Below are 576,716 nucleotides of genomic sequence, written 5' to 3'. Positions count from 1 at the left end.
GTTCAGTGCCTTAACTACTTAAGTGCTTAGACTAGTGTTTTAGCACTGCAACTCATTGGCAGGTCATGAAATCCTTTCAGTAGGTCACACCAGCATTCGAAAAGTGATGTGCAAAAGAAGAGAAGATAGAATGCAGTTCACGTAGTAAGTCTAAGTAGTGGTTTTAGAAACTTAAAAAAAAGTTATACATGTGTTTATATACGTTTGTATATAAAGATATTTAAGGGGCGCCTGGGTGGCGCAGTCGGTTAAAGCGTCCGACTTCAGCCAGGTCATGATCTCTCGGTCCGTGAGTTCGAGCCCCGCGTCGGGCTCTGGGCTGATGGCTCGGAGCCTGGAGCCTGTTTCCGATTCTGTGTCTCCCTCTCTCTCTGCCCCTCCCCCGTTCATGCTCTGTCTCTCTCTGTCCCAAAAATAAATAAAAACGTTGAAAAAAAATTTTTTAAAGATATTTAATATCACAACTCAGTGTATGTATATACATATATGCATTTTTATATATATGTATGTGTATAGATGTATGTATATATACACAAATAAATGTATTAAAGTGTTTGAAAGTACAAAATGACTAGTATCACAGGTGAGTTACAGAGGAAGTATTAAGAAGATATAACCTATATAGTTTAATAGAGGAGAAAGACCAAACAGAGGTTTATCATTGGCCTACTTTACCAAAATTACAAATAAATATCTAGCTATCAATGAAGAGTAAACATTCTGCCATTTATAAATATTGGGAAATATAGGGTGTTATGTTTTTTAAACCATTGTAGATATAGAGCTATCATAATACCACCAATAGATTTAAATATTTAGAATCAAATGAGGTATAGTCAAGACTAAAATGATTTTGGACTTCATTTGATCTTCACTGCTGATTTATACAACTTTCAGATCTTCTGTATTTTTGGTGTTCTCATGGTAAATGCTCAGGACCTGTATACGTGTAAAGGATGGAGGGGCATCCTTTGAGCCCACTGAATGCTCATTTCCAGGTTCCAGGCATGTACTCTTGGTTACTTAGTGTACTGAAGAAGACCTTAGCTACCACCGAAGGTTGAGGAGTCTAGTTTTTGCCTCTTCTCAACCTTCTTTCTGTTCCTATGTCTTTAGTGTCTGGCACAGGGCTTGGCATGTTTAACATCTGGTAAGTCCTTGTTGAATGAATGCATGACTCACTAGATGTTCATTTTTCTTGAGTAAATGCCAAGTCCTTACAATTGCCTGCAAGCTCTTGTGACCCCCCACTGCCTCTCTGACCTCATCTCCTGATGCTTTTGCCCTCATTCACTCCATCCAGCCACGCTGCTTCTTTGTTCCTGGACCCCTTTCTGAAATGTTGTTTCTCAAACATCCATGTGCCAGACCCCCTTACCCCTTTCTAGCCTTGCTCAGATATCACCTTCTCAGGGAGCATTCTCTGGCACTGTTTCCTTCTGGCTGTACTGGCTGTCCTCTGTTCTGCTTTGCCCTTGCCTTTCTACATGGCCCTTACAATTTCTGAGCAAGTTGCTTAATTTACCTGTTGAGTAGGTTTATCATTCAACTCTCCACCCTTGTTTTGCTCACTGATATGCCCAAGTGCCTGGAATCATGTCTGGCACTTGGTGGGTGCTCATATAGCCTGCCAGTGGAGTGCATGGTTAATGAGTTTGAGTGTGGAGTTTGACATACTTGGGTCTCTTCTTTCCACCTCACATGACATGGTGACTTTTCTGGTCTCTTCCTGGAATTTAGCATTGCTCCCTCATAGTACTAGGGATTTAGTACATAAAACAGCTTTCTACAGAGAATTAGCTCTATATTTAATGTTAAATATTAATAGAGGTCAGTAAAATATTGAGAACAATTTTTATCTTTGGCATATGAAAACCAGTCTTGACATTTTATGATAACAGCACAGACTTATTTATGTTTGTCCTGTTTTCCATACTAAATTTTAGAATTTCAGAGAAATAACAATGTGGGTCCTTTTTATTTTTTGATGGTATGTGGGTAGAAAAGTTGAGACATAATGGGTCTCCAAAAATATTGCTGCCTCACCAGCCTGGGACTGAGTCTGTTGTGGTTCCTGAGAAGTCCTCGCTGTGCCCTCCCATTGTGCCAGTCTTTGGGGGTCAGGACTCTCATCTGCCAATGTGGTTCCACAGTATTCACATTTGTTTCTGCCTGTGGAGTGTTCACAGGAAGTGACCAAAAGGGTCTGAAAGAAGTGTGCTTATTGGTGAATGACTTGTTGCTGTTTCCAAACAGAATCATAAAGTCTGAGTTTGAAGAGAATATTACAACAAAAATACACCTTAGTTTTCAAAGGAATTCCCAAGAACAAAGCATATTCATTTTTTGATACCTCATTGTGCTTTATTTCTTACTATAACCATTTGTTTTGATTTCTCTGTGGATCTGCTAGTAGGATGGAATAGGGCTCAACTCCTGGCTTTGCCTCTTGATAGCTGTATGACCCTGGACAAATCACCTAATTCTCTAGACTCTGGTTGTCTCATCTGTCAACTGGAGATACTAATAACATCCATACAGGGTTGCTGTGAGGATTGAATGAGATAACATACATAGCGTGCCACACGGTGGGAGGCACTGAGCAAAGGTTAAATGAATGTTAGCTTTATGGTTATTGTTACTATTATTACCTAGAAATGAATGACCGAGATGCCTGAGTATCTTTATCTGTTTAATTTTTTCTTGTTATAACTAATTAAGTATCCAAACAGGAGGTCAAAAAGGGCAGAGAACAGAACACTTGGGCCAGAACTCAGAATCCTGAGTATGCAGAGCTGTTTCTTGAAGCAGGCCTGCCTTGCTGTTAGGCATGTTGAAGCCCCAGGGCCCAGTGCTGTGTGGTAGGATATGTGGGTCATTTGGACATTTATCTTTATAATGTCAGTGGCAATTGTTCTTTCTTATGAGGTAGGCTCTGTAATAAGCAGATGCCAATGGCATGATGGGAGAAGCAAGAGGCCCAGGTCTTTGCCCCTGGGACTTGACCAATCTGTGTGACTTGGTCAGCATGCTTCACCTCCTCTGCTCCTTGGTTTCTTTCTCACTCACACAAAGGGACAGGGCTTGAGGCATCAAGTGTGAAAGCTTGTAAGATGTGAAAGGTGGGAGTTTACCTCAAGTCTTCCTCTGAGGCTGCTATTCTGGGGAATGCCAGCTATGGAGATACACGTATGGTTGGGCGTTGCACGGTGGGTGGGGGTGGGGGGGTACAAGGAAGGAAGTGAATTGTATTAAAAACCCAGAAAATGTGAGACTTGTTTTTAAGAGTTGGTATTCTCATGGAGGAGTCCTGAGTAAACATGAGGAAGGGTATATGCAGACAGCCCAGGAACACTGAAAACTGAGTGAGGAGGACTGTGGAGGGTGAGGTAAACCAGGGGGACTTTTGGATAGAGGTACTTCTGTTGTGAGTCATATGTATTAGCATCCAGTTTTCTCTGTTCAGAAGCAATGCTGCTCTATCATTTGACTATATTAATACTTATGATCAAATACTAAGGCCCCTACAGTCTCTCTAACACCGTGCCGTGACCTGCAAGGTAGATAACCTTATCTTTATTTGTTAGCTGTTGTGTCTCAGAGATGACGTGATTTGCCCTGGTGTTGCAAGCAGTAAGTGGTGGATCTGGATTTGAACTCAGGGCAGGCTGTGCCTGTGGCTCTTTTACTCTCCCAGTCCACATGCTCATGGAGTTCCTGTGATAGTGACTTGAGTGTTTGATTCCTGTTTTGGCTTGTAACGGATATGGTAACATCTCCATTTGGATGTGCGCTAGTATGCTTTAAGGGTATAATTTGACCCTGAGAACTCCTTCCAGGATGCTTGAGAAATGAGACAGTACTTCATTGCTTAAGAAGCAAAAGAGGATCTTGATGTCTCCCAGTCATTATTGTTAGGGTCAGGCGTAAGGCAGGGTAAAGATAGGAGTCAGAGGCTAAAAAATTTTATCAGTCAAAGGCTTTATTTGGGAACTAAGGTCTCAGGCGAGGTTCCGTGACTCAGGGAGGGAGAGAGAGAGAGAGAAGAGAGAGAGAGAGAGAGAGAGAGAGAGAGAGGAGTCAGGGAAGTCGCCCCCAGGTGTGGTGGGGTGGGGTTTTTAAGCTGCAGCGGTTCAGGGTTTAGGCCCCGGTGGGTCTTTTTCGCGTCTGGTCGTGCTGTCGCTCGGTGATTGGTTGACCTCCAATTCATTCTGTCACGCTGCTAGGGGCTTTTCATTGAGTTGCTCTGGCAAGATGGCCGTCCCCTCTACTGTGGTTCCAAGGACATCCTAACAATTATCAAGTTTTTCATTACTTTAAAGTATTTTGTGATTTTTTGTGGAGGTGTCAGCCTTTGTCTTTTCCCCCTCCAGTTTGGAAATATCTAGGAAACTTCATTGTTGGATTCGAATGTCACTTAAAAGAAATCATCCCCTTTGTTATTGTTTCTTGAAGGGGCTCATGCTAGCGTTGTTAAAAACTTTTTTCACCTTTTGTGCTTTGGAACATTTAGTTCTGCCTTTACGGGTCCTGAAGCATCCCATCTTAAGATTTTCCAAGCGTACTCAGCTTGTGCCTGCGCGCGTGCCTACTACTGTGCGTGCGCGCTCATGTGCATCTGTGCGCGCGTGAATGCGTCAGTCACCTTACCCGGCAGGAGCCTGGGATGCCATGTTGGCTTTGATGCTGTCTTGCTGTGCAGAGTTGCCCAAGGGTGGCTTTGTCCTAGTTTCCTCGTAGGTAGTAGTTCAGGCCTTTATAAAGCTTAGCTGTAGGAGCTTCAGAACTTTTGCAGCCTGAAGAGCTCAAGCCAAAACAGCAGGGAAGATAGGAAAACCTACCTGTTTAGCCATAGGCAGATGGACTGTTTTTGCTTTGATTGAAAGATTTTCCTTGGTTGAAGGGCGAGGCGGGGCAGGGAAGCCTGTGAAGGTCCGTTGGCCGCTCCACTGCCCTGTGAGTGCAGCCCTCGAAGTTGTTCCTGTCCTTCGCTGGCTGGGAGGAAGTGTGAGTGTGGGAGCCCCCCTGCACTGCCTTACTCCAGTATTTGCACCCCGCGAGGGTCTTTGGGGGCCAGATCTTTGAGAAGGCTAGCCACTTCAGCTATACCCCAGGAAATATCCCCTTGTACGGTCCTCTGTGCTCCAAAAGAGATGACTTTTGGGTGTGGCTATCGCCGTGCTTTATTTCTTCCTGGCAAGCAAAGTGGGACTGTTTCTTTGTTGCATCTGCTTTAAAGAGGTCCTTCGTTTCTATTTTGGGAACAGAAATCTCTGTTAGAAGTAAGCTAGACAGCCGACAGAAGGCGGCTGGCTTTGGGATCCCTCTCGATAGTCCTGGTCCTGGCTGGCTTCGTTGTTGGCTGGGAGTTGCCCAAAGCCACCCTCTTCAAGTGCATTCCTGGATTTTGAAAGGCAGGGATGAAATGGTCGGTGATGCTTTGTTAAGATGCAATTTGTCAAACTCTTAGTTCTGGCCCTGAGGCTGGAGCCTGTATTCATTAGCTTTGCATTTCACCCTGGGCTCTGCCGGTAGGCTGCTGGCGGTGCTCCCTGATGGCCTGACCCTTCCCCAGGGCAGAGTCAGCTAGTGAGAGATCCTTGTGCTTGGTACTTGGGCTGCAAAAACATACCTTTGGCCCAGTACTTCTTGGCATCAGCTTACTCTGAACTCAGCCCCCCAGAGAAAGACACCAACTGTATGGCAGTTATGGGTTGAATAAATGCACACGTGCCTTTTATGCCCTCAAGACATGCCTGATAAAAATTTTTATGCATCTGTGGTAGAAGTGTAGTTCCATCCTTAAGGAACGTCTCAACATTTCTGAAAAATGATGTAGAGCAAGTACAGTTTTGGGAAGGAGACCTCTGTTTTCTGTTTTTCTTGATCTGTTTCCGTAGCACCAAATAAATATATTAACTACTACTTTGTTTTTTCCTCTCCCAACTTATAATTTACACAAAATGGCTCTCTCGTCTCCAGGCATCATTGTGTTTTAAATGACTCCAGTTCCTAGCTGGAGCCAGGCCTGTTTTAGAGAAAGAAAGCATGCAACTAGATTTCTCTCTTAACCTTTGTCTGCAACAAATGTCTTCCTTTATTTTAAAGAGAGTGAGAATGCTGTGAAGGTTAAGAAGAAATGCGCCTCTCTTCCCTTATGATTTTTCAGTCTATTGCCACTTATGTATCTCCTTGGGGCAAGGGAGGTGACCTCCTTGCTTCATATTACTTTCCAGGAATATCTGCAACTCTGCCTCTTGCGCTGCCTCTCACTAGCTCATGGTTCTCAAACTGTGGCCACTCAACCTACAGTACTAGGTAAACTTCTGGAAACGTGTCAGGAACATGGCACTCAGAAGAAGATGGTTTGAGGCTAGTGAGATCATCATCCCCACAGGACCATACTTTATCACTTAGGAATATCACTTAATATTCCTCAAATATTTAGAGCAGCATGGTATGGTACATGTGTGAGGAACTCTTCCAGCATCTTCTCTGAGGGTCTATGTTCATTAATTCTTTTTAGGGTCTTTCTCTTGGGTGAACCATTCTTCTGAAGGCTTAATTTCCTTTGTGGGGGCATAATATTAACGCCCAGTCTTCTTATTTTGAAGCACTGGAGTTTGTGTTGAGCTGTATTTGTGAGATTATGGAAAAGGCATGCACTTATTAGAACTGAGGGTGGAGGGAACAGGGTGGGGACTATAAACCGGGTCTGTTTCTTTCTTTGCACGGGGAGGGGTCAGCTCAGTGACCCCTTCAGTTCCCTGTAGTGGGTCATTGATTATTTTCACACAGAAGAGTTGGGCCCAAGAGAGTTAAAATTATGCTGAGAAGAAGAGGTGAATTTATTGAAATTCTCTGCCTCCTATGTCATGGAACTGGTGTTTTTCATTTTTCTTGGCTTGAGTGAGAGAAATCTGCTGCCTGAGAGGCTCAGCACCAGGGAGTAAACCCTGGAGATAATGTTAAGGTTTACTGAGTGATTTATGGGGGAGTTGGAATATATAATACAATCATGCATATAGATTTCAGGAGAGTAGTGAATGAAGTTTTATTTTGTGTCTTTTAAGTAATTTAACTGATTTGGATGTTTTAAAATCGCTCTTTTATTAAACCAGTCCTTTCAAAATCTAAAATAAAGCTTTAGTCACAGTCTTCTTTATAATAAAAAACAGTAATTTATCTCTTAAGGAGAGCAGAAACAATATATTTACATATGCAACTTTTATTTTAAACAGGGCTTAAGGGGTACATGGGTGGCTCAGTCAGTTAAGTGTCTGACTCTTGGTTTCAGCTTAGGTCATGATCTCAAAGTTCGGTGAGTTCGAGCCCTGCATCAGCCCTGCTCCTGCACTGACAGTGCAGAGCCTGCTTGAGATTCTCTGTCTCCCTGTCTCTGCCCCTCTCCTGCTCACACACTTGCTCTCAAAACAAACAAACAAACAAACAAACAAACAAACACAAACCAAAAAATACCCACTAAAAAAATAAATTGGGCTTAAGTAAAATCTTGCTTAAAAGAATTAAAAAGCATCAGTTTAAAAAAAATCGTGGGGTGCCTGGGTGGCTTAGTTGGTTAAGTGTCCAACTTTGGCTCAGGTTATGATATTGGGGTTCACAGGTTTGAGCCCCGTGTTGGGTTCTGTGCTGACAACGCAAAGCCTGGAGCCTGCTTCAGATTCCGTGTCTCCCTCTCTCTCTGCTCCTCTCCAGCTCACACTCGATCTCTCAAAACTAATAAAAAAAAAAAATTAAAAAATTAAAAATAAAAAAATGTTAAAGCCCTTTTGTCAGGAAGTTGGATTTGCATTTTGTTTCATAATTAGAGTTGGGTTTTTTGACTTACACAGGTTTTTCCATTTTGGTTGGGAATGAATGATTGATATGAATGGAAAACTAAGAGTGAGTCACAAATTCTTACTTTGGAAAATTTCTTAGGGATTTGTTGTTGTGGTGTTGTTTTTAACCTTTAGCTAAATGCCAGAAAAGTGGCAATGGTATTTGGCAAAAGTAGTGACTACTGAGAAACATTTGTAAGCATTGACTCAGGTTCACAGGTACAGTGAATTAACCTGTACTGGAGTAATTGTGGATTCATCATTTGGGGATAGAGCATGAGGCTGTGTCTTCCACCTATTTTGTAATTAATTTAGGGGCACCTAGGTGGCTCAGTCGGTTAAGCGTCCGACTTTGGCTCAGGTCATGATCTTGAGATTTGTGAGTTCAAGCCCCGTGTCGGGCTCTGTGCTGACAGCTCAGAGCCTGGAGTCTGCTTCAGATTCTGTGTCTCCCTCTCTCTCTGCCCCTCCCCAACTTGCTCTCTCTCTCTCTCTCTCTCTCTTTCTCTCAAAAATAAATAAAAACATAAAAATATTAATTTAGAAGCTCTGAGCTCTGCTTTGAAGGATTGTATAAATTCCATTGCTTTGGCTTTATTGCAGTAAACCCAGAGATCGACAAATCATAACTCTTTTAATTTGGTTTATTTAAAAAAATGTTAAGGGCCTCCCAGGTGTCACATACTCCAAGGGGATGCCAGGATGATGATGATGTGGTTCTTGTCCACCAGGAGCTCATTGTCAAGGAGAAATAAATTTTCACTTATGGCTGGATGAGGCAGGTAGGAAGTGTTGTTCAGTTGTACCAGTTACGGATGCATGTAATATATATGTATTTAAGTATATCCCTATACTTAATTATGAAGTTAAATTCATTTTCTATTGCTGCATAACAAATTGCCATAAACTTGATGGCTTAAACCAGCACCCATAAATTATCTTATAGTTTCCATGGGTCAGGAGTTTGGGCATGGCTTAAATGGTTCTTTGCTCAGGATCTCAGAAGTCTGCAATCAAGGTGTGGGCCTCGAGGTATGAGTGGGAAGAATTCACTTCTAAGATCATTTAAATTGTTGACAGAATTCATTTCCTTGTAGCTATCGGACTGATGTTCCTTTTTCTTTGCTGGATATCTCTCTCTCAGCTCCTGGAGGTCTCTGCAGTTCCTTGCCATGTGGCCTTTTCACAGGCCCTGTCACGATATAGCAGCTTCTTCAGAGCTAGAAAGGGAGTCTGTCACTCTTTAGTCTGCTGAGATGGAGTCTTACATAGCATTGCCTGATCAAGGGAATGACATGTCATTACTTTTGCCATATTTTGTTGGTTAGAAGCAAGTCACAGGTTTGCCTGCACTCAAGAGTAATTTTGCCCACCAAGGTACATTTCTGGTTATTTCACCAACTTCTTTTCCCAATTAATCTGAACATTTGAATCCTAGGAAGACTGATGATAGCAGTCCCAGTTGGGGAATAAAAACTACTATTTGGAAAACCAGAAGTGGATTGTTTCTTCTCTTAGCAGATAGAAAACAGGAGGAGAAAGTAATGTCTGTGGGTTCACAGTATTGATAGTAAGGGGTTACATAAAAACAGCGACCTGTTAGGCTCATGTGTTCAGGGTGGACCTCCATAGGAATCTCTCAGGATCCTCTGGCTAGACGTAGTCATTTTTTATCCGGATGTCTTAGCATTGGCTGATCACCCAGGAGTGACATATGGCAGGAACACACTTTGAGGGACAAGTCTCCTGGAGGGTACACTATAGCACACAAACTAGACAGATGGTAGCTTATTCAACCTTGGACAGGAGTGTAATCCTACACATTGGCAGGCTGGGTGCTGAGAGGTGCTTGTGGTATCTGAGGCAGAGCTGACTGAGTTTACCTGAAACTGCTTTGTAAGGCACAAGGCAGTCACCTTATATGACCTGGAGGGTGTGATGCACACAGAGCATACTCGTCGAGTTGGGGTGAGGATGATCGTGATGGATTGTGTGAACTGGAACTGGACAAAGTCTAGAGCTCCAGACTGGAGGATGTTCTACCTGCAAGGTGAAGGGCAGGTGGAAAGACAAGTCTTTCAGACAGAACCATGGATGTTCACCCTAGGGTCTTCACTAAGCAGGGGTCAGTGTTGCTTCCGCAAAATTAAACATATTGTGTGGGAGGAAAAAGGTGCCACTGGGCCTGCCTCTCTTTACAGTTAAGGATTGTGTGGATCCATGTGCTTACAAGATGATTTGGACTGTTAAGAAAGAAAGTGGGCTTTACAGAGCCATACTTAGTACGTCTATGATTAGAACCCCCCCCCCCCACCCCCCAAATCTAATAAGGACATTGTTCATTATTTGTTCTTGGTCCTTCATTGAAGAAAAGGTCTGTGTGTTTGGAGAATGAATCATATCTCTTTTGTTTGGAAGATAAGAACAGGGGCCCCTGTGGATGCTAGAGAACTGATAGGGGGATTTTGTCCCTAGCTCAGTATGTCCCTTACCTGAGATTTTTTTGCTGTAATTCTCTCTTCATTATTTGATGCTTATCTTTGTGTTCTTCTTTTATTCATTTTAGTAATTGTGGCTCAACTGTTTTTTGGAACTTGGGGAAAGGGATAGTCTGTTAAGAGAAACCATGAAATGGCTCACTGACATTCTTTATTTTTCCTTTTAGCAGTTCAAGCTCTATATTTGTAACATCACACTGCTATCTCCTGATTGGACCATTTTCAAGAACTCACATCTTTTTCATACAGCTTAAAAGGTGAGTAGAACTTAAGACTCTTCTCTTTGATGTTTGTGAAGCAAAGCTTGTCACAGCGCTAACTGTTCTGAGATGGTGTACCTCTTAAGAAAGTCGTGTAATTTCTAGGCACAAAAACTATTTACTAATTTAGTTTTTTCTGGTACGAGGAAAGTTGCATGATATCAGATTGAATGTGGCTTTTCTTTTTTGTTTATAATTCACTTTGGGCTGTGAATGTATATAAAATATGTATTTCTAGATTTACTGAAAAAATAGTCTTACTGTTCAATTTGTATTTGTTGCTGAGCCTGAGCATTTAAAGCCCAGATACTTAAAAACATTTAAGGTCAGTGGGAAATGGGATTCTTTCTTTCTCATTCTAAATTCTTTGTTTTGTTTGATTTCCTACTTCATAAAATGAGGATAACAATGGGATTGCCATGAGAAATAAATGAGCCATCATACTTAATGCAGCATCTGGCATATAGCATACACTAAATAAATACTAGTTCCTTTCTCTTTCTTAGCTATTGTGATATCAGGTGGGTAGGTTTTTCTTTCCCTGTATTGATAGCATGTATGGTTTATACTGTGAAGTGGGGGGGCGGGGGTGACCTAATTTGCTGCGTTTGGTCTTACATTTGTGTGCCTGTGTGTTTCTGTTTTGGAGAGTGGGTGAGCATTGGGTTATCTGGAAGCTTAGGTGATCCCTATGTATTTTGGTCATCTCTGGACATCCTCAGACCCAAAGATCAATTCAAAGGCTGCCCTTGTTGGGGGACAGTCAGTGAAGGTGCTGGGAGGGTGCCAGGAGCATCCTACCCTGCCTCAGCTTGCCTGCCCTGAGCTTTTCACTTTAGGTGTACCTCTTTAGCTCTTGGTGCCTCTGTTTTGTCAACTCTTAATTGATTTTAGTGATTCTTGTTCTGGCTAATTGCTAGGCTGTAGGGAACATTAAATGAAAAAATACATGAGAGTCTTCAGGAAAGTAAGAAATTCTGTAAAATATAAAGTGCAACTTTTTCCTAAAATGTAATATGCCAGGTATGACTCATTGTTTATTCCAAGTTTCTTACTAGAATGTAAGCTTTAAAAGGGCAAGAATCTCCCTCCTTCCCTTCTACTGCCTAAAGCAGTGCCTGGTACAAAGGAGCTCAGTAAAACTTTTGTCAAATGAAATGAATTGATAAAGACACTCCCCTCCCCCAGTGGAGCATTTCCAAGCTTTTTTATTTGTGGTTGCATTTGGAAATAGATGAGGCAATCTATTAATGTGCTCCCTCACTGAGGCACACAGACCCTTGAATTTAAATGGACTTTTCATAGTTTGGAACCTTCCTAAAACTAAGTGCTATGAAGCCCGTGGTATGTAACAACCCACACTCTCTGAGTCCATGTTGGGTGCATTTCCTTTCTGTTGTTGAGTGGGTGCAATTTGTATGTGTTTCTTTCCTGAGTGGATTTTACTGTTAAATATCTGAAATATATTTTACTTTCAGATATTTTATTCAGATACTTTATTTTCAGATATTCTACTATCAGGTATTTCAAGCCCATTTGATGTGCTATTCCAGGGTAGGTGGTAAGCTTTCATGGGGAGTATTCCAGCTATGTGCCTTAAAGATATGTTCGGTGACTGACGAAATATTTCTTATTCATGTGATTCTTTATTGCCTCATAGGGCAGCATTTTGAGAATCCCTTACCTTCCCTTACTTGGTGAGTGTTGATGAATTGTGCTATTTTTCTTCCATAATTTGGCATACCCACCACCACCTTAAGGTGGGAGGCAGCAACTCATCTCTACCAGGGCCGAAGAGAGCGCAGGCATAATTTAGTTTCTTTTCTATCATCTCAGATACAGTTTTCTTTAACTTTACTCACCAAAAACTAAAGCCATCTTCACTTAGAATTTTACTGGGTAACCAGAGCTACCACTGGACTATGCTCCTAAGGACAGTGCAGCTTGATTTATAAAATTTTGACAAATGTAGACATATACTTGCAAATTACATAAAAACCTGATTTCCCCCCATATATGGAGTTACCTCATTCTGTCAGCTATTTTAAGCAACTTTCAAAATTGGTAATGGAAAACTTTTTCTTAACTACATTCCTCTATATGGATTTTAAATGAAATACAAAGCTTTGTTGCTCCTTATGAACATTAGAATGGTTGAAGAACAGACCCCTGTCTGCAGAACTGCATGTTGCTTTGTGTATCCCGGGTCACTTTCAAGCACATACTTGGATTCTGAGGTGTTGCAAGAACTTTCACACCTCTAAAATAGGTTCTTACAGCTGACTGTCCTGGAATTTATATTTGCTTTGTTACTTGTAAAATTCTGTCTCTCAAAGCTCACAGCTGGACCGTGAGACATTCCTAAGTGCTGATAAGATGGACAGGTGGCATTACCACTCTGCTTCAATTACTTGGCTGGATTTTTGCATTAACTGCAGAATGTGCTTGTCTTACTGAACAGTGGGTTTTTTGGACTTGGTTCTAAAATGGAGTTGGGTCCCCATGTTTAGGTTGTTATTAAATGTATTTCAAAATTTTAACCTCTCCGATAAATTTGAAGACAGATGCCTCTTCGGTGTGTCACATTTGTAAAGTGTAGTTGGAAACACGGCCTCTGGCTCAGATTCTGTCCTTGCCACTTTCATTCACGTTTTTACTCTGACAAGTCCTAAGCCTCTCTGAGTCTGAGCTTTTCTCCTCTTTAAATGGAATAATATTTATCTTGTGGGATTTTTGTGAAGATGCCTCATTCGGCATTCATGCATAGTGGGAGTTCAATAAAATGCCAGTTATTTGCCATCCAAATACTAGCTCTTACTCAAGCACCATGTGCTGGCAGGATCAGAGGAGGAGAAGGAGCAGAGGCGCGGACCTCTCTGTCCTCTCTCAGGGTGAAGGAGGTTTGCTGAGGAATTTCCTGAGGCATCTTCTTGCTGGAGCCAGGTGTGGTGGACTGCTGGTGCTGGTGACTTGACTGAGCACAGTGCCTCTGGGATATAGGTGAAGAAATCCCTAATTCAAGCTTTTTGCACCATTTCCTGTCTTTGTCATGAAGGAATGAAATCTCAGACTTAGATCTGGTTGGCTCTCAGCACAGATGAGAAAGGTTCAGATGGGGAAAATCCCACCTCTCTTTTGGTTTCCTTTAAGGTCCTTAAAGGACCTGAAGTAGCTGATGAGGAATTGGGAGCCTTGTGAAAGTCTTCCTGCATAAGACCTGTGGTCCCAGTGGGGAGATACTCCAGCATTAAAACATCACCTCAGAAACCAGCCTGGCATTCCTGACTTCTTGGCTTTGTGTTAAATTTAAACTTTTAAAGTTTAAAAACCAAAGAGGATCAATAGTGCTGGGAGAAGCAACACCTTTGAGTGTAGGTCCCTGCTTTCTACACTGGTAAATAAAGCAATGCCTATTTTCTCCAGATGTTTCCTTGGCATGTACAGTAAAATAGATTAAACTGTGAAAATGTGATCAAACAAAAACATTTGGAGCTGTGGTATAAATGACCATATTGTGCTGGAGGTTCCCTAACTTGAAGGAAAATTTAAACTCTGCTTTACAATTAGGTTAGGATCATTCAAAGGCTGCACTGAAACTTCCTGTCTGCGTGAGAAGCCAGACAGTGGTGGACCGGTGCCTCTCTGGCTTTCTAGTTTGTCATTAGAGAAGTGACACCAAAGTTCCCAGTGGGAGGGGTCCTGGGACAGATCCCAGGTTGACTAGTTCTGGGTTGCCCCTGGACTTCTGAAAGAGTTTTTGGGTTCTCGAGGCCTCATTCAGGCCCTTCTGCTTCCCACTTGCTTTCCCTTCTCTCTCCTCTGTGTCAGGGGCCTCAGGTCTGAAGTCCATCTCACCGCTTTCCCCTCATTCTTTAGATTTAAGTTTAAGAGTGGCAAAAGAAAAATCGAAACTCAGCAAGAGCATCAGGGATGCTTTGTGCCATGTTTGAATTAGGAAAAACCAGCAATGTGAAGAGGAAGTCCAACAAGCAGGAGCACCACTTTTAGAGACAGGGAAGAGAAACTTGTTATCTCTGTCATTTTTGTCTGTGGTCTGGGAACTTGGGGAATTTTCTTTTCCTAATTTGTTGGATTCTGTCCTCCTATTATTGGACGATATTATTTTCTTAAAGTAGACTCATTCAGGGCTGTATCAGAAAAATACCTTTTCATTTTGCTTTAAAATCAAAAGGAGTGTGCTAACAGCTTCGTCAGCCCATGCCTAGCGCAGTTGTGTCAAACTGCTAAAAAGCTAGCAAATTTTCCACCTAAAATTTTTGTGGGGGAGGTAAGAGTAGGGGGCGTGGGGAAGAGTATAAAAATAAACCTTTCAGAGATTCTGGGTTGCTTGGTGGCATGTGTATTTTTCCATGGTGAGGGTGGTTAGAAATAGCATTGCTTTTTATGGGAGTCTCAGCAGCAGCTCAGAAGTTTGGCTTTGTGGGCTCGGTCTCTCTGTGTGGGTGAGGCAGCTTCTGCAGTCTGTGGGGTGGGGGGCCATGCCTGGCAGCATGCTCTGGCACTGTCACTGTCACTGTGTGTCTTCCTGCCTCCCCAACCCCCGCTTGGTGTCACCCGGATGAACAGCACTCAAGTGTAAAATGTGCTTACCAAGGTCAGGTTCTTGTGATGACTTGCCTGTGGCAACTGATGCCAATTGTAACAGACTGAGTCTCAGCGGTCCCCACAAAGTCACATTGGTACCTGTGTGAGGGCAGTCACAGGGAGCAGGTATCATAATCTGGGAGGGAGTCATCCTTCAGGGCTGCTGTGTGTCAGACTGGCTGAACCTCTTGAGCTTATGTGACCTCCCTTAGAGTCTTGATATCAGTGGGGTGGATGGGCCACCCTATCAAAAGGAGTCCTTATGGATTTTTGAAATTTGTTAGTTACATAATTCTCACAAATGGAGGTAGGTTGCCAAATGTTTCTCAAACTCAACATAGAATGGAAATGGAAGGAAGCAGCCACTGGGACAGAGGTTTTTAACCTCCAGGGGACCCAGGACATATGTGAATTCCTTGAAATTGTGCCTGTTCCTGCAGAGAAAGCCAAGGCTTTGATGGGATTCTCAGTAAGATTTTGACCTCCAAAAAGGTTAAGAGCATTCGCAGTAGAGCATGAGACGTGAAGTTCATTTAACTTGGAAAAATCATTTTGGAAATGTAATGAGTGTGGGCAGAGAGAGATGTCGACAGGCAGAGGGAGGAGAGGGATCCAGTTATAAATTGTGTAACCTAACAAAAAAGGGGACTGTTGGAGGTTTCCACTGGGGTTTTGTTTTGTAGGCTTTCTTCTTGAACTTCATGTAATATTTGTTTTTGTGTTGGAGATGGTTCCTGCTGAAGGCTGCTCGGTTAACTTTGCCAGCCCAGGGAAGAGAGGTGTCTGCTGCTTTTAGGATGTCTGGGGTCTGTGTGGATTCACCCTGACATTTAATGGTTTTTCCCTCTTTTCCTGGGATCTACTTTGCATGGTTCTCCACATTTTCCTACACCTGGAGATTACAGTAGGGAAGTTGGGGGACATACTTGTCTGGAGATAGATGGTGGAGGAAACGTCAGGCAACAAGAGTGCTTCATCTTGGCTTTCACAACTTGCTGTGGGTGTTGGGGGTGCTCAGCAGTGCTCTGCTTCAGAACCTTCAGTCTAACTGGGCCCATCGTATTTTGGGGACAAGACTGCTGAATAAGGGTACAGATAATTTACAAATACAAAGCATGACAGCGGCTAAATGATCATGTAGGAGAGAGTGCCTAGGACAGGTCAGCAGTGGTACTTACACTCCCTGGGCTGCATGTTCCACTGAGGAACAGAAGTTGTTCTATTGAGTTCACAGAGCTACAGGATCAGGGGGACCATGGTATTGTTGGGCTTGTGAGTTACAATGGTCACTTCTCTGTCTTCCACAGCAACGCTTTGGAAATGGGGCATTTGGGCAGTGAGTACTCATCCTAAGCACTCTCTGACCTGAGTCTGCATTAATTTTTTAAAAGTTTCTAAGTTGCTACCTGTTATGTAGGTTCTGTTCTGTTCTAAAAATTTTCCTGTGCTGTTACATTCCAAGAATATAATGCTTTGGCTTTTTTACTTCTAGACTTGGGTTGAGCTGCATTTACACAGTACAGTGACTGGGCAGGGAGTTCTACTTCGTCTGGTGTTTAGTCTGGCAACTGCCGCATGTCCCATTACCTCACTCACGCCCTGTACCCCCAGTGATCTCATAAAAATAAGAAAATGCCATCATTTGAGAAAGAATTGTTTCTTGGGTCCAAGTAGGTTTGTGAAGTGTTTTGTTTTGTTTTTTTTTTTAATTTTTTTTTTTCAACGTTTATTTATTTTTGGGACAGAGAGAGACAGAGCATGAACGGGGGAGGGGCAGAGAGAGAGGGAGACACAGAATCGGAAACAGGCTCCAGGCTCTGAGCCATCAGCCCAGAGCCTGACGCGGGGCTCGAACTCACGGACCGCGAGATCGTGACCTGGCTGAAGTCGGACGCTTAACCGACTGCGCCACCCAGGCGCCCCTGTGAAGTGTTTTTTATTGCTTTGCAAGACATAATGGTACTTTTGAGTTACTATTAAAAGAAATTATTACTATTTAGGTTAGTTACCTGATTTTTGATCTTTAATTAGTTCCTAAATCTTCTATTCCTCCACATTGTAGCATGCGTCAGCATTTTCTTCCCCTCTTAAGGCTGTTAATATTACATTGTATGGATATGCTACATTTTGTTTATCCATTTGTTCATTGTTGGACACTTGGCTTGCTTCTAACTTTTGACTATTGTGAATAATGCTGCTATGAACATGGGTGTCCATATATCTCTTTGAATCCCTGCTTTCAGTTTTTTTGGGTATCCTCATTTAAAAAAAATTAAAACTCCCAAAACTTATTTTTTAAAGCACACTCCCAAGTAGATTCTGTTAGGAATTCGAAAGAAAGGTATATTGAAGTGTGGAGGGAATCTACTTGAAACTACAAGATTTATAAATATAAACTAATTAAGGGGAAATAAAAGAGTAAAGTTGAGAACTGTATTATAGAGGTAATAAATATTATCAGCGGCCAATAAGCCTCTAACACGTTTCTGAGTGAGGCATTATTCTTTTTTTTAATGTTTGTTTATTTTTGAGAGAGAGAGACAGAGTGGGAGCAGGGGAGGGGCAGAGAGAGACAGAGACACAGAATCTGAAGCAGGCTCCAGGCTCTGAGCTGTCAGCACAGAGCCCAACTTGGGGCTAGAATTCACAAACCGTGAGATCATGACCTGAGCTGAAGTCAGATGCTCAGCCGACTGAGCCACCCAGGTGCTCTGAGGCATTATTCTTTAGACAGGACTCCAAATAGAGCCAGATGCCAACTTCCAGGAACAACCCACTTAGCCTACAAGTTGCTTTTGTTTTGTCAGGGCTGCTAATAAGGGGCATCGTCAGGAAATGTGAAGAAATACAGAAATGGGAAAATTTCTGGTCAGATTCTTGTATTTCCTGAATATTGGAAAAATAATAAATTGTGACCTTTTCAGGATAATAATACATGATTTTGTAATAAGAATTCCTCGTAAGTTTTTACTAGAGCGACTTCTAACAATCATGTAATAGGAAGGTTTTCATGTTAAGTTTACAGTATCAGTTCATTGCAGTGCCTTCTGTGTGGTACAGCAGCTTGTAAGGCTAGACTCACCCTTAGGAGCCTACCTACTTACTATGCTTCCATTCTCTGTAGTGTGTGAAATGCCTCCATCAAATTGAGAAATAAAACTAATATGTGAGAAGATAGAGAAGCTCGTCTTAATCTGGGCAGACTTTGGCTTTCAAAAGTACATGAAGATGTTTGTAAGTCACCAAGAAAAGAAGTTGTTGGAAGAAGAGCCATGGGAAAATAAGGGTCACAAACAGCTGTTTAGATATACTTTATCTTTAACACACATTTATAGAGCTGGGCACTCTGAAAAGAACTTGGGCACAAAGATGAATGGGAAGCAGTTCCTGCCTTACAGTGGGATGCATGATATGATGGAGGAGACCCACAATATGTCCTTAGTTCTAGTCCCTGGTGACGTGTGCTCAGCATGGTGTCCAAGGGGACCCCGGGCAGAGATATATGTGTACATCTGTCTAGGAAGCTTTGTTGGTTCACTCAAGAGGTGGTGACATTTAAAGTGGGTCTTAAACTTTAAAACTGTAGTTTTCCAGGTGGACAAAAGTAAGGAGAGAGCATTCTGAACACTGGGAAAGTCTCACACAAATGTGTGGGTGTGGGAAAACTAACAGTGTGTTAGAATAGAAATGGGTGGGGTGCTTGAGAAGGAAGACAAGAGATAGAGATAAGGTTGGAAAAGAAAGCTGGGACCAGACCATAAAGCATTTGAATGCTCTGCATAGATTATCCTGTAGTGTGGGGAACACCATTTTGCATCTTTCAGGGAAGATGACATTAGATACGTGTTTAGGGAAGGCGAGTCTGGTGGCCATGGGTAGGAGTACATGGAGGGGAGAGACAGAAGCTAAGCAGACCAGCCAGAAAGAATAACATAGCATGGAGGCTCTTCCAGGGAAGCGGTGAGAAGGCCTGAACTGGATAGTAGTGACAGAGAAGAGGGCCTGAAACCGAGAGGCTTTGGGTGTGCCCACTAAGCAAATGTGGATTCCAAAATAACTTTTAGGCGTCATCCTTGGGAAAATGAGAAGATGGTATGAGTAGAGACAGGCAACTTAGGAGGTGGAGCTCACCCAGGATGAGATTTCTTGACTGGCATGCCTGTAGGACATCATGGGGAGATGGCTAGAGGTTAAACAGCAAGCGGTCTGAGGCTAGGAGAGGTCATGATGACAAGATGGAGATTTGGGGGTCATCAGCATGATCATCACAAAAGTGTAAAACAAATAAGAGAGCAGGACTTCTGAAAAGGCCATGTAGGCCACAAATATATAACTTGTCTTATACATGACGATCATCCATTCTGTTAAGTTTTTGTCTGTCTCTTGAGTTGTCAGAAAACAGTTGTTAAACTTTAACATTTAGTACTGTGTATCCTTTTACCTCATTAGTACAGCCATAGAGATTTTCCTCTTGGTCTACCCATTATCCAAAGCATTTCTTGTCTATACCTGGATGCCTTGAGGCCTGTTGCAACTCACACTCACTCTTGTTTATATCATCTGAAAAAAAGTAACCCTAAAGCATGCATTATTATAGTTAACCTTCAATTTGGGTGATTTTGTTCAGTGAACTCCTGGTTTCAAAATCCCCTAACCTAATATCTTATCTTCTTCCTATAACTACCTAGAAGTACTTTTAAGAATTTTACCCCTTTTGTCAGTTATACCTCAATAAAGCTGGAAAAAAAGAATTTCACCCCATCTCTAAATGCGATTGGAAAATTTCCTTGTTGATATTCTGCCATTAGAAATGGGAACACTCAAGAGCTTTGTAGTCAGTCTTCTTTCACAAATGCATTTAATGAATATTAGGTAACCAAAAGTAAGGATAAAATGGATTTTGTGTTCTGTATCTCCTGGGTTGGATCTGAAATAGGGATGTGAGAAATGAGCTCTTGCTTTACTTTGGAAGATGGGTGAGGGGGTGGTGACATCTTTTGGATAAATAATCTATTCTTGGCCTGTACATACTCATTTACATTCTTGTCTCACGCCCTGGCTGTGATGATTTGACTCTGTTGAGTGGGCTTATACATTTTCTCCACCATCTGTTCTCACATTATGGAGGGGGCACCCAAGTTCTTATTACTATTATATTCTGATTTCATGTGGAACTTAGTATGGGTGAGTGGAGAGAGAAACACTTATTATGAGGAATGGACTTAGTCTAAATTAAAATCAGATAATTAAATATTTCAGAGAAAATGGTAGTAACTAATATAAAATTCATAAAATTAAGAATAATTAATAGAAGATCAATTAAAGAATCACTGATGACATTGGTTCAATACAGAGAAAAATGTTAAAAACTTTATATCAAAGGAGGCAAAGAGATTAAAGCAAAATGTACCTGTAAAGCTAGTTTTAGTATAATTATCTAAGTTTCTAGAGTTTTTAGAAAATTTAATATAGACCTAGAAACTATCAGATAAATGACCAGAAACTATTATCATTATCTCCAAAAATGATTACTGTATTCCATGAAGAAAGTGGGATGGGAATAATTTATCAATTTATATTCCTCTCACATTTGGAAGAAAAGAGTTACTTATGTAACAATTTTAATGTGTACTGTGGGTTTGTTTTTAATTGATAAAACATAGTGGTTTTATTATACCTTAACTAAATGTAAGTAGAATATAACCTAGAATTATACAACTTTGGCTATTTCATACTAAAATATTGTTAACATAATGCAATTTTAACAAAATAATATTTTATTTATAATAATAATTTTATTTAATAATTAAAAATTAAGCAGTTAATATTTAATTTAATATTAATTTAATTTTAATTAGTTAAATCAATCAATTTATTAAAATTAATTAATTTAATGTTAATAAATAATTAATGCTTATTTAACATAACAATTTAAACAAAAGGATCCATAAAGTAATTTGCACAATATTGTGACTACAAATGAAAAATGCTTTTGAAACCACTGCTATAAAGTGAATCAAGGGCCATAATAAACAGTTCTCACCAACTTCGGCAATAGACCATACCTCCTGTATTTTGGTGACACTAACAAAGCACTTAAGACTTGCTGATACAATAGCCTACTCAGAATCATTTAAAACACTACCCAGAGGGGCGCCTGGGTGGCTCTATCGGTTGGGTGTCTGACGCTTGATATCAGCTTGGGTTGGGTCTTATGGTTTGTGGGATCAAGCCCTTTGTGGGGCTCTGCACTGATAGTGCAAAGCCTGTTGGGGATTCTCTCTCTCTCCCTCTCTCTCTGCTCCTCCCCAGAATGCACACATGCTTTCTGTCTCTCAGTCTCAAAATAAATAAACTTAAAAAAAAACAAAACACTACCTAGAAAAAAATAAGTATGGAGCTTTGACAAAAGAACTAAAACACTGTGGAAGCAGCATCATGCGGGCCTTTGAGCATTTTGGCAGTTGGGGGCTGTTATAAGGGCCAGTTGACCTCATAAGGAACTTAGGCTGTGTTCTGCTTTGCAGAAATTGAGAATGCTCCACTGGTATTTTCCACATAACTGTAAGGGTCCCAACACTACACCTGTTGTTTTGAATATGCTCTGAGCTTGTATTGTATTATTCTGTTGAGTTCTAATGGATTACTTCTTAGGGACTTAAATCACATTATGTTTTTTTCTCAGTTGTACCTATTACATAGATGAATAAACTGAGGGAATGAGAGATTACAGGAGGCATATAATAGGATTTCTGATGACTGTTACAATGTCAGAAGGAATTAATAGAGTATTGTAGATTGCAGTACGTTGACTGGTTTAACGATTTATAAATGTGTAAATGTGAGACTTAATACTATTAGATGACTAATTGTCTAATCACTTCAAACCTTCTTGAGAAGTGTCATCTGTCTTTAATGTACAATTGAATAAATACATTGACTCCATCTTTTGGGAACTTTTTAAAAAAATTTATTTTATCTTATTTTTTTAAAGTTTATTTTTGAGAGAGGGAGGGAAAGAGAGATAGTGCATGCATGTGGTAGTGGTGGGGGTGTGCAGAGAGAGAGAGAGAGAGACAGAGAATCCCACTGTCAGCACAGAGCCTGATACAGGGCTCAAACTCAGGAACACTGAGATCATGACCTGAGCCAAGATCATGACCTGAGCCGAAATCAAGAGTTGGATGCTTAACTGACTCAGCCACCCAGGTGCCCTTATTGTATTTCTTCAAGTAGACTCCATGCCCACTGTGGGGCTTGAACTCATGACTCTGAGATAAAGAGTTGGACGCTCTACCGACTGAGCTAGCCAGGCACCTTGGGAACTTTAATTTTTAGTGGAGAAAGCATAAATAGGGACTGTGATTAAGAATTGCTAGTTGTCCATTGCAGTACTTTGCAAAGTAAAGCTAGATTGGTAAAATCATCTGGGGTCCATCTGTCTCTGTTCTAGAGGGCTCTGCTCACCTGCAGACCCAGCTGTGTCCAGTCCTGAGCTGTGGGGACTGCCATGGAGAGAGAGTTATGAAGAGAAGAGCTGTACTGCAGACCAACAGATGTAAACTCTTATTTGTTGAAGTTTGGTACTTGAACTTGCAGTTTTGGGGGTGAAGAATCAATCATGCTAAAATATAGGCTTCCTCCTACTTAAGGAAGAACCATATTCTATCTTAGTCTTTCATATGAACATTGGGGGATCTATGAGAGGTGCAACAACTTCTGGGGAAATTACTGGAACATTCTGTATTTTTAGTTTGGGACAACAAGACTGATTCTCAGCCCTGGGTATATAACTTTCCCATATCCAGTGTGTGGTTTTTATGCATTGGTAGATGTGGTGGGTTCAGAAACTGGGTGGGGTGATAATCCTGTAGAAGACTTCAGTACTCCTGAGTGTGGCTGAACAGTTGATGCCTCCTGTTTGTTGACGGGAGCATCCATTCCTTCCTCTTTATCATTAGACTGGATGACTTTGTTTCTCCATGATTCTCAGGGATCTCAGTTCCATAATTTTTTTTTCAACGTTTATTTATTTTTTGGGACAGAGAGAGACAGAGCATGAATGGGGGAGGGGCAGAGAGAGGGAGACACAAATTCGGAAACAGGCTCCAGGCTCTGAGCCATCAGCCCAGAGCCTGACGCGGGGCTCGAACTCACGGACCGCGAGATCGTGACCTGGCTGAAGTCGGACGCTTAACCGACTGTGCCACCCAGGCGCCCCACAGTTCCATAATTCTTGAAGAGAAATTGGAGTTGGGGATTCCTTTCTGTTCATGGTTCTTCACGGAAAGGTGTTAGTACTTTGGGTGTCTTAAATGTTTATCTTGTAGTCAGTATGATGGTTAATTCTGTGTGTCAACTTGACTGGGTCAGGGGTGCCTAGATTAAACATTTCTGGGTGTGTCTGTGAGGGTGTTGCCAGATGAGGTTAGCATCTGAGTTAGTGGACACAGTAGATTGCCCTCCCCATTTTGGGTAGACACCATCCAATCTGTTGAAGGCCTGCATAGAACAGAAGGTGAAGGAAGGATGAATTTTCCTTTTGCTTTTTGCTTTTGCTTCCTGCCTGCCTTCTTCAGCTGCAACATTGGTCTTCCCTACCCTTTGACTGGGATTTACACTGTTGGCTTTCTGGTTCTTGGGCTTTTAGACTCAGACTGGAATTATGTTACTGGCTTACTTGTATATGCAATTTGCAGACAGCAGATCCTGGGACTTCTCAGCCTCTCTAATTGTGCAACCTGTTCTTCATAATCAGTTTCCTTTCTTTTTCTCTCTGTCTCTCTCTCTTATGTGCACATGCACGTGTATTATCCTATTGCTTTTGTTTCTCTGGAGAACCTGTGACTAATACAGTCAGTTTAAGAGTTTGTAGAGCTGCCTCTTCACTGATCTGATTTTGTTTATGTCCTAAGCATTCTCCTACTATTTCAACATATACCTTTTTGCATATCTAACTTACTTAGATGAAACAATCCTGAAGTCATGAGAACACTATACAAGTTTTGCTTGGCCAGCTATTAAAGATTCCATTTTTTCAGTTTTCTCTTTTTCTTTATTCATTCCTCAGACATATATTCTTAACAAAAAAGATTTGAGTTTGTTTTTGGCATCTTTTTGGGCCTTATTCCTGTACTAATATGTGCATAATTTCCTTCTTGATAAGAAGCAGATCAGGGTATCCTGAAAGTTTTGTCATCCATCATCAGTTGTGTGACCTACTCCTTATTGGTGGGTAGCAGTGAAACACTTAGTGAAATATGAAACTAATTAGAGATCAAGCTCTGGGTATATCCTAAGAAGTTAGAGTATACCAGAAAAATGAAAAAGTCTTATTTCTAATTTTAAACCATAGCTGATTTATACCAAACCTTTGCCTCTAGGGTAGGCCTATAAAAATATAAGAGGGTACAGTCTATATAAGGACTGTCATTGCCAGCACCAGGGCACATATCTGGAGACCTTGCTCTGTACCACAGCTTTCTGAGAGAAAGTTAGCCCATGTAGAGGCCAGATCTGGATCTGTTATGACACACGCAGATTTTAATTTCTGGAGGCTAACTAAACTCTAAGTATTTTCTTAGTTTATAGGCAGTAAAAACCTAAATAAAACTAAAATGGACTGTCAAGATTGGGTGGAGTTTGGGCCTCTGAGTCACAGCAAAATAGCCCCTGAAGAGAGTCTGAGTAGTGGCATATATATCCACCGCTCCTCCTCTTGTCCTGTCAGTCTGTGTTCACTAACATCTTTACATCTTTCTGGCTGAGGCCCAGTCTGTAGTGCTCCAGAAAACAAAATGATAAATGATAATAATGAACATCAAAGCCTTCTTTGCCACATAGAGGGGCATCTGAAAGCAAAATAAGTTGTTAGTTTTTGCATTCATTTTTATATTCACTCATTTAGTAAATAATTACTGAATACTTGTGGATTGAAACCATAAAATATTTGTCCTGTTAAAAACCTTTTCCCAGTTGAATTGTGTAGTTGGAGAAATTAAGGCTCGGACAGCTATAATGATTTGCATGTGGTTACAGAGCATGTAAATGGAGCAGCAAGGTCCTGGCTCAGGTCTCTAGGTCCCTCATGCAACTTTCACCTCCTCACAGGCTCAGCCCATCTTACTCTCACAGCAAACTCTGCAGACTGGCCTGGTCTGAATTGCAACTGATTTATTGGCAACTAAGATCTTAAGATTCTTTGGAACAGTAGGGTCACATTCAATATAAATGTGATTTATCTTTAAGAATTCCTGAATTTTAACAAAGCAGTGTTTCTGAGGGGAAAAAATGTGCCATCTCACAACCAATGTAGTTTTCTCCTGCATTCTTAAGCTTACAATTCTTTCTTCTTTTTTTTTTCCTAAATAGTTAGTGAACCAGACTATCTCCTTGCTTGCTTTTTTTAATTTTTTATTTTTTTAGTTTTTATTTATTTATTTTGAGAGAGAGAGGGGAAGGGGCAGAGAGAGAAGGGGAGAGAGAGAGAGAGAGAGAGAGAGAGAGAGAGAATATCCTATGAAGGCTCCACACTGACATGGGCCTTGAACTCACGAATGGTAAGATCATGACCCAAGCCAAAATCACTAAGATGCTTAACTGACTGAGCCACCCAGGCACCCCTACAATTCTTTTTTCGAAAATTGTGCTTTTTATACTTAAGATTAGAACTGAGTCGCAAGCAGTGGCAATAGCATAGGAGTTTTGTGTTTACCAGAGGAGTATTGCCCCCAAATATGTTGGGCTAGCTTTTGACCAATCAGGTGAAATTTTGGAAAATGTCCCAGTGAAACAAGATTCTCCCTTCTAGGCTACCAATAAGAAGTGTTAGATGTTGGGTATTTTTAGTATAGTGAGTCTTCATGCCTTTGTTGTGTGTCATCCAGGGGCTCAGCAGTGACAAGGAAACGCTATGGGATTCAGAAGTTTCATGTCCTCAAGGAGCTATTTGCTGTTTGGATGGTTGAGTGGATGGAGGTAATGATAAAGCATTTCTGAAGGCCTAATGTTTTTCTGGATTCATTGTCTTAGGTGCTTCAAAAGCATATGGCAAATAGTAACAACAGTCAACAGTGTTGAGTGCCTCTTCATGTGAACATAGATTATCTGTAGGTTGGCTTACTGATATCATTCTTAGATGTGTTCAGTGCATATTTGTGATTCTGTGAGCCATGCTCTACTGTGTTGTTTCTCCAGCTAATTCATATGACTCTGTGACTTGAGATGACTAAAGGTCAGGGAAACCTGAAGTATAAAATCTCTTTAGCATCTAGAAATATCTCAATATTCTTCACTCTTTACCTTCGCAATATCACATGAAATAAAATATCTCTAGTACATTTTGAGAAAGGAGAGAGGCTCTTGGAGTAGGTTTTCTCATATCCAGTTCTCCAAATTTTATAATGGAAATGTTAAAACTTTTAAAAACCATGCCTCGAGGTGAAGAAAATGAAGCAGAAGAGAGCCACATGATTGGTTGAATATCCTGAAGCATGGAGGGTAGAGAGTTCTTGGTTTCTGCTTTCTCCACCTGATTTAGCAGCACATTATTTTCTGGTTATTATATGGAGGATTTAGTTTACAGTAAATGAGGCAGCAATAAGCTGCCTTATGCCTTGTGAGAGATCAACAGTCCTGATATAAGTTTTTTTTATTTGCTATCCTTTTTTGTTCCTTGACAATTCTGGAGAACAAAGGCCACTGGAGAGAGATCTGGGATCTTTCCAATCCAGGAGATACTTGGAAATGGGATGATGACCAAGGCAGTGGTTACTCCAGGAGATCAATTCTGGGTGTTGGTAAGGATGCTCCTGAAGCAGGGGGGCTTTGTTTCTGGGGCGTGGCTACCCTGTCAAACGAATACTGTGAGACTGTATTGTTGACCTTTTAACTTTTAAGGTAGACATATGAAATAAATAAACCTGAAGTCAATAGTTTAGGTCTTGACAGGGTTACACATAGTTTGATGACCTTTGAAGCATTGAGCATGGGTTGGCATTCCTTATAATTCAATTTTATATCCTTTCTGTGGCCTCTGTGGAATTAAATCACTTTTCTTTTTTTGGAAAACTGATCTTTCTGTGGACATATTAATTTACTGGAGGAGACCTTATTTTTAGGTTGCTGCTGTGAAGCTTTTGCCATATAGACTAACTGTAGCTAATCTCATGTGTTGGTGTGTGTAGAGAAAGTCAGCAGTAGCTGGACTATGGTTATTTTTTGGCTTCTGTTTCCCCTCTACCATCTCTGAACAGATACTGAAATTATTTAATTAAATTTAGATGCATGAAGAGAACACCTACTTGTGTAGAAGTTATGCAAAGGTATGCAAATCATGCACAAATGAGTTGGCTTGGCTGGACTGGAATATTCATTGCCATCACAGAAGAGGAAATACAGGAAGACAGTTGTCTTATTGTTCACTTTTGGATTGAATCATAACTTCAAGATGCTTTTTTTAAAAAAAGTTTGACTGCCTCATTAAATAGAAGTCTTGGATGAATGTCACCTTCCTTCTTTGTTTTTTTCACAGTGCATATGAATTTTTAGGTGTCAGTATTAACTCATTAGTCATTGTCACCTCTTCTGATCACCCTCTGAAGGTACTTTTAAAGTATACCTTTAAACTTTTTTTTTTAAATATTGCATTGTACCTTGCTTTAAGTCACAGAAAATCGTATGTTAATGGCACTGTCTGAAGCTAGTCCTATCCTCTTTAGGGATCTTTCAGGAGTCAGGCTCACAGACTTGTGGGGGCTGGAGGAGTTCTTTAGTACAAGTTTAGTGGTAGCTATCTCTAAATTTATGGTAAATTATTTGTGAGGTTGGAATGACAGATTTGTCCTAGTGGTTCTCCTATTAACCTCTAGCTATTTAAGTTTAATTCTATAAAGTAAGCTGAGAAATGTACATGTTAAATGCTAGTTACTGCCCATGATGAAAGGGCTGATGATGGTCAAGGTGACTGTCACTTTGAGGCTGTAGGCTGGGAGCATATCAGAAGGACCTGACTAGAAATGGCTTAAATAAGAGATAATTATGATAAATGGCCTTTTCTTAAAAAGGCTTAATCATTCAATCTGAATCTATAGCAAGAGATTTTTGTCATCAAAAGGATGAGGTCTGTGGTAGTTCAAAGCTGTTATTAACAAAAGAACAAGTTATATCTTTCTCTTCAGAATTGAAAGGGACCAAAGCTATCAGAGATATTCAAAAACCTCAACTACAAGCTAGGAAATACAAGTCAGAGAGGTTAAATGACATGCCCAAGGTCAGACCCTGAGTAAATGGTGGATTGAGCCTTTACGTGAAAGCCTATGCCCCTTTCAGACCTCATTCTACACTGCAGGGTGTGGATGGAGGGTATTGTAAGCTGAGTTGAAAATGATAATTTTAATGGTTGCTAGGAAAATTCTGGTTGTACACTTTTTACATAGAAATTGATGTTAGTGAAGCTTGCCTACTTGTTTGAGTACCAACCTGTTGTGTAGACTAGTAAAAAATGTTTATCTTTTTCATTTGGTCTTACATGGAATAGCTGAGAGATTGTTAGAAGAGCTGAGAAATTGTGAGTATTCTCAATGGATATAAAAGTGAATTCTCTCAGAATTGTTCACCAGAATTTGTTCATTGGTTATTAGAAAATGCTCAGCAATGAAGAACATTTTGGGGAATGGCTAGTCAGATTTTAGGGACATACGTAAAAAAAATTTGTAGTAGTCAAGTACAATGGAAATTAAGCATTTGATTTGTAGATAAACCCTTCTTGCCCTGGAAGAAGTAAATAAGTTGTGGAGTCTTTGTTTGCAACTGAGGAATTAAACCAATAGCTTTTCTAAGAAAAGTTCCTTAAACAAAGATATCAACAGTAGTGAGGGCCCTTGTTGACATCTGGACTTTGTAGAAACTCGAGATATTTACTCTGCTCTTTTGCTTGGAATTTCCTGTCATACAATGGCTTGTTCTTGCCATACCAAGATGAATAACCTTGTGTAATGTGCCCAACATTTGGAAAGCTATGATGGACCTGTCATAGGGAAAACCTTGGAAGTTGATTCTTCTGTAGAGTACCTATTACAGAATCATTACCCTATCAAGCCATGCATGTGGAGATCACACAGTGCCTGAACCTGAAGGGAAAACCAGTGGCTCCTACATTTGGAAGCCCAGTGTGGGTACAGGGCTCCCTCAGCATCTCCCCACATGTCAGCCTATGTTTGTGCTGCCACCCAGGACTACTTGGAACATTAAACATAACTTTACATATCCAAATGTCTTGTATATAAGCTTAAACCTGTGGAAGAAGTAGAATGAGTTTTAAAGGGTCATCTGGCACCTTGAAATGTTTAGCATTATTATACTCAGGAGTTACAATGGTCGTGGTCTGGTGACTTCCAAGTGGGAAGAGAACCTTTATGATGTTATTTCAGCTAATACATCCTCTTGAATACCTGGAGCAAATGGCATAGCCACTGTTAGTTAAATATGCATATCCTATCAGATGTTAAGACCTTCCCAATAAAGTATCATGTGTATTTTCATGTGTGTGCTTTTAATGATTATACGATTTTTTTTATTGTTTGTGTGTGAAAGTTAACACTGTGCATGAACAAAGGCAGAAATCATAAAGTCAGTTTTAGAACTCCAAGTAACTGTAGAGATCACTGATTCCATTTTTTGTATTATACAAAGAGGAAAACCTGAAGCCTAGAGAGGTGAAGTGGCTTGTGTGGGACCGTGTAGTCAGCCTGCTGTAGACACAGGAGCAGAGCCAGTGCGGCTGCCTACCAGTCTAGAGCTCCTTGTGTTCTGTTAGGCTGTCCCTGCTCCTGTCCCTTCAGTTCAGTCCCACAAGGTGATCTGCGGCATTATGCCAAGGAAAGGAGGCGTGACCTCCTGTATTCCTGTATTGTAGCAGGAATAGAATGTAGTAGATTACATCTACTTAGCAAGAGGCCATTTCAAATGGAAACTTTTGGAATTCTTAAATATAAGCTAGCATAAAGTAGGGAAAGGGAACTCTGGAAAGTCTTGTTGCAGCAGTTTCAGGATCTAGCCCAGAAATGATCAAGACCAATCACATAGCCCCCCTCTGACCATGTAAGGACAGGGGTCCTTGCCTTTCATGTGCCCTTCAGTGAATAGCACTTGATAACTGACAGGCCCCATTTTGTTTTCTTAAGAAATTGTAATAGAACTAATGGAAAGTACTTGTTCACTGATATACATGCAGTTTTGATTTATAACTAGCATTTTATTACTTAATTTAAAACATTTTTAAATAAGGGGCACCTGGATGGCTCAGTTGGTTAAGCGTCTGACTTTGGCTCAGGTCATGATCTCGCTGTTTGTGAGTTTGAGCCCTGCATCAGGCTCTGTGCTAACAGCTCGGAGCCTGAAGCCTGCTTCAGATTCTGTGTACCCCTCTCTGCCCCTGCCCTGTTTGTTCTCTCTCTCTCAAAAATAAATAAAAAACATTAAAAAAAATTAAAAATTTTTAAACAATAAAAGCAAGAAAATTTAGAAACAAAGAAAAAGGCAAAAGTCACCCATGGTTTCATGATTTTCATACAACTATTTTTCTTCCTGTGTATTTGTCTTTTAATATTTAAAAAAATATTTCTATTATTTTTTTTGAATTTAGAGAGAGAAAGCATGGGGGAGAGGGGCAGAGAAAGAGAGAGCATTTCAAGCAGGCTCCACGCTCAGCACAGGGCCTGACGTGGGGTTCAATCCCACGATCCTGGGATCATGACCTGAGTCGAAATCAAGAGTCGGACACTCAACCAGCTGAGCCACCCAGGCACCCATGTCTTTTAATACTTACAAAATTTAAAACATTTAAAAAATATGTGCTTTCTACAAGGTGATAGTCATGTGGCTGTGTGAAAAGTTCATGATCTTTGGAGGCAGACAGACCTGGGTTTGATTTCTGGGCCTACCAATTACTAGTTATGTGACCTCGGGCAAGTTCCTTCACTTCTGTGCATTTCAGTTTCTTCATCTGTAAAATGAGCTAATGCCTTAAACTCACATAGCTTTCTTATAGGGTTGAGGGAGATACTGTACATGAAGTACCTGGCCTTTTGTGGTACACCATTCACTGCTTAATGTTCTCTCCCTGGCATTTGTTTTCATTTTGCTGCATGGTCTGAAAGGAAATTACTGCCTTCTTTGATAAGAGAAGTCCCCAGATCCCCATGACTGGCTATGGGAGAATGTTCATAGGAGAGGGCGTTGAGACTGAGTGACTTTGGGGCCCTGAGGATCTCTGCATCTTGGAGGGTACTTTGCTTTGCTGACCTGAGGGTGGAGGGGAAGGGAGAGGAATGGCACTGTGCTCTTTAGTGTTTCCTGGCCCAGTAGAGGTCACACAGCCCTTTTCCTAGTATCCTATAGAGGGCTAAGACAATTCAACCCTCTTTACTGGCGCCTGGTAACATAGGGACCAGACTGAAGGCAAGTACCACTTCTAGTTATTAAAACATCGTTTTTTGAATGCCAGAGCCATGATATTGGTGTACAGATTTCAAGTCTAACTTAGAGTCTCTACCAGGCCTGTCTGTTATATCTAAGACAATGGGTAGGGCTTTCTTTGATTGTTTAGACAAGAAGGCATATGGAGTTGGGCTAGGATTTGGACTAAACCTGGAACTAGAGTGGGACCTCTCCTATTTGCAGGAACTGACTAAGAGGGCCCCCTGGAACAGGCATGTAGGGGGCCATTCAGGGGCACTGCAGTAAGAGAGGCACAGCATAGCCATGGGGGAGCCAGGTGACTATGGAGGAGCAGCCTCCCTGCCCCTGTTCAGGGGCAGAGCTCTGGTCCCAAGATGAGATAGTACATGAGTGAGGGGGTGGTTAGCTTTTATTGATTTTAAAGATTTTATTTTTAAGTAATCTCTACACCCAACGTGGGGCTTGAACTTATAACCCTGAGATCAAGCATTGCATGCTCAACCTACTGAGCCAGCCAGGTGCTCCAGTGGTTAGTTTTTAAAGACAGAAGAGCCACCCAGCATTTATCAACAGGAAACTGGAATTCTGTAGAATCCAGTAGAAATTCACTGGCCTGTGGGGCCTGGGGCCAAGGGGTTTGGATAAAAATGCACTTTCATCAGAACATCTCTAGGGCACAGCTCTTGGGGTTAGGTTGTATCTGGGGTGCAGTATTCTAGTGCTGCTTCAACTTGGGATTGTTCTGAGGTCTGGATAAGTAGGAATATCAGTGGACCCTGTTGTCACATTCTGGGAAAGGAAAAGTCTGTAAGTCATGTGTAGTGTGTAGTTTGAGCATGTAGGCTTGTTCAAAATTACTCCCATTTTTGAAATTTTGGGGGCAACATCTGTGGGATGCCTTTCTTCATCAATCCCTCTGAAGTTCAAGGATGGAATGCTTAGAGTGAGGCTTTTATGTAGCATGTAGGTAGCCTTCTTATATGACATTTGTAGTTAATAAAAGAGCGTGTTGATTTCCTTTGAAAAATGAAGGCCATTTACAATGCCCAAGTTAGTATAGGAACATTAGAGCAACCTTCACAATCAGCTGTACCTGCTGCTATGGACAGTGCATGTGTGTGAGTGGCTATGGAAGATTAATGCTGGGCCAGGCTCTTTCTGGACATTAACAAATTTTAATAGCAGTGGTAGACCTTTTAAAGTTTATGGTGTGCCTATTTGAGATCTCAAAGTAAAAACCTTTCTTTAGAGTTTTGTTTTAGGAAGACCTGCCTCTTCCTCACAAAGTCAAGTGGGTAACACACTCCAACCCCTTCAACCTCCCTCCTTCAGTGGAAGAGAAAAGCCCAAGTAATTGATGACATGGGCCAGAACTGTGTGGAACCAGGACTATAGCACTATTGAGTCAGTCCTGGATTCAAGATTAAAGCCCTCTGTGATGCAACTTTTAGTTTTTAGTGGGGAGACATGAAAATTACAGGTGAATTTCAGGATGGCGGTTGGTGATGTCTGCATTGGTGGTGAGGTGTGTTTTAGGGTCCTCTTGTACGGGGAATGAAACAAGGGGGAGTCCATTGCACCTGGGCTCCTAGAGGATAAATGAGGATGTTGTTCCCCTGAAAATAGGGGGTGGATTGAAAGGTTGCCTATCTGTGTTCACTTGATGCCTGCACAGATCGGTAAAGTTGCTGGCTCTGTCTGGAGAGAAAATGCCTGCATTCAGGAGAATCTACTGGAGATAGGAACAGCTGGTCACAGCCCATCTGGCTCTACCCAGTGCCTGACAAGTTTTGGCTCCTGAGGAATTCCACCCTCCCCAGCTGCAGCTTCTGGTCCTTGCTTGTCTCTGGAGAGGCATGGTTATAAAGCCCAGCCAGTGCTTTCTTACAGGTGGGGCTTATCCAGGGCACAGAGAAGATTGTGGCTTCTCTTCCCGTGTCCAACTCACCCCCTTGTCTGTCCAACCTCTCAAGGCAGAATGAATGGTTGTGGTGGGAACCCAAACCTTTGTTGGGGGGCTCTGGGAGCAAGAGGGGCACCCTCTGCTCTGATGGTGTTCTGTCCTAAGGACATGGCCAAGGGAGGGCCGTATGCAGGGACCAGTGCCTGTACTTGCGCAGTGTTCTGTCTTCAATGGGCAGCTTTACTCCTAAGCATGTCGCTAAGTGGAGATGCCTAGAACCATGTCAGCTTATTTTTTTTGGACGGGTATGTGAAAATTGGCCATGAGATGAAAGCTTGAGTACTCAATAGCAGGATGAGGGTATTTGGTATGTTTGTTTCATCTTTATATTATCAGCCACCGTACTCAAGAACTCCTTGGGTATATTAACACTAAACAGTATGAAGTGGGCAAAGGGGATGCATAATGTTCTATTTTAATGAAGGATTTAGGCTTCTCTATGGAGATCTTCATCTGCTCTTATGTTTCTAAAGCTGAACACCTCTTATGATCAGAGATGGGGTGTGGTAAGGAAGGAAGTGTGGTGAACAGGGAGCTGGCAACTAGTTCAAGTTCTGAAACCGGTTGCTAACTAGCTGCATGACTTTGAGCAGTTCACCTTGCAGAGTTTCCAAATCCTCAGCCATGAGTGCCTGGAGGAGTATGTGTCTTTTCCATGTTTATATCCCTGACATCCAGCATGTGCCTGGCAGGAGTAGGTGCTCAGCAAATGTTTGCCTATCAGTTGGAAGGAGAAGGTGGGCCAGAGGCTAGCCCAGCATGTGTTCAGGGTAGCTTTAGGAGGTGGGCAAAAGAAAAGATCTTCTAATCAACTGAATTTATAAATGCTGCCTATTAAATTCCTTTCTTGGAGATTCTTAATGTACCATTGGCTTATTAGACACTGTGAGAAGTCCTGCAATAAAGAAAACCTCAGTGATGTTTAACCCAGAATTTCCTAAACTTATTTGACCCAAGAACACCCTTTGCCTACAGCGTCATGAAGCCTGGAGGAACTTTTGCTGGACCAGATTACCTTGCTGGAACATTCTGGAATTTGAGAGTAGGGGTGGGAGGATGGGACATATTTAGCAGGGTAATAAGGTGATAGAAGGTTGAGGGTTGGGGTGGGGGATAGGGTGGGCTCAGTCTTTCAATAGGGCTCAGACTCCAGATTCTGAAAGTAAACATTGTAGGGCATGAATAGGAGCCTTGGACGAGCTATTTATCTCTTAAGCTGGTCTCACACAGGCATGGAGAGATGCTCATCTTGTCCTTATCCCTAAGGATAAGTGAACAAAATGACCATGTTTCTCTCATATTCATGCACTTTTTCTTGTTTTTCTTTTTAGCAGATTGTATCTTGAAACCAGGAGGATTCTAATAAAAACTCTGTAAAACTCTCCTGGGCACTGATGCTGGTCATTCACGTACTGTGGAAAACAAGAGGAAAGTGCTAAAAGACACCGTGTAGACACTTGGTTTCCTCTGTCCCCTTCCTTTCTCTGTAGGGTCTGAGATGGGTGCCACTTAACAAACAGGGCAAGCAAGAAGGTGTTGTGTTGTCCCCTTTTCCTTTGTGTCAGCTACACTGGGTGGGTTTGGTGATGCCGGTGACATGCCCAGTAGCACTGCTGTCTCTGGGGACCCATGCCCCAGCCCCCAGAGTTTCTCTCCATCCACTCCCCCTGCTAGAGAAGTACATATAAATGTGATTATGTTTAGAAGCTGAAGCATTTGAATAAATCAGATGCTTTTGCCCAACCCTAGAATAAAGGCTGTAGTTATTTTAACAACAACAACAACAACAACAACAACAACAACAACAAAAATCCTGCAGTCTTCAGCTATTTCTGGATGTAGATTGGTAATTAGCATGCCATTTGTAATTCATTGCTGTCTCCGGCTGTTTGTTTCCTTGTTCCAATGCAGTCCAGTTTGGGAGACTGGGGTTTATTTCATTTGGAAATGTGATTTTGTGGAGACCTCTAAAATGCCATCATAAGATTAATGGTTTTCTGTAGCCAAAGTTTGCCAAAGCTGGTGTTTGCAGCTCAATTATTAGTTTTAAGCAGCTCTGTGGAGGGGAGGAACAGCTTGCTATAGTATTTAGTTTCCAAGAAAACTGTTAAAAAGCAACTGCTTCAAGAAGGATTTGATGCTACCTAAGGTAAGTGATACTTAAGGAGAACAGGTAGTTTTGGGGTAGGTTAAGGAGGCTTGCATTGTTTTATCTGTTTCAGTGTTACTCATGGGAGATAGTTCACATTTTTAGTTTATGTATTAACTGATGTGCATGAAGGCCAAATGCAGAGGAGTGCCCTTTGGGAATTTATACTGCTGGAATGAAAGGAAAATGTTTGCAATTGTTCCTGTAACTGGGCCGCTGGTGAGAAAGCTCCTGGAGACCCCTGTGGTCTCTCCCTCAGGACTTCATGCTTACTCCCCAGCTGCAGAGGGAAAAGAGGAAAATATGTAGTTACTGTTTCTGTTTTGGAATGCTGGGGCCTGCTGCTGGTTGTAAAATGAGAACTTGGCCATGGTCCAAAAGGAAAGCTTTTGGTTCCTTCTTTTTAGAAAGATTTATTGGGGGGTAGTCTTTAATGAATAGACTGATTCTCTAGATTTCTCCAGCAGTGTAAGGCTGTTTGACTCTGGCTGATCAGTTGACCCTATAGTTGCCAACAATAAAGGCAGGAGGTGGGCAGGAGTGTAGCATAAGGAGAGTATGTGTTAGACTCTACACCGTACGTGTTCTTGATGCCTGGCTGGCCATCTTGGGGTTACCCATGTATCTTCTCATATCCACTAAAGGGGAAATAGATTAACTTTGCCCTCTGATGAATGAAAAAAGGAGTTATTTTATATGTGAGCTAAATCTTTCAAAACTAACTTTCTTGCCCCTCACTGTCCAAGATGATACAAAAAAGGAAGGAAGCTAAAACAAAACAAAACAAAACAAAATAAAGCACTCTTGTGAATTAAAGCACAAGTGTTGTTCTATGGATCTCTTGATAAAAGGTTTAGATAGAGGAGCACTGGCTTCTAATAGAAAAGAATTAATGTGGTCCTAATTGCTCTGTAAGATACAATGATAAGAAAGAACTAGTTTTAATTGTACAGAGGCCAAGGAGTCATGCAAAAACTATGGCCTAAAGTTTTAGAGGATGCAGTTTGTCACCAGGGAAAATCATTTCTGGAAATTTTTAGGATGTAAAGGTAAACAGCTAGAAAAATTTGAGTATAATTCTGGATCCAGGTACCTCTATCCAAGTGGGTTATCTTGGACTCCAGCACAGTCTTTCATGGCAGGACCTGTGGGTGGCTTGGAGGCTTCCATGCTCAGATCCAGTTTTGTTTGATGTTGTCAAAGGCATCAAACCTTAGATACATCTGGAGGTGTGGCACAGGGCAGGGTGTGGGTCAGAACACCTGGAACAGTACTGGGGGAGAGACTAGGGAAGGTGGTTGTCTTTCAGACTCATCCCTGTGCAACAGTATCAGCCAGCTGTCCTCAAACCAAGAGGTTTTAGCTCTTTCAGGTTTGCCGAGTGCAGGTTTAGGAAAATGGATTCCATGTGTTTGGTTTCAAACTATGAGATTTAAGAATAATTTCTTTTTTTCTGAAACTCCTTGTGTAGAAACAGGTTTGAAGATAGAGGATTGGTAAACTAAGTACTGTGAGTGAATATTAAGGATCCCCTGAGGATGGGGAGGGGTAAATGATGTTGGAGACAAAAGGATCATCTGAGCAAAGTGGATTCATAATCTTCTTACACCTTAGCTTGCTGAGACGGAATCTAGTATGAAAGAAAACTGTAATGTCATGTTTAAAAAGCTATTATTATTATTATTTTATTTTTTTTAATTAGGTAGTATCATTACATGGTTCAAAAATAAAATAAATTATTAAAAGGTATTCATTGAGAAGTCTACTTCTGTTCACTCTGTCCCTGTCCCTGTTTCTATAGCCACTGTTATTAGTTTCTTATGTATCTTTCTAGGATTTATTTATACATTTATAACTAAATTTGAAAATATATTAATCATCACCACCCTCTGTGCATCCAAAAGGTCTCCTACCCATTTTCCTGCACCTCGCTTTTTATGCTTAACATGTCTTGGAGATCCTTCCACATCAGCGTGTAGGAAAAGCTTCCTTCCTCATCTGTCCTCTCCCCCTTCCTCCCCTCCCCTCCCCTCCAGATGTCTGGTGTCCCATTTATATTTCATTTTATTTTATTTTATTTTATTTCATTTCATTTCATTTCATTTTATTTTATTTTATTTTATTTTATTTTATTTTATTTTATTTATTTTCTTAAGAGAGAGCAGGGGAAGGGAGAGAGAGAGAGAGAGAGAGAGAGAGAGAGAGAGAGAGATTGATTCCCAAGCAGGTTCCATGCTATCAGCACCAGAACCCAGTGAGGGGCTTGATCTCATGAATTGTGAGATCATGACCTGAGCTGAAATCAGGAGTCGGTCTCTTAACCAACTGAGCTACCCAGGCACTCCCTAAATGTAGTTTTAATGTACCTTTCTATTATTATGAGTGAGGTTGTACATCTTTGGTGTGATTATAAGAGCCTTTTCTATTTGTGGATTGTGATACTTTTTTTTTTCTCATGCCTTTCTAGAAGCATTTTATAATATTAGGGAATTAGATTTTGTGATAAAACTTGCAAATATTGTTTCCAAGTTTTTGTCATTTGTATTTTAACTGATTTTTGCCAGACTGGAATTTTTGATGTTTATGTATTTATCATTCTTTTCTTTTGTGGCTTCTGGATTTTGAGTCATAGTTAGGAAGGAATTTCCAACTTGGCTGTAGAATCACAGGGTTGTTTAAGATTAACTGGTTTTAGAAATTCTGTTGGTTTCTCTTTCTAAAACCTAAAAATAACACAGATTATTCAAATTATATTTGCTTTTTGTTTACATAATTTGCTTTTGTCCTTTCTTCTTGACTTTATTTTATTAAAAATTTTTTTTCATTTATGTATTTTATAGAGAGAGAATGAGTGGGGGAGGAGATAGAGAGGTAGAGGAAAAGAAAGAAAGAAAAGAAAGAAAGAAAGAAAGAAAGAAAAAGAAAAAGAAAAAGAATGAATCTCAAGCAGGCTCCACACTCAGTGCACAGTCCAACATGAGGCTCGATCCCACGACCCTAGGATCATGACCTGAGCTGAAATCAAGAGTTGGACACCCAGGCGCCCCTATTCTTCATCTACTTAGTACATTTTTCCATTTCCCATAACTGGAAAGAGATTATAATTGCCACCCAAAATGGAAAATGAAGGACATATTCTCAGTGGGGCAGATTAGATTTATAGAGGGTTATATGTGGCCCTGGGGCCTGTGAGTGATTCTGCCTGGTGGGACCATGTATTGTCACAGAAGGGAACATTCAGCTTTGCTGGTAAGTAGGGTGTGGCTCTGGATGTCAGTCTAGAGTGCCTTAGAATGCTGGTGTAACAAACACCCATCAGGTTGCCTTGGGAATTCTTGAGTTGGACGAGGGTGATTTGGCCAATGAAAAAGTAACTACAAATGTGTCATTTTCTATTCATTCTGGTTCCAGTTTCTTTTGCAAGCAATTATTAGATGTGCCAGGCCTGTTACATTTATTACCTACAATTCTATTTTTCTTTGTGTGAATTTACTGAGGATTTGGGTGTTGGTTCATGGGGAGGATTTTGATAAGATACAGAACCCCATTTCCTATAGGCTCGATAGTACTCTTAATAATCATGTGGTAAAGACGTTAAAGACGTTAAAAAAACAAATTAGGGTCAGTGAGATAACTTAGACCTTTGTGGTGCGATTTAGAAGAAATATATTTTTGGTTATTCATGTGACCAAAATGTATTTCTTATATATATTTGGTCCTTGTTCATAGTTACTGGTTTATAGCTTCTAAAACTCTTGGAATTTTCTAAGCATTGAGAGTGATAAAAGGTGTCATTTGTTATGTAGATGAGGAAACTTTTTTTTTTAAGTTTATCTTTTATTTATTTTGAGAGAGAGAGAGAGAGAGAGCAAGCAAGCAAGCAGGGGAGGGACAGAGAGAGAGAGAGAGACAGAATCCCAAGCAGGCTCTGCACTGTCAGTGTAGAGCCCAGTGTGGGGCTTGGACTCATGGACCATGAGATTATGACCTTAGCTGAAGTCAAGAGTTGGACGCTTAACCCATCAGCCACCCAGGTGCCCATGAGGAAACTTTTGAAAAGCACTGAAGGATGGGGGTGCCAGTTGCCAATGGAGCCAACCCTGTGATTAGAGGGTTGGAACTTTTAGTCCTAAGGGGGGGAGGAGGGCCTGGAAGTTGACACAGTTGCCAATGGTCAATGATTTAATCAATGTGATGTATGTAATGAAGACTCTGTAAAAACTCTGAAGGACAGTGTTTGGAAAGCTTCCAGGTTAGTGAATACCCAGGGATTGGGGAGAGCATAGCGCCTGGAGAGAGATTGAAAGCTCTGAGCCTTCTCCACACCTTGCCCCATGCATCTCTTCCATCTGGCTGTTTCTGAGTTACATCCTTTTGTAATGAAACAGTTATCTGATCTGTGAGCCACTGTAGCAAATTAATTGTACCTGAGGAGGAGGTCCTGGGAATCTCTGATTTTATAGTTAGTTCGTCAGAAATAACAGGTAACAACCTGGATTTGTGACCAGCATCTGAAGTCCAAGGAGGAGGTTGTGTGAACCTCTCATGTGTAGCAGGTCAGGAGGACAGGTGACAACCGGTCCTGCAATTGACCCGTGAAGTAGCAGGAAGAACAGTGTTACGGGACTGAGCCCTTAAACTATGGGATCTTTGTTATCTGTGGGTATATAGTGTCAGAATTGAGTTGAATTCTCCTTAGACACCCTGTTGGTGTCTGAGAATTGCTTGGTTGTTTGTGTGGGGCCCCCAACACTGCACCCACACATTGGAATTGGTCTCAGAACACCAATTTGACCTTGATCACTTAGGATAAGATCTTATATATAATCCATCGTTGTGGAGTAAGCATTTTCTGCGACCTGGAAGATGGGCTGAGAGTGTGGTCTGAGGGACACTGGGTGTGATAACAGGAGAGATTGGAGAGAGAGACTTTGGGATGACTATATTTAAGACTGAAAAATACCAGCTAGTCTGGTGCCTACCTCTCTGAAAAATGATTTGTTGAGGATTCTGCCTGTCCTTGCTGGAGCTGTTATCAGCTTATACTGGGTATTATATTTGTCAACTGTGGTAAGTCTGTCTTGCTGTACTTGTCTGTTAACAGGCAGCTGTTTTAACTGTATGTCATTTTAAGTAAATGAAGGTGACTTTTCAGCATTAGGCCTTGAATTCCTGCCTTTGGACAGCCTCAACTAAATTCTATATACAGTTGAGTCTTGGCTGTGTGGTTGCCAGTTTTATAGGTGTAGTTGAGCAAACCTGTGGTTTATCCTTGTCTCCTTCCTCCTCTCACTCCCTTCTTCCTATTGTCCTTCATTTAGTATTTCTCCACTGGTAAGCAAATTTAGGTAAAGTCAGTAAGATTCAGGATGGATGATTTTCTGAGGACAGCATGCTGGGCAGTAGCAAATTTTCAGGGCTCAGTGTAGGAAGAGATGCCTGCAAGGGTGTCAGAGATGATCGATGGTCAGAGAGAGACTGGGACAGTGGTGTCCTGATAACTGTGGAGGGGAACAGGCAGGTGCTGTCAGAGCATTGGATGCTACTGAGAGGTCATATAAGACGGGGACTGAATGATGCTCATTGAATTTGGAAATTATGAGAACATTGGGAAGTTTTGCCAGAGCACTTTCAGAAGCCTAGCTATGTGATGAAAAGTGAACATCCTGCTTGGTTTCATGAGTTCCTTCCTCACAGACACTCTTGAACAAAAAGGCTGGCCCGTGGGAGACCATTGTTCATCAAAGAGCATCTATGCTATATGAACTATTTCATAAATTGTCACAAAATTGGCATTGTTAGAGCTGCTGGTGTGATATAAAATTCCCATGTGACTTAACTTCCAAATTATTGCCAAACATCAAGTTTTTTAAAAAAGTTTTTATTTAAATTCCAGTTTTTTAACAGTGTAATATTAGTTTCAGGTGTATAATACAGTGATTCAACACTTGTATACATCACCAGGTGCTCATCACAACAAGTGCACTCCTTAATTCCCATCACTTATTTAACCCATCTCCCCAATCCACCTCCCCTCTGGCAACCATCAGTTTGTTCTCCATAGTTAAGAGTCTGGTTTCTTGGTTTGCTTCTCCCTGCCCTGGCCTTTGCTGGTTTGCTTTGTTTCTTAAATTCCACATATGAGTGGACTCATGGTATTTGTCTTTCTCTGACTTATTTCACTTAGCATAATACTCTCTAGTTCCATTCCTCTTGTCATTGCAAATGGCAAGATTTCATTCTTTTTTGATGGCCAAGTAATATTCCATTGTATTCTGTTGTATGTATATATAACATCTTCTTTATCTATTCACCAGTTGATGGATACGTGGGCTGTATCCATAATGTGGCTATTGCAGATAATGCCGTTATAAACATTGGAGTACAGTCATTCCTTTGAATTAGTATTTTTGTATTCTTTGGGTAAATACCTACTAGTGTGATTGCTGGATCATAGAGTAGTTTTATTTTTAACTTATTGAGGAATCTCCATAGTGTTTTCCACAGAGGCTGCAGGAGTTTGTATATCCACCAGCAGTGCAAGAGGGTCCCCCTATCTCCACATCCTTGCCAACACTCATTGTTTCTTGTGTTGTTGATTTTAGCCGTTCTGACGGCTATGAGGTGATATCACACTGTAGTTTTAACTTGCATTTTCCTAATGATAAGTGATACTGAGAATCTTTTATGGTAGCCATCTGTATGTCTTCTTTGGAAAAATATCTGTTCATGTCTTCTGCCCATTCTTTAACTGGATTATTTATTTTTTGAGTGCTGAGTTTTAGAAATTCTTTATATATTTGCATACTAACCCTTTGTCAGATATGGCATTTTCAAATATCTTCTCCCATTCTTTAGGCTGCCTTTTAATTTTGTCGATTGTTTCCTTCACTGTGCAGAAGCTTTTTATTTTGATGTAGTCCAATAGTTTATTTTGCTTTTGTTTCCCTTGTCTCAGGAGACATATTTAGAAAGTTGCTACAGCCGATGTCAAAGAAATTATTGTCCTATGTTCTTTTTTGGCATTTTTGTAGTTTCAGTTCTCACATTTAGGTCTTTAATGCATTATGTATTTGTTTTGTGTGTGATGTAAGAAAATGATCCAATTTCATTCTTTCGTGTGTTGCCATCCAGTTTTCCCAATACCATTTGTTGAAGAGATAGTCTTTTTCCCATTGGATATTCTTTCTTGCTTTGTTGAAGATTAATTGACCATATAATTGTGGGTTCATTTTTGGGTTTTCTATTCTGTTCCATTTATCTATGTCTCTGTTTTTGTGCCAGTACCATACTGGCCAAATATGAAATTAAAAAAATAGTTTCTATTTATGATTTATCAGGATACCCAGAAGTGAATTTGGTGTGTGAGGGGGGAAATTATTGCCTTTCTTTGTGACTTGAATCCACATGGCCTTCAATCCACGGGGTCCACCTTCTCCAAAGAATTCTTTCAGTGAACTTAAACTGTTGATAGAATGACAATGTGATCACTTAACATCGCATCAGGACAAATATAGAGCTAGATAAATGGCCAAGATGGTAGTGCTTGTGATTGGCAGATGGCATTACCCACTTCTTTCAAATCAAGACTAAGAGAGGAGATGCTGGTAGGCCTGCTTAGGCTTTCAGTCAGAGGAAAGAAAAGAGCAGAACTGTATTTGCTCTAATAACCAAAAGAAAGCCTTACCCTTTCCATTGCCAGGGAGCATTTCAGGTTTTTTGTTTTTTATTGTCATTATATTTGATTTGCTTACAGAGTTTGCCATTCATTTGTTCATTCATTAATTCAACATTAATCCAACTAACATTTTTGAATCTTTGTGATATGTGCAGTGTGGTGAGAGATGTCATGGTAGGAAAAAAATATATAGGTGGAAGTCACAGTCCTTGCTGTCAGAGATTTTATAGTCTAATGTGATCAGAGAGGCCATCAGCCCTGGAGCAGAATGACCAGTAAATTCCCTCTGAGGGAGGGTTGGAGGAGGCAGCCTCAGCTGGCCCTGAGCCTTTCTGTTGCCTAGACTCCTCTTCTATATGTGGTCCTGGCTTGAGTTCCTCTCTCTGGGTCTGAGGTTTGCAGGTTTCTTTTGCTGTTTCCATCTGGAATAACACCTTCCAGATGGGTTTTGATCTTCAGTTTTGTGTTTTGGCATGTTTTGGTTTATGTTATTTACAGTAGACAGTCTGAGAAATTTTTTTTTAATCCTGAAAATAACATATTTACTTTTGCTTATTGTTTTATTTTACTTGGGAAACTTTGCAGAGTTAAACTTTCCTTAAGAAGGTGATTTGATGTGTTGGAAAGGTACAGGTTTTGCAACCAGAGAGATAGAAGTTCAAATTCCTGTTCTGCCCTTAGCATTAATTACTATGGTCTTAAACTGTTTAACTCACTGAAGCTCTGTTCCCTGTTCTACAAAATAAAGAGAACACTGTCTACCTGGAGGGCTGTTATAAAGATAACAACATATTAAAAGCTTTGACTGTTAAGTGTGGAAGGGAGAAGATCCATATGACTTTCCTATCTTATATTTCAATTCATTCATTCATTCATTCATTCATTCATTCATTCATCCATCCATCTGCCCATTTTACTGTTGAGTCAGTTTATTGGGTGCTTCCTATATGCCAGGACTTGTGGTAGGTGGGACACAAATACAAATGAGATTCCATCCCACCCTTAAATAGCTACTCAGGGGGCTGACTTTCAGTCTTTTTGGGAGGGGGGCAGCAGAGGCCACTCAGGGCCTTCTGATATTATGCCTACAGATCCATCCTTATGTGAGAGAGTACTCATTTTCCTGGGAGCAGTGCTGAGCGGTTATTGCTGATGGTGGTGGTGTAAACAAGAAGCTCTGATGTCCATCAAGTCTCTTTGATGCCAGCAGCTATCTTCCATCAGACTCTCAGGGACTATTATTCTTCCAGGCCATTGGTAGCACCACTTGCATTGGCCAGCAGAGGTGACTTTTACTCCAGTGTCATCCTCAGGGATGCAAACCACAGTGAATGATGTTTTCAGTGGGTTATTACTGTGCACAGGGGAGACTAAAAAATAACCTTTATGGAGGTCTTCAGAAACTGAATATGTTAGGGATGGTGACAACTGGCGATGTCTTCTGGTTTCCTTGTCATCCTGCTTAGGAAAGATGGTAGATTAGCCTGGAGGTAGAGGAAATGCTCCCAGGTCTGACCAGAAGGAGTCCTACAATTTCAGGTTGCTTTGGAAAAAATCTTCTGAGTCATCCAGGCTGCCCTTGGCTAATTTGGAAAATAAAAATCCAGGGGAAGCTATATACTTAAAGGAACTATAGGAAAGCACTGTTAAAAAAAAATGAGTTCACAGTTAAACTACTGCATAATTTTCCTCTTAAGGTTATATGAATGAGATACCTTAAATAATTACAATGATAAAACCAGTGGGGAAAACTTCCTAAGCCTCAAGTGCATTATATGTCTTATGTTTTTTGGCTGTTTAAGCCTATAGCTTAAAAGAGATGGTAATAAAATAATGTAAAAGGAACACAAGGTTCTATTTGTATGTGGGATTTTCCATTTTTTTTTTCTTTACCTTTGAGCTTTTTACTGATTGTTAACAATAGGAGGGGTTGGTCTACGTTGTGTTCAGCTGTGGGGCTTGATCTACATACCTAAGGATTTTTGTTGATGAAATGCTAAAGAGATTCTAGTGCTTCACAGAATTAGGGGTTACTAGAGAGGCTCTGTTATTTTGTCCACCCATCCTCCAACCTGGCCCCATCTCTGTTCTTTGGAAGACAGAACAAGCTTGCAAACCTTTTTGTGTCCTTAATTTCACAGAGACCTGTGTTGATCAGCAGATGATGTATGGCCAACCTGTTTGGGTAAGGATGCTAGCCTCATCCAGCCTCACATTGGAGGCTGGAGTCAGTTATACCCCAGCTGTGTGCCACAAACAGTTAGTTAGTGGGCAGCCCCTTGCCTTAGCAATGTGGTAATAAGGGAGTGGTTATAGGCTGCAAGTACCATTCACATGTGCCCTTGAACATTTTCTTCGCATGGCAAAAGTGCAAATTCGGGTTGTTTTTATTCTGTGGTGAACCTGACTTCCTCATGGTAAACAGTTGTTTAAAGGACTATTCCCCCCCCCCACCCCCCAGTCTACCCTGCAATGGCAACACAAAGTTAGTCTCCTTGGCACTCATGTGTGCGTTTCATTTGAACAAGAACATTTTGCACCTGTTGATGTACTGCTTTTTAATTGTTCACAGCTGTTTTCTTTCTTTCTTTTTTTTTTTTTCTCTTCTAAATTGTAAGGATTTTCAGGACAATGATGGTTTCTGCCTATTTTTGCCTTTGCTATCTTTACCTCATGTTAGTCTGCATGGCCATGTTCTTAAACCAACCCTGTGCAGGGGTGGCCTGATCTTCTCCTCCCCTGACTGATATTTTAGTGCTTGGGTTGAGGACAATAATTTCTTTTTGTAGTTTTTTATGTTTTGGAAGTCAGAAACAGGGAAGCAGGAGAAATCATTATTATTTTATTGTGAATTTAGGTGCATCCAAAAAATGTCTTTTCACTGATCTGAGCCCACGATTTAGTAATATCTTCTGAAGAAATTTAGCACAAAGTCCATGTTTTCAAATTGTCAGTATCAGGTGAAGAAGCAATATCTTCATGTCATCCTGGTAATGAATTTGAGAATCAGTGGGGCTCAAGGGGAAATATCTTGGTACGATCTACAGTTGTTTTGGCATATTTCCTAGCAGACTGGGATTTCTCAGTCATCAAGTAGTAGATGAGAAAGGACACTTTAAAAGACTATTTAAAAATTTTTTAAAACTCCAGTATAATTAACATACAGTGTTATTAGTTTTAGGTGTACAATGTAGTGATTCAGCAATTCTATACATCACTCGGTGCTCATCATGATAAGTGTACTCTTAATTCCCTTCACCTGTTTCATCCATCCCCTCAGCCATCTCCTCTCAGACAACCACTAGTTTCTTCTTTGTATTCAAGAGTATGGTTTTTTGTTTGTAAAAGACACTATTTTTCACCTGACTCAGTGGAATATTTTATGAATTAGAGGTAGCAAGGGGTTATGAGCTAAGGGCTCTGGGAAAAAATGGTAATTGTTTTTATACTTTTAAACTATGTCAGATAATTTATTTAGAAAGTGTTCTCTTATTATTTTTTTATTTATGAAATTTATTGTCAAACTGGTTTCTTTCTTTTTAATGAAATTTGTTGTCAAATTGGTTTCCATACAACGCCCAGTGCTCATCCCCCAAAATGCCCTCTTCAATACCCATCACCCACCCTCCCCTCCCTCCCACCCCCCATCAGCCCTCAGTTTGTTCTCAGTTTTTAAGAGTCTCTTATGCTTTGGCTCTCTCCTACTCTAACCTCTTTTTTTTTGTCCTTCCCCTCCCGCATGGGTTTCTGTTAAGTTTCTCAGGATCCACATAAGAGTGAACACATATGGTATCTGTCTTTCTCTGTATGGCTTATTTCACTTAGCATCACACTCTGCAGTTCCATCCACGTTGCTACAAAAGGCCAGATTTCATTCTTTCTCATTGCCACGTAGTACTCCATTGTGTATATAAACCACAATTTCTTTATCCACTCATCAGTTGATGGACATTTAGGCTCTTTCCATAATGTGGCTATTGTTGAGAGTGCTTCTATAAACATTGGGGTACAAGTGCCCCTATGCATCAGTACTCCTGTATCCCTTGGGTAAATTCCTAGCAGTGCTACTGCTGGGTCATAGGGTAGGTCTATTTTTAATTATTTGAGGAACCTCCAGACTGTTTTCCAGAGTGGCTGCACCAGTTTGCATCCCCAACAACAGTGCAAGAGGGTTCCCGTTTCTCCACATCCTCGCCAGCATCTATAGTCTCCTGATTTGTTCCTTTTGGCCACTCTGACTGGCGTGAGGTGATATCTGAGTGTGGTTTTGATTTATATTTCCCTGATGAGGGGCGACGTTGAGCAACTTTTTTTTCATGTGCTTGTTGGCCATCTGGATGTCTTCTTTAGAGAAGTGTCTATTCATGTTTTCTGTCCATTTCTTCACTGGGTTATTTGTTTTTCAGGTGTGGAGTTTGGTGAGCTCTTTATAGATTTTGGATACTAGCTAGCCCTTTGTCCGATATGTCATTTGCAAATATCTTTTCCCATTCCGTTGGTTGCCTTTTAGTTTTGTTGATTGTTTCCTTTGCTGTGCAGAAACTTTGTATCTTGATGAGGTCCCAGTAGTTCATTTTTGCTTTTAATTCCCTTGCCTTTGGGGATGTGTCAAGTAAGAAATTGCTACAGCTGAGTCAAATTGGTTTCCATACAACACCCAGTGCTCATCCCAACAGGTGCCCTCCTAAATGTCCGTCATCTACTTTCCCCTCCCCCCCACCCCCCATCAACCCTCAGATTGTTCTCAGTATTTAAGAGTCTCTTATGGTTTGCCTCCTTCCCTCTCTGTAACTTGTTTTTTCTTCCCTTTCCTCCCCCCTGGTCTTCTGTTGAGTTTCTCAGGATCCACATAAGAGTGAAAACATATGGCATCTGTCTTTCTCTGCGTGACTTATTTCACTTAGCATAACACTCTCCAGTTCCATCCATGTTGCTACAAATGGCCAGATTTCATTCTTTCTCATTGCCAAGTAGTATTCCATTGTATATATAAACCACATCTTCTGTATCCATTCGTCAGTTGATGGACATTTAGGCTCTTTCCATAATTTGGCTATTGTTGAAAGTGCTACTATAAACATTGGGGTACAAGTGCCCCTATGCATCAGTACTCCTGTATCCCTTGGGTTAATTCCTAGCAGTGCTATTGCTGGGTCATAGGGTAGATCTATATTTAATTATTTGAGGAACATCCACACTGTTTTCCAGAGTGGCTGCACCAGTTTGCATTCCCACCAACAGTGCAAGAGGGTTCCCGTTTCTCCACATCCTCTCCAGCATCTGTAGTCTCCTGATTTGTTCATTTTGGCCACTCTGACTGGCGTGAGGTGATATCTGAGTGTGGTTTTGATTTGTATTTCCCTGATGAGGAGTGACGTTGAGCATCTTTTCATGTACCTCTTGGCCATGTAGATGTCTTCTTTAGAAAGGTATCTATTCATGTCTTCTGCCCATTTCTTCACTGGATTATTTGTTTTTTGGGTGTGGGGTTTGGTAAGTTCTTTATAGATTTTGGGGCGCCTGGGTGGCGCAGTCGGTTAAGCGTCCGACTTCAACCAGGTCACGATCTCACGGTCCGTGAGTTCGAGCCCCGCGTCGGGCTCTGGGCTGATGGCTCAGAGCCTGGAGCCTGTTTCCGATTCTGTGTCTCCCTCTCTCTCTGCCCCTCGCCCGTTCATGCTCTGTCTCTCTCTGTCCCAAAAATAAATAATAAAAAACGTTGAAAAAAAAAATTTATAGATTTTGGATACTAGCCCTTTGTCTGATGTGTCATTTGCAAATATCTTTTCCTATTCAGTCGGTTGCCTTTTAGTTTTGTTGATTGTTTCCTTTGCAGTGTAGAAGCTTTTTATCTTGATGAGGTCCCAATAGTTCATTTTTGCTTTTAATTCCCTTGCCTTTGGAGATGTGTCAAGTAAGAAATTGCTGTGGCTGAGGTCAGAGAGGTTTTTTTTTTCCTGGTATCTCCTCTAGGGTTTGATGGTTTCCTGTCTCACATTCGGGTCCTTTATCCATTTTGAGTTTATTTTTGTGTATGGTGTAAGAAAGTGGTCTAGTTTCATTCTTCTGCATGTTGCTGTCCAGTTCTCCCAGCACCATTTGTTAAAGAGACTGTCTTTTTTCCATTGGATACTCTTTACTGCTTTGTCAAAGATTAGTTGGTCATATGTTTGTGGGTCCAATTCTGGAATCTCTATTCTATTCAATTGGTCTATGTGTCTGTTTTTGTGACAATACCATGCTGTCTTGATGATTACAGCTTTGTAGTAGAGGCTAAAGTCTGGGATGGTGATGCCTCCCACTTTGGTTTTCTTCTGGAATATTACTTTGGTTCTTCGGGGTCATTTCTGGTTCCATACAAATTTTAGGATTGATTGTTCCAGCTTTGAGAAGAGTGCTGGTGCAATTTTGATTGGGATTGCATGGAATGTGTAGATTGCTTTGGGTAGTATTGACATTTTAACAGTATTTATTCTTCCAATCCATGAGCACGGAATGCTTTACCATTTCTTTGTATCTTCTTCAATTTCCTTCATAAGCTTTCTATAGTTTTCAGGATATAGATCTTTTATATCTTTGGTTATGTTTATTCCTAGGTATTTTATGAATCTTGGTGCAATTGTGAATGGGATCAGTTTCTTTATTTGTCTTTCTGTTGCTTCATTATTAGTGTATAAGAATGCAACTGATTTCTGTACATTGATTTTGTATCCTGAGACTTTGCTGAATTCATGTGTCATTTCTAGCAGCCTTTTGTTGGAGTCTGTCGGGTTTTCCATGTATAGTATCATGTCATCTGCAAAAAGCGAAAGCTTGACTTCATCTTTGCCAATTTTGATGCCTTTGATTTCCTTTTGTTGTCTGATTGCTGATGCTAGCACTTCCAACACTATGTTAAACAACAGTGGTGAGAGTGGACATCCCTGTCGTGTTCCTGATCTCAAGGGGAAAACTCTCAGTTTTTCCCCCATTGAGGATGATGTTAGCTGTAGGCTTTTCATAAATGGCTTTTATCATGTTTAAGTATGTTCCTTCTATCCCGACTTTCTCAGGGTTGTTTTTTTTTTTTTTTTTAACAAAGGATGCTGAATTTTGTCAAATGCTTTTTCTGCATTGATTGACAGGATCATATGGTTCTTATCTTTTCTTTTATTAATGTGATGTATCACATTGATTGATTTGTGAATATTGAACCAGCCCTGCAGCCCAGGAATGAATCACTTGATCATGGTGAATAATTCTTTTTGTATGCTGTTGAATTTGATTTGCTAGTATCTTGTTGAGAATTTTTGCATCCATATTCATCAGGGATATTGGCCTGTAGTTCTCTTTTTTTGCTGGGTCTCTGTCAGGTTTGGGAATCAAAGTAATGCTGGCTTCATAGAATGAGTCTGGAAGTTTTCCTTCCCTTTCTATTTTTGGAACAGCTTGAGAAGGATAGGTATTATCTCTGCTTCAAACGTCTGGTAGAACTCCCCTGGGAAGCCATCTGGTCCTGGACTCTTATTTCTTGGGAGATTTTTGATAACTGATTCAATTTCTTCACTGGGTATGGGTCTGTTCAAGTTTTCTATTTTTTCCTGTTTGTTTTTGGAAGTGTGTGTGTGCTTAGGAATTTGTCCATTTCTTCCAGGTTGTCCAGTTTGTTGGCATATTATTTTTCATAGTATTCCCTAATAATTGCTTGTATTTCTGAGGGATTGGTTGTAATACTTCCATTTTCATTCATGATTTTATCTATTTGGGTCATCTCCCTTTTCTTTTTGAGCAGCCTGGCTAGAGGTTTATCAATTTTGTTTATTTTTTCAAAAAACCAAGTCTTGGTTTCATTGATCTGTTCTACTGGTTTTTTTTTTTTAGATTCTATGTTGTTTATTTCTGCTCTGATCTTTGTTATTTCTCTTCTTCTGCTGGGTTTGGGGTTCTGCTTCTATTTTCTTTAGGTGTGCTGTTAGATTTTGTATTTGGGATTTTTCTTGTTTCTTGAGATAGGCCTGGATTGCAATGTATTTTCCTCTCAGGACTGCCTTCGCTGCGTCCCAAAGCGTTTGGATTGTTGTATTTTCATTTTCATTTGTTTCCATATTTTTTTACTTTTTTTTCTAATTGCCTGGTTGACCCACTCATTCTTTAGTAGGGTGTTCTTTAACCTCCATGGTTTTGGAAGTTTTCCAGACTTTTTCCTGTGGTTGATTTCAAGTTTCATAGCATTGTGGTCTGAAAGTGTGCATGGTATGATCTCAGTTCTTTTATACTTATGAAGGGCTGTTTTGTGACCCAGTATGTGATCTATCTTGGTGAATGTTCCATGTGCTCTCGAGAAGAACGTATATTCTGTTGCTTTGGGATGCAGAGTTCTAAACATATCTTTCAAGTCCATCTGATCCAATATATCATTCAGGGCCCTTGTTTCTTTATTTAGTCTCTCTCTAGATGTTCTATACATTGCTGTGAATGGAGTATTAAAGTTTCCTGCAATTACCATATTCTTATCAATAACGTTACTTATGTTTGTGATTCTTTTATATATTTTGGGACTTCTGAATTTGATGCATAGACATTTATAATTGTTAGCTCTTCCTGATGGATAGAGCCTGTAAGTATTATATAATGCCCTTCTCCCTCTCATGTTACAGCTTTTAATTTAAAGTCTTTTGTGTGATATGAGTATGGCTACTTCAGCTTTCTTTTGGCTTCCAATAGCAGGATACATAGTTGTCCATCTCCTCACTTTCAATCTGAAGGTGTCCTCAAGTCTAAAATGAGTCTCTTGTAGACAGCAAATAGCTGGGTCTTATTTTTTATCCATTCCGACACCCTATGTCTTTTGATTGGAACATTTAGTCCATTTACATTTGGTGTTATTATTGAAAGATATGGGTGTAGAGTCATTGTGATGTCTGTAGGTTTCATGTTGTAGTGGTGTCTCTGGTACTTTGTGGTCCTTGCAACATTTCACTCACAGAGAGTCCCCCTTAGGATCTCTTGTATGGCTGGTTTATTGGTAATTAATTCCTTCAGGTTTTGTTTGGGAAAACCTTCATCTCTCCTTCTATTCTGAATGACAGACTTGCTGGGTAAAGGATTTTTGGCTGCATATTTTTTCTGTTCATCACGTTGAAGATTTCCTGTCATTCCTTTCTGGCCTGCCAAGTTTCAGTAGATGGGTCTGCTACTACTCATATGGGTCTATGTTTGTATGTTAAGGCCCGTTTATCCCTAGCTGCTTTCAGAATTCTCTTTTTATCCTTGTATTTTGCCAGTTTCACTATGATATGTCCTGCAGTAGATTGATTTAAGTTACATCTGAAGGGAGTTCTCTGTGCCTTTTGGATTTTAATGCCTGTTTCCTTCCCCAGAGCAGGGCAGTTCTCAGCTACGATTTGTTCTAGTACACCTTCAGCCCCTTTCTCTCTCTCTTCTTCTGGAATTCCTGTGATATGGATATTGTTCCATTTGATTGCATCACTTAGTTCTCTAATTCTCCCCTTGTACTCCTGGATTTTTTTCATCTCTCTTTTTCTCAGCTTCCTCTTTTTCCATAATTTTATCTTCTAATTCACTTATTCTCTCCTCTGCCTCTTCAATCTGTGCTGTGGCCCCCTCCAGTTTATTTTGCACCTCATTTATAGCATTTTTTAACTCATCATGAGTATTTTTTAGTTGCTTGATCTCTGTAGCAATAGATTCTCTGTTGTCTTGTATGCTTTTTTCAAGCCCCTCGATTAATTTTATGACTATTATTCTAAATTCTTGTTCCGTTTTATTGCTTAAATCGGTTTTGGTCTATTCATTAGGTGTCGCTACTTCCTGGAATTTCTTTTGAGGAGAATTCTTCCGTTTCATCATTTTGGCTAGTTTTCTGTCCCTTGTGTGTTTTAAAAGCTTGTTGTGTGCTCTCCACCTGCGAGGACTGCTATATTAAAGGAGGGTCATACACTGTCCAGGGCCTGGCCATTCAGGAGGTGTTTTTTCAGGGATTGTTACTTGCTGTCTGTTGTTGTGACTTTGGTTAGTTTGTTACCCTACTCATAGTGATAATTTGGACCCTCCACCAGGTGTGCTTTGATTTGTTCCTTGCAGTAGCCCTGTAAAGGAAAACAGACAAACAGGAGACAAAAACATGCAAACACACAAACAAACAAAAACAAAAACCTAAGGACCCAAAACAAAAAACCCTAAAACACCTACTACAAGTAAAAAAGAGGGTTGAGGCGGTGCTGTTGGAAGAGCACATACAAAGAGAGAAATGACCAGAGTGGGGGCGGGGGAGAAAAAAATAAACATTGATTAGGCAGAAGGACTAAAAGGCTTAATCCAGAGAGAGAGAAAAGAAAATAAAGAAGCAGTTGGGGAAAACAAAACGAAAATAAAGTTACCCAGACAGAGAAACTACATGGCTTGATTATTCCAGAGAGAGAGAGAGAAAGAGAAAGGAGTGTAAAGAAGCAAGTGTAGAACATGTATCAAGACAATGGATTAAGTATGTCTGTTTAGACAGAGCAATAACCAGAGTAACCAGCCTAGGGGAGGGAGGAGATCAGGAGGAGAAATGGTGTGTGTGTGGGGGAATATATTTACATATCCAGAATTGACCTAGAGTTAATCCAGGCAGTGCTGCATCACTTGTTGGGAGTAGGTGTCCGCAGAGTCTGTGCCACTCAGGTGGATATGCAGTTACCCAGTGCAGAGGGGCGTGGTTTGGCGTAATCTGGACCCACCTCCACTATGGACCCCAGGACTGGTCCCTGAGGCGGGCTTGGTGGTGGTGGTGGTGGTAGTGGTGGGGGAATGGTGACCCCCCCCCCCCAGTCTCTTCGCCATGGAGCCGGACCTGGTGGACTCAGTTTGAGTCGTCGTCACTGTGCCACGGGTGCAGACGGGGTGGTCCTTCTCTCACCGCCAACTCCCCTGACCCTGCCCTTGGTTAGGATTCAAAGTCCCGCTCCGTGCGCTCTGGCACTGGGGAAGCACCTCTCAGTGAGGGGATATGTGGTCCCGGCTGGCTTTGTCCGTGTCCCTGCACTTCAGGGAGGACCGCCTTCTCCTGCGGACTGAGCCACCGCTGTGGCCGCCACCAGCCCCCGGGGTGGTGGATGCAGGCAGCGTTTGTCTTTTCCCACAGCACACGAGGGCAAAGGTCGCCTTTTCCTCCTGCAGACTGTGCCCTCGGCCCAACCACTGCACCCAGGGGTGGCAGATGCAGGCAGGTTCTGTACTATTGTGCAGCCCTCCAGGGAAGGAACCACTTTCTCCAACTGTGGACTGAGCCCCTGACCTACCACCGCACCGCACCCATGTCTGGCTCCCCTCCTCCCCAGGTGCACAAACAGGGAGTCGGCTCCAGCCTGAAGAAAGCTCTGCAGTTAGAGATCGGATTCCCCTCAGTCTCAGTCCGAGGTCTTTCTCCTATCCAGATATGGTCCTGCACTTCCCTAGCGGCTCTTTCTCTTCCCTTTGTCTCTCAGCAGAAGGGGGTCCCTCCCCTCTGTGCCCACGTGGCCCTTTTTTATCTCCCCCAGTTCGCAGTTACCCACCTATCTTTTTAACAGCTTTCCCATTTTCTTCGTAGTAGATTCAGTCTCCTTTCCTCCCAGGCTCTGGTGTTCAAAGTCCTTTGGCTTGTATACTTCTTTGAGGGACATGGGAAGTATGGATTTCCCCTATTTCTCCACCATGTTAGCCTCTCTCCTGAAAGTGTTCTCTTAATGTTAACACTTTTTTGATGTGGCTGTTACTATTTTAATAATATGTACCTGTGTGAGGAATAAAAATAACTTATGTGTATTTTGGATAGCAGCATTAAAAAGCACACATTTGTTGAAAAAGTGTCATCAACTAGAGTTAAATAGCGGTCCCCATTGGCCCAGTGCATTTTAAAACTTTCTAGTGATAGTTAAGCATGACACGTGAGTGTTACATGTTTTAGAGGTAACCATGAAACCAGTTGTTTAACTTCCTGTCAGAAGGTTGACCTGTGTATCTAAGCAGGTGTCCGTTTCCTGGGTGGTGTAGGTAGACTGACTTTGTGTAAACCATCAGAGCTGCTCCCCCTCCCAGGTGTGCTCAGAGGGTCTCAGGTCATTGGCTTAAAGGAAGAAAGCTCTACCTATTTTCTCTTGGGTAGTCCCATCAGGCCATAAGAGTTCTTTAAAAAAAAATTTTTTTTAATGTTTATTTTTGAGAGAGAGAGAGAGACAGAGCGTGAGCAAGGGAGGGAGGCAGAGAGAGAGAGAGAGGGAGACATAGAATCTGAAACAGGCTCCAGGCTCTGCGCTGTCAGCACAGAGCCCAACGTGGGCTCGAACTCAAAAACTGTGAGACCATGACCCGAACTGAAGTTGGATGCCAAACTGATTGAGCCACCCATGTGCCCCTGGCCATAAGAGTTCTTAATGAGGCTTCAAGGCTTCAAAACTCCAGATTGCAGGCTCCGTGAATAATGGATGATGGGGTTCTGTGCCCTGAAGTCCATGGGAAGGAAGCTTTGCTTGAAAGGGTGTAAACCAGAAAACCCCACCTCCTTCACCATTTCATATATATGAACCAGGTTGCCTCCATCCATGAAGTTCTTCTTAGAAAGCCCTGGGTAACTTGGATAACTGACCACTTCAGTGACCCCACTTCTTCCTTCCTGTTCCCTAATTCACACAGTTATGTCTTATATTTACCAGTAAAGAGTGAGCCCATGAAACCCTAACCCCCACCCTCATACCCTAGTAAAGGCAGAGCACCATATCTGTGGGCCCTCCATCTCTCTCTACCTTTGACTTTGCTGTATAGCCCTCAGGCCTGTCATGTACCCTCCAGGAACTTTGAGTAATAAATCTCATTTTTCAGGGTTCCCTGATGGTTTTTTTGCTTAGGTGCATTGCAGTCATAATAAGAACCACAAGGCTTTCTTGGCCACATTGACTTTGGGTAAATGTCTGGGTGGGGAGGCTTGCCACAAGTAGTATGTGGTCCAGATGAGTGTCTCAGGCATTCCTACCCACAGCATTTCTTTTAAGTTTCTTACAGTCATTTCCAAACTGTGTGTGTGTGTGTGTGTGTGTGTGTGTGTGTGTGTGAGAGAGAGAGAGAGAGAGAGAGAGAGAGCGTGCGCGTGAGAGAGAATGTCATATGTATGTGTAGTTGTCGCTAGCAGCAGGGTGTCTGAGAATTCAACTCAATTTTGACACTATCTACCTGGAGATAGCATCAGATTCCACAGGCTAAGGGTTCAGTCCTACAAGACTGCATCCTTGTCCCCCTTCAGATGCCAGGCTTTTTGTTACCTGTGCTTCTGACCAGCTGGCTACAGATTGGAGGATCCAAGAACCTCCTGCTTAGGTTCAAATAATTTGCTAGGTGGCTTATAGAAAGAACTCAGGGAAACACTTCTGTTTACCAGTTTGTTAAAGGATATAACAAAGGATATAATCAATAGCCAGAAAAAGAGATACAAGGGCAAGGTCCCAAACAAAAGGAGTTTCTGTCCTTGTGGAGCTTTAGCCTGCCTCAGTGGCATGTGGAAGTGTTCTGGTTTCCCATCCATGGAAGGTCTGTGAAAAAATGACAAAAAGGCTGTCCTCTTGAGTTTTTATGGAAGCTTCATTACATACTCATGATTGACTGAATTATGGCCATTGGCTGACTCAATCTTCAGCCCCTCTCTCTCCCTGGAGGGGAGTCCCTGCCCTTGGGTGGGTTTCAGAAGTCACCTTTATTAATAATAAGACATCTTTTTCACCTTCATGACTCTGAAGCATTTTTGGGAACTATGGGTGAAGACCAAATATATCTGAGAAATATATTTTGGTTATGTGAATGATCAAATATTGCTTATAAATCATTGTATTGCATATCACTTCAGTAGGCTGAGACCAACACAACAGAGCTTAAATACCTGGTCTTTCTCCCCTGAAAGTGAAGACCTGCTTAATGTCAGAGTTCATAGCTCGGACTTGAGAAAAGGGAGGTGGGTCTCAAAACTTGGAATATAAACATTGGATGGTGCTTGACTTGGGTTGAGAGTATGGGCAGATTTGTTGAGAAAGGTGGAGTTGAGTCTTATGTTTGGGTCTCATTATGTGGTGTAGTGACTAGGAATATGGAGCTTGTGGGTCCAAAAGGAAGACTCTCCCATAAGATAAAATTGGTTGAACCAGATGTAAGTATGTTGGATCATATGTAGAAGAGAACCCAGCAGTGAGAGTTGGCAAATCCAAGTTTGTCAACCCCCAGGAAATGGTCAGAGTTGTAACCAGAGCAGGGCAGTGTATGTAGTGGGCCTTGGTAGAGTTCTGATGGATATTTGAAATAATTGGATGCTGCTTATCTAGACTTTTTTTTTTTTTTAATCAGCAGCGATTTAACTATGGGGCTTTTAGAGCAGCTTCAAAAAGAAGAAAGAAGCATATCTGGATAGGACAGAGCTCCAAAAATTAAAGCAGTAGTTCATTTCTGCTTTTAGTGAAAGTGAAGTAGCTTATAGGTCAACTTTACTACAAAGCTATCTAGAAAAGCTGGAAGTACAAAAAAAGTGGGCAGGACTTGAGGGACTAGGGTCCTGAAGAGAAGGAGGCATACTGATCAAGCTAACATTCTGTGATGCTTTTCTACTTGAGGTATTTGCTGATTCTTAAGGGCCGTGGGGATAGACAAGCAAAGAAATCAAACAGAAAGTGGCTTCCAAGAAGCTGGGACCATTAATGGATCTGTTAACAGTCTTATGGTGCTGGGGAGACAAAACGTGGAGTTGAAGCCATGAAGGCTGTGCACACTTAAGAGGTTAGGAGCTAGGGGAGAAGAGAAGAATGTTAAGATGAGCCCAAGAATTTGCACTGCTCTTCTTTTCAAGGAATTTGCAGATGTGTTAACAGCTCACAAGCTAGATAGTGAAGAGAAAGTTATTCTTAAAGGCTGGGAGTCTTAACAGGCAGTGTTAGAGATCTGGGAAAACAAAAATTGGAGTTTAGGACTTGCCAAGGAAAAAGAGACCTGTTAAGTACCCTAGCCTTCCTGCTTGGGCCTGGCCTCATCCAGGAATAAGAGTAAACCTGAGAACAGGACATCCTTCACAAAAGAGTGAAATGTAGCTTTGAACCAGTTTAACTCAGAGTGGGTTACAGTGATCTGTCCCCATTCTAACTGCCTGCCAGAAAGCAAAAATAAATCCTCCCTGAAGGATAACACTAGCCAGAGTCTCATATTATTAGTTTTAGATACACAGTGTCTGGCATTCAATGAAAACGCAACAGGCATGCTGGGATATAGGGCTAAATGATTAAAAGAAAAAAAAAAAGTAAAAACTGATGATGAAAAGAGCAACAGGTGATCCAGCTATTAAAATAATTAGATACAGATTTTTAAAGAGCTGTCATTAATATGTTCAAGAAAGTAGATGAGAATTTCACAAATAAAAGGAACGTATGTAAAAAAGGGCTTAAATAGAAATGCCTGGAATGAAAAATACAGTAAAAAATGAGGAATTAAATAGATAAATTTGATAGCAGATTGGACATAGGAAATTAGTGAACTCTGCGATATAGGTCAATAGAAAATACCCAGACTGAAGCATAGAGAGAAAAAAGAGTAGAAAAATAGACCATAAGAACGTATGAAATATGGTGAAATGATCCAGCATGTGTGCATGTAAAGGGAAATGCTGACACAAGAGACAGATTGGGGTAGAAGCAATGTTTGAAGTGATACTGGCTGAGAATTAATCCAAAACTGTCTAAACATGTTAAGTCAGAGAGTCAAGAAGTTCTATAAATTCCAAACATGATAGATACAAAGAAAACCACACCTGACATCATAATAAAACCAAAACACAAAGAGAAAGTGTGAAAAAGCAGCCAGAGGGCTTTCTAACCAGGGCCCTGCAGAATGGCTCCCACAAAGAAGGGTGACAAGAAGAAAGAGCTGTTCTGCCATCAGTGACATAGTGACCAGAGAATACACCATCAGCATTCACAAGTGCATCCATGGAGTGGGGTTCAAAAAGCTTGTCCCTTGGGTACTCAAAGATTCTGGAAATTTGCCATGAAGGATATGGGAATTCCAGATGTGTGCATTGACAACAGGTTCAACAAAGCTGTCTGGGCCAAAGGAATAAGGAATGTTCCATAGTGTATCCATGTGCAGTTGTCTAGAAAACATAACAAAGATTGAAGAGTCACCAAACAAGCTCTACACATTGGTTACCTATGTATCTGTTGCCACTTTCAAAAATCTACAGTTAATGTGGATGAGAACTAACTGCTGATTATCAAATAAAAGTATAAAACTGAAAAAAAAGCAGTCAGAGGGGAAAAACATTATTTTAAAGGGGCTATTGTAGGACTGGGAGCAGGCTTTTCACAAAAATAATTGAAATGAGAAGACAATGAAATTATCTTTTTTTTTAAGTTTATTCTCATTTATTTTGAGAGAGAGAGAGCAAACAGGGAGGTGCAGAGAGAGGGGGAGAGAGAGAATCCCAAGCGGGCTCTGCACTGTCAGCCCAGAGCCCGACATGGGGCTCGAACCCACAAACTGTGAGATCATGACCTGAGCTGAAATCAAGAGTCAGATGCTTAACTGACTGAGCCACCCAGGTGCCCCAACAATGAAATGATCTTTAAATTGATGAGGAAAGTAACTGTCAATCTAATTCACTTCCCAGCGAAAATATCTTTCAAAAATGAAGGCAACCAAAGGACATTTTCAGACAAAAGCAGAGAGAATTTGTCACCAGAAGACCGATAGTAATAGAAATATTAAAGAAAACTCTTCAGGCAGAAGGAGAAATGATTCCTGATGGAAGCATGGAAGTATAGGAAGAAATGAAGAGTAACAAAAACAATAAACATGTAGATAATTTTACATGAGTATGGACTATAGAGTGTCAACAAAATAATATCTTGCATATACCTTAATTAAAAGTACCTTATTAAAATGCTAACCATTATTTGAGCTTTCAGCTACTCTAAACTTTTTGCTGGTATAGGGTCTTGCATCGATATTGATGGCTGCTGACTTATCAAGGCCGTGGTTGCTGAAAGTTGGGGTGGCTGTGGCAATTTCTTAAATAACACAGTAATGAAGACTGCCTCACCAATGGACTCTTCCTGTTATGAATGATTTCTCTGCAGCATGGGATTGTGTTTGATAGAATTTTACCCACAATAGAACTTCTTTAAAAAGAAGAGTCAGTCTGGGGAACCTGGGTGTCTCAGTTGGTTAAGTATCTGACTCTTGATTTCAGCTCAGGTCTTAATCTCAGGGTTGTGAGTTTAAGTCCCATGTTGGGCTCTGCACTGGGTGTGAAGCCTACTTAAAAAAAAAAAAAAAAAATTAGAGTCAGTCCTCCCAAACCTTGCCACTGCTTTATCAACTAAGTTTATGTACTATTCTAAATCCTTTGTTTATGTACTATTCTAAATCATTTCAATAGTCTTCACCAGGAGTAGATTCCATCTCAGGAAACCACTTTCTTTGCTTGTCCATAAGAAGCAACTCCCCATGTGTTCAAGTTTTGTGAGATTGTAGCAATTCAGTCACCCCTTCAGGCTCCACTTCTAATTCTAGTTCTCTTGTTATTTCTATCATAGCTACAGTTACTTTCTGTACTGAAGTCTTGAACCCCTCAAGGTCATCTGTGAGGTTTGGGATCAACTTCTTCCAAACTTGTGTTTATGTTGATATTTTGACCTCTTTCCATGAATCATGAGTGTTCTTCATGGCATCTAGAGTGGTGAAGCCTTTCCAGAAGGTTTCAATTTACTTTGTCCAGGTCTGTCAGAGTAATCACTATTTATGGCAGCTATAGCCTTATGAAATGTATTTCTTAAATAATAAGATTTGAAAGTTGGATTACTCCTATTCCTTGAGCTGAAGAATGGATTTTACGTTACAGGAATGAAAACAACATTAATCTCATTGTGTAGCTCCATTAGAGCTCTTGGGTGACCAGGTGCATTGCCTATGAACAGTCATATTTTGAAAGGAATCTTTTTTTTTTCTGAGTAGTGGGTTTCAGCAGAGGGGTTAAAATATTCAGCCAACCATGTTATAAACAGATGTGCTGTCATTCTGGCTTTGTTGTTCATTTATAGAGCCCTGGCGAGTAGATTTAGCATAATTCTGAAGGGCCTTGGAATTTTCAGAATGGTAAGTGAGCATTAGTTTCAACTGACAATCACCAGCTGTATCAGTCCCTAACAGGAGAGTCAGCCTCAACTTTGGAGCTTTGAAGTCAGGCATTGATTTCTCCTCTCTAGCTATGAAAGTTCAAGATAGCTTCTTCTTCTGATACAAGGCTGTTTCATTTGCATTGAAAATCTGTTGTTTTGTGTAGCCTCCTTGATGAATTGCCTTAACAAGATCTGGATAACTTGCTGCAGCTTCTACATCAGCACTTGCTGCTGCACCTTGCCCTTTTATGTTATGGAGATGGTTTCCTTAAACTCATGAACTAACCTCTGCTTGTTTCAAACTTTTCTTCTGCAGCTTTGTCACCTCTATCAGTCTTCATAGAATTGGAGAGTTAGGGCCTTGTTCTGAGTTAGGCTTTGGCTTGAGGGAATCTTGTGGCTGCTTTGATCTATCTAGATCCTTAAAACTTTCTCCGTATCAGCAATAAGGCTGTTCTGCTTTCTTATTATCCGTGTGTCCACTGGAGTTCCACTTTTAATTTCCTTCAAGAGCTTTTCCTTTGTATTCACAACTTGACTGTGTTTTGTGCAAGAGGGCTCGTTTTTGGCCTGTCTTGGCTTTTGACATGTCTTCCTTCCTCAGTAAGCCACATCATTTTCATTTTTGATTTACAGTGAGAGACCTGCAACTCTTCCTTTCTCCTGAACACCTAGGGGCCCTTGTAGGGTTATTGATTGTCCTAGATTCAATACTGTTGTGTCCCAGGAAATAAGGAGGCCCAAGGAGGGGGAGAAAATGGTGGGACAGTCAGCCAGTAGAGCAGTAAGAAAACACATTTATTAAGTTCACTTTCTTTTTAAAAATTTTTTTTAATATTTTAATTTTTATTTTTATTTTATTCAATATATGAAATTTATTGTCAAATTGGTTTCCATACAACACCCAGTGCTCATCCCAAAAGGTACCCTCTTCAATACCCATCACCCACCCTCCCCTCCCTCCCACCCCTCATCAACCCTCAGTTTGTTGTCAGTTTTTAAGAGTCTCTTATGCTTTGGCTCTCTCCTACTCTAACCTCTTTTTTTTTTTTTTCCTTCCCCTCCCCCATGGGTTTCTGTTAAGTTTCTCAGGATCCACATAAGAGTGAACACATATGGTATCTGTCTTTCTCTGTATGGCTTATTTCACTTAGCATCACACTCTCCAGTTCCATCCACGTTGCTACAAAGGGCCAGATTTCATTCTTTCTCATTGCCACGTAGTACTCCATTGTGTATATAAACCACAATTTCTTTATCCACTCATCAGTTGATGGACATTTAGGCTCTTTCCATAATGTGGCTATTGTTGAGAGTGCTGCTATAAACATTGGGGTACAAGTGCCCCTATGCATCAGTACTCCTGTATCCCTTGGGTAAATTCCTAGCAGTGCTACTGCTGGGTCATAGGGTAGGTCTATTTTTAATTATTTGAGGAACCTCCAGACTGTTTTCCAGAGTGGCTGCACCAGTTTGCATCCCCAACAACAGTGCAAGAGGGTTCCCGTTTCTCCACATCCTCGCCAGCATCTATAGTCTCCTGATTTGTTCCTTTTGGCCACTCTGACTGGCGTGAGGTGATATCTGAGTGTGGTTTTGATTTGTATTTCCCTGATGAGGAGTGACGTTGAGCATCTTTTCATGTGCCTGTTGGCCATCTGGATGTCTTCTTTTTAAAAAAAATTTTTTTTCAACGTTTATTTATTTTTGGGACAGAGAGAGACAGAGCATGAACGGGGGAGGGGCAGAGAGAGGGAGACACAGAATCGGAAACAGGCTCCAGGCTCTGAGCCATCAGCCCAGAGCCTGACGCGGGGCTCGAACTCACGGACTGCGAGATCGTGACCTGGCTGAAGTCGGACGCTTAACCGACTGCGCCACCCAGGCGCCCCTGGATGTCTTCTTTAGAGAAGTGTCTATCCATGTTTTCTGCCCATTTCTTCACTGGGTTATTTGTTTTTCGGATGTGGAGTTTGGTGAGCTCTTTATAGATTTTGGATACTAGCCCTTTGTCCGATATGTCATTTGCAAATATCTTTTCCCATTCCGTCGGTTGCCTTTTAGTTTTGTTGTTTCCTTTGCTGTGCAGAAGCTTTTTATCTTCATAAGGTCCCAGTAGTTCATTTTTGCTTTTAATTCCCTTGCCTTTGGGGATGTGTCAAGTAAGAAATTGCTGTGGTTGAGGTCAGAGAGGTCTTTTCCTGCTTTCTCCTCTAGGGTTTTGATGGTTTCTTGTCTCACGTTCAGGTCCTTCATCCATTTTGAGTTTATTTTTGTGAATGGTGTGAGAAAGTGGTCTAGTTTCAACCTTCTGCATGTTGCTGTCCAGTTTTCCCAGCACCATTTGTTAAAGAGAGTGTCTTTTTTTCCAGTGGATGTTCTTTCCTGCTTTGTCAAAGATTAGTTGGCCATGCATTTGTGGGTCCAATTCTGGGGTTTCTATTCTATTCCATTGGTCTATGTGTCTGTTTTTGTGCCAATACTATGCTGTCTTGATGATTACAGCTTTGTAGTAGAGGCTAAAGTGTGGGATTGTGATGCCTCCTGCTTTGGTCTTCTTCTTCAAAATTACTTTGGCTATTTGGGGCCTTTTGTGGTTCCATATGAATTTTAGGATGGCTTGTTCTAGCTTCGAGAAGAATGCTGGTGCAATTTTGATTGGGATTGCATTGAATGTGTAGATAGCTTTGGGTAGTATTGACATTTTGACAATATTTATTCTTCCAATCCATGAGCAGGGAATGTCTTTCCATTTCTTTATATCTTCTTCAATTACCTTCATAAGCTTTCTATAGTTTTCAGCATACAGATCTTTTACATCTTTGGTTAGATTTATCCCTAGGTATTTTATGCTTCTTGGTGCAATTGTGAATGGGATCAGTTTCTTTATTTGTCTTTCTGTTACTTCATTATTAGTGTATAAGAATGCAACTGATTTCTGTACATTGATTTTGTATCCTGCAACTTTGCTAAATTCCTGTATCAGTTCTAGCAGACTTTTGGTGGAGTCTGTCGGATTTTCCATGTATAATGTCATGTCATCTGCAAAAAGCGAAAGCTTGACTTCATCTTTGCCAATTTTGATGCCTTTGATTTCCTTTTGTTGTCTGATTGCTGATGCTAGAACTTCCAACACTATGTTAAACAACAGCGGTGAGAGCGGACATCCCTGTCGTGTTACTGATCTCAGGGAAAAAGGTCTGAGTTTTTCCCCGTTGAGGATGATGTTAGCTGTAGGCTTTTCATAAATGGCTTTTATGATGTTTAAGTATGTTCCTTCTATCCCAACTGTCTTCAGGGTTTTTATTAAGAAAGGTTGCTGAATTTTGTCAAAGGCCTTTTGTGCATCAATTGACAGGATCATATGGTTCTTATCTTTTCCTTTATTAATGTGATGTCTCACGTTGATTGATTTGCGAATGTTGAACCAGCCCTGCAGCCCAGGAATGAATCCCACTTGATCATGGTGAATAATTCTTTTTATATGCCGTTGAATTCGATTTGCTAGTATCTTATTGAGAATTTTTGCATCCATATTCATCAGGGATATTGGCCTGTAGTTCTCTTTTTTTGCTGGGTCTCTGTCTGGTTTGGGAATCAAAGTAATACTGGCTTCATAGAACGAGTCTGGAAGTTTTCCTTCCCTTTCTATTTTTTGGAATAGCTTGAGAAGGATAGGTATTATCTCTGCTTTAAATGTCTGGTAGAACTCCCCTGGGAAGCCATCTGGTCCTGGACTCATTTGTTGGGAGATTTTTGATAACTGATTCAATTTCTTCACTGGTTATGGGTCTGTTCAAGCTTTGTATTTCCTCCTGATTGAGTTTTGGAAGCGTGTGGGTGTTTAGGAATTTGTCCATTTCTTCCAGGTTGTCCAGTTTGTTGGCATATAATTTTTCATAGTATTCCCTGATAATTGCTTGTATCTCTGAAGGATTGGTTGTAATAATTCCATTTTCATTCATGATTTTATCTCTTTGGGTCATCTCCCTTTTCCTTTTGAGAAGCCTGGCTAGGGGTTTATCAATTTTGTTTATTTTTTCAAAAACCAACTGTTGGTTTCGTTGATCTGCTCTACAGTTTTTTTTAGATTCTATATTGTTTATTTCTGCTCTGATCTTTATTATTTCTCTTCTTCTGCTGGGTTTAGGCTGTCTTTGCTGTTCTGCTTCTATTTCCTTTAGGTGTGCTGTTAGGTTTTGTATTTGGGATTTTTCTTGCTTCTTGAGATGGGCCTGGATTGCAATGTATTTTCCTCTTAGGACTGCCTTCGCTGCATCCCAAAGCGTTTGGATTGTTGTATTTTCATTTTCGTTTGTTTCCATATATTTTTTAATTTCTTCTCTAATTGCCTGGTTGACCCACTCATTCTTTAGTAGGGTGTTCTTTAACCTCCATGCTTTTGGAGTTTTTCCAGACTTTTTTCTGTGGTTGATTTCAAGCTTCATAGCATTGTGGTCTGAAAGTATGCATGGTATGATCTCAATTCTTGTATACTTATGAAGGGCTGTTTTGTGACCCAGTATGTGATCTATCTTGGAGAATGTTCTGTGTGCACTCGAGAAGAAAGTATATTCTGTTGCTTTGGGATGCAGAGTTCTAAATATATCTGTTAAGTCCATCTGATCCAATGTATCATTCAGGGCCCTTGTTTCTTTACTGACCATGTGTCTAGATGATCTATCCATTTCTGTAAGTGGAGTGTTAAAGTCCCCTGCAATTACCACATTCTTATCAATAAGGTGGCTTATGTTTGTAATTGTTTTATGTATTTGGGAGCTCCTGTATTCGGTGCATAGACATTTATAATTGTTAGCTCTTCCTGATGGATAGACCCTGTAATTATTATATAATGCCCCTCTTCATCTCTTGTTATAACGTTTAATTTAAAGTCTAGTTTGTCTGATATAAGTATGCCTACTCCAGCTTTCTTTTGACTTCCAATAGCATGATATATAGTTCTCCATCCCCTCACTCTCAATCTGAAGGTGTCCTCAGGTCTAAAATGAGTCTCTTGTAGACAGCAAATAGATGGGTCTTGTTTTTTTATGCATTCTCATACCCTATGTCTTTTGGTTGGCACATTTAGTCCATTTACATTCAGTGTTATTATAGAAAGATATGGGTTTAGAGTCATTGTGATGTCCATAGGTTTCATGCTTCTAGCAATGTCTCTGGTACTTTGTCTCACAGGATCTCCCTTAGGATCTCTTGTAGGGCTGGTTTAGTGGTGACGAATTCCTTCAGTTGTTATTTGTTTGGGAAGACCTTTATCTCTCCTTCTATTCTAAATGACAGACTTGCTGGATAAAGGACTCTCGGCTGCATATTTTTTCTGTTCATCACATTGAAGATCTCCTGCCATTCCTTTCTGGCCTGCCAAGTTTCAGTAGAGAGATCGGTCATGAGTCTTATAGGTCTCCCTTTATATGGTAGAGCAGGTTTATCCCTAGCTGCTTTCAGAATTTTCTCTTTATCCTTGTATTTTGCCAGTTTCACTATGATATGTCATGCAGAAGATTGATTCAAGTTATGTCTGAAGGGGGTTCTCTGTGCGTCTTGGATTTCAATGCTTTTTTCCTTCCCCAGATCAGGGAAGTTCTCAGCTATTATTTCTTCAAGTACCTCTTCAGCACCTTTCCCTCTCTCTTCCTCCTCTGGAATACCAATTTTGCATAGATTATTTCTCTTTCGTGCATCACTTAGTTCTCTAATTTTCCCCTCATACTCCTGGATTTTTTTTATCTCTCTTTTTCTCAGCTTCTTTTTCCATAATTTTATCTTCTAGTTCACTTTTTCTTTCCTCTGCCTCTTCAATCTGAACTGTAGTTGTCTCCATTTTATTTTGCAGATCATTAATAGCATTTTTTAGCTCCTCCTGGCTGTTACTTAGTCCCTTGATCTCTGTAGCAATAGATTCTCTGCTGTCCTTTATACTGTTTTCAAGCCCAGCGATTAATTTTATGACTATTATTCTAAATTCACTTTCTGTTATATTGTTTAAATCGTTTTTGATCAGTTCATTAGCTGTCGTTATTTCCGGGACGTTTTTTTGAGGGGAATTCTTCCGTTTCGTCATTTTGGATAGTCCCTGGAGTGGTGGGGGACTGTGAGGCACTTCCCCTGTGCTGTCTTCAATAACTTGCGTTGGTGGGCGGGGCCGCAGGCAGACCTGATGTCTGCCCCCAGTCCACTGCTGGGGCCACAGTCAGACTGGTGTGTGCCTTCTCTTTCCCTCTCCTAGGGGGGGGATTCACTGTGGGGTGGCGTGGCCCGTCTGGGCTACTTGCACACTGCCAGGCTTGTGGTGCTGGGGATCTGGCATGTTATCTGGGGTGGATCAGCAAGGTGCACAGGGGCGGGAGGGGCAGGCTCAGCTCGGTTTTTCCTTCGGAGATCTGCTTCGGGAGGGGCCCTGCAGCACCGGGAGGGAGTCAGACCCGCCGGAGGGATGGATCCGCAAAAGCACACCATTCAGTGTTTGCGCGGTGCAAGCAAGTTCCCTGGCAGGAACTGGTTCCCTTTGGGATTTTGGCTGGGGGATGGGTGAGGGAAATGGCGCTGGCGAGCGCCTTTGTTCCCCGCCAAGTTGCGCTCTGTCATTGGGGGCTCAACAATTCTCCCTCTTGTTGTCCTCCAGCCATCCCGTTCTGAGAGCAGAGCTGTTAACTTATAACCTTCCAGATGTTAAGTCCCGCTTGCTGTCAGAACACATTCCGTCTGGCCCCTCCGCTTTTGCCAGCCAGACTTGGGGGCTCTGCTTTGCCGGTGGGCTGCCCCTCCGCCCCCGCTCCCTCCCACCAGTCCGTGTAGCGCGCACCGCCTTTCCTCCCTTCCTACCCTCTTCTGTGGACCTCTCGTCTACGGTCTACGCTTGCCTCTGGAGAATCCATTCTGCTAGTCTTCTGGTGATTTTCTGGGTTATTTAGGCAGGTGTGGGTGGAATCTAAGGGATCTGCAGGACATGGTGAGCTCAGCGTCCTCCTACGCTGCCATCTTCCCAGAAGCCCTGGTATGTTGAATTTCTAATGGTCGGTACCTCAGAATGTGACCTTGTTTGAAAATAGAGTCTTTGCAGATGTTATTAGTTAAGATGAGGTCATAGTGAAGGATGATTGGTCCTTAGTCCAGTATGACTGGTGTCTTTAGAAGAAGTGGAGAACAGACACAAAGACAGAAACACATGGGTGAGGGGCAGTGGGGGAGGTGAGGAGAATAATCCTATAGTGAGAGAAGCAGAGATCCAAGTCAAGTTTAGTTTCTTATACAGTAATTCAATTACAGTAATAACATCAAAGATTACTGATCATAGGGGTATCTAGATGGCTCAGTTGAGTGTCCCACTCTTGATTTTAGCTCAAGTCATGATTCCAGGGTTGTGGGATCCCGCCTTGCATTGGGCTCTGTGCTGAGCGTGGAATCTGCTTAAGATTCTCTCTCTCCTTCCTCTCCCCCTCTCCCTCCCTTTCCTCCTCATGTTTCCCTCCCCCTCCTCCTCACCCTGCCTTTCCTCCTCCCCCTCCCCGTCTCCCTCTCCTCCCTCTGCCCTTCTCCCCGACTTGCATGCTTTCTAAAAAAAAAGATCACTTTAATAAATGTAATAACGATGAAAAAGTTTGAAATATTGTGAGAATTGCCAAAATGTGACTTCATGAGACATGAAGTGAGCAAATGCTGTTGGAAAAATGGCACCCATAGATTTGCTTGATGTAAGATTGCCACAAACTTTCAATTTGAAAAAATTTCACAGCACAATAAAATGAGGTATCTCTAAATTTAGAGTGTATGTTATAAACTCTAAAGTGATCATTAAAATAATAATAATGTGTAAGTTGTAGGGGATTTAAAAGGGAAATTGAAATGATGAAAAGTATTTGAGGAGTCAAAAAGAAAGTAAGAAAGGGGTGAGAGAAAACAGGTGGGACAAACAGAAAATAAATAGTAACATGGTCAGTTTCTACCTATATATATTATCACATGAAATGCAACTGGGTTAGGTACTTCATTTAACTGACAACAATTACTGCTCAGAGTATTAAAAAAAACCAATTGTGTCTTACAGTAGACATAACTTAAATAAAGGGATAGAGAAAGGTTGAAAGTAAAAGAATGGAAAAAGATAGATCATGCTAACACACCAACTAAGAGAAAGTTGTGTAGCTATATATAATATTAGATGAGGTAGGCTTAGGCAAGGAGCACTGCTAAAGATAGAGACATTTCATAATGATAAAGTCAATTCCTAAGGAAGATAATTTATTATAAAAGCAGAATCTATAACCATAAAGGGATAGTCCTTCAGTTACCTCCAAGTGTACCCAAAGGTCTCAGGGACCATTTCAGTCAGTGAAGAGTGAAGACTCCCAACGTCTTGAACTCTACACATCCCCAAGAGCAACTTGGATGGAAGATGCTTGCCTGCTTGGTTACTGAGATTTTTTTTTTTTTTTTTTTTAAGAAGAAAGAGTGTTTCATGTTTGTCTGGATTCATTTTGGTGGATTTGCAAATATTTTTCACTAGGAGGCATTCCTCATTTAAAAAAAATTAACATTTGAAATTGGTCATCCTCCCATCTTTTTGTCAATTCTAACAGTTAGGGGCCGGTTGAGTAATTGGTAGTACACCTGTGTATTTTCTGTGATGCCACTAGAAGACCTTACAATACTGTTGAATTGTAGTCATTGAACATGGGATCTGTTAAAGAAAGCAAGTTACAAAACAGTATGTACACTATGATTCTGGTTCACTTAAAAATGTGAATGTTTATATTCCTACAGGAAAAATCTGAGAGAATACGACAAAATAGAAATAATATTTCTGTCAATAAAAGATTATGGATGATTTTATTTTGTCTGTTTATCTGTACTTTTGTATTTTCTCCAGTGAATACTTATTACTTATATGGTAAAAATAAAAGTTATTTGAAGAAAAAAATTTATCATATGATACCAGTTTACGTGGCCTTTTAAAGCTTGTCCATAAGTAAGGTGATTGTTCCTGTAATGTGTCAGTGTTAGGAGTATTCACTGACATAGGAGTTGGACTTCTTAGAGGTGAGGCCATGCCTTACCGTTAGTCCCCACTTTATAGCACCACATGATGCTTCCCCTTCTGATTGGCATGGAGCTTGCATTAATGGTGGATCTTTAGTGTGTCCTCAGAAATTACAATAAATGCCTAACAATAGTCTAACATTTCCTGTTTTTCTCCCCCCTTCATCTGAATTTAAAATGACACTGGATGACAATGAGAACTTTAATGCTATAGCTGGTCTGTAGCTGTGGCAAAAACAGAAGAGGGCACTCAAGTGACTGAAGTTTTGGTAACTTTGAATGAAGTGACTTCTAAATGTGTGCATTTTAGGGTATTGATTGACTTCTGGCTCTAAAACTTGTAAGTTTAATGCTCAAGTTAGGAGGCATTACTCAGAATCACTATGGTGAATTTTTGTTATTTTTTAAAAGTAATAATTTTATAATGAAAGAGTTCTTGACTTATATTCCCAAATGTAAGAAGGGGTGAAAAACAAGACCAAACCCAGTGGCTGATTCACATACCATAAAAACATTTTTGTATTGACTTAGGAACAATGTTGTCTACATTGCTGCAGAACCATACTTACTTTTTATGGTATCCTGAGACACCAACTTTCTGATGAAATAATGAACTTTATTGCATATTGCATTAGAAACTCTTCAGTAGCTTTCATTTTCAAGTCTCTTAGCTACATTTCTGAGTCTGCTCATTTTGCTTTCAAGATTGTGGTAATCTAATTAGGCAGAATATGCTATGACTTTTTTTTTTTAATTTTTAAAACTTTTTTATTTGAGAGAGAGAGAGAGCATGAGCAGAGGAGAGGGGCAGAGAGAGAGAGGGAAAGAGAGAATCCTAAGCAGGCTCCATGCCCAGTATGAAGCCTGACAAGGTTCAATCTCAGGCTTGATCACAGCTGTGAGATCATGACCTGAGCTGAAACCAAGAGTGAGACACTCAACTGACTCAGCCACCCAGGTACCCCATAGGAAGTCTTGTGTTGACATAATCCTGTTGCCTCTTCTTTATTTTATTTTGATATTTCATATTTTATTATAATTTATTGTCAAGTTAGCTATACAGTGTATATACAGTGTGCTCTTGGGTTTTGGGGTAGATTCCTGTGATTCATCACTACATACAACACCCAATGCTCATCCCAAGAAGTGCCCTCCTCAGTGCCCATCACCCATTTCTTCCCCCCCCTGCCCCCCCGCTGCCTATCAACCCTCAGTTCTCTGTATTTAAGAGTCTCTTATGGTTAAGACTGTTCTGTCTCTCCAAAATAAACATTAAAAAAATAAAGCAAATAGCCTCTTATTTATTTTTATTTTTATGCTATATCTATCCTAGGAGGGAACTATTTATTTATTTATTTATTTATTTATTTATTTATAGATTTTGTTTTTAGATTTTTTTTAATGTTTATTATTTTTTTGTTTTGAGAGAAAGAGAGAGAGAGGGAGAGCAAGCAGGAATGGGAGAGGGGCAGAGAGAGAGGGAGACACAAGATCCAAAGCAGGTTGTAGGCTCTGAGCTCGAACTCAGGAACAGAACTTGACATCTGAACCTTGACATCATGAGCTTAACTGACTGAGCCACCCAGGCACCCAGGAGGGAACCTTTTAAATTAAAATATTTAAAATGCATCCTCTAGTTTAGGGAAAAGATCTTTTGTTGTTGCTCTTGTTGGTTTTTAAATACATCATGTGAATGTTTCTTTCCTCTTAGAATTGTAGCAGGAACTGTTAGCAGGAACAGTACTGAATCTCTTGGTATAGTTAGTTTTCTGCAGTTGAACTCTGACGAGTGGTTACCCTTGACCGTGCTTGAACTCTTCCAGTATCAGAGAATTCGCCACCTAAGTAGGGAGCATAATCCTATTTCTGGACAGTTCTAATTTTGGAAACCTCTTCTTTATATGGAGGTGAAAAATCTGTTTTTGTAATTCTCATCTGATGAACAGTCAAGGCTTGAGGAATACTGCTGCCAGGTGGTAACATGGCAGGAAGGGGTAAACTAGGGTGAGAAGTAGGGTAATTCTGAGTTTGAGATGTTTCTTGACTTCATTGTTTCCTTTGACATAGTGTGAATGCCCACAGCATCAGGTGGACTGTATTCAAATGTAAAGCTCAGCATTATATAGCTCAGTAGGAATGGTTTTGGGTCCTGTCCTATATTGAATCCTTTAGGACTTGACCCTTCTCTGTTACCAGACCTGTGAAGCCTTGCCTGTGTCTGTGGATAAAATGATTTCTGATAAATTAGTGGGAGCAGGGAAAAGTAAATTGGAGGCAGGAGTAAACACAGTATTTTAGTGAGCCAAAATGAGCTTTGTAAGGAGAGCATAATTTGAGATATTTGATTTCGCAGCTTCTTTTCGAAGCAATCTTTTGTCCTCCTTTGTCCCTGCATGTTTGTAAAGTCAGCAAGCAGAAGGTAGTTAATTTTCATCCCGAGCTTCCTTTAGGGTTCTGAGAGATTTAGCTCCCCATTTGTTACCTGGCCTAACAGGTTTGAAGAGCAGGTTTATTTTCTACCCCTGAATCTCTGAGTCTGCGTGCTTAGGAACTGCTTTTCACCACAGAAATCTGTTTATTATTTGGTTCCCTCTTTAGCTTCCTTCTTTGAAAGTTACTACTCGGTGATCTCAGATGTAGTAGCAGACATTTTCAAAACCTGTTTCTATGACTGCATGATTCATAAAAGCCATAGTTTGTCTGGCTTTTAGTGGCTATTTAATTATTCTCTTTTGTACTCTATTAATTGCCCTCAAATTTTAAGTGGTTGTTTATAGCTCTGAATTAGTTTCTTTGTGTCTTCTCTTTTCTAGTCTTTTCCATACAATTTTACAGCTGTTGGCTTTGGATAATTATAACAGTGACTTTATTTCCAAAAATACTCTGTGAAAAATTGCATTTTTGTATTTGAATTCTTGTTTTTTAATAAAAGGAATTTATTTCAAACCTGCTTTTGAAAAATGGCTCTTGCTTTTTGTATTTAACATTATACCTTCCAGATTGTTTTTGGATAATGTATATTTGTGTCACGTAAAAAACAGACATACAGACCAGCGGAATAGAGTAGAGAACCCAGAATTGGATGGCCAACTAATCTTTGACAAAGCAGGAAAGAGTAGCCAATGGAAAAAAGACAGTCTCTTTAACAAATGGTGCTGGGAGAACTGGACAGCAGCATGCAGAAGAATGAAACTAGACCACTTTCTTACACCATTCACAAAAATAAGCTCAAAATGGATAAAGCACCTGAATGTGAGACAGGAAACCATCAAAATCCTAGAGGAGAAAGCAGGAAAAAACCTCTCTGACCTCAGCCACAGCAATTTCTTACTTGACACATCCCCAAAGACAAGGGAATTAAAAGCAAAAATGAACTATTGGGACCTTATGAAGATAAAAAGTTTCTGCACTGCAAAGGAGACAATCAACAAAACTAAAAGGCAGCCGACGAAATGGGAAAAGGTATTTGCAAATGACATATCAGACAAAGGGCTAGTATCCAAAATCTATAAAGAGCTCACCAAACTCCACACCTGAAAAACAAATAATCCAGTGAAGAAATGGGCAGAAGACATGAATAGACACTTTTCTAAAGAAGATATCCACATGGCCAAGAGGTACATGAAAAGATGCTCAACGTCACTCCTCATCAGGGAAATACAAATCAAAACCACACTCAGATATCACCTCATGCCAGAGTGGCTAAAATGAACAAATCAGGACACTATAGATACTTTAGAGGATGTGGAGAAACGGGAACCCTCTTGCACTGTTGGTGGGGATGCAAACTGGTGCAGCCACTCTGGAAAACAGTCTGGAGGTTCCTCAAATAATTAAAAATAGATCTATCTTATGACCCAGCAATAGCACTGCTAGGAATTTACCCCAGGGATACAGGAGTGCTGATGCATAGGGGCACTTGTACCCCAATGTTTATAGTAGCACTTTCAACAATAGCCAAATTATGGAAAGAGCATAAATGCCCATCAACTGATGAATGGATAAAGAAACTGTGGTATAAATACACAATGGAATACTACGTGGCAATGAGAAAGAATGAAATATGGCCTTTTGTAGCAACGTGGATGGAACTGGAGAGTGTTATGCTAAGTGAAATAAGTCATACAGAGAAAGACAGATGCCATATGTTTTCACTCTTATGTGGATCCTGAGAAACTTAACAGAAGACCAGGGGGGAGGGGAAGGAAAAAGAAGTTAGAGAGGGAGGGAGCCAAAGCATAAGAGACTCTTGAAAACTGAGAACAAACTGAAGGTTGATGGGGGGTGGGAGGGAGGAGAAAGTGGATGGTGGGCATTTAGGAGGGCACCTGTTGGGATGAGCACTGGGTATTGCATGGAAACCAATTTGATGGCACAAAAACAGACACATAGACCAATGGAATAGAATAGAAACCCCAGAACTAGACCCACAAACGTATGGCCAACTAATCTTTGACAAAGCAGGAAAGAACATCCATTGGAAAAAAGACAGTCTCTTTAACAAATGGTGCTGGGAGAACTGGACAGCAACATGCAGAAGGTTGAAACTAGACCACTTTCTCACACCATTCACAAAAATAAACTCAAAATGGATAAAGGACCTGAATGTGAGACAGGAAACCATCAAAACCTTAGAGGAGAAAGCAGGAAAAGACCTCTCTGACCTCAGCCGTAGCAATCTCTTACTCGACACATCCCCAAAGGCAAGGGAATTAAAAGCAAAAGTGAATCACTGGGACCTTATGAAGATAAAAAGCTTCTGCACAGCAAAGGAAACAACCAACAAAACTAAAAGGCAACCAACGGAATGGGAAAAGATATTTGCAAATGACATATGGGACAAAGGGCTAGTATCCAAAATCTATAAAGAGCTCACCAAACTCCACACCCGAAAAGCAAATAACCCAGTGAAGAAATGGGCAGAAAACATGAATAGACACTTCTCTAAAGAAGACATCCGGATGGCCAACAGGCACATGAAAAGATGTTCAGCGTCGCTCCTTATCAGGGAAATACAAATCAAAACCACACTCAGATATCACCTCACGCCAGTCAGAGTGGCCAAAATGAACAAATCAGGAGACTATAGATGCTGGAGAGGATGTGGAGAAACGGGAACCCTCTTGCACTGTTGGTGGGAATGCAAATTGCTGCAGCCGCTCTGGAAAGCAGTGTGGAGGTTCCTCAGAAAATTAAAAATAGACCTACCCTATGACCCAGCAATAGCACTGCTAGGAATTTATCCAAGGGACACAGGAGTACTGATGCATAGGGGCACTTGTACCCCAATGTTCATAGCAGCACTCTCAACAATAGCCAAATTATGGAAAGAGCCTAAATGTCCATCAACTGATGAATGGATAAAGAAATTGTGGTTTATATACACAATGGAGTACTACGTGGCAATGAGAAAAAATGAAATATGGCCTTTTGTAGCAACGTGGATGGAACTGGAGAGTGTGATGCTAAGTGAAATAAGCCATACAGAGAAAGACAGATACCATATGGTTTCACTCTTATGTGGATCCTGAGAAACTTAAGAGAAACCCATGGGGGAGGGGAACAAAAAAAAAAAAAAAGAGGTTAGAGTGGGAGAGAGCCAAAGCATAAGAGGCTGTTGAGAACCCAGAACAAACTAAGGGTTGATGGGGGGTGGGAGGGAGGAGAGGGTGGGTGATGGGTACTGAGGAGGGCACCTTTTGGGATGAGCACTGTGTTGTATGGAAACCAATTTGACAATAAATTTCATATATAAATAAAAAAAAAAAGGAAACCAATTTGACAATAAATTTCATATTAAAAAAAAAGAATGTTTTTTTAAGACATATATCTCTGTGCATTTTTGTTTTTTGACTACATGTTCTTTGTGTGTTTGCTTCTACTAGTGATGTTCCTTTTTTATTATAAGCTCCTAGAAGTGAGAACTTGTACTGTGTAAAATGGCAGGACCAGCAATTAGGAGAGGGATGGATGTCTTTAAATGGTAATTTAATGCAAAGGTACAAGGGCTATATAAGTAGATCATTTTTGTATCCTAAGCAGGAAATACAATATGTTAGTACTCTTTGCTCTTTTTTTTCCCGCCTTAAATCATGTATCAAGAGCCAGGACTAGAGTCAGGCACCAACTTTAAGAAGGTACCAAAAGTTTATTATTAGTGGTCAAGATAAAGAATATTTTAAAAAATCAAAATTATGACCAAAGCCCATGATGAACAAAATATTAAAATTTTAAATAGACACAAGGTTAGTATTGCTGGTATCCTTTTGCTTCAGGCTCCAATATGACTTAATACTGAAACAACTTGGGGCCCCTGGGTGGCTCAGTTGGTTAAGCTTCTGACTCTGGATTTCAGTTTAGGTCATGATCTCATGGTTCATGAGATCAAGCCCTGTGTCAGGCTCTGTGCTGACAGCAGGGAACCTGCTTGGTATTCTTTCTCTCCCTCTCTTTCTGCCCCTTCCCTGTTCATGTTCTCGCCCTGTTTCTCAAAATAAATAAACTTAAAAAAATGCTGAAACACCTTGTTTGTTGTACCAGTTTTGTTAAGCTACCTTAATCTCAATTTTTTTTGTTTTTCTTTTTTGGTAGATGATTTGTGTGTGGATTTTAAAGGATCTGAATTGTATGCCTTTCTTTATATTTAGTTAGGAGAAATAAAAAATAGTGAGGTGCTTTTACCATGTAAGCTTTCTTGGGGTGTTTAAATACATTTCATGAAAATATCTTAATATATCACCATAAACAGAAACTTCTGGTAATGTATTATATTGTTATAAATTGTAGCATTTATACTTTCATGGATATACTGAGATGAATATTTGATTCTATTTTAGCTGTATGATTGGAATTCTTTCTTAATTGTGTATCAGCAAAAAAGAGGATTCCATTTCTGATAAGATGTAAAATATTTAGCATATGGGGTCAGATTTCTTAGGAATGATGTTAAATGTATATGGGACATAGGGTTTCCAGTGACTACTTTTGAATATTTTATTAACCTCTTTGTATTGATATTGTTCCTTAGTGTCCATTTATAATAAAGAAGGAAAGACTTAGGTTCAGGTAATGATGTAATCTTTTAAAAGTTGTCAGAGCTCACATGCCATATCTTGAAACAGAATTGTACACCTTTAGCTCCACTAACCACATTGGGTTCAGTGTATTTTTGAGGGAACAAGGTTTAGAAATGATTTACTTAGTATTTGTTGAACACCTACAATATATAAAGAACAGTGACAGAAATTGGGGAAGATGGAAAAGGAACAGTCTCGTGGGTTTCAGTGCTGGCTTCAGGTTTGAGCATTTTGATTTTGAGGTGAAGGTGGGACAACCAGGTGCATGTTACTAGGCCACTTGGAAGGGCTAGCCTGGAACCCAGCCAATAGTCTCAAACCTTGAGTCCCTATCATGCAAAGTGAGACTTGAAATAACAGGTATGGATATCTGTGGGAGGTTGATGTTAGGTCTTTGAACCAGCAAAGAGGACTGAGAGAAGACCGAGAGGGAAGATCTGGAGAGTGCAGTAAGCCTACAAAATACTCTAATCAAAACACCACCCTGAGGTGGTTCATTAGGTTAAGTGGGTTAAGTTTATGATTCTTGATCTCTTCTCAGGTGTTGATCTCAGGGTCATTAGTTCAGGCTCTGCATTGGCCTTTGCACTGGGCATAAAGCCTACTTAAAAACAAACAAACAAGCAAACACCCCTCCCCCCAAAAAAACCCAACTCCACCAAACCCAGCTCAACCCAGTGGCACCCCAGATCCCAAACCAATAACTGACACAACCTCTAGCCCCCCACCCTGTAGGCCAATTTGTCCTTCTGTTTGTAGTTCACCTCCTTAAAGGATGGTTAGGGCTGTCTTTATTTCCCGCATCTTGTTCACTTTTTAGTGGCTTGCAATTTAGCATCTTCCTGTGCACTTCACTGAAATCGCTTTCATGGTGACCTTCATGTTGGCAGATCATGTTGTATACTTTTTAGGCCTGTTCAGCTGGACTTACTTGTTGCATTCAACTCTGCTGAGTACTCAGTCATCTTGAAACTTCCATGTGCTTTGGAGTAAATCTCAATATCCTCATCTGTATAATGGGGATAGCAATACATACCTCAGGAGGTTATATGTGGTTAAATGAGACAATATATTAAAAAATGCTTATCATACCTAGCAAGTGCTTCAATAGTAATAGTACAGTAGACACTGTATTATCATCATCATTGTCATCATCATTATTGCTGTCATTAGTGAACTACTTCTTTGATATGTGATTCTCCCTTTATCAGGGATCCTTCTTTTACCTTAAAAGTTAGCATTTTGTTATGGACCCATTGCTTTTCTGTTTGACTCTCATCTGTGGGCTGAGGACTTAGGTGTAGATCTTCATCTCCCTGAGTCTGATTGGTTATCCTCTTGTCTTCTAAATAAATGATGCTATAAGTATGCTGATAGTAACAATGATGATGGTGATTGAACCACTTTTCTAAACATTTGTGAGTATCAACCCATGAATTGTCACCACAGCTGTATGAGGTTATTGGAACACAGTGTCTAACCCTTAATTGATAACAAGTACTTGTATCAGTGAAGAATATGGTATTGCTGAAATTAAGGAAGGAACTTTAAGAAGTGGACTGGCAACAGCATCACCACGTAGAAAGATTAAAATTGGATAAGGACTGGCTGAGAACAGGTTGTCCTCATGGCAAGAGGGGAATCATGAAGAGCAAGTTTAGTCAAGTCTTCAAAATGAAAGCCAAATTTTAAGGAAGTTGGAAGAGGAAGATGGAGAAAAAGGAGGTTTCCTGTCCTGTGGTGCTTGCATTTGTTTTGTTTTGTTTTGTTTTGTTTTGTTTTGTTTTGTTTTTTGAGAGAGAGAGAGAAAGAGCATGAGCAAGAGTGGAGGGAGGGGCAGAGAGAGAGAGAGAGAGAGAGAGAACCCCAAGCAGTTTCCACGTTCAGTGTGGAGCCTGATGCGGGTTTGATGTCACAACCAAGAGTCAGATGCTTAACTGATTGAGCCACCCAGGCATCCTGCATTTCTTTTTTCAATTAAAGATTTTGGTGTCAAATGGAAATAGTACTAGATGGCCTAGTAGGATGAAGGGAAGTTTTTTGTTTTTTGTGTTTTTTTTTTTAATAATAGTGACTAACATTGACTGCATGCTTCTTTTTTATTTAAAAAAAAAATTTTTTTTTTGAGAGAGAGCGAGCAAGCATGAGTGGGGGAGAGGCAGAAGAGATGCAAGAGTTACAGAATCTGAAGCGTGCTCTGGCTCCAACCCGGGACTCGAACTGATGAGCTGTGAGATCATGACCTGAGCCAAAGTTGGATGCTTAACTGACTGAGTCACCCAGGCACCCCCAGGAAAGTTTGTTTCTAAATATAGGGGGACATGAGCTCATTTTATTTATTTACTTTTTATTAAAAAGATCTTTTTAAATGTTTACTTTTGAGGAAGAGAGAGAGACACAGAGTGTAGGGTAGGGGCAGAGAGAGAGGGAGACACAGAATCCCAAAGCAGGCTCCAGGCTCTGAGCTGTTAGCACAGAGCCCAACATGGGGCTTGAACTCTTGGACCACGAGATCATGACCTGAGCTGAAGTCAGATGTTAAACTGACTGAGACACCCAGGCACCCTGTCACTTTAATGAGAAGGAAGTGGCTAATGAATTATGAGAAACTGAAGGTGCTGGAAACTGGATCTTTGAAATGGCCCAGAGAGCCGAGGAACACAGGGTTGGAAAAAAAGAAGTGTTTTCCAACTCCTAGGCCTTACTGGGTTTCCATATGGGATGTCAAGAGTCCAACATCATTTCATGGCCCTCTTGCTTTGGTTTTGGGCTTGTCATTACTATGCTTTGTAGTATTATCCTTATCCTGCTAACAGCAGGAGAACTTAACATTTATTGAGCATCTTCTTTGTGTTAGGGACTCTTCTTTCTAATATTTTCACAGCTCTGTGGAATATATTGTGTTCACTTTTAACTTTAATTTTTTGAATATGCCTTGTAGTCAGATGGCTCAGAAGCATACAAAAACATATTTATTGAATAATTTCCTTCCCATCCTTATTCTCCATCCATCAAATTCTCCCACTTCTCAGTATTTAACCATTTTATTTTCTTGTATACATATCCTAAAATTTTAAGCATATAAATCAAATATAGAATATGCTATTATTCACCTTTTATGCCAAATTGTGGATTCTATGCACACCTTGCTTTATTTCACTTAACAGTTTATCTTGAAAATCCTTATATATCAGTTCACAGAGAGTGGTCTCATTCTTTTTTTTTTTAATTAAAAAAAAGTTTTTATTTAAGTAATTTCTACATCCAGCTTGGGGCTTGAACTTAGGACCCTGACACCCAAAGATCAAGAGTTGCATGTTCTTCCAACAGAGCCAGCCACACGCCCCGGCCTCATTCTTTTTTAACAGCTTCATAGTATTGACTGGATACACCAGAATTTATTTACTCAATGCCATATAAATAGATAAGTGTCTATTTCATGTCGTCATTTAGTATTATTACAAATGATGCTAAAATGAATAATCTTTTTTTTTTTTAATTTTTTAACGTTTATTTATTTTTGAGACAGAGAGAGACAGAGCATGAACGGGGGAGGGTCAGAGAGAGAGGGAGACACAGAATCTGAAACCGGCTCCAGGCTCTGAGTGGTCAGCACAGAGTCCGACGCGGGGCTCAAACTCACGGACAACGAGATCATGACCTGAGCCGAAGTCGGCCGCTCAACCGACTGAACCACCCAGGCGCCCCATGAATAATCTTATATATACATATTTTCCTACATGTAAATGTACATCTCTAGGGTGCATTCCCAGGATGGAACTGGTTAAGATTATATGCACTTATTTTATTTTTAAAAAATTTTTTATTTGGGAGAGACAGAGAAAGAGAGAGAATCCTAAACAGACTCCGTACTGCCACTGCAGAGCCTGATGTGGGGCTCAAACTCACAAACCATGAGATGATGACCTGAGCCAAAGTCAGACACCTAAATGACTGAGCCACCCAGGCACCCTGAGTGTATGCATTTTAAATATTGAGTAGTTAGTACTAGTGCTTTTCCTTAGGGTTGTACCAATTTACCTCATAATTAGCAATATACTAGAGTCCTGGTCATCTTTCTTAATTGATTTCTAGGGGCTCTTCATATAATAAAAGGGTTAACCTTTTTGCTGTGATATGCATTACAAATTTCCTTCCATTTTTTCATTTGTATTTTACTTTACTTACGTTTTCTTCCCCCTTCCATGTGTAAGTTTTTGATTTCCTGTGGTCAGATCTGTCCATCAAATCTTTCTTTTGTGACTATTGGCTTTAGAACCATAGTTAGGAGGGTCTTCTGAAGTTACAAAGGAATTTTCTCATGCATTCTTTTAATTTTAAGGCTTAAAAAAATTTATTCTTTCATCCATTTGGATATATCCTGCTGTGGTATAAATTACTGATCCATTTTTTTCCTCCAGATAGTTACCCAATTCTAATACCATTTATTGCACAGTCTACTTGTTACTGATTTGAAATTCTACCTTTATCATATGGTAAATTACCATTTGTATTTGGATCTAGTTTTGGACTTTTTATATAAATTCATTGGTCTATCTCTGTTCATTGTTCTTCATTTAATTAATCTATTAATTATTATGTCTTTATTCATGTGTCAATATCTGATAGTTTCCTACTCCCCTCCAGTTTCCTTGGTTGTATTTTTTTGTTTTTCCATCTTAAAGTTTTTTTAATGCTTATTTTTGAGAGAGAAAGAGCACAAGCAGGGGAGGGGCAGAGAGACACACACACACACACAGAATCCGAAACAGGCTCCAGGCTCTGAGCTGTCAGCACAGAGCCTGATGTGGGGCTCGAACCCACAAACCATGAGATTACGACCCAAGCCAAAGTCGGACGCTCAACCAACTGAGCCACCCGGGTGCCCCTTCCATCTTAGCTTTAGAATCAAACTTGTGTAGTTGAAAAAAAAGTGGGTATTTTTTATTGGGATCATGATAAAAGTATACATTTTTGAGAACTGACATCTTTATGGTGTTGAGTCTTCCTTTTCTAGATCATAGTATATCTTTCCATTTGTTCAGGTCTTATTTTTTGTCCATCAGTTACATTTTAAAGTTTTCTATATATAAATCTTACTGGTATTTAATTTGGATACATATTTTTTTTATTGCTACTGATTAAGTAAGATCTGATTATTTGTAGCAGTATTTCCCACCATTTTCTTGAATTTCCAGGTATACAGTCATTTTATTTGCAAATAGCCATTATTTACCTTCTGTTTTCCATTTTTTAACAGGGTCTTCAGTTTCTTTTCTGACAATTATTAGATCACTTTGGCTAGTACCTCCAGTACAGTGTTAACTAAATGTATTGGTGGTAGGAGGTATCTTTGTGTTATTCCTAGCCTTGTATCTTGTGTTTCTTTATTAAGTGTGACCAATATAATTAATTATAATAATAAATGTATGATATTAAAATATGTTTTTGTTTCCTAAATAAATGGCACTTGATCATATTACACTTTTTAGTTGATATTGGATAATGATTTATGATTTTTAAATTGAATGTAGTAAGTGAATAGTACACTTGTTTTGGTATCAAATGTTATATTTGCTTCTTATAAAAAATAGTTTCTATTTTCTGTCTTCTGGAGCAAGTAATTGACTACTGTAGTGGAACTGGTTTGGCACTATTTAAGCAGGTAGCTTTTTGACACCTTTCTTTCTCTTTTTTTTTTTTTTTTTTTATGTGGCAGTCAGTCAATTAATACATCTTTGGTATGAATTTGGTAAATGGTTATATTTTCCTAGAAACTTATTTCATTCAAAATTTCAAATATTTTCAAGTTGAGCAAAACAACCCTTTATGGGTTGAATTTTTAAAAAATAGATTAAAAAATTGTTTTTTACATTTATTCATTTTTGAGAGACACAGAGAGAGCACAAGCGGGGGAGGGGCAGAGAGAGAGGGAGACACAGAATCTGAAGCAGGCTCCAGGCTCTGAGATGTCAGCACAGAGCCTGACGCAGGGCTCGAACTCACAAACTGCGAGATCATGACCTGAGCCTAAGTCGGACGCACAACAGACTGAGCCACCCAGGTGCCCCTTAAATAGATTTTTTTAGAGCAGTTTTAAGTACACAGAAAATTGAGTGAATGTTAGAGATTTCCCATATACTTCCTGTCTCCATATAGCACAGCTCCATTATCAGGATCCCATAGTGGAGTGGAATATTCATTACAATTGATGAACCTACATTGGTGTGTGATTTTCAACAGAACTCCATGGTTTACATTATGGTCCATTTTTGTTTTTTTTTTTTTTTTTTTTTTTTTGTTTTTTTTTTTTTTTTTTTTAAATTTTTTTTTTTTTCAACGTTTATTTATTTTTGGGACAGAGAGAGACAGAGCATGAACGGGCGAGGGGCAGAGAGAGAGGGAGACACAGAATCGGAAACAGGCTCCAGGCTCTGAGCCATCAGCCCAGAGCCCGACGCGGGGCTCGAACTCACGGACCGTGAGATCGTGACCTGGTTGAAGTCAGACGCTTAACCGACTGCGCCACCCAGGCGCCCCCCATTTTTGGTTTTATACATTCTATGTGTTTTGACAAATGTGTAATAAAGTGTATCTACCATTATAGTATCATACATTTTTATTGCCCTAAAAATCCTCTGTGCTCTACCTATTCTTTCCTCCCTTCTTTAACCCTTGGTAAGCACTGATTCTGTTATTGTCTTCATAGTTTTACCTTTTCCAGAATGTCATAAAGTTGGAATCTTATAGTAAGTACCCTCTTCAAGTTGGCTTTTTTTTTTTTTTCTAGTAATATGCATTGATAGTTCTTCATGTCTTTTCATGGCTTTAAGAAAATCACATTTTCTTTTAGTGATGACTAATAATCCATTATGTGGATGCACCATAGTTCATTTATATATTCATCTATTGAAGGACATCTTGGTTGCTTCCAAGTTTTGGTGATGTTGGATAAAGCTGCTGTAAATATCCATGTGCTGATTTTTGTGTGAATGTAAGATTTCAATTCATTTGGGTTTATACTGAGGAGTGCAGTTGCTGGATTGTAAGGTAAGAGTATGTTTAATTTTGTAAGGAAATACTAGACTGTCTTTCAAAGTGGTTATATCATTTTGCATTCATTCCAGGAATAAATGAAAATTCCTGTTATTCCATATCTCTACCAATATTTGGTGTTGTCAGTGTTTGGGGCTTTGGCTATTCCAATCATGTGTAGTGATACCTCATTTTAATTTGACTTATGATATGGAGCATTCTTTGCATAGGCTTATTTGCCATCTGTGAATCTTTGGTGAAGTGTCTGCTCAGGTCTTTTGCCCATTTTTTAGTCAGGTTGGTTTGTTTCTTACTGTCAAGTTTTAAGAGTTCTTTGTATATTTTGGATAACAATCCTTTATCAGACATGTCTTTCACAATATTTTCTTCCAGTGTATGACTTGTTTTCTCATCCCTTTGACATTGTCTTTCACAGAGCAGAAGTTTTAAATTTTAACGAAGTCTAGCTTATCAATTATTTCTTTGGTGGATTGTGACTTTGGTGTTATATTCAAAAGTCATCACCATACTCAAGGTCAACTAGATTTTCTCTAAATGTTATCTTCTATGAGTTTTGTAGTTTGGCATTTTACATTTAGGTTTATGGTCCAATTTGAGTTAACTTTTGTGGAAAGTATAAGGTCTATGTCTAGATTTTTTTTTCTTTTGCAAAGTTGATTTTCAGTTTTTCCAGCATCATTTCTTGAAAATACTACTTTGGGGCGCCTGGGTGGCGCAGTTGGTTAAGCGTCCGACTTCAGCCAGGTCACGATCTCGTGGTCCGTGAGTTCGAGCCCCGCATCAGGCTCTGGGCTGATGGCTCAGAGCCTGGAGCCTGTTTCCGATTCTGTGTCTCCCTCTCTCTCTGCTCCTCCCCCGTTCATGCTCTGTCTCTCTCTGTCCCAAAAATAAATAAACGTTGAAAAAAAAAATTAAAAAAAAAAAAAAAAAGAAAATACTACTTTTTTGCCAGTGTATTGCCTTTGTTCTTCTGTCAAAGATTAGTTGACTATATTTAAATGGTCTGTCTGGGCTCTTTATCCTATTCCTTTGATCTGTCTATCCATGCTTTCATCAGTATCATGCTAAGTCTTAAAGTCAGATAGTGTCTGTCCTCTGATTTTTTTCATCTCCTTCAGTATTGTGTTGGCTATTCTGATTCTTTGGCCTCTCCATGTAAACTTTAGAATCAGTTTTTTGATTTTCACAAACTAGCTTGTGATTTTAATTGAGATTTCATTGAATCCATAGATCATGTTAGGAAGAACTGACATCTTAAAACATTGAGTATGCCTATCCATGAACATGGAATATTTCTTGATTTACCTACTTCTTTGATTTCATTCACCAGAGTTTTGTAGTTTTTCTGTTATAGATCTTATACATATTTTGTTAAATTTATACCTAATTTCATTTTTGCAGGTGTTAGTTTAAATGATACTGTTTTAAATTTCAAATTCCACTTGTTTATTACTGGTAGTAGGGTGGTGATTGACTTTTTTGTATTAACCTTGTATCTTGCAACCTTACTTTAAAGGTTTTTGGGTTTTTTTTAAATGTTTATTTATTTTTTTGAGAGAGAGAGACAGACAGACAGACATAGTGCAAGCTGAGGAGGAGCAGAGAGACAGGGAGACAGAATCTTAAGCAGGCTCCAGGCCCTGAGCTGTCAGCACAGAGCCCAATGAGGGGCTCAAACTCATGAACTGTGAGATTATGACCTGAGCCAAAGTTGGATGCTTAACCAACTGAGCCACACAGGCCCCCCCCTTACTTTAATCATTTGGTTTAAGAGTTTTTTGTTTGTTTGTTTGTTTGTTTATATTTGTTTGGATTTGCTGTAAGGCAATCATGTTATCTGTTAAAAAAAAAAAGACAGTTTTATGTCTTCTTTCCCAATCATATACCTTCTATTTTATTTTCTTGTCTTACTGCATTATCTAGGACTTCAGTACGATGTTGATGAGAAGGGACATTATTGCCATGTTTCTGATCTTAATAGGAAATTTAGTTTCCCACCATTAAGTATGATATTAGCTGTAGGTTTCTTGTAGATGTTCTGTGTCAAGTTAAAGAAGTTCCCCTCTATTTCTGTTTCGCTGAGGATGAATTGATTTTTACTTTATGACCTCATCTGAATAAGTTTTATTTGGTGAGTTAAGCTTATTTAGTTTGGATTTTAGCTTGTTGTTGACATGATAGATATGTTTGATATAAATTCTGTTACACTGTGTGTTTTCTGTTTTTATAGTTTACCTTAAGTCTTTTTCATTATGTGACCTACTGTTTATGCTTACATGTTTTGTTTGAGTTCTTTCATATTATTTTATGGTTTCTGTTTTCAGAGTTTTGTAAGTCTTACTATGGGGTCTTTTTATACTTTATGTTTTATTTTTGTTATTTATAATTGTTTTTTTCTAGTAGTAGTTTTTTTTATTACAGCTTTATGAAATACCTTTACTCCTCTCTTGTTTGAGAGAAACTTCTAAAGTGAGCAGTGCTGTTTAGCCTATATCTTTCTTCCTCTCTGACCCCTCTTTCCCTTCTGGTACTTGATATTAGTCAATCATATTGTCTAATAGTGTTTCCCTTTGTATTGTTAGATAAGGTTATACATATTACTTTTTTCATTACACTTGAATGATATCTTTTGAGTTTCAGCCACTAGGCAATCAGTGACATTACATTATATCTCACCATCTTTTACTGCTTCTTCTTTACTGCCCCAATTTTTGCTGGTTGTATCATTTTTACACTGTCATACATTATAAAATTTACTTTTGGCTTATCCCTTTAATCTTTATATTTGTTTTAATCTCAGTTGTACAGTTAAATGAATTTGACAGCTCTTTTGCCCAGTTGTTTCTTGGATTCAGTGGGACAATAGTTCCTGAGTTCTGAGGTATACAAAACTATTAGTTTGTGGGCTTTGTACTTGAAGGAATACCTAGCTGGATATGAAATCCTTGGTTCATACTTTATTTGCTTATGCATTTTAAGTATTTGGAAGATTTACTCTCCTGGTTTATGAGATTGGCTATTATTGTAAAGAACTATCAGGCAAGATTAATGTGTTTACATCTGATAGGTGACTTGGCTTTTTTCTTTTTGTCTAGCTGCCATAAAGATTTTTTTCTTATTTTGAAAGTCCAAATTTGTTATGTCCAGTTTTACTAAGTTATGCCTGATGGTTGACAATTCTGGGTCAGTTTCCTTGTGACATAGGTTGCCTTGTGTGTCCTTTCATTATATCCATTTAAGTATCTTTGTATTCAGGAAAATTTTCTTGAATCATGTCTTTAAGTATTTGTTCCATTCTATTATCTTTTAAAAATATTTTAGAGACATATGTTGAATCTCATTTGCCATTTTTCAGAATCTGCCATTTTTCTCCCCAATTCTTCTTAAGTCTTTCTTCAGTTCAGTTTTTTTTTTTTCTTTTTTAAATCCCTACCCTCTGCCCCTTCCTTTATTTTCTGAGGTATCTTTTCTGTTTTGTGCTCATTTCAAATTTATTTTCATTTCTGTGATTTTTTTTCTTCCCCTAAAATTTCTTTTCTGATTTCTGCCAGCCATATTTTATTTCCTTCCTCTTGATTCTTACCATATCTATCTTGAATTTTTCCATTTGTACTTTGTAGTCTTTTTCCTTCCCCTTGGTTTTCATAGAGATGATTTCCTTGTTAAGTTTAAAAAATTTTTGGAAAATATTTGGATACTATTTTGACCTGTGGCAACATTCTAGGGAGTATTCCTTGTCTGTTGGTAAGTTTTATGGTTTTACATTTTTTCTGTAGAATACCTTTTTTATTGCTTCTCCAGTTCTTTTTTTTACTACTCATCACTGAGTACACTGGACTTTCTGAATCCAGGTTTTTTTCAAGATGTATTGTGGTATGGGGAAGCTTTCAGTATAGCTTTCCAGGTTTCACAACCCAGAGCCTCCCTTCATCTCTGCTGCAACAGAGATAGGGCTATTTTCAATAAATATGGCTCATTCATGAGATTTTTTTTTCCAGCTGTGAAATGTTTTGAATAGTCTCATCTCTTCTGATTCTTTGAACCTTTGTAAGTCCTGGAGAGCTTCTGCTACCACCTGGCTCCTACCATTTCTTGCACCCATTGTTGCAAATGTAGGATATAGCTTTTGTTCTTCAGGATGTGCTCTTCACCTTTTCAAGTATGTTTTCACTTATGATGCTTGGAATCTTCTAACACTGAGTCCTTTGTAATTCTCTGTGCTTCTTTTCTTCACTTCCCCCTGTTTCTTTCTGGCCAGTCTCACCTGCTTGTGGTAGTTATTACAGATATTTTGAAGTCTGTAGATTGCACCTATCTCCTAGTTGCAAGAAAAATAATGTTTGAAAATTCCATGTAACTTTTTTTTCATTGTCTTTTGTGTTTGTTTAATATCCAGAGGAGGAGAAAGTTCTGTTGTTTCCATTATTATGGATAAGGATATGGATAATAGTTTCTTGAAAGTTAAGGAACTTGAAAATTGCCACCCAGCAAAAGGCAGAGTGAGGATTCAAAATTAAGTTTAAAATGTAGCTTATGTTCTGTCACTACAACCTTATGTGTCCTCAGGTTTGGAAGTATACTCACAACAGAGAGTAGTTATATGGTCAAAGAAATCTTACTCTCATTGGATATTTGTCACAGAGGTAGGTGCCTTTAAGTAGCAAGTAATGGTCCTGGAAAATTTTTGAAGTTTAATTTACTGGAACATTAAGAACTTCATGATCTTCTACAGCTTCAAGTTTCTTCCCTCCCTTCCATTTTTTCCCCCCATCTTTCTGTGGCCCCAAAAGAAGACTATAGATAGATAAGGCTCTCTATTTCTTCTGCTGTCTTTTTTGCAACTTCTTTGAACACGATGATGTTTTATATTACCCATCATTCTTCCTTTCTATTCTACCTTTTTAGAAGTAGACTCACTAATATAATATGTACTCTCCCTTTGTTTTGTTTAAGGGGACCTCAGTCAGACATTCTTTGGAGAGAAGGGATGAGTGGGTAAAATATGATTTCTTTTTTAATCTTTCCTAGTTTCACAAGTTTAGGGTGGTTGTACTTTTTGAAACAGATCTAAAACCAGTAATTGCTGCTGTTGACTCTGACAGGATCCTCAGCCCTGAACACTGCTGTACCCTTCTTGAATATAGCATTTGTGGATTTGTTTGTGAATGCTTCTGAGAGTGTAAAGGTTACTCTCACACATGTGTTTACTTTGTCAAGATAAGGTTCTGGTAAAAATAGAATTGAATTGCCATGGTCTCCATCTTTATATTTCTGTGAAGAACAGTTTAGTTTTCAGAGGTTATTAATGGTTGTTTCTCTCTCTCTCTCTCCCTCCCCTCTCTATATATGTAGGTAGATATCTATCTATCTATCTATCTATCTATCTATCTATCTATCTATCTATCTATAGATACAGACGATATATATGTCTGTATCTAGATATCTATCTGTAGATATATCTATATATAGATATATGTCTATCTATAGATAGATAGATAGATAGATAGATAGATAGATAGATATGCGTGTGTGTGTGTGTGTGTGTGTGTGTGTGTGTGTGTGTGTGTGTATTTGTGTATTTAAAGGCTTAATTGCTAACTCTTAAGACATCTTAGGATCAGACTTAGTTGTTTGTGCATATGGGCCCTATACACAATTTCTGGCTTATGTGCTTTTTTTTTTTTTGTTTTTAGCTGGGTAGATTTGTGGGAGATTGAGGGTGGAGAGTAGACAAGGAAGATGATGGTGTTTTCAAATGATGCTTTCCATTGACTTTGTTTCTTCTGAAGAGGTCATTGGTGAGTCTAGGGGATTTTTTTTTTCTTTTTTTTTTTGGTCTGCTTTGGGGTTGGATAAGCAAAAGATATTCTTTCTGAAGAATTCATAAGATAGTTAAAACTTTTGTTTATGCTTAATTTATAATACCTGTGACATAGCAGCATAGTTTGGTAGGAAAGACAGAGGCATTTGATAGTTTTATTTTCCCTATTTCAGGGCCTCCTTTGCATTGCAGCTTAGGAGTATTCTGTATTCTTTTTGATGCTATTGTAAATGGGATTGTTTTGTTAATTTCCTTTTTGTATTGTTCATTCTTAGTGTATAAATTTTTACATGTTGATTTTGTATCCTGCAACTTAACCATATTCACTTATCAGTTCTAACAGGCTTTCTTTATTTGTGTTTGTGAAAAATCTTCAGGATTTTCTACATATAAGATCATTTCATTTGTGAACAGAGATCATTTTATTTTATTTTTTTCCAATTTGGATGCCTTGTATTTCTTTTTCCTGCCAAATTGCTCTGGCTAGGACTTACAGTACTATACTGAATAGAAATAGTGACAGTAGGCATCCTTGTCTTGATCCCAGTATTGGAGGAAAAGCTTTCCGTCTTTCACCATTGAGTATGATATTAGCGGTTTTTCATAAATGGATCTCAATAATGTTACAGGGTTTTCTTTCTGTTCCTAGTTTGTTGAGTGTTTTTATCATGAGCAGTGTTGAATTTTGTCACTTTTTTTCTCTATCAATTGAGATGATCATGTGTTTTTCATCCTTCATTTTGTTAACATAGTATATTACCTTGACATCATTTTTGATTATGCAAATAATTCTTACATTCAAGGAATAAATCCTACTGCATTATGTTGTATAATCCTTTTAATATGCTGTTGAACTTGGTTTGCTGGTAATTTGCATCAGTGTTTATAAGGGATATTGGTCTATAGTATCCTTATAGTGTTTTTGTCTGGTGTTGATATTAGAGTAATTCTGATCTCATAGAATGAATTAAGAAGTGTTTGCTCATATTCATTATTTTAAAAGAGTTTGAGAGGGATCAGTGTTAATTCTTTAAATGTTTGGTAGAATTCACCAGTGAAGACATCTGGTTCTGGTATTTTTCTTATGAGAGGTTTTTTTTTTGATTACTAATTCAGTTGCCTTACTTGTTATAGGTCTTTTCATATTTTTTACATTTTCATGACTCCGTCTTTGTGGGTTATGTATTTCTAGGAATCCATTTAGGTATCCAATTGGATACCATCTAGGTGTCTATTATGTGGCATGTAATTTTATTTCTGTAAAACGAGTAGTGTTTCCACATTCACTTTTGATTTTAGTATCATTCTTTTCTTTTTTTTCTTGGGTAAAGGTGTGAAACTTTGGTTGATCTTTTCCATGAATCCATTCTTGGTTTTGTTAACTTTTCTTTAATGTTTTTCTATTCTCTATTTCATTTATCTCTAATCTTTATTATTTTTTGTTCTTCTAGTTATGAGTTTAATTTGTTCTTTTTTTTAGTACCTTAAGGTGTAAAGTTATATTGATGATTTTAGATCTTTCTAAAGTTTATTATTTATTTTGAGAGAGACAGAGACAGCATGAGTAGGGGAGGGGCAGAGATAGAGGGCTAGAGAGAGAATTCTAAGCAGTCTCTGTGCTGCCAGCACAGCTGCAGGGCTTGATCTCATGAAACTGTGAGATCATGACCTGAGATGAAACCAAGAGTCAGACACTTAACTGGCTGAGCCACCCAGGTGCTCCTAGATCTTAAAAAAAAAAAAAATTTTTTTAAGTTTCTATATTTGAGAGAGAGAGAGAGAGAGAGAGAGAGAGAGCAAGTGGGGGAGGGGAAGAGAGAGAGACAGACAGACAGACAGACAGACAGACACAGAATCCAAAGCAGGCTGCAGGCTCCAAGCTGTCAGCACAGAGCCCAACATGGGGCTTGAACTCATGAATCATGAGATCATGACCCAAGCTGAAATCAGATGCTTAACCAACTGAGCCACCCAGGTACCTTGCCCCTAAATTTTTTTTAAATATAAGTGTTTATAGCTATAAATTTCTGTCTTAACATTGCTGCATTTCATGTTTTAGTATGTTGTGTTTTATTTTCATTTGTCTGAAGAGCATTTCTAATTTCTCTTAGGATTTTTTCTTTGACCCAAACAAGAGCATATTATTTAGGTTCCTCAAGTTTGTGAATCTAACTTTTCCTTCTGGTATTGATTTCTATTTTTTTTTCCCATTGTGGTTGAAAAGATACTTTATATGATTTCGGTCTTTAAAAATTCATTGACTTGTTCTGTGTTCTAACAAATGTTGTGTAATGAAGAATATTCCATGTGCATTTGTAAAAAGTGTATTCTGCTATTGTTGGGTGGAGTGTTTTGTGTATGTCTGCTAAGGGTGCTGTTGGTTGTAATGTTGAGTTTCTTTATTGGTCTTCTTTGTGTCCATTATTGAAGGTGGGGTAGTGAAATCTATTATTTTAGACCTGTCTAATTTCTCTCTTTAATTCTGTTAATATAGCTTCATGTACTTTTGAGCTTTGATGTTGTTCCATATATGTTTATAATTGTTACATCCTTTTGGTTTATTTGTTTTATCTTCTCTATTTATTGTAACAATTTTTGACTTAGTGTCTTTTTTTGTCTCATTTGTATACCCACTCTTGCTTTCTTTTCATTAGTATTTACATATTTTTCAGCTGTGTATGTCCTTAGATCCAAAGTGAGTTTTCTATGGGGGTGCCTGGGTGGCTCAGTTAATTAAACATCCAACTCTTGATTTCTGCTCAGGTCATGGATCTGACTTTGAGCCCCACATGGGGCTCTGTGCTTACAGTGCATAGCCTACTTGGGATTCTCTCTCTTCCTCTCTTTCTGTCCCTCCCACATGCACTCTCTTTCTTTCTCTCTCAAAGTAAATAAATAAACTTAAAAACAAACACACACACACACACACACACACACACACACACACACACAAAAGTGGGTCTCTTATGGACAAAATATAGTTTGATCTTTTTTTTTTTGAAATTCCAAACGCTGACAGTCTATGTCTTTTAATTGAAAAGCTTAATCCATTTGTGATAGGGAAGAACTTTTTATTCTGTTTTGTGTTTGTCTTATAGCATTTTTGCCTATTATTTCCTCCATTACTGTTGTTGGTTGATATTTTTGTAGTGATGTGTTTTACTTTCCTTCTCATTTACTTTTGTAAATAGTCTGTAGATTTTTTTTGTTGTTGGTACAATGAAGATTACATATAATATCCTAAAGTTATAACAATCTGTTTTAGGTTAGTACCAATTTAAACTCCATTGCATATAAATATTCTACTTAAAAAAAACAAACCTCTGTTCCTAGTCTATGTTATTGATGTCATAAATGATACCTTTGTTATGTTGTGTACCTATTAACATAGATTTGTACTTATTCTTTAGACATTTCTTTTAAGTCCTATTGATAAATAAAAAGGTTATAAGCCAAAATTACAATATTACTGGTTTTTATTTTTGTCCATGTGTTTACCAGAAAACTGTATATTTTTGTATGGCCATGAGTTATCTGTTGTCCTTTCATTTCTGCTTGATGTACTCCCATTAGTATTTCTTGGGAGTGGGAGGTCTAGTGGTAATGAACTCTATTATCTATTATATTAGCTTTTGTTTATCTAGGAATGTCTTAATTTCCCTTTCATTTTTAAATAACGCAGTTTGCCAGATACTGAATTCTTAATTGACACTTTTTCGCCCCTTTCAGCATTTTAAATTTATCATTGCACGGTGTTCTGGCTGGCTAGATTTCTGCTGAGAAATCCACTGATAATCTTATTGAGGATCTGTTTTATGTAATAGGTTGTTTTCTTCTTGCTGCTTTCATGATTCTCTCTCTGGTTTTCTGTGGTTTGATTATAATGTGTCTTGGTGTGAGTGTCTTTGTATTTATCCTGTTTGGAGTTTGTTGAGTTACTTAGAGTTATAGGTCTATGTTTTTTTTCTCTCAAATTTAGGAAATTTTTGGCCATTTTTCTTCAAATAGTGTCTGCCTTTTCTCTCCTTACCTTCTGGGACTCCCATAGTACATATTTTGGTTTATTTGATGGTGTCATTAAGTTCTTTAGGCTCTGTTCACTTTTCTTCAATTTTTTTCTCCTTCTCTGGCTCAATAATTTCAAATGACCTATTTTCAAGTTATCTAATTCTTTCTTCTACCTGTTGGAGTTCACTATTAAATCTCTCTAGGGAATTTTTCAATTCAGTTATTGTGTTTTTCAACTTAAGAATTTCTTTTTGGTTCCATTTTATAGTATCTTTTTTTTTTTTTTTCATGTACTGTTTTCTCGATTCTCTTTAGATCTTTGTTCATGGTTTCCTTTGGCTCTTTGAACATATTTAAGGCACTTGTGTTAAATTCTTTATGTAGTATGTGTACCTCTTGTGTTTCTTCAGGAAAGTTTTTACCATTTAATTTTATTCCTTCAAATGAACCATGTTTTCCTGGCTTTTCCCTCTCCAGTTTTATTGAGGTATAATTGACAGACATCACTGTGTAAGTTATGCTTTTTTTGCATGGCTTATTTTTATTGCATGCAATAAAATAAGTAAAATAGTAAAATAAAATAAATATATATCTATATATATATATATAATTATATATATATATATATATATATATATATATATATATATATATATTTAAATAAAATAGTAAAATAAAACTATGCATTTGGCAAAAAAAATCCCAGCCACTTCCCCGTGTCTTTTTATAGCGGCTTAATTCCTAGGGAAGACCTTCATTGATTAGTTGGACAAGTTATGAATTTGGGATTACTAAGTTGTGAAGGCTTAATGCTTTTTGGGCTTTTTCTGGATATGTGTCTTGCCTGGGCCTGTGTGTATGCTTTCTTGATTTTTCCATATATACTGCTTGTAAATGTCTTAATTCTCTAAGATTCTCACCTTGATTTTTTTCTCTTGACCTTTCATTTTCTATTATATGCCTCTCTATAAATTTCTTGCCACATGCATCTATGCATCTTATAGTCTCCCTGCAGCCTTTACTGCTGCTTTCTATTTCCTAGCAATTTTCCTAGCCTTAGAGCCAAGCTGTGTTGGTTTTGTGCTGTCGGAGCTTTGAGTTAGGTGACACAGAGACTAATTCATTATTCAGTGCCCAGACAGGTTAGAACTTTGCAAAATAGGTCTCATCTTCTCCTTCTGTTTCAAGAGGGGAAATTGGGAACTGGGTTGCCACCTCTTCCAGATTAAGGCCATGCCAAGCTAGAAGGTTTTGGGACAAGGGTGAATAAAAGTGCCAGGAAATTTCTTACTTTGAATGTGGCTTCTTGATCAGTCCTTTGCTGCTTGATTGCTGTAGACTTTTGTTTTCTACAGCTTCTGTAAAATTAATGTAGCCAGTCTGAAGTTGTGTGTTTTTTGTTTCTGTGGATGAATGAGGGCCTGGAGTCTCTTAGTTTGCTGTGTTGCTGACATCACTTCTCCAGATGTTTGCCCAAGTAATACATCAATGATTTAGCTCAAATGACTATAGACATTTAGTTTATTTAACTACTTTTGAAAATGCAATATGAAGTTGTCAACGTTTTACAGTAAAATTTCTCATATCAAAGTTTTCATTTTGCTGATATAAGTGCAATGCCACTTCCTTTTATTCACAAAAATGAAATTTACTCTTAGTGGTGATATGAATTTTTGTCTGATTTTGGGCAATCAGCCATAATATGGGAATCTTTTCCAACTGCTATTGGGTTTCCAGTCTTTAGTTTTCACATAGGGTACTGTCAATTAGAAATTACATTTATTTTTGTGATGGAAAGATGTAGAGAACTAGAGGCAGTCTGAACTGATGTATACATAGCCTGTTAAAGTGCAAATGGAACTGGGCCTGTGATGACTTAGATACTGTGCTTCTTGAAGGAAGGAGAATCGGTAAATGACCATTTGAGCCTTCTGATTGTGTGATTCGGAGACTATTCATCTGGTGTTCTGAACCCAGAATCTGTTAATAGATCTAAAGCAAACTTTCTTGTAAAATATACTCCAAGATCATTTTGCCGAGGATTTGCTGAAGTCTTCCTCAGTGTACAGTTTGCCTCGGAAGGCAAGGGTGCATGTTGTTAGATACTGATAGATGTACTATAGGCCTTTAGTGAGTTCGTGGCAGTTTAGGGTGTACCTTGTTTCCAGAGGCCATCTCCAATGTCACCAATATCCACCTTTTTTGTTGTTGTTGTTAATTTTTGTTTATTTTTGAGAGAGAAAGAGAGAGAGGCAAAACTTGAGCAGGGGAGGGGCAGAGAGAGGGAGACACAGAATCCGAAGCAGGCTCCAGGCTCTGAGCTGTCAGCACAGAGCCCGACATGGGGCTCGAACTCACAGACAGTGAGATCATGACCTGAGCTGAAGTCGGAGGCTCAACTGACTGAGCCACCCAGGCACCCCACCAATATCCATCTTTATGGTTGTCTAGTCTGGAACCTGGTGTCAACACAGAGTGACTGAATTGGACCCCTGAAACTAAAATGAATGGAAAGAGGTGGCTGTTTCCACCTCACTTCCATGCCTTTTTGACACATTGATAGTAATATGTTAAATATACAGATTAAAGTTGTCATACTGTCACACTGTGGCAAAGAATGTTTGGCACAGGGAAACTTTTAGAGGCTGTGAGTGCTCCTCCAATTAGGTCTATGTTGTCAAGTTTTGTTTGTTTGTTTCATTTAATCAGACGTTACCTATTCATTTTATCTAAAATTGGATACTGCTAACAGTGCTTAAAACTTAGGAGCACTTGGAGACTTGATGAATCTGGAGACCTAGTGAGAAGCTGACTTGATCTTTCCATGTGGATAACCTGGATGGTTCTCCAGATGCTGTTTAACAGAAGGCTCTAGTAATCAACTCACAAGAGAAATTAAGACCCTTTGCTCTTTGTCTTTCTTAAGGAGTTGATATTAGATGCCAGTTATTAGGGAGTCTTATGAGAGAGTTACTTAATCACCCACATTAAGTAGTGAAAAATGTTGAGACATGCTGATGGCATTTAGTGTTTCTAGAATGACAAAATGCTTACTCATTATGATTTGCTGAGACTTCTCATACCTATCAGTAGTTTACTTCTTTTATGCCAAAGTCACTTTGGTCATTGCAAAAGTGGACTTTTCATTTTCAAGTCTTAAGTTGGTTTTCTAGAAGCAGAGCCTGAGACAGCAATACAGTTGCAAATGATTTATTGAGAACATATGCTCAGGAGCAGGGGGTTAGGGAGAGCAGGATTGGACAATAGGGTGAGGAGCTAAACACATAAGTAGTTTCAGCCAGAGTCTACTTCGGCACCATCCTCTGGGGTCTCCTCAGCATGAAGTGCTCTTATTTTGAGGAAGGTGGTAGGGCTTTTGTACTCATTACAGTCACTCTTTGGCTACTGGCTGCCTGAGGGCTGGAAGTGCTGAGGTATGGGGGTGGGCCATTGGGCACAACTTCTGAGGGTGGTGGCTCCCATTCAGCCAAGACATCTGTAAACTGTTGGGAGACAGCGCCCACAGCCTCAGGATGGGTGCAATGCCAATAAACCAAGCATGCAACGGACTCAGATAATGTAAATGCATTGTTTCAGGCAGTTTAGCATATTTAACTGAGGACAAAAATACTCTAATTGTCCACTTTTATTATCTGTTTTATCATAAGTCAAGTGGAGAAGATGTAGGGTTATAGAAGGAAAAAAAAAGCAAGACAGGCATTTTATTTAAAATGAAAAATAATAGTTCTTTTTTTAATGTTTATTTTTGGGAGAGAGAGGGAGAGCATGCTTGTGAGTCGGGGAGGGGCAGAGAGAGAGGGAGACATAGAATCTGAAGCAGGCTCTGGTCTCTGAGCTGTCAGCACAGAACCCGATGCAGGGCTTGAACTCATGAACAGTGAGATCATGACCTGTGTCAAAGTTGGATGCTTAACTGACTGAGCCACCCAGGTGCACCTAAAAATACTAAAAATAATACTTCTAATTACTAATTTACTGTAAGATAAAACACAGATAAGAGAAACATATGGAACAAATTTATAGATAAGTAAATTATGCTATGGTGAATATACCTGTAACTGTCACTGACAACAAGAATAGAGCTTTGCCACCCACCCAAGAAGTCCCCATATGCACCCCTTTCCTATCTCATTTTATTTCTCCCTTCTTCCTTCCGAAAGTAACTGCTATCTTTTCTTTTATAATAATGGCTTATTGGCATTTCTTTATGATTTTATCATACAAATTTATAATTAAACCTTTAATACTTAAAAAGAACTGGATAAGTCTTTTAAGTTTCTTTTAATTTATAAGTTCTCCCTTTATACCTTTATTTTCCTTTAAGTTTATTTGTTAAAGACCTGGGCCCTATTGACCTATAGTTTCCTTCACTCTGGATTTTGGTACTTGCATAGTCATCATGCAATTCAGCACATTTCTCTGTCCTTTATAATTCCTGTAAATTGGTAGCTATATCCGGAAGATTCAGAATTTGGTCTAGAAGATGATTTGTGTTCTTTTATCAGGAGGCATGTAATGTCTGCTTGTCTACTCTTTTAAGTTTTTTAAAAAATGTATATTTATTTTTGAGAGAGGGAGAGACAGAGGATGAGTCGGGGAGGGGAAGAGAGAGAGGGAGACAACAGAATCTGAAGCAGGCTCCAGGCTCTGAGCTGTTAGCACAGAGCCTGCAGCGGAGCTCGAACTCACAAACTGTGAGATCATGACCTGAACCCAAGTCGGACGCCCAACCGACTGAGCCACACAGGTGCACCGGAAAGTTGCATTTTAAGAGCATAGTCTGAATACTAGGGATGCTCACTGATACTACGTTCTTGTTTTTAGGCCTTTTCAGTGAATAGAGCTAGGCATGTATACACAGTATAAGATTAAAAAGGCCTTGTGAATTTATCTTAATATGTTCAATTCAAATTTAGAATTTCAGGATTACTGGGTTTTTACCTAACCTTTTCTGTATTACATTATCTCCTTTCTTCTATACTAAAAATCCTGGTTCTCAAGGATATGAGGAATGATGGAATTAGAATATCTCATCCTTATTCCTTTGATTTATCTCATTTTACGTGTACAGCAGAGCTAGAGGAAAAATACTAACACTATAACCACCAATTATGATTACTAAAAATAGTTGTTTTCGGAGGAAGGGATATTCTTGCCCTGTCCCATTTAGAGTTTTTCAGCAATTAAAGTTTTGAACGATGGTGCTAAGGTCTGAATGTGCCCCCAAACTTCATATGCTGAAATCCTAGCCTCCAAGGTTATAGTGTTAAAAGGTGGGGCCCCTGGGAGGTGATTAGGTATGAGGGCCAAGCCTTCTGAATGGAATCATTGCTCTTAAAATGGAGACACCAGAGAGTTCGCTTGTGCCTTCTGTGTGAGGTTACAGTGAGAACATGGCTGTTTGTGAGGAAGTACGCTCTCAGCAGACACAACACACTGAATCTGCCAGCACTGTGATCTTGGACTTCTCAGCCTCCAGAACTGTGAGAAATACATGTTACTTATAAGTCATCCAATTAATAGGGTTTTTGTCATAGCAGCCTGAGTAGACTAAGACAGATATTTTATATATTTTTAAAATTTTTAAAATTTATATCCAAATTAGTTAGCATATAGTGCAACAATGATTTCAGGAGTAGATTGCTTAATGCCCCTTACCCGTTTAGCCCATCCTCCCTCCCACAACCCCTCCAGTAACCCTCTGTTCTCCGTATTTAAGAGTCTCTTATGTTTTGTCCGCCTCCCTGTTTTTATATTATTTTTGTTTTCTATCTGGAAACAGTAAATATATTATAAAAGGGTCATAATTTAGAATGGCATTGATAGGCTAGAAACATTAACACAAATATGATGAAATTTAATATGGGTGAAAATGCAGGTTTGAATTGTATTTTGGTTCAGAAACCAAGTTACATAATTTTAGGATGGGAAAATGAACAGGACTAGATGGAGAAGGGGTTAGTAGTAAAACAGAACACAGCAAAACTAAAAACTATGATATATATCAAGAATATGAGGCAGCTGAAAATAAACAAAACCCCATGGATTTTCATGCTGCATTCATAGAAGACTAGTGTCTAATCAGTGCCTGTCATTTCCCCATGGAAACCCACATTGGTTAGGCCACATTTATTTTCAGTTTTAGGTTTCATGCTAAAGTATGGATGATGATACACTAAAAAATTTGGACATGATGTTACACGAAAAGTAAACTGAGGAGCCCAAGGATGGAGAGGACTCCATATTTGTAAGACAGAGGCCTTATATAAATGGAGTGGCTCTTTGGTGAAAGAAGTGGGGTTTTAGCATTGGAATTATCATTCTAGGGCCTGTGAGTACAAGGTATAGGGAAGCAAAATTCTGCTCCATCGTTGGAAGGTTGTTTCTTTGACAGTTGAAGTTGTCCAACAGTGGGATGGACTTGTCAAGTAATGAACTTCCCTGTCTTTTTAATTTTTTTTTTTTTTAAGATTTTATTTTTAGGTAATCTCTACACCCAATGTGGGGCTTGAACTCACAACCTTGGGATCAAGAGCTGCATGTTCTACTGACTGAGCCAGCCAGGTGTCCTGAGTGTACCTGTCTTTACAACTGTTTAAGTTAGTTTACAAGCAAAGTCATATTGTTACCTGTGAACTTTAATACTCTGCTTTCCATTTACTATGTAATAATAGCAGGGAAGGCATTTTTTATGGCAGATAAACATGATTGTGAGCTCATTTTTGAGAATTTAATTATCAGAGAGTTGTCTCTTGTGGACAGATACCTAATAAGGAGACACTGCCAGTTGAGTTTGATGTTATAATCACATATATGATGAATGATAGGAACGTTGGTACTTCATCAGAAATATTATCCCGAGGAAGGAAACTTTCTGGTGACAGCTACATTAAACACATCTTGGTGAAAACTAGACACAACAGCTGCAAAGGGTACACATTCCTCCAACCTGTTCAACCCTCACATGACACTATTCTTGAGATCGGCATGTGTGTTTCAAAGATTTCCTTTCAACCAATAGGCATATAGCTAAGACACGGTTGGAAATTGATTTTTTTTCTGACTGTTGTTAGCCTTTGAAATCAATGAGACTAAGGTGTTTGCACTTTCTGATGGAGCATAGAGAATGTGAGCTGTGGGTGGGCCATGGAATCAAAAGACTTAAACTTCACGCTGTAGCCAGTTTTGGAGAATGGTATCTCTCTGGAGTGATGAACAAGGTGTGGCCTTCCAAGCTCTCAGCCAGGTTCTCTTTATCCAAGACCCAGGTTTTCGACTTTCTTGATTTCTCTTGTTATCAGTGGAGAAAAAAATTGCATCTCTGGGCCACTGTGGAAGCAGGTTTATTTTAGGGTCAGACCAAGAATAAATAACCTGTAGAATTTCTCTTTCCAGAAAAGTGTGTTCTCTGCTCTCAGGAAGGTTGTAATTTAATTGAGTATGTAGCTAGATAAATACAAGTGAAGAGATATGCAGCATTACAGTGTACCTTGCAAGGACAGTTATCAATATTTCTCAGTGATAATTCTGTGTAGTTTTTGGTCTCCATGTTATCATGTGTTTTGCCCTGTTAGACTTTGGGCCTCTGTTATAGATATCAGTACTAAAATAAGTAAGTATGACAAAAGATGCCTGCAGTTTTAACTCATGGAATTTTCAAGTCATACTTACAAAATGACCATGCCTAGCCATGAAAAGAACATAAGTAAATATAATGTGGATTTTCCAATTTCTGTCTTTAAATATACTGGCCATTTAAATTTATTTACAAAGATAATTTGGCTCAAAAAATTCTCTAGTATTATTACTTGAAGGTGAAAAGGCCACTGAAAGGGTAGATGGACATCTTCTCATACAGGGCCTCTCAGGAGTGGAAACGGAGTAAAAATAGAAAGACTGACATGCACTGCTTTTTTCATAATGCAAGTAAGAGGGGATATGAAAGTGTCCGCTCATGGCCCCAGTGAGAATTTCTGAAATATATACATATGCATATGTATTTTTTTAAGTTTATATATTTTGAGGGAGAGAGAGAGAATGAGAATGCAAGTGGGAGAGGGGCAGAGAGAGAGGGAGAAAGAGAGAATACCAAGCAGGCTCTGTGCTGCCAGCGTGGAGCCAGATGCCAGCTTGAAGGCAAGAATTGCAAGATCATGATCTGAGCTGAAATCAAGAGTCGGTTGCTTAACCGACTGAGCCACCCAGACACCCCTCTGATATTTTTTGTCCCATCTTTTTTCTCCTTTTCTCCCCACTGAATTTGGTCTCTTTTACCCTATGAGGAGAAGGCAGATGGATGGGATATGAATATAACAACTTCACCAAATTTTGTGTTAAGAAATGCCTTTTGTGCCTCGTGACTCAGTCAGTTAAGCATCCAACTTTTGGTTTTGGCTCAGGTCATGACTTCACAGTTTGTGAGTTCAAGCTCCCCATCAGGCCCTGTGCTGACAGTATGGAATCTTCTTGGGATTCTCTTTCTCTCCCCCTCCCAGCTTGTTCTCTCTTTCTCAAAGTAAATAAGTAAACTTAAAAAAAAAAAAAAAGAATTGCCTTTCAGAAGAAGGAAAAAAAAGGAATTGCGTTTTAGGTTTGCAAAAAATATTTGAATGTTCAGCTCGGGTGCATTGTAGTTACTGGCTTATAGAGAGAGGGAGTAGAGATAGTAGTACATGTTTCAAGTTTTGAGTACCAAGCAACCCCTGTGAAAGGAGCCTAATTGTTCATCAAGGAGATAGTAGATGTGGCCTCAGGGCTTCCCTTTTGGTGTTCACTAAACATGGTGGCTCAGTCAGTTAAGGTTAAGCATCAGACTTCTTGATTTCAGCTTGGGTCATGATCTCAAGGTTTTTGAGTTCCAGCCACACATCAGGCTCTGTGTTGACAGTGCGGAGCCTGCTTGGGATTCTCTGGTCCCTCATCCACGCACGCACAATCTCTCTCTCTCCAAAATAAATAAATTAACATTTAATGGGGCTCCTGGGTGGCTCAGTCAGTTAAGCGTTTGACTTCGGCTCAGGTCATGATCTCATGGCTCATGAGTTCGAGCCCCATGTTGGTCTCTGTGCTGATGGCTCAGAGCCTGGAGCCTGCTTCGGATTCTGTGTCTCCCTCTCTCTCCGCACCTCCCCTGCTTATGTGTGCTCTCTCTCTCTCTCAAAAATAAATAAAAACATTTAAAAAGTTAAAAAAATATGCCTCTGAATCTAAGTTCTTATTCTTCTGTCATTTTAGTATACACAGCGTGCCAGCTCTTCTAGTGATGAATTCTAGTAGGGAAGAGATAGTGGGTTTGAGGAAGAGTGAATACTTCTTTCCTTAAATTCTAAGTGCTTCTTTTTTGCACTTCGCTTAGGGGGGTGATTCCATGGGCTCTAAGCACAATCCCTCAGACAGGAGAGCCAACATCACTATGGCCCTGAGCCAGATTTGTATTGCTTTGTATCACCTTTCTGGGCCTTTCCATGTGGGTTCTTTCATCAGTTCACATGCATGTCATCTCATGGGTTGTCTGGATGACATCATTGTTACCCTCATCCATGTCAGGTATTATCACTATAGTGAAGACTACACTGACAGAGCTGAGAAGGGCCTGTTACAACAGTATGATGGATGAGAAATAATGAGTTGCATGTTTCTCATTAAGGGCATCTCTCTTCTAGCATGATGTCAGCTACACACTGTGTTGTCCCTCATGAGGGTTTTGCCCCTGGTCAGTGAGCACAGGGTCATGGCAGAGCCAGGCATGCCTGATCTTATTCCTGTCAGCACCAGAGAAGGTGGATGGGCAAAGACATGTACTTGGAATACGGTGTTAGCAGAGGTGTTAAGAGAAAAAAGGCCATTCTTGGAATTTGCATAGTTGCTTTGCCTTGTACACTGACATTTCTGTTGAGGCTAGTTGTGTGCCATACTAGCTTATGTAGGACTGTCTGGCAGCAGTTGTGATATTCTCACAGCTTGTACTAGAACATTTCTTGTTTTTTCTGCATGTGAGTCACCATTTTACTTTCATGTATTTATGCCAGTATAGTGTTCTGGTGACCTTATCGTTCAGAGTCTTTTGCAGTCCAAATAAACCTTCCACGTGGAACTCTGAAATATACCAATAAAGTCTGTAGGTAGGGGGAGCGGCTATTTAGGAATACCACAGAGTCCACCTGGTTTCGATGTCTGATTCTGAAATACCGCCGTGGCAGGACAGCCCAGGTGACCTTAAGATCTCAATCTACTTGCTTCAGGTGTGCACCTGCATCTTTCCAGCTGGACCTGAGTAGAAATATAAATGCCTTTTAGAAGACAAACTGAATAAACCAAGTAGAAAATTCAAAAGGTAAAAGTAACAGAAAATAGCTTGCTAGATCTAACAGTGTGGAGACCAATTTAATAGAAATGAAAAGGGGAATACAAAGATGATAAACATCATAAATTATTCTTGAGTGAGATTTAGTATTTATTTGTGTTAAGGGCAGGAAGGTTTCTTCTGGCTTCCATTATGAAAATTACATGAGAAGTCTGTGGATCACTGGATATGAGCTTGTTGAATACTTCTATGCCTTCAGAGAAGAGCTTAATTGGAAAACTATGATTTTTTTCTTTCTTTGCTTGAGATAGAGAGCTTGACTCATCTTTTGGGAAAAAACTAATCATGTTTCTAACCAGTTCTGTGTGTGTAGTTATCAGGTTAATCACAAAGACGTCACCCAGCAGAAAGGCTTGAGAATAAGAAGAATGGAGAATGGGGGTGGATGGGCAGGCTGTGAGTTGCTTCCCTTAATGAAAGTCTTTAGGATTGACTGCACCAAAGGAAAATGATAGTAGAAATTAAAATGCAGATTTCTCAAGTGTGCCTGTGTGGTTTAATTATTCCAGCACCAAAAAGAGCTTTGTCTAAACAGAACAAAACCTGTTAGGCATTATGTCAGAGAGGCCTAGGAGTCAGCTCTGAGGACAGTTTTGCATTTTTAACTATCATGTTGTCTTTGAGTTAGTGTTGGCTTATGACCTAGGCTTTTAGGAAGTGTTTTGACAGCTGACAATGATAATAGTAGTTCTCATTTCCACAATAAAATATGTAGTGTCAGGAACAGTACTGTAATAAAAATAAAATAAATATTGGTTGGGATCTCATAGATACCTTAAGTCTTTATAATTATAATTGAGTCTCATTTTAAAAAATGTGCAACATTTTAATTGCCAGATCAACAGCACTAGAGTGCTCTTTTAGGTGGAATAGTAATATGACTTGACACTTTACTTTTTGTGATGCCTGTCAGCATTAAAAGCCTCTAAATAATTTCATGTACTGTGCATGTTCTTTGCTGCCTCTCTTTTATTTTATTTTAATTTTTTTAATATTTATTTTTGAGAGGGGAGGGTAGGGGCAGAGAGAGATGGAGACACAGATTCTAAAGCAGGCTTCAGGCTCTGAGCTGTCAGCACAAAGGCCGATGCATGGCTCAAATTCACGAACCTCAAGATCGTGACCTAAGCCTAAGTCGGCGCTCAACTGATTGACCCACCCAGGTGCCCCTGTTGCCCCTCTTTTAGACCTAATCTTGTTATCAGCAAGGAGTGACGATGAGTTTTATTCTGAACTTTAGAAGATTGTCTTCAAATATACTGAGGTCATATAAATGTTCTGTTCCAAAGAATAATTAACATAGAATGAGTTTTAACATATGTTAAATGAAAACTTTATATAATAATCTGTGGTATGACACTGTTTTTGTTAAAAAATATATATGCATATTTAACTGATATGAAGGATATACCAAGATATTAATACTGGTTAGCTTTGATGATGGGAGGTTAAGTATTAATTTTTTAAATTACTTACCTGTATTTTCCATTCTTTCCCACAGTGAACATTATTGTTTTTTGTTTTTTAGAAATGTCTTTAATGACAGGTATTGTTTGATTTTTTTGTGTAGAGGCATATGTTATACAAATAGCACATCAATTTAAAAATCTTCAGTGGAGGCACTTTTTTCTCCTTTTCCTGCATACCTAAAGACAGCGATGCTTTGAATAGTGTCATGTGTGCAAGAGTCTCTCAGTAATTCCTCACTGAATACGGGAAGGAAGGGGGCAAGTAACCCCAAAGGCAGGTAGTATTAAACTGTGTATTTGATAGAGTACCTGCTACATTTGAAGTGTGTGAAATGTTCAGAGGGAGTAGTTGGGAGGAACGTAGGGCAATGTCCTTGTACCTTCCGCAGTGTGTAGTCTGATTAGGGAGACAAGGCATACCCTCAAAGCAGTCAGGGGAGGATATAGTATGTGCTGTGCTGCTAAGTTCTACAGTACAAGTAGTTAGAGAAGCTGCTCATGGTGTGTTGCAGACAGTGGGAGTGAAGCACATAGGAAGGGAAAGGTAAATGTAGATAGGAGCCACTGAGGAAACTTTGTCGTATTGTTTTGTGTATTCTTCCCCCTGGAAGACAGGTGTCCATCCTTGGAAAGGTCTCCTGCATAGTGGTGCCCTCGGTGCGTCAGCATCAGTCCTTTGCTCTTCACCTTGAGTGTTGGCTCTACAAGAGTTACTAAAATAGAAAGCTCTCTTAACTAAATCTGGGTGCTGTCTTCTTCTAGATACATGGACAATTTTGTTTCCCTCACATGTCTTCATTCATGCCACCTGAGAATGGAAGCTGGGCTGTGGGAAACAAGATAGATAATTCTAGCACAGTCAGGCTGCTTTTTTAATTCTGTAGTCACTGTTACAAAAATGATAATTTTCAATATTTGTAGTACTCTGTAGAGAGTGGCAAAATTCATTAAAACCTTCTCCACTTTTTTTTTTTTTTTGCTCATAAGAAAAATTCAACCGTGTTACTTAGAAGACAGCCTGTGCATTTGAATACTCTTCACTGGCAGTTTCCTTTTCTGATAACACTCAGTTTGTATCTATACATGGGGAAATGTCATAAGAATAAATTGATTTGATTTTGAAATATACTTCCTGTAAAAACCCATTAGACTGAAGTCATTTCACTCAAAAGGGCTGTCTGTCTCAAATCACAAAGATTCCCTGCAGGTTTTATTTATTTATTTATTTTGACTGTAAGGAAACACTGATTATTTGAAATTCAAAGTAAATATCTGTTCCTATAAGTTCTTTTTTTAAAAAATTTTTTGAATGTTTATTTTTTTTTTTTTAATTTTTTTTTTTCAATGTTTATTTATTTTTGGGACAGAGAGAGACAGAGCATGAACGGGGGAGGGGCAGAGAGAGAGGGAGACACAGAATCGGAAACAGGCTCCAGGCTCTGAGCCATCAGCCCAGAGCCCGACGCGGGGCTCGAACTCCCGGACCGCGAGATCGTGACCTGGCTGAAGTCGGACGCTTAACCGACTGCGCCACCCAGGTGCCCCTGAATGTTTATTTTTTAGAGAGAGACAGAATGCAAGCAGAGGAAGGGCAGAGAGAGAGGGAGACACACACAATCTGAAGCAGGCTCCAGGCTCTGAGCTGTCAGCACAGAGCCCAATGCAGGGCTTGAACTCATGAACCATGAGATCATGACCTGAGCTGAAGTCAGACGCTCAACCAACTGAGCCACCCAGGTGCCCCTGTTCCTATAAGTTCTGAACTCACAGTGAATTGAGTGTTTATCTCAAAGTCTGAGTGTTCTGCAAGAGACCCTGCTTACTTTTAAATGAAGGGAGAGAATAATTTGGAGCATAGTTTCTTTCTCACACTGTCTCCCTAAAGACAGTTAATGGAATGATTCACAGATTCTTCTGTGGAGAAATCATGCTTGTTGAATGTTCAGCTAAAATTAAATACTTGATTTTTGAACACTGGTATTTCCTTATCCTTGGATTTACCATTTTTATAAGCTCTTAGAGAGCAGGCTCTGTAATATATTTATTTGATATCATAAACTTCAACATGAGAAAAAAATCCATCTGAATAAATATGAGGGTTTGATCTTTAGCATGTAAATTCTATCTTTGAAAGAAAAATAAAAAAAATAAATTTTATCTTTGGTTTAATCCCTCCTAAAACAAATAAACAAATAAAAAAATAAACAATAAACCTTCCTAGCTCATTGCTTCTAGTAGCAAGAATGCTCGAGATTCAAGTCCCATTTTTAAGGCAGAGCTGATGAATACTGGCCTTGACTCCTGAAACTCTGTCTATAAATGGCTCCTCTGGGAGTCTGGGTAATGACTGGTCTTTATGGTAGGTATCTGAGAGAATCATTTGTTCTTTTAGGGTATGTCCTTAAGGTCACTGTTAACAACAGGTCTGTGAGCGAAATTCAACAAGGGTTAACCCATACACAATTACTGTTTTATAAAATCGTTCAGAAGTGGAAGGGCATTTCCTGGCTCTCTGATGCAATCCTATCTGATGGATGAATTCCTCTTCAACACCCTTGACATGTGGTCATTCAGCCTTTCTCCAACAGCTGCAGTGATGGGGAGCCTACTGCCTCATAAAGCAGCCCACTTCAGTTTTGCATGGTTCTAAATTACTTAAATTTATTCCCTGTCAATGAGTAGAAGCCAGTTTTTTCACTCAGTGGTCCTAGTTCTGACTATGAGCGTCATGTACAGTAATCCTATTTGCTGTCCATTTGAAAGTCCTTTGGATATGTGAGGGAATGCACATTATAACCCACTTGAGCCCCACTGAACCACAGCCTGTGATAGAACTTGGAATCCTAGTTTTAAATAAACTCCCCAGATGGTTTTGATCCATGCAGAGTCTGAGAATCGCTGTGTGGGTGGGAGAGACCAGTGGCCTGTGACAGCGTGAGAAGGCTGTGTGTCAGGTGGTGTGGACAGCTGGTGGGATGTAGTAGGTCTGGCAGAGGAGGGCACATGAAGTTTAAGAAGGACTCCCCCAGATACACAGGGACTGGCAGGCAGGGAAGGAATGAAAGAGGTCACAGGCTCAGACTTGGGTGTGTCATTCCTTGGGACAGGAAGGAGCCTGGTGAGTTTAGGGACAGGCAACAGACCCAGTGTGACTGATTGTAGGACCTGGGTAGAGGGCAGGCCAATAGTCTGGAGAGGTCAGACTGTAAAGGACTCTGTCAGTCACACTCAGGAATTACACATCATACCATAAGTATTGGGGAACCGCAGTCAGCTTCCATCTAGGAAAGCCCTGGAGAGAGGGATATAGAAACATAGCCATGGCAGTGTGAACAGAGTGGACTGAAGGGGGTTGGTAGGCACATGGGTGGCTGAGAGTGAAGTCAGGAACATAAAGTTTCTAGGATGACCATACCTTTTGTTTTAAGTCAGGGTGTATAAAACTAGAAGGGACAGGTTTGCTTTGGAGGAAAGGTTTGTTTTTGATGTCTTAAAATTGGGTATGTTTGGGAGATGAGCAAGTGAGACTATCTACGGAGTGGATTGGATCTCAGGAAAAGTTTTATGAGCTGAAGTTACAGATTTGGGGTTATCAGTGATGTCTATGAAGATAAGTCTCTAGAGGGAGATGAGGGGCCTGACAATGGGACTTTGGGAACACCAACACTTAGGAGATGAGCCGAGGAGCAAGAAGCACCAAAAGAAAGAGAGGAAAAACAGACACACAAAGGGGGGACCAGGAGAGGGTGAAGACCTGAATGTCCGGTGCTACAGTGGGATGGGGAGAGTGCCCATGGCAGTTCTGGCCATCAGAAGTGGGAGTGTTATGGAACCTGGTCTGGATCACCTGGTGGAAGAACCAAGTGGCACTCAGAGATCTTAGAAGGCAGGAGGTTTATTTCACACTGATGGGCTCAGAGGAGATCACTCTCCAGAGATCTTGAGTCCGAGCATAAGCAGAGGGAACAATTGATAGTCTGTTACGTCGCATTCTGCATTAGTAGTAATTTGGTGCGCACATGGCAAGCAGGGTAGGAAGAACCCAGAAGGGGAGTCTTCGGCTGGGGACAGGAATTTCCCTGTCAGTCCTGTAGGCCATCTTATAACAGACTTTTCCTTATCAAGAGCTTCCCAGTTGTGGCTACTTTATGTTTAGGGAGCTACAGTTACTAATTGCCTGGCCCACTTCAGAACTTTACAAATCATATCTAAATTGGACAAATATTAAAAACATAGATATGAAGCAGTTTTTTCTCATAAAAAACTATGGTTTTTTTCACCTGTCATCTATCTGTTGTCCCTCTGTCCTGTTCATCTCTCTAGGTAGATGAGAGCCTGCTGTGTGCCAGGTGCTCTTCTAGATGCTTCCATGGCACTTACCTGCTTTATTTAATTTATATTATTTCTCTAGATACTTTGTATTTAGGAATGCCCTAAGTTTTAGAAGGTGTTCATAGCCTAGGATCTGTTTGAACCTTGTAGAAAATATTAATAAGTGGTTTAATTTGTGCTCTTCACAGATTTCTTCTTTCATACATTTTGGGGTAGAAAGGGACTCTGCTAGGGTTCTAGTTCAATCTCTCCCTTTACTTGTGAGGAACTTGAGATTAGAGAAGTTATCCAAGGTCACAGGGAGGGTGGTGGGACCCCAGGCCTCAGTGAACTAAGTCATCTTTACTCCTTACCAACCAAGCCCTATTTCCTTCCTTCCTCCTTCCTTCCTCCCTCCCTCCCTCCATCCTATCCCTTCTTTCCTCCCTCCTATCTATCTATCTATCTACCACCATTTCCCTTTTAAAACCCGAGTTTATTCATTTAACCAAGTGCTAGGGTTTTCTTTTATGGTTCTTTTCTGTCCCATTTATGTTTTTGCCCTATCTGAACTATTTTAATTGGGAAGGGTGGAGTAAAAATTGATTGGCTTTCTTTGTTTTATATTATTTCTTGTTTATTATTATAGGTGCTGGATCCAGCTGCCCAGCTTCTGGGTAGACATGGTTTCATGGAGCATCTCCTAAGGGCAGGAAAGCCCCCTCCCAACCCCCAGGCAGGGGAGGGGGCATTTTACTCTTATTCTTTTGTGGTAGGGATGTCTGAGATTGCTGCGGCCCTGGCACAAAGATGCTGGCTTTCCACTGGGAAGAGCTCCTATTAGCCAGATTTTGTTACAGTCTAACCTTGCAACCTTCAGCAAAGCCTTTGGCCTTTCTGATATTTGTCTTACTTGTCTATAAAGGAGGAATGAGTAGAATTATTGACTGTGGGGGAAAGACCAGCCTTATAATAGATATGAAACAATATTATAGTATAAGTAAATATGTACACATATCAATTTTCATTTTGAAGTATTATTTGAAATACCCATCAGGATTAAAAGGTGACCCCAGGGTTGTCTGTAAGATGAACTGTTTGATAGCCTGAGGGTCTGTGACTCAGGGAGTCCATGGTGAGGAGTGTTTGGAGGTAGCTGCCTGGAGCTAATCACCAGGGAGGAAGGATTGGAAAGGAGTAGAGCTTCTTCCTCGCAAAGAGTGGGAAGTGTTCCCCTTCTTTCTTTTTTACTTTTCTTTTTTCTTTTCTTTATTTTTTATTTTTAATGTAATTTATTGTCAACTGGCTAACATACAGTGTGTAAAGTATGCTCTTGGTTTTGGGGTAGATTCCCGTGGTTCATCACTTACATATAACAGCCAGTCCTCATCCCAATAAGTGCCCTTTTCGATGCCCATCACCCACTTTCCCCTCTCCCCCACCCACATCAGCCTTCAGTTTGTTCTCTGTATTTAAGAGTCTCTTAGGTTTGCTTCCCTCCCTCTCTGTTTGTAACTAATTTTTCCCCTTCCCTTCCCCCATGGTTTCTCAAGATCCTCATAAGAGTGATAACATATGATATCTGTCTTTATCTGACTGACTTACTAACTTACCATAATACCTTCCAGTTCCATCCATGTTGCTGCAAATGACATGATTTCATTCTTTCTCATTGCCACGTAGTATTCCATTGTATATATAAACCACATCTTTATCCATTCATCAGTTGATGGACATTTAGGTTCTTGCCATAATTTGGCTATTGTTGATAGCGCTGCTATAAACATTGGGTACATGTGGCCCTATGAATCACTATTCTTGTATATTCGGATAAATTCCTAGTAGTACTGTTGATGGGTCGTAGGGCAGTTCTATTTTTAATTTTTTGAGGAACCTCCACACTGGAGCGGCTGCATCAGTTTGCATTCTCACCAACAGTGCAAGAGGGTTCCCATTTCTCCACATCCTCACCAGCCAGTATCTGTTGTTTCTTGGGTTGTTAATTTTAGCCACTCTGACCAGTGTGAGGTGGTATCTCAGTGTGGTTTTGATTTGTGTTTCCCTGATGATAAGTGACATTGAACATGTTTTCATGTGTCTGTTGGCCATCTGGATGTCTTCTTTGGAAAAGTATCTATTCATGTCTTCTGCCCATTTATTCACTGGATTATTTGTTTTTTGGGTGTGGACTTTGGTAAGTTCTTTATAGATTTTGCATACTAACCCTTTATCTGATATGTCATTTGCAAATATCTTTTCCCATTCTGTCAGTTGCCTTTTAGTTTTGTTGATTTTTTCCTTTGCAGTGCAGAAGCTTTTTATCTTGATGAGGTCCCAATAGTTCATTTTTGCTTTTAATTCCCTTGCCTTTGGAGATGTGTTGAGTAAGAAATTGCTGCAGCTGAGGTCAAAGAGGTTGTTGCCTGCTTTCTCCTCTAGGGTTTTGATGGTTTTCTGTCTCACATTTAGGTCTTTCATCCATTTTGAGTTTATTTTTATGTATGGTGTAACAAAGTGTTCTAATTTCATTCTTCTGCATGTTGCTGTCCAGTTCTCCCAGCACCATTTGTTAAAAAGACTGTCTTTTTTCCATTGGATACTCTTTCCTGCTTTGTAAAAGATTAGTTGGCCATACATTTGTGGGTCCAATTCTGGGTTCTCTATTCTATTCCGTTGGTCTATGTGTCTGTTTTTGTGTCAATACCATACTGTCTTGATGATTACAGCTTTGTAGTAGAGGCTACAGTCTGGGATTGTGATGCCTCCCACTTTGGTTTTCTTCTGCAATATTACTTTAACTATTTGGGGTCTTTTGTGGTTCCATACAAATTTTAGGATTGTTTGTTCTAGCTTTGAGTAGAATGCTGGTGCAATTTTGATTGGGATTGCATGGAATGTGTAAATTGCTTTGGGTAGTATTGACATTTTGACAATATTTATTCTTCCAATCCATGAGCACGGAATGTTTTCCCATTTCTTTGTGTCTTCTTCGATTTCCTTCATAAGCTTTCTATAGTTTTCAGGATACAGATCTTTTACATCTTTGGTTAGGCTTATTCCTAGGTATTTCATGGTTCCTGGTGCACTTGTAAATGGGATCAGTTCCTTGATTTCTCTTTCTGTTGCTTCACTATTGGTGTATAAAAATGGAACTGATTTCTATAGATTGATTTTGTACCCTGTGACTTTGCTGAATTAGTGTATCAGTTCTAGCAGACTGTTGGTGGAGTCTTTTGGGTTTTCCATGTATAGTATCATGTCATCTGCAAAAAGTGAAAGCTTGACTTCATCTTTGTCAATCTTGATGCCTTTGATTTCATTTTGTTGTCTGATTGCTAATGCTAGCACTTCCAACACTATGTTAAACAACAGTGGTGAGAGTGGACATCCCTGTCGTGTTCCTGATCTCAGGGGGATAGCTCTCAGTTTTTCGCCATTGAGGATGATATTAGCTGTGGGCTTTTCATATATGGCTTTTATTATAGTTAGGTATGTTCCTTCTATCCCGACTTTCTTGAGGGTTTTTATTAAGAAAGGATACTGTATTTTGTGAAATGCTTTTTCTGCATCTATTGGCAGAATCACATGGTTCTTATCCTTTGTTTTATTAATGTGCTGTATCACATTGATTGATTTGCAAATATTGAAACAGACTTGCAGCCCAGGAATGAATCCCACTTGATCATGGTGAGTAATTCTTTTTGTATGCTGTTGAATTCGATTTGCTAGTATCTTGTTGAGAATTTTTACATCCATGTTCATTAGGGATATTGGCCTGTAATTCTCCTTTTTTTTTGTGGGGTCTCTGTCTGGTTTGGGAATCAAGGTAATGCTGGCTTCATAGAATGAGTCCGGAAGTTTTCCTTCCATTTCCATTTTTTGGAACAGCTTGAGAAGATTAGGTATTAACTCTGCTTTAAATGTCTGGTAGAATTCCCTTAGGAAGCCGTCTGGCCCAGGACTTATTTGTTGGGAGATTTTTGATAACTGATTCAATTTCTTCACTAGTTATGGGTCTGTTCAAATTTTCTATTTCTTCCCGTTTGAGTTTTGGTAGTATGTGGGTGCTTAGAAATTTGTCCATTTCTTCCAGGTTGTCCAGTTTGTTGGCATATAATTTTTCATAGTATTTTCTGATCATTGTATTCCTGAGGGATTAGTTGTGTTAAGTCCATTTTTATTTGTGATTTTATCTATTTGGGTCCTCTCTCTTTTCTTTTTGAGAAGTCTGATTAGGGGCTTATCAGGTTTGTTTATTTTTTCAAAAACCCAGCTCTTAGTTTCCTTGATCTGTTCTACTGTTTTTTTGGATTTTATATTGTTTATTTCTGCTGTGATCTTTATTATATCTCTTCTTCTACTGGGTTTGGGGTCTTTGCTTCTAGTTCCTTTAGGTGTGCTGTTAGATTTTGTGTTTGGGGTTTTTCTTGTTTCTTGAGATAGGGCCAGATTGCAATGTATTTTCCTCTTAGGAGTGCTTTTGCTGCATCCCAAATGGTTTGGAGTGTCATGTTTTTATTTTCATTTGTTTCCATATATTCTTTAATTTCTTCTTTAATTGCCTGGTTGACCCATTCATACTTTAGTAGGATGTTCTTTAACCTCCATGTTTTTGGAGGTTTTCCAAACTTCTTCCTGTGGTTGATTTCAAGTTTCATAGCACTGTATCTGAAAGTGTGCATTGTATGATCTCATTTCTTTTATATTTATTAAGAGCTGTTTTGTGACCCAGTATGTGATCTATCTTGGAAAATGTTCCATGTGCATTCGAGAAGAATGTGTATTCTGCTGCTTTAGGATGAAAAGCTCTGAATATATCTGTCAAGTCCATCTGGTCCAGTGTATCATTCAGGGCCATTGCTTCCTTATTGATTTCCAGCCTAGGTGATCTGTCCACTGTTGTAAGTGGAGTATTAAAGTCCCCTGCAATTACCACATTCTTACCATTAATTGCTTATGTTGTGATTGTCTTATATATTTAGCTTCTACTGAATTGGGTGCATAAACATTTATAATTGTTAGCTCTTCTAGATTTCTTCTTCTGAAATTATGATATAATGCCCTTCTTCATTTCTTGTTACAACCTTTAGTTTAAAATCTAGTTTGTCTGATATAAGTATGGCTACTCCAGCTTTCTTTTGACATCCAGTAGCATGATAGATGGTTGTCCATCCCCTCACTTTCTTTTTTTTTTTAACTTGTGAATTGACCCTATTTGTTTATTTATTTATTTATTTATTTATTTTTGTTTCTTTTTTATTTTTGTTCATTTTTTATTTTTTTCAATATATGAAATTTATTGTCAAATTGGTTTCCATACAACACCCAGTGCTCATCCCAAAAGGTGCCCTCCTCAATACCCATCACCCACCCTCCCCGCCCTCCCAGCCCCCATCAAACCTCAGTTTGTTCTCAGTTTTTAAGAGTCTCTTATGCTTTGGCTCTCTCCCACTCTAACCTCTTTTTTTTTTTCCTGCCCCTCCCCCATGGGTTTCTGTTAAGTTTCTCAGGATCCACATAAGAGTGAATACATATGGTATCTGTCTTTCTCTGTATGGCTTATTTCACTTAGCATCACACTCTCCAATTCCATCCACGTTGCTACAAAGGGCCAGATTACGTTCTTTCTCATTGCCATGTAGTACTCCATTGTGTATATAAACCACAATTTCTTTATCCACTCATCAGTTGATGGACATTTAGGCTCTTTCCATAATTTGGCTATTGTTGAGAGTGCTGCTATAAACATTGGGGTACAAGTGCCCCTATGCATCAGTACTCCTGTATCCCTTGGGTAAATTCCTAGCAGTGCTATTGCTGGGTCATAGGGTAGATCTATTTTTAATTTTTTGAGGAACCTCCACACTGCTTTCCAGAGCGGCTGCACCAATTTGCATTCTCACCAACAGTGCAAGAGGGTTCCTGTTTCTCCACATCCTCTCCAGCATCTGTAGTCTCCTGATTTGTTCATTTTGGCCACTCTGACTGGCGTGAGGTGATATCTGAGTATGGTTTTGATTTGTATTTCCCTGATGAGGAGCGACGTTGAGCATCTTTTCATGTGCCTGTTGGCCATCCGGATATCTTCTTTAGAGAAGTGTCTATTCATGTTTTCTGCCCATTTCTTCACTGGGTTATTTGCTTTTCGGGTGTGGAGTTTGGTGAGCTCTTTATAGATTTTGGATACTAGCCCTTTGTCCGATATGTCATTTGCAAATATCTTTTCCCATTCCGTTGGTTGCCTTTTAGTTTTCTTGGTTGTTTCCTTTGCTCTGCAGAAGCTTTTTATCTTCATAAGGTCCCAGTAGTTCATTTTTGCTTTTAATTCCCTTGCCTCTGCGGATGTGTCAAGTAAGAAATTGCTACGGCTGAGGTCAGAGAGGTCTTTTTCTGCTTTCTCCTCTAGGGTTTTGATGGTTTCCTGTCTCACATTCAGGTCCTTTATCCATTTTGAGTTTATTTTTATGTATGGTGTGAGAAAGTGGTCTAGTTTCAATCTTCTGCATTTGGCTGTCCAGTTCTCCCAGCACCATTTGTTGAAGAGACTGTCTTTTTTCCATTGGATGTTCTTTCCTGCTTTGTCAAAGATGAGTTGGCCATACGTTTGTGGGTCTAGTTCTGGGGTGTCTATTCTATTCCATTGGTCTATGTGTCTGTATTTGTGCCAATACCATGCTGTTTTGATGATTACAGCTTTGTAGTGGAGGCTAAAGTCTGGGATTGTGATGCCTCCTGCTTTGGTCTTCTTCTTCAAAATGACTTCGGCTATTCGGGGCCTTTTGTGGTTCCATGTGAATTTCAGGATTGCTTGTCCTAGTTTCGAGAAGAATGCTGGTGCCATTTTGATTGGGATTGCATTGAATGTGTAGATAGCTTTGGGTAGTATTGACATTTTGACAATATTTATTCTTCCAATCCATGAGCAGGGAATGTCTTTCCATTTCTTTATATCTTCTTCAATTACCTTCATAAGCTTTCTATAGTTGTCAGCATACAGGTCTTTTACATCTTTGGTTAGATTTATTCTAGGTATTTTATGCTACTTGGTGCAATTGTGAATGGGATCAGTTTCTTTATTTGTCTTTCTGTTGCTTCATTGTTAGTGTATAAGAATGCAACTGATTTCTGTACATTGATTTTGTATCCTGCAACTTTGCTGAATTCCTGTATCAGTTCTAGCAGACTTTTGGTGGAGTCTGTCGGATTTTCCATGTATAATGTCATGTCATCTGCAAAGAGCGAAAGCTTGACTTCATCTTTGCCAATTTTGATGCCTTTGATTTTCTTTTGTTGTCTGATTGCTGATGCTAGAACTTCCAACACTATGTTAAACAACAGCGGTGAGAGCGGACATCCCTGTCGTGTTACTGATCTCAGGGAAAAAGGTCTGAGTTTTTCCCCGTTGAGGATGATGTTAGCTGTAGGCTTTTCATAAATGGCTTTTATGATGTTTAAGTATGTTCCGTCTATCCCGACTTCGAGGGCTTTTATTAAGAAAGGTTGCTGAATTTTGTCAAAGGCCTTTTGTGCATCGATTGACAGGATCATATGGTTCTTATCTTTTCTTTTATTAATGTGATGTCTCACGTTGATTGATTTGCGAATGTTGAACCAGCCCTGCAGCCCAGGAATGAATCCCACTTGATCATGGTGAATAATTCTTTTTATATGCCGTTGAATTCGATTTGCTAGTATCTTATTGAGAATTTTTGCATCCATATTCATCAGGGATATTGGCCTGGAGGTCTCTTTTTTTACTGGGTCTCTGTCTGGGTTAGGAATCAAAGTAATACTGGCTTCATAGAATGAGTCTGGAAGTTTTCCTTCCCTTTCTATTTTTTGGAATAGCTTGAGAAGGATAGGTATTATGTCTGCTTTAAATGCCTGGCAGAACTCCCCTGGGAAGCCATCTGGTCCTGGACTCTTATTTCTTGGGAGATTTTTGATAACTGATTCAATTTCTTCACTGGTTATGGGTCTGTTCAAGCTTTGTATTTCCTCCTGATTGAGTTTTGGAAGCGTGTGGGTGTTTAGGAATTTGTCCATTTCTTCCAGGTTGTCCAGTTTGTTGGCATATAATTTTTCATAATATTCCCTGATAATTGCTTGTATCTCTGAGGGATTGGTTGTAATAATTCCATTTTCATTCATGATTTTATCTCTTTGGGTCATCTCCCTTTTCTTTTTGAGAAGCCTGGCTAGGGGTTTATCAATTTTGTTTATTTTTTCAAAAAACCAACTCTTGGTTTCGTTGATCTGCTCTACAGTTTTTTTAGATTCTATATTGTTTATTTCTGCTCTGATCTTCATTATTTCTCTTCTTCTGCTGGGTTTAGGCTGTCTTTGCTGTTCTGCTTCTATTTCCTTTAGGTGTTCTGTTAGGTTTCGTGTTTGGGATTTTTCTTGTTTCTTGAGATAGGCCTAGATTGCAATGTATTTTCCTCTCAGGACTGCCTGCGCTGCGTCCCAAAGCATTTGGATTGTTGTATTTTCATTTTTGTTTGTTTCCATATATTTTTTAATTTCTTCTCTAATTGCCTGGTTGACCCACTCATTCTTTAGTAGGGTGTTCTTTAATCTCCATGGTTTTGGAGGTTTTCCGGACTTTTTCTTGTGGTTGATTTCAAGCTTCATAGCATTGTGGTCTGAAAGGATGCATGGTATGATTTCAATTCTTGTATACTTATGAAGGGCTGTTTTGTGACCCAGTATGTGATCTATCTTGGAGAATGTTCCGTGTGTACTCAAGAAGAACGTATATTCTGTTGCTTTGGGATGCAGAGTTCTAAATATATCTGTCAAGTCCATCTGATCCGATGTAGCATTCAGGGCCCTTGTTTCTTTATTGACCATGTGTGTAGATGATCTATCAATTTCTGTAAGTGGAGTGTTAAAATCCCCTGCAATTACTACATTCTTATCAATAAGGTTGGTTATGTTTGTGAGTCATTGTTTTATATATTTGGGGGCTCCCGTGTTCGGCGCATAGACATTTATAATTGTTAGCTCTTCCTGATGGATAGACCCTGTAATTATTATATAATGCCCTTCTTCATCTCTTGTTACAACCTTTAATTTAAAGTCTAATTTGTTTGATATAAGTATGGCTACTCTAGCTTTCTTTTGACTTCCAGTAGCATGATAAATAGTTCTCCATCACCTCACTGTCAATCTGAAGGTGTCCTCAGGTCTAAAATGAGTCTCTTTTAGACAGCAAATAGATGGGTCTTGTTTTTTTATCCATTCTGATACCCTATGTCTTTTGGTTGGTGCATTTAGTCCATTTACATTCAGTGTTATTATAGAAAGATATGGGTTTAGAGTCATTGTGATGTCTGTATGTTTTATGTTTGTAGCGATCGCTCTGGGACTTTGTCTTACAGGATCCCCCTTAGCATCTCTTGTAGGGCTGGTTTAGTGGTGACGAATTCCTTCAGTTTTTGTTTGTTTGGGAAGACCTTTATCTCTCCTTCTATTCTAAATGACAGACTTGCTGGATAAAGGATTCTCGGCTGCATATTTTTTCTGTTCATCACATTGAAGATCTCCTGCCATTCCTTTCTGGCCTATCAAGTTTCAGAAGAGAGAATGGTCACGAGTCTTATAGGTCTCCCTTTATATGGTAGAGCACGTTTATCCCTTGCTGCTTTCAGAATTTTCTCTTTATCCTTGTATTTTGCCAGTTTCACTATGATATGTCATGCAGAAGATTGAGTCAAGTTATGTCTGAAGGGAGTTCTCTGTGCCTCTTGGATTTCAATGCCTTTTTCTTTCCCCAGATCAGGGAAGTTCTCACCTATTATTTCTTCAAGTACACCTTCAGCACCTTTCCCTCTCTCTTCCTCCTTTGGAATCCCAATTATGCGTAGATTATTTTTCTGTAGTGCATCCCTTAGTTGTCTAATTTTTCCCTCATACTCCTGGATTTTTTTATATTTTTCTCAGCTTCTTCTTTTTCCATAATTTTATCTTCTGGTTCACCTATTCTTTCCTCTGCCTGTTCAATCCGAGCCGTGGACATTTCCATTTTATTTTGCAGCTCGTTTATCACATTTTTTAGCTCCTCCTGACTATTCCTTAGTCCCTTGATCTCTGTAGCAATAGATTCTCTGCTGTCCTCTATACTGTTTTCAAGCCCAGCGGTTAATTTTATGACTGTTATTCTAAATTCACTTTCTGTTATATTGTTTAAATCCTTTTTGATCAGTTTGTTAACTGTTGTTATTTCCTGGAGATTCTTTTGAGGGGAATTCTTCTGTTTGGTCATTTTGGATAGTCCCTGGAGTGGTGCGGAACTGCAGGGCACTTTCCCTGTGCTGTCTTGAATAACTCACGTTGGTGGGTGGGGCCACAGTCAGACCTGATTTCTGCCCCCAGCCCACCGCCGGGGCCACAGTCAGACTGGTGTGTGTCTTCTCTTTCCCTCTCCTAGGGGTGGCATTCACTGTGGGGTGGTGTGGCCCGTCTGGGCTACTTGCACACTGCCAGGCTTGTGGTGCTGGGGATCTGGTGTATCATCTGGCGTCGATAGACAAGGTGCACGGGGGGCGGGAGGGGCAGGCTCAGCTTACTTCTCCTAAGGTGATCCTCTTCGGGAGGGGCCCTGCAGCAGTGGGAGGGAGTCAGACCCGCCATGGGAGGTGTGGATCTGCAGAAGCACAGCATTCGGTGTTTGCGCGGTGCAAGCAAGTTCCCTGGCAGGAACTGTTTCCCTTTGGGAGTTTGGCTGGGGGATGGGCGAGGGAGATGGTGCTGGCAAGTGCCTTTGGTCCCCGCCAAACTGAGCTCTTTTGTCCCGGGGCTCAGCAACTCTCCTTCCTATTGTCCTCCAGCCTTCCCGCTCTCTGAGCAGAGCCGTTAACTTATAACTTTCCAGATGTTAGGTCCTGCTCACTGTCTGAACACACTCCGTCTGGCCCCTCTGCTTTTGTAAGCCAGACTCAGGGTCTCTGCTTGGCCAGCGGGCTGTCCCTCTGCCCCAGCTCCCTCCCGCCAGGCCTGTAGCATGCACCGCCTTGCCGCCCTTCCTACCGTCTTCCGTGGGCCTCTTGTCTGCACTTGGCTCCGGAGACTCTGTTCTGCTAGTCTTCTGGTGGTTTTCTGTGTTATTTAGGCAGGTGTGGGTGGAGTCTAAGTGATCAGCAGGACGTGGTGAGACCAGCGTCCTCCTACGCCGCCATCTTCTCTCCTCTCAATCCATCCCCTCACTTTCTTTTTTATTTATTTATTTTTTATTTTTTTTTTTAATTTTTTTTTTCAACGTTTATTTATTTTTGGGACAGAGAGAGACAGAGCATGAACGGGGGAGGGTCAGAGAGAGAGGGAGACACAGAATCGGAAACAGGCTCCAGGCTCTGAGCCATCAGCCCAGAGCCTGACGCGGGGCTCGAACTCACAGACCGCGAGATCGTGACCTGGCTGAAGTCGGACGCTTAACCGACTGCGCCACCCAGGCGCCCCCATCCCCTCACTTTCAATCTGAAGGTGTCCTCAGGTCTGAAATGGGTCTCTTATAGATAGCAAAAAGAGGAATCTTGGTTTTTTTTTTGTATCCATTCTGATACCCTATGTCTTTTGATTGAAGGATTTAGTCCATTTACATTCTGTGTCATTATTAAAAGATATGTATTTAGAGTCATTGTGTTTTCTGTAGGTTTCATGCTTGTAGTGATGTCTCTGGTTCTTTGTGGTCTTTGCAAGATTCCACTTACAGAATCCCCCTTTGGACTCTTGTAGGGTTGGTTTAGTGGTGATGAACTCCTTCATTTTTTGTTTGTCTAGGAAAACCTTTATAACCCCTTCTATTCTTAATGACAGGCTTGCTGGATAAAGGATTCTTGGCTGCATATTTTTCCTATTCAATGCATTGAATATGTCCTGTCACTCCCTTCTGGCCTGCCAAGTTTCAGTAGATAGGTCTGCTACTACTCTTATGTGTCTATGCTTGTAGGTGAGGCCCGTTTGTCTCTACCCGCTCTCAGAATTCTCTCTTTATCTTTGTATTTTGCCAGTTTTACTATGCTATGTTGTGCAGAAGATTGATTCAAGTTATGTCTGAAGGGAGTTCTCTGTGCAATGTCTGTTTCCTCCCCCATATTAGGGAAATTCTCAGCTATGATTTGTTCAAGTATACCTTCCACCCCTTTCTCTCCCTTCTTCTTCTGGAACTCCTATGATACAGATATTATTATGTTTCATTGAGTCATTTAGTTTTCTACTTCTTTCCTGGTGGTCTAGAATTTTTTTTTATCTCTTTTTCTCAGCCTCATCTTTTTCCATAACTTTATCTTCTATTTCACTTATTCTCCCCTCTGCCTCTTCAGTCCTTGCTGTCACTGCCTCTAGTTTATTTTGCCCTTCATTTACACCATTTTAAAATTCATCATGACTAGTTTTTATTTCCTTGAGCTCTATAGCAATAGATTCTCTGCTGTCTTCTATGCTTCTTTCAAGCACAGCAATTAATCTTATGACTCTTATCCTAAATTCTTGTTCAGTTATATTGTTTATATCTGTTTTGATCAATTATTTAGCTGTCATTTCTTCCTGGAATTTCTTTTGAGGAGAATTCTTCTGTTTCATCATTTGGCTACTTCTCTGTCCCTTATGTGTTTTAAAAGCTTGTTATGTGCCCTGCACCTGTCAGCACTACTATGTTAAAGAGGGGTCATATACTGCCCAGGGCCTGGCCTTTCAAGAGGTATTTTTTGGTGTGTGTTACTTGCTCTCTGTTGTTGTGACTTTGTTTGCTTTATTGCCCTACTTGTGGTGATGCTTTGGACCCTCCATTAGGTGTGCTTTGATTTGTTCATTGAAGTAGCCTACTACTGCTCTCTGTAAGTTTTCCCCTCAGTGAAATTCTCCTCTCAGCTTCTGTTTGTGTTTGTGGCTCATTCACTCATGATTACTTGATATTAGATGATTTTGGACAAGTTAATTCTCTGCGAATTTCAGTATTCTTTTTATCAAATATGGATAATGATAGTAAACACTTCATTTGGGTTCTGGTAGTATCTGTTTATTGTGGTTTGAAGTATGGTTCAGAGCCAATGGCTGAGAAAGAATTCTTGACACATCTTTCATGAAAAAAGATCAGTGTTACCCTTCTCTCCTCACACCTCACTTGGAGGTACAGGGGTATGTAGATAGCAAATATGGCAGGAAGCCAAGGGTGCCATGAACAGGAGTGGGTTTGGGGACGGGCATTAAGGTTCAGGTTTGGGGCAGGGTGGAGGCTCTGAGATGCCCTTAGCCCCACTGATCATATTGCTAGTGCTGTGCAAAATGAATAGCCGTCTGCCATCTTTGACAGTTCCCTTTTCATCTGAAACACTTAGATATGTGAAGCTGGGAGGGTTAATACAGGAAGAAGGAGATAGAATCTCCAAGGACAAATCCACTGTAGCAGTGAGCATTGTTTCCAGGTCCTAACAAGTTTACACTATTGGATTAAAAACACTAATGACTCTTTACCTGGGCCAAGGTTTTGTCAGTAGCAGCAACTAAGGCAACTCCTCTTCCTTCTTGTCTCCTTGGGTAGTAATATCCCCTTTGTACATAAGAAGAAACAGATAGGACTTCCCCTATGGTTGTGGCCTGAGCTAAAAGGGTGGGCTTGCCCCATATGAGAAGATGAGATTTACTCTTGCTCAAAAGTGGTCCAGTTTGGAAGGCAAGGACAAGGATACAGGCTTTCCTGTCTTTTCATCACACCCAATCCCTTCTGAAGCAGGCCCACCTTACGTACCTGCCAGTGGCTCATGCAGGTGAGTGACCTGGCTTACTCATGAAGTGATGAGTTTCTGTTACCCCAGGTGGGTAGGCTTGAGCAGGCTCAGCAGTGCAGAGAATGCTTTGGGTGCTCAAGCACTGGGTGGAGTCACATCACATTGTTACAGAGAGCTTACCAGATGCAAATGTTTTGTTTTTGTTTTTGTTTTTTCCCAGTAATGGCTTTGTCATTTGTAGTTGCTGCTGTCTCTAGTGTTTATTATAACTTTACAAGCACAGTCATCTGTTGGGTTTTGGGAGTGAACTCGTCATCTTGTTGAGATGAACCTATTATGTGTGCCTTCCCCCCACCCTGCCCAGTGCCATGTGTTAATCCATCCTAGTTAATAGATGTGTTCTGTCTCTCTCCTTATCTCTGTTTCTATGTCTGTCTCCACACACATATCCTCATGTATGTACTGTGTGTAATATGTAATGCACAACATATAACATGTATATAATGTGTATATAACTATATAGTTTTCATATATCATGAAGGTGTGTTTACCTGTTACTTGTAACAGTCCTTATCAGCTCGGAGTATTTACCTTGGAAGCTGTCTGTCAACATTAAGTGCTATCTGTTCCCTTTTGTGGTCAACCTGCTGGTTAGTGTTTTGACTTTATGTCTAGGTGGGGTGGAGGGTCAGTGGAGAAGGAGGAAAATGTTATATGCCATAGTTCTTTCTGCCAGAGGAAGCTGTCAGTTGTGTGTGTCCAGCAGTAAATTGGACATCAAAATCATGAATGGAAAGGCCAAGGCTGGCTATAGGACGGTGTACTTTATCCAGATGTTGATGCCAGGCTCATAAAAGTAGGGCATAGGCAGACTGCAGAGCAATGACCACTCCCCATCCCTCTAAGAGTAGTTTTGTCTTTTTCCATTCAGTTAAGTATTTATGGAGCACTTCTTACCCTTGGATCCCTGTGTTTGGAGGCAAAGTGATAGGCATTTATTGCCCTCAAGAAGCCAGCCTGAAAGAGACAGAAAACTGAAAAATATGCCAGGATGACAGTTGCTTTTAGAAAGGGCTGCATGTGGCAGGAGCCCCCAGAGGCAAGAAAGAGGCTCAGGTTGGTTGTATGTGTTTATGGGGGAGGTGCTGGTGAGGGCACTGCAGGCACTGGGCTGGCCGTGGCATCTTGTGGAGTTGCTCAGGATGGCTGGAACATGGGATTTGCACAGGAATTCGGGGAGATGAGTTGGGGAAAAGGAGACAGCAGCTGGACCACAAAAGGCTCCAGATGTTTCAGAATTTGAACTACATCCTGCAGGCAGTGGGGAGCCACTGAAGAATACTAAGCAGGGAAGCAACCTGATCAGATTGGCATTTCAGAGAGCTACTTCAGGGTTCCCAGATCTTTGGTAAATGCTCTTACTACCTCTTAGTAAATATTGAAAATGAACTTCATGTTCTATAGATGAATATGCTGTCCTTGAGTGTCTTTTCCTCTGGTGACAGGTTTCTTAAAATTTTTTTTTAATGTTTATTTACTTTTTTGAGAGAGAGAGAGAGAGACAGAGCTTGAGAGGGGAAGGGTCAGAGAGAGAGGGAGACACAGAATCTGAAGCAGGCTCCAGGCTCCGAGCTGTCGGAGCTCAGCTCATCGGGCACAGAGTCTGATGCGGGGCTCAAAGTCACGAACTGCAAGATCATGACCTGAGCCGAAGTTGGATGCTTAACCGACTGAGCCACCCAAGCGCCCCTCTGATGACAGGTTTCTTTTAAATAAAGAGTGGGATTACACAGTTAGACTGCCTCTCTCATGTCTTCTGCCTCATCTTCAAATCAGGGATAATTGTGAAGATCATCACTTTCAGACCAGCCATGCTGGCTACCCAGAAGCAGGGCTCAGGCTTGGAACTATGGGGGGTTCTGGGGAGATTTTGAGTTCTTGAGATTTTTTCACTAGAATATGCCTCCATTAGTATGGAGTAGTTAGTGCATGGACATTTTTAGTATTCAGCCAACACAATAATTAAATTCCTGATTACAAGTGGCCTTTCACACAGGGAGCTGTGTTGCTGATCTGTGTTAGTAGCATAGTATTCCTCAGTAGGAAGTGAATTTTATATCCTGACCACGATTCACAGTAAGAAGTAAATGTTACATTGTGACCCAGTGCACACATACCAGTACCCACAATATCTATCACTGTACAGAAGTTTCTTGAGGCAGTACTCACCCTTACTTTCTGAGATGTACTTTGTGTTAAAAAATGTATATATACTGGCTATTATCCACAACATTAATCTCATAGCCCATTAATGGGTCACAACCCAGTTTGAAAAACATTGTCCTATAGGAACTTACAGTTTTGGGTGTAATGGACTTGTGGCCTCTGTTCATGTTCCAGTGGGCACAAAGGGGAAGAAGTGAAGGGTGGATATGGAGAACTAGAATCACTGAGAATCTAGGCTGGGATTGAACATGGTCACCACTGAGCCCCATGTGAACACATTATTTGAAAACTAGTTGAAAACTAGTTTTATTGCTTTTATTTACTTGAGTTGACTGTGTTGACTGTCCTTAATGATTCCCATTATGATGGTGCTCAGTATAATAGTAATACTAGTAAGTGCCTGCTCTATGTCAGGCATTTTACATGGACCCTACATAGTTTAGTATTTGTATTACTCCTATAAAGCACAATAGTAAAAATGGGAAAGGTGATGCTCTTTCCATTTCCTGTACTGCCAGAGTGGCTGAAAGAAACAGCTGGGGGGTGGGGGGGAGCGCCTGGGTGGCTCAGTTGGTTGAGCATCTGACTTTGGCTTAGGTCATGATCTCATCGTTCATGGGTTCAAGGCCCGCGTTGGGGTCTGTGCTGACAGCTCAGAGCCTGGAGCCTGCTTCAGGTTCTTTGTCTCCCCCTGTCTCTGCCCCTCCCCTCACACTCTGTCTCATTCTCTCTCAAAAATAAATAAACATTAAGAAAGGAAGGAAGGAAGGAAGGAAGGAAGGAAGGAAGGAAGGAAGGAAGGAAGGAAGGAAGGAAGAAAGAAAGGAAGAAAGGAAGAAAAACAGCTTGGAATGGTCCAGGGAGCTGGCCATTTTCTGTGACATCAGACCTTACTTTGTTTTCAGATGTAGGTCATGTCTCCTTCATGGTTTTTGATCCTTCTACCTTTTCTTATCAGATTATGTTAACAAGATTTTCGATTGAGCTAGTGTTGTTCTTGAGACAGCAGTGGGAGGTAGAGATGGCTGCAGAAAAGACTCTCCTCCTTTGGGATTAAGTGGCCATGGAAATTGCTGCCTGTGTTCATCTTTTTTTGTTTTGTTTTGTTTTTAAATCATCATCTATTTTTGAGAGAGAGACAGAGTGCCAGCCAGGGAGGAACAGAGAGAGAGGGAGACACAGAATCCGAAGTGGGCTCCAGGCTCTGAGCTGTCAGCACAGAGCCTGTTGTAGGGCTCGAACCATGAGATCATGACCTGAGCCGAAGTCGGACGCTCAACTGACTGAGCCACCCAGGCGCCCCTGCCTGTGTTCATCTTAATTTGATGCTTCATGGGAACAGCATACAGAGAAACTGAGATTGAGGACCCAGGTCTGTGAAATGCTGCTGAGACACGAGATGGTATCTCCTGTGCTCTAAGATTGAGGCTTTTTCCAGAGGCATGGTGTTCCATACCCTGCTCCTCCTGGATCCCAAGCCACAACTGTATATCCTCTCTGCTGTGTCCCTTCCGACTGTCATAGTTTCCTGTATGAATACTGTAAGTAGTGACTGGTATGCCTTCCACTAGGCAGATTGAGTCTGTGAGAACCCAGATTCAAGGAACTGCTCAATTAGGGAATAAACATCTTTTTGCTAATGCATATGCTTTTATTTATGAGGAAGATTTGTTATAGGATCCCCTAAAACATCAGGAATTTCTCTATTGTATCTAAAAGAGCCTGGGATCTAGCTCAATTTTATGCTCTGTTCTAGGCCCAGCTCTGCATAACTTTTGGTGATATCTGAGCCATAATTTCTGTTTATGTGGGATGAGTTGAACTGGATGATGATATCTAAAAGCATTTCCTATTCCCATATTCCACAGTTTTGTTCAAGTGTAAGAAATTAGCCTGGTTCACCATACAGTTCATCATACTATTGAATTTAGTAGATATTTCCATGTGCAGTGTCTGAGGACACAATTGGGTAAGGCCAGCCCTAGCCCTCAGGAAGTTCTAATGAATATGTTCACTATGTACTTGGTCTTCATAGGGTAGACCTGAAGATCGTCCTCTCTACCAGTCATATTGGTGGTAAACATAAAAGATGGTAGTGTCTTTTTCCCCCCGTTTAGCCATTTTTTACCTCCCCTTGAGAGGTGGGGAGGATTTGTTTGTCAGCAGTATCTTTTGCTGAATATTAAACTAAATTCTGAGGGAAAGTGCAAATTACAAAGTCTTGCCCTTGGGACTATTAGAATCTAGTAAAGGAAACAAGATAAATGCAATAAAGCACAAGACAAGATGCAGAGAACACAGCACACAAGTAATTATTATATGTTAATTACTAGCAGCTGTACAGGGCTAAAATATAAGTGCTGGGAAATGCTAGAACATTTAGGAAGAGTCCAAGGAATTCCTTAGGGGTGACTGAAAAATGGATACAAGACAGATCCTGCAGCCTTTTTTTCTCTTCCCTTACCTAAAGCTATGGAGAGGGTGTTGAATAAGACATTTCCTTCAAACTACGGAGTTTATAGTCTAGTCCGGTGGTTTGTAAATTGTAGCTCAGGCCACATCCTGGCTAGCACTTGTTTGTGTAAATAAAGTTTTATTGGAACATATCACACTTATTTGTTTATGTGTTTGTGGTGGCTGTTTTCATGCTGTGATGATAGAGGTGAGGAACAGGGACAGAGACTGTATGCCTCGCAAAGCCATTTACCATCTGGCCTTTTGGTGGAAGTTTGTTGGCCCAGCTCCAGTTTCTTCTTCATGTAAACACAAAGTAAACAAACACATGTACACACTAAATACCTACAACTGATTCTCTGGCTAGGGTCTCACAGACTAACAGATTTCAGTGGAGCTGTATTAGAACAACTCTGCATTTATTCCCAATTATTTTTATATTTTTTAATGGAGCATTTAACAGCTCACACCCTTTTGGCATCCTCTACTGCAGCTGTTTAATTTGTTATTTTGTGTGTGTGTGTGTTTGTTATCTTTGAAGCAAATGCAGAAATCCCTCATTATGACTTTATTTTCTTATCATAGCAGTTGTAGCACTCTGGCTTCATGTGCTTTGGGAACCTAAAAAGCAACTGAGTCTCAAACTAACTCATGGCTTTTTTTAAAGTTTGTGTGTGACATTATATATGCATGTATAAATAAATATATGTATATTTTTGCCTCATTGGAATGAAAATGTGTCACAGACTGTATGTGCGAAGTTTTCTTTGGCTGCCTGCAGGACTTACAGGACTCTGCAAAACGCTGAGCTCTCTTTGTTACGTGTGTGCTGACTAATCAAAGAATTGATCTTTTTCCCCATTTATATTTTTAGAATCAGAAGATTGTTTTTCAAGTAAGCTTGTAACATAATTCAATGATTTATAGTTGAATTCTTTGTTCATATTTTAATTTCCAAAGATTAATGTATGTTATGCTTTTTGAAGAAGGAGATTCAAAATGTATTTAATGAAACAAACTGAAATAGCTCCCTTTTTATACATAGGCAAAATGAAGATTTCTTAAAATAGAAAATCAGTGACTTGCTTTTGAATAACACACTGGCATTTTATGTGGTTTAAAGTTATTTTGTGGTTCAGTATAGAAATCAACATTACTTTTGTATTACTCTTCATACTTTTAGCTGAAATGTGGAGCCTACTTTTACTCTGTACATTTTCTACTAGAATAGGGATTTTAAGGCTAGCTGAGTTATTTCCTTATAATTATAGAGGTTTTCAAAATTATCTCTTATTTCTTTTTTTTTTTTTTTCAACGTTTTTTATTTATTTTTGGGACAGAGAGAAACAGAGCATGAACGGGGGAGGGGCAGAGAGAGAGGGAGACACAGCATCGGAAACAGGCTCCAGGCTCCGAGCCATCAGCCCAGAGCCTGACGCGGGGCTCGAACTCACGGACCGCGAGATCGTGACCTGGCTGAAGTCGGACGCTTAACCGACTGCGCCACCCAGGCGCCCCTCTTATTTCTTTTAAAATAACATGTGGAGTTTCATTCTTCTTTGATAATATATTCTAAGTATTTCATACATTTTTCACCACAAATTGATCCTCAGCTATGTAGAATTTGCTTTTTACCTTTAGAGAAATCTGATTTGGAGGAGACAAGCATGGTTCCCCTAAGGACTATACATAAATTTTGACTATTTTGTTACCATTTTATCCATGTAGGATTGTCCCTGGAGGTAGTGGAAACAGAGGGATGGTAATATAAAGCATGACTCAACTCCTGTTTAGCCCCCAACACCAAGCTGTCTGTCTTAGAGGCCTTGCCTGGGTGTGGACTGATGGCTGAAGATGGGAATAAGGTGCTCCTGTGGGAATGGCTGCAGTCTCTATCTTTGGTCAGTTGAGAAGTTTCTAGAGCCATATCACTAGAATCTGGATTCTCACTACTCAGATGTGGTTCAAGTAGTAGAATCATTAGTATCATCTGGGAGCTAGTTAGAAATGCAGAATCTCAGACCCTTCCCCAGACCTGCTGAATTGGAATTTGCATTTCACCATGGTCCCCACAAGATCCATGAGCACCGTAAACTTTGGGAAGTTCTGGTCTAGGTCATTGGTTTCCCAGAATGGCCAACTATTAGAATCACCTCTGGAGCTGATTTAAAAACTACATAATCCTGGTCCCAGCTCCTGAGATATTATTTCATTAGGTCTGGGATGATCCCGCTGCCTAGCCAGACATGGAAACCACTAGTCTGAAATGTATTACCTCTGGTTGGTGAAGGAATGTTCGAGAAGGTGAATCACCTGCTGAGTGGGTGTCTGGAGGTTTGCAGCTGCTATTGGTGTGAGGTCCCCTTTCTCTAGACTCCATCCCTGAGTGGAAATATCATTTTTGACGAGACCATGGAAGCCTGCAGGCCGTTGGACCAGTGTGCCAACACTGTCTGCATCTCCATCTGATGGGAATGGAGATTTGCAGGCAGTCTAGCTACCCAGCCTCCATTCTCTTCTCTTCCAGTTCCCATGGAAACAGATTGCAAGAAAACTGGGCATGGTGCTATCTTTACCCTGTTTTTGGCGATCTGAGGTCTGTTTCCATGGGAACCAGTAAGGAAAGGATGGTAGTAGAGTAGCTAGACTGCTTTTAAATTTCAATGGCAGCCTTCGTCCTCACTATAAAACCCTCTTTTGCCCAAGTTTACCTCTAGGCCAGGGGCCCGTGTGTCTCTGAATATTGCTGTGACTCATCTGTGGGGGGAGGTGGGTGGAGAAGGAGGAGAAAAGATGGAGCTCTTAAAATATCCTTGAAAATGCCTATCATTTCCTTTTCTTCCAAGAAGCCATTTTTAGGTGTTGGTATAAGTTATTTAAATGTCATCTTTAGCTATTATTTCTTGTATGGTTTTATTGAACATAATAACATGTTTTTATCCAAAGGAAGTGAAGAGATGAGTCACTTCAATAGGAGTGATTTCTATGATGTGGGGAATCCCTATGGTTAGTGGGTGTGCAGTAAATATTGACTAGTTCTACATGTTGGGGTAGGAATGAGGGTGTAGTAGGGTGACGTAGGGCAGATTAATAGGGGTCAGGTGAATGTTTGGGTTAGATGGGGGACTTTTCGCCTGTGGCCAGGACAAAGTGAAATGTCCCTGATGTTGACCTATTTAAGTATTTGGAAATGAGAATGTTGATTTCTAATCTAACAGGTCCTAGATTTTAACTCTTTGAGAATTCAGCCACGGAGTGGAGCTGAATGGGTCCCACTGAGGCTCTCTATTTTTCTTATCCCCTACCCTGTCCTTTTTTTTTTTTTAAACTCTCTTACAGTCTTGTCAACTGACCTCAACTTCGATGCATTTTCTAAGGGTCAGACAACCACAGGTAGCGTCATTCCTGCCCTTCTTCGCTGCTTCCTATTATTGCCTTAACCTTTTTTTTGAGAGCCTGTTAGATTTTCTGGTGCCATGTACATACATTCCCTATATTTTCTCACTTAGTCATTGCCACTGCCTTACAGTTACATTAATGCCCCATTTGACAGATGAATACACTGAGTCTTACAGAGATTGTATAACTGGCCCAAGTAGTGTGTAGCAGGCTGCTCAGCAGAATTGTCATTCTAAGCTCCTTCTGTTAGACCCCAAAGCTGTGCTTACTTCTCTGAGCACAGCACGCCCACAGAGTGAGTGGCTGTGTCAGTGCCAAGGGGTATTGTAGAGCTCCTGACTGTAGTAGTTCATCACTTAATGGGAGCCTGTCTTAGCATTCAGCCCCACCCTCTCTATCATTTCTTCCAACCAACCAGCCCAGATAAACAGGCAGCTTCATGCTTTTTGATATTAGCCTTGTGTGTTTACATTTGGGTGTTTCCTATTTTAAATTTATTTGTCAATATATTTAGCTTTTAGGTCAAAATGGACAAAATTTAGTTTTGATGATTGCATGCCTCCTTTTGAATATTTGGGGGAACAGTGGTCTAGAGAGAATATTTTGGTGAGAAGCAGCAATAGGAGGAACAAAATTAAATCCTCATTCTTGCTGTTTAAAGGAACTCATTTACTCACTAGACCATGGGAAGGTGGGAGTGGGGTGATGTTGTTGTACACTGTGGAAAAGTCTCTTCCTTTCCTCCCATCTTATGTTCTCTTCCTACCTGTGCCTCCCTCCTACCCTCCTGGGGACGTGGAAGCAGGAGGTACGGGCTTCTGTCTGAAGAAGCTTGCTGAGGGCTCCCAACTGCAGATTAGAGGTTAGAATGTGCCCAGAAGGGAAGGGAATAAATAAGGGCTAGATTTCGAGAAGGAACATGGAAGAACTGAAAGAAGATGCTATTTTAAATGCAGAGAAAGTCGCCTGTCAGGCTGGCGAGGTCCATGGTGTACTTAGATCATGAAAAGCCTCACAGACACTGTGTAGCTAACTTTGGCAAGTGATGGGAACATGAATAGTGATTTCAGGTTTTGAATTTGGTAGTTAGAATTTCCTCTTGCTGCCAGAGTTCTGCAGTTTCCTTTGGTGGCAGAATTCTCTTGTCCAGATCTGATGGTGTACATATAAGACAGACAGACTGACTCAGCATCGAGGATGCTGGGTTGAGTACACTATTCAGAATGAGATAGTTTCTGTAGCTGCCAGGAAGTGCTTCTAAAGCTGAGCAAACTCAGCAAACTTGCAAGCACCTGGCCTCAGGTGCTATGGGAGACTGCTTCCTGTCACACTGGGCTTGTGGAGGGACCAGTTCTACACTGCAAGAGGGCAGGTTTCTACTGCCCTCTGGGCTGCTGGGTGGGACACGCAGTACCTGTCTGTAGTGCTTTCCCCCATGAATAACACTCGTTTGCTTTTACTGTGTAAGAGCACACGCATAGGCCTTTGTTACCAAGGCAGCGGAAATTGGTCTAATGAACTCTTTCTGCTTGGCTGGAGGCCTCCAGACACACAGGGACAGGGTTTGTGTAGTCCCATTAGTTAAATACCAGGCAGCCTTTCCCCTGAATTCTCTGTCCCCTTCAACAGCTGCTCTTCAGGACAGATGCACTTTCATGGCTCTGCCTCATCCAGCCTTCCAGGAAGACGTGAAACTCTATCAGTGTTTCCCTAATATATGTGGAGTCAGGCACTGCTTGTCAAATGGCTTGGTGTGCTGGGGCCTCTCACAGATGTAGCGTTCATTATTGTGCGTAACTGTATCACCGAGAGCTCGTTTGTCACACTCTCAGACTGGTTGCTGCCGGTGACATCAGCTCCGGGGGCCAACCTCAGACAGTACCATTTTGTGTTATGTCCTTCAGACATCTGCTGAAATGTTCATCTCCTTGAATTTCTGTGATCAGATTAAGTTGTTCCACCAACGCTAACTGACTGGGCTAAATGAGTTCTGTTTCCAGAATTTGGTATGTCTCAAATGACAGCTTTCCAGTTGAATTCCAAGTCATTCTTGAAAGGTTGCTCTCGAGATTATCTTTTCACTCTCATATGACAACATGTGTTTTCTCTAAGGTACTCAGGGAATCTATGATCTTAGTAGGATGGTGTGTGATCCAGCACATATCATTTTTCTGGTTTCCTTAAATGATAGAAACAGTACTGTGTTGAGTGGAAGTTTAAGTTCTAAAAGGATATGGGATGGGTCTGTGTCTATGTCTGCTGTGCTGACAATAGGAATGAACTGTCTTCTCTTTCTGGAGGTAAGTGGGATTCCCCTAAATTTTGTTATAATGGGCGTATTTAGGCCATAAGGAGTCTTTCTGCCAGGGCACAAATTGCTCAACAGTTGTGTGTGTGTGTGTGTGTGTGTGTGTGTGTGTGTGTGTGTCCATCCCACAGTTGCAACTACATTAAATTGAGCAGTGGAGTCTGCTGGCCACTAGTCAGAGTGTCGCAGTCCCCAGGTGTTGGGGAGATGCCTGTCAGGTGTTCAGTATACATCCCTCTTCTCTCCTATCTGTCCCAGATGATATAGACTTTTCTTTGGAAATATCTTAAGAAAAGTATTGTCAAAGTATTTCTATCCAACACAACCCACCTCAAACTGGATATTGAGTTGTAAAAAATTATAAAACAGAGGGGTGCCTGGCTGGCTCAGTCAGTAAAGAATGTGACTCTTGATCTTGGGGTTGTAAGTTTGAGCCCCATGCTGGGTGTAGAGATTACTTTAAAAAGATAACACCTTTACAAAAATGATAAAACAGAAAGTTTTCTTTTTTCTAAAGGAATATATTTGTCAGAAAATGAATACAAGCAAATAAGACAAAACTATATAATGAAAGTTTCAGCATTCCCTATGTGTTTTGATTAAAGATGCAAATGTGGAGCTGGCTTGGAGCTTTGTAAACAAGGGATGTTTAGGAAACCTTTGCTAATGCAAGTGACTGAAATTATATAGATCTTTCATTTCTATAGGGAGCATTGGCTCTATTATTGATCAATTTTTATTAGCTTTTAAAGTGTTGGTGTTTCTGTTCCAAAACCTGCTGTTTCATAGAAGAGAGCTGGGTTTATCAAGCTGTTGGGAGGGGTTGGTAGGATATCCTCGTGCAGAGTTTAATTCTTGGGCCTTTTGGAAGCTTAAGAAATGAACATTAAGGGCTTAAAAAGTTAGCACTTTACAAAGGGAACAAACCAAATGGGGAAAAGGATGGAATAAAGTCAAATTGGAAGATTGGACCCTGCATGATTATTTTCTGGCAAAGAGATGTAAAACCTTGGTTAAGTTCATTTATTATTGTCTATTGCTGTTTTTTAAATTTGATGTTCAATATGAAACATGAAAAAAATTGAGTATCAAGAGGCTCTTTTGCCTTTTAAAGGCAAGTTTCTTTTTTGTCATTTTTTCTTCTACTATTCTACCACATTTCATACCAAATATCTCACCCACACATTTTGTCTAATTTTGTATCCTTTCTCCTGATTCTTTCTGTTATTAATTTTAGCTCATATAAAATGATTTTAAGCTTAGATTTTTATCTATTGAGAACTTTAAAAAAATAAATCAAGACAAATCAATTGAGGAACTATGAGATAAAATCCATTTTTTGTCTCATTAGGTCAATTAGAAACTGGAAAAGTGGGAGGGAATACTCTTTAAAGACATAATTTATCAATCTGCTGAGGGGAGTTATAATCACTGTAGCAACTATTACTTTTTTACCATTTATTAGAGACCAGTATTCTGTGTATGTTTCCTCATTAAATGTACAAGAATTCTATGAGGTAGGTTCCACTGTTGCTTTTATTTTACAAATGAGGAAACTGAGGCTCAAAGGGGTTAAGTAACTACTGAAATCACACATAGCCTAGAATGAGGTGAACCCAAGGCAGTCTGACTCATCCTGGCCTTTTGTCCTCTGGCCTGTTGGTGTATAAAGCTCTCATTTGAGTGTCTTTTACATAGTGGAGGGGTTGGCACTGCCTGGGCTCCAGACTTCTAGTTGGAACTTCTCTCACAGAATGCCCTCTAGGCTTTGAGTGCCCTGTGGCTAGCAGCCTCTTTGTGTACCATGCATCAGGACTTTGTGCAGCCAATACAGAGCAGAGGTAGTAAGAGTGACAAGGGGGTGATCAAGCTGAAGCTCATATGTGATTCAGTGCAGTATAACCTGTATTTATTGGACACCTGCTATATCCTAGGCCCCATGGTCAATGCTGAAGATACAAACATTAGCAAGAAAAGGTTTCCATTAGGAAACAGCTCCATAAACAGCATAGACACCATGGGGACAGGAACTTGGTTTGTTTTGTTCACTCCTGTTTCCCCATCATCTAAAATAATACCTTGCTAGAGTAATATCCACAAAGAGCTATTGAAATACTGAATGAAAGGATGCAGCTTGTACAGCATTCTGTAGGACAGAGAGCAGGGCTTGTCTTAGGCAAGGCCTAGGTGTTGTATGGAAGGCTGCTGTTAGCTGGGGCAGGGAGTGGCTTGGTGTGGGGAGTGCATATGGGCAGGACAAACACTGTTTCACACAGATAGCTCCTCAGTCGTCACTCTCTCCTACTCTTACCGAAGAACCAGAGGACAGCTCCTCCTCCTTATTGCTCACACTTGTTAGCTCCCTGTGGGAGCCGATTTTTCTTTGCCTGTCATGCCCATTGCAAGCTAATTTTATCTGAAGACAATTGGAATGGGGGAGAGTGCTAAGTGTGGAGCATCTCAAGCCCAACTCCCTAGTGTGGCCAGTCTGTACCCCTTGTACCAGGCATGGAGGGGTAACCATTTCTCATGCAGCCACCTTCTGCTTGCCTGGCGTTCACAGCTGAGGTGACCATGATGTGCTCAGACTGTGTCAGGTGAAACTTCAGTGCACATTCTGATTCTGTACCAAGCTCCCGACCCTTCCTTGACTTTTCTTTTTAGCACATTGGTGTTGTGGTGTGGGCCTGGGAAAGTGGAAAACTTCTCAGGATTCCCTGGTCCCCATTGGTAGTGGTATAGGTGTGTACCACATCCCTTTTTCAGCTTCTTCCTTTTGGCCAGTTTGTGTGAATGGGAGAACTTGGGAGCTTGGGCCTAGACTGATACCTGGTTTCATTCCCAGCTCTGCCTTTATCATCACAGTCACTTTCAACACATTGCCTCTCCTCCATGAACCTCAGTCTCCTCCATAAAATGAAGGGGTGGGATAGACAACCTCTTGCTTCCTTTGCTCCTAGATAGCATGAGGAGATAGTTACAGACTTCCTGATTCACTAGGGACAGTATCCTATTTGCTTATTTGGGGGGAGGGGAACTTTCTCCCACCTGGTTTGAGTAGAACCTCAGACTATAGTCCTTCGGATTTATCAGGTGTCGTATTTGTCAAAGTGACATTTTAAAGGATGTTCTAATATAATTACTGCGTTTTCCAGTTTGCAGCTTGTGTGTATATTTGATTTTGCACTTGTTTCCTAAAATGCTGACCTAATTATCTGGAGCCCATCAAGCTTCCCAGGGCTAGGATGTTTTTTTGTTTGTTTGTTTGTTTTTAATTTTTAAGTTTATTTATTTAGAGAGAGAGAGCATGTGTGCACACACACGAGCAGGGGAGGGTGAGAGAGAAGGAGAGACAGAATCCCAAGCAGGCTTCACACCGTCAGCACAGAGCTCGATGTGGGGCTCGAACCTACGAGCTGTGAGATCATGACCTGAGCTGAGATCAAGAGTCGGAGGCTCAACCAACTGCGCCACCCGGGTGCCCCTTTATAGCTTTTATAATACAACTTCAAATTGTTTTATAGCCCCGAATCATAGAAATTAATAGTAGCATGAAGGATCTATAATACCCAACCTGGCCTTCCCTGGTTGCAAGCAGCTCATTTCTCTGACTTGTTCTCAGACTTGGGTTTATGTGCAGATTTTCTGTATTTGGTCACTATGTTCTTTTCATACACATTTGTCCTGTCTCCCTTGACCAGAGACAGGGCCACAGCAGAATATTCAAGGAGGACTTATTCAGAAGGGACTTCAAGTTTCATGTCTTCACTTCACAAATGAGAAAGTGTGAGTTTGACAGGCTGAGGGACTCGACCAAGTTCTGTAAGTGGGCCCAGAACCAGGGGAAGGATGTCCTATCTGGTGTTGTCTGCCCCATGGCTGCCTTGAGGGCAGGGGCTGTGTTTTTTCCAAGGACATCCTTTTATGCTATTAGGAAATGTTGAGACATGGAAACTTGCCAAGGTCCAGATTATCTGTTCATGAGGTTGAGGAGCTCATGTGGGTAAGTGTGACATCTCTTTCCCAGGGTGACACCTGATTCAGACTCTGGTTAGAAACAGATCCTCAGGTTTCTTCTGTCTACTTTTTGTCACATCTGTCTCCCTGAAAGTCCATTACCCCTTTAAACTTAAGTGAACCAGCCAGTAATTGAGATTTTTTTCCCATAAGCAGTGACTCTTCATGTATTAATTTTCATGGTGTGTGTGTGTGTGTGTGTGTGTGTGTGTGTGTGTGTGTGTTGTCAAGGTTAGAGCTGTCTCTTCATTTCTCAGTGGACTTTCTTCCTAGGACTTATTTGGTGATTAGAACAGTGACAGATCATCAGACATAGGCACAGAGCCTCAACTCTCAGAGTCTTTTCGGCCTGGAGCCCGTTGGGCTGCTCAGTCTAGCCATCACCTAGGTAACCGACACTAGGCCAGTGAAGCAGTCTGTCCACAGTGAGAGGAAATAAAAAATGAAGCTGCAGTGTTTATTTCTTATGCACTACAAATTTTTTGAATGTTGCTAGATTTTTAAAAAAGTTCGTTTCGCTTTCTCTTCTGGGTTTTGGCCTTTGTGCCTAGTGTATAACCCTAATGTTTCCTGAATTGCATATGCCTATTTTTGTAGTGTAATTTTGTGAGAGCTGTGAGCTGTTGAATGCAGTTAAGATTTCATTCCCCAGCGATTTCTAGGAGGACTGCATTTCATGTAAGTTTTTAGGAATAAGTGGTAAGGCAAAAACATATTCTACAACTTATTTGGTTAGGTTTTGTGGGTGTTCATGTTTTAAAAAAATGTCCCTTCCTGTAGGGATGTTTTTCCATTTGGTGTGCTCTATTTCCTTAGTAACTGTTGCTCTGTTGTGGGAGGGACTTAATGACATTTTTCAAGTGCAGTATTGAATTAATTTACTTCCTGGTTAGGCCTGTCCATCTTTCCAGTATAAATAGAATGTATGTGTGTGTGTGTGTGTGTGTGTGTGTGTGTGTGTGTGTGTGTGTGTGTATAAAAGACAGGATGATGGTAGCCTGCTTTCTGTAGCAAGGGATCTTGAATGTGTGACTCAGGATGACTCTGTGATCTTGCTAGCTGGGTAAGTTGCCTCTCTCTCTTTACTCTTTTCTTTTCTTTTCTTTTCTTTTCTTTTCTTTTCTTTTCTTTTTCTTTTCTTTTCTTTTCTTTCTTTTCTTTCTTTCTCAGTATCCTATCCTCTACTTGATAGGACAGGACGTTCTGTGAAGTGAGTAGGAATGATCACTGGTAGTCACTGCCTCATCTTGACCATTTCAGAGAACCCTCCCAGTTCAGAGGCTCTGAGCCAGCCGTGCAGAATAGTCTCTCAGGAAATGCTACCTCTGTTCACTGCTTGGGGTGGGTTTGTTTTGTAAGTGTTTGCTGAGCTCTTCTGTGTGTACCCCTCCGAACACCAATGGCCTTCATCCACTCTTCCATTCATTCAGCAGAACAGGCATCAGGCAGTATCTTAGCTGCTGAAGGGAGGTGGAAAGTCAGTCAGTCACTGTCCTTGTCTTCAATGCACTTAGAGTCCAGCAAAAGATGGGTGCTAAATGATCAGGACCCCTGCATGCAGCTATGACTATGGCAAGTGCTGGGAAGCTGGGTAGATAGGCTGGGAATTTATCCTGGGGGATAATCATGGAGGCCTCTCTGACCAGGGACATTTGAGCTGTGATTGGAAGGTGAGAAGGATCATGAGCAAGAGCCATAGGAGAGGGTTAGATGGGGAAAGTGGGTGAGACCACCATTTGTTCTGTTTCTCTGCCTTTTTTGCTGATTCTTGGTTGGTTGTTAAGCTGTGAAAGCAGATGTGCTTTGCTTCTCCTAATTCTGGGTTCTAGTCATCCACCTGTGTTCCCCAGCCTGTTGGGTCATCTGACACTTTCTTACTGAGCGTGACTGGGTTCCTTGTCCTGTCCTGGATGCGTGGGTCCCTTACTGAACAGAACAGAGGCTTCAGGTCCTGGGCACTCTTGCTACTTTCTTGTATATTTCTACAAAAGGAATATGTGTTAGTAGTTAGGAAGAAAACATTTTATGGAAGTTACAGTTTCATTTTAACTTAAAAATTGCATTTATGGAGACTGAGTATATGCAGGAATTTGAAAGTTACTCACTAATGGGATAATACTGTGTTCCTCTGGTCTTTATTAGTTTACACATTGCCCTAAAAGTTCTGACCAATACCATTCCTGAGACCCCAATTTGAGCTGTTAGATACCTGTCACCATACTTCTCTTTTAGAAGTAAAGTTAAGAATTGGTGAGCGTGGGGGCGCCTGGGTGGCTCAGTTGGTTAAGCATCCAACTTCGGTTCAGGTCATGATCTCACAGCTCATGGGTTCAAGCCCCACAGCGGGCTCTGTGCTGACAGCTCAGAGCCTGGAGCCTGCTTCAGATTCTGTGTCTCCTCCTGTCTCTGCCCCTTCCTCGCTTGTACTCTCTCTCTCTCTTTCTCTCAAAAATAAATAGACATTATAAGAATTGGTGAGTATGATGAAGATGGTAAAAGGAAGAAAAGAAAAAAAATTGTTTGTTCCATTTTGGTCCACATCTGCCTCAGTCTTTTCCATAGCCATTTGAAATGTGATATAGGATAGCTTGATTTTGTTTTTAAAAATTGAGGTAGCATACCTTTTGCAATGAAACAAAATAAAATAAACAGAAAGCCCACGATAAAGTAACAAAAACCTCATCACGCTTCGTTTGTCTCTGAGTTTAAAGAAAAAGAACAAGTAAAGTCTACTGTTTCTGTGCATTGAAAGCACCATAGCAAAGGGCAAAGAAAATAGAGGTTTTATAGGGGCAGGTGGTTTTGTTTTTTTCTGGCACTTCCATTTCCTCAAATTGATAGGTATAGTGCATGTGGTTAGTTTACTTTAGAAGTTAGTGTAGGCCGTTAGGATGCTCACACTGTGTGTGTTGGTCATTTTACATGGAATGTTTCAATTCAGAGAAAAAATGTTTTGTCACATTTTCAAGCACTTCAGAACTACCATTTGCATAAGTTATTTTAATTGGAATAATTTTTTCCACCTATTCATTAAATTTAAGGACTTGTGGTACACTACACCTTATTAACTGTGATTGTTACTGCAGGTACATGAAGGCAATACAATTGAATTTATTAACATAATTACAGCACTTCATTAATACATAAGGTCTTCCTTATAGCTAGCCTGCATTAGTGATGTTTCCTTTACTACTTTATATTTACAACAAGAGGGCTTAACAGAGTGTTCTTTTCTGTTATGTGCCATTTTCTGAAATTATTTTTCTTTCCTTTAGTTTGATGGTGAAAAAGAGGAATAAGGTTGTATTTTTGAAAGATCGATATGAATTGATTAGAGTGAAGTGCTGATAATGGAAAAAAGATTTTTCTCTAATACTGGAGAGTCCTATTCGGATTCTATTTTAAAAAGTCTCATCTTTGGGCTTCTAACGTTCTTGTTATTAGTGTTGCTTCTTGTATACTATAACAACACTAAAGTATCTGAGAAATATTTTGTAAAATGCTTTTATATTATATAATGGTATGTAATAGGTAATGCAAAATTTCAGATTAAACTTGCTTTTCCTTCTCACTCTTTAAAATATTGTTATAGGCCTTTGTTTTCCCCCTTGAGAGTCATTTTTTAAAACTCCTCAACACAAGTCATTCTAGGAGTACTGACAGCAGTGGATAGGAACCTCAGACCTCACTTCTAAGACCTCAGGAACAAGCTTGGGAAATGGGTTTCTTCTTCAGGGTACCTGTGAACTACAAGTAACTGAGGGAAAGACATTTGAATATTGTATGGCCTTTGTAGCCATTCTTAGAGAGGCTCGGAGCAGTGAATACTGTCTTCTGTCTTTTCTTCTGGGGTGCAAGTAAAAGCTACCTCTGCTCCCTGCCCCTTCACAGGCACTCAGGAAAAGGTGGTGCACCTACCGCCTCCCCAGAGCTCCTCCAGTGCCCATAGCATGACCATGAACATTGCTCTGGGTAGCTTTTTCTTTTTCTCCTTTTTTTGGCCTCAATGGGTCTACTAAATTTCATGTTCCTACAGGTCATCAGGAAAGTGATCTCTTTCTTTTTAATTTCAGCAAGGGAGAGGCGAAGCACAGAGAGCAGCAGATCAGACCATACTGAGCTCCCTTAGAGCGGCTGAGACCCGTGGAGGATGCTGGCTGCCAAGTGGCTGAGGAGGGCCTCACTCTAAGGTGGGAAAGCAGGTCTCAGCGGGACAGCTTCCTCTGCTCCTGGGCTCACCATGGCCTTCACTCTCTGGCTGGACGGCTGACGTGACTGTGTGCCCCAAGTGTGCACGCTGCTGGACTGGGTGCCGTCCCAGGTACCACCTGCTCTCAGGGTCTGGGAGCAGGACAGGTGGGCATCAGATGCTACCAAAAGCCGGACGGGGCAGAGCGATGGACTCCGACAAGCTAAGATGGAAGTGACCTGAGGCCTCGCCCAGGCAGTTTTCTCTTGACAGGATAGCTTAAGAGTTGGAGCACAGGCTTGTCTGGGGAGCAGTATGCAGGAAGCTGGTTTTCAGGCCACAAATGCTTTCACAGGTGAGAATTCTCCACGCTTAAAACTTTATTTGAACTTAGTTGGTAGGTAATAAAGTAACAAACAATTCTATAAAATGAGTATGCATTTATGTTTATGAACTGAAGGAATTCAGAGTCAAGGGGCTCAGGCTGCCATGGTGACTGATTTTGACAAAATAATAGTATGTTTTTCTTCTCTCTAAATAGAAATTTGAAAAAACATTTGACATTATATGATTCTACTTTTGTCGAGTAATATGGCACACACAATATTCTGCAAGTCATTGTTCTCTAAAGGAAATATGTCACTTGCAGAGCTATGAATAGAGGATATGTTTTTCTTTACAGAAGTGGGAAGACTCTCTGAGGGAATAAAGTTATTGATGATGAGTGACTTCTCCCTCCCCATCTTTAGTTTTCCTTCTCAGATTTATTTGTGTGCAAATGGTGGTGGGGGTGGAAATTCTGCTGAACTAACCACTCAGTTGAGATTCTTCTCATGTAAGTGAGCTTATGGAGAAGCCCCGCATCACTATTTGACATTGCTTTGCCCACTGGCTGCCAGTTTGCACATTTTGCAGGGAACCACTCAGTCTGGCTGACACCCCAGACCCATGGCCTGAAACACAGGGCCTTTTGAATTTGGGTCCTTGTTCCTTGTCAGATTCACTTAACATCCCAGGCTTCTGCCTCCTTATTTATAAAATGGGGGCGGTGAAGTTAAAGAAACTAATGGAATCAAGGAGAAACATTTTTATATAAGAAGATAGTTTTTTGGGCTTTTTTTTTTTTTTTTTTTTTTAAGGAAAGATGGTAGTATAATCACAATAAGTGACCACATTCTCTGGTCCTGTGAGTCTTAAAAGTTTGCAACATTTCAAATTCTGTGGAGAGAGCAGGTCAGGTTGTTGTGTGCCTGGAGAGGTTGTGGCTCAGCCTGAGGGCCACACAGACTTGGATTGGGGCTCTGCCCTCTCCCCTGATGAGAGCTCTGCTCTTGGACAGTCATTGAGCTTTTTTCTGTTTCCTTTTGCTCATTTCTAAATGAAGATGGACACGGACTCAACTGCCCTGCTCTGGGGAAGAAATGAGACTACATATGTGAGTGCTGAGTATGGAGTTCGATCCTTTCCAGACCTTGGCTCTTTCCTAATGTGGAGTTACAGGGTTGAGCCTGGCTGCCCAGTCCAGTCCTTGCGCTCTGTGCTCACACTTTGAGCGAGCTCCTTAGACTGTCACCATCTGTGTCTATAACATGGGAGCCTTCATCCTGGGGGCTGTGCTGGGGACGGTCCTCTTGGGGTGGTAACAGCCCTTTGAAAATGAATGAAACTGTATTTAAGTGTAGATTCAGAAAAGCATACAAAGTTGAGTGCTTTAGACCATCTCAGACTTCCAGTCTGGCTGATTGGAAACCCTGTTCTCCTGTCCTCCCTTAATGGGTCCACTTCAGCTGTTTCAGTCACATGAGCTGCTCCTTCATGGAATGTCACTTTCTCTATTCTGTGTGAAGCGTAGCATACAGGGCATACCTCTGTGAAGTGGCCAGGCCCTTCAAACTCTTCTTCCCCACTCTCTGGAAGACATCTGGGGAGGAGAGGCAACCAGGAGGTGTAAGGAAAGAAGCTCCTAAAGCAATTCTGAGAGGAAGAGGTAACAAAAAGAACTGGAGGAAGAGCAGCACATGGTTCAAAATGTAGACTAGCCTCGTGTTCACGCTCCTCAGCTGTTTCAATGCCTGCCCAGGAGGTGAAAAGCTCCTGTAGTTGTTGCCTCCCCCTGCATGGCTTTTGAGACTCCTACTTTACTGCCATTGCCTTCTTGGGCAGTCAGCCTTTTAGAGGAGCCTGACCAGGGAGTGGAGGTGAGGGGGGCACCCCATTGGATTCTACACACAGTCTCTCCTGAGCCTGACATTAGTCTGCCATGGTTCACAGTTAACAGAGTTGTGTCCAGTCCTCACCAGTTTCCTCATTTTCTGAGGAAAAATGAAGACATCCCCCATTCCTGTCAAGATCCCAGGCCATCTTGAGCCTGGGGCCTTGAGACAGTTGGTTCTGAATAATGGAAACCACTGGGTTCTGCCTGGAAAATTCACAGTTAGTTAGGACAGTGCCTGAAACATTAAGGCCCAAGAAAATGGCAGCTGTAATTATGACTGTTACTGCCCTGGTTATGGGCACAGGACCATGGTCACCTCCTCCTACATTTGCTTTTAGCCACCCTCTCAAGGCTCCTCCCCAGTTCATATTTTCTGAACTTCTTTTAAATTATAATTTACTGAAGAACTCTATTTCCTTACAAATTTGACCTCCTCCTAGTTGCATCAGCCTACCTGAATAATAATCATATTGGTAGTAGTAGTAAAATAATATCCATGGCCAATATTTTAGAGAGCTTACCATGTGCTTTACCTGTGTGTGTGTGCTGGTATTGTTGATGCAGGGGCACACTCAGAGCCAGCAGTTAGACCAGGCTGGTGGCCTTTTGAAATCTCTTAGCCCTGTATGCAAACTTGGCTGCACATGCGGGTCACCTGGAGAGCCTTACCACTGCCTGGGTCTCCTCCTCAGAGAGTGGGGTTTAATTGCATCAACTAGCCCTGCTAAACCAGGACCTATAGTCTAACAAGATCCCCAGGTGCTCGGTGCATTTGAAAGTCTGGCAAGCTGTGAGAGCCAACACTGTACAAAGAGTGGTGGTTAGAGTTTAGAGGAGAGGGTGGGTTGGGAGAGTCAGTACTTGAAAAAAGGAACTGACTTGTCCCATTTCCTCAACACAGGTGATTGAATAATCTGCACATTCTCAAGGAAGCTGTGGATTGTTGGATATTAGTTATAAGAGCCAGGCGCACAAGTACCTGTAGGACAATGGTTTTAGTGCCCCACTTTCTCTAGGGAAATAACCAGTGATGGAATAAAGGAGATAGAAGTACCCAGCCTTCTCTGGAGTGGGTCCCTGTGGAGTGGGCTCATCATTTTTATTTTTTGCCTGCTCTTCTCATCTTTCTTTCCCCACATGGTTGGTAATAGTTACTTATGATGTAGGATGAAAGGGCCGATCCTCTGTCCCTGCCCAAGCAATGCAGTAAAGCTGTAGTCTTAGAGGTGAGTCAGAGGCTGGTGCCCACCCACTTAGTTGGTTTGCCGTTCTTATGTTTCTTGACTTTAGACTTTTCTTATCCCAGAGCAACTAAAGGTGCTGATGTCTTAGTTTCTGGAATTGAAGATGCACTGATTTTGTGGATTTTCTAGGCCAGTGGAAAAAAGTCTTGCCTTCGATATTTGAAATGGTGAAGGGGTTAAAGCATTTGTCCTTGGCTTTAAATCTTGTCTTAGAGTGTGACAAAGTCATTATACAGTTAACCATATCTCCACTTAAAAAAATTTGTTAGTTTATATTTTAGGTTTCAATTCCCTTGGTGATGGGAGTCTGGAGGGCTCAGGATTCCTATTAAAGAAGTACTTAGGGGCTGCAGTCTGGCCAGGAGGGAAGCCTGGTAGACCAGTATGAAGCTGTGTTTGCATGGCAAGCCCACTGCTTGTTTTGCAGTGAGTGCAATTACTGTGACGGCTGGTGGGAGCTTGGAAGCCCCTTCGTCCCCATGCCATTGCTGGTTTGCCTGTGTCTTTCCAATCCCCTCTTACATTTTGCTTCCTGTGTGAATATAGGTGTACACCCATGGATACATATTGCAAATTCATCCTCCTACTTATGATTTTCTATTCTTGCATATAAGAATTTACACATTATTGTAAGTTTTCTTAGCACATGTAATTTGGAAGTGATTTTAATCAGTTAGGTACTATTTTATAACAAAAAAGACTTAATTTTCTCTTTTACAAGTAATACCTATTCATTGTAAGCAAATTTGGAAAGCTCAGACAAATTGCAAGAACAAAATAATTACCCATCCTATAGCCTTGCCATATGAAGCTTTCCACTGTTAACATCTGGCTTACATCTTTTCCATCTTTTTTTCCTGTGTACATTTCTTCCTATAAACTGTTTTTATAACATGTGTTCACTTTTATAACCTGATCATTCACCTTTAACATTACGAGCATTTTCTTTAGAAATATGCCTTAAAATTGCTACATCATATTCTTTATGTATGTGTACTTGAATTTTTAAATTGTGCTTTTATTATTGGATATTGAAGTTTTTGACAGCTTTTGCCCTTATAGATAATGCTTTGGTGAACACTGTTGTGCAAAAAGCTTTTCTATGTATTGGGCTATTTTCTTAGGTTAAGGTCCCAGAATTAGAATTATGGAGTTCAAAGATGTGAACTTTATTAAGGTTTATGACTGAATTTTTAAAAGATTTTATTATTTTTAAATAATCTCTACACTCAATGTGGAGCTCGAACCCACAACCCCGAGATTGAGTCACATGCTCCTCTGAGCCAGCCAGGCACCCCTATGACTGAATTTTCAAAGGGATTGGTTAGTCCAGCTTCTGAGACTGTGCTGAGCTCCATTTCTTCCAGGTGCCTGTTCCCAGTTACTGTGGCCTGTTCCTGCCATTCAGCTGTGAGATGGAGCAGCCCTGCTTGCACTGCAGGGTGTCATGAGATTAATGCATGTTTATGGAGCTCTTTGCAGCATGATGCTGTAGAGCCTACCTGAGTGCCATCATTACGACAGTGATGCTAATGTTTCATTTTGGCAGTGAAAACTCAAGCATCCTAAGTTCATTGTTTTTGTTCTTTCAGATAGTCTCTGTCTGGCTTTAGTTCATGGAAGCAATAATGTAGATGAATAGATGCCAGCAAGATAAGACTTCTGTAAGAACACCCTCTCTACACCCCCCCCCCCCCGCAACCCTGGTGCCTCTGGGCATAGAGAAATGGGAATCCTTTCAGGCTGGGTCAGTCAGCTCTCTGTTGAAGTGTCCTAATAGTGATGGAGATTTCATCTGAGGTTTGCTGTACTTTCTCCTGACTTGGAAAGCATCCTGCCTAGGTTATCACCATTACATCCTAAAGAAGATGCCAGTGTTAGGATTCTGCTCCCTCCCCACCACTAATGACACCCTTAAATACTGTTTTGCATAATTAAATTTCTTGGGCTGGGGCGCCTGGGTGGCGCAGTCGGTTAAGCGTCCGACTTCAGCCAGGTCACGATCTCGCGGTCCGTGAGTTCGAGCCCCGCGTCGGGCTCTGGGCTGATGGCTCAGAGCCTGGAGCCTGTTTCTGATTCTGTGTCTCCCTCTCTCTCTACCCCTCCCCCGTTCATGCTCTGTCTCTGTCTGTCCCAAAAATAAATAAACGTTGAAAAAAAAAATTTTTTTAATTTCTTGGGCTTCTGGAATCATTTCGTTCAGTGTTAGAAGAAACATATATCCTTGGATGACTAAATAAATGAACCAAATTCCTATAGAATTTACAAGTCTTTCTTGTGAAAAGGATGGTCAGACCTAGTTGTTAAATAAATTAAGGTTATATCACTCATAAAGGAGAAGAATGAGAGTTGATTTAATAGTCTTCAGATATCCAAAACAGAGCTATTTTATGAATTTAGGTGATTGTGTTTTCTTAGCCACTAAGAACCAAAAAATGGAAAGAATCACTTAAATGGAGTTGTTGTAATGCTTATTTTTCCATGGAAATCTTTCACACTAGCTGGAGTGCTGGGACCCTGTGTAGGATGGACGTGGCCTTACTTGGAGGCTTGACCAGTGCTACACTATTCCAAGGGCTCTGAACAGCCCCGAAGGATCTTGAGCCACCTAGACTTTGAGCTTATTACTCACCCCTTTGAGGCTGTGCCTGTGTGCCGACCATGGATGACCTTAGCTCACACTTTCCATATCTGCCTGAAGGATGCTTGTTTTAGTTGATAGTGAGAGCTGTTTATCAATTAAAGGGAGGTGGGGCTGGGGGGGGGAGTGATTCATGGCCAAATTTTGGAGGAAGAAATTTAATTGGTTTCTTTACTGTAGAACTTTTCAAAGTGTTTAATATGAAACTTGGAATATGAAGGTCCCTAATGGGCGATAATGGGCAGCATTTCCCAAATGACAAGACATTGAAGGCTTTTTAGAAAGCAAAACACAGAGGGACAACACATGATGCCAGTCTGTGATGTTGCTTTCCTTCTAGCTGAGGTTTGGGTGTCACTGTCCCACGGCACTAGTGAAGCAGAGCTCTTGCCAGACGTGTGTAATGTGCTGCAGATGAAAAGAAGGTAAGGAGGCAATCTTTCTTCTGCCTCCATTCTCCCCCTTGGCTCATTCTGCCAGCATTCTTTAAAATGCATCTTTAATTATACCTTCTCTTGTCCTCAAACTTTTCATGGTTTCTTGTTTCCTAAAAAGAGTCTAGACTCCTCAGCCTGGAGTTCAAAGTTCCCTTGTGTTTTCTTCCATCATTCTCTTGCTGTGACTGAAGTTCCAGACAAACTGGACTACTTGCCCATCCTCAAATAGTTTTTACATTTTTAAATACCTCAATGCCTTTGCTAACACTTCTTCATCTCCCTTAGACTTTATCCTTCTACAATTTTTCTGACTTCAGGGTCTGTCTCAGTTCCATGACATCTTTTGTGATGTGCGTGAGAGAAGCCCAGACGATCTTCCTACTTGTAATTTAACAGATATAGAAATGATTGATAATAATAGCTTTTTGTAAAATCTTGCATGCTCTGGCTTGAGGGAAGTTAGATTTACTAAGAGAGCTATCGGAACACACTGTGGTGTGTGTGCTTGGTTTTTACATTGCCCTATTTAGCCTGGCATCTGGTCCTCAGTTCCAAACGTAACCCTTATTTAATAACATTGTTTCTATGTGTAAATTGTTTTCTAATAAGCTCCTAAAGCATCTCCATTTTCTTTCCTGTAAACTATTCTGCACTGTTTCCAGAGTTTTCCTACTGTGACAAAGATGATCATCTTTTTTAGAGGCATTATGGTAGCCTGATGCCTGAGGAGTGTATATACCCATTTTAAATAAGGATAAGAAGTAATGTCAGTATTGCTTGAAACTGTATTTATTTTAAGGTTACTTAAATACGTACAACATAAATATAGTTATAAAATCCTTATGTTTATAGCTTTTAAATAGCTATAACATCAAAACAAATATAGGAATTATAAAGTTGAAATCATTCAAATTGCTGCTTAATCTGACATACTTTTATTTTGCTGAACCTTTCCATTTCCCAGCCTTTTAAATTCTGAGCAGAGCATCCTAAAGGGTGACTCAAAGTGATGATGGGCACTCATTGCTGGATTTTAGGATATACACACAAAAGTCAACAAGGCTGGTTTGAATGATGGTTTTAAGTAATCAGCAATGGTTTAGGATGAATTCCTTGTCCTTGAATATCCAGGGTCAAAAACTACCTACAAATCTCATTAGGGTTCTTTAAAAAATGTTGGCTTTTGACCATCATACTTCTGAAACTTGGATGTTTAAGTTACCCCTGTAAAGAATGGTTTAGTTCTGGAGAAATCAAAGACTTGTACAGAAACCAGGTTACTCTTCAACATGTGACCCCTTGAATTTCTTTCTCGGGTCCTAGATTCTTGCTGTATTGGTGTGCAGAGTGTTTGGAATCCTTTGTTTGGACTATCTTGTGCTTACCACTGCAGAATGAGCCCAGAGGCCAGAAAAGGCCTGGCTTCCAGTAGAAGTAGCCATTCCCGTGTTGAACTTCCCCCAAATTTCTACTCAGTGATGTTGACAAGTTAGCTGACTATTCTGAAGCACACCTTTTACAACACTAAAGTGGATATAATAATAACTAGTCAGTAGGATTTTAGTAAGGATTAAATGAAGTAACATATGTAAAGTATCAACTGTAGAGCCTAGCAGATAGATGGTGCTCAGTAAGTGGTTTTCTTCTATCACCATCTTCAAGAGGTTAGCTACATGTAAAGGCCTCAGAAAGCAGGGGTTCATTTAGCAAATGTTTGATGGGAGCTCATGCCATGCCTGTGAGGGGTTCAGAGCAGATTGATATGATCCTTCCCCCTGGATATAGATGTTCGGTGCAGAGCAGATGCATCACTGCTATTGTGGACCTGGGAGCATGGTCTAGAGAGGCTGTCTTTTGCTGAGACCCCCTGGCCTCTCTGCTTATGGAAATCTTCAGCATATAGCTTCCTCTCTCCCTCATTTATATTCCACCCAATATGATTTCTGTCTCTGCACTCAAGTCACTCTACCTGCCTTACTCAGAGATGGCTCTGGGTGATGGTTTGTGGGGCAGCGATCCTGTGCAGTCATCACAGGTCGTGAGTGTGTGCCCTGATGGGTCTAAGTTGGAGTTACAGGTCTGCATGTGTTTATTTCAGAACATTATGTTCAAATGTGAAAACTCTGAAAGGGATGCAGAAATAAACATGTTTGGCATCTGTGTAGATGTTTTATGGTTCTATTTAAAAAATTTTAACCAGCGATAGTGAATATGGTAACATGGACATTTTTTCCCTCTCAGCTGACTTGGGTATTTTAGAGCATTTCCAGAGCAGTGTGAGGAAGACACCTCTTGGTTACAGATGCAGGATGACAGTACGTGGCCCTGCATACCTGTAGGTAGCATCTGGGCGCAGGGCTCCTCTGTATCAGTAGTAAGATGGGGAAACTATGCTGTCTTACTATTTAAATTTATTTTCTTTTATGATAAAATTTCAGAAAATTAAGGATGTTTTCCTTGCCCTTTGGAATTGCTTATCCATGATCTCAGATGCAGTATTTCACAGAGCTGACATAAGGAGTGAAGATTAATTGTCTGCTCTGCCAGGTGCTTTCACATATACAGTCTCATTCACTCCTTGGAACAGCCCTAGGAGGTATAAGTATTATGCCAGGTCTATTTGTAAGGGAACAATACAGGCCCAGAGTAAGCCTGCTTGAGGCCACATTGTCTAGCAAGCCTCAGTGCCAGAGTTGAAACACAGGTCTGTCTGTGCTGGAACTGGATCCCAAGCATGCAGAGAGAAATAGTCCTTCTCCTTTATAAATCAATGCAAGGCAAGAGGGACATAGAGAGAGAAAGAGAGAGACAGGCATTTGAAGCTTGAAACTGAACTCACATAGTAAGTGTTTGTCAGATAGTGTTGTGTGTTTTCTAACTTAGAAAATCTTTTACGTGTCTACCTCTTAACCTCACCAGTTTTTATGTCATTCTGCTTTTGGAATATTTAGGAGTGAAAGAAGAATGACCCATGGTGGTGATGGTTGTAAAACAATGTGAATATACAGAATGCTGTAGGACTGTACACCTAAAAATGGTTAAAATGGCAAATTTTATATATATTTTTACCACAATAAAAATAAACACTTAAGAAAAAAACAAACCCGTTACACGTTCACTGATGGCTTTCTGCTGTCATCCAGGTTTGACTGAGTATGCCATGAATGTAAGCATTCCTTATCCTTGCTTCGTTGGAGTGAGGGTTATGGAGACTGAGTAAATGATAGTAATTATTACTATGTGCCAGGCAATATTCTAAGCACTTTATACTCTTATTCGAGCCTCAAAACAATTCTACAAAATAGTTGCTGTTGTGAAGCGTTTTTGACAGATGAGGAAAAACAGGCACAGGTTAAGCGAAGGTAACACCTCTGGTAAGATGAGTAGCTAAGATTAGAACCTACAACCGCCATAATCAACACAAATGACTGGACTGTGCCATGACTGGACTATGGCCAAGGCCAGCCTTTGTCAGGAAGTGTTTCCCTTCCAGCTTATCAATGTCCACAGAGATCTATGATCCAAATGCTTCTCTTGGAGAGGTGGTTTAGTTTATGGAGAGATGCATATTATAGTTGTATATTTAAGAAAACTTGGCCTATAAGGACATTTTTTTTTTTTTTTACATAGTATGATAGAATCATAGCCTGTGTATAAACTGTAGCTTCTAGTATATGGGCTTACAGCCTTGTTTACCTTCTCTAATTCTAGACTCAGACCACACAGGAGTAGGTCTTGTCACTGTGATAGTCTTTTAGGGTGTCTGCAAGTAAGCACGTGCAGAAGCCCTGGAACACCTGTGTTTCCTCTGTGTTTGCAGCCAGTGCAGTACATTTAGCATTCAACTGTCTAGCTGGTATGTTTTCAATACAAACCTCATTTCTCACAGTCTTTTTCTCCTTATAAAAACATTAAATGAACATTAAGAAAAATTCCATTTATTTGGAGATATTGGCTAATATTCTAGAATGGAAGAAAAATCTGCCTGCCTCATGCTTCTGGTTTGCTCCTGCCCCATGGTGTTCCATTCAATGCTTAGACATTGGATAACAGTTCAGAGTGTAGGAAGAGGTTCTTTTGGACCCAGAGCATAGAGAGTCTGGCGAACACCTCTTGTGAGCATATAGCAGATCATCCTTCACACACAGGATGGGAGAGAGTATGGGCTTAGGCTCATAAGCTCTGAGGTTTGTTTTTAATGTTTATTTATTTTTGAGAAAGAGAGACACAGAGAGAGGGAGACATAAACTCTGAAGCAGGGCTCTGAGCTGTCAGCACAGAGCCTGGTGTGGGGCTTGAACCCACAAACCGCAAGATCATGACCTGAGCCGAAGTCGGATGCTTAATCAACTGAGCTACCCAGGTGCCCCATCATAAGATCTGAGTTTTGATGTAAGTCCTACCATTTGTTGGGGTGAGATCTGGGTAAGTTACTTAATCCGGAGCCCAGCTTTTTTCCCTCTAAATTAGTAGTTATGATCTCAGCCCATACAACTGATAGCTAAAGAGAGAACCTAAGTGACAGTGCTGGACCAGGCTGCCTGTTTCCTTCCATGGTGTCTATGCTGTGATGTAAAGCCCTCCTAGCTGTGCTCTGACATCCCCTGGAGTCTGCTGAGGCCTTGATGTGGAGATAGGCCTAGCCTGCCTCAGAGACCAGTTGTTCGGGATGAGGCTTCTCCAGCTAGACCTAGGCCTCCTCTGTGCCTGCCTGTAATCTTTATTTCATATGTCGGGCACATTCACAGAGGGTGGACGTGAGCAGGGGGGCAAATTACAACTTAAACCTAGCCATGTGGTCTCATGTAAATAGTGTGGACACCGTTTAGGTGGTTGAGGTGCTGGGCCCTATAGGCCAAAATGGGGCGAGGGGATTATGGATGTATTTGGCAGTTAATTTTGTCCCTATCCTGCCCTTCTGTGGGTTTGTGATGCATAAAGAGACAGTACAGGACCTAATGTGCAGTTGTTATACCTCTGTTGTTTCTTCATCTAGTTTTGAGCAACTTTCCTGTTTTGGAGGTGGGGCAGTTATTTGGCCCAAACTATTTTGTAAAAAATTTTTTTAATGTTTATTTATTTTTGAGAGAGAGAGAAACAGAGCACAAACAGGGGAGGGGCAGAGGAAGAGGGAGACCCAGAATCCGAAGCAGGCTCCAGGCTCTGAGCTGTCAGCACAGAGCGCGATGGCTCGAACTCAAGAACTGGGAGATCATGACCTGAGCTGAAGTCAGACGCTTAATCAACTGAGCCATGCAGGCGCTCCTGGCCCAAAATTTTTTCTAATGTTAAATATTAATATATTGGCCTATGACATTAGACTTAGTCAAGTAAAAACCAACACTGGGAAAACTCACCCTTGTCGTTTGTTCCCTCCCTTGTGGTCCCACAGAGGTGCCCTGCTGGAAACCTCTTGTTTGTCTTGCGATGGTGCCCTCTCCCTTTCCTGTCACTTGCCAGTGCTGTTGTCTTTTACCTCCAGAAGATGGCCTCTTGGAAAGTGAGCTGAGTGGTGAGAGCACATCAGGGCACACAGGAATGGTAGACATGCAAGCACTGGTAGACATGCAAGCACTGGGTCTGGCTGGCTCTTCCACCTGGCAGCTATGCACCTTCACAGATGTTTTATTTCTCTGAACCCATCCTCATCTGTAGGATGGAAAATGTTTAAATGCCCACATTCCTAGGTGGGGATACAGGGCCAGATTTTAAAAAGCATATGGAAAGTGCTGTGTAAGTTTTAAAATGTTGCACAAGAGTGAATAATTCGGATAATTATGTTTAGATAACTGAGAGCTCTTCTCATCAGAGGTTTGCTCTAGGTAGGGTAGCCAGGTGTCCCCATGTATGCCTGTTGTGGTGGTGCTTCCTTTCACTCTCAGGAATGTCCTGGTTTGAACGATTAATTATATATATGATCACCTTACTTATGGCTGATGCCCTGACTAAAAGAGTGACTTTTCTGGCTCTGAATAGTGATGGGAAACCTTACTTGGATGGTCTTCACTCTCTGTACTATCTCTGCAACAGCTGCGTATGGCTTTTGTAGCAGTGGAGGTTTTCTATTGCATGAAATGTTTATAATTGGAAGATAAACTCTGCAGCAGTATGGCACGGTGGAAGAGGTGTTAACCCCACAGTTGGATCAGCCCTGTCTCCCCACTGGGGAGCTATGTGGCAATGAGTATGGATGTTTACTTATGTCTCTAAGGGCATGGTACCTCCCTCATGGGGCTGTTGTGAGGGCTTGATGAGGTCTGTTGAAGTTGCCAGCAAACCACATCGCACCAACTCATGTACATGCAAGTAAATGTTTTTTGAAAGTAAAGTTTGTTGTGTTTTATTTTTTTTGTCAAAAGTAACTTTTATTATTTTTTATTACTACAAAACTGTACATGTTTACACTTGTTTGAGGTTGTGGAGTTTGTTCTCCCTTTAGTTGTGGAGTTTGTTCTATCAGTCTTCAAGTTGATTTCTGGGGTATTTAGGATGATTTGAAAGTAATCTAGTTGTGTTCATGGGATGAGATGAATCTAGGGTCCTCTTATTCCACTGCCATCTTCTCTTCTCACCTGTTGTTTGTTTGTTTATTATTTATTTATTATTACTATTTAAAATATTCATTTATTTTTGACAGAGAGAGAGAGAGAGAGAGAGAGCAAGTGAAGGAGACGGGCAGAGAGAGAGGGAGACAGAGAATCCCAAGCAGGCTCTATGCTGTCAGCACAGAGCCCAATGCAGGGCTCTAATTCACAAACCATGAGATCATGACCTGAGTTGAAATCAAGAGTTGGGTGGACCCTTAACTGACTGAGCTACTCGAGAGCTCCTCGCCTGTTGTTTTTTTAATTTAAGATGTATAAACAAAAAGAAGTATGATGTTCCTGCTGTTGACTGAACTGCTGAATTGGGTGCCCGGCCGTGGAGTATAGGGGAGAGATGAGGGAAGGGGACACTTCAGAAGTTTTTGTTGATGAATAATAGAAACTCATCAGAGCTTGTTTTTGCTTTTTGTTTATAAATCAGCATAGTGGCCTTGGTCTTCAGTTGCACCACGGATGAATACCTTGTCTTTCTGGCTTCACTGAAGCACCCTTAGTAAGTGTTGCTTGTTTATTTGTTGTCCATCTGTTGTTGCTCACCTACTCTTGGCCTGGAATGGAGGAGCAATGTCAATTAATTTGGTGTCTCTCCCAACCTTGGTGTCCTGTTTTATTTGGAGAGATGTGTAGCACATGTGGACAGGACAGCTACCATGTGAAGCAGAAGGTTCAATGCTGAGGAAGGCACCAGTGAAACTCTCTGAGAGTTCAGAAGATGCAGGCTCCTGGGGTAGCTTAGGGAATATGAGCTGAGCCCCGAGCCCAGGTAGGGAGATTTCAAGCAGAGGAAGAGGGAAATCGAGGTGGAAGCAGTGCAGACACAAGTGGCTCATGACCAGGAGCGTGAGGAAACGCGGAGTCAGAATGAAGATTTGGAGTTTATTTGGTACTGGGTGAAGAGCCTTTGAAGGTTCCCAGCTGGGGAGTGACTGTATCAGAGCTGCTCTGGCAGCAGAGGACGGTGTCCCAGAGAGGGTAGACACAAAGGAGGCCGGGCAGAAGGAAGTTGGTGCTTGGTCATAAATACTGCTGAGCTGGGGCGGGGGGTGGGGGATGTTTTTAAATTCCCTTTCACCTTCTCCCTTGATGGACTGGACAAGGCTCACTAGCTTTTTTGTCTGTTTATCTCAAAGGCACACACTCTCCTTTTGAACACAAAGAACCTATTCCTTATTGTTCAAAGTCAGAAGTATGGTCGAGAGATTTGTGAACACCTGCCAGCCTTCGAGAGTGGTTAAGACAAAAAAATAAGTTAAGATATGTACATCATAAATGTAGTTTTTACCAAGAGGTAGAATAATCTGCAGACAGCAAGTTGCATAAGTTTAGCTTATGGAATGCTATTTTCTTCTTGAAATTGCATTGTTTTAAAAGCCATTATGTGCTTTTTTTCTGGCTGTGGAGTTCAGGTGGCTGTACGACCATGGACAACCTTGTGGGATTTGCTCAACTCAGTGTTTTGGAAAAGGTGAACGGAGTGACCAAAACCAAGTTGTGATCGATGGTCACATCTTCCCATCCTCTTCCCTTTCCCCTCTCATTTAAAAATTTTTTTTAATGTTTATTTATTTTTGAGAGAGAGCGAGAGAGAGAATATGAGTGGGGTAGGGGAAGAGAGAAAGGGAGACACAGAATCTGAAGCAGGCTCCAGGCTCTGAGCTGTCAGCACAGAGCCCAATGCGGGGCTTGAACTCAACAAGCCATGAGATCATGATCTGAGTTGAAGTCAGGCACCTAACCGACTGAGCCACCCAGGCGCCCCTTCCCTTTCCCTTTCTTTTCCTTCTTGGCAGACCTTGTGTCTCTTCCTTATAAAGGAAATGTTTGCCAAGTGAAGTTATCAAAATACTACAACTTCTTAGCTGAAGTAGGGATTATATAGTGAAGAATTAAGTTGTGTCACCTTGTTTCATCCATGTTAAACACTGCACCTAAAAATGATGGCTATATAGACCTCTGCTGATGAGACTGAGCCACTAAGTGGAAACCAAAGTCATCCATTACATCTGCAGTAGTTGTTGGGTTTCTAGTGTGTTCTGGGCATGGTAGGAGCTGATCCCCAAGGAGCATAAAGCCTGAGAGAGGACCTGGACAAGGGGCTGAACCATTGTCATCAAGACCCATTTCCATGGCCTACGTAGTATTGTTACCTGCAGTACATCATGGTATCAGAGAAAGGCTTTCAATAAGAAATGATTTAGAAACAGAGATCAAAAGTAGGACTTGGCCAAATGAGGGAGTAGAATGGAGTAGGAGGGAGTCCCAGGAAGACTTGGCAGTAGGAGCAACAGCAGCAACAGCCCAGAGATGAGTGGGAAGAGCCTGGGTGGTAGTTCCGTCCAGCCAGAGTTAGAGTTTACATGGTGGTAGAGACCGCGTGATGGGTGAGCAGGCCCCAGACAGTGGCAGTGTGAAGTGAGAGATGATTCAGAGGTAAGTTCTGTTGAACAGTGATTGGCTGGGAGTAGGGTATGAGGGAGAGGAAGAGTCAAAACTGATGCTAAGATGTCTTGCTGAAGCACCTGGAGAATGGGTGGGTGATCTCAGGCAGGTCATGTAGGAGGAGGAGGTGTTGTGGGGAAGCCCTCAAGTGTAATCTTGGATGTACTGAATTTGAAGTGCTTTGGGACATCATTGTGGAAAAGACAGGCAGACAGTTGGATATGAACCTGCATATCCAACCATATCAAGGATGGATGCGGGGATTTGGGAATCATTTGTAGCTTAGAGCACTGTGTGTCCTGCAGATACCTGCATCCCTTCCTTGCAGCCGACCTCTGCAGAAAGGAGCACATTTCACAACCCTTCCTTCTCTGTGTGCACCGACACTGCCCCTCTGCCACAGCACCTCCCTTTTTGTCCTGCTCCACTCTGAGCCTCCCACCCCCTCTGTCTGCCATAGTGAGAACCGCACTGCTACCCTCCCCTAAAACATTGTGGCGGAGCTGTTCTTGCAGGGACTGAAGCCAGCTCTCCATTGCCATCTGAACCCTGCAATAATACTAACATAAGACTGTGGGTGGCCTGCTTTACCAAAGGCTGCAGATAGCCAGTAGGAGCTACAGTTTAGGGAAAAAACATTTAAAATCAAGTAAGACAATTACATAATTTGAGAGAAAAGCAAAGTTCTTCACAGATGATTTTCTCATGGGGCAGCCTACTCCTACCCTTTCTTTTCTATGGGTCTGCCCCCTCTCTTATCTCTTCAGAATGAGAGCTCCTTCCTCCTTCATGAAGCCCTTCCCTGTAAATCTCCATTTTCCTGTCTTTTAGGGAAACCCCACTTCCTACCCACATGTGTTGCCCTAGGATTTACACTCTTCCCTCACAGAGCAGGCTGCAGGACCCATGAACCCTGTTATATAACATTGCTGCCTAGTCCATGGTGGATGATGCGCCAGAGCATACTTCCCTTTGAGGTCTCTGGGCCAGTGTGAGCTGAAGTTGTATTCCCTGTGTTCTCCCTGAGTCTTCACTTCTCTTGGTGACTGCTGTACAACTGTGCTCACACACAGACATCTCCCAAGGAGCCCACGTTTTATGTCCTGGAGGCAGTAAAGCCTGTCCAGAGACTTGAGTTCTATTGCTGCACTTTATTATATGCTTCCTCTTGTGTTCTGCTTCCAGACCAACCCAGAACCCACTAACATACAAGAGGCAGAGTCCATCACTAGGCCTTTCTGAAAAGGGGCCATCTACTCCATGGATACAGAGGCCTGCAGGAGCTTCAGGGTTAGAAGTTGTTCTTCTTTTATCTTGGGTCTCACACAGCTTCACCATATTTCTAGTGGAAATACAGTGGAATACATGGAAGCTCCTGGGTCTACTTTTCATCATTATAACTGGGAATGGGGGGGGGGGTAAAAATTGAGGCCAAGAGACGGAAGGAACACAGTTATGGAAAGATGGTATATAGCTTGAGAAGAGAGGATCGGGGTAGGACTTTGTGGAATTCAGTATTCAAGGACACTGGAAATGTGGAGGGCACAGCCAGAGTGAGGAGGAAGCCAATCAGGGGAGGGCGTCAGGATGTGGCCTGAGGGGTCAGGGGTGGATGTATGAATGGACAGTGAGGAAGCAGAGACAAGGAGTATAAACAACTTTGCATGAAGAAGTTTAGAGAAAGGAGAAAAGGGCTAAAGGGAGAGGTGGGTCAAGGAGGGTATAAGGAGCAAGCTGACAGAAAAGTATGTGTTAGATTAGAAAAGGTAGAGCAGTGCGAAAATGGATTCCAACTCAGTGAGATGGCTGGGCCAGTGCCACTGCTGTCTTCATGACAGAGCGAGGGGAGGCAGTGAGGCCAATGCTGTGGTCCTGATGCCCAGGAGAGTATTTGGGATCAGATAGTTTCCTCTTCCTTTCCTCCTGGGCCCAGAGGAGGATCTGCAGGGGAGCAAGAGTGACTGTGGAATGGAAATGAAGCCCGTTTCTGGGTCAGAGGGAGAGGAAAGACATGATTTAGACTTGAGAGCAGATTCTGGGAGTAACTAAAGATTCTAGAAATCTAACTGATATTATCCAACATCCAGCTGAAAATCTGGGAGCTCTTTTGGCAGACCGTAGTCAGGGCTAGAACAGAAGGAATTTGGTATGGGTGCCTTATGTATTTTGCCAGCCCAGGCTATCCTCGGCTAGACTTTAGAGTTAGCAGAAGGTTGCCTCGGCAAACTCACAAGTACATGCCTTGTTTCTGGGTCCTCCATTTAACCGCCACACTTACTGCCTGCTTCCTTGGAGGATTACTCAGGTTCTTTTGGAAAAAGTCCGATATTACCTGGATTTGAGCTCTGAGGACCCCCAAAGTCCACTCCTTGGTTTAGAACAGATAAGGAGGTTCCATGTGGCCATGCTTGCTGGAAACAGTCCATCAGCCCATCCAGGTCCGGAGAGAGGAACTGGGCTAGCTCTGCTGCTTTGCTTCTGCCCTCCTCACTGGTTCCCACTCCTGTCAGCTCCCATGGATTCCAGCTTGAAGTTGAAAGGGCCTTGCTAGGGGTGATTGTATTTTAATAGAAGATTTTGTGCTAATTGTCACTAGTGGGAATTCACTACATGGACAACATGGGGTAGGAAGTTCAGGAAGTGTGGGGGTGAGGGGAGTAGTTTTTTATTTAGTGATTTTTCCCAAAATGTTTGCATAATATTTGAAATATTTTCAAATGATGTTTATAGAAATAAAGGCATGTGTGCATGTTGTACAGCCAGTAATTAGAAGGCAGAGACTTCTCTTGTTTCTGCTTCCTTCCCAGCATCAATGCCTTTGTGGGAGCTGTCCTGCCACTCTACTTGATTCTAGTGATCTGTCAATCATAGGATTCCAGACACAAGCTAAGCCAAAATGATCAGGCTCTCTCTTCTAGGAGCTTTAATTGTGAGCAGGGACACACAGGACTAGGAGGTAGATAGAATGGACTCATCTGATGGCAGCTCCTAACATAGAGAACACAGGAGTTCCCCAATATATATCACTTTAGTGCTCAAGTCCCTGGCTTTCCTAGTCCTGGTTATTCAGCATGCTGTTCATCAGCCTTACAATAAGTTTACCCAGCTTGCATGCTTGCTTTTATGCTTTACTTAGCAAGAGTTTGTTAAAATACTGGTGTATGTATCATCAACTTCTCATGATACATTTTTTCTCCTAATACTTTGAAGTATGTATATAGATCATTTAGTTACAAAGAGGATAATGAACTTGGAGGATGAAAAGGTCTGTGATGAAAAAACATTATTGTGTTTTCAAGTACAGAAATGATGGCAAGAGAATGTGGCACAGGGTGGAGTTGTTGTTGTACCAGAAATTGTCTCTGACTTTTCCAGCACCGTCCCCAACTTGAACCTGGTCTTGGTAAAATCTCCCCATCAGTGCAGCATTGTAGATTGTGAAATAAAGGGAATTTAAGGAAGGACAAAAATAGATAAACAGTGAAAGGAATAGTTAGAAGAAGGAAGAGAGTAAGAAAGTGAAGGAAAATATGAGTCAGTAATGTCAAGGGTAGACTGCACCCACCCAGAAGTCAAAGTCTATACATAGGGCCAAATTAGGACAGTCATAAGGGGACGGCCTCATCTGTTTCTCTTCATCACAAGCCCTTAGTGGGAAATATTACGCGCGCGCGCGCGCGCACACACACACACACACACACACACACACACACACACACACACACCATGTATTTTAAATCCCCCTCATCTCTTCTCCCCCCACCATATGTAAAATACCTAGGAAGTCAGTTAACATCTCTGAACAATTTATTTATTGTTAAAATGAAGAAGTTGAACTAGGTGGTTTTTTTCTTTCTTTTTATTTAAGCTAAAGAAACCCACCAACAACCAGTTCACCATTTTTCCCATCCCCGCCCCACCGCTGACAACCACCAGTTTGTTCCTTGCATCTGTGAACTTGGTGGGGTTTTTGTCTGTTTTTGTTTTAAGATTCCACATATAAGAGAGATCATGTAGTATTTGTCTTTGTCTGACTTATTTCACTTAGCATAATGCCCTTGAGGTCCATTCATGTTGTTGCAAATGGCAGGATTTTACTCTTTTTTTGTGGTTAATATCCCTGTGTGTGTGTTACAATTTATTTATTGATTCATCCATCAGTGGACACTTACATTGTTTCCATGATCTTGCCTTATAAATAATGCTGCTTTGAACATGATGGAGAGAGGGGTGGGGGAAATCTTTTCAAATTAGTGTTTTTGTTTTCTTCACATAAGTACCCAGGAGTGGAATTGCTGGGTCATAATGGTAGTTCTATTTTTAATTTTTTGAGGGACCTTCATGCAATTTCCCGTAGTGACCACACCAGTTTACATTCCCACCAACAATACATAAGGGTCCCCTTTCTTCACATTTTTGCCAACAATTTTTACTTTTTATATTTTTGATAATAGATAGCTATTCTAACAAGTGTGAGGTGATATCTCATTGGGGCTTTTATTTGCATCTCTTTGGTGATTGATGATGTAGAACATCTTTTTATGTGTGTATGGCCATCTGTATGTCTCTGGAGAAATGATTTTCAGATATTCTGCCCATTTTTAAAGTGTATTGTTTGTTCTTTTGCTGTTGAGTTGTATGAATTCTTTACATTTTTTTGATATTAGTCCCTTAGCAGATACATGGTTTACAAATATATTTTGTCATTCAAAATGTTTATCATGTCAAGGAGTTTTCTGCCTGTGTTTTCTTCCAGTTTTATGGTTTTATGTCATACATTCAAGTCTTTAATCCATTAATTGTAATTAATTTTTGTCTGTGGTGTAAGATAGTGGTCCAGGTTCATTCTTTTGCATGGATGTCCATTTTCTCAACACCATTTATTATAGAGATTATCTTTGCCCCCATTGCATTTTCTTGGCTTCTTTGTTGTATATTAATTGACCATATATGCTTGGGTTTATTTCTGGACTCCCTTTTCTGTCCCTTTTCTGATCTATGTGTCTGTTTTTATGCCAATACCATACTATATTAATTACTAAGACTTTATAATATAGTTTGAAATCAGGGTGTGTAATGCCTCTAGCTTTGTTCTTTCTCCAGTTTTCTTTCGCTGTTTAGCATTTCATAACTACTTATAAGATTGGTCCTATGAACTCTCATAAGACTAGGATGTAAAGCCCACCAATGGAGATGGTGCTAGATTCGTGACCTCCTTCCAAGGGTTCTCATACCTAGAACTTACTGTCCTCCTATGAAGGAAAGAGCTCTTCTCACTGAATCCCCAATCATAACATATACATATCCCATACATTGGCACTTCCCAGAGGTGTCTAAAGCTTTTTTATCCAAATGAGTGATATTCTAAATAGCAGTCATCTTAAGACGCTATATATATTTTGTGGTGGAGATAGATAGAATTGCAGTATGCCTAAGCACATGTGGTCTGTGATCCAGACTACCTGGGTTCAGATCCTGGCTCTTTTATAGCAGCCTTTATGGCACTGGGTGAGTAACTTAACCACTCTGTGATTCACTTTCCTCATCTATAACATGAGAATAATGGTAATAGAATATACTTAAGAGAGTTGTTGGGAAAATACATGAGTTTATGCAGGTACTACTTTATGGCAACAAGCAATTGTTAGGCATAGATTCACCTCATTTACACAACTTGGTCCCCAGATGAATTTTTCCTGCCTCTGCAAACCTCAGTCCACCATCAGCAGGTTTATATGTGGCATCATATTTGCCCATGGATTCTGAGGACATTTCCAGAAGAGCCATTCCAAAGGGTTTTGAATGACTGCAACAGTATTGGAATTAATAGGTTAAACTCATGTCAATATGTGCTTTTCTAGTTCATTTGTCAAACAACAATAAGAAAACAGACTTCTGAATCTTGGATACCCCTTGTAATTTGAATTTAATATTACCATGTGACTAAGTGTTCCCCATGCATTCACTGAAGATTAATTTCCTACTAGAGTGTGAATCTTTATTACATATTTGTCATTTAAATACAATTTTTTTTGCTATATGTTATAATAAGGCAGAAATGTAATTTAAACATACGTGTTGCTAAATAGTTTGAATTCTGTATCTTTTTGTTAATCTTCCTCTTGTTGTCTTGCTAGATATAAAGAACACTCTTGGGGCTGGAGACAATCAGCACTAATTGTCTTGTTCACTTTTATTGAATTTTATGCTAGACTCTGAGCTAGGTGCTGGGAATATAAGGATGAAAGGACTTAGCAAACAAAAGAACGGGGTGCCTGGGTAGCTTATTTGGTTAAGCATCTGACTCTTGATTTCAGCTCAGGATGTGATCTCACAGTTGTGAGATTGAGCCCCATGTCGGGCTTTGTGCTGACAGCGTGGAGCCTGCTTGATATTCTCTCACCCTCTCTCTCCACTCCTCCCCTGCTCACATGCAGTGTCTTAAAATAAATAAATAAACTTTTAAAAAAAGAAACAAAAGAGCATTTCATTTAATAAAAGCATGACATAGTTTACTTAGATGGCAGTCTTCGTTAGGGCAGTGTGCTCATGTCATATTTGTTTGTAGTTAATTTTTAGTGTGGAAAAAAAAGGGAAGCACGCAAGACTTTGAGATTTTATTTCTGCATATCAAAAAAGTACCGTAAGGGTGTTTTACATGTCTCCTTGTATCCCTTTAAGATCCTGGGGGCCTTAAGGGATTTCTGTTTCTAGCAGAAATTTGGAGTTGGGTCAAAGTCCAGAGGGGTGAGGGTAGGGCTGCACCCCTTAGGAAGCTCGGGCTTGGTACTTGGTACTCCGTGTGGAGCCCAGACTTGCTGGCACCAGGCTTGTCCCTCTATTTGTGTAGTCCAATTCACAGGTGAGCAGACAAGACTCTTAAATGTGGCAACAGAGAAGGAGACCCTCTAAGATGGTGAAAAGAGTATTTATGATGGGAGTCCATGGTTGGAAATGAACCAGGATAATAACAAACCCAGCTCTGTTCACATGTATTTTTTATAAGTTGATCAGGATTGAGAGCATGTGTGGGAACAAATCTCTCTTCTCTCTTATATCCTCTAAAAACAGTGACCAGGAGGAGGCCTTACTTTTGCCTTAAGGATGATTGAGGAATGGATGTGGTTTATTTATGAGTCCATGACCTGAGGTCCACTTTTAGATTTATTCACTTAGCACATATTTATTGAGCACTTGCTATATAATAGGAGCCATAGTAGGTACTGGGATTACAGGGGTGAATAAGACAGAGCCCCTGCGTTCAAGGAATTTACAAGTTGGCTGGGAGACAGATAATTAGAAGTAAACAAACACATCATGTGATTTCAGATAGCTGTGAAGTCCTATAGAAAATAAAGGGGGGGGGGCAAAGATGAGAGAGTGACAGGGAATGCTGTTGCTGATAGGATGATCTGGGAAGGCCTCTCTAAGGAAAAGGAAGGGAGAAAGAATGTGGAGATGGAAAGAGAGTTCTGGGCAGAGGGCCCAGCAAGGACAGAGGCCTTGGGTTCACAACAAAGTTGGTGTTTGAATGGCAAGATGGTTGTTTGGGTGGTCACATGCCCTGGAATGGACTGGGCAGATGGGTGATCCTTGGGCTTTTGTTTTAATTTGTTTTGATTCTCATGTTCTCTCCAAAGGGGGAGAGAATCTGGGTAAGTATCTATAAATTTTAGGTAGCACTGTTTGCCGTATATTTAGTACATTATGTTTTATTTTGAATCACTGCTTTTTAAAAAATTGTCTATCTTCCAAACACTGAGTCTACTAGGACAGTCCTATATTCAAGGTCAGTTCTTAGACTTCAGGTTTTTTATTTCTTGGCACTTTCTAAGCACGTTGCTCAGACATTTTGATACAGTGTGAGAGAAACAACTGCAGGTGGTGGCGGAGCAAATTCTCATGGTTAGTGGCTGAGAAATGTGGAACAGAACAGCCAGTCTAGTTGGAGAGAAGATGCTCCACGTGATGAGCTTCTCAAGCCTGGGGAGAGCCTGAGAGCCTGTGCTCTCTAGTGGAGGTCGAGGAACATGAAAGACATGACAGACATTTGCATCTTAGTGCTCACAGTTTTGTTCCTCAGATGCAGGCTGTAGTCATTTGGGGCCAGACATGTAGAGAATGTCTTCAGCCCTTGTTCTTTTCTTCCATACGGAGTTCACTTCAGCCAAGACGAAGGCTATTTCTCATTATCCATCCTTTCAGAATGCCACCCTCTAGCAGGTAATATCATCACCAGTTCATGTTGGAATTTATTTTTCTTAGATTTCTGGATTTACTTAACAGGCACAATTTCCAAGGGTGGTTCGTCCTTAAGCGGGGCAAGTATATAATAAAATAGCGATGGGAATCAGTACCAATGGCACTTTGCCAAATCACTTTTTAATCTTGCCATACTTTGTCTCTTCTCACTTAAAATGAGAACATCTGATGCACTTTTCATGATATTTTCAGCATTAAATACCGCCTTTTAAAAAGATATGCACCAAAAATATCCTTTGTCCTTCTCTTCCAACTCTTCTTTTGAGGCTTTCAGCTCTTGGTTCCTCTTTGCTTGTAACTACATGAGTTTCCTTGTTTGTTTGAAGAAGTCAGGTATAGCCTATTGTCCTTTCTTCAAAACCAAAGCTGCTGCTCTTGTTACAGGACTGTGCTACTGTGACCTGAATTCATACTTTCATTATAAACATCCCATTTTCAGAAACTCATTGCTTAGCAATGATGATAGTTGCCCAATAGCTAAATCTTGAAGTGTGAGATTTTTTTTTACCTCCAGTAACTTGAATAATTTTTTATAGTCCAGGTAAGTTTCAAAAACATGTTTTTTGTATTGCAGTGATTTTTTTTTATTAAAAAGAAACTTACAAAAAAATTTAAAGTCTCTTAGATTTAAAAAAAGTGAACAACACTGTAACTTTTGGGATGCCAAATCTAGGTGTATTTTTGTCAAGAAGAGTTATAAAAGTTCTAATTTATATAAGTCTTCCTAACACTTTGCAGACATTTTTAGAGCTTCTAGGTCAGTGCTGTTTATAGACAGAAGTAGGTAAACATATATTGAATGAATGAAACACCAAATATTTGTGATGATCGGGGGCTCTCCCATAATTTGAATTCCTTTTTTTTTTTTTTTCTAATTTGAATTCCTAATTGGTGATCCTAAAGAATGTTTATAAATGAATAAGTGTCAACCAGGTGGGAACTGTCTAATGGTTGTATCTCAAGGATTTTGTCAAGGTGATAAAAAGCATGCTTATTAAATTTGGAAATGACAGGGAGCTAGAAGGAATTGCTCAGTCCTTGGCTGACACAGTCAAAATTTAGAAAGATAGCAATATTAAAATATGATGAGGGGTGCCTGAGTGGCTCAGTTGGTTAAAATGCGCTGACTTCAGCTCAGGTCAAGCTAGGTATGTGGGAAGGGGTGGAGCACCCATGCTGTCTGGGGGGCCACTCTCCCAGAACCTTCTTGTGTTCACCAGCCTGGAAGCTCTCTGAATCCTGTCCTTTTGGGTTTTTATGGAGGCTTCATTGCATAGACATGATTGATTAAATCATTGGCCTTTGGTGATTGAATCAATCTCAACCCCTCTCTTCTCCCCAAATATTGAGAGGTGGGGCTGAAAGTTCTACCTCCTTAATCACACAGTTAGTTCCCCTGGCAATCAGTCCCCATTTTTAGGGGTTTCCAAAAGTCACCTCATTAACTTATACTCAGGTGTGGTTGAAAGGGGCTTGTTATGAATAACAAAAGACATCTTTATGGCTCTCTTATCACTTAGGAAGTTCCAAGATTTTTAGGAGCTCTGTGTCAAAAACAGGGACTAAGATCATATAATGTATTTCTTATTATAAATCACAGTATCATGATTCCCACGCCCTACCCTAATGGTAGGAAATGGACTGGGAAATGACTTTTACATCTCCTTTAAAGTATATTTTACTAAGAGGCCAAGTAATGTCATATTCTGCTATTTCTTGATTGACGTCTTTTAGGGTTTACAGGTGCCTTGGAGACTGGAATTCTTTCTTGAGCATCTCTGATATGTGGTTTTACATCCTGAACTTGACCCCTCCATTCAGGTGTGTGTGCTGTGTCACAAGCCACCCTTTTCTGTGGTGGCTTTGCTATCACATTGCTCTCTTTTCTCACTGTTTCTAGTGCCCCCTAAAGCTGGTGTCCATGTGTGCACATTATACTCCCAAGTCCAGATGTCCGAAGGCAGAAAGTGCAGTGATATGTGACCTCAGCCTGGGCTCTAGGCTTTACCACTCAGCCTGAGATTATATTAATCTTTTTGGCAACCTTCCCTCCCTGGCATGATCTACTTCCTGTGAGTGTCCTCTGTGCCAGCCATTGTGCTTGTCACAGTGTGAGTTGAGAGACATGCTGAGTTACTGAACATGAAAACTCCTAATTCTTTTCATGGGGAACTGTTGCTAAGCAAGATTTTCTCCCAAAATAATATTTTTTGTTGTTATTTTAAATTTGTTTTAGATTTTTAAAAAGTAATTATGCAAACTCAGGACCCATTTTAACATCCATTTCAGTTGTCTGTGATATTTCAGAAATGCATGCAAAGAACAGAAATCAGAAATCTAATATGTAGCTTATATAAGTAATGGAAAAAAATGTAGTGCGAGAGAAACCTAATGAAGATATATTGGTACAGAAGTGGATGTGCCATAGCAGCCTGAAGTGCCCCTCTTTCATGAGGACTATGCCGCTATTCCCTGATGCAGTGAGACCCCCTGGGAAATGGCTTGGTTGTCTTAACTGTGGCTTCACATTTGTTTCTTGATGAACAGATGATAATAATGACTAATGATAATATGAAATACAATATTATTAGCTGCCATTTTATTATATGTGAATCATGGATCAAACACTGTGGTAAGCACTTCATGTGTAGCATCTTGTGTAATCTTCATAGCACCTTAAGAAGTAGGTATTAAACCTGTTTTATGCGTGAAAAACTGAGGCTTGAAGAGACAATGCAACACAGCTTATTGATGGCACAGTTGGAATTTGTACCCAGGCCCATTGCCTTAACTAGTATATGTGATCTTCTTAAAGTACCATGTTGAGAATGGAGTCTATAAACTACTAAAGTTCGTCACCACCTCCTCAAAGACAACACTATCACAATAATTTGATCTCCACCACAGGTCTTTTTTCCTCATATGTCAGAACCATGGGCATTCATTTTTTAAATGAAAAAAAAAATGTTGAAATGTTGATATGTGGATGTGTGAGCATTTTCGCCATTCAGAGTTTCTACTGTTGACTTGTTTGGACATGCGTGGTGCTCTGCCCCTCACTGAGTGGGAGCATGTGTGATGGTGCTGGGAGTGTGAGAGAGCACCGAGGGGCTCCTGGACCCTTTCCTCTAAAGCAGGTGGTTCCTCCCTAATTTCTTTTCTTTAGACTGAGCAAAGTTTTTGTGAAGATTCTTACTATATACCTTTCAAAACATCAATTTCACAGTCTTTATGGTGACTGATACAGTCACCTCTAGTTTTGCAGCATATTTCATCCTGTGGTCTAACAGAGCTGTATGCCATGACAGCTGCCCCTTATGACAGTGGTATGCCCAGGACTTCTAGACAGATCTGCCCTGGATTCTAACTAACCAACCCTCCTGACTGATGACACCTGGCCAATCTCCAAGCCCAAGTGACTGTGGCAACTTCCAGATGGTAAAACTCACACGTCTCAATTGGGAAAGTGATGCTGAGGTACTAAGGGCTGGATTTTGTAAGTTAATTGGCTTCTTGAAAATGACAGTAACCTGTAAACAAGAAGCGGGGATCCATCTTTATTAAGAAGTGACATGAACGATGCTACCTAGGCATTTGTTGTTGTTGTTACAGAGAAGATGAAGGATTTGAGATCATGTAGGACCAAGAGAGGATGATATATTAAGGATGACACGTTGTTCTCTTTGTCCCATCCACGTCATGGAGCACATGATGACTATGCTTACTGGGGAACATGCTTCCCTGTCATGCTAAACTGGTCTGCTCCAGAATTTCCATTCACACTTAGCCATTCTTTTTTTTTTTGAGATAGAATATTTTTTTAAACATTTATTTATTTATTTTGAGAAAGAGGGAGAGAGCATGGTGGTGGGGCAGAGGGAGAGAGAGAGAGAGAGAGAGAAAGAAAGAAAGAGAGAGGGAGGGAGAGAATCTTAAGCAGGCTTCACCCTCAGTGTGGAGCCTGACTCAGGGCTCCATCCCACCACCCTGGGATCATGACCCGAGCCAAAATCAAGAGTCAGACACTCAACCCACTGAGCTACCCAGATTCCCCTCATGCTTAATCATTCTGCTTGCCTCTGCAAGGGGAAATTGGAGTGGAGCTAGGGCAGACCCCAGGACCTGATGGAATGTAACACAGAGCCAGCTGTGTAGCGCACTATTTCTTGTGGCACTGGGGCTGACTCACACACAGCACATTGCCCCTGATTGCTTGTGGGATCTCACTATAGCAGTCCTGGCATGTGCTGGGTGAGAGGACACAGAAGGAAATAGATGGCTAGGGGTCTCCGCATGGACACATGGTGAAGTGTATGTCCTCCAGAGGCCTGCTGTCTGTGAGATGAAATATGATTGTCAGAGTGCTAAAGATTGGGTGGTGTGGCAATTGAAGGTGGATTTGAGTCCTTGACCTTTGGAGCCCAGACACTGATTCAGCAATAAAATAAAATGACTGTTTATTAATGGCAATTTAAGTCCAGGACTGTTGGCCTCTACCCTTTCATATGTCCCATAAATTTAACATGGTCTGACATACTGTGGAACAGAATAATAAACAAGGCACATGGTGGTATGGATTTTAAGATTTTTTTCTGATTGTTTTTTTCTTTGCAGAGTGTTTTGGATAATCTGAGAATAAGTGTGTGAGAGAGAAGAACTTGGTAGATTCTTATGATTAATTTAAATGTATATTATATTGTTCTTTACTCTTTGACATCACCTGCTTAACTTGGGGTGCTTCACTCATAAAGGCAAATCTGTGATTGCACAGCTTCTCAAATTTCATTTCTTATTAGAGACATACAAATAATCTAGCTTATAGGAAAATGCCATTTCCCCCTCATTATAACAGTGCATTAATTGAGAGTGGTGTAATTATCTTGAATAATTTTTGCCCTGTATTTATAGAACTACAGTGGTGAGGCATTGCATTAACACTGTGATTAGGTGTGAAGAGGAACAAGAGAAGATGTCTCCCATCCAGTTATTTTTACACATTACCTGACTCTTCCCATCTATCCCCAGATTGCCCGAGGGAGGAACTGTGCCAGTGCTCTGTGTCCAAAAGGTTTTGACCTTTGTTAGTGGAGATGGCTGTTCGGAGCTCAGAGAACTACCCCTGGGCCAAATGATAGGAATGCAGCTGGTCACTGTCCAAAAGGGTACCCTGGGTATTGGCAGGAGTAGGCTGCCTTTCTATGAGGCACACACCCCTTACCATAATTTCTAATGATATATTTATGCGATTGTTTTTACTAGTGTCTGTCTCCCCAAGTCCCTGACGCTTCTAATGTACTAATTAGTCTACTTCCAGCACTTAGCACAAAGTAGGTGCTCAATAAATATTGAGTAAATAAGTGAATGGGTGAACTTTCTTGGAGGTAATTTGGCAGTGTATATATATCAATATATAGCTATTAAAATGATGGGGAAAGGCATTTTTAATAACATGAGAAGTATTTTTTAACCTAATTTTTTATACCTATTTTATTTATTTATTTAATTTATTTATTTTTTCAATATATGAAATTTATTGTCAAATTGGTTTCCATACAACACCCAGTGCTCATCCCAAAAGGTGCCCACCTCAATACCCACCACCCACCCTCCCCTCCCTCCCACCCCCCATCAACCCTCAGTGTGTTCTCAGTTTTTAACAGTCTCCTGTGCTTTGGCTCTCTCCCACTCTAACCTCTTTTTTTTTTTTTCCTTCCCCTCCCCCATGGGTTTCTGTTAAGTTTCTCAGGATCCACATAAATAACATGAGAAGTATTTAAGAAACCCCAAGTAGATAGTCTAGTTGAAGCATGTTACCCTCCTCCCCCCCCATTGTGATATCTTCCAAACTGGGATATAGTCACATCTGAAAATTGCTTGTGTTTTCTTTTTCTTTCTTATTGATACACAAAATAGGGTCTTACAGTTACTATCCCCTTTGATTCAATTAAATGTAGTGTATTAGACATAAAGTAGGTAAATTGTGAGTCCATTTTTGTAAAAAAGAAAATACCTGCATATTAAAAAATTGTCAATAGAAGGGACACAGCAAGCTTGTTAATAGTGCTTTCTTCTGGTTTGTGAGGTTGGGATGCATTTTTTTCTTTCTTCCTTTTTTTTCTTTTCCTTTTTCTTTTTCCTCTTTCTCTTCCTTGTTCTTTTGTTTCTAATTTGTCTAAGTTTTCTAAATTTTGTACTATGAATATGAATTACCTTTTTGAGCAATGGAAATTAGCTTAAAATCACTTTACAGAAAGTGATGATTATTTTTGTTTTAGTGTGCAGAAAGCAAAGATGTGTGAGCACACTGAGTTCAGAGGAGTTGTGAGATTGTGTCTGTGTGTCATAGCCCCACCCTAACCCCCCAAATAGGTTTGCCCTTGATGAACTCCATTCTGCTTGTTTCCAGCTTTACGTATGTTACATGAAATAATTACATCGTTTTCTCTCACCAGGGAAGTAACTGGGCCACCTTCATAATGTAGACGAGACATGCCTCCTGGTAGTGAGTGATTAAGTAGAGCCCAGGAAGGGGAAAGTTGTGTGGGGTCCCCTTGGTGATACTGTGTAAAATGCTTTTAATTGCCCTCTAGGGGATCTGTCCTTGGCTATAAGTAATTCTTTTTTTAAAAAATTTTTAATGTTTATTTATTTTTGAGAGAGAGACAGTGCATGAGCAGGGGAGGGTCAGAGAGAGAGGGAGACACAGACTCTGAAGAAGGCTCCAGGCTCCAGGCTGTCAGCACAGGGCCTGAGGCGGGGCTTGAACCCACAGACTGCGAGATCATGATCTGAGCTGAAGTCAGACGCTTAACCGACTGAGCCATCTAGGCTTCCCAACTGTAGGTAATTCTACACTGTACCACTTGTGGTTACCTTGGCTATGGATTATTAAATAACCTTGCATCTTACTTACTGCTGGTACACATAGGAAGTTGGTAGGTGAAACTAAACCTTATTATATCTTAGGTGGGACTTATATTCTTAGAACTCTGTCTGCAACCTATATTTCATCCTTTAGTTCTAGAACATGTGGAAGTTTTGCATTACATATTGCAATATGAGTGTCCCCTCGCTTAATTCTTGCATTAGGTACAGTTCACAAGTATAAAAAGCGTTATGCAATGGAAGGGAAGGAACAACTCTCCCTTACAGAAGAATTCCAGTTAATACATGTAGACGAAATGAGGAAAAGAGAAATTCATCATTAGCATACCATAATAATAATTGCTGTACATGAAATTGAAGGAGAAACAGCATATTTGAATAGTCTGAAAGTATCCCCCATAAGGTAAATATTTATTAATTACAAAGAGAAAAATAATAACTCTATGGTTAGAGAAAACAGGCAGACATCAAGTGCTCAAGGTCAGCATCAGCAGTAATAAACATACTCACATTTTATATCCTTGGATAGGATGCTATGAGAGGGGAAGATCACCTCTCACCTGTGGTATTCTTCCCTATATGCATAATCTTAGTCTAATCATGATAGGACACCACACAAACCCAAATCAAAGACATTTTACTGAATTGCCTGACCAATACTTTTCAAAAGTGTGAAGGCTCTGAAGGCAAGGAAAGATTGAGGACATGCCACAGATGGAGGAGACTAAAGAGATGGGACAAGTAAATGAAACCTGGGCTCCTATATTAGATCCTGGAACATAGAAAGGACATTATTGAGAAAAATTAGTGAAATCTGGAAAATATCTTTAGTTACTGTGTTATACCAATGCTAATTTCTTAGTTTTGATAAATGTCCTATAGTCAGATTATAACACTAAAGGAAGTTGGGTTAAAGGTATGCAGGAACTCTGAAGTACTTTTGCATCTTTTCTGTAAGTCTAAAACTATGTCCAAGTAACAAGTTTAAGAAATTCATCAGGGATATTTATACCCCTTAAATGAACATATAGCTTTGGTAATGTTTATTAGTCTTGCTTGATCATCTGCATTAAAGGATAGAAGCATAGGCTATAGGAAGTCCAAAATTACAGCTATTGGTTTACATTGGACTTTAAAATACAATGTATATAAATTTTTCCCTTCTTCGGATTTGCCTTATGATTAACCTAACAGAATATGAGGTGAGATCAAACAGGTTGGATGCCTAGAAAAATTCATAAAACTGATAAGCCCTTTTATGGGTAACTGAAAGTTCTTTTTCTAAAAGGATAGCTTGGTTTTAGTGATGATTTTTTTGCAAGTGGGAAGCAGAGATTCAGGACAAACAAGAGGATGAATTTTGAGCACAGCAGCAGCCCTTTGCAGTTGGAGGTCTGTGAAGCACATGGCTGCCGTAGAAAGTGGCAGTTAGCTTTAAGCAAATCTACATAGATTGCTAATGAGGAGAATCATCTTTTTTAGTCCCTCTATTTCATAATTTTGCCATAGTAGGTGCTCAATAAATGAACAAAATGTTTGCTACAAACTGATATGTAACTACTTTAGTAGTAACCTCCTGTAGATACAATGGCTTCATATAAGAGAATGGGTATTTCAGTTACTGTTTTAGGCCTGTGAGGAATTTTGTTGTTGTTGAAATTGCCATTATAAGACTTAACCCGGTAGTCTACACTGAGTTGGTGTTCACTCAGGGTAGCTCCCTAAGTCCTTCACAGCAATCAGCTCGGTGACACGACTTTGCCTTAGTTACTGCATTGTCTGCCTCTTCCCCGTGCACATCCTTCTGTAGAGCATGGCATGTCCTTTACCACCAGCCTCTGTTTGTTGTTTCCTGACCTTAGAGCGTACTCACCTTTCTTCTCTGTCTGAGAAATTTGTATTCATCTTTGGAACTTAGGTCAGCAAGTGTTTCTTCTGTGAACTCTACCCTGTTTGCAGAAACCCATAGTTCTCTAGTATAACGTTTACTATGGGGTTTCTATTTAAATGAATTAAATTCATTCATTCATTTACCCATTCATGAATCTGATGTTGATTTTCTGTTACAGGCTGGATACTTGAGGAACTAGAGAGATGGCAGTAAAAGGACAGACAGGATTCCTGACTTTATAGGTCTCGGTTTTAGCAGGGCAGGCAGACTAAGCTAATTATGTTATTTTGGATGTGAGAAGATGATCTAAGTACCAATTTCCACGTCTAGATTATGAGTTCTTTGAGGGCATGGATTTTGTCTCCCTTATATTTATAGGCCTAGTATATAGAATAGCAGTCTGGCAGCTCGTAGGTGCTCAATAAATGTACAAATGAACTGAGCACTTAATGTGCCTATTGGTACATGATTATATGGCTGATCACTTTCTCTCAGCTGCCTTCCAAATTTTTATTTATCATCTATGAAGTGAGCTAATCAAAGGAAGACTGTTACTGATTCCTCTCTGACTTGCTGGAAGTGCTGCTGCCTTCTTCTGGCATATGGTGAGAGTGGCATATGTGATAGTGCACGATGTAAGATAGAGACCAGCAGGATGGGCTCTTCTTGACCTTTCTATCTTGTACCACTAACTCCAGGTCAAGCCCAGGAGTGTGCATTGAATTCTTGAAACCAAGGTCACATGACTGCACCCTAGCTACAGGTGAGGCTGGAACCGAAGGCTGTATTTGTTTTTGCACTTTCTGTTGTGATAGACCTGCACTTCCCATAAGACATAAAGTAAGGAATTCCCTTAAAAAGTGTTTCAGGGCTGTGTAAGAAAAGAGAATTGTAAATGTATACTAGCCACTGAAATGCAGCTGCTTGATTGTTCATAAATTCCAGCTAGTTTTTGTTGCTTCTGCAGGAGTTGTATCACAGTATACTGTATCACAGTATATTTTAATATTATAAACTGCATTTTTCCTTTTAACCCTGTCTCTAGTATAATCAAGTATGTGACCAGGCATTTGTAATTTTCCCAGAACAGTGTCTTTTACAGAAATCAGCACGGTGGAATGTGACTTGAGGGAAAGAGATAAAGTCTTTGCTTGAGTACAGAAATTACATCTTTAAAAATCAGGGAATTCTAGTCCATCAATTCTAGTCAGTCAAATAAATTTGCTGGATGTCCAGCGTCCACTGAGGTTGCTGCAAAATAATTTGCATTACCTAGTAAGTTTTTCTGAGAAATTTCGTATCTTCTTACTATGACAGAATAAAGTTGGCACATGGAAGATCATTGGGGAAAAGAAGAGTTATATGGGTTAGCATTTCTAGCCAAAAACAAGGTTTCTTTGTTTGTGGTAGTTAAATAAATGGGTGATGTTTTATCTGGTGGTATTCTGGACATACTTTCTCAAGTCATAGATGAACTATATGATCAGCTACATTTTGTTCTACAAATACTGATTTGAGGCCTACCTGGTACCTAGTTTCATGCTTGGCTAAAAAGAAATACAAAGATGAACAAGTTGGAGTGCCTGCCTTTACAAAGCAGTTCTCCTGATTGAAGGGACAAACAGGTGGGCTTTGGAGCTAAGCAGACTTAAGAAACTGTCATTCCTGCCATTTCTTGGAGTCTGTTTCATCCTTTCAGTATGGGGTTATTTATACCTGCCTCATTGGATTCAGCAGAGCAGTGCATGTACAGTGCCTGGCCTAGTTCAGTTCCTTGTACAGTCAACATCACTATTGTCATTATCACTTAGAGGTCAGAGGGCAGGCAGGAATTTGGGTTTTACAGAGGGAAATCATTTTCAACTTCATAATTATAGGACTAATTGGAGAATATGATAACGTCCCCCATTGACACAATGAACCATTTTTTACTTATTTTTGCATTTCTAGTTGCTGCAGCCTAGCAGGAGGTCCATTAAACCAAAAGACTTCATTATCTTCTTAGGCCAGGGACAGTAAATGGGGAGGCTGGTTTTCAGATGACCACCTTCTCTCTATTCAGCTTGAAGTGTTGGGGAGCTCAGAGTAGGAGGAAGCCCACACGACCCTAAGCCCTTAGACAGTGTAGCCCTTCTGAGGGGGGCTTCACTATTCACTATGAAGTAAAATCCCCATACACCAGGCTCAGCTTTATGCAAAAAGAGGGTACAAAAATTCTTTGTGAAGCCTGTGTAAGCAGTTCTTTGGGGATCATCCTTACTACTCTTCACCCGTGATCGTGGATAATTGAAATTCACCTCCAGTTGAAACTGGAGGTAAGATATTTGATGGCACCCTTGCATGGAGGTCTCTGTACAGTGTAGGGTCCTTAGTCCCAGAAATGCTGATTTACTCCTCAGCTAAGAGGTTGTTCACATTTCTAGAACATATACAATGTCTGATGACCTGAAAAACCCTACCATTTTTATTTGTTCATTAAGATGGGTAATAGCCTAGAAGAATGACCTTTCTCCAGATGATTATCCTCCCCCCAGAAGTGGGGTTTGTGTAAGTTCATCCAGCATGTGGTGTGCTTGGGTTGTTGGTAAGAGTGTGACAAAGAGCAGCAGGGGAGTTCCTGATGCTGTTCCACTGAGGAATGGGGTATGGGTGCTTTCTTCATTGAGGGAGGTCTGATTGCATGCAGATGCCTCTCCTTCATGGTCAAGAGTATCTGAAGGAGCTGGCCATGGTCTCAGGGCTGTGAGGCATATTGTGCCTTGTGGGGAAAGGCGACTTGTTTTTGAACAGCTCCTGGAGTTGATATATGAAGTGGGCAACACCCTCAGCTTACGAGAGGGGCAAACCTCACCCTGTAGGACAAGTCTCAGCAACCCGTTGGAATCCATTGTATCATCTTTCCCATGGGATTCCAGTTCTCCAAGGCTGTTGTCTGGAGAGAAGGACAGCTAGTTGCCTCATCTGCTGCCCCATCAATCAGCAGGGTGGGTAGGCAGGCTGGTCTGCCTAGACCCTAAGTGGGTCCTTCCTGAAGCTGCATTTTAGTTCTAGCAGAAAGCCTTCCAGGATGGAAGGTTGGGTGGCTAGGATTGTGTTTGGCTGCTGGCCTCATCTCCACAGTGCTTTGCCCACTGTGGGGATCTTTTGTTTTGGACTCTACATCAGCTGTTAGCTGACTGGTAGGTCAGGGGATCAAAGGGCGGGGGGTGGTCCATCAGATCTTCAGTAATGACATGGGACTGGTGGGGGGTTTTGAATCTTTGTGATAATGGAAGCTGCTGGATTGGATGAAAGATAAAAGGATTCAGAGCAGGTGGGCAGCAGCCTGAAAAGCAGGGCCATGAACTAAGACAAGGAATACCATGGTTGTCCAGTAGGACATAATTAGGAATTTGATGCTGACGGTAGTTTAAAGTTAAGTTTAAGGTTAGAAAAGTCATCAAAAATCTTCTTTTTAGGTTCCTCATTTTTTTTTCAGGTATGAAAAACTAAGGCCCAGAGTTCAAAATCATACAATCACCTTTTAGCAGACCTGATATTAGAAACTGGAGTCCTAATCCCTGAGTATAAGTCTCTGCTCTGCCACACACTGGTTGTTCTGAACTGTGGCAAATCATCATCCTTGGTTTACCCTTGGGAAAGTGGGCCCAGTTATACCCAGTAATACCTCTTGTGGGTTTGTTGTGAAACTTACATGGGATAATGCACAGGAAGCCCCTTCCCTAGTTATAAATATGAATGATCCTGAATGATTGCTGTGTTCATCAGCCAGAACATGAGGCAGCCCTGGGCCTCTTCAGGTTCTTGCGTTTTTTCAAGTTATGTGAATGGATCATACCAGCACCATCACCTTTTGAAATTCTGGTTTTGTTCCCACTTTTCTTTCCAATAATAACAGTGACTTTGTCTTTAGTCGTTTGCAGTTCCACCTTCATTTATGGGTCCATTATCTTACATGATGTCTCAGGTCAGCATGGCTCATTATCACACCCTGCTGTAGAGATAAATAATGAAAACAGCCCTTATCCAAGGGCCACTGTGTCAATTATATAACAGCTGTGTGAAGTCAGTTTGTACCTCAGATGTCTTCTGTGTTTCTTGGTATGACACTGGTGCCTGTATCTAGTGAAATAGGAATTCATTCATTCACTCACTTATTCAACAAAACTTTATTTTCTATTTGCAAAAAAATGTAATTGCTATAGCAAAAATAGTTATAGTACATGTTATTGGTGAAAAAATGTAAACTGCACAAGATTTATAATAAAGGGTAAAGACCAAATTTATATAATAGAAGGTATCGTTAATAATCATAGCACGCACTTACGTGGAGCTCTCTATGCCACACACTATTCTTGGTGCTTTCTATGTATATTACTAGAATTCTCATAGCAACCTTATGAGACAGATACTATTTCTGATTCCTTTTTATAGCTAAGTGAACTTCAGCACAGAGAGATTAAGTGACTTGTCCAAAGTTGCACAGCCAGAAAGTAGTAGAGCCATGCATCAAATCCAGGTACTCTGGCAGCAGTGTCCACTGTTAACCACTTTGCCACACTGACTCTGAAATCAACTGCTACATTATAAAAACCAAGGTACATAATTGTGAATGAGAAATGGCTCATAGCTTGAGTTTCCATAGTTCACAGCCCAGTGTGGTAGGGAGAGGCCAGGCCAAGATCTGATCAAGATCTGGAGATCAGAAAAGTATTTTTAAGAAATGTATTTGTGAGGTGCCTGGCCGGCTCATTCGGAAGAGTGTGCGACTTTTGATCTCCAGGTTGTGAGCTTGAGCCCCACGTTAGGTGTAGAGATTACTTGAATAAGTAAATAAAAGCTTAAAAAAATAAATGCATTTGCACATAAATTGATTCCTTCTCTGTCAAGTTGACCTGCCATAATTCACAAGCTTTGTACAAAATTTCAGTGCAAAAGTAAGGGGCTAAAGACTACCAATTATTTCTACCTTGGTGTCTTGGCCTGAACACATCTCTATTTGCAAATAGTAATTTGATGGTTTGATATATTTCAAACCACATGAACTCATGCTCCTGTCACAGTGGCCTGGAGTGTGGCCTACAGATGTCAGGATTCCTGTTAGTTCAATTTATTATAGGTAATTTTTTGTGTGTTTCCTTTTATCTACCTCTTTTACTATAGGTTTTACAATATGGCACATCCCAACACCATCGGGCATCTACTGAGGAAGAGAGGCCCTGGGAAATAAAGGCTTTTCCAATTCTGTGGCTCACCTCGTGTTTTAGCATTGACATTGATAGTCTTGGAGGCTTGGCTTCTCAGATGTTCAGGAGTCTTGAGCCTGCACTGAGCCCTTGATCACCTGCTCGTTACCTGAGACCTTCAAGGGCTTGTCCTGTCCTCCCTCTGTAGCCTTTTCCTCAGTTAGTCTCTTTTCTACCTCCCAGCCCAGCCCTGGCCATGGTGGGCATTCACAGTTCTGGGGGTAGGCTCCTTCATGCTCCCCCACTCTAGGCACTGAGTCTATGCTGGGACCTCCATGCCTGCTTGGACACTCATCTGGGACCTCCATGCCTACTTGGATACTCACCTTTAGGAGCCAGCTTGATGCCATTTTTATTGGGAGTCTCACCTGGTTCTATCAACTCAGTGTCCCTGTGCTCCTGTCTAACTCACCACCTGGGACAGGGAAGCTCATGCTATTGGACCTTACCTCTGCCAGGCCTCTTTTAGATCATTCTTCCTGCCTGAGGGGATTTTAAAACCGCATCTCATATTGATGCCCTGAATCATTATGTTTTCTTTGTCGTTCATCTCTTAGGGGTTCTGGGTCTTTATGATTCCATTGTGAGCACTTGTGACTATGGACAGCCCACAGGTCTAATATGGCCAGCTCTTGAATAACCTGTACTTTTGTATGTTGAGATACCTAAACTACCTTTGGTATACCAAGTTCAAAGGTTTGAGCAGCAGCTAGTGAACAAACACTTTGAGCTATGGTTGGCTGGCACTATATGCCAGACAGTAGTTTGGTTCCAGAAACATATATTCGTGGGCCAGGCATTGTGCCAGAGAATGCTGGCTGGTCACTTGTAGCTCCCATCCTTAAGGGATTTCAGCCCAGTCCTGCCACCTTTAGACCCTGATCAGTTGGGTTTCAAAACCAGACAATAGAAATTCTGTATAAATAAAAGCAAAGATTTTTTAATTCTATGGTGGCTTGATTGTATGACATAGAAAAATGCTTTATGTACTTTTGTCACCAACAATAAAAACTTGCAGTAAATGCTTCAGTTGGAATGTATTTTATTAGCTTTATAAATTACCTTAGGGTTATATTTATAGAATCATTAAAAGTCTAAAGGGGTCCCTTAAATTTTTCAGTTATACTTTGCTGCATTTTATTGGGGGAAATTATGTGCCATAACAGTATTTGGAAATTCACATACGTTTTGGGACAAGGGCCTCTGTGTGTATACATATATAACAGAGATTCATGTTTTTGATGTTCATTCAGTCTTTTTGTCCTTTTACAACATGTTGTACACTCTAAGTGATGATCCATGTTGGAAAGCAGTTAGCTTGGAAATCATTAAGCCAAAGTTTTGGATCATGGTTTGGTTCAAACTTAGTTTTAGGTACAATATTATCTATCTGGGAGTCTTTTAAGTTCCTTACATGAATTATACAATTTCATCCTTAAAATATTCCCATGAGGTAGATTTGGGGGTTGTCTGTATTTTACAAGTATGCAGACTGTGACCCAGAGAAGAGGACTAACTTGCCCGAAATCAGCTAGGTAATCAATGCTCACATCAGGATTTGAACTCAGGGGGTCTGATTCTAGTTCCACCATGTTATAGCTCCTCCTTCTTTGGGACTGAAATTTCTCATCTCTAAAATAAGGGATTTGGATTTCACGATTTCTAGTATTCCTTCCAGCTTTAACGTTCTTTGTTCTCAGCTGGTAGAAGACTGGACACACACTCCTGTGCACATGTTCACATACGTGCCACATACAGAGATGTCAGCTGAATGGTCTTGTTGAAATGCCTGCGTAAATATTGTGTCTGAGTGCCACGGATGAGGACACAATCTCTGTGCCAATCTGCATGCACCTTCAGAGGAGGAAAAACTGTTGGTCTCTTGCTAACTGGCTATCACACTTGTGATTTATAATGAAACTGTGCCACAATATTGAGAACTTTTTTAAAGAGGGAGGTTCTTAGGACACAGCAGAGCACAAAATGTCTTTTCAATATCTTAATTCTTTACAAAAATAAAGAACACGGGTCCTTGTTGAAGATAAATTTCACAAAAGCATACCTAAGCTCTGATATTTATTTTGCTGGGGATATCTGGTGAAATGTTGCTCAGGTTTCAGAGCCCAAGTGTAGAGCTTACTTGCATGGCTTATAAGACATAACAGTCCACATTCAGCCTTGATTTAACACTTCCTGAACTTTGCAGAGGGTAATGGCTAACTATGGAATACTCCCTTTAGAATGATCTGTTGGCATCCTAGAAAATATTAGTTACATTCACTCATGCTAGAAGGCACCTCAATCCTCTGTGTCCCAAATGTACAAGGAACTCAGTGCATGCAGCCTAGCAGATGCTTAATTTGGCAGGATGTTCTCATCTGAGGAAGCTGCTGAGTATGGTGATGGCATAGAGAACCTCCTCTAAGTAGCCTTCCTCCACATTATACAGAGAAAAACATACCAGGGCCACTGAACAAAGTAATCATTGAATATTAAAAGGAGCAGGGATTATCTTTCTGCATTTAGTACCACAGACTAACTTTTTAAAGTCTCTGTAGGAGGGGATAGCTGTGCAGGATGGAATAGTCAAGTTGCCTTTCAGGTTACTGCTGTGTGTGTGTGTGTGTGTGTGTGTGTGTGTGTGTGTGTGTGTGTGTGGAGGTGTTTGTGGGCATGAATCCATGTATGAGGATATGTTTGTATGTCTTGATCGTTTCCAGATCAAGGACTGGGAAAGATGGGCGGGGAAATTATGTGGAATTTAGGAAGCCAGCCTGGGTTCTGCACCCCTCTCCTCCAGTCTGTAGATGCTGCAGCACTGCCCCCATCACTGCAGGAGATCCTCTGCCTGCTCTTCCACCTCTGACCTACGTAGACACCATAGCTCCGTGTGGGTCCCAGGGGCCCAGTGCCCAGAGCAGGAGAAAGTGAACATGCGAAGAATTGTTTTCTGGCTCTTCCCCAGGTGACCATCTACTCAGAGAAGCTTTCTGAGCATCAGCTTCCTCATCTATGATGTGCAAAAGCCCTCTAATACAGGACCTGGCATTCAGTAGTTGCTGACTAAATACTAAGTGATTGAATAAATAACAGTGGGATGAAGAAAGTAAAAGTTAAGGGCATCTGATATTTGGTGATGGTAAGGTTGGAAAGGCAACTGCTTTAATTGTGGTTAGTCTGAGGCACTCAGGCAGAAGGTGAAGCATAAGGGAAGCTGAAACTTGTCCAAGGCTGTGGAGAAACCAGTAGAGGCCTTCATGTTCAGGGGTTGAGTGCTGCCCATTTGGGAAAGCTGAGGTGTCCGTTCCACCCAGTACAAGCCTCCTACCAATATAGAAGTCTTTAGAGTTCTGTGAGTCTCTGTTAGGCCTCTCGTCACTGAGGGCAGAGCTCTGTCCTTCGTGGAAGAAGGCTTGGTACCGGCTGCTGGATGCCCCTCATCTCTGCCTCTGTGTTTTTGTAGATCTTCTGAGAGGCTGTCCCCATTCACCCCAGTCTTGCCCTGATTGCTGCTTATAGAATTAAAAGATATATTGGGCATTCTAGGGAAAGCAGAAATGTAGATCTTCACATGAGCTGGGGCAGCTGCAGGGGAAAGCACATTTTGCAGAGCACAGTACAGCAGGTGTGCTCATGGGCGGGGCTGGAGGCTGTGGGCCTGACCAAGCCTGCATGGTACCTGCAGTCTCAGGTTTGTGACACGACCCCGTGTTGGTGTCCTCCACACTTGGGAATGGCTTGATCTAGGGCCCAGGCAATAAGGTAACCAAATGGTTCCAACAGAATGGCTTACTTGTAGTTTCAATGCTCATTGTAGACTGAATACGTTTTAATTTCTGGTGTGATGAACAAATTATTCATCTCTAAGTATTACTGAATTAATGGCAACTTTTTGCATATGTGCATTTCTATAACCCGTTTGATTATTTTATCATTCCTTTCTTCATCAAACGTCCATTATTGCTGAGGAATACTTCTGTGAACTGGTCCCATAAGGCTCACACTATGGAAGATGAGGGGAGAAGAACCACAGTTAGGAAAAGGGCTTCAGCCCTTCAAGTTCCAAGATCCAAAGAAATATTCCCTCTAGCCCTATAAGGCCATATTAATTGCCACTTGCAAATAAAGTGAGACACTGCATACTGCTACAAATGTTTGTTTGTTAAAAACAACAACAACAAAGATAAAACTATGCTTACTGGTTTGTCTCTAGCAACATGTCTCATTTTTCCTCTTCTCCTGTCTCCTTCATAAACCACGCACCAGAAGAGTATGTTGTAAGATACAACTGTTCAGATATAACACGCCCAAATTTCCCTTTTGATTTGCTTGTGCAAGACTGCAGGCTGTAGTTGCAGCTTAATCTTGGTAACGTGAGTTTCGCTGACCAGAATTAAAAGGTGATGCTGGGAAAGGAGTGTGTCTCTGGAGTTATTAGCAGCAGCTGGGGTTGCTGAGTGAGCCCCATGATTAATCCCAGCAGTTTTCACTGGCTGGGCGTAATTTAACCTCCTATTGACGATTGACAAGCAAAGGTCTGTAATATTACTGATGCCCAGGGCCTTAGTTTTATTTCATTAATGTTGGTGTAATCATAGTGAGTTACCACTTGTCTTGAACTCTGATAATTTTGGGCCTTTAGGGAAGAAAGTTTCTGATTTTAAGGATACTTAGGAAAAACCCTGTTTACTACCTTTCCCATTGAGCTGTGACTTCAGCTGATTTTGAAACTGGGAGGGCTGAGTCCATGGGTGTTCACACGCATTGTTTCTGCATTTCTCACAGCTAACCCCCTGTTTTCTTTTATCTGTACAATTCCTTGGGATTATTCCCCGTATGTGCCCCTGAAGAATTGTAGAAAGTCCTTTTCATGTGGTTCCTTCTCACATGTCCTTTATCTCAAAGGAAACCTGTGATCATTGACATTTTATAATTTTGGTCTAGAATTTGTGTATAATTTTCTCTGTGTGTAAAACATATACTTACATTATCCTTTAGCATTTATTGGCTCTAATTTGGACATGTAGTAGAGGAGGTGAGTACAATAGTTTATATGATTTACACAGCTTTAATAGCTTAAATTAGCAAAGACAAATGGGCTTTTCTGATTCAGTATGAAACCAATGGAGTGAAGTGTCTTCTGCTTCTTTTATGTCTTTCTCTTTAGCTTGTATGTCTGTGTGGATAGTCTGTGGGGAAAGCATAGATTTTAGGTACAAGTGAAAGAAACAAAACTGAACCCCAGAGTGTACTTCTCTTCACCTCTCCCAGTGCTTTGGATTCAATTTAAGTACAAACAGTTACTACACTTGCTCTGCTAGATGCTGGGGATGTAAAGATGTGATGTTTTGTGGGCTGGAGAGGTCTCACCATTGGGTGAGGCAGACAAATAGACAAATAATGACAGCAACATGGGAAGCACTGTACTAGAAGGATGTGCTGGTTGCCATGGGAACATAGAGACAGAAATATTTTATTATAGCAGGAATGTAGAGGTTGGGGAAAGCATCATAGACATGGTGCTTTTCTTTTTTCTCCTGAAAGGTCAGTAAGCATTTGTCAGGTAAGGTGTGGGAAGAACAAGTCATTCTAGGCAGAAGAGATCATGTGCACCAAGGCAAAATGATGGGAAGCCATGGTGTGCTTGAGAACATCTTTGTGTTTTGGTGGGTCTGGCTTCCAGGGTGATGTGTAGGGGAGTTGGGAAGTAAGTTCATAAAAGTGGTCAGGAGCACTTTAGGAGGAAGAGTCTTACACACCTAATTGGTATGGACTAATATTGAAGGTGATGGTATTCTTCTGAAGAATTTAAAATAGAGGAGACACATGATATTTATCATTTAGAAATAGCAATTTACTTGATAGAATAAACTTTATTTCATTAAACAAAAAATTATTTTTGAGAACCTATTACATGCCAGATATTTTTCTAAGCCTCAGGGAAGTAACATTAAACATTACCTTAAGGGGCATCTGGTTGGGTCTGTTGGTTGAGTGTCCAGTCTCTGTGCTGACAGCATAGAGCCCATTTCAGATCCTCTGTCCCTCTCTCTCTCTGCCCCACCCCTGCTTATGTACTCTCTCTCTTTCTCTCTCTCTCTCTCTCTTTCAAAAATAAACATTAAAAAAAACTTTAATAGAGAAAAAAACATTACCTTAAAAATTTCCTACATTCAGGCAAACTTAAATTCTAGTGATCAGAGACCATAAACAAAACCAAAAGTTAATTGTAGGGCTTATTAAAGTGTTAAATGCTTTAGAAAATATAAAGCAAGGAACACAGATAGGCAATCTTGGACATGGGTCAGGAGGGTTACATTTTTAAATGGGGTGCTTTGTTTTACTTGAATATAAAGAAAAATTACTTTGGTTTGTATTTTTTTATGAATTTATTTTTGGTGTAGGTTTGAGTCTCTGGTTCTGTCAATTCATATTTTATTTCTGTCAATTATTATTGCTATTTTATAAATTTGTGTACAGAAATAGTATTGAGAGGGGTGCCTGGGTGGCTCAGTCAGTTAAGCATCTTACTCTTGATTTTGACTCAGGTCATGATCTCATGGGTTTGTGAGATCGAGCTCCATGTCAGGCTCTGTGCTGACAGTGCAAAGCCTGCTTGGGATTCTCTCTCTCTCTTCTTTCTCTCTGTCTCTCTTCCCCTGCCAAACAAACAAACAAACAAACAAACATTAAAAAAATTACTATTGAGAAAAATCTCCTATATTGGCTGTGAAATAGCATTAAAACTCCACTCCATGTCCATTTAGTGTATGTCCTCCTCCGGTAATGTGGATAAATATGACAAATTGGGTATTTGGAGATGAGAAAGCCAAAGAGTAACCTCAGAACCCTATTGGAGTGTGTGAATGGTTATTTAAGTGAGAGCATTTACTTCTATCTCCATTAAGGACAGAACAAGATAGAATGGGGTTAGCTTCAGCAGGAACATTAGAGCTGAAGTGATGACGTGAGTTTTCCATACTGAAGTGGCTGGCCTAAGGAGCTGGATGAATTGTTCTAATCATGTGCTTCCATACTTATGGAATCATTGATAGTACTGTGGTTATCAGTTCCAACTGATCTGGGCTTCGCAGCAACAACAGTAAACAAATCCATGGAGTAGGTCATGGATGGTGTTTGAGGCCCATTCTGTTTGAGGGGGTGTAGAAGGGTGGCCAGACAAAGGTTGACAGTGATTCTAGCCTATGAAGGGAGACAATTCTACGAAGGTTAGTGTGTGGAGCAGAGTAATCAGTGGGAGGACATTTGAGGACAGTTGACCAAGAGCAGCAGGATGCTCAGAGCTCCTGTGTGTTAGGTCATCAGGTCATACCACACAAATGCAGTAAGCTTCCAACTGGGTGTACCTTCAGGGAAGAATTGAGCAGAATGATAGGTTAATTGCTAATTGCAAAAGGTAAGTATTTTATCAACCAGTGTTCCATTGAGGAGGATGGATTTTAAGACCTTGGTCCAGGTTATTATTTTTTTTCTTTAATATTTATTTATTTAGTTTGAGAGAGAGAAAAAGAGGGAGGGAGAGAGGGCAGAGGGGCAGAGAGAGGGGGAGAGAATCCCAAGCAGGCTCCCTGCTGGTAGCCCCGATTCGGGGCTCTATCTCATACAGCATGAGATCATGACTTGTGCTGAAATCAAGAGTCAGTCACTTAACTTACTGAGCTACTCAGGTGCCCCAGTCCAGGCTATTAATCAAATTGTTTTGAAGTCTCTTAAGTCTACCAGAAATAGTCTCTTTTTGGTTATTGGGGAGATAGGCAAAGGAATTCAGGAAGTCTTACTTTGCCTATGGTACTATAAAGAAATTCTCTCTCAAAGACATGAAATGAACATGTTCAGGACAAAAAATTTCTTGTCTTTGAGGAACTTAGGATTCTCACTGGCCTCAGTTGTCAGAAGAAGGTCATTTTCTCCAATTAAGCAGTCACCATGGATGCAAGTAGAGTACAGGGCTACAGGCTTCTACATCTCTGCTGTCCAAGGCAGGATTGGCCCTGGATCAGTGGGAGCCTCCTGCTGAGAGCAAAGAGGGACTCACCCGCCCTGGTTTTTCTCCTTCTAAAGTATGGCATTTGAGGGAGGACATGGCAATGGCTTTTCACCCACATTGATCCCTGCTTTGAATTTGATTAGTTGTGGAAACCAAAAGCCCTTTTTTTAAGTATCTCAAAGATCTTCCTCTAGACATGAAAAGATAGCTCTGTCTACTGACACTGAGCATCTCTAGGACTGTATGTATTGTGAGGGAGCTTTGAGAGTTGGCTGGATATAGCACCATCATGGATAGGAGGCCATCAGTTTATCCTGGAAGACAAGCGGGGCTGAATAAGGCCTACAGTGGGAAGTTTGCTTGAGGGGACAGAGAAGAGCTTCTAAGGAATCAGTAGGGGAAATAAGACAAAACAAAATGTAGCAAACCTTGTTTGATTAGGGCAAGGTACATTCTCCTTACAGTGGAGCATCCTGTTATCCATTAAAGAAAGTATAAAGATACCATCTCAAAATTCCAGTGTGGTTTGGCTAAAGGAGGCAGGGAACGCAGGAGTTTATATGGCTGTCTCCCTGCTGCTCCTTGAGGTCAGCGAGGTTGGATTTTGTGGAGTCTCAGAAGGTATAAGTTTTCGGAAGGGAAATTTCATAAAGGGTATGTGACAGTTGGAGGACTCCGGGCAGACACCCTTGTCAGGCTCAAGACAGGAAAGTAAGGCAGTTTTTACCCAAATAGGAAAAAATAACTAGCTGTGATCAACTTGAGGACAAGACTGGGTCAGTAGTACCATGAATTGATAAATACCTGCCTTATTCTCTGGCTCCTATGAGCTTGTTTGTAAATATTAAAAAATAAAGCAGGTGGAGAGCTCAGTATCCACACCCAGTTCTCAGGGTGCTGGAAGCTGTCAGGGAAGGAGCTAGCTGTTTCCTGAACAAACAGTCCAGTGCTTTAGCCAGACAATGGGCTTTCTCTCCAAAACACACAGGGCTGCACTGAGAGAGAATATTGTGATTTAGGAATTAGGCCAGATGACTGGGAAGGGACAGATGGAAAAAGCCTAAATATTTATGACATTGAAGACTAGAGAGAGAATAATTCCATAAATGAAGGCCACAGGTAATTAAAAACTATTGTGGCTAATCATTTTAATTCTTTGCCTTAAAATATCTTACATAATTTGCTAGTAATATATTTGAGTTTTATCTCCTCTTTGTCTCTTTTCTACCTCATTTTCTGTATATGTATCTCTAGTGAAGATATTTGCTCAGTTAGAGAAAACTTTCTTCACTTGAATGGATACCAATTGTGTTAAGTGTGTTTCCTATAAGAACCTCTGGATGAGCTTTTACTTCTGTTCTTTGATTTATTTAACAAGTATTTATTGAATGCTAATGATATACTGCTCTGTTTCAGACCCAGGGAATTCCTTAGTAAAACCAGGCAGACAGAAATCCCTACTGCCTTCATGCAGTTTATGTTCTAGTGGAGGGAAAAGATTATGCATATATATAAGTATTACATTAGACGGAAATGAATAGTGGAGAAAAAGGAAATAGGAAAGGAGGATGGGAAGGGCCAGAAGTATGGGGAGAGTGTAATGGATAAGAGGTTCCGATTTTAAACAGAGTAGTCAGAGCATACCCCACAGAGATGTTGACATTTGGGCGAAGGCCTAATGAAAATGAGAGAGTTAGTCAAGCAGATATCCCAGGAAAGTATGTTACAGGCAAAGGAATAGCAAGTGTAGGTGAGTCTTGTGTGTTCAGGAGACAGTGAGGAGGCCACTGTCCCACAGACAACTAAGGGATGGAGAGGGGAGGTTGGAGTTGGTGGGGGTCCAATTATGGAGGGTTGTGTAGAGTTTCTTATAAGGACTTTGGATTCCCTCTGAGTGAAATAGAAGGTATTTGAGAGTTTTGAGCAGAGGAGAGAGCTGATCTGGCTCCCATTTCAGCAGGAACATTCTGGCTGCTCTCTTGGGACTAGAATATGATGGGAAGGACAGAGAGAAGATAGGATACTAGTCAGGACACTGTTGAAGTAATCTGGTTGAGAGATGTTGGCACCTTAGACCAGGGTGACTATAGTGGGATGGTGAGAAGGGACCAGTTTCTAGATGTGTTTTGAAGTTGAAGCTAATAGAATTGTTTAATTGATTGGAGAAAAAGAAAGAGTCAAAGAGACTCCAGTGTTTTTGCCTGAGCAATTTGAAGGATGAAGTTTTGAGATGTAGAAGGCTGTGAATGGAGCCAGTTTGCATGGGAAAACGAGGCATCCGGTTTTGGCCCTGGTAAGTTCAGGTGTCTGTTACATTCTGCATGGAGATGTTGAGCACGTGATTGGAGGAATTGAGAGTCTAGGGAGAGGTGGGAAGGCCCAGTATAATTGTGGGTGTTATTAGTATGGAAATACTAGACTGCTTGAGATATCAAGAGAATGAGCTGAGGGTGAGTCTGGGCACTCCAAAGTGCCCTCCAAATGGGAGGTTTTGAGAAGGAGTGGTCCTTAAAGTAGGAGGACATGTCTCTGGATCCTTGAAGCAGTTGGTTCCAGGTGGTTGGGATTGATCAGATCTGTCAAAGGCAGTCTGGTAAGATGAGGCCTGAGATGACCACATTGGAGCAAACAACATGGAGGTCACTGGGGATGTGGACAAGCAGTTTTGGTGCAATGATGGGAGCCAAAGCCTGACTGGAATTTTTTTAGGGGAGAATTGCAGATTAGAGGCATTAAGTTGTGGGAGCAGAGGAGTGGAGAATGGGGACAAAACCATTTTTATTTTCAAGATGGGGAAAGTTCTATCATGTTGGTATAGCTGATGTGAAGAATCCCAAAGAGGTAGTGTTGATAATCAGTATGTACCAAAATTTCCAAAATTCAGAAATTTTAAAGATCACCTGTCATTTGGATAATCAAGAGCAGGCAACAAAAGCAACAAAGGGCTAAAGTGGAATTTCATTCTTTAAAATTTCTTTCTTAAAATTTTACAGAATCATGATTGTAAGAATTGAAAGAACTTTGAGGATCTAAGACATTGGGTGGCTTTCAGAATTTTTAGCTGGGGACCTTTTTCCAGTGAAATCTCAGAGAAAAGTCTAACTGTATGCAGATCTTAGTGGAACTGCCAGGATTCCTTTACTAACCCTACTCCCAACCCCATCTCTTGCAGATGATCCTGAGGACTCAAAGGGAACACGTAGGTTGTTTAGAGGAAAGATTCAAAAGTACTGGTTTAATCCAGGCACCCCATTTACCAGTAAGGAATCTAGAGGTTAAGATTCTTGCCTCTGGAGAAACATAATATTCACTTTAAGAACTGGAGGAGAAGCCAGTTTTCTGAGTTTCAGGCCAGTGGACTGTTTACATTTATCCTTGCTGCCTGTGGCCATGCTCCTTGCCCCAAACAGTGCAGGACTCTTGAATGAATGAATGAAGTATTGAAGAGGGAGAAATGACTTAGAGAGAAAGAGCCTGAGGCCCAGAAGTTGCAATATCCAAGGATAAATGTCTCCCTTTCACCTGTTCAGGTCCCCCATTTGGGGCCTAGGTTTGTGCTGTAAAACACTTGTACATTCATTTATGTTAGTCTTACCAGTTGGGTGTGGTCCTCATAGGTTGTGTACCTCAAATGCATATGGAAAAATCTGTTAGTGGACAACTTAAAACTCTTGTTGAGTTTTATGGTTTATGCTGCTTATATGCGGTTTATTTGCTCAGTGAAGCAAAGTAATAAGAGAACCATTATGCAAGGTTAGTCTTGATAAGTATATATTAAATGCTCTGTACTATCCAGTTACCATTACATTCAAATACATTTATTTAAAACCTATAGATTGAGAGCCATTAATAGTCCTCAGCAAGGCGTACAAGGTTCTTCATGACTGGATACCTGCTCCCTACCTCCCCTGCCTTATTTTCACATACAGTGACATCCTGTCAAAATGAAAGTTAGAACACCCCAAGGAATCACATTCCCACCCACCCATTGCTTTTTCTGTTTCTTGATCAGTGCACTGGTTATATGGATGTTCTTTTTTTCTTTCTCTTTGTATAAACCCATTGACGTGGATCTCTCTCTGTCTCTCTCTGTCTCTGTCTCTCTGTCTCTGTCTCTCTCTCTCTATCACCCCCACACACTTATACATACTGTACTGCAAGGAAATATTTTTTATAGTGTCAGAGTGTATCAGTCCTTATGCTTGATATTCTTTAATGCCTCAGATCTCATAGTAAAGCAGCTTTCTGTTCAGTGGCTCACAAGCCTCCACAGGCTTGGCTCCACCTCATGGCAGACCTGTTTCATTGGCCACTCCCCTCAGGCAGTTACTCAAGCAGGTACTACCAGCTGTATCCCTTCTGCTACTACTGTTCCACCCATGGAAGTGGTCAGCATGTACTTCATGAAATGAAATGTAACTGAAGTAGTGTTTATCCTTATGGGGTTGGAGCTGTCTCGATTTCTGTTTGGATGATGCCATGGCCAATTAGGTATTTTATTAGCGCCTTTAAAATTAGGATTGTGTGGCACCTGGGCAGCTCAGTTGGTTGAGCCTCCAACTCTTGATTTTAGCTTAGGTCATGATCTCAGGGTCGTGAGATCGAGTCCCACATTGGGCTCCGCGCTGAGTGTGGAAGCTGCTTGGGATCCTCTCTCTCTCTCTCTCTCTCTCTCTCTCTCTCTCTCTCTCTCTCATTCCCCCTCTGCCCCTCCTCTGCTCGTGCTCATGCTCTCTTTCTCAAAAAATAAATAAAATTAGGATTGTGATAGATTTAGAATTCTACAAACATTTGGTTCTCACAGAGATTTTCTGCCTTAAAATAGGACTTTATATTTTTCTTGATTATAAAATAATACTTAAAATTATCACGGAACTTATAAATTACTAGTGACCCCAGCACCCAGAAGTAGCCACTATTTATATTTTGATCACATACTTTCAAACTATTTTCTCATGTGCATTGCATATATTGATATGCCTTTTTTGTTCCTCAAAGTATTTTAAGGTAGTTTTTACCTGCTTGCTTTTAGTACTGTGCTAAGAAGTTAGTAAGAATACCTCCTCATATTTTATATACAGAACAACACAGAAACAAATTCACTCATTAATTGGTTTTAAACACAAAAAAGTAATAGCGCTGTTTGCCAATTCAAGTCCTAAAGGACTTTTGCTGACTTTTAAAATGCCTTATGGTGTTTTGATGCAAGTTGGGCAGTGTTTAAAGCTGCTCCAAAAGGTAATTGTAGGACTAGAAGTCTAAAGCCTGAAAGTACCTTGGAGTTTTAAGAGCACATTTTTCACTTATGGTTTTCAGATAATTTCAGACACATTAAAGTTATCTTTTCAGCACCATATTGGGAGTGATAAGCCATATCATAAAATGGATTGAGTTAAAAAAACTTTATTACTATCTTTGATGGGAAGCTTTTCTATGTTAATCTTATTATATGGGCAGATATCCTTTTATCATGCCATATTCATCTTTTTGAAGGACAACTATGGTTTTAGTAGCACCATTTAAGATATGACTTTTATGAAATGCTTGTGGGTAACTTAATTCATTATACAGAATATAAACCTTCTAATTAAATTCCCCTTTGTTCCAAATTTATAACCAGGAGAGTCAGCTCTGTCTTTGAGGGAGGGGGGAGAGCATCATTAGTGATACAGTGGTCTTTACATTTGACTTTCGGCATGCTGTGTAAATCACTATATGATATTAGGTGAGGCACATGCAACTTCTGCAGACCTCTTCCCTCAGATTTCGAGAGAGATCAGTGTGCTAATACGTAGATATTAAGTCTCTTACAGGTTACTCAAAATGTATTCTTTGCATTGAAAAATTTTGTAGGAGAATATGCATATTATCAATCATCCTTATGCCATTCATATACTGTCAAAACCTGACATTTGAAAAGAATAGCCCTAAGGATTAGCTTTTCATTTCTGAAGATTCTCAAAGCCTTATCTTCATAATTTGCTAAATCACTACTTTCTGGTGCTGTCATTCTGGCTCCAGTATTCTAACTTCACTGAAGGCTGATAAAAGAAATAACCATACAGGGAGCTCTTTTCTCTTTGTGACAAAACTGGTGTGTAAGATAGCTTCCATACTGTTGTACGGAATTCATACAACAGTATGTTGTAGTATTCCATACTGTTTAATAAAAACAGTTATGGACGTTTTTAAGTCTTAGAAGCAGGAGATTAATTGGAATGCCTACCACTATCAGCTATCGACGGCTTGCCACCATGCCTCTGGTTTCCTTGTCTCTGTGGCAGCTCATTTGCTTGGACTTCATTTTAATGGCTGGTTAGTAAAGCTTTCTTAAGTCACAGAGTTGTTCTCTTTTCCCTTGCATTTTTTCATTTTTTTGGTTTGTTTTTTACTCATTGATTTTCATTTTTATTGGACTTTACCTTGTGTGGGGGGGTAGGCAATGTGTATACATTAATAAAAATATTGTTGTCATCTCTATACTAGGAAATGTAAACTTACATAGGTTGTGGTAAAATTGTTTATACTGATTTTAGAAGCCTATTAATTCTTCACCTATAGGTTACTGACAGCTAAGTTTAATCTCTGTTATTCACAGTGTAAGTACATAGAGAAGGCCCCTATTACGGAGAGCAAATTCTAGATTTTTATGTCAGAAATGTTGCAGCCAGAATCACTCTCAGTTTTCAGGTTTGTGAATGGTAGAAGTGTGAACTGAATGAGCCGATGTTGCTGTATGAATTTTAACTGAAATAGCTACCATAGACTACTTTGCCAGTTCACAAAAAAGGCTGATTTTACAGCTGTGATGTAATACTGTATATAGGTCCTTATTTTGTGACTGAGATTATATCCGTGAAAACTAAGGCTTTACAAAGAGTGTAGGAAAAATTGAAACCAATGTTTTGTTCCCTGTCCCCCAGATTTATTGATAATATAATTGACGTATAACATCACATAAGTCTAGGATACAGCATGTTGATTTGATACACTTATATATTGCAAAATGATGACTGCTATAGCATGAGCTAACACCTAGGTTAGGTCACCTAATTACTATTTCCTTTGTTGTGGTGAGAACATTTAAGATCTACCCTCTTAGCAACTTTCAAGTACTTTTTATTGTCTTAACTAATAGAATGTTAACTCTACCAAGTCTATTAACTTTGGTCTCTGAGATGCAAGTTTGTTCTCTAGGAAGTAAAGATTGAGCATTTATCTTTGAATCCTGTTCAAGTTTAGGTGTAGAATATAAAATTGTTAAGCTACTGGGAGGAGGCTCCAGGCCCAATGTGGGGCTCAAACTCATGACCCCAAGATTAAGAGGCACATGCTGTACCAACTGAACCAGCCAGGCACCCCCCCCTCCATTTTTTTTAATACAGTGTTTTTTGTGTGTGTGTATAAGTTTGGAATTCACAGAATAATTCTTTTCTGTTTTCCTCTCTAACATAGTATACTCCAACTGGCTAATATTAATTTATACATAATTGGAATGACATTTAGGACAAAAAAGTTTTTCCTTCAATTTGATAGAAATTTTGGGTTTTATGTTCCATTACAGGGAATTCATTTTTTGACTTTGGGTAAGTCAGGAATTCTCTCTAGACTATTTCCTCATCTGTGACATGAGAGGTTGGACCACTGTGTCTCTAGGGCGCTCTTAACATTAGAATTTTATGAATCTATGACAATTTAAAGTCACAGAAGCTCATCAGAAGCTTTATGTAGGAATGTAGAAAAACTAAAGAAGACCCTAAATCTGGATGAAATTCTCTATTACTAAGAGTATATAAAGTGATTATCTAAAATCTGTTGCTGATTCTGGAGTTTGTTTTTTTTTTTTTTTTCATAAGAAATAGAGAGTTATGGCAGAAAGGGATGCCATTTTCTTCATTTAAAAAGTCCCAACTTTAGGGGTGCTTGGGTGATTCAGTCGGTTGAGTGTCTGACTTCAGCTCAGGTCATGATCTCACGGTACGTGAGTTCGAGCCCCGCATTGGGCTTTGTGCTGACGGCTCAGAGCTTGGAGCCTGCTTCAAATCTGTGTCTCCCTCTCTCTCTCTGCTCCTTCCCTGCTCACGCTCTGTCTCTGTCTCTCAAAAATAAATAAATGTTAAAAAAATTTAAAAAGTCCCAACTTTATTTTTTTTTTTAATTTTTTTTTAACGTTTATTTATTTTTGAGACAGAGAGAGAGCATGAACAGGGGAGGGTCAGAGAAAGAGGGAGACACAGAATTTGAAACAGGCTCCAGGCTCTGAGCTGTCAGCACAGAGCCGGACGCAGGGCTCGAACCCACAGACTGTGAGATCATGACCTGAGCTGAAGTCGGACGCTCAACCGACTGAGCCACCCAGGCGCCCCCAAAAGTCCCAACTTTAAAGAAGAGAAATTATTGAAGTATTACAGATTTTTAAATCATATCTATAGGTCCCAAAGGAAAAACTAAGTTACGTAGTTTGTTGTTCTTTCAGTGTTACACGTCTGGAATCACCACAAATTTGGTAGCCAAAATATTTCCAGTGTTTAAACAATCTTTGATATCCTTCAACTTCTGGCTTGGCAGAAATACTCAAGTTCCACAAAGAATGGATGAAATATAGGAAGAAAACATTTTTTTATTCTTCTATCTTCTTTCTCTCACTTGAGTTTTACTTCATTGAGGACATTTTCTGTCGTTAGTGGGTCAAAATGGAGTTTGGGGTCACAACTGTGGTCACAAAGCTTCTGAAATACCCTATTGGCAGTACAGAGTTGTAGCAACTGGGCCTTATGTCCTGGAGTCATCAAAATACCTGCCTCTTTTAAGAGATACTTTTTAGTAAATTAGCAAATACCAACTAAACATTCCAATAAAATATTATTAGCTAAAAAAGGGGGGCTTATTAGGGCTTAATATAAGTAAGTTACCTAATTCTCACTAGGCAGTGGTTCTTCATCCTGGCTGTGCATCCGAATCATTTTAAGGATCTCTAGAAACAACCACTGCCCAGGCTGTACCTTGGGCCATTGAAAGCAGTTAGACTGGGACTCAGGCATCAGAAATGTTGAAAGATGCCCCGGTGATTCCAGTACACAGCTGAGGTTAGAGTCTCTCATCTAGGGTTCTTAGTTTGTTTCACATACCACAATAACCTGGCTATTAGAGGACCACTGAACACTGGGATTTTGGATAGCAAAGTGTGGTGGAGATGGCCTTGCAGGGTGAGTCAGGATCAAGTTGAAAGCCTGCCTCTGTTGTCACCAGTTGTGTTACCTTAGACAGATGTTTTACTCTGCAATTTCATTCCAGCTTTAGCATTAATCTTTAACACTTAATAGCATTATAGTGATTTTCTATATCCCATCAAGAAGTCGATAGATTCAAAATTTCATTCCAGTTGTTTTGATTCACATGGCCATGTAATGGAAAGACCTTTTGTTTGATATTTAGCTAATGACTCATCATTGAGGAGATTTAGATTTTATGAATTTGAAATTCTATGGATTGCTGTTGATGTTTGCACTAAGAACTAAGAACTTTCTAAGCACATTACTAGCAAAAGCCTTATTAATGCATCCTGAGTTATGTTAAGCCTACTTAAGAAAAAAAACTGTTTTGGGCTCCTGTGTGGCTCAGTGAGTTAAGCATCCGACTTAGGCTCAGGTCATGAGCTCATAGCTTGTGAGTTCAATCCCTGTGTTGGGCTCTGTGCTGACAGCTCAGAGCCTGGGGCCTCCTTCAGATTCTGTGTCTCCCTCTCTCTCTGTTCCTCCCCCACTCGCACTTTGTCTCTCTCTCTCTCAAAAATAAATAAAGATTAAAAAAAAAAGAAACTGTTTTGAGAACCTTGTTACATATGTGGACATCCTCATTACAAATGAACCTTACACATTTGTGAAAGCACACTTGGAAACTGAGAGGCAGTTCTGGAGAGAGCCTGCGACCAGAGGTAATGGATTTGGACACACATCTGAATGTTGCCATTTATTAGGAGTTTAATTATGGACAACCACTTAATCTCTGAGTCTTAATTTCCTCATCTATGAAATGGGAATAATATCTAACTTAATTATTTCACAGGGTTTTTATGAGGCTCAGATTAGATCATTCATTTATTCAACAAACATGTGATTCATTGAGTTGCATTCACTTGTTGGGCAGCACTCTAGATATGAAGGAGATAAAGAAGGAAAATATGTCATTGGAAAGAGTTAGCAAATATATTGGTCACTTCTCATATGGTTAAAAAAATTCATGTTGTGAGCCCTTTGAAGAGGGCTTGCTCTTTCATTTCTGTGTTTCCACGTCTCAATACCTGGCACATAACAGAGAAGGGGCTAAAGTATTGATTACATAAATTCATGAATCACATAATTCATTTCCTTGAAAACATTTTGTTCTCTGGACTGGGTCTCCCTTGAACAAGTTGAAATAAGTAAAGTGTGGGTGTGGTTTCATGTTCCTGCTGGTTTAAAGTTCCACACAAACTGGGATGTGGTAGTCTAACCTGATATCCTTTCAATCCATAGCAATGGTTAATCTTTTAGATGGAGTTTGATTCAGTTTAGGTTAGTATTCCCTTTATTCCAGTTACCATTTCAACAACATCAGCCTGTTTTTGGCTAATGTCCTTTTCATGTTTGGTATTAATCTGAACTGTAATATTTCTTTTGGAAAGTAAGATAAATTCTTTTCTTGACATCCCTTTTTTCCATTAAGTAAAAAAAAGTCACTTCATAAATGTGATTTCAAACAGCTGGATTTTAATATTTCTACCTTATGAGAAGAGCATTTGGCATCAGCAATGTTCCTACCACATGGCTTGGATCACACTCTGTGCACAAATTTTTTAACCCAGACCCTGTGGCCGGCAATGAACTTGTAGATGTGCATTTGGGCTGTGTTCACATGCTGTTCTAAATTAGGTCAGGGGGTGGGCTCGTGTCTTCTATACTCTTTGAGGAAAATGTGAACAAATGGAGAATTGTAATATCCTTTTCATACTGGGCCACAGAAATATTTTGAGGATTTAAGTTCTGTCTCTTTGCAACAGGTAAAAGGGTTATTTTCTTTGCAGCCCCGTTTATTGTTAGCATAACGGGAGGAGGCCTTGGTGTGTTGATGCCCAGTCTTTCATCTGAATAATGGAATTTTAGAGTTGAAAGGACCTAGGAATTGATCCAGACCTGCCAGCAATATTCTAGACAGACAAAATTGAGGAGAAATGAAGAGGCTGTGATAGTCAGCATCAGTAGTGATCTGAGACGCTTTTCCTGAAGTTTCTTTTGTACCCAGTGATGTGGACATACTGTGCAAGTTCTGCCAGCTTTTGTGGGTGCTCCTGGGAGAAAGCTCACTGTCAGAATGCAAGGTGATATTCAATGTAAGATACACATAGATGTTTATGTGCTCATGTATATATAATTGTGTAATTTCCATTATTCTTAAATGCTTACTTTGATAGTAACGTGTTAAGTTTGCAAATTTATTTTAAAGTCTCGTAAAAGTAAATTCCATTTTCACATACTGATTTGTAGAGATTTCAGGGATCCCATGTTCAGTGTGGCCTATAGGGATTTGGGCTGGGCTCTATCATATTCTGTAAGTTACTCACATGGCCCTTGGCATTGATGTTTCTTAGCTAGCAGAGAGCACACGTTATTTTCCTATGCTTTATATTATAAAGTCAGTGCTCCCCTTGCTTGCTATTAAAATAGGTTTTACTGAGGCACAAGATAAATGAATACCAGAGAGGTTAAATATTTTGCCCGGAGCTTCACAACATCCAGTGATGAGTTGGAAATAAAATATCTGAGTCTCCTTTTGTTAAGCCTGAGCTCCCAAGTTCTTCTGGACTTGTGCTGCTTCTTCTCAGGGTCCCCACATCCTTGGAGGCTTGGGAAACTGCCACAGACTTTTTTTTTTTTTTTTTTTTTTTGCTGGGCAGGTCATGGAAATAAAGCACCTGTATTACTTATTTTGTGGGTTAGAGACATGGGTGAGTAATGTACAGCAGGCTCCAGAGTGCCCCTGGGACACAGTCTTGTGTATTTCATAAGATCCTTAGCAAGATAGCCCTTTCTGAGTTCAGTTTCTTGGGATCTACAGATAGACTGATTTCCCAAACTGTCATGGTGCACAAATGCACAAATGGGGGAAAAAAATTCAAGTATTGAATTCACTACTTGTATTGACTACTTTATGCTTTATATTGTACTTTTCCAGAGTGCAAATTCACCTGCACCAGCGGTAAATGCTTGTATCTTGGTTCACTGGTCTGTAATCAACAGAACGACTGTGGGGACAACAGTGATGAAGAAAATTGTCTCCTGGTGACCGAGCATCCACCTCCCGGCATCTTCAACTGTAAGTCCCTCCTACTTACTTTGGTATCATTAAATTGGATGTGTTTTCGAAATAATTAGGAGGTGAGGTCATAGGGAAATAGAAAGGATGTTGATTTTTGGTTAAGAAAAGAAATTTTATATTTTCACAAAGGGAGTGTTTTTTTCTTTCAGGATAGAAAGATGGTGTGTCTAAACTGGGAAATTCATCCTACTTTCAGAAATGGCCAGTGGCATTGTGTTTTAGAATAGGCTTTGGCTACTTACCTTAGAAACACTAACAGGATTGTAAGAAATAATATATTGATTTAATATTCATGCCAGTTTTGTAAAAAGTTTTAGAGTAATTTAAAATAATAATTTGAAAATAATTTAAAATAAGCAAAGAAAGATGTGGAGAGTTCATAATTAACCATGTAATTAAAATAATAGAATAGAAAAATTTATATGGGATGTGAAAAAAAGTTCTGATCATGTATTTTTCTGCTTGGTACTAGATAGAAAACAAATTAAGTGAGGTGTTTACGTGTCTGCATCCCAAGGCTGAGGCTTTGGCCATTTCTTATACTTGAAAAGGTGAAATCAGAGTTTGAAGTTCATTCATTTTTTGATCTCATGGTTTTTATGAAGAGGAAGGAGTAAGAAGGCAGCTTTGACACACTGCTGAACTTTTCTCTTAGGAAATTTGCCTTACCTTTTCCTGTGTTTTCTTGAGCTGAGTGAAGTGGGTTGATGATGAGCATGTCTTTGCAATAGCACATCCAAGGGGGATGTTTGCTCCTCTTCATGGGGTCCTACTGAGATCATTTTATGAAATTCAGCTTCTCTCCCCAGTTTTACTGACATTATCTTGAGAAGTTATATTTGTTTTTATTTACAGATTTAAAATTTCTATTATGGCTATCATACTGCATAAATATTGATACTGTAATGTGAAATGGGAGGAGATTTTTTAAAAGAAATGGTTTTCTGTATTCCTGCTGTATTTTTATATTGAAGGCAAGCTCAGAAAATGGCCATGCCTAGTGAGTTTTAAGGCCTATTCTTATTTATGCTTGCTAAATTCGGGAGTCTAGTAGTGTAATAATTCTCTTCATGTCAGTTTGCATTTTCTTATACTGAGTGTTCTTAGAGTCCTATCTCTATACTTTAAGAAGGCAATTTAAGGTTAGGAGGAATGCTTTCCTGATATTTGGTCCTTGTGTCTCCTGTGGAGATTTTTTCAAAGCTTGTGCCACATCTTGGTTGGGGAGAGCAGAGTTCCTTTGACTTACCAGAAGCAATAATTGAGTAGCCCTTGTGGCCATAAGTACTGTAATTTTCATAATGCAGCTTGTTTGGACACAGGGAAGGGATCCCCACAGTGAACTGTCCTGCCTGCTCCGAGTTTGACTTTTGGGTTGGGATCCTGGCCATGGCACTCACCTAACAGTGGGGCAGCTCTTTGACTTTATCTGCACAGTGGGGCATGAGGATGGGTATTGTGAGGATTAAGTGGGATGGTCCACAGAAAGCACTTAGAATCTTGCTAGTCCTAAGCACTTGATGTAGGTCAACTAGACTCAAGCCAGGGGGTCTTAGAAGGAGAAGAACAATGTAAAGGCAATTTCTTATTTTGTTTTCTCTAGACTTGAGTAACAGTAAACATATTACATGATAGACTATGGAGAGAATATTACAACTGTGTGGTATTTTGACTGGTTTAGAGAGTTCTGTGTGAAAAGCAAGCCAACCGAACCTTTGTCCCTCTAAGCTTGGGCACTTCACAGACTGTTTCTGTGTATCTTGAAGGTGCTTCTCCTGCTCTTTAGGATAATTCAATTGCAGTCCTCTTATTGTATTGAACCCTCTTCCCTCCACTCCCCCCTTCTCCTCCCTTTCCCTTCCTTTCTTTTCCCTTCCCTTCTTCTTTTCCCTTCCCTTCCTCCCACCTCTCTCCCCTTCTTGTTAGCATTCTTTTCTGTTTTTTAAAATGTACTTTTCTTAAAGTTTATTATTTTTGAGAGAGAGAGAGTGAGAGCACAAGCAGGGGAGGGGCAGAGTGAGAAGGAGAGTGAGAATCCCAAGCAATCTCTGTGCTGTCACAACGGAGCCCAAGGATGTGGGACTCTGCTCATAAACTGTGAGATCATCTCCTGAGCCAAAACCAAGTGTCAGATGCTTAATTGACTGACACCCAGGTACCCCTCTTTTCTGTTTTTGAAAGCCTATTTCCAGGTAACTTTTTCATTCATTCATTCATTCATTTTATTATTTATTTATTTATTTATTTATTTATTTATTTATTTATTTAGAGAAGGAGAGCATGAGCAGAGGAGGGGCAGAGAAGGAGGGAGAGAGAGAGAATCCCAAGCAGGCTCCATGCTGTTAGTGTGGAATCTGACATAGGGCTTGAACTCACAAACTCTGAGACCATGACCTGAGCCAAAATTAAGAGCAACCAACCAAGAGTAATCAACTTAATCAACTGAGCCATCCAGGCACTCTTTTCATTCATTTTTTTTAACAATGTGAATGCTTTAATTTTGCTTAAAGCAAGGTGAAGGAGTTACAGGTATAAATGTTTCAAAGTTGCCCAGGCAGCTGCAAAAGTTTGTCCTAATAAGAATCTTAAGATCCTGTTGACAAGCTGTTGGTCCTTGATGTTCAGATATAACTAACATTTGTTGTGTCCTTGTAGCTAAAATAGGGCATTAAGACAAAAACCAGGAGACATAAGGACACAGAGTGAGACCATGGCTGTGACTTGGGTTCAAGTTTCAGCTCAAGGAAGTGACTAAACCACTTTGACCCTTAGTTTCCCTATCTATGAAACGGGAATTAGTTCTCAGTCATATAAGGGTGCTATGAGAATTTAAGTGAAATAATACACACAAAAAGTATAGTCTGCATAATTGCATCATTACTAGCATCATCCCCTCTCATGGTGTGGCCATTTCTTGGAGAGGTGGACCACCATGGCTTTGTATCCTTTGTTTCTAATGTCAGGTTCACTCTTCATATGTTACAAAATTTTTCACGTGTCCAAATGTTAGTTCATCTTCACAAATTCTAGATGTTTCCTACCTGCTCTGTCCCCTCCTCAGCTGAGAGCAACTTACTCTGATGTGGCCAGCGGCCCTTCTGCACTCTTTTGCCCCAGTTCTTCACAGCCACCAGAGGGAACTCAGCCCACTTGTCACATCAGGACACTTGCTCTGAGTTTGTTGTAGCTGGTGTGTTCTTTGTAGTCAGGAGTCTTTGGGAAAGGTTGTAGCTTCCCTGCTCTTTGTTGATGCTAGAAGAGGATCTAGTATTGAATCAATATATTTTCTTCCCCATACCCTATTGGGCAAGAATATAAACAAAGGATATGTTTCTTTCTGTTAATAGCTGTGTAACGAGGCTTAGAAGCTCTCCATTTGAAAGTGGGTTTTAATAGATCTCCCAATACATTTCCTATAGCAGATGGACAGTATGCCTTTCACCGAGTACTAACTCTGATGTTGAGGCTCCCCTTCCTCTCTACCTTGAGAACTTGAAGTTTTACAGGAATTCCTGCATATAAAATATCACATTCCAGAAAAACACATAGTGCTTCCTCCTTGTTCCTGTTTAAGAACAAGATCCATTTACTTGATTTGCTTTGTTTCCACCTGTAGGAAACATTTGGTGTTCTGCTATTTGATTGTGCTTATGGTAAAGCAAATTGGAATCTTCTGGATTTCCAGATGAGCTAGAATCAGTTTTATGCCTATGTTATTGGCTGTGGGTGTGCACCATGGCTCTGATGTCTTGGTAATCTCTGTCTCTCACTTGATATTTGCTAAAATTTACCATGAATTAAGGGTAGTAAGAAAATGTTACTGTCATTTGTGGAGTTGGTAATACTGATAATCATGGAGGCCCTTATAAGAGCTGTAAGTAGTTTTTCCTGTCAAAAAATGTTGTTGGAACTTAAACTGAGTGGTTTCACCTCCTTGTCTACTTTGCTAACTATGGTTAGGCTCTCCATCGACTGAGGCTAGCTTATTTTCCTGTTAGCCTCAAAGGATTTTGCACATATGGGGATGACTGGGCTGGTGTTGATGGCCTTGCGGAAAGAATTTTGTTGGATGCATCTTTTTATAGAGGAGGAAAATGCTATCAGCCTAAACTGTCAGTTTTTCTCCTGTCTTTTCTCTTGGCTGTTACATCAATATATTGTACTCGTGGGCACTAAAAATACAAATTATATAAATAAAATGATTTATTGTATAGAAAGAATTATTTTTGTACATTTTGTACATGTATATTTACAAATAAAATTATTAAGTGCCTTGTTTGAGCATTGTACCAGGAATTGTGTGGGATGAAGGAAAACATAGATCCTGTTATCAAGGTGCTGATATTCAAGGAACTGAAAGATAAATAAATATTAACACAGGATAGTGAGAGCTAAGCAATTCTAGTATCTTGTGGTTCAATAGTTTAGAGAGAATTATTTTTATTGGACTGGTAGTCATGGTGACTTTGTAGAGGAGACATGCTGGGTGGCATAGAGAGGACAGCGTGTCAGAGCCAAGAACAGCATGAACATGGGGAGAATCAGGGGTAGCGAGCAGGTAGCTTGAGACAGGGTTGGAAAGGTGAATTGGGTCCATAGAGAAAAGCCAGTAAGTCATGCTATACTTTCTGCTCATCTCTAAAAGATGGACTGCCTATGTGTCTGCTGTGCATGTGCAGGGGGGAGCTGCACAGCTCACCTGTTGCCCTGAGTGATGTTGGCATTGCAACTCCCAGACATTCAGTGAACTCTTCTCTCCGTACCAGGCTGAGTGTTTCCTGTTACACTACATTTTCAAAGCCACTGTGCTACATCTTGGTTGGGGAGAGGCAGAGTTCCTTTGACTTCCAAGAAGCAATAATTGAGTAGCCTTGGAAAGAGCTGTGTGCTTTGGAAGTGTTGGCAAGAACAGACCTTCCTTAAGCAATTGCTGCTAAGGAATTCATGCCACTAGACCTTAAGAGTAAGCCCAAATTTGAAACGAAGCCAGCAGTTTAATCAGAACAACTTTCACTTTCAGCTTCAGTGGAATTTCCAATTAACTGAGGGGATCTGATTCAGGGAAAGTGGGGAGTGTAGGAGCTCCTATCCCTACTGGAGGGGGAAGTTGCTTCTTTCTCCATAGGTGGTCTCATAAAACTGAATCTCAAAATCAAATGAACTCAAGCTAATAAAGCATACCCAATTAAGCCAGGATTTTAACTACAGGTCTTTGTAAGGAGGAAATTTTTTTTGGCTCAAGACCATTTAGAGTAATAACAAGCAAATAAGATAAAATTCAACATATTAAAATCTGAGCTGGGTATCTTTCTTCCCAACCCGCTCTTCTCACAGTCCTCTCCCCTCCCCGCCTCCCACCCCCCACCCTGCCAAAGGGACTGGCACCTAGGCTCAAGTCATGTTTAGGCACTGAACTGTACTACCATGTACTTCACCTTTGACTGTTAACTTCCTACTTTCCAAGTATGCTTGCTTGTTTGTTTGTTTGTTCATTCGTTCATTCATTCATTCATTCATTCATTCAGTTTTAAGACATAATTGACATACAGCACTGTGTAAGTTTAAGGTATATAGCATAAGACTTGACCTTAATGTATATTGTGAAATGATTACTGCAATAAGTTTAGTTAACACCAAGTATTTTATATTTGGGACCAGGCTTATAACCAGGTGGAGAACTTACCACGATCAGTCTTCACAAAGACCAGGCCTTTAATTTTTTCTGTAATTATTTCAGTAAATGTTAACCCTCACTGCTGTCATCACATATCCTGTCAGAATTCATATTTCTTCAATTGTCTTATAAATGTGTATGTTGTTTTGTTTTAAAGTCTGTTTTTAAAAAAATATTTATTTTAAGTTCTAAGGCCCAACAGGGGGCTTAAACTCATGATCCCAAGATCAAGAATCTCATGGTCTACCAACTAAGCCAGCCAGGCACCCTTGTTTTGTTCTTTTACAGTTTGTTTGAACCAGGATTCAAAGAGGCTCCAAAAATTGCTCCAAGATGGATTGATATCACCCTGAAGAATTTTTTACTTTCTTACATCATGTAACTTTTTGGTAGAAGGGTCTGGATTGTTTGTTCTATAAGGTTTCCATACTCAGAATTTTGCTAACTGCTTTCCCATGAAGTCACTAAATGTGCTCCTCTGTGCCTTCTAATTCCTGTAATTTGATAGTTACATCTAGAGTTTGGGGAGATTTAGGTTTGAATGTTGTGTAGGTGAAGTGGCTTCATAGGTGCCATTGTCTTCCATTCTGAGGCCCACCCTGTCTTGTTGTCCCTCTGTTGTATGATTATTGTTAGTCATGGGGGGTTGCAAGATAGTCATAACCTAATACTACCCTTTTTTCTTCATTTATTAGTGGGGATACTTGTATAAAGAGAAACTTCTCATCAACTATGTGATTACCATGAAGTAGATATCATGTAGGATCAGTTTTATTAATAATGAGAAAGTTCCCTATCACCCTTCAGAGATAACCAATGAGATTTTCTTTATGTGTCATTATGAACTGATATATTAAAACACATCTAATGTATATATGCCACCTTTTGGCAAACCCCCTCTGGTGTATTTGGGTGATCCACTTCCTAGGTCTTATCCAGAATTCTGGATCCCAGTGGCCTGTTTAAACAGGTGAAACTCCAGGAGTGGAGGGTCTGTCCAGTTCCCCAGTGCCCAGGAGCCTCATGAACTCATTTCCTCATGCCTGTTCTTTCACCTCACCCAGTTGACCCTTCCTTTCCCTCCCTTGCCCTCTGAACTCCCTACAGCTCTGTGCCTCTGAGCCCACCACTCTGTGTTGCATCTACTTTGTAGACCCTGGGATGTAATCTGCTCTCCAGCTCTTCCTTAGAAGGCTTCAGCTGCCAATAGGCACCACACCTTGACTGGACATGGCCTCCACTTGGACAGGGCCCTCAGCATCTGTGAGAATCCTTGCAGTTCCTTAGTTGGAGCCCTCTACTGCTTTTCTCCACACTTGTGCAGAACTTCGCTGCTTGCTTCTACCCTCCATCCCTGGCTTCCCTGGCTCACCTTAAAGTGCATTTGGAAAACAGCTTGAGAGCCCCTGACTGCTTCCTCTGTAACCCCTTTGTACTAACCACCACTCTCTCCTAGCTACTTTTGCTGGCTCACTTACTCATTGCCAAGTCCAGTGGACTTTTTTCCATTTCTGATTTTACTAGTCTTTTCTCTGCCGTTGACAAGGCTGATCATCTATCTCCTTTCTGAAATTCCGTTCCCTTGGGTCACAGGATCTGCAGCTGACTGGTCTCTGGACACCTCCAGCTGTTCCTTCTCTTTGGCAGCAACTCTGTCCCCCAGGTGCTAACCTTGGCTTATAGTTCTCATTCCTAGCCCTTGTCTGGGTAATACCAGACAGCACATGGGCATCAAAACCGTGCCCATATTCTTATCTCCAGCCCAGACCAATGTATCCAACTGCTTATTGGGCCTCTTCCAAGCCTCTTAAGCCCTGAGCATCCAAAGCTGAAGCAATGATTTTTCCCTCCACCCTAGACCAGTTTCTCATTTGGTGGTTTTTTTAGTGTTTTGACCATCTGCCAGTTATATCCAGGTGGTGGTTACCCCTTCTAATCCCCTCCCCAAAGCCAGAGACAATTTCTCCTACTTGGAACTCTACAGCACATTGTGCCCTTCGTAAGGTGCTGTCTGTTCTGCTTGATCATTATATGTGTACAAATATAATCCCCACTAGATGTTGAGCTCTTTGAAGGCAGGGGCTATGCTTACATCTTTGGGAGCACTGATGCTCCTAACATAGCATAGACTGTACATATATGGACACTTGAAAAGTATTTATTGAATTAAACTGAAAACCATTTATTCTTCCTCTGCTACTTTTCAGCATGCTATAAGCATGACCTTCAGTGAACAGGGCCTATACTGGTTTCTGCTATAGCCCCTATGCCCACCAGAGTCCATGGCATATATAGCATATGGTGCATGGCATATATTTAGCATATGGTGAGTGGTATATATAGCGTATGGTGCATGGCATATATAGCATACGGTATGTGACATATATAACATATGGTAATATGGCATATATAGCATATAATATGTGGAATATATAGCATGTGGTTCACGGCCCTGTATGTGTTTGCTGAATGAATGGATGAACGTGATTATTTTTGAAAACTCAAGTCTGACCAGAGGATGCAAAAAAATTTCTGTTGGCATGGCCTAGTGCCCTGCTAGTGGAACTGAAGAGTTAAAAATATCTATACAATCCTGGCAGCCCACATGACCATACACAGAAAGAGATGAAGATAAGGTCTGCCCTCCCAAATTGTCTGTCATTACAGTATATATTGGGTTACCATAAACACCCAAACTAACCAGAGTATAAGCCTGCTCTAGTGTAGTGTTTATTCTGTGATCAACAGTATGATAGAATTTACTATGATGTATATGAAAGTATATAAAAGTAATAGACTTTTAATGTGATGTGCTTTACTGAGGTCAAGGTTTCCCAATACAACAACACTTGGGAGATCAATCTTTGGCTTCTGGATACCCACATGCTTTATATGAAGGGCTGGTTCATGCTGAGCCCCGAAGAAATGTAAAACGCTTCCTTCCAGGACCTAAAGAAGTGTGAGTGTGTGTTCCAGAGTGTGTGCTGTGTGTGTGTGTGTGTGTGTGTGTGTGTGTGTGTGTGTAAGTATGGGAGTGCGTCTCAGTGTGGACATGTTGTGTAGCTTTAGTTACCTGATTAGTCCTACCAGGTCAGGTCCCTGTTTTATGCCAGTGTATCTTTAGCATCCCAGGTTTCTTATTGCTCCTGGAGAACATATTCTTCTGTAGTCCCATAAACTGTGATTGGGCTCCCAGACTAGCCCTACAATTTGCTTAAAATACAAAGTATAGGAGTGCCTGGGTAGCTGAGTCCAACAGCTCAGAGCCTAGAGTGCGCTTCACATTCTGTGTCTCCCTCTCTCTCTGCTCTTCCCCTGTTCCCACTCTCTCTCTCTCTTTCTCTCTCACAGAAATAAACATTAAAAAAATTAAAATACAAAGTATAGTATTAGGTCCTGAGTTCCAATCCTGTAGTCACCACTCACTCACTGCAGCTTTAGGCAAGTTGCTTAACCTCTTCCTATCTTGATTTTCTCATTTATAGATGAAGATGATAATATTGGTATTTCCTTCAAAGGGTTCTTCTGAAGATTTAATAAGATAGTTTAGGTAAAGCAATTACAATAATGCTTTATAAATGCTCAGTAAATATTATTACATTTATACCCTGTTTATCTATTTGCTGTCTTTTAAAATTCACTTTGAAATAATCATCAAACTTAGAATAAAGTTACAAAACTAATTCTTTTTATCATTCTGTCTCTCTATATTAACATCTTAATTTTTCTGACCCAGTTTAGAGTAAGTTGCAGACATCATGTCTCTTTACCTCAAAATATTTCAATGTGTATTTCCTAAGAAAAAGAGACGCTTTCATAACCATAACATAGTTACCCAAACCCTGAAAATGTAATGTTGACACAGTTCTGTTTCCAATATACAGTTCACATTAAACTCGTGCCAGTTGCCGCATTTGGGTCCTTCATAGAATTTTGTTTGTGTTTCTCAGCAAAGGCTCAGCAGGAGAACTGCTTGTGAGGAGGCTGCGCTAGGACACCTGTCAGATCCCTCCCACTTTTAATCTGTTGATCATCTTGAATGTTGAAAAACAGGAGTGCACACCGGGTGCTCACTGACCCTGGTTTTTTACCCATTTCTGGTTCCCGTGTGTTTTGTCACTCTTTATTCAAAGAGGATGTATGGAAACACTGTTCCCTTTCTCTGATGACCAGTGGGTACAAAGAGTTTATCTGAAGGCCTGCAGCTTCAGGGGTAGAAATGAGGTAGGCACAGAGCTGCCATTACTGAGTGTCAGCTGTTTACATGCATCATCTCATTCACCTCAAAACCATCCTAGAAAGTTTTCATACGAGACAGTACTCAGAGAGTTTGGGTAATTTATTCAGGCTCACAGAGCTAGAACATGCTGCAGCTAGGTATTGAACTTAGGCTGTGGTTTTGTTTTTGCTTCTAGGTGTTTGGGGTTTTTATCATGATTTTTTTTTTTGAGCAAGGTTAAGGATCTACTCAGCAGTTTTTAGAGGTTTGTAGGGTTTGGGGCTAGAGATCAGACAGACTGTTATTATGAGCACCCATAGAAGTGCGTGCTCCAAGAGAAGTTGTTTATATGATAATTTTTAATCAATACATAGATGCTGATAATCTTGGTTTCACCCTGGATTTTAAAATAGATTACAAAAAATTAACCCTGTAGTCCTAGTGTGTCAAGGATTATTGGGTTTCCTCTACTAATTAATTAATTAATTAATTAATCCCTTCTTCAGTTCTGCCCAGGTTGTGTACTATTTAGTGACCCGGGGGAAGTCAGTTCCCCTCTCTGTCTGACTTTCCCCATCAGGAGGGTGAATGTGATGACAGCTGCCCTGTACACATGAGAGATTGTGTGGCTCACGCTTGGTGGGATCCAATGAGCAAAGCGAATTTCTGCCATTACCCTCCCCCTTTTACCTGCTGTGAGCACCAAGAGCCCTCCTTGGCCAGATGTGGGCTTGTGGCCCTAGACCCCTAATTTCCCTTCAGATCTTGTGTGTGCCCTGTGGTCCCTTCAGACCCCTTTCAGCTGTCCCAGTGGAGGGAGGGCACTGCCTATTTCCTGGGTCCTTAAGCAACCCAGTGGATTAGACCTTTGATATTGCTGACTGCAGGGAGGGTGGAACAAGGGTCTTCCAGTGTGTTGTGTTGTCCTAGAGCATGGGGGGATGGCTGTGCTTTGAAGGCTCCACTTGCTGAATTCTGGCTTACCTTGGTCAGGGCCAGCAATAGAGGCTGCTTGTAGTAAATCAAGCTGTTCTACAGAGCAGTGTGTATGTATTCTTTGACAGGGCTCCCCACCCCTGTTTCAACGTTAAAAAAAAGAAAAAAAAAGAATCCATGACAAAAACCATTATTGACTTGTATGAAAATGATCCAAGATGGTATTTAAAACAAGGTGAGGAGAAGGATGTGCATCTGTTTGGCTGAGCCGGATCGGATTGCGGGTTATCACTGGCAGCATTCCACCTGGATGTGTTTTGTGGGGTGAGCCACAGAGGAGGCACTAGCAGCGTGCTCACCCTCCTTCTTCACTGCCAAAGAGGGGCCTCCTTCCCCTGCTCCCCCTTTGGTTTTCTGCCTTTGTTTCTCCAAGACAGTTTTCCGATCAATTAAAATCTTGTAGGGTCTTGAAAGGCAATTCTGCCTTTTCAGATAAACAAAGGCAGAGAACGAATGGGAGGGAAAGTTTCAATAAACCTGAGGCATCATTTCCTCCTGCTGTGACACTAAATTTACGTGGATAAAAACAACCTCTTAGATTTACATTTTGATTCTGTTCCTGCTTTCATGTGTGCAGGGCTGTCCCACTTCAGATGAAATTTATCCACTTCTTTAAATATTTAGTAGTCTAGCGTGGATGTTAATGAAAGTCTGGCGGTGCTATTTTGAGAATTGCAACAATGATAGTAATTTTCGGTGTCAGATTCCTGCTTTGCAAAGGGAGAGAGGGATGGGAGGAGGAGGAGGGAAAAATGGTTTCAGTTCTAATAGAGTTTGCCATCCGCTGGGCCGTGCCAGACAGATGGGTCATGAATACTGTCTAGACGCTCTCTGCCTGAGCGAAGCCCTGGTCTCTAAGGACACGCAATGAGACGCCGGCTTAAGTAACCGGGGAAAGTCAGGGCAAGCTCTCCTGTAATCAGATAGAAATCAATGTGGATCCTGCTTCCTGGGGGAGGCCAATGGGTGGGAGAGGAGGTTAGATGTGGCAGGGGTGTTAAGAGAAACCGCCCTCTGTTACTGATCAATTTTAGTGCAAACTTGACTAATACTAGGCATTAGGGAGAACGTGAAAGGAGAGTTGTAGTATGATAACACTATTGATTTCAACTGTACTCTGCCACAGAATGCAGAATGATTTAATTCAGACATGGTCTTTGGAAGGCCAGAGAGCAGAAAAGGAGGATGTCTTCTTGTGTCATTAAAATAAGAACACAGACCGTTGGGTGACCTGCATTAATTGTGTATATTGATGAGCCAGGTACCCCACCAGTCAAGGCTGTCCATTCTGACTGTTCATTTTCTAGGGTTTAGCCTCTTAATTAAGAAGGGTTTTAGAAACTCACCTGGCTTGATTTCTTTTCTGATGAATCTCTTGAGAACTTTCCAAAGCTGGATCTCATCACAAGCAGCTCTGCTAATGGGGCTATGGGAAATGAGATAAAAATCTTACAAGTACCCTGCCAGGCTGTGCTCTAGTACATGGCTACTTTTTGATGGTTATTTTACTCTATGTTTCCTCAGTGCCAAGAATGGTGTTTACATGATATAAGTAGTGAGTTTCTGTTTATGAAAACTCACAATCTAAATGTGGCGGTGGTGGGGAAGGGGCTGTTTGCTATCAGGATGAAATTATGGGGGAAGGCAAGGGACCACCAACGAGGAGCATGACTCAACTCAACTGGAAAGGGCTTCATTTTTGGGCTTGATGTGAGTAGTCATATATTTGCCTTAGAAAACTTACTCAAGGGGAGCCTGGGTGGCTCAGTCAGTTAAGCGTCCAACTTCGGCTCAGGTCGTGATCTCACAGTTTGTGGGTCCAAGCCCCGCGCTGGGCTCTGTGCTGACAGTTCGGAGACTGGAGTTTGCTTTGGATTCTGTGTCATCCTTTCTCTCTGCACCTTCTCTGCTTGTGCTCTGTCTCTTTCTCTTTCAAAAATAAATAAATAGTAAAAATTTTTTTTAATTTAAATTAAAAAAAAGAAAACATTCAAAAGCATCTGTGGTAAAGCTTGAAAGGAACCATCTTTGAGTAATTGTAAAAATACAGCTAAAATACAACTACGATGTGACATGTCCTCTACTGCAGAGCTGGAGTTGACCCCCCTATTCCCCTCCACCCCAAGTGTAAGGCCCCTGAATTCACTATCTGGGCTCATAGGTTTTTTGATCATGTCTCAACAGAGAGGTGAACATAAACTTTTAATTTGGAAAAAAAACTCCAACAACATAAATTTAGCAATAATAATTTTTTTACTCTTTCATCCATTCTTGTTATGCTCTGAGAGCAGAGGGAAAAGTAGACAGTTTTTGCTTCTTTCTTCCCAGAAAGAAAAGGAAAAACAAAGATGAAAAGTATTCTTAAAGTATATAATTCCTGGAGAGGGAAGAAAGAAATCCTGTGTTCAAGAGCTGCAGCCATAAGCAAGGAACAAGTCAGTCCTTGTTCCAAAATGTCTCTTCCCAGAAATACTACTGAGGTAGCCTGGAAGGTGTGTTGGTATTTCAGAAAGGCATCTTTCTTCCCCCAAATTTTTGCCTGTTGTCCCCATCAGACTCTTACACTTACGGCATAAACTTGCCCGCCCTTTAGATAACCTATAGAGAGTGTCCATTTGTGGCAACAAGGCATGATGTTGCGGGAGTGATGTCAGCTCATACCGGCGGCCTTGGGTGTCTGGAGGGTGAACCACAACACTTGGCAGAACCCCAACACTTTTTGGTTCTGTTCACTTACAGTCACAGAAACAAAGCATGCATCTGCCTGTTTTAGAGACTCCAGAGATTTTGTGGGGTGACTTGTGGGCTCATGAATGTGCCTTGGCTAGGAGAATATAGTATTGTTCCCCTTCTTTGAGAAAAGGTACCTGCCCTCACGTTGGCACACACCTGTAATGGAAAGGGTGCCTAGGTGTGTTGCCTCCTTATCTTTTCTCTTTATTGGGGGTTTGGGGCTTCTGTTACTTCATTTGATTCTAAAAAAGGGAAGAACAAGGAACATGAGCTAAATTTCTGATCCCTTTCTCCTTAGATCTTGGGGGGAAGGCCTAGCTGTTGTTCCTGTAAGGTACGCCAGTGGGGTTTGCTCATACTCACAGCCTCTCCCAACCAGTCTGGGTTTGAAGCAGGCAGCTGGTTGAAGTTTGACGGCAACTCTCTCTGTCATGGAGGGAGTGGCTGGGCCAGGCAAGGACAATTATTTACCTTCTGTGACTTGATTTAAATCTGTGTCTATTATTTGATGTAGTTTTCCACAGAAGGGCGACCAAGGAAAATGCACTCCTCAGAGACACCCTCCTCTTTCTGTTAGGTATACTTAGAAGATAGAAATGTCAAGTGTCATCTGTTCCATGGGGAGAGAGCTTGGCATGACACCAAATTTTTAAATGCTAATCTGATCTTAGGAGATGGAAAGGGTCTTCACTTCCTCAGACCTATCAGTGCATCCTGTTAACCCCCACAAGGCTGTCAGGGGCCAGTAACCACTGCCTCCTCATGCTCTTGTAGTTCCATGTTTGTTCTCATGTTGAGACATTTAATCTGGAAATGATAAGAACTGATGGCCAGGGTAGTTAGCTTCTCCCCAAAAAAACCCAGCATACCAGGACTGATTAATTTTTAAAAGTTGAAAGAGAATTAGTTGCTGAAAGATAATATCTGAACAGGAGGTTGGAGAGTGCTCTAGATATATTTAGGGTACTTACTTGCAGAAAATGATATACTAAATAGAAGCAATGTACCCTTTTTTTGGAGGCATGTTTCATGGAGAATATTTTTGGGGTTGAGTATGTAAGAGGCACAGGGCTGAGTAATAGGGTGGGTGCAGGATATATGGAGGATGGGATGGGTGCAGGGTATGCAGAATATGATCTCTGTTTTCCAGATGTTTCCATCCAGTGCTAAAAATGATGCACTTGTCAGGGCACCTGGGTGGCTCAGTCGGTTAAGCGTTGACTTTGGCTCAGGTCATGATCTCATGGTTCGTGAGTTCGAGCCCTGCGTTGGGCTCTGTGCTGTCAGCTCAGAGCCTGGAACCTGCTTCAGATTCTGTGTCTCCCTCTGTCTCTGCCCTTCCCCCACTTGGACTCTGTCTCTCTGTCTCAAAAATAAATAAAACATTAAAAATTTTAAAAAAAAATAATGCACTTGAGAAGATCCATAAAAGCTTGGGACAGTTTCTCTAGTGCTAGTGTGTGGGACAGCAGGGAAAATCTCTTTGAACTTGGGTGCTCAGGGCAGACCTCATCATGGGGCTGGAGAACTCTCATTTTTTTGAGCAGCAGGAGGGGCTGGAAGCACGGGGGGGGGGGGGGGGGGGAGGGAATGGGTTCCCAGAGATGTCATGTAGGAATTGTCATGATAAACCAGCTTGCTTGGAGGTAAGGGCTGATTTTGAGAAACAATACTACAAAAGGCAGGTTGAGGCCAGATTCTGAAAAGCCAGGGATTTCAGTCCAAACAGTTTTTATTCTCTATCTTGAAGGAAGTCATTGAAGGTTTTTGAGTAAGCGAGTGAAGCTACGCTATAAAGCAATTATGTACAGGAAGGTCCCGAGAGATCACCTAGTTTAGTGATCCTCTTTATAGACCTGGGAACTTTAAACCCAGGGAGTGTAAATAACTCTCTCAAGGTCACAAAAATAGTCAGTGGCAGATACCCTGATATGAATGCTTTCTATCTCTTAGGCCAGTTCTCTTTCCACTGTATAACGTCAACATACTAACTTGTCCAGTTAGACAGTGACAGGGAAAGACAAAGAATAAAGAGGAAGTTGCCTGGGAGAACCCTTCTCCACAGAATAGGTGGACTTCAGGTGATCTTGGTATGCACCCCATAAGGGCAGAGGCACAGAGACATAACTCAGAAGGTTATTAGAGGCGGTAGGCACCCCCCCCGCCCACCCGCACATTGGCCACAAGTGGCACCTTTTCAGCAGTTTTTGAGGATAGTCCTATTGCTATGATAGTTGTTAAGATCATGTAGAAAAAAGCATTTGGAGGAATCAGTGTGCAAGCCACATCAGGAACTAGATAGATAGGTAGAGTGTGCTCCAGCTTGCAGGTGTCTTAGTTTGGGTGGCCCTAGTGTGGGTCCTGCCTGTGCCTCTGCAGACTCCCTCATGCTGTAATGTCCACTGTAATGTCTGTCCAATACCCTCCTAGAGGCTCTGGGAAGGAAGGGGAAGGAGATGGAGGAAGGAAAAAGTCTTTGAGGGAGACAGGATCCAACCTAGTGAAGGGGAGAAGCCACAAGGTGCTGAGGTGGAGCAGCACACTGAGATGCAAAGGAGGAAGAAAGACGACCTCATAGGGCAGATCTTCACAGTAATGGGACCAGTCAGCTGGGGCTCCAGAGTCATAACTGTCAACATCTTGGTTGTGCTTAGCAACTTTCTTTAATTTTTTTTTTAATTTCAGCTTTATTGAAGTATAGTTCACAAAAAAAGATTATAAAAAAAGATTATAAAATATTTAAAGTGTACATCATGGTAATTTGATATATGTATACACTGTGAAAGGATCCCCCCATCTAGTTAATTATGTATCTATCTCACCTCACATTTTATCTTTTTTTTTTTTGGTGAAAATATTTAAGTTCTCTCTCAGCAAATTTCATTTACACAGTGCAATATTTTCAACTAAAGCCACCTTGCTTTACATTAGATCCTCAGATCTTACTCATATTATAGTTGAAAGTTTCTTCCCTTTACCAACTTCTCCCTGTTTTCCCTACTCTCTGGGGTGCATGTGAGTGAGATGTATGTGGGATTTTATTGTGTGCAAATATAACATTTGAATAAGAGCAAGAATTGTGGGGCGCCTCGGTGGCTCAGTCGGCTCAGTCGGCTAAGCAGCCGACTTCGGCTCAGGTCATGATCTTGCGGTCCGTGAGTTCCAGCCCCGCGTCGGGCTCTGTGCTGACAGCTCAGAGCCTGGAGCCTGTTTCAGATTCTGTGTCTCCCTCTCTCTGACCCTCCCCTGTTCATGCTCTGTCTCTCTCTGTCTCAAAAATAAATAAATGTTAAAAAAAATTTTTTTTTAAAAAAGAGCAAGAATTGTATTTGAAGAAAGATACAGGTTCGAGCTCTTTTTCCCTTTGAAAGCAGAGGATGATGGACCGTGTTTTGCTTTGCTGCTGATGGGTTTGGTGTATGTTCATGTGTGTGCATTGTGGAGATCAGGAAATCTGTGAGTTGTGATAGTGGTAGGTAGAAACTTTGGGTGTAATGTTCTCTGAAGGGCCAGGACCTTTAGTGATATTTTTCTTGGAAGACCAGTGCTGAAACTTGTTTTTATCATGGATGGCAGTGGATTTGTGTTTACTTGTGTCACAGGAATGAGTTAGAATATGGAAGCAGCAGCTCTGCTACTCTCTGTAAGGACCTTGTTTCATCAGCACTTTGGGCCTGGGGTTTCTTGGTATGCTCGCAAGTAAGGTGGTTTTTGATCCTAGAGTCCCATGTCGTTCAAAACAGCATGTGAATTGGTGACTTTACTTCCGTTATTAACTTGAATGAGATGTTGGATACAGCATTTATTCAAGGGAGGTGTTTATTTGTACATAATGTAATTATTTTCAGGTTTTTGAGAGAGGTGCTCATCAGACCAGAATATGTCTACCAGTACCCACTCAAATTAGAACCTCCCTCTGTGTGATCAGCACATTCGTTCATTACAAAGTGCCAGGTGCTCCGTCTGCTTTTCCCACTGTTACCCCTTCTCATTACCTTTCAACCTCCATCCCCAATATTGCTGTGTAATCTGTTCACTGGGGACAGTAATGACGCAATGTGTGAATCCAGTGTCTGGCACCTAGTAGCACCTTGACAGAAATAGAAAGCTGTGATCTCAGCATTAAAATATGCTAACAAGCTGCAGGAGCTAATGGGCACTGCTTTTATGCTGCAGATGTTCTTTCAAGTGCGGGTGCCTCTGCTGAGTGCGGGGACAGAACAGGAGGGTGTGCTGCTCATATCCCAGCATTTGGTGGTGGTTTTTGTTTATTGCAGTGTCATTCTCCAAAAGGGACCTCCTGTCTCCTTTGTAAAGTATGCTGCCTTTCTGGGGCTGTGATGATGGAAGAACCCCCCTTTAGTGAGGACTGTTAGAGAGAGCACAAAACAGCAGAGATTATGTGGAAGAGAAATGTTAACAATAATGATAGAATGCAGTAGTTTGATTAAAATAAATTAGATTTTATCCTCTTGGTGGTTGATTGTTTATCTAGACAGAGATTGAGCCCTAGAAAGAGGTTCTAAATGTATTATATAAATGCGTAAAGAATTCTAGCATACCAGATTTAAAGGGATGATTTGAGTGCATTACATTAAAATTTAGATATATAGAATTTTGAATTTGTCCTGTATTTGCTTCCTGACTCATATTAACAAATGACTCCATTCTGTTCATAGTCTTTGTTCTTATTACATCTGAGACACACCCTCAGCTCCCCTCACCCTTTATTTGTTTGCTCTCACTTTGCAGAAGTCAACTGGGTGAAAAAATGTAGTCAGACTGAGTGGACAAGACAGCCAGATGCTATCCCTGCTGTACAGGGATGGTGGTATTTGTCCAGACTGAAGGATGACTCTCTCTGTAGGGAGGGTGCCAGGAGGACATGCTTGGCCCACAATGGGAGTTTACCTAAGCTGCAGATCCAGGCAGAGTTGAGGTGGACAGGGTGCCAGGATACTCAGGTCTTGGGCATACACACAGCAGGCCTCATCTGGAAGGTGCTGGGGAGCAGAGAAGCACTGCATTCCTATGACAGATGCTGTTATGTTGGATGTTTTGTGTTGCCTTGGATTATACACTCTGAGTCCATAGATACAGGTCATAATCATTGATACATATTCATCCTTTCATCAAGTGTCCCACTCGGATGTACACTTAGCTGTACATCCTCCAAAGCAGGAACAAGGCATAGAACCTAGTAGGTATTCAATCAGTATTTCTTGAGTGGATTCATACACACCAGCCATTGTACTGGGTAATCCAAATCATGTAAGGCTTGATGGTCCTCACTTACAAAGGACAAAGAAGACTGATGCTGGGATACCTGTATACACATGTGAGCTGGGGGTCAGAAAGGAGTGAGAACTGCCAAGAAAGGGCCAGGAGAAGGCTGGCAGGGAAGCATGCATACTGAAGCACATCCTGGCACTGGGACTGGGATTTCCCCAGGCATTCTACCCAGTGGGCAGGAGCCCAGGGTCTCCAAGCCTTTTGAGGGCCTACACAAATAATGGAAACCTGGAAAAAAGTGTACTGCCTCTGAGATAGGAAAAGAAGACTGCAAATTGAAATGAATGCATGTAATTAAATGTCAACATAATGTAATAGCACACCAACTAGTCAATTGTGGTTTATTGTTTCATGTGGGATGTGGGTGCACTTTAGTGGTTTAGGGTGCATAGGTGAGGCCCTTGCAGATGCTGATGTGACCCTGGGAAGCCTATGGTGAGAAGAGCCTGGAGCCTACAGTGATTCCTGCTCCTGATTGGGAAGGTACAGAAATACCAGGAGCTAACTTCTCAGCATTATTCCATAGCCTAGACATCTCATTGAGGGCGTGTCTTCCTCACTGTCCCATGTATCCCCACTCTTCATGGAGGAGTTGGGCTTGGCCACTTTGTGTGTGTGCTTAAGTCAGGAGCCAAAGGGCAAGTACAGAGATGTAATCCCCCTGCACCTGGGCAGAACATGTGTTCCTTCCTTTCCCCCTTCTGCATAGCTCCCAGGTAAGCTGCCCAGGAACTTTCCTGATTACCTCCCCTTCACCTGTGTTCAGCCCCACACCAGGCAGCAGTTGAGGAAGATTGTGAGCACAAGGAACCCCTGAAAATATTAATTGAACAGTAAAAATTTATCAAGAGGGGAGCCTACTATGTGATAGCAGAATGAATAAAGCCAGAGTCCCTGCTCTTCTGGAATTTACAGTTGGGCTTAGGTGGTAAGATGCATCTTAACTGTTAAAGGACAAGAGCAAAGGGAGGGTATGGTCACTGCCCATACCCTTACAGACTGCCCAGCCCCTTAGTTGGGTGATCCCATGCTTCCCCCTCAGTTCCATCTGCATAGGAACGTTTGCTCTTGTCCTAGAATCCAGCCTGTCGGCCTAGCCCAGACACATGCCAAGATTCTCCTCTTGAGGCAGGACCTTCTTCCCACAAGAGAGGGGAGAGGGCACCCCTTCACCTGAAGAACAGAACAGTAGGGGAATTGCCAAGGGGGAGTTTCAAAGAGAAATGGCTCCCAATAGTCTGGTGGATGGCACTCTGTGTGTGTGTGTGTGTGTGTGTGTGTGTGTGTGCGTGTGTGTGTATACATACATACATACATACCAGGAGCATATTCTTTTGCTATCTCTCTCTCTCTAGTACGGTTCATTGCTAATATGTCCCACCTGCAGTCCGGGTCACTAACATACAGTTGAGGAGACTATATATAAACTGCTTTGCTGTGTAGTAGGAAATTCATCATAGATTCTAATTAAAACCACAGTCACCCCTTCTGCAAGCTTTTCTTAATACATTAATATAATAATTTTAGAAGGATATTTTGCTATACCATTTTTTTTCTGCTTCCCACACAGGAGCTAAGCTTTGAAACATACGTGTTCTCTTCTCTCCCCTCATCTCTTTCCCCTTCCCTCGCTGCACCCTCACCATCTGATTCCCTCCTTCACTTCTCTTACTTTCTTCTTCCTTTTCTTTTTTTCTTAGACTGGATAATGATGTCTGCTGTCTGTACTTAGGGCTGTTTCAAATGAAATGTGGAAGGAAGGTTTCAGCACAGGCGTTATGGCTCAGGGAATGAGAATGTATTTCACAGGGAGGCAGAGCTCTCCAGAGAGTGCACAGCTCTATAATGGTAGCTCCTTCACACACTAGAAGAAGTCCACACTGGGAGTCCACCTGCCTGCAGATGTGGCCTCTCTCTTTTTGGGATCTTTTCAGACACTGTAGGCACTTGCTTGCCACACAAGTTTTTGAAGACTTTGAAGTGTACTACTGAAATGAACATGGGCACAAAGTGCAGAGTGACAAAGTATCTCTGTGATGTGTGTGGAGGGAGGGAGGCTGTACATTTCTGTAGTTTACACTTTTTATTATTTAAAAATGGTCTCCTGCCTGTCTAAATTGCAATATCGCAAGATCTCATAGGATCCTGAGATGGCTTTTTCAGGAACCAAGCCTCATTTATAACATTCCAAGCAGCCATCTCTTTCTTCTGGATGCAGCCCTGCATCATTTTGAGCAGAAGTCCCATCTTGAGTAATTCTTCTTGGATACCACTTACCAGACAGCAATGACAGGGAACCAATAGGGTCTTTCCCTCCTTTCTTAAAGACTCAACTCCACTAACCTTATATAAAATGCGCAGTCATTATCCTTGCCGTCAGTAAGAACAGGAGAATGAAATTGCCCTTTCCTACAATGGGAAATACTACCTATTAGAGGAGATGCATTGTCAACTCATTCCCACAGAGTGTAACAGGTGCAAGAAAGAGATCAAAGTAATGAATGACAAGAATTTCATCTCAACGTCTCTTTGTTTGTTTGTTTCTTTTTTTCAGTCCTCTGCCTCCTCTGTGGCATAGATTTTCTGCTTGGCAATTCTGTCTTAACAAATTCTTTGTACATAATTCTTGCATATTAATAAACTGCAGGTTTGCTATCTGTTCTAAGAATGGATATGTTGGATATGGCAAGGTCAGGTTAATGTGGCCATAGAGGAGAAGAGAACAAGGTTCGGAAGGAAGTTTATTATGTTCCCAGGTCCCAGAGAGGGAGTCAGTGCATGTCATTCAGAGCCACAGGGGAGAACATCAGAGTGGAGGCAGACGATGGAAGTGAGGAGAGTGTGGGCCACAGCCTTTATTGGGGTTTCTGTGGGAAAGACAAGGTAGGGCAGGGTAAGTGGTTTGTTTGGTTAGTCTGAATAATTTTGGCAGGCTTTGGGCTACAAGGGTGGTCCCTAGCTGCCTGGTACCTGGCCCTGGGTATGATTGAGACACAGGAATATTGCCTCCTGGGGTATACAGGCCAGAGAGAGTAGGTCTGACTCTGGAGAGGTCAATTCGCCTATCAAAGGCATGCTCTAGGCTGAACCCTTTGCTAGGTCCAAAAATTGGCTAGTCCCGGGAGGGTCAGTCTCTTCCCAGCTAAAAAGGTTTTTTAAGATGTCAGGGTATCTTTTGGGATGAGCACTGGGTGTTGTATGGAAACTAATTTGACAATAAATTTCATATATTAAAAAAAGATGTCAAAACATCATAATATACAGAAAATAAATATATATAAAACATTATCACTGTATGTAGACACACAAGTGCTGTATCAAACAAGTCACAGCTTTAAAAATATTATTTAGTGTATAAATTTGGGGGCAAAATAAGCATATTTGTTAACACAAAGGTATTGATTTATCTGCATTTAAAAATATTTTTTTGGGGCGCCTGGGTGGCGCAGTCGGTTAAGCGTCCGACTTCAGCCAGGTCACGATCTTGCGTTCTGTGAGTTCGAGCCCCGCGTCAGGCTCTGGGCTGATGGCTCAGAGCCTGGAGCCTGTTTCCGATTCTGTGTCTCCCTCTCTCTCTGCCCCTCCCCCGTTCATGCTCTGTCTCTCTCTGTCCCAAAAATAAATAAACGTTGAAAAAAAAAAAAAATTTTTTTAAAATATTTTTTTAAGTTTATTTATTTTTGAGAGAGACAGAGAGTGCAAATGGGGGAAGGGCAAAGAGAGAGGGAGAGAGAGAGAATCCCATTGTAGGCTCCAAGCTGCCACTGCAGAGCCTGATATGGGGCTCAAACTCACAAAACTGCAAGATCATGACCTGAGCCGAAACCAAGAGTCAGATGCTTAACTGATTGAGCCACCCAGACACTTCGATTTATCAGCATTTAATAAAATGCTCTTATTGCATTGATATCGGATATTTACTAATAAAGGACTAGAAAAACCAAAATCCTAATACATACAAGGATGTGTTTTGAAAAATAATTTTATTGTATCTATATAGTAAAAAGTGATTCTCAATTTCTCAAAATGCAGTTACTGGTCCTCTTGTGAAAACTGCAATGCTTTTGATGTCATTTTTGGTGACTTAATGTGCAGTTGACAAATATTGGTGTTGCTAAAATGAATGGATGATAATGTTATATATTTTTAAGATTATGAAGAAAGCAAAAATATTTGTGAAATAAGCCTGTTCATTAGTGTACCTTTTATTCTGATTCCCAGCAGGTGACTGTTCCATTATATGCTTCTTTTTATTCCCATGTGTATGTCTGACAGGTCTCCTCACAGGAGAACCAGTTGTCTCACAAGTGCTTTCTGTTGTTAGGAGAAACATGTTCTTGTTTGGCTCCCAGCATATGGGGGAAGAATCACATATTTCACTGATGTGGTAAGAAAACATCTTCTAAGCACCAAGTGGCATCTTCTCATGGACTTCTAGGCAGGAGATGGGTCAAAAGTCCAGTATACCCTGTTATCTGGGTTGGGGTCTGAATCAGTAATTACCAAAATGACCAACCACGGTGGGGAAGTGAGAGGCTGGCCTGAGTTTTGCTTAAAAAGGGGAGACTAGATTTTGAAGATGGTAAAAACTTTTATTTCTCTCTGAATATCTTTCTCTGAGCATGCCTTGCCTGTGAGAGATTGCTGCTTCCTTAGCCGGGGTGCACTGCCTGCTTCCTTCACCACTTCCTGTACACCTCAGTCACTCTTTTGGTTAAGGTGTTCCCAGGAAGGGCAACGAAGCAGTTGTCATGGTATCTGAGCCATTTTACATTCTCAGTGAGTTGATGTCCCTTACTTTCTCTTTCTATAGTGCTCTTTGATCACCCCGAGGAACCCTCTAAGCCATATCGCTTTGGGTTTTAATTATTTGTTTAAATATCCCTCTCTACTAGATTATGAGTAATCCCTCCAGGATACGGTCTATATTTTATGCATTTTTAGATCCTTAGTGCCCAGCACAAAGTCTACCACACTCAGTGCATGTTGATTTTGACATAACACAGACTTTTGCATATAAATGATTATGTATGCATATATTTATTATAATTTTATTTTATTTTTAAATTTTATTTTCTTTTATTTTTTGAGGAGGTGGGCAGAAGGCAAGGGAGAGAGAGAATCTTAAGCAGGTTCCAAACCCAGTGGAGAGCCTGACGTGGGGCTTGATCTCACACTGTGAGATCATGACCTGAGCCAAAATCAAGAGTTGGACACTTAACTGAGCCACCCAGGCACCCCTATAACTTTATTTATTAAACCATTTGTATAAATAGGGATGAGAAAACAATATTATATTTGCAAACATAAACCAATTAGTACTATTAATGTAAGTTTGGACCCCAATCTCAAGCTAAAGAATCTTAATTGTAGTTCAATAGGACTATGCCATGTGCTTTTCCTTAAACACACATAGTTTATTCTGAATTCTGTGGTTTGCAGTGTTATCTAAAATTACTTCTGTCACTTCTTTGCCTTTTCTCTCATTTCTAAAAATTCACATCTCACCCTCCTTCATGGTCCCGCGCTATTGCCTCACCCTCCAAGCTGCCTCAGTGCTCTCTGCTGTGAGGAATTGCTCTGTCAGCTCCATTCTGTTAGCACATGAGGCCCTGACTTCTCTTTTGCAGTTTACTTACTTCAGTGCTTACCCTACCAGTCTTCCTGGTCAAAAGTTCCCTAAAGAGGGAACCATACCTTAGAGATCTTTCTGTCCCCCGTAGTACCATGAACATGACTAGTACTTAATAAATGTTAAGTGAACAAAGCCATAAATGTTTGTAGAAAACAATGTGTTATAGCACCATAATGTTGGTCACTGGTACATGTTCCGATGATTTCTTTGCTTTTTCCTAATGGTGAGAGTTGTAAATTCTTTCATTTCTTGTTGACAAGTATAGTTATAGTAAAGACTCCCAAATGGATCAAGAACACAGCATAAAAGTCCTGGGTGGAGGGAGAGGAAGGGAAATGCTTGGTGGCTGATTCTAAGGCAGGAGCAGTGGAACAAATCTACATAGTTGTATCAACTCTACATGACAAGGGATTCAAAATACCATTCAGGCAAAAAAAAAAAAAAAATTAGCAACTAAGAAGGAAAGCTGCACATTACTTTGAAAGTGCTATTTGTCAGCATGTGCAATGTAAGACTTAACTCTTCTTCTTTGGCTGGGGAAGGAAGAGTCTTTTTTTTTAAATGTTAATTTTTGGGAAAGAGGACACAGCATGTGTGTGCATGCATGCAAGTTGGGGAGGGTCAGAGAGAGGGGGACAGAGAATCTGAAGCGGGCTCTTTTCTGACAGCAGAGAGCCTGATGTGGAGCTTGAACTCCCAAACTGTGAAATGACCTGAGCCGAAGTTGGACACTTAACTGACTGAGCCACCTAGGCACCCCGAGAATGAGTCTTTCTTATGCACATATCATTTATACAAATATCATCCTGGGCTTTCTACATGAGCAGACTTGTGGCCATGCTGGATTGTGCATGCCAGGTGAAAATTAGACCTGTCTCCATGACAGCAGTTATGCACATATGCTGAGACATTCACTGCATTATTTTGTCTTTCTGTTTAATTACATAGGTGCAGTATATTACATAGGCAGAATCACATCCCCCCAAAGTTGTCCACGTCTTAATCCCCAGAACATGTGAATATATTACCTTCAGTGGCAAAGGGACTTTGAGTCCCTAAGGATCTTGAGTTGCAGGAGTTATCATGGACTATCCAGACAGGCCCAAACACATAGGCCTGAAAAAGGAGAGAGCCTTTCCTAACTGTGGTCAGAGGGAGACGTGACAGTGGAAGAAGGGTCAGAGAGATGTGATTTGAAAAGGAAACGGCCTCCCATCACTCACTTTGAAGATGGAGAAAGAGGCTTTGGGCCAAGGAAGGTGGGCAACTTCTAAAAAATGGAAAAAGCAAGGAAACATTGCTTCTGAGACCCTCTGGGAAAGAACGCGGGCTGGCTGACACTGTGATTTTAGCTCAGTGAGATTCAGTTTAGACTTTTGGCCTCCAGACCTGCAGGATAATAAATTTGTGTTTCAAGTCACTAAGTTTGTGGTAATTTGTTACAGCAGCAATAGGGAACCTAATATACATGGTCTTGCATACATCAAGATACCGTCTAAATAAAAAGAAGAAAAAATATTCCACTTCTACATTTTCTCAGTGTTAATACCCTGTGAGCAATATGGACATTTATATTCACTGCAAGTCAACAAATTTTAGCCCAGCCACTTCATTTTAGTAAGCATTTCCTAAGTTTCTGTCTCAGGTCACTTACACTAGCAGTGACACTAACTTTACTGAAGGACAGTGGAAGGTTCTTATAGGAAAGGAAATTATGCTGAAGAAGGAGTTTGGGGTCAACTGTTCAGTTAGTTAATATAGTTGAGATTCATTCTACAGAAACTACAGAAAATTTTTGAGCAGTAGGCTGACATAAACCAAGACAACAACAACAGCTACAGCAATAGAACACAACTAATGCTTATGTAATCCTTCACCATCCACAAAGTAGACAGATTGTCAACAGTGAACAGATAGGAAATAAGTGTGCCAAGTGTGAGATAGGTCTGAATGGGATAGTGGCAGTAAGACTAGGAAGCAATCAGTCAATGTGAATACTCTTAAAACTTAAGGGAAGGATAATCAAAGGACTATGGAGCTGGTGGGAGAGAAGCCCAGGGGAAGCTTTCAGGCATCAAGGGAATGAAGGTGTGATTCATCAAACCATGCAGTCAGGGAGGAGGGTGCTTCTCAGGAAAAGATGCCAAGTTTGGTGTAAGATGAGCTGAATTTTAGATAGGACTGTGAGACGTTCAGTGTCCTATAACTAGTCAGATCTTGGAACTGATTTTAATGATTATAAAAAAGAAATCCGGAAGGTATGTAATTGGAATTTGTTCTCTTAATTGATGCAAAAGTCTACTATGCTCAAGCCTTGAAAAGCTCTCCAAGGAAGGGGTGTGTCAGTGCAGCAGGGAGATGATCCAGAAGAACAGGGCAGGCTCAGTTGTGGTGGCTGTAAGGGGTAGAGCATGGACAGTAAGGACATTGCCTAGAAATGTAAAGACCCCAAGCAAAGCCTGATCCAGGAACTTTTCTATAATGTAGGAGCCAGATGGATCCAACCTTTCGGTGAACAACTTGCTGCCTAGACTGAAAAGGAGGATAATAGTTCTTGTGAAGAAGTGTTCATGTGAGATCTGGACACTTTGGGTGGGGTTGCCATGGGAGTCTTCCCTGGGCTCTTTAGGGACAGCTGATAGGCAAGTCCAGCCCTTCAGCCACAGTAACTAAGATTGGCTTGAAGGGTAGTAGAGTGTTTTTCCTACTTGCTCTTCTTACAGGCCCATGGCTGTAGAATCTTTGTGAAACAATTGGTGGTTCCCACACAGAATGTCTAGATTCTGGCATGATGTGTGTGTGTATGCAGGGGAAGGGCTGCTGTGTGGATGCTGACTTCTTCCTGGATGTGGCCACATCATTGGGCTTTGACAGGTGAGGACAGACTCTCAGGCTCCCTCCTTTTCCCCAACCTTATTTGTGTCTGAAGAGAGCTCCTTGCTCCTCCTCCTCCTTTTTTTTTTTGTTTTTTGTTTTTTGTTTGTTTTTTGGAAAGGAATCCTTTCTCCTCCTTTGAAAGGGTACACTGCTTGTCAGGCTCCACCTGCCAGTTGTTGTGCACCCTGTACACCCTAGCCAGGGGGTTGGAAGAGCATAGCCAGTGAGCTACCTGTGGACACATGATTGATGAAGAACAGGACACACTGCCTTTGTTGCCTGTTAGTGTTGTAGCTCTGTTCTGTTATTTTAATATTTAAACAGGCTTAAAAACAGTTTCTAACACATAGTCTCATCTCTTAAATTGTCATTTTTTTGAGATAGTGACTGGACCAACGTACATTGTGCCTTCTGGAGGCTCTATTTTGCATCATATAGTACACACTCCACCCACACAATTCTGATACTTAGTCCTGATACTTAGTCCTAATTCTGAGAAATTAATTTCAGGTTACATTTCAGGCATCCCCAAATACTCTCATGGGCACTCTTGTGCGTAGGAAAGATGGCACTGGCATGGAGACCAGTTGCAGAGCACTGCATTTTCAGACCATCTTGACAACCACCCTTCCATCTTTGGAGGAAATATAGCAGCTAAGAAATCTGTGCTGCAGAGTAAGAGAAGAGGGCCCAAGATTTCTTTTTAAAAATGTGTTTCTTAACTTGTTTTCTGGCATAATTTTTACATTTATGGATAGTACTTCTCAGCCTTTCATGAAATTTCTGCCTCTTATATGTGGAAAAAACAGAGGCTATTTTAAATTATAAAGACAGGCTTTAATCTAGTCCAAGAAACTGGGGGAAATAGACTTCTTTTCTCGCTTTCAGCCCCATTTCCTTACCTAATGTTAAATATGGCTATTTCTCTCAATTTAGAGGGTTTTCTTTGTAGAATATGAATGAGCTATTTACTGGGTAACAAAAAGACAAGCCTTTTAAGTACAAATGGAGCTTTGGAGATCTCTCAATTTGAAAGACTAATCTCTGCATAAACACAACTGTTTCTCCATATTGCTGGAGCACTCCATCTAGCTGTTTGGCCACATTTTCTATTATGGTTTTTATAAAATGAAACTATGGCTAATAGCTCAGAGAAATATTTGGGCACAGTAGCAATAGGGATGTGTTTACATTGCCTTAAACTATGCTGATGAACAAAGAATAGTAATTTTCTATAGAAGTTGATCTAATCTGGTAAATAAAATTAAACATTGCATATTTTCATCCCCCTACATTTTTCTGAGATCATGGCAACCAGCAGTCTCATTTCAGTGTTTTGGGGGTTTTTATGAAATGTCTGATTATACGTGTTACCTCTCAGGCTCAAAATTTTACGGCAAGCCTTCCTTCTTTATGTAAGAGAATGACATAACATCAAGACTGTCTACCATAGAGAATAATTTGGAGGTCACTCTATATCTAGCACCTTCCACCAGGAAGTGCATCTGGCTATGGAAAGATAGAACTATTGCATTCAGAAATACCTTTTGGGGCTGACAGAACCTGACTGTTTCAAGTTTCACATCCCTGTAGATGGGGCTTGGGAAACCCTTCTTCCCTTCTGCCCCACCCCCAGGGTTCTAGGATAAAACTGGATTAGTGAATTCATGGCTTGATAGACTAAAGAGAAAAATGAGGCTCTGTGCTCCATATTCATGTGCATCTGCCCCTCTTGGTGACATGCTAATTGGTTGGCCTGGGCACAAGACTAGGAAGCACAGGTTTCCTGTTGCTCACACAGTGCATCCTGTCTGCTGTGATGGGAGAAAGGCGAGTGAGGTGAACACCCTTAAAGACATCGCTCATCCGACAATTGGCAGTCTCTTGGATATAAAGTTTTCTCGAGGAAGCTCCTTATGAAATCTACATAGCAATTAATAAGTATATTGCTATTTTGTAATTTAAATTAGGTTGTGTTTAACCTGCGTAATAACTGGTTTTAAAAACCTGGATACGTTTTATTTCTGTGATTTAGTTAAGTGGCATTCAGTTGTTGCTTCCATGTACACAGTCAGTTTATCAAATAGCATGCCTGCTCTTCATTCTCATGCTGCATTTTTCATTATTTTGAAGGTAGATGAATATGTTCAAGTTATTTTTTTTAATGTTTGTATATTTTGAGAGAGAGAGAGAGCACCAGCAGGGGAGAGGCAGAGAGAGAATCCCAAGCAGGCTCCATGCTGTCAGCACAGAGCCCAATGCAGGGCTCGATCTCACCAACCGTGAGATCATGACCTGAGCAGAAATCAAGAATCGGCTGCTTAACTGACTGAGCCACCCAGGAGCTCCTAGTTCAAGTTCTATAGCACATTGGAGTAAGCAATGAAAAGACAATGTAATATTTTATAACTTCTTAAAGAATCATACAGTATCCAGAAATTAGCCTACAGGAGTTACAGACAAATGCACAGTCATGAATATTTTCAGCTGTCAAAAATGAATAAAAGAGATGAAAACTGGAAAGGGTGGGTATATTGAAGTATTTGATTTTGGACTATTACTCATTTATCAGTCGATGAATTCTACAACCTTGTTCTGGTTGAAGAGGCCAATATTTGCTACCATTTATGCCCTCATTGGCTCATAACACCTAAAAAACCATGTTACATTTGGCCACATGGTCAGTAGAGGACATGGAGCCAAAAGGAAATGGTATTTCCTAGTGGGGATTGTGGCTTGGCAGAGGACTTTTGTGGGAGACATTAAGTCTATTTAAACAATTTCTTCCTCTTCATTAAAAGTGTTTTTCTTTATTTCGAAAGCAATGCTATTATGGACATGTGTGTAAACTGTAATGCTGCAAGTTAAATAGGCCTCTACCTAAAAGAGCTCTTCATATTCTCTGCCCTCTTTGTTGTTTTATTATTTTTTCTTATCACTTGCCACTAATTAACATACTGCATATCTTACTTATCGTCTGTCTGCCATCCCAGAATGTTATTCCAGGAGAGTAGATATGTCTGCTAAGTTCACCGGTGTGATATACCCTCAGTACTTAGAATAATGCCTGGGAGTGCAGTTAATATAAGTTGAAGGAAATAATGAACTAATCTTTAAAATGATGCTCAGAGTGTAGTTTTTATATAGTAATACATATTTGTGATTAATTATCTTTTAAAAAATATTGGAATTGTAGTTCAGCATAAGAAAGCCAACCAAAGTAATATACTACATTAATAGAATAAAGGGAAAAAAACCGTGATCACTCAGTAGACACAACTATGGCATTTGACGAAATTCAACATCCTTTCACAATAAAAACACTCACAAAAACAGGAACAGAAGGGACCTTCCTTACCAAAACAAAGGACATTTATGAAAAGCTCACAGCTAACACCTACTCAGTGGTAGGAGACCAAAAGTTTTCCCTGTAAGATCAGGAACAAGACACAAAGCCCTCTTTGACCACTGCTACTCAATATTGTACTGGAAATTCTAGTCAGAGCAATTAGACAAGAAAAAGAAATACTAGGTGTCCATATTGCAAAGAAAGAAATTTGCAGATGACATTATCTTATGTATAGAAAATCCCAAAGAATCCACAAACAAGCTACTAGAGATAATTTTTAAAATTCAGCAAAGTTGCAGGGAAGATTAACACAGAGAAATCCATTGTGTTTCTATACATGTGCAATGAACAATCTGAAAAGGAAATTAAGAAAGTAGTAACATGCTGGTATCTAAAAGAATAAACTACCTAGAAATTTAACCAAGTAGAAAAGACTTGTACACTGAAAACTATAAAATGTTGCCGAAAGAAATTTAAAGAAGCCCTAGTTAAATGGAAAGATACCATATATTCATGGGTAGGAGGACTTAATATTGCTAAGATGGCAATACTACCCAAAATGATCTGCAGATTCAATGCAGTCCCTATCAAAATGCCAAGAGCCTTTTTTTTTTTTTTTTTACAAAAATGCAAAAGCCAATCCTCAAATCACATGGAATTGTAAGGGATCATACATGGCCAAAATAATCTTGAAAAACAACAGTGTTGGAGAATTCATACTTCCCAATTTTAAAACTTAAAAAGCTACAGTAATCAAAACAGTATAGGATTGGCATAGGAATAGACATATAGGCTGATAGAATAAAATTGAGAGTCTAGAAATATACACAGATTAGGAGTTGCCAGCTGCCTGGAGGGAAGAAAGGGAGCTTAGTACTTGTTCATTACAGAGTTTTTGTTTGGAGTGATGGAAAAGATGGAGACACACAGTGATGATTGTTGCACAACACTGTGAATGTAATTAATACCACTGAATTGTATATTTAAAATGGTTAAAATGACAAAATTTGTTATATATTTTATCACACAAAATTAAGATGGAGTTATTGAGAATGAAATTAATGTTGAGTTTTATTTTTCCTCCTCCAGAATTAGTCTTATAGTTCTGGGGATCAGAAGATCTTGAATAATAGGCTTTCTGTATAATGACTGTATACGACAAGAAAGTAATATTCAGCAGATCCTTTCCATTCAGAAGGATGCACCTGAAGACTTTTGTAATATGTCTTAACTATGAGGCTGCAGAAATGTTTTAGGGCCTCCTGGCTTTCTCCAGAATCATGTTTTCATAGTGGAATAAGTACTTTCTATATATTTCTTCACCCTGAAGTTTAATGGTCATGCTTCATGAAAAAATGAAGTTTTCTGCATTTAACTGGCTCCCTCACTAGCCTCGTGGTTGTATACAGCTTCACAATCCATGACTCAAATTTGTACAAATTGCAACACAGCAAATGTCCTGGACCACTGGAGCATAAGCTTCATGAGATGTATATGAAATCATCTTGCATCCTACCTAGCATATAGTGTAAACTCTAGAAATATTGTTGAATCAGTGGATCCATAGTTCACTTTCAAGTAGTTGAAATCACAGACTTAAATCTGTCAGTGGATATGGCTATTCTGTACAGTATTGTTTTTAAAGAATATGTTTTGAAATTTGGGATACTTTCTGAGAAATGGAATGTTTGATCTACAATAATGATACTTCCTCTTTCTCATTCTGAAGTGGGGCTTGCAGCTTGGTTCTCTCATTCTGTGGGCAGGGTTCAGGAAGACTGGGGTGCAAGGAGGTTGTTTTCTCCTTCCCTAGATTGACACCTTCCCTGTTGGCTGCACAAGCACTTAGTGGTGCTCCCTTGTGCCCTGCCCTCAACTTCCATCTCTCCCCGGTATGCTGGGTAACTAGAGCACCCCCACTGAGAGCACTCTGATGACATATGTGGACCATCAGATTTTCTCCCTTCCTCTTGCTTCTGACTGTACAACCACACTCACTTCTCCATGCCCGGACTGACCTAGTTAAAGGAATGTGTTTGTAGACGGTGTGTTGGAATGCCATTGCTGTGGGTGACATCACACACTTGGAGATATTTTGTGAAGTCCTGTAGGTATCATTAATGATGTCATAATTAGTATGCGACACTTTTCACTGTGTCCCAGTGACTGATGGCTGTTCCCTCAATTGCTCTCCATGGACTTTCTTACTGGTTTGTTCCAATGGGCCATATACTTCCCTATTAGGACTGATGTCTGTCTCAGACTGTGGACTTCCCTTTGTAGCCTCAGAGTGGCCCAGCATAAATAGGCATCTGTAAGAATCAGACTCATAACCTTGATCTGATTAAGGCAATTTGCAAGTAATAATAGTGAACACCGATCAGGTTCTTTGCTCTAGTAGCCTGTCACTGTCTGCAACATAGGGACAGTGATGGTGGTGAAGAAGTGAAACACTTAGCATATGTCTCAATCATAGTAGGCATCATCATCACCATCAGAAAGGAACAAAGCACTATTTTTTCTTTTTTAATAGGGAGGAGGAAGAAAAATGTTCAGGCAGTGATTGTCCAATTTTCTGTGCATCAGATCACTCTGTCCTCTGAGATTCAGAATTCCTGGGGTGTTCTGAGAGTTTGTGTTTCCTACAAGTTTTCAGATAATGCTGCTCCTGCAGCAGCATTAAAGGGACTGCATTTTGAGAACCACCAGCCTAAGAGCACTAGAGAATGTGGTGGAGTCAGGTCTTGAAGGCAGCTGGAGGAAGAAAGGAAGGCTCAAAGTAGACTCACATACCTCATAGCTGTGCCTGAGACAGCCTCCAGATCCAGAAAAACTGGGTGCTCCCCAATTTCTTGCTAATCACTCATTGATGATGCTACATTGTTCTTGAACAACAGGCTTGTTGTTTCAGGCTTTTATGGAGCTTTTGGCACTACAGAAGACATTTAGTAAATAATTTATACCTTATTGTTCTAAGCGTTCTCATAAGGGAAAGTCATGAAGAGAAGGAAACTCAGATCATAAAAATATTGATATTGACTTTCTACTCAGAGAAACGGGATTTGTGGTTTTAGGCAGAGGATTCAGTGGAATGAATTTGTCATGGGCCACTGAAATTAAAGCCTCGCACCTACCACCACCCACTAGGACAGAGGGAGAAAAAGGCATGCCTATTGGATGAGCCCTCACTCTGTTTCATCCAGCCAGCACCACAGCATGGCCAGTCCACAGGCAGTGCTTTTTCCTGCACCCTGCCATCTTGTGAAGAATGGCCTTCCAAAGGCCTACTAACCAAATCAGTTCTTTGCCCTCTGAGATGCTGTGGAGTTCATTGAAACCTGGAAATGTGACAGCACTGGCCTTCCTTGTTTTCATTCAGGCACTTGAAGGGAATGGCCAGCAAGCTGGGCAGATAAAAGGAGTCATTTAGGCTTCAGTTTCAGATAAAAGACTTGAGGTTCATGAAATGTTCCGACATAACAGTGTAGCTTCTGTTCTGTGCCGTGAAGCACATTAGAATAAGAACAAAGGAGCAGTACTGTGGAGTCGGCAGGATCTCGACCTTGCCAAGGCTGAGAGCCAAGTCTGAGGATTTGGGCGTCCTCTGAGCTAATGAAAAATCCACCTGACTGGCTCCTTCACCCTATTCATTCTCCTACCCCCATCCTTTCTGTCTCGTTACCTTAACTTGCACCTGCCTGGCTTTAATGTTAGCAGGAAGGTCATGGAGAGAAAGTTTAAGGTCATGTGCAATAAAATGATTTTATTTATGAATCTCATAGGTTCCTGGTTAGTGCACTACAGAATTTTGTATTATCTCATGAATAATCTTGCTCCACAAATCTATTCCATAATTTCAGTGGATGAAAAGGAGCAGGTTTCCTAATTCGCAGTGGGCATTTATGAACAAAAATGCATCTCTCTCCTTGGGTAATATGTAGAGAAGATTTTGTGGGTGCTTACATGTCTTTTACAAATTTCCAAAGATCTTGTTAATTTTTAATTTACTCATAGTCTCAGTATGTCAGTATCATTCTCTGAACAGCATTTGTTTGTAGTCAACATTAATTAAGCTTCTCAATTGAAATAAAAATACTTTATTGGTATAGAGTGAATGCCACCAGTGCCCCCCTACCTCCAGCACATCAGATGGGCTTAAACACTTGATGGCAGAATGTAGTTCACAGAAGAACTAAACCTAATTATAGCCTAATGATCATATGCCAGGTGAGTTGTGTTTTGTTCAAAATGGAGATGTTAAAATTTGTTTTCATCTTCCTCAGACGGCAGTCCTAGACAGGAAAGGAAGAGCGTGCTGCCTGTACTCCTCCTGCCATCTCTAGCTTCTCTAGTTGTTGCAGGCATTTGTCCACAGTCAAGATGTTTCTGAGTGAATACAATATCCCAGTCAGACACATTCAAACACTTGGGGGGTGTTGGAGTCCTGAGGTCAGGCTGGATATGTTTGGCCCAAAGTTTGCTGGTGGCAGTTATAGAGGACTCAGGACAATGCCTAGGAAATGCCTAGGAATGACCTAGGAAAATGCATAGCCCTAAGATTCCAGGTAATGGGGTTGGTTCAAGATTGCTCCTAGAGTCAGTTCACTGACAAGAGTATAGGTCCTATTTGGTCTGGGGTTAAAGTGACTCATGGAACAGAGACCAGATGCTATGGTCTCCTAGGAATTACAGTTTGGGACCTGAGTTTGCCCTGGGTCTGGTATGACTCCAGTTTCCAGAAAGCCTCCAAGTAAGGTTTAGCAGCTGAGTACTGATTTGATTCTAAAGGGAAATAGAGTAGACTGGTGAATTCAATGATGTGAGCATTGGTTTACTGTTTTCAGTTCTGTGCTTTACACTGTTTCTTTTTTTTTTTAATTTTTTTATTTTTTAATGTTTATTTTTGAGAGAGAGAGAGAGAGAAAGAGACAGAGAGAAATTGTAAGCAGGGGAGGGGCAGAGAGAGAAAGAGAGGGGGAGATACAGAATCCAAAACAGGCTCCAAGCTGTCCACACAGAGCCCAGTGTGGGGCTTGAACCCACGAAACTTGAGATCATGGCCTGAGCCAAAGTTGGTCGCTTAACCAGCTGAGCCACTCAGGCACCCTGCTTTACACTGCTTCTTAACTAGACCTTTTTCATTTAGGCTGGGTAGCTCTTCTCCCTCCCACTGAAGAAATGCCAAGCTAGGAGTGACTGTTCTGTTTTATTTTAATTAATGTAGTGTGTTTCGTGACTGATGTCCCACATGCCTTTATATCTTATGATATGTGTGAGCTCCTGTGACCCTGCTTAAAACATGTGGAATCTTATGAATAGTCAAAAAGACCTTGCTCCTCCTCCCCCACCCCAGCCTAAAATAATGAATACATAGGTGACAGTTGGCTCACAATAACAGCAGTGTATGACTACATGCTAAACTGTAGTGCTGATAATAAAAGATACATTCACCAGAGGCATAGAGGAACGTGGTGTGGAGAGGTAGGCTGTGATTGTACAAGATGAGTGGAAGGGAGAAGAGGGGCTATTATAGGGAAATAACATAAAATAACCTAAGCAAAGGGACAGAGATGGAGATGAAAATGGTATGTTCATGGAGATGCAGGAGATTGTTTTCATTAGAAAGGAATGTTTGTAGGGAATATGCAATATAAATTGGATTGATCTGGGGAACCAGACAATGAAGCATCTTTAAACCTGTAAGAGCATTAGCACTTGATATGGAAGCAAGTGGGAGTCTTGATTGTCAACCCATGGACTGTAAGTTCCTTAGGGATAGGAGGTTGCTTTGTATGTGAGAGGTTGTAGATTGGCAGTCCTGGGTCACATCTGGTCCAGACATGTGTTTGATTTGGCATATACACTGTTGTCTTTTAGTGTCTTAGAAATTATGAATAAACTGCTAACATTCAAAAAATGAGGGGACTTCACATTAATCTGATCAAATTTCTCTTCAAAAAAAATGGGAAGGTACAGTAGCAGTTGAGACTGCATTGCTGGTGGTCCTTGGTGGGGATCGAGTAGTAGTTGGTTCCCCATGGCCCTTGCTGTCCTTCACACAGAGGCAGAGAGTCTTTTGCGGTGTTGTAACTATTGTCCTCTTCTTTTCCCTCCAGCCCATTTCACTCACTGACATCACCTGCTCAGCAGCTGGCAGTGAGTGCATCTGGCCGTATGTTATCATCCCCTGCAAATGTTTGCCTGGCCTAATGTCTTTAAACAAGAGAATGAAGTGATGTAGAGAATATTTAAATTAAATCAGGTTATGTCTTATATCAGAAAAAGTTCTCAACTAATATTTTTTTTGTCTTATCCTTTTTGATGTATCGAGAAAAGTTATTTATACAAAATGGTTCCAGTTGGTCAAAATAAAATAAGTCCTGGAGATGTACCATGCAGCATGGTGACTGTAGTTAATAATATTCTATGTATATTTGAAAATTACTAAGAGATTAGATGTTGAAAGATCTCACCACAAGAAAAAATATTTGTAGCTATGTGTGGTGATGGATATTAGCTAGACTTATTATGGTGATCATTCACCATACATACAAAGATTGAATCATTATGTTGTACACCTGAAACTAATATGTATTATGCCAACTGTGTATTGATTTTTAAAAAATGGTTACTTAAATCAGTTCTTACAAACATGTTTGAGTTTGGCCCCACAATGGACTAGGCCTTTTAAGGGACCAAAGTTACATTAATGAATATTTTAATAATTTGGTGGAACTTTTCTGAGGTAAAGAATAAAGGAATGAACAACAGGAGTAAGAAATCCTGATTGTGCCCTGATTTTCCTGAAATGGGGAACTTCTTTTATATTTTATTTTCCCTCTGGCAAAATGGCTATGGTATTAGATAGACTTCTTTGCTCAGTCTGAATGACCAGAAGAGGTATTTGTTGCTAGGACTCATGGTCAGAAGAACAAGCTGAAAAAGATATCCACTTGCTGGGAAACTCAAACTTGCCTGAGAGAGTAGCCAACTGCAATTCCTCCATGCCCACCCATCAATCTTTATAACCAATAAAGGAAACAGAAACAATGGTGGGAACGTTTCTAGAAAAGTGCTTCCCAATCTGCTTTTATTTTGTGAACTACTTGTATTTTCTTTAAGTAGCTGCTGGAGGCCAAAAGTTGGGGTAAAGCCCAACTCTGTGCAGGTAGAGAGGCTTGGACATAAATCTTTGGGAAGAAAGAGGAGAGCTATAGAAGGCTGAGGACGGAGCTCAGGTTACAGGATTATTGGAAGAGGATGATGGGCATTTTTTAGTCCAGTCCCTTCTTTTCATAGCTGAAGAAAACCATGACCTGGAAAGTAAGGTGACAGACCAAAGGGATATTTATGTGTGTATGTGACCCCCAATTCATTGCTCCTTTTGATAAGCTATGTTCACATTGAGGAAGGAGAAAGAAGGTGCAGGAGAGACACATACCCATGCTGATGGGCAGTCAAAAAAACCCTTCAAATTAGGGTAGTGGAGGACCAGCACTGTAGTATAAATCCAACAAGCACATCCCATTGGCCAGGAAAAAGGTGGAAGGTTTTCCTTGGTCCCTGGCTCTGATGACCCATCTCAGGTCAACTGTAAGTGCCAAAGATACATGGTCTTCATTCATCTGTCCACTGACCCCTTTATCTCCTTCCCTCCCTGCTCTGGGCCTACTTCTGATAATTAGGTGCAGAGAAACAACAAGAATGGCAAGAAAAATGCACTTGCCTCTGGAATCTGTCCTATCCTCACTGACTCTCCCTGAGCCACATTCTCTCTCTCCAAGACCCTGGTGACTCAGAGTCTGAGAACCCACAGCATTTGTATCACCTGGGGCCTTATTATAAATTCAGAATCCTGGACTCTATCCAGACCTACTGGATTATAGTCTGCACAATTGCTAGGTTATGATTATGTACATCCAAGTTGAGATATACTGCCCTAGACACCCCCTTACCCCCATCCAAGCATCTGTTCTCCTTCAATCCATTCTGAACATCAGACAGAGTCCTGATGTAAAACAAAAATCTAGCTAGCTATGTTGGTTCCTTCCCTAAAATCTTTGCTTGGCTCCCCAGTGCTTAATGGACACAACACCCTTTGCATGCTAGCTCCCACTTGACCACCTGACAACCCTGGTCCCCTCTGTAATACCTTCTCAGTTCTTTGCCTTGAACCTCACTTCTTGAGTGGTCTTCTCCACCTCCTCAGGTGGCTCAACACCCATGCTTGCTTTAAGGCTTTGCTCAGACTTCTTCTGTGAAGCATCTTGTCATCTCCAGGCTCATGTGCCCAGTGCTCTGATGGTCCATCTGATGCCTGCTCTCCATGTGGTCATTAGGACATGCTGTGATCCTTACTAGTGTGGTGTTGGGCATAAGTAGGTTCTCAGTGTGTATGTGCTGGATGAGTGAACAGTGGTAGAAGAGGGCACCAGGAGGCCTCAGCTCAATAAGAATCTTATTCTGCAGGTTAACAGGCTGCTTTGATGGTGTGATGATAGTTCTCATACATTAAGTGAGCCATTTAAGAAAGAGCCACAATTGTGGTTCCCTCTTAGACCTGGAGTTGAACATTAAGTTTTCAAGCAAGAAAAGCTTGAGAGTCACTGATGTTCTATATCCCTTTGCCTGGAAGCTGCCTGTGCCTTTAAGACACTTCTGGATGGGGCGCCTGGGTGGCGCAGTCGGTTAAGCGTCCGACTTCAGCCAGGTCACGATCTCGCGCTCCGTGAGTTCGAGCCCCGCGTCAGGCTCTGGGCTGATGGCTCGGAGCCTGGAGCCTGTTTCCGATTCTGTGTCTCCCTCTCTCTCTGCCCCTCCCCCGTTCGTGCTCTGTCTCTCTCTGTCCCAAAAAAAATAAAATAAACATTGAAAAAAAAAATTTTAAAAAAAAAAAAGACACTTCTGGAGAAGGATCTTCTACAACAATGCTTGGTGATATGGGCCTGTGTTTTGTAAATATTAGTCTCAGTGGCTGACCAAGATAGGCAAAGTCCTGGCCCTCTGACATCTGACACCGCTGCTACATCTCTAAGATTCTGGGAGGTTTTTCATAAATGTCTTAACTACTGTGATCTAAACCTCTTCCCTCTGACTTTGGCCTTTTATTTAGGAGTAGAAACTTGGACTCACAGGTCTCTGGGGGAAGGAAGAGAACTCTACTCTCTACTCCCAAAGCTTTGGAGGCTACGGTTACAGTATGGTCAGACTTAGTTCTCTGGGATTCAGGGTCAGCCAGGGCATGAGGGAAGGAAAGAGACAGTGAAGGAAGAACTCTGAGTGTGCAGAGGCCTTACTGGAGCATTTCCCTGTTGATATCAGACATGTTTGAGAGAGTACAGATGCAGGGTATGAAAGGGATGGAAGCATACAGAAACATTATGTACTCACAGGAGATGTGAGCTGGCTCAGTAGGTATGAGAGTGAATTACTTTCTTAAAGAGTGGAGTTCCTCATGTAATAGTTTTCAGGATTTATAAACAGAACAGTTCTTCAAAAACTAAAGGTTTGTTCTGACAAGCATGATAAGGTGCTTTTGGCTTCTTCATCTTGTGGGAAAATAATCTCTTCTAATGAGATTATATTGCTATCGTGCCTTTAAAATAACTCCGTGAAATGTTGTTAAACCACACAAGCGCTAACTTTACTATTGTCACTGTGTCTTCTAGGTTCAGTTGTCTTTAGTACAACAGTGTCACCTCACACAGGGTGTTCTCTGGCAAGTGGCTACACCCGTGCTAGAGTGCCGTGTTCCACGTTCTTGCTATGACTATTCATTTCTATCTTAAATGAGTCTGACATAGAACTATGTAATTATAATGTGTGAAGTCAAATTAGGCTTTCTTTTTCTTCTTAGGGAATTATTTGATTACTTTGGCAAAGGAAAGAATCATATAGTAACTTATAGGAAATAAGATAAAATTACTAAAAATATTTGAACTATACTATTGTGTAAAAGTTTAGTGTTTTCAGATTTTTCCTCTTAAAAACATCTTGAAGAGAGCTTCGTAATGTGGAAGAATGCTCTGAAAGTTAGATTTGGGCCAAGATCATATGTGTTAGAAACAAATGGCCTGAAACAGAACATAGAAAAGTCACTCCAGCCACACCTCCACCACATCCCCCACATTCAGGCTGTCCCCAATGTAAGCTGGAGAGGCACGGCCAACACAGTATCTAAGAAAGAATATGTAAGGATCACCTAAGCAAAAAAGTTAGCATTCTGGGAAAGCCCAGTCAGTCTTCCCAGCAGATCTTACCTGGAAGCTGTGAATGTGTGAGTCTTTGGACCACAGACAGACACACCAGTATAAGCTGGAGAGTGGCTTCAGTCATCGCTGACAGCACATGTAGCCCTCCTGCTGCCTCCTGCAGTCATCTCAAGATGGCAGATTCTCTGCTCTTGAGAGTGAACACACCTGCCAGGAGAGGTAGCCTGGCTGAGGAAGTGCCAACAAGGAGAGTATCTTGTTGTAGAGAGTCACCAAGGAGATGCTTCCCTCCCTCCATCCCCTGGAAGCCCTTAATTCCACGACCGCTTTCTGGGCAGACAGGGCGATTCAGGCTCAAACCTGAGGAGGCAAGGTTTCTGCAGATGGCAGCTGATGGTTTGACATTAACCATGCTATAGTAGTGGCTTGATTTCTTAGGGGACATGATATGACAAAGTTGTGCCTGTGTCCCCATCTGCTGGGAAGAGCTCCAGTGGCCCATGAGCTGTCAATTCTATCTAAGGCTTGGCTCCTATTGTCACAGTTCTATCCCACCCCTGCCCCCCCACCCCAGTCCTATGCACTTACCCCCACCACTCATACTTCTTCCAGGTACAGTCTTGTTCTATCCCTGGACACCATCACTTATTTATTGGTTCCCTAAAAAAAAAAAAAAAAAAAAAAAAAATATATATATATATATATATATATATATATATATATATATATATATATTTATTTAAGTACCTGACCTATGTTGGATCCTGTGCTGGATGTGTAGATTCTGCAGGGCTCAGGATAGACAAAGTTTCATCTGTCCTGTACAGCCTGCAATCTGTTGGAAGAGGTAGGCAAGTAGATAAATAATAGGAGGGTCCTGAATAGGGGTCTTCAACTAGAGTGTCAGGAAAGTATCCCTGAGGAAATGACATTTAAGCTGGGATGTGAAAGGTAAGCAGAGTTTGTGGGCAGGAGAATTGCATGTGGAATCCTACAGTGGAGGAGAAGGAGAGAGAGTAGGCAGAGTCTAACGGAGGGAGGAACAGAGTGACAGAGGCTAGGCCAAAAAGGCCTGATTCTGAGGGACAAAAAGGAGAGTGAGAGGTGTCTGGGGCTGCAGGTGGAGAAGAGGTGGACGTGAGCAAGCTGAGAGCAAGAGATGGGGAGCAGAACCACAGTGAGAGCTGGGGGCCTGCAGAGAAGGGCCAAAGTGGGGCATTTCTGGGAAGAGCCTGTGATGGATGGGTCCAGGCAGCTCTAATGCACCACATTATTGTCTTGTAGGGACACCAGTCTTCCACCATTCCCAAAACAGATTTCTGTTAGGAATGTGATTATAAGTAAGTTCTTTTGCTTGGCACAAACTGCCACTCTTACTGAGCAACTAGATGAGAAACTATTATAAGTACTTAAATATCTTAGCCCTCCCCACCTCCCTTCAAAAATAAAAATAGAACTTGAGTAAAAAGTTACACAAAGGGGAAGGAGCACAGGGAGACTGAGTGTGGTGCTAGGCCAGTGGTGTCCTGTAGGATCTGGGGCCTGGGGTCACTGCAAGGCAGTGCCACTCTGAGGCCGGCTGATGAGCACACTGTGGGACACAAAGTGAGTGAGTTCGTGGCTCCTTAAGGTGATTGGCAAAGAGGTCACCACCGGGAGTTGCTCAGCATCTTGCTGGGCAGTTTGAGGTGATGAAGCTCGGGGGCAGTGATAATTAGCCTGGGTCAGGGATGCTGGTATCGACCCTCGGCTCCCGGTGGAAGTGTCCATCTGTGCCCAGTAAGCCCTAAGGGATGGGTTGCAACTCCAATTCTCAGTGGGATAGAGAGCTGAGCCCAGAAGCCGTGAGGAGTAAATACGTAGCCTAATGAGCTGGGCAATCAATTATGGAAAGAAAGGAAGGAGAGAAAGCTGGAAGACACTGAAGCAGAAATGGAAGAAGTCTCTTGGTCAGTACTCTTAAGGTTATACCAGTCTGAGGTAGTAAGCAGGGTAAGCGGATATCTTTCTGTCTTCTGTGGGAGGACCTCTAGGCACTGAGATGTTTTTTTGTTTTTTTGTTTTTTTTTTAACGTTTATTATTTTTGGGACAGAGAGAGACAGAGCATGAACGGGGGAGGGGCACAGAGAGAGGGAGACACAGAATCGGAAACAGGCTCCAGGCTCCAGGCTCCGAGCCATCAGCCCAGAGCCTGACGCGGGGCTCGAACTCACGGAGCGCGAGATCGTGACCTGGCTGAAGTCGGACGCTTAACCGACTGCGCCACCCAGGCGCCCCTAGGCACTGAGATGTTTAAAAGACAGATAACTGGAATGATGGTGAATCGAGGGAAGGAAGAATTGCTTTTTATTTTAGAGGTGTTTGATTCAGAGTTATATTTCAGAAATTTATCTATCCACAAAATGCCAAATCACTTTCCCCAAGTTCTGAAACCATTTAGAGCCCTTCAAAACAATCACAACTGTTATTTCCAGTTTCAGATAAACAAACAGCCCCTCAAATAGTAAGCTTTCTGCCTTTGAAATCACTAACTGGAAATTGGTTGCAAAGTCTGCAGGTCTTCTAGGTACTTTCTGATGGTTCAGATTTTAGTTTCTTTTCATATCAGAAGAATCAGGACACTTGGCATTCCTAATAAACAATGAGTTTTGGATGCCCTTAAGTGATTTTGCATAGTTGGACCAAGCCTCTCTCATATATATTTTTAAACTAATACATCTTTTTAAAGACTCATAGTAAAGATTAATAGTTCTTTAGTACTACTTCAAAGCTCCTTGTCTGCTTTCCGAAATAGTTGTAGGTATATCCATGTATCACAGAAAATAGTATTTGTCTTGAAAGGGCTCACATGTTAAAGAGATGCCTCATGAAATAGGTTGATAGAGAGGTTTGGGAATGGAAAGGCCCAGAGAGAGGGATGTGAGTTGTCTTTTCCATGGAGAAAGAGCTATAAACAGACTGGTGAAAAGAAAATCAATTAAATATCGGTTTTGTGGTGATGAAAAATTTTGGACTCTAGATTTTCCCCTTGAGTTGAAAGGTGGGACTGCAGAGATATCTGAAAGTTGACACTTAATAAAATAATATGTGAGCCCTATATGGCAACTTAAGGTGAAAATGTCGTTCATTCATTCGTCCATTCAACAAATATTGAGCACCTCCTATGTGCCAGGCACCGTGAACAAAACAGACAGTACCTGCCTTCATGGAGCTTACATTTTGGTGCAAGGAAAGAACCAATAAACTAAATCAATTAATTAAATGTATAGTAGGTGATGATTGCTTTGGAGAAAAGTAAAGGAAACAATGGGGATCAGAAGTGTCAGGGGGTTCCAATTTTAAATAGGTGGTCAGGGAAGGTCTCACTGAGGATGTGACATTTGCATGATGACCCAAAAGAGTGGAGGCAGTAAACTATGCAGACCTAGAAGGAAAGGATCGTCTAGTGTCAAGGCCCTGAGGCAGAGCATGTCTGATATAGTGTCTTGAGGGACATCAAGGAAGCAGCTTCATCATGGCTGAGTGAGGGGCCAGATCATATTGGGCTTCATGAACCATTGAAAGAAGGAGTTTCTTACTCTGAAATGAAGAGGCACTGGAGGGTTCTGAACAAAGATGCAGGATGATGTCACCTGTGTTTTAAAAGTTTCATCTGAGAATAGACTGTGTGAGGGCAAGAGTGGGAGAGGGAGATTGAAATAATACAAACGAGAAACAGTGATGGTGGTGTGGACCTACAGGGTGCAACCTGTGAAGGGGTAAAAAGTAGTGGGTATATTTTGAATGCTGAGTTCACAGGATTTTCTGTGGACCAGATGGATCATGTATGGGATATGGGAGTGATGGAAGAGATAGGAGGGCTCTAGGGTTGTTGGCCTGAGCTCATGGAAAGATGCAGTCACCATTGACTGAGATGGGGGGTGGTCTGGATTTGGACATGTTAAGTTTGTGATACCTGATGAACATCAGATAGTGACTGAGATGGACCATTGGATGGAGCACTATGTGTGTCTGGTTCCCAGTGCCTGGAAGGTGAAAGGAAGTGAAGAAAGTGGGTATGAGGCTGAGGGAAAGCTGGTGAAATTTTCTGCCCAACTCTGGAGTTGTTGATGATTTCTCTTGTAATAACATAAGGAGTTTTAAAGTTGTTCACAGTTTTTATCCAGAATGTTCTGATTTTCTTTCATAAACCTCCCATTTGTCTTTATTTCTAGTAATACCCTTGCTTAGTGTAGTCTGGATGGAAAAGCATTTTTCCAGGACCCTAATTCATCTCTGTTCTGGGTTCTTTCCTACCCCTGCCACCCCCAACTGGAGAAGCACATAAGAAATGTCTTCCAGAAGAGAAAGGATAACCTTTTTACTTGCAAAACAGCCTTGCAGCTCTGCTAATGATTTAGCATTTGATTTGCCTATGGCATGCCTTAAACCCTTGTCCTGGGGATAGAGTAAGTCCAGAAAATGCCAGAGGTATGCTGCCTAGCATACCTAAGGAGGGCACAGGCAGAAATTGCATGAGTTACCAAAAGTCAAAATTGATTTGACTTTCTTAGAAATCAGTGTTTTAGTTTGTATGTTTAATGACCCACACCCCCATCCCCTCTTTCCCCTTTCTCACCTCCACACAACTTACTCTTTTATCACGTCTGTAGCTGCTCTGCTGGAGAAACTGATCTGGTTGATAAACCTGGGAAGGCTGTTGAGCCCAGGTGGTGATCAAGTGGTTGACTAGAAAGAAATAGTAGAAAGCGAGGTAAGGAAGAGTTTAGATCGGTAACAAATCAGTCCATATCCTGGACAGTTTTTTCCTCTGTAATGTGATAACATAGGGAAGAAGGGGTCTTGGAGGGAACGTGGCCAGTTCCCTCAGTTTAAGTGAGTTTTAAGCTACTTGACCAAGTCCACACAGCTTGTCAGTAGCCCAACCTTGCTGCGATTCTGTTAGCATCTTTCCTCTGCTGCTGTCACAGTAGGTGAAAGCATAAAAGAAGAGGTATGCTGGTAGGGGAGGAAAAGAATTCTTTACATTTAAGTCACAAAGATCTGAGAACTTGGACTGGAAATTTCACCCCTCCCACAGGAGAATGAGCTGCATTTCTTCAGGGCCCATGACCTGGGACTCTTACACCTTGGAAATGCCCAACGGTGCATCAGAGTGGGGGTCTCCTCCTCCCCATCCCTTTCTAGCTGAGGACTCTTAAACATTTGCCCATGTTTCCACGTGGGTTCCATCCCCGAACCCAAACCTGGAGGGAATATGTTGAGCCCCAGGCTCCTGGGCTCAGTATCTATCTAACAAGAGCTGCTGTGACTCAGGGCTATAGTTACTGAATATCTCATGTTATTTTGAAGTTCAGAGCTTTGCCTGGTGTATCAAGAACTGCATTTTCTACCCTTGAAGCTCCTTGTCCTCAAGTCCAGGCTTCCATATTTGCTGCTGAAACCCTTGAAAACACTTATCCTGCTCCTGCCTAGATGGACCCTGGACCTGTCATCACTAAACCATGTGGCTGCCAACTCCTGTGTTGAGAAGGATTCTGAATCTGCATCCACTGGAGTGGAAAGAAGTGCTGATACTGAGTGCACCTGCTATAGTGGGGGCAGAGGGCATGGACCCTGTGCCTCAAGGCCACTTTCCTGGCCCAGTAGTCTTGAAGAGGTAGATGAGGCCTGTTTGTTGACCATTTGCGAAATGCCAGGCACTGTGTCTATTGTGTCATTTAATTTTCCCAGTCTCTGTGAGGGTAGATGTTTTTATCTCCATTTTACTGATAAGGAAATGGGCTGAGACAGGAAGCTAACAGGACTGGTCATTACCTAGGTCTTGCTCTGCCAGTTCTGAGGCCCTTCCCCCCAGGTTCTGGGAGGGTCTCTCTGTTCTCACCAGGGGTCTGCCCTATGTAAGGGACCCCAGACTCAGCATGTTTGCTTTGTCTCCTGTTGGTTCCACTCTCACCCACAACCTGATCTGATGGGCTTAGATCTGGCCCACTGTGACCAAGCCTGCAGGATCTCCAGCTAGGAAAGGAATTCTCAGCAAAAGCTCTAAACTGCAGGGGCAGTGGAGTAACACAGGTCTTTGTTTTGATAGCCAAACAGTTTCTTGTTAAATTTTATATTGATTACCGCCCCCCACCCCAAGGGAAAGGGATCTACAGAGGTGTGTATGTGCTCACCCTGGTCACATCTTTTACTCCCAGCTCAGCAGGCATTTTTTGAGTGGTCCTTCTGTGCCAGGATATCATCCAGGCTGCCCAGGCCCCCACCCAGCCTGGTTAGGGAGAGAAGGACCAGGTTCTAGTCAAATAGGAAAACATTTTGTCTGACAACAATTACAATGTGTCCAGGAGGGGACTCTGACATGTGGTGCCCTTGCCTAGCTTCTCCTTCCCTCTCCTAATGGGTGTGAGTGGGAGATGCCGGATTCTGCAGGCATCTGAGGGGAACCAGAGATCCAGCAGTTAGGGGGATGAAAGATCAGAGTGGGCAAGATATGTATTTTTGGAGTAGTTTTAATAACAGTCTTTTTTTAATGTTCATTTTTTATTTTCAGAGAGAGAGCGTGCACACATGTGAGTGGGGAAGGGGCAGAGAGAGAGAGAGGGAGAGAGAGAGAATCCCAAGCAGGCTCCACGCTCAGCATGGAGCCTGATGTGGGGGCTCAATCTCATGACCCTGAGATTATGACCTGAACCAAAATCAAGAGTTGGACGCTTAACTGACTGAGCCATCCAGGTTCCCCTGGAGTAGTTTTAGAAAACAGGTTTTAATAAAGCTATGATTTTTATGTTACCTTTAGAAGATACTAAAAACAAAAGGTATTTTTATTTCAGGGGTGCCTGACTGGCTTAGTCTGTAGAGCATGTGACTTTTGATCTCAGGGTCATGAGTTCAAACCCCATATTGGATGTGGAGCCTAGTTAAAACAAAGCAAAACAAAAACAAACAACGTTCTATTTCACTGATGAGAATTCTCCAGAAAATAATTCTCCTTTATCAGACTTAAAAAGATATAAATCCCCCCCCCTTCACCCCCAGAAGGACAGTCCCCAGTACACATACCTAACATAGGTGCCTATACTTATTTGGTTTTTCAATGAGTATCAGCTAATATGGTACTGATTTGGATGCTTTGGGGGTGGATTTAAATATCCTTGGTAGTTGCTTCAGCCTTGGATATAGCAGTATTACTCAGCATTTTAACGCTTATGGTAGAGATTTATTCTAAAAAATTAGAATATAACTTTATTTCTGCAGCTCCTCTGAGAACTTTAGAAAGGCATATTACCTAATGGAAGTGATCTATCATGATCTATGGTGACAGCTTCATATATGGAGGAATATTCTACAGCACATATCTAGACACTATTTACTGAACACCTATTATTTGCTAGGTATTGGGCATCTAAAGATGAAAAGACAAGCCACCATTGAAGGTCATAGGCTGGTAGGAAAAGACATGAGAACAGATAGGAAGTATCACTACAGTGGTGACATGTGCCAGCACAATGAGGCCTCATCCCAATATCTGAATCTGCTTGGGAGATCAAGAGGGCTTCATGGAGGAGTACCACCTGACTGGCCTAGAAGACATCCCTCACCTCCTCCTGAATGGTCAGAACTTGGGCTCTTGTAAGAGCTTTCAGAGCTCATGTGTGTAGATCAAATGACAGAGCAGGGTGGCACCTTGGGTTGGTTTTCTACTCTGGGCTTACACAGTGTCCTTTGTCTAGGAACCCCAGGGATTTGCTCACTTCTTGTTTTTCTGGCTGTGGGCACCTGCTCCTTCAGTGTCTCTGGGATCAGGGGAAACACTTTCCTATGTATTGAGAGTGGCTATCAGTGTGCCTACCCTCTCATAGCTGACTAAAACCTCCTGGGTGAGTACTTGCTTTGCTCATCCATGCTGTTGTTCTCTGGGCATCTTGCCTTGGTGTGAGGCAGTGTAGCTCCACAGTAAAAGTATGGATTTGGAAGTCAGGAAGGCCCAAATTTGAATCTTGTCCCAGCGGTCCTGGCCAAAAAAGCTTGGCCACACAACTGACCTAGTTGTGTTTAGAGTACAGACGTGTGTGATAATGGTGGCTGCTCGTATCTGGGTGTTAACCTGGCCCAGCGCATGGCCCCAGCGTTACCTGCCCATGCTCTGGAGTCTCACTGCTGATGTGCTCAGGTGCTTCAGTTTTAATAATTCAATAATTTCCCCCATTTGTCAGATAGTACTGAATCCTGCATTATATAATTTTTATATTAAGGCACCAGGATAAATAAGTAATATCACCACAAAAAATAAGAACAGAAAACACCAACTGTGGCTGAAAATACAAAATGATAAAGCCTTATTAGTTGCTTTAAAAGGGGCCTTTTCTCTTTTTTTCTCCTGGTTTATTTAGTAGTAATCTGGAAGCTGCCTCTGCTAAAGAAGTGATGGATTATTGACAGTTACCCATGGTTCTGTGATGCATCAAGCACTTGGAAATACCAAGAACTAAGAAACAATCCTGGAAACTGAATTTTAGCTCCATTATCTACTCTCCAAACAGTAATCGGATGGGGCTTCAGAAATCATCTAGGGGTGCCTGGATGGCTCAATAGGTTAAGTGTCTGACTCTTGGTTTCAGCTCAGGTCATGATCTCAACTGTTTGTGAGTTTCAGCCCCACGTTGGGTTCTGCGCTGACAACACAGAGCCTGCTTTGGATTCTCTCTCTCCCTCTCTCTCTCTGCCCCTCCTCTCCTCATGCTCCTTCTCCCTCTCCCTGCCTCTCTCCTCTCTCTCTCTCTCTCTCAAAATAAGTAAACTTAAAAAAAAAAAGAAACCATCTAATGAGGAGATAGTTACTAAATACACACCATCATTTCTCCAAGGGCCTTGAGTGCTGTTAGCATGGTGAATGCCAAGTATGAAAGTACTTGCATACTTTAGCCAAAGTTCCCTGGGATATGTGACACTGTACATGATTTTCACAAGCATAATAATTTTGCTACACATTTATTTTTTGGTTATTATTACTTCTTTATGACTTTTCCCCTTACTGAAGAAAACAGTTTCCTTTCTCCAAAGAGCTGGAAATGTATTGGCTTGGCTAATTGTGGAAACAAATAGCAAGGTACAATTTAAAGCCATCTGAAAAGGTTAGTGATGGGTTTTGTCACATGCATAGAAAGCCCATACACCATCCAAGAGAAGGGATCTGATGATATGTAACCAGACTGACCAAAGCTCCTTCTACCAGGTAGAAAGAAGAAACAACAAAGAGATAAAAGATAGCTAAAGAGAAAATGCTGCACACACCTTTCCTCTGTTTACTAAATAAATGTTCTTTTAAGAAGTGGGAGGGAGAAAAGAGATCTCACTTTTATTTTGTCATCCATTTTTAAAATATGTATTGAATTAGTATATACATTAGGAAAGGGCATATATCAAAAACTCACTGATCCCATTAGCAATTGCAAGAACCATAAAACACCTAGGAATAAACCTAACCAAAGATGTAAAAGATCTGTATGCTGAAACCTATAGAAAGCTTACAAAGGAAATTGAAGAAGACACAAAGAAATGGATAAACATTCCATGCTCATGGATTGGAAGAATAAATATTGTTAAAATGTCAATACGACCCAAAGCAATCTATACATTCAGTGCAATCCCAATAAAAATTGCACCAGCATTCTTCTCAAAGCTGGAACAAGCAATCCTAAAATTCGTATGTATTTTTTACACAGTAAACACACTGGTGCTAAATGCCACTGAATTGTTCACTTTAAAATGGTTAATTCTACATTAATGTGAATTTCATTAAAAAAAGCAGCAGCAGGAGAATTCAACAAGCCACCTACAGAGCTCCCTTGATCTGCCTTTTTATTAGAAAAATCTGAATGAAATTGCTGGGGCCATGTCTACTCTGACCAGTGACCAGAGGAGTTATGAGAGTTCAGCTTGCTCCATGTACCTCCTCAATACTCGCTATTGTACAGCTTTTTCATTCAGTTGTTTTTGGTGGGTGGGTAGTAGTATTTTATTGAAGCTTTAATTTTCATTTCCTAGATGACTAAGTGACCTTTTCATATGTTTATCAGTCATTTTGAATTTTTATAATTATGTGTTAAATAGAGATCCTTTTTTTTTTCCTTAGTAGAATTTCTGTGAGGGTGATCATTTCTCTTTCATTCCCCAAACATAGCCCAGTTCCAGAAACAAGGAATTTGTCTTCCTCCTTTTTCTCCCCTCCCCACTATAGCAAAAGGCACACTGCCCTCAGTAGTGGCCAAGAGCCCTGTATGTCTAGGTTTACCCTTTTCTCCTCTTGTGGGATGTCTGCAGGTTGCATTTGAGCTGAAGGACTTCTCAGGCCCTTGCTGTTTGGTTGGGGATATGCTTAGAAAGAAGTACAAAGGCATGCTGGTTCAGGGAGCCTTCATGACTTCTTGACAGTGGCACATGGCAAGGACAGGGAGAGGGAGGTGGTGGAGGAAGACGGCTGGCTCCCCTGACCTGTGGAGGTGCAGTGCTGCCTGACTTGTACAGAAATGCCAAAACCTGGGCACAGAGGTAATCACAATGTCAATGTCATTACTTGCTGCTGCTGTTGCTCTGTCTCACTGTCAGGGTTTTTAATGCCCATAAGCTGCCTGCATACATTAATTAATTAATTTGTTAATTTCTTCTTTATTTCACCCAGTATCATTGAGCTCTTGCTACATCTTCAACCTTGGAGATAAAACACCAATAAAGCATCTGCCTTCTAAGAGATTTAAAAAAAACAGTAAAAATATAATGCAATATCATGAAATTAGAGATACCCTGGAGAAGAATGAAGTGGGGAGCAGGGAAAGAAGGGAGGGGATAGAAAATGGTGGCAGCAGATGGTGGGGGAGGTCTTTGTGAACACAACATTTGAGCAGAGAGGTGAACCAAGTGAGGGAGTATTCATGTGTCCATTTCATGGAAGAGTATCCGGGTACAAGGAACAACAATTCAGAAGCCTGAGCCAGGAATGTGCTTTCCTTGGAGGGACAGCACAGAGGCCAGTGTGGCTGGAGCATCATATGCAAGGGTCACAGAGATCAGAGGCCTGGTTAGGTTCTCATGGTCCTTGGTAAGGAATTTGGATTTTGCTTAAGTGAAAGGGGAAGGCAGTATAGGGCTTTGGGCCAGGAAAAACATGAGCTGATTAGGGTTTTTAAAGGATAATCCTACCTGCATCATGGAAAAGAAACCATCAGACTCCTTGGCTCCGGGCACACCTGCCCCACTCCAAGCTGACCTTTTCCCCAGACCATCAGGGACTTCAAGAGACAGCTTTGCCCCCTTTGCCCCACTTACTTCTACATCTGCCAGCTTGGCCTTGTGTGTCATTGCTCCTGCTTCAACTTTCTGCTTTTGAGTCTTTGTCCTCTATATCCACACCCTGGTGGTGGGAGTATCCCAGGGAAGAGCTGGGGGCAGGACCCACTAAAGGAGAGCTGACAACTCCTTCAGCACCCCTCTGTGCCCTCTACATCCTGCTGTCTTGGAGGGAAGAGGAGCAAGATTCAAATATGCGCTCAATGTTGTGGGGGCTTAAAATCCACCTGGTCCTTCTCCCTGCCGCCATTCCAGGTGCATTTCTGAGGTATGTTGTAGGCTGCGTGAGAGCTGCGCTAATGGTGTTTTCTGTTAACCAGCCCAGGACACTCATTGTTGAGCACCTCCTATGGACACACGAGGGGTGTGAGGCCTCTGGAGACACTGGTTTGATGTTTGCTTCTCGGCACCTTTAATTATAACAGAATCCTCCTTATTTTTCAGAACTCGTTGCTATGCTCTTGATCTGGTGTCCTGTGTCTCCTGCTCTATAGATGCACACAGCATACACACAAACTCACATGTGAGCACTGACACCCTGTTACATTGATAGCAGATACACAGATTGGAAATATTGGTCAGCATTCATAAGTCAAAGTACTTCAGTTCCAAGAGCAGCAGGGTGGGGATGGCGGCCACCCCCCACCCCCAGCCTAGCATTCCTGACACAGACAGCTGTAATTGTGTCATAGCAACAGCCTTTCCAACATGTGGGTCAGAGTCACATCTCTGCTGCATTAAAATAACCCTGTGGTCTGTCCGCTTTTTTCAACATGAGTGACTTATGGGAACCTGGATTGAAGAAGAAGGTAGGGAAATGTGTGCCAGGCATGAAGGAAAATGGCTAAAAAAATGAATAAAATTATGTATATCTCTTTGCCTTCTATAAATAACTCAGATAAACCTGAATAAAATCCAGCTTCTCCACTTAGAAGAGATATGGCCAAATGAAGTGAATGCTTATCCTAAACCTCCATAAACACTTAGAAAATTGTGATTAGTTCTTCAGAGACCACAAGCCTCCTGTCTTGGATGTGCCATCTTCCCCTAGCTCACCATTATGGGACATAAAGCTAAGGTACCCAAAGTGACCTGTGACCTGATGTGGTCTAGTGGTTATATTCCCTTCAGCTTTGTTTTTAACCTTGTTACCATCCGTTATGAAATGATAGCAAGTGGGTTTCATTGAAACCAAACATTTTTTCACTTCATGTATCCTTCTGTCAGATTTTTATTTCAAAATATTACAGTCTAAGTTAAAACATTTGCATGGGTGTGTTCAGTTGCTGAAAATGTAACTTGTGATATGTGTGCTTGACATTATACCTCAATAAAAAAATTTTAAATTACAGCCCAAATCCCTTTTTTTCTTTATTTTAAAGCCCCTTACCCATTTAGTCCATACCCCCTCCCACAACCCCTCCAGCAACCCTCTGTTTGTTCTTTATATTTAAGAGTCTCTTATGTTTTGTCCCCCTCCCTGTTTTTATATTATTTTTGCTTCCCTTCCCTTATGTTCGTCTGTTTTGTATCTTAAAGTCCTCATATGAGTGAAGTCATATGATATTTGTCTTTCTCTGACTAATTTCTGTCAGCATAATACCCTCTAGTTCCATCCACGTAGTTGCAAATGGCAAGATTTCATTCTTTTTTGATTGCCGAATAATACTCCATTGTATGTATACCACATCTTCTTTATCCATTCATCCGTCAATGGGCATTTGCAGCCCAAATCCCTTTTAAGCTTTATTTCATCTTATGGTTTACAAACTTCACGGGAAGTTTTTAAAATATTTTTTTAAAGTTTATTTATTCTGAGAGAGAGAGAAAGAGCAGGAGAGCATGCATGTATGTGCACAAGCTTGAGGAGGGTCAGAGAGAGAGGGGAGAGAATTCTAAGCAGGCTCCATGCTGTCAGCCCAGAGCTGGAGCTCAGTCTCACAAATCATGAAATCATAACCTGAGCTGAAATTGAGTCAGATGCTTAATCAACTGAGCCACCCAGGCACCCCCAGAGGAAGTTTTTTTAATGTTTTCCAGAAAGGAAAGAAAGAAATATTAAAAGCAAAAAATGACCTTTTCTCCATCTCCCTGACAAGTGTGGCTTTGGTCGTGGAGGGCGTTTTGCCATCTGGGCTGGCCAGAGCAGTCAGAGCAGTGAGTGTGGGCAGTGAAGGGACTGCTCCATGTGAGGACCAGTGGGCTGCATGAAACAAGACAGGGACATGAGGTGGGACTGAGGCAGCCTTTTGAGAATTTCTTTTCTGTGATGTTGTGAATGGGAAGTGCTTCCCCTCTTTAGAACTGAAATAGACTCATCTGGCAGCGCTTTTCTCCTCAGAGGATGTGATGTAGTGGGTTTTGGTTCATTATACAACCAAGGAGTTTACAAGAAGTTGGCTGTGCCAGAGATTGCAGTCTCTTGGCACAGGGCAGGGAGGTGCAGGCTGTAGGCTCCTATACTACCTCTCCATTCAGATATTCTGCCTCCTCCCTCTAGTGACAGTGTTTTTGTGACTCTGTTGTGAAGCTTTCAGAAAATTGGCAACAGAGTGGATCCCTGGGCTGCAAGAGGGGTTTAGTTGGACATATTGGGTGGCCAACCAGTCTCTATTCCCTTTCATGAGAAAAAGGCCCACTCTGGGGCCATCTAGACCCATTATGAAAAAGGCATATAGATGTTTGACCTGCTACATACCATGCAGGGTCCTTTGTAGTTAATGAGGAGGGTTTGAGATGTGCTATATTTCTATGGTACCGTTTTGTACATAATTTATTATAAACGTCTACGTGTAAGGCAACTGGGATAATGACAACATCCCGAGAATTATTTTTTCTGTATGTAGCACATAACCTCTGGGACCTGAGTCTAGTGTCTGGTGGTCACTGGCTCAGTCACTGAGTATATCTACTTGTGTATGTGTGTCCAGCTTAACAGAGACTTTTGGAGAGACTCCCTGAGACAGACACATGTAAAGTTGAATGACAGTAAATTTGACCTACTGCTTTTTAAGATACTTTATATGTTTCAAGTAATTAATAGCTGGTACCATTGAATCCAACTTGTGTCTCTTTCCTTTAAAGATAGGTAGTGTTGGTAAGTGTAATTTAGTAGCCCATAGTCAACAATGCTAACATTTGATTTATAGCAAAAGAAGCACCTGAGTGTAGCAAGGATATTTGTATATAAGCAATAATAAGGTTAATGTCAGGTGGCCCATCACTGGGTTTTATACATATTTTACAGACAAAGCATAAGATCTAGAACTAGAGGCCCAGAAAATAGATTTCTTCTTTTTCCACCTATTACTTTTCCCACTAAGTCACAGTGTGAAGGTCTGTACCTTGTTATGCCCAAGTTTTGCACATGGGTGCTGTCAGATCACTGAATTTGTAGAACTCCACAGAGGCTTGCATTGATCACTAAAGGAGAAGTAAAGGTGTTTCCATCATCAGCTTATGAATGGAGATTAAACTTGCTTCATTGTATCTAACACTGTAATGCTGTATTTTATAAATATAATTAACACAGATATAGATTATTTGTGTTGTTTTTATATAGTTTTTGTGCCCCTCCCAACCCAGATTCACTGCTGATCCAGAACAGAGTTGGTTTAGGTAGATAGGCATCTAGGCAGGAGTTGAAAATGCTCTAAGACCCATGCCACCATTGGCCAGTCTGGCCAGAAACAGGTCATGGTCATGTTTATCCCTTGAATGGTTGGGAAGGGCTTGAGACTATGAGGTGATACTCCGAGGGCTTAGAAATACAGAGGTGCACATGCGAGTGGCCTGCTTGCTGTCAGGCTTCTCCATAGTCCAGTCATTCAGGAAGGTGAACCTTGGTATTTCTCCTCCATGTTCTGGACTCTTCATGGAATCATGCCTTTCTGAGAGACTTCCCTTTCGTTCCAAGTTGCCTTTGCCTGAGGTGACATCCTTTGGCTGCCTAGGATTTTGCTTATTTCTTTGACTTGCTATAAAGGTAAAAATCATGTGAAATGATTATTTTATTTAGTATAACAAAAGTAGTTATCCCTTCCCTCTGTGTCCTAGTCCCAATTTGCTCTCGTTCATTCACTCTTGTCATCTGTCAAGAAGAAGGAGTTCCTTAGCAAATGCCTCTCTTTAGGCCCAACAGGACAGTCCACCTCCCTGAAGAGGACACAGTCTGGCTAAGGGGAATTGTCTGGCCTTACCTAGCAGTGGGGTCTCCACAGACTGAGGAAGCCTTGGGGAAGGTGTCCCATGCCCTAGATCTTTTCCAGAGAGATCTTGAGTGTGATACACTGACCCTCCTCTGAGCCCCTGTGCACAGAGCCCACCAGAGCTGGGTGTATACCCAGAATCCTCATGCTGAACATGCCCTACAGGGGTCTCACTGCTCCCCCAGAAGACTGAGACTCCCTGGCTGATGCTGATGTACCTGGGCTGTCTGGGTGCCCTGTGGGAGCACCAGGTCAGGCCATAGCCCCACCCAATGCCCCCCCCCCCCCGCTGCTGTTTCTGAATGTCTTTTCCCTAGCAAAATGGTATGATAGAGGAGAATCTAAGACATGACCCCTGTCTTCTAAATAGCTTGCCATGTTTCTCACAATCGATACATTTAACTGTTTCCAATAATTTTAGAGCCATTTTCGACAAGCCTACCAATGCTGGAATGTGCATGCCCTTCATTTGGAGGCTCATCCTGACAGTCTGGTCTTTTTAATTGTTTGAGTCTTCCTTGTTTTGTTTTGCACAAAAGCGTAGTTCTATGTAAAATATCGTAAGTTCCTTTTTACATTTTTGTTAGACCACAGAATCAGCTTTTAGAGCTAGAAAAAATTTAAAAATTATGAGAGAAATCTGGATCTTGGAAGTATTAGTGATTAAAGTAATTTATGTAAAAACAAATAATATCGTTTTTCCTCCTTTTGCACTGTATGCCCCCTACTGCTTCTGGCTATGGTATCCCTAATGTTCTGAGAAAAAGAGGTATTATTAGTTGGGAATTGCTTTGAATACTTTGGAAATATTTTCCAATATTTGAACAGTATCCTTTCATTAAATCATAGAACACTCTGCCTGGCTCATAATATAAGAGCTTTTCTTCTTTCAGCAAGAAACAGAGGGAGGCCAATATTCAATGTTTTTCTCTTTGCTGCACCAGGAAATCCCAGCGTAGTGCTCAGAGCAGAATATAGTTTCTTTACTTTGTCCATCGGTGGGCCCCTCTATTTTAGACAAAAAGAATACACAGAGTAGGCCGAGGGTGGCAGAAGTAAAAGCCGCAGTCGTGCCCACCTATGCCCCTGGCCCCTGCCCCCTGTGGTCCTTAGGAAGAAGAATGCTTGTTAGCTTGGGCCTCTCCTTCAACCCCTGTTGGGCCCTTGCTTCCTCCTTACCCATGTGCTGGAGAATGCGAGAGGTCCCTGCTTCCCGAGGATGTGCTGGCAGTGCCCTGCTGTACAGAGGCAGACACGCTGATGACCCTAGACATAGTAGCTGCCATGCTATTGTCTTCAGATGTGGAGTGGCTACCTGGAGGCCATCTTCCCTGTGTTTGGAGGACAGCTGACTGCAAACTTTACCTAGCAACAAAAAGAACTGGAGTCAGGCAGGGAGAAGAAGTGAGATGGTTGTTATTAATCATGCTGAGATGATGCATTGTGGTTTAAAAATGGAAAAGGAAGGGACAGATTAAATATTGACATTTACTGTATTCCCACTGTGGTCACTTTTGGTTTGTCTGACACGAAAACATATATTCACTGAAAGGGGAAATAAAATCTTTAACTTCTGCTCCAAGAGGCTTCAGTTAAAAAAAAAGAGAAAGAGCTTAATATGATTAATTTCCAGCCTGGCCTCAGTTGAAGAGTTTGGTTATTAAAGTCTGTAAAAGCTTTTTCTTAGTGTGTCCACTGAAACAAATTCTATCTTAAGACTTCTCTCAAGTCGATGTCCGAGTTTTATAAAGCAAGTAAAATAAATCTTCTCTTATACTGCATGTTGACAGTATGCCTATACTATAGAAATATACATTAAATAAATGACATTTATAGTGGAAACTTGAAGAAAATATGTAACCTGTAAGAAGTTTGGGTGTCCCCCTACCACTGCCTCCCAGGATATAGGTCTTATCAGTGAATTATTAAGTGATTGTTAAACAAGTCTTGTAAAATGTTAATTTGTAATTCAGTTGTTTTCTCTCTGTACGTATTGTCCTTCAAGGCCACTTTTTCCTGTTGTTACAATAGTGAGAATGAACCTAATGGACTAATATTCACTTGGCCCTAGTATCCTTGGCCTCCTGGCACAGTGGTTAGGTGGCTTTTAAGGTCTTATTTGGCATCCATTTTCAAGTTTGCCAAGGTTTCAGTGAGTAAATCATTGTCTGACAAAATGACCTTTGAATGCAAATGTATGGGACTTTTTAGAAGGACTCAAGTGGTGGGATTCTGAGGAAAGACTATTAAATTTCCAATCTACTTCCATAAATACAGAGTTTTGTCGTAGAACAGAAATTACAAATTAGAAATCTCATGGACTCATTCTGTAAATTGGGAAAGAGTTCAATTCCAGTGTCAAAATGGTGGGCATAGATGGGGGAAAGGAAATATGGAATTGAGAAAGGAATTGAACCCAAATCTCTTTTGTTCTTAGTTGGCAAATCTCAGAGTCTAAAATTCTACTGACGAATGAAATTGTAAATGTGTCTCATCTGTTTCTCTAAGCCTGCCTTCAGTCAACAAATGTTTTCTATTCATCAGCCTAAGAAACAGCTTTGGTGCTGTCACTCTTAGTGAGTCCATTTATTTATCTTTTAGAGAAAATACAAGGGCATATTTTTTTCTCCTTTCTTGAAATATGGGATGGTGTTTTTGAAAGGGGGTTGTAATGTGGCTTAGTAGAAAGGAAAGAAATACATCAAAGATTCTTAAATCTTCCCTTGGCTGCCTCTCAGAATTGGGCCAATAACCTTTAGAGTGGCTGAGATAGGTCAAGAATAGGTTAATACAATTACAAAATCTAGAACAAGAAAAGACCTCCAAGGTCATCCGGCCTAGCCTCTGTCTTTAGGTAATTAAGGTGTTAATTTTGTACTGAGATGACAGCTGAAACTCAAAGGGATTATATGCTCCACCTAGATCACATAGTAAAATCATAAGCACTGTTGTTTTATTAAATTAAGTGAGCTCAAAGATCTCCACTCATCTTCTAGCTTAGTGAGCTTGCCTTTGCCTTCACTGCCAGCCTCTTTGCGGAATTGTTTTTCCTATTGATTCCCCCCACCCCCACCCCTGCCTTTTAAGGTCCCTCTTTTAATTCTGTAACAAACCTCAGGCTCTCCCAGCTCTTCTGGCCCCTCTGGACTCCCCTGCTTGGCTTGGAGGAGATCGGCTGTGTCTGGAGGGACAGGAAGAGTTATTATGCAGACGACAGGCACCAGCTGTTCTGCATCGGTACCAGTGAGAACACGAGAGGAAATGAGCACCAGTGGCAGCTTGGAAGATTTAGGTTAAACATAAGGAAATGAATCCTGAGTTCCTGAAGACTGTCAGGAACTAGAGTAGATTGCTAAGGAAGATTGTGGAATCTGCTTCTCTGGAAAAACAACAAACACACCTTAAAAATAAGGCAGGCTTGCTGCCCAGAATGATGTTAGAGGGGTCTGCTTGAAGTTAGGGGGTAAACCGGATGACCTCCCATCCTCTCTCTTGATTCTATTAAAAGATTTGCAGGGGATGAGGTTTCCACAGTCAGTAGCACAGTCTAATGCTTAACAAGTCTTTTGTTGAAGATATTAATACCATCTTTTCATCTGACCTAAATCTTTCCTGTGGAAGTTAAGCCATGCTCCCAGTGGGGATGAAGAGCAGAGGAGATCAGAATTCAACCTTGAAAGTATCCAGTTAAATTTAGAGTGTTTAGAGTTAGGGAGACTCAAGAATCAGCACTGAACTGGGTCGCATCATTCAGTGATTTCAGAGACGGTTATCACAGAACCTTGACTCTTGGTTTTGGTATTAGAGTCAAAGGCTCCCATAGTTGAGATTAATAAAAGGATTGGGAGGTGGGAGGAAAGGAGTGTGATTTCAAGGTTTGTGGCAATTACCACCAAACCACTGCATTAATGTAAGCCAAAATTAAAACCACATAGTATAAAATGTCATGCTCACACATTTATTTGCTGTAGCAAATCTGAAAGTGGTCAGCTCTACAACCAGCACCTCAGCGAACTTGTAGACAACCAAGTAGCACAAGGATCAGAACCTCTTCATTAATCTTTCAAAATTGTGTTTTTATTAGCTTAACAAAACATAAAAAATGTGCATGTATTCAGGAAATGCAGTAAGATGAATTAATGAGTTTTAAAGCTATAATGTTCAATTAATTAGTAATTTCCATTCAGCCTGTTGCCCGACTCATAATGAACATTCTCCAGTCTAAATAAAATTTAGACTGATTCGCTTTTGGGAATTTTATTTGGCTTCTTTTTATTACAGCTTTAAAAAGGGCCTTTTAGCATTTCTAAAAGGGTGACTACTGTACATTTTCAGCCTTTCTTAATTATTACCATTTTTCAAAAGCAGTTCACTAAGCCCTGTAAGAAGATACAAGTGACTTTCATGTCATAATATCAGGTCAAAGTACATTTGGGGAGCCTTAATTTTCTTGAATGTGACAAAAGTCCCCCCTTTTTGAAGACAGAAGGATGACTTCTGAAAACCAAAGCTACAGTGAGAAGAAATATTTTGTTTAGGGGAGGGAGAACAGGAAAAGTCCTTTCAGCTGTCACAGTGGGAAGATGCCCAGGTGAGAATAACATTGAAGAAATCCTTCTGAGCACACACCTTCCCCAGCTGTGGAAAACCTCCATGATCCCCTTTCGTTTTCACCCCCAGTTCTCCTTTCAGTATTACTCTTGGGGCAGGCAGCTCGATGCCCACTCCCATAACAATAGAATACCTTACCACTGTCTCCACTTCCATCTCCAGTTCTCATCTACAATGAATCATCTTCCTGATTAATAGGGAATCTTGGTTTCCCATTTAGAAGCATATATATGTTGTACAAAACTTTGAAATTTGGAAATGTTAAGAATACCTTGAACTCTTTGCTTATAGAGAGTTGTTTGATCTTTTTTTATAAGTTTATTTATTTTGAGGGAGAGAGTGTATGCAAGCAGGAGAGGGGCAGAGAGAGGGGAAGAGAGAGAATCCCAATCAGGTTCTGCACTGGTAGTGCAAAGCCTGATGTAGGGCTCCAGCTCATGAACCATGAGATCATGACCTGAGCTGAAACCGACTGAGCCACCCAGGTGCCCTGGGTTGTATGATCTTTAAATAAAAACCATATTATGGGGCACCTGGGTGGCTCAGTTGGTTGGGCGTCCGACTTCAGCTCAGGTCATGATCTCACAGTCTGTGAATTCAAGCCCCATGTCAGGGTCTGTGCTGTTAGTTCAGAGCCTGGAGCTTGCTTCGGATTCTGTGTCTCCCTCTCTCTCTGCCCCTCCCCCACTCATACTCTGTCTCTATCAAAAAATGAATAAACGTTAAAAAAAATAAATTTTAAAAAACAATCCACATTCAACTAACCTCATGGAGTCACTGTGTGTAGATGTTAGCAGTTAACTGGGTTGGGCTGGCTCTAACCAAGCACGGGAATAGCATCCTTCTGTTTATTTTCTCATCTTTGGTACATTTGAGGAGATGTCTCCTGATTCCATTCTTCAGAGCTCCTCCTTCCCTATAAGACGATGTAGATGATGTCAGAGTGCAGAGGAGCATCTCTCTTTCCTTGCAGGATGATGTTGGGTTTCAGATGTTGTTTTTTGTTATTCACACAAAATACTGCCTTTATGGTGCCTTTTGCAGAAAGACTTTGCCTTGGCATCATGCTTTCTTGCCCCTTATGGGAATAATACCTGGGAGAGGGAAGCATTATTTTCAACTCTTTGATGAGAGGAGATAAGATTGGTGAAAGTTTGACCATCCCTCATAGGTGGTCCTTCATGAACCCATGTAAAGTTTGACATTCAGTTGCTGACTGACAGAACACAAGTCCTGTCCTTTCAACTAAATCAAGACTGACGTCAGAGGCCTCATCCAGTAACAACAGGGAAAATTTAAAGAATCCCTGAGCATTTCAGTAACTCCTTCTACAAGATCATATGCTGTGACATAAATGTGTATTGTTGACAGTAACCACCTAGATAGATCATCAAGGGAACAAGTCATGGGACCTGTTCAGGATCAGCACCAGGGTGCCCATAATTTGTGAGGCCATAAGCAGGTCATCAAAATATAGATGGTGTAGCAAATTTGGATTTTTTTTATAAGAAAGAAGAAACCATTAGCAATCTACTACATTTCCAAATATTACAATTATTCGGGTAGCTTGAAGTGGGCTTCAAGCCCCACCTACATACCACCCCCACCCTTCTCACAGACAGGATGAAATGGGGGGAAACCTGAGTACGGTTCCAGATTTACAGCCACTGGGAGAGAGAGTTTGTGCAGCTCAGAGTGTGTGAAAGGGATTGCAGATCAGTGCTGTGACCATCATTGTTAGGGGAGTGGGGGTGGGGGGTGCTTACTTTATTTCCTCCTATATCTGCCAATGTGATTTCAGCAAAAACCCTGATTTTCTATCTTCAATCTTAAACAGGTATGATGGCTAAGTATTAATATTAATGAGCATAATAACAATAATAAAACTGGCAGCAGCATCAAATGAATGTGGTCTCCTGCAGTAGAAATATTTACCCGATGTGTCCTGCCAGTTAGAGAGATTTTGGCATTAAACCTAGACATTACCTCATCCTCCTGGGCAGACAGCCGATTTCGATGCTAAGCAAGTCTGCCGAAGTGAAGAGCTGAGTACCTGCCTGATTAGCTGAGTAGCCTCAGACCCTGGTTGGGAGTGATTTTCTTGAACAGGTCTGTCTGTCTTGTGTCTTTCTTTCTCTCTGCATAGCTCCATAGGGTTGTCATTGTTTTCAAACTGTGCTGATGTATATTTTTTTAATCTTGAAGGGCACACTGTGAAAAGGTCTGCCAGCCAGGTAGGGAGATATTGATACACATAGAAATCTGAAAGGTCAGAATTTGGGGGAAAAGTGAAGTGCCTGTGTATGTGTGTATGTGCACATGTGTGCACACGTGCCCGCACATACACACACACACACATACACATACACCCTTACACTTGCAAGCACTCGTGCTCCTCTGTAACATTCAGTCAGGGACTGGGGGACGAAACCAGTTTTTTTGTTTGTTTTAATTCATGATAAATACAAGGGACATTCCACAATGATGAAGTTTTTATTTCAGGATCTTTCACAACTAAAATAATATTTTGAAACATTGACATTGTACTAAAAATGTGTTTTTGCTACTTTCAACCTTAGAGAATATAACACTTAGAATTCTTTTATTCTATTGGCGTTAAACCACTTTAATTAGTGGTTTGACCACTAGTGGAAATTAGTGGTCCAGGACAGAGGTTCAGGGTGAGCACAACAGACAAATATGGGGTTAGAAAGTAAAATCTTTGGGTAATATTGAAAATATTGACAAGGCTTTGAATTGTCACGAAAGTACCAAATGTTCGCTCTGTAAGTTTTCCAAATAGGATATGGGAAACCACTCCACCTTCTCCCCAGATCAGCTTGCCTTATGTTTGCTTTAGCTCTTGACTCAAAGTTTCATACCATACAGGTTTGGGGTTATTACTACTAAGTGAATTAATTTTATCAATTGGTGTCACATCTTCTAAAATTCCTTCCCAGAGCTAAACAGTTTTTGTGTTGGCCCTAATTTTTAACCAGAACTTAGGACTATATTGAGGTACATTTTGTGATAAGTTTTTTTCCTAAAATGCTCTTATTTGAGTTTAAGTTGTACTAATTCCTTTATACACTCACAATTGAATACTAATTATTGGCCTATGCATTACCAATTTTTTTAAGTGTGAACTTCATTCTAGCCACCAAGTCATTTAAAAAATGTAATTCTGTAAGTGCTAAGCTCATATGTATACTGTTTTGCTATCTAGTAAATTCTTAGGTATTTGTCAACTCTTTACAGAAAAAATAATGTGTTGAGAAAAAGATAAAGTAGCTTCCTCCTGGTGCAGAATGAGCCAAACTCTGTAACTCTGCTTCCCATGTACTCTCAGCCAGCTTGGGCTATGACTGTCCAGAATCCATAGGGACACTGGAACAGGGACTGCCCACTGGGAAAATTGTTTGGGCCAAGCCCAGGAAGGTGATCTGCCTATGAAACAGGCTTTCTGAGTGCTTCCACCTGGATTTTGACTTTTCCCCAGTGTCCTCAGAGAGTGCAGCCATCTGGGAATCATCAGTGGACCAAACAGCCCTATGTTTGTAGGCTGAGATCCATTCTCATCAGACAATTCACTATGGGCTATTTGGGAAAGGGATTTATTTCCATGTTACAGGTGCTTTGTGTCCAGACAGTTGTAGGTCAGTAGATGCAGCAAATATCTGTGGTAATGGAAGGAATTGGGGGTAAGAAACTTTGGAGAATGAAGGGTGACAGCAGGGTTTGTTGTAGAAATCAGGATTATATATTTGTATTAATATGAACATAAGGTACTGATGGCATTACATGGAGTTTTAAGTTTTGACTGTGCATGAGTGGTATCTCTTACGGTTTATTTGTGGCCACAATCAACTGATGATATGTGATAAAAATGTTTATAATTTATATCCTGAAAGTGGAGATTGATACTAAGAGTATTTTTTAAAAGTTCTGAAGCTTTGAAATTTTTTAAGTTTTTATTTTAATTCCAGTTAGTTAACTTACAATGTTGTGTTAGTTTCACGTGTACAATAAAGGGATTCAATACTTCTATACATCACCTTGTGTTCATCAACACAAGGGTAATTTTTTCAATGTTTTTATTTTTGAGGGCGAGAGAGAAGCAAAGTACAAGCAGGGGAGGGGCAGAGGGAGAGGGGGACACAGAATCTGAAGCAGGATCTAGGCTCTGAGCTGTCAGCACAGAGCCCAACACGGGGCTCAAACCTATGAAACACGAGATCCATGACCTGAGCTGAACGAAGTCAGACGCTTATCCAACTGAGCCACCTAGGTGCCCCAAAGGGTATTTTTTTTAAAGCTTATTTTACTCTATGCCTTTTTTCCCTCAGTTACATGGAAGATGGCCCTAAATACTATTATCAATGGTATCATTGAAAAATGCAGCTTTTTGTGCTCGAGCAACATTTCTATTCTGTGCAGACTTTGAAAATCCTTTCCACAGATAGTTGGCAGTCTGCCATCGTTTCCAACAGACAACACGTTTCCTCACCACCAGGTACCAGAACAAGTACTGTGACATGTATGGGGTTCCCTCTCTTAAGTAAAAGTACCCTACATACTTTAAATGGGAATTGGGATTTTTAAAAATCTTCTTTTGCTACTTTAATATCAGATAAGGGAAACAGATGAGAAAAGGAAAGAGGAAAAAGGATCAGAAAGGAACTTCCTCACTATAAAAGAGGTCTGTATATTTTAGCAGCTCAATATAAAATAACCACAGGTATGGGAAGTGCAAGCATAGATGTGCTACAGAAGACCCAGACAAGCAAAGCATGTGTGCATTATGAACAAGGCATGTACTGAAGTGAATTTTGTTCTATTCTGGAAGGCTGTTGTAAGCTATACATCAGGCAGAAGTGAGAAAGGAAAGACCAAGACCATGGTTTTAAAGAAGAGTATCTATTGTCTTTAAATGAACAATTGCACACTCAAGGATAAATAAGTAATAAAGAATACAACTTTTTTCCTATGCAAAAGGCAAGAGTATGAGTTAAGATTGATCTCGTCATTGGTTAATAGTCCTGTGCCAACCTTCCCACAAAGATAGCCCTGTTACTTGCCATTGCTGTTTATGATGGATTCTGATGTGGGACTATCCCTCCTTTGTAAGAGATACCACCCTTCCCACCAGAGGACCTAGATGGGTTGTGGAGGGGTGGGCAGAGAAGGTGGCTTGGAGTCAGAAGAACCGGCTTGGTTCTGCCATGTGGCTTGGAGAAGTCACTTGATTCCTATCTCACAGGGTTATCATGATGGCTTGTAGTATAATCCCTGGCACACTCTGAGGACTCCCAAGATATGATGGTTGCTTCTGAATATAGAGATGTAATAATGTCTTTCAATTCCCTTAGGTTTTAGGAGCTGGTCACCCATACGCTAAGTCTCAGTTAGCTTCTACCAACAGTAAAAAGGAGATTTTTTTTTTTTAGGTTAGCCGTACTAATAATCATGGGGAAAATTACAGTGACTTCTTGACCTTTAAACATTTTTGGTCAAAACATTAAACATTCTCTTATTATCAATTATAAATGTATAAGGAAATGACAAATGGTAGTAAATCTAATATTTATCATATTATAATTTAAAACATTAGAAACATTGAGAATTAAACTGTTCTTTTTAAAAAAAAATTTTTTTAATGTTTATATTTGAGAGAGAGAGAGCAGAGAGATTGGGGTCACAGAATCCAAAGCAGGTTCCAGGCTCTGAGCTGTCAGCACAGAGCACGATGCAGGGCTCTCGAACTCACGGAGTCACGAGATCATGACCTGAGCCAAAGTCAGATGCTTAACCGACTGAGCCACCCAGGTGCCCCTAAACTATTCTGTTTCTTTGTAAAATGTATTAAGAGTAGTTTGAACAGAGTCTGCTGTCTCCTTTCTGTCCTATAACTTATGATAGGAAACAAGCATTTTTCCTGTGCCCTGATGGATTGTCATACTCCTTTCTTAGTTTGGACCAGCTTCCAACATTTTACCCTTTGTGTTTTCAATGTTGTGAAAAATATCTGAGAGTTCTTTTAGTGTAAATTTTTTTGGGTCCCATCATCTCTCCTGGGTCAGCTTTCTCCTTTTTGTCACAACTACTTTCCTCCTTTATGTCGATAGGCTCGCCTTCACTGAGTTTTTCTAGCTGCATATCATAAGTCTAGAGCAGCATTGGAGGATCACTCTTCCCACATCAGCTATTTCTTCTATACCTCCAGTTATGATAGATTCAAATTTCCCAGCAGTATCACTTTGCATTTCTTTTTATCTTTGTTGGCTGGTTCTCTCTTCTGATTACCCATTTTTGTAAAATGGCATGTATGTACCCCTGGGACACAGGATACAACACAACTACAGTCTTTGCTGTTTATGTGTAAATAACAGCTGTGTGGTGACCAATCACTAGCAGATTTTGAAGGAAGTGATGTGATTGGTTACTGATCATGATGCTCACACTGTTATTTACATAGTGATTTGTGGACTAAAGAGCTAGCTGTAGAGTTGTACTCTATGCAATTACTCATAGTCCGTATACTCTGATAATTGAAATTTGAACTGTGTTGCTTAGGGATGGTGTTATTTAAAGTATGGTAATTGACTTTTTTTTTTTTTTTTTTCACATCTGATCTGTGTATAAAGCAAGGATAGCCTGTACTCACATCTTGAACAGACCTGGTAATATGTTTCATAGGAATAGGAATCGTGACTTATCGTTAAAAGTAGAACAGTAAAATCTAGTAATCAGCTGGAAGACTTTTTGCATGGGTCTCAGTTTTCCCTGCTGTAAAAGCCTGGATGACTTTACAATGTCTCTTCCAGCTCTAAAATAATTTGATTGTATAGTATAGGGACACTTTACAAAGACTTCAAAACAAAATCATATAAAGATGGTTCAAGGTTGAAAGAGGAGACCTCTGAGGAAAGGTTATGACAACTGGGTTAGCTTTCCTGACATATAGTGACAGGTTGCAGCATCTTGTGAGGTTCACACCCAGAGCCTGGTGAGTACCTCTCCATCTCCATAACTGAGAGTGGGGGCTGCAGCCTAAAGGATGAGGGAAATACAGCTTGAAGCGATTATAGGATTAATGTGGTCTGTATGAGGAATAAGAGGGAAAAAAACAGGGAATATGTATAGATGTAGTGCCGAAGGGGTCATTTCATATACTTGGGAAACAAGATTGAAGTTAGGTCCTCCAAATAAGAGCTAACACACTGAGGTTAGGGAAATGGAAATAATTTCTGAGAGGAAAGGTCCTTTGAGCCTGGAATGGGTTACCCATGGAAACTGTCAGTCTTGTGTCGCTTGTGTCTTTACAAAAAGGATCTGTGAGGAATGGCCTGAGTGTAGCCCAAGGAACAAAGAGGAAAAAACTGGACAGGTTCAGAAGGCCTCTTCTCCACTGTGCTTTTTAATCCTGTTCCTGAAAAGAGAAAGCAGAATATTCTCAAAAATAATCACACAGCTAGCAGTTCACTCCAAAATGGGCATGCTTTGCAAAAATTATAGATAAGGAAAATATGTATCATGAATGCTGTGACCTCCTGAGAGGGAAGATTTTCCTAGAGAACTGACTTGGAAATTTTGGGATGGGAAAGTGGGTGACTGGTTTTGACCTGCTGATATGAAAGACTTATAGCATCAGTATATTTGCCATAACACCATCCAACAGTATTTCTCTCTTTTTAAACATGCTGTATTAGGAAGTGTTGGCTCTCAAGAGTAAAAACACCTAACCTAAAACAAAGAAAAGACCTTAGCCTCCCTTTTACTTGCTTGACTTGACTCCCCCAAATCAGACTATATTAGGAACTGCCCCAAATAATCTGTTTTTACTGTCATTGGCACTGCGAAAGATGTTCCAGAGACTGCATGATATAAAACATCTGGAGTGTACATTATTGTGACTGCTTATACATTTAGTTGAAGACATTTCTTGGGTGTTGAAGTTAAATTTATAACAAGGAGTACTTTCACTGCTTCTCACTAAAGTTCTTTGGATTCTCTTCTACCAGTCATTGTCTTTATCTAAGATGGTTTGGAAGGCAAACTGTAGTGTTTTGTTTTTAAATGTGATTTGCTTCTGTTTCTTTTGATGATTGTCTCTTACATTGGACTTCTAGGATGAATATAGACTTAATAAAGAAATGTGTCTATATTTTAGCTATACCACTTTTTAAAAGTTTATTTATTTTTGAGAGAGAGAGAGTGCAAGCAAGTGTCTAAGTGGGGGAGGGACAGAGAGAGAGAGGGAGAGAGAGAATCCCAAGCAGGCTCTGCACAGTCAGCATGGAGCTTGGTCTCACAAACCATGAGATCATGACTTGACCCTAAATGGAAAGTCAGATGCTTAACTGACTGAGCCACCCAAGTATCTCTAACTATATCATTTTTTAACCCCTCAGCTGTACATCTTTTGTGGCATGAACTACCTGACTAAAATAAGGACTGTCCTCTAGAGTCACAATATAGGATTGATCTTTTTAGATCCCTGTGTACTTAATAGTTGCCTAATCATCCATGGCCTTGTTTCCTATGAATAACTTTGTAAGAAAATATTCTGAAACAGGAATGTTCTACATAGGTTTTGTAAGGCACTTACCATGAGCTTCTGGAGTAGGAAAGGTAGGGTGCTCACAATTTTGATGCTGGGTTCCTTTCAAATGTTGATGCTTTTGAATGTGTGTTATGTCCCTAATAGGATTGCTGCTTTTGTCGTTTACATGTTGGATTCATACTTCTTTAGATTCACTGACTAATTTTATGTAGTTCATAGTTACGGTGTTAAAGTGCCTTGATTAATTCTTGCTTGAACAGTCTTAGAAAACTAATGACTACGGCATTTAACTTGAGAAAATTGGAGATCGATTTTTCCTAGTATTCTGCCTCCTTCCACTTCTAGTTAGCCATAACTGCATCTTTAATTTAATTTTAAATTTTCCATCTATTTTTTGAGGGTTAATTAGGTTCAAATACTATCCTGGGTATTATAAGTCAAATTCTCATTGACTATAATATTTTGGAGTGTCAAATTTTGCTTGAAGATAACTTTGACAACATAGAGTACTTGCCACAAATACTGAAAAATAAAATTCTTTTGACCTACATATTACCCTTGGGAAAATATCCTATCTTCTCTCACTGCATTTGGACCTCAGAGATTGTACTCTGAGTTATCAGATGATGAGAGAAGTGGCTCCTATTTGACTATAGACACTAGTTGCCCAGCAGCAATTCTTTAAACTAATGAGGACCTAAACTGCCCAGAGGGTCTCCTTAGCACCAGAAAAGAATCTTGTAGGGTTTGTAGGCTTGATAAATGTTTATGGTTTGATTAACAAATTATCCCAGTCTGCCCTACATTTTGTGGGTTTTCTGTATAGTCTTGCCTTGTGGTCACAGAGGTGGTCCTGAAGGGACTATGATCTCTGTACCATTCCTGCTACCATGGTTCTATTCAGCCTGGTACTAGTTTCTGGAATGTAACTTGTAATGCTTCAGAAAGCATGTAGACAGCAGAAGAGTCATATTTTCCACATTATTACTATGAGCTAAACACAAGATCTTTTTGTGGGTGGGCAACTTTTTCCTTCATGAACTTTTTTGCAGTACAGAAATAGTTAAGAAATAAATTACATGCCTCTTTCCCTTTTTTCATTACAGAAAATTGAAGCTTCAGGAGCTTCAGATGTTCCTTAGGGGCTGTGGGGGCATTGGGCCCACATTAGCTGATAGATAGCTCAGACTTTCACCTCTCAGCTTTCTGACTATCAGTTCATGACATCTCAGTTTTCTGTGAGCTTGAAGAACTTTTGCTGAGTTTTTTTTGGGGTTTTTTTTTTTGTTTTTTGCTGAGTTTTCTTAAAGTCAAGGCCTTAAACCTTGTTAAGCTTTGATTTTGCTAGAGTAGGTTAAAGGATATTTATAGAATACCTGTCAGACCAAGGTAACAGTGAAGGTGTATCCTAACCTGGCACACAATTAGCTTATCCTTTTAAGTTTGCAACATGTAAGAGAGTTTAGAAGTCCAGTTGATGAAGACTCTCAAAGTCAGAACTTGGAGAAATTGTAGACACATTGGGAATTCACACCAGAAAGTAATGAAGGTTTCTTCAGCTATAAGGCTCACAAGGTGTCATTATGGATAAATGCAGGCAGCTGGGTGCTGAAAAGAGGATGATTCACACAGTTTCAGAGTTATGTCTCTTACCTGTACTGGTTTCACCATTTTCTAAATGGGAAAATTGAGAGATTGTAAATTGCTATTGTATTTCATTTATACCATGTTGCATGTATTAACTTTTACATTTACTTCTAGTAAACCGTATGTAGTTATCATTCCGTAATATGGACCCACCTGTTTTCAAAGAGTCCATAATATCTTTGGAGTGCTGAAATCCTGGGTTGAATCCTGATCCCTCCATGACCAAGTATGTGACCTAGAAAGAGTTAACTTACTTTCTTTTAACTCAGTGTCTGTATCTATACAATAAGCTAATAAATGGATTTCATTGAATTATGTGGGTATTAAATGAATGCAAATAAGTCACTGAGCTCAGTTTCTAATATATAGTAGTCAACAAATATTAATTCCATTTCCTTTCTCCTTCCCTCCCTTTATGAAGTTCAGACTTAAGTATCCCATTCTTGTTTAATTAAACACATATCTGAGTTAAGTGGGCCTAGCTGACAGAATAACCCAGATTCTGGGGTACAAAATAGAAATGAAGCAGGGCCAGTATGGCCGTGGTATCCCTAATCAAGGATACATAGAATCTTGACTCCACTTTGAGTTAGTGTGTGTGTCATTATGTAAATTCATTTGAAGAAGCTATGGGTCCACTTAGTACTTTAAATTCTACTTTGAGCAGCAGTGACTCTGAGCCCATTCCAGAATCAAATTTAACCATTGTAGCTTGATGCTCTCAATGCATACATCAGCCCAGAGATGAAACCCAGGCCTATGTTGCTGTCACAGCCTCTTCCAGTTTCCCAGCGAGCAGGTTAGTTCCAGGTTCAACCTCCCTGTTCGAATCTGCCTCATCTTGCTGTTTATAGAGGAGCGGGATAAAAAGGCTCTTCCAAGCAGCAAAATATAGCATTGCTGTGTGCTGTAATTGGAAGGCATGTTAGCCAAAACCTCGGTTTTTTCTCCCGTTACTACTATGGGCGCAGCACTGACGATGTTTTAGTGGGTGGGCAACTTTTCTTTTCATGGACATTTTTTGTGATGTTTGAATAGTTAGGAAGTGGGGCGCCTGGGTAGCTCAGTCAGTTAAGCATCAGACTTCTGCTCAGATCAGCTCATGAGTTCAAGTCCCACATCGGGCTCTGTGCTGACAGCTCAGAGCCTGGAGCCTGCTTCGGATTCTGTGTCTCTTGCTCCTCTCTCTGCCCCTCCCCTGCTCACACTGTTTCTCTCTCTCTCTCTCTCTCTCTCTCTCTCTCTCTGTCTCTGTCTCTCTCTCAAAAATAAATAAACGTTAAAAAAATTTTAAAAATAGGAAGTTATTAAGTTACATGAGTGTTAAAAGGTTGACTGTTAGAGACAGAATGCAAATGGTGGAGCACAGTGTAAATAGCCTTCCCTTATGGAGATGGCTCAGAGAGCATACCTGCTTCTTGCACAACATTGGCTCTATTTCACCAGAGCCTGTTTCAAGTAAACCCAAATCCATGGTGAGCTGCCTGTGGGTGTGAGGGAAAGAAAGATGAATAGTTCTGACTTTGCTTTTTGTAAAGCTTCCAAATATATAGCAAAGGGCCAGAGACAAACAGGGTTCTGGTCCTAGAAGTGGAGGATTGCTCTAGCATTTCCATTTGAATGTAACTATAAAAGCTAACTTTGTCTTAGAAGCCTTGCAGTTATAGGACAGTAGTCTTTAAAAAAAAAACAACAAAAAATGAAAGTATGTAAAATCCAAGATAAAGAAATAAAACTGTCAGATAAAACAAGCCATTGATGAGACATTTAGGCAGATTTTCTGGAAAGTACAGAAGCCTGTATTGCTAATATACAACACTGATGAAGGTCCTCTCATGTTTTACCAATCTCTTGAAGAAATCTCAGTAGATTTGCAAATTCAAATGTTTAATTCCTCTCACTGAACAATGGTTTCTGTTTTACTTTTCTTAGGACCTAAAAAAAAAAAAAAAAAATCAGACAATGATACAAGATCTGTAGGGCCAAAAAACATTTCTAAATTATATTTAGATCACTACTGCTTGAGGTATTTATTTGCATTTTATGGTGAATGTTTCTTAAGCAAGCTGAAATATTTTGATTCTTAAGAGTCTCCATATGTGAGAAAAAAGAATTGTGGGTCTTTGGACCTATATCAAGATTTATTTAGATCTCTTCCTTTTTCCCTGCCCCCCAAACTGAAGGTAGAAATACTGAGGGTGTTGCAAATACATGTTACCATAACAATGTTCTATTAAGATTGAATCTTTATAGCAGCCCCTTTAGCAGTAAAATCATGAATGATCTCTTTTAATTGTGTTCTGAAGATCTCATCTTTTACGGAAAGCTGTAGACCTCAGTGCCACCCTGGGCATTCCCATCTTTGTTCACTCATCACTTCAGTCTCATAAGCTAAAGAGCTACAATGCTGATCCAGTGAGTATGTCTTCTTCCTGTGAAGCTGCAGTTGAGGGTATGATTTGTGTAGCTGTCGAGGGTGTAGACAGAACTCTGTCTCTCTGACAGCAAGACTCTTTGCAGACACATGCTTATATAGTTGGGCTTTTTATTGTTCAGGTAGCATTGTAAATTTCAGTTGTTCCTAAACTAACAAAGCAGTATTTCAAGTTGACACTATTTTTGATTCAGAGGTCAGTGTATTTTGATCCTAAAAAAATTTTCTAAACTCCGGATGAATTTATGTAAAATGGACTTAGATTTGGTTATTCTGGAATGTTGGCAACTCACTGTGAGTAAAAGGCCTTGGTGATGCTTCCTGAATGCTGAATGGTGGATTTTTTTGTTTTTGTTTTTGTTTGTTTCTTTGTTTGTTTTTGAAGGAAAGCAGCTTGGCATCAGCCTGTGCTCCTCAGGCAGTTGGCATCCCTTTTTTAAAAATGGCTTCTTACAAGCACATATTTGTAACATACTGTGAGGTATTAAGCAACATCACAGTGGAGTGGACACTCATGTTCCCACCACTTGGTTCAAGCAGAAGAGTGTCACCTGCCTTCCCTATCTTATGTGTGCCTACTCTGGGCTCACCCATTTCTCTCTCTTCTCAGAAGTAACCACTAACCAATGAATTTGGTTATCAAAATGATATCAAAATGAATTTGTGGTTATCATTTATTTGTTTTTCTTTATAGATTTTCTCATATACATGTGTTCCTAAACAATTTGATTTTTTAAATATGCTTTTAAACTTTATATGATGAATCATAATATCTATATTCTTTTCAACTTTATTTTTCAGTATGTTTCTGACATCAGTCCATATTGCTGCATGTGTGGTATTCTCCCATATAAATATGCCACAGAGTGACTATGTACATCCTGCCAGTGGTAGATATGTGAGTTGCTTTAAATGTTTTGTTATTGCAAACGATGCTGGTGTAAATTTTCTCATTCTGGTTTAATGGTGCATGTGTGCAAGGGATTCAGTATATCACTTTTGAATGAAATTGCTAGGTCATGGGATTTGTACACCTTCCATTGTACTGAAAAGCCAAATTGTTTTCCAGAGTTATGAACCAAGGTATATTCTTCCACCAGCAGTGTCTAAGTGTTGAGTTTCTTCCTGTCTTCACCAACATTTGATATTGTGAGACTCTTCAATTTTTGTTAGGTTTTTCATTGTGTAATAATATCTCATTGGAGCTGTAGTTTTCATCTACTTGGTATGTTTATTGGCTATCCTGATTTTTCTGAGAATTACATCTTCAAGTTTTTTGTCCATTTTCTTTTAGGTTGTTTAAGTCAAGATCTGTGAAGTGTCTGAGGTTCTACCCTAGTTGCAAACTAACAATTTAGCCTGCCAGTTTTATGCATGCCGGCAGAAGATATGAGACTCCTGGATTAGCAACAAAGGACTCTATTACTTCCAGAATAACAAGCAGCATGAGCATCAGCATATTTGCATCATTTCTCCTTGCCCCACGTCCCACTGGGGTGCCAATGGGCCCAGATGGATGCATATGCAATGGGTTGAATTAGTCCCTGAGCTTAGGGAATGCAAATCTTTTATAATGATGCATTATAAAGGAGGCATGCCCTTCCTTTAGTTTGGAGGGAAATACTCTCTTTTATTTTACTGAAGTAAACAGACTTGCCCTTGGCTCTAGAGGGGGACACTGTCTTTATCTTGCAAGGTTGATTCCTATACAGACATTCTTAAAATGATAATCCAGAACAAAGGACAGTAAGTGCCTCTGCTCACCAGATATGCAGAACCACCAGACCCATGGAGAAGTATTTCCCAATAATATCCACCTGTTGTTTCTACACCTACTTGGCTTCTGGGTTTCCCCTGAGTACATCATTCTATTGATCATGACAAAGGCTGGGAACCAAATCCAGTCAATTTGTTTTGTACAGCATTTGATTAAGGTTGTTATCAACAGAACAAGACCAACATGCAGTAATGACCTCAGCTTTGACCCTCAGGATCCCAGTCCCAACAAGCTTGAAGAAATCCCATTAAACCATCAAAGTCTACCTAAGAAAGTCAGGTGACTTTTCCTTACATATCTCTGTTGACCTTTCCATGTGGCCTGAGGCATTTATCTGGGAATGACAGGGTGGATCAGTTCTTGCACAGATTGTTTTGGCCCAAGAAGCCAGGGCAAGTCTGTCAACCATTCCAATCATGCCCAGTGAGTTGAGACTGACCTGAGTGCCTTCCAGAACCAAGAAACCATTGATCACTAAGTTCAAGGACAGATATTATTCCACTTTTTCTAATCAGATTACTCCCTTTGTAGGATCCTCATTACCTGCAGGATGCACATAAATAATGAATCAGTTAATCCTCCAAGAGCCCCTCTGTGTAACCAAGGGTAGCTTCGTTTTGGAGAGAGATCCACAGTTGCCTGAGGGCTACATGATCTACTGGTAGTATTTCCTTAAACCTTCAAATGATCTCTTATGACCACCACTGAGGTTCAAATCACTGTGTTTTGGGGAAGCTGGTGGGTGAATACCTGTCTTGCTCAGTGTGAAGCCCAACATGGGGCTCCACCCAAGACCCCGGGATCATGACCTGAGCTAAAATCAAGAGTCAGATGCTTAACTGACTGAGCCACCCAGGCACCCCCAGAGTCCTTTTTGTTTTTAGAAAAAGACCTATTAGCAACTTGTGGAACTTGCATGTTCTGTGATCCCAGTTTGAGGGGAGACATTGTTCTAACTGATGCTCTTGTTTTCCATTTCTCATGCTGCCTGGTATTACAAATTATGAGGATATTCAAGCTTTTAGTTTTTTGGAACATGAGTACTGCAGATGAATTCTAGTGTGGGAAGAAACCTAGAGTGTGGAAGACAGTGTGCCCATCCTGCCTAGGAGCTTTCAGAGGTGCCCACACTTAAGCCAAACTTAAGATAACCACTGCAGAGCTCAGATTCTTTTCCCCATGCTCTGCATTTTAGATCCCAGTGTGTCTGTCTGCTTTAAATAGCAAGTGTGTTTTCTCTGAACTTCCTAAATGGAATTGTTCTGTGTCTTAGCTATGAATATTTGTTTAGAAAATTTGGTTGGGAAGATTAATTATCTTCTTGTTAAACAAATTTACATGATTAGACCATTTTGTAATTTGCTACAGGTGTGAAAATCAGCTTGTTGTGGAAAGTATACTGTAGTCATTAAGAGCCCTTGGCTGTTCCTGTCATTAGAGATGGGACACAATAAAACAAACCAGGAGATTTCAAATTGACAGAGTGTCTTTAGTAATATCCTCTGTGAGTACCTGTGTCAGATATACTGCCAATGGCAGGAATTGGGAGGTGGCACAGACACCACAAGATCACACCCTTTGTCACTGCTCTGTTTCATGATGAGTGGTGTGTGGAGGAGCTTTGATTTGGAAACCACCCTTGTACTGGGGTCCATTCTAGTGAACACACCACTGAGAGTCATCTGAGTTTACTTCAGCCTTATTGCTTAATTGCTTTGCGTTTTGTATAAAAATATCATAAATGTGAGAGGTGCCTTAGGACAAGAATGAGAAATATGGAAAAAATTTTATTATAAAATAGTAAGAGTCATTACTGGAAATACAATTTGAAACTTAATAGCCATCCATGTTTTCTCTAAGGCTGGTGAATAATCAGCTCCAATGGTTGGTTTTGTTTCTGTAGGCAAGTTATTGAACTTGTGTTGTCTACGTCTCCTGTCTTCAGTCTAGATAACAATATTAGTTTTTACTTTCCAGGGTTATGGTGAAGTAACTCACCTAAACTTTTACTTAATTCCTGGCTCCTAAAATGCCCCTCACAAATGTTACTTGTGATTATGTTTGCTTATATCATTTTTCCCCTAAAGGCCGTGTATTGAAACAGGAAAAAATTTCTGATCGGTTCTTTTGTATAAATGCCTCAGTATTCCTGTCTAATTTACTTTTCAGCTTTGGCTGCACCAGGCTGAGTTCTTACTCCCTGGATAAGCTGTGTAATTCTCTGACCAGATTGTTTAAAGGCCTTGCTGGTATGTAGAACAAAAGAGCCTTTGATCCCACTAGCCAGGCAGCCCCTTGAAATAGAACATTCTCCATAAATGACTTTAGAAAGTCTTCTACAAAGACCGATTTTTTTACATTTGTGTAGAATTATGCTGTATCCTAATCATGTAAATATGCTTAACAACATGCCTTTTATATGCTTAGATAGGCCATGTCTGCAGTGGGTGGTCCTGAGGGTTTAATTCTATGTAAAAAATTACTGTGCAAACAAGATGTGTTTTCTGAAATGTGACTGACTTACTAAGCTTCATATCATGGAACATGGCACCTACCCAAAATATCAGTCTTGATCCACATCATTCAAGTAGGAGCTTGCACACTGAAGAAAGGGACCAAAATGATGTAACATCAGCCACAAAAGTGTATCCTGAATGTTTAGATTTGTCTTCTTTATCTGGGCCAGAGGACTTTTTTATTCCTTTAAATGAGCCCAAATTCTTAAAAACCCAGCAGTGAATCCTAGAGTGATTTTGTATTGTCATTGTTTTTGGAATTTTAGTTAAGAAACTCATGATATGATCAACTTTTTTGTAAATAATATTTTATAGTGTTATGTTAATGTGGATACTATATAAAAATGTGTTTAATGTATTTATTAGGTGTTTAAAGTTCGGAAAGCATAAGGAAAAAAACGAGGTGGCCTCTTGGTAAGGTATATGGTATATTTACCTTGGTATAAGGTAAATTCCTTATACAGTTATAAGTCAAGCAAGAGTCAAGGGTTAATTTAAAAACATTTTCATTATTTGTCTCCCAAAGGGGTTCTTCACCCTTCCTGGTTAAGTTCAGGCATTTCCCCGACTCTTCACTTTTAGGCAATAAAAAGTACCTTGGTCAGCATCACAAATGAATAAAGCTGTAACATCCCCTATCACCACCACCTCCACCCAAGCTGGGCCCTATCTGTAGGTAGGAGTCTGGAGAGCAGATGTGGCCATCTGTCCTTCTCCTATCACACTTCCACCCTTCCTCCAGCATTCTAACCAAGATAAATCATACAAGGAGAGAGGGTAAGGGAAGTAGGAGTGCTGGCAAGGCCACAGGGTAGTTTGTGTTCTTTGGGTCTCCACACGTGTATAGCTATCTGTTTAGAACTTTCATGGTACATGAGGCAGAATTCTGATATGGTCCCCAATATCCCTGTCTCCAGATATACATGCCCTAGATAATTCCTTCCCCGGAGTGTGGGTGGCAGCTGTGACTGTGATTAGGTAGTCGTTCTCAGGATTATATGGCAAAGGTGAAGGGATTTGGCAGATGTAATTAAGGTCCCCAACCAGTTCATGAAAAGGGAGATTATCCAGCATGGGCCTGATCAAATCAGGTGAGTCCTTAAAAGAGATGACAAACAGCAGCAGATGACTTCCTGCTGGCCTTGATGAAGGGAGCTGCCTGGTTTTCAGAGGAGTGGGCTATGCTGAAGGAAATGGGACCCCAGCCCTACAAGAGTAAGGAACTGGATTCTGCCCCCAACGTGGGTGGATGTGGAAGAGGATCCCAAGCTCCACTTGAGAGCACAGCCTCATGAGAACCTGAGCAGAGAACCCAGCCATGCCATGCTGACTTCCAACTGACAGAATTGTGAGCTAATCAGTGGTTGTTTTAAGTCACTGAGTTTGTGATTATTGGTTATGCAGCCATGGAAAACTAGTCCATGTGGGTTCTTTAGAATCACCCACTGGGAACTTTCTCTTGTACTTTCCTTGGTGTGGGTGATGCATTTTCCTCCACCAGCCACTTCCCTTGCTATTTGGATGATGCCCTGTACACAGACCCTTTCTGTTAGGATCGCTTCTTTTTTCCAGTTGGACTGTTTGTGGAAGATTTGAACTGACTTTAGTAGGCTCTCCCTCATGATCCACTTTGTTTTTGGAAGACTCTGGCAAACCCCCAGCCCCCATTCCATGCAGCAGGTGTAGCTGCTTTCCTTTACTGCCATCAGAGCAGGCAGTCTGCATCAGAGCAGGACCATCTCGTTGGTCCCTGGATTTCTTGGGTGAGAGTCAGGCAGCAGTGCACTGAGCCTCTCTGACTTGTTTGAAGCTTTTTGAATGGCCCCATGACCCTCTGTCTTCCCAGACCTGGACGAAGGGGAAAGCACCATTCACCCTGTCGTGGCCCTTTTATCTTTGACTGCGAGTAAGCATTGAAGGGTCTTATAAATATCTGGTGCCAATTATTTATTTTTGCTAGGTGCTTTCATATGAAAATACACACTTTGTCCATACCCTTGCTTTGACATATTATATTTATTGCATCTTGACACTTCATTCAAAACTACCAATTTCATATCCTGTCATACCCATTTTTTTCCTAAAGAAAACTAACACATAGTTTCTTTGTGTTTAAAAAAATGAAGTTTGTTAGATAGAGGCATATCTTTTAACTTGGGGTTTTTAGGGAAAAAAAATTAAGCAGAGTGGTTACTTTATTGTCTGGCAATAGATTTTGAGGCAGTCTTATCACTAGAAAGGAAAGTTACTGTCTGTATCAGTTAGCTAGTACCTCAGTTACACTGTGTAACAAACTACTCCAAAAACTCTATGGCTAATAACAGTAACCATTTATTATTTATTGCTCACTAATGAGCTCCCACCTGTCTTTCCTCTAAAACCTGCTCATTCTAGCAAAAGTCAGGGCAATCAGATCATGTGGAATGAACTGTATGTATTCCAACTCCCACCAAAGCAGATGTTGCTTAATGCATGGTCTCTGTGGTTGAAGCTCTTCATTTTTTTCCCCCAGGTCAGAACTAAGCCTATGATTTTATTCTCAGCTTCTAAAGCTTTAAGTGTGACTTGATCTTCTTGATCTTAAAAAGAATTAAGATGCCAATTAAGTTGGCTTGTGTCACTATCCATCTCACCCTATTTCTAAATTAAGACTGCCCTAGTTTAAAGGTACTTATCCTCACAGTGCCTAGTGTTAGAAGAGCTTAATTACAATCCCTGTGCTTGATTTGTGAGTATGTGTATGCCCTTGCATGGATGCATGCTTAGAAACAGGCTAGATACACTTGTATTCAGGTACTCTGGTACAATGAACTAGATTATTTTGGAAAACAGTGTTTGATGATAGAGTAGATTGGGAGTTGGCAGACCTGCATTTTATAAGTCCTGACTTAGTATTTTTGTGACTTTCAGCAGATGACTTAATATCCAAGAGTTTTAGTGTTCACATCTGTAAAATAGAGATACTGATATCAACTTCTTATTTTGCTGGAAGAATGAAGAGTGAACAGCACCTGGCATATTCAGTGAGCATTAGTTCCCATGTGATTTGAATCTCTCATTCAGATATTATATTTAAACATTTTAAAGTGTGCCTTTCAGGACATAGAGCCACCTCTAGATCCTGGTAATTCTGGATAGCTGGGGGTACTAACCAGTCAGGATCCCCAGGAAAACATGAATATCCCTGTAAACTTGATTGATTGTACATAAATTTTACCAACACCATTGAGAGTTAACAGGCATGCTTCAGGGGGCAGAGATTCCATCTTGAGTCTACATTGTATCTGGGAAGGTCTTAAAGTCTGGTGGGATGGCCTGCTTACAAGAGCCCCATCCTCATGCACATTGAGGAGCCTCTGAAAGACAAACTTGAGTAGGGGCATTGCAGGTTCGAGGTCATCCTCAGAAAAGGGCACCAGGCATTGGGAACTGGGCCCAGCCATACCACCTGAGCCATTGGAGACCTGAGCACAGGTTGCATACCCAAACTCTACTTTAACAGGGACTGGTTCCCAGGAAGAATGATGCCCTATACATGAAAAACTGAGGGCCTTTATTACTGAACTATGTAAAATGCTGCTGTGACAATTCTAAAGGAGTGTAACAAAAAGGAGAAACTGCCATTCTCCCTCCCTGCACTTGGGCCACTAGGAGTTTAGGCACTAGGACAGGTTCAGGGCACTGGTGACAGGATAGCAGGGCCCACGTGGCCACCAGGGTTTGGCAGAAATTCTTAAGCAAAGAGTGACTTTGTAGGGACAGGAGATCCTATATCAGCAAGAAGGGACACAGATCCCTGGAAATTTCTGTTAATGTGATTTCACTTGACTACTTGGTGCTCTCAGATATTTTGCAGTTCTTCCTGGGGATATTCTCCTTGTGTCCACAAATAAGTTCATTCTGTGCTGCCACTACCCCTTGCTGGGATACCCTGGGTCCTGGCCCCTAAGCTCCACAGCCTTCTACTAGCAGTACCCCCTGCCATGTGCCTGACCCAGAGCCCCACCTGAGGGCCCTCTCCACTCTGGCACTGGGCTACCTCCTATCACCTCCACCTTAATGTGGCTCAGCAAGAGAAGACCAAGATTCTGAGGCAAGATTATAACAACAGTGGTGTTTACTACAGGAACCTATATTAAATGGTGGCTGCCACATCTCACTGGTTTTCTAACTGGTTTTCTTATAGCACTGGTTTTCTAAATGGCAACTTGACTCGTGTGTGTGTGTGTGTGTGTGTGTGTGTGTGTGTGTGTGTATGTGTATGTGTGTGTGTTTTCTTGGTGCCTGCAAATTTTGAGCAGCTCTTTACATTTCAGAACATTTTTAAGTATTAAACATGCTTGAAACCTCATGAACTCAATTTCAATCTGGGAATCTTATTTTATTGGGGGGGGGGCTCATTTCCTGTGGGATTTTTTTTTTATGATACTATTATAAGCAAACACTCCCATTGGAAATGTATAAAGGATGTTCTCTGTGCATGTTCATTTCCCTTCCCAATTTAGATGAACAGTATCTCTGGAGCCTTCAGGATTTCTGTAGGAGCCTGTTAGGCCTCTTCTTGTCAATGAGCCTATAGTGACTCCTTGATCTGCATGTGGCGGGGAAAGCATTCCCAGATAAGCTGTGGCAGATCATAAAGTGTGTGGAAGGGATTTTAATAATATTGGAAAACCTATCATGCACCCTGAATAGGTTTACTTGTGTGAGAAGAGAAAAAGAAATATTCGTAATAGGGAAAATGATGTTAGCTGTAACAAAAGCTGAAAGTATGGAAGAAAAAAATAATCTGGTACATATTTTCTGTATCCTGAGGTCACTTGTACTTGAGCCATACATTTAAAATAACAGACAAAAGTTTCTTCATTGTCTTGAGCATTAATCACTATATCTTACCTCTTTTGTGTATATGTGTGTTATTTCATCTTGGAGCAAAAAGAAAATGTCAATTCTATGATGATATATAGTGTACAAGTACTTTCCATATATTATTATTTCATCTTTACCAAAGACTTGGAGGTGTTTTCTCCATTTGCATATGAGTGAACTGAGACTCCAGGGAAGAGACTTGCTCAGGGACCTAAGGATAAGAGACACAGCTGGAACTGAACTCCTGAGTCCTGGTCCAAGGTCCCCTCCCTCCCCCTTCTCTTTCCTTCCTTCTTTCCTTCCTTCCCTTTCTCCCTTCTCATGGTCTCTTTCTTTTTTATATTACATTTCACAAGTGTGAAAGATAATCTGGATGAGTGTTTACAGTGCATGTTATTGTTAAGTTTGTGTTGTATAATGAAAGCATCTCTGCCATTTGTAGTGACCATTGGCAAAGAGAGGCAAGTCTGAAGGTGATGCTGATTGGGGTTGGAGTCTTCTGTAGAACGCAGAAAATACTAGCCCTTATGACCTGATATGTTCCCTTTGTAAGACACTATTAAGTTTCATGGTGTTGACTTTACTCAGCTCAATGGAGAAAGCTCTGAGGCAGAGAAGCTAATAAATGAATGTAATGGTGCTCAAAAAGTGACAGTTCTACAGACACTTCATGACATCCTTTACAGATCAGCCTTAGAAAGCAGTGCATGGGAGATGTCTTCATATTGCTGACAGGGCTGTCATTTATAATATGAATTTGTCCTTGAATGAGGCATATACTGTGCCTTTTATAGGCAGGCAGGCCCCCAGGCTGAAGCATGGGTTCATGTGGCCTTTCAAGCTTGCCTTTGGAAAGTTGGGCTGCTCATAGAACTGGGCTATGTGTTGAGGGAGTCTGCTGCTTTGAGAAAGCCCTCTTCTTCTCCCAACCCCATCCAGAAACCTACTTCCAGGTTGACCAAATGTTAGCCACTCTCCAGCCTGAAGTCTCACTCCCAGTGGTCTTTCTGGCTTTTGACCTTATTCTGGCCACTACCCCTCCTAAGGAATTTGTGGTGACCTGACTGCCTGGTTGGCTACAGTGGAAGAAACAGAAGAAAGGGCACAGATGGAGAGAGAAAGAGAGGCAGAGTCACAAGAACACAAAGGACAAGTAGAATAGTGAGCAGCTCTGCTTGGTTTAGACTGGCAGGTCTAATGAGCAAGATAGACCTCATGGGACCTGACTGAATCCAGGACAGCACCTGTGATCTTAGAAAGGCACAGTTGGGTCTAGGGCTAGAGCATCCAGTTTCCCACACTCCTTCAGCACAGCCCGTCCCTCCTCTGTGGGCACCAGTGCCCTACAGCTTGCCTTCTGCTTTATTTTGGTTTGACATCTTCAACCAGCTGCCTCTACCCTCTGCTAGCTCATGAGGCACAGTAGGCTGTGACCATCCCTCCCAGCTTCCTTGTGATTGTCTGTCTCTTTTTACTCAAAGGTACAACTTCTGCATCTGGCCTTTTCACTTCATTGCCTAATATGCTGCCTTGGACAACTTACCTGTAGTAACCTGGTAGCAGATGCCTGAGATTGCTCTTTTCCACCCTGTGTCTAAAAGTACATATGGGAAAATACAAATTCATAATAGTAAATGTTTATTGGCTATTATCCACATGCCAGGTGCTGAGCTAACTACTCTTTACCTATATTACCCAGTTTAATCCTCACAGTACCAGTATGAGTCAGGTACTATTATTAATATCTTTTAAAAAAATCAAAGTGGTTAACATAACCAAGGTCACATAGCTAGTTTATTCCATATTTAAAAGAATAGTTTGCTCAGAACTGGCTTTTGTTAGTGAATCAGATTGTGCAGTAATACATGAGGCTCCCATTGGATACCCAGCCAGCCCTTGTATAACAGTGTTTCCCCACCTTCAGTGTACACAAATCTCCAGGGGGGTTTGTGAAGATGCAGATTCTGATTTTGAGGTCAGGGTGAAGCCTGGGATCCTGCCTTTGTAAACAAACTTCCAGGTGGATGTGCCTATTGCTAGTCTATGGACCACACTTTGAGTAGTGAGATTTAGATCCTTGCCTGTAGTTCTAGCTTTGCAATGCTCTGGATTACAGGAGAGCCAAAGAGACATAGGACCCACCTGAGGTCAAATGATGGGAAATTAACATAGCATTGGCTACTTGAAACATTTGCTTGGAAAATAGATTAAAGATGTATAGAGAAAACTGGATCAAAGACTGTACTGTCAAATTCTGAGCATACCAGGACTTGCCCAGCCTCTCCCCTTGGTAGGCAACACTGGCCCTCCAGGTGCCTGGCATGGGCCAAAGGTCTAGCAAACAGCAGTGGTGGCCTTTCAGGAATAACTAGGTGCTGGGGGAGACTTCAAGGCATTTTCTGATTTATTTCTCTCATGTTCCAAATAGTATGGTACCTCAGAAAAGCATTCTGAGGATGACTTTTGATAATACAAATGGGTGGTGATTACTGTAAGCTACCTGAAACATGGCTCCCTTAAAAAGGAAGTCATCCAGGAACTGGAGAGTGTTATGCTAAGTGAAATAAGCCACACAGAGAAAGACAGATACCATATGGTTTCACTCTTATGTAGATCCTGAGAAACCTAACAGAAACCCATGGGGGAGGAGAAGGAAAAAAAAAAAAAAGAGGTTAGAGTGGGAGAGAGCCAAAGCATAAGAGACTCTTAAAAACTGAGAACAAACCGAGGGTTGGTGGGGGGTGGGAGGGAGGGGAGGGGAGGTGATGGGTATTGAAGAGGGCATCTTTTGGGATGAGCACTGGGTGTTGTATGGAAACCAATTTGACAATAAATTTCATATATTGAAAAAAATAAAGTAATACATATAATTAAATGATTAAAATTATTAAACTTAAGCATATATAAAAAAAAGGAAGTCATCCAGATGATGATAACATGCATATGGACACTTTGGCGGCCTTCAAAGACTGTAGCAATGTAAGACTTTTAGAAAGCCCTATAGGGAGCTGGGATACTGCAGAGTTCAGAGCATGAGGCACAAGTAAATAATACATGCTTTTATGATGATACCTATCAAGTTGCTTTGTGAGGTGTCTTTTTCGTATTCAGAGTGGACATGCCAAGAAACAGGAAGTGAGCTGCCAGCTCTTCCAGTGGGAAAAACATTAAGAAAGAAAGATTAAGCTTCACATCAACAGAGAGCCTTTCTCTGTATATTGGGCAGGACATTTGAATATACGTGTGCACAAAAGACAGCTTGGTGTTGTGACTAACTTGTATTTTGTCCATAAATATTGTCCACCCAAATTGCATCCTGTTGCATTATGTTGTTATTGTTTGTTAGAGACACACTGTGGCATCATCCCACTGAGATGGAAGAGATTCCAATTTGAAGCTCTGTAATTCTTGGATAGTATTTTCTCTCATGAAAATGATCTGCTTATCACTTTAGTGGGAAGCTTTCTATTTTGAAATATCTCAAGTAATTCAGGGTCACTAAATTTTATTTTAGGGTGAACCTCATCCTCAAATGTGTGCTCTTAGCATCCAAGTTATAGAGAAAAACAATTACCTGATCATAAATTTCACATTTGAGTCAAAAGAATGAAATTTTCCCCTACCTGTGATTCTAGCCATGTATCTCGAGATTCTTTGAAGGATAATTTGTGAAGTCACCAAATTGCTGAAATAATAAAAAAAAACAACATAAAAATCAATATAACTATGTTGAAATGTAGTGTGTAGCTACTGACTATAAAAGTAACAAGAGGAAGAAACACATCTCTGTTTTTCTCCCAGAAGAAAAACAATCTTTGAATCTAAAATATATCCTTAAAATTTTTCAGCTGTATTCCATAGCCATTTAATGAACAATCTTAAATTATGAAATACCCAGTATGTTTCTAGTTAGGGAAGAGCATGGTTCTAGCGGTGTTTGATATTCTTGGGCAGTGTCCTTCTAGCATAATTCCAAAAATGTCCTGGCCAAAATGAATGAAATATCTAGCAACATCTACAGTATAAGCAGACTGACCCAAGAATAATTTAAACATGGTCCAGAGGAGAGAGGCAACCAGACTAAGTCTATTGGCTCATGTTTCAGGAAGTACCATAGGCTCTTGAGTTCTGGCTTGAGTCAGAACCCTTATTCCCTTGGTGTGAAAAATATAGGTTCTTAATTACAGTTTGGTAATATGTGTAATGTGCAGGGACTATGCAGAGCTCTGAGTGGATCCCCAGAGAAAATTGTAAATCCTGCCCTCTGGAAGCTTATCGTTGAGTTGGGAGGAAGAAGTCAGGGTGTAAGAAATGTTAGCTGAGGCACAGTATTTGGTGAGTGGCACAGATTTATAGTCCTGTGGCCTGCAGTGGTCCCAGGCAGTAAATCTTCATTCTGAAGGAGCTTTATTGAAAATGCTTCCATACTCAGAGTTGGATTTAGAATAGAATTTGGCTAAAAAAAGAAAAAAAAAGGAATAGAATTAGGCTGCCTCTTAACACAGTAGTTCTGATTAACTTCATCTGCTGATCACACTGTGCTGCCTTCAGGTCTGGTCCGCCAGTTCACTGCTCCTGCACTGTACAGAGCCACATGTTGCTGTTTCTTAACTGTGAGGTCTGTCTTGGGCTCAAGATCAGCCCAATCCTGGAGGCAGCAAAGTGTCTAGGAAGGGATGACACTGGTTATGAGTCGGGATCTGGCCTCATGTTTGATGTTCCTTCAACACAAAGACCATAAGTACGGAGACAGATGTGTGAGTATCCTACTTGTGGAATCTGTCTTATGGCTTAAGAATCACACTTTATGATAACAAGAGAGTGGAGAAATGTTGTATAGTGGGAAGAAAGAGTTATTCTGGCTGGCTATTGTCTGAATTAGAAGGAGGAAGAATGCCTAGTAAAACAGGTCTGCAGTTTGGGTTAGAGCCTTGATGCCTCTTTTAGTATGAAAGGTGAAAGGTTTTACTCCCTCTGACCCCTGGTCATAGTCTGAAAATACAGATTGCTCTTGAGAGCAGTCTGGAGTTGTGCTGACAATCAGACAGTGTGAGGGGTTCAGAATGGGTGGGGAAAATGGAGAAACAGTACTTGTGGGGAGGCAGAAGTCATATGCAGAGGTTGGCACTGAGGAGGAAGTGTGGCTGATCAAGTCTCTGCTATTGGGGTTGCTTGGAGGACTTTCATATGCTGAGCAGTGATGGTATTACTGATGTATTACTGGTGTTGTTTTGGAGAATAAAGAATGAGGACCATGTGTCATACAGGGTGATGGTACTAGAAGGGATCAGGGCAGGGGCTGACTGGTGGAGAGCTCAGTGGAAGTGGTAAATAAGATCTGAGGACATAAATGCCTGGAGATTGTTAAATCTTGAGGAGGATATGAACTTCCCACACCATATGGGATGGGAGGGCTCACATTTTTTAATTGAAATATTGAAGAGTGATTTGAGTAGTGGTGGGCACCACAGCTGCAGACTTTCTGGTTATATTATTCCTCCCTCTTTGAGATATTGTAACTTCAAATTTGAGACTGAGGCTTCTGCTGTAGTGTTCTGTCTGGACTAGATGTGGCATTAAATTGATGACTATAAAATACGTCTGTCAGTTACTATGATTTGGTGATCTGAGTTTATTTCCAAATAGGTTTGGCCAAAGTACTACTCCATGAACTGTAGTTAGGAAAAAGGAAATATTGATACAATTAGAGTTCCTGTTTTCTATATTTCTTTAAAAAAAAAATGAAAGGGTATGGGTGGAATGGCATTGGAATAAGGTCATTTGTCTAAGGAATTATAACAATCCAGGCAACCAGTTGACCTTGGTAAGTAGTCTAATCTCACCCCTAATCTTTTGATATTTATCGCCTTGTCTGTGGTTTTATACACATGATGAAGACTCAGCCATCATCAGACTTGGCAGAACAGAGGCATGTTCGTCTATGTAATAATGTTAATAGCAGTAGTGCTTGTAAAATACTTGGATTCCTAGCCCCTAGGGCAGAAGCCCTCTTTGCTCCTTGTGCTCCTGCTACATAATGGCACACTCAGCTCTGTGCTCCAGAGGGGCTCTGGGGAACAGGGACCTCATCCTGGGCAGAGGCAGTAGTAGGAGCCCTTGGCCAGGAGTTCAGAAACTCAATGTCAAGTCTGCTATCTGAAAGCAAAACAAAATTCACCAAAATAAAAGTGAGCCTTACTTGATTGTAAATAGTTTGTAGTGTGATTTTCTTGGTTTTGGTTAATAACAGCTATTCATTCATTGTTTTCCATTAATCCATTCATCATATTTCTGAGCACCTACTGTGTGTGAAGGGTAAGGGATATATATGCCTGTGAATAAAATAGTGTCCTTGCCTCTCATAGCACTCATTGTTATATTTATAGGCTCAAGTTTAATAGCAAGAGAGGCCTCTATCAAAATAAACTTGAGCACATTAATCTGCATAGAGAGCTATTTTTCTTGCTGTATTGATTTTTCAGACTCATAATCCATTCACTTTGATATACTTCTGGTCCCCAACTGTTGTCAAACAATTGACTGTTTAACTCTCCAAACTTGCTTTGAAAGAGTGAGAAAGGGTTGATAAAGAAACTAACATTGAAATTAGTAGATCTTGTGATTGGAGAGTATCTTAAGGAGAAAAGGCTTCATGGTGAAGGAAGTAGAAACAAAATTAAAGATTTACTATTAGCCTCTGATCTCAATTTTTCATATTTTTTTTGCACAAACCAGAGCATTTTCCACTTTGCCTAGCAAGAATTTGCTTTTAAATATCTAAGTTTAATTTAAATATTAATTCTATTTATGAATGGTACCCCAGTTGCCCACCATTGATGTTTTGGAAATGATTATGCTGTGACCCTTACCATAGAGTAGTATTTTATACATCTGAATTTATATAATAAAAGTTTTTTTTTTTTTTTAATATCTATGTCTATAGCTGTAAAGATGAATGGATGGATGGGTAGGCTTTCTTGAATTGAGTTTAATGACTCAACTCAATAGGTGAATAATGTTCTACTTTGGGAAATAAAGGGACTTCTAAGTTTCTCACTTGAATATAATCTGCCTCTCACTGAACTGTAAAGGTCTACAGAAAAGAAACCTGCACGGCTCCTTTGACAAAAGGCAAAATGGAATGATGCTGTGAAAACTGTATGAAATGCACTAATTTAAAATACAATTTTAAAGTGCATTTAATTTGAATGAGCCATGAAGCTGTTGCCTCCCTATTTGTATTTCTGTTAAATTCCCTGGAATAACTTCAGGTGTGTCTCTTGGCTTTTCAAGCTGCCTTCCCTCTTGTGCTTCCTGTGGATTTTTAGAACCAGCCACCTCCTTCTCATTTCTATCACTGAAACTCCTGGTGGGTTTATATTTTGCTGCCTTCTTTAGATTTATAGATTATTATTTCAAGGCAGCTCTTGTCTGCACTTTCCTGTAACTCTCTTTTTCTTTGGTGTAATATCCACATGAATATATCAACACTTTAAAATTAGAGGGTAATTAGCTCACTGCACAGTCTGGGTATGTTTGGTATTTGGACTTCTTGGTGATGGTTCACATGTATCATATTTTATTTTCTAAAGCTGGTTAAACTTTTAATGTGTCCCAGAGTTAAATCTTCTTTCCTTCCTTCCTTCCTTCCTTCCTTCCTTCCTTCCTTCCTTCCTTCCTTCCTTCCTTCCTTCTTCACTGCCTCCCTCCCCTGCTTTCTTTCTTTTTCATAAAGAGGAATGTTTACATTTTTAACCCAAATAAATAAGGTTTGCTTGTATTCCTTTTAGTTTGTAGGAACATACCTTGGAACTGGAAAAATTTCAAGAAAGAGGACTAGAAAGCTTTATAATTTCTCTTAAACAATAGCAAAAATACTCTAGCAGCATCCTCAGATGGTTTAGCCTAGAATCTGATCCCTAGCTCTGCCCAGCTTTACACAGGTCAAAGGAGGAAACAGCCAGGCCCAGGTGTGGCCCCTTGGGATTTTATTTATTTGTTTGTTTATTTATTTATTAATAAATATATTTTTTTTTATTTTGAGAGAGTATGTGTGAGCAGGGGCGGGGGGGGGGGGTGGTGGTGAGGGGGGAGAGGGCAGAGAGGAGAGAATCCAAAACAGGCCAATGGAACCCAACACAGGGCTCTATCTTAGGAACCTTGAGATCATGATCTGAGCCAAAATCAAGAGTCGGATGCTTAACAGACCAAGCCACCCAGGTGTCTCCGCTTTGGGAATGTTTTTTTTAAAGATATTAGAATTTACTGTCTACTTATTTTTGAGAGAGAGAGACAGAGCTTGAGTGAGGGAGGGGCAGAGAGAGAGGGAGACACAGAATCAGAAGCAGGCTCGAGGCTGTCAGCACAGAGCCCGGAAGCGGCACTCAGACTCATGAACCTTGAGATCATGACCTGAGCTGAAGTCGGACGCTTAACTGACTAAGCCACCCAGGTGCTGCAGGGAATTTTAATTTTGAATGTGCTCTCTTAGTGGAGGGGATGTCAGGCCTTCTGGGTTCTCATTACTTTTAGTTATATGTATGTTGACTCTTTATCAAAGAGAGTAAGGTAGGTAGAGAGACAGACATAAAGTGAGTGGTGAGTATTCAAGAAGCTAACCTATCCATTGGAACACTCTGGAAGACTACCACAGAGGGTATTTATTTCCTTTGCCTTTGGCCATAGAGACTGTATCTAACTGAGCAGACTGGTTTTTAACCACAGCTATCAGTGGGCCAGTCAGAACACACATATTTATGTTTGCCATCTGCCTTTGTATTTATTTTTTTTTAATTTTTTTTCAACATTTATTTATTTTTGCGACAGAGAGAGACAGAGCATGAACGGGGGAGGGGCAGAGAGAGAGGGAGACACAGAATCAGAAACAGGCTCCAGGCTCTGAGCCATCAGCCCAGAGCCTGACGCGGGGCTCGAACTCCCGGACCGCGAGATCGTGACCTGGCTGAAGTCGGACGCTTAACCGACTGCGCCACCCAGGCGCCCCTTGCCTTTGTATTTAGTTCACTCCCCTGACCTCAGGCCCTATGCCCAGGGCACTTCTGATCTGCTTTCTGTAATTCTATTTTCCCCTTTTATAGCATATAATATAAATAGAAACATATATAGTTCTTTTTCTTTTGCTTTTTTCATTTAGTATAACATTTTTGAGGTTCATCCATGTAGGTAGTATGTATGTCTCTCTCTCTCTCTCCCTTTCTCTCTCTCTCTCTTTTAGAGAGAGAGAATGCCCAGCATGGAGCCTGATGTGGGCTAGATCTCACAACCCTGAGATCGTGACCTGAGCCAAAATTAATAGTCGGACACTGAACTGTCTGAGCCACCCAGGTGCCCCAAATATTTGGGTTTCTTTAATTCCTGAGTAATGTTGCATGGTGTGACTATACTATAATTTGTTTCGGAGTTCATCACTTAATAGATATTTGAATTGTTTCCAGTTTGGGAACAATGCTGGTATAAATATTCACATAGAAGTTTTGTGTGGACATATATTTTCATTTCTTTTTTGTAAATACCCAAGAGTTGACTGGCCAGGTCATATGGTAAGTATATATTTAATTTAAGAGATAATGCCATACTGTTTTTCAGAGTGACTGTACAGTTTTGCATTACATCAAGCAGTGAATGAGAGTTCCAGTTGCTCCACATTCTCACTCACACTTGATATCGTTAGTCTTTTTACCATTAGTCATTTGGGAAGTTATGTCATACATCTTATTGTTGTTTTAATATGCATTTCCTTGATGACTAGGCATCTGATGTTAAGCAACTCTTTATGTATGTGTTTATTGGTTATCTTTGTATTTACTTTTGTGAAGTGTCTATTAAAATCTTTTGCCCATTTTTTAATTGGATTGTCCTCTTTTTTCCTTTATAAGAAACATGTATATATTCTGCATATAAACTTTTGTCAGATATTTCTCCAAGTGTGGCTTGCTTTATGTTTTCTTAGCTGTGTTTTGAAGGGCAAAATTTAATTTTTATGAAAGCCATTTTATAATTATTTTCTTACATAGATTATGGTCTGTGCCCCAACGTCACAAAGATTTTCTTCTGTTTTCTTTTATAAGTTTATAAAGGTAATTTTACCTCTTATGTTTTAGTTCTCTGATCCCTATCAAGTTAATTTTTGTGTATTGTGTAAGATAAAATTCAAGTTCACTTGAATCTTTAATTTTGTTTCTACTTCCTTCACCATGAAGCCTTTTCTCCTTAAGATGCTCTCCAATCACAAGATCTACTAATTTCAATGTTAGTTTCTTTATCTACCCTTTCTCACTCTTTCAAAGCACATTTGGAGAGTTAAACAGTCAATTGTTTGACAACATTTGGGGACCAGAGGTATCTCAAAGGGAATGGATTATGAGTTTGAAAAATCTCACACTTTCGTGTATCTTTCAAGAAATTTGTTCATTTTTGTCTGAGTTGTCACAAAATTGGCACAAAATTGTTCATAACATTCTTTTTATTGAGAAGGGGGAGGGACAGAGAGAGAGAGAGAGAGAGAGAGAGAGAGAGAGAGAGAATCTTAAGCAGGCTCCATGCTCAGCATGGAGCCTGATGTGGAGATTGATCTCATGACCCTGGAATCATGACCTGAGCCAAAATCAGGAGTGGGATGCTTAACCAACTGAGCCACCCAGGCACCCTGTCCATAACATTCTTTATTATCTTTTTAATATTTATAGGATTTGTAGTGGTATTTTCTCTTTTACTCCTGATATTGGTAATTTGTGTCTTCTCTCTTTTTTTTCTTGACTAGTCTAGCTAGAGGTTTATCAGTTTTATTGATCTTGTCAAATAACCAGATTTTCTCTTTGTGTTTTTCTTCCATTTACTTACTTGGGATTGAGTTTGTCCTTTTTCTGACCTGTCAAGTCTATCTGGTCCAGTGTATCATTCAGGGCCATTGTTTCTTTACTGATTTTCTGTCTAGATGATTTGTCTGTTTTGTAAGTGGAGTATTAAAGTCCCCTGCAATTACCACATTCTTACCAATAAGATTGCTTATGTTTGTGATTAATTGTTTTATATATTTGGATGGTTCCGAATTTGGTGCATAGACATTTATAATTGTTAGCTCTTCTTGATGGATAGACCCCACAATTATGATATAATGCCCTTCTTCCTTTCTTGTTACAGCCTTTAATTTAAAGTCTAGTTTGTCTGATATAAGTATGGCTGCTTCAGCTTTCTTTTGACTTTCTTTTGACAGTAGCATGATAGATGGTTCTCCATCCCCTCACTTTCAATCTGAAGGTGTCCTCAGGTCTAAAATGGGTCTCTTGTAGATAGCAAATAGATGGGTCTTGTTTTTTTATCCATTCTAATACCCTATGCCTTTTCATTGGAGCATTTAGTCCATTTACATTCAGCATTATTATTGAAAGATATAGGTTTAGAGTCATTGTGATATCTGTAGGTTTCATGGCTATAGTGATGTCTCTGATACTTTGTGGTCCTTGCAACATTTCACTCACAGGATCTCCCTTAGGTTCTCTTGTAGGGCTGGTTTAGTGATGATGAGTTCCTTCAGTTTTTGTTTGTTTGGGAAAGTCTTTATCTCTCCTTCTGTTCTGAATGACAGACTTGCTGGATAAATATTCTTGGCTACATATTTCCCTGTTCATCACTTTGAAGATTTCCTGCCATTCCTTTCTGGCCAACTTTCAGTAGATAGGTCTGCAACTACCTTTATGGGTCTATCTTTGTATGTTAAGGCCCATTTATCCCTAGCTGCTTTCAGAATCCTCTTTATCCTTGTATTTTGCCAGTTTCACTATGATATGTCCTGCAGAAGATTGATTCAAGTTATGTCTGAAGGGAGTTCTCTGTGCCTCTTGGATTTCAATGCCTGTTTCCTTCCCCAGATCAGGGAAGTTCTCAGTTATGATTTGTTCAAGTACACCTTCAGCCCCTTTCTCTCTCTTCTTCTTCTTCTGGAATTCCTATGATACAGATATTGTTCCTTTTGATTGAATCACTTAGTTCTCTGATTCTCCCCTCGTACTCCTGGATTTTTTTTTATCTCTCTTTTTCTCAGCTTCCTCTTTTTCCATAATTTTATCTTCTAATTCACCTATTTTCTCTTATGCCTCTTCAATCCACACTGTAGCCACCTCCATTTTATTTTGCACCTTATTTATAGCATTTTTAAATTCATGATGACTATTTTTTAGTCCCTTGATCTCTGCAGCAATAGATTCTCTGCTGTCTTCTGTGCTTTTTTCAAGCCCAGTGATTAATTTTATGACTATTATTCTAAATTCTTGTTCAGTTATGTTGCTTATATCTGTTTTGATCAATTCTTTAGCTGTCACTTCTTCCTGGAATTCCCTTTGAGGGGAATTCTTCCATTTCATCATTTTGCCTAGTTTTCTGTCTCTTATGAGTCTTAAAAGCTTGTTATGTGCTCTGCACCTGCAAGCACTGCTATATTAAAGGGGGGTTCATACACTGTCCAGGGCCGGGCCCTTCAGGAGGTGTTTTTTGGAGAGTGTTACTTGCTCTCTGTTCTTGTGACTTTGGTTATTTTTGGTGTTTTGGGCCCTCCACCAGGTGTGCTTTGATTTGTTCCTTGAAGTAGCCCTGGAAAGGAAAACAAACAAACAAAAAGGAAACAAAAATACACAAACACACAACAAATAAAACAAACAACAACAACAAAAACAATCCAAAAGCAAAAAATCAGAAATACCAGCTACAAGTAAAGAACAGGATGGAGGTGGTGCTGACGGAAGAGCACATACAAAGAGAAATGACAGGAGCAGGGGAAAAAAAAAATAAACATTGACCAGGCAGAGAGGCAAAATGGCTTAATCCAGAGAGAGAGAAAGGAAAATAAAGAAGGAGGTGGGGCAAAGAAACAAAGATAAAGTTACCCAGACAGAGATATGGCTTGATTATTCCAGAGAGAGAGAAAGGAAAGTAAAGAAGGACATGTAGAACATGTGTCAAGAGGATGGATTAAATATGTCTGCTTAAACAAACCAACAACCAGAGTAACCAGCCTAGAGGAGGGAAGAGATAAGAAGGAGAAAGGGAAGGAAGAATATATCTAAATAACAAGAATTATCTGGGGCGCCTGGGTGGCTCAGTCTGTTGAGCGTCCAACTTCAGCTTAGGTCATGATCTCACGTTAGTGATCTCGAGGCCTGTGTCGGGCTCTGTGCTGACAGCTCAGGGCCTGGAGCCTGCTTCGGATTCTGTGCCTCCCTCTCTCTCTGCTCCTCCCCTGTTCACATTCTGTCTCTCTCTCAAAAATAAATAAAGATTAAAAAATTTTTTTTAAATAACAAGAATTATCCTAGAACTAATCCAGGCAATGCAGCAGTGCTGGTCTGGAGGAGGGGGCCGTCTGGTTCCTCAGTGTCTATCCCACTCCAGTAGATACACAATTACTGTGCACAGAGGGGCATGATTTGGTGTAGGCAGGTCCTGCCCCCACCCTGGGCCCTGAGGACCGATCCCTGAGGCCCTGCCTTGGTTGTGGTAGGGAGAAAAGTGGTGACCACCCCCAGTCTCTTCTCCACGGACCTGGTGTCCCAAATCACTCCATTCGAGCCGTCCTCACTGTGCCGTGGCACAGATGGGGCAGTCTTATCTCGCTCCGCGGACTCCTGCGCCCCAGCGCTTGGCTGGGGTTTAAACTCCCACTCCATGCACCCTGGCACTGGGGAAGCGCCTCTCTATGTTGCCGGATATGTGGTCCTGGCTGATTTTGCCCTGTGCTGCAGCACTTCAGGGAGGTGACCACTTTCTCCGACTATGGACTGCGCCTGTGACCTACCACGAAACCTGGGGGTAGCTCCCCTCCTCCCCAGGTACACAAACATGGCAGCTGGCCCCAGTCAGAAGAAAGCCCTGCAGTTAGAGACGGGATCCCTCTCTGTCCCCATTAAAGGTTTTTTTCTTGTCCAGATAAAGTCCTACACTTCCCCAGATGCTCTCTCTCTTCCCTTTGTCTCTCCACAGAAGGGGATCCCTCCCCTCCATGCCTACGCGGCCTGTTTTATCTCCCCTGGTTTGCAATCACCCATCAGGTGGTCCCGGTGTCTCCCTGTAGACTCAGTCTCTTTTCCTTCCAGACTCTTGGGGTTAAAATTCCTTTGGCTTCAGCCCTTCTTTGAGAGACACGGGAAGTATGGATCCCCCTACTTCTCCACCATGTTGGCCCCTCTGTCCTCTGATATGTTAAAATAGAAACTCAAATCATTGATTTTATATCTTTCTTCTTTTCTAATACAAACATTTAAAGCTATACATATCACTCTAAGCACCGCTTTACCTTTATCTCACAAATTTTAAATATTTTTATTTTTACTCTTTTTTTTTTTCTTTTTTACTCTTCCCTCATGTTCTCTTCTCTGACCTATGTATTATTTAGAAATGGCTGGTTTCATTTCTAAATATTGGGACTTTCTTAGTTATTTTAACATTGTTAATTTCTAATTTAATTCCATTGTGATCAGTATAATGTGTATGATGATTTCATGATTTAAAATTAATTGGCACTTGTTTTAAGGTCTAGACTTGAAAAGAATGTCTGCTATGGTTAGATGTGATACCTTTTATAAGTCTTGGTACTTGATAGTATTTTTCAGGTCTTTCATGTCTTTGTCAGTTTTTTTTTTTTTTAATTTTTTTTTTCAACATTTATTTAGTTTTGGGGACAGAGAGAGACAGAGCATGAACGGGGGAGGGGCAGAGAGAGAGGGAGTCACAGAATCGGAAACAGGCTCCAGGCTCTGAGCCATCAGCCCAGAGCCCGACGTGGGGCTCGAACTCACAGACCGCGAGATCGTGACCTGGCTGAAGTCGGACACTTAACCGACTGCGCCACCCAGGCTCCCCTTGTCAGTTTTTAAATAATGTCATTAGTTTAGGGGTCAGCAAACTTCAGTTTGTGGGCTAAATCTATTCTGCCTATTTTTATAAATAAAGTTTTATTGAAACAGAGCTATACTCATTTTTAACATATCGCTGACTGCTTTTGTGCTACCAAAGTTATTAACAGAGACTGTATGCCCCAGAAAGCCTACAATATGTGCTATCTGGCCCTTTATAGAAAAAGTGTTGATCCCCACCCCCACCCCATCACCACGACCATGTTGTTCTAACAATGACTGGGCAGAGGGGATTAAAATATTTATTTGTGATGGTTGGAATTGTCTATTTCTCCCTTTGATTCTATTTTTGCTTTATGTGTTTTGATTCTATTTTCAGGCATATACACATTTGTGATTGTTATGTCCTCCTTATGAGTTGACCCTTCATCATAGTGAAATATCCCTTTTTATCTGTGGTGATACTTTTTGTCATGAAGTCTATTGTATTTAATATTAATGTTGCCATTCTAGACTTCTTATGCTTATTATTTGTATTATGCAGTTGATCCATGAACAACATGGGTTTGAACTGTGGCAGTCCACTCATACTCAGATTTTTTTCAACAATTACAGTACAGTTCTATAAATGTGTTTTATTAATAATGTTTTCTTTAACTTTATTGTAAGAATGCAGTATATAATACATATAACAAAAATGTGTTAATCTATTGTTTATGTTATCTGTAAGGTTTCTGGATGAAAGCAGGCTAATTAAGTTTGAGGGAAGTCAAAAGTTATAAGTGGTTTTGACTGCATGGAGGGTTGGTGCCCCTGATCCCTGTTTTGTTGAAGAGCCAACTATAAATTTTTCAGGCAGTTTACCTGAAGCTATTTATTTATTTCTGAAAGTTGGCTAATGCACTGGATAGGGTATAGAGGAAAGTCAAAGTCTGTAATGGAGCCTGAGAAAGTGCCTGGAAACTGAGGAAAGTCCAGGCTGGCAGTTTGGTTGGTTTGCACTTTGTACAAAGTTCATCACTGTGCCTGCTGTACCTGAGTTGCAGCAGGAAACCAGGTCTCTTGATTATTGTAATCCAGGCATGGATGAGTTTAGTTTGCATAACCCTGAGTATGGTATCAAGGATTCATTTCCTCATCAGTAAAATGGGGATAAGAATACATTTGTATTTATCTCATACCAAATTAATGTATGTGGATAGTTCTTCATATGATGAAGCACCATTAAAGAATCATTTTAAAGAGTGGGGTAGTATGGTGTAAATGAGAGCAAAAATCAGCTTTCCAGGGCAGCTGGATGGACTAAGTCAGCTGAGTGTCTGACTTCGGCTCAGGTCATGATCTCACGGTTCATGACTTCAAGCCCCTCATCTGGCTCTGTGCTGACAGCTCAGAGCCTGGAGCCTGCTTCAGATTCTGTGTCTCCCTGTCTCTCTGCCCGTTCCCCACTCACACTGTCTCTCTCTCCCTCGAAATAAATAAACATTAAAAAATTTAAAAATCAGCTTTCCATTCATAGATTTTCTTTTTTTTTGAATGTGAAAGGTATTTAAACTTTTATTTCTTCTTATGACTCTTTTACTATCACTGTGAAAAGCCTTCTTTAGGGAAGTTTGGCTCTGGTTTATGTTCAAGGGTCTGGGGCTTAGCCACCTAATGAAGGCTTTGAAGGAATGATGACTAATCTTTTTCTTACTTGTCCCTAGGAGGGAAATTGAGTCTAGTATTTTTGTGCCTCTTTGGTTCTAAATGAGAAGTTCACTTTCCTTTGGTGTAACTTTTGATTTTGTCTTGAATTCTCCTCTCCTCATTACAAAAAAGGGATGGGGGGAAACACCACAAGTGGTTCCTGTCAGTTCTCTTTCTCTCAGAGTGGAGTGATTGCTCTCACAGGCTTTTTTAAGTAGTGAACGCCTGTTGGGGAACCATCTTTATGCCTTACCATCGACACTGTATTCTGAGGCCTCTGGAGAGACTTGGGGTCCAGAAGTGGGTGTGGAGCATCTGAGGGATGTGCAGCAGTGACCCATCCTGTGAAGCAGGGTGTGCCTGTTTAAAAACTGACTAGCTGAAGGAAGAATTTTGTAGTGTAATTTTTCAGTCACTAAATGTAGTTCAATTTCATTTTGTCTTATTGGCATAGAAATAGAGCTATTCAAGGGAAGATTTAGAACTTGAGGAAGCTTAAGTTTTGCCAATAGGAAAAACAGATACAAGCTTTTTTTTTTTTTTTTTTTACTGTGTCCTTCACTATAGAACCTCTTGTGTTTGTGCATTGCAGATAAACAACATAGATTATTTCCACCCATATATGATCTATGCTACCCTACTCCATTTCAGCCTATTTCAGTATTCATCACTGTTATAATGTTTACATTTTCTTCTTTGCCCAAATGGGAATAACAAATGGATTAGGTATGCATCATGATGGCTGTTTCTTGTCTAGAGGAGTTACATTAGAAATTTATGGGAATAGCATAAGGATTACTTTATGCATATTTGCTCAGTTGCATCCTGGATTAAGTACATGCAACATGTAAAGAATATACTGTCTAAATATAATTCTTATTTCAAAGAGAAAATCTCCAGTGCATAAAAGGGAAGTATTACTAGTATCATAGTGGAGGAGAGGAATAGGTGCTTAGCTGGCAGACAAAAGTCTTGATATGGAGCCAGGTGGCTGTGCCCTGGGCTAACTGTAACCAGCCACTGGGCCCTTGAAAACCTTGGCTAGGCCTACTGGGACAGCTCTAGTGGCCCTGACATCCCTGGGGGGTATGGACAGACTAAATGGTAGGCACCAGTATGCTGAAGCTCCTTTTGGTCCAAGAACAAGAAAAGAAGTAAAACATACAGTTGAAAATCACATGACCAGCTTCCAGCAGAGGTTAGATAGGACAGGGTTGGTTTTTTGGTTTTGTTTTATTTTTTAGTTTTTGCATCAAATTTTCCCAATCTATCTGTATTTGTCTTTTGACAAAAAGACAAATTAAAAAAAAAAAAAAAACTGGTAAGAGACATGTGCAAACAAGTTGAGAACTCCCTAATTCTTTGTTTAGTCTCTAAGGCACAATAGATTTGTATCTAAAATTAAATGGACATTAAATAAAGTGATGTTTGCAGATGTCTGCATTTGTTAAAAGTAGAGGTAATGGAAACAGGAGGTTCTGGGACTTATATTTTTTTCTGGAAGGAATAGGCATTTCAGAGGTGTCCTATAGAGTCCTTTTTTTTTCTTCAGATACATTCATAACTAACAGAGTTTCTGAAAGGTATTCAATCCTGGTTGGGAGCTGGAGATGTGTTTATGCTGTGGGTTGTTAAATATATTTACAACCTTTTCAGAGAGTTCAGTGGGGGTTCTACAGTGGTTATTTATTAGTCTGCTTCAACAGCTGCTGGCTGGAATTAAAGAAAATAATCTATCCAGTGTGATTCGGAGAAATATTATAAATCACTTCAGATTATAATGAGCAGTAGGAAAGGTAATTTGAAGGAAACTCCACACATGCTGTTAGTTACAGCGTGTCAGGAGAAAGATCTGGTGTGAAATACATAGATATTCAGTGTCTGCTGAGAGCAGTTTTTAAGATGGAAGACTCTCTTGGTGTCTCAACAGCATTTTTTTCACTACTCTTACTTTTGGGGTTGCCAGGAGTTTTGCCCACTCAGGTCCCATCAAGTCTGTTGACACCTCCACGTGGCCATTAAGAGCCAGTGCCTCACCCCCTTTCTGTGGGCACTGCCAACTCTCTGTGCTGGGAGTTTCATGTGGCCGACATAGCCCGTGTGGTCCCTTCAGAGGGCAAGGAGCTGAGACCTCTTCCCTCAACTTCAAAACCAGCCTGACCCAGCAAGGCATTTTTCTACCAGGGTATAAATTGGGCTGCCATTGTTGATGGATTGGGGGAAAATGTAACAAAATATAAAATGTGCATACCTCTCTTTACTCAGCAGTTTAGACCAATGCACAAGATAGATATTGAAGGATGCCTATTGTAACAGCTAAAAATGATTCACTTTAAATTGCTCATTATAATACCAAGAACTCAAATTCACATAAGCAGTGCCAACAATGGGAACTTGGTTTAAGAAATTACAGGAAGAGAACCACCACAAACTACTGATTTGAAAAATAAAGCAGCAAGAGCCCTTTGATCTCTTAGGTAAAAGTGTAAGTGCACACTTGTGTGTGGGTGTGTTTCAGTAGGGTAACTACTGAAACATGAACCGTGACTTTCTTGGGTGGTGCGGCAACAAGGTTCCCTTTTGAGACATGAGCTTGTTGACACTAGAAGTGGTGTTTCTTACCAAAAGATCGTACAGTGTTCAACAGTCTGTATATGTCTAGTTAATGCTGAACATTATTAGCAATTAAGATGCCCTAGGACACTATTCCATGGTCACAATGCTTGGAAATGTTCTCCAAATCTGTGAAGTGTAGATTACCTTTGGACTTTGTCTGGTGTGAGAAATTTAGCTCACTGAATAAAATATATGAAAATAATAATTTTGAACTCAAATTCAACTTCTAATGGTAGTTAAAGCTCTATTCATGGAACTAGTGTTGTGTCATTTACATTGGAGATTCAGTTAGTGGTTTAAAAAGTTGTGTCAATTCAGAATATAAGCCAGTATATTTTGTGGAGAAGTTATTTAATATCCACTTTTGGACTAGGCCTTGCCGAGTCAGTAAATATTTGGCAATTGCATAATCCTGAAGCACGCGATCACCATCTGGCATCATTTCTCTTCCTACCTCATGTCTGATCGCTTCCTGCACACTATTTCCCAGGACTACTGGCTCTTTCATATCTGCACACCTGTTCTCACACTGTTTCTTCTACCCTGATGTATCTTTTCTATCCAAATCAGATTGCCGTCCCTGCCTTGATGAAGCAAGACCCCCTGACCCCCCAGACAGAATCTGCTAGTTGCTCCTTGCATCTCTGCACTGGCTCTGTGACAATCCTGCGCACACTATGCCACCCTTCTTGTTGAAGTGTCAATCTCCCCAGCCCTTCTGTTGGCTCTTGGAGGGAGGGTGGGCTTGCAGTCCTCTTCATAGCAGCCTTTGGGAATAGTGGGACGGGAAGGGAGGTGCTGTTTCAGAAACACGGAACTCCCCCCTTCTTTTTATGTTGCTTTTTTAAGTCCCTGGTGTTTTAAAACAAATCCTCTCCCAGCCTCAGAGGCTAATTTGAGCACAGATCTGCTGACTCTCCGGGTTTATAAGGAAAAAGGCCTCTTGTGTGTCCAAGCTCCAGGGAACAGAAGGTGCTTCCCATTTGTATCTCCTCGGAGTCCTTCCTGATGTTTTCCTTTTCCATCTCCTTTTTGCCTGGTTGCCCAGGTGTTAAGGAAGAATACGATCTCCGGATAAACAAGGAAGGTGTGGTCTGCAGTTGCTGCCTTTTACAGGCAGTTCCTGGGTGTGGTTGGGCAGTGAAAGAACGGCCCTCTTCCATTCGAGGAGTGCCCCTGCTGTGTTAGCTGGATGCTTCCGGAAAGGCAATTTAGGGGTCACCCATTTCCATTTCTTAAGGATTTATTGAACATGGTTTTGCTGATTCAGTCGTGCCATTAAATCAAATCCCCACCCTCCCTTGAAAGCTTGCTTGTCAGGTGTGGGTAACAAGTTCACATATGAGTCGTCAGCTTCACATGTCCTTGTGCCTTCCTTCCTCGGACGAGCACAGTCTCTGAGTTGGGCCGGCTGAAGGTCTTAAGCTTCTGCTCCTAAATTTATCTCCATCCCATCTCTGCAGCCTTCTCCTGCCAGAATGCTCCCAGCAGCTGTGAGCCTCTTGGGTGTGGAGTGTGGATCCATTTGAATTTTGAGACCATCTGGCTCTTTCTTGTACAGCTTTGTCCATTGTGCTCCTGAGCCCATGGAATGTTTGCGGCAGTGCTTTTGTTTACTGAATGGTGGGTGTGCTGGTGGGGGACAAGGGACATGGATTGTGTAGTTTAGGGGTCTGAAAGGTCTAAGATTCCCTGAAGGAGGTTTAACAAACTGAATTGAAGAAGACTTTTTTCAACTGGAGAAAATTCACACTGTTGCATTATTGTTAAAATTAGCATCCCATCGCTTGATAAGCATTTACAAATTATCTTTGTATGTTGACCCTCTTGGTCTGTCATACATTAGGTCTCAGAGCTAAATTGGTGGAGTCACCTGGAGTTTGCTAGTGAGTGAGAGGCAGCCTATGGGGTCAGCCAGGCCCTGGTTAAAATCCATATTCTGCCCTTCATCTGCTTTGTGCCTTTGGGGAAGTCCATTAACCTTTCTGAATCACAGTTTCTTCAGTAAGGACCTAATATTTACCCCGAACAGGGCTGATGGGAGGGTGAATTAAGGAGATGTACATGAGGGGAACCAGCACAGGCACAGGTATGGATTGGGTATCCAGGGACACCTGGACAAGGCCCACCCTGAACATGCACACCGCACATGTGCACACGCACACGCAGTGTGAGTCACTCACGGAACTGCACCTAGCATTTGCCAACACTTAGTCCTGACACTGTTGTCTAAATTGCTGGGCCTGCTAGGGAACCATGCTGCTTTTCAAAAATAACATTCAGGAGAGGATTGAGAAACGTTAGCGAAAATGAGATTATTGCCCTAGGCACTGCTCTGCCTCAGGGCTGTTTTCCTGGAGTGTGATTTCCTAATCAGGGTGCTACAGTGGGCCAGGACATTTTTAGGGTGCCATGGAGTCACAACTGTTGATTTTGTTAATAGGGTAAACAAACCTTCTTGGTCACCATAAATAGTAGAAGCTATGCTTTCCTTCCCACCTCCTAAGCAGGGAAGGTATTTGAAGCTGGAAAGAATTGAGCCCTGAGCTTAATACAGTTACAGATCTGAAAAGAAAACTATGTATAAAGATGTGTTTTCAGGAGACAGAAAATTATGAAATCAGCCCAGCAGTAGGCCAGAAATTGATTTACCTTGAGTGGCTTCTGGAAATAATTGATTGTTGGTGATGGCAGCTTGTATGAAAATGGAGTTTGTGTTTATTTGCAAAGCACCTACTGGAATCATATTGTTTTCCCATAAGGAGACAAGAAGGGATGGCAGTTAGCTTACAAGTAGACCTAACCAGGGACTTTCTGATATTTAAAATAAAGTCTGAGCACACCAGCAAATTTTCAGAGGACGGAGAGAAGCCACCTTTATAATAATGATTTTTCATAGGCCAAGAGAGGTTTAGTTCACATTCCAGATGCCATCTAGGACAAAGGGTTCAACTCCCTGAAACATGTCAGAGTGTCGGAAGTAATGGGGGTGACATTTCATGTGTCTCTTCTTTACATGCTTGTCTGTATATTTCAAATTTTCTAAAATGAGCAGGTATTACTTTGGTAATTGAGGGTATTATTAGATAAAGCATAAATTAAACTTTCTTAGAATGTAAACATCCATTGTATGAAGCTAACCCTGAGTTTTTGATGGTCAGACCATTCAGGCTTATCCATCAGTGTTTCTTGGAAGGTTCTGATCTGGGAGAAGAGGGCAGAGTTAGCATTTTCTTCTTGATGGTCCTAATTTTCTAGGCAGCATGGATCTTGTGGACATTGCAGACAGAGTATAGGGAAGATGGTTCTAGAACTCCAGTAGTCTGTGTGTTTCTCACCGTGCTCCTAACACTCATTGCCTATTGAGCTACCCACTGGTCCTGTATATTTAGATCAGAGGCCTGGAATCCAAGACCTCTAGTTTATAAACAGGGAAGAGAAGGGGACTCTTTGGGGCTTTGCTCCATAATATCCAAATTATATATAAGCGAATCCTTTTGGCAGAATGAAAATTCAGGCTGAACCTTTAGTTGAGGTATGGGAAAATATAAATTTAATCAAGTGTAAACTTATGCAGATTAAGACCTATTCAGGGATGCTGTCACATCCCAGTGCCCAAAAAGAGTGGTTCTATATAACCTTACCTTGTTCCTGTTGGGATTCAGTAATGGCTTTCTCTTTTATAGAGTGATGTGTTTAGTACCAGAAGTAACCTTGGTTGTTCCTTGATGTGGTTTCCAGCAGAAGTCCACCATAAGTAATTGTATTTTTCAGCGGCAAATGTGTCACAGGGGCAGGGGGGTGGGGGCTGATAAAACTGAAAGGGCAGGAAAGAGATGGGAGATGTTATGGAGGAAAGAAAGCTAATTTATTACACCAAAGCATTTAGTTAGTTGCCTGCTGTGTTCAGGTCATCGTGGGGTTGAATCATTAAGAGATGATACCCGTTAATGTTTCTTGAAAGGGGGGGAAAGCCAAACCGAACAAGACTGGGATTATGAAGAACCCAGTTGGTGACAGAGCCATTTGCTTCATTTGGGGTCATAGTACAAGAATTACTTTAAGCCCAAAGCTGAGATGGAATTATTTAGTAGCAGTATGGGAGGATGGGGTTCTGGTATAGTCACTGTAACTGTGGGATCACAAGCCCATCGCTTCCACTTTCTGGGCCTCAGTTCTCCCACCTGAGTAATAAGCAACTGTGTCAGTGCCAGGAGGCCTTTTGGGATTAGGGCTCATCGGTTGGCCTCTTCCATTCTGTTGGGGGCCCAGCTAGGAGTGGGCTTGAAAGCCAACGGCAATTGTGGCAGAGAAACAGATTTACCTACACAAATGGAGAGGGGGGTCCAGTCTTTATCTGATGATGTTCGTAGCTTTTCAGGTGGAAAACTGTGGGTTGAGGGAAAGGAAGTCCGCAAGGAAAGCTCTGCAGAGGAATATTACAGACTTTTCTCCTGCCGCTTAATTACCATGTGCTGCCTAAGAGTGATTTGTCTAACGGTAAAACAGCCCAGGAATAAATGGCTGAAGATGGTGTGTGTTTTTTAATACCACAAACCCCACTGCAGTTGGATGTAACTAAATAATATAAGTGGGTTTACTCAGCATCCTGGAGGAAAAGTGACAAACTGTTGTCACACCTGAAGAGGCATTTGTTCACAGTGGTTTGTAGGTCACTTATATGAACTAATTAGGCATGATGCGGTGGAAGGGCACCCGGTCCCCACCACACTGCTCACCTGGCTTAGCAAAAGTGCAGATGAGAGAGTGTGGCTCCTGCCTGCAGGTGGGCTCACCTCAGGGTTATGAATCAGCAGGAAAGGTTATGAAATCTCTAGGGAACAGTGAGCTCACTTAGAGGGATGGCATTACTACATTCCCTTGGTGGAGGCATCCCATTCTCTTGAATTTTTTCCAGTTAAAGAGATAACATTTAAAGTTCTGGTGGGTGAGGTAAAGCTGTGAGCTGTTGTAAAAAAATTTTTTTTGCCATCTTGAAATTTATGGATGCTAGATAAGATTACAACAGGCCCAGATGTTGGCATTTACATTCTCATGCCTGTGAGAATTATGCCTCTCCCTTTGTTACTCTCCTTTCTGTTACTGACTTTATTTCAGTTAAATTGTCTTGAGATAAAAAGGAAGGAAATATGTAGCATTTCCTCATTTACTGGAGTAGCATCCATTCAGAGTGCATGGTTCTTTATACTAGAAGTTGGGATTGCAGATTCTGGGCTTCTTTGAAAGCCAGAAGTATTTGAAAAATTAACTTCCCTGCACAAGCTGCTTAAGAGTAAGAACAAGGTCTTAAACTTATTGGAAAAAATTGATCAGTGTCTAACAATGTGGGTCCACTTTATTAAGTATTTAATAAGTATTAGATGGCATAATATAATGAATACTGATTGCTTCCATTTTACCTTCTTAAGGTGGGACTCTTAATTATTTCATGAGTTCTAGGGCAACTTCTTGAATTTCCAGCTCCCCAAAAGCAAGCAGCTATTTAACTGAGTTTCACTTTTGTCATGAAATAATGCTGGTATGCACCTTACAAGCACACAATCAAATGGGGCAGAGAGGTGGGGGTGCCTGGTTGGATGTCACTATGATGTTTCAGAAAAGCTGTATAAAGATGAGAAATATTTGCATCTAGGCACAGAGGGAGGTACCATGCAAGCATCTAATTTGCTAAGCTCCCTGCTGGTAGTTTTTAACGCCCTGTTGATTTTATTAAACATTCTTAATAAGAAGTTGGAGTTTTGTTTAGGCTAAAACTATAATGAAAACAGCTGTCTTCATTTCTCAGAAACCATGACAGTCACACGGTTGAGGAATCAACACTGAGCGGGGGCACTGGTCCAGGTCACAGGCTGAGGTGCAGCTTCTAAAAGGTGCTGGGGGTACATCTGGTCAGGGAGCTCAAGGCCATGGTATTTTTATGTGTAAGGTTCAAAAAGACCAAATGGTTCTGTTAAATGTATTTTATTTACAGAGGCATTTACAATGAAGAACAGATACATAATTGTGTTTTTACATGTCTAAAGAAAGGGAACTGAACCTAAATATTTGAGCATGAGAGTGAAACATTTAAAAGGCTGTGGCTACTGAAAGAAGAGGATTTGGAGCTCTGGTAGAAGACCCAAAAGAAGAAACTCCATAAGAATAAAGAGTTTTAAAAAAAGAAGAGAGAGTTAAAATTCGTCCCTGACCCTATTGTGCTCCAGACAAACAAGGCCTGGGGGCAGATAGGACTCTTGTTGAATTTAACAGCTTCCAGCTTTTGTAGCTGCAGCTTTCGTAGCTTTTCTCCTGAAGTGGACAGTAGAGTGGTCAAGAGGACAATTTTACTTTTTTAAGCAAAACTTGAAAGTTCAGACTTAGACATTATCACTTTAGTAACCCAGGGAACTTGTTTGGTCCCTGGGGAACTGAAGTTGCTTTATTTTTCTGAACTGCATTTGTTCTATAAAATGGAGATGATATTACCTGCCTCATGGGTCATTCTGAACTACTGCTGTCATCCAACCAGCATATTTTTATTCAGCAGGACTTTTTTTTTTTTTTTTAATGTTGGCCATGTCCGCAAAGAGACATCAGCCACAGCTGCTGTCTTCGGTGGGCTTATTATCTACTTAAGACTTGAAAACAGATTATTATAAATTAGAACAGGAGAAGTACCATAAAAAAGGTTCCAACAAAATGTTGTACTAGTTCTGAAGAGAGAATAAGGAATGGCTTCAAGAGGAATATAAAAAATGCAGAACCCTGAAACTCACTTCAAATGTAACAGGAAAATGGTTTCATTCATGGCATTATTTAATTTCTGAAATTAAGAGAAAGCTAACATAAGAAAAATCTTTACCTGATTGGTGTTAGGCACATTGTGATTGATGAAAACAAAATTCTAGAACCCATAGTGGATTTGTGGAGAGACTTCATACTGGGAACTGCAAAGGGCTTAGAGTAAACTAAAGCTCACTGGTGTAGAACATGGCTGGGTTCAGTTGTGTTATGAAAACACACTATGGTCACATGAAAGGGTATGTGCCTGATAACAGTGATAAGGAAGGTGCTGGTTGTGGTGGATTAGACTGGCTATATTGAGGCACTTGTAAAGACGGAGTACTACTGTAATAAACTAAAACCTTAGTTTGGGAGCATCATTCGTTCCGGAAACATGCTTGTCAACCAAACCACTTGTATATCAAAGCAGATTTCCCCATAAGAAATAATGGAAACTCAGGTGATTCGTTCTACAACCCAAATCCAGGGATGTTCCAGAGAATCTCATGAAGGGCAAGAACCTGAGTCACATTGAAAGTGGTGTCCAGAGTCTGTCTCCTGACCCTTGTGTCAAGTATGAGCCCTTTCCTCAGTGTCCAGCCATTGCTGATTTCCTTTTAGGCATGTCCCATTCTTTCCCTCCCTTGAGCCCTCTCTGATGTGCACAGATCCTGCCACCCTGGTTTGGGACCCTCTGGCACACTACCACCATCCACACCTTCCCTGCAGCAGTGTGCTGTATGAATACTTGTTCCTCATCCACTCCCAGAGACTTGACTCTAAATCACCAAGTAACAGAGCAGTCAGTGCTTCTTATCTTCTGGGTGCCCTGCCAGTTGATTTCTGTGTATCTCTGAATGTCACAATGACCACCAATACTACTTTTGAAAATTCTTAGGAGCACCCAATTTTCGACTTCACTTCTAGTGGTCATGAACAAAGCAGGGTCTTTCATCACCCTGTAAGCAGTGTTGGAGCCTGTCTGATGGAATAACAGTAGGCATCCCACATAGTCCTGGGACATAGGCACAGACCTTTCCTTCAGGGTCATCTTCTACAAAGAAGCCATTTTATGTTCTATGTACAGACTCATTTGTGTTATGCTTCTGGACCAGAATTACATATTCTGGGAAAGAGTGAGTCCTTCAAGGTGGCTGAAGCCTCAGCTGTCATAGAGCATATGTGATAGAGCTGAGAGCAAGGAGGTGACCCTAATACAGGGGCAGTCAGAGTGAACCATGAAAGACAGAAGAAAGTATCTGAAACTTGGTACAGTTGGGGGAAGTGATGTTAGATGAGTGGGCAGGATAATATCACAGAGCACCTGAGAAGGGAGGGGACAGTCAAGGGCCCCTAGCCAAAGGGGAAAGCAGGGAGAATGGGAAAGAGACCACTTGCAGAATTAGGCTAAGAAGCCCCTAACCTGCAATGCATTTGGACTTGTGAAGTGGGCAGATCAACCAAGGGAGGCACAGAGACGAAGCAAGCATCCCAGTCCTGCAGCACCCAGTGATGAGATAGGGCAAGAACCCATATCTCTTCAGTTGTCTACTAGCTTTTTTCCATGACACCTCTGCTTCCTCCTTGCTGTTGGAGTGCTGGTGGATAGCTGCTGATGTAATGGAATCCCAGTGTTCTGGGGAAGGCATGTGGAAAGATGTTGCTCACATTTTGTGCACTCACTCTACACCTTGTTTTTCGCACCTTTGAAAATATCTTCAAGATTCTTTTAGTTCCTGGTTCCTTTAGGCCCTGACAAATCATGATGCTGCCCAGCCTCAGCATGTTTCCTTGATTCTGCCTCTCTCCATGGTTCTTTGCACAGTTTGGTTTGGGCCTTTGGTAGGTGGCCAGGTACTCTTTTTTCTCCCACTATTTCCTAATGATTGGGGGCTAATTTTCCCCATGGCTTCTAGGGGAGTTTTTCTCTCTACTCCCTTTCCCTATTATGTCCCAATTTTGGAAGGTGATACTCTCCTGGAAGGTATGGGGAAGGTGACAAAACCTACATTTGGCCAGTTTCCCTCTTCATTGGCTATCCTAGTAGAGAATGTGTGTGCAGTTATTTACTAAGTTTCAGTTTGGGATTACCTATAGATTTTCTTTACCTGGCTTTATTTCTCTCTCGTTAAGAAAAATTGAGGGTTTGCTGTGCAAAAAGGGACCTAGAATTTAGGTTGAAACTAACTATAATCATTTTATTTGATTTGGATTTATTTATTTTCTTTATTATTTGATTAGTTAAGACTTCACCCATCCTTGATATATTCTTAAGGAAGCATTTGAAAAATGATAATTCGTTAGTATTTAGTTATTATATATTTTTAGTAAATGTGACATTCTAGTTGAGTCTAAATATATGTAGACCTGGCACAACGTTAAAGTTGTTTATGAGTGGGAAATAGATGGAAATAAATAAAAAAGACTTATAGTTGGTGATTTGTTCAGTATCACTTAGCAACATCAATATTTTTATCCACAAATAAAGGTCTCCTGTTTGGTGCATGTTGAAAATATTTGTACACTTACGTGTTTGTGACCTTGTGTACACATTATCTAAGGCACAAGGATCGTTTTGGATGTTGCTGGGTTTACAGTACTTAATTTGGGTGTCTAGACACTGGTTATAATGACAGAAAAGCATCTGAAGATGTGAGACAAGATTTTAAAGAATGGTGCTCTCAAAGTATGTCTGAAAACTGTCTCTTAACACAGAAATAAATTACAGAGTTAGCAAAATCCTAAATTAAAAAGATTTGTTTCCTCAAAAATAATTATTTGCATGATTTGAACATCAGTTTTTCCTTTTCAGAAGTTGAAACATTATGTTCCCTGAGCTGTGCCAAGAACAGGGGGTGATTCCCATTAATAACCATGGAACTTAATTAATCTTTAGTTTTTTGATACCTTTTTTATTTAAATGTTAACAACTCAGATACATCAGCAAATCTCCATTTCTACTGTCGATAATAGTGTCCGTCCTTTATAAAAAAACAATAGCATTGGCCCACCACCATGTGTTGTGGTGTGTGTTTTAGTGTGTTTCCTCCTTTGGTGTTAATACAGGATGAGGAGACCAATCCTGATGGGTTTCATGACTGTAGTTTCTGACCTGGGAGCAAGTCAGGTTGCCATTTGTACAGTGAATTATTTTTTTTAATGTTTATTTATTTTTGTGTGTGAGAGAGAGAGAGTGAGCGGGGGAGAGGCAAAGAGAGAGGGAGACAAAGAATGTGAAGCAGGCTCCAGGCTCTGAGCTGTCAGCATAGTGCCCAATATGGGGTGTGAACTCACAAACTGCAAGATCATGACCTGAGCCGAAGTCAGACGCTTAACCAACTGAGCCACCCAAGCACGCCTGTGCAGTGAATTATTAAGTCTCATGATCCAAGGCTCTGTCTATCCAGGTGTCCACTTTAACTCTTAGTATGTTTTATTTCTTCTAATCATTCTAGTCATATAGCTTGGATTTAATCCCATTATCCCATTTGTGGTCTTTCTTGTGCCTGAAATACATAATATAATTATCTTATTTTTTTCTGCTTCCCTGATACCTGGCACACAGTAGGCATTCTACACATAAATGGCATTGAAACAATAGATTGATGAATGAGTCATACGCAGTGCAAGCATTATTATAAATGTTTTATATTTCAGTTGTTTGAACAAAAAAACATAATTCCCCTATAAAAATATTGCAAATTATGGCCAAAATCCAAAATTAGCTGAGAGCAGTATATATAACTGAGAATGTAAAAGATAAGTTGTTTTTTAATTTTTTCCTAAGTCAGCAAGTCCATATATGTTAAGTGAAATTGTTGTATATTTTGGTAGTACTATTTTAAGCATTTAATATAACTTATGGCTTTAGAAAGGATCTTTTCTGTTAATATTTCACCTTTATATGATCAAGTCTAATGTAGGAAGGGTAACATATAGGTAGAGTGTGTAGACACCAAATCTGCACATGAATGTCTAGACTAAACTAGACAACTAAAGACTCAGGGTCCAAAGTTACTTTCAAATAGGTCTACTTAATATTTTGCTACAATGAACTATTGCCCTTTAATATTATTATTTCCTTTAGGGAAAACTGATGTTTAGGATCATAATAACAGAATTTAAATTTTAGTACCTTGACCATTAAAAATAATATTTTAGGGGTGCCTGGGTTAAGTGTCTGACTCTTGACATCAGCTCAGGTCGTGATTGAGCCCTTTGTTGGGCTCTGCACTGAGCATGGAGCCTGCTCCTTCTCTCTCTCTGCCCCCCACCCCTCCACACACTCTCTCAAAATAAATAAATAGAAACTTTAAAAATAATTTTGGGTTAGTAATTTCCACTTGTGCATATTTTCAAAGGGCAATCAGTAATTATATACATATGTCACCCCCATAGAGGGGGAGCATAACTCCTTATTCCTTAGGTGTGGGCTGTGCATCATGATGGCCTTCGAATATATAATATAAAAAGGAGTGGAGAAAGAGTAACTTCACAGTAGGGAAACCTGACAAACACTACCAGAGCCAGGTGGTCAAGGTTAACATCCACAGTCGAATCACATTGATAGTATGTACTCTAGTGATATGATGTAACAAAAATGACACTTTGCCTTTATGGTTTTTCTCCCTCAAATCCATAACTTTAATCACGAAGGGGAAAAAATCAGACAAATCCCGTTAAGGGACATTCTATAAAATATCTGACCAGTATTCCGCAGAACTGTCATGGTCATCAAAAACAAGTAAAGTATGAGAAACAGTCACAACTAAGAGGAGCCTAAGGAGTCATAGTGACTACATGTAATGTGGTATCCTGGGTGGGGTCCTGGTCAGAAAAAGGACGTTAGGTTAAAATAAATAAGGAAATATTAATAAACTATGAACTTAAGTTAATTTTTCTTTTAATTGTAACCCATAAAAGGAAAGAATAACATAGAGTCCTGTTACTTGAATGCTACCTTTCTCAGTTAATTTGGTATACAAAATTTTAAGTTCAACTGTAGGAAGACAGCAGTAAAATTGGTCACAACTTGCCTTCTCCCTCTTCCTCATCTATCTCTTCTCTTTCTATTTTTAGAAATTAGCTAGATTACTTCTGATGAAACCTCTTGATGTTCTCTTACTGAAAATAATCTGCATTTGAAATGGGCTAGAAGATAGCAAACTCTAAGTATCTAAGTTTTGTTTTGTAGCTCTATTACATATACAGCAGATGTTACCTTAGGGTACAAAGAAAAGTAGATCAGTTGGTTTTAGAGTTGAAGAGTTACATGGTCTATCCTAATATGTAAGCCAGGTGTGCCTCAAAGAGACTCACTGTAATTAGAGAAAGACACAGAATTATAAGTTGAAAGAAATTTATACTGTATATAATCAAATTATTTTGTAAATGGAGTGAAACTGGGGCTTAGATGATTACTTAAAGCTTGGAAATTGTTTGGGATTTGTATTATTTTCTAAAAAGGTGGTAGGTAGTTTTGTGTGTGTGAATCTTTCTCTCCCATTCTGTTTTAATAGCTTTGTCAGTGTCTTCCTTGTGACTTCGTGGTTATAGAGAGAATTGCAAGCCCATGTTAATCTAGGTAGATTAGATTTATTATCTACCTAGCATGAAGCAAATGATAGTTTTGGAATGCATTTCTGCCCTATCTAGCCAGTTGCTGAGATCTATAATTTGCATATTCATAAATTGAGTAAATAAAACTCATCTTCTTTAGCATTAGTGATATTTTTTTGTAGAATTCATCATGTCTGGAAACTTGATTGAAGCGTAAGTTATTTATCATCACTTTGAATTTCTGAGACTATTGTATATTATATACAGGCAATCAGAGAACATTTTCAGTGAACAGAGCTTACCTTCTTGTGATAGGTCATGTCATTTCTACATGTTATTAGGAGGCCACAGGGCCTCACTGGAATGAGTAAGCTTGAGTTGACAGAAATTAGATAGGTATAGACTCTGCTTTTAAGAATCTTAAAATCCAATGAAGACACATGATTACCTGCAATGTATATGCCTCTTTAATCATATGAAATACACAGGTGAGGGTTGAAGTAGATGCATGGTGCTTGGCACTACCTGAACCCAGAAAGGCTTTTTATAAAAAGAGGAATTATGAATCTAGATCAAATAGCCACACAGACAAATTTGAAAGTAATCACTTCTGACTTAGAGAGCAAGGACAACTTCATGGAATAGGTAGCACATAAGCTCAGTCTTGTCTGTTTTATTTTGTTATTTTTTTAAATGTTTATTTATTTTTGATAGAGAGGAGGGTGTATGTGAGTGGAGTAGGGGCAGAGAGAGGGGGGGACAGAGGATCCAAAGGAGCTCTTTGCTGACAGCAGAGAGCCCAGTGTGGGGCTTGAACTCATGACTGAGAGATCATGACCTGAGCCAAAGTTGGACGCTTAACCAACCGAGCCACCCAAGTGCCCCAAGACTAGTTTTATTTCAGGTGTAAGTAGGTTTCCAGAGGTAGGGGATGGATTTGAGGAAAAAGGACTTTCACCTGGTAAAGAAAGACATGCCAATGGGAGAAGTTTGAATATATTGGGAAAATTCCATGATAAGCAATTGGTTGTTGCTGATTACCTCCTAGTCTTTGTACATCTGATCTAGGGTACATATGGCCAAGACAATTTATGACTGCTGATTGGCCTTGATCACTTGGCTGAGGTAGTGTTTGTCAGGTGTCTCACTGTAAAGTGATCCTTTCCCCCCTTGTCTAAAGGGAACTCCTCTTGGAACTGAGTGGCTCAGTCAGTTGAGCGTCCAGCTTCAGCTGACGTCATGATCTCATGGTTCATGAGTTCGAGCCCCGCATTGGACTCTGTACTGACAGCTCAGAGCCTAGAGCCTGCTTTGGATTCTGTGTCTCCATCTCTCTCTACCCCTCCCTCACTCATACTCTGTCTCTGTCTCTCAAAAAAGAAACATTAAAAATTTAAAAAAACGTTAAGGGAACCACCCTTTAAAAGGTGATTAATGCTGTATAAATATAGATAATTATCAGTGTATTATTTTGTTTTGAAAATCAACCCATGAAAATCATGGATGTTCCAGACCATTCATCAGGTTTAAGAAAATAATAAGCAAATGTTAGACTTTGTCTATACTTTGAAAAAGATCCTAATCTAAATTTGATCTTCTCAAAAACTAGTACCTAAAGGCGGTTTCCTTTAGACAAAGTTTTTTATAAGGAGATCAGAGCTGGTAAGAAATGAGTTAAGAAATGACTACCTTAGTATCTGGCATATAGAAACCACTATATAAGTTGTATATATAAGTGTTAGCCATCATTTTTGACGATGACAACATCATCATCATCATCAATCACTTTCATTGAATAGCTGAGGCACCCCAATACTAGATTCCAGTATACCCAAATTCTTAATAACCAGTCTCATTTTTGCTTTGAATTTGAATTAGAAATTTTTTAAAACAAAATCAAAATCTGATCATTTTCCAGGGCATAAGGAAATTTTACATATTGAAATATAATGAATGGTTTTTGCAGATTTGATTGGCACTTCAAAAGGTGTTGGAGTAGGGTGCTCTGGGAAACTGCCTATTGATTGTACTGTTGTCAGTTCCTAAGCAACCATTGCCAAATTTATCTTCACATCACACAACTTGTGTGTTTACCCAAGCTGGTTGAAATTCTTACCCTTGTACAAAAATAGACCAGGGAGAATGTTGAGTAGGACTAGAACACTGGAATGGACTGCATTTCTACATACTTTCCAGTAGGTGTCACTCTGGCAGAAGAAAATGAAATAGTGAGTTCAGAAGAGTAGGAAGACACTATTGAGAGACCAGCCCAGGGAGGGATGGGGTGGGGCATACAAAGGCCCCTGTTCTGGCCTTAGTTCTTTCATGTTCACATGAGTTTTTCTGACCAGCAGGGGCAGGTTGTCAAGGGAATGTGAAGAGGAACAATTGTGGAAGACATTTCTGAACCCAACACTTTGGCCACAGCTAACTCAGCCTACTCATAAAGCATTAAAGCAGCAATATAAAGAAAAGCTATAATTTTTGTAGGCAAAACCTGAATGATGTGCAGCACTTGATGTAGCATGGGGAGCAAATTTTTATTTCTAGTAGGGTACATACATACAGGGCCTCCATAGTAAATGCTTATTGGCTAACCAAAAGACCCATAGGGATTTCATATGTTTCTGGGTAATCTTTCATATTAGTGTTTGCTCAGAAATGCAAAATAATTTTGGGGCATCTGGATGGCTCAGTCAGTTAAGTGTCTGACTCTTAATTTCAGCTCAGGTCATGATCTCCAGGTTCATGAGATAGAGCTCTGCCTCGAGCTCTGCACTGACAGTGTGGAGCCTACTTGGGATTCTCTTTCTCCCTCTCTCACTGTCTGTCTGTCTATCTGTCTCTCTCTCTGAATAACTAATCTTAAAAGAAGAAATGCAAAATAATTTTGATAGGAGTTAAATACATTATAACTATGAAAAATATATAATAGCATCATACACGAATTACTAAAGAATATTTATGCCAGTGTTACTTTCTGTTAACAGGTATAGTTAAGAATAAATGTTATGGTGTAATTTGACTTAATGTAATAAATGTATACCTCTAATTCTTCCAAGAGTAACTCCTCCCATCCCTAACATGCTCGAGAGAAATCATCAATTAACCATCTCATGAGCTTGGGCAATCATGGGATTGTGAAGCACATCAGCTACCTAGTTGATACCTTTGATACCTTTCTTCTCAGAAATGCCTTGCCAATTTTCAGGAACTTATATGGGTGCCATATAACACCCAGTGCTCATCCCAACAGGTGTCCTCCTCAGTGCCCATCACCTACTCAGTGAGTATTTGTTCTCAGTATTTAAGAGTCTCTTATGCTTTGCCTCCTTCCCTCTCTGTAACTCCCACTCCCACCCCCCCCCCCCCCCGGTCTTCTGTTGAGTTTCTCAGGATCCACATATGAGTGAAAACATGTGGTGTCTGTCTTTCTCTGCCTGACTTATTTCACTTAGCATAACACTCTCCAGTCCCATCCATGTTGCTACAAATGACCAGATTTCATTCTTTCTCATTGCCAAGTAGTATTCCATTGTGTATATAAACCACATCTTCTTTATCCATTTGTCAGTTGATGGACATTTAGGCTCTTTCCATAATTTGGCTATTGTTGAAAGTGCTGCTATAAACATTGGGGTACAAGTGCCTCTATGCATCAGCACTCCTGTATCCCTTGGGTAAATTCCTGGCAGTGCTATTGCTGTGTCATAGGGTAGATCTATTTTTAATTTTTTGAGGAACTTCCACATTGTTTTCCAGAGCGGCTGCATCAGTTTGTATTCCCACCAACAATGCAAGAGGGTTCCCATGTAAACATCTCTTTTTTTTTTTTAATTTTTTTTTTTCAACGTTTATTTATTTTTGGGACAGAGAGAGACAGAGCATGAACGGGGGAGGGGCAGAGAGAGAGGGAGACACAGAATCGGAAACAGGCTCCAGGCTCTGAGCCATCAGCCCAGAGCCCGACGCGGGGCCGCGAGATTGTGACCTGGCTGAAGTCGGACGCTTAACCGACTGCGCCACCCAGGCGCCCCTGCATCTCTTTAAGGAAAGAGAAAATCCCTACTTCCATTTTTCCTTAGTAAATAATTATTGACTAATAGCAAAGGAGTGCTTAAGTACTTAGCAGGTGATTAGAACAACATCTACATTGCTGCTTCATCACTGGGGTCTCTGAAGTGCTACAACTACTTCTATTACTCATTCCCCTAGCAAATGAATGGCAGGGACCTGGAAAGGTGGTACATACCCTGAAATAGCATTCATGGAAAATGTCTAGATACGTAAGCCAAGTTGATTTTATAATTTGCTAATTACATTTACAGGCCAATCAGCTAAAAAATTACAACAGATTATTAGCCTCTATTTGTCTAAAATTAGAATTAATAAATGTATGTGTTTGTGGATATATATGTGAATATGTATGTGTACATATAATGTATTTATTATTTCCTCAAAGACTGGAGACCAAGATCACACTTCTTGAGAGTCAAGAAACTGGGTTTTGATAGCACCTCCATGAATTACTTTTTCATTGACCTTGGCTAAGTCATTTCTCTTCTCCTGGCCCCAACTTGCCCATCACAGGAGTCGGCTAGAGATCTGTGAGGCCTCTTCTACCTCAAATATTGTGTGGTTTACAAGATTGCTACAAGTGTCTGGGAAGTGCCTTAACACCCTCTAACCAGGAGACACGAGTCTTCTGTCTGTGAAATGCTGTCTGCCATTTCACAGTCTACCAGGCAGAGTGTTGAAACCCAGCAATAAAGAATCTCCTAGTTCAGTCCTTTGGTCTGATAGTTTTCAAGTATACTGGGGATTTTTTAGCTTTTAGGTTAACTATTAGCAGAAAAAGTAGAACTCCTCAGTTCCTGTTTTGCTTTTATATTTTCTTTCTAAATTTATGGGTTCAAAACAAATAGGGGAACCAGGGAATTACTTTTAGGGAGTTGAAGCCATCAGTAGTAGGTGAAGTGACTATAAGAGTGTCCCTTTGCTTTTGTGTCTATTGGCATGAGCTAGCTATACCCTGAAAATATTATAGGTGAGACTACTGAAGGAAGTTGTGTGAAAACCCAAGTCACTAAACATCTGTCTGATTGCTGAGTTTTTCTCTGTGGCTCTGAACAAATGTTGGAAAGTGATAGGTAACTTGGCACAATCTCAGAACTCTAAGGAATTCTGGTTTCCTACTTCCCAGGCTGGGACTACTGACTTTGGCCAGCTTTAGAAGAGATCTGCATCTGAAGTATCAGTCTCCATGTTTCTGGAAAGAATTGGGGCTGACACATCATCCAAAAGGTCCCAGGGGACTTGGATTTCAGCTATGACTCAGTAGGATTCTGAGGGACTCCCTTAAAGATCTCTGGGTTACTTAGTGACAAGATTTTGAAAAACAAAAAAATTCTCCTTATCCCTATTTTTGAATTTAATTTTTTTTTCCCACAAGAAATCAGAGTTCATCTTACTGGTTTGTCTGTGAAAGGGTCCTGATGAGATTAAGCTTCCTCTTTAAACCTCAACCTTTTATGTTGAGAATAGTAATTAAAGAAGACTCCAATTTCAAGCGTTTTGAGTGTTCAAGAAGCAGTAGCTCTTGTTGGTGTGGCTGATAAGAATATAGGAAATAGGATGCAGAGCTATGGGGTACCTGGGTGGCTCAGTTGGTTAAGCATCTGACTCTTGGTTTTGTCTCAGGTCATGATCTCACTGTTGGTGGGTTCGAACCCTGAGTTAGGCTCTGCACCATCAGTGCAGCTTGGGGTTTCTCTCTCTCTCTGCCCCTCCCCTGCTTACATTTTCTCTCTCTCTCTCAAAATAAGTAAAACTTTAAAAGTGAAAAACAATGCAGAGCTGTGGTTGAAATTACCCATTGAAGATTCTGCAGGTGATCTGTGAGCCAGTTGGTACGCACAACTATGGCTCTCTCAACAAAAACACTTCAGGTCTGTGTGAGATAAAGGAAAACAGTGAGCCTAGTCCTGAGTTTTCTACATACATCTGTGGGACCTTGTGAAAGCATCCTAAGAGTTTTGATTTTGTCTTCTCACTTCTACAATGGCTATGATTATGTCACATAAGGGGGATATAAAACTTCTCAGTTTCCAGACCTTACTGTCTCTGGGAATATCCCAAGTATATATTAGGGACCTTCCACTGTAGCTATTCTTCAGGTTCTGTGTAAAACGTTTTCAGATTTTTTATCTGAAATGAACAGGTAAAATTATTTTGGGAGACAACGTGTTAATAATTAGTTTTGTTTGACCCTTTTTAAGATGGGCTTCTGTTAATGTATCATATTGTCCTTTACCCTTTTCTTTTGAGCATTACCCAGTAATTTTTCCTCAGGTCATACAATTTAGGATTTTGAATATTTCTAAATAATAAATAGATGCATGCTTTACAATTCCTTAAGATTTTGTACTTGTAATTAAATTTTTGAGTACCATTTTTACATTGGAGTAAATGAGATAATTAAGAGATTTTTCAAGAAGGAGAAATATATGAGAAAATAAATGGTTTCTGCCATGTGATTAAACACTGCAGCTGAGATACTTGATGAGCAGAGGAGTCATTTCATTTGTTGGAAGTGTACTTCATCATCATGAGTGGTGTCCTGATTATAGCTCAAGAAACATGTTCAGAAAAATCAGGAATGTGGGGACACCCATTCGCAAACACATACACTGCAACTTGCCTTTATTTGATGAGGGACTTACGCTGATGTTTCTTGGACCTTGAGAGGGATCAGGCATTAAAATATACATTTGTTTACCTTAGTGATATGGCACAAGGAGGATGCATCTGTATGAATCTGAAATTAATTTTGGAAAAGCTGAACCTAAAAGCTTTTCTGATTATCAAATCCCCCTATAATCATAAATAATTGTTGTACATTATGCTAGAGAAAACTTAAAAATCCAAAGATATTTATCTTCACCTAAGAAAGGAAAAAAGGGAAAGTCCAAAATATCCAATAGGAATCATAAAGCTCCTCAGTTTTACTTACCCATCTGTCATCAAAGACTTTCTTCATCTCTGGGATTGTAGAGTGATTGAGAACTTTGGGGTTAAGTGGATTCAGGCCCCCAAATCATGGTTTCGTCACTTTTAAAGAGATGTGTCCTTGGGGAAGTTGCTAATGTCTCTAAACTTCCATTTCTGCATCTGTAAAAAAGGTGATAATCATACCTACTTTATAGGTGGATGTAGGCTGTTAGGAGAGTAAATGACAACATACACTGTATTTGGTAGAGGGATTATCAGGGACATCATCATCCTTGACCCCCAAGACCCAGATTGACCACCTTGAAAATTTGTAACTCTCAGCCAGCTCTGCTGACCTAAATCAGTTAAACCTGATCTTGTCCCATTTCTCCACCCACTTAACAGGATCCATTTTTTTTTTTTTCAGATTCATTTTCAGTGAATTTCAATTTAAAAAAATCAGGAAAGGCTATTGATAGGATATTGATGAACTTATGACACATAGGAGTTCTGAGTTGTCACCAGCCTTCCTCCCACCCCAGGAATCTCTGTACTTTTCAGGCTATGCCCTCATATGTGATCTGAAGTAGGGAAGTGACATGCTAACTTTTGGAAACATTCAGCTGCCAAGTTTCCTCTGCTGCAGACTTAAAATAGATCAGACTGAGAAAGGAAGGTAGAACTTGAACCAACTGTTACCCTCTATATTGAGACTGTTTTGCTTGATCTAGTGTATCTAGTACAGTTCTTTGTTAGGAAAGGAAGAAACTTAACCCTCAATTTCCCATTTATGACTATTTGGGGACAGGCCCTATGGTTTACCATCGGTATACCCCAGGTTTACTATTTCCCGTCACTTTATTTTTTTTAATAAAACAATACTTTTATCATTGAGGATGACAGCTATCTTTCAAAGGTTTTAGGGATAACTAATGATATTTTTTTTGATAACATGAGCATGTTCACAGCACCTAATTAATCTGTAAACCAAAATCCACAAAGCATTTTTTAGGTTGATAATTATATCCAGTTTAACTTTGAATGGGTGGCAGAATTAAAGAGATGCCTTCCAGGCACCCCAGATGAAAATCTTTCCAGCCATGCTTGTGGATGCCAGCAGGAAGAGGGGTTTGGGTTCTGGATGGCTGGACTATATCCCAACTTAAAGAGTTGCTGGTGAGTGAATATGGAGTGTCCTGACTCCCAAAATCTGTTCACAAAAGAATGGTTTTCTAGATATATGGCATAAGGGAAGAAGTAAAGGGGGACAGCTGTTTCTCATTTAAGAATAGGTAAGTCTATACAAAGGACATTTTCTGTGGCTTTTCCATGTTACTCCTTTCAGCTCAACCAAAGAAATATAGGGGACAGAGCTTCCTTATAGAAGGCCTCGACAGTATTGACATGAGCAGGTCAACAGGAATAGATGGTTATAGCTTCTGGGGCTGATAAACAGAAGAACCCATAGTTCTCATACATCAAGAAGTACTTAAGTGTTTATCAAATGCCTGGCCCCATGGGAGATAGAAAAGCCACAAAACAGATCCCTGTTCTCAAGGATCTTTAAACAGATGGCCTTTCAAGACCCCTCAATAATTGTCTGAGCTGTGGTTTAAATCCTCATAGCCAGGTCATAGCTAGACTGTTTTCAAACCACCACATTTCTCCCCTTACTATGCTTTTTGTTGGTAGTTATTAGAAATTTTATTTTCGTTTTTCCCCCTAAATGGAATAGTGTTCTAGATCAGAAAATGGCTGTTATTTCAAGAAGTCCTCTTTCGAAGCAAGTGTAAGTTGTTATGTCTGAGGGTAAATCACACGTCTCTGGCTATTTTCCCTCCTGTTTGTAAACCAAGGCCAGCACCCGTGCTGCCCACCTTTGCTGAGTAAGCCAGTCCCTGAGGGTTGGGGTTGCTTGTCTGGTAAGACCTGCATGATCAGTGCTCTAAGAACCTTTTCCTCACCTATTCTCCTTGGTTTTTGTGTTTCTGAGAATGTAAACAGTTTATTCATGTGTTCCCATTTTCTTCAAAAAACACATACTAAAAACCCAAACCTAAAACCTTCATGGGAACTAAGTCAGTATTTACCCATAGCAAGTAAAGGACACTGAGGAACCCCAGCGACCTTTCTTCTGCTCCTGCTATCTCTTCCCTCTCCTCACCACCTCCCATTTCTCCTGATTTGGCAGTTTGCCTGAAACCATTTTTCTTTCATTACAGTGGCAGCCATCTAGTCTTCCCTTGTTAACTTCCCTGTAGCTTGTGGGGTCATTAAAAAGTCCAGGTGTATATTATTCTTTAGGCTTGGCACAACTTAGGTTTAAATCTCCTCAATTATCTGAAGAAACCTTGTTTTCTGTGCCTCTGCCAACACTGTTTCCCTTTCCCCAACACAAAGAAAAAGAAAAAGGAGAAAAAAAGAAGAAAGGAAATGGAGACACATTAAAAGTGATGCTAAGCCAGTGGGAATTTGTAGTGAAACTTGCTCCTTGCATGTTAGTTATGCCTACAGTACTACTTTGGAACTCTGAGTATTTCATCCAGTATACACTTGTCTGAAAAGCAAAGACAATTAAATCTCATAATTTGAATTCAAAGTATTAATGTATCTTATCATGATTTGAACTCAAAGTATTAACATAAAACAAAGCCATAGCACCAAAGAAATAGGCTTCCTGTGACTGCAGTTCCCCATAAAGTATCCCTAACTCCCAGCTAGTTATGTCCTGGAGGGCTTTTGTAATGCATTGTCTTTTAGGTCTACCAGTTGTCTATAAGAAAGAGGAAGGCAAGGGATGCCCAGGGGTTGGGCCAGAGCCGCCTTAGCTGAAGAAGTGTCTTCCGTGGTCTCTGATGGCTGCCTCTGCTGTGGCAGGGGGCCTGAGGAGCAGAAGGGAACAGAGCTATCTCCAACAACAAGCTGGAGTCAAGGCTCGCCAGTGCCATTCTGAGAACAGCTGGGCAGCCCTCCAGGGTGCTGGACAGAGAGGGACTACAGATCCCCAGCCACACAGCCGGGGCCTGCTGTCTGCCAGCAGTGGGAAATAACAGTCTCTTGTAGTAATGGGGTCGTGACATTGCCATGAGCTGCCCCTCACAGCTGGGCTGTCCTGGCACCTGGTCTTGAGCCTATGGAGGGAACCAGCCCAGCTGTACTGAAATACTCATTCTTTGCTCCCCTCTCACACTCCTACATCAACAGGAAAACAAACAAAAGGGATGATATTGTGGTTCATGCAGTGAAGAGAACCTTTCTCAGCCCAGGGAAAGAAATGGTTGCACTCACTGATGGCAGAATCCAGTAACTATACCTTATTTTTGGGTGAGGAGAGGAAAACTTAGTATTTTCTATTTTCATAGCTCCTAGGACAGAGCTCATCTTTACTTGTTGGGTCACACATTTCAAGTGGAGCCTTAAAGGATTTGTGTTTGTAGCAGCGGGAAGAATTCCATCAGTGTTGATTGGATGTGGCCCTGAAAAATAGGATGACGTTATATGTAGCATTTAAAAAGCAGCCCTGGGTCTGCACTCCGGCCTGTCAGTTGTCATTTCATTCATTCAGCAGATCTGACTTGTGAATGTTCTCTATACAGGCACTGTCTGATCATAGGGATACAGAAATATACCTCTACGATCCCTGCTCCCAGGAGTGTGGCATCTGTAGGAAGGAGCAGGTGTCCTAGACGTGGAGCTTTAATAGTCACACCCATTTGGGGAATAAGACTGAAGAGCCTCAGGCAGGGACCTCCAGTCAGTGTAGAAGCAATCATAGGGAATGCCATTGAGAAAGGTGAAAAAAGGTGTTCTGTGGCTACTCTCTTCCCTGTCTCTTGGAGGGAAGTACTGTACTAGAGTGGAACCCAACATTTGTCTCCTGCTTGGCATGATGGGCTTGAGTTTTCTTTTATTTTCGATAGTATAGTGTGCCTGGTCTGGCATGCCTGTTAGGTGTTAAATGACGACAGGTGTGTCTTGGCCCTGTGAAAATAACTGATGTAGTTTTATACTATGGTTTTATATATACTATCCTTGACACGAGTCTCCCCCACCAAAAAAAGAAGGGAGGATTTAAAAAAAAAAAAAAAAAAATATATATATATATATATATATATATATATATATATATATATATATATATAGTTTGCTTTGTTTTATTTATAATCATCTGCCCAAAAGGATATGAAAGTGTCATGGAAAGTGAAAAGTACTTAGATTTACTGAACATTTGCTGTGTGCTAAGTACTGTGCTGGGAATTTAATCAATTCAGTATCCCTCTGAAGAATGTTACTGTACTCACTGAACTGAAGAGAGCACTGAAGCCCAGCATGGTTAAGCACCTTGCCCAAAGTCCCGTGGCTAATGTGAAGGAAGTAGGCAAAATCCAAGCCCAAGCCTGGTCCATATTCCATGAGGGAAGGAGCACTGCTAACACTTCTTAGGATTATTCCTAATTTGGATTCACTGACCTTTTCTTCATCTTATGTTGTTATGGTTTTTTTTTGGTCAATAGTAATCATTTTCCTCCATCATGCAGCCTCACTGTTTTAGCTGTGACATGCACTTTTGTGAGTATAGTAAGCCTTCATGGGTGCAGCTGAGATGAATACACTTAAGGAAGAAAAGTATATATCTCGTATATTCCTAATTCAGAGGTATCTGAATTGCTTGAAATTCCTGGAGATAGACTAAAAGTGGAGATGAGGCCTTTTAACCTGTGGGGACTTATTGGCTTAGAAGCCCTGATAGCTAATTTTGCTCAACTTCCTGGTTACTCAGGAGTGGAAGAACCACGTGTGTGGCTGGCCCTACAGGGCCTGCTTGCAGAGACACTGTCTTCATCTGGCATCACAGGAGCCCTAAGGAATTTAAGCTTTTGCAAAAGATCCAACTGCGTACATAAAAAGAAAAAAGCTCTTGAATTGTTTACAGATTTTAAAAACCTTTTTCTCAGCATTGAAATTCTCTGAAGATTTGAGACTATTAACACCAAACCAACAGTTTTCTCTGGGCTCCTTTTTTCTCTTTCTCCTCAATGCAGATCAATTTTCTCTGTTGGTTTTTATTCATCTTACTGGTCATAATTGTTATGTTGGTAGAATAAAGAAAGTTCTCCCTTTAAAATAGAACTATAAGAACCTTTTTGGCCAAAAATATTAGAATATTTGTTTATTTTAAAATGAGATTAACAAAATGGTAACTGCTACTTTTGAACTCTAGCTTGAAAATGTCTTGGTTTCTTGAAGATATGTAGCTATTTAATACAATTATAACACTATGGATTTGCTATTATATTGTATATAGCTATCAGGAATTGTGAGTAACAGACTATAGTGCCTTAAAACCACAAGCATTTTTTCCCTCACATTAAAAACAATTCTGGATGAAGGTAGTAGCATGGGGCCGGTAGAGTGGTAGAGTGGCTCCACTAAGTCCTTCAAGACCCAGGATCTTTCTTTTGGCTCCACCCCCTCTGCACTTAGCTTCCAACTTTAAGATTGCTTCATGGTCTAGGATTGCTGCTGAAACACCACCCATGACATCCACATTGTGAGCTGGGCCACGGAGGAAGAGCAGAAGTCTAAAATGATACCTCTTTCCTTTAAAGATCCTTTCTAGAAGCCCTATAAAACACATCTGCAAATATCTCATGATGAGGAGGTCATCATATAACCCTGACCAGAGAGGCTAGGCAGTGCACCCATCTTGCCAAAGAAGGAAGAGGAGGGAGGAATTAAAGCCAGAGAAGTTCATGCCACATCAGGACGTATGACCTTAATTACAGTTATGGGTTCACAGGTTGTAGTAGACAGAGCATGTGTTTGGAGGCCAGTGAGGTCTGATTTATCTTAGTCAAGTTATTTAAATTTATGGCTTGGATAACTTATCTATCCAATGAGCATAAGCATCCCTAGTCTGCACAGTTATCATGAAAGGACACATGGAAAGGCTCTTGTACCCCACCTTGGTAAGTACCTCAGTCTTAAGAGATGTTAGCTTCACTCACCCTACACCCTCTGCTCAATTCTCTTCATGGGCACTCAGTTCATAAACATTTTATGAATGGATTGATTTCAGCAGATTAACAAGAGCAAATGCATAATTTGAAAAAAAAATGATCATAGGAAAGTAAGAGAAGTTGTGACAGTAATTCATTGTTAGAGGCTTTATTCCCTTGAGATGCTCATGTTAGGTAAGGTCTTTCATTTAAGAAGCCTGGCACATCATAGAAGTCAAAGTATCCTCTTCCCTCCTCCTTGCCACTGAAATGTTCAGCTCATGCTCCTCAGCCCCAGAAGCTTCTTTCCCTGACCTCTGCCCTCTAATGGCCACCCTCTCCTCCTACAGGCACAGGGTCTCAGACTTGTGACTGAAATATTAGCTTAGCAATAGAGCTAACCTTTTAAAGGAATAATTCATTGTACTCTTGTTTCCACAGAAAAAAAATGCTTATCAGTTGCAGGATAAGTCAATTATAATTGAGTTTTGGGAACCAATCTAATCCATAAGTTGGACTTTGCTTATGTTCACCTTGTTTTAAAAGGAATCTCTTTTATGTCTTTCGAGGAAGAAATATTTTTTTAAATGATTAGCATTACTTTGAGTTAATTTCTCTTTTGATGACAACTGATAATTGTGCCAAAATTTGGTTGAATTGTATTAAATTCTCCTGGAAGAATAATGTAGTATTTATTTTTATTTATTTGTTTTCTTTGTTATGCATAAATGAGGCAAGACAGCTGATCTCCATCACAGTTAAGCTGCAGGGCTTCAGAGATGCATGTTGATGGAAGTGGTGGTTGGTATTTTATTTTGCAGGTGTTTTTTTTTCTTCTTTTCTAAAAGATCATTAGGCCCTTGAAGGGCATTTTCAGTCTAACTGAAGCAAAGGCTGTGATAGAAGATGACATTTTAGTTTGCTCAGCAAACTGACCCTCATAATACTTTATGTCGTACAACAAAGAATTACAGACACATGACCAAGAGGGTCTGAACAATAGGAAGTGGAAATCTGGCTCTGTGTGTGTTTGTGTCAGCCCTACCCTAAGCATTGGGTCTTGTAAAAATGCCGCTACATGGTCTAGGATATAATGACCTTGTCCTGCAGCTCATTGCTTAGACTGCTGCCAGATGGGAACCCAGACATCAGCTATCGTGGGAGCCAGGGAGAGGCGAAGACTCCAGTGAGGATGGGAGAGCTCATGGCACCCTCAGGGCTCTGCCAGGTGCCTTCCTGCCTACTGAGTGGTGGAGAATGGCAGGGGTCTGGCAGCCAGGAAGTGGCGTGGCTTTGGCCAAGCAACTTCTTAACTGGGAACTTAGTAAGTGAAGACATGCCATTGATCAGCATAGCTCTAGGTACATTTAAAGGGCATTTTCCTGATTTTGTACTTGGAAACGTAAATGGGGTCTGGCAGGTCTCCTGTGCCCAGGACTGCTTTGAGGTGGGCACTACCCTGGTGACCATAAGGTACAGTCTTGGGCTGCCTTTTTGAAGTGTGGAGTTAGTAAACATGTCTTCTCTTTCCTTCAGAAAGCTGTCAAAAGCCTAGAAGCACTAAATTGAAACAGAGCTTCCATTTCCCTGAAGCTCACAGCACTGCCAAGGACCCTATATAAAGTGCATGAAGCTGAACATGACCCTATAAAGCAAGTATTATTTCTGCCACCTTCACCCACAGTTCCCTGTGTGGGGGGATTACCAAGAAGCCATGCCTCTTCCATGCCCACTCTATGCCTACTGCTGTCTCTGGTAGCCAATGAGATGAGCACCTGAGCATAATCTTCACCAGAGTCAGAGAAAATGTGTTCTTCTAAAATTATAGGTGATCATTTTGAGTAGTTCAAGGTTGCCTGACACTGCTCACATGTGAGTGTTGCTCAGAATTCTGAACAAAAGAGTTGAACAATGATTCATAAACTAGAATGAATTCATTAATCATTGTTAAGATGGGTGAAGAATATACAGGATTCATTCTTTAGACTCAGCCATCATTTTAACTGTTTGGGAGTATAGTGAAATAGGCTTAAAGTTACAGTTTTTTATGATGGATTTCAAATATCAGAAGATATCAGTCCCCCATCACATCCTCCCTCTGGCTACCATCTATGCCAGCTGTCATTCTGTAGTTGTTGAAGGTTAGTTGTGAATTCCCTCAGCTCCTGCACTCTGAATGGTGATCTGAATGTAGATGACAGTGCTTGCAGACCTGGGCTTGGAACGGAAGGAGATTCTGAGAACCCTTCAGCCTTTATACTCATTTTGTGTTTGCCTTAGAAGATTTAGGTATCCTCAGTCTTTGTCAAGAGGCTCTCTAAATCTTTTGTTGTGCTTCAGTGCACATAGAGTAAGAGACCCCAGAGGAAGGCAGAGAAGGGAACAGTTAGTGGGAGCAAAGTTGATGTGCTTGGAGTTGTTTTATGATTTCTAAGTCATGCCTCTTGCTAATGTTTCTCAATGCCCGGAGTTTACTATCTTTTACCTAAATTAGGGCCACTGAATCCTGGTAATCGGCAGGTGGTGTTTTGGGGTAGCTTGTTATTCATCCAGAAGTGATCATTTTTACATGAACTCTCATAATGGGGAGTTTTTCACTAATACCAGCTGTGAGTGTTCTATCTGAAGGCCTTGCATTTCCCTGTCCTAACAGTAGGAGAACAGAGGGTGCAACATAGCCCAAATAAAATTTGCAAATTCCCAGTGAAGTCTGGGATGCTTGTGTGATAGCTCTATGGATGGAGCTCTTCCTTCCTGTACAGGGTGCTTGTTACAGGACACTGGGAAGGGCCCTGTTCAGTTGTGAAGGAATTGTTGTTTTGCAAATTTTGCTCCACAGTGATTCTCCTGTAAAGTTTTTCTCAGTTTTTTCTTAGAAATCTTAGGAATATGCTGGGCTTACAGTGAGAGGTCACAAGAGTAGATGTATGTTGCTTACATATACTGTAAGCAAATGAACATTGGATTGGAATTCATTTTTTTGTTAGATTGGGGAGGAATAGTTTTTGGTGGAAGGAATACAGTCAGAGAAGCCAACTCAGGGTGGAAAGACTGATGGCATATTCAGTTTCACGTGTTTAGAACTTTCTCAGGTAATGAAGGTGAGACCGCAGGTTTAGATCTCCTGGAGGGAAGAGAAGCCAGATATGTTATAGTTGACATGCTCCATGTCATATCCTCATCTCATTATTTTCTGGTCAGGAACTTCATGAAAGAGAAGCTGCATCTTTTCCAGGCCAACATCTATAACCACTTTGAGGTCTGTGGGCTTCATGTGTAGTCTGGGATGGAGACTGTTTGGCCTGTTGATGAAGACATCGAAGTAAACTTAATTTCTTGATCACCTAGTAGAAGTCTGTATCTTTCAGTCATTTGTAATGCTCACTTCTTGGACAATTGAGAAGGCTTTAATATGACCAGATTTGCAAAAGTCCAACTATTATCAAGTTTAATAATGGCTATTCTATCATCTTTTATGTTTACCTGTTACATGATTATTTTTGTATTATTAATAAGTATTATAGGAAAAAAGCAGAATGTGGCTGGACTACAGCTCTTGGGTGGAGCCAGCCAAGGCAGCACTTCTCCCATGTTGTCTCCAACCCCAGGTAAAGTGGCTCCTCTCCCCACTGTCCACAGTGTGCTGTTGAGAGTCTTGTCACATTGTAACCCATCCACCTGGACATCTTCCTTACCACAGCACTAGCTCCTTTGGGGAAGGAGTGACATTCTGTTCATTTTTGTTCCCCAACCCACACCTGATATCTAAGCCCTCCATAAATGTTTCCTGTACAAGGTGTTGCAGAGCTGCAGAGTATTGTGGCTCTCACTCACACTTTGCCATCTCAGGGTTCACTGTCCTTACTGCCTGAGAGTCCTGGGCATTGATGCTGATGGAGCTCTGGTACTAGGTGCAAGCACTTCCCAGATCACTGCTCTGGGTTGGCCCCCTGAAATGCCAGAACTTAGAAGGGGGTCCCAATGTGGCAAGTGTTCTCAGAACCTCCCCACAGATTATTGTGAAGTTTTAGAAACAAAGACCTTCCTGCTTCTTTTCAGTCAGATTCTACTGGATTCTGACAGTAGCTGAAAGATAAGAATCCAGAGCTTGAAGCTTGTGTCTTTGTTGGGAATATTTGTATTAGAGACCTCTCCCTTTTTGTTTCTTGTCCCCATGCACCACCTCCTTAGAGCACAGAGCTTTTTCAGAAGGAACAGATATGATATATCATCCCATTTGTCTCTTTCCCCAGCTGAGTCACTGATTATACTTTAAAATGAGAAAAACTCCCAGAAATACAAAGGAAACATTTAAAGGGAGGGTTACTATGAAGAAAGTCTCTGGAGAGGATATTTTGTCTCCTAGAAGTTATTGCAGGTGTCAAGAGAGTAGATTCCTTGCCGAATTTCTTGCCCTAGTTTATAAGCCCATCATTTAATGTTTGCCATGTCACATGTCACATTTTAATATTCTGATGTTAAACCTTTCTGATTGAAATTAAAAATTGTTTTAACTAAGCTTATAAGTTGGATGACAAATGCTGTCTAGGGTTAGGCAAATCAAATCCTCATCCTTTTTTCACTAAACAGACTAGATTATCTGCTGTATCTGTGACACTCTCCTAGGCCCTTTGTCAGAGCTCTACAGTTTGTTGGGTGAGAGAACAAACACATATGATGAGTTAAATCATTATCCAAGGCAGTAGCAGGGGAAAGGCTGGTGGCAGTGAAAGGTGGAGTGTTAAGTGAGCGATATCCACAGTGTGGTGTTGGGGTCTCAGGAGGGAGGCCTAGAGGAAGGCCATGAGCACTGCTTAGGGACACCTGCCTCCTTGCTTACAGCGAGGACATGGTTTTGGAGGAAGAATTGACAACACTAAGCAAAACAATATGTTGTTTCCTGTGGAAAGGAATCCTTAGTATACATTTTTAAAATACTATTGGATGTCTTGACCTGACATTTAACAAATCCTGGTGGCATTTTTGTTTTGCTTTGTGGTTTAGCCTTCTTTTAAGTGTCTGAATTTACATGAGACTGGATTCCTATTTCTGCAAGTTTCAACCCGTGCAATTTGAGGCAGATGTGATAGTAAACACAAACAGGATTCTTAACAGGAAAGTAAACTCTTGGGCATGCTGTTCCATGCCTGCATTGACTGGAAAGAAATTTGATTACTTTGGGAAATGAGACTAATATTTCAGTGGTTGTGTAATGGACAAAGAAAGGCATGATCACCAGCCTTTGAGAATTGAGAGTTAGCTACTCTGCAGCTGCAGCACTGAGTCTCGGAGTGGCTTGTATTGAAATTGGTTTGCTGGCTGTGGGGGAACACCTAGAGATGTCAGTGACAAGCCTTTGCTCAGCTGAGTCCAGTCTTTTTAATGTGGTAAGTTAGAAATATGACCAGAGTGAGTTATGATTCTGTTGATTGTAATTTTAAAAAAAGAGCATTTTTTGAGAAGAATCCTAAGAGAAAACATAAGAAATGAAGATGTTCTTATTCTCTAAAATCTAAAATGTGAATTCATTCTTAGTGATAGTGAAGGAAAGAGAAAAAGTGAAGGAAGAAGACAGCTTTCATATATAGTATCTCTAGCATTATACAAATTCTCTTTAATGAGAAAATAGAACTTTAATACAGAAAACTACCAGCTGCATTATCAGTTGCAAATTGATTTGCTGTAGGCTAATTCTAATATAGTTTGACTATGTGAGGCATACCTCTTAAGGAAACAAAATCAGGTTACTTGAAAATGGACTCTTACTTTCTAGGTGAAACAACCAGTAATGACATAGTATAGTTTTATCCTGAGATTTCTACTTACTCCTAAATCATGGATGGGCTCTTCTATTGTTATCTCTAAAGTTGAGCTACCATTTTTATCTTTAAGTAGATACTCTGCATACCTTCCACACCCAAATGAGGCTGGAATGAGAATGAGGAGGGGGAGGTCAGTGCTTTTCTGCTCCTTATTGGTGGGGCAGGAGATCGAGTGGAGGGAATCCATCTCTAATATCCAGTGGTTCTTAACCTTTGAGAATGTGACACAGGCCAACCACTCTCAACGCAGAAAAATGCAAATATACCAAGTTTCATATATAGTTATGAGGTCTGCATACTCCTAAAGCCCATCCATGGATTCTCAGTTTAAAGCACCTGCTGTATACTCAATTAGGTGCCATTTTTTAAATAAAACAATTGGTTGTATCATCTTTTTGAGAAATGATTACCTTGCTATTATTATATTTTCTAATTTTCATACCTGTTTCTATTCCTATGGAACACCTTGAAAATGTGCCCCAAAGTAGGTAACCTAATCTGAGACGCTGCTTTTCCCAGGAGATGAGAATGACTTCCTACTCTTATCTTGTGACCTTCCAGACAGCGTATCAACACCTCCACCACCACCACCATCACCACTACCTTCTTCTTCACTGCCCTTCTCCAGATAGTGTTTTGTGTGTGTGGGTCTAGATACCAGAGAATGAACTGGAGCGGGGATGGAGGGGGTTGCTATATAGGAAAGAAGAAACACACATAAGTATTAACCTTCAAAGGAAGAAGATACAGTCCCCCCTTGGGAGAAGTGATAGCGATACATAGTGTTTATGGATATGTATTGCAGACCATGAAAGCAGCTGAATAAGATGCAGATGCTGGCTTATTAACTAACTGTAATCTATTTAGCTTGGAGCAACTTTTGGTTTCTAATGGGATGAAACACAAGCTGAAATTCAGTGAGGATAAATACAAGAGATCAAAATAAAACTCATGAAAATACAATGACCAGTTTAAAAGTTGTCCAAGCCTTTTTTTGAGCCGAGGATCACAGTGGACCATAAGTTGCTGTGAGTTGGTGATGTAATACTGTGTGCTTAAAATGATAGTGGTGAGTTATGAATGTGAGAAATATACAGAAAATGCATACAAAAGAAGGAATTATTAAGTTATAGTCATTTGATTTTATGTATAGTCTTCTGATTGTGTATGGAAAGTGTTTAAGTGGGCCAGTTCCTTTTTAACAGGAAATCACTTCTTCCCCACTCACTAAGCCCAGAGTGTTCCAGTCTCTCCCAGCCTGGGGGGACCTCTTGCCTCATGAATGACTGGCATGGCTGAAAGGAAGAGAATTCCTTATCTCCACATGGTGGCTGAAGGGCATTCTCTTGGCTGGTGATTGCTGTGGCTGGCAGATGCCAATATAGTTCAGCTATTCCTGGGGCATCCTGAATTTGAAGTTTAAGCTGATGGAGACATGATAACATTAGATTTGGCTTCACAGGCAAAGTCATAAAAAATTCTATGTATAATAGCGCTGAAATGCCACCTTTGCCTATAGCATGTATTTCAGTTACATATGGATCATAGAGACTTTTGTGACATATCCTGGACACCACTCCACCGTTTGTGATATATTTTTTTCTACAGAGAAATTAGTTCCCATTTCCACATAACTTTTGTGTGTATTTTTGGATTGCAGTCTGTACATCATCTGGGGGCCATATGTACTTGGCAAGAGTTAGACTTTCCTCTCTGTGCAGAGCTGGTGTTGGACACTGTGAGCTGCAAAGTCCCATCAAGTGTTCCTTCTTAAAGCCTCTTATGACTCTCCTTTCCCTTCCTCTGGTTCACCACGTGTTAGCTATAAATGAATCTAGGTTATTAATGCTGTGCCTTTCACATATTCTTTGCTTATAAATTTCTTGTTTCTACTGACACCTTTCCTCAGGATGACTTCAGGGGCCTCCTGACCAGCCTCCTTTTTCTAGCCTCTGCTGCATATGCCCCAGCCCCTGCTCCAAAACTGTCAGCATCTTTTCACTGCTGATAGGATAGAGTTCCAACTCCTGGTCCTGAGGTGCTCCACACCAGACCCCAGGCCCCTGAGCTCCCTGCTATTCCAGGAAGGCAACCTGGCCCCCAGCGCTGCTGTGTGCATAACCGCCTCCATTCCTTTGCTCAATCTCCTTCAACTTTCCCACCCTTTCCAGCCTCTGCAGTCATCCCCGGTCCCTTAGGCTGTCCATGCCTGGGGGTGTAATAGGACCATCTCTCCAGCTCGTTGGTGGGTGAGTCCTCCAGCTCAGAGATGTGTCTCCATCTGCCGAATTCTCCAGCATCCCCCCCCACAACATAAGAGGGTGCTCAGTGAGTGTTGGCTGCTGCTGACAAAGATGCTCTTGGAATAAGCTTAAACGATGACAGGAACATTACTTCAGCTATTGGGAGGACTCTTCTGGAACCTGAAGATGATTAGTGCTGGAGCGGCTGCTTAACAGAGGCACAAGATAACTTTCCCCTCCCTTGATCTCTCCTGGGACTGACCACCCTTCATCTCTTCTCCTGGTTGACTGGATCATGGCCTTGTAGAGAGGCAGGGCTCTGGACCTAATAATGGTCACCAAGGATTTTATATTTTCCTGGCTTATGAAACCATTAAAATGTCTTTAACTATAGTTCTGTTTTTAAGTGAACCCTTGGCAAAGAGAAAAGCAGCATCACTCAATTATTACAAGTTCACCGTTGTTGTTGTTGTTTTTTTTTTTTAATATAGCACATAACTTTTAGTTCTGAAGTTGGTTAACTACAGGGTTACCAAGTGGTTAATATCTGGATTTGTGCTCTGTGTAATATGTTTCTGCTGATCTGTTTTCTTGTAGTGCAGTTTTTACAGGGGCTTGTCTCTCATTTTCTGTCTCCCTAGTAAACTGTCTGGAGACAGTCTAGCATATTTCAAACAGCTGAGCTACTTGCATTCTGTCTTCTCTGGATAGACTCTTCTAAATTCTTTGGAGCCTTCTCTCTGGGAACATGAAAAAGGGACTCGTGCAGTTATAAAAAGAAACTAGAGATCATCCAGCTATAAAATTGCATCTTAGCATTAGCTTCTGTTTTGTCTACCATTCATTTTCTATTCATCCTTTTCTAAAGTTTGTCCAGCAATTTGAACCTGGTAATTTTAGTTCTGTGGTTTCTATTGGCTCCCAAACACTTAACCGGTGTTTAAAAATAAAAATTGCAAAGCCATACTGGTGAGTGTGTGAGTAGGCAGAGGCTGAGGACTCACTGCACTACTGGCATCTGAACACTCTGAGCCTGGCTGCCATGCTTACTAGGACTGGTGTGCACGGGTGTGTGTGTATGCTTGTGTGCGTGTGTGTGCAAGCGTATGCATGTGTGTGAGTATGTGTGTAAAGGGCAGGTCACAGCATTTGACAGTTTAGAGCTTTTCTTAAAATGCATGTATCTTTTCATGATTTACTCCACACTGAAATGATCATGGCCTTTGAGGGTTGGAGTCACTGAGTCATTGGCACTTGCTAGTTATGCATCTTTAGTCAGGTAACATACTGCTCAGCCTCAATATCTTCCTCTCTCGAAGTGTGCATAGTGAATCCTGGCAAAAGTAAGAGAAAAGAAAAACCAAAAAGGCATAAAGTGGTTGGCACAGTGTGTGGCACAGAAGCACCTAGCAACCAGCAACCACCCTTTACCTTCGAGCCGCCTGAAGGGCGTGAAGCTACTGGGGAGAGAAGGAGAAGGGATGAGTATGTGTCCCTATCTGTTCTGTGCTGGGTACTGTGTTGAGCCCTGTGTGGGTGTTCTGAGCAGCATACTGGTAGTTGCACAATCAAAGAATTACATCTAAACCTCCCTTTGAATGTGAATTAACTCAAGAGGAGCATGCTATTTCAGAGCGAATGTAATTCTTTCTCAGGTGTCTGTCCTAAGACCAGCAGTCAGGCCTAGAGGAGAGTAGCTTATATGCAGCTCTTCTACTTTGTCCACTTTGGTTCCTGTGAGTGGGTGTGATGAGGCATTTGACAGCATGTGGGTTTCAATACCCTGTACCCCCTGGGCTGAATGCCTGAGACAACATGGTGGGCAACAGGCATCAGCCTGGGCCCATGTTCTCACCAGCACACCCCTGGGCTCTATCCCTAAATGGCCCACCTCTCATGTGGCCTCACTTCATTTCAACATGTGTCTAAATCAAACCTTGATACACTTCCTGCTTAGGAGCTCTCTTATTTGTATTGTTATTTTTAATTACTTTACCTATACTGTAAGACTGTGAGTTGTAGTGTAGTTCATATTCTAAGGTTTAATACTACTCAGAGTGGGCTATTTGCTATCCCAAAACTAGTTTCTCTAGCTGTAATATCATCGAATCCTATAAATATATATAACTGAAGATTTCAAAGTACTTCCTTTGTATGATCTCATTTTTTCTAAAACAGCTCTGAAATAGGTAGAGGAAATGTCGTTTGCCTACATTTGCTGAGGACAGTGTTAGGTACAGAAAGGATGGCCAACTCACCGAAGGACTCCCAGTTCCTGGGGCCAGGGCAAGAACTGCTTTCCTGATTCCCATGTGTTTGGTGAGTGCCCTTGGATGCTGAACTGTCTGAGAAGGATGTGGCTCAGGCACTGCCTTTCAGATGCTTAGAATCTAGTTAATAGTCGTAGAAAACTGCCTTGGGAACCTAAGTAAGTTGGGAAAATGGTAAGTTTTATTAGAGTTCCAAAAAAGAAAGCGGCTTGGCCCCTCAGGTATTTGGGGGGACATTTTATCTTTACCACCTTCAACTGAGAAATGAGATTTTAAGAGACATTGTTATTTATCCAAAGACACACAGAGTAAGAGACTAGGTGGCTTGACCACTGATGTGGTTTTTCACTCATTGACTCTCTTAACAAGTAGTTGTATTTGCCCACCATGTGCTGGGGTGCTTGAGTCATTGTGGGTGGGCCATCTCTGCCATCACAGATGTCTGCCAGGGGTCATGCCCCGGTACGGGGTTCTGCTGCCCCATGGCCTTGCTGCCAAAGTTTCATCATGGTTTTCTGGCTTTGCCTGTGGTTTTCTTTGGGGCTCCTCTCAGTTCCACAGTTTTGGTGTGTCCCTGGGTTTAATAAATGTTATGCTGAGAGAGAAGAGAATTGAATTGGTAACCACTTTATGCCACACTCTGACAACCAGGAGTCCTTTTTGACACCTGCTTCTTCCTCTCCTGCCAAGTCCTATCTTCATACTTCTGTGTATTTCCATGACCACCTGCCCTCTCTTCCCACTCTACCATGGCTCATGGCTTCATCTCCTCTTCCCTGGAGTACCACTAGGCTTGTTAACCCATCACCCTGTCCTCCTCTCATCCACTTCCCACACAGCACATTCTCCATAGAACTCAGTTGACCTGAAGCCCAAACTGGATCACATAACCCCACCCTCTTCAGTAGCTCCCCCACCTATAGGATCTGGAGTCTGCATCCACCTTGTTTAGCCTCTTGGTCATAACGCCCTGGCCATGTCACATTGCTTAGAGTTGCCTCAGAAAGATCGTGCTCTTTGTCATCTCAAAGCCTTTGTTTCACGGTAGTCATTCTCTGTTGGAATCTGGTCCTCTTCTCCCCTCTCTCTTTCATCTGACTAATTGTTTCTTATATCTTAATACTCAGATTAATGGCCAGCTCCTCCAGGAATCCTCCCAGCTCTCTCTTCCTCCTACCGGCTAGGTACTTCCTATCTGTTCGTACTCTGGGCTGTAATATCTGCATACACCTAGATGCTAACAATCATTTTATGCCCTCCCTGTCCCCAGCAACTCCAGACTTCTCTAAGAACAGGAACTTGTCCATCTTATGCTCATCAGTGACTAGCACCGTGCCTGGTACTCATGAGGCTTTAAGAAACGGATGGACCATTGGGTGGCTAGGAGGAGGGATGCCTGCAAAAGTGATCTCTCCTCATACCTGTTCTTTGTTAACTCTGGACCAGTGGTTACATATCTCTACTTCTTTTAGTTATGTTTAATTTAGGATAAATTGAATTTAAAAGCATGTAGTGGGGAACAAAGTGAAGAATATATCTGAGAATCATGTTGCAGCAAGTGCCTTAAAATCTGTCTCCTGATTCATTATATAACCAGGATAAATCATAATTGTCCAAATCCCTCAGAGCTTTCCTTCCAAATGAAGTGATTAACTTCCGCTGTAAACTTCCTCTGGTCCGGGCTTCAGGCTTTGTGCTGGGCCTGACAGCACTCAAGCTTTCCTGCCTACGTGGGCATTTAGATTGTCCTTATCCTTTGGTTCTACCGCCTGGTGAAATATTCGATAACTAGGACAGAGCTTATCTTACACACGGCTGAGCTGACAAATATGGCAGTCTTTCAGGGAAAAGGCGAATGCAGACGAGACCCCTTCCCTGGCTGGAATAAGAATGAGCCTCATGCTTGTCTGGCCCCATTGCCGATGGTCAAATGCACTCGACACGATTTCCATAGCATCCAGACAGCCTGAGTACCTAATATCTACCTGTCTAGTCGATACATCAGCTTTGCTGGAGAGAGAGCAGGACTTTGTCACAGGGTCTCATTTCTAATGCATCAGGAACAAATCTGTTACCAGCTTTCTTTATTCTGGCATAAATGCTGTAAGCTGCATTAATTTATTATCTTCGGTGGTAAATAACAGTGCCTTCTGGGTTTTGTTTTAAAGGGGGTCTTTTTAAAGCTTTTAATGTCAAGGTGAAGAGAGGGGAGAAGAAACGGATTGTGTCTGACCACAGGGATTAGCAGCTCACTCCAGGTGAAGGGTGTCCACACGTATTAATGCACTAATGAGCAAGAAGGTTCATTTTGATGATTAGTAATTTTGGCAACATAACTTCTGTCCCAGATTTGATTAAGCCTCTGTACAGACTTCCTCTTCCAGGAGATTATCTTTCAAATGCACATTTGGTTTCCCTCCCCCTTTGAAGCCCATTAGGAAAATTAAAACATTTAATTTTGGTGATGAATTTTACTGATGCAGACAACTGCTCTTCCAGATTCTCTCCAAATGTAAGCACAATTGCTACATCAACTAAAATATCTGTTACTTAACACAGACTGGTGTTAAATTGTGTGGAGATTGCAGATTCCTGGTAATATATTACAGAATAATAAACCCTGTGTTAGAAGAAAATATCTCAACATTGAACCAAGCCATTGCGACAGATCAACTAGAGGAGCTAAAAGTTAGCTAATACCTGTAAACTTACTTTCTGCTAAATGGAGGTTTGGTTTGATTTACCTCAGATTTACCCTGCTTCTTCCCTTAAAGAAACTGATCATAAATACTTCGTACTGCACAAAGTAGCTAATACCTGAATAACTGATGAATTAAAGTGAATGAACAAGCTGAAAGTGTGGCAAAATCCTTGAGGCTAAAGTTGCTGTCATTTAGGCGTTGAAAAAAGTACCTAGTAAAGAATAGAAGCCAAGAAAGGTTCTGAGTCACAGTATTTTGTCTTTTCTCTACTAGCCAAGTGAGTCAGATCATGATAGCAGTTGTCCCATTGTAAGGAAAGCCTCAGAGCCCTGAAATACACACACACACAATCTTTCCTCCCCTCCCCTCTCCGCTTCCCTCTCCTTTTCTCCTTCCCTACCTAAATATTAAGTAGTATCTTATTCCTTGTGTTTGTTTGATTTCTTTCGTTCTTTCTTTTTTTTTTTTTTTAAATTTTTTTTTTCAACGTTTATTTATTTTTGGGACAGAGAGAGACAGAGCATGAAGGGGGGAGGGGCAGAGAGAGAGGGAGTCACAGAATCGGAAGCAGGCTCCAGGCTCTGAGCCATCAGCCCAGAGCCTGACGCGGGGCTCGAACTCACAGACCGCGAGATCGTGACCTGGCTGAAGTCGGACGCTTAACCGACTGCGCCACCCAGGCGCCCCTCGTTCTTTCTTTTTTTAAAGAGAATCACTTGAGCTCAGACAAAACAGCCAATGCAAAGTAAAAAGAAAGGAAATAATATCATCTAAGGAGAATTATTTTTCAAATTTAGAATGTAGAGAAAATGCTTCTGTGTTTGATTTGAATGTTCTAAACCTAAAGATTTCAAGTAGGAAGTTTGCAGAAATGACTTTTAATAAGAAAAGGTTTAATTTTTCAGAATGTTCTCAGTTGCATATTATGTATTTGTCTGCATGAGGTGGAAGCAGGGCAGGGAGTTTGTGTTATTTATCTGCTAGGGCTTAATAGATGGATGCTTTTTATATCCTTCAGATGTGACAGAATAAAGAACTATGTAACAGACACAGTCTCATGAAAATATTATGAAATGTATTAGAATAATTACTAAAGATGAACTGGCAAGTTGCTTTAACTAAAATGCAAGTAGGAGAATTAAAGTAGAAAGCTACTTCTGTACTTCTAATGCATTATTTATCACTACCTCCTCTAGCACCTAAATGCCCTCCTGACCTTAGTTTTTCTGTGACATTTATTGTGGTTTTGAAATGATGGAAGGAACTACTTGATTCTCTTAGCCAGAGTAACATAGAGTGGGGGAGTGTGGGGGAGGGATGCAGTGTGATCATAAGTAGAGTTTTCTTTTGATCATTAAGATATATTGACTCAATAGCCTCTTTGTAAATTCATTTTAATGAACATGGCTGTTAGTACTATATTCTCCATTGCAAATGAAAATGAATGCTGAGTCAAAATGGAAATTAAAGAAACTCAAAATACAGAATGGTCCACAAGTTTATCTTTGTCTCTGGAATTCTTTTTTTTTTTTTTTTATGTTTAGTTTTATTTTATTTAAAGAGGGGGAAAGGCAGAGGGGGGGAGAGAGAGAATCCCAAGCAGGCTCTACCCTCAGCGTGAGGCCTGATGCAGGGCTCAATCTCGTGACTGTGAGATCATGTCCTGAGCCAAAACCAAGAGTCTGATGCTTAACCGACTGAGCCACCCAGGTACCCCATCTCTGGAATTCTTGAAAAAATTAGACCTTCATATGAAATGAGCAGAAATTAGAAATGTTAGAGAGAGAGCCAATTGATTCAGTCACAGTATTAATTTAAAATAGTGGATTGCTAAAAAACATTAAGTAAAACTACATAAAAAGAGGCCCTACTTAGGAAAATAGGGGAAGGCTGTCTTATGTAGGCAAGGGCTTCCCTGAGGCTGTCTGTTCCCAGACAGCAATAATTTTCTCTGTAGTCTCATTGGAAGTCAGAGAGCACATGACGAGATTGTTATTTTTACAAGAGTCCCTTTCAGGAAATTGTTTCTCATCATACAGTTTTTCAGAATACGTCAGTTGAAGATACTGTACACTTTCTGATTCTATATTTATTTACAACACATCGACACACTCATACACACATGTCTGCTCACAAACACACTAAAATACTCAAGGATCTAACTTTCAAACAGTTCAATCTGAAACAGTCTGGGTGCCTAAAAAATTAGGGTGGATCTATATGTGTATGTGTCCCTGAAACATTACACTATATTTAATCAAAAAGACAAAAGGGGTTGCCAGTTGAGTTATAGTAAATGAAAGACTTAGGGAAATCTAACTGCCTAGGAAGGTGGCAATATTAAAACATTGTATCTGTTTTCATTTTCTTAGAGATTTTCTGTCTTGAAATGTCACCCCTCCCCTAGGCCAGTAGCTTTCGAACTCTAGCATGCATTACAGTCTCCTGGAGGGGTCCATAAAACTCAGATTGTTGGCCCCATGCCCAGAAATTCTGATTCAGTATATTTGAGGTGGGCCTGAAAATTTGCATTTCTAACAAGTTCCCGGTGATGCTAATGCTAATGCTGCTGGTCCAGGAACCACACTTTTGAGAACCACTGTCCTAGGTATCCCATTCCAGAATTCTGTCTGTGGTGTCATGCTTATATATTTTGCATATATTTATTGAGCACTCACCAGGTTCCAGGCACTGTGCTAGATGCATGGAATATGAGAAACACACTGTCCTGGCCTTTGTTGAGAGCAGACAACTGTTCATCATCCTTCACAGGAAAACCCACATTCACCCTCAGCCCACCCTTCAATTACCAAGTTGAAGACCTGGTAATTCCTGGGTCCACACTTAGGTTAAGGTGGTGGAATGGTTCAAGACACAGAAGGGTAAACAATTCCAATTACTATTTCCTTTCCTTATAAAACCCTCCTTCCCATCTCCAGTAGACATGTGATGTTAGGTTTTGCAGAGTAACTTCTCTCAGATAGCTGGATCTTTGTATAGATTTGTAGGTCCTTGGATTTTTTTCTAGGGCCACTGCCCAGGTCAGGTACATAGTGGGGTTATTTTTCTCCAATACTCAAGAACCATTGTTTATGATCAAGACTTTACCATTCATAATCCTGCTTACTCCTATCAAATCCTTTGTCTGGTTTTTTTTTAGCTTATATAGTGTCTACAAAAAAAGAACAAGGTCACTTTCAGCCTTAAACATTTAGCCCCCAGATAACTTTTGAATAATTATAGCTGACCTTGGATCTCTTTCATGTAAATTGGATGGCTGTCCTTTAAGTTACCAGTAATTTCTTTATTTTAGATTCTAGGAGCACCTCATATCTGGAATTGAGAAAGCTTTTTTGTAAGTTGCATCATTTTCTGGGTTCCTGAGGAGGACACAGTCCAACATCATTCGTCTATGAAATAATATTTTCACAAGAATAATTTACTTGTCCTCTTATCTCACTGACACTTTGAGGAACTTTATGAAAATACTGTGAAAAGACAGACTCATTCCTGCTTGAGGTTGAAACCCCTGTGACATTTACACTAGAGGTGGTGTCACTATGTTTGGGATTGCACCTGTGCCTTCTCTCTCATCCCTGGCAGATGCTTCCTTTTTATTACCCATTTGAATATCATTTTGAGTTTCTTTGAGTGAACCAGTTCAAGCTGAACATTTTTACACAGGGATTCTATAGATAAAATAATAATTTATGGGGGCTAGGAAACAAATATGTATATTGATTTCTTTATTTTCTGAAGATTTTTGGATTATTATCCCTTTTTTAAGCAGAGTATTAAATTCACAAATGGGGTTTCAATAAGGGATATATTTTCAAATATATCATCAAAATTATGCAGTATTTTTAAAATTTCAGTTACATCCCTTGCTTTAGAAGTTTTTTTAGAGGGGCGCCTGGGTGGCGCAGTCGGTTAAGCGTCCGACTTCAGCCAGGTCACGATCTCGCGGTCCGTGAGTTCGAGCCCCGCGTCGGGCTCTGGGCTGATGGCTCAGAGCCTGGAGCCTGTTTCTGATTCTGTGTCTCCCTCTCTCTCTGCCCCTCCCCCGTTCATGCTCTGTCTCTCTCTGTCCCAAAAATAAATAAACGTTGAAAAAAAAAATTAAAAAAAAAAAAAGAAGTTTTTTTAGAAAAGTATAATATATCTGGTTGTTTTACCTTATCAGGTAAGGAAACAAAAGGCACATTGTATCCCCATGGTTTAGTTTGCAACTGACTCACCTGGTGTTTTCCATAAGCAGCTCCAGTTTTAGAAGACATATTTTAGGCCTACTTCCTCTGTACTCTTAGGACTGAATTGTTCTTGTGCTATCAACATAATCCCCTCACAAAGAATCATATGATCACCACTGGTTCCTTGGAAATATCCTGACCCTATTTCAGAGGAACTGCTCCCTTAATCCCAGAGTCCAGCAACATTGATTTTATGTATTATGGTGCCCTCATTCAGCTGTTTGTGCACTCAGGAAGCTCAGCTAAATCATCCATCCCTCTGTCTTTTTTTCTTTTATTGTTAGTACCTGCCTCCAGAATGTTTTCATCTTTTTAAAATAACCTGTGGTAGGAGAAAGACAGTGAAATGATAGTTTGATGCCACCGCAGGTTGCCTTCCTCAGCTTAGGTTTTTGTCTGTGTGTGGTGGCTCATGAGATGTAGAAAAGGAGCTCAGGCCTCCGCAACACACTCAGCTTCATCCAGAGAGACTGAAGGTATTTGTTTTTGTTGGCACATTCTTGGTGGAGACCCAGAGAGAGTTTGCAGGAACTATATTTCTTCTATTTGAATCAAAATTTTTGCTGTTCTTCCCACGGACTCTTCTGACAGCCTAGCTTGTTTTGATGTTTTTCTTGGGGATGGATTATGGCAGCACAGCTGTGCTCACTCACATATACCCCAGAAGTCAAGAAAGAGTTGAGTCAAGGTAGCTGCAGAGGGAAGATGTCTGTCTCTGACTCCATCTCTAACAGAACCCATAGTTATGTTCCTGAGACTCTTTCATCTGCTCTAGCACTCCTTGGTCTATCTTTCCCCTGGGGTGGGGGTGGGGGGATCATTACATCCAGGATTGCCATGACCATAAGCATCTAGCACTCCTTGGTCTATCTTTCCCCCGGAGGGCGGGGGGGGGGGGCGGGGTGGTCATTACATCCAGGGTTGCCATGAGCATAACAGGACTTAGATTGCAGGGATTGATCAGACTTCACATAGTGAAAGTTAGAAAGAAATAAAAAGTCAAAAGAGAGAGTGAAATCTAAGCGATCAGCAGGATGAGGTGAGCCCAGCATCCTCCTACACCAAAGCATAAGAGACTCTTAAAAACTGAGAATAAACTGAGGGTTGATGGGGGGTGGGAGGGAGGGGAGGGTGGGTGATGGGCATTGAGGAGGGCACCTGTTGGGATGAGCACTGGGTGTTGTATGGAAACCAATTTGACAATAAATTTCATATTAAAAAATAATAAAATGAAAAAAAGTCAGAAGGGAGAGAAGAAGCTCAGAGAAGGAGAAAGAGGGGTTTTGGAGAAAAGGAAAGGTGCCTTAAGAATTAAGGCCATCTCAGGTGAGGTAAATGAGGTGAAGGTGTGGTGGAAGGGAGTAAACTTAGCAAAAGGAGTGAAATCAAGTTTTGTCCTCTGTTTACTCACTGTAGAATTCCATTTCTTTTCTCTTGTAACAATTTTAAAATAATGCCATATAAATAAGAAAAAACTCTTTGGAGATTTCCTTGAGAATATCCAAGTCAATAATTTGTCTAGATTAAAGATTTTATTATATAAATTGGTTTGGTGTCAAAGATTTTGAGTTTCACCTTTAACATTACTAGGTAAATTAGAATAGGAATGAAGAGGTTTAAGTAAATCAGCCTTAGTTTTTTGTTTCTTTCTGAAGTCAGCTGCAATATGAAGGAATGATTCCAAAAGGATGTCTGTGTGTGTGTGTGTGTGTCTGTGTGTGTGTGTGTACATGAGTGCCTGCCAGCCTGAATATATAGAGAGAGGAAGACAGCAGACTGAATTTTTAAAATAAGGAAAATATAGCAGTAATCCAGTCTAGGACAGCATTTCTTAACCCTGGCTGCTAAAATCACCTGGGGGGCCTTAAAAATTACAGATGCCTAAGCCCACCTCTGGGGCTTCGATTTAGTCAGTTTGAGATGAGGCTTAGGTATTGGTATTTGTAAAATACCGAGGTGATAAAATCTGTAGCCAGTTGAGAGCAACTACTCTACAGAGTCTGTACAGAGTTGAATTCAAGGATAGTGAACAATGGAGCCAATATTGAACTCAGCTATCCCTTGTAAATGAGGCCAATGAGAACTCATGCGTGCTTTATAATTATATGCCACTTACACACATACTGCTTTATTTTTATCACACTCTTAGGGCATTTAGGGGTGAGGATGACCATTTTATAGATAAGGAAACTGAAGCTAAGGAAGGTTATGTGACTAATCCAAAATTACACACAATTTGCAGGTAGTGGGTCAGATTCTAGCCCAGTGTGCACGTGTTAGTCTTCTGAATTACAACCACAAACCTCAAAAAGACCTTCAATAGTGTTTTGTTAGTATGTTCTTGATGAAGAATGGAATTTTGAGAGAGATGATTTACCCTGTTTAATTGGGGAGGAATGAAATATTTGAATAGTCAGTTACTTTTTCACCCAGTGCCTTTCAAAGTTTTCAACCCTGACCAACAGTGAGAAATACATCTTCTATCAAAACCCAATGCAAACACAGGTACATACATTCAGAGCCCAAACACACCTTCTCATCATGCTTATCCTTATTATAGATAAACAAACCGTCTCACAGTGCTTACTTACCCTTGCTATTTGCACTCCGATATTTTCCATTCTATTCTATTTCTTTAAATGCTGGTTGCAGTCTACCGCCCTGACTGCCCTAATGGACTGTGACCCATGGCCTGAAAAACAGTAAATCTTCCCTTCTCTCTGATGCCAGAAAAAGGGTAACACCATTATTAGAAAAGTGAATGACCTGTCTTATACAGCTTTTATGGAAAGATCTGCTGTAGACCAAAGAATGAATATTGTTTGGTAGAGTGTATAGGAAATATTGTTACTTGCAAGCTTCGTCTCTTGATGCTATGTGGTCAACCAGGCTTTTTACCCTTTTAAGGAAAAATCTTACACAATGAAGAGTGTAGGTATGATTTTTCCAAGGCAGAATTATGAGTGTTGTTATCCCTTCAGTTTTTAATGTTGCCTTTAACTCTTGGAAGTCTGAGATGACAAATGGGGGTGTAAAAAAGTAAAACATATAATCTACAAGTATTTTAGAAGGAATTTGTAGTTTCTTGTAGAAGTCATGGTTCCTAGTTGGGGTGTAGAAGGAAGCAAAATCTTGGTGAAGTGATTCAGGTTCTAGCAATTTCTTATGAATTTGTTATCTGACTCACATTTGAAAACCTTATTATATTAAGTGACAGTCTGCATGTAGAAGTCTTTTTAAATATATGAAATACTATTTGCAAAATAATAGTATTTAAAATTTTCTAATTGCCTTTTTGTTGTTGCTGTTGTTATTGTTGTTTTCCAGTCTTGTGTTCCCAGCAAAATTGTGAGGTTTTTGCGAGCTGACCTAGGCATGGATTTCTCTTCTTCCTCACAGGGCTTTTGCCAGAGATGGTTACATATGAGACGCTCTGTGATCATTTGCCACAGGAAGGCTCAGCCTGCATCTAGGTGTCTGGCCTGTGGCCTAAGAATAGAGGAGTATGGGGATGGGAACATTGGGCAGCCTTTTAAAATGTTTCTTTTCTTCCCAAACATTCTTATATCCTGATTTTCCATCAACATCCTCATTTAGCATTTGCATATATTCATATGTGCACACCTGTATCTCCCCTCTTCACACAAGGGTATATGCCCATGAGCTCTCCTGGTGGGAATAGAACTTAAAGGAGGTGGCTCCTGGCTCAGTCCCTCTAGAGGCCCGTCTGCCACTCAGCTAACACTGCCAGCCACCATGGTGATTCCAGTTAATACTTATTCCAGTTAATACTGTTTAACTTCTACCCACCATGAACCACTGGCTAGCAAAGAAAACACTAATGTTGAAATACTAGTGAGGAGATTAAAAAATTATATTCACTCTGAAAATTTATCTCAATGTCTTGCTTAGATCTATATGGCTCATTATCCTGATAGATGTTTTTGGTTTTTTCAAAATTTAATGTTAAAGAAGAAAAATATACTGAAAATTATATTTTGGTTAGGTTTATATTCATTGAGAATAAGCATCATTCACACCTAGAAAGGTGCTTACAAACAATGACACAAAACAAAAATTACAAAAGCAAGCTCATTGATTATTAAAGCTGAAAATACAAAAATCATAAACTTTAGTATAGGTAGTTACATTAATCATAAAACAATTTCATTTCATAGTTTTTTTATTATTGAGATATAATTCACATACCATGTAATCCCCCACACACACTTAAAGTGACATGTAAGTATTTTTTAGTATATTCATAGAGTTGTGCAGTGATCACTACAATCAATGCATTTTTGTCACTCCAGAAAGAAACCTCATACCCATCAATGGTCATCCCCATTTTCTCCCAAGCACCCAGCTCTAGACCACCGCTAATCTACTTTTTGTCTCCATACATTTGCCAATTTTAGACATTTCATATAAATGGAATGATATAATATGTGGTCTTTTGTGGCAGGCTTATTTCACTTAGCATTATGCTTTCAAGGTTCATCCATGTGGTATAGCATGTATCAGGGCTTCATTTCTTTGTATAGTTAAATATCTGTGCTGACAGCTCAGAGCCTGGAGCCTGCTTCGGATTCTGTGCCTCCCTCTCTCTCTGCCCCTCCCCTGCTCATGCTCTGTCTCTCTCTGTCTCAAAAATAAATAAAACATTAAAAAACATGTTTTTAAATATCCACACTTTGTTTAGCCATTCATTTGTTGATGAACATTTGAGTTGTTTCTACTTTTTGGCTATTACGAGTGTTACTGCTGTGAACATTTGTATAGAAGTTTTTGTGTGGACATATATTTTCATTTCTCTTGTTTATGTACCTAGAGTAGAATTGCTGGGTCATATAATAAATGCATGATTAATGTTGAGGAACTGCCTGACTCTTGTCCACAGCAGCTACACCTTTTAACTTTCTCATCAACAATGTTTGAGGGTTTCCATTTCTCCATGTTCTCACCAATACTTGTTATTATCAATCTTTTGATTAGAGTCATCCTAGTGGGTGGGAAGTAGAATCTCACTGTGGTATTGATTTGCATTTCCCTGATGGCTAATGATGCTGAACATCTTTTTATGTGCTTGTTAGTCATTGTATATCTTTTTGGAAAATTGTCTGTATAGATCCTTTGTTCATTTTTTAATCAGATTGTCTTTTTATTATTGAGTTACAAAAATTCTTTATATACTCTAGATATATAACCAGACACATGATTTGTAAACATTTTCTCTCATTTTGTGGATTGTCTTTTCACTTTTTCTTAATGCACAAATTTTTAATTTTGTTAAAATACTTACTAGGTATCTGCTTTTATTGTTTGTGCTTTTGGTGCGATAGCTAAGAAGGCTTTGCCTAATTAAAGATCACAAAGATTTACTCCTATGGTTTTTTCTAAGAATTTTTTAATAGTTTTAGCTCTTAGGTTTAGATATTTCCAGGTGTGCGATTACCATTTGTTGGAAAGACTCTTCTTCCCCAGCAATTGGTCATGGCACTTTTGTCAAAAATGAACTGACTATAAATGTGAGGGTTTATTTCTGGACTCTCTATTCCATTGGTAATACTTAGCCTTGTGCCAGTACCACATTGTATGATTACCACATTGTTTGCATCTTTTGAGATGATCATATGGTTTTGTCCTTTATTTCATTGATATGGTGTATTACTTTAATTGATTTTTGGATGTTAAAATAACCCTGCAGTCCTGGAATAAATCCCAGTTCAGCATATATATTGCTGGAGTTTGGTTTGATGGTATCTTGTTGAGGATTTTTGCATCTGATTTTATAAGAGAAGTTTCTGTTCTTGTAATGTCTTTGTGCGATTTTGTTATCAGGGTAATATTTACCTCTTGGGATGAGTTGGGAAGGGTTCTCTGTCTTTCTGTTCTTTAGAAGAACTTGTGAAGAGTATTAATTCTTTAAATGTCTGGTAAAATTCAACAATAATGTCATTTGGGCCTGGGCTTTTCTTTGTGAGAATTTATAAAATTACTAATTCAATGTCTTTACTTGTTATACGTACATTCAGACTTTCTATTTCTTGTTAAATCAATTTTGGTAGTAGGGGCCTTTCTAGGAATTCTTCCATTATATCTAAGTTATCTAATTTGTTGACATACAGTTGTTCATGTTATTTCAATATAATACTTTTTATGTTTGCAAGATGGGTACACTGACATTGCCTCTTTTGTTCCTAATATTAGTAATTTTAGTCTTTTTTTCCCCCTTTTTTCTTTGTCAGTCTATTAAAGGTTTGTCAATTTTGTTGATCTTTTCAAAGAACCAAATTTTGGTTTTGTTGATTTTCTCTATTCTTTTTATATTTCATTATTTTCTGCTCTAATCTTTCTTATTCCCCTCCTTCTTCTTGCTTTAGGCTTAATTTGCTCCTAAATATTTCTTAATTTGATGTATGCCCTTTGGATAGTTTTCAGAGACTTTAAATAGTTAATTTTAAATAATCTTTGTTAGTTGCTTTCCTGGGGAGTGAGAACATGGATCTCCTTACTCCCCTATTTTAGAAGTGGCTTTTCCATAGTATGTTTTAAATATGTTCAATTTCAAACACATTATAATATATACTTGGATAAATCATGTTTTCCTTATGTAATTGACTAAAACTAAATTTTACGGCAAACATTTTTTTTATTTTTTATTTTTTTATTTATTTTTTAATTTTTAAAATATTTATTTATTTTTGGGAGACAGAGAGACAGAGCGCAAGCAGGGGAGGGGCAGAGAGAGAGGGAGACACAGAATCCAAAGCAGGCTCCAGGCTCCGAGCTGTCAGCACAGAGTCTGATGCAGGGCTTGAACCGACGAAATGTGGAATCATAACCTGGGCTGAAGTTGGATGCCTAACTGACTGAGCCACTCAGGCACCCTTACAAACATTTCTTTCAAAAAAAATTTTTTTTAACGTTTATTTATTGTTGAGAGACAGAGAGAAACAGAGCATGAGCATGGGAGGGGCAGAGAGAGAGGGAGACATAGAATCTGAAGCAGACAGCAGTCTCTCAGCTGTCAGCACAGAGCCCGATGCGGGGCTCGAACTCACAAACAGCGAGATCATGACCTTAGCCAAAGTCAGACGCTTAACCCACTGAGCTACCCAGGTGTCCCAAAACATTTCTTTTTAAATGGGCAATAGTAAGAACTTTTTCTTTATATTTTATAAATACTATTGAAAGATTTTATTCAAATGTATGTTTACTGTAAATTTTTAATAATATACTTCACAAAAAAATCCCTAGCATATCATACGAGTGATTTCATAAGTGTTATTACTTAGAAGAGCTTAAGATTTTTTCAAATGAATTAAAGTCCAGTTAAAAGTTGCTATTAAGTAAATTACAGTACAGGTGAAATGCAGATATTTTAAGAACCCTAAGGGTGGGCCTTGAAGGACTGAAGTGTGCAGAACACTGGAATTTGATTCCAGCAGTGAAGTGAGAGAACATCTGAGGACTGAGCCTTGATATGACTTACTAATGGCAGTCTCAGGCAACAGTAGAGGTCTCCTGACCAGCATTAGACCCTACCAGGAGGAGCTAAGGCTGAAGTGTTCTGAGGGCAGAATGACAACAGAGATAACCTACAGCCTAAGAGTTAGGAGCCATTTACCTGAAATCTGATCAAGGTTCTCTATATGCTATTTTATCTGTTTGAACTAAGACTCCCCAACAAGAGTATGTGTGACCAGATTGTACCCTGCAGCCAGCCTTGGCCAGGATTTCTGCCTTTAAGAGGAATAGATGGTAAATAGACAGTTTGGAAAGTTTTTCTGTTAGGCACATTACAGGGAAAAAATTGTAAAGGCATCTGCAATATTACAATTTCTGGCCCTTTAAATTAAAAAAAAAAAATTCTGTTTTATTTGTATAACCAAGATTGAGTCTCTGCCAGAAAACCATTCATCCTGTTTGAAAATTCCAAACATTTTTATTATTGCTACTCTATTTTATTGTATTCTATTGGTTTACTAATTTTGAGTGTTTATTATTGGGAATAACAGATTTGGTTAAGGTCACTTTTTATAAAAACAGGACCACATTTCCCCTTATCCACATAAAAGGCACTCTTGAGTGCCTACTCTCCTGACCATTTGGGTTTCTGTTTGTTTCATGGTGGTAAGATGTCCTCAAAGCCTAGTTGATCTTCATTATCTCTAGCTAATCAGGGGCCTCAAGCCCATTTCCTTGTGGTGATTTCATTGCCTTTGGAGAAAGATCCCTCATTTAAAAAAAATTTTTTTAATGTTTATTTATTTTTGAGAGAGACAGAGACAGAATGTGCGTGGGTTAGGGTCAGAGAGAGAGAGGGAGACACAGGATCGGAAGCAGGCTCCAGGCTCCGAGCTGTCAGCACAGAGCCCGACACTGGGCTCAAACTCAAGAGCTGTGAGATCATGACCTGAGCTGAAGTCGGACGCTCAACTGACTGAGCCACCCAGGCGCCCCAACATTCCTCATTTTAAACAAAGAAATCTGACTGACATTATAGTGGGCTTAAAAATTGTCTTTTAGTTTCAGTAATTTTCAATTCACAAATGAATAAGATATTAAGCTGAACAATTCCTTCAGGCACATTACTATTTTCAGTATTAGAATGGGTTCCAATATGAATCTCTAAATGAAGACGACATTTTAAATTAAAGAGAAAGGGTTATGGACATAATAAACTAGAGATAGAAAAAAAAAGGATGGGATGCTTTTTTTCCTGGAAAACTCTGATTTTTATCAATACTTACATTTATTTTTATTTACCTTTTTATACTACCAGTATAGAACCAGCCACTTCATCATTTCAGAGCCCAAGAAAAGGAAAGGGATAAAAGACAATAGCCTTAACTTACCAGAGAACTTGTTTGGTTTAACCTAAAGGAATAATTACCCAACGGTGCAATTAAGTTTGCTTCCAACAGTGTCTTCCTTGAGATGTGAAGACTTCCTTCTCAAATGGTAGAGTTAAATGGTCTCTGTGTTCTGTCAGCCCTTCCAAGAGCCTTGGTCTCAGAGAATTAATTCATTCCTCGAATCATTTAAATGGGGCTTATTGATCAAGTTCCTTCTAAAAAATAGGATTTGGCTGAGGAGTGTTCCTTGAACCAGTCACAGTTTGGGTTCTGATTAGTAGATAAGAGTAGATTCTGGAGTGAGACTTTCTGATCTAAGTCCTGGCACTGCCACTTAGCTGTGTGACGTTGGGCACAATGTTGGGCATGACCTCTCTGTGACTCAGTTCTCTCATCTGTAAAACTGGGATAAAAATCAGTACTCATTTCATATGGCACCTGTAAGGATTAAATGGCTTAATTAAATGAGTAAAATACTTTGGAATACTTCCTGGCACATAGTAAGTGCTATGTAAGTAGTAACTATTGTTATTACTTAGGTTAAAAACTCTTCCTTTTATAGGACCCTCATTTGTTTGTTTGTTCATTCATTCATTCATTCCTTCATTCACCTGCTCCTTGCTGAGCACTCTGCCAGTCACAGTACTTCACTAGCTCTTGCTCAGGATGAACTAGGGATGTCATGGACAGGACATTTCCTGGCTTCCTTTGTATCCTGTCTCTTCATGGTGACTGGTATATAATGAGTGCTCTGCTCTGACAGAAATGAGGATTGACCTCATGTTTTCAAAGTTGATCTGATACCAGAGAGCAGTGGTTCTTGTTTTTAAAGCATATGTGTGCTAGGCTTGTCTTAAAGTGCCAAGGATGAGAACTGAGTATAGTTATATAGATCTGATGTGATTTTGGATTAATTTGGATTTTAGCCTGTGATTTTTTTAGTGTTTGCCTTAGCATATGCTTTAAAACAGTAACTAAAACCCTGAAATGTGCTTTGACTTTTTCCCAACCTTTGGATAAATTAATGCTTTCACAAAAGCCAGGAACCTAAAGGTCTCAGAACTACCCAAACACATCGTAGAATTTATAAGCAAGACAAAGAGAAGCACCAGAGACGACAGCGTGCACCTCACCTCCACATTCAGATTGTCTAAGAAATGCTTGTGATTGCACAGGGACTTCTGCCTTCGAATCGTCAAGAATAATGATCATAACACTGTTCAGTAATTTAGCAATGACACACAGCAAGTATAGATGCCATGTACTGTGCCATATACTGTATAAGAATGCACAATGTTTGCCTGGAGTAGAGTGCTAATGAAAGTGGTATTTCCGGGGCGCCTGGGTTAGTCGGTTAAGCGTCCGACTTCAGCCAGGTCATGATCTCGCGGTCCGTGAGTTCGAGCCCCGCGTCGGGCTCTGGGCTGATGGCTCAGAGCCTGGAGCCTGTTTCCGATTCTGTGTCTCCCTCTCTCTCTGCCCCTCCCCCGTTCATGCTCTGTTTCTCTCTGTCCCACAAATAAATAAACGTTGAAAAAAAAAAAAAAATTAAAAAAAAAAAAAAAAAAAAAAAAAAAAAAAAAGAAAGTGGTATTTCCATCTCCAAGGGGCGGTTAAAGTTTTTATGGGGTTAAGAACTGGGAATAGAATCGTAGTATCTAGGATCTGAGTTGTAAACATCTTGAGCTTTTTTTTTTTTATGGTCTTCTCAGAAATAGGATGCGTTGTGAAGGTTATTCAGCCTTCTAGCTTTTGGAAGAAATTGAGAAATATATTTGAAAAGCAAAATTAAATATTGTTCTAAATAACCATATTGAATATTTTAAATTTTAAAATATTTGGTGTGTTTGTATATAGAATATATGCATATTTTACCTGAAATGTGAAGAGGCTAGAGTAGATCATTTCTACCACACCTTTAATGGGTACCCCACCTTGATGATGATGTGGCAGTTTTATGAAGGCACCATGAACAGGTCTTGTTGATAGGAAAACAGTTTGGGAGGTGTCAGCAGGTGACCGCTGAAAGAATGCATGCAACACAGGTGGAAAGCCGGTGGGGTATGTAGGTGGCTCAGGTGGTTAAGTGTCTGACTCTTGATTTTGGCTCAGATCACATCTCACTGTTTCTTGGGTTCGAGGCCTATGTCAGGCTTTGCACTGACAACGTGGAGCTTGCTTGGGATTCTCTCTCTCCCACTCTCTGTACCCCTCCCCAACTCAGGCTCGCTTGCTCTCTCTGCCCCCCCCCCCTCAAAATAATAAACTTCTAAAAAATCACTAAAAAAAAAAAAAAGAAGTGGAAAGCTGTTTCTGGAACCCAAGTGCCAGGACTCTACTTTCCTGGTATCTGGCTCTCTCAGGGAACAGAGAGGCCCAGGAGGACATGAGAGTCAGGCCAAGTTCATAGGAGTGGACTGACAGCATCTTCATAATTCTGCCTTTAAGAAGAGTCTGCTCATGGCACTTGAGTTTTCCCAGAAAGCAAAATTACAATTCTTTCTTAACATATATCCAGAAGTCCTCGGGGACTGCTGAAGTTTTTATGAGGCATGCCAAATATCCTAGAAATTGTATTCCAACACCAGAGACTCTTACCATAAGCTAGTTGGCTTCACCATTATTGTGAGCCCTGACAACACAGTCCACCTCTCCTGCTTTTTTCTAAGAGGTGTGGGTGGATCAGTAACAGCCTATTAGTACAGTGGGGAAGACAGCAGCAAACACCTGCCCTGTGGTGCTGGGCCTTGCCTTTAGCCCAGGAGGGCAGCATCATGATTTTACACAGATGTGCATACAAATCCATGCATGTTGAGTACCATTGTTTAAAATCATTGTTGAGTAGCAATCGCTTGGGCTCTAAACGGGAGACCTAGGTTCTACTCTCATTTCCTTTGTGTGGTGTGCACAAGTTATATATTCTTCAAGCCCCTGTTTGCTCATTTAATCTGAATGAGGAGTTTGAATTTGACCAAAGTTTCAGAAGAAACTTTGATGTGCAGATGAATCACCTAGGGATATGGTTCAAATGCAGACTCTGGTTCAGTAAAGTCCAAGGCAGGATCCAAGATGCTGTACTTGTAACCAGCTCCCAGGTGATGCTGATGCTGCTGTTCCTTGGATGAATTTGGGGGTAAGGGTTTAGATATGTCTTCTTATTCTGTCCGCCTTCTACCCTATGATACAGGTATTCTTGGCCTCACTTTACAGATGAGGAAACAGGGGCTTAGCTCAAGCTGACATGGTCAGATGGCAGGACTGGATCCCAAACTTGGGTCTAACTGGTCCCAGAAGTTAGCCACCATGAAAACTTTATATTTCCTTCCTTATTTTTTTTTTCCTGGGGCTTGAAAGAGTAACTGCAATTTTCAAAGGTATGTAACCTACTTGGTAGGGAGTAGCTTAGCCATTATGAAAATCTATATCACCATAAACACAAAATCATATATAATTCTTTTTTTCATTAGAAGAAAAAATATTATGGTGGCATAGATAAACTCCAAAGTCTTTTAATATAGGGAGTATTGTTGCATATTAGGAAGCTATTTTAAGGCTATTTAATTTAGACTAACTTATTTAATAAGCTTTTAATCCACCTTGTCAGCTTGCTAGCTCTATTATCATGTTGCATATTTTTATATTTGCTGACATTTCTACCAGATGATGCGGGTATCAAGCACTGTGGTTGGAACATATGCAGAGCATTCATATTTCTACATAAAAACCTATGTGTTGCAATTTTTAAGCACTAAGAATACATTAGTAAATTATTCCATGCTATAGGCTAATGTCCACAAATATCAAACTATTACTATGTTTTGAGTCTACAGGAGTCAGCGTTATTTTAAAATCCTCATTCATGACTTTAAATGTAGCAAACTTACTTAAAATGAACTGTTTTGTTTTCTAAAGGCCAAATTCCAGGGCTTAATTTTTATGTGGAAAACTTCACCTCAGAGCAGAATTTTACAGCATAGTCATAAACCTCAAAGAATAGGAATTTGTAATGGACAGAACCATTGATTCTTAACAGGAGTCACATTAACAGATATACAAGACACATAAAATGGTTCCAAGAGCCTCTGGCAACATTGAGATACAGAATCTTTAACATGGATTTGCAAGTTAGTGCCTTAAAGGAATCAAACAGTCAGGCTTTAAAAATCCAAGTATTGATCTGCTTGACATACTTTGGTTAGTTCAGGGGACTTTAGTTTGGATAATTCTAGGTTCACTGCCCATTAAGCAGAATGATGGATAGAGTGGGTAGGAGCTTCTGAGTCAAGCTTCCCAGGGTTCTGACCTGCAGCTTGCCTCTTAGCAGCCATTTGACCTTGGACAAAGTATTCACCCTCTCTGAACCTCAGCTTCTTCCCCTATAAAGTGGGAATAAGAAAACATGACATGAATGTAAAAGATACACGGTGCCTGAAAGTGCCCAGAACATAACAGTAGATCTTTAGAAATGTTTATAAATGCTAATTTTCTGCTATATAATCATTATAAAATATTCCTAACTCTCCAAATGATATTTATCTGTGAAAATTTCTGTTGTGAGTGGGATACCCTTTGAGGGTGGGAATATGGTGACGAGAGACAGCAGGGTATGACCAAGAAGCCCATGGTGATTAAATGCAAGGATTGGACCAGACAAGATGCTAACCCAGGTTATATGTGATAGAGAAAGATTCTGGTATAGCAGAGCACCCCTTTACCACCTAGAGGTATTTTGTGAGGCTAATGACCCCCTAGTAGCCCCTGAGCTAAAACCCCTGCCCTGTGCTGCCTCTTTTGGCCATTGAGGTCGCAGATGCTCCTAGTCGCTTCAGCTTGTCACATTCAGACCTGGCTGGAAGCCAGTCCGTAGAGCTTGGTTGTTCAATTTCTTAAATAAGTAACTACCTACATACACATAGCACCTAAGACAAGTTCAACCCTACAGTAAATGCTTGTCTGTCAGATTGCATTGAAGTTCCAGTATATTTCCTCCTAGGGTCTTGTAATCACTTAGTAAATATTTGTCAGATGAATTAATGAAATGAAGATCTTTATAGAGGAAACCTGAAGATGTTGATAGAGTGGGCTTATGGAGACAACAGCTCTTCAAGTCCTTGTTGCTATCAACAGACCCTGTGAAAATGTCTATCTTAGGCAACGCTTCCAAGGTCTCTGCTGTACTCAGGGAAACCACATACAGCTTTGGGACATTTTTTTTTAACTGCTAGTAAAAGCAGTTAGCCCATCAGAGTACTCATTTTAGAGATCCATATTTAAAGACCAGGAGGGAAGAAAGAATTCTTGAATGCAAATGGCTTTTACACTTTCCTACTTATGTGTTTTTATTCAGCAGACTAGTCTCTTCCCACACCCTTCTGCTGTGTGTACTGCCATTTTCTCTGAATTAAGGGAAGAGAAATATTGGCACTCATCAGTTAAAAGGCCCCAGCACAGTGATCCACATCCCATCAGCTAGAATTAGGTGTTTATCAGGACATAAACCCCTGGCTTCTGGGAACCCCTGGTCTGACCTCTGTGTTTTCTTCCTGAAGCACCCTCCCAGGCCAGTGCTTAAAAGAAAATAGAACAAAATCAAGACCACCACCTGGTGATTTAGCCTTGACAACCCTGTAGTGCATGCTGACGGGTGGTGACACGCTGGTGTTAATCAGGCAGCATGGCCAGCACACGTCAAACACAGCCCAGAGTGACTCTGGTAAACACCCACCTCAGCCAGCAGTGTGCCTGCTGTGCGGTTTGGGCATTGTTTTGAAAACAAACTCATCCATAAAGTCAAAAGCTTTTAAAGTGATTTTTAAATAGATTAAACATTGGGAACAATTGAACAGAATGAACAAGGAGCTTAATTAAGATTGACTCCCGTGGCTCAAATGCCCAGTGATAAGGAAGCCAGCCAAACAAAGTAAGTGTGTTAAGGCTGAGTGGAATACAATACAGCCATTAAAGGTGAAAAATATGCTGGGTTCTGGGTTGGTTTTTTTTTTTTTTTTTTTTTGATACATGAAATACGCATCTCAAATAATGTTAAACCCCAAAGTGGACTATTCACAGTCATTTCAAAATGCAGGTATATCCATTAACAAACGACAGAGCCAACTTTTTTAACATTGACTAATATTTTCATAATATTGACTAACTCCTTGATTTTCAAAAACAGACTTGCATGACAGTCATATGCAATCTTATGAATATTCCCTTTTAAGGACTTGATTTCGAGTGATCTTGTCACTCGTACCGAACTGACTAGAAAGTGCCATCCCCAGATGGCAAGGACCTGAGGTTGTAGTGACAAGGGAATGTCAAAGACCAGCAGAGCCAGTCTGAAGCCATAGTGTCTGAAGCTTGATGCTTTCTGATGCTGACTCTTCTCTGAGGAGGGTCCCCTGCCCTGGTGACCACACCCCAGCCCAGTTTCCTGAGCTTCACCCTCTTCATTCACCCAGCCAGTGACTCTGAAAAGAAATTAGGGAAAAGCAGAACAAGAAAGGAGAGTTATGTTTTAAATTTGGAAATTGCTCGAGAAAAATCAGGCTGTCTTGATTGGCACATGCAAATGTACGCAACTGTTAATTTTCCTGCTGAAATTCCCATTTCTTTTCTCCACATGAAATCTCTGAAAAATCTTCTTGATGGTTCTTTTGTTCCTTTCCTGCCTCCACCACCAGTAATTAAAACATGAAATAGTGGTGTCTTCTGGCCAACCTGAGGACGTGGTGGTGACATCAAGCCCAGAACACTGCTGTTAGCCCCAGGTGACATGCTGGGGCCGACAGCAGGGACAGGCTGCTGACGTAACTGTCTTCGTTTCTAATGCTGGTAGTAACCAACAGCGTTTAGTTTTGCTTTGACAACTCCTCCTACAGCCAAAACTATTGTTATGGCCCACATGTCATTGCTATTTATCCTAAATAAGGAAAAACAAAGGCTATTCTGGGCGCAGAGCAGTGCTTGTGGCTGGGGTTATTTGCAGTATTACTATGGCACTCTGCCCTTTTCACTGTGGCCACACTGATTTTTTATGAAAAGTGCTAGAGCAGACACACAGCCTTCCCTTAAGTCTCTTCACACAGCCCCAGGGCATCAGAATGCACCGGAGATGTCTTAACGCACATATGAAAAACCGTGTAGACCTCAGGGGAGACAGAGACCGTGCTTGCACAAAATGAACCAGGAAAAAGCTCCCTCCTGAGAGATGTCTCTGCTTTACCATTTGGACTCTTTAATTTCTGAACGTTGTAAACTCAAACTGCCTAGTAGTTAAGAATGAGAGTCCTGACTTTACAGCATTCTCTGTGGTATATTTTTGCTACCATGCATTGAGAAATAGAGGGGAGAGAAGTGAAGGGCTGACAGGGAAGCGAGAGTGGGAGGGGGAGACACTGAGTGTTTCCTGCTGTGGTTATGACTTTGCCAGTTGCTAGTGCACAGCTTAGCTGCAAGAGCCATGCGGACTGCTCCCATCAGTTAGAGACTCTGGGGAGAGGGGGACCCCAAGGATGGCCTGCAGCCTCGCTCCTGGCATGAGGGACGCTGTGGGCACTTCAAGCCAGGACGTGCTCTTAAAGCTGGATCCAGAGCAGAGAAGCATGAGTGGCTAAGAGTCCGTGCCTGTTTGCACGCGCTGCCTCGGTAAGCTCTCTCTCCATTTCTTCAACCTTGAAAGCTTCTAGCTGAGACCAAGGGAAGAAATATTGTGTTGAGATTTGTAGATCTCCCCCTTTTTGCTTTGTCTGGTTTGATATTTGCCTGTTAAAAAGATTATTGAATGCAGTGGAACAAGATGATCCGTTTAGCTGCATTCCGCTCGTCCGTATGTGTAACATGTCCCATGTGAGGCCAAACATGAGAAATGCAGACTAATCATTGCTGTATGTTGCTGAATACAACACTGGGTGTTCAGCTGCTCTCAGGATTTGAGACCCTGGACTTAATCTGCTCTGTGACACCACCGGCTTCCTACCACAGAGCTTCTGATTTCTGTGGATGGCAGTTGATAATTGATAGCCACAGTCTGCGGTCGGAGCCACAGCATTTGAGTCTAGCACCTGGGCTGGGCCCTGCTGATACAGTAGAGAGAGAGAGAGAGAGACAGACAGAAGCGCGCACACACGCGCGCACACACACACACACACACACACACACACACACACACCCCACGCTGGCTATAACTGCAGCTCTGAGCTGCCTAAAGAGGAGATTGCCTGAAGCTGAAGGGATGCTTTGAACTGGGGGTGGGGGGGGGGGACTGCGTCACAGTTGGACTCCCCCTGGCAGAGGACTCGAGTATGTCCAGTGACCACCTGAACAACAGCACACTGAAGGAGGCCCCGTTTAAAGACCTGTTCTTGAAAAAAGGTACACTTTCAGAGGCCAGCTGTGGATGATGCCTGCTCTCTGGGGTTTGTGGTGGTTGTTCCTGAAGTTTGGTCTGAGGACAGAGTTGAGAAGAGTAGAAACTCTTTCTCAAGAAGTTTGTATTTCCTTAAGAACGGTCTATCAGCTCTGAGAACGCTTCAGGGCTTGACTCTGTAGGAAGATGTATTTTAGGCTTTTTCATCTTCTTTCTCTTCTGTGATCAGTTTGTTCCTGTTGGAGATGCTATACATAAATACACAGGTTTGTTGCTTTGGAGTTTTATTTTTTAAAATGTTCTGTACATAAGACTAACTCCTCCCCACCCCACCCCCAGAAATGCTATTACTTATCACTAGACTCATGGGTACTTTTTTTCACCCTGAGTCATTGAAAACAGCATTTGACAGAAAAGATGTATTTCTCAAGATGTGGGTGGTTTACTGGGTTGTTTCTCAGGTCACCAGTCTACTAACAGTAGACCTTAGGAAAGCAAACTGTGACTCTGAGAGGGAGACTGTGAGAGACAGACAGACTACTAGCTAGGGAGCATTCAGGAGTCACTGCTGTAAAATGTGAAGAAATGGTTACTTGTGCAGCTGTATATTTTTTTCTGATACATTTTCCTAAATTAATAATGTGGCGGTGGAATGGGGGTGGATTTTAAATGAATCCTATAGAGAGAATTATGGGTTTATGTATGTATTTTTTTCCATTTATAACACAGCAGAGGGATAGACTTCTAAAAGGTTTGTAATTGCTCTTACTCCTCTGCTATGTTTTCAGAAAATCCTGTCAATCATCTTTGATTGGAACATAGTTAGCTAGATTTCTTTCTGAAGAGATCGTGAGACTCTAGATTCTAAAATGCATGATGAAAAGTTGTATTGGATGAATGCTTGGACCTTAGTGGATTAAGAAGATGTTATTCTAGCAGCTGGATGGACTCGCAGTGTCTGCATTCTAGGGATTTGGTAGTCAGTCTAATGATTGCTCACTGATACTTGCCTGCCAGTGTCATCAAAGGCACCTGGCCACGGGCTAGAGTCAGGCAGATGTGGGCCACACCTTGCCCTCAGAGCTCCCCATGCCATTTGACTACACTGTGCTTTCACCTCTCCTCCTACAGAACATAGGTATCATTTCCTACATTTATATCCTGCAAAACATTTTATGTAAATATATTAATATAAATAGGATTCTGTAAACAGGTAACTTATAGCAACCATGAGGTTCTTTTTCCAGTGACTGTTTACACTGCCTAGAATCGTAATAATTGGATAATTTTTATGAGATATGAAAACCTTTGGTAAAACTTCATCACTGAAGTCATTAGTGTTTGGTGGAATTCTGTGCTAGACATTGTTAAAAGCAGATTAGCCAATTGGGACCCTTCCTTCCAGGGATTTCTTTAGCATTTTATCTAAAATGAACACTGACTTTGTGCCAGTCATGTGATGTGCTACCTACTGAAGATACTAGAAAAGATCAAGATACTATCTCAGAGCTTACTCCAGAAAATGGGCTCTATAAGTGATAAGTGCTATGACAGAGTGCAGCTGCATGCTAGGGAGCCCCCCAAGGGTAGTAAGCCTGTCATCAAGTGGTTAGGAAAGAGCTTCTTAAGGAAGATAAAGCTGGGGGGGGGGGTGTGACAGACACCAATTTGGGGTATTTCTATGGGGTTGTTCTTCTCCCTTTCTTTTGTTCTACTTGTTATGGGGTAGACTGGAGTAGCCAACCCACCAGGGAAAAGAAAATTCAAAATATATAAGATAATAATCATTACGATTATAGCTCTTACTGTTTTACCTTCTGAACTTCAAACTGTGAAGTTATTCATATAACACAGGCTGAATTTCCCCCCCTTCGACCATGGTGTTTAATGAGTGTGAATTTTCATTCAGCCATTAAAGTCTCCAAGAGTATTTTTAAACTAACAGTTCACAAACTTGAGGCAATTATGGTCCATGTAGATTCCAATTCCTGCCCCCACCTGTCTTCCTGCCCCCACGTCCCTGTCTCTGTAGGATTGGGGAAAGAATTTACCAGCCTTTAGGAACATTCAGCACTTTAAAAGTGTCACAGAGCCATAAATAAAGAGCAAGGCACCCCCCACCGGGGCTGTCATCTCACCACACCCACTCTGCCCTGGAAAAGCAGATACTTGGTCGCTGTGCCTGAGCCATGGTGGGGACCTAGGAAAGCTCACTGGGAGAGAGGGGCTGCCCGGACTAAGTCTCTGTGGCAGCTAACCAGGGTCTCAGTGCTGCCAATAGATTGTAGCACTTGGGGGAACGAAGTGGAGTGCTGCCATTGGTTAGGTGGCAGCGGAGCCATTTGTGGTGGCATGCAGGGATTTGTGGAAAGCATTCAGCCCTTACAGTGATGTCACAATATTCTGCATGGCACCCAAGGTATTTCCTTAGTGGGGTGAAAGGAGAGGGTTGATGAGAGGCACAGACTTTGCCCCCAACCCCCCATTTATAGGGTCTGTAAGGCATAAATCACACATCTGGAGCTTTAAACATTTAGAAAATAGGACTTCTGTGAAGTTGATATATTAATCAAGGAAAGACTACATGGAAGATGGTGTTAGCCATCCCACAAATAGAAATAAGTGTTATATTAGGAACCTAAGGTGGTAGAACCACGCTTTCCCAGAGTTCTTTAAAAATAGTACAGATGCTCATGCTTCTAGTATGAGTCAGTTCAGCTCCTCGTTGAACCAGGGAATAGACCCACAGGCCTCACACAATTTTCTCTGTTCCTATAATTCTCCACTGCAGAGCTTGGAGTTTCTTAGGGATAGTTCTATAAAAGTAGAGAGATGTAATCATCACCATCATCACTGTCGCTGTTATAGTAATAAAGTAAGGTGCTATGATGCCTTCCTGTAAGTTGTAGGCTGAATGTATTATAACATTTCTTGTGTTTGGATTGCAATGACTCATCCATTATAACCTTATGAACTAGAACCCCCATGAAAGGAGGGGGGAGTGTAAAAATTTGACTTTGGCCTAAAATTCTTTCCTTGCATGTATTGCTTTTTGGCATTGCTCTGTTGATGTCAGTATCTATTGGAATCAAGAAAAACTGACCAAGTGGGCTGTGTTCAGAGTCCATATTGGGCACATGAAATTTTAGAAACGCTAAAGTATCCTATTATTTTCTCAGGACTCTACTATTTCTATAGTTTTTTTTTTAATCTTTCTGTTTTTAATAGTTCTTCCAGAATTCATTCTCTCCTTAGCCTCTCCTTCCCACCCCATTCCCAAAACCAAAATCACAAGCATTTTTCCTTTGTTTGTACCCCAAGTTCTGTGCACCAATGCACATTGCCTCTCCCCCACCACAAGAAAACAGACAACATCTTGTAAGGCCAGATGTGGGCAGACCAGGGTGAGGGAGGTGAGGCAGCAAGGCCCCAGTGTAGTATAAGGTCTCAGCTGGCATCTGCCTCACTTCTATGCACAGACTGTTGTTCCTAGGCACAGGGCTGGATGCCACCTTGATTCAGAAAGCAGTAATGTGCATGCATCTGTCTGAAGAATATGCCTCTCAGGGCCTGTTTAAATTGTCTCCTATGGGGTGGGTAGTAGGCCTCACCATACCTTCTGCTGCTCTGTATCTATACCCTTTGCACCCTGGGTCTCCCAAGCTTGGAGCACGTTGAGGAGGAATCAGTGATGTGTAAGACAGGAGGGTGTGTGTGTGCACGTGTGTGTGTGCGCATGCATGTGTGGGAAAACATGTGGCCAGGAACTGCTACCTTGAAGGGATGGTGGTTTCAGCAGGAAGTGAAGAGTGCTCAGCCTGCCTGAGCCCTGACTGTGCAGTACAGGAAATTGCTGGGTAAGGTCCCCAGAAGTCCCAAAAAGGTCTGTGGTTGAGATCTGGAGTGCAGATGTCTTAAAAATGGACACCTTGAAGAACAGGTGTGCTGAATTTCACCCGATACTTGCATTCAGAAGTGAGAGGTTTTGTTTTGTTTTATTTTGTTAATATAAAGCTTCTTTTACTTGTCCTGTGAGTTATTTTCTTGAGGAGGTGTAATATCAGGCCCTTGGCAACAGAGCCACATCCGGGTACTGCAAAATACTGTGCGGGCCCAGCTGCCTCTGAGCAATCTCCATGCAGGAGTGAAGGGTTCAGGAGTGGCAAAGGAAGAGACAGGAATCACCTATCACTGTTATTACACAATGTATGCAGAGAGAGGAGGGGGACTGGGTTTCCCATCTACCATCCAAGCTGTGATATCCTATAGTGGTGTGGTCTTTACTTAATTTGCCTTTTATGATGCATTTTTAGTAGAATTTTTCCTGTTTAAAGTAGAAGAGGGTGTGGGAAGACAAGTATCAGGCAAAGGTGCTCACATACCCCCTTGTGAGCTCGAAGGGGGGAGTCTTGAAAGGAGAAGTTATCAGTAGCAGAGATCTCTGGAATCTGGATGTCTTCATCATACTTGTCCTCAAGAATACTCTCTCTGTTCACTCTAATTTTCATTCTGAGAATTCTCTGGACCCTTTTAGCCCCTTATACTTTCTAGTTGTTAGTGTTTGAGAAAGCAGTCTTTTTTCATTGATGCATTTTGCCCAGAGTTCAAAGTGAAGGTCAGCTGCACATTTGACTGGGGCTGTGCCACTCTGCTGAGGCTCCATCCCCAGGAACTCCACATGCCTCTCTGACTTCAGGGTTTCAAGAAACATGACAGGTGACCCTGGACTGCAAGCAGGGCCAAATCGCTGCTGCTGTGCTTACTATTGCTCCTGTGTCTGATTAGTACTTGGTTGTTAGGATGGTGGCCTTTGGGACCTGGGCCAGTCTCTGCAGGAAGAGCTGCCTCTCATGCTGGCCCAGGTGCTGTAGTAGCTGAGGCTCTGATTGGGCTTCTGTCACCCAGATTGGCCACTGGGCTACACTGCTGGGCTGCTTGCCTTAGTGAGTGGCACCCAGGGTGTGCCAGCCTGTGCTCTTGCCCCAGGTGAGTTCTGCATTATTCGGATGCCTGTGAACCCCTAGGGTCTCTGTGTGTACTTTGCTCCATAGATGCACCTGCTGTGGCTGTACTTGTGCATGAAAACTCAGGAGAGTGGCCCAGGAGCTGTTCTGACTACATCGCAAATCCTAGCATCAGGAGTATCTCCAAGAAATCCAGGCCGTTAGTGTTTGTACTAGAGTGCCTGCTGTCAAATCAGTCTAGACCACCAGTTCTCCACGTGTGGCTCAAGAATCTCTGGGGATCCCTGAGACCCCACTCCCCAGTGGTCAGTAAGACCACATCTCCTTCATATACCTCAACCAGAACCAACATATCCCAACAGATTGAAGGTGAAGCAGGGAGAAGAATCCAGCTATCTTCTATTAAGACATATAAGAGGGGAGTCTAAGTGGCTTAGTCCGTTAAGTGTCCAACTTCAGCTCAGGTCATGATCCCACGGTTCATGGGTTCGAGCCCCACATCGGGCTCTGTGCTAATAGCCCAGAGCCTGGAGCCTGCTTCAGATTCTGTGTCTCCCTCTTTCTCTCTGCCTCTCCCCAGCTTGTGCTTGTGCTTGTGCTTGTGCTTACTAGCTCTCTCTCTCTCTCTCTCTCTCTCTCTCTCTCTCCTTCTCTCTAAAATAAATAACATTAAAAGAAATTTGAAAAAGTCATATAAGAGATGTGCAGAAGTGTAAAGAAATGCCACCCTTATCAATAAATTTGTCTTGAAAATAGCATATATAGTTGTTATATATTTTAATATATAATGTTTCTTTTTTAATAAATAAATATTTAAAATTTTCAGTATTGAATGTAAATATGGCAAACATCAATAGATGTCATCCATACAAATAAAGCTCTTTGGGGTGTAACCAGTAGCTTTTAAGAGTGTAGAGGGGCGGGGCGCCTGGGTGGCGCAGTCGGTTAAGCGTCCGACTTCAGCCAGGTCATGATCTCGCGGTCCGTGAGTTCGAGCCCCGCGTCAGGCTCTGGGCTGATGGCTCAGAGCCTGGAACCTGTTTCCGATTCTGTGTCTCCCTCTCTCTCTGCCCCTCCCCCGTTCATGCTCTGTCTCTCTCTGTCCCAAAAATAAATAAACGTTGAAAAAAAAATTAAAAAAAAAAAAAAAAGAGTGTAGAGGGGTCCTGAGATGAAAGCACTGGAGAACTGTTGGTATTAAGCAAAGCAGGAGCGTGGGAGGAAGTGCAGCAAGTTTGGACATTTGGTGGGGCGGGAGGGGGGGGCGGTGCTTTCCAGCTGTTGGCACCTTAGCAGGGCCAGGGGAGGGCCCACTATACATAGCATGTTGACAAGAAAGCTGATGAAACACAACCTTAGAGCAGGTAGTCCCCTTTAAAAGAAATATTCCATACACTTTCCACAACTAAGATCTTTCTTATTCATGCTTACGATGAACTCTTTAATGTGCTGTTAGATCAGAAGATCCATGTCCTTCAAAAGATATAAAATGTTCCATGTGCTGTCTCAGACCAAAAGAAATCAAGTCCAGAGCAAACACACATCTAAACATAAAAATGCAATCTATAAAAATCTTAGAAAAAATATTTTTAGAATACTGGAGAAGACCTTCTTAATCAAACAGGAAGCTTGGAAGCCATAAAAGAAAAAGTATTTCATGACATAAAAATTTATATCTTTTATACAGAAGCTCACAGCAAAGTTAGTGACAGACTAGGAGAAAATACTTGCAGCACATGTAACAAAGATTTGTAGTCATAATATGTAAAGACTGCTTACCAGTAAACAAGAGAGTTACAAATAAACTGATATGAACTAACATGATTATGAAAAAGAAATTGCCAATCAGGGAAAGACCTAAAATTACTAGTAAAACAGATTAAAACAAGATATATGTTTTTGTCCATCAGATTCGTGCAGATGAGAAGAGTGAGTATTCAGTGTTGATGGGCATGTGGGGCAAGAGCCTTTTCATGAGGCAGGGTCTCAGTAGCTATCAGCACTTAAAAGGATATGTCCTTGACCCAGAAATTTCAGTTTTAGGAATCTTTCCTGTAGGGATACTTAAAATGTGGGTCAACACTCACATTACACACATACATACACATGCACATACAATCTTTTGGTCACAATAGAAAAAAGCGGGGGGAAACACCTAAATATCTATCACTTGGAAAATATAAATTCCAGTATATCAGTGTTCTGGAATAGATAGCCACCATAAAGAATGAGGTTGGTTTTTATATATTCTTGTTTTAAAATGCCGTGATACATTGGGTGGAAAAAAGCCAGCAATGTATTTGTACAATGATTCCACTCATTAAAAGAAGAAAGCCCTTATTTATTAAGCAAATGCACAGATATACACAATGGGTGAACTGTATGAACCCCAGAATGGCATGGGGTTCAGTGGGGTCAGGGAATCCTGCAGGCCTACAAAGGACTGTTACATTGTACACTATTTCCTTCTGTATTGTTTAAATAATTTAAATTGTTTAAATAAGTCTTCATTATTTTTATAATAAAAATCCTTTTAAAAATCATAGATACACCCCAAGTGCCCATAGAATTATGGAAAATATAATTTGATTGCATTGCTACAGATGGTTATCTACATAGCTTTCTATATTCAGGAAAACATAACCTAGAAAGACGTCCTTCAGGTGAAGAATTAACCCATGAAGACTTTGTACAGGACCCCTCACTGTAATCATCACTTTTCCTATTTTTCCATGTCCATAAAGCAATGAAGCTTTTTTGAGAAAAGAAAACATTTGTCAATTTCAGGGCATGATTTAACCTGATGATCAGCCATTAGGCCTTGGGGTGTGTCCAGAACAATGACAGCAATGCAAGGTGGGGGTGAGGTGGAGAGCGCAGCACCTGGGTCTCACCGACAGCCAGGCTTCTCTGTCAGCCATGCCCATGAGATCCACCCTTTCACTGCCCACTAGGGCTGTACTCAGCAAGCCCACCCGGCCACAGCCACTCAGCACACAGGCATGGCAGTTCGGTTCCCTCATACTCAGCTCTCCATTCTCCAGGGTGCATATTTGGGCCAGCCCCACGATAGGTGCAGGTGCAGTCCAGCCAGGTCCAGCAAGAATGTATGTATATCTTTGTCCCTCGGGTATGTAGAGGCCGAAGGCAGGAGTGGAGGGGTAGTGTCACAGGACAGGACATGGTGGGATCCAGGAACACCCTCCATTTACTCCCATGCCAGTTCTAGCCCTTCTGTTTCCAGAGTATGGATGGTGGGGGCATATAGGTGAGATTTGGGGAGGAGGGTGCTACCCCAGTCCTCTCCTGCATCATCCCAAATGTGAGCCCATACAGTGAGAGATAACACCTCCCCACTGGCTATCAGCCTGGGTCGTGCAGCAAGAGCATGTGTGTGTGTGTGTGTGTGTGTGTGTGTGTGTGTGTGTGTGTATGCATATGCACACATGTGCATATGCATGCTCTGTATGTATGTATATCCATATCTGTGTGTATTCAAACACATGCATACATGTGTGTATATGTGTACATGAATGCAGCATGCCCGTGTGTGTACATGTGTGTTGCTGTGCTCATGCGTATACATGCATGTGTGTATGTGTGGGTGTATGCATGTGTGTGTTACTGGTTCTAGGCAGTAACACAATTGACAGAGCTCTCCCCTTTTTCTTGCTCTTCATTAAACCCCACACCTCCCCACCTCAGAGCAAAGTTGTGTGCTGTCTTCCTCATCTTCAGAGCCTCTCACTCTTTAAGTTGACAGCCCTACACAATCACTTCCTTTGATTGTGTGGGGAGACTCAGAAAGACAGGTGGGCAACATGCAGCAAGGCCGTGCTAGAAAGCAGAAAATGTGTGTTCTAGGGTTGACCTTGAGCAATGGGACTCTGCTTCCTCCCTGCAAAACTGAAGGACTTGAATTGCCCATCTTTAATTGCCAACTCAGTGCGCTGTTTTGCTAGAAGTAATTCCATGGCACTGTACTAGAATGTGAAGTGTGTGCTAATGGCAGTTAGAAAAGGCTTTGTAATGGCAGCGTCAGGAACCTGGTTTCCGACTGCTCATAAAATATGGTGTCTGCAGGGTTAGAGACAGTGGAGATGTGTTTTCTAAATTACCTCCAAAGGCAAAGTAAAGGAGGCAAAGGAGTAAAGGAGGTTGGAGCTTTTTATCAATATATTATCCCTTCAGTATAATGTGTAGATTCTGTGTGGATGTGCTTTGGGAAATGTGACTCAACCATAAAGATAGGGTTAACTTTCCTGGAGAGATTACACTGGAAGGAGCAGCTTCAGTTTTGTGAGACTTTCTTACCTCCCCTGGGTGGCAGGGCCATCTGGCAGGACCAGCAATCAGATGTTGGAGAGGTGACTGCACTCCTGGACCCGCCTGCCCAGGGCAAAGGGGCAGCGTGCAGCGGCCAGCTGGTGATCTGCACACTGGGCTAGATATTCGAGTTCCATGTGTGAATGGGGTCAGTTACAACACAGCCCCTCTAGAGGTCTTGTAGAGCCAACAGAATACGTTTTCCTAAGGCCCTACTCATTATAAAATTTGCAAAGACAAGGTTTGTCTGAGCACCATGCTTGGGCTGAACACCAGAGGCCTACTGGAAAGAGCCTCATGCCTGGGTCTCTCTTTCTTCAAATGTTATTCAACTGTTTGTGCTTGTGTGTGTGTGTGTGTCTGACAATGGTCTTGGGCAGCAGGCCTGGGGAAAAATAGTTTGTCTCTGGGAGGACCAGGTGCTTGCAAGAAGCGCTTGGTGACTGGTGGGTGTGTTGTTTAGAGAACTGGGTGACTGCACAGGGGATATGTCGCTAATATGCCTTCCCTTTCCATCGCAGCGGAACTAGAGTTTGCCCAGATCATCATCATCGTCGTGGTGGTCACGGTGATGGTTGTGGTCATTGTCTGCCTACTGAATCACTACAAAGTCTCTACACGGTCCTTCATCAACCGCCCACATCCAAGCAGGAGGCAGGAGGACGGGCCACAACCGGTAAGTGTGGCCTGAGCCTTTCGGTGCTGCCTAGGCCTCTGTCTCGGGCTCCAAATAGGCTGGGTGCCAGTAAGAGCCCCAAAGCGGGACGGCCTCTTGAACCCACCTGCTATGGTCCGAAGCATTGAAAACTCTATGGAAGGTTCTGATACTTCAAGTAAAGCATGTGCGTCATGAGAATTCTGCTCAGTGAGTCCTCACAAACTAAAGACACCTGTGTAACCACTCAGAAAAGAGATAGGACCAGCCCCCAGGAACACACCCTGGCCGTACTCCTAGGCCTGCCCCCCACAAGGTCAAAACTACCTGCACAGCTGTCTGCACAGATTAGTCTTACCTGCTTCTGAACAATATGTTTAACAATAGAATCATACAGTAGGTGTTCTTTTGTGTTTGGCTTCTTTCACTAAATCACCCATGCTGTTACATGGAGACCTGTTTTGAAAACTGGCCCTGGAGGTGTCCGGTGATCCTTAATACATTTGTGCAGCACTACCTGCATCTGTAAGACGTCACTTGTCTGAGATCAGCAGCATGGCAGGTGTGGGCAAGCTAGAAGTGGCGGGACAGCAGGGGCTCAGGGCCTCCTCAAGTGGATCGGGCTGGGCCGGGCTATGTAAGGGACTCACAGAACAGCCCACAGTAAGGCTCTACAGGTTGTTCTTTTTACAGTTTCTGGCTACTTCTTGCCCTGAGTCACACTCCTCTGGAAAATAAAATACATATTCAGTTAAACCGGTCTGTGATCTGCGCTTAGGAGGCAAAAGGCCACTGGCACTTTTTATTCTGAGCTGCTTTTACAATCTGTGATTCTCGTGGCCTCCAGTGAAAGGCTTGGGACTGTGAGTTTAGACAATTACAAGTTCTTGGTTTTCTGGTGGGCAAAAATGATACTGGATACTCAGCCCCTCAGAGCATGTGTCAGGACCAGGGAGGTCTGGTAACTGGCCTAGGGAGGCCATCATGGGTTCTGACAGGCTACTGGGCTCAGGGCCCCTGGACCCCTCAGGAGGGCAGGGTCATAGTCCATCAGGGCTGCAGAGTTGCTCAGTGACCCATCTGCTCTGCTGTCCTCATGGGAGGAACTGAGGTTTGCTGGGCATTCTGTGTCTGAGGCAGGCAGGGAGAGAGGGAAGGGATGGGACTGCTGTGCACCACCCGTCAGACTCACAGAGATGAGACAGGATGCCATGGGGCTATGGGGAGCAGTCCTGAGAAAGAACCCCTTTCTCTCTCTTGCTTTCCCTTGTCCTCTGCTGTCCTCTTCCTTTGTCTCTCTGGGTCCCCAGTTGGGCCCACTAGCCTCCTCAGGCCCTATTAACATGGCTTTCCTCACAGCATGACAGTTTCCCTGTGGTCCTGGGCCCTTTGTCATCCCAGCAGTCTGGTACCTGAGGGGTCCAGACTCACTGAACGCTGGTGTCCTAATGCCTATAGATTCCCCACTGTTGTATAAGGACAGTTCAGTTACCTAAAGGAGAGAACTAACTCTTCTGAAGTTCTGAGCACAGAATATACACAACTCCCCTGAGTTTAAAGGGAAAGGACAGAGAGAAAATCATACTCACAGCAACAGTTTCAGAACTGCAAAAGGATGAGCCATCACTGCTTTGCCTAAGCCTTAATGCAAAGACTGGAAATGCTGACTCCAGCCTTGGGGGAAAGAGGAAAACTATCCTTATTCATTGTCATCAATAGATAGCTCTCAAGTTTCTATGAAGTACCTGCCATGAATTTACCCAAGTTCCCTGCCTTAGGCTTTCTGTTCCAATGCCTGAGGTATTTGGAGTCACTGCACACAGGGAACTCAGAATGCTTTTCTTATGCCTAGCCTGGGTCCCCACCCACCTCTGTCTTTCCCACATATTTGCTTTGGGGATCATCTTGCTTCTACCTGATTCACCTTGCTTGGTGAAGTGGCTCCTTCTTCCACTCCTCAGTACATATATGGCCATTCCTGCTGTCACTGCCCCCATCCATGTATCCTCAAATTGCCCATGGGTCTGCTCCTCAGACTGGGAGCTCCATGACCCAGTCAGGTGATGGGACAGGTACACACACAATTATACCCTTACCAGCAAAGAGGTTGCAGCAGGATGACAATTTTACAAAGGCAGAAAAGTGAAATTTTAAGTTTGTTTTAATCAGAATGTGTCCTCTGTTTCATTTGGGAATGGCTTTGAGTGGGGCACCTGGGTGGCTCAGTTGGGCATCCAACCCTTGATTTTGGCTCAGGTCATGATCGTCATGGTTCATGGGATCAAGCCTTGCATTGGGCTCTATGCTGGCAGCATGGAGCCTGCTTGGGATTCTTTCTGTCTCTCCTTCTCTCTGCCTCTCTCCCACACTCACGTGCGTGTGCACTCTCTCTTTCAAAATAAATAAATAAACTTTTTTTTTTTTTTTTTTTAAGGGAATGGGTTTGTGTCAAGGCCTCTTCCTGGGGCAGTGGCTCACCTGTGTCCACCCTGTTCCAGGACTTCTTGGGCAACAGTGCCTCCATTTCTTGACATTGAAAAGATAATTAAGTGATTTTTAGATGCCCCTTCAGGGCTATACAGCAAGTGAAGATAATCAGTATCTAGTGATTGTGTCTGCAGAGGTCTTTATCACACTCTGTGCCTAATTTTGTTAATAACGTCTGAAAGTTTTACCCCTGAGAGCTGGACCCTAGTTCTGAAATGCAGGCTGCACACAGCTTAGGGTTTAATTTCTTGTTACTACTATACTATTTTTTCTTTTCTTTGAGTGGCCCAGCACTGACTGGCTGCTGTTGCTTCTCAAAGCTTGGATTTTCCTCCTCAATAAAATGAGAATATGGATATTGCAAAACTTAGCAATGCGCTGTGTTCACCATTTCAAAAAAAATTTTTTTAACGTTTATTTATTTTTGAGACAGAGCATGAATGTGTTTACCATTTCAAACTCAAGATGTATTTTAACCCAGTGACCAGAGACCATTCAGGCCCAGTCTGTAGCTCCATATCATGACTAGGACTATTAGCCTAATGTATAGTCCAAAGAGAGAGGAGAGAGAGTGAGAAAAAAAACCTTACTTTTCTTCTGAACACAAATACAAATGTAGACAGCACTGTGGGCCACTTACACTCTTTCTCTCTACCCAGGAATGTGCCCCCAACCAGGCTTCTTGCCTCCTACTTGTCTACCTCTCCTCCCTAATGCCTTTATAAGGCATAAGGAAGAAATGCTGCTTCCCTTAGTACAGTACTGGGAGAGCAGTTGATTAATATACACTCATGGTTCCCAATTGGAGTGATTATGCCCCCTAGGGGACATTTGACAACATTGAGAGCCATTTTTGGTTGTCATAATTAGGGAATGCTACAGGGATGCTCTAAACATCCTGGAATGCACAGGGTAGCCCCCGCAACAAGGAACTATCTGACCCTAAATATCAGTAGTGCTGAAGTAGAGAACCTCTAATCTCACTAGTGTTGAATGCCATCCTTCCTAGAGGCGCTTTGCTGTTCAAAGAGGTTGCCTATTAACATAAGTGGATCTCTCATGGCTGGCTCTGAGGTTTCAACAGAGAGAAGAGTACACTTCCCAGAGGCTTGGCAGAAAGTGTTGGGGGTCCCTTGCATGATCAGAGGGTCCTGGTTTGAGACTCTGCCTTGGGAATAGTTTCCCCTACCCATTTCTACTTTCCTTTGTTCATTCAGTCATTCACTGGACATGAACCAGACATTGAGCAAAATAATGAAGGAACAATGTGAGGTTTCCTTGCCCCTGACCCTCCCTGCTAGCATCAGCAGCATCCAGATGGCTAATTCTACTTGGCATTTTCTCAATCTTAATTGGGAGAGGCTAGGGGTCTCCAGTGGCCATTTGTATATATCAAGTGGCTGTTGGCTATAGGAGGAGTCTGGGATGGGGCGTGAGGACTCAGCATGAGAAAGGAAGGCTCTGCTCTCACTGACAGAGCTCATCGCTGACAGCCTCTTGGGTTCCCAGTGGCATTGTGCATATTTGTACTCCTTGGGGGAAAGGTGACTGGTGAAGATGGATGCCTTTGTGGTTACTGCTGTCTGTGTGGTTTCATGTCTGTCACTAGAACACCTGAGGGCTACTGAAGCACCTTTCCCGATGTCAGCGTCTAAATCCCACCTTCCCTGGAGCCTGAATGGTGGAGCTGCAGTGCCCTCTAGTTGGCAGCTTGTGGCTGTGGAATGCCCCTTCCAGCCTCACCTGGGTGAGCATCTCATGGTCTGAGCCTGTCATTGCTGACATCCCCTCACTTCTGGGAGCCTTTTAGCCCCATTTGTTCTAAAACCATGTGAGGTCTCCATGAGCATGTTAGTAAAAGGTATATTTATTTATTTATTTTTAAATATTTATTTATTTTTGGGAGAGAGAGACAGAGAGAGAGAGCAAGCTTGTGCAGGCGAGAGCAGGGAGAGACAAAGAGAGAGGAGAGAGAGAATCCCAAGCAGGTTCTGCGACATCAGCACAGAGCCCAACGTGGGGCTTGATCTCACAAACTGCAAGATCATGACCTGAGCCGAAATCAAGAGTCAGATGCTTAACTGACTGAATCACCCAGGTGCCCAAAAGGTATATTTATTTTAAACTTGTGAGAAGGGCTGTGCATCTAATTTATCAACTTCTCTGTGATTTGGTGTAACACTTTGTTAAGTTTATTTTTATATATTTCTTCCAGAAGACTTGTTAGTCAAGATTAAAAAATAAAGGACAATAGTTGGATTTTGTTTTCAAGGAAGAGGTTGCACATGTAGATGTTCTGATTTGACTGAGGAAATTTCACTGCCAAGATGTGCGCTGCCCCTCTGCTCACTGATGATTTGCACTTCAACCAAAGGGAAAAGCAGAACTGAGGTTAATAAGATAGAATCTTAGCTGTGAATATTCCTAGTTCTCAGGGAGATTCTTCTGGAAAATGGTTGGTTGGAACAGTTGCCCCCTTGGGCCAAATGCCAGACTCACCCTGATTCTGGGAGGTTTGCTTTGTAAAGTCAAAGACACTTTCCTCCCTGACTCCACCACACACACCTTCCTCATGCGACACCCCCTCTCAGGGTCTCCCCTGCCAGTTCCAAGTGTCTTTTGGAAGCACACACTTTCTGTACCAGGTCCCTCTGGCCAAGGAAGGAATGGATGGGAATCTGTATTGGCCCAGGCCAATCAGCCTTCATCACCATGGTGTCTCTGACACACCGTGCCAGGGGAGCCCAGGGACAGGACAATACTGGCCATGAATTTGTTGGTAACAGTCATTTCTGGATAAAATTGGAAAATAGCAACCTAGGCTTAAATCAAGAAAAGTAAATGTTTATCTAATGGCAAAGAGCAGTGAATGGCTTTGTGACATAAATCTCTATGTATTCTTTCTGAGGTAGCCTCAGCTTATTTTTTAGAGCCTGGGTTTATGTGATTTCAGAGCTTTGATACTGTCTAGATCTCTTTTCATTACTTTAGACTGCCAAGTAATAGGAAGACAATAAGGGGGCATAAATATTCCAGACACAGCCCTGAAAGGTATTTGCTTACATCACTGGAGCCTCTCTTACCAGAGCTGGGTGGGCGTGGGGGCATGAGCAGCCTTTTCTGACAGCCTGTAGCCCCACCCAGAAGGGCCACCTGAACCCACCTGGACAGCCCAGGGTGCAGTGGGAAGTGGGCGAGGTCAGAGTGGCCAGCCACTTACTGAGGAGCAGCAGAGGGACAGAACCTTTTTACTTACTTGTATGAACTGTATGAAATTGTAGTGCTTCAGCCATTGGACCTATAAAAGCAGCAATTTCAATTAAAAATTTCATGGAAGGAGTCATGTCAAGCATTTCTTCCTTAGGAACTGCTGCAGGGATTAAATCACTTAGGAAAATACAGGTGCCTCAGCCTCCCTGTGGAGACAGAGCAGCACCAAGCCAGCGCTCAGCACAGTCTGTGCTGCACCAGCTCCAGGGGGAGATGCAGGTGGGATGCTGGGAAGGAGGCCGCTTGTTTTGTCCCCTGGCATTTGGAAGGAGGACATGACTGCAGTGACCAGTACAGAAGCTGGAGTTCTTCTGATCCAAAGTGTCCCAGTATAGGGGAAGTCCACACCCAGAGACTCTCCCTATAGCTGTTGCAGACTTGGCTTAAGATGTGGCCAGTGTGTATGGTTTGCCCCACAGGGTGTTTTGACAAAACTTGATTGACAGTAACTATTGGGAGATTTCACATAAAAACTGGAATTTACATTTTCTCTTGAAAAGTCTGCATATCAGGCCTCTATTCCTGCCTCTGGCACTCTCTAAGATGGGACCACAAAGCAGTTGCCAGGCTGAATGGGTTGGTGCTCACCTTTTGACTACGGTTCCATCTCTCTTGGGGGAACCCCCAGTTGTGGGTGGGGTGCCATTGCTACCTATTGCTTTGCACAGTGGTGGTTGTTTTTTAGAGAAAATATATCCTGCACTTATGTCTTTATCACAAGGGTGAAAACAAAGATAGACTAAGAGGCCCACTGGTTTCCAGAGAAATGGGAGGGAACTTCCTTGTGGAAGTAAAGATCATTCCTGAAAGATTAGACATTCAACCAAGTATGTCTGGGCCAGCAGAGTCCAGTGTCTCCTTTGCCCAGCTGGATGTGTTTGTTCTGGACCTTGCAGTTCAGTCCAGGCCCCAGAGCAAGGCAGTCTTCTCTGTGGCTGGTGTCTGTGGCCAAGAGAGTAGAGGTGACTGTGGGCTCCTCTTGTTGGCCTTGGGAGCAGGGGTGGCTTGAGAATGGGCAGTTCTGGACACCCCTAGAAGCAGCTCGGGAATCCACTGCAGTGGCTCAGAACTCACCATGCTTGAAAAGCCCACAGGCTGTGTCCTGGGCCCAGTGAAGGGTGCAGGGAGTCAGGGGAGTCACTACACACACAGTTCATTCCCACAGTGACTAAAGAGCTAGACTGCTGTGTACCTGCCTTTTCTCATTTCTACTTAGGTTTAGAAAAGCGTTTAGAAAAACATTTCTAAAATGATAGAAATGAACTATTTTCAGTAAGGTGCGAAAAAAAAAGAACTAAAGGGCTTGATGAGGCAGTTATAATAGGCATGTCTCTGACACTCCAGACCACAGAAAAGAGAGCCCTTCTGGCTTTATTTAGCATCAGATTGAGATGAAAGATGGCAGGGGATAGTTTCTCTGTGGGTGAGGGAGATTCCTGCTGCACTGTAAGACCGGGGGTATTTGTTGTCAACTTTGTCCCATAACAATTCTCCATTATTTCATGAGCCACTGAAACTACATTTCCTGATGTCACAGGGACTGCAAGAGGTAGGTGAGCACCTACTGTAAACTCCAAGCACAGATTCCCTCTTGGCAGTCAAGCCGTTTTCTCCCTGAATAAGTGAGGATGCAGTCAAGCCACCAGACTGGTCATTTAAAAGGCTTTACCCTTTGGTGTATCTGATTGAAGCATTGGAAGATAGATAATTTTAACAGCTTCAGAGTGAGAATGTCTCCCTTCAAGTAAGAGAAACAGGAGGCCAAGTTGCTAGCAAAAATTGGAGCAGGTTGCTGGGCCACAGCTGTTAATATAGCAGATTCTCATCTGAACAAAAGTAGAAAGACCTTTTCAGTGGCCAAGATTTGTCTTTGCAGCAATGCGAGTAGCACAGATTGTCCCTCCACTGTTGTTGCCAGTGCTCGGAACAGTTTTGGAATTACCCTCAGAGCTTGCAAGTCATTTTTTGGAAATTTTTCAAAGGAAAAATATTTTTTAGTGTCTTGATGGCAAATCTTCCTTTTTCTTATTTGTTCACTGAGGATGGATTTGATTTTTGGTATCAGCCAAACTCCATTTGGAGTTAAATCTTACAAATGATGAGACTGATCAGACTAACTGATACAATTTTGGTGCAAAACCAAGTGTGGCTCAATTAGTAAGACTGATGTTTTCTGAGCTACAAACTGATGCTGTGGAGAAAGGTCAGGAAGGACCCACAGAAAACGAATGGCTTCCTCTGGAGAGGATCTGGGATTGCAGGAGGTGGGCAAAGAGAGCCTGGTTTGTGTGTTAAAAGTTTTGTGGTTAGGGGGCTCCTGGGTGGCTCAGTTGGTTAAGCTTCTGACTTTGGCTCAGGTCACGATTTCGTGATTTGTCAGTTCGAGCCCTGCTTCGGGCTCTGTGCTGATAGCTGGGAGCCTGCTTCTGTGTCTCCCTCTCTCTATGCCCCTCCCCCGTTCATGTTCTGTTTCTCTCTCTAAAAAAAATAAAATAAAATAAAAACTTTTATGGTAAGGATGTATTTGTGTATTACTTTTGGAATTAAAAAACATTCTCTGCTCACATAAACTGATGCTGAAGACAACTGCAATAATGTTCTGAGCATCTATAGACTATTAAGGTAACTGATTTGAGCTGGTTTGTGCTGTGACAAAAAGCATGCTAAAATCAGATTTTAAGTAAAATTGATGAAAATTTTAAGAAACAAATTTTAGTCATGTTTTAGATAGACAATATAGCTTAATAATCTAATGATAAAGGTTGTTTGTTTATACTTAGTCCTTAGAAATTGGTGTAAATTGTTCTGGGGAAAGAAGAGTTCTCTAAATCATTCTAATTCTGTGGCCTTTGTTGAGGATGCTCCCCGGAGCTGTCAAAAGACACCAAGGGAAGTAGCTGGGTTCTGGCTCTGTAATAATCCCCTACCAGCTCTATGACCTTGGGAAAAGCATTTGCCCTGTTTCTAGTCTTACTCTCACAAAAGAGGAGGTGATTCAGCCGACGCTGAATAGCATGTAGTTCCACATTTCTCTGTTGCCCTGAGTTTTCTAATTCCCAGGCTGGTTTCTCTCCAGGTCTAATTGTTCATTCTCCCCCAGCACCAAACCCAGGAGAGGGACCTGTGTGGCTCCTTTTCTGCTTGCTCAGGACTATAGATCTCCCTGATCCATTGTATTGTTCTGGAATTATAAAGGATTCCCTTTTCTTCCCAACAGATCTTCCTGGATGAATTGTGTTTCTCTTAAGGGATGTGCCCTAGATTGAGCAGTTGGGAAGGACATTTTAAGTCTTGAAAATAAGTCTGATGGTGGATTCCCAAGGAGGAATAATGGGGGAAGTCCTGGGGAGAATAGTTATTGATACCCAGAGGTATCACCTTTGCATCTAAGCTGTTACTGCCATCTAGAGTGGAAAGACAGTAATACTAAAGTATTTGGATGGTGGAGAGGCTGTGTGAGGAAAAGGAAGAAATGAGAGAAAATGTATTTTTCCAGATGGTAAAGGTGTTGCTGAATATCCAAAGATGAGTTTTACCTGTGCTTTGAAGTTCTCACCCTGGGACAAGGAGAAAATATATTTCCAAATATTTGAGGGCATACAATACTTTCATTCACTGAGCCCTTCGGTACAAGACAATATCCAGCAATGGCCTTGCTTTACCACAAACTGGCTGTCACCTCCAGTGAACAGTATAAATCTAAATCATATCTAAAATGAGGGATGACTGGCTTAGATCAGAGGCCTTCAGATGGTTTGTAACCCTGAAGAACAATAAGAAACACATTTTAGGGGCGCCTGGGTGGCGCAGTCGGTTAAGCGTCCGACTTCAGCCAGGTCACGATCTCACGGTCCGTGAGTTCGAGCCCCGCGTCAGGCTCTGGGCTGATGGCTCAGAGCCTGGAGCCTGTTTCTGATTCTGTGTCTCCCTCTCTCTCTGCCCCTCCCCCGTTCATGCTCTGTTTCTCTCTGTCCCAAAAATAAATAAACGTTCAAAAAAAAAAAAAAAAAAGAAAATTAAAAAATTTTAAAAAAAAAAAAAAAAAAAAAAAAAAAGAAACACATTTTATATCATAATCCACGATACACAACTAAGGCAGAAATTTTGCAAAACAATACTTACAACGTACTCAGGCATTATCTATTCTGTTTCAGTTTTTTGGAATACTGGTTGTGACCCACTTAAATTGATTTTCCAGTTCTCTAAGAGGCTGCAACTCACAGTTTGAAAAACACTTTTTAAAAGGTATTTCCAGTTTCACAGAGGGCTTATTGTTTCCAGTCCCTAAATCTGATTCCTGTTGTCCTCTGTATGTGGTAAGGAAAGTTTAGCTGAAAGCATAAAACTAAGAAGGTTCATAAGGTCATAGGAGTGGCCTTACACATGGATGCAAGGCAGCAGGCTTTAGCTGCAGCTCACAGCAGAAGCCCCAGTAAGTCATGGTCACATCTTTCTCTTTTAATGCTATAAATGTTGTATCTTTTGGATGGAAAAAGATCCAAAAGATAAAGAAATGAAAAAGATTATAAAAGAGTACTATGAATAAGTTGAAATGGACGGATTCCTAGAAACATACCCTACTAAGATTGACTCATGAAGAAATAGAAAATCTGAATAGATCTGTAACTAGTAAGGAGGTTGAATCAATATTCAAAACCTCACAACAAAGAAAATAACCTGGAACAGATGCCTTCATTGTTAATTCTACCACACATTTAAAGAAGAATTAATCCAATCTTTCTCAAACTCTTCCAAAAAATTTGAATAGGAGAGAACACTTTCTCACTGACTCTGTGAAGCCAGCATTTCCCTCAAGCCAAAGACCCAACAGTAAGAGAAAACCATAAACCTATATCCTTTATGAATATTGATACAAAAATCTTCAATAAAATACTACAAACTGAGTTCGGTAGAATACTAAAAGGATTATACACTATGACCAAATGGGGTTTATTTCTCTAATGCGAGGATGGTTCCACATATGAAAATCAATCAATCTACTGTTCATTAATAGAATGAAGGGGAAAAACTACATGATCATCCCATTGACGCAAAGAAAGTCTTTAAAAGCATTCAACACTTTTTCATGATTACAAATACTCAACAAACTAGAACACAAAGAAACTATTTCAACATAATAAATGCCATTTTTTGGAAAGCCCACAGCTAACATACTTAATGGTAAAGGAACAAAAACTTTTCCTCTAAGATCAGGAACAAGACAAAATGCATGCTCTCACCGTTTCTATTTCAATATTGTATTTATTGGAAGTTTTAGCCAGAGAAACTCAACAGAAGAAGAGATAAAAGACATTCCAGTTAGAAAGGAAAAATTAAAATTGTCTCTGTTCAGAGATATCATGATTTTATATATAGAAAAACATAAAGATTCCAACAAACAAAACCTGCTAGAACTAATAAACAAATTGAGCGAAGTTGCAGGATACAAAAATCAATATGGAAAAATCAGTTGCTACTTGACACTAACAATGAACAATCTGGAAAGGAAATTAAGAAATCAATTCCATTAAAAGTAGCATCAAAAAGAATAACATACTTAGGAATAAACCTAACTAAGGAGGTGAAAGATTTGTACACTGAAAACTATACAACATTGCTGAAAGAATTTAGACACAAATGGAAAGACATCTTGTGTTCATGGATTGGAAGACTTGATATTTTTTAAATGTCAGTACTACCCAAAGCAATCTACAGATTCAGTGCAGTTCCTATCAATAATGTTTTTTTGCAGAAAAAAAAAGTCCATCCTAAAATTCATATTCTATCTCAGGGGAGGTGGCTACACCACCCCCCCCCAACCATAGCCAAAATGATATTGAGAAAGAATAACAAAGTTGGAAGTCTCACACTTCTTGGTTTCAAAACTTATTACACAGCTAGAGTAAAAAAAAAAAAAACAAAACAAAACAAAAAAAAAAACAAAAAAAAAAACAATGTGGTACTGGCATAAAGACGGATTTATAGACCAATGGAATAGAATAGAGAGCCCAGAAATAAACTCTCCCATATATGGTCAAGTGATTTTTGACAAGGGTGCCAAGACCATATTCAAGGAAAAAGGACAGTCTTAAAAAATGGTGTTGGAGGGGCACCTGAGTGGCTCAGTTGGTTGAGCGTCTGACTTCGGCTCAGGTGATCTTGCAGTCAGTGAGTTCGAGCCCCACATCAGGCTCTGTGCTGACAGCTCAGAGCCTGGAGCCTGCTTTGAATTCTGTGTCTCCCTCTCTCTCTGCCCCTCCCCCATTTGTGCTCTGTCTCTCTCTGTCTCTCAAAAATAAATAATTGTAAAAAAAAAAATTTTTAATGGTGCTGGAAAAACTGGGTGTCCACATTCAAAATAATGACATTGAATACTTACCATCTTATACCATATACAAAAAATTATCTCAGAATGTTCCAAAAACCTAAATGTAAGACCTAAAGTCATGAAACTCTTAAAGAAAACAAGGGAAGGGGTGCCTGGGTGGCTCAGTCGGTTAAGCATCCAACTTCAGCTCAGGTCATGATCTCACAGCTTGTGGGTTTGAGCACCACGTTGGGCTTTCTGCTGACAGCTCAGAGCCTGGAGCCTGCTTTGGATTGTGTCTCCCTTTCTCTCTCTGCCCCTCCCCTGCTCGCTTGCTCTCTCTCTCTCTCAAAAATAACAAATAAACATTTTTTAAAAAGTTTTAAAAAAAGAAAACGAGGGAAAATTTTCATAAAACTGGGCTTGGCAATGATTTCTTGGATATGACACCAAAAACACAGGCAACAACAACAACAAAAATAGATAAATTAGAATTCAAAAATTTAGAAGTTGTTCATCAAAGGAAGTTGTTCACTGCCCAGAGAGGGAAAGGCAAGTCACAGAATGAGAAAAAACTATTTGCAAATCATATAGTATCAAGAATATATAGGGGCACCTGGGTGGCTCAGTCAGTTGAGTGTCTGACTTTGGCTCAGGTTTGGCTCAGTGTCTGACTTTTGCCTCACAGTTTGTGAGTTCAAGCCCCGGATCAGGCCCTGTGCTGACAGCTCAAAGCCTGGAGCCTGCTTCCAATTCTGTGTCTGCCCCTCCTCTGCTCATGCTCTCAAAAATAAATAAACATTAAAAAATTTTTAAAAAAAAGAATATATAAAGAACTCCTACAATTCAACAACAAAATAATAGACAACCCAATTTAAAAATAGGCAAAGGACTTGAATAGACATTTCTTCAGCGAAGATATCCAACAAGCACACTGAGAAGAGCTCAATATCACTAATTGTGATGATAATTTTATGTGTCGACTTGACTGGGCTAAGCAATGCCAAAATAACTAATAGAACATTACGTTTGGATGTGCCTGTGAGAGTAATTCTGGAAGAGATGAACATTTGACTCAGTTGACTGAGAAAAGAAAATCTGTCCTCCCCAGTGTGAGCAGGCATCATCCAATCCCTGGTGGGCTCGAATAGAACAAAAAGGTGGAGGAAGGGTAATTTTTCTCTCTTTCTTATTGAGCTGGGGGTTACATCTTCTGCCCTTAGACATCAGAGCTCCTGGTTCTTGGGCCTTTGGACTCTAAAACTTAACACTTGTGGCCCCCTGGCTTCTCAGAGCACCAGACTCAGACCAAACTATACTACTAGCTTTCCTTGTTCTCCACCTTGCACATGGAAGATTGTGGGACTTCTCTCTCTTAAACCACATAAACCAATTCCTATAATAAATATCCTCCTTTATGTGTGTATATTTATAATGATGTTTCCTACTGGTTTTGTTTCTCTGGAAAGCCTCAAGTTAATACAATAATTATACACAAATCAAAACCAAAAGAAGGCACTACATCACACCCATTGGGAAGGCTGTTATCAAAAACAACCCAGAAAATAACAATTGTTGGTGAAGATGTGAAGAAATCGGAATGCTGTACATTGCTGCTGAGAAAGTAAAATGGTACTGCTGCTAGTAAACCAGTATGGTGGTTCTTCAAAAAATTAACCTTAGAATTACCATGTGATCCAGCAATTCCACTTGTGGTTAAATACCCAAAATAATTAAAAGCAAAGATTCAAAGAGATATTTGTACACCCCTGTTTATAGCAGCATTATTGACAATAGTCAAAAGGTAGAAACAGCCAAAATATCCATCAGTGGATGAATGGAGAAACAAAATATGACACATATCAACAATGGAAATTAGTTAGGTTTAAAAAGGAATGAAATGTGGACACATGCTACTACATAGATGAACCTTAAAGATATTATGCTAAGTGAAAAAAAGGACACAATATTGTATCTGTCCACAAAAGAACAAAAGCAGGATTCCAGTTATGTGAGGTACTGAGAATAGTCAACTTCATAGAGACAGAGAGTAGAATGGTGGTTGCCAGCGCGTCAGGGAGAAAGGAATGGGAAGCTGGTGTTTAATGAGGACAGCATTTCAGTTTGAGAAGATGAAAAATTTCTGGAGCTGGATGGTTGTGATAGTTGCACAACAATGAGAATGTACTTCATGCCATAGAACTGCACAATTTAAAAATAGGCAAAGGACTTGAGTAGACATTTCTTCAGCAAAGATATCCAACAAGCACACTGAGAAGAGCTCAATATCACTAATTGTGATGATAATTTTATGTGTCGACTTGACTGGGCTAAGCAAGTCCTTTAAGTTATGAAGGAAGTAAATTTTATGTTATATATAAAAGAAGACAAGTTGGTCTTGATTTCTGACTCACCACCCATCCCCTAAAATATATCAAATGGTCAGATTTAAAGGGAAAAAATACAGTCATTGTGTTCCAGATCTGCAAATAACACATCTTGATCTTTTGCATCATAAAGACAATCTTTGGAAGATAGGTGATTATTTTTTATCTTTAATGCAGATGTTTTAGTGTCAAGCAGATTCAACTTAACAGGAAATTTTTCTGTCAGTATGGCTATTCATTCATCAGTGGGAAGGAGGAAAACACAAAGCAAACTTCTCAAGTATAAAGGAGTCTAAAGGGTGCCTGGGTGGCTCAGTTGGTTGAGAGTCTGCCTCTTGATCTCAGCTCAGGTCTTGATCTCAGGGTCGTGAGTTCAAGCCCTGCGTTGAGCTCCATACTGAGCATGGAACCTACTTACAGAAAATAATAATAAAATAAAAGAGTCTGAAAATACATGTCTTCAAGCCTGCAAGATTTAGGGCTGTCCTATGTCCCTTTTCCATACAGTGTATATTCAGAAGGCCCCCCCCCCCCCCTTAATGACCAGCTAGTCACCCAGGGTGGTCCAGGGGGTTCGGGTTACTTTTTGTGGATCTAGGCTGAGGGGCACTGTCATGAGTGGAAGCCTCTCCCTTGGCATGTTTCCGCCATCCAAGCTCTGCCCACAGCCTTGCAGATGCAGAACAAAAATGTCACCCTACTCAGAGATGATCAAACATGAGTGAGTGCAACAAATAGCAATGTACTCATTCACAGTAAAGATTCATTATAGCAAATAAAAGAAGATCCAAGAGAAAATAAGAGCTTATGACCAGCTCTCATTCTTTCTGTGTACTGCCTCCCTGCCTTCACCTCATGACACCAGAAGGAGCAGTGTGCGGCAGAGGCAGCCTCTGCTGACGGCTGTACTCATGGTGGTTCCCTCAGAGGGCAGATGATGCCAGCTGACCTAACGATTGAAGAGCACAGAGAGTCATTGTGCAGCTGTGGGCCTTTGTTCTGTGCAGCACCTGGGGTTTTGCTGAAACCCAGTGGTGGGAAGTTGTGAGGAAGAACTTTCTGTGAGGGGTCTCATGGGTAATGCTGCTTTTAGGAATCAGCTTCTGACCTTATGAGAAAGGTTCTGAAGAAATGTGAGATAAACGCAGTTTTGCCTAAGCCTGTCTCATGTGTCCAGCCTTTCCATTCAAAATGCCACCTTTGGTGACAGAGGGTAGCTATGCCTGTGGTGAGCAGAGCCTAATGTACAGAGATGTTGATGTACATGAGATGTACATACCCCTATGCTGTATACCTGAAACTAATGTGACATTGTGTGACAGCTATGCTCAAAAAATTATTTTTGAAAAATACAAAATGCCACCTTTGGAATAATCTTGTTAATAAACAAATATGGAAATTTCAATGAACTCATTATTTTAAAAGAGATAACTGAAAATTATCCTCACTTCAGTTGTGTATAACAGCAAGTAGCCAATACCTGTGATGTTAAGAGCTACCATTTACTGAAAACTTACATGCAAGGCATAGAACTAAAGAATTTACATATATTGTTATATTTGAGCCTCACAACAACCTCCTTTTACAAATTGGAGACACTAAATAAGCTTACCTGAAGTCACATATTGAAGAGGGGCAGGGCCAGGATTCTGGCCTAGGGCTTTCCCAGCTCAGAGTTCACTTGCCCTTACAGGTCCACATCTCTGTTGATAGCTATGTTATCCATCTGGGTAATATTAAGTTGTCATCAGATAATCGGTCATTACCTTTCTTGTTACAGTGCCTTTGTTCTAGGAAGATAACTAGATGTAACATACATGCAAGACACCACACACACACACACACACAGAGACCCAAGGCTCACTTCCTTCACCCCCAAGACTGGATGCCCTTCTTGTAAGCTTCCTGGAGCAAGTGTGACAGTCTCCCATGTGTTGTCCTGCTCAGTTTTAATGTGTGTTACAACTGGTACTGATAATAGATGCAACATGAGTGATTTGAGGGTAATATACCTTAAAAAAAATTAACTAGAATTGATTCAAAGTGATCCTTGAATATCACATTAGGTCACATTCCAGAATGCTTTCTTGAGTGGAACAAAGGGGTGAGAGTGACAGCTTAACCTCGGGGATTGTACAGACAAAACAGGTTGGGGAAACAATCCCAACCTCCATACCATGGGGAAGTGTGGCATAGTGCCTGTTGAGTTATGCACATCATCTCGTGTGTTGGGAACAAGACCCCTTGTCAGGAAGTATTTGGTAGATGTATGATGAAGTAATGAATAAATACTTCCCTTCCTTTTGGTGGGTATTCTAACAAGGAAACAGCTGTAATGGAAGGATTGTGTTTAAGCCTGTATAAAAATATTAGCAAAATTTTATTCCTATTGCTCAAATTTCTATGAACTATTTTAAGAATTATCTTATTTGACAGCTTATTCCAAGTATAACACCATGTAAAGATACAAGCATTGGCCAAGAACATTAGAGCCTTCATTGTTGAGATAAACATTGGTTCCATAATGAAGATCCAGAAATACTGCCATTTGAGCAGATGCCAACTGTATGATGAGCTCCTTCTCCCTGAAAATGTCACCACTAGTGTTTTGGAGATGAAGAAACAGAGCAGTCTAGACAAGAGGGCCCACATCTTTGAGTTCAATTGGCCATAGCTATCTGAAAAGATAGTACAGGGCCCTTGGAAGACACTGGTCTGGGGTCAGATCATAGTCCAAGAACTTCACCTCACCCTCGGGGCAAGAATCAGCAAGGCCAACAGTGTGAGAGTTAGTGCTACTGAGGACAGTCTGGCGATGGCCAGCATGAGACAGCCCGGAGGGGAGTGGCCAGAGCAACTTATGGCATGAGGCCTGAGTGAGGCAAGTTGCTAACCATCAGGTCGGCTGAGATCCAGTGGGATCCAGTCTTTCTAGAATCCTGGCCATCTTCTGGGTCTGGATTCTCCAGGTACCAGCACAGAACTGGAATGACAGCTTTCTGGGCTGTTGATACTAACCATTTCTACCATAATAGCATCTTGTAGATCTCATAGTTTTAGTGATCTCCTGTATACCATGTGGGTCAAAGGCCTGAAAAATACGTGTCCCGTAAAAGTGAATAATTGTGGGGGCAGGGAGTTGTTAGTGAATAGTTAAATAAGTCGTGTCATTATTAAAATATTAATGATGGCAACGAGGGGGGTGGACTGGGGGCCAGGGGCACGGTAAGTGCTGATAACCTCCTCAGCAGAGGAATGTGAGGTTTGGGGAGGAGCTTATGAGCTCCACTTCAGACAGATCAGTGCTGGCATTCTGTGGGTATCCAGGAGATGCCCACGGTGGGGCTGGGGAGGGAGGGAGTGGCCCAGAGAGACTGTTAGAGGAGAGGGGCCCCAGACGGGGCTCTGAGGAACTCCCAACATTTTACCAAATGCAGAGCTGGAGGCACCCCCAGGGATCAAGCAGTGTGGCCATAGAGGTCAGGTGCCGCAGGAAGGGAGGATGTCCCTGAAGTTAGCAAGAGAGGCCCCAGCGCTGCTAGGAGGCCCGGGGACAGGAAACCACAAAGCGCCAAGTCAAATTGGTGACAAGGAGGCAGGTGTGAATTTGGTGAACAGAAGTTTGAGTGTGCGCAAGGTTTGGTCTCTTCTGGGCAGTTTCCCAGTTTTGCTCATTTTTAGGCAAATGAAGCCACTGAGGATGGTTATTTCCATTTTCAGAAAATGTGCAAGCCCCTACTTTTGGATCATGTGCCTCCCGTTTCACATGGTGCCGTGGTTCTGGCCCTTATGCTGCGCACTGTGCTGTAATCTGCTGCTTTCGCTGTCGCCAGTTCTCAGGATCGGGGCGGGGACCAGTGCACAGGAGCAGGACTGGCACTGAGCTCATCTAAAGGACAGGAAAAGGAGCTAGGGCAGAATTACGAGTTGTAGAAATTATCTCCGAGGATTACTTTTTACGCTGGTTTCAATATGAGAGTGACCACAACCACCCAAAGCCATACTGATTGTTTTGCTTTGATCCAGAGGAACCTGTGCTCTGAAGTGCAGTGCAAGCTGCCTGCGCCTGGTGCAGGGCCGCCTCTGGGTGTGGCTCAGCTACGTTATTAGATTCGACTTGGGGTTGTCACCTGTCGTCATGCCAGAGCCATAATGGTCCATTACATAATTTTATCGTCAGACCCTAAGCCCCAACTTCCTCTAAACACAGCTGGGCCTGATCATATTTTTGCCACTGATTCCATGATGTCCTGCGGGTATCTTAGGAACAGGTTGTATGTACTGGACAAACACACGTTTAGCTGCAAAGGGAGTGTTTGAATTAGAATTCAGGCCTACAAAAGGGAGTTAGAGAGGGTTGGCCTTTGCATCTGAAGACTTAGAGATGTTTTACCTCACAGGTCTACATGTGGGCATTTTTAAGACTTCAGGAGGCTCAGTGATGGCACAGGGTCTTAAATGCATATTCCTAGGAATCCAGAAGTATAGGCATCTCCCTCCTCTACCCTCACTGCCAAGCCAAGTGTTCTTATTCTCTTTATTACAGTAATAGGCCTTAAGCTAATAAATAGCCCAGGAGACACTTGCTAATAGCCAACAATTTGGGTTCAAAAGGGATAATATATCAAAATGCCTTCTAAACAAGTCTGTGGTGTTAGAAATAACCCTTAATAATATCTGTTTGCTTGTCACCTTGTCAGTCTGATCAAACATTTTTGAAAAAGATACTAAACAGCTAGATGTCAAGTTAAATCTGCCTGTGTGAACATATGGGCTACAGAATAAATTCACCAGAAGACACTTGAAGGGCATTTGGGCTTTGGAAACTCAGTTTTCAGTGTGAAAGCCAACCCACTGTGTGGCTGGGTAGTGCTTTTCTTCTACTCCTGCTGCTGCTTAGGTCAAAGCTGGTTGCAGTTCACAAGGGCATGGTCTGGTGCTTGGACCAAGGCAGTTAGTGCACATCTGCATGGGGGGTTGGCCTCCAAATAAGAGCTTAGATTCACCCAGACCCTACGCAGATCCAAGTGGTGATTGAATGTGACCGTGAGGACATTTTGAATGTATTGCAAAAATACAGCTGTATAGTTTGGCACATATTTGACTTCAGAACTATTTTATTATTATTATTTGAATTTTTTGTTAGTGTTTATTTATTTTTGAGAGAGAAACACCAAGCATGAGCAGGGGAGTGGCAGAGGGAGAGGGAGACACAGAATCCAAGCAGATTCCAGGCTCTGAGCTGTCAGCACAGACCCACAAACTGTGGGCATCATGACTTGGGCCGAAGTTGGACACTTAACCAACTGAGCCACCCAGGCACCCTGACTTCAGATCTATTTTAAAATGTATTGTGGCTAAGACCAAACCTCCTAACTTTTCCTTGTGGTCACAATTCTCTGTTTTAGATGTTAGGTGTGAAAAAGGACCAGTTCTTTAAGGGTCATTCCATGTTCTAAACAGGTGTGCTGCTATCAAAAGAGGAATGTGATCCCTTGATTTTGAATGCTGTTGTATGAAACTAATGATTTTCTTGTGATGTTTCTTGCCCACCCCCCCACCCCTGCCAGGAAGGGCGCCTGTGGCCTTCAGACAGCTCCGGGCCTCGGCCAGGGGCCTCAGAGGTAAGGATTTGGGGAAGGGTTGGGGGCAGGCAACAGGAGGTGGCTGCTGCACCCGTGTGTGCAGAGGGGAGGGGAGGGGAGGACAGGAATAAACCATTGCAACAAAATTGGTGTAAGGGCTAAGTGTATTACAGCACAGATTAAGAAAGAACACATTTCACTGAAGGCATATGCTGGAACCTTGGTTAAAAAGGTGGGGAGGAGTTTTTCCCTAGAATGTCCTAGGGATTATCTTTGCTCCTTATAGAAACCAAGTTGAGAATCACTGATCTTTACATGATCCCATAAGCTGCTAATAATGAGGCTTGGCAGATGTGGGTATAGTTTATAAATACATCTCCCAATTTAATAATATGACTTTTAGAGGTACCTGGCTGGCTCAGTCAGTTAAGCGTCCGACTCCGTCCCAGGTCATGATCTCGCGGTTTGTGAGTTTGAGCTCCGGGTCGGGCTTGCTACTGTCAGCACAGAGCCTGCTTTGGATCCTCTGTCCTCCCCGTCTCTGCCCTTCTCCTGCTTGCGCACTCTCTCTCTCTCTCTCTCTCTCAAAAAAATAAATAAATAAATACACATTAGAAAAATGAATATGATTTTTAAAATAACATTTTTTTGCCTATAAGTTAAAAATATGGTGTGAGAGAAATCAGTGGAGACATATATCTGTGTCTTTCCTCTAGAAGAAATTTGGATGGTGGAAGAAGCACGAAGATTATGTAAGAAGTCCAGTACCTGGCTTCATTTTGGGAAAACAAATCTGTAATCATATTTACTTTGGAGTACAGAATATTTTTCATGTCAATTACTAAAAATATCAGGAAACTTTTATTCAGAATGAAACAACTAGAAAAGCCTAGAAATCAGAAAGAAAAAGAAGTCATGTGTTCTGTATTTTCTTAAGTAATTGATAGAGTAACATGTTCTATAGTATTTCACACATAGACCCAATGCCTTATACCTGCTGCAAGTACCATTGCGTGCAGTTGAACTTATGCCCCACTCTTCTGAGCCACAGGTGAGAGCACGGGCGGCCCAGTCCCCCACTCCAGGTGAAGGGGTAGGGCCCAGACCCAGTCACCTGGTGGGCAGTCCTGGAGCGCCTCACCCCCCACCGCCCCCAACAGCGCTTTCCACTCTGTTACTGTTTACTGCACTCTGGAAATTGCTGTCATATTCTAAAGGAACCATCAGAAAATGTATACACAGCATACACAGCAACTCCCATTAAACCCAAATTCTCAGTTAACCACAGTTCTCCACAGTGAAACCATGCTAGATAAACCATAGTTTGCCCAGGTGATGTTGTAGGTCATGAGGAATAAGAAAACTACTTTTTTTTTTTTCCTGAAATAGTCTTTTCCTGTTGTTTCCTGTTTTGAGGACTGTTTGGAAAGTCTTCAAACTGTTGAGAACATAGATCAAGATCAAGCATGACTTTCCTTGATACCATCCCATTCGTGATCACTATTGTGTCACGAATGTCTTCAACCCTTTCCTCTTCCCTTGCAGATCATGTATGCCCCGAGGTCCAGGGACAGGTTTACTGCCCCATCCTTCATCCAGAGGGACCGGTTCAGCCGCTTCCAGCCCACCTACCCCTACGTGCAGCACGAGATCGACCTTCCTCCCACCATCTCCCTATCCGATGGGGAGGAGCCGCCTCCTTACCAGGGGCCCTGCGCCCTGCAGCTCAGGGACCCTGAACAGCAGAGGGAACTCAACCGAGAATCTGTGAGGGCCCCGCCCAACCGAACCATATTCGACAGCGATTTGATAGACATTTCTGTATACAGTGGGGGCCCGTGTCCGCCGAGTAGCAACTCGGGCATAAGTGCCAGCACCTGCAGCAGTAACGGGAGGATGGAGGGGCCGCCCCCGACCTACAGTGAGGTGATGGGCCACTACCCTGGCGCCTCTTTCTTCCATCACCAGCACAGCAGCGCACACAGGGGGAGCAGACTGCCGTTTCAGCAGGACAGCTCAGGGGGCACGGTGCTGCCCATCCAGGGCAAGGACAGGAAGCCTGGGAACCTCGTCTGACCCTCTGACGTGCACTGGAGGAGGCAGAAGCCAAGGAGGGATGAGGGCCTCATTGCCTCCGCTCCCAGGCACAGTGTTGTTCCGTTTCACGTGCTACAACGAAGTAAAACCAAATGTGCAAACATGGTCTTTGTTTCTGATTCCTTTCAGGGGAATTGCATGCAGACTAGACTGAAATAATACAAACTTCCATCCGGTCTGACCGCAAACAGTGTTTATTTGGGGACAGGCATCAGGACGGGGGCTGGTTTTGGCAAAGGGCGGGCATGGGAACACAGAGAAAGGGATGCTTTGAAGATATCATGAAATAAAAGCCACAGAGGTATTTGATTTATTTAATTATGAAAGGAGACTTTGCAGAGAAAGAGGCCAGAATGGCCTGGTTTATAATCAATTGATAAAGAAGGATGCATTATTATATATTATCACGGGGAAGTATTGGCCAGTTTGCTTTTTCTCCCAAGGTGTGGAACTTTTATTTTGTTTTAAAAATATGATTCAGAATTCCCGTTTTGTGTGCCAAGGTATAACGTGAAGAAGTTAGATGAGCGCAAGGAGCTAATTTGTGTTGTGATGATGTGTTTTTGAAAGTTGCACTATCTAAATGTTTATATACGAGGGAACTGTTCTGTGTGGAGTTCTGTATGTTGTCTTCTCACCTGTGGATTCTTATTAGGCCCAAGGAGCACCTGGAGTGTTCCCCATACTCACGTGAGAAAAGATGTTTGGGGTTGTAGCCTAACACATGCCAGCTTACAGAAACCAAGGCAGTGTGACAAGAGTCTGCATCATGTAGCAGTGCGTCACCGAAGTGTTTGGAGACTTTTGGATGGAAGAGAGGAAATACTAAATCCCAGCATTTCTGATGTGTTGTGTTACTCTGCTAGTCTTAGGCTGCATATTTTATTACATTTGAACCTGACACTTGCATTTATGTACCCAGTATCATGCAGTGCTGCCCCTGTCCTCCAGCAGTGCAGTTTCTTCAGTAATTTAGAGGGTTTTTTTCACTGTAGCATGAAATATACTCAGACACATACATTATTTTATGCAATAAATTGTTTAAAGTGCAAGGTGGTTATTCTTAATACTGTTGAAATACGTGACTTCTCAGTGTATTCCCGTTGTCTCTCTCCTTTTCTAGATAGCAGATAGTTCAGTTCAAGCCCAGACAGCTGGTCAGTGCTCGAGAGGCAGTGGTCCCCGCGTGGCCTGCCCGGCCTCGGTGTGCCAGGGATGCCACCAGTGGCTTCTCCGTGTGCAGGAAGCCCCTGGAGAGTGAATGAGAGAACACCATGGTGCAGAGCACAATAACAAGCCGTTGCATGTCACTCTCGAAGGAGTGCGGTGTTCAGGACCCACTGCAGCTCCCAGGGGAGTTTCCTTTCCCTGGGCAGTGGTGGCCAGAACTGGACAGTTACCAGATAGTGCAGGGCGGGGTCGGGGGGAGGCATGACCATAAGAGCACAGGATAAAAAGCACAACATGCAGTTAAAATGCAACTAGAAAGCTAATTTTAAATATTGTTAGTCTTAGCTTTAAAATCCTTGATATTTACAAACATTCGCTCTCATGTGGAATGGATAACTTCCTTCTGTGGAAGCTGCCATCTGGCCTGTCTGTCAGCCATAGCCTGAGGGTTAGGCCGCGCCACGCCCCAGGAGGGCTTGTCCACCGCTGCCGACCCTGGGCTGGCCAGGCCCCTTTGGCCTATGCATGTAAAACAATGAATGGACTGGAATGATGGCTTGGTGACTCTGATCTCCGCAGTTTTAATGCTGCGTCGGCACACGTGTGTTGGTGTCTGTTTGTGGGTCTCCAAGGTGGTTTCTCAGGGAGGTGACTTTGTGCTGTGGGCTGGGGGCTGGAGAATGTTCTGAACTAAAAGTCCTGTCGGCTGCTTCTTTCTGTTGCTTCTCTTGGTCAGTAAGTGGCTGGTTTTTGTTTTGTTTTCAGGATTGGGATCTCTATTAGATTCCTCCATTTCCCACAGTTAAGATCCACAGAACTAGTCAAACTCTTAAAAGAAGAGTGAGAGAAAATGTGAGCAGCAGTTGCAACTCAGGCATCAGACCTTATTTGAAAGTGTGTGTGCCGGGCGTTGCTGCAGGGATTCTGAGATCGGGCAGATCGCTGGGAGCCTGGACTTGGACCTGGAGGCTGTCTCTCCCATGCTGCAGGTGCTCCCGCAGTTCAGCTCACTGCCTGGGTCACAGGCCTGCACTTAAGGCAGCTGGGCATCCCCTTGGCATGAAGCCTTGACTCACCCTGTAGAGGGATGGCAGCACCTATGGGGGCTCAGGGTAAATTATGGATCAGGTGTCCTGTCAGATGCAAGAGGAGGTTGGTTACCATTCTAAGCCTCACCTGCAATTTTGATAAAGGGTGAACCCCCCACCCCTATAGCTCTAGCTCAAAATGGTTTCACAATCCTTATTGTTCTACCTGCTACAAGAAATGAGCTATGGTCAGAAACCGGTAAATTCCTTAGTCACTTTGCAAGTATATGAATGTTTTGCAGATGTCCACAGTATTGGCGAAGCAATTATTTAATTCAAATAACTTTAATCATCTTTCAGAAGAGGTTCTTCCCATTCTTCCACCCTGGAGAATTGCCCTTTGAGTTAAATAGTTATTTAAAGACACAGCCCTATCAAACGATGACTTAATGGTCCTTGAGGCTGGACCTCTGTAATGAATTAATTTAAAAGCCAAGGTCGTGAATTGAATTAATAGTCAATTTCCTTTGCCACGGGGAGAAGGTGATCCATAGCTTCTTGGAAAGTGACCACCCTGTTTGCACAGCATTGCCCCTCACTGGCTCTGTGCAGGTCAAGGGGTGCCGTGCGGAGGCAGCTTGTACGGGGGTGAATGTTCAAGAAGATCACATGCTTGGGGGACACAAGGGTCTGGCTTGGGAACCAGATTTAGGCAATCTGTGGTAGGTTTATTATTTCAGTAGGGTGTTAAAAATAAAGAATTGTATCATTCAAAGGAGCAGTGGGTGGGAAGGGGTCCTCCCGGGCATCCTGCTGTGACGTTCCCATCCATTGTCTTGGGACTTCCAGGAGCATGAAACCCAAGCCATGTTGAATCCCATTTCTAGGAACACAGTTTTCAGGAGTATATTTGCTTTTGCAGAAAGTCTACTGTTCTTGAGTCACCAAAGCAGTCCTTAGTACAAGAGATTTTGCTAAACAAATTATGTACTTAAGTAAAAGTTGCTCCATTCTTTGTGTACCTGACGAAAATTTAGTGTTAAAGGAGCTTGGCAAGCATGCCCTCTGATCTTCACCACCATATATGCATATGGACACCCAGCCCACAAGAAATTTCAAGATAGCCAAAGAGCATAGCTAATGGAACTTTACGAAGACTTGTCATGAGGACTACATTTGTATCCACTGATTGTAGCTCAAACTCTTGGGAGAGCACAGGGGCAGATGGCAGGCCTTCAGAAGCACCCACATAGGAATGTGGCACACAGATGACGGTGTCCGTCTTGGGCTTCTGAATATCTTCATTGATCTTCTTTGCCTGTACTTTGTAAGAATGGGACAGGCTCACATGCATGCGCTGCTAGAGAGCTGTTCTGACCTAGAATCCGGTCAAATGGCAGCCTTCCCCTTGGAAGCAGAGTTGCCCCTGGACAAGGCTCAGTCACCTTCCATCCAGTTGCTTTTCTGACTAAGGATTGCCTGTAGGAGGTTCCTGGGGTCGGGGCCTTGGAGGCAGGGCCGGGGGCTGTTCCCCAGCACGCTCTAGCTGTGTTTGCTGGGCTGGGGCCCCTGCTTGAGGCTTGCCACTTAGAGCGGCAACATTAACTGCATGTCGTTTGGTATCCCTTTCATTTTTCTTCAGATTCCCAAAGCTCAGCAGTGTGCAAAGGAAAAAAAAAAAAAAAAACTGGGAAGGACACTTGGTTTTTGTTAACTTTTTGATTTTGTCTGTGTGACTAAAGCAAGACATATGCCCATGCTTGGCACCAGGCAACCCCCCCCCCCCCAAGCCTGCCTCCTCTCTCTGCCAGCGTCCCCAGTCATCGCTGAATGGCCATGATACAGGCTACGTTCTGCTGACGTTCACCCAGATCACCTTGGCCTTGGTGAACCTAAATAAAATGACACGACTGGGGGACGGGCTGGTGGGTGTCCCCTCCTTAGTGTGAGCAACACTGTAGGTACCAGTTGCCCATCCAAGTCACAGATGAAGAAAGTGCTTTCACCCGATCACAAAAGTTAGTCTCAGCAGCTTTGCTGCTCCCCTGATGCCAGCTGCCAGAGCCTGGCCAGAGGTCAGTGACGGACTGTGCGAAATACCTGCCTCACCATAGCCTACAGTTTTCAGGAACCAAGATTTCAGCTGAGGTTAGTTTACTACCCAAAGTACTGCATCTTTTGCATAGTTTAAGTTTGTAATTTACTGCCAGGGTTAGACAGTTGTTTGCTGCTGTTGCTGCTGCTGCTTCCCAGGCCGGCTGCGTCAGGAAGCTGGTGTGTGTGAGCCGAATGCCTTGCCAAGAAAGCGCTGCCTTCCTTTCATCCTCTTTCCTTCCTCTGCGTGTGCTTGTCTGTGTGCAGTGTGGTGGGGGTCCCGACGCACTACTCGCATGTCATGTCGCCCATGGTGTTCCAAAGAGCTCTGCATGCCAGTCGCTTTGAAGCCCCCACGGGGTCTTGTGCTGACATCAGCAGACCCAGGAACTGAGCCCCCACTGCCGCACTCTGCTCCCACCTTTGTTGTGCCTCACTTACAATGGTGCTTTTTCAGTTGTCTGTCTTCTGTTTTTATTTGTAAGGTGCTGTATATAACTTGAATATATTATGCACATATCCTACCCAATGGGTAGAACAAAAAAATTGTTAATACTGTAATATAATGTATAGATACCGATTTTAACAGAAATGGCATAGAATTTGTGAATGCCTATGTGCTTTGTCCTCTTTTGTAAGGAAATTTGCAAATGGATGCATACAGATAAAAGTCTATGTAGTTTATTTTCCTATTAAATATCAATATTATAACACAAGGGAAAGAAGTCTGAACAAGCAAGCCACTGTTTATGACCAGCATATGTATAGCAATTGAGAGTTGCACCTTTGCTGTGAAAACCCTTAAAAAAAAAAATCCTACAGCTTTTTGGTTGCCATTAGATGCTTCTCATTTTAATCTCTTCAGTGATGCTCAGTTGGACCAGTGTAACAGAAAAATTTTTGCAACTTGTTTTATGAAAAGATACTATGTTGTAGAATAACGAAGATGTCAAACCCCAGAGAAAAGTGCACATGTCGTTAAAATTGCAAAACTAATGTCCCGGTTAAGTAGATCAGGCTGCAGAAGAGGACTTTGTTCAGTACAGAGGCCTTGTTGGCCATCTGTGTCCCTAGTCTCTCTGTGCCTTTTTCTTTGACAAACCGAAGCTATGGAGCCAATGAACCAATGGGTTTGTAGGGAAAAAGTATCTCAGGAAAAACAAAAACACTTAGGAGAAGACCCCACTCTTAGAAAAACTTGTTTTCTTTTGGGTTATCATTAGCAGAGAATTAGCTATCAGCCAGCCAAGTGAAGAATCTTCTATCCATTCCTGTTGGCGTCTCGTGGTGATCTTGACAAACTAGGTTTTGCCAGCGGTTAGGGATTATGTTTTCAGTTGCATGTTCTGTCACACCTCTTACGCAGCATCTATCCTTCCAGCTCAGTGTTAGCCTCTGTTAGGACCTCTGCATTTATTTTCAAATATCCTGATACTAAAGAAAGAAAAAGAAAAACCTAGCACATTTTTGCTAAAACCACTGAACCATGGGTGTGCACATCCTTTCTGGTGTTGTCCGTAAAGGCAGTCAGTGAAGTTTTGCCCATCTGATCCACAGTTCCACTTTATTCTGTCACCAGAATAATAAATTTCATGTTTTTTATTTGCTCTGTGGTGTATGTTCTGATTTTGAAAACACAAGAGAATCATGCCCTTATCCTCCAGAAAGCAAATTATTACCGATTATCCTTAAACTGAAAACACCTCTACAATGCAACTCTTGATGCTGAAGGACTAAAGACCAGCCCTTCTCTCACTGTTCTGAAAGGGCATGACAAGATAGTTAACCTCGTGGGTGCTCTGTCCTGTCCAGCCCCCACCGTCTGCGCCCCTTGTGTGTCCTGCAGGGGCCCCTCGTGCTTCTGGTTCAGCATCAGGAGACAAGGCTCACTGCTGTCAGGAGCAACACTTCCACCCTTCCAGGTTCCATCTCTTGGGAGAACTGTTGAGCATGAGTGTCATCAGAGAATGTTCTAGACTCAGAGGTACTAAAGTGTGTTACTGCACCATTGCTTCCTTTCTACAGAACTGAGGCTTAAACTTTACTGTTAATGATACTGGTTTATTTTAATGTGCTTGTTCAGTATATTGCTATTTTTCATTTCATGGCTTTCAAAAATCACATTTTCTAATTGTATTTGTCTAGTTTAAAGCTATTTTAAAACGTGTAAAACACTATTCACAGCATTTAGTTCATTTAATTTTTATTATAAAGCAGCCTACTAAAAAAGTACAAACTGTATATGAACTTTTCAGTAGTTCATGTGAGCTCTGATAATCAGAAGTCATTAAAGTGTTTAACAGCTATTTGTGCTTACTTTTCAGAATAATTTCCAGTTATACACAGAGAAATATTTCCAACTGTTGTGTATCTGCCTCTTTTAACTGAGCAATGGTGATGTAGTTCTTAGACCTAAGGTCTGTAATTGCAATACTTTTAAAGATGTTGCTCTAAGTGCTGTTAGTTATGAAATCAGCTTTTTCTGCTTGTTCTTAGTGCTGTGGTCAAACCATAGCATAAAATCATTAAAAATAATCAGTGACATACATGTGTCTCCTATTTTTCTTTCTTGTAATCTTTCAAAAACAAAGCACATTATGTGGGGGGAGAAAACTACACGTGTTTTAAAACCCGGTCTCAGAGAAACATTCAGGGATTTTCCTCAAGTCTCATCATGGGAGAAGCCATTGAGAACTGCTTCACTGGAGCCCAGGTGCCTGAGGAGGGGACAGATGCCTCAGAGGTTTAGTTTCTTGGCATTGGAAGTTTTCAGTCTGTGATCATGTAGCAAAAGGACTCTAAAATTTCCTTCATTGAGAGATTATAAACTTTCCTCATGGACAAAGTTCTGCACAGGAAGGAGGGGGTTGGGAGCTTGAGATGCCTACTTGATCCTGTTCACTAAACCCTGGAGTGTGCCTGTCACAGCAGAGAAACAGCTCCCTCCAACTCTCCCTCTGCCACAAGGAGTCTATACCAAGAGTCAAGTGGTAGCTGTCTCTGTGTAAGGTTCCCTGAAAGCAAAAGCTGAGCTGAGGATCTCCATGAGGGTAACTTGAAGGGTACCCTCGTCTGGGAGCTGTTCCCAGAGGATGAAGCAGGTAATGAGAGACAAGGGAGACAAAGTGTTCACGCTCATTTCCACTGTAGGCAATTGGGGCTCAGGATGGTGCCAAGAAGCAGGGGAGGTAGGGAGACGGACCATTCTCCACTATTGAGGGTTGCCCTCTGGGGTTATCTTCCCAGCCAGTCGCCCTGGGTGAGAACTGAAGACTTCTGAAGAAGCCCTAAGGCAGAAAAATCCAGACACCTGTGGTCTGGAAGCTGCCAGCAAGCCCAGAAGCTGTCCCTCCTGGCTGGCGCTGAAATGACAATGGCCACAGAGCACTGGAGTGGAGTTCTCATGCCTCTGCCACAGTCACACCACATTCAAGTGGGTCCTTGGAAGAGCCAGGCACTGCTGGCTGGGGAGAGAAACACCCAGTTCTGGACCCACAGTTTTCCCAGCTAGGCCTATACTTAGCACAGGACATGAACAGAACCTAACACCTCCTCTCCGTGATGATCTCTCCTTCTGCCTCAACTTCCTTGTGTCCCACCCTGGGGACCTGGGGAGTTATCTGCTGTTCTTCAGTGCTGCCAGCACGTGCCTGCCTTGGACCCCAAACCTTTCCAATCTCCCGCTTCCTTTGACCAACTTAATTCTGTACATTAGCTTGTTTGTGAAACAGTAGAGCTGCTGGCTGCTAAGCAGAGCACTGGATAATCACACTCCTCAGGCTGCCCTCTCCCTGCCCCCTTAAGGGAACATTTGGAAACACAGGGTGTCCTCTTCCAGAGCTCCACTCATAGTGAGCCCTGGAATAAAACACCGCATTTCTGACTCTCCATGATGATACTTGCACATAACAGTCTATAATGAGTCTGTTACTTAGAACATCATAATTAGATTGCTCATTATGCTGTTTTGCTTTGAATGGATTCTAATTTAAATGTTCATTTTAAAATAGCAGCCAAAAAGTAAAAATTTAGCATTTGCGAAGTTCTTTGTTTTAACATCATGTTTCTGTTCAGACTGTAGCTTTTACAAACCTCATTCGCCCTATTTCACATACTCTTCTAAAGAATCAGAAGTGTCAATGCTACAGCTGTAGTCATTTGAACACAGCACAGTGTGACTGAAATGCAGACTTTCAAAATGCCTTACCAGGATGCATGTATATATATTTATAGACAATTGTATACAGGAGCTCCTGTATAACTTACCTGTTTACAAAGCCATTTGCATTTAGAGTTGTGCTGTGGCTACTGTTACCATGCATCTGTAAGCATGCTTTGAAGCTGGAGTACAAAGGTCAGTCTCTAGACTGTGGTGGGCCAGGTGACCCCAACCCCTCCTCGTCTGCTCTCTGCCCTGAGCTGCTGCAGAGTGAGGGCACTGTCACTCCCATCTTTGGCATGGGCTCTATGACGATTTGGCATCTGTCCCTCCTCTGAGATTTCCTACTTACAATTAAAGGGAAGCACAGGCTTTGGAGCCTACAGACCTGTAGGTTCAAATATTAGCCTTATCTCAAATTAATGTACCTGATGGGCAGTTTTTAAATGTTACCTGTCCAACAGGAATGCCCATGGGAAGCCGGGAGAATGGAGTGTGCTTGCCACAAGGGGCTCTCGATGAAAGGAGCTGCTATTGTTACAACATCCATATTCTAGATTTAACTTAAAAACATTTTGCCCAATTACTATAAACCTGTAGACAGCACTTTGCCTTGGAATGCTGTCTACACCAACCACTGCAGCTTAAAATGCCAGTGAAAGAAGCACCAGAGTAAATTAAAGGAGAAATTTAAAGTTTTTTTGAGGGATGCCTGGGTGGCTCAGTCAAGCATCCAACTCTTGGTTTCAGCTCAGGTCATGATCTCATGGTTTATGAGTTCAAGCCATATGTCAGGCTCCATGCTGCCCGTGTTAGGCCTGCTTGAGATTCTCTCCCTCCCTCTCTCTCTCTGCCCCTCCCCTTTCTCTTGCTTTCGCATTCTCTCTCTCAAAGTACACTTTTTTTTAAATAAAAGTTTCTTGAGACAATCAAAAATGGAGATAAAAAATATCAGAATCTACAGGATGCTGCAAAAGCAGTTCTAAGGACATTCATAGCAATAAACACCTACATTAACAAGCAAGAAAGATACCAAATAAACAACCTATACCTCTAGTCTTAAGGAACTAGAAAAAGAACAAAGTGAGCCCAAAGTTAGCTGAAAGAAGGAAATAAAAATCAGAGCAGAAATAGTGAAACAGAGAATAGAAAAACAACAGAAAAGCTTAACCAAACTAAGAGTTGGCTCTTAGAAGAGATAAACAAAATTGACAAACCAAGAAAAAAAAGAACAAATCAACAAAGTTACAAAATTATAAGTGAAAAGGGAAACTGATACCACAGAAATTCAATCATAAGAGGCTACTCTGAGCAACCATACGCCAACAACTTAGACCACCTAGAAGAAAGGAAAAATTCTTAGAAACATACAACCCACTAAGACTGAATCAGGAAGAAACAGAAAATCTGAACAGACTACTAGTAAGAAGATTGAATCAGTAATAAAAAAATGTCCCAACAAAGAAAAGCCCAGGGCCAGATGGCTTCACTGGTAAATTTTACCAAACATTGAAAGAAGTAACCCCATTCTTCTCAAACTCTTCCAAAAAAACTGAAGAGGAGAGAATACTCCCAAACTCATTTTATAAGGCCAACATTACCCTGATACCAAAGCCAGATAAGGACACTAGTAGAAAATAAAATTACAAGCCAATATCCCTGATGAAGAGAGATGCAAAAATGCTCAACAAGATATTAGCAAATCAATTCAGCAGCACTAAAAGGATCATTCACCGTAATCAAGTGGGATTCATCCCTGTGATGTAAGGATAACTCAACAGAGGGAAATTAACCAATGTGACACATCACATTAATAGAAGGAAAGAAAATCGTATCATCTCAGGAGATGCAGAAAAGGGATTTGACAAAATTCAAAATCTGTTCATGGGGTGCGTGGGTGGCTCAGTTGGTTAAGCATCAGGTCATAATCTTGCAGTTCGTGAGTTCCAGCCCTGTGTCCGGCTCTGTGCTGACAGCTCAGCTTCGGATTCTGTGTCTCCCTCTCTCTCTGCCCCTCCCCCACTCACGCTCTGTCTCTCCCTCTCTCAAAAATAAACATCAAAAACATGTATTTAAAACAAATCTGTTCATGATAAAAACACTTAAATTAGGCACAGAAGGAACACATCTTATAATAAAGGGCATATGTGACAAGCACACAGCTAACATCATACTCAATGGTAAAATGTTGAAAGCTTTTTGTCTAAGATTGGGAATAAGACAAAGTTGCCACTCTCACCACTCCTATTCAACACAGTACTGGGAAGTCCTAGTTAGAGCAGTCAGGCAAGAAAAAGAAATAAAAGTTATCAGAATTGAAAAGGAAGAAATAAAATTGTCTCTATTTGCAGATGCCCTGATTTTATATATAGAAAATCCTAAAGTCACAACCAAAAAATTGTTAGAAGCAATCAACAAATTCAGTAAAGTTATAGGATATAAAATTAACACACAAAATCAGTAACATTTCTATATACTAACAATGATTTTTTTTTCTTTTAGTTTATTTATTTTGAGAGAGAGAGACAGAGTGAGCAGGGGAGGGGCAGAGAAAGACTTTGAGGGACAAAGAGAATCCCAAGTAGGCTCCATGCTGTCAGTGCAGAGCTGGATGCAGGGCTTGAACTCAAAAACTGTGAGATCATGACCTGAGCTAAACCAAGAGTCAGATGCTTAACCAACTGAGCCACCCAGGTGCCCCTAACGATGAACTTTCTGCTACCAATAATGAACTTTCTGAAAAAACAATGAAGAAACTGATACCATCTATAATAGCATCAAAAACAATAAAATACTTAGGAATAAATTTAACCAAGTAGGTAAAAGATCTCTACTCTGAAAACTACAAGACACTGGTAAATTTAAGAAGACACAAATAAATGGAATAGCATCCCATGTTCACGGACTGGAAGAATTATTAGTAAAATGTCAATACTACCAAAAGCCATCTATAGATTTAATGCAACCTTTATAAAATTTCCAATGGCATTTTTTATAGAAATAGAAAAAAACCCTCCTAAAATCTAGATGGAACCACAAAACAAAAACAAAAACAAAAACAAAAACCCAAATACCCAAAAGAAATCCTGGGAAAGAAAGAACAAAGCAGGAGGCACCACATCTCCTGATTTCAAGCCACACCATAAAGTTATAGCCATTAAAACAGTATGGTGCTGACATAAAAACAGACCAATACACCAATGGAACAGAATCAAGAGCCCAGAAATAAACCCAAGCATATATGGTCAACTAATATTTGACAAGGGAGTCAAAGACACACAATGGAGAAAAGATAGACACCATGGTAAATGGTGCTGGGAAAACTGGATATTCACATATGAAAGGATAAAACTTGACCTCTATCTTATGCCACTCACAAAAATTAATTCTAAATAGATTAAAGGCTTACAATCTAAAACCATGAAATTCTTAGAAGACACAAGATAAAAGCTCATTGGCAGAGGACTTTGTAATGATTTTTTGGAAGTCACACCTAAAATGTAAGCAACAACATAAGATACAAACAAGTGAAACTAAATCAAACTAAAAAGCTTCTGCACAGCAAAAGAAAACCATCAACAAAATGAAAAGCCAACCTACTGAATGGGAGAAAATATTTACAAACCATATAGCCGGTAAGAGGTTAATATGCAAAATATATAAAGAACTCCTACAACTCCATAACAAAACAACCCAATTAGAAAATGGGCAAAGAACTCCAACATTTCTCCAAAGAAGATATATGAAAGCTCAACAGGTACATGAAAAAAATGCTCGATATCACTAGTCATTAGGGAAATGCAAATTAAAATCACAATGAGATATCATGTCACACCTGTTAGAATGGCCATCATCAAATGGACAAGAGACAATTAGTACTGGCAAGGATGTGGAGAAAAGGGAACCCTCATGCACGGCTGGTGGAACTGTGAATTGGAGCAAGCCACTATGGAAAACTGTATGGAGGATCCTCAAAAAATTTTTATTTAAAAAAATTTTTTTAACATTTATTCATTATTGAGAGATAGAGAGAGACTGAGCATGAGCAGGGGAGGGGCACAGAGAGGGGGAGACACAGAATCCAAAGCAGGCTCCAGGCTCCAGGCTCCGAGCTGTTAGCACAAAGCCCGATGCGGGGCTCGAACTCAAACCTTGAGATCATGACCTGAGCTGAAGTCGGACGCCCAACCGACTGAGCCACCCAGGCGCCCCTGGATCCTCAAAAAATTAAAAATAGAACTAGCATATGATCTAGTAACCCCACTTCTGGGAATATATCCAAAGGAATATATGAAAACATTAACTCAAAGATATATGCACCCCTATGATCCTAGCAGAATTATTTACAATAGGCAAGACATGGAAACGACCTAAGTGTCCATCAATGGATGAATGAATAAAGATGGTGGGGTGGCGGTGGTGCCAATGTATGCATGCACACACAGTGAATATTATTCAGCCATTAAAAAAAAAAAAAAGGAAATCCTATCACATGCAACAACATGGATGGATCTTGAAGGTATTTTGCTAATTGAAATAGGTCATAGAAAAACAAACTATATGATCTTACTTATATGTGGAATGTTAAAAAGCAACCAACCAACAAAACCCTACCAAAGTGATAGAAAAAGAGATCAGGTTTATAGGTTACTGGTGGAGGCGGGGGGGAGTAGAGTATAGGGAGGGGAATTAGAGGAAGCTCGTTCAAAAGGTACAAACTTACAGTTATTAGATAAATTAGGCACTAGGATGTACTACACAACCTGATGGCTGCAGCTAACTCCGCCCTATGATAAGTTTTTAAGAGTGTTGTCTTTCATCACTTTGTTTTTTTCTTTTTATTCTGTCCATATGAGATGATGAATGTTAACTAAACCTATTGTGGGGAGCATTTCACAATATATACAAATCAAACCATCATGCAGTACACCTTATAGAGTGATGCATATCAATTATTTCTCAATAAAACTGGAGAAAAATAGTCACTGATTTTAATGCTCTGGCAACTAGTACAATGTAGGTTTGAAGTATCCAATGTCAAGGTAAAAACTAAATCACCAGCCCTAAAATTTCCTTCCCATAGGTTTTATGTAAAACACATGTTTCTCCCTACGTTATTCTAGACATATACAGATTTTCTGGTTAATGAACCACATTGCAGGGCAGGGAACTGGGTGTGTGTCTCTTATAGTCCTAGAAACAAAATGTGGAAACCCCAGGAAAGAATAGTTTGGTGCTCTCCATTTCTCACTCTGATGTTTCTTTCTCCATGGGCTAGTCTCTGCCTGCCAGTGTTTCAGCCAAACACAGCAACAGAGGCAGTGAGGCCAGATGTGGCAACCTGCCCAGTGCTCTGCATTCTGAAAGAGGGGCTGCTGCCCATGAACAAGAGCATATCTGGTTCTCAACACCTTTGCTGTTCAGCTGTGAAGGATGCATGTGTGCTATGTGAGTGATGGAAGGACACAAGGCAAATGCAGCACAGCAAGTTTTAGACTATCAGGTCCACTAATGTCTGAACACGTCTGTCTGCACAGAAAGTATATAACAAGACAACACTGTGAAGAATACAGCTTTTCTCTGCAACACCATACTGCATAACCGCTCACTGGTGTATGATGTGCCAGGGTTTAAATTTGGTCATTTTCCTGGGACTCAGTAAAGCCAACCTCTGTCCTTTGGTGAAACCTGTTCTTAATGAGGGATATACTGAACTTATCAGTGCTAAAAATTTCCACAAATGCCAGCTTATTCAGATATTCATTCAGATATTCCAGTGATAGGCACCCAAGTAAATGGAAAATTCCAATCTGAGCTGGCTCTAAGTATGCAACAGATACAGGCTCAGACATCATGACCACTAACGCAACCCTCTACACAGGAACAAAAGGAAAAAGCAAACTCCCTTTTACCAAGGGGATAATGTGGGATTTCCTAAGGTCAAATCCTCTTTGGATATATGAAATATTAAATGTGCAGATGTATAAAGACTAGATCTAATTACCAAAGTTTTGATTACTTGCTCTCCAGTATGGATTTAGGTGTTTGAAATTAGCTACTAACTGCTTTGCCAAAGTCAACCTGGATAGCAATAAGATGCCAGCATTGCCTGGCCCTGGGCAAATCTTCCTGTGTCACATGCTGAGGGAAATGAAGCTGGAGCACAAGAAAAGAAGCAATGTTTCTTTTCTGTAACCAAATATGAAATAATGGAATAGCTACTCTTTCCCCTTCCTGCCACTTTAAAGAGAGAAGGATGAAAATCGTAGACTGAAAGAGTTAAAGAAAAATTATAAAGTTAAAAGCCAAAAGAAGATGGAAGGCATCAGCAGAAGAGAGGGTAAAGAATGTTAATGAGCTTTAGCTTCAAAAATACAAAAAATTTCAGAAGACCCAAAGCATGGACTTGCTTTATTTTCATGCTTGGCACAAAACTAAATAAACTGAAAGTTGGGATCTGAATTCCAGACCCAGCTCTCCTGTGCCTTTCTTCAATTAAAAAATACTGGTTTCAGGGTGCCTGGGTGGCTCAGTTCGTTGGGTGGCTAACTGGCTCAGGTCATGATCTGACGGTCCGTGAGTCCGTGGGTTTGAGCCCTGCATCGGGCTCTGTGCTGACAGCTGAGAGCCTGGAGCCTGCTTTGAGTCCTGTGTCTCGGTCTCTCTCTGCACCTCCCCCACTCGCGCGCGCTCTCTCTCTCTCTCTCTCTCTCTCAAAAATAAACATTAAAAAACTAAAAAAATACTGTTTTCAGTTCTAAAATGACCCACTAAAAGCAAAATTCTAATAAACTTCGCTGCAAGCCTTGGTTACATGACTCGAAAAACTCCTATTAATCTAAAATGCTTCCAAAAGAGTTACTTAATGATCTAGATTTCTCAATGAAAGCTGCACTAGGTTTTGTGGACAAAAGTGTTTGGTGATATTTCAACTTTTTTGGGACACTATTAAACTTGTCCCTTATTTCTGAACCAAAAGAAGTAACTTTATGACACACCATATCCTGCATCCTCTTTAACGGCTGAATAAAAAAGTGCGTGTTGATGGAACACCATGGCAACCAAGCCCTGTAATTCTATCTCCAGAGGTAACTGAAGGGCAGTCAGAGCCATGGGTATTTGAAGACTTCACAGACCTCGCTTTTAGCACCCTTTGCATAAGGGAGAACAAAAGCAGCCACTATTCTTAGGAAAGTAAAAGCAATGATGACAATTAAGTCACCACATTAAGCATCCAAAGAAAATACTGACTCATATTCAATAAAATGCAAATTAATTAAAACATGCTTCAATCATTATAGAATTTCAAATCTACTACTTAGAGGTTCATAAAAAGTAATAGCTAAAATATTTGTGAACATTGAGAAAATGCTATATGATTCTTTAAAAAATGTAATTTAAGGAGCTAAAACATCTAATTGGCAAAAGGGAAGATAGAGATTTGCCATAATTTCCTATGTCACATGCTTAGAGTAACATTTAAGGAATTATCAAAATAGAGTAAAAGGCTTTCACCATGTATTTGATTAAAAAGTCAGGGAACTGGAAGTTTACTGTCCCAATCTTCCTGAAGCCTGGGCCATGTGGACCTGCCCACTAGAGACAGACAGGGAAAACTGGCCTTCACCGCATGGAAAATCAGGCAAGATCATGTGCACACTTGCTGTTTCCTTTTTCACTTCAAAGAGAGTTTTCTAACATTTAAACTGATCAAAACTGAAAACATAAAAAGCTGGACAGAGGGAGAGGGAAGGAAAGAAGAAAGAAAGCTCTACGCAATCCACACTTTCAGGAAGAATGAAGACACATTCTGGCAGCATGTGGAACATCTTTTAACAGTCCTGTAACTTCTGCCCTCATAGACCATGCTGTTCCAGAGAAAACACAATGTGAAAAGCGCTCTTTTGTCTTATTCTCCGTGAGTACTCCCATCTGTGAAGAGAAACTACATGCTCTGAGAATGACTCTTTGGCTGCCTGTGCACTTCCCCATCATGGCTGTCCAATCAAGCCATCAGAATAAAGATCAGGCTCAACATTATATTCTGCCCTGAAGGTTTCTGAAATCAAGATGCATTCTTTCTACTAAGAAGATCATACTTATCAAAATAGCCAGATAATTGCCACAAGATAATTATGATCTGTAATTATTATTGTTGGTGATTGTCAATGATGCATAGGGAAGAATACAGCTTGATTTTCAAAGCCTAACCCTGAAGAAGCATGACAATCAAAAACTTGTTTTGACTAGTTAAAATGAACCAACGTGACACAGAAGTCACAAAAGAAAAATCTCACAGAGGGAAAAATATATCCAATTGGCCTGACTCAGCTTTTCTCAAATATAAGTTACAAGTTCAAACTGTAGGAGGATCTTTCAAGAATCAAAAGGCTAGGCCAAAACTCATGGCTGAAGATAGGTTCTGGAAAGGAGTGGGACCCCTAGGCCATTCAAGTCTCTAAGGGAGAAGGATGAAGTCTAGACTCTGCTGTACCTTTAGGTACGTGCGGCAGAATCTTGTGGAATCTCATTGAATGCTATCTTGATACTACAGGACATACAGATGGACAATAGAGACTGGACAAAGGTCATATTTGCAGTGAATAATTAAAAGTACCCACCTCTAATTCTATAGATTTCTGGTTCAAGTTGTTCAATTCCAAGGCAGCAGAGAGGCTCATACTCTATTTGAAAGCTCCTGTGCTACTTCAGCACTAGGCCAATATGATTTGATGCATTTTGACTGTGGCATGGATAAAGTCAATGTAGTAAGCTTTTAATACAGCCAAATATTTCAAACTAACTTTGGTAACATTTAATCTGTTTTACCTTAGGCCCTATAGAGACCCAATTTTGAAAGTCTCAAATAAATGAAGATTCCCATTTCAAAAGATGAACTGTAGCCAACAGAAGAAATGTGTCTATATTATCATGAAAAAAAGTATTTTTCAGAAATGTGTATCTCACAAATACATTTTACAAAAATGAGATTTCAAAAACATCAGGCAAGATGCACTCGCTTTTTCTGCCTCATTTGTTAAAATCACTTCCTGTCCATTTCATCATCATCCCCATATTCTACCATACAGTGGCCTTGTTTATAATGCCTGAATGGATTAAGAAATCCTGAGGCTTGGCCTGAACCCAGTGGAAAGAAGACAGGATAAAGCTAGATGTGTCTAATACTTGCTTCTTTCCTCCCAAGACACCTTCAGCCCAAACTATTAAGATCTTTCAAATTCCTGCAATTACCTTCTAAGATCACTGAAGTAGGACAGCCTATAGCTCCATTTCATCCTGGAGCATAAAGACTACAGTGGGGTCTTTTATTTGTAAATAAATGGGGGTATATTCTGTAACAAAAAAATAAATCAAAGATTACATTTGAAGGCATAATTTTATTACGTTCACTACTGGGAGAAAGGTAATCTCAATATATGCATTCTTTCTCTACTTCATTGAAATCTAAACAGTACACTGTTGTATGCAAAAGGTTGTTTCAGTAAAAGATATTTTTGGTACTTTAAAAGGCTGGTTTTGCTATTATTCTTGAAAAAACTAAGTCTCTTGCCTGACCTATTTTTCATGTCCTTTGTTAATTTGCTGAGCAAACCCTTTTCATCCACTTTATATATAAAGTATGTAAGTTAAATCTCAGTCATAGCTCCCTCTTTATCCTGTCAACATATCTTAAAGACAGATATGCATATCAGACTTGGGGTGCTGCTCTGCCTCACTGCTCACAGAAAGTAGGGGCAAATTAATCCAAAGTACAAAGTTGACTGTAAATGAAATGGAGTTTACTATGTATAACAAACTGTACACATTTACTGTGTATGCACACACACACACACGTGTGTATATATATATATATCAGTAATTTATTTAACTTGATGCACATTACTATATTCTGTTACCGTGCTATTAATATTCCAAACATTTACAAGTATCCCCTTTTAAGCTATTTGTAGCTTCCCTTAAAGACTAGGTTAGCAATATGGTAGCAACAGCATTTGATAGGATACAAATATTCCTGATGATAAATAATGACAAAAAAACTCATATTTCATATAATATTTTACTAAACAATTTCAAAGTACTCATCAGTATCTCACTTTCTATAATTGGATAAACACAATAATGAAACTGGAGGGCAACAAAATTCAAATGGATTGAACAAAAAGTGGATAGTCAGGAAAAGCAAATCTTAGTCTCAGGATTATTGACTTCTAAGAACCCCAAATTTACCCCTATTGGAAAATATGCCCTGTGCAATGTGAAAAATAAAAGTAGTTTGTTTTAGAAAAGTTTCATATAAGATTTTAAAACACAGGCATAGTCTCAAGTGGTTAAAAAAAATAAGAAATTTGTTAATAGCATTTAATATCTTCAAAATATGATTAATTAGCAAGCTAAAACATGTAAACTGTGTTTAGATTTGAATATGTGCTGTCAATCTGAAATCATGGGTTCCATTGTGTATCAGGAGACCAAACTGTTCTGCAAATAAAAGTGTGTGTGGTAGAGCAACAGTGGCTCCCTCGCTGCTCCACCCTGCCTCCCCCACAAAAAAGGAAAGATTCTAAACACAGCATATTAACTTACAAAATGTTCCAATACAATGATTAGATGTATCATATGTAAGCCTTTTTTCCTTTAACTTATTCTCCAAATTTGGCCAAACTAAATATTTAATACATAAATCCTGCCCCATAGCAGTGATCCCCACAGGATTGTTTCTTGTAATCCCTTTGACATTCTCTTGCCTTATCATATCACTCAAAACAATGATGGTCTAGAAAGAGGTTCTGAATATCAACTCAAGGGTTAGAGTTTAAGTAAAAGCAGTTAGAGCAAAAGGAAACAGACACACACATCCTCAAATGCACTCAATCAGGGCAACTCTCCTGACAATGGCTGAATTTCATTCCAAACAGATTAATTTAATGATAGCTTTGCTATTAAAACAATTTTCAAGTAAAATGTTCAAGCATATTTCAATATAAGGAAAAAAGGATATTTCACTAAAAGGGAAAAAGCAGCTACAATTTAAAAATTTACTCCACAATGAAACGAACATGAACTCTGAAACAAAGACACGGAGAGAGTGTTGGCCTGTGGAGACAAAGGCCTGCCACGTGGCAGGGGGAGTGACTCAGCTCTGGGACAACCTAATGGCACTTTCCTTCCTCCCACACCTGTATCTGCTTGAGAACCACAAACTTGAGTCATGGCTTAAGAATATTTGATTTCAACAATAAACTTAAGGTAGTATTATTTTCACTTTTCCTCTGAAAGTTGAGAACACAAATGACTCACAGTAGAGATTTATGCTCTAGGTGTGTATATGGCCATATGTATTTGTTTTAAAAAAATTGATTATGACAAGCTTCAGGTAAAAATCATTTTCAAAGGTTCAATTTTTCATTTACATATAACCAATACATCTTATTTACACATGTATGACTCCATTTTTATTCAACTTCCTTCATATTAAGTGTATATTTTAACTGGTGTGTAAATGTTATATACTGTGTTTACAGAAACACTAAACATCCTCTTATTCACTAGCAGTTTTGATAATAGTTTTGTCTCCACATTGAGAAATGAATATAGTTAAAAGCTCAATGTATAACATAAAGATGAAAACCCAGTGTTAACATCCTGTCTAGGGCCACATCAGGTATTCAAGGAGTCAACTGCCCCAATTGCATATATTATAGTTGCAACAAAACACAAAGCAAATATGATTCTGAAGACCCTGAAAAAGAGATCTGACTTATTAGACATTAACCACTGCTTAATGGTATTGATGTTCATTCTAACCTGGGTTCATTTTTTTTTTCCCAAAAGAACACTGATTTTTTTAGTAATATTTAACCTTAAAAAGGTATCTTAGGTCTTTAACCCTCAGAGAACTGGTATATTTTGGCAGCTAATCAAAAAAATAATCAGGAACATGTATCTTTGCACAGTCTCCAAAGGGTTAAAGTGCAGAAATTGTCTGTCACTTGTTATATAAGGCACCCTATTCCACTTTTTTCTTAAAAGAAACTTTTTCTTTGGTTTCCTGTAATTTTTCAGTGAGTCTATCCTTTGTTTCTTCCATTTTCTCTGTGAGAAGCTCCTTGGTCTCTTCCATCCTGTCCTGCAGATACTCCTTAACAGGAGGTGGTGTTGACATGTAGCCCCGACTACGCAAATACTTCACAGTAAAGGAGGTTCCTCCCAAAGTCACGGTATATCGGGCAGGTGTTGCGATCTGAGGAGAAAATACAGGCAGATCAACAGCCAATCATGATTATCGTCTTAAGCAAAAACAATTTGAAATTAAAATTCTTAGTAATAGCCAAACAGCATAAATTACTTTATTGCTTGATCAGGCCAACATAGTTACAGCCCACATGGTTTACCCTCCTAACAAGGGATGCTTCTTCTGTAAATGCATTTCACAAATATCTGTCACTTAGGCACTGACCCAGAGATTACAGAATATTTTTTTTAATGTTTATTTTTTTAATTTTTGATAGACAGAGTATGAGCAGGTAAGGGGCAGAGAGAGAGAGGGAAACACAGAATCTGAAGCAGGCTCCAGGCTCTGAGCTGTCAGCACAGAGCCTGACACAAGGCTCAAGCCCACGAACCACAAGATCATGACCTGAGCCAAAGTCAGACACTTAACCAACTGCGCCCCAAGGATTACAGAGTATTTGCAATAGAAGCACTGGGGCCTATAACCATGTGCTAGTGAATGTGGGGACATGCTCATTGGGAAATGAGAAAGATGGCTCAGGACCACTACGAACAACAAACATGCAAATGCTTCTGTTCCTTAAAAACCCTGCCAATCTATAGACTGTGCATCTAGAACTAAACCAGAACCAAACTACTTCAAATGGGCGAGAGGCTAACATGAGCCAAATGTTTATTCTTTACTGAATTTAGTTTAGTTTCACTTCCAAATCCCTTTGACTTTTCCAGGCCTTATGCTACTTTCTCATTACAACCCACCCTGGGTCTGGAATCCCAACTGGGAACTTCCAGGAAGCCAAAAAAAGTAGTTGGTACATATGTTGCAGACACACACAGGTTTAACTCTGACCAGAGATTTAAGGACTAAAGCTAAAAAGCAGACAAACTGGTCAAAGAGCAACACAAAAGTGGAGAGAGTCTATATCACATTCTGAGGCTTCCGTGTCAAAATTCAGTACCAAAACTCTTTGAAGGAGCCACCTCTGTTCTCTACCTCCAACTTCCCTTTTCATTCTCTCTTGAACTTACTCTAACCGAGCGTTCACCCTCCACCTCTCATCATAGTCACTATAGAGGCCTGTGAACCATTAGAGCCAATGGAGATAGCCCCCTGCCCCCATCTACTCCTTGGAGCATGCCCTCAACTGGCTGCCATGCCCTCACTTCCCTGGTTTCCTTCAGCTTCAGAGGCTGCAACTTTCCAGTCCTACCTGTCCATTCCTCCTCCTGTTGCCTACCTCTGAGCACTATGGGGCAGCATTCAGTCCCTGCACTCCTTTTCTCTGCCTCGCTCACTCCCTTGGCAGTCTTTTCCAGTTTCATGTCTGTAGTGCCATCTATACATTAATGATTCTTAGATTTCCAGACCGAGCCTTTTCCCTAAATTCCAGTATATACAACCTCCTACTCATTTCTGCCTGCACGTCTAATAGGATCTCAAAATATCATTTATTCAAAACTGATCTCATGGTGTTCAATGGTCCCACCCCAAACCTGCTCCTCTTAAAGCTGTCTGCATCTCAGAAAATGGCAACTCTATTCTTACGTTGCTCAGGCCAAACATCTGTAAGACAGCTTCGACTCCTTTCTCTTGCATAATTTACATTCAACCATTAAAAAATTCCATCAGCTCCACCTTCAAAACATATCTAGAATCCACCTACTACTTAGTGCCTCTTCTGCTACCACCTGGGTCCTAGCCTCTATCAGCTCTTGCACACACCACTGCAATAAACCCTCCTTTGCTAGGTCTCTGGGCTTCTGCACTTGCCCTGCTATATATACAGACAATACAGCAGCCAAAATGATTTTGTTAAAACACAAGTCAGATGCTCAAAATTGCCCAGTGACTTCCCATCTCCTCTGAGTAAAAGCCAGAGTGGCCTGTAAGGCCTCTGTTGCCTCTCTACTGTTCACTCATCCCAGCCACACTGGCTTCCTCCCTATTCCTTCAAATACGCCAGGTATCCTGCAGCCTCAGGACTTTGCACTTGGCTTTCTCCTCCTTGAATGCTCTTCTCCCATACAACTGCCTGATTAACTCCCTCACCTTCTGGCAACCATCCCTCTGAAAAAAACAAAAACAAAACCAAAAACCAGAAACAAACCCCGAACACAAACACATCCTCTCTTGCTGGTTTGTTCTCTCTTCTGAGCATTTACCATCATCTAAACACCGTGTGTGTGTGTGTGTGTGTGTGTGTGTGTGTGTGTGAACTTTACTTTCTTTGCTTAACCGCCACCCACTATTAGAATGTAAGTTCCATGAGGGCATGTACTTTGTGCCATTTTATTGAATTAGTTATTCCCAGTACCTAGAATGGCACTTGGCACACAGTAGGGGCTCAACAAATTTTTGTCAATTCAAACAAAGGTGCACTTTCAGGACAGTGCTAGCGGGCTGAGGAGTGTGTCACAGTCAGTACCAGAAGGTCACACACAGGTTGTTTTTCTCCTCTTTGCCACACCTCTTTTTGAAAGGGGCTTTGCCTTATTGAAGCAATAAATCTCAGTCTTTGTTACTCCACCTGAGAAACTGTGGGTTACAGAAAATACCCAGGAGAATCCCCTGCACGTTTCCTACCTCAGAGGGACAGTGAGAGGGAAGAAACACTGCTGATACTAACCTAACTACATGTACAAGTTCATGTTTCAAATCCCAATCTACAAACACGTACTGAGCACTAATGTGCCAACAAAGCACAATACCAGGCATAGCGAAAACAAAGAGAAAGAAGAAATGACTCTGAATTCCCATTCTAGGCTCTTAAAATCAAATAGAGAAACCAAACATTAAAAAAACAAAAACAAAAAAACCCTAACACCAGACCAGGATATGAACACACATAATATGGGAGCACAGGATAAGGAGCTATTATAATTAAGGAAATAATAATCATACCCATTATAACTAGAAACTTGATAATTTATGAATTTAATAAGTTTCAATGTTGAAAAACTCAGCAATTAAATGTTAGACCTCTGGTCAAAATTACAATAAAAAAGGAAATCTCCCAAGATTTCAGAGGATTTTAATGAAGATGACAGAACAAAACAATGATACTTATACTACTATAAAACCATAATTCTAAGCATTTTTATACAACAGAATTAAAGTAACATCTAGTTTCCAAATGTTTTCTACTTGTTTTCTTTCTTAGAATGAAGACATATAGAACTTCTTAACTGTCAACTGAGAAAAATTAGATTAATATGGCTAATTTCCACAATTCACAATGAATCTCCTTTTCTAAAATAAAGACCAATAGATATAGAAACTCTATTTATAAAGATGTCATTGTCTCAAATCCAGAGAACAGGTATTAAAAACTATAAACTTCTAAAATAAAATATATGTAATGCTACTAAGTCTAGGTTTATCCCATAAAACAATTTGAACTAAACTTTATTATTTTACTTATTAAGAAGAACTATTATAAACTGTAAAAATAAATGCTAAATATCACTAAAAATCAGGTGGCATGTGGATCTCTGAATAAGGAAAATTAATATACTGTAAGTGGGAGAAATGTCAAAAAGATGACTTCTGGAAATTTGTTTCACATTTGTGTGATCACAACAGGTTAGGAATGATCTACCTATTTTCAAGGCACTTCTTCCTAAACCATCATTTTATTTATACTTAAAATTTTTATTTTTAATTAAAAAAATTTTTTTAATCTTTATTTATTTTTGAGAGAGACAGACAGCATGTGAGCAGGAGAAGAGCAGAGAGAGAGGTAGACACAGAATCTGAAGCAGGCTCCAGACTCTGAGCTGTCAGCACAGAGCCCAACACAGGGCTTGAACTCACGAACTGTGAGATCATGACCTGAGCTGGTCAGACACTCAACTGACTGAGCCACCCAGGCGCTCCATACTTAAAATTTTGAAACTTAAAAAACATTTTAAACTGTAGCCATTAGACATACATGAAATTTGGTATTTTAAGTTACAAAAGAACTAATATGGAGTTTTATGAGGAACTGAGCAGGTCATTAGTTAAGTGTGAAGAGCAACTGATTTACAACTGTACTTACCTTAAACAAGGCATATGCTGTTAGGGCATTTCCACTCTGGGAATTTTTCAGAATGTTTACTACACTGTCAGGTAACCCAATGAGTTCTAGAAAAGGAACGACATTCACTCCTCTAAGAAAGAAACAAAGTAATTTAGATATATGTACACACAAACTTAAAGGGATAAATATTTTCAAAAAATTTTCTGAAAACACCAAAACCAAATTTTGTTTAAAAGTCACTTCTGCATTATCAAGCACTGTGATTTCACTCTATAAGAACACGTACAGAACATCGGTGTTGTACTGTATCTGTTTGCGGCTTCTGCTTTGCTTCTGCACATGGTCATCCCTAATTACCACATTAAAAAAAAAAATAGAAGGATCTAGCTGAGTTAAATTAATTGCTTTATGTGATCTAAAAGGAAATAAAGGACCAGAATTATTTACCTGGTCTTAGTTTCCTCAATCAAATACCACTTTCTCAGAAAGCTCCAATTCAAACTTCAAGACCTAAGCTTTTCACCTCTAAAATTTTATGTCAGGTTATACTATTATTGTAAAAGCAATACTACAGTATCACTTGCGTTATTATGCAAAGAAGAAATAATTCTATGGGTATTCTAAAAGGATGCCTCTATTCTATTAGCAGGCTTAAAAGGCAGGTGAAGAAGCAATTACCATAAATTGCAACACATTTTTGGAGGGAGGGACAGCAGGCAAAGTCTCTAATATGAACTGTTAAGCTCTAATTTATTTTTAGTTTCCCTGATTATCAACATTTCGCATACTGGTGTGTGCTCTTTCACACTCTTGCTCTATCACTGTGTGTTGTTTTACAGACATTGTGACCCTTGACTCCTAAATCAGAACAAGGTTCTTGTTCTGTGCTTTCCTACATGCACATAATTATCACATTCAGGAAATGTAACATATAACATGAGTATATAATGATACACAATATATTATTTAATATTAAAATTTCCTGAATTGTCCCAGCATGTCCTTTAAATCACTATCTTGTCATTTCTCTCTGGTCTCCTTTTCTCTAGAAGTACTCCCCAGAACTTTTTGTTGAAGACAGCAGGATAGTTTTTGACACTGAGATTTTTGAAGCATCCAGGCCTGTTGCATGGGAGAATATCCCTCAATTTGGATTTGTCTGATTTTTTCCTCTTGATCAGGTTCAGGTTAAACATTTTTCAACAGGAAAACTGCACAGTTAATTCTGTCTGTCTCAGTGCATCATAACAGAAGCCACATGATGTCACTTTGTCCCATCGCTGGTATTGTGACTCTTGGTTAAGGTAGGCTCCACAGTGTGTTCCACTGTATAGATATCCTTTCTTTTTGTAATTAAGAAAGGGAATTGCCTAGATCCATTATTATCATGGATAGCTGTATCCTGTATAATATATAATAGCTAGCAAAATCCTAATTTATTCTTAATATTAAAAAAATAATTTGGGGGCACCTGGATGGCTCAGTCGGTTAAGTGTCCAACTTCAGCTCAGGTCATGATCTCATGGTTTGTGGGTTTGAGCCCCGCATTGGGCTCTGTGCTGACAGCTCAGAGCCTGGAGCCTGCTTTGGATTCTGTGTCTTCCTCTCTCTCTCTCTCTGCTCCTCCCCTGCTCTCATTCTGTCTCTCTGGCTCTCAAAAATGAATAAACATTAAAAAAAATTTTTTTTAAATAATAATAATTTGGGGCATCTGGGTGGTTCAGTTGGTTAAGCATCCAACTTTGGCTCAGGTCATGATCTCGAAGTTCCTGAGTTTGAGGCCCACATCAGGCTGTCTGCTGTCCGCACAGAGCCCGCTTCAGATCTTCTGTCTCCCACTTTCTCTGCCCCTTTGTTTGCACTCTCTCTCAAAGATAAATATTTAAGAAGATTAATTAATTGGGGGAAAGTTGTTATCCCTCTATGACTTCACTATAATACTACAAAATCAGGGACTACTCTCAAGAACATATGGCTGACCATCAAGGAAAATTACCTATCATCTATAAGAGGAAAGCAGATAACTGAAGGTATCTTTAAAAAGTTTTATGAAGTCGACTCTAAGTCCAATCTGGTTTCTTCTTTCTCCACCATCAGTTCCTTTTCAAATCTCTTTCTTAGATAATGACAGAATCCCACTTAAAGCAAGACTTAGTACTACAAGGACTTAGCTATTCTGTGGATCGAATCAAGTCACAATGCACCAGAATATGCTAATTATATATTCTAGAACCAATAGTTATAAAATTATTTAATTAATCATTTCCTAGCCCAGTATGTACAATCTCCCTATTTAATAGCAACCATGAAGGGGGAAAAAAGACAAAGATTTGGCCAAAAATCAGACAAAATTGAGTGATGAAAAAAAAAAAAACCTATCATAAAGATCAAACAATAATTACCTCAGACACCTTGCACAAGTATCTTTTATAAAATTAAGAAGTAAATACTTGGTTCTATTTAATTCTAAAATATTGATTTGATGATTTCATTATTTTAAGAATAAAAATAACTCTCATTTTCTTTGGAACTGCTGTATATGAAATACTAATGAGGGACTGATTTAAATAGTAATATCTACTTGTCACTTTTTACTTGGAAGTTTCCATGGTCTGACAGAAATCTGTGCTTCACAAACTGCCAGCTTTATGGATGTTTCAATTGATGAAGAAATACGCAAGGGCATAAACACATTCACAGTACATATAAAATGCAGTAAAAATTAGGCAGGATTTTGCCTCAGAATGGATCTGTAACTTTAGAGACTTAAGGCCTAAAACACGAGGCACCTCACTATGATGCCCTACGGACAAAACCATCCTCACAAAGCTACATTTGATCAGAGAGCATTTCTGGTTGGAAGATGTAAGATCTCTGCAAGGTTTGCCAGATAGAACAGACAACAAAGCTTAAAGTAAAATCTATTAACATATACAATTTAGATCTCCCTGAAATAAAATGTTTCAGAAGTCTAAGATCTTTATCACTGAGTTAACTAAATACAGAATGGCATTTCGTTCTCTGATGTCTAGAAAAGCGGTAATAATTCTAGTCAGAGTGACTAAAACAAACACTGGTCAATAACACAGTGTGATGTCAAATGCCCATCTTCCAAGTTACAAACTATTTTTTCTCTTTCTCTTACTAGTTAAGTAGGTAATAAGCAAATAACAGAGAATTTGCCCAGCTACAACAAAAAAAATAAAGCCAATCTCGTCAGTTGAATTGAAAACCTATATTTAATACAATCAACTTCAATCTAGTAATAAAACCACATCGCAGTGAAAGATACACTGCCATTAGAACATATCCTCAATCCTTATTTTGTAAGTATTACCTGTGATAAGATCGTTACTTAGAAGAAATCAACTTTCTGAAGGCATAGGATTTAATAAAAACATTAGGAACTGTTCTGGGAAGCAACACATCCTACAAAATTGAAATTAACTGTGTGATGGTAGAACAGAACTGGACCAGTGCAGTGGTGGTGGGTCTGGCAACCACAGTCCCATGCTGACAAACAGCCAAAAGGCAAATTGTGATGGATAAAGGGACATGACTTTCAAGTGGATATTCTTACCACCACGTTTATATACAAACCATTCTGCAGAAAAAGAGGGAGAAGATAATGCACACACAGGGAACAACAGAATGTCACCACAACCACCTGAGTGCCAGACAACATTGAAAAAGTCTTAAGCATAATTATTCACATCACTAGGTTACTTGGGGTCTGCTTCTTCAGTTATAGAACTCTTTTACTTAAGAAGGTAAGGAAAAGGAAAAGGAACAAAAGTGCTCCTTTTAACAGTCCAAATGAGACCTCATATTCAATTAATTAAAAACATAAATTGCTCCCTCCAAGGCCTCCTGGCCAAATGCTTATAAAGGGCAACCTAAGGTGGACAGAACTATCACTCATATCATTTTCCAGAGCACTGCATCAGGAAACCCTCAATAGTTCAAAAAAGAACATTTGATATGTACACATTAATTAAATACAGCTAAATCCTATAATAATTTTTATTCAAAATGGTACATGATTTAAACCAAGGGCAGTTTTGAAGACTTCCATAAATATTACACACGTTCATAAAAATGTCATTAATGAGAAAGATAATTCCATTAAGTATACATATAAGTATCTTCTATAAAGGATAATAATACATGATGAAGAAGGATATAATTGAATATTAGGAAGATAATGGAGAGAAAGATGTAAAGAGAATCAGAACAGCATCAACTACACAAGGTAAAAAACCCTTTTAGAACTTTTGTAAAGAAACACCTCTAATCCTGTGCTTTCCAAAAGTAGTCTTCAGTATCTTTTAGTTTGTAAAAAATAACTTTGTCCCCAAAATGACATATTTTATTAATACCTTAATATCAAACCAAATATTGAATATCAGTGGACTTTTAGAAAGAATAATTCTAGAGCCATAGGAGATTTTACTAAAATGTCAAAGTAGTGTACAACATCGGGCCATTTCATTGCCCTCAGGATGGTGAGCTCCTTCAGCTCTTATAGCCCAGGCCACTACAAGAAAAGCCCACACAGTACGTTCAAAGAACAGGCACACACGCATCAAAATGCTTTGGTTACTAGTGGCAAAAACAAACTGGAAATCATTGAGATCTGTTTCAATGTGTGCTCCTGCTCCTAAAACACCATAAATAACTTACCTTAAAAGAAAGGAAGAATATTTATATTTAACAAGAAAAGCACATTTAGAAATTTTGTGTTTTACAATACCTACAGGCTAGGCCCACCAAATTAACTATTTTTAAAAGTTTATTTTAGTGGTGGTAAGAACACCTAACACAAGATCTACACTCTTAGTTTTAAGTATACAACAAATTAACTTCTGATTAAAACAAAAGACTTACCTTGACATTTATCAGATGTGGGTAACACTAAAACATAAGTCTGCAATTTGTTTATTTTTGTATCTGCAACAGGTATTAGCCAGGTTTTGGCAAAAATATCATATTAACTTCCCACCAAAATCATACATAAGGCAAAATAATATGTAATTTTTTATATTCATGAAAACTTCAAGAAATACAGAAGTATAGAACTCATGGTGCTGCCAAATTTCTGAACTCTCTTACACTGACAGATGAGCATAAGAGCACGGGCTCTGAAATAAGCCACCAAAATATTTTGGGAAAAGCTAAGTTATTTTGACTTACTATTGTTTAATTTCATTAATAAAATGGGAATAATTACACTACCTGCTTCATATAGTTATGAGAATTAAATGAGATGATACCATTTAAAATGTTAGTATAATGCCTGTTATACACACAAAACAAATTTAGCTAAGAAAATATCAAAAACAGCTATGACAAACAGTCATCAGTTAAAGACATTAAAGCATTAAAACTATTTAAGGCTTTCATTAGTACAATTAAGAAGATTAACATTCTGATAAAACAGGGAAAGGTGCTCAACCAAGCAAAAACTTACTTTATGGCTGCATAATAAAATGTTCCAAACCAAACACCAGAAGTTATTAGATGTACTGGAATCAAAACTTTTCCATATTGTCTAAATGTTTTCTTAAATCGCTGATAAAGACTAATAGATTTGTCTTGTAAAGGATCAGGCTCTTCCTTTCTTTCCGAAGGAGTTCCTGGGGATGTGGCATTGGATGATATAACCCTCTTGGATAAAATATCTTGCTCCCACTGTTGATGGTGAAGGACCCCCGGTTGGGGTGGATGAGCAGTAAATGGCTTCTTTTCCTTTGCAACACATTGGACAGCTGATAAGTGCAGCCATTGTTTTTGAGGGCCCTGTACCAAAACTACTCTGGATTCAGCTTTATACAAAAGTAATTGTCCCTTTATGTTTTGACAGTGTGGTTCCATGCATGTCCTATGTGCCAGTCGGAATATAGACCTTGATACATTCCATTGCATTTTGAAGAACGGTGATTAGTGGATTTCGGCTTCTACAGAGACCAGATAAAAAAAATTAAGACTATACATAGATTTCCATTTTAAACCAATCCACTTAAAAATAAATTAACTATTAGGAAATAAAGGACAGACACTGCTACCAAATCCACAGAAATTAATGTTAAGGTATGTAGTTCTAACATATCACAATTTTAAAACATTACTAAAATACATCATTTAAATAGGATATAGTAAACTAGTCCAGCAGACATCACAGAGGATAATGTTTTGAGGTTATCTTATTGCTACAAAATGGATGTTTGTAGGACTTCTGTTTTTCTACAAAGAAGCTGTGTAGTATAATGGAAAAATCATAAGATCTAGAAACAAAAATCTGGGCCCTCATGTTGTGGGGACATAATTCTATACAATCGCCTTTGACATTTTAAGTCTAAATTCACTAGTAAAATGAGGATTACTTCACAGGGTTGTTATAGAAATTACATGAAATTTCTGATGTAAAAGTGTTGTAAGTGAACAAGCATCATGTAAGTTATTACAACTGTTAAGGTCTGATAAATAGTTGATACAAGTACCATTTATTCTATAATCCCTTTGGACTAAATTAATTGCTTTCGCCGATGAGGAGATAGTTTCCAGATGTCTAACACTTTTTGTCAGAAAGACAGTATAATGTAATTTTAAAAGAATATAGACTTTGGAATATGATAGACACAACTGAGTTAACAGTATTATTATTTTGAGCAAATTACTTAGCTTCTCTAGACATAGGTTCTCCCACTGGTTAAACAGAATTACAATATGCATTACTATACAGCAAATTAGTTCCCTTCCCTTAATATCAGGGAGTGTCACCTGACCACTAATCTCCACCCTGACCCCACACCAGCAATCTTAATACTTCTACTACATTGTGAATAACTGATCTTATTTTTTAAACTGTACACTAAATAAGTCAACAGTATTTGAGTTAGCACTCCAATAAATACAGATACTCCATTTCACATGAATATCTGTTATCTGGGGTACAAAGCTGTCTATCATTATATAAAAATATCCACTAATGAATTGTCCCCATATAATCTCCTGACTCATCCCTAATTAAAAATTAACATCAGCTTCTATTAGGCTCTCGTGATAATCCAACAACATAATGTAAATAAATTATGAAATGAAACTACATATCTGAAAATAGGCTCCCAGGAAACCTTTAAAGGGGATACTGAAGATAACTGCAATGAAAAGCAAAGTCAATGACAAGTAACAATCTGAAGAATCAGACCAGTTAACAACAAAAAACTACAGGGATGATAATAGGTGCTTCAAATAATGACTTAAATATTAAATGACTAAGACCACAGAGAAAAATGATTAAGTCCTTAATTACTTTTATGAAATTGACTTATTATTTGTTGTGAAAGTCAAGCATTAAGGATGTCTTATTGTGCTTTCTTACAGTCTATGTCCTAAGTTGTTTTGTTTTCTATAAATCTATGCTATGCCTATTCCAAAGGTGAAAAGCATCAACTGATCATTTAGTCTAAGAATTAGCTCAGGTGGAATTATAACCTAAAATTTGTCAAATATATGTATGGCTTCATTTTTCACACACAAAAAAATTCCTTTTGAATATTTTACTATGTTTTTTTGGTCTTTATTTTTGTTGGATTTGAGGATTTTCTCCAGCACCATTATCTTTGAATCATTCCTGTCTGTGGCTTTAGTGGTGTTTTCTAAACTCAAAGACTTTGTTTTGCTTTTAAATCTACTTCCTTTACAAGGCTGTTTTCCAGGAGTTCAAGTTCCCAGACTAACTTTCAGATAATCAGATTATTGTGTGTTTGTGAATAAAAGAAAAAAAAAGATTAAAAAAAAATTTTTTATAAAGTAGTTTTATTTTTTAAGTTTTATTTTATTTTATTTGAGAGAGACAGAGACAGAGTGGAGGAAGGGCAGAGAATCTCAAGCAGGCTCCATGCTGCCAGCACAGAGCCCAGTGCAGGGCTCAAACTCACGAAACCATGAGATCATGACCTGAGCCGAAACCAAGAGCCAGATGCTTAACCGACTGAGCCACCCAGGCACCCCTAAATTTTTTTTTAGTGTTTATTTATTTATTTATTTATTTATTTATTTATTTTTAACGTTTATTTATTTTTGGGACAGAGAGAGACAGAGCATGAACGGGGAAGGGGCAGAGAGAGAGGGAGACACAGAATCGGAAACAGGCTCCAGGCTCTGAGCCATCAGCCCAGAGCCCGACGCGGGGCTCGAACTCACGGACCGCGAGATCGTGACCTGGCTGAAGTCGGACGCCCAACCGACTGCGCCACCCAGGCGCCCCAGTGTTTATTTATTTTTGAAAGAGAGAGAGAGAGAGAGAGAGAGAGAGAGAGAAGCACGAGTGGGGGAGGAGCAGAGAGAGAGGGAGACACAGAATCCGACAGGCTCCAGGCTCTGGGCTGATGGCATGGGCTGTCAGCACAGAGCCCAACGCAGGACTGGACCTACAAACTGCAAGATCATGACCTGAGACAAACTCAAAGCTTAACCGACTGAGCCACCCAGGAGCCCCAAAGAAAAAAAAGATTTTTAAAAAGCCTCTTTCCAAGCTTCCAGTTTGTACCCTTTTCCCTGGTTTCCCTAACTACTCCCTCCTAAAGAATATTTTTTTCCTATCCCACTTCTTATTGCCCATTAAAAAAAAAACACATCTTTATTGAGATACAATTCTCATGCTCATTTAAGGTGTAGAATTCAAGAAATTTTAGTATATTCACAATTGTGAAACCATCCTCACAATCTCAGTTTAGAACATTTTCATCACCCCAAAAAGAAACCCCATACCCACGAACAGTCACTCACCATTTCCTCCCCATCCCAGCCCCTGCAACTATTAATCTATTTTCTGTCTCTATATTTGTGTATTCTGGAAATTTCATATAAATGGAATTATATTATGTGGTCTCTTGTGACTGGCTTCTTTCACTTAGCATCACATTTTTAAGAGTCACCCCTGTAATGTTCCCTTAGAAGCCAACCTTTGGGCTAGTGGTTTCTAAAACTGGCTACATATTAGAATCATGGCAGGGTGGGAATACTGAAGGAGAGGAGAGGTAATCTGAAAAACCAGATTCCTGGTCTCCATCTAGACCTAACAAATCAGAATCTCCTACTGCCAGTTCACACCTGACAGTATGAATTTGGGGATCATTTCTCTAGGCCCAGCAAATGGCTTCAGTGACAAGAGGCAACATGGTGGCAAAGGTATCATCCATTATTGTTGCCGTCATCATCATTGTCATCATCATCAAGATATTTTTGAGCCCCTAATATGTGGTAGGAGTTTTATAAACACTTTACATGTATTAACTCAGATTATCCTCATAACAATCCTATGAAGGAGGGACTATTGTCATCTTTTCATATTTGAGGACACTAAAGCACAGAGGAAATATCATTCAACTGGTGAGTGGAGGAGCTGGGATTCAAACTTAGTCACTAAGCTATATGGCCACTTCCAGAAGAAAGAAACAGTGCCCATTTTCAGTAAACTAAGACATGTAAGACACATGATAAAAGTGCCCTAAGGAAATACAGGGCCCAAGAAATTAACCTTTTTTAAAAAGTTTATTTATTTTTGAGAGAGAGGAGGGGAGGGGCAGAGAGACAAGGGAAGAGGGAGAGAATCCCAAGTAGGGTCCGCACTGTCAGTGCAGAGCCCAAAGTGGGGCTCAAAACCACAAACTGCAAGACTAGGATCTGAACCTAAATCAAGAGTCAGACACCTAACTGACTGAGCCACTCAGGTGCCCCCCAAGAAGTTAACTTTTACCTTAAAATTAACTTTTAAATTAAAAACAAAAATTAAAATTAATTTAAATTAAATGGCAACATATGGGTAATAGCTACCATATTTGACAGTACAGCTCTAGACTTCCAAAGTGATCACAATACTGACGACATACACGGTAAGACTCATTAGATTTCAAGGAACAAACCTACTTCAGATGAATGCAAGTAAAAGTAGAGGGCAAGTACAGACTGAGTAGTATCATACATATCCTGGAATGAACAGGCTTCAGGAACAATAAAACCAAAGCAAAGTAGGAGTTATCTTGTCTCACAGCAAGCACCAGTGTATAACGGCCTCAGCCCACTGGCAGTTTCCATTTCTGGATTTTATTAGTCTGTTCATCTTTTCAATTAAAGATAAAAGTTTTCGGTTATCGGTCAATGATGGAAGTGCTACTCCTCATAAACACTACTCAGATCAAATCAGTTATATCTGGACAAGTGGATGAGTGGCCTGAAGAAGCTGTGAACTAACAGGACTCTATTTCAGATATAAATGCAGAACCTGGAGTGATGAACAACTTAAATTTGAATTTCTTCCAATGAAATACAGTAATTTCAGTAATACATTTTTTAAATCATGAGACTTAGCATATAACAAAAGCTGCCTGTTATTTCCTACCCCTAGATATGAAATTCTCACATCTATAGATGAGGAAGTGTTCTAAACTGCTTATGCTTCAGTTATAGAAATAAATGATGAAATGCATTACAGGACCCAAGAAAAGTGACACGATTACACTGCTTGTTATGACTATCCTTTTCCACCTTAGAATTATGTAATTAAGCTGTTAACACTACAAGTGAATGGCATATGATTACTGGTGCCTAATTCTCAGTATACAATCCTACCCTGTATGGTGGCGATACAGATTCTGTCATGACTTAATTTTTGTGAGCAGGCAGTAGAGTTTAACAACTGAGAGTATCCAAGAGGTCAGACTGCCCAAGTTCACATCCTGAAAACACTATAACTATAAACTATCTACTAATAAACAAGTTAATTAGCCCCCTTGTGCCCTGGTTTCCAATTTGTAACATGGGGTTAATAATAGCACCTTCTTCATAAGGTTATGAGATGAAAATAAATGTAAAAATGTTCAGAAAATGACTAGTATGTAGCAAGTGCTCATAAAATGTTACAAGTTATTATTATAAGTAAACAAGATAGTCTGTTGCCCTTATTCACAGTGAAAACATCCTAAGGATCAGTGCCTGAGCTGAACAGGGATTATACAGGATAAACGAAAACAGTTGCCTAGGATGGCTCTGGCACAAAACTTGAAAAACTATATGAAACTGTACTAATCAAACCAATAATATCCAGTCTGTTAGGGATAGGCTCAAGACCAGGCATGAAGCAGCAGTAATATACATGTCTGAAAGTCCGCTCTCTCATGTAGCAATTCTGAGGCAAAGAGAAGATGAAGACATAGTGGTAAAGAGTAAAGCTTCCAGTTTCAGGATGAATAAGTCATGGGAATAAAAGACACAGCATAAGGAATACAGTCAATGATACATTAATAGTGTTGTACGGTGACAGATGGTAGCTACACTTACAGGAGCCCAGCATAATGTATAGAATTGTCAAATCACTACCTTGTACACCTGAAACTAATGTAACATTGTATGTCAACCATGCTCAAGAAAGAAAGAACAAAAGAAAGGAAGAAAAAGAGAGAGAAAGAAAGAAAGAAAGGAAGGAAGGAAGGAAGGAAGGAAGGAAGGAAGGAAGGAAGGAAAAGAAAGGAGTAAAAGTATAAGGAAGCAGTGGGAACCAAAAAAAGAGAAGCCAAGTTAAAGGAATGACAGAGAAGAAAGAATGGATTGGAACAAATGCCACTGAGAAAGCACAAATGTTAGAATGCTGTTGAAATTCTAGAGAAGCTATATCCTCAAATTCCAGTTCCATGAGGCAAATGAATTAGTTCATGAGATTCCTTTACTCCCTCTGTATCCTAACCAAACCCACACTGCTTAAGATTATATGAACATGTTTCTGTTCCTCACAACCTGGAACACTAAAACATTCAAACAGCACTAGAAATACAACTGAGTGCAAAAGGAATTAAGTAATTTATATTCCATTTTTATATACCAAATAACACGCTAACTAAAAAGACAGTTGAAAAAAATTCCAATAGCAAGATTTAGTTTTCTATTGTGTGAATTCAAAAAACTCTTGTCAAACAAAATCTTACTTGGAAGTTCAATAAAAATAAATAAATCAAAGCAAAGTTGCTCAGGTTAAAGCAGGAGTGGGAGGAATAGTCTTCTGGCTTGTTTCAAGTCCTCCAGCCCACAGGGCACTGTCACAGATGCCTTATGAAAACAAAATCACAAAGTAGACAAATCCTCTATAAAGAATGGTTCTACTTTGGGGCACGTGGGTGGCTCAGTCAGTTAGGCATCCAACTTCAGCTCAGGTCATGATCTCATGGTTCACTGGTTCGAGCCCCGTATTGGGCTCTGTGCTGACAGCTGAGCCTGGATCCTGCTTTGGATTCTGTGTTTCTCTCTCTGCGCCTCCCCTGCTCACACTCTGTCTCTCTCTCAAAAATAAATAAACATTAAAAAAAATGGTTTACTTCTTCTAACTACCATTTTCCTGCAAGTCACAGCACAGCACTAATTCCTTCTGAAGTCCCTGAACCCCACAAACTACACAGAAAATTGCACTGAAAAGGTAGATATTGGAATCTTCTTTTTCTCTGTGGACTTTAAGTTCCTGGAGAGTGAGGAGTTTGTCTTGATTCCCAATAGTGAGAGGGACTAGTGCAAAACGTGGCATCCAGCGGGTGTTCAACTAATTCAATTCCATGAATGTCAACAATCTGTCAGTTTTTAAAAGACTCAATTTATCTCTAATAAATGACTTCTAAAATCAATGTAGCATCTTCAATTTGGACAGTTTTGAGCAGTTAATAACTATAATATGTTAAGAGCTTGAATGGGAAAAGTAAACAACATACAATGTAAGCGAAGTGGAAATTCAAAGCATCAAAAGGAAATGTTACAAAACAAATACACTGTAACAGAAATGAAGAATGCCTTTAATGAATTCCTGGTGGATTTATAATCCACATACCCAAGGAAAGAATCAGTGAACCTGAAGGGATGTCAATAGAAACTTGCTAAACTGAAATGCAAAGAGAAAAAAAAAAAAATGCACCCTTTTCCCCATACCAAGACACATACAAAAATACCAGAACAAAACATCCAAGCATATGGGACAACTTCAGAAGTTGTAACATACACATGGTAGGAATGCCAGAAGAACAAAGAAAGAAGTAAAAGAAATATCTGAAGTAATAATACATGAGAATTGTCCAAAATTACTAACAAACACCAAACCACAGGTCCAGGAAGCTCTGAGAATCAAGTAGGATAAATATCTAAAATCCCTATCTGGGCATATCATATTCCAGTTGCAGAAAATTAAAGACAAAGAGAAAATCTTAAAAGAATTGGGGGTGGGGGGTGGACCTTACCTAGAGGGGAGCAGGAATAAAGTTAGAGCCAACATCTCATCAGAAACCAGGCACAAAAGAGAGTAAAGTGAATATTTAAAGTGCATTCAGAAAAATTATCAAAGTAGAATTCTGTATGCAGCAAAATTATCCATCAAAATGGAAAAGAAATCAATTATTTTATCAAATAAAAAAAACGGAGGGAATTCATCGCCAAAACACTTGACCTTCAAGAAGGAAACAACATGGAAATTTGGATCTACATAAAAAAAAGACTGACTGAGAAGGAATCAACAAAGGCAAAATCTTTTTTATTATTAATTGATGTAGAAGATAACTGTTTAAAGTCATACTACTAATACGTTAGGTGATTAATAGCACATAAGTGAAATGAAAGATAGCGTTGTCACAAGGAATTGAGTATACCCTATGATAACACTCCACAGTAAGGCACATGTAACTACACATGAAGTATTATAGTATCATTTGAATATGGACTTAGATGAGATAAAAATGTATTATGAACTCTAGAGGAAGAAAAATACTATGTGATCTCACTTATGTGTAGAATCTTAAAAGAAAAAAGAAGAAATCTGAACTCATATAGAGAACAAATTAGTGGTTGCCAGAGCCCGGGAAGGAAGACATATATGGCAATGGATGTTAAACAGACTTACTGTGGTGCTCATTTTGCAATATATACAAATATTGAGTCATTATGTTCTACAACTAAAATTAATATCTTATATGCCAATTGTATGCCAATTAAAAAATAGATGTTCAACATCATTTGTCACTAGGAAGTTGCAAATTAAAACAGTAATGAGATACCACTACACACCTATTAGAATAACTAGTATTCAAAACACTAACAAACACCAAATGTTTGTGAGAATGTGGAGGGAATGTGCTGGTGGGAATGCAAAATGGCATAGGCATTTTGGAAAAACAGTTTGGCAGCTTCAAAGAAAGCTAAACATAGGCTTACCGTATGATCCAGCAATAGCACTCCTAGGTACTTAACCAAATAAGTTGAGAAGTTATGTCTACAGAAAAACCTCCCACACAAACATTAATAGCAGCTTTATCAATAATTGCCCCAAACTGGAAACAACCAAGAAGTCTTTGATTAGGTGAATGGATAAGCATGCTGAGTACCTCCAAACAACAGACTCTTATTTACTGATAAAAAGAAATGAGCTATGAAGCTGTGAAGCCATTAAACGACACGGAGGAATCATGTTGCCTAGTGAAAGAAGTCAGTCTGAAAGGCTATATACTATATGATTCCAACTCTAACACATTCTGGAAAAGACAAAACTACAGAGACAGTAAGAACAGCAGTGGTTTCAGGGGCACCTGGGTGGCTCAGCTGGTTAAGAGTCCGACTCTTGGTTTCGGCTCAGGTTGAAACCCGTGTTTCGTTGCTGACAGCACAGAGCTTGCTTGGGATTCTCTCTCTCCCTCTCTCTGCCCCTCCCCCAATCACTCTCTCTGTCTCTCTCTCAAAAATAAATAAATAAAACTTAAAAAAAATTTAAACAAAAAAATAACAGCAGTGGTTTCAGAGGCTGCACAGTGAGAGAGGGAAAAGATAATTAGGTGGAGCATAGGGCCCTTTTAGGCAGCAAAATATTCTATATGACCCCGTAGTGGTGGATAAATGTCATTATACATTTGTCAAAACTTACATAAATAATTGTACAACAAAGAGTGAACCCTAATGCAAACTGTGGACTTCAGTTAGTACTTCAATTCTAACAAATGTGCCACACTACTACAAGATATAGGGGAAACTGTGGGGGTAGGGTTAGATAATATGGGAATTCTCTGTTATTATCTGTGTTCCATGTTTCTATAAACCTAAACTTCTCTAAAAAATAAAACCCATTAACTTTTTTTTTTTAAGTACACTATGTGGCCTTGCCAGATACAACTCATATTTAGTACAGCTTTAACCTGAAGAATAGGTATGAGGAAGGGATCAATTGTAGAACTCATCAAGCTGAAACATAACAAAAGGGTTAGGAAAAGAATTGCCTCTAGTTATACAAACCCTCTCAATTACTATCAAACTGGAGGACACTCAAATTTGCTTCTTTCAATAGATTAATATTCTAATTTGTTCATTTCAATCTCTTGTCTTAATCACACCTTGACTGATGCTTAGAAAAAGTAAAAGCATGCAAGTTTATTTGTAGTATTTTCTGGGCTGTTACTCTCCTCCTCCTTAATGCATTTGATGCCTTCAATTTAATTTATATTATAAAATCCACCTCCTTCAACCTATTCTGCTTTTGAGCTTTCTAATACAAGAACTGAGTGACATATACAAGCTGTGGTAATGATGGAGCCATTGTTAAATTCTTAACCTTCAAGAAGAGTTAAATCATGCCGCCTAGTGAATTCCTAAAGAATTTCATTAATAATTGATTTCCAGAGCAGTGTTAAATGTGAAATGTATCATTTGTATAGAAAATCAGTGATTTTTTCCAAAATTACCATGTAAATATATTCATTTACATAAAATGTTTATATCTTTATGTCTTTACAGAGGATCTAAATTTCACAGGGCAAACCATGGTGATCTGTAAGTAATCCTAACACTGGTCCAGAATCCACATGGTTCCACTTCTACTCCCTTCTTTTCTGGGCTGGCAGGTGTTATCCCATTGCAATGGGAAAAAAGTAGGCTTTGCAATCAGAAAGATCTGAGTTCCAACTTTTCTGGCATTACTTTACTTAGTTTTTTTCCTTATCCCTAAAATGGGGTTAATTACACTTTTATCATACGGTATTTATGACAATGAAATGAGATACAATATGTTAAGCATCTAGCATTTAGCATGCTGTAACAATAATTAGTTCTAGTTTTCCTTCTTTACCTTCTCATCTGTCAACCCAGCCAAATCAAGTTTGTATTCTTCCTTCATCTAAACTTTTACCATTACTCCATTTGGACGACCCATGCAAAATCCCAGCTTCTTTAGCAATGCATTCCACCTTGAAATTATCTGATATTGCCCCACAACTGAAATCCTGAAACTACACTATCGCACCCTCTGCAGCCTCTACTTTGAGCGTTCACTCCCTTACCTTCTGGATTCTAGTTCCAAGGCCTTACCCCACCCTACCTCCTTTCTTCTTTCAAATGTAACAGCTCCTCCAGGTTTCACTCAGAAGTCTTTATCCAGCTTCAATTCTATAGTGCATTACTTGAATTACTACTCTGTCCATCTGTAATACCAGCCCACAAAATCTAATCTGGAACTAGTCCAACTATCTGTTCTTCCTACAACTACATCTCAATAGCTGAGCACTAACATAAATCACGCAACTGAGTAGATTAGTACCAGCATACACTGAGGGTAAATTACCTGATCTCAGAGAAAGGCTCTGAATGTTGTGTGACAATCCACAATGGTTCCTGATCCAATCAGCTTCCCTTTCCCTTTCCTCTCAGTGACCATTCCACACCTTTCCCAATCTCTTCAAGCCTCTTATACGTTATTTTCAGCCTCATAACATAGAAAAGATACAATCATCTCTCCTATTAAATTAAAATTCTACAATTTCTCTTACAATAAAGGCATAAGTACTTTTGCCTCACATAATCTCCTTCCCTTCCCTCTCTGAATGCATCACCCACTCTGTCTTCTCACTCTGCTCCAGCCACGGTGGCCACCCTTACAGCTCTTCCAACATGTTAAAAAGAGTATTGTAGGAATTTTGCATTAGCTGTTCCTTCTGCTTGGAATAGTCTTTCTCCAGATGTCTGCATGGCTAATTCCTTCACTTCTACAAGTCATTCTTTCTTTTTTTAATGTTTACTTATTTTTGAGAGACAAAACCTGCTTGCACACAAGCAGAGGTGGGGGGGGGGGGGGAATCCCAAGCAGGATCCACACTGTCAGTGCAGAGCCAGGTGCTTAAATTCACAAACTGTGAGATGATGACCTGAGTCAGATGCTTAACCAACTGGGCCACCCAGGCACGCCAGTACAAGACTCTCTTCAAATGGTATCCACTTAATGAAGTCTAACCATCCTATTTAAAATTGCAACACCACCTCCAATCTTCCCCTCCTTCCCAACGTCCCAATCTTCCTTATCTTGCTCTATTTGTTTCTTTTCTCACAGCACTTACCTTCTAACATCCTATATAATTTACTTATTTATTGTGTTTACTACCTAATGGTCCCACAAGAAAGACAAAACTATCCCACCTTCCCTTTAAAAACAAGCCAAAGTTATTAGGAATGAATTTTCTCAACTTCAGCCTTCCCCCTTTTTTTTTTTTTAATTTTTTTTTCAACGTTTATTTATTTTTTGGGACAGAGAGAGACAGAGCATGAATGGGGGAGGGGCAGAGAGAGAGGGAGACACAGAATCGGAAACAGGCTCCAGGCTCCGAGCCATCAGCCAGAGCCCGACGCGGGACTCGAACTCACGGACCGCGAGATCGTGACCTGGCTGAAGTCGGACGCTTAACCGACTGCGCCACCCAGGCGCCCCTCCCCCTTTTAAAGTTAACTACATCAACACCCAACTCAGAATCCATTAACTTCCTCAGAAAAGGAACTATCTCAGCTCTCCACCATGTTTCAAATCTAACTTCTTCCTGTCTTTTCCAGGACTCCACTCAACCACATTTTCTTTATATTTTTTTACTGCTATTCTCCTTCCTATGTACTTCAACCGCCCTCTCCTCTGGCTTCTTTCCTTCAACATATAGATATGCCATTAAGAAAATAGGTCTCTCAGGGCACCTGGGTGGCTCAGTCAGTTGAGCGTCCGACTTCAGCTCAGGTCATGATCTCATGGTGAGTTCGAGCCCCACATCAGGCTCTGTGCTGACAGCTTGGAGCCTGGAGCCTGCTTTGGATTCTGGTCTCCCTCTCTCTCTGCCCCTCCCTGTTCGTGCATGCGCTCTCTCTCTCTCTCAAAAATAAACATTAAAAAAAATTTTTAAAAGAAAGAAAATAGGTCTCTCTGTAATATCTGCCCAATTTCCAATTATCCTCACTGTATTTAAGGATCCCTAGTTCATTGGCAGCAGTTTCTGCTAGAATTCTTGACCCACAGAGAGGAGCAATCCCACAGTTCTTCATGGATGCTGGGGTTCTCCTCACCAATTTATTTCTCACTTTCATGGTGAAAGGTATCTCCTCTAGACCCTCCCAGAGCGGGTGAGTTGTTCTTACATGATTAAGACACCTTACCATTCCAATCTCCCTAGGCCTCTGGATCCATTTCTCTGTAATATAGCAAGGCAGGTCTGGTATTTTAACTTCATTGGGGGGGGGGGGGGGGGGGAGTCACCTTTTGTCCATTCTTCAGCCAACCAACCAAACCCCTAAGGCTACAACAGTGAATCCAGAATCTTTGCTTAGTGGTCCCTATTATCAATAAATTTGGCCTTGTCCAACTTTATGTTCCTTCCACCATTATCCCCCACCTTTAATATCCATTCCCACAAAAATCCCCCAGATTTCTACATGTATAAGTCAAAATAAATCATGTGGTTTTTAGAGTGCAGCACACCTTGTTCTGGGACACACTTTGTAGCTTCCCCTTGAGGGCCTGCGGGGACTTGGGAGTCTACTTATAGGTCTAGAAACAAAGAAGAGTGGTAGGGGTAGTTCCTGAGGAGAATCAGTTGTCTTGCAGGGCAATTACCTCAGGGAAGGTACCATTACAGGGACTTCCCACAAAGCAAGGTTAAATTCTTCAAAGAGGAGTGGAAGGACTGCTTCTACGGGCAAAGACAATGGATTAAAATTAGGCGTTCAGTACCCCATTCCAAATTTAAGGATTACTTTCCTTCTCAATCAATGCCCTCATTTTAATAGCAGATACTCTGCTATACATTGTAATTCAGCCACTTTGCAGGATGAGACTTTGGGTTTGGTTTTCAGCAATCTCAGCTCTGCAATTACAGGAGATAAGTTTCTTTAAGGCAGATATAAAAAATTTCAGGTTATTTATGTAGAGTTTGAGCTGGGAATCTGAAGACCTGAGTTCATCCTTTTCTTTTCCCTTTCCCCAGCACAGTTAGTAGCCAGCAGTCAGCAACCAGTCTCATTGTACTTGTTAATTTGACAAAAATGTTTTAAGTCATCAAATATGTGATCATCCCATCCTTATCTTGTATAAATACTTGCAAAGGATGGTGATGTTCTGGGTTTTGCATATTTCTGTTGTCACATCACACTATGGGCTATCAGTGCCCTTTTCACTTATTAGTGCCTTTAAATCTAATTAGATTAGAAATGTCATTCCAGGAACATCATAACCAATTCAGAAAACTCATCTTCAAGAATCTGCTTCTCTAGAACCACTCTCAGCACCAAAATTTGAATCAGGCAAGTTTCTCCAGAGATACAGAACCAAGAGAAAAAATTTATACATACATCTCTATCTATCTTTAGATTTATCTGTATTTAGATAGACATTTCTATTAGAAATCTATTATTATTTATCTAAATACATAAATATTTATTTTAAGATTGGCTCACAAAATTGTGGGGGCTAGCAACTCTAAAATGTGTTGGGTAGATTGGCAGGTTGGAAATTGGCAGAAATCAATGCTGTAGTCTTGAGGAAGAATTTTTTCTTCTTGAGACACTTCAGTTTAAAATTCAGGTCTTCGGGGTGCCTCGGTGGCTCAGTCGGTTAAGTGTCCGACTTCAGCTCAGGTCATGATCTCATGGTTTGTGGGTTCAGGCACTGTGTCAGGCTCTGGGCTGATAGCTTAGAGCCTGCAGCCTGCTTCAGATTCTGTGTCTCCCTCTCTCTCTGCCCCTCCCCCACTCATTTTCCCTCTCTCTCTCTCTCTCTTTCTTCTCTCAAAAATAAATAAACGTTAAAAAAAAAAGTCAGGTCTTCAATTGATTGGATGAGGCCCATCCACATTATTGAGGGTAATCTCCTTTACTTAAAGTAAATTGATTGCAGATGTTAACCAGATCTTTAAAATACCATCATAATAACACACAGATTAGTGCTTGATTAAATAACTAGGTGGTATAGCCTAGTCAAGTTGACATATAAAATTAACATCACACATAATAAACTTACATTTTCAACCAAATCTTACTTTCAACTATACCAAAAATCTTTTGAACAAGAATATCTTATGTGCTCCAAAAATGCAGTAAAATTTCAGCAGGAACGCTTTGGCAAGTGTACTGGAGGAACAGTCCTTCCTCCAAGACTGGAGAAACAAAACTTCCATAAACCAATTCTCTCCCACCTCAAAGAATACCATCATCTTTAGGAAGCTATAAGATTGTATCAACATTTACAATTTTTTTATGTTTCAAAAATGTGATCTTCAACTACACAACAGAAATCACACTTTAAAATTATACTTCTGAGAGCTGTCATTTTGGAAACTAATGACTTAAAAAGAGGGATGGTATCTACTGAATCTGTTGCTTACCTTTACTTTGACCAGAAAACTTGCAAGTTACTAGTCCATTTCCTTTCACTGACAAAAGTATAATCCAAACCAGGAGAAATCCAAAGCAGGCTGGATGACTAATGAGCCAAATAATCAAAACAGTGCATAAAGAAGTCTTATAAATGAATTGAAATAAATCTTGTATGTCCTTTAAAAAAAAAAAAGGATTTTTACAAAACTTTTCTTGGTAATTCACTCATTCAATCATCACCCAAGTATGCCAGGCACTGTTCAAGGCACTTAGGTTAAATCACTGAACAAAATGATGATCCTTGCCTTGTTGGGAGCTCACATTTTAGCAAGTAATGTCTTTATCGAGTTATTTTCTCTCTGAATATAATAACCCAAGCATTGGGAAGAATCAAGAAATTTTCTGAAAATCCATTATGTGCCAGCCAACTTCTAGTTCTGAGCCTGGCCTTCTAGCAGGCAGGGTTTCATTGTTAGCACAGCTTCTGGTCTCTGGAACCAGCTTGCCTGGGTCCAAATCCTAGTTTATTACTTCCTAGCTTCATGACCTTGGCCAAGTTACTTAACCCTCATCTATAAAAAAAATAAATAAATAAAATAAATCATAGCAACTACCCCACTGGATTATGTAAGAATTAAATGAGTTCGAATATGTAAAGCACTTACTCTGGCACACAGAAAATACCAAAATATTTGCTATTATTAATTCAAATTTCAGAAAATCAGACATTACTCAGGCAATAATGGGGGAAAATAACAACAATAGTAACTTTTAAAACATTTTTGTCTGGGCCATTCACTCCTTCCACTACAACTACATTCAAGCGTTCTTCCTCTATTCTCAATTTACTGACTTTCAGTTAAGTTTTATAAAATTTACAAAATGTGATCTCTATGTATCTCATGCATGACATCAATTCATGGTGGAGTTTGCATGCACACATATTTAAGAGGTTTTTAATCTAATGAAAAAATTTCTTAAAAAGTCAAAATTAGATTCATTTTCCCTAAAATTACAACAGCAATTATCTCAAGAAATTTTAGCATCAGAACCAGTAAATATGGCCATATGATCGCCTAGTTTTAATGCATGGATATGTACATAGTACATTCAATCCCTAGGACCTATACCTTTGCAGTTCTCAACATTCAGGAACTGAAGTTAATTCTCAAAACAGCTCACTCCATACAATTAAAAATACAAGCAGAGTCATCTGAAATTGAAGGCTCATTCTCATTTGTTAAAAATAGGCCTCATTCTTGGTCCAAAGTTTATAGAGGGTCAACAACCTCAAAAAAAGGTTAATGCCCACAATTTAGAAGTGACTGGATTGGAAAGTACATGCTGCAATGTTGCCACCCCCAATGCAAAGTCTCAATGTAACTACCTACTGACAAGGCAGGCCAGTAAAATACGTTTTCAAAGTTGCTTTTAAAGGGATCAATTTTGGTAAAGAATTCAAGATGAACTGTAAATCTAATCACGTTTTTATACCCCTAAGATGGGAGTGCTGAGGCACAACAACGTTAAAATGTGCACGCCATCAGTAACTTTAGTTCACAGATACAGTTTTGACCCTAAGTCCCTGGTTGAAAGACCTGAACTATGGAAATCCCAAGTTTCAGTACAGTGGGTGCCTTGGGCTCTCCAGTGGAAGCGTGAGGGGATGGCCAAAGTGAGTTTTCTCCCCCAACTATCCCATACCAAAGTCCAACCAACACAGAATAATACCACAATGTTTCTCAAGAATAGGGATGGGCTGCCCCCGCTCCAGAATCTGACAGATGAGAATGGCCTCCTCAGCGGGAGGTATGGCAGGTCTTCCCAAATACAGCGGTAGGGAACGACCTGCCAGTCCCTAAGACGTTGCTCATTTTTAAAGTAACTCCAAGAGCGGCGGCTCCCAGGCCCCTCCCTCAGCCGTCTTCTGACGAAGGGAAGAACAGAGGGCAAAGGGTTAACAAAGCACAAAGCTGAAAAACTATCCCCAAACCGGATTTGCCGAGCCAGGGGCCTAACAGAGAAGGGCGGGGGTGATCTCTTTCGGCCGCCAGGGCTTGTGGGCAGGAGAGTGTGCAGGACCCTGGCCCTGCAGGCGGTTTCCCGGCACGGCCCGAGAAGCGGTGGGCGCCGGGCTGGTGTTGGAGTCACGCCCCAGGTCTTTTCCCTAACATGCACCGAATTGAAGGTGCCCTCTCGACCCCTCCCGCAGTTCTTTTCAGGTCTTGGGCCCGGGCTACCTCTTAGGACGTTGAGGCCACCGCGTTTCCCGCCGCACAGGCCGAAAGACAGCTCCTCTGACGCCACGGCGGTGTCACTCAGGAGAGTGACCTGACCAAACGTGGGTCAAGATGCCGGAACCCACCCGGGTCAGGCAGACTCTCGCCGCTCCCGCCCCGCCGCGCCCCCCCGGGGCCCGCCAGCCGCGCCCACTAACAACGTGCTCGCCACTGCCCGAGCCGCTCCGCGCGTCCCACAGCTGACCCTCACGCGCTGCACGACGGGACTCGTAGTTCCGGCGCAAAGGTTGTACGACGCTCCACTCTCCGCGGAGAGCGACGTCACGTGATCCGGCCACTCCCCGGAAATGGCGTAACAACAACGCGTGGCGCCGACGGTCGCTTCCGCAAACAGAATCGTGGATGGATGTGTAGGTGAGTGTGGCGGCTGGGACGCTGGCTCTTCTTTGAGTTTAGGCCCTCTGCTGCCTTCGTTCTTGAAGGAGGACTCCAACTCTTGACACGCGCTCGCTTCGCGTTAGCCCTGTTCCTTCAGTACTAGTAGCGAGGGATTTATTGTGCACTCAGCCAGGAGCTAAGTGGGCAGTACTTGTAGGAGTTGGTGGGCTCTGTTGCTTCTCCAGACCGAGCGAGCCGGGATCTGGAGAAGCCAGAATTGGAGCCTCAGGCCGCACCTCAGTGGTGCCGAGAAGGCGGGTTGGGGAGGGGTTGTCAGATCCTAAGAAGCGTCTGTAATGAGCGGCGGTTTGGAAATACGGACCCGAGGTTTAGTAAGAGCTAGGCCGCGCCAATGACGGAAGAGGGTGAACTTGTCTGAAGATTTCCCTTCTCGCCTCTGTTGCGTCCTCCTAGGCCCCCGAGTTGACCCCCATCTAGCTGGCGGGTCGGGGCGGAACACTTACCTGCTTGAGGTTAAGCCAGGTGGCCCTGGCGCCCTACTCGGTCGTTCTTTGGGAAACTGAAATGACGAAGACATGGCCTGCCTCAGAGGTGTGACTGGAAAGCCAGGTCGAAATGCCTATTTGGATATTTAATAAACTTCCATCTCTATGTCAGTTTACTCAGTACCCTAAGCTCCTTCCTTGAGGATTCTGAGGGGCAGCTTTCTTTAGTTTGGAGTTTATTCATGATTGCACTTTGATGCTCAGTTTCTACTCTTACCTTACCCACCTCTGCGGTTCTTTGAAATTTTATGTTGTTTATTCTGACCTATTCGATTTTTTTTTTTTACATCCCTTTCGTAGATATAGAGTTGCCTATAAAATACAATCCACTCTTACTCCTAATACTAATTTTAGGCGCTGATTGCAGCCAGCGATGTTAAATCACATTGGTTGATTGGACTTTAAACCAATTTTTGTTTCCTTAATAGGAAATAAGTGGCAGGGTGGAAAAGATAGGCGTTTGATAATTTTGTGGCCAGTATTGCTACATAATGGTTTTAAGTGGTTATTCCGAAAATTACATTTCTGGGTGATTTTTTTTTTCTTTTATTCAGTTCTTCCTAGTTTGGCACGTCTTGGTATTTTGTTACCTACCCCTTGGTTATTGAAAGCTAATATCCCTTCAAACTTTTCCTGGTTTATAGTGACTTGTTTTTACCTATTCCCTTAAGCAACCTCATTTCTTACTCTATTTCTTTACTCAAAAGACCTTTTCCCCCTTCTTCATAATTTTCAGGTTCTGAATTTGCTGAATTTCATGGATTTTTTGACTGTTGCTCTCCCTTATCCATTTGGTTTGAATAATACAGCCTGACATTTTAAAAGTGGTATTTAGGGGCGCCTGGGTGGCGCAGTCGGTTAAGCGTCCGACTTCAGCCAGGTCACGATCTCGCGGTCCGTGAGTTCGAGCCCCGCATCAGGCTCTGGGCTGATGGCTCGGAGCCTGGAGCCTGTTTCCGATTCTGTGTCTCCCTCTCTCTCTGCCCCTCCCCCGTTCATGCTCTGTCTCTCTCTGTCCCAAAAATAAGTAAAAAACGTTGAAAAAAATTAAAAAAAAAAAAGTGGTATTTAGGCTGTAAGCTTCTTGAAGACTAACCAAATAGTGCCTTATTGAGATCCTTGTAGTAGGAGTATAGTGAAATTGTCAAATGACTCAATAAATTTCTGTCCCAGGGGCGCCTGGGTGGCTCAGTCGGTTAAGTGTCTAACTTTGGCTCAGGTCATGATCTCACTGTTCATGGGTTTCAGCCCCGAGTGTGGCTCTGTGCTAACAACTCAGAGCCTGGAGCCTGCTTTAGATTCTGTGTCTCTGTCTCTCTCTGCCCCTCCCCTGCTCACACTCTGTCTCTCTCTCTCTCTCTCAAAAATAAATAAACATTAAAAAAAAACCTCAAAAAAAAATTTCTGTCCTATAGTTCACTTATTTCTGCCCCCCTTCCATTTTACACATTGGTCTGTGAACATTTGAAACGGACTTAATAGTCATTAAGTTGCAGGCTGGGTCATGAAACTTCTTGTCCAAAGCTATTTATACTGTCTTTCCTTTCCAATTCTGACACCCATTATGAAATAAGGATTTCAGAAGTTAACTGTAGGTTCCCAGACTTTTCCTGTTCTTGGTGCCCTTAATATCTCTGATTATTTTTCTTAGTTAACCATGAAGGATTACTAATGGGATGTATACACCTGTTAGGTACTCTCAAGCTTTGAAGTCAGATTTGACATTGCCAACTTCATTTCCTGATTCACATTGATTTCCTGTGGTACCACCACAACCTCAGCTTCACAAAGTTCTGATGTCATTGAAAGGAATGTAGTGCAATCTATTCATTTGAAACCTCTATTTGAAGCTGTATTTGTGATATCTTCCAGATGTCAGATATCATGGTTTCCCTTAAAATTTTAAAATACCCTGCTGTACCTGTACAAGTTTGCTATAGTGTCCAGCTCACAATTTGGGAACCAAGGCTATAAAGTAAAGATCAGAGTAGAAATGAAACTAGTGCTTGTATAATACCCCCACTTCATCTGTCAGTTTCAATGGCAGTAATGACTTTTATGGATAAGATTGTATAAAGTGTTTGGGGATTATAGTTAGTACTTGCATATTAGCATATTCAGAGATTCATTTGTAATATAGACTAGTTAATATTTTCAATATTCTGTCTATAATGAGATTTTTTAACTCGTAGTTGATAACTGAGATTAAATGGCTAGCTTCTGGTTAAAATTGTTTTAAAGTTTCAGCCTTGATGTTTACGAGTAATATCAAACTTTTGCCATTCCAGTGTTAGTTCATGAAGTTTTACCATCTAAGTAATCAAAAATGGAAAATTCTGTAAAAGCAGAGTGTGAAAAGATCTCTCTTGAAGACGCAAAAGCATCAACAGATTCAGAAACAGAGTCTTCATTCAGTATTAATGAAAACACAACCACTCCTGGGACTGGGCCCTCTGAAAAGGCTTCTATCTGTGGACACGTAGACACACCAAAAAAGAGAAAAATGGAATTTGAAGATGATATTGTAAAGGAAAGTTCTAGTTGTGGGGAAGACACTCCAACCAAGAAAAGAAAACTTGATGCTGAAATTGTTCCAGAGGAAAAAGGTTCTGGTGATGATGAAGGCATTTCAAGGAAAAGAAGAATGGAAACTGATGATTTTCCAAAAGATGAACCTTCTACTGGAGATGGCACACAGAAAAAGAGAAAAATAGAACTTGAGGGTGTTCCTGAAAAGCAAAAAGTATGTTGAATGTGTTTTCTTTTACTCATAATGGAATATGTCACATTGGAATGTGGAGAAGCTGTGAGATAATACTGTTTTTTACATAATCTTAAACCTTAAGAATATAAGTTTGTAATTATTTTTTATCTATTTGTAATAGATAATGTCTTAAAAGATAGAGTAGGTTTTTAACTCTGTAATTTAGTTGCTTTTATTTAGATGAAACTTCTAATTGAGATAATTTTTGTTATTTAAGAACTCTTATTTGACTAGAAACTTGAAAACTAGTTTTTATAGTTTGCTTTTTCTCAGTGTTTTAAAAAACCAGTTGATACATTTTTTTCCTTTTTTGTTAGGTATTCATCACTTTCTTGTGTCCTAAACAGTAGAGATTATGACTTAAGATGATAAATTTCAGTATTACACCCAGCTTTACATTCCTTTCTTTAAAAACATTTCTTTTTAATGTGTTTATTTATTTTTGAGATAGAGAGAGACAGAGCATGAGCAGGGGAGGGGGCAGAGAGAGAGGGAGACACAGAATCTGAAGCAGGCTCCAGGCTCTGAGCTGTCAGCACAGAGCCCAACGCGGGGCTTGAACCCACGGATTGTGAGATCATGACCTGAGCTGAAGTCGGACGCTCAACCGACTGAGCCACCCAGGCACCCCTACATTCCTTTCTTAATGTGATTCTTTAAATGATATTGTTTCTAACTTCTCATTGGTGTAGTACATGCAATTTTAAGGCTGATATTTAGCATGGATATTCTAGAACAAGGAACAGCAAGTTATTTTCATCTGGGAATACCATATTATGAAGGAATCTGAGGCAGAATCTGGATTTGAATAGAAAGAGTACTTCAGTGAATGAGTAAAAATTCTGCCATCAGTCTGAATTCAAAAGTAAGGTGTCAGATAGGCCAGGCATTTGTCGTTGGTGGAGTGTGAATTCTTGTTAACAGAGGGGAGCTTGTATTATAACCACAGTTTTCAAACTTTATTAGCAGCAGAACCTTTTTTTCAAGTGGAAATCTTAAACCTGATATGTAAGATAGGTAAAAGATGAAGCACTTTGGTTGAACGGGGAAATGTGGGAATTTGAAGCCCTTTACCTACCATAGCATTTTTGCAAAATGCTTAGTATCAGGTAAGGAGCACAAACTGAAACTTTGGAGTTAGATGAAGAGAAAAAAAAAAAAAACCACAAAAACAAAACCATTGACATGAATACAGCTTATTGAGTTCTAATTCCTTTGTATTATTTAATGCTTATGTGAGTTTTAGGATAATATAACTTATTCCTATTTTATTCTCTTATAGGAACCCCATCCACTGATGGACATTTATTGAATTGAATAAATCAGAACTCTGGAAGAGTACTGGTTTTATTAAGACATTGACACCAAAATTATACAGATGAAACATCAAGATGAAAATTTTAAACCAAGAGATGTTTTTAAATACAGGAAACGGGAGAACAAATCTTACGTATGATTATAATTAGGATTATGTGGTCAATGTCATTGCTTTTTGAAGTTTACCAATTTTATTAGTATTTTATCCTTATATAGGTCAGATGCTCTTTTAAGGCTTATTTTTGCCATGTTCTGATCCTTAATTTTATTCCATTCTCTTATTTTCAGAACTTAGAAGAGGGACACAGTTCAGCAGTGGCTGCCCACTACAATGAACTTCAGGAAGTTGGTTTGGAGAAGCGTAGCCAAAGTCGTATTTTTTACCTCAGAAACTTTAATAATTGGATGAAAAGCGTCCTCATTGGTATATATGATTGATTTTTTATTTATAGTTTAGAATCTTTTATTTTAGCTTATGTCTCTTTTTTTTTTTTTTTTTTCTTTCCAAATGGTTATACATTAAACTACTTAGTCTTTCATTCCTATTCATTTAATTATCCAACCTTGACTTGGTAAAATTGGAGCAAAAATGAAAACTAGGCCTTTAAGATACATTTTTTTCATATTTACTTTTGGAGTAAATAAGATATTGCTGAGTGTTTAATTGATATTAAGTTCATAAGTTAACCAGGCTTTCAAAAGGCAGTATGCTCCTTTTATACTAAGAATTAAGGTTACCTAGTGCTATTAAGTAATTATTCTATGTTACTCTAATAGTTTTGGGGCAGTGACTCATTGTTGGATTAAGCATTCAGCTTCTATTAAGTCAAGAAAATGGGCATTGTCATGATTTTTCATCTCTAGGCCTTTAATGAGTTGGTAAAGATGGTGGTATCACCACATATGTGGTAATTTTTTATTGAACTTACACAGTGTCTGGGGAAAAGTAAAGTTTACTTTGAGGCTTGATAAAGACATCCAACTTTTTGGAGCCAGCCAGCATTTTATTTATGGAAACTCATCTTTAAAATTAAAATGTGGGGTGCCTGGGTGGCTCAGTCGGTTAAGTGTCCGACTCTTGATTTTGGCTGAGGTCGTAATCTCGAAGTTCATGGGATCCAGCTCTACACCTGCTTGGGATTCTCTCTCTCTGTCTTTCTGCCCCTCCCCTGCTCATGTGCATGCTCTCTCAAAATAAAAAAAACATTAAAAAAAATTAAAATGCAAATCATTGGAGAAATATGATTCAGAACATATTTATTGCTCTATATATTTAACCTATTAAGTAGATTCTTAGGTGAGTTTAGAGAATTTTTAAAAGCCAGTGTGTTTTGAAGTTTTTCACAGTAAGATTTTGGTGTTTTTTTTTTTTTATTTATTTAAAAGCCAGCCTCAGGAAAAGTGAGAATGCTTTTGTGATGACACTGGAAAGAATGAAGTGCTAATTATGGAGACTTTTTAGTAGTTTTGATGATAATTTACTAATTTTTATTTTACTTATTTTAAAGATTTTATTGTTTTAGTAATCTCTAAATCCAATGTGGGACTTGAACTCACAACCCTTAGGTCAAAAGTCACATGCTTTACTGACCAAGTCAGCAAGGCATCCTAGTAATTTACTAATTTTTAAAGATACCTTATTCATTCTGAATAGTTATTAGGAGTGGAAACTAGGCTCATTATTTCGAACACATATTAATATTTTCTATCTCACTTTTGTTTTTCATCCTCATTTTATTACAGAAATATGACTTATTTGTCTCTGATAGTTTTCAGCTAGGGTAATTAAATGTCGCCTCCCAATTCCTCCCCGCCCCACCCCCCTTTTTAAGGTTAGTATTATGGCATTTTTAGTCTATACTTTTAAGGTAATCTTTGAACCCTAATTCTCATTTCTTTTCAGTTTTTCTTTTCCATTCCTCATCATCATCAGTAACATAGATAGCTTCTTGGGTATTTTTTCTGATGTGTCATTTGTTCTTGTATTATTCATTGATTAAATATTTTTAAGTTCATCTGTATTTTTTACATCATTGTATTATTTTTATAATCAGGGAAACAGGTCATTTTCAAAAAGTCATAAGTCAGATTTAACAAATTTTTTTCTCCCTGCATATTCATGCTATTCTTTCTTCCTTCAGCAACTCTCTCATTGGGTGCTTTGCTATCTGCACCTGTCTTTCTGATTCTTTTGCAACAGTGTGGTCTGTGCCAAGTTCTGTCTCTGGCTTTTTCCTTTCTCTTTTCAAACACCCATTCTTTGTCATTCATTTATTATGCTATTTAAGTTTTCTAGGAGAAAATTAAATATAGAACACTGTGCTTCTGTCAAAGTTACTTTAACATCCTATGGACAGTGAAAGGCAGAAATATTTACACAGAGTATTTTAGCAGTCACAGTAGTACACACATGAAATAGGAACTGTTAAACTCAGAATAATAAGGACAAGAAGAGTAGATCTAGGATTCAGCATTGTATCAGGTTTTTGAATTGCTGAATACTTCAGTTTTTTAAGAATATTAATAGGCCTTTAACTGATATTTGAACCATTTGGCTATTGATACATTGGACCATACTGATACTATTTGTTGGTTATTAATGTGATTTGGTAGATTGGGATGAAAGATTTTTTTTTTTTTATTAAAAAATTTTTTTTCAACGTTTTTATTTATTTTTGGGACAGAGAGAGACAGAGCATGAACAGGGGAGGGGCAGAGAGAGAGGGAGACACAGAATCTGAAACAGGCTCCAGGCTCCGAGCCATCAGCCCAGAGCCTGACGCGGGGCTCGAACTCACGGACCACGAGATCGTGACCTGGCTGAAGTCGGACGCTTAACCGACTGCGCCACCCAGGCGCCGCAAGGGATGAAAGATTTTTTAGAGTGGTTTAAGAATTCTGATGATACTGGAGCACTGGGGTGGCTCAATTGGTTAAGTATCCGACTTCAGCTCAGGTCATCACCTCACAGTTCATGAGTTCGAGCCCTGTGTTGGGCTCTGTGCTGACAGCTTGAAGCCTGGAGCCTGCTTCAGATTCTGTGTCTCCCTCTGTCTCTCCTCCGCTTGCACCCTGTCTCTCTCTTTCTCTCTCAAAAGTAAATTAAAACGTTTAAAAAAAATCAAAAAAAAGAACTCTGATAGTAAAGTTAAGAGGTATGTATAGTTTTTGGACTTATATTTGTTATATTTGTTTTGGTGGTCAGCCTGACACCTTTTTTGAAAATCAAGCACTCTTGACCCCATAATTACTTTGATTTACGTAGGTATATTATAAGCTAAACATTTAGCTTTCGGAAAGAGAAAACTATAAAAATTATGAGTAGGTTTTTTTCCTTATCATGAGCAAGTGTTGGATTTTCTTGTATTAATTAGAATTTAAAATGTCTGCTATTCAATGTTGAATCAAGTTCTAAGAGTAACCTTCAAAAACCTGTCTTAACTTTCTAAAATACCAGACACATACTCTTTTATCTTTAATGCTAGAGGATGAACTTAACTAACTCTTAGTCATATTTTGAAATGTTTACCAAAAGTTATGAATTATATAAATGAATGTTTAATAGTTTATAGTAAATGTCAGGCAGAAGTTAGTAGGTTTTTAGGGGTTGCAGTTGATGCTGTAGTAAAAATGGAGGAAAGATCATTTCTTATGACTTATTTCTTTTAGGGGAATTTTTAGAAAAGGTACGACAGAAAAAAAAACGTGATATCACTGTTTTGGACCTGGGATGTGGCAAAGGTGGAGATTTGCTCAAGTGGAAAAAGGGAAGAATTAATAAGCTAGTTTGTACAGGTAACGTAAATAATGATGTGGGGAAGAATAATTCGTGATCAGTCAGGTAAATGGAAAATGAGCAGGATCTCATTATCACATGATACTAAAAGATCTTATAAGAAGATATCTGAGGCTGTGTGTGAGATGGGTGTTTTTTAAAAATGAATTATGAGACTTTACTGATGGTATTATGCAGTATAGTTAATGAGCCTGGTATAACTTGTCCTCCCTAAAAGGAAGGAAGTAATCAAAGAGTCATGTCTAAAACACAAACATGAAAAGACTTCCACTGGCCAAAGATAGGACAATTTCATCATCAAAAAGAATAGTGATTACAGTAGATTGAAACACCAAATAAAGGGGAAAACCCCCCCCCCCCAAACCCTCAGTATTCACCCTTCGAGGTTGCTATAGGAAACTTACTCATCATTCTGAAATTCATAAATTAAGGGGTGGGGGCTGAGTATGTATCTTCCTTACCTTATGTGAACTGTATTTCAAAGTAACCAAATGGTTGACAAAGAAAATTCCTCTTAACTAAAAACTCCTAATGAATAAATGCAGGAGGAATGATGAAAATCACTATTTTCCACCCTCAATGAAATAATAGATCTAAGCAACAATCATAGAAGTTGCTAAATCTATTAGGTGAAAAGTTGATAGGAATTTAATAACTGAATGAATCAAGCTCCTGAACCCACTGGTCAGTCTTAACACTGAAGTAGGACAAGCAGATGTTATGTTCTTCCAGTGCAATGAAATGTACAGCACCATCTATATAAAGTTACCTATTTTGACACTTCCCAAATTTTTGGTTTTATGAGTGCCATACACCTTTATTTTTAAGATTGAGGATGAGAAAACTTTTGTGTATGTGCCTATATCTATTGATTATAGAAATTAAAACTGAGAATTTAAAGAATATTTTTCATCAATAAAAAATAAAGTTTAGTGACAAGACTAAAAATACTTTAGTCTTTAAAAATATTTTTCCAAATCCCTTTAGAGTATAGAAAAATAGGAGACAACTAGATTTTCATACCTGTTTCTGCATTCATTGTGTTTTGATGTGTTATTTTATTTGATGAATAGTTGTAGTGAAGGAGTATTTTAACACTTTTCAGATAATTGAGCATATTCATCTTTGTTATTATATCAAAACTCAACAGATAGGGGCGCCTGGGTGGCTCAGCCGGTTAAGCGTCCGACTTCAGCTCAGGTCACGATCTCGCAGTCCGTGAGTTCGAGCCCTGCGTCGGGCTCTGTGCTAACAGCTCAGAGCCTGGAGCCTGTTTCAGATTCTGTGTCTCCCTCTCTCTGACCCTCCCCTGTTCATGCTCTGTCTCTCTCTGTCTCAAAAAAAAATAAAACGTTAAAAAAAAAAAAACTCAAGAGATAGTAGTTCCTTACAGATAGTTATAATGTGGCATCTGAATCTGTATCAATGAACTTTTTATATTCTGTTACATTTAAATCCATTGGTCTGTCTTGCGCTTTGAATGGATCTTTTCCCTGTAAGATTTTGTAATATTTGGAAAATAATGTTCACTAAAGTTATGCAGATCTTCTAAATGTTGACATCAAGAAATCACATTTTTTTTAATGTTACCATCAATCAGAAAAGTTTAAGTATTGGGAAGATGCCCAGCCTGTGGTGGTAGATAGAAGTGTTTCAGATTGTAATTTTCACTTGAAATCTCAAGTTTTATCATGGGTAACAAATACTGTCCTTTGTTTTCCTTGCAGTGGAGGTTCACTTTGTTCATTTTCAAAAAATGTCTGCCAAATCACCAAGTCTAAATAACCGGTTTATCTGTCACTGGTTCTTTCAAGTGAAAACAATTTTCTATGAAAAAAGTGTCCAGTACAGCTCACAACACAGTCACACTGGTCCTGTTCAAACTTTGTTAGGTAGCACAGATATTCTGTTACTTTCCATCTCATCACACAGAATATTGAAAAAGAGCTGAGCTTTATCAAGAGCATTCTTAAATGAAATTATGTTTTGGGGTTTTTTTGTCCATGCTAGTTTGTAGTGGTGAAGAAGATATTAAGTATTACGTGTACCATTTGGTGCTGCTACCTTGTATTCATGATAAGGTGCCAGCATTTTACTTTTCATTGCTTTTGCACCATCAGTGCAAATCTCAACATGGAAAAAGCAAATAACATTCTATTAAAAAAAGCAAACTTGATATTTTCTGAGCTGGGCACGTAGTTTAGGTTTTATAATTCAAATTGGAGTCTAAATTTTCTACTTTTAACTTGGAATAAGCATTTAAAAATAATGACGGGACGTTTCTGTTGTCAGTATCTATTGAGAAAGCTTTTAATCCTTTTAAAAAGTAATAGGATATTTGCATTTGAACAGAGACTTTCTTTTGTTTTGAAGAAAATAGAACCTCCTTGCTTTTACTAAGGTTCACTTTGGATTAATGTGTAGATTTGTTCCATCTTTGCATTTACATTTTATTTCTTTAGGTCTTTGCCAGTTACTAATGTCTGTCCCTTTCTGCCTTGCAGATATCGCTGATGTTTCTGTCAAACAGTGTCAGCAGCGGTATGAGGACATGAAAAATCGTTGTCGTGACAATGAATATATTTTCAACGCAGAATTTATAACTGCTGATTGTTCAAAGGTACAGAATTTTTTTAATTTGTCTATTTATTTATTTTATTTATTTATTTTTAGAGGTGGGGGTAGTGGCAGAGGTGGAGAGAGAGAAAGAAAGAAAGGGAAAGGAAGGAAAGAAAGAAAGAGAGAAAGAAAAAAAAGAAAGTCAGTCAGTCCCAAGCAGGCTGCATGCTGTCAGCACAAGGCCCAGTGCAGGGCTCCGTCCCGCGACCTTGTGATTATGACCTGAGCCAAAATCAAGAGTCAGATGCTCAACTAGGTACCCTTGTCAATTTATGTTTTATATTTTTCCTTTGGATAAATGATGTGTTTTAAAAATCAGTTCATTCTTTTAAAATGTGCTTTGAAACATTAAAAATCTCAAGACATGCATTTTCAGTTTCAACTGGAAATTCTATTAATGGTAAATTTTCTTAAATGACCCACTGAGTATTTCTGGGAACTTTTTGCTTTTAATAATTTGAACTCTTGAAATCACTTGTTGCTTTTCCATTCAGACAAGACTTATTTTCCGGTATTTTGAAAAAGAACTGAACTTATGTTTTGTTTACAGTATAATTTATTAGGGTAGTTTCCCAGCATATCAGAGTTTGGTGCTTTCCACCTTCCACCTGTTTCTGAATTTCCTAACAACTATGAAGTTTAAGAACTACAGTGGCACTTGAATAGTGAAAGTCTCACCTTGACCTTTAATGCTTTGTCTGACTCATTTGCTCATTGAACTATTACAGCTATCTTTAATCCTATACGTTTTGTTTGCAGTTGTGAAAGTGAAGTGGAAAAGTGGTAGTATACTGCTAGAATGTCAGAAACCTTTAAAAACACTTCTGCATGTTTATAAAGTATCCCAAAGGCCAGCTTTATGTTTTTTAAACATACTGTTAAAGTTACGCTTCAGCATCATTTTACTTTAGCTTTTAAGTAAACCAGATAAAAGCATCAACTCTTTTAAATGTCATACTTGGTTGATAAGTTTTTAAACATGATTTCAGAATCCCTAGTTTTTAATTACTTTATTGAAGGAAAAGATCGTTTTATTGTGGGCCTTATTATACATAATGAGAGAAAAGATAGGTGGTTGGGAGGGGCATGTCTACTTTTGTTTTAAGGACTCTAATTCTGGGATGCCTGGGTGGCTCAGTCGTTAAGCGACCAACTTCACCTTGGGTCATGATCTCATGGTTGGTGAGTTCGAGCCCCCCATTGGGCTCTGGGCTGGCAGCTCAGAGCCTGGAGCCTGTTTCAGATTCTGTGTCTCCCTTCTCTCTCTGCCCCTCCCCTGCTCATGCTCTGTTTCTGTCTCAAAAATAAAAAATAAACATTAAAAAAATTTAAAAAAAAAAAGGACCCCAATTCTACAAATTATGTTACTAAAAATTTTTTATGTTGCAGTTAACTTCAAAATCTTGACCCATTGTATTTTATTTATTTTTTAATATATATATTTTTAATGCTTATTCACTTTTTGAGAGACAGAAACAGAGTGTGAGCAGGGTAGGGGCAGGGAGAGAGAGGGAGACATAGAATCCGAAGCAGGCTCTAGGCTCTGAGCTGTCAGCACAGAGACCAACACGGGGCTTGAACTCACGAACTGTAAGATCATGACCTGAGACGAAGTCAGATGCTTAGCCAGTTGAGCCACCCAGGTGCCCTGTTGACCTGTTTTAATTTTTAATTTGTTTCAGGAACTTCTAATTGACAAATTTCGTGACCCAGAAATGTGCTTTGATATCTGCAGTTGTCAGTTTGTCTGTCACTACTCATTTGAGTCCTATGAGCAGGCTGACATGATGCTCAGAAATGCTTGTGAGAGACTGAACCCTGGAGGCTATTTTATTGGTACCACTCCCAATAGCTTTGAACTGATGTAAGTACTTTTGATACATGGCTTATAAGCTACTCAGAGTTAAGGTTTTTTTTCCCTTAAGTTTATTTATTTTGAGAGAGGGGGAGAGAGAGAGAGAGAGAGAATGTGTGCACAAACGGGGAGGGGCAGAGAGAGAGAAGGAGAGCCCTACCAGGGGTCCATCTCATGAACTGTGATAAGGGCTGAGCACTTTGATAATGTATTTGACCTCAACATTTAAGGTCAAAAGATAGATAATACAGATGGATCTTTAAAACATTTTTATGTATAAATTGGAGACCGATGCTATATCCAGCCAGAGGTTATAGTGCTAGACAAACTCCGGATCAGATAAACAAAGACTTACCCAGGAGTCATGAGTGGTGAAACCAATTTCTAGCCTAATTTTATGAGTGAAATTGTTCATTATCTTTTACTTTATTGCTTCTTAAGAGTAGCTGAAATCCAATTAAAAATCCGGTAGTTTTTTCATATGCATAATCTGATCAAAATAAGTCTAAGCTAATAACAACTTTAATCTTTTTATTTTGTTTTGGGGATAACCTTTAACAGAAGACGCCTTGAAGTTTCAGAAACAGAATCATTTGGAAATGAGATATATACTGTGAAATTTCAGAAGAAAGGAGATTATCCTTTATTTGGCTGCAAATATGACTTCAACTTGGAAGGTGTTGTGGATGTCCCTGAATTCTTGGTCTATTTTCCATTGCTAAATGAGTAAGAATGTCATTAATCTGTTATTCTTCTCTTTTTGCCTTAAGAGTGAAAAAAAAGGGGGAAAAAATCAGTCTTTCCATTCATTCCTTATTTTACATAGAACCCAAAGAAAAAGTATAGCCTTGTAAGGAAAAAGAAAAAAAAAAAATAACGTCATATCCAGTTTTGTGCCATAGGTCTCTAATAGCCTTGCTTATTTAGTTTTCTTTCATCCTTAGAATTACTTTATCCTATAGGTAAGAAAGGAACCTGTTGCCTTCAACTTGTGGCAGAAAATACCTTACATTGCAAATAGAGAAAGATTTTTAAAAAAAAACTATTAGTAACTTTGATAATATAAAATGATCCTCTTTTGACAAGGATAGGTATTAAAAGTTGTTTTACATTTCACTATAGCTTTGAAATTGCCTGTGTCTCACAGGCAGTGTTGATAATAATATCCTGATTCAGGAATGTATTCACTCGTGCACCTGGACCTAAGACTCTTGGCAAACTACAGACATAGGGAAACTTGGGCTATCCAGGCTTCAAGGCCTTATGAGACCCCTGGGTCTTGGAGGTTTCCCTGAGACGGAAAGTGGAAAAGTCAACTTAAATCTAAGGCCGTGTCACAGTTGACCAAACCTAAGTTGATTTCGTACTTTTAAAGACAAAAGTCTTTTATTGATGAAAAAGCTTTATTTGCTACTTATTTTGAGTTGGTGATTACTTGAGTTGTGCCTCAGTCAGCTTATAAAATTATAGATACAAGATTTTTAGGATTCTACAATATATAAAAATTTTATACAATAGTATGAGAAAATCAAATAGCATGGGACTGAACATGAGAAAAATGTTATGTACAATTTATATAAGCTGTAAAATTTAAAACTTTAAATCACTTTTTCCCCCCTTAACATTAGTAAACTCTTGTGAAATGTTTCTGCTCTTTCTAAAAGAAGAAATTAAATTTTTTTAGTATGTCATTTCATATGTTTAGTATGTTAGCTTGGTGTTTTTGGTTAACAAAGTTGGTGATTTGAGTAGAACCAAAAAGATAAAGGCTATAATGAAACTTTTTTTTAAATGCTAAGGAAGCACTCACAGTCTTTTGTACTTAAATTGCTTAATGGTGATGCATGTGTAAAGTGTCAAGTCATCTCTATAATATCTAAAGTTTTAAAAAATTAATTACTAAAACAGCTATACATTCAGTGGGACAATCTGAAAATGCACAGGATTTTTGAGATGCCCTTCTGCCATTTTGTTAAGAAACTGATCAAAAATATAATTAGCTTTTTATATGGCAAACCCATTCAAATTGGTCAAACTGAGTCTCAGTTCTTTGTAATTATGGTATTTCTCAGGCATTAAGCTTGGTTTTATTTCTAAAGCCTTATTTTGTAGATTTATGAGTTTCATGAACTGCCAAAAATAGAAGAGACTCTTTTCTTTGCTCATGTTGTCTTTCCAAGGAAGGCTAATTCAAATTATGGGGAGGCCTTACAGATGCCTCTTACATACAAATCCAGTGGCTCTCAAATGTTTCCATTCTCACTGTTCCCTCAACTGTCATCTCGCAAATCTTCTCATGGACTCTTTCAGAATTATTTTCCCTTCATCTCCTCCTTTACCTGCTGCCTGAGATCATATATGAATTTTGATATATATATAAATTTTATCTATGTATATACATATGTATATATGTATATATAAATTTTAACAAATGCAGTGAGGAAAAAAACGAGTATAACAGGGAGACCTAATGTAATTGAGGATTTTAGAGTCCACCTAGGAAGAAGTGATGTTTAAGTCAACAGCTAAAGGATGAATAGAAATTGGCCAGTTGAAGACTGGAAGGGAGAATGTTCCAGATATAAGTGACAATATGTATGAAGGCCCTGAAATGGGAAAGGGCTTGGCTCTTTCAAGGAGCTAAAGGAAGTCCATTGTGTGGTCATAAGGAATGAGGGCCCAAGTGGCTCAAGATAAGGAGCATTTTCCTTTTTTTTTTTTTTTTTTTTTTTTTTGAAAGTAGGCTCTACACTCAGTATGGGGCTCGAGCTCACAACCCCAAGATCAAGAGTTGTATGCTGTACCAACTGGGCCAGCCAGATGCCCTAAAGCAGCATTCCTTTATAGATGAGTGCCTTAAAGGCCATGCTGAAGCCTTTTGAATTGTGTGGTGGAGATCCAGTGAAGGGCGTAAAGGGGGAAAGTGACATGTGTGTATTTTTGAAAACTCAGTCTGGTTGCAGTTGAAATATTCATTGAGGGAGAGTAAGAATAGAAGCATGGAACCTAGCGAAGTAGTACAGCTGAGTGGTGGTGGTGGTGGTTAAAGCAAGATGGTAGCCAATGAAGGGGTAAGAAGACCTATTTGAAGTATATTTTATAGGTAAACAGAGGATGTAGTGGTGTGTTGAACACAGCAGGCATTGGAGAGAAGAGGCATGGAGAACTCTGAAGTTTCTGGCACGAATCATTAGATGGATTTACTGAAATAAAGATTGGCAGAATGGTCTAGTGGGTTCAGCCTTGGATTTGGAAAGTTAGAGAATTCCTGTGACACATCCTGGTGGAGATTTCTAAGAAGCAGTGGAATAAATGAGTGACGAGAGAGCTGAACTACAGATAGCTGTTGGCATGCTGTGTAAAGTCAGGAAGGAGAAAATGAGTGAGGCTGTGGGCCAAACTCTTCAGAACATTAAAATTTACAAGTTGGGTAAAAGGCATTTGTAAAACAAACTGTGAAGAAGCAGCTACAGGTGTATTATAAAAATTAATAGTGTCTTTTGCTAGAGAATCCAAGAGATGAAAGAATATTTTAAAAAGGAATGGCAGCTGTTTTCAATGCCACTGTAAGGGATTAAGTTAAATAAATGAAATTGATAGAAAAATGTTCCTTACAGCTTTTTTTTTTTTTTTTTTAATTTTTTTACATTTTTATTTATTTTTGAGACAAAGAGAGACAGAGCATGCGCATGGGAGGGGCAGAGAGAGAGGGAGACACAGAATCGGAAACAGGCTCCAGGCTCTGAGCCATCAGCCCAGAGCCTGACGCGGGGCTCGAACTCACGGACCGCGAGATCGTGACCTGGCTGAAGTCGGACGCTTAACCGACTGCGCCACCCAGGCGCCCCTGTTCCTTACAGCTTTCATCCCTGTCTCACAGCCTTTCCTTTTACTTTCATGACCCGTTTATTACAGTAATAGAGTTACCTGTGGCCTATTGAGATTGAGAATGCATGTTTTCTTCTAGATGTAATTATTGGTATGTTGCTCTTCACTCATTTTGTATCATCCTATTTTGAATTTATAATGATAGTTTTTTTAGTGATGCCCAGAAGTTGTCACTGTTGTGTGAAAGTAAACTATTGAGGAATTATAAATAATGTGGAAGTGTTTTAATTAAGTAATCTATTTTGGACAGAATGGCAAAGAAGTACAATATGAAACTAGTCTACAAAAAAACATTTCTGGAATTCTATGAAGAAAAGGTTAAGAACAGTGAAAATAAAATGCTGTTAAAACGAATGCAGGCCCTGGAGGTAAGTATTTAGAAATTCTAGGTCATGATAAACTTGTTTGACTGTTTCTGAGATTCCTTTCAAGACCATATAGATGCTCAATATTTATATAAATCACACAGATTATTCTTAACTGCGCTAGACCCTTCAGCACCCAGGACAGAGCTCATTACAGAAACTTTCCTTCATGGCTGCTCAGGAAATACTGGAATGAATAAATGAATGTCACTGTTATCAAATTCTGTTTTCTAGATAGACTGTTTTAAGATAGGATTTCTTAACCTCAGGATTGTTGGCATTTTGGACTGGGTAATTTCTTTGTTGTGAAGGGCTGTTCTAGTCACAGGATATTGAACATCATCCCTGGTGTCTATGCACTAGATGTCAGTAGTACCCCTGCCCCGAGTTGTGAGCCAAAAATGACTCCAGATGTTACCAAATATCCCCTGGGGTGCAAAATTACATTACTTCTTCACAATAATTCCCTTTGGTTACATTAGTAATTTAAAATCTTCCTGGCCAGGATCTAAGATGAGCTCATACCATGCCTAGTTTTGTTCTTTGGTGACTATCTAGCAAGATTCTGGTCTTTTAGACTATATTGCTGCTGAGACCTGTTTTAACTCCTGGATTCCTCTCTGCTTTCCCAAATTGCAGCAATGGCAGCTTCTATACAAGCATTTCAGTATTTAATGAGATCTGAAATAGTGAACATTTTTGTTATTATCAACAGGATCATATTAATCAAATGGTTATTAAACTTCTTTAGAGAGTTCGTTCAATTGAGAATATTTTTTAAAGTACTGCAAGCATACTCACTTATTTTGCTAATTACCCCCATGAAGTAGGCAAAACAGTCCCCTTCCACAGTTTAAAATGGGCCATCTTAGGTTCAGAGAGGATACATGAGTTTTTCAAGGCCACAAAGTTGTAAACCTAAGATATTCTTTAGTTTTTATAGGTGGTTTTCAAACAAATCTCCTGCTGCAATTGCATCCATACAGCTTTCCCAATTTTGAGTGGAAAGATCCTCTTTAAATCCTAAGTTATCTTTTGAAACTACTAACCACTAAAATGTTACATTCTTCATTGGTTATATTTTCTGTATTTTAGAATTAAGAATATTTGTATTTGCTTTATGTTAGCAGGAGAGGTTTGTTTTTGTTTTGAGAGAGAAAAGAAAACTAGAAAAAGTGTGTGTACACAAATCACCACACACATATGCCTGTAGTTTGTCATCCTTAACTTGGTGGTGTTTTGCATGTACGATGATCAGTTATTTATATTTTTCTCTTAGCATGTATGTAATGACTTGATATGTGTAATTTTTTCAAAATTGTATGTGGAGAGTGGGATATGGGATAGCAGGGTCCCCTTTCTTCAAGGATCTTATGGTATGTTGAGATAAACATTCAAGCCAGTTATTCAGTACAATATGAGAATTGCAGTAATGAAATACTCAAAGTGCAGTGCTTATCCGAAAGGGTCTTTTGTGAAAATAGTAAACTAAGAGTGAAGGCAGAGAAGCATGAAAGAGTAGGGGATGTTTGAAGAAGTAGGAAAAACTTTCTTTAGCAAAGTGGTTCTCCAGTCTTCCTTTTCCCCCAGTGTTGCCTTTGAGGATATGACTTATCCCTCTGGGAACATACATGAATGTAATAGCATGTAATTGAAAAAGTCCTTTGGTTTTTCCTACTTCTTCACCAAGTTACTTCTGCAAGTCTATAAAGGACTTTGAGCAGGAGACAACATGTCCCACGAGTGGGAACATGACTCAGATGGTAGTATAGAGGATGGTTTGGAGGGGTGTGAAGACCAGAGACACAGTCAGAATGCTAATTGTTTTAGTCTGTGTTAGAGTTTTAAATGGATCTGTTTTCTGATGTTTGCTATTAAAAAAAAAATCTTTTCCTAAAGCCATCAGCCTTGAGCTGACCCAGAGATTCAGCAATAGAACCAATAACTTTGCTCTCCTAGAGCACTGTAGCAGAGGGAAGGAAGAATGAAAAGACTCAAGGCACTATGGTTATAAAATCCTGACACCTGTTTTCTTTTCTTTCACCTGTTTTCAAAAGAATAATCAGTTCTGCAGCTTTATAGTCATATGTTGTTTGGTCTTTTAACGTGATTGAGAGGGGAGAGAGATAGATGTCTAGTGAGAGGCAGATAAGCACATGCAGGAATCTTATACTTACTGATACTTTGAAGAGCATATTTACAACAGAATAGTTTGCAGTCATTCACATTGAAGTTTTGAAGCTTTATAATAGGGTGAAACCACAAGATGTGGGATTAAAGTTTCAAAAACACTTAAAAGTGGTGTTTCTTATATCCCTTGTATTAAGATACCATAAAAGGTAAAGTTGCTGATTATAGCAATATGGGACTCCAAAAAGCTAAGTACTTTTTAAATAGTAAACAACCAAATTTCTAATGTCTGAGCTTACTGTGGGATACATTTAAAGAAGGGAAAAAGGAAGATAGCAAAGTAGACATTCCTAGATCATTTTCTTTCTTTCTTTCTTTCTTTCTTTCTTTCTTTCTTTCTTTCTTTCTTTCTTTCTTTTTCTTTCTTTCTCTCTCTCTCTCTCTCTTTCCTTCCTTCCTTCCTTCCTTCCTTCTTCCTTCCTTCCTTCCTTCCTTTCCTTCCTTCCTTCCTTCCCTTCCTTTCTTTCTTTCTTTCTTTCTTTCTTTCTTTCTTTCTTTCTTTTCTTTCTTCTTTCTTTCTTTCTATGTTTATTTAGTTTTGAGAGGGAGAGAGAGCTCATGTGTGCCAGAACTGGGGAGGGGCAGAGAGAGAGAGACAGAGGATCTGAAGCAGGCTCTGTGCTGACGGCAGAGAGCCAGATGTGGCATTCGAATTCATGAACCTTGAGATCATGACCTGAGCCGAAGTCAGATGCTTAACTGACTGAGCCATCCAGGTGCCCCTGAAACATTTTCTTAAAAATTTACTAGGAAGATCTAGGTCTGAAGTGATTCTTTGCTGGCTGGTTTGTTGTAAAAAGACAAAGGAATTAGAATATATAACCTTTGTAGAGTAGATGGTTGTTAAATATTAAGTATTCTATGTAGTTCATTATGGTTTCATTTACATATATTACAAAGCAATACACTTCATAGTATAAAGGGATGTTACTTGAGATGGATTAAAAATAGCACTTGAAGTAATTTGAATAAACATTTGGCCAGCATAGCCTTAAAACAGCATTTTTGTGTATGTGTAGCCCTTCTTCAAATTCTTTTTTTTTTTCTTTTTTTTTATTTATATATGAAATTTATTGTCAAATTGGTTTCCATACAACACCCAGTGCTCATCCCAAAAGGTGCCCTCCTCAATACCCATCACCCACACTCTCCTCCCTCCCACCCCCATCAACCCTTAGTTTGTTCTCAGTTCTCGACAGTCTCTTATGCTTTGGCTCTCTCCCACTCTAACCTCTTTTTTTTTTTTTTTTTTTCCTTCCCCTCCCCCATGGGTTCCTGTTAAGTTTCTCAGGATCCACATAAGAGTGAAACCATATGGTATCTGTCTTTCTCTGTATGGCTTATTTCACTTAGCATCACACTCTCCAGTTCCATCCACGTTGCTACAAAAGGCCATATTTCATTTTTTCTCATTGCCACGTAGTATTCCATTGTGTATATAAACCACAATTTCTTTATCCATTCACCACTTTCTCACACCATTCACAAAAATAAACTCAAAATGGATAAAGGACCTGAATGTGAGACAGGAAACCATCAAAACCTTAGAGGAGAAAGCAGGAAAAGACCTCTCTGACCTCAGCTGTAGCAATCTCTTACTCGACACATCCCCAAAGGCAAGGGAATTAAAAGCAAAAGTGAATTACTGGGACCTTATGAAGATAAAAAGCTTCTGCCCTTCTTCAAATTCTTAAAGAAATATGGAGACTGCCTCTATTTTGGAAGCTGGATTATTTTCCTTACCTTCTTGAATTCACAGGGTTCTCTGTTGATTCATTTTTCATATGTATTTTTAATTTTTTATTTTAATTACCTGGTACTCATCAGGACAAGTGGACTCCTTAATCCCCATACCCTATTTCACCCATCTCACCCCCCCTCCCCCACCACCAACTGCCCTCTGGTAACCATCAGTTTGTTCCCTGTATTCAGTCTTTTTCTTGTTTTACTTCTTCCTTACCAATTTGGATGCCTTTTATTTCTTTCTGTTGTCTGATTGCTGTGGGTAGGACTTCTAGTACTATGCTGAATAAAAATGATGAGAGTGGACATCCTATCTTGTTCCTTGGTTTTTAGGGGAAAGGCTTTCAGTTTTCCCCATTAAGAATGATGTTAACTGGGTTTTTCATATATGGCCTTTACTATGTTGAGGTATGTTCCCTCTAAACCTACTTTGTTGAGGGTTTTTATCATGCATGGATGTTATACTTTGTCAAATACTTTTCTGTGTCTGTTGAAATGATCATATGGTTTTTATCCTTTCTCTTATTGATGTGATATATCACAATTGATTCATGAATATTGAACCACCCTTGCAACCCATTAATAAATCCTACTTGATTCTGGTGAATGATTTTTTTATATGTACTGTTGGACTTGGTTTACTAGTTATTTTGTTGAGGATTTTTGCATGTATGTTCATCAGAGATATTGGCCTATAGTTCTCTTCTTTTGTGATGTCTTTATCTAATGTTGTTATCAGGGCAGTGTTGGCCTCACAGAATGAATTTCGAAGTTTTCTTTTCCATTTTTTTTTTTTTTGGAATAGTTTGAAAAGAATAGATTTTAACTCTTCTTTAAATGTCCTGCACTTTTGGGGCGCCTGGGTGGCGCAGTCGGTTGAGCGTCCGACTTCAGCCAGGTCACGATCTCGCGGTCCGTGAGTTCGAGCCCCGCGTCGGGCTCTGGGCTGATGGCTCGGAGCCTGGAGCCTGTTTCCGATTCTGTGTCTCCCTCTCTCTCTGCCCCTCCCCCATTCATGCTCTGTCTCTCTCTGTCCCAAAATAAATAAACGTTGAAAAAAAAAAAAAAAATTAAAAAAAAAAAAAAAATGTCCTGCACTTTTGTTTTTTGGGAGTTTTTTGATTACTGATTCAATTTCTTTGCAGATTATCAGTCTGTTCACATATTCTGTTTCTTCCTGTTTCAGTTTTTGTAATTTATATGTTTCTGGAAATTTATCCATTTCTTCTAGGTTGTCACAATTTGTTTGCCTATAGTTTTCCATAAGATTCTCTTATATTTTATGTTTGTATTTCTGTGGTGTTGGTTGTTATTTCTCCTCTCTCATTTGTGTTTCTATTTATTTGGGCCCTTTCCCTTTTTTTCTTGTTGAGTCTGGCTAGAGGTTTATCAATTTCAGTTATCAATTTTTTTCAAAGAACCAGCTCCTGGTTTAATTGATCTATTGTTTATTTTTTGTTTTTTGTTTTTTGGGTTTTTTTAGTTTCTATATCATTTATTTCTGCTCTAATCTTTATTATTTCCTTCCTTCTGCTGATTTTAGGTTTTATTTGTTCTTTTCCTAGGTCCTTTAGATGTAAGGTTAGGTTGTGTATTTGAAATTTTTCTTCCTTCTTGAGATAGGCCTGTATTGCTATAAACTTCCCTGTTAGAACTGCCTTATTGCATCCCAGAAGTTTTGGATTGTTGCGTGTTAATTTTCATTTGTTTCCATGTACTGTTTAAATTTATTCTTTTATTTACTGGTTGACCCATTTATTGTTTAGTAGCATATTGTTTAACCTCCATGTATTCGTGGTCTTTCCAGATTTTTTCTTGTGCTTGACTTCTGGTTTCATAGTGTTGTGTTCAGAAAAGGTACATGGTGTGATTTCTATCTTTTTGAATTTGTTAAGCTTTGTTTTGTGGCCTAATTGTGATCTATTTTAAAAGAATATTCCATGTGTACCTGAAAAGAATGTGCATTCTGCTGTTTTAGGATGGAATGTCCTGAATATATCTGTTAAATCCATCTGGTCCAGTGTGTCATTCAAAGCCATTGTTTTCTTGTTGATTTTCTGTTTAGATAATCTGTCCATTGATATAGGTGGGATGTTAAAGTCCCCGACTATTATTGTATTATCATCAGTTCCTTTATATTTCTTATTGTTTTATATTTCTTATTGTTTATATTTCTTACTGCTTATATTTCTTATATTTCTTATTAATATTCTTAATATTCTTATTGTTTCTTATTGTTTATATATTCTTATTGTTTTACCCAAGTACTTGGGTGCTTTCATATTGGGGCCATAAATATTTACAATCATTCTATCTTCTTGATGGATTGTCCCTTTTATTATCTAGTGTCCTTCTTGGCCTTTTGTCACAGTTTTTGTTTTAAAGTATATTTTGTGTGTTGTAAGTATTGCTACCCAGCAGTCTTTTGACATCTATTTGCATGATGAATGTTTCTCCATCCCCTCGCTCTCAATCTTAGGTCTAAAATGAGTCTCTCGTTGTTGTTGTTTATTTTAGAGAGCGCAAGCAGGGTAGGGACAAAGGGTGAGAGAGAGAATCTCAAGCAGGCTCTCCACTCAGCATGGAGCCTGATGGTGAGGCTCAATCCCGTGACTTTGGGATCATGACTTGAAACAAAATCAGGAGTTGGACACTCAACTGACTGAGCCACCCAGGCGCTCTGGGTCTTGTTTTTTATCCATTCTCTCACCCTGTGTCTTTTGATTGGAGTGTTTAGTCCATTTACAAATGGAGTGTTTAGTCCACTTACATTCAAAGTAATTATTGATAGGTATATATTTATTGCCATTTTATTATTTGTTTTGTGGTTGTTTCTGGAGATTTTCCCTGATCTTTTCTTGTCTTTCTCTCTTTCATGGTTTACTGGTTTCCTTTAGTGATATATTTGGATTTATTTGTCTTTATTCTTTGCTTATTTATTAGTGGTTTTGGATTTGTGGTTACCATTAGGTTTTTATAGAACATCTTCTGTATGCAGCAGTCTGTATTAACCTGATGGTCATTTGAGTTTGAACCCATTCTTTATTTTTCTCCTCTCCACGTTTTAGGTATATATCTTTACATCTTTTTATTTTGTGAATTCTTTGAGTTTTTATAGAAATACTCATTTTTACTGCTTTTGTGTTTCCTACCTTCATACTGTCATTTTTGGTCTTTCCACTTAGGACAGTCCTCTTCAATATCTCTTGCAGAGCCGGTTTAGTGGTCATAGAGTCCTTTAGTTTTTGTTTGTCTGGGACACTTTTTATTTCTCCTTCTATTCTGAATGATAGCTTTGCTGGATAGAGTATTCTTGGCTGCGTATTTTTCCCATTCAGCACTTTCAGTATGTCATTCTACTCCCTTCTGGCTTGCACAGTTTCTTTTGAAAAATCTCTTGCTAGCCTCATGGGTTTTCCCTTGTAAGTTAATGACTTCTTTTGCCTTGCTGCCTTTAATGTTTTTTCTTTATCACTATATTTTGCCATGTTAATAACAGCATGTTTTGATGTGGATCTGCTTTTGTTGATTTTCATGGGGGTTCTCTGCTTCCTGGATCTGGATATTCACTTTCTTCCTCAGAGTAGGGAAGCTTTCAGCTAATATTTCTTCAAATAAATTATCTGCCCCTTTTTCTCTTTCTTCTTCTGGGACTCCTGTAATACGAATGTTACTGCATTTGATGGAGTCACTGAGTTCCCTAAGTTTATTCTCGTTTTGCATAATTCTTTTTTCTCTCTTTTGTTCAGCTTGATTACTTTCCATTACTCTGTTTTCCAGGTCATTAATTTGTTCCTCTGCTTCTTCCACCCTGCCACTGTTCATTCCATTGGGTGTGTTTTTCATTTCATTTATTGAGCCCTTTATCTCTGCTGTGTTATTCCTTATCTGCATTAATGGCCTCACTGATGATGTCCTTCATTTTGTCCTCAAGTCCAGTGGGTATCTGTATGATCATTGCTCTAAATTCTCCATCAGGCATATACTTCTATGTATTTCACTTAGGTCTCTGATCGTGGCCTTGTAGTGTTCTTCATTTGGGACAAATTCCTCTGTCTTCTCATTTTGTCTAAGTCTCTGTGTATTAGGAAAGTCAACTATATTTCCTGTTCTTGAGCATAATGGCTTTATGAAGAACAAGTCCCATAGTACTGCGCTGTGCAGTGTTCCCTGGCCCCCAGGGCCTGGCACTTCCAGGAGTATCTCCGTTGTGTGCTGTGTATGCTCTACTAATGTGTCCTGGTCTTTTTATCCTTCACGCCAGTTGTTTGCAGAGGTTTTTTTTTTTTTTTTTTTGCCTGTTGTGAGCAGGGTTTGTTCCCTAACCTGAATGTGGGACATTTTACCTAGGTGTGCTGTGGTCTGCTTGTGAAATGGGACCTCTTGCCACTGCCCCTGGAACCAAGGCCCTGTAAAACACCGGCTAGGGAGATGAATTGTGGCAGGGGGTTGGGCTGGTCTTCTGCTAAAGGGGGCCCATCTCGCTGGGACTAAGGCAAGCATGACTGGGAAGGGCGGTTCCACTAGAGTATAGGCAGGGCAAGGCTTGGTGTAAGAAGTTAGGTAGTGAGTGTTGGAGTGCATTGGTTCCTGCACATGGCTCTATGTTTATGCTGAGGGGTGGGGGAAGGAAATGGTGCCAGCCAGTTCCCTTGTTCCCTTAGGGGTCTGTTTGTGAACATAGTCTCTCTGGGACACATTTAACCTCCCCGCTGTGTGGTCCAGGCAATTTTCAGATGACTGTTTCCACACTGTATGTCTGCAGGCTGTTTGCCCTGCCTTTTCTCCAATAGCAGGTTCAGTGCCCTCTGAGCTCTCCCAGAGCCAAGCATGCTGACCTTTAAAACTCCAGGCTTTAAGCCCCACTGGTTGCAGGAACTCATAAAATTCAGGCCTTCTCTATTTCCAAGCCAATGGCTATGGGAATTTGTTCTCCCTGTGCATTCCCCTATGTGTTGGTCTGTCTCTTGCCCTTTTCTGCGACTGCAGCTTTCTCCCCACCAGAGTGGCCACTCTTGGTTTCTGTCCCGAACCATGTCTCTGCCTTTCTTACCTTCACTGTGACCTTTTCTCTACTTTTAAGTTGTGGAGTTTGTTTTGCCAGTCTTCAGATCAATTTCTGGGGTATTTAGGATGATTTGATAGTTACTTAGTTGTATTCATGGGACAAGGCAAGCCTAGGGGCCTATCTCCCCACCAGCATCATTCCTCTCGGCATTTCAAGTTTTTCATCTGTATTCTAATTTCTGTTCATGCTTCTGATGGCTATTATATCACCATAATGTTTAAATTAATATTTAGCTCTTTTTTTTTTTTTAATTTTTTTAATGTTTTTATTTATCTGAGAGACAGAGCATGAGCAGGGGAGGGGCAGAGAGAGAGGGAGACACAGAATCCGAAGCAGGCTCCAGGCTCTGAGCTGGCAGCACAGAGCCCAACGCGGGGCTCGAACTCATGGACCGTTGAGATCATGACCCGAGCTGAAGTTGGACTATTAACCGACTGAGCCACCCAGGCGCCCCAATATTTAGCTCTTTTGATAATAACTTCCTTCAGTTTTGTGTTATAACAGGAAAACTTTCACTGGGAGTCAGGGAGATGCAAATGTTTGCTGCTAAGTGGACCAGTTTTGTCCAACTGTAAATATCCTATGATTATCATCAAAGTTGACCATAACACCTGCTTTGTTAGGAGAGGATTCTCTTCACCCATTTTTTTCACATTTCAAAAGTATGTGTAGTTTGTATTCCTGAAATAATACTTAAGGATTTTCTTAAGTATTGTTTTTTTGTGATTTAGTATTTTTAATTCCGAACTGTAAGTTTCATTTAATTGCCTAACTAGGAATTTCCCTTGTTTCCCTAGCCATATCCTGCAAACGAGAATTCCAAACTTGCTTCTGAGAAGGTGGATGACTATGAACATGCAGCAGATTACATGAAAAACAGTCAAGTAAGGTTACCTTTGGTAAGTTTTCATTTGTAGCATGTTTTATAGAAAATGAAAAAAAAAAGCATATAGTATATGGAGACTTACAAAATTATTTCACTGGTTTACAAATCAGATACATGTTAGTCTGTTTCCCCTTTTTATAGGCATAGAATATAAAATAAAATGTATTTCAGTACTGAGAACTGAGTCCTATTTCTGAGGCAGTAAGGATGGGGAGAAAGTTGTAAGCTTGGTTGGAGAGTTCCTTACTGTATCATTATATCTTAACCTGGGCACTGCTGACTCACTGTGTTCCCGAGGTAAAATTCAGGGGCTCATGAACATTGATGGAGAAAAATTACATCTCCATTTTCAATGACTTCTGCATGCAAGCTCACATTTCTTTAATTAAGAATGTAACAGTACCACAGTGGTATTAGATATAGCTGTGATTGTCATCAATAGAAATTACAGATATTTTCATAACACGTTTCTGCTGAAATCTTAGACTATTGTTTACATTTATCACTTCTTCAAAATCACATTAATTACTGGAATGGCTACTCTATCTTGTTAGTCTAAGGACATGGACAAAGTAGCACATATATTACTTTATCAATGTGTTTTTTAGTATTTTAGTAACTAAAATATAATTTATTTCTTTTGTATGATATGTATGTTGTGATTCCTTTGTAAAAACACAAAAATCTTATTTCTTCCTACAATGCTATTGGATGTTCAAGAGAGGCTTTTTAATGTTTTCATTTTCCACATTAAAAATATAAAATTGATGCTTTTTCCAATTATACACACACACGAATACCCTCTTTACACAGATTCACCCTTTGGTTGAGAATCAGTAGTTTAGAGAATTAGGCAGGAGAGCACAATTGAGAGGATAACATTAAAGTCTCATTGACTTTTTTGATATATTTAGATCACAGTAATATTAACAGTAAATTATGTATACAGTTGACCCTTGAACAATGTGAGGGTTGGGTTGCTGACTCCCCATGCAGTCAGAAGTAAGCCTATAACTTTTGATTCCCCAAAATGTAACTAACAATAGCCCAACTGTTGACCAGAAGCCTTACCAGTAACATGATCAGTTAATACGTATTTTGTATATGTATTATATACTATATTCTTATAGTAATGTAAGCTAGAGAAAAAATGTTATTTAAAAATCATAAGGAAAACATGTTTACAGTATGGCATTTATTGAAAAAATCCACATATAAGTATATCTGCACAGTTCAAGCTTGTGTCCTTCAAGGGTCAACTTATATTTATAGCGAACTAGGGTTGTTTGGGCACTTCTGTCCATTGTTGAAAAATATGTGATTATGTACTTCCATATTCAATCTAAAATGTTCTTTTTTTTTTTTTTTTTTAATTATAGGGAACCTTAAGTAAGTCAGAGTGGGAAGCCACAAGTGAGTATATCATCAGTGTAGATTTACAAAGATTGTTTCAGAGTGATTGTTATAATTTGAAAACTTTGGAATTTTTTGATATATGTTAGTATGTGTGTGTGTTTTATGTTTACACAGAATCCCTATATGTGTCTGACTCACTTTTTCTTGCACAGCTATTTAGTGCCAAGAGAAAATATATGCAGGGCATTCCTTAACATAAACTTTCATGAGCATTATTTTTTTTTTTTAAGTTTATTTTATTTATTATGAGAGAGACAGCATGAGTGAGGAAGGGGCAGAGAAAGAGGAGAGAGAGAATCCCAATCAGGCTGTGTGCTGAAAGCCTGGTGCAGGGCTCCAACCTGCAAAGCCATGAGATCATGACCTGAACTAAAACCAAGAGTCAGAGCTTAACCGACTGACCACCCAGGCACCCTTAACATTCTTAAACATTTTCATTACCTAATTGTTACTACATAGGCATCTGTATTTGCTGTTTTTACCTCAGATTTCTTTGGAAATTTTGGCTTATGGAACACTTCCATGTATTTTGTTTCTAGCCACTCTGATGTTGACTACAAAGGCATAATTAATAAGTACTAGAACATTTAGTGAAGCAGCAATGAGCAGGATATTTTAGAGGGATGTGTGATTGGGAAGGGCCTGGTACAAAGACGTTCTGAAGTGAGATACCTGTCTTTGGAAGAGAAGTCAGAGGCCTGGCAAATCTGTGAAGTCCGTGGTTCTTCAGCAAATGGATGCTGAGAAAGCATCACCCAGGGCCTCTGTGTTAAGATGATAATACCCTAATGTGGCTGCCCTGAGGACATAAAAGGTAGTTCCCACTGTTCATTTAAGTATTTGTTGATTATGTTGAAGGCATAAGTGGTAATCGGAGACAATCTATTTGATAAATGTTGAGTATTAACTTACATAAAGTTCTGTGAAAGGGCTTTGGGGGATAAACAAAGTAAACAGTTGCAGTCTCTACCTCCCAGATGTTTACAATCTAATGGAAGAAACAGACACAAATAAATGCAGTGCTAGGCAAACTGTTTTAAGTGCTGAAGTTTCTATAATAGGGAAAATAGCTGTAGGAGAGCCTAAGGAAAAGTAGTAAAATTTGGGAAGTAATAATAGTTGGTATAATTGAATATTTAACATGTGCTCAAGCATGACTGGAGCCTTTTCATATGTTGTAACTTATTTAATCCTCACAACTTTAAGGGTAAACTAGTCTCACTAATATCTCCTTTTCACAGATAAGAAAGCACTTAAATAACTTACCTGAGGTCACAGAGCTAACCCAACTGATTCATACTTGTACCCATGGCCTCATGGAAGCCTGTGTGAAGGGATTTTTCTTAGGACTTGCTAAATTGGAGAGAGAGGAAAAGGAAAAAATACAAATAGAGCCAACATGTTGAGCCTGTTTGTCCCAGAATATTGGTGCCCTTAGTGGAAATGGGATTAGAGGACCATCAGACTGAGAAATGTGTGCCTAAACCTGTACATTTCATTACTTTTCCCAAAGTGGAGACTTAGGTATCTTAGACATCCTGCCAGTCCTAAAGTATGATGTAAGGAAAACTTTGGTCAAATGTCGTGATGGTGGTACTAGGTATAGTTTAGAAATGTGTTTCTGTATCTCAATGTGGACTTTAGTGATAGCATGCAGATGAAGAATTAGATGCCCCCAGACAGTGGAGGGAGAGATAGGTTAAGAGATGTGAAAAGCAGTAGGAAAGGAGCAGTGGCCACATTGCAGCCAAACTCTAGCATGTCAGGATCAGTGTGGTCTTTCATGAATTACACTATTCTAGACTGGAGGATTTGTGGGCTGGAGTCACAGTCTGATAAGTAGAAGCTGTACTTCAAACTCCTACTCATCTAATTAAACTATTACCAGAACCTGTTGCTCCTCTAGAAGATTCTTTAAATGTGAAAATAAAGTAGAGAATTGTTGCTTAATTGCTTTTATACGTGGTTCAGGATTTATTTCTTTAAATTCCAAGTGAAATGCCTACACAGAAGGCATTTTAGAGAGGAAAGAAAGTTATTAATTGTCGATCTGAAGTCAGACACTGCATCTGAGTGATTTTAAATGACCTTAGATTTAGGGAAGGTCAGGATTGCTGGATTGTCTGCCGTAGGTACCAGTGTGTTTGGGGTGGGTAGGACTGGAGACAGATCACTTGGAGTGTGGGACAAGCTAAATAACACTGCCTGCTCCTAAGTCCTGTGATGTACTTACAGATATCTTAGACTGCTTTGCTTCCTTGTCTTCTGGAGGAATCTGATGTGTTGCTATGACCCTGACTATTCTCTGTCTGTCTATATACTGTGTTGCCAGCAGTATTTAATTTCTTTCTAAGTTTATTTATTTTGAAAGAGAGAATGAGCAGAGGAGGGGCAGGGGGCGGGGGACAGAGGATCCAAAGTGGGCTCTGTGTTGATAGCCGATGTGGGGCTTGAATTCACAAGCCGTGAGATGATGACCTGGGCTGAAGTCAGATGCTTAACTGACTGAGCCACCCAGGTGCCCCAATATTTCATTTCTCCTAAAAGAAATTAGGAACTAGTAGGTAAGAAACAGAGAATAGTATTGCCAAAGTAGCACTTGGAAGGACTGGTGTGGTACTCCTGGACAGCTTGAGTAAAAAGCTAGAGGATCAGGAGGTTTTTACATGGTCTGTAGTCATTCATCTGTACCCTGTTCAGAAGTTAACTCATGAAGGGAGGACACCAAGGTACATGGCCTACTATCTTGACTTGCTGGCTGAGTGTCCCAGTGTATGCCCTGAGCATCCTTGTGATGTTTTGAGGATTTTTCTTCTTTTAGATGTTTGCTCACCATAAAATCTACTGGTATCTTAGAAGATATAACAGATTTGAACTTCACTGTGATCCAGAATGAGGAACCGTAGATGCACTTAGGTGTCTTTGAGTAAACACGTGCCAAAGCAGGAAACCATATTTAGAGGAGAGTATTCTTGGGGCTGGAATATCACTGTTGAGCCAGATAAATATCTCTAAGCATCAGTTATCAATATCTTAATTATCAGTTATGTAGCAAAAGCTACATAGCTTTTGGCTCACTTTCCTTATCAGGCCCTACAACACAATAATTGGGTAGGTGGATGAATTTTAACATGCACGTCATGTATGTTCCATATAGTATGTTCCTTATAATTCTTACTAGTGTTTTTTTGAATAGAAAACCTAGAGAGTCACTGCCAGAAGTCCTCGAGGTAGTGCAGCTATCCTACCCATCTCGTTCCAGATAGAAAGAATTAAGTTATAAGATTTTTTAATTTTAATTTTCTTGGTTTTATACTTTTAATTTTTCTTATCTCAAACTGTTTTTAGAGGTGTTTAGAACTGTTGAATTGGTTTTCTCAAGAGATGTAATGTCACTATTATAGTAAGTAGATATATGTTTTCAGGTAAACAGATGTAATCCCATAGCTACTTACATATGACTCAAAATAATTGAGGACCCTTAGAAATAATGGGATTTTTCCCTTCAGAAGCTTGAGAATTTTCCCCAAATTATGAACAGGACTAAAATTGTACTGTTTAGCATGACGATATGAGAAACCAAACTCTAATTTCTATTACTTTCTTTTTAGGTATTTACTTGGTCTTTGCATTTGAGAAGCAGCAGTGAGCACATATACAGTAGCCCCAGGACAGCTGTGGCCTGTCTTGTACAGATTTGCGTGATCCATCCTAGATTTGACAACTTCCTGTTTGTTTGTTTTAATTAGTCTAAATGTGCAGGACGCTGCCGGAAACTCCAGTGTATAAATTCAACATTTGCTGTCTGTGACAGATGAACTTTTGTGTGTGTATATAAGAATGAGTTGGGACCTTTGTCTTTAAAAGTCTATTTTTAAGTAATGTTCTAAGAATTCCATTTGCCTCTCTACTCTCTTAGCGCATAAAAATTATAATATGACTTGTTAAAGCTGCTGGACCCTTTCCACAGTGCTCTGATTTGTTTAATGTTTGTTTATAGTATTAAATTTATTGTAGTTGTAGAATTGATGAGGGAGCATACTGGTTTGCCGGGAGTGTGTGCTCATTTCTGTTTTGATGTATAGTGTTTTTCAAGATTAAATGGATTGTGTTCTGTACAACTGAATATGTTCAGTATACATCGCTAAAGTTACAAGTTTAAAACAAAATTGTAGATGCTCATAAAGTTATTTACCTAGAATTGTAGCCAGTTATTACATTTCACTGTAAATACTGTTTGCTAATACGATCTAATTTTGGAACTGGTTGGAACCTTTTAGATGCCAGCATAAAATTGTTTTGGACTTTAGGGGCTTTATCTTAAGAATTTCCTTCCATAACAATTAATGCTTCTTGTTATCAAGAATGTATTTAGACACATTTCCCTTTCTTCATTTAACAAAAATGCCATAGCTGTTTTTCTCAAAATTTAATGAACCTGTCCCATGTGAACCTGTTGCACATTTTCCTCAGACTTACGTATGAAACTGCAATAGGAGGATGTGACTAAAGGGAACTGACAAGCAGACTTCAGATTAATTCTCCCTGATGTCAGAGAGGATACTGGCACTGTGTGCTGTATAGATTTGTTACTCCCCTTCAGCCCAGAGAGAAGCAGTACCGGTTCTTCTATTACAATGTTGTACTTTGCGCAGTAGGGTCCAGCATCTCATCACCATTCAGAATTTGCATTTGCCATTTCAGAACCGTTACTATTTTCAGCCCTGGCTTCTTGCTTGACTCCTCTTCCAACAGACACCTAGGTGAACTGTTGTCTTTACTTTACATCACTGTTTAAAAAACTTGCCGGTGTTTAGATGTAGTGAAAAACTTACAGAGAACAAAGCAGAGCAATTGCGTATTCTTTTAAAAATCATTTATTTAATGCATAGGTCTAAAGACATTACTTTCTATAACTATCCAGAGTACTTGTTTAAAAGGTAAAGTTTCTTAATTTGTTTATATATGTAGATTATTCATGGTGTTGGAGTAACAGACCTTTTAACAAGAGAACACGGGTTACCTAATTTCTGTTCCTTCTGCAATCTGTCAACCTCCAAACTGTTACCGGTTTACAAAAATGAAGTCTTTTTGACTTATGTGGTGGTTTGCCATAAGTCATTTGGAGAAATAAATAATAGTACTTCTGACTGTGGTGGCTGCCATTAACTAACAAAGTTTTGGTAATGGTGCTGGGGAGGTAGGGATGGTGAGCTCTTAGTGTACATATCCAGGTTCATTTTAATTCTGGGGCAGGTACCAGAAAATGTTTTGATAGTTTGATAGAGGATGTAAAGCTTCTTTATCATTTCCTATCATCATTTTCATTTAATGGTCTTGGTTAATTCTAAGCAAGTAATAAGACGTTTTTAGCCTCCTGCTCTTTAGGATCCCACTGAAGGATGGAGTGTTTGATGGTGATACAAAGCAGAAAAGGAAGGTGGAGTCCCTGGAGCCTTCACTGAAGGGGTAGAAAGGAGCAAAGAAAACACGAGTGTATTGAGCAGATCTCTTCAGTCTGAGCAAGTAAGCTGTTGTGTGTGCAGGAGGCTTGCAGAGCCGTACCAGGAGGATGCAGAGTTCTAGTGTTTCCCTTGCCCCTGAGCTCTCTTGGTCTCATGGCTGCGTAAGCTCTTCCCCCCATTCCCTGATGCGTTCCTGCTGCAGCTAAGTGTCTGGGCAGTGACTCAGGGATAACTGTTAAGAAAAGGTGGATCTTGGGCGCCTGGGTGGCGCAGTCGGTTAAGCGTCCGACTTCAGCCAGGTCACGATCTCGCGTTCCGTGAGTTCGAGCCCCGCGTCGGGCTCTGGGCTGATGGCTCAGAGCCTGGAGCCTGTTTCCGATTCTGTGTCTCCCTCTCTCTCTGCCCCTCCCCTGTTCATGCTCTGTCTCTCTCTGTCCCAAAAATAAATAAACGTTGAAAAAAAATTTAAAAAAAAAGAAAAGGTGGATCCTGCCCATCATCTCCCATCACCATGGTAAAAGCTGGGAGGACTTAGCACCCCTCCCCCCCACCCCCACATACCCACAGTCTTGAGAGTTTGGGGATTTTCCATTCAAGACTTGTAACTTATGAAGAGGACATGGCTCTTCACTGTCAGGTCAGTGATGTGTGAGTAGTTGTGGGAGTGACTACAGGCACTCCAATTTGTCCTCCAAGGATGAAAGTGAAATGATCAAACCAGCCATTTGTGAGAGGACACAACCTAAGGATTGGGAGGATTGGTCAGGGAACATGGCTGGATTTTGGCATAACAAGAATACTCAGGTTGAAGTCTTTGGGCCTAGAATACACTAAAGGAGAGGTACTGTGTAGCCACAGCGTTCAGGGAGACAAACCGACCATTTCCAGCTGCATCCAACGCGAAGGGGTCCTAACCTGTACACTATAGCCATCTGCAGGTAATGATTGCTCTTCCAGTTCCCACCAAGCCTCTGGTTCCAGTGTTACTCCCCAAAGAAATTTGACTTCTGTTAAGTAGTATGCATGATGACTCTGAAAGGTAGATTACCAGTACAGAGTTTCCTAGCCTCCCTGGTCCCCAAACTTGGAAATTGAGGAAATGTGATTGCTATTTAAATTATGATAGCATTGATAGGCATCAGAGCAGAGGTGTACCAAGTGACGGGCTATGAGACGGTGCAATGTTGGTCAGCAGTGGAGATGCAGAAAAAGCATTGTCCACTATCGGAGGTCCAGATTTCCAGTCTCATTAGTTCTGGGGATGTGTTCTTTGGCCTGTTTATTGCATCTAAGTTATTTTTTGGTAGATCTTCAAGTATCTTTCTACTGAAGATTTGGCTTCTTCTGTAGGTCTAAGAGGAAATGCCAGTGTGAATATTCTACCGACTGATTATTATTTTGCATTGTGATAAACTGACTTTTTGTTGTCTACCTCAGGCTTTGTATGTATTGTGAGCCAGTCACTGCCAACACTTCTGCATCTTCAAAGTAAAGGCCAGATCCAGAACCCAGGGCCCTAAATAAAAGTTGTACTAAAATGCCTGTGGTGTTTACTGGCCCTTTAGTCAAATAGGAAGTATAGGTATATGGAATCACCACCTCCCTAGATGCTGTTATGTCAGAACTACACACCTCATTTCTCACCCTCTGACAGAGCAACATTCCTGATTCCTTGAAGGCAGTCAGTGCAGAAGCTCCTACACTTATTTATTTATAGATATACGTGACTAGGCTGGGGGGACAGCCAGCTCTTCACCTTCTCAATTTCTCCTCTGCTCCCATGTAGCCCTGAAGCATGGGTACTTGCTCCTCACTGCAGTACTAAGCAAGTGTGGGATGCCCAAGGAATGCCCTCCTCAGTTTGGGGAGATTTTTGGGTTAACCCCAAAGCCCTCATCTCTAGATTCATCCCAAGCCATGCTTGGGGACAGCATACCTTGGATAAAGCCAGGTTGACAACTAACATTTATTGGGTCAGTTATTTTTCTAAATCTTTTATATGTTAATTCATTTTGATTCTAATAATGATTTGAAGTAAGCACTAATCCCTATTTTAATAATGAAACTGAGGCACAGAGAAGGTACAAATTTGCCCAAGGGAGAGCCAAGATTTGAACACCCATATTCCTCAAGTCCAGCCTGCACCCCAATCTCCAGGGGTGTTAACAAAGACCCAGATGACTTCTCACCCGTGCACTACCCACAACTTGAAATGTTAACTGGTTGGTGCTCCAACCTTTTGGTTCAAACCTTTGATATTTAAATGTTCCCTGAGAGGAGCATTTATCTGAGTAAGAGGATTTGGGGCAGAGAGAGCAGAAGAGCATTTGAGTGTCCTAGGGGAGGAGGGTTAAAAGTGAATAATCAACAGGCAGGAGGGCAAAGATCAACTTGGACTTCATATTTTGGTAGACTTGCTCCTTTAGCAACCGGCCCTGTAGCAAATCCAGTTTAGTCTGCATGTTAGGGAATGGGGGATGGTTCTTTTCCCACCCTCATCATTTGGAAGTGGCAGGAGGTGGTAGCATAAGTGTGAGAGAGTGTAGCCAAAGGGAGAGGTCAAGAGAAAGAATCACTTCAGTCTGAGTTGATTAAGCAGAGGCAAATCATTTTGTTTTAAAATTTTTAAGTGAAATGTAACATATACCAGTCGATTTTTCACAAATGGAACACAAATACAGTCATCACTTAAATCAACAAACTGTTACCACCAACCCAGATGGCCCCTCATGTTCCCTTCCAGGTACTACCTCCCCAAGCATAACCACTATCTGACTTCTAAGAATATAGAGTAGATTCGTCTGTTTTTGGACATCATATAAATGGAATCAAATAGTATGTATTCTCTTATATCTGGCTTATTTGCTCTACATTACGTTTGTAAGATTTTTGTTGCATGTATTTATATGTGGTTCCTTCTGTCTGTATAGTACTCCATTGTGTAAATAAACCACATATTTATCCAGTGGATGTTTGGTTCATTCCCAGGTTCGGAACTATTATTGATAGTACTGCCTCAAATATTCTAGTACATGAATTTTGGTACACATAGGTACTCATTTCTGCCTAACATTGTAATTACAGGGTCCCATTATGTACATTATATTCAGTTTACTGGATACTGCCAAACAGATTTCAAAAGTTCCAATTGCCCCACACTTGGTAGTGTCAATCTTTGTCATTTTATTCTGGCAGGCATGTGGTGGTATCTCACTGTGGCTTTAGTTTTCACTGATTATTAATCAGATTTCATTTCACTTTTCATATAATTCTTGCCTTTTGATTATCCTCTTGTTAAATATCTGTTCAGGTTCTTGCCCACTTTTCTGTTCGATGGACTATCTTTTGTATTGTCTTGTGGTTTTCAAAAATATATCAATTTCGGATACATGTCATTTGTTGAATGTATTATGTTGTGAGACTATATGAAATATACATATAATACATATGAAAATAAGCTGTTAATTTTAATACAGTATACCAGTGTTCTCTTTCATAGTTGGCATATTTTGCTTAAGAAATATTTGTCTATTCTGAGATCATGAATGTGTCCTATGTTTTCTTCAAAATCTTTTTTGTTTTACCTTTTACTTTTAAATCTGAATCATACTGATTTTTTTTGTTAATAATGTGAGGTAGGGTTTAAGGTAGAAGTTTTCCTTTATGGATTTTTAGCTCTCCCAGCACCACTTCTTGATAAAAACCATCTTGTTTCCCCTATACCACTGGTTTTTTTTTACCTTTTTGATGTATAAGGTGATCATACATGTGTGGGTTTGTTTCTGAACTCTGTTCTGTTCCATAGGTCAGCTTATTTATCCATGCACCAATATCACACTATCTTAATTATGTCTTTGTAATAGGTCTTGATATCAATAAAAGGATACAAAGGTAGTTTTAGCTTGTTAATTAAGTTGAGCAAAGTGAAGAGTGTTACATGATGAATGCATAGAGATAGGCAAGGGTGGAAAGAAACCTAGATATTCTAAAATCAGTGGAAAGCCACAAGAGGATTATATCAGTGTGACAATCTTTTAAAAGATAGCCCTGATCAATAAAGATAGAAAAGATTTAAACAACCTTATCAATGTCATATATATTATATTATTATATATTATATTAATATAAATTAATATATTAATATAAATGTCATCTATAGAACACTTAAACAATAACAAAATAGACACTGTTTTTAGGCATAAATGAAATATTATTCAGGGTAGACCATAGAACAAATGTCCATAAAATTAAAAGGATTAAAATCATACAAAACATTTTTCCTACCACAATAGAATTAGAAATCAAAGGCAGAAGGAAATTTGAGAAATCTACAAATACTTGGAATTAAACCAAAGGACTTTCTAAATAGCCCATGGGTCAAAAAAGAAATGACAAGGAAAATCAAAATATTTTGAGCTAAATGAAAATAAAAACACATCAGGATGTGTGGGATGAAGCGAAAGCAGTACTTGGAAATGTATAGCTATAAAAACCTATATTGGGAAAGAAAAAATAAGGAGATCTCTAGTCAATAACCTAAGATTCCACTTAAGAAGCTAGAGGGGCATAGGCACTGGGGAAGAATAAGCATATTAAACCTAAAGCAAAAAGAAAAGGAAATAAGAATGAAAAAGAAATAGAAGACAGAAACAATAGAGAAAATCAAAATAAAAAATTGATTCTTTGAAAAGATCAACAAAATTGACAAACTGTTAGCTAGATGATGAAAAAAAGATAACTTAGCAAAATGAATGAAAGACGAACTCACTATCCAAAAAAAAAAAAAAAAAAAGGATTGTAAAGGAATAATACGAACAATTTTCTGTTAAGGAACAATTTGTATTCAGACAAAAAGGACCCAAAATACTGAAACTGACTTAAAAAGGGAATCTGAATAGTAAAAAAAAAATTGAATAAGTACTTAAAAATCTGTCCACAAAGAGAAACTCAGGCCCAGATGGCTTTACTGGTGATTTCTGTGAAAAATATTTAAGGAAGAAACAATACTAATCCTTCATAAACTCTTCTACAAAGTAGGGAAAGAGGGAGTATTTCCCATCTCCTTCTATGAGACTCTGATACCAAAGCCAGGAAAAGACATCACAAGTAAAGAAAACCAGTATCTCATGAATATAATTCCAAAAATCTCCAACAAAACACTAGCCAACAGAATCCAGCAGCATATAAAAAAGATTATATACCACAATTAGGTAGGATTTATTCCAGTAATGCAAAGGTGGTTTAACATCTGAAAATAAAATTAATATCACTCACCATATTAATAAAAGGAAAAACCACATGATCACTGCAATAGACAAAGTGTTTTATAAAAATCTGACATCTCTCATGATAAAACTCAACAAACCTGGAATAGAAGGGAACCTCTTCAGCCTGATCAAAGGCATCTGCAAAAACCAACAGCTAACATCATACTTAATAAAGACAGATAAAATCAGGAATAACACAAATATTCACTCTCACCACTTCTATTTAATGTTATACTGGAGGTTGTAACCAGTGTAATCAAGCAAGGAAAAGAAGCGAAAGACACCCACATTGAAAAAGAATGAGTGAAACAGTCTTTTATTTGCACACAACTATATATAGAAAATTCTAAAATATTCACACCCATAAAAAGTTGTAGGTTCAGCAGTTACATGATACAAGATCAATATACAAAAAGTAGGTTGTCTTCCTATGTACTATCAATGAACAATTCAAAAATGGGATTAAAGGGGCGCCTGGGTGGCGCAGTCGGTTAAGCGTCCGACTTCAGCCAGGTCACGATCTCGTGGTCCGTGAGTTCGAGACCCGCGTCAGGGTCTGGGCTGATGGCTCAGAGCCTGGAGCCTGTTTCCAATTCTGTGTCTCCCTCTCTCTCTGCCCCTCCCCCGTTCATGCTCTGTCTCTCTCTGTCCCAAAAATAAATAAAAAACGTTGAGAAAAAAAAAAGAAAAGAAAAAATTCAGTTCACAAATAAAATACTTAGGAATAAGTTTAGCAAACAAAAACCCTAAGGTTTGTACATTGAAAATTTCAAGATATTGCTGAGAAAAATTAAAGACCTAAGGAAAGAGGCATTTCAAGTTCATATATTGAGATACTCAATATTGTTAGGATCACAACTTACCCCCAAATGGTGTATAGATTCAATGCAATCCCCATAGAAATTTCAGTAAGCTTTCTTCGGAGAAATTGACAAACTGATCCTAAAATTTATATATTACTGCAAAGGACCCAGCAGCAAATTTTTAAAAGAACAAAGTGAGAGGACTTAACACTTCTTGATTTCAAAATTTGCTATAAATATATAGTAATTAAGACAGTGTGGCATGAGCATAGACATACAGATCAATGGGAGAGAATGTAGAGTACAAAAATAAACTCATATTTAAGTCCATTGATTTTCAAGAGAGATGCCACAATATATAGGGAAAGGGTAGTCTTCTTGACAAATGGTGATGGTGCAATTTTGACCCTTATCTTACACCATATGCAAAAATTAACTCAAAATGGATTCAAGACCTAATTTAAGAACTGAAACTATAACACTTTTAGAAGAAAACATAGGGAAAAGTCCTCATGACCCTGGGTTAGTCAAAAATTTCTTAGATATGATACCAAACTCATTCATCCAGTAAAACATGATTGATAAATTGGACTTTATCAAAATTTAAAATTTTGTGCATTAAAAGACACTGGTTAAAGAAATTAATAGTCTACAGAATGGGAAAAATATTTGCAAATCATATTTGTGGCAAATGACTTGTATCCAGAATATACAAAGAACTCTTAAAACTCAATGAGGCAAACAATCCAGTTTACAAATCGGCAAAGTATTTGAACAGAGGTTTACAAAAGAAGACATACAAATGGCTAAAAAGCACAGGAAAAAAAATCATCATTAGTCATTCGGAAATCCAGTTTAAAACCATAACACAGGAAAGAGCAAGAAGATGGCGGCGTAGGAGGACGCTGGGCTCACCATGCGTCCTGCTGATCACTTAGATTCCACCTAGACCTGCCTAAATAACCCAGAAAACCGCCAGAGGATTAGCAGAACGGAGTCGCCGGAGTCAAGCGCAGACGAGAGGCCCACGGAAGTGGGTAGGAAGGGCGGCGAGTCGGTGCGCGCTCCACGGACTGGCGGGAGGGAGCCGGGGCGGAGGGGCGGCTCGCCGGCCAAGCAGAGCCCCCGAGTCTGGCTTGCAAAAAGCGGAGGGGCCTGACGGACTGTGTTCCGACAGCAAGCGCGACTTAGCGGCTGGGAGGTCATAAGTTAACAGCTCTGCTCAGAAAGCAGGAAGGCTGGAGGACAAAGGGAAGGAGAGCTGCTGAGCCCCCTGACGACAGAGCTCAGTTTGGTGGGGAACAAAGGCGCTCGCCAGCGCCATCTCCCCCGCCCATCCCCCAGCCAAAATCCCAAGGAGAACCAGTTCCTGCCAGGGAACTTACTCGCTCCGCTCCGCGCAAACACCCAACTCTGCACTTCTGCGGAGCCAAACCTCCGGCAGCGGATCTGACTCCCTCCTGCTGCCACAGGGCCCCTCCTGAAGTGGATCACCTAAGGAGAAGCAAGCTAAGCCTGCCCCTCCTGCCCCTGTGCACCTTGCCTACCCACCCAGCTAAGACGCCAGATCCCCAGCATCACAAGCCTGGCAGTGTGCAAGTAGCCCAGACAGGCCACCCCACCCCACAGTGAATCCCACCCCTAGGAGAGGGGAAGAGAAGGCACACACCAGTCTGACTGTGGCCCCAGCGGTGGGCTGGGGGCAGACATCAGGTCTGACTGCGGCTCCGCCCACCAACTCCAGCTATACACCACAGCACAGGGGAAGTGCCCTGCAGGTCCTCACCACGCCAGGGACTATCCAAAATGACCAAGAGGAAGAATTCCCCTCAGAAGAATCTCCAGGAAATAACAACAGCTAATGAGCTGATCAAAAAGGATTTAAATAATATAACAGAAAGTGAATTTAGAATAATAGTCATAAAATTAATCGCTGGGCTTGAAAACAGTATAGCTGACAGCAGAGAATCTCTTGCTACAGAGATCAAGGGACTAAGGAACAGTCACGAGGAGCTGAAAAACGCTTTAAACGAAATGCATAACAAAATGGAAACCACCACGGCTCGGATTGAAGAGGCAGAGGAGAGAATAGGTGAACTAGAAGATAAAGTTATGGAAAAAGAGGAAGCTGAGAAAAAGAGAGATAAAAAAATCCAGGAGTATGAGGGGAAAATTAGAAAACTAAGTGATACACTAAAAAGAAATAATATACGCATCATTGGTATCCCAGAGGAGGAAGAGAGAGGGAAAGGTGCTGAAGGGGTACTTGAAGAAATTATAGCTGAGAACTTCCCTGAACTGGGGAAGGAAAAAGGCATTGAAATCCAAGAGGCACAGAGAACTCCCTTCAGACGTAACTTGAATCGATCTTCTGCACGACATATCATAGTGAAACTGGCAAAATACAAGGATAAAGAGAAAATTCTGAAAGCAGCAAGGGGTAAACGTGCCCTCACATATAAAGGGAGACCTATAAGACTCGTGACTGATCTCTCTTTTGAAACTTGGCAGGCCAGAAAGAACTGGCACGAGATTTTCAGTGTGCTAGAGAGAAAAAATATGCAGCCGAGAATCCTTTATCCAGCAAGTCTGTCATTTAGAATAGAAGGAGAGATAAAGGTCTTCCCAAACAAACAAAAACTGAAGGAATTTGTCACCACTAAACCAGCCCTACAAGAGATCCTAAGGGGGACCCTGTGAGACAAAGTACCAGAGACATCACTACAAGCATAAAACATACAGACATCACAATGACTCTAAACCCATATCTTTCTATAATAACACTGAATGTAAATGGATTAAATGCACCCACCAAAAGACATAGGGTATCAGAATGGATAAAAAAACAAGACCCATCTATTTGCTGTCTACAAGAGACTCATTTTAGACCTGAGGACACCTTTAGATTGAGAGTGAGGGGATGGAGAACTATTTATCATGCTACTGGAAGCCAAAAGAAAGCTGGAGTAGCCATACTTCTATCAGACAAACTAGACTTTAAATTAAAGGCTGTAACAAGAGATGAAGAAGGACATTATATAATAGTGACAGGGTCTATCCATCAGGAAGAGCTAACAATTATAAATGTCTATGCGCCGAATACCGGAGCGCCCAAATATATAAAACAATTACTCATAAACATAAGCAACCTTATTGATAAGAATGTGGTAATTGCAGGGGACTTTAACACCCCACTTACAGAAATAGATAGATCATCTAGACACACGGTCAATAAAGAAACAAGGGCCCTGAATGAGACATTGGATCAGATGGACTTGACAGATATATTTAGAAGTCTGCATCCCAAAGCAACAGAATATACTTTCTTCTCGAGTGCACATGGAACATTCTCCAAGATAGATCATATACTGGGTCACAAAACAGCCCTTCATAAGTTTACAAGAATTGAAATCATACCATGCATACTTTCAGACCACAATGCTATGAAGCTTGAAATCAACCACAGAAAAAAGTCTGGAAAACCTCCAAAAGCATGGAGGTTAAAGAACACCCTAGTAACGAATGAGTGGGTCAACCAGGCAATTAGAGAAGAAATTAAAAAATATATGGAAACAAACGAAAATGAAAATACAACAATCCAAACGCTTTGGGACGCAGCGAAGGCAGTCCTGAGAGGAAAATACATTGCAATCCAGGCCTATCTCAAGAAACAAGAAAAATCCCAAATACAAAATCTAACAGCACACCTAAAGGAAATAGAAGCAGAACAGCAAAGGCAGCCTAAACCCAGCAGAGGAAGAGAAATAATAAAGATCAGAGCAGAAATAAACAATATAGAATCTAAAAAAACTGTAGAGCAGATCAACGAAACCAAGAGTTGGTTTTTTGAAAAAAATAAACAAAATTGACAAACCTCTAGCCAGGCTTCTCAAAAAGAAAAGGGAGATGACCCAAATAGATAAAATCATGAATGAAAATGGAATTATTACAACCAATCCCTCAGAGATACAAACAATTATCAGGGAATACTATGAAAAATTATATGCCAACAAATTGGACAACCTGGAAGAAATGGACAAATTCCTGAACACCCACACTCTTCCAAAACTCAATCAGGAGGAAATAGAAAGCTTGAACAGACCCATAACCAGCAAAGAAATTGAATCGGTTATCAAAAATCTCCCAACAAATAAGAGTCCAGGACCAGATGGCTTCCAGGGGAGTTCTACCAGACGTTTGAAGCAGAGATAATACCTATCCTTCTCAAGCTATTCCAAGAAATAGAAAGGGAAGGAAAACTTCCAGACTCATTCTATGAAGCCAGTATTACTTTGATTCCTAAACCAGACAGAGACCCAGTAAAAAAAGAGAACTACAGGCCAATATCCCTGATGAATATGGATGCAAAAATTCTCAATAAGATACTAGCAAATCAAATTCAACGGCATATAAAAAGAATTATTCACCATGATCAAGTGGGATTCATTCCTGGGATGCAGGGATGGTTCAACATTCGCAAATCAATCAACGTGATACATCACATTAACAAAAAAAAAGAGAAGAACCATATGATCCTGTCAATCGATGCAGAAAAGGCCTTTGACAAAATCCAGCACCCTTTCTTAATAAAAACCCTTGAGAAAGTCGGGATAGAAGGAACATACTTAAAGATCATAAAAGCCATTTATGAAAAGCCCACAGCTAACATCATCCTCAACGGGGAAAAACTGAGAGCTTTTTCCCTGAGATCAGGAACACGACAGGGATGCCCGCTCTCACCGCTGTTGTTTAACATAGTGCTGGAAGTTCTAGCATCAGCAATCCGACAACAAAAGGAAATCAAAGGCATCAAAATTGGCAAAGATGAAGTCAAGCTTTCGCTTTTTGCAGATGACATGATATTATACATGGAAAATCCGATAGACTCCACCAAAAGTCTGCTAGAACTGATACATGAATTCAGCAAAGTTGCAGGATACAAAATCAATGTACAGAAATCAGTTGCATTCTTATACACTAACAATGAAGCAACAGAAAGACAAATAAAGAAACTGATCCCATTCACAATTGCACCAAGAAGCATAAAATACCTAGGAATAAATCTAACCAAAGATGTAAAGGATCTGTATGCTGAAAACTATAGAAAGCTTATGAAGGTAATTGAAGAAGATTTAAAGAAATGGAAAGACATTCCCTGCTCATGGATTGGAAGAATAAATATTGTCAAAATGTCAATACTACCCAAAGCTATCTACACATTCAATGCAATCCCAATCAAAATGGCACCAGCATTCTTCTCGAAACTAGAACAAGCAATCCTAAAATTCATATGGAACCACAAAAGGCCCCGAATAGCCAAAGTCATTTTGAAGAAGAAGACCAAAGCAGGAGGCATCACAATCCCAGACTTTAGCCTCTACTACAAAGCTGTCATCATCAAGACTGCATGGTATTGGCACAAAAACAGACACATAGACCAATGGAATAGAATAGAAACCCCAGAACTAGACCCACAAACGTATGGCCAACTCATCTTTGACAAAGCAGGAGAGAACATCCAATGGAAAAAAGACAGTCTCTTTAACAAATGGTGCTGGGAGAACTGGACAGCAACATGCAGAAGGTTGAAACTAGACCACTTTCTCACACCATTCACAAAAATAAACTCAAAATGGATAAAGGACCTGAATGTGAGACAGGAAACCATCAAAACCTTAGAGGAGAAAGCAGGAAAAGACCTCTCTGACCTCAGCCGTAGCAATCTCTTACTCGACACATCCCCAAAGGCAAGGGAATTAAAAGCAAAAGTGAACTACTGGGACCTTATGAAGATAAAAAGCTTCTGAACAGCAAAGGAAACAACCAACAAAACTAAAAGGCAACCAACGGAATGGGAAAAGATATTTGCAAATGACATATCGGACAAAGGGCTAGTATCCAAAATCTATAAAGAGCTCACCAAACTCCACACCCGAAAAGCAAATAACCCAGTGAAGAAATGGGCAGAAAACATGAATAGACACTTCTCTAAAGAAGACATCCGGATGGCCAACAGGCACATGAAAAGATGTTCAGTGTCGCTCCTTATCAGGGAAATACAAATCAAAACCACACTCAGATATCACCTCACGCCAGTCAGAGTGGCCAAAATGAACAAATCAGGAGACTATAGATGCTGGAGAGTATGTGGAGAAACGGGAACCCTCTTGCACTGTTGGTGGGAATGCAAATTGGTGCAGCCGCTCTGGAAAGCAGTGTGGAGGTTCCTCAGAAAATTAAAAATAGACCTACCCTATGACCCAGCAATAGCACTGCTAGGAATTTATCCAAGAGACACAGGAGTACTGATGCATAGGGGCACTTGTACCCCAATGTTCATAGCAGCACTCTCAACAATAGCCAAATTATGGAAAGAGCCTAAATGGCCATCAACTGATGAATGGATAAAGAAATTGTGGTTTATATACACAATGGAATACTACGTGGCAATGAGAAAAAATGAAATATGGCCTTTTGTAGCAACGTGGATGGAACTGGAGAGTGTGATGCTAAGTGAAATAAGCCATACAGAGAAAGACAGATACCATATGGTTTCACTATTATGTGGATCCTGAGAAACTTAACAGGAACCCTTGGGGGAGGGGAAGGAAAAAAAAAAAAAAAGAGGTTAGAGTGGGAGAGAGCCAAAGCATAAGAGACTGTTGAGAACTGAGAACAAACTAAGGGTTGATGGGGGGTGGGAGGGAGGAGAGTGTGGGTGATGGGTATTGAGGAGGGCACCTTTTGGGATGAGCACTGGGTGTTGTATGGAAACCAATTTGACAATAAATTTCATATATAAAAATAAATAAATAAATAAAACCATAACACAGTACCACTTTTCATCCTCTAGAATGGCATAACCAAAATGAACAGAAAAGTGTTGGGGAGGACATGGTGAAGAGAGAGCCCTCATATGTTGCTCCTGAGAATGCAAAGCAGCATAGCCACTTTGGAAAGCAGCTTGACATTTTCGTAAAATGTTAGACATAAATTTACCATATGACCCATAAAATCTACTCCTAGGGGTCTACCCAAGAAAAATGAAAACATATGTCCACACATAAGACTTGTATGTCAGTGTTCACAGCATTATTCATAGCAGCTCAAATGTGGAAGCAATCCACATATCTATCAACTGTGAACAGATAAACAAAATGTGGTGTATCCTTACAATGGAATATTCAGCAATAAAAAGGAATGAACTTCTTATACATGATACAATATGAATGAACCTCAAAAACTGTATGCTGAATGAAAGAGGTCAGATTCAGAAGAGTATATATTGTGTGATTCTATGCATATGAAATGGCCTTTGAAAAGGCAACTGCATGGACAGAGGTCAGCAAAAATTTTCTGTAAAGGGCAATGCAGTAAATATTTTAGGCTTTGTCAGCCATACAGTCTCTCTTTTAACGAAGCTCTGCAGTTGTTGGGAGAAAGCTGTGGTACACTGTAATGTAAATGAATGGGCACGGTTTGTGTTTCCAAGAAACTATTTACAAAAACAGGCCACAGGCTAGATCTGGCCCATGATAGTAGTTTGTAGACCCCTACTATGGAGGCAGGAAGAAGATTAATGTTTGTTTGGGGCTGGGAGATGAAATCTGTGAATAACTGAAAAGGGGCAAGAGGGGTATTTGGGATAAGATAGGGATCTGCAAACTACTGTTAAAAATTTTTAAAGGAATATGCAGCACAGACCGTATGAGCCCATAAAGCCTAAAATATTTACAACAGCCTGGACAATGTGGAGTGATTGGTTGTATGACTAGATTACTCTGGAAGTAAAAGACTTGGTTCCTGTTAATAAGAAGTTTATAATGTGTACTAGAAAATGTAAAAAAAAAATATGAAGGTAAAATTTCCGGAAATCTAGAAGTATACCTCTAACCACAGAGATTTGAGTGGATAAGGTTGTATATTGTTCTGACATCAAACCTAGAAGATGACCAACAAAGTCATTTTTGTGAGAGTTCTTTGCAAACACTGCTAGAACAGAAAGCACTCTTATTCTTCTCTGCCTCACCTTTACTCCAACTGCTCTATGAAAACAACCAATCCACACAAAACTGAAGTTTCTCTTCCTGCTTGTGAGATTGAGGAAGATAAAAGTACATTTTAATGACTTTTAACAGTGATTTCCTACCACAGATTGTTGCAATTTCTTTAATTATCCAGGGCTAAACTGGCATGCTAACAGGAGATATTTCCTATAACATTTACCTTTGTGTTATTAATGCAACAAATGGTCTTCGTTAGCAATTGTCTGAAGCTTTAAATTTCCTTATATTTCATCCATAAACGTTGGCAGTGAATCCCCACACTTAAAATGAACAGAAGCATTAGCAAGAGACCGAAACCCCTTCTCTTTGGGTTTCTAGTGGCTGAGGTTCCTTAGCTGGGAATTCCTTCCAATTCTCCAGCAGGGTATAATCCAGACTTCTCTACACCCTATGGGTGCCCAATAAGTAATGTAGACATGTAAACTTATTGTATCCTGTGGCAGCCTTTTCCTGCATCTTCCTCCTCATCCTGCACTCCATTTACTTGTCTTCCATCCAACAAAAAACTACTTTTGGGACATCCCTTTCAAGGAGATACAGAGAAAAATTTTGTGGTTTAGCGGATAACTATGCATTGTATATATAGCACACTCTTCTAGGTTATTAGATCCTAACTCCATTCATTGTAACTCTATAAATGATGGTAACTGAAGGATATGCACATTATGCCTTGTTTGGTGAAGACCACCTTTCTGCTCCCTTTCCCCCCACCTCACACATACAGTGTAAAAACCATTTTTGGTCCCTACCTGCAGATTGGATTGGACCATGTCACCTTGTCCAAATTGTTAATCATTATCCAGTTTTTAATTCTTCCAGTTTCTGTCAGTATCTGGCTACAACCCTCCAAACAAATCATTGGTTCCAACTTTCCTCCTTCCCTCCTGACTCTGACTGCCCAGCTCCTAGGCCACCTCATAATCCTTATGCCAGGATCTGGGGGCCCCTGTGAGCTTAAGGAATGCAAAATTCTGTGACAATAGGCAGCTGAGATGAAAGGCAACAGTGAGAAGTAAACCCTGAGAGGCTGAACATACAATGGACAGCAGACCATAGATGACCACAGAACTCTGACCCACTCCCTCTGCAGTAGCCAGCCCTTTAAGCCATGACCTCTACAGCCATGGCTCAGAACAACCAGGACTTGGTCAGTGACTCTCAGCTTCCCTATCTTTGTTCCTACCTCCATTTATGACCAACCAGAGAAAGCCAAATATGCTCCCCCAACCAATCATGATTGGCCTGCTTCCAACAGGCTGCTCCAGCTTCCTAACACCACCAACTTCCAAACTGGATTATCCTTTTTTTTTAAACTTTCTCCCTCCTCTGGCTGCTCATGAGTGTGTCAGAGGCCCGTAGTGGTGCTGACTCCCTTGCTCCAGCAAGTTCTGAGTAGATAGCTTCTACTTATTCTTGTGACGGGGGCTTTCATTTATTTCCATAGATCCCAGAGAACATCTATGAACTGGAAGGGAAGTTACTAACTTCACACATTATTTGAGATGTCTCTTGAACCATACTTGTTCAAAGACTGAAGAAAAGGTTTCAGCTCCAACGTGTGAAGAACTTGGACCCTCCTGCTTTCCTCTTTAAGAACTTTTCTTCCCACCTCCAGATCCTTAATCACATCTGCCAAGCACCTTGCCACAGGTTCTGGAGATGAGGATGTAGACATGAGGATGTAGACATCTTTGGGGGCAGGTGGCATTAGTTATTCTGTCCACCACAGACATGTGACCCAATGCTGGTTGATGAAATACAGGGGAGTCTATTTAGGGGTTTCTGAGAAAGGTTTTAGTCCCTAATAAAAAGTCATAAGACTGTCCCTTGTCTCTGACATTTTGGAACAAACTGATGTGATACCCATCTTGCAACCATGAGGGAACAAGCCTAAGCACAAAAACAGAAGACAAAAGGAGCCTGGATCCATGAAAACAATTTTGAGTAGCTCAGTTAACCTTGACTGGAACCAGCTACCACAGGACATCTTGTTTTATGAGTTCTCTTATGGGATGGGGACAAGATTGAAATTTTATATAGGAGTAGACACTATTAATATATATTGAGTCTTAATATACATGGAGTCAAGATATATCCCTCTTTAAATATAAAAAAGGGCAGTGAGAAAGTTTTTAAATTTGGTGTGAGGTATGGGTCAGTGAAAGAGCCTAAAATTAAGAGAGATTAAGACCCAGGGAAAGATAGAGCCCTATTGAGAGGTCTATTTGCCAGACTGGATTTACAGAAGAGTTGTTCAAGAAGACCAGTATGTCTCCTAATTTAACTCGTGATCTGGGACCTATTAGGAACATGAAAGTTCTAGTGAAGGCCTTTTCAAAGAGCACAGCTTTGTTTTTGAGAAGTGAAATGTGTGTCTTGGTTACTATTAGTAATGTCTGTAACTCTGAAAGGAATAAGGAGTGTCCTGGCAAAGCTTAGTATTGTGGCCTTAGTACATGTAAAGACATGCCATTTTGATTTATAATTTTGTGTATCTGTGAGGTAAGAGATTCCCAGGTTCTTTACCCTGAAGGGGACAACTTTTAGGTAATGACCCAGCAGTTTATAATAAATGTGAAGATGGGGACACTTGTTGGCTGGGGCATCTGGTACTAAGATGACTGCCTGAAGTTTGGTCTAGTGTGTTGTTTTGGAGTCCTGTCCTTATTATGGACATCCTGGCTGAGGGGAACGTAGCACATTCTGCTGGTGGTTAGCACTGTCACTTGTATGGTTCATGAACTCCCATTGTTGTTCACTCAGTTAATCCCAAGGGATGCCCTAGGTAGCTGAGGAGTCTGGGGAATGGGTGACTCCTCTAGAAAGACACTGAGGACAGGGAAGACCACCCCCTCCTGCACATGGAATATGCCAGAGGGGCCATGTTTAGCTCCATCCTATCTCAAGGAGACCTCAGTTGCTGTGCTGTTTCCATGACCCAAAGCACAATGGGCAACAAAATGGAGAGTCACAGGCTCAGGGTCTATGAGAGTCCCTATTTTCAGGAAAGTCCAGTATGTAGATATTTGTAGTTTTAAGGGTAGAACATGAGGTCAAGAAGGGCAGTTTCTTGAATTAAATGCCCTTGGACAATTTTGGCCATTTAAGTGAACTTGAGACTCCAGGAGACTGGAAAAGAAGTTGCCAGAGCCTCAAGAGTGAAGGGTTTTGAGGGCACTAATAGGAGTGTCTGTTGATTTTAATTTGAAGTAAAATTTGTAAATGAGGAAGTGTTGCCACCAGAACCCCAAAGAATGAACGAACATTAGAGTTGTGCAACTGTAATGAGTGTGTCAAATGGTCTTGGAGGAGAAAGTCCTCAATGTAATGTCATACCTGTGCTCCTGGAGAAAGGCGCATGCAATGAATACCTTGTCTGCGAAGGTTGTGTGCAGTGGTGGAGACACTAAGGTGTCCCATGGGTAGAGAAAGGTGTATTGTATCCCTTCAGAGACAAAGACAAATTGCAGCTAAGAGGCTGTTGAAACAGGTATTGAACACAATATATTAACCAAATCCATAAGAGCAAAATATTGATAGGTTGTTGATTGGACAAAATCAGTAATTTTAATAATATTGGCTATTGGGAATGGGGCTTTAAGAACTGGGAACCACAGCATTCAGGTTGTAGTTGTCCCATGAGCCACAATTTATTTTTTCTAGGTTTAACAATAGGCACAGAGTGCCTGGGTGGCTCAGTCAGTTAAGCCTTCAACTTTTGATTTCCACACAAGTCACGATCTCACAAGATTGTGAGAGAGAGCCCTCATTGGGCTTTGCGCTGACAGCTCAGAGACTGCTTGGGTTCTCTCCCTGTCTCTATGCCCCTCCCCTTCTCATGCTTTCTCTCTCAAAATGAATAAATAAACATTTAAAACAAACCAAAAGAAAAAAAAAAAAACAACAGGCACAATTGGGCTGTCACACAGAGAAGTGGTGGAGATGATCACCCCTTTATTAATGATTAAGGATCAAGGATTAAATGTTAGTATTTGAAGGCTTTGTTTTCTCAAACAATTCCTTTACGTTGGGCCATATTAACTATTTTAACTTAAGGGGAGCAGTAATCCATTCTATAAATGTGGGAAATTTAGGCAAGGCTGTTAAGTGAGGTATACCTATTTTTTCTCTATTTTGCATTGGCTACTTTCCTAAGATTATATGTGATACAAAATTTAAATTTTGTGGGATTCACAGGTGTAATTTGAGCCCCAGGATTGATTGAGTTTGTGAGGCTACGTCAACTGGTGCACTGTAGCAAATGCTAAATTTAATTTAGAACCTATGTTGTAGAGGCACAATCAGTGCCTTTTAATCTTTTGTGTAAATTATTTTAGTATACAAATTCTAGATTTCAGTTGAGTCAAATTATGCATCTTTGTTTTAATCATTTTATTGTATTTGTATTTATATATAATTTATTTAATTCGCTCTTCCCTGCCATATTTAGGATTTGTGTGTGTGTGTGTTTTAGGATGTTAGCCACCTGAAGCCTCAGGTTCTGTCTGTCTCTGGCTGTCTCTAGCTGATAGGAAGAAAAGGGGTTGTCTCTAGGCAGCAGGCTCTCCCCAGGAGAGAGAGGTCCCTGTCTTAGAATAATTATTTCATTCTCTTTAGCCCTTCTCCTTCCTTCTAATCAAATCTTTTAGAATGGTTTATTCTAAGTGGTAAAAATTTTCCTTTTCTTCCCTTTATTTTTTGCCTCCTGTCTGTCCCTAAACATTTCATCTCCTTTTCTTCCTTTTTGGTGTTTATAGGATGAGCTCCTGGTGGTCCCGAGTGACCCCATTTTTAGGGCGTCTCACTCAACCTGGGCTTTATCCAAGATAGCAGTGGTGGTGTAAGCTTTAGCATTCAAATATTTTGTTTTGAACATGAGACCATTTGCTATTGATAAGCAGCAGCTCTCAAGAGAGCCCGTTACACTGATTTAGGTGTTTTGCAATCTTTTATTAATTGGACTACCTCTCCGGGGGCTTTTTGGAGAGTTGGATCCTGATACTCTTTTCCCTTCCCCTTTCTCATTAAACATTGAGCCACTGGTCTTCACGGGTGAGACCTCTTGTACCCCACTGGATCAGGGAAGAAATCTCCATGGCAGCAGGCAAACAATAGCAGAGAAGTTTGTGACCTGAACGAACATTTGTAGGGCGTCATGAGGAGGCCTCACACTGACCCCATGGGTGTCTAAGACACATGAATGAGCATTCAGGTGAGCATTCTCCCACTATTCTGCAAATAGGTCAAATTTATGGCTCAGCAAACTCAGATGGAAAGATGGAAGTGGTTTATTGAGTGCCCCTAGATATGTCAACATAAAATGTCTTGGATACTAGAGAGTCTCATCTGAATGACTCAGATGCCTCACTGCTCATCAGTGCCCTGTCAGCAGATCAGACTTGTCCCGTGGCACTAGGGGAGTAGTTACTCTTCATCCCCTTTAGACAAACCTATTTCAGAAATGGATGTTGCCAATTACCTTATACACACCAGATGGACCCTGAGTGCTCTACCAACATGGAGAAAAATGGAGAAATGTGTTGAGTGACCCCTGAGTACTCAGTCCCAGATACCTGACACTCCAGCTTGTGTGACAGCTAGAGGAGGATTCAACTTTTGGAACTCCTCAATTTAGGATCAGGAATTTATGGCAAATCTGAAAATAAACCCCAGTACAATGCAGTGGGTGTTTTTTCAGGTACATGGATGTTTATGAGTGTTTGTGCATGTTTTTTAACACTGGTTTTAACAAATTTGTGACGTTTTCTTGTTTCTTGTTCTTGGAGTTCATTGAGCCTCTTGTGTGTGTGAGTTTATTATCTTACCAAATTTAGAAAGCTTTCATCTATTATTTCTTCGAAAGGTTTTTCAGTCTCCCCAGTCTCATCCCCTTTGGAGGCTCAAAATATACATATGACCTGATATTGTCCTATAGTTCACTGAAGTTCTGTTCATTGATTTTCACTCTTTTCTTTTTCTTCATTCCATTTTGGATAGTTTCTATAGCTATATCTTCAAGTTTACTAATTTCTATTCTGTAATGCCTAATTTGCCATTAATTTCATCTAGTACATACTTCAGCGATTCTGTGGGTTCAGATCCAGACTACTGCAATAAATAAATAAATAAATAAATAAATAAATAGTGAATATCACAATGAAGTGAGTCAAATGAATTATTTGGTTTCCCTGTATTTAAAAAATTATACATACATTGTACACTATAGTATAGTATAGTATAGTATAGTATAGTATAGTATAGTAAGTGTACGGTAGCATTATGTCTAGAAAAACAATATACATACCCCAATTAAAAAATACTTTATTGATAAAAGTGCTAACCATCATGTGAGCTTTCAGCAAGCCTAACCCTTTTGCTGCTGGAGGGTCTTGCCTCAATGTTGATGGTGGCTGACTTATCAGGGTGGTGGTTGCTGAAGGTCAGGGTGGCTGTGGCAATTTCTTAAGACAACCAAGAAGATTGCCTCATTGAGCAACTCCTTTCACAGCTGATTTCTCTGTAGCATGTAATGCTGTATGATAGCATTTTACCCACAGTAGAACTTTTTTCCAAATTGAAGTCAGTTTTCTCAAATCCCATCAATACCTTATCAACTAAGCTTATGGAATATTCTAAATCCTTTGCTGTTGTTCCAACAATCTTCACCAGGAATAGATTCCATCTCAAGAAACCACTTTCTTTGCTCATCCATAAGAAGCAACTCCTCATCTGTTCAAGTTTGATCATGGGATCACAGCAATTCAGTCATATCTTAGTCTACTTTCCTTTCCATATAAATTTGGGACCTCTTTTTCATATACTGCTATGCCACATCTCTGAGGCCTGGCCAGAATACTGATAGATAAAATATTGTGACTGGGTTTTTCCCTTCCACCTGTCTCATGATGGGGTCCTGACCCACTTACCCAAGGAGCTGCACATGGTTCAGAGATTTTTTGAGAACCAAGCTGCTAGCTATTTCAGACTCATGTCTTACAAACTGATGAAATACTGTTAATACACATTTTCAAAACATGTCTTCTATTTGCTTTTCCTACAATCTAGTCTTTGGTCTTCTAGCAAAGAGCTCATGGCTCCCTCCCTCCCTCCCTCACTGGATACTCTAGCCTGAACCTGAAATGTCTTTCTTTCTTTTTTCTTTTTTTTAAAGTTTGATGCTATTATATTTTAAGTTTATTTATTTATTTAGAGAGAGAGATGCAGAGAGAGGGAAAAAAGAGAGAATCTCAAGAAGGCTCTGCACCATCAGTGCAGAGCCCAATGTGGGGCTTGAACTCAACTGAGTCGTGAGATCAATACCTAAGCTGAAACCAAGAGTCGGACACTTAATGGACTGAGCAACCCAGGAGCCCCTGAAAGGTATTTCTTAAGTGGGAAGACTTGAAAGTCAAAATTACTTGTTGATCCATGAGCTGCAGAATGGATGTGTGTTTGCAGGCATAGAAATGACATTAATCTTGTTCATCTCCATCAGAGCTCTTGAATGACCAGGTGCATCGTCAATGAGCAGTAATATTTTCAAATAAATCTTTTTTTTCGTGAACATTAGGTCGCAGTAGTGGGCTCAAAATATTCAGTCAACCATGTTGTAAACAGATGTGCTGTCATTTCAGCTTTGTTTTTCCATTTATAGAGCACAGGCAGAGTAGATTTAGCATAATTCTTAAGGGCCCTAGGATTTTCAGAATGGCAAATGAGCACTGGCTTCAATTTAAAATCACCAACTGCATCAGTTCTAACATGGAAAGTCAGCCTAAACTTTGAAGCTTTGAAGTCAGGCATTGACTTCTCTCTAGCTCTGAAAGTCCAAAATAGCATCTTCATCCAATAAAAGGCTCTCCTTTCATCTATACTGAAAATCTGTTGTTTTGTATAGCCATCTTCATGAATTATCTTAACTAGATTTTCTGGATAAATTGCTGCAGCATCCATATCAGCACTTGCTCCTTCACCTTTTACTTTTACGTTATGAAGATGGCTTCTTTCCTTAAACCTCACAAACCAGCCTCCGCTTGTTTCAAACTTGTTTTCTGCAGCTTCTTCACCTCTCTCAGCTTCATAAAATTGAAGCGAGTAAGGGCTTTGCTCTGGATTAGATTCAGTTTGCTAATATTTTGTTTAGGATTTTTGCATCTTTGTTCATGCATGAGATTGATTTGTAATTTACCTTTCTTATGACACCTATCAGGTTTGGTATCAAGGTTATACTGCCCTTAAAAAGCTCACAGAGAAGTTTTCTTTCTTTTTATATTTGGTAGAAGGTTTTGTGAGAGATTGGCATTATATCTTCTTTAAATGTGTGACAGAATTTGCTGGAAGCTATCTAGGCTTGGGATGTGTGTGCGTGTGTGTGTGTGTGTGTGTGTGTGCGTGCATCTGTGTGTGTGCACGTGTGCCTGCATGTGTAAGTACATGCACATTTTGAATTGTTATATATGTTCCATGAATTGAAAGTTTATAAAATAAATAACTCTAGTAATAATTTTTGCCTTAAATTATTCTTTGTTTGAAATGAAATATAGTTACTGTAGACAAGCTCTTTTAGTTTGTGTTTACATGGTATAATTTATTTCTTTCTTTTACTTTCAACCTTCCTGTGTCCTTACATTTAGGATATGTCTCTTCTAAGCAGTATATCATATTTTTAAAATCTTGTCTGACAATCTTAGCTTTTAACTGGAGCATTTGCTCTATTTACATTTAACATATTTCCTGTGTAAGTCTATGTCTGATAACTCTACTACTGGATCCCATCTGACTATGTCTATTATGTGCTGATTATTTGTGATTGAGTGCTGGACATTTTGTATGAAAATTATAGAGATAATTCAAGGCACCTGCCGATGTTACCTTCCTCCAAGGGGGATTTATTTTTACTTCTGGTAGTCGGTTTCACTAGAGGCAGTAAGTATTCAAAATCATCCTTATTTGATTAGGATTTGAGATAATTCAGGTCTGAGTTTAAGATCCTGTTGGTCTATTTCTTTCCAGTTTACCCTTATTCCTAGGATATACCTCTTCAGGATCCTAATACAAGTGGAGAGTAATTGGTTACCTAACCCTCATTTTTGGCTAGCCCTAAACTCCAGTTTCCTCCAAGCCCTGTGACACTTTGAAAGTTCTACTCACATTTACAGCCTCTCAGTAGCCTATTCCAGAATCACCAAGTGCTCTGGGGTAAAAGCTATTCCAAATGCAGGGTTTACTTCTCAGAGTTTTTTTCTTCTCTCAGGTTTTGGACCCATAACTTTCCTATGACTTCATAAAAAATATTTTGTCTAGCTTTTCTAGTTCTCTGTAGGTAAATTGTTCTGAATCTCTTAGTCTAGCATGGTACACATAGAACTCTTCCCATACATTTTATGTGAGATAACAAATCCCTTATTGTTTATATTTCTTTGGCTTGTCTGTTACTTGCTACCAAACACATCCCAGTAAGTACCAATGCCCTGTGAAGAAAGTATTTTCAGTCTAGTAAGTCTGAAAAACACCATGTAGTAAATTCTCCACTTAGAAATTCATAGTATACATCACATTAAATATCAATGAAATATTACATAAAGAAAATTTGTTTAATCTTCTGCCTAAAGACATTACATGAAGAAACAATCCTTTTAAATAAAATCACCTATTAAACCCTATGGAATTAGGATTGTCTTCTGTTGGCTTGTCAACTACCTTTTTTTTTTTTTTTTTTCTGAGCATGAAAGTTAACTCTTCTTGGGGAATTAATCTGACTTCCCATTCAGAGACTAAACTCCATCTTAGTACTCCTGAAACTACATATAATTTTTTGTGTTTGTGTTTTGTGTTTGTTTGTTTACTTGTTTGTCTTTCTCATTAGACTGTGTGCCCTTGAGGTAGTTGGTGGGGTGCACCTTTATTTAGTGTGACTCCAGTGCCTGGCATTTTAATTTGACATTTAATAATTCTTTTTTTTAAGTTTATTTATTTATTTTTAATGTTTATTTATTTTTGAGAGAGAGACAGAGTGTGAGTGGATGAGGGAAAGAGAGAGAGAGGGGGACAGAGGAACCAAAGCAGGGCTTTGGGGCTCAAACTCATGAACAATGAGATCATGATCTGAGCTGAAGTTGAACGCTCAACCAACTGAGCCACCCAGGCACTCCTAAGTCTCTTTCTTTCTTTCTTTATTTTGAGAGAGAGAGAGAGAGAGGAAGAGAGAGCACTAGAAAGGGAGGGGTAGAGAGAGAGGAAGAGACAGAATTCAAAGCAAGCTCCATGCTTAGCATGAAGCCCCAGACAGGGCTCAATCCCACAAACTGTGGGATCATGACCTGAGCCAAAATCAAGAGTCAGGCGCTTCACTGACTGAGCCACCCATAACTATTCTTATTCAATCATTTGTCAAGAATTATTAAATGTTAGAGTGCCTGGGTGGCTTAGTCAGTTAAGCACTAACTCTTGATTTTGGCTTAAGTCATGATCCCACAATTCATGGAATCGAGTCCTGCCTCAGGCTCTGCACTGACAGTTTAGGATTCTCTCTCTCTCTCTGTCCCTCCCGTCATCTCTGTCTCAAAATAAATAAATAAACATTTAAAAAAAAAGAACAGTTATGGGACACAATAGCTCTTTGGACAGATGAACTACAAGGAAATGTTTGGGGTCAATACAAAAGAGAGGTTCTTTTTTTTAAACCAGAAACAAATTTTTATTACCCAAGTGTTATCATGTAATTGAATATTTCTCTACTTTGTACACAAAGTTTTGTTTTCTACAGAAAGGCTGTTTCTTAGCTTCTCATCTGATGATGGCAAGTATTAAAATCCTGATTTTAACAGAATAGTTAAATGTGGTAAAAATGCCTCAGTGATTTAAGCTGAAAGCAGTACATTGGAACACAGCTCTTGTACTCAGTTACCAGGAATGTACAAATGTCTTTTTATTAGTGATTTTCTTAAACATCAGCCATCTTTTTCTTTCGTCATTTCCTTCAATTGACTTCTCTGAAGTTATCGTTGAGGAGCACTATCTTGAGCTTCACTACTTCATTACTAATGGTAAAGCACTATTCTAGGAATTAGAACAATCCACCTGCCATTCCACCCATTCCACCCATCCACCTATTACAGAATCCTTCTCTTCCAAAGAGAGTTTCTTAACCTGTGAATCCATGGAGAAGCTTCCCCATAGTCTGTGAGCCTCCTCAAATTGCAAGCAGAATTTCTTGTGAATAGGCTAATTGGTCTGCAGGACTCTTACTCTTCCACATGGCTTTTCCTTACTTTTTTCATTCAGACTTCTATAAAGTGGAACCTACCTCCACTCTCCAGCCCCATTATCCTGCTCCTGCTTCAGCTTTTTTTCTGAGATTTATCACCATATGGCATTGATAATGGTCTTCTCACCAGCATGAGAGTTTCACAGGGATGGAAACTCTTATTTATTTTACTGCTATGCCTATAACAATGTCCTGAATGTTCTAGTGCTTAGAACAATACCTATGCGGTCAACACATTTGATGTGTATAATCATACACTATTTTCTCCCCAAAGGAGAGGCCTGCCTGGATCTGACCTTATGCTGAATTTACTATGCAGACCTGAACAGATAGTAGAAATGAATTAGTCTGGAAAATGACAGGTGGGTGTGGGGAGAGAAGTGTGCTTTTCTATGTCAAATTTTTAACCAATTCTATGGAGACTTCTAAGCTGTATAAGTCTATTTATTTCCATTTTGAACGTAAAAAGATGTTTAGAATGTTTGAACAGAGAAGACTTGCTACACACATGTTTTTAAAGGACTTTTGGAAATTTCTGCCTACAACAGAAGAGATAAGTATTTTATACGTAGTCAAATGAAAAATAAATATGAACTATCCAGGTGTCTCTTTCCTGCCCAAGTTCTCTCTGACCTTCACGGAATACTCTAGTCAGCATGCAGCTTATTGAGTCTTTGGAGGGCAGGAAATACTCTACATATTTAAGCCATTACACATGTCCAAAGGGAGGGGAATGGGGGAATATTTACATCAGTTACTTGGATACAGTCCAATTAACTAGCAGAAACTGCATTTTGAAGCACTATTCCCTTGAAGCTGCATAAATGTGTTTTTAATAATATAGAGAGGCAAGCAGATAGTATCAGAGTTGCAGATAGGAGAATTTTAGTCTTTTTGCAGTGATTTATTTTGAAAGAGTCAGGGGACCACAAAGGACAGGGAAGATATTTCCCCACACAGGAAAGGGGGTTCTATCAGCACATCAGACAATGGCCAGAGATGAGGAACCTGTCCTTTTCCAATCACAAAACACACATACTCTTATGGAAGCAGAGCTATAGTCTGGGGCCAATGAAGCAGGGGGAAAAGTGTGAGTGATACAAACCCAGGATTCTTGAGTCCACAGGGGATTCACCAAGGAGCTCTGGAAATAGACAGGCACAGCAAGGGGTCACAAAAGTATTTAGCTAAAAATGCTCTGAGAGCATTGCACCCATAAGGGGGCTCTTTGGTGGCAAAAGGTGTTTTATTCATTGGTAGCATGATTCATCTTATTTTCAGGAAAAAGAAAGTCATTTACACCAGGCTGGTAGAATACCCACCTAGCATTTGTTATTTTTCCAAATAGGTTTTAGTAGGTAATAGTGTCAACCTTAATTCCTCAAGTCTCCTCCACCCCAAAACAATGAGCCCAAACAGACAATCTCTTGTCACTGTGCCCTCACTGCAGCAATTCATCTAGGCCACACATATCTACCTTGCTCCCACTCAGTTGCTTTCCTTTATCACCAAGGTTGTTGGATAGACCTATGCTGCATGAATAAAATAAGGGTTCTGATAATAAAGAAGAAACAAAAAGCAAGTGTGGAATTTGGCCACTTTCAGGGTCTGCCATATTTCTGTCCACTTCTCAGCCACAGCAATATGGCTTCCACCACACATGACACAGAAACTTCTCTGTCAAACCTACCAGTGCTTTCTTTGTTGCATCTCGCTTAACTTTTTTTGGGCACTGGTCTATTGAGCCTTTCCTCCTCCATGACACCTCCTTTTCCCTTGGCTATTGTGGGGCCACTTTCTCCTAATTTCTCTTTTCTGTTTCCTCCACACACACAGTAAATTTCAGCATTCCTGAGGTGCTGGCCTAAGGTTTCTGCTCTTCCTCAGGATACCTCTTCCATGTTACTTCATCCAAGCCTTTGGCTTTAAGGGCCACCTCCTGCTGATACTCTCCCTCCATCCTTCATCTCTTTGTTCAGACCTCTATGCCCAGTGCCCTTCTGGACATCCCCACAGTAATGGCTCACAAGCACCTCAGACTTAACACATACAAAACAAGTTCCTCACTTTTTATGGTAAGCTTGCAATTCCATCTATGGTTCTTCTTTGAGAAATGGATCCATCATCTCACACATTTCCCAGGTAGGAAACCAGGGCACCATTCCTTTCACTTAACCTCACATCCACTGTAAGAGATGCTATTATGCCCGCACTATGGGGCTGGCACACCTGTTAATCAGCTGCTTGCTGCAGAGATTGATTGCTGGTGATCCCCACACTTTCACTCTTTTCTGGAGGACAACTCTTGGCTGAGCTGTCAACTGTAAGGTTCCTAGGGGATTACATTTCCTCACCCCTGCATGGCCTGAAGCCAATACTGACTGAGGTAGAAGGTATGGCAGCCCAGCCCTCTCACCCCTGGACAGGACAACCTCTGGTGGAACTTAACTCCACATCTACTCTGAGAGCAGGCTGAAACCAGACTTACCATGAAACCACATTTGTGCCCAGGTTCTTCTGCTCTCACTTGCTTTCCTCACTTCTGCATGGATTGTTCTGAGACTCCCTCATAAATTGATTGTGTAAGGATCCCCATCTCAGGTTCTGCCTGAGGTACCCTGGCCAAAGGTCTCAGATTCCATTTCCAGGTTCCGTACATCTGTGCACCTGTCATCTGCCACTATCTTAGTCATACTGCACTGGTTTCCACCTAGCCCAATGCCACCAATAGAAACAGAAAGCGAGCCAATGCAGCATTTAACTTTTTCTAGCAACCACATTAAAAAAGAAGAGTGGGGTGAATTTAATTTTGGAAATATATTTTATTGAAACCAGTATACCCAAATTAGTATCATTTTAACATGTAATCAATGTAGACATTAAATAAAAATTATTAATGAAGTAGTTCAAACTCTTCTATTTATCGAAGTTTTCAAAATCTAGCATATGTTTTACTCTTACAAGCACAATTCATATGCTGAATTTTCAAAGAAAATACTTAATCTTTAGATTTAATAAAATTCAGCTGGAAAAAGATTCACATACCCAAATTGTTTTCAAGCATATATCAGTCTTCCAATCACTGAGTTGTGTATCAATTTTAAAAACTTAAGTTAATTAAGATGAGATGATATTAAGAATTCAAGTGCTAAGTAGCCAGTGGCTACTGTATGGGGCAGCACAGGCCTGGACCTTCAAACTTGCATTCCTTAACTTCCTTGCTCCAGATACCAATCTGTCTTCTACAGTCACTGTACTATTTTAACTATGCAACTTACAAAGGAAAGATCAGTAGCACTTATCCTGCCTTTGTTCAAATATTGATAATTTATTCATAGTGTACTTTTGGCATTAATTTTGATTTTTTAAAATAGTGCATTACCATATTAAGTTATCTTGATTACAAGGGTTTGGCACTCAAATTTTGTGTCTGAGTGAATGCCTCATTTGCCGCTCTCTAGTCCTGGCCTTGCATAATGTGATTCCTGCTTATGTCCTTTCAAAGTCTCCCCATGGGGACTTTCTGGATCAAGTCCATGATGGACAAAATATCTCCTGTGGGGGCCTTCCTTCCTGCTCCCTTACAGACACTTTTCACTAATGGTGGGTGAAAACTGATCTGGAGCATGTCACCTTCCTACCATCATTCACCCTGTTTACTTTTCTCAGAGACTCACTTTTCTGTTTTCTTTATCTAATTCCTACCCAGTCTTCAAACCTCCTCCCTGGGAGCAGGTTGGGGACTATGCTGCAGTAAATTCCCCCACAGTCTCCACCTTCTAGGCTGCACTGGGTAGTCTACACATGCCTGCCCTCACAGATCCCTCTTCCTGGAGGGACTCCTGGGAAGGAGCTGGCAGGAGTTGAGATGGGAAGAGAGAGTGGCTGCCTGGATCCCAGCTCTCTCCCTGGGTTCTGACAGAGACCACACCCAGCCCTGTCTCCTGCTGGCCTGGGTGCTTGCCTCTCCCTGGGCTCAGATCAACCTCCCCTGCCCCACAGACCCTCATGGCCTCCCCCCTGTAAGTGGTCCCTCCTGACTGTCACCCACCCTAGTCTAACCATCTTCACAGAACTCCAGATTCTGCTGGGATTTTGCTAAGACCTTAGACACATGCCTGTTTCCCCCCACCCCTCAACTCCTATAATTGTTAGTTCTTCTGATTTTCCCTGTCCTCCTCCTTTTTTTCCCCCTCCTCCTCCTTTTCCTCTCCTTCTCCTTCTTTCCTCCTTTCTTTCTTCTTCTCCTTTCTCCTTCTCGTTCTCCTCCTTCTCCTTCTTCTTTCTTCCTCCTTCTGCCTTCCCCCTTTTTCCTTCTTCCCTCTCCTCTTTTCTTCCTTCTTACATCCTGGATTATATAATCATCATTCCAGACTTATCTCTTTCTGCTTCACTTGAGTATAACCTCCCTGAGCATGAAACGGGACTTCCTGATCCTGATGTCGCTCATGAAACCCAGCACTGAGCCATTTGGCAGGGGCTCTGGCCTTCGTAAAGAAAGGGCAAACATTGAGTTGTTTAATTCATAGATGTTTGTATTTTTAAATAGATCGTCCATGAGACCAATACTCAAATTATTCTCAAAGGGGTTTTAATATGAGACAATGCTTTCTGAATATTACTTCTTTTTTTTTTTTTTAAATAATTTTTTTTTTCAACGTTTATTTATTTTTGGGACAGAGAGAGACAGAGCATGAACGGGGGAGGGGCAGAGAGAGAGGGAGACACAGAATTGGAAACAGGCTCCAGGCTCTGAGCCATCAGCCCAGAGCCCGACGCGGGGCTCGAACTCACAGACTGCGAGATCGTGACCTGGCTGAAGTCGGACGCTTAACCGACTGCGCCACCCAGGCGCCCCAGTTCTTTTTTATTTTGTCTGGAAATAGCCTCTTCTTGATATATATTTTCTGAAAATAGAAATCCATGTCAAGATACTACATTACTCAACTGATCTATCATTTCATTCTACAAAAGCCTTGTAACTTCAATTGGAGATGGGCATGCCATTTGAACTCCTGTCCACATGGATTAGAACCTGTTTATACATGGATATGGCTGCTGTTGCTTCTTAGAGTCATACAGTGTTTCATTTAAAAACAGATTGTTCCAGGTAACATAAAATGGAAAAAATGAATGGTGAAAAGGAAAGTGTTTTTAGAGTTCCAACTCATCCCTTTTAATTTTTCTTTATTAGAAATTTGTTTTTACATAAGCCACATTGGAGTTAGACTTGTAAAATCCTAGTGCCACCACTTTCTAACTGTGTGGCCTTGAGCATATTAATCATATTGAACTTCAGCTTCAGTATCTGTAAAATGAGGATAGCCCCTTCTTTGTATATGTACAAATGTATGTATATGATGCATATGCCATATACCATATACACAATATACAGTTATTCTCAAATTTTACTGTGTCTAAGATAAGGAGCTACTTAAAGCCACAGAATCTTAGGCAAGTCTCCCAGAGTTTCTGATTCAGAGGCCTGAAAGATCCTCTGAAATCTGTATTTGTAATAAGCTTCTCAGGTAAATCTAATGCAGATGGTTCATGGTCTGCACTTTAAGAAATGCTGCCATAGATCCTAAGTTCTTTGGATGATAAACATATTTCTAGGAGTTTTGTACTTCCCATGACCTGCTCATGACATGCGTGCTGTAATACAGCCTTGTGACATCAAAGGTCATGCTCATCCTTTCCATGCTGCTTTGTGATCTAGCTACCTTGACATTCATGCCTCTCTGGGCTGTACAAGCATGGTTGGCAGCTGAACACTAGGACTCCAGGTCCGTGTAGACGCCAGTCAGATTCAAAGCCCTAGAAAGAGAATCCATTGGCCATCTTATGTCATGAGCTGACCTCCATGAAGAGAAGGAAGGTCTGGATTGCAGGTGGGAATTTCTTCTCTTTTCACTCATATAAATTTGCTTATTCTTCACATTCTCCATTATGAAAATAAAACCTTGGGCAGTAGAGCACCAATTCAGGGAATTGGAAGGAAGGGTAGAGCCCATGTCTCACAGGTAATGGAAACCTTAGAAAATACATTCTCAACACCTTATGTTTGGCATATTGTTACTCTCCAAATCTCCAACCCCTTTTCTTCCTTAGTTGGCCAACTTTTCTGCCCACTTCCCTCACCACATCGTATTTCTAAGGATTATTTCTTTATATATAATGGTTTTTTTTCCATTTCCCTCCCTATACCCTAAACTAGATTCTATGAGTTTAGAAAGGGGTAAAGAAGAAATGTCAGGGTGGTGTCTCCAGTATTTAGATTATAAAGAGGAGGAAGATTTGACTTCTTGCAATTGGCAGTTGAAATTGGACACAGTTATGCCTGATTTTCTCAAACTCTTGAGTTTTCTGAGAAAGGATTTACAGTATGGCTAAAATTTCTATGAATCATTTAAAAAATTCATTTTTTTAATGTGTGACTGAGCTGGAATATGGAGTACCCATGGCCTAGAGGGTCTCAATTGCCCAGGTACTTTCATCTAACTGCTCATCTCATACCCAAACACACATATAGAAGGAGAGAGAAAATCTTGATTATTTCTCTTCTCCCTACCAAGTGACCAGTAGGTAAGTCAATTTTGGAAAGAATGTTTTGATAGTTGTCTCTGAGGTATTGGCAACCAGGAAAGATAGTCAATTGTTAATAGACTCTCAACAAGACTTTTCTTTCTCCTCCCCACCCCGCCAAGATTGCACAGAATGGAATATTGAAAGAACTGACTTTGGTTTCCAGTTCAACATGCAAAACTTTAGAAGTTGTCACTCTCATCCTTACAACAAGAAAAAAGCTGAATAACACCAATTCATGATAAAAACTATCAGAAAACTAGGAATAGACCATGTTATGCTATATGTTAGCTAATTAAAATTTAAATAAAAATTGAAAAAAGAGAAAACTAGGAATGGAGGGCAACTTCTTCAGTTTGATAAAGAACATCTACAAAAAACTTACTGCTTACGTTATATATAATGGTGAGAGACTGGATACTTTTCTGTTAAGATTGGGAGAAAGACAAGGATATTCCTTCTCATCACTCTTATTAAACAACATACTGAAAGTCGTAGCTGATGAAATAAGACAGAAAAGGAAATATAAGGTATAGAGATTGGGAAGGAAGAAATAAAACTATCCTTTTCCTCAAGTGACATGATTGTCTGTGTAGAAAATCCCAAAGATTTGACAAAAATACTCCTGGAACTGATAAACAATTGTAGTAAAATAATGTGAGGTTAATATACAAAAATAAATCACTTTCCTATATACTAGCAATGAACAACTGGAATTTGAAATGAGAAACACAACGCCATTTACATTAGCACCAGGGAAAAGCACAAATCTAACAAAATATGTATACTATGAATTGAGTTATATCTTCCCAAAATTCATGTTGAAGCCCTACCCCCTCAATGTGACTGTATTTGGAGATAGGTCTTCAGGAGCTAATTAAGGTTAAAAAATATCATAAAGATGGGGCTCTAATGCACAAAGGATAGGACTGTGGCCTTAAAGAAGAGGAAGAGAGAAATATCTGTGTCTCACCACTGTGTAAGGACACAGCAAGAAGGTAGCTGTCTACAAGGCACGAAGAGGATTCTCACCAGAAACCAAATCAGCCAGAACCTTGACCTTGGACTTCTAGCCTTCAGAACTTTAAGAAATAAATTCTGTGTTGCCTAAGCCACTCAGAGTGTCACATTTTGTTATTGCAACCTGAGCAGACTAGGACAATGTACAAGATGAATATGAGGAAAACTACAGAACTTTGATGATGGAAGTCAAAGATGATTTAGATAAGTTGGAGAGATGTTCTATTTTCATTAATATTGTTTAGATGCCAGGTCTTCCCAATTTGATCTATAGATTTAACACAATTCCAATCAACATCTTAACAACTTATTTTGTAGATCTCACCAAATTGATTCTAAAGTCTTTACAGAAAGGTAATATGCCCAGAATAGCCAACACACTACTGAAGAAGAACAAAGTCAGAAGACTGATTTTACCTGACCTCAAAACTTAACTTTATAGTTAAGTGATCACATTGTGGTGTTGGTGAAAGAATAGATGTATTTGTCAGGGTTCTCCAAAGAAACAGAACCAAGAAATAAACCTACAGAAAATATACTCGACTGATCTTTGACAACAGAGGAAAGGCAGATCAATGGAGTAAGGATCATCTTTTCTTTAAAAAAAAAATTTTTAATGTTTTATTTATTTTTGAGACAGAGACAGAGCATGAGCAGGGGACGGTCAGAGAGAGAGGGAGACACAGAGTCCGAAGCAGGCTCCAGGCTCTGAGCTGTCAGCACAGAGCCCAATGTGGGGCTTAACTCACAAACTGTGAGATCATGACCTGAGCTGAAGTCGGACGCTTAACCGACTGAGCCACCCAGACACCCCAGGATCATCTTTGCAACTTTTCAAAGGATAGTGCTGGAACAACTGGATATCCATATGCAAAAAAATGAATCAATATATATATATATTCATATAAAATGAATATATATATATATAACTATATATAACTATATATATAGTTAATTTATCATATATATAGATGGTTATAAGTATATATATACAGTTATGTATATATAATACATATATTATATATATATGGTTTTGTTTATACAGATATAGATATTATGGAGGATGAGAAATCCCATGATCTACCATTTTCAAAGAGGTGGCTCAGGGAAGCCAGGGTGCAGTTGCAGTCCAAACCCAAGAACCTGAGAACCAGGGGAGCCAAGGTGTAAATCCTAATCTGAGTCTGAAGGCCCAAGAACTAAGAGTGTTGATGTTCAAGGGTAGGAGTAAATTGATGTTCCAATTCATAGAAAGCAAATACACCCTTCCTCTGCATTTTTTGTTCTGTTCAGGGCCTCAGTGAATGGATGATGCCCACCAGCATTGGTGAGAGTGGATTTTCTTTACTTAGTCTAGGATTCAATGCTAATCTCTTACACATCCAGAAATAATGTTATACCAGCTATCTTGGCATCACTTAAATTGACACATAAAATTAATCATCACAGTAGACAAATAGATCAATGTATTCAATGTATTCAATCACAGAGAAAAGGGGCCAGAAATAAACCCACACAATATATACTCAACTGATCTTTGACAAACAGAGGAAGGACAAGTCAATGTAGAAAGGATTATCTTTTCAACTTTTCAAAGGACATCCATATGCAAAAAAAAAAAAAATCAAGATATTGAGTCTACACCTTTAAAAATCAACTCTAAAAGTATAGGTCCAAAGGTAAAATGATACAACTTATAGGAGATAATATAGGAGATGATCTAGATGACTTGGGGTTAGCAATAAGTTTATAGATATATACCAAAAGCATGACCCATGAAGGAAAAAAATTGATAAGCTGATCTTCATTAAAATTAAAAACTTCTGCTCTGCAAATGACACTGTTAAAGAATAAAAAGACAAGCCACAGGCTGGTAGGAAATATTTGCAAAACTTGTATCTGATAAAGGACTTGTATCCGAAGTATCTGAAATATACAAAGAACTTTGCATAAAAAATATACAAAGAACTCTCAAATTTCAACAGTAAAACAAACATCCCAACTACACAATGGGCAAAATGTCTGAACAGACATTTTACCAAAGAAGATATATAGATATCAAAGTATATCAAAAAGATGCTCAACATCATATTTTATGACATATGCAATTAGGGAATTACAAATTAAGACAACAATAAGATGCTACTACATACCTGTTAGAGTGACTAAAATCCAAAATACCAACAACAAATGCTGATGAGGATGCGAAGCAACAGGAGCTCTCATTTATTTCTGGTGGGAATGCAAAATAGTGCAGCCACTTTAGAAGACAGTTTGATGGTTTCTTACAAAATTAAGCATACTCTTACAATAGAATCCATCGATAACACTCCTAGGTGTTTACCCAAATGAATGGAAAACTTATTTCCACACAAAAACCTGCACAAACCACACAAAAACAAATGTTTTTTTTTTTTATTTTTAAGTTTTTATTTAAATTCTAGTTAACATACCATGTAATATTAGTTTCAGGTGTACAATATAGTGATTCAACACTTCCATACAACACCAGATGCTCATCACAACAACGCACATAAATGTTTATAACAGCTTTATTCAGAGTTGACAAAATCTGGAAGCAACCAAGATGTCCTGCAATAGGTGAATGGATAAACAATTGTGGCATATCTATACAATGAAATATTATTTAGTGATAAAAAAGAAATGAGCTATTAAGCCATGAAGAGACATGGAGGAAACAAATGCATATTCCTAAGTGAAAGGAGCCAATCTGAAAAGGCTCTGTACTGTATGATTACAACTCTATGACATTCTGGAAAAAGCAAAAGTATAGAGATAATAATAAGATTAGTAGTTACTAGAGGTGTAGGAGTGGGGAATGAGGAATACATGGAACACAGGACATTTATAAGGCAGTAAAACTATTCTGTATGGTACTGTAATGGAGGGTAAATGGCATCTTACATTTGTCAAAACTCACAGAATGTACAACATCAAGAGTTAGGCAGTGGTGGGAGCCCAATAAGTTCTCTGTTCCTCTAGAGGGCCCCTTTTAAGGCATTGACAACAAATAAGTAAATGAATTTCTGCTAGTTTTAGAGGGTGCACATCCATAGTTCTGTGCTTCAAAAACACGCTTGGATGAGCAAGTCATTGACACATGAGCTATCTGCCACCTGGGATTTGGATCACATAGGCTTTGGGACTTCAATTGCAATAGCAGGAACCTATGTAGGTTCAGTTCCATAATACTTAATAATGACATTTTTTTTTGTCACGAACGATTAAGCGGCAGGTGCTATTAGACCAGTGTCTAGAATTTGTTAATGTGTGTTGGACATTCAATCAAAAAATGTCTGATGAGTAATATGTAGAAACAATATCTATTTGTACTTGGCACATCAAACTTGGTTCTGTCCCAACCTGAGCTCTTCTAAAAGAAATAAACTTTTTCCAATTCCTCCAATAAAAAGAACCCAAAGAAGCTCTATCTGGTACCATGTTCCTGCATTTGCCAAATTGCCACTCCCTTTATCAATTTGGCATCCCATCCATTTTCTAGCCAGGAGGACCTAAGGTCAATTGTTGGACTTTTCCTGGATTCCTGGTGTTTGAATGCTTGTGCTAAATATTCAATTACTTGACATACTTTAGACAATTTCTTGTAACAAAAAACAGCTTATCAGAGAGCATCTATGACAAACATTACACCGCACAAGGACCCAGTCAAGAAAGTAGATGGGAGTCGAAGTCAGTCTGCTTCTCAGGCTGTCCATCAGTGTTGGTAGGGGTGAGGGGCTATCTTCCTGGAAGGAGGGATGGCTTTTTCTGATTTCCACAAAGCCATTGTTCAATAACCAAGCTATGTGTCAGTGCGGCTGTCTGCCCAGAGGAAACCCCTTTTCCTAATTTGTATCACACCATCATATAAACTAGCTATGATTTGGTGACATATTTAAGGATGGGAAATTTGATATGGTACCCTGTTCAATATATTACAAAATTCTGACTCAGTATGTAACTTTATTAGATTGCACTATCTTTTCAGCTTTTGTTTGAAAATATCAGGCTATGAAGGTGCTAGCTCAGGGAAGTAAGTCTTCCCCCAAGTTCTTCAATGGGATGAAAGAGAAAGAAAACCATTATTAGAAGCTGCAATGGTTAATCTCTGAACTGAAAATGACTGACATAGATGTAGTTCGAGTAGGATTGGACCCAGGAGTGTTGTTGAGCCATATACTCAGAAATTTATCCCTCTGAAGCAGTCTTGTATTTCAGAGACTTCAGAAGATTCCAGAAGTTGGAGCAGTTTCCTGGGATTTTTAATGGCTCCCACCACAGATATCTGCAGAGGATGCTTTTTCCTAGCTTTATAGGTAAGCGTAAACTTTGAAGCACTGAACAAAAGTAACAGCCTATGGGTGCTGTGGATGCTAAGATAGTAGGAATCAGCTCTTCCCAGGGGCTTTTTTGCATGGCAGCTTTTTTGTGAATGATTGTCTTTGCTCATTCACAACATAGTCATGCACTGCCACAATGGTAAAAATCATGCACATCTTGAAGAACACAGGAACATTAGCAACTTGGGAAGAGAGCTATGCCATTTACAATGAATTCCACTGCAAGCCAAAGGAACCTTGGCTCAGGCTAGCTTAAGAACAAGAAATTAACGATCTCCTATACAAGTTGTCCAGTAGTGGAATGGGTTTAGAGTTGGTTGACTCAGAGGCTAATCAAATTCCCAGGTTGTTTCGTTCTCTCTCTTCTACCATACACAACGAAGACCTCACCTTCATGCTTACTAGAAGTTGCTTCAGCAGTCCCAGAGTTTCATGCACACTTGATGCTGCCTCCCAAAGAAAGAAGAACCCTGTTTTGTTTTGTTGCTGTTGTTGTTTTGTAGCTCTCTTAGAAGCCGTTCAGCAGATTCTTCTCCTATTTTATTGACTAGAATTAGTAAAACCATGAGGCCCACTCCTGGGACTGGGTATGGTAGGGAGACAGCTTCCTCTGAGGAATGTGGTAGGCAGTGGGTGGGGGGAATGGATCCCTGAACACAGTCCAGAATCTATAGGGAAGGATAAAGGATGAAAACCCCCAAACTCCTAAGCAAGAAAATTTAAGTGCTGCTGTGGAAGATTCCTATACCAAAGCTAATGCATCAGTGGATTTGATTTCCATCTCATTCTCTAGCCTTTAAGAACCACACTGGAAAAGACTGGACAAGATAGTGCCTGTGAGAGCTTAAGATCTCCTAGTGTCACACATTCAGAGTTTTAAAAATAGTTCCTGAGCTTTACTTTCAGTAGAATCTGCACTTAACATTCTTACATCTGCAGATAGACTTCAAGTATTTAGATTTCAGGGTTAGGACAGAGACTATGAAATCCATACCTGATTCAATTTGTGAAATTTAACTCTTAGAACAATTATTGGGTCCTGAAAGTTGCACTTCCACTAATCCCTAAAGTTCTGAATGTACCAGTCTTAGGTGAAATAGTGATGAATAATAATTTTATTAGGGAAAATTAGACTCCCAACTTTCCAGGAATGCAACATGCTTTTTGTTCAGCTACTTTGTTATCTCCTTTGTTTAAGATAGAATAGAAGGTTCTCAGAAAATGAATGCTAGAACTCTTCTTCCTAACTTCCAGGTTTTGTCTGAATATTTGGGAGATTTAGACTTTCATGGGGCTGCCTAAGTAGTGCCATCTGTGATCAGAAGAGGGGAGCAAAGAGTCATCTGAGTCAGGCCTCTGAGGGCCAGTCTGCCAGTCTGCCCAGGAATCAATTAAGGAACCAAGGGAAAATCCTAGCCTCAGTTGATACCAGCAGAAATCAGGGAAGATTTAGAGCTAAAGCAGAGTCCAAAGCAATGTGTATTGCAACAGGGTTGAGGTTAAATGGTGCTAGAATCCAGGAGGAATAATCGCATCAGGAGGGGCTTATATTTCCAAAACAAAAACTGGTGTTAGCAAAGTGAAAACTGGCAAATTTGAGTCAGATAGAAGTCAGGCCAGAGGGATTGGGTTGGATCAGAGAGTTATAAAAGGTTAATTACATTGATGGTTTGAGGTGAGATGCAACATTTTTATTTTAAAAATACTGGGGTGCCTGGATGACTCAGTGGGTTAAGGGTCTGACTCTTGAATTTGGCTCAGGTCATGATCCCAGGGTTGTGGGACCCAGCTCCACGTTGGGCTCTGCATGGAGCATGGAGCCTGCTTAATATTCTCTCTCTCCTCCCCTCTGCCCCATTCCCCTGCTCACACACTCACTCTCTCTCTAAAATAAAAAAATAAATAAAAATAACATTTGTAGTTTATAATTACAAATATAAAATACCTTCACTATAGAAAATCTGGAAACTAGAGAAAAAGACACAGAAGAAAATAAAACTCATTTGCAATTGTTCACTCATCAGAGATAACAGTGTTGGTATATATTCAATCAGTTAATCATGTATTTGCCCAAATAAAATTGAGATCATGCATGTAACCATATACTATCAACATTTCTCTTTGCTATTAAATATTTTTCCAAATCATTTTAAAAACTGTCTTCATAACATTCCACCATATGGATGTGTCATGAAGCGTTTAGTATGTGCTGTCTAGTCCTCTGGAGGTCATCCTGGAACTGCTTTGCACTGATTGATGTCAAACCTCATCAGATGCTCCAGATCAGGCATGATAAAATCAATACATTCAAAGCTTGGGAAATTAAGAAAAAAGTCATTCCTGAGCCCAGTACCCTAGTCCATTTTTATTTTTGTATATTTCCTCCTAGTCTTTGTCCAAATGCATAAATATTTTAACATGATTACAATCATTATGTACCTTTGAATCTTATTATATCATAAACATTTGAAAGCTGATTAATGATTTTCTAAATTTTTAATGACGGGGTAATATTTCTGTCAGTAGACACACAATGATACAATTAGTCATTATCCTATTGCTTCTTTTTGGTATTATGAATAATTCTTCAATGAACATCTTTATGATATTGTCCTTATCTTTTATTATTTGGAACATACCTTAAGCAAAGTCTTTCAAGGGGGTGATAGAGTCTGCTTAAACTCTAGTAGTAATGTAAAATTTCTTGACTTAGACATTGAGAGTGGATCAAAAAAGGTTTTTGACAGTGGATTTGGATTGATTTTGTTACTCAATTATTTTTTAAATTGATTTCATTTTTATTCCTAGAAAACATGTCAATTGGATAGAGGCACAATTTAGAAAAGAAAAAAGCTGATTTTAAGTGAGATGAGACAGTGATTGATTTTTACAGAGGTATTTTTGAGTAGATGCTCTTTTCCTTCCATATGCAGCCATAGAGACTTGAGAGGATTAAGACACACTCATAAAAAATAACTAACAATATACTTGGCAAAGTCTTTTCACATTAGGTTTTCCTTATGTGTAAATTTTTATTTTTTTTTATTTTTTTATTTATTTTTTTTATTTATATATGAAATTTATTGTCAAATTGGTTTCCATACAACACCCAGTGCTCATCCCAAAAGGTGCCCTCCTCAATACCCATCACCCACCCTCTCCTCCCTCCCACCCCCATCAACCCTTAGTTTGTTCTCATTTCTCAACAGTCTCTTATGCTTTGGCTCTCTCCCACTCTAACCTCTTTTTTTTTTTTTTTTTCCTTCCCCTCCCCCATGTGTTCCTGTTAAGTTTCTCAGGATCCACATAATAGTGAAACCATATGGTATCTGTCTTTCTCTGTATGGCTTATTTCACTTAGCATCACACTCTCCAGTTCCATCCACGTTGCTACAAAAGGCCATATTTCATTTTTTCTCATTGCCACGTAGTATTCCATTGTGTATATAAACCACAATTTCTTTATCCATTCATCAGTTGATGGCCATTTAGGCTCTTTCCATAATTTGGCTATTGTTGAGGGTGCTGCTATGAACATTGGGGTACAAGTGCCACTATGCATCAGTACTCCTGTGTCCCTTGGATAAATTCCTAGCAGTGCTATTGCTGGGTCATAGAGTGGGTCTATTTTTAATTTTCTGAGGAACCTCCACACTGCTTTCCAGAGCGGCTGCACCAATTTGCATTCCCACCAACAGTGCAAGAGGGTTCCCGTTTCTCCACATCCTCTCCAGCATCTATAGTCTCCTGATTTGTTCATTTTGGCCACTCTGACTGGCGTGAGGTGATACCTGAGTGTGGTTTTGATTTGTATTTCCCTGATAAGGAGTGACGTTGAACATCTTTTCATGTGCCTGTTGGCCATCCGGATGTCTTCTTTAGAGAAGTGTCTATTCATGTTTTCTGCCCATTTCTTCACTGGGTTATTTGCTTTTCGGGTGTGGAGTTTGGTGAGCTCTTTATAGATTTTGGATACTAGCCCTTTGTCCGATATGTCATTTGCAAATATCTTTTCCCATTCCGTTGGTTGCCTTTTAGTTTTGTTGGTTGTTTCCTTTGCTGTGCAGAAGCTTTTTATCTTCATAAGGTCCCAGTAGTTCACTTTTGCTTTTAATTCCCTTGCCTTTGGGGATGTGTCGAGTAAAAGATTGCTACGGCTGAGGTCAGAGAGGTCTTTTCCTGCTTTCTCCTCTAAGGTTTTGATGGTTTCCTGTCTCACATTCAGGTCCTTTATCCATTTTGAGTTTATTTTTGTGAATGGTGTGAGAAAGTGGTCTAGTTTCAACTTTCTGCATGTTGCTGTCCCTTCTGCATGTTGATGACAGCTTTGTAGTAGAGGCTAAAGTCTGGGATTGTGATGCCTCCTGCTTTGGTCTTCTTCTTCAAAATGACTTTGGCTATTCGGGGCCTTTTGTGGTTCCATATGAATTTTAGGATTGCTTGTTCTAGTTTCGAGAAGAATGCTGGTGCCATTTTGATTGGGATTGCATTGAATGTGTAGATAGCTTTGGGTAGTATTGACATTTTGACAATATTTATTCTTCCAATCCATGAGCAGGGAATGTCTTTCCATTTCTTTAAATCTTCTTCAATTACCTTCATAAGCTTTCTATAGTTTTCAGCATACAGATCCTTTACATCTTTGGTTAGATTTATTCCTAGGTATTTTATGCTTCTTGGTGCAATTGTGAATGGGATCAGTTTCTTTATTTGTCTTTCTGTTGCTTCATTGTTAGTGTATAAGAATGCAACTGATTTCTGTACATTGATTTTGTATCCTGCAACTTTGCTGAATTCATGTATCAGTTCTAGCAGACTTTTGGTGGAGTCTATCGGATTTTCCATGTATAATATCATGTCATCTGCAAAAAGCGAAAGCTTGACTTCATCTTTGCCAATTTTGATGCCTTTGATTTCCTTTTGTTGTCGGATTGCTGATGCTAGAACTTCCAGCACTATGTTAAACAACAGCGGTGAGAGCGGGCATCCCTGTCGTGTTCCTGATCTCAGGGAAAAAGCTCTCAGTTTTTCCCCGTTGAGGATGATGTTAGCTGTGGGCTTTTCATAAATGGCTTTTATGATCTTTAAGTATGTTCCTTCTATCCCGACTTTCTCAAGGGTTTTTATTAAGAAAGGGTGCTGGATTTTGTCAAAGGCCTTTTCTGCATCGATTGACAGGATCATATGGTTCTTCTCTTTTTTTTTTGTTAATGTGATGTATCACGTTGATTGATTTGCGAATGTTGAACCATCCCTGCATCCCAGGAATGAATCCCACTTGATCATGGTGAATAATTCTTTTTATATGCCGTTGAATTTGATTTGCTAGTATCTTATTGAGAATTTTTGCATCCATATTCATCAGGGATATTGGCCTGTAGTTCTCTTTTTTTACTGGGTCTCTGTCTGGTTTAGGAATCAAAGTAATACTGGCTTCATAGAATGAGTCTGGAAGTTTTCCTTCCCTTTCTATTTCTTGGAATAGCTTGAGAAGGATAGGTATTATCTCTGCTTCAAACGTCTGGTAGAACTCCCCTGGAAGCCATCTGGTCCTGGACTCTTATTTGTTGGGAGATTTTTGATAACCGATTCAATTTCTTTGCTGGTTATGGGTCTGTTCAAGCTTTCTATTTCCTCCTGATTGAGTTTTGGAAGAGTGTGGGTGTTCAGGAATTTGTCCATTTCTTCCAGGTTGTCCAATTTGTTGGCATATAATTTTTCATAGTATTCCCTGATAATTGTTTGTATCTCTGAGGGATTGGTTGTAATAATTCCATTTTCATTCATGATTTTATCTATTTGGGTCATCTCCCTTTTCTTTTTGAGAAGCCTGGCTAGAGGTTTGTCAATTTTGTTTATTTTTTTCAAAAAACCAACTCTTGGTTTCGTTGATCTGCTCTACAGTTTTTTTAGATTCTATATTGTTTATTTCTGCTCTGATCTTTATTATTTCTCTTCCTCTGCTGGGTTTAGGCTGCCTTTGCTGTTCTGCTTCTATTTCCTTTAGGTGTGCTGTTAGATTTTGTATTTGGGATTTTTCTTGTTTCTTGAGATAGGCCTGGATTGCAATGTATTTTCCTCTCAGGACTGCCTTCGCTGCGTCCCAAAGCGTTTGGATTGTTGTATTTTCATTTTCGTTTGTTTCCATATATTTTTTAATTTCTTCTCTAATTGCCTGGTTGACCCACTCATTCGTTACTAGGGTGTTCTTTAACCTCCATGCTTTTGGAGGTTTTCCAGACTTTTTTCTGTGGTTGATTTCAAGCTTCATAGCATTGTGGTCTGAAAGTATGCATGGTATGATTTCAATTCTTGTAAACTTATGAAGGGCTGTTTTGTGACCCAGTATATGATCTATCTTGGAGAATGTTCCATGTGCACTCGAGAAGAAAGTATATTCTGTTGCTTTGGGATGCAGACTTCTAAATATATCTGTCAAGTCCATCTGATCCAATGTCTCATTCAGGGCCCTTGTTTCTTTATTGACCGTGTGTCTAGATGATCTATCTATTTCTGTAAGTGGGGTGTTAAAGTCCCCTGCAATTACCACATTCTTATCAATAAGGTTGCTTATGTTTATGAGTAATTGTTTTATATATTTGGGCGCTCCGGTATTCGGCGCATAGACATTTATAATTGTTAGCTCTTCCTGATGGATAGACCCTGTCACTATTATATAATGTCCTTCTTCATCTCTTGTTAGCGCCTTTAATTTAAAGTCTAGTTTGTCTGATAGAAGTATGGCTACTCCAGCTTTCTTTTGGCTTCCAGTAGCATGATAAATAGTTCTCCATCCCCTCACTCTCAATCTAAAGGTGTCCTCAGGTCTAAAATGAGTCTCTTGTAGACAGCAAATAGATGGGTCTTGTTTTTTTATCCATTCTGATACCCTATGTCTTTTGGTTGGCGCATTTAGTCCATTTACATTCAGTGTTATTATAGAAAGATATGGGTTTAGAGTCATTGTGATGTCTGTATGTTTTATGCTTGTAGTGATGTCTCTGGTACTTTGTCTCACAGGGTCCCCCTTAGGATCTCTTGGAGGGCTGGTTTAGTGGTGACAAATTCCTTCAGTTTTTGTTTGTTTGGGAAGACCTTTATCTCTCCTTCTATTCTAAATGACAGACTTATTGGATAAAGGATTCTCGGCTGCATATTTTTTCTGTCTAGCACACTGAAAATCTCGTGCCAATTCTTTCTGGCCTGCCAAGTTTCAAAAGAGAGATCAGTCACGAGTCTTATAGGTCTCCCTTTATATGTGAGGGCACGTTTACCCCTTGCTGCTTTCAGAATTTTCTCTTTATCCTTGTATTTTGCCCGTTTCACTATGATATGTCGTGCAGAAGATCGATTCAAGTTACGTCTGAAGGGAGTTCTCTGTGCCTCTTGGATTTCAATGCCTTTTTCCTTCCTCAGTTCAGGGAAGTTCTCAGCTATAATTTCTTCAAGTACCCCTTCAGCACCTTTCCCTCTCTCTTCCTCCTCTGGGATACCAATGATGCGTATATTATTTCTTTTTAGTGTATCACTTAGTTCTCTAATTTTCCCCTCATACTCCTGGATTTTTTTATCTCTCTTTTTCTCAGCTTCCTCTTTTTCCATAACTTTATCTTCTAGTTCACCTATTCTCTCCTCTGCCTCTTCAATCCGAGCCGTGGTGGTTTCCATTTTGTTATGCATTTCGTTTAAAGCGTTTTTCAGCTCCTCGTGACTGTTCCTTAGTCCCTTGATCTCTGTAGCAAGAGATTCTCTGCTGTCAGCTATACTGTTTTCAAGCCCAGCGATTAATTTTATGACTATTATTCTAAATTCACTTTCTGTTATATTATTTAAATCCTTTTTGATCAGCTCATTAGCTGTTGTTATTTCCTGGAGATTCTTCTGAGGGGAATTCTTCCGCTTGGTCATTTTGGATAGTCCCTGGCGTGGTGAGGACCTGCAGGGCACTTCCCCTGTGCTGTGGTGTATAACTGGAGTTGGTGGGCGGAGCCGCAGTCAGACCTGATGTCTGCCCCCAGCCCACCGCTGGGGCCACAGTCAGACTGGTGCGTGCCTTCTCTTCCCCTCTCCCAGGGGCGGGATTCACTGTGGGGTGGGGTGGCCTGTCTGGGCTACTTGCACACTGCCAGGCTTGTGATGCTGGGGATCTGGCGTCTTAGCTGGGGTGGGTAGGCAAGGTGCACAGGGGCAGGAGGGGCAGGCTTAGCTTGCTTCTCCTTAGATGATCCACTTCAGGAGGGGCCCTGTGGCAGCAGGAGGGAGTCAGATCCGCTGCCGGAGGTTTGGCTCCGCAGAAGCGCAGAGTTGGGTGTTTGCGCGGAGCGAGCAAGTTCCCTGGCAGGAACTGGTTCTCTTTGGGATTTTGGCTGGGGGATGGTGGGGGAGATGGCGCTGGCGAGCGCCTTTGTTCCCCACCAAACTGAGCTCTGTCGTCAGGGGGCTCAGCAGCTCTCCTTCCCTTTGTCCTCCAGCCTTCCTGCTTTCTGAGCAGAGCTGCTAACTTATGACCTCCCAGCCGCTAAGTCGCGCTTGCTGTCAGAACACAGTCCGTCAGGCCCCTCCGCTTTTTGCAAGCCAGACTCGGGGGCTCTGCTTGGCCGGCGAGCCGCCCCTCTGCCCCGGCTCCCTCCCGCCAGTCCGTGGAGCGCGCACCGCCTCGCCGCCCTTCCTACCCTCTTCCGTGGGCCTCTCGTCTGCGCTTGGCTCCGGCGACTCCGTTCTGCTAATCCTCTGGCGGTTTTCTGGGTTATTTAGGCAGGTGTAGGTGGAATCTAAGTGATCAGCAGGACGCGCGGTGAGCCCAGCGTCCTCCTACGCCGCCATCTTCCTCCTATCTCCCACTATTGCCTGTGTAAATTTTTATTTTTATTTATTTTTACTTTTTAATGTTTATTTATTTTTGAGAGAGAGAGGAAGGGAGAGAGAGAGAGTGGGGGAGGGCCAGAGAGAGAGACAGAGACACAGAATCCCGAGCAGGCTTCAGTATCTGAGCTGTCAGTACAGAGCCCCACGTGGGGCCCAAACCCATGAGCCGTGAGATCATGACCTGAACCAAAGTCGGACGCTTAACTGACTGAGCCACCCAGGCGCCCCTCCCTTATGTGTAAATTTTTTAATTTATGTGTAAGTTTTTAAAGGCCAAGACCAGTTTTATGTGTGTACTAGATTATGTGTGATAAATAAGGAAATTCAAGAAGTAAATGGAAAACTATGAAAACTCTTCCTTAGTTTTATATATCTCTCCTTGGACTAATTTATGTTCAGTACAGTATTTAGTAAATGATGTTTGATAGGATGGGCCCAAAAGCTAAGATCCTAACAAACTTTTTTCTGTAAGAATTCCCACAAAAATGGAAAGCACAAGCCACAGAATGGATCCAGAATGCTTTCGGCTCATTGTCATTGCTCACATTATCTATTGCAATAGCAATTGTAAGAGAGTTCATGGTTAAAACTTATCAAATTAATAAACATAGTTTCTAAAAACTTGTAAAATATATAACAACAAAAACCAACAGGTAAAATATATTTTTAAATTTTAATTTATTTTGAGAGAGAGCATATGTGAATGGAGGAGTTGCAGAGGGAGAGGGAGAGAAAGAATCCCAAGCAGACTCTATGCCCAGTATGGAGCCCTATGTGAGATAATGACCTTAGCTGAAATCAAGAGTTTGATACCTAAGTGGTTGAGCCACCCAGGTGCCCCACTGAGAAGTAAAATCTTAATAACAATGACCACCTTGCTGTAAAAACTGAGGAAAGATATTCTTAGCATCACATCCTGATTTTTCTCTCTCTTATCACTTACCTCCTCTTCACATCTTTCCATGCTCAGAGGAGGAAAGCTGATGTTAAATTTGTCCTATATTTTTAGATTTATATTAATTTTCTATTATTTATTAATGAAACCATTGATTTCTTAGAAATTAAACATATTTTCAAACATAATTCTTTCAACTGTTCTCCAGGTTACAGCCAAAGTAATACTGCCACATGCACTGAAACTTCAATGTGTGGCTTTCAAAGGTCAAAACCTTTCCCTCCTTTTCAGATGTGACCAAAAGTGTGAATGAAACACTTCATGGCCATTGCCTAGAGTATATCCTCTTTCTGAGTACTGCATGCCCCCTCCAGTCCTAGTGGGAAGGTGTGGGGCCCTACTGCCAAGCTTGTATCAAGGGAAGACCTACCTGGCCAAGGCTGATTGGCCCATAGCTAGACCAATGATCTATGTGCTGGGTCAATCTTATAAGGTTTTGAATTTGAGTACAGAGACTAGTTATGACATTCTACATCACTGTTCAGCAAATATTTACTCCATTTCTCTTTCCCCTACATTCTGATACTGAGCGTGACCATGCAATTTGCTTTGGGAAATGGAATATTAGCAGATGGGTTACAATCATAGGCATTAATTATGTTTGCATGTCTTGACTTATTAATGTTTGCATGTTTTGACTTGTTTCTTACACTCTCTGGTGGTAGGAGGCCATGCCCAGGTCACCACTGTGCCTTCATCTTGACCTCAGGATAAGGTAGGGAGATACTCATGGTAGCCAGTGGAGCAAGGACTGAGCAGAACTGAAAAACCCTCTAGTCTGAAGTCTTGGAGCCTGATGTCTGGTGTAGCCTGGTGGGGTTGCAATTGAAGTGAGCATGAGAATAGGTTATTTTTATTTTAAGCCTCTGTATTTTAGTGTGCTTTATTATGTAGCATTATTGAGACAATAACTGACTCATAAACTAGGAATTATTTTATTGTGTTTCTTGGAGATGACATGTCATTCAGCCTGGGCTTGAAGTGGCCATTTTGGAACACTGTAAGCTAGTGAACAAGTAGAGAGAACTGCAGCTATCTCTTGTTCCTTTCTCCATTGGAATGTATTCCTTGTTTCTTGGGGACTGATTTTTAAGTGGTAGAGAAATAGAACTGACTCTTAGTCAAATGTATGATGTGCATTTTTCCCCAATGTCTTTTAGACATTATTTTTCCATTAGACTGGAATTTTGTAATGCAGAAGACCAGTATCTTGAGTACACTTTGTTGGTAAATGTAGGGAAGGACTATATAGTGATTTAATGGAAAGTGGTACTGGATTTAAATGTTCATAATAAATTCAAATTGGTTTCCTTTCAAAGTAGTCACAATGTAAAATGAGAACAAAGTGAAAGCTATTCAACTTGAAAGCTGTTGAAGTTGTTAAATGCTCAGAGAATATTGTAAAAAATGCACTTTCCTGCTTGCAGATGTACAAAAGGACTTCCTGGAGATTCATGAAAACATAACAGTCTACATTGATCAGTGGGCTTATTGGTTAGTTGAAAACATAGTCAATGAGCTAGATGGAATCCCAGTCTTCTTGATGTGAGAAAAAGATTTTTTCCATAAATGAGTTTGTATCACTGTATTTATGAAACTATCAATGTACTTATACCTTTTATAAAATGTCAAAACAGAAAAATCCTTGAGTTGCTATGTAAGAATTCAGATGTTCTGTGCTACTGTAGGATAGTCAAGACAAAAGAGAGTGTGCAATAGAATTTTAAGGATGGTAGGATCCTTTTAGTTGCAAATGTAAGAAAGCCAAATCAAATTTATCTAAATAATGAATATAATGTATTAACTCATGTAACTGAAAGTCCTGAAAATGTTGGTCTTGAAGAAGGGCTGGACCTGGTCAGTCAACATCAATCAGATCCTGTTTTGGCTCCTACCGTTAGGCTCAGTCCTAAGGCTGGCTGTCCTTGGGTTGGCTGTCCTATTAGTTAACTATTAATAGGACTACATAGGGCTTTAAATCATACTTAGCAGGGGAGATAGAGTGCACCTTTTGTGGTAGCTGCCACCAATAGAAAATAAAATTCCTTCTCAGAAGTCCCTGAGAAATGTCTGCTTTCCTCTTGTTTTCCTGAATTGGGTCACATGGTTAGTCTCCAAAGAATCCTGTGGCTAATGGTTAATCAAGGCCACACTGAGTTCACCTGAATGGGAAGAAGAAAGGGAAATGTCAGGCTAATGCTGATTATGGGGGCACGGAGGAGAGTCCTGCAACCAGGAAGTCTATAGTCTGCTAGGGAAGATGTCAGACAGATAATTATAATACAGGGAGATCAGAAGGGGGCAGCCACTTGCATTGTAAGGATATCTTTGCAAAGACTCTCAGCAGGAGGTACTGGTCTGGATCTAAAAGAATGAATAAGAATTTAGTGGACAAAGGAGGAGAGAAAGAAAGAATTTTGGGTAGAGGGAGCATCATGTTATAAAACAAAACAAAACAAAACAAAACAAAACAGTTTTATTGGGAAGCCTGAAGTATAGAAGAAACTTCTTGAATAAAAATTGGCAAGGTAGCCACAAGAACAGTAAGAAAATATTTAAAAAGTGGCAGAGGCCTTCCTCTCAGATCTTGTGGCTAACTTCCTAATGATTATCTGAATGTTGACCTAAGAAATCTCTATATGCTCCTCCAGTGAGCAATACAGTATCTTACACACACATTGAGTGAGTTGTTTGTTCATTAGGATTTATATGGTTCTAAAAGGGGAGAACTTTCTCCATTCAGCTTTTTCTCTAAGATCCTTAGCTTTATACCAAATACAAAGATGGTTATTAAATCTGGTTTAAGGTTGAGACGTACATAGGATTTTAAAACTTACCCTCCTCAAGGACTTACAGAATCTTGACTTACATAGCTTGATGTGACATGGCATTACAGAGACCATGTCTTTATGGTGGTCAGAACAAAACAAACTTGAAAACAGTAAAAACAAACAAAATTTAAAAGCCCCAAACTCCATGTCCTCCCTTTCTTACCTGAGAAGGAACGTGGTAGTGTTGGTGTGATAAGCATTGTACTGTCCAGTGTCTCTTTGTTCAGGGCCATCTTTGGTTTCCAGTCTTGGTGTGCAGGTGGGTCTACAGGATGACTTTATAATTTTGCTGCTACTGCAAAGAGTTTGGTCCAAGCAGAATCAGCCCAATCACAGGATACTGGGTGGATATAGAGACACAACCCAGGGACCTATCTGTCTTATTGTGAGGCATTGCCACTGAATTGCAACCTTCTTCACTCTTGAGCTCCTCTGGTTCCATCTTATGACTGTATTGATGTGCTTAGGACTTTGCAAGGCTTCCTGTTGCTCTTAGAATGAGGTCCTAAGCTTTCACCACAACCTACAAAATAATGCATGGTCTGGTTCTGCTTCCTCCCCAGCACCTCAGGCTCCAGTCACCTGGAATTCCCCCCAATCCTCAAAGAAATCAACTCCTCCAATCTCAGTGCATTCATGCCCCCTGAAGTGCTTCCTTGCACACTATGCTCCCACCTATGGCTGTCCTTACCTACCTACCTCTGCCCATTTGCCTCTCACCCACTTTGCTCAAGTCCTCCCTCTTCTCTTCTCTGGCTGGCTTCTGGAGTCCTGAATTTCCTACTCTATAGCATGTGACTGAGTCACAAGATTGAAGACACTAGACTCTGTGTTAAGCATAGTTGTGGTTAAAAACTGGATTCAGGTCCTGATTTTATCATCAGTTGAAGAGTCAGTCACACAACTGCTCTGAGCTTCAGTTTCCTCATCTGTAAGATGGTGCTAAGTATATTGACTCCCAGGTTTCTGGGAGAATTTGCTGAGAATCTGGACATGCAGAACATGGTAGGCTTTCAATAAATGTTTCAATAAATGTAGGAAATCTGGTGCATATTTAGGACTCCACTGTCTATTGTTCATACATGAACAGGGGAATGTGTGTATATGCAGGCATGAGCTTGGGAGCAAGAAGACCTGGCCTCAACAGCTGGTACCACCACTTATTAGCCATGTGATGTCATAAAATTCATTTAGCTTTTCTGAACCCCAAATTCCCCAACTATGGAAATGGCAATAACATTAATAACTCCCAGGGTTGCTATGAGGATCAAGTGAGTTAATACAGGAAAATGTTTTATAAACCTTGAAGTTAAAAATACTGTAATCTACATTTCTGTAATTATTCTTTGTTTTATCAGTGTTTAATCAGGTAAGTTTTGTCTCTGTAGCAGGACTCTAAGTCCCATTGGCTGGACCCATGATGGCATTTAACATGGACCTCAGCACAGCGATCATATACAATAAGAGTTTGCTGAAAATCTAACCCACAATGAGATATCATCTCATGCCTGTTAGGATGACTATTGCCAAAAAGACAAGAGGCAGTAAGTGTCAGCAAGGATGTGGAGAAAAGGGAACCCTTGTGCACTGTTGGTGGGAATGTAAATTGGTGCAGTCCCTCTGGAAAACAGTGGGAAAAACTGTCTCCTAGTTTATTTAACAAAGCCAAGGTAACTTGAATAGCAAAATCTGATAAAGACAGGAAAAAGAAAAAAAAACCTGCAAAGCAAATCCAACAGCATTTTAAAAGATTAAGCCTGGAGAGGGGCCAACATGGAGAAGTAGGGGGATCCATACTTCCAGTGTCTCTCAAACAAAGAAGGGCTGAAGCCAAAGGACTTTGAATCTCAAGAGTCTGGGAGGAAAAGAGACAGAGTCTACCAGGAAGAAACTGGGACAACCTGATGGGTCAGAGGTGGGTGATTGTGAACTGGGGGGGGGGGGGGGGATAAAATGGACTGCATAGGCATAGAGGGGAGGGATCCCCTTCTGAGGAGAGACAAAGGGAAGAAAAGAGTGGCTGGGGAAGCGTAGGACTATATCTGGACAAGAGAAAAAAATCTCAGACTGGGACAGAGAGGGATCCCATCTCTTACTGCAGGGCTTTCTTTGGACTGAGGCCAGTTGCCCTATTCACACACCTGGGGATGAGGGGAGCCACCTCTGGGTTTGGTGGTAGGTCAGTGGTGCAGTCCACAGCAGAAGAAACAAGTCTCCTCCCCTGAAGTGTTGTGGCACAGAACAAAACCAGCTAGGACCACATATCCAACAGCATCAAGAGGCACTTCCCCAGTACTGGGACGCACAGAGCAGGAGTTTAAGTCCCAGCCAACGCTGGGGCACAGGAGTCTCATCTGCTCCCGAGGCACAGTGATGATGGCTCCAAAGGAGTGATTTGGGACACTGGGTTGTGGAGAAGAGACTGGGGGGGTTGCCATTTTTCTCCCCATCACCACCAAGGCGGGGCCTCAGAGATCAGTCCGATGGACCCACAATGGAGGCGGGACCAGCCTGCATCAAACCACACCCCTCCATGCCAGTGTATCTACTGGAACAGGATAGACGCTGTGGAACCAGATGGACCCCTCTTCCAGACCAGCGCTGCTGCATTGCCTGGATCAATTCTAGAACAATTCTTCTCATATAGATATAGTCTCCTTTCCATTTCTCCTTCTTATCTCTTTCCTCCTCTAGGCTGGGTACTCTGGTTATTTGTTTGTTTAAACAGACACATTTAATCCATTCTCTTGATACATGTTCCACTCCTCCTTCTTTACTTTCCTTTCTCTCTCTGGAATAATCAAGCCATATAGTTTGTCTGGGTAACTGTATCTCCCCCTCCTCCTTCCTTATTTTCCTTTCTCTCTCTCTGAATTAACCTTTTTAGTCTCTCTGCCTGGTTAATGTTTATTTTTTCTTTTTCCCTGCCCCTGTCATTTCTCTCTTTGTATGTGCTCTTCCATCAGCACCGCCTCCACCCTGTTCTTGTAGCTGTTGTTTCTGGTTTTTTGCTTTTGTTTTTAGTTTTTTAGTTTTTGTTTGTTTTATTTGTTTGTGTGTTTGTTTGTTTATTTGTAGTGTGTTTTTGTTTCCTGTTTGTCTGTCTGTTTGTTTTCCTTTCCAGGGCTACTTCAAGGAACAAATCAAAGCATACCTTGTGAAGGGTCCAAAACATCACTACGAGCAGGGAAATAAAAAACTAAAGTCATAACAACAGAGAGCAAGTAACACTCTCCAAAAAACACCTCCTGAAGGGCTAGGCCCTGGACAGTGTATGAACACCTTTTAATATGGCAGTACTTGCAAGTGAAGAACATATAACAAGCTTTTAAAACTCATAAGGGACAGAAAACTAGCCAAAATGACAAAACAGAAGAATTCTCCTTAAAAGAAATTCAAGGAAGAAGTGACGGCTAAAGAATTGATCAAAACAGTTATAAACAACATAACTTAACAAGAATTTAGAATAATAGCCATAAAATTAATCGCTGGGTGTTGTAGACTCTAAGTCTAAAGTTCTCTTTTGGCAGCAAAAGAGTGGACATAGGATTAAAGCAAGACATGGCTAATGTCTGGGAAAAGACAAGAGTCCCGAATAAGAGTACTTTGCCCGTATTTATTAAGATCAGAAGGCTTACAAATGTGATGAATGTGTACAAAGAGACAAAGAAACTGGGAACATTAACTTGGGGACATGAAGGGAAAGGGGAGTTTTGAAGATGTACGGTGTTTGGGGTTTGGGTCAATGTAAAACAAAATCCTGGCGCCGGGCAGATGGGCAGATGGCTATTAATGGCAGACAGGAGGCGCTGTGTCTATTTAACTTAGCTCTCCTAGGGGATGAGGCAGATAGGGGGAATAAACTCAGGGTTAACAAGACACCTTTTCTTTTGTTAACCATTTCTGCTCTGGGCTGCTTCACATCCAGTGCAGTGGTCTATAGTCCAATTCACCAGTTTATGTAACTTGGCACTTTCCTCCTGTGAGAGCAGATTTTCTGCTATAGTACTAAATTGGGTGGCATTTTCGCCCTGCATGCCTGATCTTGCTTACCTCAATATATCCTTGTATTGGGAGCCTTTGTTCCCATTCCTATTTTGGGCCTTTGCCCCTCCCTTTCTATTCTGGGGTCTCTGCAACCCCTTTATATGTTGGAGTGCCAATCAGGTTTACCCAAACTTGGGTGTGAGCATTCTATGGCTTTGTATTTCTTTATGCCTTGTTAACCCATTGTTTTATGCCCAGGGGATTACTAAGCTTATCACCAACAGCTGGGCTTGAAAAAAGCCTAGAAGATAGCAGAGAATCTATTGTTGTAGAGATAAAGGGACTAAAAAATCATCAAGATGAATTTAAAAATGCTATAAGTGAGGTGCAAAATAAAATGGAGGCAGCAACAGCGCAGATTGAAGAGGCAGAAGGAAGAATAGGTGAATTAGAAGATAAAATTATGGAAAAACATGAAGCTGAGAAAAATAGAGATAAAAAAAATCCAGGATCACGAGGGGAGAATTAGAGAACTAAGTGATTCAATCAAACAGAACAATATCCGTATCATAGGAATTCCAGAAGAAGAAGAAGAGAAAGGGGGTGAAGGTGTACTTCATAGCTGAGAACTCCAATCTGGGAGGAAACAGACATTGAAATCCAAGAGTCACAGAGAACTCCCTTCAGACAAAACTTGAATCCATCTTCTGCAAGACATATCGTAGTGAAACTGGCAAAATACAAAGATAAAGAGGAAAATCTGAAAGCAGCTAGGGATAAACAGGCTCTAACTTACAAAGGTAGACACATAAGAGTACCAGCAGACCTATCTACTGAAACTTGGCAGCCCATAAAGGAATGGCAGGAAATCTTCAATGTGATGAACAGAAAAAAATATACAGCCAAGAATCCTTTATCCAGCAAACCTGTCATTAAGAATAGAAGGAGAGATAAAGGTTTTCCCAAACAGACAAAAACTGAAGGAATTCATCACCCTAAACCAGCCCTACAAGAGATCCTAAGGGGGACCCTGTGAGTGAAATGTTTCAAGGACCACACAGTACCAGAGACATCACTACAATCATGAAACCTATAGATAACACAATGACTCTAAACCCATATCTTTCCATAATAACACTGTAAATGGACTAAATGCTCCAATCAAAAGACATATGGTATCAGAATGGATAAAAAAAAGAGACCCATCTATTTGCTGTCTATAACAGATCCATTTTAGACCTGAGGACACCTTCAGATTGAAAGGAGGGGATGGGGAAATACCTACCATGCTACTGGAAATCAAAAGAAAGCTGCAGTAGCCATACTCATATCAGACAAACTAGACTTTAAATTAAAGGCTGTAACAAGAGATGAAGAAGGGCATTATATAATAATTACATGGTCTATGCATCAGGAGGAGCTAACAATTATAAATGTCTATGCGCCAAATACAAGAGCCCCCAAATATATAAAACAATTAATTGCAAATATAAGCAATCTTATTGGTAAGAATGTGGTAATTGCAGGGGACTTTAATACTCCACTTACAACAATGGAAAGATCATCTAGACAGAAAATCAGTAAAGAAACAATGGCCCTGAATGATACACTGGACCAGATGGGCTTGACAGATATTTAGAACTCTACACCCCAAAGCAGCAGAATACACTTTCTTCTCCAGTGCACATGAAACATTCTCCAAGATAGATCACATACTGGGTCACGAAACAGCCCTCAATAAATATAAAAGAATCGGGATCATACCATGCACATTTTCAGATCACAATGCTATGAAACTTGTAATTAACCACAGGAAAAATTCTGGAAAACCTCCAAAAGCATAGGGGTTAAAGAACATCCTAAAGAACGGATGGGTAAACCAAGCAATTAGAGAAGAAATTTTTAAAAAATATGGAAACAAATGAAAATGAAAATACATTGCAATTAAGGCCTAACTCAAGAAACAAGAAAAATACCAAAAACAAAATCTAACAGCACACCTAAAGGAACTAGAAGCAGAATAGCAAAGAAACCCCAAACCCAGCAGAAGAAGAGAAATAATAAAGATCAGAGCAGAAATAAACAACACATAATCCAAACAAACAAACACTAGCACAGATCAATGAAACCAAGAATTGGTTTTTTGAAAAAATAACCAAAATGTAGAAACCTCTAGCCAGGCTTCTCAAAAAGAAAAGAGAGAGGACCAAAGTAGATAAAATCATGAATGTAAATGGATTTATTACAACCAATCCCTCAGAAATATAAGCAAGGAGTAATTATCAGAATTATCAGAAATATTATCAAGGAGTACTATGAAAAATTGTATTCCAAACAATATCCAAACTGGATAACCTGGACTAAATGGACAAGTTCCTAAACACCCACACACTACCAAAAATCAAATGGGAAGAAATAGAAAATTTGAACATTCCCATAACTAGTGAAGAAATTGAATCAGTTATCAAAAATCTCCCAACAATAAGAGTCCAGGACCAGATGGCTCCCCTGGGGAATTCTACCAGACATTTAAAGCAGAGTTAATACCTATCCTTCTCAAGCTGTTCCAAAAAATAGAAAGGGGAGGAAAACTTCTGGACTCATTCTATGAAGCCAGCATTACTTTGATTCCCAAACCAGACAGAGACCCAGAAAAAAAAAAAGGGAACTACAGGCCAATATCCCTGATGAATATGGACGCAAAAATTCTCAATAAGATACTAGAGAATTGAATTCAACAGCATATAAAAAGAATTATTCACCATGATCAAGTGGGATTCATTCCTGGACTGCAGGGTTGGTTCAATGTTTGCAAATCAATCAATGTGATAGATCACATTAAAAAAAGAAAAGATGAGAACCTTATGATCCTGTCAATAGATGCAGAAAAATACAACATTGACAAAATACAGCATCCTTTCTTAATAAAAACCCTCAAGAAAGTCGCGATAGAAGGAACATAACTAAACATCATAAAATCCATTTATGAAAAGCCCACAGCTAATATCATCCTCAAATAGGGAAAACCTGAGAGCTTTCCTTCTGAGATCAGGAACATGACAGGGATGTCCACTCTCACCACTGTTGTTAAACATAGTGTTGGAAGTCCTAGCATCAGCAATCAGACAACAAAATGAAATAAAAGACATCAAAATTAGCAAAGATAAAGTCACACTTTCACTTTTCGCAGAGGACAGGATACTCTACATGGGAAAACTGAAAGACTCCACTGAAAGGCTGCTAGAACTGATACATGAATTCAGCAAAGTTGCAGGGTATAAAATCAACGTACAGAAATCAGGTGCATTCCTATAGACCAATAATGAAGCAACAGAAAGGGAAATGAAGAAACTGATCCTATTCACAATTGCACTAAGAACCATAAAATACCTAAGAATTAACTTAACCAAATATATAAAAGATCGGTATGCTGAAAACTATAGAAAGCTTATGAAGGAAATTGAAGAAGACACAACGAAAGGGAAAAACATCCCATGCCCATGGATTGGAAGAATAAATATTGTTAAAATGTCAATACTACCCAAAGCAATCTACACATTTAATGCAACCCAATCAAAATTGCACCAGCAATCTTCTCAAAGCTAGAACAAACAATCCTGAAATTTTTATGGCACCACAGAAAACCCAAATAGGTAAAGTAATATTGAAGATGAAAATCAAAGCAGGAGGCATCACAATCCCAGACTTTAGCCTCTACTACGAACTGTAATCATCAAGGCAGTATGGTACTGGCACAAAGACAGACACATAGACCAATGGAATAGAATAGAGACCCCAGAATTAGACCCACAAATGTATGGCCAACTAATCTTTGACAAAGCAGGAAAGAGTATCCAATGGAAAAAAAGACAGTCTCTTTAACAAATGGTGCTGGGAGAACTAGACAGCAACATGCAGAAGAATGAAACTAGGCCACTTTCTTACACCATACACAAAAATAAACTCAAAATGGATGAAGGACCTGAAGGACCTGAAGGACCTGAATGTGAGACAGGAAACCATCAAAACCCTAGAGGAGAAAGCAGGCCTCAGCCACAGCAATTTCTTAGTTGACACACCTCCAAAAGCAAGGGAATTAAAAGCAAAAATGAACTATTGGGACCTCATCAAGATACAAAGCTTCTGCACTGCAAAGGAAACAATCAACAAAACTAAAAGGCAATCGACAGAATGGGGAAAGATATTTGCAAATGACATATTGGATAAAGGACTAGTATCCAAAAATCTATAAAGAACTCACCGAACTCCACACCAGAAAAACAAATAATCCAGTGAAGAAATGGGCAGAAGACATGAATAGACACTTTTCCAAAGAAGACATCCAGATGGCCAATAGGCACATGAAAATATGCTCAGCGTCACTCAGCATCAGGGAAATACAAATCAAAACCACACTCAGATACCACCTCACGCTGGTCAGAGTGGCTAACAGAATAAATCAGGAAACTATAGAGGCTGGCAAGGATGTGAAGAAATGGGAACCCTCTTGCACTGCTGGTGGGAATGCAAACTGGTGTAGCCGCTCTGGAGAACAGTGTGGAGTTTCCTCAAAAAATTAAAAATAGAACTACCCTATGACCCAGCAATAGCACTGCTAGGAATTTACCCAAGGGATACAGGAGTGCTGATACATAGGGGCACTTGTACCCCAATGTTTATAGCAGCACTTTCAACAATGGCCAAATTATGGAAAAAGCCTAACTTTCCATCAACTGATGAATGGATAAAGAGATGTGGTTTGTACATAAATGGAATACTACTTGGTAATGAAAAAGAATGAAATCTGGCCATTTGCAGCAATGTGGATGGAAGTGGATGGTATTATGCTAATGGAAATAAGCCAGGCAGAGAAAGACAGATACCATATGTTTTCACTCACATGTGGATCTTGAGAAACTTAACAGAAGACCATGAGGGAGGGAAAGGGGGAAAGAAGTTACAGGGAGGGAGGGTGGCAAACCATAAGAGACTCTTAAATACTGAGAACAAACTGAGGATTGGTGGGGGGTGAGGGAGAGGGGAAAGTGAGTGATGGGCATGGAGGAGGGCTCTTGTTGGGATGAGCACTGGGTGTTGTATGGAAACCAATTTGGCAATAAATTATATTTCAAAAAATAAAAAATATAAAAAATAGTAGTTGAACAACACACAGAAAAACTTGTTTACAATAAAAAGTTTTTTCCACAAAAAAATAAATAAATAAAAATAAAAGATTAAGTCTGGTAATAACCGGGGTTCCTTGCACTGGGCATCAAGCTGGGGAATTGCTTGGACTCTGGACTCAGACTGCCAGGGTTCTTGCCTAACTGTGCTTCCTGCCAGTGTCAGGAACTTGAGTTTGCCATGTCACCTCTCTATGCATTGTGAAACAAGACTGGTAATAGGACCGACTTCCTAGTAAAGATTAAGGTAATTCAGGTACTGAGTATCTGCACATAGGCTTAGAGATACCATATGACCATCATCAAAGACAGCCATGCCATGTAGTCCAGACAATTATCTTTAATAGAAACCTCTAGTTTTACTATTTTGTTGGGAAACCAGGATCTTTTGAACAGCCTTCTGTGATCTAGACTATGAGGGACAAATAGAGAATGCTTGAATCTTATGTTTTGTCATCCATTCCCTTTGTGGAAACAAGCACTACTATTCTCAGCGAAAGAAATCTCTTCACAAAATTCCATCCTATGGCTCTCAAAATGGCACTAAGACACTAGTGTCACTGGACCACTTAGTTTGTGGCCTTGTGTTCCCTGTTGGAAAGGTTGTCTGATCAAGTGTGAAGCTCTAGTCACATTTCTGGTAGTAAAGCAGCCCTGAACATTTCAGCCCTGGGCTTGTCCTGGCAGTACTTGTGCATCTTTCTCTTGGGTTGTGTGATAAAGATCCTTTTGAGAGAAGAGGTCAGTGTTTTAGGTAGCAGAGGTCTTGAAACCATTGCCAAAAGCCAGGATATTTGGCCAGAGGAATGTCTATTTTCTTATTTTTCTAGTGGCAGACAGTCTTGAGCCAACAAAGGGGTGTGTAATCAGAGTCACAATTGAGGGCTTCCTAGACTCTGGTTTCTCAGTGATAAGGGAGCCTCATGTCGGTTGAGGACAAAGTGCAAGCTAGGGCAACCTCCTCCCACCCCCTGCTGCTAGGTGAGATGTCTGTGACATTCCTCAGGCACTCTTGGTTGCCCAAGGCCAAAGAAAGGAAAGAAAACAAATGGCGAACTGACAGAGATCACAGTCACACAGGACATGGGTCTCCATCAGTTTACAAATATCTTAGTAAATTACAAGAAAAAGGCAATCTTATCAATCGCTTAATCTCCAGAAACCTATAAACTCAGTTTCCTGGAGTCCCAACATCACCCCTCCATGATATGCGGAACAAAGGCAAGAAGGAAATGACAGGTAAAATTAAGTTTCCTCATAACCTGCAGCCCATTGGTAGATACTTGAGGCTGGCAGAGTAAAAAGTTTCTCCAGGAACTCCCTACTGTCTTAATTTAATGTTTTGCTACAGGGAAAAACAACCTTAGCTTGACAATAGCTAGGACTCCAGTATCTTGTGAATCTTCCTCAGCATATGAAAATCCCATTGAAAATTTCCCCTTGACTTTACCTCCCCCAACTCCCAAATATATAACCACAGGGTCCGATGCAGCTCTTTCTGCCCGCAGGTCCTGTCCCATGCCTTAATAAAATACATTTTTGCACCAAAGACGTCTTCAAGTATTCTTTCTTGGTCCATTGGCTCCTGATCCCCCACTATCACTGCAAAAATCTCATCACCCGGGACTGGCTGTCCTGGATAGAAGGACTTAACAGGGATGGGAGAAGCTGAGCTGTCACACTTTCTGACAGCATTTGCATCAGTGCATAAGAGAAAAAGAAAAAGAAGCAATGTCAAAAAGATCAACTAGCTACAAAATACATCTGAACACACTTTGGGGGAAAGATTATCCACAAATAGGAGAACACTGTTCTATGCAAGTGTCACCAGAGCTCCAAAGGCCAATGGCCAGAGCTACCAGGAGGGGCATGCTCTGTCTCTGACCACTAGGTGGTAGCTCAGCCCCTGACTGAGAAGAGAGAAGGCACAGACTCCCATCTAGAGGAGGCGGTGACAGAGAGGCGGGCCTGCTAGGCTGCATAAAGGCAAGGGAACTGTGACTGAGGCTCAAGCTGCCTTAGCACTTTGTTCAGAAGATCCTATCCTAGGGTGATGGCATTTAGCCTGTGGATGCCAGGTACCCAGGCTGAGCTAGCGTCCCCAGTGAAGAGCCCAAGAGCTGCTGTGCAAGAGAAGAAGCACGAGGGAGCACTGGTAAATAACCAAACTTTCTATTAAAATTGCCTTGAAAGGAATGCAAAATCATGTCTAACCTACATGTAGGAGGCAGGTAACTGGTTATTTAAACAATCTGATATGATGTTTAACATAATAATACAATTGGTCATTATCTCTGAGATAGAATTAGACATAAATAACAAATGATTACTGTTCAAAGCCTACTTTGTATCGATGATGAGAATGAGAATGCTGACAGAAATTCTAACTCTCTCCCTAGATGTGGTCTGAGTTTGGAGGACAAAGGCATTTGTGAATATAAATCATGGGAGAGAAACTGAGCAATAAAAGAGTGAAGTATCTTGCTCTAGGATTTGGCAAATTTAAATCCCTTGTTTCTTTGTACTGTGTTTCTGGGAATTTTAAATCTGTTAATCACACTTTGTGGAATTTCAAATGCAGAAGTCAGGGAAAATATTTATAAAGTTAAAAACAGCGTTCTGTGAGCTCCAATTTTAACACATGTGCAATCTAAATTTATGTATTGAAGACAGTAACTTTTTATATGTAATTAGGCTCAGATTAACAGATCACAGTAGTTAGTCTTAGTTACAACTAGGGAGACTGAGTCCTAGCAGGTTTTAGAAGTGTGTGAGGACAAATGTTGACAAGACACCTGTCTTTTCTCTCTTAAGAGAATGTGGGCCTGTATATCATTTAGAAATCTGTGCTCGCTTGAGAAAAATGCAGTCCATAGCCTCAGAAATGTAAAAATCAGACTGGAAGGGACTTTGTAGGTTATGAGTTTGGTACACTTTTAAGAGCAAACTTGGGTGCCAGGACCACCAGCATAAAAAGTGAAACCATTCTGGGCACACTGAGATGTCTGGTCATTCCAGTAAGAGGTATGTGAAAGAATGGAAACTCAAAGGCAGAGGAGGATGGTGAAAATTCTAAGCCTGTGTGCATGTTGGAGAGACACTATTCCAGGGTTCCAGGCAGACTGGGACACACTAGCCTCATGCTAATGTGTTGAGCCTATTCAACCTCATTCTTAGGTTGTGCTAGCTTTTGGCATGCTGTTGTACTTCTTTGGTAGACTGTTGACCTCTCAGAATCATGGATTAAAACCCGTTTTACAGGGGCACCTGTGGCTCAGTCGGTTAAGTGTCCGACTTCTGCTCAGGTCATGATCTCGCAGTGAGTTGGAGCCCTGAGTCAGGCTCTGTGCTGACAGTTCAGAGCCTGGAGCCTGCTTGATTCTGTGTCTCCCTCTCTCTCTGCCCCTCCCCCACTTACTCTCTGTCTCTCAAAAATGAATAAATGTTAAAAAATTAAAAAAAACCTGTTTTACAGTAAATTTGTTGCCAAGAAGAGGAGCAATGAATTCCTCATTTCACGTGCTTTTCTTGGATCTCAACCTGAATGCCACAGAAGGCAACTTTTCAGGACCAAATGTCAAGAACAAATCTTCCCCATGTGAAGAGATGGGCATCGCTGTGGAAGTGTTTCTGACTCTGGGTCTCATCAGCCTCTTGGAGAACATCTTGGTCATAGGTGCCATAGTGAAGAACAAGAACTTGCACTCCCCCATGTATTTCTTTGTGTGCAGTTTAGCAGTAGCTGACATGCTGGTGAGCATGTCTAACACCTGGGAGACCATTACCATATATTTAATAAATAATAAGCACCTGGTGATAGCAGATGCCTTTGTGCGTCACATTGACAATGTGTTTGACTCCATGATCTGCATTTCTGTGGTGGCCTCCATGTGCAGTTTGCTGGCCATTGCAGTGGATAGGTATGTCACCATCTTCTATGCTCTGCGCTACCACCACATCATGACAGTGAAGCGTTCTGGGGTAATTATTGCGTGTATCTGGACCTTTTGCACAGGCTGTGGCATTGTTTTCATCATTTACTATGAATCCACTTATGTCATCATTTGCCTCATCTCCATGTTCTTTACCATGTTGTTCCTTATGGCATCTCTATATATACACATGTTCCTCCTGGCAAGGGCTCATGTCAAGCGGATAGCAGCTCTCCGTGGATACAGCTCCGTGCGGCAAATGACCAGCATGAAAGGAGCTGTCACCCTGACCATGCTGCTGGGCATTTTTATCGTGTGCTGGGCTCCGTTCTTTCTCCATCTTATTTTGATGATTTCTTGCCCCCAGAACCTCTACTGTTCTTGCTTTATGTCTTACTTTAATATGTACCTTATACTCATCATGTGTAATTCTGTGATTGATCCTCTGATATATGCCTTCCGCAGCCAGGAGATGAGGAAGTCCTTTAAAGAGATTATTTGTTGCCATACCTTCAGAATACCCTGTAGGTCCCTTGGCAGGTATTAAACAAAAAGTTTTTCTCCCTGTGGCTCTCTTTTATCCTTCATTTACTTTATGACAAAATCAGTTGGTACAGCCAAGGAGTAAGCCAGAAAACTAGAAATCAAAAATGTGTAGAACTGTTTCTCTTTTTTCTGTTGAATTTGTGCTTCACTTTTTCCCCCTGTGGCAGTTGTTAGGTCAGACATGCATATGTTGCTTTTAAAATTTGGGAATGGGGTGTGACAATTTTTTACTGTCCTGTTTTCCTCTTACTTTTTCTTCTGCTCCCACGCATTTCTGGTAGTCCAATGTATCCTCCATCTAGTAAGTGTGTGCTCAGGGAAGATAAAACATCCTGGGTGCAGGTCTCAGTGTGAGGAATAGCTATAACTGAAACTATAATTATAACTGAAAGAAAGGCTGTGTGATTGCTTTCTTTCCATGGAAGCAGTTTCATAATTTTGCTTGATGCTCGTGGGAGTCATGCATGCTTTTCAAGGCAGAATTGAGTGGTCAAATTCTTTGCATTTGAAATTTCCATTTCCATTTCCATTTCATTTGTTATAGGATGACTCTACAGCTCTCTTTTTCTGAACTTTTGATTTTATGGCTTATGTTCATAATTGTCCAAGAATGGAATTTCCTTACCTACACTCTGTCAATCATGTTTTTGCACTTACCTGGACATAAACCTTCATGCTACAAACCTTGCTTCATGTAATGTGAAAGTCTCTGTGACCCTTTCTTAATTGTCTTATTCTGATTCACTCCAGGGTTTCCAAATGAGTGTTTTGGGGTCATGTCAGGGACTCTAGGTGCCCCCATCCTGCATGTATCACATGCCCATAGCCAAGTTATCTTTGAACATCTCAGAATCTGTCATGGAGTCTGAAACCCCCTCACCATATTCTTTTCACATTGCAATCTAACTCCAGCAGCCGGAGGTCAGGTGCCTATCTTTAACACAGGGAGTCTTGTTTTTTCCAATGTAGAATGGAGGGAGAAAATTTGAGTTCAGGTCTTAACTTTGCCACCAACCAGCAATGTTACCATAATCATCTCATTTCAGATTCCACATCTGTGCTGACCTCATAGGATGGTCATGAGAACTGTATGGAAAAAATGTGAGAACACTTTGAAAACTTGTGAAGCACCATAAAGATTGATTATTTATTTTAAAGAAATGTTGCACATAGAATAAATACTAGGGAAAGATGCACCAGTCAGTGGTTGGACGAATGGCCCAGAAACCAGGAGGCCTGCTTTGCCATAGAGCAGTTCTGTTACGTTGGGCAAGTCTCTGACCACTGGGTCGCAATGTTCTTATCTGAAGTGAAGAGCTTGGTCCTTACAGCTCTCATATTTTTGGTATTAATACCTTCTCTTTTGTTTTGGATATCCATGTCTAGACTGTTCCCAATAAAGGAAATAGTATAAATAAAGCTATGGTCCATTAGGGTCACATAATGATGAACTGTCAACAGCTCAGGGGCAGAGGAACTTCTTGGGTATGGCTCACATAAATAACTTATAGACATGATCCCCACCCTTGACAGCTCAGAGTCTAGGAAAACAGAACAAAACAAAACAAAACAAAACAGTGCTGGTACAAGCAGGAAAGTGCATAAAACATCCAATGCTTTGGAAAATAGCAAATTAGCAGGTTGTTGACAACTGAGGTGTGAAGGGACAGCTAGCTCTTCAAATGTTTCTGGTCCTTTTAACTGAACAATCTTGTGTGTATCCATTAATGTAAGTGATTAGTATGCAATTATGATGGGAAACCACAGTCCATGTTTTACATGGGACATCTCAGGAACCTAGGTTCTGTGAAAGCTGGCTCCTCAGCCTATATGCTCATCTCTGTGGTCCTGTTGTCTGCAGCAGTTTCTGGTACAGAGTAGGCACTCAGGTGATGTTTGTTATTGTTGCTAAACAAATGTGTACTTAATCTGCTGCTCAATAGCAGATTGCCTGGTAGCATTCACTGAGTGCTAATTGAGGTCACTAGGTCTCTGATCCTTGGGTATAGTCAAACTTTGGCTCTAGAGGTTTAAATTGACTTCACCTGGGAACCCAGTACTTGTTAGGCTCACTCTCTGCTCTGGTGCTTCAGGGTTTCAAACAAGGTCTGACCTTTTCTATAAGGAAATGCTTTAAGGAAATGCTCAAATGTCTTAATATCTATATGAATGAGACAGAAATAACCAGTATTGACATGTGTCTTCAGTTGGAAGGAATACATGTATATAGTGACATGGTAAATATCTGTAAACAAGCCAATCCCTAGAATCCCAACACAAAGTCCCACTGCCCCCTCCCCCCCGCCCAAAATAATCTGTGTAACTGTTGTATGGTACTATATATTAACTTTTGTTGCTTATGCAGGGACTTTATATGATGTAAAAATATGTGTTCAAAGAAATGGTTAATAAAATGGAAGGACCAGAACACTCATTTTAACTGGTCATTCTGATGTGTGATATTCAGAGTATTTTTGGTCTTCCTGCCAAATTGTCAGTAACTGCTGCAAAATGAGAAGGTACATTCATTGGTGATGAAGTGTCCTTGACAGTATTTATCATCTGTAGGATGGCCAATTTCTCAGTTCCAAATGATTTAACTCCTGAAAATAAAACAAAATTGTAAACTTGACATTATATACTGTCCCCAAATCTGTTTTTTTAGTAAACAAATAAGCATTTTTGGGGATATCAACTATTAGTACTCAGTATGGGGCTAAAACCAGTGGCCATTAGATAATGTCCACCTCTACTTATGAGGCATAAATTATTTCAAAGTGTGAATATTTCAAGATACATAGAAACATTGTCCATAGTTCAAGATGCTGCACATAAGTGTGAATTTATGAGGCCTTGTCTCTTCTAGGTTGTAATGGCAATTTTCGTTGGTGGAATGTGGGGTGCACATCAGAGTTTTGGGGTGCAGGAATAACTTTGAACAGGTAAAAAATGTCTCTACATCAGGTCCAGATGTGGCTCCTCTTGATCTGGAGACCAATAAACCAAAAGGACAATTTATGTGATACCTTCCCTCAAGCCAGTGAATAATGGTGGAATAGGGGACCACACAGATACTCCCATTCAAGAATGAGAAGAATAGGAAACAGGCATTATACTTTCAGGGCTCACCAGCACCCTGTGGCTACTGCCACCATATTGGACAGTTCAGATCTAGACCTATTTCTTAGGTTTGTTGTACATTTCTCCTTTTGCCTCATGACTTGTTCTTTCTTTCTTTCTTTCTTTCTTTCTTTCTTTCTTTCTTTCTTTCTTCCTTCTTTTTATTCATGTATTCTTTGAGTCTAACAGGCTTTGGGGGAGACTCATGCATTTAGTCTATTTTCCTTAGATATTTTGTCCAGCTAAAGTCCCTGACTCTGGATTTTCTTGAATCCTTTCTTTTTCTTTTTTCTTTTTTTTTAAGATAGTTTCTTTGTTTGTTTTTTGAGAGAGAGAGACAGAGAGACAGAGAGAGAGAGAGATGAACAAGGGAGGGGCAGAGAGAGAGAGAATCTCCAGCACGGAGCCTGAGGTGGGGCTCGAACTAATGACCGTGAGATCATGACCTGAGTGGAAACTACCAGTTGGACACTCAACCAAGTGAGCCACCCTGGTGCTCCAAATCCTTTTTTTCCTTAATGATGGGTTCAAATGTGTCACTAAAGAATCTTATTTATTTCTAACTTTGTGATAAAATACATATAACATAAAATTTGCCATTTTAATTTTTAAGTCTACAGTTCAGTGGCATTAGTGCATTCACATTGTTGTGTTGTCCTTTTGAATCCTTTTTATTCGTGCTTGTATTCAGTCACTTCTTTCTGTAGCTCATCTCTTTCTTGTAGTATCTCATTAAATCCAGCCAACAGTAACAAGCACACACTACTGATGTCCTGTTTTCCAATCTTTCCCTGTATAATTATATGTTTTCCATCAGTCAAGCTCTCCTTTTTTCCCACCACATAGCATGCACTGCCATCCTTCCTTGCTCTCTGTGTACCATTTTAAGTTTTGATTCAGCCACTTTTAAGTTACAATTTCTGTACTTGTCAAGATAGTCTTGGCCAGTTTTTCTCAAACTTCAATAACCATATGAAACATGAGGAAAGCTTTTTAGAATCAAATACAGATCTAGTGGGTCTTAGGTAGGAAATGAGATTTTCCATTTTGAACAAGCTTCCAGGTGCTGTTTGTCCAAAGGCCACACTTTGGGAAGCAAGGATATCCTGTAGAAACAAACAGATCCCAAGTGTCAGTGACTTAACATAGCAAAAGTTTATATTTCCATCATGTTACATGCTTAGTGCAAATTAGCAAGGAGTCTCGTAGTTACTCAGGGACCCAGGATGATGGAAGCCCCACCCTGACACATGAGTTTCTATTTCCACTCACATTTCCATTGTTAAAATAAGTTCCATGATCTAACATCCAAGTGAGCTGGATAAATCAATCCTACTCTGTACCTGGAAGGTACATAGACATTGGTGAATAGCACCTATCATATGCTCAGCCATAATGCCAGGAGTGTGGCCATTCAGTGTTTTTGTCCTCAAGTATCAAACAGGCCAAGGCCAATTATAATAGGCATATGTATATGAAAGTACATTCCAAGTAATTAAAAATGAACTAGTATGGCATAGTGTGATATTGTGATGTATAATAAAAGTATATATATTTGGTCTGTATCCCTATTCCCGGTACAGAGCTCTTCAAACCTTTGGAATTTCCTAAGCAATGAGAGCAATAAAGTTGTTTTTTGTTATGTCAATAATGTGGCTTTTAGAATGCCCCTATAGGATTTGTAATCACCTAGAGCTGTCATCAGAGGAACTGACCATGTGATTAGAAGGTCAGAATCTTCAGTCCCACCCCCACTATCACCCCACTCCCTGACCTCCAGGAAGTGGGGGTTGCTGGATATTGAGTTCAATTGCCACTGGTCAATGATTTTATCAGTCAGGCTTATGTAATGAAGCCTCTATAAATACCCAAAAGGATAAGCTTTGGAGAATTTCCAGGTTAATGAACATAGGGAGATTTGGGGAGAGCAGTTTGCCAAAAGAGCATGGAGGCTCCATACCCCTTTCTCTGTATGTTGTCCTGTGCATCTCTTCCAACAGGCTGTTCCTGATTTTTTATAATAAACCAATAATCTAGTAAGTAAAATGTTTTTTCTGAGTTCTGTGAGCCTTTCTAGCAAATCAATCAAACTGAAGGAGGAAGTTGTGGCAATCTCTTATCTATAGCCAGTGGGTCAGAAGCACAGGTGATAACTGGACTTGCCATTGGTGTCTGAAGTGAGGTGGAGGCAGTCTTGTAGGAACTCAGCTCTTGCCTTGTGAGACCTGATGCTAAGTCCAGGTTGGCAGTGTCAGAATTGAGTTGAATTGTAGGACACCCTGCTGGTGTCAGAGAATTGCTTGGAGATGTGTGAAAATATATACACATTGTAACTGGTGTCAGAACCAGAATAGTATATAACTTATTTATAGCAATGAGGAATGAGGGATATGGTGCATTCTCATATCAGTAGCACTAAAACTCACAGATGATTGTGGGCACACAGCAGAGTTTGGGGATGGAAGTAGGGGGATAAGTTTGGAAAAGGCCCTAAGGTGATTAGAATATATTTGGCTCTTTCCTTCTTCACCAGGGAATATCACTATGTAAAATTTGAGAGAGGAAATATTAGATTTAAAATTAGTAAAATCAAGGGAGATTAATACATGAGTATGTTTATAAATCTTTGAAGGGTGGAGGAAAAGGGAACATAAGATGTAAGAAAGCAACAGCTTTTACTTGAGTACTCGTTAGTGGCAAAATAGTCTGACTACAGCCAAGAGCATATGTTGAGGTTAAGAGTGGAAAATCCCTGATACGTATTGGGAGTGATAGAAAGCCAAGGAGAAGAATCTATTTCACTTTTTTTCTTTTTTCTTTTTCCCTTTTTGGTGGAAACTAGGGGAGCCATTGAAAATTTCTCTTTCTTTTTTTTCTTTTAATAAACATGGCCATGATCTGGTAAAATATGTGCTTGTAAATTAGCTTGATGGAAAATGTGCATTTATGTTGGGAGAAATGGGAGGGAGGCTGTCACAATCAGACAGGATGCAGGCCTGAGTCTTGGATCAGGTGTGCAATTGAATATAGAGAACAGAAGTCATCTACAGGAAGGATCCCTCTGCTCAATGTCCAATTAACTACCAAGTTTTACAAAAATGTACTCAGATTCTAGTTTGCCAATTATTGCTACTGTCTTCTGACATTATGTTGGTTCCTCTCTCAGTATCCAATGAAATTATGTTTAGAGTTTTTGACCTCTAGATTGAGGGTTAACTCTTATTGTCCTTTTCCTGATATCTTTCAGATCACAATTTGCTCTGTGTCTGTCCCATCCCTCCTTCTTCACCCCCCTTCCTGGTTTTTTTGTTTTTTGTTTTTCGCTTGTTTGTTTGGCATCACTACCCTTACTTGAAGAACAAATACACTTTTAAGTCAAGTTAAAAAAAAAAAAAAAAGACTTGACTACATGTTTTCCACATATTGACTTTGTCCTTACCCGTGATATGCATTTTAGGTAGAGAATAATGACATTCTTATGTGTTGATTGATGTATAAAGAAGAGAGGCTTGACCCTTCTTTGCATTACACTAGAGCATGCCTCAATCATATCAGCAGAATTGAAAGCAGGAACCTATAAAAAGACCCTTAGAAATCTCCCAACAGAAACGTGATAACTTCTTAAGCTAGTTCTCTATTTTTGTCCTCTGCTTTTACCACTAAACTACTTTTCGTTTCTTTTTTCTTTTCTTTTTTAAATCTTGGGCTATTTTTAAAAATTCTTTTCTTTTTTTAAGTTTACATATTTATTTTGAGAGAGAGAGGGAGGGAGAGAGGGAGAGAAGGAGTGAGAGAGAATCGCAAGCAAGCTGCCTGCATGGAGCCTGATGCCGGGCTCGAACTCATGAACTGTGAGATCATGACCTGAGCCAAAATCAAGACTGAGCCACCCAGACACCCCAGCCTACTTTTCCTTTCTATCTGAGGACTGCAGGGCCTGACAGTGTGTTGTCGGCTCACAGCACCCTGCTGAAGTACTGCTCATCAATTTCAAACACCTTTCTCAGTCTCCACCCTCTTTACCTCTTTTGCAACCTTTAAAACTATCTTCTGCTTCTTAAAGCTTCCTTCATTAGCCTCCCTAATAAATGCTCCCTGTCCTGTTCTGGGCCACCTCTTTGTGCCAGTGTCCTTACATTCTTTCTGATCTCTTCCATTTTCCACAGTTAGCCCTGCCTTAAGATTGTATCTTTAGAATTTTTTCTCCTTTTAACTTATATGTTTTTTAAGTGGTCTCATCAACTTCTGTGGTTTTGATTTTTATCTCTGAGGATATGGCCTCCAAATCCTTTATCTCTAGCCTTAACTTCTCTTCTAAATTTCTGCAAGTTTGGGGGGAAATGCACACTAGGCATCTCTACATCTGCTTCATAAGCTCCTCTTCCCACCTCTCCTCCATATTGGCAAAACCATTTCCCTGATCCCTAAGTCCAGAGACCTTGGCATCATCTTTGGCTCCTTTCTCTCCCTTGACCTCTCTATATAGTCATTTGGAAAATCCTGTAGAATCTACTGACAAAACGTCAATGCCTTAATTCCTTCTTTCCATCCCCACTGCCATAAAAAGGGGCCTATGTTTTTACCTTTAAGTTTGGATTTTTGTATTAACACCTAAATTACCTCTAGTCTCTTCCTGTGCTGACCTCTCCTAAAGTGCTGTTCTGTTAGTATAATTCCTTCTATTCAGAAACCTTCAAAAACCCAATACTTGCCTAATTAAGTACTCAATCCTCACCTTAACCTTCATTGAACTCCAAAATATTATCTAATCTTCCTATCATCTTACATGTTAATAAATTGATACTCCTCTGAATATGACTTGTGGCTTTCTGCTTCCAGATTTTGTTAAGGCTGCTCAATATGCTTGGAAAACCCTCTCTACATCCATGTGAGCTTTATTTAATGTGCATCTCAAATGCCTCTTCTTCAATGGATCAATTTTGATCACATACTATGGCACACATTCTGCCAGGAACTTCAGAGAGTAGGCAGGATTTATGTCCTTTACCAGAACATAAGAATCTCTGTGGGAAGGGACTTGCATCAGTTAGGGCAGCACTATCCAACAGAACTTTCCACAATGATGGAAATGTTTTATATCTCCTCTGTCCTCTACAGTAGCCAGTAGCTACATGTGGCAATTGAACATTTAAAATGTGGCTAGTATGACTGAGGACCTTAATTTTTCATTTAATTTATATTTACATTTAAAAACCACATGTGGTTAGTGACTACCATATTGGACAGTACAGAATTTAAATTTGGTTCATTGCTTACAACAGAACATCTGCAAACACCAGGGACCTAGTTAAGATGAAACTTTATTTCTCCTTTACAGAAAAAAAGCCTCAGGTAAGCATTTCAAATCTACACTGGAGCTCTAGGGGGCCATAAAGAATCAAGTCTGTATCATTCTCAAGGTAGATCCATGGTCCGAGATGACTGTTGGAGCTTTAGCTATCATGTTCAATTAGACATGAAGGAAAGATAGTCAGGAAAGTCAGATTTCCATTACAAATGTTTTTATTCAACTCTGAGAAATTATCTTCTATTATTTCTAATTATTTTTTGTCTTTTCCTTATTTCTCTGTAACTCTTTTTGTAGTTCTTATTAGTCAGATGCTGGTCTATCTGGATTAATCCTCTATGTATCTTAATCTTTCTTTTCATATTGTCTTCCTCCTTTTGTCTTTTTGTTATGCATTCTGGAAGACTTCTTCAACTTTTTCTTTTTTCCTCCATGTCTTCTATTGAATTTTTAATTTGGCAATTGTATATTTTATTTCTATGACTTCTTATTTATCTTTTCATTGGCTTGCTTTCATAGCAAACTGTTTTTGAAGTCACGGATCCATACCTTGTCTAATCTTTATAAAGATAAATTCAATTAAAAAAATCTGTCCTCTTACTTGAATCACTTGTTTTTTTTCAAAAGTCAATGATTCTATTGATCTTGCTCCTTTCCATTTGTATGGCTCATTCCTCTCCAATGCTTTGTGAACCTACATTTTCCATTCATACATATAAGTGAAGGAGTGGGTGTGATTGGTTTAGTTCTTGGATAGGATTCCTTGATGTTTTCCTAAATGAAAAAGAGTCATCAGGTGGCTCTCTGTGTGTGGGTGGGGCACATAAATTGTCAGAAGTTACTTGAAGGGTGTGAGAGGGCAAATAGCTATGGCACATCTCCCACCCAGCTGAGCTAAAATGGGAGAGGATTGTTCTGGAATTCTGATCCCCAGTCTGAGAAACTAACTCCTCCTGGGTGACCTCCTGGATGCTTTAAGGAGTATTACTTTACATTCACTTTGAAGGCACTCTCAGTGGTGCAGTTTGTATGCCATGCCATTGATCTACAGATAATTCTTATATGGATCACCTCAATTTCTTCCTTTCTCCCATCCTAGCTTCCATCCTGCTGACCCTGGTGGACTCCTCTGTGAAAAACTGGTGGGCTCCATTCCAGGTTTCTCTCCTGTGTGTCTTGGGTTATGGTACTCCTTAGTCTATCTGTCAGTATGACCCATCCACCTTCCAGCTCCCTAAATTCATCACAAGTTTTAGTCCTCTGACATCTCCCATCCTGTTCTCAGTGCTCTTATGACTTTAATCCCTTTTATACTTTTTTTTTTTTTTTTTTTTTTTTACTGTCATTGCTGTGGATTTGGGGGAAGAAGTGGTGATAGATACTTGAATGAGCAATTTATTTGGGCTACACTTCAGGGATAGCAGGATCTGACTTCTATGCAAAATAGAAAGGCAAGAGATTGCCCAGAATCCAGCATCAGGTTCCAACTGTGGTTCTACTTACAAGGACATGGCCACACCAAGGACAAGAGCCTTTGCAACATTAAGGAGGCACGGGAGTCTTACCTCACTCTGGCACCTTGATCATTGTTTTATCATCTTTCTTATCTTCACTCTTAATTAGAGAGTGCAAAGCAATTTGTCAAAGATCATAACCCAAGTCACAGGAGATGAGCAGAGTCCCTGAGGCATCCATTCATCTATTCAGCATTTGGTGACCTTTCAAAGTTAATGGTCAAACTTTTTTTTTTCTGCCAGTAGGTGGCAGTGAACATATCTCAAATTTTTTTCTGTCTTCTATCTAACTCTCTGACTAGTCAGTTAATGAGTTAAAGTAACCCCAGGTCAGAATTATTCCCCAAGCTTAAAAACTACTCATTTTTGAGAATATATATATATATATATATATATATATATATATATATATATATTGCAAACTGCAATGTTCTATGTATTTGGAAAGGAGTATCTCATTTACTCCTCTAACCACCATAACAAATAAATATTACCATTCTCAATTTAACCACGTTAAATTTTGAGACTGAAGCTCAGAAAATTAAGTTGTCTAAGATTGTACACCTAATAGGTAATTGTCTTTCAATTCAAAGTTAGAGGCTTCCAAAAAAATCACTGCATTTCTTTGTTGTAAGTCCTGGAATGCCTTTGCTTGCTTTGTGTTCCTCCTGCACTTCACATGGGCCCAGTTTGGCTCCATGCTCCTTCATGGGACTCTGCATTCCTGCACCATGCCACCCTCTGTGTGCGGGAGACAGGGTGGAACGGGGATGGGAGGTGGATAAGAGTGACTGGTAAGTTCAGATGCTGGAGGTAGCTGTAAAATTTTGGTTTAGACCCATGGTTCTGCAGAAGCTGATATGGCCTCAGTCAGCTCAGTTTTACATTCAGAATGGCACCTTGTGGCTAACTGTTGGGCATTGCTATGTTATGTGTTGTAGCCTAGAAGCAGCAGCATCTTATCAGCAGGGTCATATGGGAGAGTGGCACTCGGCCTACTCCAAACCCTCTTTCTGTGAGCACAGTGGCACAGGCTCCTCAAGCCCTTCACTGCCCAGATATGCATAATAGGAAGAAGACCCTTCATGAACTTGTGGGGCCACTCCATCCTCCATCATGTCAAGGGTGGCTGCTGGATGCACTAGTGGCTTAAAAAGAGCACCTCTTTCAAGACTTCCTTTATGAGCCTGTGTGAAGTACACTTGAAGACTGCTAGCATCTCATCCAAATATTCTCCCAGTGTTCTTTTGGAGTGCTGGAGTTCCTGCATTAATGCCACTTCTTTTGGGTAAGTCATTGTTTCCTAAGACCCCACATTCATTCATTTATGCACCAAACAATTATCAAGCTCCCAACACTGGGAACACAATAATGAATAAGTGGAAGTTCTTTCCCTAAAGGGTCTCATGGTCTATTATGACTCTAGCAATAAATGGAATTGGGAGAGTCAAAGCCAAAAGGGAAAGGGCCAGCATGCAGGACACATCTGTCATGGCCTGACCTCCCACCAGCCTGAACCAGATGCTGGCTGGACAGGACTGGGGAGAGCCAATAACTGGGATACCAGGACAAAAGGGGGATGGAAGGGTTTATGGTTCTGCCTAACAAACATTTTATTCTTGCTCATAAGTGTTTCTGTCTCTTCTTTATTCTCTTCCTTCTTAGAATTCGAAGCTGAGAAGGTTTATGTGTGAGTGTGTGAGAGGGCTTCAGTTGCCAAGGGTATATTGTTGTGGTCCATCCAGAGGTACTTGGCTAGATGGTGCTTTGGAAAATTCACAACTGCCCTCTGACTTGATTTTCTCTTGTCAGACTGTGGTGTGCTGTCCTGAGATCCCAGAACCACTGAGGAGCAGGAGGGGAGATTGGAGGCATTCTGGGATTAGACCCAGCAGACAGAGCATCTAATGTCTAATGAGAACTATGATTCTTCACCATATCCATCTGCTTCTGCCTTTCCACTAGTAATGGAAGCCAGCTCCATCTCCAGTAAATTTTGCCTTCATGCCTTCAAACCACTCACTCTTGTGGCCGCATATCAGCCAATTCCAGAAACCTAGTAAAGTCTGTCCAAACCTCAGAATTCCATAAATGACTGGCAATGCTCTTCACAATTTGGTTTTTGCTTATCTCTTCACCTTCATGTCTTTCCACTCTTCCCTGTGCTTTGTGTTTTTGTCACATGCCCCCACTTTTTTCTCTCAGTTGGAACTGTGTTCTCAGTTTCTTCCTTCCAGACCTTTGCCTGTCTAGAACATCTTGTGTTCCTTTTTCCTTCTCCCCTTGGCTGATTCCTGCACACCCTCAACACAGTTCCCTGAAGGAGACAAGTCCCTTTGTCCATCCTCTGAGCTCCCTTATCCAGGTATTTTCCACTCAGCATTGGCACTGCTTGTTTAATTGTCTTTATTGAGCAGTAGACTCTAAGTTGCATGAAGAGGAAGAGCAGTGTCCTCACTGATTTTTTTGTTCAATAAATCTTTTGAGTGGCTACCAAGCACCAGATATGGTATTAGGCACTGGGGGTACATTCATAAATATACCTATGACTTTCAAGGATGTGCCTTCATTTTGTGACTCTGGCTTGGAACAGTTTGCAGGTAATAGATATTTGTGGATTGAATGAATCAATTTTCCCAAACGTATTTAGACCTACTTGTGATGCTTTAATGAAAAAGACAGTTCTCTATTTATCATTTATGAATTGTAACACAAGCCAAGACTTGTCAATCTTTTGCCAAGTCACAGTATCTAGCACACCCCTCAGCAAATGCATCTCACAGGTGCCAAGTGTAATGAGTCCTGGGAATATATTTTAACCAATAAGCTGACTGCAGTTCTCAATCATGGTGTAGTCTCCTGAGAAAAGAGATGCATATGTAAAAACTCACAGAAGCCTTCTCTTTAGTAACTGTCCCACCTTGGGTTCCCACCTAGGGCTGGGCAGATTATACTGTTGGGGTGTCTCTAATTCCAGTACACACACTTGTACATATGTGCACGCATACACACACACACACACACACACACACACTCCTGACTAAAGTCACTATCAGTGGAATTATTTAAGGGTCAGGAGGCTAAGATGTCATACAAAGGCCTCAAAAGTATGAGTGCCAGGTAAAAGCAGAAGGGGCCCAGATTCTGGTCAGTGCTGCTCATGTGTATGAGTGCATCCCTCCTCCATCATCCATAGCTGTAACACATAATGACTAGAACATTTGCTGTACTCTCTGGGCTATTCAATCTAATCATATAGTTTAAAGTTTTAATTCAACTCAGTTCAACTCAGTTGTAGTTATTAATACTTATACGATGGTCTTTTTCTGATTTTAATGCTAAGTTATATTTCCCCTTTTTTAAAAAATCGAAGGCACAGGTTAGCACAATACAAAATCTGTATCCCACTGGACAACCAACAATTAAGAAGCAAATCTCTAGGTTGTGCAAACAGGTAACACAAATATAGTAGTACCTAAAAAAATCCATGTGAGGTCTTGGACAGGCAAGTAGGAAAGATGTTTGGTAGTGGCTGGTTTAAAACAACTTCTGAAAGAATTTTCTCCACCCTGATCTGCTACTCTTTCCATTAGAACTAGCAGTTCTATCAAATCCAGATGCCAGAGCTGTGGGGCATATTTTATAGGCAGTAGACAGCAAAGTGTGTTCATATTCTAATGCACTGATAGGAAGTCATGATGGAAAGAAGCAGTTCACCAATATTGGGCCTTGTGCATTCGCTGTTAAGAACAAAAACAACCAAAGCTGGTATATTGTGCATTTGAGTATAAACGTTCTGTACTTCAAATATAGAACTCTGCTTATTAAGAGACTGAGAACTCCAAGGCTCAATATGAGAGTGACCAGAATGGGGTAGAAACACATCATAGACTAACATGAATTATTCCTAAAGATTAGAAGATGTATGATTACCTATGATTATTCATAGCTCAGAAAACAGCACAGTATAATTGAAAAGGAGGAACCAGCAACTACCCAAATACTTTTTTATCCCAGGCACTCCTGTCTAAGGACATCAAACCTAGGAAGCAGGATTGAGTGGTTAACACCAGGCTTGAACCATAGTTTAACTACATATTATTTCTAAGTTATGTGAATGCAAACATTTATTGTGCATTTATAATTACTCCTGCCTCCAGCCATGTTCCCTAAAGGAAGACTTACTAAGACTCTTACCATGTACCAGGTACTATTCTAAGCCCCTGTCATGTAGAAACCCATTTAACCATTGTAAGAACCCTAGGAGGCAGGTACCATCATTGTCTCCATTGTAGGGATGAGAACATGGAGGCAGAGAGAAGAAAAGTAACTTGTCTGACTCACTTATCTGTTAAGTGGCAGACATGGGATTTGTGCTTCGACAGTCTAACTACAGAGTCTATGTCCTCCATTACTGTATATATATATATATATATATATATATATATATAGCCTCTATGTGTCAAAGTATTAATTGGCTCTGTAGAGTCCATTGCATTTTGTAGGATTATTTTCTTTTAACCTAATCTTCTTGTTGACTTCATAAAATTCGGAGTCAGGTGTCTGTCACTTCCTCTGATCCTTCATCTCCTTGTAGGTGCCCATGCCTAGGGTAAGGAGGTGGAAAGAAAAGAGCAAGTCAGACCCAAGAGTTCCTTCCTCTGGGGTAGACTAGGTGTTGGTAGCACTGGGCTGGTGATTCCTGCAGAAAGAAGCAGTGGGATGGGAGGTGGTGTCGCTTCCAGGCTTCAGTCTCAGAGGGCAGGTGACTGCAGTGGCACTCAGCGGACGTCACTGATGTGTGAACATCATGGAAACTAGCGGCAGAACTCCCAGTGGCAGGGCCTAGAGTCAAGGAACCTGAGGCAGCAGGCAGGTTTGGGCAAATGTCAATGCCCACATCAGGCATGCAGGACCCTGGGACTCTAAGCAAGGCCTGCTGCCTCTCAGAGTGGCAGTTGGGTGTAAGCAGGCTGGTGTTCTCAACAGAGCCTGGCAAGAGCCAGAGAAGTACTATTTTCTGGTTACTTATGGTGATTTAAAAACTTCAGGATTCGTTTGACCTGGAAAGCACAGTTTATGTGTTTGGTCACTCTCAGCTTTCAACAGTCTTGGATGAACCAGGTGGGAATTTTCTACTCTTTTGGATAAATTAAATTATAAGTCACTATTCTGTGACTCGAGCTACCTCTGCAAGTGTTTGTTTTTCCTCTGTTCCCTTAAATTTCTTGCTTTTTAAATGATCTCTACTAGGGTTGAAAATAGAGATAGAGGAGTTTCAAAATACTGATTTTTAAGGCAACTCTTTGTCATTGGTTCACTGTTAGACTTTGGAATAAAAGAATTAGAAAACATTGATCAAAAAGATTTTGAATCACCTGTCATTTTCCCTTATTTATACTATCCATGACTTTTTTTTCCCCTTAAAGTAATGGAAACTTCTTCTCATATGAAATATGTGGGAAGTTAATAAATCAAGTAAAAGAGTAGTATTCATATTGAAATGGGGTAGAGCCCTGAGCCCACTGAGTGGCCTCTTCTGATCTTCTCTTACTTTCCAGGGTAACTGAAACCATTTCTAAAACATGACATAGGAGGTCAAAGACTGAGGGGTTCCTGGCTGGCTCAGTCAGTAGAACATGTGACTCTTGATCTCAGGGTTATAAATTCAAGCCCCATGTTTGGTATAGAAATCACTTGAAAAAAGTTTTTTAAAAAACAAGAAGGTCAAGGACTGAATATGTTCTGAAAAAAAAAATTAAAGCAATAATACAAAGCGATCAAGGGAAAACTGGTCTCCCTGAGGTCCAAATGCTGCAGTGGGGAAACCATGGCCAGATAGTTCAAATCCCCACCCTGATGCTTGCCAGCCCTGAGACCTCAAACATGTGGCAAAAGTTCTCTGAGTTTGAGTTTCTCATCTAAGGTAAATTCAGGTTTCTTATACTGTCAAATATTGTTTCATCTGTCATTGTAGGTGTTAGGTATAATAAAATATGGAAGAACTTGACACAGAAAACTCTCAATTAATAGCTATTATAGCAAGGATTCATACATAATTATTCCTCAGAAAACAAGCTGATCAGGTCCAGGCACTTCAAATTTTTGCATTCAGGGTGCTGCAGGCATGAATGGACATGATGTGTGTTCAACTGAGAGCTGGGTAGTTTAGTTTCTCTGTTGTAAGTTATCCATTAAGATTCTGTCCAGATGACTCTCTCTCTGTGGATTCAAAGTGATGAGAAGATGGAGATGCACTAGATGCTCATGATTGGCCTGTTTCCCACCAAGGAGCAGAGCAACCTGGGGGATGGAGGGAACTGACCTGTGGTGGGCCTTATAGAGGCCAAGAATAAATCCAGCATTTGTCCTGATGAGTCACTGGAGTGGCAAAGCCATCTAAGACAAAAGGTACTGAAAACGGCATGCTCATTCCATAGCTTTTACTATACATATCAGCTAGAAAATTATATTGAATTGAGAATGGTGGTGATAATAGCATTTTGAAGGAATGCCAAGAGATTTCATCACCAGATTTGGCTTGCCTTTTCTGGTAACAACACTTTTAAGTATGAATGGAAGTCCTTGAGACCAAGAGAGAGGTGGAGTCAAGAAGTGGGGTAGCTGGTTCACTGTGGGTGTGGGAAGGTATAGCCTGGCACGTGCAGCCTGATGATTTCAGGAAAGGTGAGCACTTCCATAGGTTCCTAATGGATCAGGGAGCATATGATCATCTTCTAAGATCACTCTGTGGGGACATTATGGGAGATTACTGCTGATTTTCTCAGTGAAAGCAAAATATGTTGCAAGAAACTGAGTGGGAAACAAAATCATACATATGCATCCTGCACCCTGACAACTGAAGTCATAGTGGGAACAATGGGGACAGAGGCAATGATCAAAGATCAGAGGGACCAGAGATGTCAGTAAGTGCCAGCTAAGAGCTGTGGACAGACATTCCTTTGTCACCAGTCCCTTGCCATCTTCTGGCCTTTAGATGCTACTCTGAGAGGGAATGGTGATAAGGGTGAGGTGGGGCTAAGCCATTAATCCTCGGAGTGTAAGTCTGAAATGGTGGAGAAAACAGTGAATTGATCGAATCTATCTGCAATTAACCAGATTAAATTGTTGCATCAGATATAGTAAGTATGCAATTAGAAGGTAAATTTAGTTAAAAGACAATAAAATTACAATTTTGTACACCTGAGTGGTGTGAAATGTAATTGTAAAATATTGGGTCCATTAGACCGCCCATGAATTATTGGGTTCAACAAAGTGAGGAAATTATCTTTTTAAAAAATTAATTTATTTTTAAGTTAGTTAACACACAGTGTAGTCTCGGCTTCAGGAGTAGAACCCAGTGATTCATCTCTTACATATGACACCCAGTGGTCATCCTGAAAAGTGCCCTCCTTAATGCCTGTCACCCATTTAACCCCATTCCTACCCCCTCCTCCAGCACTCCTCAGTTTGTTCTCTGTATTTAAGAGTCTCTTATGGTTTGCCTCCCTCTCTGTTTTTATCTTATTTTTCCTTCCCTTCCCCTACGTTCATCTGTTGAGTTTCTCAAATTCCACATATGAGTGAAATCATATGATATCTGTCTTTCTCTGACTGACTTATTTCGCTTAACATAATACCCCCCAGTTGCATCCACACTGTTGCAAGTGGCAAGATTTCATTCTTTTTCATCGCTGAGTAGTATTTCATTGTATACATATACCACATCTTCTTTATCCATTTATCAGTTGATGGACATTTGGGCTCTTTCCATGGTTTGGCTTTTGTTGATAGTGTTGCTATAAACATTGAGGTGCCTGTGCTCCTTTGAATTGGCATTTTTTTATCATTTGAATAAATTTCTAGCAGTATAATTGCTGGGTCATAGGGTAGTTCTACTTTTAATGTCCGGAGTAATCTCCATACTGTTTTCCAGAGTGATTGCATCAGTTTGCATTACCACCAACAGCACAAAAACGGTTCCCCTTTCTCCACATTCTCACCAGCATCTGTGGTTTCTTGAGTTGTTAAATTTAGCCATTCTGACTTGTGTGAGGTGATATCTCATTGTGGTTTTGATTTGTACTTCCCTGATGATGGATGATGTTGAGCATCTTTTCATATGTCTGTTAGCCATCTGGATGTCTTCTTTAGGAAAGTTTCTATTCATGTCTTCTGCCCATTTCTTCACTGGATTGTTTTTGTGTGTTGAGTTCGATAAGTTCTTTATAGATTTTTGATACTAACCTTTTATTCTGTATGTAATTTACAAGTATCTTCTCCCATTCATAGGCTGCTTTTTAGTTTGGTTGATTATTTCCTTTGCTGTGCAGAAGCTTTTTATCTTGATGAGGTCCCAATAGTTCATTTTTGCTTTTGCTTCCCTTGCCTCCTGATACATGTCAAGTATGAAGTTGCTGCAGCCAAGGTCAAAGGGGTTGTTGCCTGTTTTCTCCAGTAGGGTTTTGATGGTTTCCTGCCTCACATTTAGGTTTTATATCCATTTTGAATTTATTTTTGTGTATGGTGTAATAAAGTGGTCCAGGTTCATTCTTCTGCATGTTGCTGTCCCATTCTCCCAGCATCATTTGCTAGAGACTGTTTTTCCATTAGATATTCTTTCCCACTTTGTAGAAGATTAGATGGCCATATATTTATGGGTCTATTTCTGGGTTCTCTGCTCTGTTCCACTGATCTATGTGTCTGTCTTTGTGCCAATACCACACTGTCTTGACGATTATAGCTTTGTAATGCAGGTTAAAGTCTGGGATTATGATGCCTCCAGTTTTGGATTTCTTTTTCAACATTACTTCTGTTATTTGGGGTCTTTTGTGGTTCCATACAAATTTTGTATTGTTTGTTCTAGCTCTGTGAAGAATGCTGGTGTTATTTTGATTAGGATTACATTGAATGTGTACATTGCTTTCTGTAGTATTGATATTTTAACACCGATCCATGAGCATGGAATGGTTTTCCATCTCTTTGTGTCTTTTTCAATTTCTTTCATAAGCTTTCTATAGTTTTCAGTGTACAGATCTTTTATATTTTTGGTTAGGTTTATTCCTAGGTATTTTATGGCTTTTGGTGCAATTGTAAATGGGATTGATTCCTTGGTATCTCTATTGCTTCATTATTGGCATATAGAAATACAACCAATTTCTGACATTGATTTTATATCCTGCGACTTTGCTGAATTCATGTATCAGCTCTAGCAGTTTTTTGATGGAGTCTTTCAGGTTTTCCATGTAAAGTATCATGTCACTGCAAAGAGTGAAAGTTTGACTTCTTTGCCAATTTGGATGCCTTTTATTTCATTTTTGCTGTCCGATTGTTGAGACTAAGACTTCCAACACTATGTTGAACAGTGATGAGAGTGGACATCTCTGTTGCACTCTTGATATTAGGGGGATAGCTCTCAGGTTTTCCCCATTGAGGATGCTATTAGCTGTGGGCCTTTCATATATGGCTTTTATGATGTTAAGGTATGTTCCTTCTAGCCCAACTTTCTTGAGGGTTTTTATCAAGAAATGATGCTGTATCTTGTCAAATGATTTTTCTGCATTTATTGACAAGGTCATATGGCTCTTTCTTCTATTAATGTGGTGTGTCATGATGATTGATTTGCAAATATTGAGCCAGACTGGCAGCCCAGGAATGAATCCCACTTGATCATGATGAATAATTCTTTTAATGTACTGTGAATTCAATTTGCTGGTGTCTTGGTGAGAATTTTTACATCTGGGTTCATCATAGATATTTGCCTATAATTTTCCTTGTTAGTGGGGTCTTGGTCTGGTTTTGGAATCAAGGTAATGCTGATTTCACAGAATGAGTTTGGAAGATTTCCTTGCATTTCTATTTTTTGGAACAGTTTTAGAAGAATAGGTATTAACTCTTATTTAAATGTCTAACAGAATTCCCCTGGGAAGTCATCTGGCCCAGGACTTTTATTTTTTGGGAGATTTTTGCTAACGAATTCAATTTCTTAGCTGGTTATGGTCTGTTAAAATTTTCTGTTTCTTCCTGTTTGAGTTTTGGTAGTGTGTGAATGTCTAGGAATTTTTCCATTTCTTCCAGATTGTCCATACTGGTGGCATATAATTTTTTATAGTACTCTCATAATTCTATGTATTTCTTTGGTGTTGGTTGTGATCTCTCCTCTTTCATTCATGATTTTATCTATTTGGGTCCTCTTTCTTTTTGAGAAGTCCAGCTAGGGGTTTATCAACTTTGTTTATTCTTTCAAAAAACCAGCTCTTAGTTTCATTGATCTCTTCTACTGCTGTTTGGATTCTATATTATTTATTTCTGCTCTATTCTTTATTATTTCCTTCTACTGGCTTTGTGCTTTATTTGCTGCTCCTGTTCTAGCTCCTTTAGGTGTAAGGTTAGGTTGTGGACTTGGGACCTTTCCTGCTTCTTTAGATAGACCTGAATTGCAGTATATTTTTCCTCTTGGGACTGCCTTTGCTGCATCCTAAAGGGTTTGGACTGTCACGTCTTCATTTTCATTTGCTTCCATGTGTTTTTAAATTTCTTCTTTAATTTCCTGTTTAAACCATTTATTCTTTAGTAGGATGTTCTTTAACCTCCATGTATTTGGGGTTTTCCAAATCTTTTCCTGTAGTGGATCTCAATTTTCACAATGTTGTGATCTGGATATATGCATGGTATGATCTCAATCTTTTTGTACCTGTTGAGGGCTGTTTTCTGATCCAAAATTTGATGTGTTTCAGAGAATGCTCCTTGTGCCTCAAGAAGAATGTATATTCTGTTGCTTTAGGATGAAATATTCTGAATATATCTGTTAAGTCCATCTGGTCCCTTGTGTCATTCAGAGCCATTGTTTCCTTACTGATTTTCTGCTTAGATGATCTGTCCATTGTTGTAAGTGGAATATTAAAGTCTCGTATAATTACACTATTATTGTCCAAAAGTTTGCTTATATTTGTGATTAATTGATTTATATATGTGGGTTTTCCACATTGGGGGCATAAATATTTATAATTGTTAGCCCTTCTTGATGGATAGACCCCTTAATTATGACATAATGACTTTCTTCATCTCTTATTACAGACTTTGTTTTATTTTTTTTTTATTTTTTTTTATTTATATATGAAGTTTATTGTCAAATTGGTTTCCATACAACACCCAGTGCTCATCCCAAAAGGTGCCCTCCTCAGTACCCATCACCCACCCTCTCCTCCCTCCCACCCCCCATCAACACTTAGTTTGTTCTCAGTTCTCAACAGTCTCTTATGCTTTGGCTCTCTCCCACTCTAACCTCTTTTTTTTTTTTTTTTTTTTTTTTTTTTTTTTTTTTTGTTCCCCTCCCCCATGGGTTTCTCTTAAGTTTCTCAGGATCCACATAAGAGTGAAACCATATGGTATCTGTCTTTCTCTGTATGGCTTATTTCACTTAGCATCACACTCTCCAGTTCCATCCACGTTGCTACAAAAGGCCATATTTCATTTTTTCTCATTGCCACGTAGTACTCCATTGTGTATATAAACCACAATTTCTTTATCCATTCATCAGTTGATGGACATTTAGGCTCTTTCCATAATTTGGCTATTGTTGAGAGTGCTGCTATGAACATTGGGGTACAAGTGCCCCTATGCATCAGTACTCCTGTGTCCCTTGGATAAATTCCTAGCAGTGCTATTGCTGGGTCATAGGGTAGGTCTATTTTTAATTTTCTGAGGAACCTCCACACTGCTTTCCAGAGTGGCTGCACCAATTTGCATTCCCACCAACAGTGCAAGAGGGTTCCCGTTTCTCCACATCCTCTCCAGCATCTATAGTCTCCTGATTTGTTCATTTTGGCCACTCTGACTGGCGTGAGGTGATATCTGAGTGTGGTTTTGATTTGTATTTCCCTGATAAGGAGCGACGCTGAACATCTTTTCATGTGCCTGTTGGCCATCCGGATGTCTTCTTTAGAGAAGTGTCTATTCATGTTTTCTGCCCATTTCTTCACTGGGTTATTTGCTTTTCGGGTGTGGAGTTTGGTGAGCTCTTTATAGATTTTGGATACTAGCCCTTTGTCCGATATGTCATTTGCAAATATCTTTTCCCATTCCGTTGGTTGCCTTTTAGTTTTGTTGGTTGTTTCCTTTGCTGTTCAGAAGCTTTTTATCTTCATAAGGTCCCAGGAATTCACTTTTGCTTTTAATTCCCTTGCCTTTGGGGATGTGTCGAGTAAGAGATTGCTACGGCTGAGGTCAGAGAGGTCTTTTCCTGCTTTCTCCTCTAAGGTTTTGATGGTTTCCTGTCTCACATTCAGGTCCTTTATCCATTTTGAGTTTATTTTTGTGAATGGTGTGAGAAAGTGGTCTAGTTTCAACCTTCTGCATGTTGCTGTCCAATTCTCCCAGCACCATTTGTTAAAGAGACTGTCTTTTTTCCATTGGATGTTCTTTCCTGCTTTGTCAAAGATGAGTTGGCCGTACGTTTGTGGGTCTAGTTCTGGGGTTTCTATTCTATTCCATTGGTCTATGTGTCTGTTTTGGTGCCAATACCATGCTGTCTTGATGATGACAGCTTTGTAGTAGAGGCTAAAGTCTGGGATTGTGATGCCTCCTGCTTTGGTCTTCTTCTTCAAAATTACTTTGGCTATTCGGGGCCTTTTGTGGTTCCATATGAATTTTAGGATTGCTTGTTCTAGTTTCGAGAAGAATGCTGGTGCCATTTTGATTGGGATTGCATTGAATGTGTAGATAGCTTTGGGTAGTATTGACATTTTGACAATATTTGTTCTTCCAATCCATGAGCAGGGAATGTCTTTCCATTTCTTTAAATCTTCTTCAATTACCTTCATAAGCTTTCTATAGTTTTCAGCATACAGATCCTTTACATCTTTGGTTAGATTGATTCCTAGGTATTTTATGCTTCTTGGTGCAATTGTGAATGGGATCAGTTTCTTTATTTGTCTTTCTGTTGCTTCATTGTTAGTGTATAAGAATGCAACTGATTTCTGTACATTGATTTTGTATCCTGCAACTTTGCTGAATTCATGGATCAGTTCTAGCAGACTTTTGGTGGAGTCTATCGGATTTTCCATGTATAATATCATGTCATCTGCAAAGAGCGAAAGTTTGACTTCATCTTTGCCAATTTTGACGCCTTTGATTTCCTTTTGTTGTCTGATTGCTGATGCTAGAACTTCCAGCACTATGTTAAACAACAGCGGTGAGAGTGGGCATCCCTGTCGTGTTCCTGATCTCAGGGAAAAAGCTCTCAGTTTTTCCCCGTTGAGGATGATGTTAGCTGTGGGCTTTTCATAAATGGCTTTTATGATCTTTAAGTATGTTCCTTCTATCCCGACTTTCTCAAGAGTTTTTATTAAGAAAGGGTGCTGGATTTTGTCAAAGGCCTTTTCTGCATCGATTGACAGGATCATATGGTTCTTCTCTTTTTTTTTGTTAATGTGATGTATCACGTTGATTGATTTGCGAATGTTGAACCAGCCCTGCATCCCAGGAATGAATCCCACTTGATCATGGTGAATAATTCTTTTTATATGCCGTTGAATTCGATTTGCTAGTATCTTATTGAGAATTTTTGCATCCATATTCATCAGGGATATTGGCCTGTAGTTCTCTTTTTTTACTGGGTCTCTGTCTGGTTTAGGAATCAAAGTAATACTGGCTTCATAGAATGAGTCTGGAAGTTTTCCTTCCCTTTCTATTTCTTGGAATAGCTTGAGAAGGATAGGTATTATCTCTGCTTTAAACGTCTGGTAGAACTCCCCTGGGAAGCCATCTGGTCCTGGACTCTTATTTGTTGGGAGATTTTTGATAACTGATTCAATTTCTTCGCTGGTTATGGGTCTGTTCAAGCTTTCTATTTCCTCCTGATTGAGTTTTGGAAGAGTGTGGGTGTTCAGGAATTTGTCCATTTCTTCCAGGTTGTCCAATTTGTTGGCATATAATTTTTCATAGTATTCCCTGATAATTGTTTGTATCTCTGAGGGATTGGTTGTAATCATTCCATTTTCATTCATGATTTTATCTATTTGGGTCATCTCCCTTTTCTTTTTGAGAAGCCTGGCTAGAGGTTTGTCAATTTTGTTTATTTTTTCAAAAAACCAACTCTTGGTTTCATTGATCTGCTCTACAGTTTTTTTAGATTCTATATTGTTTATTTCTGCTCTGATCTTTATTATTTCTCTTCTTCTGCTGGGTTTAGGCTGCCTTTGCTGTTCTGCTTCTATTTCCTTTAGGTGTGCTGTTAGATTTTGTATTTGGGATTTTTCTTGTTTCTGGAGATAGGCCTGGATTGCAATGTATTTTCCTCTCAGGACTGCCTTTGCTGCGTCCCAAAGCGTTTGGATTGTTGTATTTTCATTTTCGTTTGTTTCCATATATTTTTTAATTTCTTCTCTAATTGCCTGGTTGACCCACTCATTCGTTACTAGGGTGTTCTTTAACCTCCATGCTTTTGGAGGTTTTCCAGACTTTTTTCTGTGGTTGATTTCAAGCTTCATAGCGTTGTGGTCTGAAAGTATGCATGGTATGATTTCAATTCTTGTAAACTTATGAAGGGCTGTTTTGTGACCCAGTATATGATCTATCTTGGAGAATGTTCCATGTGCACTCGAGAAGAAAGTATATTCTGTTGCTTTGGGATGCAGAGTTCTAAATATATCTGTCAAGTCCATCTGATCCAATGTCTCATTCAGGGCCCTTGTTTCTTTATTGATCGTGTGTCTAGATGATCTATCCATTTCTGTAAGTGGGGTGTTAAAGTCCCCTGCAATTACCACATTCTTATCAATAAGGTTGCTTGTGTTTATGAGTAATTGTTTTATATATTTGGGCGCTCCGGTATTCGGCGCATAGACATTTATAATTGTTAGCTCTTCCTGATGGATAGACCCTGTCACTATTATATAATGTCCTTCTTCATCTCTTGTTACAGCCTTTAATTTAAAGTCTAGTTTGTCTGATATAAGTATGGCTACTCCAGCTTTCTTTTGGCTTCCAGTAGCATGATAAATAGTTCTCCATCCCCTCACTCTCAATCTAAAGGTGTCCTCAGGTCTAAAATGAGTCTCTTGTAGACAGCAAATAGATGGGTCTTGTTTTTTTATCCATTCTGATACCCTATGTCTTTTGGTTGGCGCATTTAATCCATTTACATTCAGTGTTATTATAGAAAGATATGGGTTTAGAGTCATTGTGATGTCTGTATGTTTTATGCTTGTAGTGATGTCTCTGGTACTTTGTCTCACAGGGTCCCCCTTAGGATCTCTTGGAGGGCTGGTTTAGTGGTGACAAATTCCTTCAGTTTTTGTTTGTTTGGGAAGACCTTTATCTCTCCTTCAATTCTAAATGACAGACTTGCTGGATAAAGGATTCTCGGCTGCATATTTTTTCTCTCTAGCACACTGAAAATCTCGTGCCAATTCTTTCTGGCCTGCCAAGTTTCAAAAGAGAGATCAGTCACGAGTCTTATAGGTCTCCCTTTATATGTGAGGGCACGTTTACCCCTTGCTGCTTTCAGAATTTTCTCTTTATCCTTGTATTTTGCCAGTTTCACTATGATATGTCGTGCAGAAGATCGATTCAAGTTACGTCTGAAGGGAGTTCTCTGTGCCTCTTGGATTTCAATGCCTTTTTCCTTCCCTAGTTCAGGGAAGTTCTCAGCTATTATTTCTTCAAGTACCCCTTCAGCACCTTTCCCTCTCTCTTCCTCCTCTGGGATACCAATGATGCGTATATTATTTCTTTTTAGTGTATCACTTAGTTCTCTAATTTTCCCCTCATATTCCTGGATTTTTTTATCTCTCTTTTTCTCAGCTTCCTCTTTTTCCATAACTTTATCTTCTAGTTCACCTATTCTCTCCTCTGCCTCTTCAATCCGAGCCGTGGTGGTTTCCATTTTGTTATGCATTTCGTTTAAAGCGTTTTTCAGCTCCTCGTGACTGTTCCTTAGTCCCTTGATCTCTGTAGCCAGAGATTCTCTGCTGTCAGCTATACTGTTTTCAAGCCCAGCGATTAATTTTATGACTATTATTCTAAATTCACTTTCTGTTATATTATTTAAATCCTTTTTGATCAGCTCATTAGCTGTTGTTATTTCCTGGAGATTCTTCTGAGGGGAATTCTTCCGCTTGGTCATTTTGGATAGTCCCTGGCGTGGTGAGGACCTGCAGGGCACTTCCCCTGTGCTGTGGTGTATAACTGGAGTTGGTGGGCGGAGCCGCAGTCAGACCTGATGTCTGCTCCCAGCCCACCGCTGGGGCCACAGTCAGACTGGTGCGTGCCTTCTCTTCCCCTCTCCTAGGGGCGGGATTCACTGTGGGGTGGGGTGGTCTGTCTGGGCTACTTGCACACTGCCAGGCTTGTGACGCTGGGGATCTGGCGTCTTAGCTGGGGTGGGTAGGCAAGGTGCACAGGGGCAGGAGGGGCAGGCTTAGCTTGCTTCTCCTTAGGTGATCCACTTCAGGAGGGGCCCTGTGGCAGCAGGAGGGAGTCAGATCCGCTGCCGGAGGTTTGGCTCCGCAGAAGCGCAGAGTTGGGTGTTTGCGCGGAGCGAGCAAGTTCCCTGGCAGGAAGTGGTTCTCTTTGGGATTTTGGCTGGGGGATGGGCGGGGAAGATGGCGCTGGCGAGCGCCTTTGTTCCCCACCAAACTGAGCTCTGTCGTCCGGGGGCTCAGCAGCTCTCCTTCCCTTTGTCCTCCAGCCTTCCCGCTTTCTGAGCAGAGCTGTTAACTTACGACCTCCCAGACGCTAAGTCGCGCTTGCTGTCGGAACACAGTCCGTCAGGCCCCTCCGCTTTTTGCAAGCCAGACTCGGGGGCTCTGCTTGGCTGGGGAGCCGCCCCTCCGCCCCGGCTCCCTCCCGCCAGTCCGTGGAGCGCGCACCGCCTCGCCGCCCTTCCTACCCTCTTCCGTGGGCCTCTCGTCTGCGCTTGGCTCCGGCGACTCCGTTCTGCTAATCCTCTGGTGGTTTTCTGGGTTATTTAGGCAGGTGTAGGTGGAATCTAAGTGATCAGCAGGACGCGCGGTGAGCCCAGCGTCCTCCTACGCCGCCATCTTCCTCTTGTCCCTCCAGACTTTGTTTTAAAACCTAGTCTTTGTTTTAAAATCCGCATCTTTGTCTGATATAAGTATGTCTACTCTGGCTTTCTTTTGATGTCCATTAGCATGATAGATGGCTCTCCATCCACTCATTTTCAATCTTCAGGTGTCCTCTGGTCTAAAATGAGTCTCTTGTAGGCAGCATATAGATGTTTGTTTTTTTTTTTTTTAATCAATTCTGATACCCTATATGTTTTGATTGGGGCAGTTAGTCCATTTACATTCAGAGTGATTATTGAAAGGTATGAGTTCAGTGTCATTGTGTTTTCATTGTAGATTTCATGTTTCTTGTGATGTCTCTGGTCCTTTGTAGTCTATGCTGCTTTCCCCTCACAAAACCCCCTTAGGATCTCTTGCAGGGCTGGTTTAGTGGTCATGAACTCCTTGAGTTTTTGTTTATCTGGGAAAGCCTTTACTTCTCCTTCTATTCTGAATGACAGTCTTGCTGGATAAAGGATTCTTGGCTGCATATTTTTCCTATTCAGCACATTGACCATTTCCTGCCACTCCCTTCTGGCCTGCCAAGTTTCAGGGAACAGGTCTGCTACGAACCTTATATATCTACCCCTGTAGGTTAAAGACCACTTGTCCCTAGCTGCTTTCAGAATTTCTCTTTATCTTTGTATTTTGCAAGTTTCACTATGACATATCATGATGTTGACTTGTTTTTGTTTATTTTAAAAGGAGTTCTTGGTGCCTCTTGGACTTGGATGCCTGTTTCCTTCCCCAGCTTAGGGAAGTTCTCAGCTATAATTTGTTCCAGTAAACCTTCTCCCCTTTCTCTTGCTCTTCTTCTTTTGGAACTCCTGATATGGATATTGTTTCATTTCATGCAATCAGTTAGTTCTCCAGTTCTCCTCTCCCAATCAAGTAATTTAATTTCTCTTTTTTCAGCATCATTATTTTCCATAATTTTATCCTCTATTTCATCTCTTCTCTCCTCTGCTTCTTCCACCCTCACTGTCACTGGGTGACATTTTTTAAAATTCATTATGACTAGTTCTTAGGGCTTCAATCTCTGCAGCAAGAGATTCTCTGGTGTCTTCTATGCTGTTTTCAAGCACAGCTATATTGTTTGTATTTGTTTTGAGCAATTCTCTGGCTGTGATTCCTTCCTGAATTTTCTTTTGGGGAGAATTCCTCTGTTCTGTAATTTTGGCTAAGTTTCTGTGTTTTGCATGGTTTTTTTTTTTTTTTCATTTTTTTTAACGTTTATTTATTTTTGAGACAGAAAGAGACAGAGCATGAACAGGGAAGGGTCAGAGAGAGGGAGACACAGAATCTGAAACAGGCTCCAGGCTCTGAGCTGTCAGCACAGAGCCCAACGCGGGGCTCAAACTCACGGACCGTGAGATCATGACCTGAGCCGAAGTCGGATGCTTAACCGACCGAGCCACCCAGGCGCCCCTGTTTTGCATGTTTTACAAGCTTGTTATGTGTCCTGCACCTGTGAATACTACTATATTAAAAAGGGGTCATACACTGTCTAGGGCCTGGCCCTTCAGGAAATGTTTTTGGAGTATATTGTGTGCACTCTGTTGTTGAGGTTTGGCTGCTCTATCCCACTGGTCAGTCCTCTGCAAAGTTCCTCCTTGCCTGTAGTGGTGGCATGTTTGGACCTTTCACCAGGTGTGCTTTGATTTTTTTGTTGAGTAATGCTAAGGAAAACAAAAAAAGAAAGGAGGGGGGACCTGATCCCATAAAAAGAGAAAAATGAAAGGGGAGAAAAAACCAAGCAGAGAATCACAAAACTATAAATCTAAATCCAGAGGAAGAGAAAGGGAAATAGAGAAGAAATAAAAAAGGTGTAAAAAGAATACAATAAAAATGCTTGATCAAACAACAAGAATTACACACACACACACACACACACACACACACACACACGAATTGACCAAAAACAAATCAGAAACTGTGAGCCTGATTCAAGAAGAAAAGAAAAAAAAACCCAGCTCTCTGTTGGTGCCTGGGCCCAGTGGCTGTGCTGGTCTGGAGGAAAGGCTAGTTGTATTGAGTCAGTCAGTCTTGTTTCAGTAGGTAAACAGTTGCCAGGCCTAGAGGAGCAGGGTTGAGTGTAAGTGTGTCTCACCTCCACTGGAGGTGGCTATGCTGCTCTCTTGATCCTGACAAGCTGTCTCCCTCCAACGGTGGAGATCCTTCTGTCACTCCACAGATTGATTGCCTGGGTGTTCCAAGTGATCTGACCTTTATTAAAGTCAGCTATGTTTGAGGGACAAGGAAATTCCCAGTCCCCTTACTTCTCCACCATCTTAACTCCATCCCCATGAAGAAATTATCTTGAAAAGCCCAAAACAGTGTCATGAAGGGCAAGATAACTTGAATGAGGAGAGACAAGAACAAATTTCCAGCCTAGAGTCACTGCATACTGAAGTGGGAGACTTTGGTTGTGTAGTGATGGATGAAGTTCTCAAGGATGCTCATGGATTAAACCCAGGCATGGGTTAGAGTGAACTTCTTGTCATTGAACAAAATCTCGTCAGTTTTGATTCCTGTTTAGAATTCCGTGGTCTGGTCAGTTGTGGCATCTTCCCAGAACAATGCTTAAATCTGAAGGGGTTCAGAACAAGTCTCCTCAAAATGCGTCACTTTGGCATGTGGACTATTTCAAGTTGAAGGCAATCAAGATCCAGCAGATCCAGGAGAAAATTTTACCTCTCCCTTCAGCTATCTGAAAGAATTGAGATAGGGGATCTGGTGCAGAAAGAGTACTATTACTAAAAGATAATTTTTTATGTGAATGACCTATTTGTACAGCAGGACAAACATCTAATTCCCAAACACCTACTCTTCTTATCCAGTGAATCACCTGCCTCCCTTTTGCAACCCCAGCTCCTTTCCCATTCCTTAGCTCAAAATGTCATACACGCCTCAATTGCCAAGCTTGCTTTGGATCTCATATTATCAGATGGCCCCATGCATTGGTAATTAAATTAATTATTCTCCTGTTAATCTGTTTTATGTTAATTTGATTATTAGACCTGTCAAAGAACCAATCAAAGTAGAAATTTTTTTCCTTCCTAACAAATCTAAGCCTAGTATAGCAACAAAATGTTTCAAACCTGTTTTCTAAGAGGGCTTTAGAAAGTGAAAGGGCTTTCAAGATGAAGGGAGAAGGCTCTGCATGGTGTTTCCTTTTGCCCCCTCATCTAAAAAAAAAAGACCATTATAATTAGCTCATAAGGTTGTTGAGAGTATCAAATTAAAACAAATGATATAGCATAAGAGAACATGCCTGGCTTACAGCACATGGTTGACAATTGTTTTAAAAATCTGAATGTTTCTGCTAGACAGATGAAAGTAGAGGTAAGCTGATTGTTCATCTTAAATCTTCATTTTAAACTGCCTTTTGCGTGTTGTATGGAAACCAATTTGACAATAAATTTCATATATAAAAAAAATAAACTGCCTTTTGCTGTGAGCTGTATCTTTATATCATATGTTATATATTGTATGATGATTCTTGGTGAGAACAGCATAATGTAAAAGTCCCTTTAGAATGTAACATTGTTCCCAATGTGACAGTTGTTGGGAATCAGTTGTTGCCTGGGGATGGCCCCCCTCGCCCTGCTCCTCCCTTTCTTTGTTACCTGTTCACTCTCCATATTTGTTCTCTTTGCTCTGAAAGAGTTTGTTTTTCTTTGGGTGAGGTGCCTTGCATTTGTTTTCAAGGCTGCTCTTTCTTCATGGTCACCTATCTCTGAAGTGTTGTTTCCAGCCAACTAGGTTACTGAACAGGCTTCCTAAATTCAGAGCACAGGATTCACATCTTTTCCTCCCTTGTATTATGCTAGATATCTTGGACAGTGGGCAGTGAACACATTAGCTCCGTATTGGATTTCTAAAAATTGAGTTTATCAGGCAGCTGCAAGGCCCATTGATTTACCTCTAAGTTTGTGTATATAAAGAAGAGTCCCTTGTGCAGATAACCCTTGTCAGGGGGAGAAAACAAGACAATCTAATACGTGACTTCTTACTCCTTCACCTTGAGCCTTTCATTCTTTAGTAGCTGTGGGGCAGGAAGCAAAATATCTGCTGTGAACCTCCTGACATGAAAGTATCTTTCAGCCCATCCTTTAATTCTTTAACATTTTCTTGATCTGCATATGAGCTCATTTACCAACATGAGGTAGTTATTCTCAAACAGAGTAAAAATATTTCCAGAAAAAGTATTACATTACATTTTATTTATAATCTTGGGTTATAATCATTTTCGCTTAGTTTATTATGTGGCTTAGTCTTTGGTCTATTATTTCCTCTTTATTTGCACAGCTGTGAAGAGATACTTAAGGACATTCTTTTCCTCCCCAGGGATTCTTTTTGTGGGAAACCAATCTCAACTGTTCTATTCTGCATTTTTACCTAAAAGCCCCATTATTCATATGAATCAACACTCTACTTGTTCTACCAAATTTCCTGAAGTTTCAAAAATGATAGTCTAATAATTCCCTGCAACAAGATGTAACTCACTCATAATCTTATTTGAAAGCAAGGTTTTTGGTGTTTGCATAATGTTTGTGATACTTAAAATTAGTATTGAAAGTAAGTTAACAGGAAATTAACTTTTCTATGTATTTATTGTGCGACCTAATATTCAATAATGAAATCCAAAGAACAAATGGAGTGAGAAGACTACAATGCTGGAATAACATAGATAAAATATAAAAGATATAATTGCTTCTCTTTGCAAAAACCTTCACATTTCCTCAACCAGTCTGAAGTGAATCATAGAGTTATAAGGTTTCAAATACAAAATTTGAAGGTCCTTAGGCTGAGCACTTCCTCACCTCTCATTATCATGACCTCTGATTGTTGAGCTTATTTTTGAATGTTTCTTAAAGGATGGATGAGGAAGTATCATACTTAAGAGTGTAAAAGTGAGACAAATGTCATCTGTTTTCAAAATTAAGAATGCTGGTTTTCTCTGTCAAATAGCTCTCAAATTTCATCTCTTTTGACCTTTACTAATCATGATGCTCTAGGATTCATATTAATGGCAAATCAAAATCTTCAGGTTTATATAATCATAGAACCTCTATGAGATTATTTAGGAAAACGTTCTTACTTTACAAGTAAGGAAACCTCTCATAAGCTACCAAGGTCTGCACAATGTGTAATTTAAATATGGATAATTTCCTTGTGTGATATTGTGACTTATAAGAAACATATATTTGGTCATTCAGATGACTTTGGTCATTCAGATGACTAAATATATATGACATATATCATACATATTCAATCTTAGTCCATTGTTCCTGACTCATAGCTTCCAAAATCCTTGGAGTTTCCTGAGAATAAGACCAATGAAAGCATCTTTTTTCTTTCTTTTTTTTTTTTTAACATTTATTTATTTATTTTGAGAGAGAGAGAGAGAGTGCTTGAATGAGGTGGGGAGGGGCAGAGAGAGAGGGAGAGAGAGTATCTCAAGCAGGCTCTACACTGATAGTGCAACACAGGGCTTGATTTCAGGAATGGTGAGACCATGACCTGAACCAAAACCAGGATTTGGACACTTAACTGACTGAGCCACCCAAGTGCCCTAGGAGCATGTTTTGTTACAACATTTTCCCTCTTGAATCATCAAGGTGAGATGGGTGTCTTGTTATTCATAATAAGCCCCTTTCCATCACAACTGTTTATGTTAATAAAATGACTTTTGGGGGCGCCTGGGTGGCGCAGTCGGTTAAGCGTCTGACTTCAGCCAGGTCACGATCTCGCGGTCCGTGAGTTCGAGCCCCGCGTCGGGCTCTGGGCTGATGGCTCGGAGCCTGGAGCCTGTTTCCGATTCTGTGTCTCCCTCTCTCTCTGCCCCTCCCCCGTTCATGCTCTGTCTCTCTCTGTCCCAAAAATAAATAAAAAACGTTGAAAAAAAATTAAAAAAAAAATAAAAATAAAATGACTTTTGGAAAGCACCTATGGAGGGGGGCTGGTCACTAAGAAGCCAATCATGAGTAAAGGGTTGGAATTTTCAGTCCCACCCCTTGACTTCTGTGGAGGGGAGAGGGGCTGGAGGTTGAATCAGTCACCAATGATTCAATGGTCAGTGATTTAATCAATAATGCCTTTGTAATGAAGTCTTCCACAAAAAAAAAAAAAAAAGAAGCTTGGAAAGTTTCCAGATAGGGCAACAGAATGTTTCCACATACAACCATACCATACCACAGGTCCAAACTCCATGGGGACGGAAGCTTCTTTGTTCAAGACCTTGCCCTGTGTATCTTGTCATCTGGCTATTGATTCAAATATTTTTTATATCATTTGTAATATAATTCTTTTAAAAAATTTTTTAATGTTTATTTATTTTTGAGAGAGAGAGAGACAAGAGTGCAAGCAGGGGAGGGGCAGGGAGAGAGGGAAACACAGAATCTGAACCAGGCTCCAGGCTCTGAGCTGTCAGCACAGAGACCAAAACAGGGCTTGAACTCATGAATTGTGATATCATGACCTGAGTCAAAGTCAGTCGCTCAACTGACTGGACCACCCAGCTCCCCTAAACTTCTTTTCTATATGAGTTAACATGACTAACATGCCAGATCTAAATGAAATAATGGGGGTAATTATTTAGCACAGTACCTGGCACATGGTGGTAATCAATTGATCATTATTATTTGTAATATTTTCAAATAAACATAAAAGTATTGATTTAAAGACCTGTACAAAAGCATGCTATATTTCTTTTTGTTTACAGCATTCTGACATAGACTACAAAAATGTCTCATGAATCATTTCAGCTAGTCACATTAAACAATCATTGTAGGCATTATATTTAGAAAAATTATGAGTTCCATTTACTTTGACTTTGGAAAATTAAAAAAATATATTTTTGGTTTATGAACAACAGATATTTATTTCCAACAGTTCTGAGGGTTTGATGTCCAAGATCAGTGTTCCAGGATGATCAGGTAAGGGTCCTCTTCTGGTTTGCAGATTTCTTGTTGTGTACTCATATGGCGTAAGAGGCAAGGGAGATCTCTTGGGACTCTTTTACAAGAACCACTAAAAGTTTTATAGACTGTAAAATATCTATATCAAATGCCAGTGATAGAAAGCTTTCATTTGAGTCTTCTTTTAGATAACATGATATTTAATTAATTCCTCAAACATGCCTTTACCATCATTTATTTAGTCATTAAACAATTACCAAGTATCTGCAATTTATCAGCTGCCCAGATAAGTGCTGGGGACTCTAAAATAAAAAAGACAAGTTCTTGTCCTGGAGAAGTTTGTGGTCAAATGGGGGATACAGAGCTATTGGCAGGGATTCACAGGGATACAGAAGCATCAAAGAAAGGACAGTGACCCTAATTGGATAGGGCTGATGATTACAGAAATCTTCCTGGAGAAGAAGATGTTTGAATGAAATATTTAAGAAAGAGCATGTGATAGTGGAGGGAAGGACATTCCAGGTAGGAGTGACACATGAACACATAGAATGAGATGAGAATCATGAAGGGGCACAAGGCAAAAGACAAACAATTTAGTAATCTGGAATGTAAACTGAAAACCAGGGAGTGCTGAGAACTGGGACAATGAGAAAGAAAGGTCTTAGAGGCCATTGTGAATCAGGATAAGGAACTTGTATATTCATTATATTATCATGGCAAATTTTCAGGGGTTTAAAACAGAAAAATGATATGACCAGATATGCAACTATGGAAAGCACATCTCTGGCTACTTCGGGCAGGGAAGGTGCACAGATAAGAGAGAGTTGTGTGAAAACTAATATATAAGAACGAGGCTGCCACTGCGCTCTAATTGAAAGATGATCATGGCTGAGACAAGAGGTGGTAGTGAATATGGAGAGAAGTGACATTGAGGAGGCAAAGTCAATAGGAATTGGTGACTGATGGGTTATGGTAGGGGAGAGAGTGGTGAAGATAAGAGTCTAAGATAAGAAGAAGATGGTGCAAGAAGAATATTTTCACAGATAGGAGCAGAGGAGGAGAAAACTTAGGGGATTCTGGATTCAGCTTGAGGCTGAATGTGTTCATGGGACTTCAGTAAGGATGCCCATTAGGCATGTGGTTATTCAAGAATGAAACCAGTGGAGGGGTGCCTGGGTGGCTCGGTTGGTTGAGTTTTCAACTCTTGATTTCAGCTCAGATTATGATCCCAGGGTCATGAGATCAAGCCCCATGTTGGGCTCCATGCTGAGCATGGAACCTGCTTGGAATTCTCTCTCTTTCTCTCTCTCCCTCTACCCTTTTCCCCTTGAGTTCTCTCTCTCTCAAAGGAAAAAAAAAAGAATAAAGCCAGTGGAAAAGTTTGGGTTGAAGATATGTAGTTGTGTGTCTCCAGCCTAAAGGTACAAATGAAATCAAAGTCTATCATGTTGCAGAAGCAAAGACAGAGTTTTACAGGAAGAAGAGGGTGATTGACAATAACAAATATAACAAAAGTCATTTTATTAACATAAACAGTTGTGATGGAAAGGGGCTTATTATGAATAACAAGACACCCATCTCACCTTGATGGTTCAAGAGGACAAATGTTGTAACAAAACATGCTCCTAGGGCGCCTGGGTGGCTCAGTTAAGTGTCCTAATCCTGGTTTTGGCTCAGGCCATGATCTCACCATTCCTGAAATCAAGCCCTGTGTTGCACTATCAGTGCAGAGCCTGTTTAAGATACTCTCTCTCTGTCCTT

General features: G+C 40.3%; 4 protein-coding genes across 17 annotated transcripts; 3 read left to right on the top strand and 1 right to left on the bottom strand.

Moving 5' to 3' along the window:
• The first annotated feature begins 142,979 nt into the window (after positions 1–142,979).
• On the top strand, positions 142,980–395,492 carry LDLRAD4 (low density lipoprotein receptor class A domain containing 4). 6 transcript variants are annotated; one of them, XM_025931101.2, is made up of 5 exons: positions 142,980–143,467; positions 201,196–201,336; positions 373,125–373,279; positions 393,280–393,333; positions 394,840–395,492. In XM_025931101.2, the coding sequence occupies exons 1-5, from the start codon at positions 143,428–143,430 to the stop codon at positions 395,368–395,370; spliced, it is 921 nt and encodes a 306-aa protein (XP_025786886.1). In that variant the 5' UTR covers positions 142,980–143,427; the 3' UTR covers positions 395,371–395,492. The 6 variants fall into 6 exon arrangements, with proteins under 6 accessions (XP_025786886.1, XP_086538521.1, XP_086538522.1 ...); XM_086682396.1 differs by having other exon boundaries at positions 142,982–143,113; XM_086682395.1 differs by lacking the exon at positions 393,280–393,333.
• A 19,677-nt stretch (positions 395,493–415,169) lies between these two features.
• Positions 415,170–443,281, bottom strand: MIMS1 (mitochondrial inner membrane scaffold 1). Of its 9 annotated transcripts, XM_086682391.1 has the most exons (7): positions 443,042–443,232; positions 440,810–440,978; positions 439,045–439,120; positions 438,135–438,304; positions 425,587–426,073; positions 420,135–420,246; positions 415,170–416,104 (listed from the first exon to the last, which is right to left on the bottom strand). In XM_086682391.1, the coding sequence occupies exons 5-7, from the start codon at positions 426,039–426,041 to the stop codon at positions 415,871–415,873; spliced, it is 801 nt and encodes a 266-aa protein (XP_086538517.1). In that variant the 5' UTR covers positions 426,042–426,073; positions 438,135–438,304; positions 439,045–439,120; positions 440,810–440,978; positions 443,042–443,232; the 3' UTR covers positions 415,170–415,870. The 9 variants fall into 9 exon arrangements, with proteins under 9 accessions (XP_086538517.1, XP_086538515.1, XP_086538516.1 ...); XM_086682389.1 differs by lacking the exon at positions 438,135–438,304; XM_086682390.1 differs by lacking the exon at positions 438,135–438,304 and having other exon boundaries at positions 440,810–440,907.
• A 56-nt stretch (positions 443,282–443,337) lies between these two features.
• Positions 443,338–480,322, top strand: RNMT (RNA guanine-7 methyltransferase). The gene is made up of 12 exons (XM_025931268.2): positions 443,338–443,455; positions 446,274–446,728; positions 448,355–448,490; positions 451,736–451,861; positions 454,367–454,482; positions 456,164–456,345; positions 456,898–457,062; positions 460,475–460,592; positions 470,388–470,489; positions 471,856–471,889; positions 475,504–477,602; positions 477,840–480,322. Exons 2-11 carry the CDS (start codon positions 446,312–446,314, stop codon positions 475,539–475,541), a joined length of 1,434 nt encoding a protein of 477 aa, XP_025787053.1. The 5' UTR covers positions 443,338–443,455; positions 446,274–446,311; the 3' UTR covers positions 475,542–477,602; positions 477,840–480,322.
• Positions 480,323–538,576: 58,254 nt separating this feature from the next.
• MC5R (melanocortin 5 receptor) lies at positions 538,577–543,321 on the top strand. The gene is made up of 2 exons (XM_086683325.1): positions 538,577–538,701; positions 540,022–543,321. The coding sequence occupies exon 2, from the start codon at positions 540,048–540,050 to the stop codon at positions 541,023–541,025; it is 978 nt and encodes a 325-aa protein (XP_086539451.1). The 5' UTR covers positions 538,577–538,701; positions 540,022–540,047; the 3' UTR covers positions 541,026–543,321.
• Positions 543,322–576,716: the final 33,395 nt, after the last annotated feature.

This window comes from Puma concolor, chromosome D3 (genome assembly GCF_028749965.1).
Source record: "Puma concolor isolate L17-30 chromosome D3, mPumCon1.1.hap2, whole genome shotgun sequence".
NCBI lineage: Eukaryota > Metazoa > Chordata > Mammalia > Carnivora > Felidae > Puma > Puma concolor.
The sequence above is the reverse complement of the archived record's forward strand: the minus strand, read 5'-3'. Positions and strand labels throughout refer to the sequence as shown.

Bases quoted from the DNA above. Each gene is read 5' to 3' on its own strand.
- LDLRAD4 (XM_025931101.2), top strand. From the start codon at position 143,428: ATGCAGGAAGCTGGTTTTCAGGCCACAAATGCTTTCACAG. The intron at 201,337-373,124 runs GTAAGTCCCTCC...TTTCCATCGCAG, and splicing joins ACCTCCCGGCATCTTCAACT to CGGAACTAGAGTTTGCCCAG. The intron at 373,280-393,279 runs GTAAGTGTGGCC...CACCCCTGCCAG, and splicing joins AGGAGGACGGGCCACAACCG to GAAGGGCGCCTGTGGCCTTC.
- MIMS1 (XM_086682394.1), bottom strand. From the start codon at position 426,041: ATGCAATGGAATGTATCAAGGTCTATATTCCGACTGGCACATAGGACA. The intron at 420,247-425,586 runs GTAAGTTTTTGC...TTTCTTTCTTAG, and splicing joins TTTTATTATGCAGCCATAAA to AGGAGTGAATGTCGTTCCTT. The intron at 416,105-420,134 runs GTAAGTACAGTT...TTTTCTCCTCAG, and splicing joins CAGCATATGCCTTGTTTAAG to ATCGCAACACCTGCCCGATA.
- MC5R (XM_086683325.1), top strand. From the start codon at position 540,048: ATGAATTCCTCATTTCACGTGCTTTTCTTGGATCTCAACCTGAATGCC.
- RNMT (XM_025931268.2), top strand. From the start codon at position 446,312: ATGGAAAATTCTGTAAAAGCAGAGTGTGAAAAGATCTCTCTTGAAGAC. The intron at 451,862-454,366 runs GTAACGTAAATA...TCTGCCTTGCAG, and splicing joins TAATAAGCTAGTTTGTACAG to ATATCGCTGATGTTTCTGTC. The intron at 470,490-471,855 runs GTAAGTTTTCAT...TTTTAATTATAG, and splicing joins GTCAAGTAAGGTTACCTTTG to GGAACCTTAAGTAAGTCAGA.